Source organism: Artibeus jamaicensis, unplaced genomic scaffold (assembly GCF_021234435.1).
Source record: "Artibeus jamaicensis isolate MK-2021 breed Jamaican fruit bat unplaced genomic scaffold, CSHL_Jam_final contig_585, whole genome shotgun sequence".
NCBI classification, from domain to species: Eukaryota; Metazoa; Chordata; class Mammalia; order Chiroptera; family Phyllostomidae; genus Artibeus; species Artibeus jamaicensis.
The window spans coordinates 12,659,401-13,142,147 of record NW_026521894.1 but is presented as its reverse complement, the minus strand read 5'-3'; the positions used below and the strand labels follow the sequence as shown (position 1 = coordinate 13,142,147).

Sequence of the window (482,747 nt, the reverse complement as noted above, 5' to 3'; positions counted from 1 at the left end):
GGACTGCTCCACTTCTGCTTGCCACCCCTGCCACAGTCTCCGTGATCTCACCTTTCCAAGAATCTCACCAGAACCATAATTTTGGACCATTGACTTGCCTGGGATGGGGTTTGGGAGGGATGGGGTTTTGCCTGGGATGGGGAATCTCACTTCTCCCTTCCCTTCCTTCTTTCATGCCTATCTCAGCACCAAGCTCTGAGATCTGAAAGCCAGTCCTGCCTCACCCTCATATTCAGGTCTGATGCTTGGGCCACTTCTTGTTTGGATTGGGAAATTTAAAAGGCATTTTGTTCATCTCTGTCTCCTCAGTGGTTGGCACAGGATCAGTAATTCCTCAGTTGGCACTGAGGAAAAAATACTAATAACTATAGCATTTATAATACATCAGCCAGTACACTAACTGTTTTACATGCTCTCTCCATTACTCTTTGCAACTATAATGCTCTATGAGGTAAATATTTTTGTCCTTGTTTTGTAGATAGGAAACAAAGTTTGGAAAAGTTAATAATTTGCCTAAGGACACACAGATAGAAAATAGCAGAGCCAGAATTCAAACCCAGGTCTGTCTGATTTGGAAGCCTACACTACAGACTCCCACACTCAATAGATGTTACTGGAACTGGATTAAATTGAATGCCAGGGCCAGGTCAGGAGACCCTTTCAAGGAAGGGAACATTGACAATATACAATAATTTTCTTTGAGCATAAACATGACAGAAGCATTTAAAAGGAACAGAATATAGAATGCATATGGACAAACACTTCACCAAACAAAAGTCCGGTGATGAAAGCACTCATTCAAGCATTTGAAAATACTTGCTGAGCATCTATCTTGTTAACTGTTCTAGTCAGTTAGAAATAAGACACACATGGTCCCTGTTCTCAGAGTGTTTATATTCTAGTGAGGAAAATAGATTATCAACAATAAATAAGTTCTAAAATATTAACTAGTGATATTAACTAAATATCATGATGAGTCTGTTGAAGTTCAGGTGAAATCCATTGCTAATGGGGAGAATGCCAGGATGACACCAGGAGGTGTCCGAGGAGTTTGGGGAGATGGCCCCACAGCTTGCTGAAGCATGCTCATATTTTATAGAGAGGAATAGAAATAGTGAGGTCCCATCCCTAGAAGCCCCACCTACGGCCATCATCAAAGAAAAAACAAACAAAAAATCAAACAAACAAAGTTAGCTGTTGCATTCTGTGGGGAAAGTTAACGGGCCCCATCCCTGTCCAGTGGGACTTCCACTTTCAGGCCTTCTCTTCCCTTGTTCCTCTGCTGGGGAAGGGCTTCGTGAGGCCTTACTTCCCACAGGCCTGAGGCAAGCCCTGATGGCAGAGGCCTAAGAGAGCCTGCCTTCAGTCACAGCTGCGGTGAAGAGAGAGCATAGGAAATAGGTTCCCCTTCGCTCTCTCCTCAGACTCCTCTATCTTCCCTTCCTTTCACACAGATCAAGACAGCCCAGGGTGGGTTCTCTTTGAGCCTTGAAACTTGTTTTGTAACGATCTTGACTGTGATAGCATTGATTTTTTACTGGTGGAGAAAGCTCCATGACTGTTCATTACCATGACCAAAGACTGAGAGAGAGTTCTTTTGTCCGAGGCCACAGGGTTTCAGAATGATGTCTGTGTGAAGTCAGTTGGGAAATCGGCATGCTGTATAGGGTTGGTTAGTTGACAGTCAATCCAGACTCTAGATACCCCACTTCTTGGGAGATGGAAGAGCCCCTCTCCCTTCTCCCACCCTTCTGTGGTTCTTCCAGTAATGGCTCAGGAGGGCTGAGCCATTTACTGGAAGCCATTAATACACCCCCAGTGACCCGGACCTATGGAATGCAGAGGAGCAGGGCAGGGCACTCTGGAAGGGGGTTACCTACTCCCCAACCTCTTCTCTGAGAAGGCACCAGGCTACTCAGGGATTTTTATTAAAAATCCCACCTGAGGAGTGAAGTTCTTCAGGAAACCCTGTTATATAGCATTGAAAACTCTGCTTAACTGTAGCAAAATTCTGGGTGTGGGTGGCTGCAGGAAATGAATTCAGGAAAAAGGGCCCTGGCTCCAGATGGGGCCTGCCTTAGCTGAGACCTGCCTGGGACATAGATTCCCAGGAGAAATGCTTGTGACGATCAAAGCACCTGGTGATTCTGCAGAGAAGGTCTTTATAGGTAGTGCTTCATCTCCCAGGTGTGGGCACGTCGGCACATGTGGTGTGGATTCTGGAACATGCCAAGGCTCCCTGTTCTGGCTGGATCGCTGATGCCTGAATGCCACACTCGGAGCTTCCTGATTTGGGCTTACGACTAACCTTATAAAAATGCAAATATCTCATATTATTTGTCTCACTAGTTGAGGTTGTCTTCAATGAATGAGTTTATTAGGTCCTTTCCCATGAATAGGTTTAGGTTGAGGGGAGGAAGAGGGGAACATGGGTACCTGGTTTTCCAGGAAGAGGTCCAGTAAAGCTCTACTACAAGTTAGAAAGAACCCAAGTGAGCACTTGGTTCAGAAGCCCCAACTCACCTGCCTGTGTTTTTTAGTCTAAAATAGTGTCTAATACAAAAATCTCAGTTTTATTTTCTTTAAGTAGGATATGAGCCCTCCATTTTATCATAGACCTCACCACTCCTCACTGTCTCAAATCTGTCTGTTTCATTTGTTCAGGACTTGGTCCATATCAAAGAACCTATGCACCACAATGTTCATAGCAGCACAATTTACAATAGCCAAGAGTTGGAAGCAATCTAGGTGCCCATCAGTAAATGAATGGATCAAAAAATTGTGGTACATATACACAATGGAATTCTATGCAGCAGAGAGAAAGAAGGAGCTACTACCTTTTGCAACAACATGGATGGAACTGGAAAGCATTATGCTGAGTGAAATAGGCCAGGTGCTGAAAGACAAATACCATATGATCTCACCTTTAACAGGAAGCTAAACAACAAAACAAACAAGCAAGCAGGAAAAAAAAACCAAAGACACTGAAATAGAGAACAAGGGGACAGTGACCAGAGGGGAGAGGGAAGGGAAGTTAAGGAGAGAAAGGGGGAGGGATTTGGAGGAACAAATAGGAAGGACACAGGGGCGAGAACTAAGGGGGGTGGAAATGGGAGGGATGTGGGGAGCAAGGGGCGGGGGAGGCTGGGATGGGAGAAATAGACAAAAAAAACTGTACTTGAAAAATAACTAAATAAAATTAATAAAAAAAATTTTACAATGTAAAAAAAAAAAAGACTTGGTCCAAAGGTATGTACATTTGTGACCAGTGAATTCTAGTCCAATTTTCCTCTTGATGCCAAAGTCCCTTCAACAACATCAGGCATTCTTTGTTCATTCATTTGTTCATATATTCGTTAAAAATATTCGCTGAACATCTACTACACATAGGCTTATAAGCACATGGAATTGTAGAGGGGTAAGAATCTTTGGAGATGTTCTAGTCTTACCACTTTATTTCTAGGTAATCCAACTGAGGCCCAGGAGCTGTGTGATCTGAGTACCAGCACCGAGCTGCTCTGAGGCACAGCTGCACTTAGTGAGAAACTGGGTGGCCAGATGTGGTTATCTCCCTTGAGACTGTCAAGTACCTCATCCAAATCCAATTATACTATGACCATAGTGCTCCCCAGTGTGCCTAGTTCAGTGATTCTCAAAGTCCAGGGCCCTCTGGGTCCCCACGATACTTTCAGCTGAACCATTTTCCTAATGTTACAAAACTACTATTTGCTTTCACTCTTATTCTCTTGTAAATGTGTATTGAAATTTTCTGGAGGTAATGATGTACGACATCGCAACAGATTAAAGGCAGAAGCAGACTCAAGAATATTAAAACTGTCATTGAATCATTGCCATAACTATATAACTATTGCACTGTTCTTACTAAATATATTTTTGAAAATATATTTTTATTTAAATAATGTTATTCACATTAAGATGTGATGGGTTTTATGTTAACATTTATTCTTTTTAAATGAATCTATAGTTTCTAAATTTCTCATTTTTAATTTTAATGTGGTAAATATCAGTAGATACAATCAATAAAATATAGCTTTTTAGGGTCAGCAGTAATTTTTACAAGTATAAAGAGGTCCTGAGTTTAGAAGTTTAAGAACTTCTGATCTATTCTGATAAACCTTTTAAGAAGAGTAAATTAAACCACTTAAATTTTTGCAATAAGCATATTGTCATAGATAAGTTGTATAATTTTTTAAACAAGAAAAAACATGAATGGGCATATATTTTTGTTTCTTAGAAATGGAAGGAGGACCCTGCAATGTGTCAGGCCCTGTGACTCCTTCAAGTATGCCAAGGTCCAATCTGACTCCAGCTATTCCCCGACCCAGAACTGGGAGGAGTTACCCTTGCCTTGTGGTTATACAAATACAATTTTGGGGCTGATGACATCTGGATAAACATCTCAACCCCTGAACTTGTTTCTCCCTCGTCCATTGCAGTGATGGGTCACATCATCACCAGGGGCCTCTTTGCTGCATGTGCCATAATTGAGACAGTCATTATCTTGTGCTTGGAGTTGGCCCTCATGTCTCCACTGCTTTCAGCACCCCTCTTGTCCCCAGTATGGTAGCTCTATTCTGTCCCACATGAATCTGATTATCAGCCACCTTGCTCAACCTTCTTTGTGACATAAAAGGCCCTTAGTAATTAGCCCCTGACTAGCCTCCTGCCTCCCACACAGCTTATGAACTTTGTCCTCCTCTGTGGAAATTTCTTTATGTCTCCAAACCCACCATGCCCAGTGGGGCCCCAGGGCCTTTCACTGCAGGGTTTGGAGTCCCCCTCCCTGGAATGTCTTTCCTTCCCGCTTTTCTCCCTGACAAACTCCAAACCTCAAGTGTCTTCTCAAGAACTCTCTTCTGCTGGAGGAAACCCAGCTCTTAGAAAGGAAAGGTAAAGAGTTAGACACAGTGTGTTTGTTGAAATAAATGAGTGAATTATTTTTGATTTGAAAAAAATCATTTATGGTGTCTGTTAAGTTCTCCTGATTTATCAAGCATAGCATAATGAGCAGAATCGATAATTCATTGTACACTCTTTAGAGAACAGACAGTGGGCTTGAATGAGTATTCATTGAACCTCAGAACTAGACAGACAGAGAGAGAGAAAGAGAGAGGAAGAGAGAGAGAGAGAGAGACTGATTTTTGCTCCACTCGTTTATTCATTCATTGGTTGATTTTTGTATGTGCCCTGACTAGTGATCAAACTGGCAACCTTGGCATATCAGATGGCACTTTAACCAACTGAGCTACCTAGCCAGGGCTTAATATATCTTAAATATTAACTGTTACCATGACTTTTTCTGATTTCTCCTCAAAATAGAATCACAGGGTGAGATCTAGATAATGTAGTTCTAATAAATTGGTCTCTGGTTAATGGTTGTGTCACTTCGAGGTTAATAATAAACTTACAAAGCTGTGTCTAGTACAAATAAAGCATAGGCATTATCTGTTAGCTATCACTTTCTCATCAAAAACAGTACTTTTTAAAAATAGTATTAATTCTGCTAGCATCTTTTTTTCTTACAGTGTCAACACAAAATGGGATAGGCAGTCATGGAGCCTTTTGCCTGATTAAAATAACTTGTGACCCTTATTCCTTATTAATAGAGGAAACTTTATAAAAGAAGATAGTATGTTGAAATAATCCCTGTCAAGCATCTAAAAGAGGGTTTGTCACATGGTAGTGAAAAATAAATGCTAAGTATTTTCCCTTCTACCATTAGTCAAATTCAACAAAGCCAAAACTAAGTCCAGAGTTTTCAGCATAGCATGTAAAGCCCTGCTGATCTGAACCCTGCCCACACCTGAAACCTGCTGCTTCCCCAGGAAACTCCGTTCCAGCAGTATACCCTGTCAGTGCTCCCTCGGTACACCATGCCATGCTGCTTCTCACCTCGGCCTTACTTATTCCATTCCTCTTCCGGGAATGTCTTGGCACCATCCTAACTCCTGTCCTGATGGATTCAGAGCAGTTATCACCTTCTCTGGCAACACTTCTGGTCCTTCCCAGATTCAGTTAGCTGCTCTACCTTGAAGGTCCTATAGAACCTCAGGTTGACTTCTATCAGAGCCATAAGACCTTGGGCAAGGACCTGATCTCTCTTTTCCTAGTTTCCTAATATGTAAAAATATAATTATAGTTTCAACCTTACAGGGTTATCAGGATAATTACTTGAGATTTATTTAGTGCTTAGAATAGTGGCTTGAGCATGTGAGACATCCCCTACATGCTACACTATATTAATTTTGATAATACTTATAACACGGAAAATATCTGTGCACTAATCTGGGTATCGATGACTGTCTTTTTTTCTGTGTCTCCAAGAACCTAGCAGAACTCCTGGTTGCTAGCAAGTGTTCTATAAATTGAGCTAACTATTGCTGTACCTCAAAATTCTATTATCTACTAATGTACAAGGTGTATCTGGAAAAAGTCCAACCCTTATTAATATAATGAGAAAGGTTTACATGACATCGATGTAACCTGACTGTCAAGGAGAGTGCACTGGAATGAACATGAAAGAACAATGACAACTTCACTATAGTCAGTGGGGGCAGTAGACACCCCCACTTAGCATGCGTACTACGTGGCTGTCACGTTCAAAATGACTGAGTGGGTAGAGCAACAGCTGCATCGAATTTTCCATTAGGCTTGAATATTGCCCCATGGAAAGTATTGAGGTGATCCAGAAGGCTGACAGCTATGGGCAACTAGTGATTGGCAGCTTCATCAAGACAAAGTGCCAGCTCATGCATCATGTCTCTAGAGTTTTTGGGAAACATCAAATCACTCAGGTGACTCAGCGCCCTTCTACAACCCATGTTTGGTGTCCTGCAACTTCTGGCTTTTCCCAAAACAAAAATCACCTTTGAAAAGGAAAAGATTTCAGACTACAGATGAAATTCAGGAAAATATGATGGATCAGCTGATGGTGATTGGGAGAACTATGTGAGGTCCCAAGTTGCCTACTTTGAAGGGGACTGAGGCATCATTGTCATAGGTACAGTGTTTCTTGTATCTTGTATCTTATTCAATAAATATTTCATATTACATTGCTGGATACCTTCTGAACAGACCTTGTGCATACATAGCTTTACATTGTAGTAGTCAGCACAGAACAGTATTCCACATTCTGACGTTTCCTTTGCATCATTTATACTTAAACCATTTTAATAGCTATATTCATGTTTATTCATTTCCCTTTATATTTTTATAATTGATTTTGCTATAGATATCTTTGACATTAAAAAAGAAATGTTTCCTTGTGGCAGCAAGAAATTGTTTGGTCAAAACTTGTAAATCTTTTTATAGTCCTTGAAAGAGATTACTACACTGATCTCCAAAGACAACAGGCTACTACACAATTCCTCATAAACCTATTTCTCCCCCAGACTTGTCATCATTGGATTTTATCACTGTTTTTATTACTTTAATGGGAATATAATTGTACCTGCAAGTTGTTCTTATTTGCCTGTTTTTAATTACTAACAAGGATAGAAATTTTATCACATAAGACACTGTATTTTTCATCAGCAAGAAATCATCTATTCATTTTTTAATACACTCAAGGGGGAATTCAAATAGTAGCATTATGTATTTCTACTGTTTTATACTTCATCAGATATAAAATTTTTCCAAACTATTCATTTTTACAATTATTTTACAGAATTTTATGCTACCACAGACTTTAGTACATGAATGGTGCCCCTGGAGCTGGGCAACATGGTCACACTGATATTCAAGCTGTGTCATGACTGCTTTTAATAGTATTCAATTATTCAGATTTGTTTACTTCAAGCTCCCTTCTAAACATGTTTTAAACAATTCTATTTAAATAGTTTAAATAGAATTTAGGTTACTCACAAAGCACTAGAGAATTTTGTGGTTTAAATAAACATCCTATACAACTTAGCTGAACAATTTTATGTTCAATTTTTAGATTTTTAGGCATTACCATTCATGTAGTTAATAGTTTATTGCTTAGAACAATAACAAAATAAAGGTAGTTTATTTATGGACAAAGTTAAGTTGTAAAAAGAGTAAAATATTTAAAAATAATAAATAAGATCAAACGTAAAGTAGGAGGTGTTGTTGAAGTTTATGTTCAGTAAAGTCTTTCATCTCTTAAGTGTCTAATGTATCAGAATAACAGGTGTCACAGGTAGAAGACGAGAACATGTCCATTACTTTTTCCTCTTTGAGAGGTAGCGATTTACATCATGCTAACATACAATATTTCTTACATAATGGTGTTTATATTATATTGGAACTTATACTCATGTAAATAATAAATAATTTGACATTACTTTTCAAAGGTTTTTAAATGTCAGGGAATCTTTTTCTTAAGATATTAAAGGAATGAAAAGTTAGAAATAAAAATATTTAACAAATTGCAGCACAAAAGAGATAATGACATGAACAGTATGAAAGAGCAGTTGGAATAGAGAGATAAGGTCTCATATATATCTAGCCTAAGACTAAGAAGGGAAAAAATAGAATATTTTCAGAACTTACGAAAGACATAAAGCCACAGACAGAAGGCATGACAAAGGATTTTTAAGAATGTATCTTTTGGCATATTTCATTCAAACCACAAAACATCAAAGACATGAAAGAAACTTCTAAAAGTATTCTGAGAGAACAAATAGATCACTACAAACAAATGGAAGACTGACAACATACTTTCCAATTGCAACAACAGAGGTTAGGAAGACAATAACTTCAAATTACTGAGAGAAAAGTAACAGTCAACCTAGAATACTAACCCCAGCTAAATGATCATACAAGAATAAAGTTAAGACATTTTCAGACCAATAAGAACAACTAAAGTATGTCCTTCAGCAATAAATAAATTGAATCCAGATGAAAGGAATGAGATGCAAGAAGCAAAATTAAGGAAGAAGAGAATAATTGTTTTGATCAAATGAAATAATACTATAAATTTGGGAATATATATTTTAAAATATGGCACTAAAACACAGTTAAACAATATAAAATGGGAGGAAGGGAACAGTTAAAGTTACTTAGTGACCTTATATTGTTCAATAAAAAAAGACATTTGGATAACTGTAGAATTTGTTGAGTATGCATATTAAAATTTTAAGGGTAACCACTAAAAGAATAGAAATATTAGGAGAAATAAAGAAGGGAAATGAAATAAAGAAAGCTTGAGAGGACTTCCAGCCAAGATGGAGGCATAGGTAGATACACGTTGCCTCCTTGCACAACCAAAAGAAGGACAACAATAAATACAAAAACAAAATGTAAGCAGAACTGCTAGAAAGTTGCACTGCATGGAAATCCAACAACCAAGGTGTTAAAGAAGAGACATGAATCCAGACTGGTAGGAGAGGCAGAGACAGGAAGCTGGGGCAAGAGAATGCATGGCAAGGCTACAGCTGGAGGACTGGGGCAGGTGAGATGGTGGCTTGTGGTCCCACATTTGCTTGCAGAAAAAGGGAGAAACTGGGAGGAGCAACTGGGGAGTGAGACAGACCACCCAACCCAGGGTTCCAGCACAGGAAAAGAAAGCACAAAACCTCCGGCTGTAAAAAGCTGTGCGGGTTGCAGCAGTGGGAGAAACTCCCAACCTCACAGAAGAGTTTGTAGGAGAGACCCACAGGATCCTAGAGTGCACACAAACCCATTGACCTTGTTATCAGCACCAGAAGGGCTCAATTTGCTTGTGGGTAGCTGGAAAAGTGACTGAAAGCCAAGAGTCAAGCAAGTGGTATTGTTCCGTCTCTGACCCCTCCCCCACATACTGTACCACCAAGCAGCAGTGTGGGTTGCCCCACCCTGGAAAATACCTAAAGTTCCACCTTAGGTGTGCCAAGACAAAGAAATATGGCTAAAATGAAAGAACAGATCAAAACTCCAGAAAAAAAAATAAGTGAAGAGGAGATAGCCAACCTATCAGATGCAGAGTTCAAAACACTGGTAATCAGGATTCTCACAGAAATCCTGAGGTTTCTGTATGGTCCAGTATGGTCACAAAATAGAGGGAAAATGAAGGTTTTCTGAGGTTTCTGTATGGTTCAGTATGGTCACAAAATAGAGGGAAAAATGAAGGCTATGAAAAGTGAAATAAAGAAAAATATACATGGAACAACAGTGAAAAGGAAACTAGGACTCTAACCAATGATTTGGACCAGGAGGAAGGCATAAACATTCAACCAGAACAGAATGAAGAAACAAAGATTCAGAAAGAGTGAGGAGAGGCTTAGGAACCCTCTGGGACAACTTTAAATGTTCCAACATCTGAATCATAAGGGTGCCAGAAGGAGAAAAGAAAGAGCAAGAAGTTGAAAACTTATTTGAACAAATAATGAAGAAAAACTTCCCCAACTGGCAAAGGAATAAACTTCCAGGAAGTCCAGGAAGCTCAGAGCGTCCCAAAGAAGTTGGATCCAAGGAAGCCCACACCAAGACACATCATCATTACATTACCCAAGATTAAAGGTATGGAGGGAAATATAAAATTAGCAAGAGAAAAGCGACAGCTACCCATAAAAGAGTTCTCATAAGATCATCAGCTGATTTCTCAAAATAAATCTTACAGGCAAGAAGGGGCTGGAAAGAAGTATTCAAAGTCATGAAAAGCAAGAACCTACAACCTAGAATATTCTGTCAAGGAAAGATATCATTTAGAAAGGGTAAATATTATTTTTAAGAGGTAAGAGTTGTCAAAGAAATCAGAATCCTTGTATATTGTTGGTGGGAAAGTAAAATGGTACAGCTGCTATGAAAAACAATATGGAGAATCCTCAAAAAAAAAGAGAACTAACATTTGATCTGGCAATCCTACTCTGGGCATTTATCCCCCAAAATTGAAATCAAGATCTCAAAGAGATATTAGCACACCCATGTTCATTACAGCCCTGTTCACAGTAGCGAAAATGTGGATGAATGGAAAAAATATTATATATATACACACACACAATGGAATGTTATTCAGTCTTTTGAAAAAGAATATTTTGCAGTAATTGAGGACATGGTGTAAAGTGAAATAAACCAATCACAGAAGGGCAAATAATTCATGATGCCACTTATGTTGACTACCTAAAATAGTCAAACTCATAGAAACAAAAGGTAGAATGGTGGTTTTCAGTGACTAGGAGGACGGGAAATGGGGAGCTGCTGCTCAACAGATAGGAAGTTTCAATTACACAAGGTGGGCAAACTCTTATAGGTCTGCCGTACAACATTGTGCCTTGATCAACAATACTGTATTGCTCACTTGAAATGTTAAGAGATAGATCTCATGTTAAATGCTCTTACTACAATTTAATTGATAATAAAATAAAATAGAAAAACACAAGATACTGTTTTATGTTCATTAGGAAGACTATCATAATTTTTATTTCTTCTTCTAAATTTATTTTAATTGTTGTTCAAGTACAGTTTTCTGTCTTTTACTCCCATCCCATCCCACCCACCCAGTGCTCCCCACCTTCCTCCCATTTCCACCCCCCTTAGTTTTTTTCTGTGTGTCCTTTATACTAGTTCCTGTAAACCCTTCCCCTTTTCCCCTGAAATAATTTTTTAAGAACAGGAAATAACAAGTGTTGGTAAAGATGTGGAGAAATCAGAACCCTTGTGAATTGCTGGTTGGGAGGGGACATAAAATGATGTGGCTGTTATGGAAACAGTTGACAGTTCCTTAAAGAGTGAAATGTAGAATTACCTTAGGATCCAGCAATTCTCCTTCTAGGTATACACACGAAAGAATTAAAACCAGGGACTTAGCAGCTTCTTAAACACCAGTGTTCATAGCAGCATCGTTCGCAATAACCAAAAGGTGAAACAAGCTAAATATTCATCAATAGATGAATAGATAGACAAATGTGCTTTTACAAAAAAATGGAATTTTTTCAGCCTTAAAAAGAAATAAAAGTTTGATACGTGCTACAATATGTATGAACCTTGAAAACATTATGCTGAGTGAAATAAGCGAGACAAAAAGGACAAATACTGTATTACTCCAATTATGTAAGGCACCTAAAATAAGCAAATTTGTAGAGCCAGAACCTCTAATAGAGGTTGGGAGGGGGTGTGGGGAGGCGGGAGTAAGGCGTTGTTTTCTGGTGGGTACAGTTTCTCCTGCGGAGGGTGATGGAGTTGTAGAAATGCATCGAGGTGGCGGCTGCGCAACAGTGTGAATGTGCTCAGTGTCACTGAATTGCATAACTGAGAATGGCTAGAAAGGTAAATTTTATATGTATTTTATCACAGTAAAAACTTTTAATACATCATCTGTATATTGCGTTACACTTGAAACCTATAATAATTTTATTACCAATACCACCCTGATAAATTTAATTAAAATTAAAAAAATTAAATACAGGACCACCCAATTATATTTGAAATGCACATAAACAGTGAATAATTTTTAGAATGAGTATGACCTAAACAACATTTGGGACTTATACTAAGAGTCTTAATGCAGGTAAAGTGAAGAGGGTTTCAAAGATGTTTTAGGATGAAGAACAGATAGAGAGGATGATCAAATGGAATGAGAATGTGCTGAGAGGGAAGAATTGAACAGCACTGAGGCTTCTGTTTTGTAACACAGATGCTGTTAAGGGAGCCACCACGACCATTCACCTCACTCGGTTATTCAACTGACCTGTGGACTTCGCCCACATTGTGTAGGTGCTGTCCGAACCCCATTGAGTAAGCGAGAAGTCCAGTGGGGGCTGCGGACATGTAAGGAGACAGTGACACTGGGTTATGACGAGTTCCATGATGAGGGTGCACCTGCTGCCAGGGGAGCATGTGTCAGAGACACCCAGACAGGATCAGAAGGCAGCTTCCTGGAGTCTGAAATGGGGAAGAGGCACCATCAGGAGAGCTTGGAAGAGAACAGGGGACAGTCCTGGCCCCCTCAACCGTCACCTGGGGTTTGGGTCCATGGTCCACAGACCAGGAGGAATTTTAGTTTATTTCTGCCTCCCAAAGCTCAGTGTCCTTCTAGGAGGAACTTGGCAGGTCCCAAACTCAGCAGAACCTGCTGCCAGCAGATTCAGATATAATCTTGCAAATGGGAATGACTTCCGTCTGCCCTACTGCTTTCCTGGAACAATGATTTGAAGATAAAATATAAAGTATAAAATATGTTGCTAGGGTTCTTTGCAAGCACACATTTTCCAGGGCCCAACGTGAGGCAGCCAGTGAAGCTGGGGAAATGGGCAGCTTCTAAATTGGGTTGATGCCTTGGCTTCGCTTCCAAGCTCACTAAGCTGGCTGGCCCCCTCCTGCCTCATATACCCTGCGCAACCATAAATTATTACTTCATTAGGCACATGGTAGCACCACTAAAATTATATCTGCAAAATGCTCCTTTAAAGGACTGGAACTAGCTCAAGAGGAATGAGTCATCAAGATTAAAGAAAAGCCATTTCTAAAATCCTAGCATTTCTTTGGAAAACCCCTCAGGCTGCTCAGCAGGAAATTGAACTGCCCTGTTAGCCTGCTGGATTCTTGGTAACTTTCTGAGCCTAGAGACACTATTGCTTCTCTTTTCTTGTGGATCTTCTCAAGTTCACGAGGGTGAATTTCCCGTCAGGTTTGGTGGAGATTTAGGAATGTCTGGGTGGTAAGCCAGCCAACATCTCTGGGTGGGGCAGGTAACCTGAATATATGCTGCACCTTGATGTCAATCCAAGTGAGTGTGACCGTACCTTATTATGGCATGGGCAGGGGAGGCATGGAGGCAGAACCTGAGCACAGCAAGATGGATGAGTAGAAGGGGCTGCAGAGAGGGGATTTTTAGGACAGTAAAATTACTCTGAATGACACTGTAATGGGGGTACATGTGTGTATTGTGGGCTTATGTCTTATACACCAGAATGAACCTTAATATAAACTGCAGGGTATTTTAAAAATAATGTATCAGCATTGGCTCATCAATTGTGACAAATGCATCACACTAATGAAAGACGTTAGTAATAAGAGAAACAGGGTGGGGAGTGAGGGGCATATGGGAATTCTCTACACTTTCTGCTCGGTGTCACTGTAAACATAAATGTGCTCAAAAAATGAAGTCTACTATTTTTCTAAAAGCCAAAGGACTAGGGGATGGAGAGGACTGCAGAGTTTTCTCAGGATGGGAGTGGGGTGCAGGCAGGACAGGGAAGGGTTGGACTAATTTATAAATGGGTGAGGTCCAAGCACTTAGACTGCAAGCACTTAGAAGAGAGGGACTGTTTGATTAAGCTCTCTCTGTGTAGTACACTGTAATGTGTTCACTGTGTATCAGATAGGTCCATCCAATTAGGCAATAGGAACAATTCTAAATCATTCAACAAAGGGGATTTAATACCAAGAATTGGCTACATGAAAGATGAAAAAGCTTAGAAGTCAGACATGAGATGGAAGGCACTTGCTACTGCTGTCAAAGCAGGTGCCATTTACACTAATGTGGTCTATCTCCAGTGATAGAGAACTCATGGATTAATTTATGTCTAATGATGGACAATTATAAGTGATAGTTGTTATGCATTATTTTATTTTATTTTAATTTTATTATTTACCTTGTGCCTCTCAGTAGAAATCATGTACTTCAGAGCTGAAAAGTGCCTCTTAGAAATTCTAAGTTAGCAACAGTGGGGTGCTGCTGTTCCACCCTTGGGCTCTACTGACAACAGGAAAATGAATCTTTGTCAACATTCGATACTGGGACTGGCAGGCTAGAGTAGAACCTGACAGAGCTGCCAATCAGAGGTGGGACCACACAGTGAGGGGCAATCTTGCAAGCTCAGAGGAGACAACCACTATTGTCTACCGGAAGTGCCCCACATGGCAGATTGAGAGAGGCAGAATTATCTTGGCTTCTGCTCTGTTCTTGCAATGCATCCATTCTATTGGCTTCACCACCTAGAAACCAGTTGACTAGGGAGTTTGTGAAATGTAGTTACCTATGATACATAAGAGGGCAATGGGAGGCAGAGGATGGATCTGAGAGCAAGTAGGGAATTGGCTAATTGTTACCATCCTAAGACATGTGGCATCCTTACAAAGGGTCCCCATGCAGTGCCCCTGGGCTTAATAGTGCTACAAAGAGTATTCAACGTTTGCTTGACAACTTCTATGATGTACCTTTGCCTGCCCTTTTTCAGTTACCCTCCTGTGCCAGGAAAGATAAGCCTGTGGAATGTCCATACACCCTAAGTCTCCAGAGTACAGGCATGAGTGATAACTGACCAGCCACAGAAGTTGTAGATAAGCTGTAGGCTAAGCTTAACTACCTAAGTCTGTTAGTCTCAGCAAGTTATTTAAGAATCAGTTGACCCATCAGTAGGATGAGAATGGAGGAATACTCTTATCATACTGTGAAAATGATATAAGGTAACTTATGTAAAGAGCTTGATGTATAGTGTATGCTCAGCATATAATAACTACTATTTACTCATTCACATGTACACAGTGCTTATCATGTGCCAAATTTTATTCCTGGGCAAATGATATGAATAAAGTGATGAACAAAATACAAAATCTCTATCCTTCTGGAGCTTATATTCTAGTGACTGTTAATACCTTTTATTGTCATACAAAAAATGGGTTTAGATTTCCTAGCAAGAACTTTTCAGCTCTGAAATATATAATCTCTATTGAAAGGCACAGTGTAAATAAAATAAAGTCAAGTAAACCATAATAACCAACACTTATACTTGTCCAACATTAGACATAAAATTAATCCATGAGTTTCCTATCACTGGAAATAGATCACATTAATGTAAATGGCACCTGCCAAGATAGCAGTAGCAAAGGTTTTCCATCAGGTAAGAGGTCTGCTTCAGGTGCCCTCAAAAATTCCTCTTGCATTTATGATAATTATAAGCAAGATTTAAAGCTTTTTCAGATCTGTCTTGGCCACCATAATATTCTCAATACCTAGCACAGTACCTGGCATTTAAGGCATACCTGGCATATCTACTAAATATTTGTTAAATAAATGATGGCTGGTTCTTTAATTTTTGGGCCTATAATTCTATTAGTGGTGCATGAGACTTATTATAGCACTTATCACACTGTGTTGAAGATGTTATTTTACTTGTCTGTCACCCACACTCATTTCTAACCTCTCTAAAGAAAGGAGGTGCTTTTCAAAATCTCTGCTAACAAGGACTGTGCTCAACAAAAATCAAATACTTACTGAACATTCGTTGGAGGGAGGGAGGGACAGCGTATGAACAAATCAATGCACTTTTGATCCACAGTTTCATGATTTATGAGTATTCAACTGTACACGTCAAGACAAAAGATCCTTCAGCAAAATGGCAGAAGGGATTCTAGGGCCCCAGGAGAAAGATGAGTATTGAAACAATAGCTAAAGTTCCAGAGAGGGCATTTTGTATCTGAAATCAGTCAGATTAGAACAGAGACCCACTGGGTTCACATTCACTGGCTGAGCGCTGAGGGATGACAATTCCAACTTTCCAGAATTATTGTCTAGACCAGGGGTCAGCAACCTCTTCCTGCAAAGGGCCAGGCAGAAGTGTGTTCAGCCTTGCAGGTCTTTGGTGCAATGACCCAACTTTGCTGTAGAGCAAAATCAGTCGTAGACAATATGTAAGCAAACAAGTGTGATGGTGTCTCAATAAAACTTTATTTATGGAAATTGCAATTGGAATTCACATAACATTTTCATGTCATTAAATTATTGTATTATTAAAATAGTATAGTATTATTCTTAACTATGTGAAGCACAGGGGACTTTAAGAGCAGTGAATCTATTTTCTTCTCTGTGATACTCATATGTTGGCTACAGGTCATTATGCATGTGTCAAAACCTGTAAAATGTACAAAGAGTGAAACCTAATGTAAACTATGGCATTTAGTTAATAATAGTGCATGTGTATTGGCTTATTAATAATAGCAACTGTACCACACTCGTGGTACATATGGACAGGAAAAACTGTCAGGATGATGGGGTGGAGGAGGGGGATACATGGAACTCTGTGTACTATCTGTTCAGGCATTCTGAAAATTCAAAATTGTACTAAAAAAGAGTGTTAAAAATCTGTCTCACACATGAAGGCTGCTTTGTGAGGCCCCAAGCAGCATGGTGGTTTAACAGATCCTCACAGTGAATGGAACGGCCTGGCAGGGCTGCCACTCCCTCCTGCCTTGGCTGAGAGTCAGGGGCCCCTTCTTCATGGCCAGTCTGATCCTTGCCCTGCAACAGACCAATGACCCCAGCTCGCTGCAGAAATCCCAGGTCAAGATGAGAAGTTGCCAGATTTTTATACTGCAGTGGAACGATTTTCTGTGTGTGTTTCAGATGATTGATCCTAGGGGTAGCCAGGGAAGAAGGGCTAGAGAATAATAACAAAAGAGAGAACATCCAGATCCAGCTCTGTTCGGCCTGCTGTTCTGACTCTCCACTTAATGCTTTCTAATTCAGGACCCCTGAGAGGCAGCAGGAACACACTTCTGTGTCCCTTCTCTGCAATCAGATGCTGATAAGGACTAGAAGGTGAACATGGATTTGTAGTTCAGGCAAGTATGAGCAAACTATGCTGTCATAAGAAACCTGTAAGTAAGCACTTAACACATATCAGGCATTACATTGAGTAAGGACAAAAAGAAAAGTGAGTACAATTGTCTGTCCCTGTCACCAGGGAATTTATGATGTAACAGTTTTACATAGAAGGAGACCATCTTTATTCTCTTTCGGAACAAAATTAATTTGCTCCCTTTGCTCCTTAGTGTATCAAGGTCAGCACAATTTCTATGGAAACTCCCTCCACTCAAGCTCCTTCTCTTACCTGTACCCCCAGGACAAGCCTCTACACCTGAGCTGTCCATATGGTAGACACTGACCACAGGAGCCATTGAGCACTTAAAATATAGCTAGTACAATAGAGAAACTGACTCTTTAATTTTAATTAGTTGTAATTTAATTGCTAATACTCAATTTGACTATTGGGAAACATTTAATTGTGTTGGGAACAACCTGAGTATGTGAATCAACTTTTTAAAAACTATAAATGTTATAAAATTTAAATACAAATAAAATGTTTTCAATGAAAATTTAACATCCGCAATGAGATGTGTGATAAGTATAAATGCACACGGGGAATTCAAAGACTCAGCATGAAAAAACTGTTAAATAGTTTATTAATAACTTGAATATCTGTTACATGTTTACGTCATGTTTTTTATATCACAGAATAAATAAGTTATATTATTGAAATTCATTTTACTTTTCTGTTTTATTTTTTCAATGTGACTAGAAGAAAATTTATAATTCCATGAGCGGTTTATATTATATTTCTATGGGATGACTTCAGTGTCCTAGTTGTCTCCAACCTTGATCATCTCTGTGCCAGAAAGTCCCTTCTCAAACTCTGTATTTCACACGGCAGTTTTTCATTTAGTGCCTCCCAGTTACCTTTCTTTTCCAATTAGAACCCCTCAGTGTGTAGTCAAGACCTTCCCACACGTCTCGGCTCCACACAGGGAGCCCACAGCTTCCCAGGCCTACACCTCTGCAATCTCATGTTCTTCCTACCGTGCTGCTTGTGTTCTAGTTCAACAAATGTTTTCCCAAGTCAGTTTTAGTGTTATTATACTTTTATTTCTTTACCCAACACTCCTCCCTTCAATTCCCTAATTTCTGTTTTCTAATCTACAGCTTTCACCTCCTTCAAGGTATGTATCAAAATTTAGCTCTTCCAGAAATATTTGCCATAGTAATATCAGTGCTGTCCCTTTTTTCTCACAACCCAAATTACCTGGGCCTTTAAACTCCCCTGTAGCATGATGCCCTTGTCCATGTGTCTGACTGCAGTGCCCACGACCTGTGTCCCAGCTATGCGACAAAGTTAACCACAAAACAGATGCCATGCCTGCTCAGTGTCATATCCCCCAACACTACCTTCGGCAGTGTTTAATTTAAAATACTTATGAATGAACAGCGGGTACTATCCTAAGTCACAATGAAAGAGGCACATAGACAGAGAATAGGGTTTTCGCGTATCAATACTTCTTCCTACAGGTGTGTTTTATGTGGTAGGAGACCACATCAGGTATGTCAACTTCATCAAAGGCTTCACTTGCCTAAAGCATTTTACAATAAATGCCCCTTGGTTGTAAAGCAGATGTCTGTAGAGGCAGAGCTGTTAGCAATTTATCAGAGAGATTTCTTAGTATTTCTCCTTGTCAAAAGCAACCCTTTACTAGATATCCTTGGTAGTCTTAGTACTGTCTCAAAGTCTTTGGTTCTCACTCTGGGACTTTATGGAATTTGCATTTTAATGGAGGTATTGAGCTAATACCATCTTATAAGAAAAGTTACCTGTAAACATCAATTCAAAAGCATTCTTCCTAATCTCTAATGTACATACAGTGAAAATAGCCTTCAAAAATGAGTTCAATATACAGTACTCAATATCTTTCCAATTTTTGAAAGACTTCCTTTTTGGGGCATACTAAATGTAAAAATGTAAATGAATCTCATCTGTTTAGCTGGAACTTAAGTATCATCAGAGGCTTATCCTGTATTCTAATTCAAGTTTTATTCTACCACTTATTTTGACAATTTTCCCTGTAGCACTCTAATATTGAAAAAAAGACTTAAGGGCCATATCTGGGTAGGTCAGTTGGTTAGCGCATCCTCCTGATATGCCAAGGTTGCTGGTTCAATCTCCAGTCAGGGCACAAATAAGAATCAACCAATGAATGCATTAATAAGTGGAACAACAAACCAATGTTTCTCTCTTTTTATTCCCCTTCCTCTCTCTCTAAAAAAATGAGGATGAAATGAAGTCGTTTTTCAATAAAAGTTAGACAAGAGAATTTGTCACTAGTATAACCACACTACAAAGAATGCTAAAAGATGATCCTCAGGATAAGGGAAATATCAGATGGAAACTTCATTCTGAATTCATGGTGTTGAGAGGGTTGCTTTTTTCCTGATGCTTCTCTACTTAACTTGGAGGTAGCTGTCTTCTCACTGTGTCTTCACATGGTCTTCCCTGTGTGGTCTGTGTCCTCATCTCCTCTTCTTACAGTCATATTGAATTAGAACCTACCCTAATGGCCTCATTTCAACTTAATGACCCCTTTAAAGCCTCTATCTCCAAATGCATTCTGAGGTACTGAGAGATTAGGATGTGAATACATGAATTGTGGGGTAACCCAATTCGGCCTATAGCAAAGGGAAAAAGCAAACCCATGTCCTGTGGAATCCTCAAGGAGTCTAAGCCAGGCAGAGGCAAGAACAGTGTTTTGTCTTCCTTCTGTGTAGTTTTTGTCTGCATTGGTACCAAAAATGATATTGCTGAGAAAGGGGTTACTTTAGTTTCTGTGTGAACCTACTGCTGGTGCCCCTGTATTAGACACAGATTTAAGTCCAAGACAAGTGTTCTTTGAGACCAATTCAAATGGCATGGTAGAAGACTACAAGTATGTTTGGGGTGTTTGAACCTAACTTTTATTGTTGAATTTCCAGAAGACAAACAGATTCTCCCAGAACAGATCTTACCTTAGAGCAGTGTTTCTCCTCGTGGGTCCTACCACATAGAGGGGTTGGCCAATAGTCTATCAACTTGGCTACGCATAGTTTGGTAATTTCCAAGGGAAAAAAATGGAAATTTTAATTTATATTATTTTGCAGATTTGGAAGTAAGAGATTATTATTGTCAGAAATCTCGTGTCATTTCTAGTAACAGTTATATATTTAAAGGTTGTTCATGCTTACAAGGACTGGCCTGGCCTTTTCTGACCAGCATTCAATTAGTAGGAGACCTAATGACAAAACTCTTATATCAGATGATGCTTTTGGTAGCAGATGATATCAACATCTTACACTGTGGAACACTAAGGAGAAGCCCAGAAATGTACTAGCTGGATTTTGCTCAAGAGTTGGATGAAACATACCAATACGAAGAGTGTAATTTAATTTTTGAAATGGATAGTACCCATATCAGAAAGATGTGCTTGTAAAACATGTTTTATATTTTTCTATTTGTCACTGAAAAATAATGTTAGAGGAGTAGAACAATTTGTTAATTGGCAATAAATACTGTGTTTTTCAGACTATAAGACTTTTTTCTCCCAAATTTGGGAGGAAAGGGGGATGCGTCTTATAGTCCGAATCTAGCTTAAGTCGCTCACTGTGGGGGCAGTGGCAGGCGGGGGTGGAGTCACAGGTTAATAACTGTGGGTCACAGGTTATTAAATATTTTACCATATTTTTGCTTAAAATTTTTTTCTATTTTCCTCCTCAAAAACCCAGGTGTATCTTATGGTCCAGTGTGTCTTATAGTCCTAAAAATACAGTATGTGAGCTCTGATATTGGTTCAAAAGGTAGTTGGAAATCATTGTTGATAAAGAGGCCCTGCTACATATGAACTTGAGTAAGTCATTCAATCTCTTTACTTCAACATCTTCACATATGAACTGAGTGTTAGGATCCATGACCATGACCACTAAAGTTCTCCCTAAATCGCGCAAATATTTGTGGTTCTGTGGCCATCAAAGTTGGGCAGTCATAGGCTAGAAGCTAGTGTTATTCCATAAGCACATTGGCTTTCTGCTGTTCAGAAAGACAGCAATACATAATAGTATAAAACAATGGCTCCAGAGTGAGGCAAATAAATATAAGCCCCTCTATTCCTCAGTTACCTCATATGTTAATGAGACCACTTGCTACAGAATGTTGTTAAAAATAATCACCTAGTAGAGTTCTTGATATGTGAGAAGCACTTAATAAATGCAAGCTATCGTTACTTTAGTAGGTATTAGATGATGATTATAATGATAATGATCATGAGTATTACTTCCCTTCTAACTGAGAGCAGTTGGCACCCAGGGCAGCTTGTGGCAGAAAATGAATTTAGGAGAGTGAGAAAAGTAAAACTCAAAGGAGGCAAGAACATACAATGGGGTAAAGATAGTCTATTTAATAAATGGTTTTGGAAAAATTGGACAGATATATGCAAAAAATGAAATTAGACCACCTTCTTACACCATGCACAAAAATTCTTAATGAATTAAAGATTTAAATGTAAGATTTGAAAACATTAAAATCCTAGAAAAAAACATAGGCAGTAAAATCTTGGACATTTCTTGCAGCAATATTTTGTCTTAATCTCTCCTTGGGCAAGAGAAATAAAATAAATAACTAAACAAATAGGACTACATTAAGTTAAAATGTGTTTGCACAGAAAAGGAAACTATCAACAAAATGAAAAGACAACCCACTGGATGGGAGAACATACTCACCAATGATACTTCTGATAAGGGCTCAGTATCCAAAAACTTTTGAAGAACTCATACAACTCAACACCTAACAACAGCAACAGCAACTACCACCTCATTAAAAAATGGGCAAAGTACCTGAATAGAAGTTCTCCCAAGAGGACATATGAATGGCCAATGGACATATGAAAAAATGTTCAGTGTTACTATCAGAGAAATGCATATTAAAACCACAATGAGATACACCTTATACTTGCCAGACTAGCTATCATCATAAATCAACAAACATGATATATTGGTGAGTATGTGGAGAAAAGGGAACCTTCATGAACTGTTGGTGGGAATGCAGACTGATGCAGCCACTGTGTAAAGCAGTATGAAGTTACCTCAAAAAATTAAAAATGGATCTGCCTTATGACCCAATGATTCCACCTCTGAGAATATAGCTGAAGAAAGCCAAAACACTGATTTGAAAGAATACATATACACCTATGTACATTGCAGAATTATCTGCAATAGCCAAGATTTGGAAGCATTACTACTGTCCATCAATAGATGAGCTTTTTAAATATGTGGTACATTTACACAATGAAATACTACTTAGCCATAAAAAAGAGAAGGAAATCTTATCCTGTGTGATAGCATGGATGGACCTGGAGAGTACTGTGCTAAGCGAAATAAGCTAGTCAGGGAAAGACAAATATTGTATGGTTTCACTTATATGTGGGATCTAATGAACAAAACAAACTAACAAACAAAATAGAAACAGCCTCATAGATACACAGAACAGACTGATAGTTGGTAGAGGAGAGGGGGTTTGGGGAGCTGGGTGAAAAAGGTGAAGGAATTAGGCAAAAAACTAACAAAAACAACTCATAGACACATCATGAACAGACAACAATATGTTGATTACCAGAGTGAAAGTGGGGGTGGGAGGAGATAGAAGAGGGTAAAGGGGGATAAATGGTGATGGAAGGAGACTTCACTTGGGGTAGCAAACACACAATACAATATACAGATGCTGTATTATAAAACTGTACACTTGAAACCTATATAATTTTATTAAGCAATGTCACCCCAATAAATTCAATAAAAATTAAAAAAGAAAAGTAAAACTCTAATTACATATTATAACATCTTAGGAAGAAAATTGGTCTGGTTGAGGCTTGTTCTGGAATGGGGAAACTGAGGCAACAAGCTATGAATTGCAGACCAAAGGCCATCTAATGAGTAAGTAATGGAACCTGGAACCAATCCCAGAAATGGGTTTCCAGAGGACAGTTATAAAGCATGTTCAAATCGCATTAAGTCTTAAGGGATTTGCTTTAAAAAATGCCCACTTTCTCTACGTTAAAATCAGCTCAAAGGCCATCTATCAAGCACATGGACTCATCCACCAATGACAGAGGTTATCTATTGATGACAGAGGGTATTGCAATAAACGTAGTTTTAAGGATATAGGACTAGTGATGATAATCCTTCTGAAATAAGTTTCTCTTCCCAGAACTCTCTCATGCAGCCTTGAGGTGCTTATTAGTAAGATGAACTGTAACTCCCCATCCCACTACAAAGACAGATGTCAAGCAAGGGTGCTGAAGGATGACCTACCTGGTCACAGATGGAAACTCCAAAGCAGTCATTGACCACACACACTCACTGAAGCTAAAAATGTTCTTTGCTCTTATCTCTTAACTTCAATATATAGACTGTATGCTGTTAAATACTAATTAGATCGAATCCTTACTTCCTCTCACTCACCATTGTTTTACTACTAAATTTCTTGAATTTGTTAATGGAATGAAGCTATGCTCCTCTTACCAGACACATTTAAACCAAAATTCTAAATTTAACGTAGAACATATAAATCTTTGATGTCCTTTAGGACCCCAGCATTTATTTCTTCTGATAAGACAATCACCCCTCTTCCATTCACATTCATTCACTTTAGGTGGGGATGATTCCACATCCCCTGCTCAAAGGGGAGTTTGTGATAACCTGATTAGATAATTAGAGCACTATGTTTTCCTGGTCTCAATATTTGGCTCAGAATATATGACTCAAAGGACCAGTGAAGGAAAAGAAAATGTTTTCCAGAACTGCAGAGAATTTATAGAGATTCTTTCCCATTGTACTTAAACCTGGATCATGTGACCTTTTCCCACCCAGCGTCTGTGAATCAAGGCAGAAGAGTATAGAGTTGAGAGATGAAAGAAGTCACATTCTGGCCAGGTTGCTTGGCCTCCTGAATTCAGCAGTGGTCAAGGCCAACCCATCACCCTAGACTATTTAGTTATGTAGACCAGTAAATATTTTTATTAAAAGAAGTCGAGTAAACTTTGTATATTTTGATACTTGTCACTTGAACTTGATCAGTATATTAATTTGCAAATGCTGCCATAACAAAGTACTACAGACTAGGTTGCTTAAACAATAGAAATTTATTGCCCCTCAGCGGCCAGAAGTCAAAGGTCAAAGTGTTGGCAGATATGGTTTTTTTTTATGTCTATTATGCAATATCGTTGTCTGTAATCATTAGTATGTGCATTGCATGCTCAGGATGTGCCATATTTCACCATATATAATGTGCACTTTTTTTGCCCAAATTTCTGAGGGAAAAATAAGGGTCTGCATTCTACATGGGTAGTACCTGGGATACCTTGTATCTGTTCTTCTGTTTGGTAACTATTTGCTACATAAAATTTTATGTACCATAATATGTTCAAAAATAAATAGTAAAATCCCTTTATAATGCAACCCCCCACAAGTATCTAAATATAAAGAAATAAAATATGGAATTAAAAAATTTAAATGAAAGATTTTTTTCCCCTGAAAGTTTGGGACAAAAAAGTGGTTACACACTATATGCAGGTGCACATTATGAACCACAAAATACAGCACATGTCTACAAGTTGCAAGTTTGTAGCCTTAAAGGATGTCTCCTGGTAAGTAGCATTCTACTCTGTTTTCACAGATTCACCTTTTAAAAATAATTTTTAGAGTCCATGTGTAAGTGAGATCCTACAGTACTTGTCTTTCTCTGTCTGCTTCGCCTACTCAGCAGGTTACCCTTGAGGTCTACCCAGGTTGCTGCAAACAGCAGGATTCTTTCCCCGTGGGGCAGCTGGGCTGTGTGTGTGTGTTTTTTTGTTTTGTTTTTTCCTTTTTTTAAAAAAATTATTTATTTTTATTGATTATGCCATTACGGTTGTTCTATAACCCCCTTCATTCCCCTCCACCCTACTCCCCCATCCCCACCATTACCCCCCCTTTAGTTTATGACCATGTGTCTCAAGTTCTTTAGATTCTATATTTCCCATACTATTCTTGCCCCCCCATCTATTTTCTATCTACTGTCTATGCTACTTAATTTCTGTACCTTCTCCCCCCTTCTCCTCCTCCCAACTCCTCTGTTGCTAACCCTCCTTGAGATCTTCATTTCTATGTTTCCATTCCTGATCTAGCTGTCCTTTTAGTTTGCTTTTGTTTTAGGTGTGGTTGTTAATAACTGTCAGTTTGCTGTCCTTTCACTGTTCATGTTTTTTTAACTTCTTTTTCTTAGATAAGTCCCTTTAACATTTCATATAATAAGGGCTTGGTGATGATGAACTCCTTGAATTTTATCTTATCTGAGAAGCACTTTATCTGCCCTTCCATTCTAAATGAAAGTTTTGCTGGATAGAGCAATCTTGGCTGTAGGTCTTTGGTTTTCATGACTTGGAATACCTCTTTCCAGCCCTTTCTTGCCTGTAAGGTCTCTTTTGAGAAATCAGCTGACAGTCTGATGGGGACTCCTTTGTAGGTGACTGTCCCCTTAGCTCTTGCTGCTTCTAGAATTCTCTCCTTCATTTTAATCTTGGCTAATGTAATTATGATGTGCCGTGGTATGTTCTGAAGCATCTCTCCTTGGCTTGCAGATGGCCACCTTCTCATTATGTCCTCTCATGGTCTTCCATTTATGTACGCACACCTGGGGTCTCTTTGTGTACACAAATTTTCTTTTCTTAAAAGAACATCAATTATATTAGATTTGGGTCCATCCTAATGGCCTCATTTTAACTTAATCACTTTTTAAAGGCTATTTCTCCAGATACAATGATATTCGGAGGTACTAGTGATTATGGCTTCAATATGTATTTTGGCATACAGAACTCAGCCCATAATACCAGTAAAAGCAAAAATAAGACTTAGAATGACAAAGAGAAAAAAGTTATCAAAGAAACTGTATGAAAGAACTTATTGGAGATGAAAGATCAGCATTTCTAAATTGAAAGGGCTCACCAAGTCTGCAGCATAGACTCTCATCCAGATACATCATTTTGAGACTTCAAAATGATAAGGAAAGAAAGACCCCAAGAGGTTTTAAGATGAGAAAATAGGTCACCCACAAAGGAACAAGAATCAGGCTGTCACCAGACTTCTACTCAGCAGTGCTAAGAACTAGAAGAAAGTGGAATAAGGCATTCAAAGTTCTAGGGAAATACCATTTCCAACCTGAAATTCTCTACCCAGACAAACTATCGCTTACATTAAGGGTAGAATAAAAACATTTCTAGACATTGAAAACTAGGCATTTATTTTTTAATTAAATGCTATTGATTATGCTATTGCAGTTGTCCCTATTTTCTCCCTTTGCCCCATCCAACCAGCAACCCCTACTCCCTTGGCAATCTTCATACCATTGTTCATTTCCATGGGTCATGTGTATAAGTTCTTTGGCTTCTCCATTTCCTATACATCCCAATGGCTCTTCTGTAACTACCAATTTGTTCTTCTTTTAATCCACTCACCTCTTCACCTGTTTCCCTACATCCTCCTCCTATCTGGAAAACTTTTTGTTAAATAAGTCTCTTTAAGATTTCATATAATAGCAATATGATGATGATGAACTCCTTTAGATTTTTCTTGTCTGAAGCTCTTTATGTTCCCTTTGATTTTAAATGATAGGTTTGCTGGGTAGAGCAATCTTGAATGTAGGTCCCTGCTTTTCATGATTTTGAATATTTCTTGCTAATCCCTTCTACCTTGTAAAGTTTCATTTGAGAAATCAGCTGACAGCCTTATGGGAACGTCCTTGTAGGTAACTAACTGCTTTTCTCTTGCTACTTTAAAGATTCTCTCTTTATCTTCAAACTTTGGCATCTCAATTATTATGCGTCTTGGAGCAGGCTTTTTTTTTTTGCATTCATCTTGTTTGGAACTCTTTATGCTTCCTGGGCTTGTAAATCTAATTCTTTCACCAAATTAGGGAAGTTTTCTTTCATTATTTTTTTCAAATTGCTTTCCAATTCTTTGCTTTTTCTCTTCTCCTTCTGGTATTATATGCTACAAATGTTGAAATGCTTGAAGTTGTTTGAGGGGCTGCTTACACTATCCTCATTTTTTGGATTCTTTTTTATTCTTGTTCTGATTGTTTCAAATCATTAATTTGATTTTCGGCTTCATCCTCTTTATTGTTGTTTCCCTGTAAATTGTTCTTTATTTCAATAGTTGTATCCATTGTTTTGGACTGGATCTTTTTTATGCTGTTGAAGTCCTCACTAAGTTCCTGGAACATTCCTATAATCAGTGTTTTGAACTCTTTATCTGATAGATTGCTTATCTCCATTTTGTTTAGCTCTTTTTCTAGAGTTTTGATCTGTTCTTTCATTTGGGCCATGTTTCTTTGCCTCCTCATTTTGGCAGTTTCCCTGTGTTAGTTTCTATGTATTAGGTAGAGCTACTTTGACTCTGTGTCTTAGCAGTGTGGCCTAATATAGTAGGTGTCCAATAGGGTCCAGTGACACGGCTTCCTTGTCACCCAAGCTGGGTACTCAAGGTGCACTCTTCATGTGGGCTGAGTATATCCTCCTCTTGTAGTTCAGCCTTGGTTGTTGCTGGCAGGTCAATGGGAGATATTTACCATGACTAGTCAGCTGCAAAGACTGGTTGTGACCACTGACCACCAACCTCTGCCTGCCCTGGGAAATCAGCTATGCAGGGGTGGGTGGTGGTACTTCAATGGTCTACAGCAGTCCACTGGGAATAATCTTTGGAGCCCCCATGTGGTACCGGCCAAGGTAAGCCACCACCTGTGACTTCCCTGGGGCCACCCTGCCTGGGTGGCAATCTGAGATGATTGGTACTTGTGCTGGGCTTGGAGATTCCCAGATGAAGCCAAGCTGCAAACTTAGGCTGGCTCTTATTAGCTCCAGACCTGGGGACACTTAGCAAGAAGTTCAGGGGCTGCAGGCTCACTGATTATGGCTACTGCTTGTTTGAGAGGATCTAGGAAGATGTGAAGCTTGAATCATGATCAGCCATTCATATGGAAAAACCACTGATAATAGCTTGGGTGGACCTGTAAGTTGGGTGGGATATAGTTTCAGGGGATCTCTAGAGCAGGGTGAACAGTGTTAGCCAGGTTAATGGAGTCTCAGATATAGCACCTGCCTGCTGGCTCTGTGGCCCTGTGAAGGGAGGGTTCAGAAGGGGGACAATGGCCTCTGCCTATCTTTCTGTCTCAGAGAAAGCAGTCCTCCGGCTCTCACCCTGATGTCAGACATTTCACTTTCTCTCTGTAGGCCACTGGTGCTTTTCAAGCTTCTACTCCAGTGTGGAGCTCAGAGGGAATGAGTCTGAGTAAATCCATGTATGGGTTCTTTAAGAGAAACTGCTTGGGACTTTAGAATTTTCTTCCACCAACTCAATCCCTACTGGTTTCTGCATTCAGAAGTTATGGGGACTCATGTTCCCATAATGGGTTGGGGCCTGGTGTTGGGCTGGGACTCCTTATTCCCAAGATATTCCTCCCAAATTTTTACCTAGTGGATGAGGGATCAGCCTGTTTTACATCTCCACCCCTCCTACCAGTCTGGGTAAATATGGTTTCTTTAATTCCACAGTGGTTGGACTTCTATTGAACTCAATTTGTGATAGTTGCTCTATAGTTTAGTTGTAATTTTGATGTGGTTGTGCAAGGAGGTGAACCATATTTATGTATGCCTCCATCATGACTGAAAGTAAGCATTTATTTTTAATATGCTTTGTTTTGGATGCTATTGAGGATATGCCCCAGCAAAACAAAAGAGTAAACCAAGAACAAGGAAAATGTGGGTTCTAAAAACTGAAACAGTGAGGAAATCCCGGAGTGGGGACTGCAACATCTGAAGGACAGTCAGTCTGAGGATGGAGAGACCCAGCAGGGGCATCTCAGGGAAATGGTTGGAGGTTATTTAATAGAATGCCTGTTTGGATCAAGTATTTGGGACTAAGTAAAATATAAACAAACAGTGCCAGAAAAAGAAAAGAGCTAGAGACTTAAAAAAGAAGAAGAAAATAAAGCTCTACCAGAGTGGAAATATAATCCTAGTAAAAAATAGCATTCTGCACTCAAAAGTTAAAATGAACTTTAGTTCTGAAACTAAACCCATAGACAACAGAGTACAGTTATGGTTTGGGGACAGAATGTAAATATTATTGATCTTGACAGCATTGAAATTCAAATGATAGAAACTGGGACATAGAAGGATGAAAGGAAAGTTGTGAAAAAGGGTAAAGAAAGAGTAAAGATGCAAATGTTCCCATTTTCAATATTGAAAGCAAAGAATGTCTATAGGTGATCAAGAAATAGAGTGTTACATTTAGGACAAATTTTCAAAGGGAAGTGATAAAAGGAATAGAATAGTGATATAGCTAAATTAAAAAAGTGAGTGAAAGAAGGTAGGGAAAGGTAAAATCATAATAGATCAGTAGCAGAAATTTAATAACTGACTTCTAAAATTGGCCAATAAGAAAACAGGAGTATAAACATTTTATTTAGATATAGGAGGTAATGCCAAAAGAAACAGTGAGAGAATTACAAGTGGCTACCTTAGGGAAAAGAACAGGAATTAGGAAAGGATGAAACCAGGAACTTTTATTCCCAGAGGTTTTCATACTTTGACTTATTAACCCTAGTCAATTATTTTATAAATTTATTTTTAAAATCCTAAAGCATTCTGAGATCACTGCCAAATAGCTTTTAGGCCCTTGTTTCATGTAGAGACCCTAATTCTCATGGGCAGCTGCCAAGTCCCAGCACCAAGAAGTGCTTTCCATCCCTTTTGGTGTGAACACTATAAGCAATAAAGCCTCCATGATCTTCCATAGGTCAAGAGCTTTTACTAGCTTTTGGTATTTATGTGGTAATTTTCATCTAAGCAATACAGTGCATGTTATGACATTATCTCACCATGTTCCTGTGTAGAAGGTAGGAGGCAGGTATTATTAACCCATTATACATATGGGAAAACTAAGGCAAAGGGAACTCATAACCAGCCTGCTAGGTTGGTTTTGTCACTCACAATTAAGAGGGTAACTGTTGAGCTTTAGGACCCTTGTTAGGAACTCTGGGAGATTTAACCTGGCTTTCTAAAGTCCTGAAGAGGGTTTTTTTCTGAAGACTCTTGTAAGTAGGCTTAATTATAGGCTCCATCTCTTCTCTCTTTTGGCTGAGTGATCTGGGTCCAAGGAAGGGCGGGGCCATGGGGAGAAGGCGGTAAGTCACAGATGGTGGAGGAGGATGGGGAGAAACGAGAAAGACCTAGTTAATTTTGAGTAGAGCCTTATTTTATTAAATAGATCAGAAAGTATTTATGATGCTCCCCCCACCCTCCACATTAGGTTTTTAGTCCTTTGCTTGCTGGCCAGGAGAATTCAAGAAAAAATAAAATTGGTGCTCATTCATTAGTAGCTTATAACTTACTTGAATTCATAAGAAATACACACACTGAAAAATATGGAAACAATACTGCCCTGGCAGGTAGAAACAGAACAGTAAGTGAAATAAGACTGTAGGGAAAAGGAAGGTGAGTGAGGGACTGAGCAGCCATTTTTTTTCAACCTGTGGATCTTTAGTGAGCACCACCAGAGACCAGGCACTGTGTTAGAAGCTTAATATGTAATACTCCATCCCCGCCTTCATGGGCTTACAGACTAGATTATTTGGGGAGAAAATAGTTGGCAGGGAATATGGGGTGAGAAGGGTCAGGAAAGTCTCCCAGAGGAAGTAAAATCTATAAACTGAGACCTAAATAAAGAATGGACGTTGTACCAGCAAAGTGGAGAGAGAGGTTCTGGGCAGAGGGAGGGGACCTTCCAGATGGAGCACGGCAGTGGGAGAAAGGGGCTTCAAGAAGAATGAAGGGCTTGAGCTCAGATCTGACAATGCCTTTCTGAGGTCCTCCATCTTTCTTCTCCTAAGCCAGGATTTTTCCCTTCAACGAATACTATTTTTGCCTAATTAAATTTAAGAGAAGTATGCCCACTCCACTTCCAAATCTCTCTTACCTAACCTGATTTTAATGGCATCGAGATCATGTCTATTGCAAAAAATATCTACAAATTTCCTGCCAATTTTAATTTTTCAGTAAGAATTTGACTTTTTAAAAAAAGCGTTCCTTATTAAGAACATTTTCATATTTGCATGAGTTAATTGCCCAAGAACTGTTATGTCACCACAAAGTTGCATCTTGAAGTAACAAAGGACACTGCTGTCTTGTCAAGGATCTAGGTGTAAATGGACACATGGGGACCAGATGGAATTCCAGCCAAGCCAGTCAGTGGAGCTGTCAGATCACCGTAGGTGACTCAGGGGGAGCAAAAGTCCATGCAGCACTGGGTTTCACCAAGGACAGAGTGTACTGCCTTCTCAGCCCCACTTCGGGCCCCTGAAGGAAGCCAGGAGTTGGAGGGTGGGGACAGCCACTAAGTTTGCCAGTTTGATAACCAAGGAAGAATACTCCCTGACTTTTCTATGACTAGGACTCTAGGCCAGGCTGAGGGAAATCGCTTGGATTACCGCACATCATCAGCTACAACCCACCTTCTCCACATGCCAAAGGAAATGGGTCCCTAGGCTCTCTTTTCTGGAATAAGAACGGTAGGTGGCAGACTACACAGCATAACTCAGTGGTTTCTGTATGCTAGGCCAGTCCTAGCTGCTGTCGTCTTCCCAGCTCTTCAGTGCGTTCCCCCTGCAGCCCTGTCTGTCCATTCCTTGTTCATTCAGTGTAAAGGCCTAAACCTGGGAACACTCCCTGATCATCACACAAGACAGTGATGACTAAGCCAAAAGAAGCAGGTCCCCAGGCCACACAGAGCCCTCGCTGAGTGCTAGAGCCCAGCCAACACCCTTCTTTAGACCCCCAGATCCAGCGGTGGCTGCTTACCTCCCCAGGTTTACCTCTTGTCTCTGCCAAAAAGCACATCTTCCCTGATCCAATGGCTCAGTTGGGTGGGATGACATCCTGTACACCAAAAGGTAGGGGGTTCGATTCCCAGTCAGGGCACATACCTAGGTTATGGGTTCAATCCCGGGTCTGGGCATGCATATGGGAGGCAATTCTCTCTTACATTGATGTTTCTCTCTCTGAAATCAATGAACATATCCTTGGGTGACAATTAAAAACAAAGCACATCATAGTTCTCCTGGTGTCCCCAGACAGCCTGTTACATACAGCATGTGTCTCTGTTCTCCTAGAAACAGATGACTGATATTATTACTACTAACAATTATTAGTAGTAAATATTTTATTAGTTGTAACTAATGTTATCAGAGTCAGCACAAATACTTAACTTATAGTTATTATTAATGGTAGTAAATTTAACTATTTGTTTCACAAGAACCCCTGTAAAGTTAATGGATTCATCCATGAACCCTCAGGAAATATGCATGTTGTTTCCCAAGCATATTTTCTTTTTTAATATAATTTATTTATTTTAATCATTGCTCAAGTACAGTTTTCTGTCTTTTACTCCCATCCCAGCCCACCCCCACCCCCTGCCCAGTGCTCCCCACCTCCTTCCCACTTCCACCCCCTTTAGTTGTTGTCCCTGTGTCCTTTATACTTTTTCCTGTAAACCCTTCTTCCCCTTTTCCCCTGAAATTCCCTCCCCTCTGGTCCCTGTCAGCCTACTCAATATGTTTGGTTATATTTTGCTTGCTTGTTTGTTTTGTTATTTAGGTTCCTGTTAAAGGCGAGATCATATGGTATTTGTCTCCCACTGCCTGGCTTATTTCACTCAGCATAATTCTCTCCAGATCCATCCACGCTGTTGCAAAGGGTAGGAGCTTCTTCTTTCTTTCTGCTGCATAGAATTCCATTGTGTAAGTGGAATATTTTCTTGATTAATAAAATTAGTAAAAACTGAATAAAAGAATCTATGCTCTGCTGCTCTTTGCATGTAGTTCTTACCTCTCCAGGGTTTTGTGTTCTCACAAGGTCCAGACTCCCTCTAATGGTTATATTTGGTTGCAAAGGAATTCCTCAAATTCACCCAGAAATCTGGCCTGATGTCTCCCTTGGAGGGACATTTAAAATTGATGAATAGAATGTAGACTATCGGACCTTGTGTTGCCTTCTGATATTCATGAGAAGTAAAGCCCCCAAAAGGTAAAGTTCATTTCAAATTTCTCTCAACAGATCATTAGAAAAGGGGCTAAAATCCATTTCTAAAACATACATAAAAGCTATTCAGTAAGTTCAGTAGTGAGGTTGAGGGGATGAGACTTTCTTGCTTGAACCAGAAAAGTAATGAAATTACAAATGGACATTAGACATTAGACAGAGTCATGGGACCTCAGAGGTGTGAGAGAACCTGACATCCACGTAGGGGAGCTGCCCATTGGTTCAGTTCTCTGGACCCTGCCAAGGGACCCTGCCAGCCTCCCTCAGCCTGCCTCAGGCATGAGGCCATGTCAGTGCTGGCGGTAAACAAGCTCCTGATGCAAAACTGAACAGGAAGCTCCCATTATCTCTTTTTATTTAAAAAAAATTATATATAGTGTCAATTTCCATTTTAATTATCAAGTTTATTAAAGATAAATGAATTACACAAATGTAGTTTATGCTTTAGAATCCCAAACAACTAATTAATGCAAAATGATTATTTCTGAAGTTATTTTAAAATTTGCATCTTCAGTGTCAATTCTGAAGGTGGTCAAACAAGACTGCTGTTTAGTCAGGAAGGGTTGCGCCTATGTTTGTCTCTGCCCCCTCCTGGAAATGTCCTCCAAAGACACATAAAATAATTGAAAAGAGCAAAAGAATAGGAGATGAGGTCACAGAATAGGAAATGTCAATATACCAACAAGTGTGGTATATCTGACTTAGCAGAGAGAAAGCTGACCTCTAAACATCTGCAGAGGATACTGATGTGGATACAGTGATGTTCAGCCCTTCAACCTGGAAGGCTCAGGAATTACAGTTTTCTGTTGAAAAGGTAGGGATGGAGGATAGAGCTGACAAGATCTTGTGGCATGAGCATCCATCCCCTAGGATCTCTGCATACAGCCAGCAGACAAGAAAAAAAAAAGGATGGAGAATCGCACATGAGGAATTATTATGGGTGCATGTCCAGGGACTTTCTGCAGATGGCAGGCAGTGTGGGGGAGGCCTGAGGGCCCAGAATAGACTGGTTAGATGGCCTAAGATCAGAAAGTCAGCTCAGTGCCATAGGAAAAGCTAAAAAATGAGAACCTTGAACTTTTTTTTCATTCCACTGATCTTGCAGCTCAGATCTTCTTTGATCCTGTTTTCCCATCTGAATAATGAAGACAAAAACATCTGTCCTGATAGCCCCTCAGGGTTGCTGAAAGGACAGTCTAGGCATGGCATTGGAAAGCATTTTACTAAAACCTACAACAGGTTATAAATTACAGTACGGTTAGAGCTTGGGAGCCAGGTATCTGATCATAGAATCACTTGATTCCACTTTCTCAGAGGTTTAGTAACACACTGGTGGTCACAGTGGAGGAAAAATAAAACTTGGTGCCTTACTAAAGGGAAATGTGTTCTCATGGGCAGGAAGGGGTGACAGCCAGGCCAAAGACAAAGAGGCCTTTCTCCGGTAGCCACTATTGGTCACTGACTGCGAAAGTCGAGATAGATGCAGAGCAGGGCCATTTGGGGCTCATCTCACTGGGTGATCAGGTAACCAGATTCCTGGCATCGTGCCCCAAGTGGCTACACTTCATCCATCTCTTGCTGTGTTAATATCGTAGCCATGGGGGCCAGAGGAATGGGTGAGAAGCGAGAGAGGACCTCACTGACTGGCCATTTTCCATCCTTGGCTAGCTGAGACACCAAGTCCGGCCAGAAAACCAAACCCTGCCAGGACACCCCACTGCCAATAAATGTGGGGTGTGATTGGTCAACAGCCCGTGTCCTTGAGCAGGGTTACAGCAGGATGACACAGTGATGCTCCAACCCCCAGTCAATGACCTGGGTCTTTCCCACATGTGTTTATGCAGGGCTGGCGTGCCCGCCCTGCCTGCCACACCCAGAGCAATCACATCCCTACACCCTCCTCCGTCTCAGCTGAGTGGAAACACATCTGCCAGGAAAACTCTTCAGAGGTTATCGGGAGTGACCCAGAGTGGGGAGCAGAGCACAGTAAATGAACACCTTTGCGTCTGGGTGGCTGGGCTCCTCCCCTGGGGCTGCCTGGCAGGGAGGCAGTGCCAGCTCTCACTGGGGGAATTTGAGCCACTTTTCCCAGCCTGGGGGCAGCAGGAGAGAGGTGGGGCCAGACAGGAAGAGGGGAGCCCCTGTGCCTCAGAATCTAGCATGCTATAGCGCTGAGTGACCTCAAAGGGGCCTAGAAAGGTTTTGGGCCTCAACCTCCAAAGTGGCAAAGGACTTTCACATCAAGGGGGCTTTGGGAAAGAGTACACGGCTGTGGTTAGATACTTAAAGTGTCCTGTAAGGTGGGTGCCTGGGGTTTCATAGATTGCTGTCTGACATCTATGAAGTGTTTCCTTTGTGTCTCCTGAAAGGTGGAAGGATCCAGAGCCTGCCCAGAAACTTTCAGCAGCTGAGACAGAAGATTCTCCGGAACTGCAACACGGCCTGCAGGGGCTTTTCCCCACTGCTGGCCTGGTGGGGCCAGGGTGGCTTGCCCAGAAGAGGCTCCGCGGTGTGCCTGTGCCCCAGCCCCGCCACTGACCAGGTACTGGGTTGACGGGTGTGTCTGTGTGTTTCTGCTTCAGGATGGGCCGGACTGGTGTTGAAAGCAAGTGCCACAGCTTGGCCTAAAAGCCTCAGTGTGGCAACCAGGCTGTCTAAACCCAAACTTAGGGTACAATTTTCCAACAAGTATGAATATGACTCTTTGGGGGCCATGAGGTTGATGGTTTGAAACGAAGTCTCTGATTAAGAAACCCAAGGGTTTGTGATTGTTCCACCTGTTGAGGCCAAAGCCATGAGAACTGGATAGACTCAGAAAACGATCTGCCTCATTGCAAGTTGTGTGGTCTCACAAGTTCCTTCACTTCTCCGAGCTGCAGAATGTGTTCAGCAGCAAATGCGTTAAATGGGTATAATAATTATGTCTCTGGAATGGGGCTATTGAAGAATCAAATGAAATCATGCCTGCGAACATAACTGTGACTATTTTTTGTTATTTCCATCTCCCTAGCTGTACATCCTTGAATAAAAAAAATTTTAACTCCTTGGGACTATGCTTCCTAGGAAATGACTAGGTTGGATTTTTAAAGGGTTTTAGCAGCTCTAATATTCTTTGCCAAGACCCAAGAGGATGATCAGCTTCCTATAGTTTAATTAAGTACCAATCTTAGGTGCTGAACAGTCCCCTTTCCAAATGTGTCCCCAGTCTCCACCCACCCTCCCCTCCTCTTAAGAATATATGTGATTTTCTTGGAGGGTGAGCACAACTGTATTCTTCACAGCAAGAGCTGTGACAACAGATATTAAATAGAAATAGGGGCTGTTGGCTGTGTACCCTTTTATAGCATGTAAAAAGTTTCGACAGCTCTAGCTTCTCAGTGTTCCCAGTTCCCACTCATCTGCCCTAACTGGGAATAACTGGAAGTACATTTGAGCAGACAGACATTGGAGTATAAGGTCTGCTATTTACTCCTGAGGGGACCTGGAATTTTATTTGACTTCTATAATACTCTTTCCTCATGGAGCTGTGGAGCTAGTACCTCATGGGGATAATCTGAGGGTCAGATAAAATGTTTATAATGTCCCTCAGGCAAGGAGCAAGTAGTTGTATGTGTTGTTGCACTTTGTCCAGCGTTCTTTCCCTCTGAGAGTTAAATTTTCATTACCGCAGCTGTTAGTGATCATAATGGGGAGTGAGGTCAACAGTTCCAATCTCCCTCATGCAAACAAAGGAGCCCGAGGCAGCAGCCCATTCGGGCATTACCGTATTTTTCAGACCATAAGATGCACCTAAGTTTTAGAGGAGGAAAATAGGGAAAAAAATTTGAAGCAAAAAATGTGGTAAAATATTTATTAACATAAATACCATAATATTTCACCAATGTAAATATAAACAGAACTCAACAGCAGCATTAACAAGCATTATTTCTCCCAAATTTGGTGGGGCAGGGGGAGGGTGGAAAAAGTGCATCTTATAGTCTGAAAAATATGGTAGCTTTTTGCAGCCCTGAATTTAGACAGCAAATAGAAATAAGACCCTAAGCATTGCCATCCTGCTTTTGTTCATTAATGACTATCTGAAGCATCTGTAGGAGCAGAAAGCTAAGTCCAGACATTTCTCAGTATTGCCCCCAAAGAGCAGTCCCTGGCCATGCAAATTACTACAGGTTTCCCACTGTGGGAAGGGCCAATAAGGGTACCAGGCCTCCATGTCTGGTGACTGGGGTAGTGAATGAGCTTCTATTCAAGAACCAGTCAATAATCTGGGCATAAATCTGAGCAGAGAATGGTACAAAGAGGTGTTAGGAGAGCTCCACCTAGCACGAAACTGGAACACTTCCCCAGGTCACAGAGTCATGTTCCACAGGCTTCTCTGGCAGCCTTCACCTAGCAAATGTTTTACTGGCTTTAATCTCATGTAGGCTTGGGAGCAGTGAGTACAGGGGAAAATAAGATGCAAAACCTTTTCCTCTCTCCATGTTCCTCCTTCCTGGCTTCTCCGAAACCTCCAGGTTCAGTAAACTTAATGGACAAAGAAAGTGAGAAAAGTTTTCATATAAATAAAATGAGAGGCCCGGATGATTCCAATCAACCTTGTATGAGAGCATTTTGAATACATTAGGTTATTTTCATCCTCTCACTGATCTCACAAGGGAAATGCTATTGCTAATTCCATTTTACAGATGAGGACATTGAGGTGAGAGAGGTTAACTAACTTGCCCAAGTTCACACAACCGCTAAGTGGTGAAGCCAGGGTTTAGAGCCAGGACCTAGTTCATAATCACTTTGGGAATACTTCTGGGAGTAGATGAAAGAACCAGAAATTTAAGAACCAGCGGTTTTCTAAACATTACCTCAGTCCCTCAGTGCTTTAAAGAAAGTCTATGGAACATCTACTACAAGCCAACTACTTTCACATTGATTTTACTTCCTTTTGTCCATACACCACCAACTAGGAGGTGGGTATTTTCTCTGATTTATAGAGGAAACTGAGACTCAGAGAGATGATGTGGCTTCCCAGGTCACACCACCTCCCAGTGGCTAAGGTGGGCATGACACCTTGTTCTTGGGGTGTCTCGCAGAGCCCCTCTCCCGATTCTGCAGTGGCCTGAGTGGCAGCTTCTGGTTGTCTTCTCTCTCTTTTCCAGGGAGGATTCACCATGTGCTCTGAGACAGGCTCCAGGTACACGGGCATGATGCTCTTGCCCTTGGCCATCACAGCCATCATTGCCAACCTCCTGCTGTACTTTCCCAATGGGCAGGTGCTGGAGCCTGGCAAGATCACAGACTTGGTCTGGTTTTTCCATGGCTTTCTTGGAGCTGGACTCTTGGTAAGAGTGAGGTTTAGCTAGCTCACCTCCTTGAGATGAAGGGTGGTCCCTAAACACCCTGCAAGTCATTGAACAATCATCTCATCTTGATGCCACCTTCCCTGGGCTGCAGGAGCATGGCTGGCTGCTCCTCCTCTGTACCCACAACACAGAACACATAAACAGTTTCCACATGGTACTGATACACCATACTGAAGGCATCTTTCTGTTTCCTTCCTTCCCCCATTAGGCTACGTGCTCCTCCAGTACAGAGTCCAAGTCTCATTAGCCTTTGTCCTCTAAGTTCCTACCCAGCCAAGTGCCAGCTGACACTGGACCTTAATATGTGGCTGTTAACTGAATGAAAGATACATTTTATAAAATTCACAATAACTGAGTATTTGCCAAGGTCATCAGGTTTAAAGATGACCATTTGAAAAATAAATTATGTTATAAAGTCCATCAAGGCTTCCCTAGGCAATATTATGGGGTTAGTAAACTTTTTCTGTAAAAGGCCACGTGGTAGATTATTTTTAAGCAATGTAGTCTCTTGTTTTAACTACCCAACTCTGTAGTCCTGACGCAAAAACAGCCACAGACAATATGAAAGCAAGTGGGTATGGCTGTATTCTAGCAAAACTTTATTTATAAAACTGGCAATTTGCTGAATTCAGCCCACATGTTTTAGTTTGTTACCCTCTAAGGTAGGTATTGAGTATTTTCCTTCCTTTCTTCCTTTGTTTTCATTTGGCTCCTCCTTTCTCAGTAGTCCCCTTTGAAAAGATCATTTTGATTATGTGAATAGGTGCTTAATAAATGGATGAATGCATGGGGCATAAAGAAGTCTCAGAAAAAGGTGGCCACTTCCCTTCCTGCTTCTTGTCCCCACACAGTATTAGACACAGTGATGTCTCAAGGTGCCTCCACTTACCACCCACCCTTCCCATCCATGGCAGTGGGTGGGCCTTCCTGACTGAGAGAACACCTAAAGCAGCAATACCTGGGCCAAGGTTGTCTGTTTCTCAGCTCAGAGCACTTCCTACAGGGCAGCACAGATCAAGGAGTCTATCAGACCCCATTCAGATTTTGAGTCTGCCTTGACTCTGGTATACGACCTCCCTGAGCTGCAGGGTAAGGAAAATCACACCATCTCACAAGATGGTGAAGACACTAAATGAGATCATATACACAGAGTGCCCACGCATCACTGACAACGAGTAAAATGCAATTGGTCCTCTTTCCTGGTTCAGATCACCAGCTCCTCCACTTTCTCTGTGGATCCAGCCCAGTACCTGTCAACTGCCTCTTACCTTCACTGCCTATGTCTGCAGGACAGGTTCACATTTCTCAGCTCCACCACCAAGAAAATCCCTAAACTCACTCTGATCAACTCTAGTATATATAGGAACATCAGAACCCAACTTCTCTTAAAATATAAGTGAGCAAAGGTAGTTACTATTGAAAAGAATCGAGTAACTTGAGATCTGGATTTGCTAATAGCAAAACCTCAGAGCATTTATTGAAACAAAGTGCCTCAGAGGGAAAACATTCTCTGACCAGGAGGAAAACAGAGGGGAGCCTGGCTCAGCCAGGGACCTGACACCCTGTCTCCACAGCACCCCTTACACCAGCTGGCTTGTCCAAACCTTGCTCCAGCTTTCCAACAAAACTTTCCAGAATCTTCTGGAAAAAAGAATGGTTACACTTGTATATTCCCAGTGAAGTGGGAATAACATAAACAGGACAGAACCAGTCCTTGAAGCTGCATAAAGTAAAAAAGGAGAGCCAGTCTTTCCCTCCCCACTTCCTTCCTTCCTTCCTTCCTTCCTTCCTTCCTTCCTTCCTTCCTTCCTTCCTTCCTTCCTTCCTTCCTTCCTTCCTTCCTTCCTTCCTTCCTTCTTTCTCTCTTTCTCTCTTTCTCTCTCTCTCTCTCTCTCTTTCTTTCTTTCTTCCTTCCTTCCTTCCTTCCTTCCTTCCTTCCTTCCTTCCTTCCTTCCTTCCTTCCTTCCTTCTTTCTCTCTCTCTCTCTCTCTCTCTCTCTCTCTCTTTCTCTCTTTCTCTCTCTCTCTCTCTCTCTCTCTCTCTCTCTCTCTCTCTCTTTCTCTTTCTTCTTTCTTTCTTTCTTTCTTTCTTTCTTTCTTTCTTTCTTTCTTTCTTTCTTTCTTTCTTTCTTTCTTTCTTTCTTCTTTCAGTCTCTAGTGTCTACTTTGTGTTCCCATGAGCCTGGCTCTAGGGCAAACTAAAGCAGTGGCCTTGGGGTTGGAGAGAAGATGGTGTATTTGAGCTGGGAGATCTTAGACACAACACTGTATCATTCTAAAGTTTCTGTAAAATGAGTATATCAATAATAGCTATCACCTATGGTTATGGTGAGCATTTTATGAGCTTGCGTAGAGAGCACCCAGTCCCAAGTCTGCCTTGTGACTAGTGTTCATTCAATGGTAGCCATAAGAGATTTGGAGTAAGGGGGGGATCAAATCATTTTTGTACCTTGTGTTACAGAGTCAGATACACCCACTTCCACTATAAAGAGAGAGCTGATAACCAGGCAAACTCAGCACACTCCTCTCCAGCAGAGTGGACATATAGTGCCAAATCTTAAACCTGTGGTTCTCCTTTTACTAGATGCCATGTATAGCCCAGATCTTATCAAGGCTTCACAAAAATTGCACAACAGCTGGAAGTTTGGTGTGGTGTCTGTGCATTATGCTTACAGGGGTGTCCAAAAGCATACCCTGGTATACTTTTCATATCTCTGGGCCACACTGGAAGAAGAAAAGTTGTCTTGGGCCACACATTAAATACATTGTGACACATAATCACACAATAAAAATCTGTTTATGTTTTAAATAAATTTACAATTTTGTGTTGGGCCACATTCATAACCATCCTGGGCTGCATGAAGCCTGTGGACCACAGATGGGAAAGTTCTGCTTCACAGTGACTTGGAAACTCTGGGGAGGGGTGTGTGCCCTCCATTTCACCACAGTCTGCATCACTCCTTAATATATTATACCAGGATATATATTTACCTAAAATTACCTGCAGAGCCTCTAAAGTCATGTGGGTCTGCATCCTCATCCCCTCACACCTGGCCTCAGACTATCTTCTTTAACATTAACCACATACCTATCAAATTTTCCTCAACATATGTCTTAGTCACCTTGATGGGGACTGAGGACTGGCAATCTCTCAGATGCTGGCATCGGGAAACACATTACCAATCCTTTCTCAGGATGAGGTAATTTTTTTTCATAAAGTTAAGTACATCTATTGTGTATTTATTTCCTGTTCTGGCACATGGTCTTGTCATGCCAGTACCCTTTCTCCTACCCCACACTGCATATTTCACCATCATGTCATGGGTCTGATTCTGTGCTGGGCACTGGGTTAAGAGTTTCTGAGACCCATAGCTCAGAGCCCATTGAGGACAAGGAGAAAGCAGTGTGCTCAGTGCACCAGTACAGATTAGCGGGAAGGAAGGAACCATTCATTTTAGCTGGTGGAGGTCACTGAAAACTACAGAGAAAAGATGTAGTGTCTGATGGTTACTGTAATAAATTACCACAAACTTCGTGGCTTAAAACATCAGAAATTCATTCTCTCATAGTTCTTAAGGCCAGAGTTCTAACTCCATGTGCTGGCAGAGCCCCGAGCTCTAGGCGAAAATCTGTTCCCTGCCTTTTCCAGTGGCCAGTGGCTGCTGGCATTCCCTGAACTGTGGCTGCATCAGGCCAATCTCTGCCTCCATTTTCACATGCTCTGACTCTGCCTTCTCCCCTGTGTGTTTTTATCTCAAAACTGTGTTATTGATTTAGGGACCACCCAGAATAAACTCCTATTAAGATCTTAATTTAGCCTTGGTTGGCTGGTTTAATTGGTCGGAGTGTCATCCCATGCACCAAAGCATTGTGGGTTCAGTCCTGGGTTGGAGCACATACCTGCACTGCAGTTTGAAACCCTGCTGGGGTGCATGCAGGTTTGGGGGCAACTGATCGTTGTTTCTCTCTCACATCAATGTTTCTCTCTTTCTCTCTTTCTCTATAAAATTAATAGACATGTCCTCAGTGAGGATTTTAAAAAAGATCCTAATTTAACTACATCATTAGTCATATAAAGTAATATTCACAGGTCCCAGAAATTGGAATGAATGTGTATCTTGGTTTGGGAGGGGGCATTTGATGGGCCTACTACAGGAGATAACATTGAAACCGGTCCTCTGAGGGTAGAGTTTATATGAGGGCAAAGGGTGTAAGGCATATTCAAGGTCCAGAGGCATGGGAGGCCTGGGTCCATCCTGGAAGGCCATAAGTTGGTGTGTCAGGAGTTCTGAGTGGTGGAAGGGAGGTGGCACCATGAAGTGCTCATGTACACAAAGCCCAAGGCCTGTGTTGTACTCTACAGGCTATGAGGAATCAAATAGCTGGACACACAGTCAAACCCTGTTGCCAAAAAGATATCATTCCCTTCAATACAAGAGGTTGTTTTTCTTTTTTGTTTGTTTGTTTTGCCACAGGTTATGGTGCCAGCACTAATGCTGTTGAGAGGAGGTGGGAAGGGCTGCTGTACTCACAAATGTCGGGTAAGTTCTGTGGACTCTGCAGAATACTTAACCTCCTACCCACCCTCACCCCCAAAGGGCTTCTTTCCCAGGCCATGTGCTTTGGCTCCTTTGAAGAACAGACTGCACCAAATCTCCCTTTAGTGCATGGATATCCCAATATCCATGCACAGTGATCTTATACAGGGTTCTAGCCAATAGAGGCCCTAAAAGAAACAATCCTGGAGAAGATCTGGGGAGAGTAATTTGCAGTAGACACAAAGGTGGTGAGCTCTTATAGACCAGCCTGCTGGGTTTGGTTGTTTGTGTTTTTACCTGTCTGTCAGTGGGGACGTCTAGGACCCTCACAACCTTTCAGTTTTCTTATTTTCCTGGTAGATAATGGGGTAACACATCATAGGACTGAAATTCAAGCAAGAAGGGACACTGAAGATTGTACTGTCAAAAATATTTTCACAGGGATTCTCTTAAAACATCCTGTGAAGAACAAAAAGCTGCCACCCTAGTAAGTTCATTCATTATGTATTTATTTCTTGCTCCTGCTCTTGTCCCCAGGCACAAGCAATCCATTGCTTTTACATTTCTAGTTCACACACCATCTCATTTCTCTTTTATGCTTGAAAAGGTCCAAGTCCCAACCCTTGCAGCTTCCAATCAGACCCTCCACAGAGAACTTAGACCCATGTTGCCTGAGGACCATCTCCAAGGAGCCCCCTGAGTCATTCCATCAGCTCCGTCGGTGCCCCCGCCTCACTCCCTGTGGCAGGAAAGACACAATGTGGACATGCCAGGAATAAAAGCTTATGTTTTGAAGCAAAAACGTCCTTCAGCTTTGCCCCAATTCAGTACTACACTAATATGCCAGGTCGCCATCCCTTGACACTTACCTCTCTGTGACACTCACCCACCCACCACCCAGTCAACAAATTTATAGTTTGTATACAGTAGAACCTTCAGTTGGTCACCGACTCAGGCATTAAAAAACAATAATTCATTTGCTCACCTAACCATACAACCAGTATTTACTGACCACCAAACACCAGAATGGCAAATAAGCGTCATTGAGAGTGCCATCATCAATTGATCAGTCATTATGTTTGGAAAGGACTGTGAGGTCTCATCTAGGACTGGAGAAAATAAATGCTGAGGTCAATTACTGATGTGTACTAAGAGTGTAGATGAGGGGATTGACAACACACAGACTTTATGCACCAGGCAGTGTGTAGGCACAGGGGTGAGAGGTCAGTGTGAATATATCACATTTTCCACTCACAGTTTAGTAGTGGATTACTTCATTCCTGAGAATTGTAACTGGGGTAGATGAATGGACACAGGTATCTCAGCTCCAGCACCCATTTTTTGTACATTTGACAAGCAAAACAAGGACATCTACTTGGTCTGGCATCTACAAGAAAAGATTTAGATTCTCTTCAATTTGCCAGGAAATTCAGGGGATATCTCTTTGAAAAGCTGACTTTCCACCACCTTCCTCCCCATTGCTGCACTGAATTTTTTGACTCTGTTCCATTGCAGATGCTGTTCCCTGTACTTCTGACCATACAGGGCACTCTAGGAGCTGTGTACTGTGTGGTCATTTCTTCACTGGGGTTGCTTCGTGGACCCTTCTGTGACACAGGCAGTGGAAACTACACCTACCCTTTCAGAAATGACAGCCTGGAGTGAGTACCATTCATGGTCTTGGATCAGTGTCTAACATCGAATGATGATATAGTTGATGACCACAAAGAGTAGGCACTCTTAGTATTCACTGTCCAGTAAGGGGGCAAGGTACTTTCATTCATGCCTAGGGTCTCGTTCCTCTCTTCATGCCTGCTCACCTGCTCCCCAATCAATAATCTCTAGGAGGTGATTAATCAAGGCAAGAAGTGCCTGTGAATTGAGCAGTCTACCCAAGCTATTCATTATAATACGTGACTTCATTAACCCTGAGTATTAAACTCAACTGAGTATGTGCTGAAGGCCTGACTAGTACTTGCTAGGCACTGTCATAATAGAAGAGGGTATAAAGAAAGGATAAGACAACTTGCCTATTTGCAAGTAGCTCACAATTGAACTGTGAAGACGTAATTACCAAATCTGGAGTTGAACAAATATCCTGAAATGGCTGGACCTATGGTGATGCACATTTAGTTTCCTAGCAGGATGGAGAAAGAGACCCAACACCAACTGACTGAAGAAGACCCTGCTTCTCCTCTCATTTCATGTTCTCTCCCTGGAAGAGCACATCCATCCACACAGCTTCTGAAGTCATCTAACTATCCATGTAAATAATCCCCAAATGTTTATCTCAAGCCTACAGCTTTTGAATTCTTAACCCAAACATCTAATTACCTCCTTGAAATTTCCTCTTGAATATCTCACAGTATTTCAATATTAATATGTCCAAAATCCTTATGTCCATAAATCTTTTGTCAGTTATTCTAATCCTATTAAATGTCACCTGAAAGCCAAATCATCTTTGATTATTCTCCCTTCTTCATTTCTCATGTTAAATCCATTATCAAAATTTGACAATTCTACCTGGACAATAACCTTGAATACACATTGCTCTTCACCTGGTCTGTTATCACCCTGTTCCCAAATCTCCAATACCATCTACTTCCTCTCCTATAACTGTCCTCTAACAAGTATCTGTTGGGGGAGGTCACCAAGAAGATGTGACCACCAGCTGACACTAAGCTGGACTCTGGCAATTGAAAGCTCCTCAGCCCCTACCTTGTTCTTGAAATGTGTACACACTTGTGTTCCCCACTCCCACAAACTATTCCAAGGATACAGCCTGAAGAGAGCAATGTGATGTGGAGACTCTCTGGACAGTATACGTGACAATCCAGTTAAGGCATCCCTATAAAAACTTTTAAGATTCTAAAGAGTGGGTGTGGAGAACTACTCATCTTGTGGCCATCCAATACAAGTATCATAACTAAATTCCTTTGCTTATTAAAACTGCCACTTACTAATCTGGGGTGGTCAGCCCTTTTCTTTGGCCTCTCCCTACACTTCCTCTGTGGGGGCTGGTTTCAGGTTTCACTTGGGAAGCTCCTGGCCAGGCTTAGGAAGCAACACTATCCCAGCTCTATTTAGTCCTTCAATGCTTTTGCCATATATTAGCTGAAAGGGTTTTATAAAATGTAAAGATGCTGATAAGGCCAAGAAACTTTTACATTTAAGGAACTTGCAATCTCATTGGGAACTCAATAAATGTGGATATGAATATGGGCAAAGGTAGAATTAGACAGGAATGTCAAATACAGGATCTGGCATAAGTAGCACCTGCTTGACTGTGGTTTGTAGGGTAATAATATGGGTGTAATAAGTTATAGTTTTAATTGGAACATTTCACCTAAAATGTCATATGGTGTGCTTGAGTGTTATGCTGTTATGTACAGAATTGAATTCTTATGACTTTTCAATGAAAGATTTTGTAATAAAAAAGGGGTGTTATTTGTGTCGGGCCCTGCAGTTCTGTGAAATATGACCTGATAACTGATTTCATTTTCTTTTCACTCAAGAAATACACTCTAATTCCAAAATTCTTTATGGTTTTTGAGAACATGCTATTTCTTTTTATGATTCATTGCACCCCTGTCAGCTGCTGTCTCCTGCAAGGCCAGGTGACTCCAGATTTCCCTATGAAGACTTCTCCACCTACTCTAGACCTCTAGACTTCTTCTTTCTATGATAATACTTATGATATAACTAAAATATATTGCCTGCTACATGGCAGTCAATGGGCTAATACCTTATCTAATCTTCCCAATCACTCTATAGTATTGGTGCCACTTTCTATGTTTTTATTACTTTTTTGATGCTATATATGCCTTTATTTGGAAGTGGAGTCTTTGCAGACGTAACCAAGTTAAGATGAGGTCATGCTAGATTAGAGTAGGCTCTAAAACATATTGTCTCTTTTAAAACATATTTTATTGATTATCTTATTACAGTTGTCTTATCCCCCCCCCCTTTATTTCTCTCTGCCCTGCACACCCCCACACACCAGCATTCCCTCCCACCCCTTAGTTCATGCCCATGGCTGTACATATAAATACTTTGGCTTCTCCATTTTCTATACTATTCTTAACCACTCTGCCCCTGACCCCATCTATTTTGTACCTACCATCTATGCTTCTTACTCCCTGTACTTTTCCCCCATTCTCCCCCATGCTTCTCCCCACTGATAAGCTTCCATGTGCTCTCCATTTTTCTGTGATTCTGTTGCTGTTCTAGTTGTTTGCTTAGTTTGTTTTTGGGTTTTTTTTAGGTTCATTTGTTGATAGTTGTGAGTTTGTTGTCATTTTACTGTTCATAGTTTTGATCTTCTTTTTCTTAGATAAGTCCCTTTAACATTTCATATAATAAGGGCTTGGTGATGATGAACTTCTGACCTTATCTGAGAAGCACTTTACCTGTCCTTCTCTTCTAAATGAGAGCTTTGCTGGACAGAGCAATCTTGAGTGTAGGTCTTTGCCTTTCATGACTTTGGACACTTCTTTCCAGCCCCTTCTTGCCTGCAAGGTTTCTTTTGGGAAATCAGCTGATAGTCTTATGAGAACTCCTCTGTAGGTAGCTGTCTCATTTTCTCTGGCTGCTTTTAAAATTCTCTCCTTATTTTTAATCTTGGGTAATGAAATTAAGATGTGCCTTGGTGTGTGCTTCCTTTGTTCCAACCTCTCTGGGACTCTCTGAGCTTCCTGGACTTAGTTCCTTTGCCAGATTGGGAAGTGTCTCCTTCATTATTTTTTCAAATAAGTTTTCAATTTCTTGCTCTTCCTCTTCTCCTTCTGGAACCCCTATGATTTGGATGTTGGAATGTTTAAAGATGTCCCAGATGTTCCCAAGCCTTCCCTCGTTGGTTTTTTTTTTTTTATTCTTGTTTCTTCATAGTATTCTGGTTCAATGTTTATTTCTTCCCGCTGGTCCAAATCGTTGATTTGAGTCCTGGTTTCCTCCTCTTCATTGTTAGTTCCCTGTATAGTTTTCTTTATTTCACTTTGCATAGCTTTCATTTCTTCCTCCATTTTGTGACCATTCTCAACCATTTCTGTGAAAATCTACATTACCAGTGTTTTGAACTCTGCATCTGATAGGGTGGCTATCTCTTCATTGCTTAGGTTTTTTTTTCTGGAGTTCTGATATGTTGTTTCATTTGGACCATTTTTTTGGGTCTTGGCACACCTGTTATGTAGTAAGGAGTGGAGTCTTAGGTACTCAACAGGGCGGGGCAACCCACCTCACTGTGTCATGGTGCTGTATGTGGAGGAGGGGTCTGAGAGGGAACAATGCCACTTGCTTGGCTCTCACCAGCTTTCAGTCACTTTCTCTGCTACCCACAAGCAAATTGGGGCCTTCTGGTGCTAATTCCTGGGTGTACATTTTAGGTCCCTGTGGGTCTCTCTGATGGACTCTCCTTTGAGGCTGGGAGTTTCTTCCACTGGGGCAACCCCCACATGTTTTTTCAATCAGAGGTTTTGAGGCTATTATTATCCCATGCTGGAACCCTGGATTGTGCAGTCTGTCTCACTCTCCAGTTGTTCCTCCCAGTTTATCTGCGCGAAATTGTGGGACCACCTGGTCTGCTAGCCACAACCTTACCCACCCAGGTCCTCCAGCCACTGCCTTGTCATGAGTCCTCACTGCCCAGGCTGCCTGTCACCACCCCTCCCACCGGTCCGGATGAATGTTTCTTCTTTAACTTCTTTGTTGTTTTTGTTGTTGGACTTCCATATAGTTGGATTTTCTGCCATTTCTAGTTTTTTTTTTTAAATTTGTTGTCCTTGTTTTGGTTGTATGAGGAGTCACAGTGTATCTACCAAATTTTTCATACTGTAAGATGCATCAGACTATAAGACATGCCTAGGTTTTAGAGGAGGAAAATAGGAAAAAAAATTGAAGCAAAAAATGTGGTAAAATATTTAATAACATAGGCTGCTGCTCCCCTCAACCCAGCGAGCCAGGTAAGCTACATTTGGACCACAAGATGCACCCCCTTTTCCTCCCAAATTTGGGGGTAAGTGCATCTTATAGTTTGAAAAATACAGTATCTGCACCTCCATTTTGGGTGAAAGTCCCTTTTTTAATTGATTGTTTAGAGAGAGAGAGAGAGAAGAAGGGCAAAAGAGTGGGAGAGAGAGAGAGAAAGAGAGATAAATTTTTCTTGTTCCACTTTATTTTGTAACCTTCTTGACATTGTTATATATAAATCTTAACATTATTTTTTTAATTATCTTATTGTTGTTCAAACGCAGTTGTGTACATTTACCCTCCACAACCCGTCCCACCACTGCAGCCATTCCCACTTCCTTCCCCTGCTTCCACCCCCTGTTTGTTTTGTCCATGTGTCCTTTATAATTGTTTCTGAAAATCCTTCCACAATTGTCCCCCTTTATCCTCTCACACCTGCCCTCTGGTTACTGCCAGATTGTTCTTAATTTCAAAGTCTCTGGTTCTATTTTGCTTGCTTGTTTGCTTTGTTGATTACATTCCGGTTAAAGATAAGATCATATGGTATTTGTCTCTCACCGCCTGGCCTATTTCACTTAGCCTAATGCTCTCCAGTTCCATCCATGTTGTTGCAAAGAGTAGGAGCTCCTTCTTTCTTTCTGCTGCATAGTATTCCATTGTGTAAATGTACCACAGTTTTTTGATCTATTCATTTACTGATGGGTACTTAGGTTGCTTCCAGCACTTGGCTATTATAAATTGTACTGCTGTGAACACTGGGGTGCATAGGTTCTTTTAGATTGGTGTTTCAGGGTTCTTAAGGTATAATCCCAACAGTAGAATTGCTGGGTAAAAAGGCAGTTCCATTTTTCGTTTTCTGAGGAAATTCCACACTGTTTTCAAAATTGGCTGCACCAGTCTGCAATTCCACCAACACTGCACTAGGGTTCCCTTTTCTCCACATCCTCACCAACACTTATTGTTTGTTCATTTGTTTATGATGGGCATTCTAACTGGTATGAAGTGGTATTTCCTTGTGGTTTTAATTTGCATCTCTCTGATGGCCAGTGATGCTGAGCATCTTTTCATATGTTTCTGGGTCCTCTGTATGTCCTCCTTGGAGAAGTGTTTGTTCAAGTCTTTTGGCCATTGTTTAATTGTTTTTTTTTTTTTTTTTTTGTCTTCCTGGAATGGAGTAGTATGAACTCTTTATACATTTTGGAGATCAGACCCTTGTTTGAGGTATCATTGGCAAATATGTTTTCCCATATAGTTGATTCTCTTTTCATTTTAGTATTGTTTTCTTTAGCCACACAGAAGCTTTTTAATGTGATGAGGTCCATTTCTTTATTTTTTCTTATATGTCCCTTGCTCTAAGAGACATATTAGTGAAAATATTGCTGCATGGAATGTCTGAGATTTTTCTGCCTATGTTTTCCTCTAGGACTTTTATGGAGTCATGACTTTAAGTCTTTTGTCCACCTTGAATTTATTTTTGTGTCTGGTGTAAGTTTGTGATTGAGTTTCATCTTTTGTATGTTACTGTCCAGATCTCTCAACACCATTTGTTGAAGAGGCTATTTTTTACTCCATTTTAAGTTTCTGCCCCCTTTGTCAAATATTAATTGATCATAGAGACTTGGTTTTATTTCTGGGCTCTCTATTCTGTTCCATTGGTCTATATATCTGTTCTTATGACAGTACCAGGCGCTTTTGAATACTGTGGCCTTGTAATACAGTCATCAGGTATTGTGATCCCTGCTACTTTGTTCTTCTTTCTCAAAATCGTTGGAGCTATTTGGGGTCATTTATGGTTCCATACAAATTTTTGAAGTCTTTGTTATATATCTGTGAAGTATGCCATTGGCACTTTAGTAGAGATTGCATTGAATTTATAAATTGATTTGGGTAGTATGGACATTTTGATGATGTTAATTCTTCTGATCCATGAACACAGTATAAGTTTCCATTTGTTTGTGTCTTTCTTAATTTCTTTCTTCAGTGTTCTTTAGTTTTCTGAGTACAGTTTTTTTACATTCTTGGTTTGGTTTACATGTAGGCATTTTATTTTTCTTGTTGCTCTATCAAATGGAATTATTTTCCTGATTTCTGCTTCTGGTATTTTATTGTTGGTGTACAAAAATGCCTTTGATTTCTGGATGTTGACTTTGTATCCCACTGTTTTTCCAAATTCACTTATTAGGTTGAGTAGTTTTTTTGGTGGAATTTATAGGATTTTCCATGTACACTATCATGTCATCTGCAAACAATGACAGTTTTGCTTCCTCCTTTCCAATTTGGATGCCATTTATTTCTTTTTCTTATCTGATCTCTGTGGCTACAACTTCCAATAATATATTGAGTAGGAGTGGTGAAAGTGGACAACCTTGTCTTGTTCCTGATCTTAGTAGGAATGCTTTTAGTTTTTGCCCATTGAGTATGATGTTGCCTGTAGGTATCTCATATATGGCCTTTATTGTGTTGAAGAATGGTCCCTCTATTCCCACTTTGCTGAGTGTTTTTTTTTTTTATCATAAATGGGTGCTGTTCCTTATCAAATGCTTTTTTCCACATGTATTGATTTGATCATGTAATTTTTGTCTTTCCTTTTGTTTATGTGATATATTACATTTATAGGTTTGTGAATATTGTACCATCTTTGCATCCCTGGGATGAGTCCCACTTGGTCATGGTGTATGATCTTTTTAATGTATTGCTGAATGTGGTTTGCCAATATTTTGTTGAGGATTTTAGCATTTATGTTCATCAGTGATATTGGCCTGAAGTTTTCTCTCTGTGTTATATCTTTTTCTGGTTTGGGGGCTAGGGTGATGCTGGTTTCATAAAAAGAGTTTGGAAGTCTTCCTTCTTCTTGGATTTTTTTTAATAGTCTGTGAAGGATAGGAATTAGCTCTTTCTCGAATACTTCATAAAATTCTCCTGTGAAACTGTCCAGTCTAGGACTTCTGTGTTGGGAGTTTTTTGATTATTGCTTCAATTTTGTCAGCTATTATTAATCTGTTCAGGTTTTCTGCTTCTTCTTCATTGAGTTTTGTAAGGTTATATTTCCTAGAAATTTGTCAATTTCATGTAGGTTTTCAAATTTATTGGCATAAGTTAATTCTTCATAGTAATTTCTTACAATCCTTTGTATTTCTGTGGTGTCAGTGGTAATCTCTCATTTTTCATTTCTGATTTTGTTTATTTGGATTCTTTCTCAGTTTTTCTTGATAAGTCTGCTTAAAGGCTTGTCAATTTTGTTTATCTTTTCAAAGAACCAGCTCCTAAATTCACTGATTCTTAGAATTGTGCTTTTAGTCTCTAGGTCATTTAATTCTGCTCTGATCTTGGTTATTTCCTTCCTTCTACTTGCTCTGGGATGTCTCTGTTGTTGTTCTTTGAGTTCTTGTAGGTGTAGGATTAGGTTGTTTATTTGAAATGTTTCTATCTTTTTTAGGTAGGCCTGTATGATTATGAACTTCCCTCTCAGGACTGCCTTCACTGTGTCCCATAAGTTTTGGGTTGTTGTGAGTTCATTTTCATTTTTTTTCCAGAATCTTTTTGATTTCTTCCTTGATCTCATTCTTGACACATTCATTATTTAATAACATGCTATTCAATCTTCATGAGTTTGAGTGTTTTTTAAAATTATTTCCTTGAGGTCGGTTTCTAGTTTCAGTCTCTTGTGATTGGTGAAAATGCTTGATAAGATTTTGATTTCTTTGAATTTTTTGAGGCTTGTTTTGTGCCCTATCATGTGGTCTATCTTTGAAAATGTTCTATGTACATTTGAAAAGGATGTGTATTTTGCTTCTTTGGGATGAAGGGCTCTCTATATATTTCAGTTAAGTCCATTTCATCTAGGATATTGTACAATGCCACAATATCTTTGTTGCTATTTTCTTTGGAAGATCTATCCATTTTCACAGTGAGGTGTTGAAATCCCCTACTATATTTGTGTTGCTGTCGATATCTTTCTTCAAGTACTCCAAAATTTTTTTATGTATTTGGGTGCTCCCATGTTCGGTGCAATATGTATTCACAATGTTTATGTCTTCTTGTTGGATTCTTCCCTTGATTATTATGCAGTGACCTTCTGGGCCTTTTATTGGAGTATATTTTGCCTGATATGACTACCCTAGCTCTTTTTTTTCCTGTCCAATTGCTTGGAATATTTATTTCCAGCTCTTCACTTTCAGTCTGTGTAGATCTTTTGTTCTGAGGTGGGTCTCTTATAGGCAGCATATGTGTGGGTCATGCTTTCTTATCCATTCAGCTATTCTATGCCTGTTGATTGAAGCATTTGATCTATTTACATCTAAGGTTATTATTGATAGGTAGTTATTCATTGCCATTTTACTTCCTATACCTGCATTCTTCTCTCTCTCTCCCTCTTTCCTTTTCTTAAAGCAGTCCCTTTAGCATCTCTTAGAGAGCTGGTTTGAATGAGGTGCATTCTTTGCCTTCTTTTGTCCGGGAAACTCCTTGTTTGGCCTTCAATTTTAATTGAGAGCCTTTCTGAATAGAGTAGTCTTTGTTGAAGGCCTTCATTTTCCATTACTTGCTCTCACATTACTTGGAATATTTCTTGCCAATCTCTTCTGGCTTGGAGCATTCCATTGAGAAGTCAGCTGCTGGCTTTATCAGGGCTCCATTATATGTTACTTTCTGTTTCTCCCTTGCTGCCTTTAAGATTCTCTTTTTGTCTTGGAGTTTTGCCATTTTAATTATGATGTGTTTCGAAGTGATCTTCTTTGGGTGCTTCCTGATTAGGACTCTCTGTGTTTCCTGGATTTGTATGACTTTTTCTTTCATCAGTTAGGGAAGTTTTCCGTCATTACTTTTTCAAACAGTTTTTCCATTTCTTGCTCTTCTTCTTCTCCTTCTGGTATCCCTATTATATGGGTATTATTATGTTTCATGTTGTCCTGCAGTTCTCTTAACACCTCTTCATTCTTTCTGAGTCTCTTTTCCTTCTCTTACTCTTTCTGGGAGTTTTTTATACCTTGTCCTCCGGCTTGCTGATTTGATCCTCTGCTTCATCCAGCCTGATTTTGATTTCTTCTACTGTGTTCTTCAGTTCAGAAAGTGTATTATTCATTACCTCTTGGCCCTTGTTGATAGTTTCTATTTCCTTTTTCATGCTGATACAGTTTGCAGTGATTTTATCATAGTTTTCCTGTAGTTTTTGGTAATTATCAGAGAGCACATTGAGCTTCCTAAAAACCATTGCTTTGAACTCAATATCTGATAGTTGACTTGCCTCTATTTCATTTAGCATTCTCTCTAAAGATTCTTCCTTTCCTTTCATTTTTTTGGTCTTCCCATTGTTTGTGGGACTCTTCTTGTTAGCTTCTATTTCTTAAATTAATCTTTCCTGACTCCCTGGGTTTGTGGTGTGAACTTCTATGGTGGGAGACTTGTGATATTCAGTGGTGCAGTCTCCTTGATCTCCTGAAGCTGCTGCTCTTGGGATGTCATTTATGTTGGCTCTCTGGGTGTATTTGGGTTTTGACTGTTGTTGGAGCTTGCTTTGGTGAGTTCTTCCCTTCAGCTGGTTGACTGAGGGTCACTCTACATACCATGTCTGGTATTCTGTTGTGCAGATGCAGACGGGTTGTTTTGAAACTGGTTCTTCTGTTGGTCCAAGGTAATGAAGCTACTCTCTTGCTATTGTTTAGTTGTTTGTTCTGGGTTTTTTCTCCACCATTTAGTTGTAATTCCAGATTGGTCTTGGGTGGAGGTTAGTGTGGCTTCCACTCATTCCTCCACTCTCTTCCTTTATTATCTGTTGGTGGTCCCTTTGTTGGTGGTCTCTCTCTTCCAGCAGGTATATTGGTGTTCACAGTTCCCACCTACTCTTTTATGTGACCAGTTGTAAGGGGAAGAAAAAATGGATTATGACAGTGGAATTATATTCTACGAGATTTAAAGTACCAACACGTAGAAAAGAGATAGAAGATCTTTTGGATAAGTATAGTGTTAAATGTGATATTTCACCCAACTAGCCACTTTTTAGAAAGGGTAGAAAAGAGATAGGACTCTTGTTAGAGGGGGAAGAATTGTGAGTTTAATCCAGAAAACAGAGTGCTTGTGGGAGATGAGATTATGAGATGCAGTGAGAGTAAAGGAAAGAAAATAGGTGTAGTGTGCAAGAGAAGAGAGTTAACCACAAAAGTAATAAAGTTCCGGAAGACAGTGAAATGGGCTAAGATCCAGGTGGGATGCTATGTAGTGTTTGCAATTGTATGGAACAATAATTATTTATGATAATACTGGAACAACAATCATATGACAGAATCTATGTGATCTGAATAACAAGACTAGGATGTATATGGCCTAGAGTAGTGTGCTATGGGAACACAAGTAAAGTGAGAGAAGGAAAATTAAAAATACACTATGAAAGAGAGAACAAGGAAAACCAGTCACATAATGCAATTAAACAAACAAGTAAAATGAAGATGACTAAACAGAAAGAAGAGAAATAAAAAATACTAAGATAAAAGAAGTAAAAATAATGAAATAATAATAATAATACAAATAAACAATAACTTACAAATTCTCTGGAATAGTGAAGTGAAATTCATCTCAGTTTCTCAGTTGTTGGGATGATTCCTCATTGGGTCTGATTCTAGTCCTGTCACAGCTCCAGGTCTTATTGTCTTACTTGTGGGTGGGGGGTGGGGATGGCATTGGGGGGTGCTCGGGGAAGAAAGAAAAAAAAAAGCCTCCTCCTGGCTTTAAACTGGCCAGGCGAGTTCTGCTGGTCTTCCTGGGTGCAACAGGCTGTGGGGTTTGGGTTTTGCTTTTCTCCCTTCCTATAGTTTTGCAGAGATGAGGGCCAGGCCTGGGCCACACTCTTCACAGTTGCCCAGCCTCCTGCACAGTTCCTCAGTTCGCTGCTGGGCCCCCAATTCCCTTCTGCACCAGGCCTACACCTTCAGTCCACCCGTGGTGCTGTATTTGAGGTGCACCCACTAGAAGCAACTCACATACCACCTTCTCACTCTTTGCTGTCCTAGGTGCTAGGCACTCTCAAAGTCTCTTCAGGGTAGTTTGGCTCCCCCAGTGAGTTAAGTCTTTCTGGGGATTGCCAACTCCCTGAATCCTGCAGCTCTCCTCTGTAGCGGGGGTACATCCTCCTTCTTCTTAGTGAGCCAGTCGGCAGTGGCACTGCCTTGGTTGCGGTGGCAGGCATGAGTGTGCGGCCTCCACTTCTACTGTGGGGGTGGAGGCACATCCAAGTGGTGGCAGGGGTGGGTGTGGGTCCATGGCCTCCACTGCTGCCAGCCTCCACTGCTGCTGAGGTGGGGTTGGGCATGTGTTGCTTGGGTGGCTGCTGCGGGGTTGGTCATGCTGCTGGGGCCAACAGTGCAGGCAGGCGCCTTCTGCTGCTACAGCTGCTGGGAGGGTGGGGGCCTGGCTGGGGTTGTGGTGGCAGGGTGGGCCAGCTGCTGAGGCTCTGGTGGACAGGGGGCACAACTGGGGAGGTGGGGGCAGCCCCTGTGGGAAAATTCTCTGAACAGCCACAAGAGCCTTTTTATAAAACGAATTCTTCCTGTTCAATCCTGCTGCTATTAGTAAGTGCCCAGACTCTCTCACAGCCCAACTTTTCAAACAGACAGGAGACTATCCGAGTCAGAGTCTGTCATGACCCAACTCTTCTCCCTTCTCCAGCTGTCACCTGGCTCCATAATTTCTCTGGTAATGACCCAGCTGGCACCCACTGTCTCAGTGGGTGCACACCGCCTCTGTGCATTTGCTACTTTGTCTTTATTTCCCCCAGAGACTTCAAGCATCCAGGTCCCTCCTGGAGGTGCTCAGAACTTATTTGGCAGAGGAGGGAACCATTGACCCAGCTCTCTCCCAAGAATCATGTGGAAGACCTGGTGGGCACCGGGCCTGGGGCTGCAGCCATTCTGGTCCCTGCACTGGCCCCAGAGAGCTTATCATCTCAAAGCAATCTCCTTACTGTCTGATTTTTTAATGTCCTCCACAATTTTGGCCTTTAACCTTCATGTATGCTGTTTGTTGTTCACTCTGTTTCTCAGAAGATCGGCTACGTGTTCCACCTGTGCAAAGGGGAGAATGGACTCCATTCCCACATATCTCACCACCACCTTAGGATTTCTGTTGTTCCACTTTGTGCATTTATTGTGCACATTCCCAAAGGCAACCACTTTGTGCTTCTTGTATGTGCTCTGACTGCAGATTGAACCCCCAACTTTGGTGCATAAGGACGATGCTATAACTAACTGAGATACCCACCCAGGGCCCCAACATCATTTTTAACCCCATCTTACACCTACAGAAACTGATGTACAGAAAATTCAGAGAACTTATGTAGAACTTTTTAGTGAGGAAACTGGACTTAGGTCCTGGGTCTGTGGGACTTTCATGCCCAAGTTTTTAACTACTCTTACTGCTTCTGAGACCCTTATAGCAGCAGTTAAAATCTTGTAGTCCAGAATTTCCCTCTTCTTCATATTCTCTCTAGTGTGGCTATGTCTGCTTCCACAATGCCTTGTTGAGATATTGTGCTATCGGAGGGCAAGATGGTATGCTCAATCTTCCCACCAATGAACGATAATAAAGCTGCTGTCTTTAGGAAGATGAGGGCAAAGAAGACCCTAAAGCTTTGTAATCTCCTGTGTTAGATTAGTGCCTCTCATACACTGGTAAATATCAGCCCCCTCCATGTACTGTCACTTAAATCCAGACTTATTTTCTCCTCTTTCCTGGCAGGGACAACTACTTGTTCAACCAGCCTACCTGGGCCACTTGCCAAGAGCCTGAGCACATCGTGCTGTGGAATGTGGTCTTGTTCTCCATCCTCCTCGGGATCGGCATGATAGAAGCTGTGCTTTGCCTTAGCCAAGTTGTCAGTGGGCTCTGTGACGTCTACTGTGGTACCTGCATCCGGAAAGGACAGGTCAGTGCTTCTAGAACCCACAAATTTCCATGCCACTTTGCCCTGACCTGTTCCACATTGTCTCTCTCCTGCCCTAACCCCACATTCCCAAAGGCAAGCCAGTAACTAGGAAAGGCCTTCTGCAATGTGGAACTTCACTTGCCACTTTGGGTTTAATTTTCTTTCAGGTGAACATAACTGGCTTATGACTGGCCTAAGAAATTACAACTGATTGGCAGATGAAGGAGCGCTCCCCAGGTTTCAGAAGGACTGGATTTGATGAATGTCAATCTCCAGAGTCATGAGAAGCTGAGAAAAATGCCCTCAACTTTCTTACTGGAGTAGGTTTTTACAAAAGGACAACAATTTTGAAAACTTTATCAACTTTGCTAGAGTAAAGTCATAGGGATATACAATAGAAATAAAAAAAAATACAATAATAAATGCTTAAATGTATTCATTGGTTGTTATATTCCAGGCACTATGCTATGCACTTTAGCTACATTATTTCAGGTAATCCTATTAAGCAAGTGGCATTATAATATCACATTGCAGAGAGAGGTTCATTACTGAGCTGAAGTCAATGAATTTAAGTTTTGAATTTGAGCCTGATTCCAACATTTGTATTGTAGACCATACTCCAGTGGAGCTCAGAGTTTACTGCTTAGATACTAACTAGTTCCTCAGATTATAATAGGTGCTATTCATTTACCAAAAAAAGGGGGAGTGGTGACTCTGTGGTGAAATTAATTTGAGGTACACTGAATTAAATAAAGTTTAATAGGTTTCTCCACACAGGAGTTTTCAGAACCTTTACAAAGCCAGTGTGCATTACTAATCTCCAGGAAGAGAATAGCAAATGCATAATTTCCTTATTTGACCACAAAGCCTTTGCTCCTGAATCAGTTTTTATGGGGCCAATATTCCATGAAGTACACTTTGAGAAACAGTGCATGACTCCATGATGAAATAAAATCTACTTTACTTAACCCATGAGAACCCAAGAGATTTTTTACAAACTACCAGAGAAGCAGAAAAATATGGGGTAAAACTTGTTAAAGACTACTCACCTGTGGTTAGTTTTTTTTTTTCTTTTTTTCAGTTTCATGTAATGGCAAAAAGCAGAAGTTTCTTTTCAGGCTTCTTTACTGACACTACAAGAAACATTTTTGAGAACTCAGTATCTACCATACAAGCTATGGCTGTTCCCCCAAAGGCATTAGACAGAGTCTCTGGTTTGGGAAGCTTGCAAACTGATGGATCCTGCATAGCTGATAGCTTGCATAGATGATATTCAGGGTCCCTATTAGCCTGTATTGTGCCTTTGTACAAATCAGAGGAAAGCAGAGGATATAGCCTGGAAAGCAGACAGAACCAATGGCAAATTTCTAAAAAGTCCCTTATCCTCCAGATTAATGCAGACTTACTGAGTTGAGTAATGTCTCCCCAAAATTTATATTTAACAAGAACTACAGAATGTGACCTAATTTAAAAATAGTCTTTTTAGAGATGTAGTTAGTTAAAATGGGGTCATACTGGATTAGAGTAGACCCTAAATCCAATATGATCAGTGTCCTTCTAGGAAGAGAAGGAACACACACAGCGAGAACATGTGAAGATTGAGGCAGGGATTGAAGTTACCACAAACCTAGGAATGCCAAAGATTGCTGGCAACCACCAGGAACTATTAGAGAATCAATCACGGAACAGATTCTGCCTCTGATCCCCCGAACCCAGCCAACATCTTGATTTCAGACTTTGAGGCTCCAGAACCGCATGAGAATAAATTTCTGTTGTTTTAAGCCACCCAATGGGTAGTAGTTTGTTAAGCAGCTTTAGGAGATTCATAGACAGTCCCATAACAGGATATAAAGGAGCAGACCCTGCCACCTTGTTCCCCCACCACATATTCTTCTGGACATGCTGCCCTGTGCAGATATAACCTACTCAAATTAACAGTGTGTCCCTGCTTGTACCACAAATGCCCAAGTGCCCTGCTAACCCAGGCTGTTTCTTCAGCTTCTTTTCAGCTCTCCCACTGACATGAAGCCAGACACACACACACTCCAGACAAGGCGAGAGATGGACTAATTGCTTGACATTAAGCCCAGCACTGCATTAACTCAGCCCTGACAATGCCATGAGCTTGTCACCCCTCTGAGTGTACTAGGTGAAGGGAGGGGAAGTATTTAGGACAGTCAGTCCACCAGACAGAATGGCTGTATATGGCCCAAATACTGTTTCCTTTGGAATAAAAAAAAAATCTGAAGCAAAAGATTTTATTAGCTATTTGCCATTAAAACACTCTCGATGTTAAGTGATAGATTTGAAGCAAGAGAAGAGAGAGGATTTCAGCCTCTGGCAAAAAGTCCCTCTTGTGGTGCTTCCTGTGGTGAGTAAATTGAACTCACTGTTAAAGACACCAAAGTATAAATATTCTGTGGGCAACAAAGTAGGTGGAGAAGGCACTGAGCTGCCCTTGAGTAGGAACCCCACTCCTGAGGCAGGCAAGACACTTGGGGCTTAGCTAATGCTCAATCAAGGGTTTTGGAGGCTGGAAGAGCACCATTAACATTTGAAATGTAGAGCAAACCATAAAATGATTAATAATTAATCCACTAAAAGGGTGTTTATTGTAGATTTCTGGTCAAGATGGGGTCATAGGTCTCACCCCTTTGCACAATCACATCATAATTACAACTAAAATATAGAACAACCATCACTCAAAACCATCAGAAATCAGGTACCCTACAGGACATGTACTATAGTAGGTCACGCTACCAAGATAGGACATCATAGCAGTTCTACCCAATACATAGAAACAAACATAGGGATGCTGCCAAATTGAGGAGACAAAGAAACATGACCCAAATGAAAGGACAGATCAAAACTCCAGAAAAAGAACTAAACAAAATGGGGATAAGCAATCTATCAGGTGCAGAATTCAAAACACTGGTTATAAGGATGCTCATGGAACTTAGTAAGGACCACAACAGCATAAAAAAGATTCAGTCAGAAACAAAATATACACTAATTGAAATTCAGAACAATTTATAGGGAAACAACAATTAAATAGATGAAGCTGAAAATCAAATCAATGATTTGAAACATAAGGAAGCAAAAACAATTGATTGGAACAAGAAGAGCAAAGAATCCCTCTCCCCACCAAAAAAAAAAAAAAAAAAAAAAAAAGAGGAGAGTGTAAGCAGCCTCTGGGAAAATCTTAAGCATTCCAGCATTTGCATCATAAGGGTGCCAGAAGAATAAGACAAAGAGCAAGAAATTGAAAATCTATTTGAAAAATAATAAAAGAAGACTTTCCTAATTTGGTGAAGGAAATAGACATGCAAGTCCAGGAAGCACAGAAAGTCCCAAACAAGATGGATGCAAAGAGGCCCACTCCAAAACAAATCAACTGAAATGCCAAAGTTTAGGGGTGGGGGGAAAAGGCAGAAAACTGTATTTGAACAACAATAAAAATGTTAAAAAATTAAAAATATACATAAAATACAAAAAAGAAGAAATGACAAAGTTTAAAGATAAAGAGATAATTTTAAAAGCAAGAGAAAATAAGTTAGTTACATATAGGGGAGTTCCCATAACACTGTCAGCTGATTTCTCAAAAGAAAGTTTGCAGGCTAAAAGGAATTGGCAAAAATATTCAAATTGATGAAAAGCAGTTATCTACAGCCAAGATTGCCCTACTCAGCAAAGCTATTGTGTAGAATTGAAGGACAGATAAAGAATTTCCCAGAAAAGAAAAACTAAAGGAGTTCATCATCACCAAACGATTATTATGTGAAATGTTAAAGGGACTTATTTAAGAAAAACAGGAAGATCAAAACTATGGACATAAAATGACAATAAATCAACAATTAAATCTACAAAACAAACTAAGCAAACCAGAGCAGAGACAGAATCATGGATACAGCAAGCATTTTGTTGGTTGCCAGATTGGTGGTAATTTTAGGAGAATGGGTCAGAGGTGAGGTGAATAAGAAGTACAAATAGGTAGTTACAGAATACCTATGGGGATATAAAATTCAGTATGGGAAATAGAGTAACCAAAGAACTTATACCATGGCCCATACACATGAACAATGGTGTGGGGATTGCTTGAGGAAGTGAGGGATATTGGGTGGAGGGGGACAAAAAGGAAAAAATTGGGATAGCTATAATAGTATAATCAACAAAATATAATTAAAAAGAGTTTTTATTGTCAAGTAGAAGAAACCTCTCTGAAATTAAGGATAAACTGTTGATTTTTAAGGCTGGCTTTGGTCTACTTTTAGGCTACATGAAAAGAATTTGTTGAGTTTTTGAAAAGTGCAAAGCAGAAGTGTCTAGAGAAAGGAGGGTTAAAGTGTCCTGCGAGTAGGGTTTAAGCAAAGGGGGAAATCTCAGTGTGCAACCACCCAACTGTAAGGCAGAAATGGGGGAGGTGATCATTTTTACTTCAATCTCTGTGTCTTCAAGCACATCTCATATTTCTAAATCCATGAATCGCTCAAGGAAAACTACATGTTTTCCAGACCAGACTTGACTGAGATTTTTTTTCTCAAAACTCATATTCTAGATATCAAAAATTGTTTTTAACTGCAGGATACAAGTGCTTATATAATATGATATACATGTTATTAAAAATATGGATAAAATAGCTCTCCTTAGTGAGTTTAGAAAGTCTTTCCATTTTACTCCTTACTTTGCTATCATTTAGCAATTTTCATCTTTTCCAGAATAAGAAAGAATGACTTGTGTAATTATAAATATATATGAAAAATTTAGAATTTATAATTTTACAAAAACCATGTAGATGACTCATCTGTTTACCACATCTGGTGAAATGCTCCTTCAGGTTTACACCAGCTTGAGAGAAACTTCATGGTTCACTGCCAAATCAGCACCCAGTATTTTTCCTAAGCTTAATGGGGGGAAAGTAATTTTAAAGGGGGAGATGTTTTAAAAATATTGGGAGAAGAAAATGAAGCTTACCAAAGAACTCTGAAAAAATTGCAAAAAGTTGTTTTGATTACAAATTAAATTAGTAAGACTAAAGACAAGACAATTGTACATAAATACTGTATTCTAAAGTTGTTTCTTAGAGGGGTATGAGTCTGAAACTGTGAGCCTGCTAAGACTGTATAGATGGTGGGACCCAGCTTTCTCACTGTCGAAGGAAGAAGTTACAGATAAGCAAACAGAGAAGGCTAGAATGATCCATATGGTAATGAATCAGAGTCAAAAGCATCAGTATAAATCATGTTTGGCTTAATACATATACAGGTAGTTACAATGCAGAAACACAGATATGTGTGTATGCATGGGTTGTTATACATACATATACTCATAGTTCCTATCCAGCAGTTTCTGCTGAGAGAGCTAGAAGCAATGACACCCCAGTAGCAATAAGTACATCCAATGCTCATTTTTATTATTTATTTCAAAACAGTATTATTTTAAATTTAAATTTTTATGAAATTTATTGTTATTTAAAAAGAAGAGAAAAAGAGGGGAATGCTTTCCCTGAGCCATGGCTTCATCCACTAAATGGCTTTGAGCTTCCCAACCTACCAAAGCAGCTGTCTAGAAAACCTTAGATCATCCAAAATCGGAAACAGACTCAATTAGTTCTTCCTGTGTCTGAGTGTCATTGCCTGAGCAATGTGGCCTTATCCACATTGAGTGGCCTTATCCACAGATAGCTAAAGTGAGTAAAACACTGTTGAGAAGCACAGGGCTCTTTAGGTAGGGACCCTGAGTTGGCTTCTTCCTGCAGGGAAGTATGCTGTTAATTGTTCTAAAGAAAATGCATTATGTCATGGAGACAAGCACCATACCACCTTATCTTTGATAAACCAGAAGTACAGCCCAACAGTGACCAAAAACATAGGTTCATAAAATGCAGCAGAGTCTGATTCATTCCTTTGTATTGGATGTTTTCTTGCCCTGACAACTGCTGTTCCATTCCCAGTGAACCCTCTTACCCCTCATGCAAACAATATTCTGAGAATAATCTATAACCCTGTGGTTTGAACTAGTATCTTCTTCATTCCCTGCTCCAATCTCGTTCAAGTTCAGGATCCCTCAACGTGGCTGTGATGACACCTCTTATTCATCTCTGTCCCTGTGGTATCAAGGCATTCTAAGCTCTCAAGGCATACAAGACATACATATATGTTTAGTGGATGAATACACAAAAGGATGAATCAATGAATGAATGTTCCACACCTGCAAAGGGGTTCAGGAAATGTAATTATGCAAAGTAGTTTATATAGACTGAGCTCACAGCTCCTTAAAAACTTAGCTTCCTTCTTTATCCCTTCCTCTCTTTTATCGCCCTGGCCCAGATGTGGAAGTTCCTAAGAGGAAACAAAGCCAATTCAGAGTCATTTTATTTTGCAGCTGTAGTTAAAATGTACTCTGTCATGGGCCACCACCCATCAGCTGGGGTTTACATGAAGTTCTTAGTATGGGTCATGTTGTTCTAGATGCAGCATTGTGATATTGTAATTGAAAATAAGATTATATATATGTATATATGTGTCTATATATGTGTATATATACACACACACACATATTTGGACTTCCTTCATTTCTGTGTCAGAGGTCCTTATATCTCAGAATTTCCCCAGTGGAAAGAGTGATGAAAGTGTCATCTGTCATTCCTCACAAGCCCCTTTCAAACTTGAATTTGTGCTAATAAGGTGACTTTGAGAAAGTTCCTCAGGATAGGGGCTGATTGTCAGGGAAACCAACCATGACTGGAAGGTCAGAATTCTCATTGCCCTCACCTCTACCCTTACCCAAAAGCCAGGGTGCAGAGAGCTTCTAGTCTGGAGAACACATGGTGGGTGCTCTTCCTGTATTATACTGTTTATAATAAACTGGTCATCTAGGAAGTGAATTGGTTTCCTGAGTTCTGTGAACCAATTAATTCTATCTAATTGAAACTGAGAAGGGGGTCCTGAGAACCTCTGAGTTATAGCCAGTAGTCAGAAGCACAGGTACCAAGGGGAGTGCAGTTTGGTGAGACTGAGCCCTTAACCTGTGGGATCTGGCACTGTCTCCAGATAATGTCAGAACTGAGTTGAATCATAGGATACCCAGTTGGTGTCATGAAATTTCCTGGTGTGGGGAATGCCCCACACATTTGCTGATCAGAGTACAGAAGCAGGCAGAGTGTTGTATGTATGTAGTGTAAAGAAAAATGGTAAGTGTTTTTTCCTTTATAAGCATAACACAGAAAAATTCTATAATGGTAATGTCTGGGATCTTTGCATAGGCTGAATCATTTCCAAAGCTCTTTTCCTACATGAGTGTATCTGGTCCTCAAACAGTTGCATCTGTTTGTTCAGAGGCAAATGACTATCACCGTTTAACCAGGGAGGAAACTGAGTCTCAGAGGTGGCTGCCCAGGATGAAGTAACTAGGAGGCTCAAAGCTGAACTTTGGATGCCAAGTCCAAGGGTTCCTTCCATGAAATCTCACTGCTCATAGCCCGGTTGACAAGATGAGACCAGTAACACTTCAGAGGAAAGAACTAGATGTCACCATGCAGTGGGCTGAAGCAGTAAGGGAGGCCTCAGGAGGAGAGGAGCTTGAGCTGGACGAGTGGAAAGGAGAGGCCATTACAGAGGGAAGAGTATGAGTAAAGGGAGGGAGGAGGACTTCTTAGGGCCTCTGAGAAACACATTACAGAGTCCAGGTGATAGGGACAGTGACACCAAACTACACATACCTGGGGATAGAGAAGCTGTTCTATTTGTGAACTTGTGATGTATGAGCTTTCATACAAAAACAAAGCTGAACTCTGGAGCCAAAATGTCCTTGACCTACACTCGGTATTAGTAGTCTTTTGCCCTCTGTTACATTGTTGGGGCACATGGCTATGCTCAAATAGTTCTAGGAATTTACTGGGTTTATTAAGAGGAGCATCTTACAGTGGAAACAAAAGTAGAGATTTAAAAAGAGGTTAAAAATGATGAGAAGTGGATAATATTGTACATCCTAATAGCTGAGGCCTTTGACAATAGGAATGATTCTCAAAATCAAAGAAAATTCTGCCATATGTGAGGAGTGTTGTAACTGCAAATGGACAGCTGCCAGCAAGAAATGAGGAAAAGTATGCAGCTTGAAGATCAGTGTGAACCTCACATACACATTAGACTAATGAAATTGGATGTAGGCTAGGAGTTTTTTAATTCAGTATTCGATTTACTATGTGCCAAGAACTGTTCTAGATACTGGGGATAGAGCAGTGAACAAAAGACAGTCCCTGCCCTCACGGAGTTTTTATTAGTAAATAGCAATGGACAAACAATATTTTTATTAGGTGGTAATAAGTGTTATGGAGGAAAGTAAATCATGACAACAGGGTTAGGGAGTAGTGGTGGGCAGGGCAGAAGAATGTTGGTATTTATATTCCATGGTCAGGAAGACTTCTCACACAGGATGGCTCTGATTGGAGAGCTCAAGGAAGTGGAGTGACTCCTGAGATCAATGGGTTTAAACACAATGAAAATGCTGCCAATAAAATGTTTATATTTTATATTTAATTTTTCTTTAAAATTTTAAAGACTTCTGTTTATTTAAGTGGGTATTGCAAATTTACATGACAAGACACTGTAGTCCAGTAGGCTCAAGGCCACTATGAATGTTGTCTGGATACCAGGGCTGCTGAAGTTTTCTCAGGAACCTACAAAGGTTCTCAGGGAGCAGGGTGTCCTGCTTGCTTTGCTTCTGCTTCATCCATCTAATGGAGCAGAAAGAAGTCTACTTTGGCTAAAGCAGCATGATAATACAACCATCACTAACAAATCAAAAATAGTGTGTTTGATTTTTTTAATTGAATTTATTGGTCTGACTTGGTTCATAAAATCATACAAGTGTTGTGACTCTGGCCAAGATGGAGGCATAGGTAGACACACTGTGCCTCCTCGCACAACCAAAAGAAGGGCAACAATTTAGAAACAAACCAAAAAAAACCCAACCAGAACTGACAGAAAATTGAACTGTATGGAAGTTTGGCAACCAAGGAATTAAAGAAGAAACATTCATCCAGAAGGGTAGGAGGGGCAGAGTTGGGCAGTTGGGTGGAGAGGACTCATGGCAAAGCAGAGGCTAGTGGACCCTGAGCGGCATGCAGGTGGCAGTGGACGGACCCAGCAAAGTGGCAGATTGTGGAGAGGCTTGGAGTACAAGGAGGCTGGCAGACCAGGCGGTCCCACATTCACACGCAGATAAACTGAGCAAACAGGGGAGCGAGACAGATCGCACAACCAGGGCACCAGCACAGAGAAGTGAAGCCTCAAAACACTGATTGAAAACACCTGTGGAAATTAAGGTTCTGGGAGACACTCCCAGACTCACAGGAGAATTCATTGGAGAGACTCACAGGGTCCTAGAATGTACACAAGCCACCCACATGGGAATCAGCACCAGCAGGACCCAATTTGATTGTGGGAAGTGGGGGAAGGAACTGAAATCTGGCAGAGAGGGGAGCAACTGCCATTGTTCCCTCTTAGATTGCTGCCCACAAACTGCATCACAACCCAGGGACTGGGTTGCTCCACCCAGGTGAACACCTAAGGCTCTGCTCCTCACTAGATAACAAGTGTGGAGTTTCCTCCCCATCACTAGTATCTAGTGATGGGGAGGAAACTTGGACTCAAATCAATGGAGTGGACCAGAAGGAAGAATGAAACAACCAAACAGAAAGAAAGAAGAAACAAAAATTCAAAAAATGAGAGGGTTAGGAACCTCCAGGACATCTTTAAACATTCCACATCCAAATTATAAGATACCAGAATGAGAAGAGGAAGAACAACAAGTGGAAAAGTTATTTGAACAAATAATGAAGGAGAACTTCCCCAATCTGACAAAGGAAACAGGCTTCCAGGAAGTCCAGGAAGCTCAGAGAGTCCCAAAGAAGTTGAACCCAAGGGGAAACACACAAAGGCACATCATCATTACATTACCCAAGATGAAAAATAAGGAGAGAATCCTAGAAGCAGCAAGAGATAAGGAACTCCTTATCTCTTATCTCATTTCCTCCTACAAAGGAGTTCTCTTAAGACTGTCAGCTGATTTCTCAAAAGAGACCTTACAGGCAAGAAGGGGCTGAAAACAAGTATTCCAAGTATGAAAGGCAAGGCCCTACATCCGAGATTACTCTATCCAGCAAAGCTTTCATTTAGAATGGAAGGCCAGATAAAGTGCTTCTCAGCTGAGGTCAAGTTAAAGGAGTTCATCATCACCAAGCCCTTATTATATGAAATGTTAAAGGGACTTATCTAAGAAAAATAAGAAAAAAAACCATGTATAGTAAAATGACAGCAAACTCACAATTATTAACAACCACACCTAAAACAAAAACAAACTAAGCAAACAACTAGAACAGAAACAGAACCACAGAAATGGAGATCACATGGAGGGTTAACAACAGGGAAGTGGGAGGAGGAGAGAGGGGGAATAGGTACAGAGAATAATTAGCAAAGATAGTAGGTAGAAAATAGACAGGGGGAGGGTAAGAAAAGTATGGGAAATGTAGAAAAGCTAAAGAACTTATAAGTATGACACATGGTCATGAACTAAAGCGGGGAAAGGAAATGTGGGTGGGAGGGGGTGTGCAGGGTGGAGGGGAGTGAAGGGGGAAAATGGGACTACTGTAATATCATAATTAATAAACTATATTTAAAAAGTCATACAAGTGTCAAGTATATATCTCAACAAAACATCATTTGCACAGTGCATAGCACGTCCATCATCCCAAGCAAAGTCTCTTTCCATCCTTCCATCCCCAGTCCCCTGACCCCCTTTCCCTCTGGCTATTACCACACTTTTGTCTGTGTCTGTGTTTTATAGATATAGATATAGATAGATAGATATAGATATAGATAGATAGATATAGATATATAGATATATATATATCACATACACACACACTTAATTCCTTCACCTTTTTTCATCTAGCTACCTCAAGACCCCTCTCCTCTGACAACTATCAGTCTATTCCTTATATCCATGCCTTCGTTTCTATTTTGCCCATTAATTTTATTTTGTACAATAGATTAGACATATGAGCAAAATCATGTGGTATTTATATTTCTCTGACTGGCTTATTTCACTTAGCATAATAATTTCCAGGTATGTCCATGGTGTTGCAAAATATAAGATTTCCCTTTTTTTTTTTTTTTTACAGCTCAATAGTATAAATGCACCACAGCTTTTTTAAAGCTTAAAATGAACTCACATTACTGTTAGGTAGAAATAACTTGGGAAATACAAGCAAATACTTTTTGTCACTTTAGTCTTCAAAGTCTACCTTGTGATGAGTGGTAAATGTCAGGAGTTCATTTCCTTCTCATAGGTCCTTCACAAAAGACAAAGCCATCTACTTTGTCTTTCTGAGAGACTGCTGATAAATCTCTGCATGCTGGCATTTTCTGGACCTCATGGTGAGCCCTAAATTTAGCCCACTGGGCACATTCCTTCCAATTTGGAGAGTGTGTGTATCATGCATCATGCTGGCACCAGCCTGTCACAATAAATCTCATAATTCTAACCCAGTGACATCATATGATGAGGCAGAAACAAAGCAACTGAAGCTCAGAGGAAACACAAACCGGCCCAGCCAGCAGCCTGGATGGCCTGACTCATGTCCTCCATGCCCAGTGGAAATTGGTGGCTTCTGGTGACCCTCCCACAAGCCAAATCGAGCACTCTGAGTTAGATTGCTCTGGGACAAAAACAAGAGCTTTTCCCTTAATTACTTAATATTCTAATCTAAAAGACTAGAGTCCATCCCATCTGTATGGAACATGAGCTCTGAAGCCACTTTGGGGGTTTCTATCTCAGTTTTCCCACCTCATAGGAATGTTGTTCGGATAAAATGAGATAAAATGGGAACCTACTATGTGCCTGGAACATAGTAAGCTCTGAATCAATGTTAGCCAGTGGTGGTATTTCTGCCTCTCCTTATCTCTTGCTTGGATAATTGTAGCTGTCTCTCTCTCTTTTTTTTTGTAGCTGTCTCTTAACTGGGTTCAGGCCTCCAGCTCCCCCCTAACTCCATTCCATACATTGTTGCTAAACTATTCTTTCGACACATAAAGTCTGATTCTAAAGCCTGCCAGTGATTCGTCAACCAGGATATTTCCAGACTTATGTGCATGACATATCAAACCCTTTGCCATCTAACACTTCCGCACCTGTGCCACAGTGTCTGCTCAGCCTAGAATGCCTATTCTCACCTTCACCACCTGCAAAACTCCTATTCATCCCTTAAGATTCAATTTAAACATCATTTCCTCCAACCTCCTCCTGCCACTTCAAGCCTAGTCAAGCACCTTTTTCGTTGCTTCCTACAGAAGGGTCAGTGTTGACTTTTATGATGGCACTTGCTGCGTTGCACTGTGCTTGCTTGCCTCCTGTCCTTCCCTGCTAGACAGTTTAGTTCAGCCAGGCCACAGGTATGGGGTTATACTCAAGGACCACAGAGAACAGTAAGTCAGGCTTAGTAGGGGTTCTTTTACTCTGGTTTTTCCTCACTTCAGCTGGGTAGCAATGCAGAGAGCATACGCAACACAATTGTACCTTCTGCATTGTGATGCTAAGGACTTTAGGCTTTATCTGAAGAGAGAGTTGTTGTAAGAAAGAGGAGTGAAGTGATCACTCCTCTTTAGTGTGAATAACTATTCACATTCCAGCTGGAGTGTCAAAAACTGATGGTAAGGAGCAAGACCAGAGACAAGAGCTGAGCTAGTTGAGTCCAGGGGAGCCCTAAGATCTCTTTCTCTGTGTAGCCCCCCTCCTCTTCATTACTCTGTTTTGTACATTTTAGCTCAGCCTTCCCAAACTGCAGTCTCTCTTCAGCTCAACAAGGCCAGCATGTTCTGCTTGGCTTCTCCCTCCTTGCACTAAGGTCTGGAAAGTACTGCCAGGCAGCAAGCTGTAATCATCATGGGGCTCACTATGCTTTTTTCCAGTTGTTTGACCTGCAGTTTTAAAAGTCCAGACTGGCCATAATGTGGAGAAAAGAATGAAAGATGGCAAGAGTGGAGACAGGAGACCAAGTAGGAGATGACTAAAAGTAGTCTGGTTCAGAGCAATAGAAGAAATGAGAGGAAATTAGATTCAATATATTTTGCAGGTAGAACCCACAGGGTCTACAGTCAATTACAGGTAGAAGTGAAGGAACGAAAAATCAAGGATGATTCTTTTGGACCTGAGCAGCTAGGTGAATTGCAGTACCAGTTACAGAGATGGAGAACACTGGAGGAGAAGCAGGCTTAGGGACTGGGGCAAGACAGACGGTTTGGTTTCAGGCTTGTTAAGTCTGAGTTTCCTACTGGCAGCCCTAGAGAGAGGACACATAGGCAGTTGGTTATATGTATCGGCAAAGTAGGGCAAGATGGAAGCCATAAATCGGCAAAACAGAATGCACTTAAAATCAGGACTAGATAAGATCACCTAAAGAGTGAGTGTAGCTAAAGAGAAGGTTTAAAGAGTAAGGCTTTGGGGACTTGGACATTTAGAAGGCAAGGAGTCAGCAAAGTAAACTTATATACCCTGACATAGTCATAATGTCATTTCTTGGAAGCACGTAAGGTGTGAAGTTTCCAGAACAAATACAACACAGGTCACAACACAGCCCTGAAGAGCCATATCCTGTATCTAATAACCCCCCAAAGTGCAAGCACCCCCACATGGCGCACATGGAGCTGAGAGCCATCTGATCTAGAATCAGCCCATGCAAGGCCCAGGTGAGTTTGTAACTGAGTACAGTATGATGTAGTGACAAATGCACAGGAATAAGCATCAAGAGACCTGTGGTCCAGTCCTGATGATAGTTTTAACTAAGTGAATCCATGAACCTATCGACCACTCTGGACCTGAATTTCTTTACCTATAAAATGGAGAGATTGAACTAAGTGGTCACTGAAGTCTTTTCTAGCCTTTTATTTTAAAAAGCATAGAGAAAAAGTTCTAAACTACAAGAAAGATATTTGGGAGATATACAATGAAAGATCTGCTCCCTAAATCCCAATAATGAGACCCTTCCAAACTTCTCATTAGAGCTCTCTGGGTTTCCAAGACTCAGATTATCTGTCAGAGTGCAGTCCACACCACACCAACTGCCACACCGGTTATCTGAACAGAGATTATTTAACATAAAGAATGGTTGGCTAGGTCTGGAAGAAATGAAAAGGCAAAAAGAGAGCTCTAAGGTCTCACAGAGGGAACAGGGGCAGGACACAGATTCCACCACTAGGGTTGGGGAAATCAAAGGAAGAGGCAAAATGATGAAAACTTAGAAGCTTGGAGCTGGGATCCAGGCCTCTGAGGAGGAGGCACTGGCCAACTGACACGGATGGCCCAGGCCAGGCAGGGAAGAATGCTGTCTTCACGAGGCAGATTTCGCAAATGTCAGGAAAATAGTGAATTGAGTTCACCTGCTGCTACTGGAACAAAGTGGCATGACAAAGTGAAGAGATACTGTTGCTGGGGTGATGCTGAGAGGCACCATAATCAAACAGAAAAGGTCAAGTTCAAGTTCCTTTTCCTCCCCCAGCCTTTCTCTAGCACCCCCTGTTGGCACTACCGAGGAGCAGCTGGCAAAGGAGAAAAGTCTTTTGCAGAGTCCTTGCCCCAACACCCAGTATGGAAGAGTAGTTGGGAAGATTGAAGACACACTCAGTTATTTTCAATGAGTAAAAACAGTACTGGATTTGTAAACTGTAATACATAATGTGATGTTGAAAAATTATTTTCTAAGAACTCTAGAGCTTCCTTTATTTTTGTGGGTATCTGAGTTTCTATACTTAAAGATATGCTTTTAAGCCCAGTAAATAAATGTCCCGCACAATACTCAGACGGTGTCTACCTATCACATTCCAATACACACCCACTTATTCTGTCCCCCAGTCAGTAAGGTTTCAGTGCCCATATGTCACCTGTTATCCTAGGCACTGGGTTCTTAGCTATATGGTTTGAGAGTCGCTTGAAATGGAGTTCCTTTGAGTTTGAAAATGAAGGAAAGAGTATTTTTTCAAGAAAACATAATTAAATTGTATACGCGGCCTAGCATGTTGGTTAGTCCTCTAACCCTCTCTAAAACCATCCACAAATCTCTTTCTCCATTTGGCCCCTTACCATTCACATTCATCATCTTATTGGTCCCCAAAACAACTTGTGGAAAGAGACATAGATGTAAATATACTCATGTCATTGAGTGAAGAAAGTCTTGGCTCAGAGAGCTGGCCAGTTTACACACTCAGCTTTATAAGTAGTCAGGCCATTATTTATACCCCAGTCTTCTGATTTAAAATACAGGGCTCTGCCCACCACACCAGGATATCCTTAAATGAATTAGTTTATCTAATTGGCTGGTGGTATAGACTTTTTGGGGAAAATTCAGAAACTTTTCCATACTCTCTTCAACCAGCCTGGTCACCTCACTTGCCTAAACACAGATAACATCTCATCTGAAGTCCTACAAGGAGGAAATGTTAGGCAGCTTGACCAACCCAAAAGGCAAACTAAAGAGAATGAAGAGCTTCACCAATGTTTGTGATAAAGAAAAGCTTAGAACTGCCAGAAATAAAGACCTGGAACACCCAGGGTTCCTTCTATCAACAGTGACATTGCTCAGCCAGTAAAACAAACAAACAAATATTAAAAATAAATAAAAATTATAATTAATCTAACTTGAGACCATAGCTTCTGAAATGTGAGTGGAAGCTTCCCAGGCATTGCCTGAGAGGTATTCTCAGGCCTGGTTTCCTGAGAATACAGCTTGGGCCCAAATGCCTAGTTCAGCTTCACAGGCCCTTCAGGAGGGCCTTCCTGGTGGTAGGAACTCCCATGTGTTGACCATTATATACTTTGATTGGCATACAAAAGGGGAAAAAGAAGAATGCTTCATTCCCCACCTTTTTACCATCTCTATCCTTCTACCACTTCCCCCATAAAGATGCATGACACTTCATAACTACATACGCTATTAACAGAAGATGAGATCAGCTGTATTACAAAAACGTAGCCAATAAGAAAAGCCAGGTGATCCACATCTTTGCTAAGGAAAACAGATGTTTATAGAGGTCCCATTATACAGAGGGGGCACTCGGTTAAGCTGTGAAGATGCAAAGTGGTATAAGGTATCTTTGATGTTCCCAAATTATTTAATTGCCCTCCAATACAAGAGCGGACAAACAGATCAATGAGAACTAGAAAAGCTCTTTGAAAAATGGGGCATGGTCCTTCATCTCAGAAATTTCAAAGGCTCTTTGCAAATATTTATTAGACTCAACCCCATTCCATAGGCAGTGGGTGGAAAAGTCAACATTAGCCATAAACTCTACTTCTATCTCTTCCGACCAAACCTCATATGATCACTGCTCTCTAGTAGGGACCGATTCATTAACCATTATGCTTTACTCATTTACTTCTTTCACTCAGCCCTCTAGGAGTAAGCCAGAAGTCTTTGTAAGGAAGCAGCTATGATGCTGCAGAGTAGACTTCTAGCTTTCCAAGGAGTGTGGGAGGGTCCCTAGGAGAGCGGCAGGTACAGCAAGAGAGAGCAGCAGGGATTTGAGGTGGGTTTCTGACATCTATCTTCAGGGCATTTAGTCATTTGCAAAAGCTGAAGAAGTATCAATCTCACCATACTTCATTTATTCTACTTATCATAGTAAGTAGCTTATTTTGAGTGCCCATCATGTGCTCAGTGCTTTGGACATGTCATCTCATTACCTGCTTAAGAAGTTACCCCTGAAGTCAGAAAAATGTGGACATTGATCTGTCTTTGTCATATGTGACCTTGAACAAGATTAATTACTCTTGGAGCTTCAGTGTCCTCAAAGGTTACATAGAATGATAATCATATTATCAATTTCATAGAGTTGTGAGAATTAGATGAGGAAACTTGTGCAAAACATTTAATACAATGCTCAGCATTAACTTACTGAGATTAGATGCTAATAAATACTAACCAATAAAGTTCACCATCACTACAGCCCTCTGAAGCAAATATTAGATATCATTAGTCCCTTTTTTATACATGAGAAAAAGAGTCACAGATAAAGTCATTTATCAAGCTCACCAGCTGTAAATGTCAGAGCCCATACTGTGTGACTGACCCAGATCCCATGCTGGTAACCACCACAGCATACACTGTGGATCATTGTGCCACAACCAAGAGACTCGTGGTCACCATTACAGTCTGGTCATTCCCTAGTCATCTGGGCAGAGAGGTGCAAGGAGCACTCTGGGGAGAGCAGATATGGGAAAGGCAAAATATTGGAAGACTTCGGTGGTTCAGGCATGAAGCTCAAACTCCCATACATAGGTATTAAAACAGCAGCAAGCAAACAAATAGCTCAATCTGAGATACTATCATCATCTCTTTTATTAAAATGAGGCTATTGCATCTCAGAGGGGTTAGGTGACCTGTATTAAGCCACATGACTAGTAAGTAACAGAGCCAGGTCTAACCCCAGACTTTCTAGCTGTCAACTTTTTCTTGACATGGTTGTACCTAGTTTTATGGCTACAATCCCATAGCCACCATGTGCTGTTAACTCTTCTGGTTCTGTAACTGCAGAACATGTTCTTGCCTCACTGTAGGGGGAAAGGGAGTGAATCAACATTTACTGAGAACCTCCCAGGTGCCCAGCTTCTTGCTAAATCACTTACACACATTAATTTATTCACCACGACAAGCCAGACAGAAAAGTTAAGTTTCATGGAGAAAGAAACAGAAGTTCTGCCCCCAATTAAGGTAAATCTCTCAAGATTACTACCTAGCAAGAGGCAGGAAACCTGAAACTCAAGCTTTGTCCACCCTACTTCTCATGTCACACTACCTTTGGGGAAGGTTTTGGAAGAGCATGGCATGGCAAGATTTACACACCCTGTAGCCATTTGGATTGTTTCTTCAAGAACTGGTGCAGGATCAACTGAGACTATTGAGGTGAGAAATGCATTCAAAACACCATCTTATGCCTGAATGTGAAAGCTCATCAGGGAGACAGATAAAACCTGCCACCGAAAATGAGTCTCTTAGACACTCCAAAAGGAGTGAAGAGACACCCAGGGGTGGCAGGACACCCTTAAGGCCTATAAATTCCGTGGAGGACTCAGGATTTGTATCCTCCTCTGTCAGTTCTTGCAAATAACAGTAATACACAATAATTGTACTTAGTACAGAAAGCCATAAACTCAGAGGGCTCAGTTTGATTTAATTCCAAACCTAAAGCTATTTTTCTTGTATAATTACATCTATAAGTTTGCTTTGAGGTGATGTACTGACTATTTTTCCTTTACTGTGGGTACATTTTGGGCTGTGTGCTATAATCAGGATGCTTAACATGCCACCAGCTACTGGCTATAATAAATTTACATTTCTCTTGCATTGTTTGTAGTGTTTGAAAAGCAAACAAAACTAAGAAAAGGAGGACCAAGTCAGAAAGTTGATAGTTGGAGGCAGAAGAACATCTGCTTTGAGCCAAATTCTTTCCCAAGTTGTAGCTGTAGATGATGGTCCACATTACAGAGTGGTGCTGTTGTTTGGGCTTGAGATTTGGATGGCTTGGCTATAATGATGAGCAGAAGCCCTGTCTTCTAGGCTGAAAGTTCTGATATGTGGTCTGTTGGCAGACACCAAAAATACTTGAAAATAGGATGGTGGTGGAAGAGTTGGCACATCAGCTCACTAAGCTCTCTCACACATAGAAAGAAGAATAGCAGCAGCATCCAGAGCTTCCTCTGAGCTTCCAGGGTCCCCAAGGAACCGGATGAATCATGTTTAGCATTTGTTGTTTGGCAGTGTTTAAGGTCAGAGATGAGATCCAGACATTTGCTTTGAGGAAGAGGAAGGGCCTGTGAGATACAGAAGTAGCAGACGAAAGAATGTCAGCCAGACTCCAGAAACATGAAAACAGGATCATCTACCATCACCAAGAGGGATTTATCCCAGGAATGCATGGTTAGGTTCACTTCTAAAAATCTATTGATGTAATATACTATAAAGCAAAAAAAAAAAAAAACACACACAATCATCTCAATAGATAGATTTTGTCATCATTTCACAAAATCCAACACCCTTCATTACAAAAACATTCCACAAACTAGAAATAGAAGAGAACTTCTTTAACCAGATAAGAGCATCTACAAAAAACATGCAGATATCACACTTTGTGTGAAAGACAAAGCTTCTGCCCAAAGTCAGGAGCAGGACAAGGGCGTCCACTCTCTACTCTTCTATTCAACATTGTACTACATTGTACTAATTGCATTGTCCCAGAGCAATTAGACAAGAAAAAGATATAAAACACTTCCTGATTAGAAAGCAAAAAGTAAAACTATCTCTATTAGCAAATGATATGGTTTTGTATGTAGAAAATCCTAAGGAATCAACTAATGAACTATTAGAACTTATAAGTAAATTCAGTAAGATTGAAGTGTACAAGATCAATAGGTAAAAAACAATTGTATTTCTTTACATGAGCAATGAACAATAAAAAAAGTTAAAAAAGCAATTTTATTTGCAATGGCATCACAAAAAAATACTTACCAGTAGATTTAATGAATGAAGTAAAAACTACAAAACACTTTTAAAAGAAATTAAGGGCCGAAATAAGTGGAAAAACATTTCATGTTCATGAATTAGAAGACTTAATATTATTAAAATGTCAATACTACCATAAATGATTTACAGACCCAACACAATACCTATCAAAATCTCAGCTACATTTTTTTTTTTACCAAAAATAGGCAAAAATTCATGGGACACAGAATAGCCAAAACAATCAAAAAAGAACTAAGTTGGAGAACTCACACTTCCAATTTCAAAACTTTCTACAAAACTACAATTACATTGTGGTACTGCCATAAGGATAAACATATAGATCAATAAAATAGAATTGAGAATTCAGAAATAAACTCATATATACAATCAATTGATTTTCCACAAGGGTGCCAAAAACAATTCAATGGGGAAAAATGTTCTTTTGAATAAATGGTGCTGGGACAACTGGATAGTCACATACAAAAGAATGGAGCTAACCCCTACATTGCAAAATATACAAAAATTAATCTAAAATGGCTTATAGACCTGAATGTAAGAGCTAAAACTAAAAAAAAATTTTCAAAAAATATAGAAGCAAGTTTTTGTAACCTTGAGTTAGGCAATGGTTTCCTAGATATGATACCAAAATTAAGCAAAAAGAGAAAAATATAAAAATTGGAATTAAATGAAATTTGAAAGTTTTGTGCTTCAAAAAACAGTGTCAAAAAAGTCAAAAAAGATAAATACAAGACTTCTGGCCAAGATGGAGGCATAGGTAGACACACTGTGCCTCTTTGCACAATGAAAATAAGGATGACAACAATTTAGAAACAAAAAATAACCAGTACCAACAGAAAATTGAACTGTACGGAAGTCCAACAACCAAGAAGTTAAAGTAGACATATTCATCCAGACTGGTAGGAGGGCAGGAGTCAGGTGGCTAGGCAGAGAGGATTCATGACAAGTGGTGGCTGACAGGCATTTAGCCCACAGCAGCAGCTGGAGAACCCAGCAAGGTGGCGGATTGTGGAGGGGTGCGGCACACGAAGTGGCTGGCAGAGTGGGTGGTTCCATATTCCTGCACAGATAAACCAAGAGAAACTGGAGAACAAGACAGACTGTACAACCCAGAGTGCCAGCATAGGGAAATAAAGCCTCAAAACACCTTTCAATAAAGATTGAAAACACCTGTGGGGGTTGAGGTGCAGCAAGAAACACCCAGCCTCACAGGAGAGTTTGTGGATCTCCTTACAGGAGATGCACAGTGTTCTAGAATGTACACAAACCCACCTACATGGGAATCAGCACTAGAAGGGCCCAGTTTGCTTGGGGGAAGTAACTCATATCTGGCAGAGAGCAGAGCAAGTATCATTGGTTCCTCTCAGACCGCCCCCTCCCCATCCACATATAGCATCACGACACAGTCACTGGGTTGCTCTGCCCTGGTGAACAGCTAAGGCTCTGCCCCTCACTACATAACAGGTGTGACAAGACAAAAAAAAAATGTCCCAAACAAAAGATCGAAGCTCCAGAAAAAATACAACTAAGAGACGAAGAGATAGCCAATCTATCAGATGCACAGTTCAAAACACTGGTGATCAGGATGCTCCCAGAATTGGTTGAATTTGGTCACAAATTAGGTGAACAAATGAAGGCTACACTAAGTGAAATAAAGGAAACTGTACTGATAAGGGAACCAATAGTGATAGAAAAGAAACTGGAACTCAAATAAATGGAGTGGACCAGAAGGAAGAAAGAAACATCCAATCAGAAAAGAATGAAGAAACAAGAATTCAAAAATATGAGGAGAGGCTTAGGAACATCCAGGACATCTTTAAATGTTCCAACATTGGAATTATAGGGGTACCAGAAGGGGAAGAGGAAGAGCAAGAAATGGAATACTTATTTGATCAAATAATGAAGGAGAGCTTCCCCAATCTGACAAAGGAAATAGACTTTCAGAAAATCCAGGAAGCTCAGAGAATCCCAAAGCAGTTGGACCCAAGAAGGAACACACCAAGGCACATCATCATTACATTACCCAAGATTAAAATGAAGAAGAGAATCCTAGAAGCAACAAGAGATAAGGGGACTGTCACCTACAAAGGTGTGCCTATAAGTCTGTCAGCTGATTTCTCAAAAGAGACCTTACAGGCAAGAGAAGGCTGGAAAGAAGTATTCCAAGTCCTGAAAGGCAAGGACCTACATCCAAGAATTGCTCTTTTCCACAAAGCTTTCATTTAGAATGGAAGGGCAGATAAAGTGCTTCTCAGATAAGGTCAAGTTAAAGAAGTTCATCATCACCAAGCCCTTATTACATGAAATGTTAAAGGGACTTATCTAAGAAAAAGAAAATAAAAAGCATGTACAGTAAAATGACAGCAAACTCACAAAGATTAACAAACGCACCTAAAATAAAAACAAAAACAAACTAAGCAAACAACAGAACCACAGAAATGGAGATCACATGGAGGGGTAGTAACAGGGGAGTAGGAAAGGGAGAGAGGGGGAAAAGGTACAGAGAATAAGTAGCATAGATGGTGGGTAGAAAATAGACAGGGGAAGGCAAGAGTAGTATGGGAAACGTAGAAGCTAAAGAACTTATGACACATAGGTATGACCTAAAAGGGGGGGATGTGGGTGGTTGAGGGGTGCAGGGTGAAGGGGAATGAAGGAAGAAAATGGAACAACTATAATAACATAATCAATAAAATATATTTTTTAAAAAGAAAGTCAAAAGACATCCCACAGCATGAGATAAAACATTTGCAAATCATATATCTCTTAAGAAACTTGTATCCAGAAATATGTAAAGAATTATTACAGTACAACAATGAAAGACAAATAATCTAGTTCTAAAATGTGCAAAGGATTTATAGCCATTCCTCCAAAAAAAGATATACAAATACCTAGTAAGCACATTAAAAGATGCTCAACATCATTAGCTGTTAGGGCAACGCAAAACAAAAACCACAAGTTACCACTTCACATCCTCTAGGATGGCTAAAATCAAAATGACAGATAATAACATGTTTTAGCAAGAATGTGGAGAAATTTGAACCTTCATACACTGCTTATGGAAAACTTTGGAAAATACTTTGGCAGTTCCTCAAAATGTTAAACATAGCAATTTCACTTCTAGGTACATATCCAAGAGAAATGAAGACATTTCCACACAGAAGCTTGTAAGCAAAGATTCATAGCAGCATTATTTTTAATAGCAAAAAAAGTAGAAACAATGCATATGCTCATCATTTGATGAATAAATTTTTTATGTGATATGTGCATACAATTAAATATTATTTTAGCATAAGAAGGAATGAAGTACTGATATATACAACAACATAGATAAACCTTGAAAACAAGATGTTTTCATAGTAGACATACCACATGATGTCATTTAGCTAAAATGTAAAAAATAGGCAAATCAAAAGAGATGGAAAGTAGGCTAATGGTTAGCAGAGTTTAGTGGGGAGAGAGGAATGGGATTGGCTACTGATGGACACCAGGTTTTTTTTCTAGCAAAATGCAAAAATTCTAAAATTAGTTGGTAGTGATGGTTGTATAACATTGTGAAAATACAATATACGATATTTTGGTTGTCTACTTTAAAGGATACATTTCGTGCTATATTGTAAAGCTATTATTGAAGAAAAGAAAAATTGAAGAAAAAAGTATAGGACTAGGGGCTAGACCTGAGTTCAAATTCTAGCTCTGCACTTACAGCCTTGGTGAAGTCACACCACCATTCTTGAGTCTCAGTTGCCCACTAGAAAATTAAGATAACATTAGCCCCTTTGCAGGGGTCTGTGTAACCAAGGCTTGACTCAGGGAGGTTACTCGATGTATCTTATTTTTTCTCCCTCTCTCCTCATTCTTTCCTCCCAGATAACAGGAGAAAAAGAGCATCTTATCTTTCTGGAGTGTGGATGATCTCTATAACCATACACCTGGGGCTGGAACTTCCCAGCCTCCATTCAAATCTAAAAGATAAAAGAGAAATAAAATGAACTACAAGGCAAATTCATAGAGACAGAAGGAGGAATAGTGGTTGCCAGGGGATGCAGGGAGGAGGTGATGGGAGTTTCTGTTAATGACTATGGAACTTCAGTTTGGGGGCAGATGAAAAAGTTCTGAAGGTTGATAGTGATGACAGTTGCACAACAATGTAAATGGATTTAATGCCACTGAATTGTACACTGAAAAGGATTAAAATGGTAAATTTTCTATTATGTATATTTTACCACAATAAAGGAATATTAATTAATTATAGTACATCATTAATTAAAAATAATCATATTCAATGCAGCCCTACCTAGGAAGATAATATGATTAAGCCAATAATAGGCAGACCTGTTCTTCACCACCTGGGTTTTAGAAAGAAATAACATCATCAAAGAGAAGCTTCTGGATTCTAAGCTGAGGAGGGATATTATCACAGGCCAGTTCTGCCCTAATGGACAGAAACTGGGGGAAAGCACTGTAACAGAAGTTCAAGCCCTTGTCACAGATTGCTGCTGGAGTGGACATAATTCCACCCTGTCAGCATGATGTCTTGAATCCCAGTACTATTTATCCAGCTTTGCTGGGAGACAAAATATGGTAATTCCTCCACACAAAACACCACCCAAAAGAAGCCATTAACACCATAAACCATATTCATAAGCACTTGTGTGCCACACTATTTCCAATTTTACATCTTTATGGATCTCTCTGGGATTGCTCTCTTTATTGGGGCATCAAAATACTATCTGCAATATCTTACAAAGCTTGAATAAGTGCTTTAGAGATCCCAAAACACTCTACTATTCATTCTTTTATTTCACAAGTATTTACTGAGTACCTCCTGGGTGTCAGGTCTATGGTAAGCAATGGGGTTGCAGAAGTGAACAAGCCAACCCAGGTTGCTGCCCTGGTGTAGTTTACAATCCAATGGTGCTCAGAATCTCTAATGCTCAGACTTAACTGGCTGCCATGCTCTTGTTTTCCAGTGGATTCTCAGCATTCTTACAAAGTCTTGGGATGTGGTGGTATAAGCATGGAATTTGGAGAAAATGAGGACTGAGTTTAAACCCTAGCATTTCCATTTCCCAACTGAGCTACTTGAACAAATATCTGAAACTTCTCAAGTCTTAATTTCTCCTCTGTGAAGTATGGATAGTAATCTCATCAGCTACATAGAGTTACTGGGAGAACTGAATGAGGTGGTATATGAATAATATTTTATATAGCATTTGCCGTATGATACCTGTCAAGGCATGGTAGCTATTCTTATTAATGAAAATAGTTTTGATTCTCCAATTATGAATGTCTTTAGAAGGAAGCAAGGCCTGTAGAAAACATGGAACTAGGTGCCAGAGAGTCCCAAGTTAGGTCTCTATTCACATCTTCAGATATGTCACAATCTTACTACCTCAGTCTCAACAGACATAAAATGGAAATAACACTTACTGCCTCCTGGGGATGTTGTAAGAATATATTAATTACTTTCTGCAGGACCTTTGAAGCTGAAAGTGCTGAGTCCCTCAAAAAGGAAAATAAAAAGCTGTATCATTTGTTAGAAGAAAAACACCAAACCAGCACCTGCCCTTTTGTCATCAGAGATGTGCTCCCCCCCCCCCCACAGGACTGACTTTCTTTCTTTGACTCATGCTGAGTGAGATCAGTTCAAAGAACACCACAATAGGTAACACATTGCCACCCACCACCCACCTCCAGACCAGGGCATGAATAAATATTTCAAACACATATGTTGACAAAAATGTGCTTTCCAATTTTTTAATCTTCACCAGTGTATATGTTTTTTGATTTAAGAGAGAGAGAACCATTGATGTGAGAGAGAAACATTGATTCATCAATCGGTTACCTCCTATATGCTCCCTGGCCAGGGATCAAACCCTCAGCCTTTGGGTGTATGAGACAATGCTCCAACCAACTGAGCCACCCAGCCAGAGTTCAGATTTTTGACAATAATAAGAGATTATATGTGCATTCCTAACATGCCAGTGGGCGCATCCCCATGAGTTGCTGTGTTAAGTCAGGATTCTCAGAGAAATGGAACCAACAGGATAAATACATATGGAGAGAGAACTGGCTCACGTGATTATGGAGGCTTGGTTAAATCCAAAATCTGCAGAGGGTGCCAGCAGGCTGGAAACCCAGGGAAGAGTCACAGTTCAAGCCCAAAGGTCAACTTCTGACAGAATTCCTCCTTTTCTCAAAGTGATCAGTGTTTTTCTATTGAAGCCTTTACCTGATTGGATGAGGACCACCCACATTAACTTCAAAGTCTACTCATTTAAATGTCATCTCATCTTTAAAAGACCTTTACACACAGAGAGCTTCCAGTCAAGGTAGAAGCATAGGTAAACACAGCTTACCTCTTTGCACAGCCACACCAAAAAGTACAACTAAACTACAAAATATCACCCAGAATCATCAGAAAATAGAGCTGTAAGGAAGTCCAACAATGAAGAAATTAAAGATATCACATCCAATCAGACAGGTAGCAGGGATAGAGATGTGGAGACATGGAATGGGTGTCCCACACCCAGGTGCAATGGATAAAAACTAGGAGGGATATATTGGGAGCAAGGGATCCCAGTCCCATACCAGGTCTCCCAGTCCAGGGTTCCAGTGCCAAGAGACTTCTGGCTGTACACACCAGTGGGGATTAGGGAAGTGAAAGAAATTGCAGGATCCCTAGGAGTCTCTTCTTAACAGGCTGACACTGGACTTAGGACTTACACAGATTCACTCCCTCTGGGCTCCAGCACTGGTGAAAGGCACCAGTGGCATATGGGAAGAAACTGAAGTGTCTGGCATCAGGGCAAGTGCTGGGGTACAGCTTCCTTCCAGACAAAAGTCTAGAGGCCAGACAGTGGCACTGTCCCCCTTCTGAGCCCTCCCCTATACAGAGCAGCAACACTGTATTGGAGATTCCATAAACCTGGTCCACACGGGTTGCCCTGCCTTGGTCATTACCTAAGGCTCTGCCCCATACAATGTATGGTTGTTCTATTCTACATTAGGCCAAGCTACTAAGACAGAGATTCAAGTCAGCTCTACTTAATACATAGAAACAAACACAGGGAGGCTAACAAAATGAGGAGACAAAGGAATACAGGCCAAAGGAAAGAATAAAACAAAACTCCAGCAAAAGAACTAAACAAAATGGAGATAAGCAATCTGTCAGATGCACAGTTTAAAACACTGGTTGTTAGGATACTCAAGGAACTCATTGGGTACTCCAACAGCATGAAAAACATCCAGGCATAAGTAAAGATTACACTGACTGAAATGAAGAAAAAATTACAGGGAATCAACAGTGGAATGGATGAAGCTGTGAATCAGATAAATGATTTGGGACACAAAGGAAGAAAAAAATTCAATCAGAACAGTAAGAAGAAAGAGGATTCCAAAAAAACAAGGATAGTATAAATAGCCTTTGGGACAACTTCAAGCTTACTAACATTTCAATCATAGGGGTGACAGAAGCAGAAGAGAAAGAGCAAAAAATTGGAAACTTACTTTAAAAAATAATAACAGAAAACTTCCCTAATTTAGTGAAGGAAACAGACATGCAAGTCCATGACCCACAGAGAGTCTCAAAAAAGATGGATGCAAAGAGGCCCATTTCAAAACACATAATACTTAAAAATGCCAAAGGTAAAAAGAGAGAGAGAGAGAATCTTAAAAGCAGAAAGAGAAAAGGAGACAGTTACCTACAAAGGAGTTCTCGCAAGACTGCCAACTGATTTCTCAAGAAGTTTCTTGATTTCTCAAGAAACTTTGCAGGCTAGAAAGGGCTGCAAGAGGTAACAAAGTGATGAAAAGCAAGGACCTACCACCTAGATTACTCTAGCCAACAAAGCTCTCAAGGGCAAATAAAGCACTTCCCAGACAAGGTATAAGTGAAAGAGTTTATCATCACTAAGCCATTCTTATATGAAATGTTAAAGGGACTTATTTAAGAAAAAGAAGGAGATTGAAACTATGAACATTAAAATAGCAATAAATTCACAACTATCAACAACTGAGTCTAAAAAACAAACTAAGCAAACAAGCAGAACAGAAACAGAATCATAGATATGGAGATCATTAGGATGGTTACCAGTTGGGAGGGGGAAGGGAGAGAATGGGGAAAAGTTGTATGTAGGAATTAAGAAGTACAAATAGGTAGGTATAGAATAATCAGGGGTATGTTAAGAACAGTATAGGAAATAAAGTAGATACAGAATTTATATGCATGACCCATGGACATGAACTAAGGAGGGGGAATTGCCAGACGGAATGGGGAGTACTGGGTAGAGGGGGACACAAGGGGGAAAATCGGGACAACTGTAAATACCATAATCAATAAACAGATGTTAAATAAATAAATAACCTTCACAGAAACATCTAGAATAATGTTCGACCAAATATCTGGTTACTATGGCCTAGACAGCTTGACACATACAAGTACCTTTCACAAGTGTGTTTATCAGACTTGTTACCAGGACTTGCCCTATGTGGTCAACACTTTCCCTCTTAACATCCACTCCTGAGCCTCTGGGGTGTTTGCTCCAACCTCAGCCACTGTTTGTTTCATGCCTTTGGAAGGGTCGGTCTCCCTTCTCTCATAACCTACCCACTCACAGGGAGCTGTGTGTGGAGCAGAGCCTGTCCTGACCTGTCCTCCTGAACTTTTCCCTCTTCAGGGAAGATGAGGCGAAAACCAGATCGGCTTCTTCCTCCCATTCCTCTGAAACAGTGGTTCTCAAAGTGTGCCACTCAGGCCAGCAGTACCACATCACACATTTGGGGGCCCCTACCCCAGCCCTACTGAATCAGACACACTGGGGTGTAGCCCAGCAATTTGGTTTTAACAAGCCCTTCAGTTTGGGGACCATTGACTCCTGGGTCCCAGGTTTCTTTTCTTCTTCCTAATATACCCTGAAACCATCTAGTAAATGCCTTCCGTCGGTGAGATCTCAGGGTTGGCTTCCCAACAAACCAGAGTTTTCCAAAATGTGAATTCCACTTATTATATGCCAGGCACTCTTCAAAAGTGTTTTAATGACATTCATTTGAATCATTTAAATTGATTTTTTTCTAAGTTTGTATCATTCATCCTTCTGAAGACAATAAGACGAACTAAACTAAAACGTTTGGAACATCCTTTCATCCTACAACAATCTCATAAACCGAGTGCTATTATTATTGTCTCCTTTTCATAGATCAGCAAACAGACACAAAGAAGTGAATTCATGCCCTGGCCAGGTGGGTCAGTGGGTTGGAGCATCATCCCATGTATCAGAATATGGGGGTTTGATCCTCTTTCCGGGAGTGTACAGTAGGCAGCTGGTAGATGGTTCTCTCTCACACTGATGTTTCTCTCTCTCTGTTTCTCACTTTATTTCTGTTTCAAATATCCTCAGGTGAGGACTTAAAAAAAGGTAAAGTCATTTGCCAGAGAAACTGGCTCCAGAGTCACATCTCCTGTTGGCCTACTCCCTGTGCAGAACCCCTCTCTTAACTCACAAGCTGTTTGCACCTCAGTCTTTTATTTTTAATTTTAGAGAAAAAAGGAGGAAAGGGGAGAGAGAGAAATAAACATTGGTTTGTTTTTCCCTTATTTAATCATTCATTGGGTGCTCCTTGGATGTGCTCTGACCAGAAATAGAACCCACAACCTTGGTGTGTGGGGACGACACTCTCAATAACTGAGCCACTCAGCCAGGGCTGCAACCTGGCTGGAAACATGATTGGACCCTACAGTGGATGGAAGTATTCTCCAGTGTCCACATCGAAGTCTGGGCCTCCACCGGCTTACACGTTTCTGAGTGTACTTGTTCCAGAGCATTTTCCCAAGGGCCTAGGAATGCCCACCTCTGAAGGGTATTGTCAGCATCACTGAGACAAGGAATTGGTCACGCTGTTTCAGCATCTTCCACCTACACTTACCAAAGTGCTCAAGGGGACTATGGATTGCTCAAAAGAGATTATGTTGTGGCTCCACTTCCTGATTTTGTAGGGCCTGGCAAAGCAGCTTAATACTAAAGCTTATGCTGACATATTTAGCAATATTTATTATAAAGCAAAAACTATGTTCTCAGAATTAAAAAAACATAGAAAACCTTATATTACAAAGCACTACCAAATGAATATTCTGGTTAATAGAAAGCTGCTATATGTCCTATATGTGGATTGCTAATTTAGACAAACTCTAGAATCATAAAGCATACATTTTGGGCATTTGAAAGAGATCTGATTTAAGTCAGCATGCCTCCCCAGTGCCTGGATCCTCTGACCATGGTCTGTCAATTATTGGTTGAGACAATAATTGATGGGAACCCATCCCCAAGTCCGTCCATTCCATGTTGGACAGCCACATTAGAAAGATCTTCCTTTTAACAGGCTAAGATCTATCTCTCTGCAGCTTTGTAGTTTGACCCTGGGTTTCTTCTGTCTTCCACTTCACCTTCAGATACTTGAAGGCAGTGATCAGTCTTACCTGAGCCTTCCTTCCCTCCAGCTCTCAGCTCTGTGATTCCTTTCACCAGTTGAGCTTCACCTCCAAACTCACTCTAATTTTGTCTATGTTCCTCTTGAAATGTGGTGTTCAGAACTGACCCCTGTATTTCATGACATGTTTGATCGAGGAACAAAGTGATTCCCCTCCTAGTTAATGGGTTGGGATACAACTATAGCTAATGCCACCTTGATGGGTTCTCACTAGCACACATCTAAGTCCATGTCCGAATACTGTATATAAATACATGTTAGATGTTTGCAAGCCTGTTAAATAATAAAAAGCTTTTTTAAATACTCAAAAAAAAACTAAACATTTTAAAAGCACATGGCTAATCCTCTCTTCTCTGTGCCTTCCATTTCAATTAGTACCACGAATGCTATAGCAGTTAAAAGATCAGGGGAACTAATAGCCTCCCCGGGAGCTGCACCAGGACCTCCTACCTGAGTATGAGGCTGTTTTTGTACACTGGTTATGGGTTGGGAGGAAGGACCAGCCTCACTTCAGATATATAGTCATGATGTGGCATAGATGAGGCAGCAACAGGACTCAGTCTTTCCCAGAAGCCTTCTTTGTTGTCAGACACCTTGAGCATTAGTCCAGAGGCTTTACAAAACCAGAGTCAGCCCTCTACAGACCCACTGGGGAAAAAAGGAAAGGGACAATGTATTGAGCACCAATTATGTGCCAGAAACTAGGGTGTTTCACATAACTCTCTCTTTACCCCTTCGTCACCTTATGAGGGACATGTGTTGTCCTCTGGGAGTACAAAGTATTTGAGAAACCTGCCTAAGGCCACCCAGCAAATTAAAAGCAGGTAGGAATGAGAATCCTGGCCTAGCTGCCCAGGATAGGGTGTTCCTCTAACCAAAGACACCATCACTTTCTATCCCAAGCTACACTTTTTGAAATAGCATCACCTCATTTTATTAAAAATTGTGTACACATACACAAAAAAGATAAGCACTTTAATGTTAAATATGCTAAGATTTCAAAAGATTTCATTTACATATTTTTTGGAGAGGGGAAGGGAGGGAGAAAGAGAAGGAGAGAAACATCAACATGTGGATGCCTCTCACATGATCCCCACTGGGGACCTGGCCTTCAACCCACGCATATACCTTGACTGGGAATCCAACCTGTGTGACCCTATGGTTCACAGGCCAGCACTGAACCACTGAGACACACCAGCTAGGGCTTAAATTTGCCAAGATTTTAGTGATGGCATAAGTATTTCTGCTATCTTCTCTGTGTTCTGTCTTTCCTCCTAATTTATTTTTTAATATATATTCCCCCCTTATCCCTGGCTGGTGTAACTCAGTGGATTGAGCGTGGGCCTGTGAACCAGACAATCTCAGTTTGATTCCCAGCCAGGGCAGTCCTGGGTTGCAGGATGGTTCCCTGCAGGCCATTTCCCAGCAGGGGACACACGAAAGGCAACCATACATTGATGTTTCTCTTCCTCTCTCCTTCCCTTCCCCTCTAAAGATAAATAAATAAAAAATATTTAAAAAAATATATATTCCCCCCTTATTCCCCTCTGCCCTGCATACCCCCTTCCACCTACATTCCCCTCCACACCCTTTGTTCATGTCCATGGCTCAGTTCTTTGGCTTCTCCATTTCCTAACTATTCTTAACCCCCCACTGTCTATTTTCTACCTACCATCTATACTTCTTTTTCCCTGTACCTTTTCCCCATTCCACCCTTCCCCTCCCCACTGATAATTCTCCATGTGATCTCCCTTTCTGTGAATCTATTCCTGTTCTAGTTGTTTGCTTTGTTTGTTTTTGTTTTGTTTTTAGGTTCTGTTGTTGATAATTGTGAGTTTGTTTTCATTTTACTGTTCATAGTTTTGACCTTCTTCTTTTTCTTAGACAAGTCTCTTTAACATTTCACATAATAGAGGCTTGGTGATGATGAACTCCTTTAACTTGGCCTTATCTGGGAAGCACTTTATCTGCCCTTCAATTGTAAATAAAAGCTTTGCTGGAGAGAGTTATCTTGGACATAAGTCATTGCCTTTCATGGCTGCGTACTTCTTTCCAGGCCTTCTCGCCTGTAAGATTTCTTTTGAGAAATCAGCTGATAGTCTTATGGGAGCTGTTTCCTTTTCTCTTGCTGCTTTTAAGATTCTCTCCTCATCTTTCATCTTGGGTAATATAATTATGATGTGTGTGCTTCCTTGGGTCCAACTTCTTTGGGACTCTCTGGGCTTCCTGGACTTCCTAGAAGTCTATTTCCTTTGCCAGATTGGGTAGTGCTCCTTCATTGTTTGTTCAAATAAATAAGTTTTCAATTTCTTGCTCTTTCTTTTCTCCTTCTGGCACCCCTATGATTCAGATGTCAAAACATTTAAAGTTGTTCGGAGGTTCCTAAGCCTCTCCTAATTTTTTTGAATTCTTGTTTCTTCATTCTGGTCTGGTTGAATGTTTATTTCTTCCTTTTGGTTTAAACCATTGATCTGAGTCCCAGTTTCCTTCCTATCACTGTTGGTTCTCTGTACATTCTCCTTGATTTCACTTTTTATAGCCTTCAGTTTTTCCTCTATTTTTCCACCATACTCAACCATTTCTGTCAGCACCCTGATTACCAGCATTTTGAACTGTGTATCTGGTATGTTGGCTATCTCCATTGCTTAGTTGTATTTTCTTCTGGAGCTTTGATCTGTTCTTTCATTTGGGCCATTTTTTTGGGGGGGTCTCAGAATGCCTGTTGCATAGTAAGGGGTAGAGTCTTAGGTATTCACCAGGGCATGGCAAAACGTGTGGCTCCGTTGTAGTGATGTATGTGGGGAGGGATTTGAGAGGGAACAATGCTGCTTGCTCAGCTCTCTTCCACCTTTTAACCACTTCCTCCACTGCCCACAAGCAAATTGGGCCCTTCTGGTGCTGATTCCCAGGTGGGTGGTTTTGTGTGTGTTCTAGGACCTTGTGGGTCTCTCCAACGACCTCTCCTGTGAGGCAGGGAGTTTCCCTGGCTGCCTCAACCTGCATAGGTTTTTCAGTCAGAGATTTTGAGGCTTTATTTCCCTGCACTGGAGCCCTGGGTTGGTCTGTCTCACTCCCCATTTGTTAGTCCTGGTTTATCCACATGCAAATTTGGGACCACCTAGTCTGCCAGCTGCTGCCTTGCCATTAGTCCTTTCTGCCTTGCTGCCTCTCTCTGCCCCTCCTGCTGGTCTAGATGAATGTTTCTTCTTTAACTCCTTGGTTGTCAGACTTCCATACAGTTTGATTTTCTTTCAGTTCTGGTTGTTTTTTGTTTTTAAGTTTATTGTTGTCCTTATTTTGGTTGTGTGAAGAGGCACAGTGTATCTATCTATGCCTCCATCTTGTGCAAAAGTCACAACCTACACTTCACACTATACTCTGCACAATGGGGTTGATGGGGTCCTGGTGGGAATCACAAAGGAATTCTCCTCTCAGAAGCAGGGTTCACAACTCCCAGGGACCCAAGGACCAAACAGGGTGTTAGCATTGCCCCGTAATAGGTCACTTAGGTGTGTACCTTGGGAAATTAGTTCCTCACTGGCTCACAAATACCTGGGTTTTCTCTGTAATCTGAAAATAGCTTGGGCTGGTGCCAAGTTAATCAGTGCATATTAATTAACAAGAATGAGTATTTTTCTTTTTTACTTTTTTCTTATTTTATTTTATTTTTAAATATATTTTATTGATTATGCCATTACAGTTGTTCCATTTCACCCCCTTCATTCCCCTCCACCCTGAACACCCCTCCCCCACCATTCCCCCCTTTAGTTTATGACCACATGTCTCAAGTTCTTTAGATTCTATATTTCCCCTACTATTCTTGCCCTCCCCCCATTTATTTTCTACCGACCATGTATGCTACTTATTCTCTGTACCTTCTCCCCCCTTCTCCTCCTCCCCCCACTCCTCTGTTGCTACCTCTCCATGTGATCTCCATTTCTATGGTTCTGCTCCTGCTCTAGCTGTCCTCTTAGTTTGCTTTTGTTTTAGGTGTGGTTGTTAATAACTGTGAGTTTGCTGTCCTTTCACTGTTCATCTTTTTATCTTCTTTCTCTTAGATAAGTCCCTTTAACATTTCATATTATAAGGGCTTGGTGATGATGAACTCCTTGAATTTGATCTTATCTGAGAAGCACTTTATCTGTCCTTCCATTCTAAATGAATATTTTGCTGGATAGAGCAATCTTGGTTGTAGGTCTTTGGATTTCACGACTTGGAATACTTCTTTCCAGCCCCTTCTTGCCTGTAAGGTCTCTTTTGAGAAATCTGCTGACAGTCTGATGGGAACTCCTTTGTAGGTGACTGTCCCCTTATCTCTTGCTGCTTCTAGGATTCTCTCCTTCATTTTAATCTTGGCTAATGTAATGATGATGTGCCTTGGTGTGTTCCTCCTTGAGTCCGACTTCTTTGGGACTCTCTGAGCTTCCTGGATTTCCTGGAAGTCTATTTCCTTAGCCAGATTGGGGAAGTTCTCCTTTATTATTTGTTCAAATAAGGTTTCCACTCATGGCTTTTCCTCTTCCCTTTCTGGTTCCTCTAATATTTGGATGTTGGAGCCTTTAAAGATGTCCTGGAGGTTCCTAAGCCTCTCCTCATTTTTTTGAATTTCTGTCTCTTCATACTTTTCTGTTTGGTCATTTTTTTCTTCCTTCTGGCCCACTCCATTGATTTGAGTCCCAGTTTCCTTTCCATCACTATTGCTTTCCTGTGCATTTCCCTTCATTTCAATTAGTTTAGCCTTCATTTGTTTCTCTAATTTGTGACTAAAATCAACCAATTCTGTGAGCATCCTGATCACCAGTGTTTTGAATTGTGCATTTAAAAGTTTGGCTATTTTTTTGTCACTTAGAGTTATCAGCTCTGGGGCTCTGAGTTCTTCTTGAGCCATGTTTTAGTCTGTTCATGCCTGTTATGTATGAGGAGTGAAGCCTTAGATGTTCACCAGGGTGGGGCCACCCAGGTTGCTGAGTTGTGACGCTGTATGTGGGGGCAGGGTCAAAGAGGGGCAATAGTGGTCCCCTCTGCTACTTCCCATCACTGGGGCCTGCGCAGTCTGTCTCACTACTCGCTTCTTCACTGGTTTATCTGAGCGTGAAAGTGTGACCACGGTCAGCCTGCCGACTTGCACCCTCACTGGGTCCGCCTGTTGCTACCCCACACCTGGGATCCGCCAACTGCCACCAGCACCTGGGTCAGGGGATCTTTCCTGCCCAAACTCACTCTGCTGCTGGCTCCACCCCTTTTACCATTCTGGCTGAATGTTTTGTTTTTGTCAGACTTCCATGTAGTTCAATTTTCTGTGTTTTGGCTGCATTTTTGTTACTAAAACTTTGTTGTCTTTAAACTTGGTTGTGCAAGGAGTTACAGTGTTTCCACCTATGCCTCCATCTTGGCCAGAAGTTCTTCAAGAATGAGCATTTTTAAATTATATTTTATTGTTTATGCTATTGCAGTTGTTCTGATATTTCCCCATCCCCCCTCCACCTTGCATCTCCACTCCCTTCAGGCGGTCCTCACACCATTGTTCATGTCCATGGGCCATGCATATAAGTTCTTGGGCTACTTCACTTCCTATACTGTACTTTACATCACCATGGCTATTTTGTAACTGCCTGTTTGTACTTCTTAATCCTCTCACATTCTCACTCATTCCCACCCCCCTTCCACTTGGCAACCATCAAAATGCTCTCTGTATCCATGATTCTGTCTCCTTATTTGCTTAATTTGATTTTTAGATTCACATGTTGATAGCTTTTTTGCCATTTTAAGTCTTCATAGTTTTGATCTTCTCTTTCTTAAATAAGTCCCTTTAACATTTCATATAGTAATGGTTTGGTAATAATGAACTCCTTTAGTTTTTCTTGTCTTGGAAGGTGTTTATCTGTCCTTCAGTTCTTAGTGATAGCTTTGTTGGGGCAATCTTGGCTGAAGGTCTCTACTTTTTATGACTTTGGATATTTTTTGCCAGTCCCTTTTAGCCTAAACATTTTTTTTTTTGAGAAACCAGATGACAGTCTTATGGGAAAATATTTGTAGGCAACTATCTGCTTTTCTCTTGCTACTTTGAAAATTCTCTCTTTGTTTTTAACTCTGGCACTTTAATTATCAGGTGTTTTGGAGTGGTCTTATTTGCATCCATCTTGTTTGGGACTCTCTGTGCTTCCTGGACTTGCATGTCTATTTCCTTCACCAAATTAGGGAAGTTTCCTTTCATTATTTTTGCAAATAGATTTCTAATTCAGATCTCTTTTTTTTTCTTCTGGCATTCTTATGATACAAATGTTGGACTTCTTAAAGTTGTCCCAGAGGCTGCTTATACTATACTCATTTTGGGGGGTTCTTTTTTCTTTTTGTTTTTTTGGGTGGTTGTTTTTTGCTTCCTTATGTTCCAAATCATTGATCTAATCATTGGCTTCATCCACTCTATTGTTGTTTCCCTGTAAATTTTTATTTCAACTAGTGTATCTTTTGTTTCTGACTGGATCTTTTTTATGCTGTTGAATTCTTCATTAATTTCCTTGAGCATCCCTACAAGCAGTGTTTCGAACTCTGCATCTGATAGACTGCTTATCTCCATTTCTTTAAGTTCCTTTTCTGGAGTTTTGATCTGTTTTTTTATTTGGTCCATGTTTCTTTGTCTCTTCATTTTGGCAGCCTCCCTCTGTTAGTTTCCATTAATTAGTTGGAGCTGCTTTGACTCTGTGTCCTGTTAATGTGGCCTAATGTAGTGGGTGTTCTGTAGGGTCCAGTGGGACAGCCTCTCCTATTTCTCAAGCTGGGTACTTGAGATGTACCCTTCATGTGGGCTTCATAGACCCTCCTATTGCAGCTGAGCCTTGGTTGCTGCAGGCGGGTCAATAGGAGGGATGTACCCAGGCCAATCAGTTGCAAGGACTGGCTGTTACCACTGACCACCAACTTCTGCCCTCTGTGGAGGATCAGCTCTGTAGAAGCAGGATGGTGGTATTCTAATGTGACCTGTAGCAGTTCACTGAGTATACTTGTCTTGGTTCTCCTGGGTGGTGCAGGGCAAGGTCAGTCCCTACCTGTGTTCTTCCTAGGATAACCCTGCTTGAGCTATATAAAGCAATCTGAGCTGGCTGCTGCTGGTGATGGGCCTGGGACTCACTGGGCTGGATGTTGCTTATTTGAAGAGATTTAGGAAGTTGTGAAGCATGAGGTCAGCCCATTTATATGGGAAAGCAGCTTGGGTGGGCCAATAAGTTGAGTGGGACGGAGTCTCTAGGTATTTCTAAGCAGGTCAAACAGTGTTAGCTAGGTTGATGGAGTCTCATATATGGCACCAGTTGCCAACTCTGTGGCTCTGTGCAGGAAGGGTTCAGAAAAGGGATAATGGCTTCTGCTCACTTTGATGCCAGATCCTTCAGTTCCTCCATTTCTGTGACTGGTGCCTTTAAAGCTGCTGCCCCAGTGCTGGAGCTCTGAAGGAATGATTCTGAGTAAGTCCATGTGTGGGTTCTTTAAGAGGAATTGTTTGGGGGGTCCAGCAGTTTATTCTGCCTACCTAATCTGCACTGGTTTTTACATCCAAAAGTTGTAGGAACTTATCTTTCTGGCATTGGAACCCTGGACTGAGAAGACTGGTGTGAGGCTGGGATTTCTTGCTCCCAAGATATCTCTCCCAAATTTTTATCCACCATACGTGGGTGTGTGACCAGCCTGTTTTGTATCTGTTCCCCTCCTACCAGTCTGGATGGATGTGGTTTCTTTAATTCCATAGTTGTCAGACTTCCACTTAACTTGATTTCTGATGATTCTGAGTGATGGTTGTTCTATATTTTAGTTGTAATTTTGATATGGTTGTGCAAAGAGGCAAGCTATACCTGTCTAAGCTGCCATCTTGAACAGAAGTCCTCAATAATGAGAGCATTTTTTTCTCACTTCACAGTTGGTAAAATGCATTGAATTCAACAGATTGTTCATGGTATATAATACTATTATTTTTCAAGTCAGATAATTGGGGAGAAATATCAAAAGAGCGTAAATAAAAGAAATCTAAACCACATTTAGGGTGTCTATAGATTTCCAAAGTATTAAAGGTTTCTTGTATGGCCAGCCTGGAGGCTGTACTGTTTCTAGTCCGAATGAAGAGTTGAGATTCAGTTAAGTGACTTAAATTAAGAGGGCTGTCTCCCAGTGTGTTCTAAGAAGAAAAATATCATTAAGCTTAATAATGATGTAAACTTATATAGAGCCTTTCATCTGTGCTTCTCAAAGTATTTTAACTACCATTAATTATACCTCTCAACACACCTCTGAGGTAGGTAAAAAAAACTACTATAGCCATTTTATAGGTGAATAAAGGACTACCAAGAGGGGATGAGTAAATTATCTGGGGCCACATGTAAGTCAGTGGCAGAGCAAGCAATCCCAGTGTCCAAGTCAGGGCTAGGCCTTCCCTGTGCTTAGTCAGCTCTTCTTCCTGAAGGACTGGGCTTTGGGAGTGGGTCAAAGAGGTCATTGTGATGTCTCCTCTAAGGGCCAATGGAGTTGATCACTCTTAGCTCAGGCTCTCATAAAGAGAAAAGTGGGCTGCTTTTGGAAGGCATAAACACTGAAGTCTCATGCTTTGGGCATCATCCCTTAGGATGGATACGGCCAGTAATTGAAGGGGTGTTCAAGAAAGACCTATGCTATGATTCTGCTGCTCTGGGCCCTGAACAAGATGATCATTTCAATAGAATCACAGAATTGGGTTTTAAAGTATATCTGAACAATGAGTGTTCTGCACATCAGCTCTTTTGTATGACCAGGGCTCCATCTTCTCAAAATGTGTCCCCCTTGGCCTCTTGCCTTCCATTCCCCCTGCCCACACCATAGGAGCACATAGCAGGACTATCATTCCTAGTCTTGGGGACTCAGGGACAGCCCAAGAGAAGAGCATGAGACCTCCAGAAGAGGGAGGGGAAAGGAAGCATTTAGTCAGAGGTAACAGAGACATGGGGTCCAGATGTGAGAGGCAGAATGGTGTGAGGAATACAGGAGTTCTCCATGGATGATGTCCTAGTGTGTGTAAAGAATAAGTGAGTGGTAAGAACCAAAATAAGAAACTTGATCAAAGGGCATCACTAAAGAGTGGCACATTGTGGAAAAGCACAATCGAGTCTGTATTTTTTGAATAGTTTGTATTTTAGAAGCTTGGGAGGAGGTCCAGGTGTGAATGGAGAGATACTGAGTTCAGTTGGGATATGTTAACTTTGAGGTGCATGCATAGTACCCAAGTGCAGATGCCCAGTGAGCACTGGGTACAGGGGTCTAGAAACAGAGTCTGGGCTAGAGATGGAGAGACAGATTCATATCTCTCCCATTCCAGCTAGTTAAAGTGGAAAAGGATTTGTTACAATATGACTTACAGAATTTAAGGGAGATGTGGGATTAAGGTTGGCTGCTACAAATTTAGGGCAAGGCAGCCAACAAAGACACACAATCGCAAAATGAGATGATTCTAGAAGAAACCCCACTCTTGCTGTTGTCTGTCACTTGGCATCTCTGGAGCCAGGATAGATGCTCCAGCAGAGCAACCAACAAGATCCAATATCTCTGCATAGCCACCACCTTATAGTCTGCCACCCTACATTCCTCACTTCTGTTATCCAAGTCTCAGGTCTTCCTAGGTCACATGTAGAAGCCTGACTGCAAGGAAGTCTGGGAATTATTAGTAGGAAGATCATTACTACTACACTGAGAACCCAAGTGTGTCTGAAGAGGTAGACGATGATGAGAAACTTCAACAGGCTCATTCCACAAAAACTCCAGGTATCTGAGGCTTTGTAATACCCCAAATAGAATCCTTTAGACTCTACTGTCAAGAGATTCATGAATGAAACATAGAATGTGGTAGAAAATACTGGGAAACTGGAAAAAGGCAATCATTTGAAATAGAAAGAGAACTGAGGAGTCCTTTTACTGTTAAATAGTCTTAGTGTGGCCCATTTATAGAGAAAAGGCTGTAAAACCTCAATTTTCTTAATCCATCCCAATTCCAAATAATCTTTCCCATAGTCAAATAGGTACACATACTTTCACTAAGCATTGTGTTCCTGTTATTTTCATACCACTTTTCTCCCCCATTTTCCACATGGTAGCCCTGCCTCAATTGTGTCTGTTGGACTCTCTTCTTTGGCCTCTTGAGAGAAAAAAAAATCTCCAATTTTTTACCTTACTTTGTGAGTGGAGGAAGGGATTTGGGGCCTAACACTTAATCAGAATTTCAGCCAATCCTCTGATGTTTAGCCCTACCTTTTCTTGCTCATTCCAAAAGGAACTGGCACCACCAACTTCTGAGCCTGAGTGATGTCTTGTGGTGGAAATTTTTGTAGGCTTTTCCCCAGAAGTCCTCTTCTTCTAGCCCAGAATTAGCCTGTTTCCTTTCTATCTTCCAATGTCTTGCTTCTTTCTTCTCTTTTTCTCTCCTATTAACCCGTAACAGTTTTTGCCTTCTTTTAAGTCTTCTTATCATTCATATATGGAGAGCAGATATGAATAGATGTGTCCAATCTGGCTCCTTTAATGAGAAGCCCAGGTCTTGAATTTTGGTCCCTATTAAATAATCTTCAGTCACATTTACTTGAGCATAATCTTCATTAAACTTGTCCTGGAATCTTTCATATTATAGAGCTGCATCTGGGAGCAGAATGAATGGTGTTCATCATCTGGGAAGGGGAATAAATGATACTTGTCTCCACCAATTTCTGTGAGGGTTTTAGTTACTTTTACAGCCAAGGTGTTACCTCCCAAAAGGACTTGCCTTTGACTGCGCACTCTGCAAAGATTCTTTTTAGCCTAAGTATCTTTCCTATCCATGTGTAATCACACCATTTATCAATCAAATGAATGGATAGGATGAGCAGTTAAGAGTGGGGTTCAGTGGTTGTTCTATGGAAAATTCTTTAATGCAGTCTCCCAAACAGCCCTCCACAGGAGTGTCCACCAATCCATAACAAAGTGAGAAAAACAAGGACACTGAATTAATGTCCATTCAGCTAAATACAATGAATGTATAAGGCTATTTTGTTATTAGTCCTTCCACCTATAGGTGTTAAAAATCTTTAATGCTGGAAAGAGTGGATTTCAGTTAGGGTTTGTTGCTTCACTGTTGTTTGTCCTTTCTCAAGAAAAGAAAATATTGTCAACCTCATGTTACCTAAATTTTATAGTTCTATGAAATGCATAAGCCTGGAAGCTATGGGCACAATAAAAGTTCCCAGCAGAGAGAATTCTGAGTCATGGAGGAGGCGTGAATGGGGTCAGCCATGGATAAAATGTTGGAGTCAGCATGGTGTGGTTTTGATGCCTTCCCACATCCACCCATTTCATTTCCACCTTCACTCCCATGCATCCCTTCTGGGGTCACACCTAGCTCTAAATACCTCCCTTGTTGGCCACACTGTCCAGACTTGACAAGTGCTTGTCTCTTGTGACTGCTGCTACATGTTGAAAGGTATTCAGGAAAAGAGATGGAGGTGCCTCACTTACTTGCCATGTGTCAGGTTGTATTACCTTGTCTCTCTTTGGGATATGTTTGGTACACTGTCCCTGGCTTTTGGCACTTTCTATCTATGTATGACAACTTGGCACAGTCTTGCAGCGAAGGCATTGCGATGCAGGAGAAAGAACACTGAATCGGGAGTGATAGACTGGACACCACTTTCCAGACATGTGACTGGGGCAACCTCACTGAACCTCTATCTCCAAAACGAAGATAATGGTGCCTACTTCACAGTGTTGTTGTGGGAGTAAATTTTTAAAAAGTCTCAATTTGACTGCTGTAACAAAATTACCATTGATTAGCTTAAACAACAAATATTTATTTCTCATAGTTCTAGAGGCAAGGTTAAGTCCAAGATCAAGGCATCAGCAGATTCAGTGCCTGGTGAAAGCCCCCTTCCTGGTTTGTAGATGCTGCCTTCTCACCATATCTTCCCATGGTGGAAGGGTCAAGGGAGCTCTCTGGAGTCTCATTTATAAGGGCACTAATCCCAATCTTGTGGTCTCTACCCTCATGACCTACTGACCTCCCAAAGGTCCCATCTCCTAACACTGTCACATTGGGAGTTTGGCTTTAACATGTGAATTTGGAGGGGACACAGTTTCAGTCTATAGCAGAATGTGAAAGTAGGCATAATCTCTGACATAGCAAAGGTGCTCAGCAAATGTTATTTACATCTGTTGGTAAGAATATTAAGAGGTCAGAGTGGTTCTTCCCCCAGACACTATTTTCCTTTTGATATAGGATGAAATGTTGAAGCAAAAGAAGTAGTGAATAATGGAGTTGCAAATATGAGTGACAGATTACTAGGGAGCTATGAGGCACATTCCAACTTTTCGGTGCAAGCTCTTCAAGCAGACCTTGCCTTCCCATTCTCTTCTCAAAACCTCCTCATGCTTGAGTTCCCTCAATCATTGACTTGATTGACTTCCGTCTTAACTTACATTCTCATGTCATAACACCTGTGATTTATAAGCCTGGGCATGGGCCTGGCCTGAAAACCCACTGGACCCGCTTCCACTTGTTCCCAGAATCCTTCTCTTAAAAGTCTAGCCATAGTTACCACACATCTATGCTGCCCCCACCCAGGTCTTCCCTCTGCTTCCACCCCCACAGCCCATTAGAAAGCTGAACCACAGACATGAGGGCAGCATAACATGAGAAATCAGAGTCACTAGCTTGTTGGTGGTCCTTCCTGCCATGATGCCCAGCAAAGCCTTCCTTTGGGCTTCAAGAAGACTCCTTCCCCCGGAGGTGCAGATGACTATATTGGAGAGAATGACCTGCCCAAGTATGTTTATTTTGATTACTTAGTCTAAATCATAACTGGCTTGTGAGAAAAGCATATCAATTATAAAAATGGAAAAGCCATATTTTCTTAGCATGTCTCATGAGTATAGCATGAAAATGTGTACCTCACTTCATCTACAGGGCTAATCATTCAATTAAAAACCAGCTGTCTCTCCTATGACACCTTGTCAGTTTTATTCACCATTGTATTCCCAGAACCTAGGACACAGTGAAAATTAATAAATGATTGAGGAACAGGTGAATAAATGAACAAATAGAGGAATGAAACAGTGTCAGTAGATAGAATTCACGCTGACCAAAATAAAAGGTACCTCTTCTAGCATCACAGGAGGAGGATAGATGGGAATAGGAGGAAATTCAAAGGCACAGTCTTAGGAAGCTGAGGGGGTCACCACAGATGTCTTTTACTTTATCTGTGAGTTAAGGGGATGGGGGTGGGGTGGTAAGGAATCGTCTCCTGAAAGGGACAGGTGGCAAGGGAGAGGAGGGAGGATTGAGGGGAGAACTGCAGTTTTGATACAGTTACTATAGAAAATGGAACTGGATCCCCACCATGGAGGATCCGGACTCATGGAGGGATGTCTGGGCAGCAGGGTGACTCTGAGGATTCAACCATAATGCCAGGGCAGCTGGTGCCACCAACCAGGAAGTGAACAGAGCAGCAGGAAGCCTAATTCTTGGAAATGTTATAGAGGTCAACATGCAGACAGAGCTAGCCATCTCAGACCGACAAGAGTTTATGATTGCTGTGATGCACTGGACCTTGTATTGAGCACAAAGGAAAAGAGGAGAGCCCCTGAATTGGGGGGCTAGAATAAGTATCAAATGTAAGGGATGCATAAATGTTAAAGTAAAACCATGAGAGGTCTCGTGCTATGGCTTAACCGTGGATGCCAGGAATGCCAACGCCAAAGGTGTTTGCTCTTTTCTGTCTCCCTTTTCCTTCTTTTAAACCAGAAATCCTACTTCAGCTCCTTGTCCCTGTGCCCAGAATTCTTTTTCAGCAAGTGCAACCCACACTAAGCAGTCTGGGAACGCCCCCTGGTGGGTCTTCAAGGCATTAAATATTTAACTTCCAGAAGAAAGGGTTCTAGATTAAAAGAAAAATTCATTCATTAAGCAATATTTATGGCCCAGAACATTGTAAAAAGCACAGAAAATGTATGCCATCAAGTTTCTTCCAATCTAATAAGAAAAAATTTTAATGGTTTACAACTATGCTAATTTCTGAATTGAAAGCCCAATATAAAAGCAAATTAAATGAGAACTAAGACCTGTTGACTGAATTATGGTTCCTCATATGATAGAAGAGAGTATGTTAAATAAAAAATAGAAAATCCAGTCCATGGAAACTGTTTTTCTTCTGGCCTACTCTCATCTTCTGTAGCTCCCCAAATTTTAATCTGACCAGACACTACAAAACGCTACAAAAACCCACATCTTCAGGGAGACGAAGACCTCCTTGTCCTCCTTCTCACCTTCTCATGCCTGTGATGTGTGTGGATTATTATGTGAACTGAGAGAGTGATTTGCTGACTGAAACATATATAAAAATACATATATGTTTATAGATAAACAGTGATGGTGGCACAACAGGATGAATGTATTTAATATCACTGAACTATACACTTAAAAAGATTAGATAGTAAATTGTTATGCTATATGTATTTTACCACATTGTTAAAAATTGAGGAAAAAAGCATGTAACAGAACTAAATAATAAACTAGAAGAGAGAAAGCATTTACAAATTATGTTCTTCTTAGGATGCTAAGAAGAAACATAATAACAAGTAGATAAAACAAAGTAGATAAAAACAAGTAGATAATACAAAACCTAATGTGGTTTTAAAAGTATAGATAAAAATAAAACCAAAACTAAACAAAAATAAATGCACTAGTCATTCTTTCTTAAGGTGGCCTAGCCAGTTTTATGCACGGAAAATGTTAAGCTCTGGATTGCAGGTAGCTAAGTACTCTTTCCTGTGAATGACTACAGCCTGGGAAATGGGATGCTGAGACGCGGAGGACTTGATTCAAAGGACAAGCCAGCACTTGCAAGTCCACCAGCTCTGCAGGAATTATCTTCTCTGCAAAAACAAAGATGAAAAAACAAACCCAACTTAGGCCAGATAACTACATTTCAGTCTTTGAAGTGTCTGGGGAGACTGCATTAGGAGGAACGTCAGAACATGTATTCTAAGGTTTGTTCTTGGAGAAAAACACTGTATGGGCAGATTATATTAATTTCCTTGTTGGTACCCCAAGCCTGCATTTCAGGCACATTTTTAAAACAAAGGAAATCTGGCTGTGTTTACAAAAGCAGGAAGTGTTCTTGCCTCTGGAACTTCAGAATCTATTATTAAAATAATAAATTCTGAGCTGATTAAAATGAAATGACACTCTGGAACATGTTAAGAAATATCTTTTCTGAATAATGCATAACACAAACTTGTTAACCTCTGACTTCAGTATGGAGACTGTTTTTCTTTCTAGTTTTAAGAGCTATTTTGGCTTCTGGGAAATCTTTGCCTTACACTCCTGATGGTCATTTTATTTTTTATTTTTAAAAAGATTTTATTTATTTATTTTTAGAATAAGGAAGAAGGGAGAGAAATATCAATGTATGGTTTCCCCCCAACCCCCACCACTGGGGACTTGGCACACAACCCAGGCCTGTACCCTGACTGGGAATGGAAGTGGCAACCCTTTGTAGGCCGGTGCTCAATCCATTGAGCCACACCAGCCAGGCCTGATAACCACTTTTGAAAAAATATGTTGTATTAATTATGCTATTACAGTTGTCCCATTTCCCCCCTTCACTCCCCTCCACCCTGCACATCCCCTCCCACTCATATTCCTCCACTTTAGTTCATTTCCATGGGTCATACGTATAAGTTCTTTGGCTTCTACATTTCCTATACTATTCTTAACTTCCCCCTGTCTATTTTCTACCTACCATTTATGCTACTTATTCTCTGTACCTTTTCTCCCTCTGGCCCCTACCCACTCCCCTGTTGATAACCCTCTATGTGATCTCCATTTCTGTGGTTCTGTTCCTGTTCTACTTGTTTGCTTAGTTTGTTTTTGTTTTAGGTGTGGTTGTTAATTATCGTGAGTTTGCTGCCATTTTACTATACATGTTTTTTTAATCTTCTTTTTCTTAGATAAGTCCCTTTAGCATTTCATACAATAAGGGCTTGGTGATGATGAATTTCTTGAATTTGACCTTATCAGAGAAGCACTTTATCTGTCCTTCCATTCTAAATGAAGGCTTTGCTGGATAGAGCAATCTTGGATGTAGGCCCTTGCCTTTCAGGACTTGGAATACTTCTTTCCAGCCCCTTCTTGCCTGCAAGGTCTCTTTTGAGAAATCAGCTGACAGTTTTATGGGCACTCCTATGTACGTAATTCTCTTATTTTGTCTTGCTGCTTTTAAGATTCTCTCCTTATCTTTCATCTTGGGTAATGTAATGATGATGTGCCTTGATGTGTTCCTCCTTGGGTCCAACTTCTTTGGGACTCTCTGAGCTTTCCTGGAAGTCTATTTTCTTTGCCAGATTGAGGAAGTTCTCCTTCATTAGTTGTTCAAATAAGTTTTCCACTTGTTGTTCTTCCTCTTCTTCTTATACACCTATACTTCAGATGTCAGAATGTTTAAAGATGTCCTGGAGGTTCCTAAGCCTCTCCTCATTTTTTGAATTCTTGTCTCTTCATTCTTTTCTGATTGGATGTTTCTTTTTTTCCTTCCAGTCCACACCACTGATTTGAGTCTCAGTGTCCTTCTCATAATTATTGGTTCCCTGTGCATTTTCCTTCATTTCATTTAGTGTAACCTTCATTTTTTCATCTCATTTGTGACCAAATTCAACCAATTCTGTGAGCATCCTGATTACCAGTGTTCTGAACTGTGCATCTGATAGGTTGGCTACCTCTTCATTACTTAGTTGTATTTTTTCTGGAGCTTTTATCTGTTCTTTCTTTTGGGCTACTTTTTTTTTTTGTCTTGACGCACCTGTTACGTAGTGAAGGGCAGAGCCTTACGTGTTCACTGGGGTTGGGTAACCCATGTTGCTGTGTTGTGATGCTATATGTGGGGGAGGGGTCTGAGAGGGAACAATGGCACTTGCTCAGCTCTCTGCTGGGTTTTAGCCACTCCCCCCTTCCCACAAGCAAATTGGGCCCTTCTGGTGCTGATTTCTGGGTGGGTGGGCTTGTGTACATTCTAGGACCCTGTGGGTCTCTCCAACAAACTCTTCTGTGAGGCTGGGAATTTCTCCCAGCACCTGAACCTGCACAGGTATTCTCAATCAGAGGTTTGAGGCTTTATTTCCCCGAGCTGGGACCCTGGGTTGTGTGGTCTGTGCAGCTACCCAGTTTCGCCTGGTTTATCTGTGATGGAATGTGGGACTGCCTGGTCCTCTAGCCACCTTGCGTGCCACACCCCCTTCCACAATCTGCCTCCTCACTGGGTTCACCAGTTGCTGCTTAGCCCTGATTCCTCTTCTTCCTGGCTGCTGGACTCTGCCCCTTCTACTGGTCTGGATGAATGTGTCTTCTTTAACTCCTTGTTGGTGAACTTTCATATAGTCTGATTTTCTGTCAGTTCTGTTTGTTTTTTGTTTTTTAAATTGTCATCTTTTGGTTGTGCAAGGAGGCACAGTGTGTCTACCTATGCCTCCATCTTGGCCGCAAGTCCTAATGCCACTTTTAACTTGATACCTTCTTGAATCCTGAGGTTCTCTTGAGGAATCAGCCTTTCTAACAAAAACTCCCCAGGAACCCAAACGGACAGCGAGACAAAAAATCTGAATTCCATTCTGGGTTCTGCCCCAGATCCAGCTCTCTCTCTGCCCCTCTCTGGTCTCACTGTGATAATGCTAACTCAGCCTAGCTTGCAAGCTGTTGAAGTGAAGTATGAGATGCAAGACAAATATAAGGCATTTCAATGTTCCTATAGCACTGCACACTACCCCATGGGTGATTAATGCCTGGGAAAGACCTCATGTGGAACAAAGATACTGGTGTTCTTGGCTCCTTTTCTGCCCTGTATGAAAGGGTCCAGCCCCCATTGCTGCTGCCATTGGGCCCAATTAAAGCCCTGCAAAGGTAAGTATGAGAAGCTCACCTGTGTGGCAGACACTGGGGGGATACATAGTTCCTGTCTTCAAAGAGTGTGTAGTGTAGCTGAGGCAAGAAGATAAACTTGTGAACAGTTTGCAGAAAGCAGAATACAGTTACTATTTTTGCTGGTGTGTTAGTTTACTCAGGATGCTGCAACAAAGCACCACAGACTAGGGGGCTTCAGCAACAGGAAGTTACTCTCTCATAATTGTGGAGCATAGAAGTCTGAGATCAAGGTGTCAGCAAGGTTGGTGACTTCTGAGGCCTCTCTCATTGGTTTGTAGATGAGAGAGGCCTGAGATGAGGCCTTCACTCATCTATACTCATTGTACTCATCTGTGTCCTAACTTCCTCTTCTTTTAAGAACATATGTCCACTGGATTGGAGCCCTCCCATGTGACCAAATTTTAATTTAGGTACCACTTTGAAGACCCTGACTCCAAATATAGTCCCAATCTGAGGTACTGGGAGTTATGACTCCAACATATGAATTCTGATGGGTCCACAATTTAGTCTGTAACACCTGGTTTCTAAATGTTGGAATTTCTCAGGTTCCTGTACTTTTTCCTTCTCCATCTTTCATCTTTCTTGGAATGATTTATCCTTTTTCTGTGACTTTGAATGCCATTTATGCTGATGACACCCATAGCTATACCCTCAGCCTTGGCTTCTCTCTCAGCTCTGGAATCCATGTAAAGGTTGTCTGATTGCTTCTCCCACTTAGATATCTAACAGGCATCAAAAGCCTAACATATATAAAATCAAGTCCCTATCCTCCACCTCACCTCCCCATTTCTGTTCATCAATTATAAATAGTACCACTCACCATCCCCCAAGTCACTATTCTCTTGGTGGAAGTGACTACACCTGAAACTGTATTTTTATTTCACTGTGTGCTTTGTGCCTGAATCCCTGAGCTGGAATTCCTGGTGCATAGTAGGATCTCAACAATCATTTGCTTGAATGAATTGTCAGAATAGTTACGAACACAGTAAATGCATAGTGAGGGAGATTTCTGTGGGTTAGGGAAGCAATGGTAGTGTCCACGCACTGGTGTGCTGGAGCTGGCTGAAACCAGCTCACAAGAGACAATGGTCAAGTGTTCCGTTTTTAAATATAGCCATTATCAAAAAGTGAGTTAAATATGTTACAATTAAACTATGTGAAAAGTAAAGGTAATAAATGATCCAATCATCATTTCTTAATTACTCATACTCTTTTAGTATCATGTTCTTGAGATCGTTTGCTTTTATTGCATCTGATGATAGAAATACTTCATTGTGGTGGGCAACTGCTCATCTCTTCCAGGCTCTGCATTCAGTGACACCACACTGGTAGAATGAAATTGCCGTAATGGGAGTATTTACTCCATGAAATTCTGTAAATGCTGCAAATCTGTTTATTTGTTTGTGTTTTGGGAGAAGTGGTTGTAAAATATTTATTATCACACCATAGTTTTTTTTGAAGAATGATGAGGAATTATGTACGTAGGGAGGGGAGGAGGACTCTAGGCAGTGCCAAGACCATAAGGATAGAATCAAAAGGAGGAATGGTACCTACATTTGGAGTCGTGATTTGGACACTCATGTCTGAAGCATGTGTGTGTGTGTGTGTGTGTGTGTGTTGGTTGTAGCTGGTTGAAGATGAGGAATAGAATAATTGCAGTCAGGCCTAGGATACAAGAATAAATGGTTTGAATTTAATTCTGTAAGTAATGGAGCACCCCTGAAAATTTTTAGCAACCCTATGATGTGAGGAAAGCACATAGCAATTGCTTGGTGAATATATGAAGAATAGAACAGAAAAGAGTACTTTCAGTAGAATATGCACTATTAGTCATAGTCCTTTATATGATTTTCTACGTTTAAAATTTCTTCACAATCATTCTGAACATGTGTGCTGAAGATGCTCACTAGGGAAAAAAATTAGTCTTTCAGCTGAAACTTTTGTGAATTTTTCCAAGTTGAATCAAATTCAACAGAGACTGAATTAAGAGTTTCTATTCCATGGACAGAGAAAAAAAACACAAGTCAGATTGTGGAGTGAAGATGATCAGTTTGATGAAAATGCAACATAATTAGCTGTATCCAGAGGACAAAAGTCACCATGACTTTTATTGCCAATAAACCCTCTTGACTGACCTGGAAAGCTGAGCAAATGTAGTTTTCATTATGCTTACCTACAGGTGTGTTTCTTTCCACATCTAAAGCTCATTATTAGCAGCTAGAAGTAATTAGAGGGCTAATTAAGACAGAGTGATGAGGTAGATAAGCCCTAGTCATGCCACACTCACTGATATCCATTCAGTGCTGCTCTTTGTGGCTCATCTATTGGGGGAAGAGTGTGTACTCTGCTAGCTAGAAAGAGGTCTGGCCATTTTAATAGGAAAAAATCACAATTATGTACATAAAAATAAAATCTTTAAAGAGGCCAATAAACTTGCTTGTTGAATAGTGAGTCCAACAATGTGAGTGGTATCTGGACGCTAATGGCCCATCTTCTCTTCTTGATAGTGAGACAGTTATAAATGAAAACATAAAAAAAAAAGGAGAACAAGGAGACCTTAAAATGACATGAGTGAATGTGTAAAAGGAAAAGGAAAACATAAGGCTTCCATAAGCAGCATAAACCCCTTTGTCCAGAAGGATATGTTCAATGTCAAAATAACAAGAAACTGAGAAACCTTCCTTCAATGTTTCTACATAATCCCATTTGGTGATATTGGTTTTACCTGGTAAGAAATAATTATAATGTAAATATTATTTTTCCATGAATGAGGAGTCTGATAGAGAAAATTTAAAGTTCAAGACAAATATTTGCATGCACACTGATCCAAAGCCTGCCAGGCAATTTGACAATGATGACAGAATATTTTACTGAAATTGCCAAGGAAATGTCGTCTACAATATGAACTAAATACAGAAACCTGACTGTTGTAAAACTCATTCAAACCCAGTCATCACATTAGAAGTAGAGAACTCTGAACTTCTGGCCAGGTTGGAGGTGTAGGTGGAAACACTGTACCTCCTCTCACAACCAAGCACAACCAAGTTTATGAACAACAAAGTTTTGGTAACAAAAATGCAACCAAAACACAGAAAATTGAACTCTACGGAAGTCTGACAACAACGAACAATGAACCATTCAGCCAGATCGGTAAGAGGGGCAGAGTCAGAGGCTGGCAGAGCGGGGTCACACAGGAAAAAGCTGCCGGACCAATCCAGGCGTGCAGGCGGTGGTTGGCAGATCCCAGGCATGGGGTGGCAATGGGCAGACCCAGTGAGGGAGCAAGGCAGCTGGCTAACTGTGATCACACATTTGCGTGCAGATAAACCAGACAGAGGAGAGAGCAGTGACACAGAGAGCAAAACAGGCCCCCAGCGCTGGGAAGTAAAGCCTAAAAGCACCAATTGGAAAAACTGTTGGGGTCAAGGTGCTGGGAGAAGTTCCCAGGCTCACAGAGAGTTTGATGGAGAGACCCACAGGGTCCTGGAGGGTGCACAAGCTTACTCACCTGGAAACCAGCACCAGAAGGGCTCAATTTGCTTGCAGGAAGCAACAGAGAAGAATGAAATCTGAGAGAGAGCAGAACAAACACCACTGGCCCTCTCTGACCCTGCCCCCACATACAGCATCACAACCCAGCGACTGGGTTGCCCTGCCCTGGTGAACACCTAAGGCTCTGCCCCTCATACATAATAGGTGCGTACAGACCAAAACATTATGGCTCAAGAAGAATAGCTCAAAGGCCCAGCAGTCAGTGCTTCTAAGCAACAGAGACAACCCATCAGATGCACAGTTCAAAACATTGGTGATCAGGATGCTCACAGAACTGGTTGATTTTAGTCACAAATTAGAGGAACATATGAAGGCTAAACTAGTTGAAATGAAGGGAAGTACACAGGGAACCAATAGTGATGAAAAGGAAACTGGGACTCAAATCAATGGAGTGGACCAGAAGGAAGAAAAAATGACCAATCAGAAAAGAATGCAGAAAGAAGAATTCAAAACAAATGAGGAGAGGCTTAGGAACTTCCGGGACATCTTTAAACGTTCCAACATCTGAATTACAGGGGGACCAGAAGGGGAAGAGGAACAGCCACGAGTGGAAACCTTATTTGAACAAATATTAAAAGACAACTTCCCCAATCTGGCAAAGGAAATAGACTTCCAGGAAATCCAGGAAGCTCAGAGAGTCCCAAAGAAGTTGGACCCAAGGAGGAACACACCAAAGCACATCATAATTATATTAGCCAAGATTAAAATGAAGAAGAGAATCCTAGAAGCAGCAAGAGATAAGGGGACAGTCACCTACAAAGGAGTTCCCATCAGACTGTCAGCTCATTTCTCAAAAGAGACCTTACAGGCAAGAAGGGGCTGGAAAGAAGTATTCCAAGTCATGAAATCCAAAGACCTACAACCAAGATTGCTCTATCCAGCAAAGCTTTTATTTAGAATGGAAGGGCAGATAAAGTGCTTCTCAGATAAGATCAAATTTAAGGAGTTCATCATCACCAAGCCCTTATTATTATATGAAATGTTAAAGGGATTTATCTAAGAAAAAGAAGATAAAAAATATGAACACCAAAAGGACAGCAAACTCACATTTATTAACAACCACACCTGAAACAAGAACAAACTAAGCAAACAACTAGAACAGAAACAGAATCACAGAAATGGAGATCACATGGAGGGTTAGCAACAGGGGAGCAGGAGGAAGAGAAGGGGGGAGAAGGTACAGAGAATAAGTAGCATAGACAGTAGGTAGAAAATAGACAGGGGGAGGGCAAGAATAGTAGGGGAGATATAGAATCTAAAGAACTTGTGACACATGGACATAAACTGAAGGGGGGGAATAATGGGGAAGGGGGTGTACAGGGTGGAGGGGAATGAAGGGGGGAAAATGGGACAACTGTAATGGCATAATCAACAAAATACATTTTAAAAATTATAGAGCTACCTTATACCATAGGGTAATTTATAGCATGTATATTCTGTCACAGTATTCTGTTTATGTTCATTATACATTTATAATTAAATATTTGTTTTTTTACTTATATATTGTATATCACATGTCAGGACAAACCGCTTCTTCAGTAAATTTCTTAAGATCTCCTTTAAATTGGCATATTCTTACTGGATTTCCTGGGTCAACTCATTCCTCTGAAATGACAGTTTCAGCTTCTCCACTTTGCTTAAACCTCTGATCATCTCTTTGCTTTTATTTTCAGCTCACCTCCTGCTCCTGGAAAAAACAGGGGGCATAGATAGGAAATTCTACCACAACCTACTCTCAGATGTAGACATTTCCCTGCACCTGCTCCCATTGTAACTTTTCTTCTTCTTAAAGTAGAGAAATAGTTTCTCCTTCTTTCCAAGACTAATCCTTCTTCCTGTGCATTGCTCTTCACCAACTCTTTCTCAGAAAACTTATTTATTATTGGACTGTGCCCTCCTCTGTCAACATATTCAAATATATTCAAACTATTTTTATGAAATACATTTTCCTTCAAAATAACACAAAATTATTTTTCTTGTCCCTATGTTCTCTCTCTTTTTAGGTGTTTTTTCTCTCTTCCTTTCACAGCAAAACTCTGAAAGTATTATCTATATTTGGTACCTCCACTTCCTCTCCTCATCTTCCCACTATGCACTTGGTAATGTCACCTATACACTTCATGCCATTAAGTCTGGTGGTCACCTGTCATTCAACATGTTTATTAATGTTTCATTAATACTTAACACCATCATGCCATGCTTAACACCTTTAATGCCATGCTTGAAATATGTTCTACCTACCCTTTTTTTATTCCACTCTACCAATTTTTCTTTTTCCCATTTTTGCTTCTTTTTTAAATTTAATTTTCCCCCTTTATCCCCTCTCCACCCTGCCCCCACAAACCTCCAACATTCTCCACCCCCTTAGTTCATGTCCATGGGTTGTACATATAAGTTCTTTGAGTCCTCTGTTTCCTATACCATTTTTATCTCTCCCCATCTATTTTATGCCTACTAATTATGCTTCTTTTTCCCTGTACCTTTCCCCTCCCCCTTGAAAACCCTCCTTGTGATTTCCATTTCTCTGATTCTGTTCCTGTTCTAGTCGTTTGCTTAGTTTTTACTTTCAGTGTTTTTCTTTTCTTTTAGGTTCATTTGTTGATAGTTGTGAGTTTGTTGTCATTTTAGGGTTCATATTTTTTATCTTCTTATTCTTAGATAAGTCTCTTTATCATTTCATATAATAATGGCTTGGTGATGATAAACTCCTTTAACTTGACCTTATCTAAGAAGCACTTTATCTGCCCTTCTATTCTAAATGATAGCTTTGCTGGATAGAGTAATCTTGCATATAGGTTCTTTCCTTTCAAGACTTGAAATACTTCTTTCCAGCCCCTTCTTGCCTGCAAGGTTTCTTTTGAGACATCAGCTTACATAATGGGTACCTCTTTGTAGGTAACTGTCTCCTTTCCCCTTGCTTCTTCTAGGATTTTGTCTTTATGTTTAATCTTAGGTAACAATGATGATGTGCCTTGGTGTGTTACTCTTGGGGTCCAACTTCTTTGGGACTCTCTGGGCTCCCTGGGCTTCCTGGAAGCCTATTTCCTTCACCAGATTGGAATTGTTTTTCTTCATTATTTGTTCAAATGAGTTTTCAATTTCTTGCTGTTGTTCTTCTCCTTCTGGCACCCCTATAATTCGGATATTGGAATGTTTAAAGTTGTCCCAGAGGTTCCTAAGCTTCTCTTCACTTTTTTGAATTCTTGTTTCTTCATTTTGTTCCAGTTGGATATTTATTTTTTCCTTTTGTTTCAAATCATTGCTTTGAGTCTTGGTTTCCTTCTTGTCACTGTTAGTTCCCTGAATATTTTGCCTTATTTCACTTTGGGTATCTTTCATTTGTTCTTTCATTTTTCAACCAAGCTCAATCAGTTCTGTGAGCATTTTGATGACCAGGGCTTTAAACTCTCCATTGGTTAGGTTGGCAATCTCCTCTCAGCTTAGTTGTCTTTCTAGGGCTTTGCTCTGTTCTTTCTTTGGGGCTCTATTTCTTTGTCATGGTACAGATGACATGTTGTAAGGGGGCCCTGCCTTAGGTATTTTCCTGGCAGGGCAAGGTGCTGCCTGTGGGGGAGGGGCCAGAGAGGGAAGAGCGCAGCTCACCTGCTAGTCTGCAGCACACTTTTCAAGGAACTCTCTTGTGAGACTGGGAATTTCTCCCACTGCAGAAATCCCCACTGTAGCCCACAGCCAGCTCTGAGTCTCAATCTTCTCCTTAAGTCAGCCCCCCTGCACTCCTTTTTTGCTTCTTAATAGTCTTACTATCTTTTACTGAGTTTTTGAAATATTTTCTGTGTTCCAGGCACTGAGCTAAGGCTAAGTACTGAGTGTTCCAGCACTGAGGGCTTGAGTTCATGTTTATGAATAGAAACAGTTTAATTACAATTACAGAAGGATGCCAATGCCAGTGAATTTTCATTTAGGAAATAGTCTCTGGAGCAAGCACCTTTAGGTAGTTAAATTTCTCGCTCAAATTTCTGTGTAATAGAGGTTCTAAATCTTTTCATTTTAGTTTTACTGAGATGATTTAAACAGAATTAAACTTTTTTGTGTGTAAATTCCACAGCAAAGATTTGAGTCATCAAACCTCTTCTTATCTATATCGCATTTTACCAATTATGACATAATGCAATTTTGAGTTTTCTTCCGAAGAAAAATGCATGACCTTTGAGTTGACCAAATTCTTTTTTCAAGACTCAGACCTTGCTTCAGAATGTTATTTTTCCATCTACAGTTTTAGCTGTTCACAGGATTATTTGTTTTTTTAATGATTATTTTTGCATGTATGAAAAGCCTGGTCAGCTGAGGTTTGTTTCTTATCACATTCGTTAAATTCTGTGCAATTCTTCTCAGGTGTTAATTACATCATCGTTCTGCTGTCTGGGATCCTTTCGTATTGCTACTCCAAACCTTGAGTATATATTTCGATCTCATATTTTACTTTCTAACATAGCATTTAGAGATGTGATTTACATGTTGGTAATTTCCAGTTTGCTAACTTCATAAAGTGATAGTTTTTCTCTTCAATTTTTGTTGTTTCCATGTTTTTAAAATCTCTCTCAGAAATCTACGTAAGCATAGGAGAGCCACGTAGTCTGTATGGCTGTAGTGGAGGGAAAATTCTACAACCTCTGCCTAGGTGAGGTGCATTTTTCTAGGCAATGATATTGGAATCCTGTTAGTGAAGAAGTTACATGCACATGGAACTCATAGGTATTTTGAAATCTTTAATTACAACTGCGAACATAGGAACATGAAGCAGTGTGGGAAAAAGCCCCAATAACTCATGCCCTTGAGTCAGTGATCTCCTCATCACCTCGCCAGGCAGGAATAATGCGAATGCTCTTATTTTTCTGTTCTGGAAAAGCACTACAAGTGCAGTGCTGAGATTATTTCAGTACATCAGAGAATATTTATATAGCCAGGTAAATTCTAGGTGCAAAAAACAGAAAAATATCTGTATTTCAGATATTGGGCTAAAAAGCCAGAGGCACGCACAGGTAAATTGGACAGGGCACTGACCTAAAAGATAGTGTAGACTTGTCAATCATAAAAGTGCTAGCTAACAATAAGTAACATTTTTTGTCTAGGTACAACATGCCATGTAGTGAGTAAATCCTTCACCTGGATAATCTCATGGAAACTGTTTCTTATAGTTTGGATCAGAGTTGGACCCAGAAGATTTCATTTCTGTTGCTGGGTAATATTCCTTAACCATTTTTCCATCAAATGTTAGATTCCTTTGAGCTCTATCTTAGTGTTTTGTGGCAACATAGTAACCAATATTTCAGAAATTTTTAGTTATATATTATGCCCCACTAAAATGTTTTAAAAGTTTCTTTTCATGTTTGATTGTTATTTTTTCTCTAGTTTTCTATATTTTACTACTTAAAAAAAAAAACTCCCACTCAGGAGCTGCAGAACCTGGGACTCTGCCATCTTCTCTCAGTCTGTTTAGGAGGATTAGCTCATGGGAATGCAGAGCGCTGTGCTGGACTGGAACTTCATCACCAGGCGGCACAGGAGGAATAAGCAATGGGACCACTGCGCTTCTGTTAAGTAAGAACTCTGGCATTTTTAATTGTCATTTCTCTTGCTTTAAACGAAACACTTTTAAAATGTTGCTCTATAAATGTAACAGCATTTTTATTTTTATGATTTTGAGATCCTACAAGCTATAAACATGCCTAAATGCTTCAATACGATAGCAGCATGTAGCTAATGTTCTTAGGCTTTCATTTTACTGTCTTCCCTTATGGAAATTCTACTCCCACCCCCAAGTATATTTGAAAACAGAAATATAAAACATACTTTCTCATTAGTCTCCTCACTTATATTTATAAATACAAAGATAATATTCTCTGACATACTGAAATATAGGCAATTCTATCCCCACCCCCTTCTACAAACATTTTAGTAGTGAGAGAGCACTTTTATTGGCTGAATGGTACATGAAATACTGCTTACCTTTATTTATGAAGTAATTTCCTTTATTAAAAAATGCTGCTAAATTACTCACACAGGAAGATAATATTTATGGCTTATATGTAAGATCACTACATTTTTAAGTGAAAAGCTAAATACCTCATTAATCAAAGACTTTGTATTTTTGTTAAAAAGTCTTTTGAACAAGTGAACACCAAAACATTAAATCATATTAACTATATGATTAACTGCCTTCATAGAAAAAAAGTTTTCCATTAATTGGCGTGTCTTTCAAATTTCAAACCATTTGATTTTTATAACGTCAGAGCTATGCTTTCATATTTTTAAAACATGTCAGTCTGTGAGCTGCTCCTGCCCGCCCTGTCAATCACCATGTGCTGGTCTTCCCTTGGTTTACTCTGTTTCAGCACACAGGCCTTCTCTGAGTTTTCATCAAGCCAGGCTGTTTCTACCTAATGGCCTTACATGTATGTTCTTTTCTTTCTTTCTTTTTTTAGAATAGCTATGTTTATTATTACCTTTTTCCAGCAATATTGCAAGAGGCAGAAGTGTGACACTGAATTCAGTGAGCCAGGTGTGTAGGTGCAAACTCCTTCTCTTGACGCAGGTCTGGCAGGTCAAGGAACCAAGGAATGGCTGGGTCCCTGCTGGGCTGTGCTTACTCTTTTGCTTCGAGGGGAAGGGTTTCTTGAGGGAACAACTTTATCTCTGATAATGATTTATTTGGGTCCAGCTGGGTTATATTCCTCCTAGGAAAGGTGCCCAGTAACTTGAACTCATACTATGGAAATCCTTTGGAAGCTACAATATCAAGGACAATCTGGAGCTTGTTGCTGGCCGGGAAATGCCTCGGGCTGGGGCGGGGCGGGGCGGGGGAGGCCCACCGATCCAAAATTATCTACAGGCTCTCCGACTCTGGGGTCAGGGCCTGCTCTAAGGAGAGCCTAATGGTCTCTCGTTCCTCTTGTTGTTCTTTGTGATTCTGTTCCAAACGAAACTGTTCTACCATCACTCTCTCATGAGCTTCCTTCTTTGCTCTGTGAGCTTCAAGTGAAAGGTGACAGGCCTCATTTTCTTCTCTCCAAACATTTTCTTTGGCTTCACATGTATCCTCATCCTTTATATTGTCTTTTTGTTGGGTGGTAAAGATCTCCATTGCAGCCCTGAGTCTCATCATTAACTCATCCACTGTTGTACCTTGTATTGCATTTAACATTTCATTAGATGATTGCTTTCCCATAACAATCAGAAAAGGTAGAAAGTGATCTGCTTTTTGAGGCATGTGTAACAACACTGCCAAAGTGTCTATTGCACATTGTCAGAAATCTTGCTCTATTGGCATTCTTTGTCACATCCTAAGACTAGGTTATAAAATTTGACTCAAATAAGAGATAACAGATTCAGCACAAAGCATTGGTGAGCAGAACACATTGGTTAATACCTTTCGTCATGGTGGAGGGAGGTAGCAAGCGGCTTTGTATCTCAGTCTTTCACACAGAAGGCCTCTTGAAAAGCAGCTTCTTTTTATTGGACCAATAAAAACTACAGAATAGTAGTTTGCATATCTTGAAGAAAACGCTATTGTAAATTGTAATAAGGCATCTCCTTCATTTTCTGCGTTATCTGGCATCATTGCAGATTTTCTCAGAGCAGATGATGCCATGCTAAATACCTCTCCATCATCCACCCCAATTTGGAGCATCTTCAGAATTATCTCTATCACGATCGATAACCATAGGAACATCGGTCCTGTGCTCCTCAGACCAGACTGCTCCTGGTCTGTGCAGGAGAAGATCTGCACAGTTTAAAGTTGACAGCTATCAAATAGAGATGGTAATTGAGAACAATCCATATTATACCACAGAGGAGATAGCTGACATACTCAAAATATGCAATTCAATAAGATTACTGGTGAAAATGAAAAATGTGTTTTATTTTACAGAAAAAACCATATGGACTTTTTGGCCAATTAATAATATACAACCTACTGAAAATCATTAGTGTAAATCCACAAAAACAAGAGGAGATTGACATTTCAATAAAGCATACCATTAAAGACACAATAAAAATACTCCTTAATACTTTTTGTATAATACAATAGTCTTTGCCAAGCAAATTTGATCTCATTTTCTTCCTGGTTAAATGTTTTGAAAGAATCCCCAAACTTTCTTATTAAATGTCAAACTCCTCACGTTAGCAGACAGAGGTTTACTGGCCACGCCCTGTTTTCTTCTCTGGTCCACATCTTCTGGATGCTCATATAATCTTCTCCAGCCACAGAGTCCTATAGTCTCTCACACACATTGAATATTTTCTCACATGTCATTTTTCTACCTCAAATGCCTACTATACACCTACTTGCCTGCTACCTCTTTGTCCTTGACACTGTTGAAGTGTCTATCTTTCACACATCTCCTTGACCTTCCCTCAACTGAGATGCTGGTCCTCGAACTTGCCCTGGTAATATCACCATTATAGCACACTCTACATTTCATCATTTTCAGTTTTGTATCTGTACTATGAAACTGATCTCCATAACAGCAGGAGGTGTATGATGGTAGGAGTCTAATTTGATTCTGCCCACTGAATATTTAGCATGTTCTCAGAAAGCATGTGTATATTGAGTGAAGCTAGTGTAAGCCACATCTCAATATAGTTTGTAGACATTCAAGGCTATTAATAGCATAGAATAATGGAATCAAATGGTCTGACTTTGATCCTGGATTTATAATTTTCAAGTTATATGACCTTTGGCAAATAATTTACTTTTCTGTAAATTTGAAGCTAAATAAGAAAAATCATGAAAGACATCCAAGAGTGCCAGGCACAAACACTCAAAAAATTTCATCTTGCTGATTATGAGGATGATGAGCGGAGGAAGAAATCCCAAGCATAAGTATCAAATCCCATATATCCTCTGCTATATATGGGATGTCAAATAATATCATTTTGAATTATTCTTTAACTATTCTTTGACTCCAAGAATATGTACAGTATTACTCATGTTAGACATGTAGGAGAGCAATAGTTATTAATAATAAATAGCTAATATATGTAGGATTTGCTATGTGCCAGCAGTGCTTTAAAGTGTTCATATACATTAACTAGTTAATTCTCATCAATTCTTTGAGAAAGCTAACATTATTATTCTCATTTCTGTAGACAAGGAAACTGAGGCACATAGAGGTTAACTGAGTTACTCTGCCGGTGAGTGATAGAGGAGGGGTTCAAATCTAAGCAGTCGAACTCCAGAATCTCTTCTCATTATTACTGTACTTACACTATTTTGAATAAGTAAATGAATAAACCTCATTAGTTGAACATAGAAAAGAGATCTATAGGTCTAGTTCTGGAGTAGAGTACAATTTAAATGTATCAGCCTACCTCCCTTTTTTTGAGCAATAATTTGTGTTGATTCTACTTTTAATTTCCTCCACAGATGTACCAGGAAGTAGAAATAAATTACATAGAATGTGATGTTAGAACCGAACTGGTAAAAGTTTCTGCATCTCTGTTTAACAATTAAGAATATCAGATTGGCATATTAGATCAGATGGTTTTAGCCGAACAAAACTATCAGAGGCCAGGAGAGGCAGCTGGAAACCATCTCCAGCACTGGGACCTACAAAACTCCAGGATAAAAGAGTTGGATAAGTGCAAATTATTGACGAGAGAAAAAATTCCGAGGTGTCCTAAATTACAGCAAGATGGAGGATGGGAGGAAGAGACAAGGGAAATCAATCAGTTAGCTGACAGAGGCTGAACCAACAAAAGATTGCCTACATTTCTGAAAGTGTGTAAAAACTTTGGATCCAAATCCAGGCACCTATTGTGGCAATGATCTACAAAGCATAACTGACCACCCGACACCACCATATCCTGCTATGCAGAAACTTTGCAGCAAGAAAACAAGTATTTCCCCCTAGGACTCTTAACTATCCCAAAGCTTTCAATGTCACCTTGCCGCCCCCTGCCCCACCCCGTACCTTTAAAGTTAATGTTCAGAACAACTTACATCTTTCTTCCCCAAACTCATTGTGTAAGAGAACCACCATCAGCTCCAGGAAGGTACGTTTGTCTTCTCCATCTCACCCTGTGGCTGGTGGTTTACTCTGTGCCCACACCTAGTCCTTTTCTGGTTACCATTTGTCTCAATAAGCCCTTTCTTTCAGGACACACTGAAAGGTCTTTTTAAACACCATTGACAGGCTATGTCTATGAATTTTAATGAATGTCTGAAGTTAACAAGTCATAATCATTGTATATTCTGGTTATTCTATATTCTATAATATGGCTTGTGTTCTGGTATAATTACAATGAAAAATTAGTGGTTAAAGTTTTTTAACATTAATAGCAGGGTAACGGAAATAATCTTGGGAAATTAACCAACACGGAAAAGAGTGAATAAGATTGAGAAAGTAAATTAACATTGTATTGAACTCCTATTTTTTTGAAACAAGTCTCTTTTAAATGGTGATCTTTTAAATTCTCATTACAACCTAAATAGTATTTTCTACTTCACAGTCATGGAACCTGGCACCGAGTGTGGTTTAGTCACAGGAACGGTTGGAGAGGAAGCACTAGAACCCAGCCCTCCTCAAGACAGGTCTCGCTGCAGCACTTGAAGACAAGATGTATCTTATTTAACAACGCTATTTAAAAAAACATCAGTCAAAAGAATAAAAAATCAGTTTTTTTCTAATTGTTAAATCATATTAATTCAAAATTCAAGATTTAAGAGAAGTCCTTCCATAACACTATGGATCATTTTGCACCGTTCGGTAGGAATGCATCTGATGCAAGTTAATTCGTGTCCTGAAAAATAAATTACTTTTAACCTCCATTTAAGCTGAGGCAGTCATTCAATGCCATTGCGCTTCCAAGATGAAGGTGGACTTTTATCCTCCCTTTTAGCTGCCCTGCTTTCTTCAATACCTCGTATTCTCCAAAGTCTGTGCGCTTTGGGACTTTTGAAAAGACAGGTTTTGCTACTTGACACCAACACGGCACGAAGTCAAGCCCTTGAAATCGATGACAGCGATAAGCAGCTAAGGAACTCCGAGATTACTGATCGTCTCTAAGAGTTTTGCGTGCGCATGCCCGAGAAGGCGACGTACAGTGCACGCCGCCGGCCGTGGCGCCGCTTTTGCGCTGCGTCGCCATAGCGACTGTCCTTGGCAACCGCGAAGCTCCGCAGGCCCTCCGGCAGGCTCTGGATTTGAGTGGAGCCTGCTCCTCACTTCCCTCGCAACTGGTTTTCTTCTTTCTTCTCTTTCCTGTTTCCCCTTCCCCCACTTCCAAAATCATGGAGGGCGGAACTGGGGACGTTCGGAAGCTTTTCATCTTTGCTACTACCCAAAATTACTTTGGACTGCTGTCGGAACCCTGCAACCAGCCTCTGCTGTACGGCAGTCCTGAAATCAACAACTTCTTGGATGACGGGAACCAGATGCTCCTTAGGGTGCAACGATCCGACGCCGGAATATCGTTTTCTAACACGGTATGGTTCTCTGCACCCCTGACCTGAGCTCTCTTTCTGCTCCTAGTCTCACCTAGAGGGATGTCGGTTCCCTCTTCAACCTTCTCTGTCTGATCCTCACCTGACTAAAGGAGATTGATTGCCTGTCCACGCACTTGAACAGAACAATTATATTCTCTTCTAGTCCCCCCCCCCCAAGGACTGCAGATTGGTTATAACCAAGAGAAACAAGCAAAGAAACAAATAAAAATGTACATTATTTAGTTATGAAAACACTTTTTTTCCCTCTCTTCTGAGGTTCTTTGAGGCCAATTCTAGTGTATCTTTTTTAAAGTTAAATTTACTAGCGGGAAAGAGTAGTTAGGGATTCAGATCTTTTACGCAATAGTGATACAAGTTTAAATGGGTTTTTGAAGTACAATATGTGATGCTTTTTTTTTTCCCCAATTAATTTGACTTTTATTGTCTAAGGGAAAAAGCTCAACAAATGAAACTGGCGGCTGGGAGTGGCTTATTTAGAGGCTACTTGGAGAAGATTGCGGAGGGCCGCCCTGGAAGCCGCCCCCTGCCCTGAGCGCTTACATCCCCCGTGCACTCTTTCAGCCCGTCCCCGCCTTCGAGGAGGACGTTGGCTTGTGCTGCACAGACCCGCCAGCCTCTGGGGCTGGAAACGAGGCCGAGCAAAGGGAATTTATGAATTTGTGAACTTCAGTTTTCTTTTCTTGTCTTTCCGACAGCCTTTTTTGTGATGATTGGGTTTCTGGAAGAGTTGCAGCCACGACCTCTGCAGCTGTTATCAGTGGGCAACCAGCTGGCCTCTCTGGTCGGTTTCTCGGGAAGCTGTCTAGATGGCATTGTAAACGGTTGGGAGCTGTTTGTGTCGGCTCCCAAAGATTTGCAGCTGCGGAAATGAACTCAAGAGATGCACTCTAGGATCAGGTGTAATCGGGGGATCGTTTAGGTACAGGAAAGCCTTGGAGTTTTGTGGGTATCTCAGGATGGACCAACTGACCCCCCCCCCCCCCACCCCAGACCCAGTCTGGAACATCCTGCGAAGTCAGGAGTCAATAGGCTAGGGATATCCATGAAGTTACCTAATAATGAAAGTTAACGTGTGTCTTGCTGCCTATAAGGAAGCTTACTGATTTGGGTGGGTGGGGGGATGGTATCTAGGCCAAGGAAAGGGAGGGGGTCATAGGTGAGACAAAGTGAGGGAATCGAAATACCGCTGTCCACAAGGAATTAAATCAGTTTCGAAGTGTCCTCTGTAAATATTTCGGTAATTACTTCCTCTCAGACCTCCTCCCGGTTCGGTTTTTTGTCTGGTGAGTCGGGCATTCCCTTCCCAGGCCACAGCGGACGAGTGAGCTGGTTTTCCCCGAGCCCACCGCGCAGGGCGGGAGGTTGCGATTCACTAGGTGCTGGAGGGAAGAGGTGGTGCATCTCGGAATCACTGGGTCTGGAGCACTGCGCTGAGGTGCAAGGTCCTTGCGTCCCAAGTAATGCCACACACTGGGGGTCGATTTGCGGTTCCGCCCCCTCAATCCCCAATCTTTCCTACCTTCACTGGTTTTCCTCGCCAAGCAAACTTGGTGTATACTGGCCACATCCTAGCCTCCTCCACCCATTCTGCTGCTGATTTCCCAGAAAGTTAAATCTTGGAAAGTTTATCTAAGTACAGGCCGCTGCCAATCCCGGCTTCTTCCCCAGCACTTTATTTCAGATTTTTTCACATCTTGTTATTTAACAACTTGGCCCAACCAGTTAGGGCTTTTTTTGTTTATCAATATGTAATGTATTGATTTATTTATTGCACTGCTGCCTTCCCTGGCAGGATTGCTGAAGAAATAACTTGCATTTGTAATCAGGTTATATATGTTGATAAGCTAACAAGTATGTATATATTTACACACCTAAGAGTAATACACAGAAGAAATTGCCTCAGACCTTTAGGGAGCTCATAGATAAATGAAAGGTAGCAAATCACTGACATATTTTTAAACCCCTACCTCTGGTGTTCACCCATGTCTCTGGGTCTGACAGTATTTGATACTCAGCAAGCATTGGGTACATCTTTGTAGGATGATTGGATCATTCACCCATTCACTATGGATCTTTAGTTTTGGATTTAATTCAGTTCTAGTAAGTACATTTTTATGTTGATCTCAGTATTTGAAAGCACTTTGCTAGGCCTTGTGGGTTTATGAAAATGTGCAAAGGATATACACTCATAGCTAACATTTGTTGTCAGCCATGGTTCCTAAGTATTTTATAGGTATTGATACATTTAGTATTCACAACAACAGTAAGATAGAAACCATTTTTATTTCCATTTTATGCCTGAAGAAAGTAAGGCACAAAGGTTACATCCTATGTGTTAACTGTTCCACTTCTCTAATAGGTAATACTTGAGTCAGAATAAGACCCCCTGCTTCTACCTTCCAGAACATCACTCCAGTGGTCTACAGTGAAAACTTAAATGACATAATTGGGGCATACTGTTGGAAACACCGTTGAAAGTTTAGAGTGTAATAGGAAAACAAGACAAGGAGAGGTTTGAATTCATCAATGTGTGTCTTGGATTGGATATTGAAAATTGAAGCAATAACTTTGAAAACTTGATGCCATTACTAATAGAACCCAACAATGCATTTTATTTTTAGTTCTATACCACAGTGCAGATTTTTCATATTTGAAATGTTTTATTATGTCTTAAGTTCTACTTTAGATGTCTGAGAGTCAGCATGATTTAATAATTTATAATAAGTTACCAAATACTTACTGGGTACCTTCTGTAGGTCTGGCACTATTCTAGGTGCTGGTAATAAAGCCATGAGCATGTCAGAGTTTGTCTTCAAGGAGTAACATTTGAGTGGACACAGCTAGGCTAAACACATGCACACAGATACATAATGTAGCATAATTTTGAGTATTGAAAAGTGCTTTTAAAATAAAAATAAAGTAGTGATGGGGTGGCATAGAGAACTGTATTAAAATAGAGTAGGAAGGAATACCTGTTTGTATTAGTGACCTTTGAAGGGCGATTTGAATGATGATTTGTAGTTATACATAAGATTTAAGGGAAGAGTGTTCTAAGCAAAAGAAATTGTAAGTACCACGGTCCTGAGCTTGGCCTCACCTTGGTTTCAAGGGGCAGGAAAAACAATTACAGAGTGATTGCTGAAGTTGAATGATTAACTGGAGAGTATGGAAGATTGTCACAGGCTGATCACTGAGGACCTTGTACACCTTTCAGGTGAACTAGGAAGTCACTGGTAATTTTAAGCACATCACTGATAATATTGAGCAAGAGAAAGAGCTGGTCTGGTATATGTTTCAGGGTAGAGGCTGACAAACCTTTCCGTGGTAGGCCAGACAGTAAGTATTTTAGGCTTTGCAGACTGTACAGTCTTTGTGACAAATTCAGCTCTTCCATTGTAGTGTGAAAGCTGCCATAGAAAATATGTAAGTGAGTATGGCTGCATTCTAATAAAGCTTTATTTTTGGGCACTGATATTTGAATTTCATATAATGATCATGTGCCATGAAATACTATTTTTTTGATTTTTTAAAAAATGTAGCAACCATTTTTAGCTTGTGGGTGGTACACAAACAGCAGCCAGTTATAGTGTGTTGATCTGTGATCTATCCCAGTAGGAGACTGGTATTTTGCATCTTCAAAAGAACAACTTGGCACCTTGAATGAATAGTTATCAAATAATGTACTATAAATTAAGAGGAAGTAGTAGTTGCCAATGATAGGGAAACTGGGAGGAGAGGCAGCTGGGAGTGTTGACTCTCAGTTTTCCTTCTCTCAGGGAACGATGAGCAGCTGTAGCCACCTGAACCTTTGCTTTAACTCTGGCTTTGGCTAGGATGAACTTACTTCGCTGACTGGCACCCCAGGGTGATTGGCCAGTGATGGTAGTTGCTATTTTTAAAGCATGATCATGAAATGTGTATTTTTTTCACATAGGAGAGAAGGAGGATATGTATTACTTCATTACTAAAGAGTGAATTTTTCAAATCTACGGATCTGCATTTTGTTATCCCATTTGTTTGTAATTAGAATAAAATGATCATACTAGCAACAGAACTCTAATGTGTGAAAAGGAGAGTTGGAGCAATGCAGCTACACCAATAAATGCGGTTCTTCTAGCAGCTAAAAAAATAGAATGATTGGGATAAAAGAAAAGTAGTGTGAAAACTCACTCACCTAGAAGATGTTTTTCATTCAGAGCAGTAAACTTGTTTGCAAGCTTTTTAATGCATGGGCTTCTCTTTCTGGGAAAAGAAATAACAACCGGAATGTGTATGTAATGCAAAAAATTCTTTCAGGCAGTACACTTTTCAGTTGATGGATTTACTATTAACTGACCTATTTTAAACATGTTTGCTTTAGTAAACTTCAATTTAGTTCATTCAGTTCCAATTTTAAATAATTTAGTGATATAGTAACCTAATAAAAAAAGTTTGATGATGAACTACATGTAAGAACAAATTTTTGGATCAAGTAAAGATTATTTTAAGAGACAGACAACTAAGTTCTTTTTAGTAGTTTTGAGTTTATGTACAAGTTAAAAGGAACCTATTATAATGCTGGTTTCAGGTAAGAGGGTAATTAAAATCCTTGTCACAGACTTTCTGAACAAGTGAAGTGTACTGCTCACCAGTGTGTACCTGGGACGCAGAGCTTTGATCTAAATCTGGCTGGAATGGTTAGCAATGTATGTCATCAATATTTATGTAATAATTTCTGTTTGTAAATCACTTATCAGAATAGTTTTATAATTCTTGCCCTGGCCGGTGTAGCTCAGTGGATTGAGCGTGGGCCAGTAAAGCAAGGGGTCACCTATTCGGATTCCCAGTCAGGGCACATGCCTGGGTTGCAGGCCAGGTCCTCAGTAAGGGACACATGAGAGGCAACCACATATTGATGTTTATCTCCCACTCTTTCTCCTTCCTTTCACCTCTCTTTAAAAATAAATAAATAAAATATTTTTAAAAAGAATAGTTTTATGATACAATCACCTGTAAATGGAGAAACCTTTTAAAACCCAGATATTCTTTTCTTTTTTTTAAACATTTTATTATTTTTAGAAGAGAAAGGAGGGAGAGAGGGAGAGAAACATCAATGTGTGTTTTTTTCTTATGCACCCCCTACTGCGGAACTGGCCTGCAACCCAGGCATGTGCCCTGACTGGGAATTGACCCCACAACCCTTTGGTTTGAAGGTGGCCACTCAATCCACTGAGCCACACCATCCAGGGCTTAAAACCTAGGTATTCTTAAGGAGCAGATATTTTAAAAATAACTATTATTCCAAGGGATAACATTACTGTGATACATTTTAGGGAACATTTCTTTCAAATGACTAACTTTTCTGAAGATAACATTAAAAGTCATTTATTTATCATTTTAGATCGATTTTGCTGACACAAAGGATAAAGTGCTGGTGTTTTTCAAGCTGCGACCTGAAGTAATTACCGATCAAAATCTACATAATAACATTCTTGTTTCATCTATGTTAGAGTCACCTATAAATTCCCTTTATCAAGCGGTACGGCAAGTATTTGCACCCATGTTATTAAAGGTGAGTAGAGTGATTGTATAGTCATTAGAAAATTAGGTTATTTGGAGAAACAGTTCCAAAACACAAATTTAAGTATTACTTTATATGCTACTAATAACAGGATTTTAGTTTTTCAATTAAAATAAACATTAAGCTCAAACATTAAGCTTTGATGACAAATAGAGAAATTGGAGAAAGACATAAAGTAGAATCCATATAATCTCTTACTTTGCCATGTGGACTCTTTTTCTCCCTTATGAGATGAAGTAGTGTCAACCTTTGAGTGAAGCAGGCATATTAGGGCTTAGTTCTTCAATAGTGTTATGGAAGGTCAATTTGATTGGCAAGCTTCTGATAATCATTTGCTTTTTTTTTTTTTTTTTTAGGATCAGGAATGGAGCAGAAACTTTGATCCCAAACTTCAGAATCTTTTGAGCGAACTAGAAGCTGGATTGGGTGTAGTGCTGCGCAGATCAGACACTAATTTATCAAAATTAAAATTTAAGGAAGATGACACACGAGGTATATAACCGTAGGTTAATCAAAGGAGGTTAAAATGATTGTTCTATGAGCATATTAGTAAATTACTACATTTCTTCACAGACTTATTTTCACACTTTTAGATCTGCTCTAAGCCTGAGCTGCTTTTACATACACGGGTCTGTATAACTGTGGAGGACATGAAAATGTAATCTTCAACAGTGCAATTCGTGGACATAGAAAATGTAGTTGGTTCTTGTGTTTTGCAGTCGTTGTGTTTTGTAAAGTCATCGTGAACACTGACTTAGTGAACATGGAACCATGGCCCCTAGGCGGAATTATAGGGTTCGTTTCCTGTGAGCCTCTGGTCATAACATTTTTGCCAACTGCAAAACACATAACTTTGTTATATATGTATTTCTGTTTAAAACCATTTTATTTAATATGTATTGTTGATTCATTAACATTGATCCAGTTGCCAACAGCATAACTCATGCTCAGATCAGGCTTATCAGACACAAGTTTTCTCTGTGGGGCACAGGGCAGTGTGCTTCTGCTTAGGAACATCAGAGAGCACTTCAGCTCTGTGCTTGGGGACCATATTAACCAGGGAAATCGCCAACAAAGAGCACAAAAATGTGAAAATGTGGCACTAAATAGGTTATAAAAGACTGCGTAAAGGATTTTATTTACTAGGAGATAGGAAACGAGAATGCAGTGCGTCTTTATTCATGCTCGGCTGGAAAACTATGTGTCGGGCAACTCAGATTTTTCCCTGGTCTGTACATGTCTGCAAGTGGCACTGCAGCACTGTGAGTACTGACTTTAAATTATAAGTAAATATTAGCGAGCAGGTAAATTAATGTTAGCAAGTAGGTGAATTTCTCAATCCAGAATCCTGAAATAATGAGCATTGACCTTAATTATATACTTTATAAAGATAATGGGCCACTGACTTTCATTTTAAAACCTATTTTGGCTGAAGCTAATTAAAATTTTATTATGGCTATAGAAAATTATTATTCATGAATCATTAATTGAAATGCAAGACACACATAATTATTTTAAAATATTGGCCAAAGTATTATTCATTTCTTTATTAGGAAATTAAGTGCTTTTTGAATTCCACAGACTCAGAAAGAATGGTGTATTTGTTTCTAGCATGAGATTAGGAAAGTAGAGATAGGAAGTAGTCTAGTTCATTGGAAAATTTAAAGCAAATTTAAAAGCAAATCTACTTTAATTTGCTTATATTTTGAAATTAAATTGCAAACATTTTTGATTAAATCATAACCACCTCAGGTTTGGGCAATATTCAATAGCATGAATGGTTTTGGAATCAGATTTAGGAAAGCCTTGTGTTGGAGAAGGGAATTCAGAGACGAAAGAAGCAGAGTGACAGTACAGGCATGACTGACTTACAGAAGCATACAGGAGTCCTTCCACTGAGCAAGAACCGTGATGTGAAGCATACATCCGGTAGTGTTACTGTTCCCGGTGACTGCAAGTAGCAACTTTCTGTTGATAGAAATTATAAAATGTTTTTTCCTTACATCCTTAAGAATGCAGGAAATATATGAAATCAGCAAATAAATCTTATTTTTTTTGAATTTTAATTGACATATTTTGTTTTCCCTTCTCACTTTTTCAGGTATCCTTACACCAAATGATGAGTTCCAGTTTTGGATAGAACAGGCTCATCGTGGAAGTAAACAGATCAGTAAAGAAAGAGCCAGTTATTTTAAAGAATTATTTGAAACAATTGCAAGAGTATGTGATTCATACATTTACATATTAGGCTTTCGATATCTTAAAGTAAAAGTACTTTATAATCCTAAAGTAAAAGTACTTTAGGATTCTATTTATAATTCCAAAGTAATTTTTTTGATAAGCCTAAAGTAAAAGTACTTTAGGATTCTATTTTTAATAAATTTATCTCTGTTTTAAAATCATTATTTGATGGTTGTGAACAAAATATATCCTTCATGTATATCAAGGTTTACTTAAGGTGTGTGTTTAATATGAGTATAGTGTAAAAATGTAAACTTTTAAAGAAGTTAATTCTAATTTCCAGTAAATATTTTTCTCAAACATAATTTTCTTCACATTGGACAGGGGAAAACAGAAACTTAATATACTAGCAGAGGCTCATCTATGTGCAGTTAATATATGTTCTTTTGAAAGAATGTTCACTTTATTCAAATTAGCATTTTGAAGTAGGCTGTAATTTTAAAAGTCTTAGTTTTATACTTATTTGGTAATTATTCCTTCATGTATCTACAGAGGTTAAATAAGTGACCATTTTAATTATGATTATTAAAAATCTATTCTTTTCAAAATAAATATAGTTATTTTCTACTTGTTTCTAATATTATTTCAATACTGTTTTAATCAAGTGTTTGAAATGGTTTTAAACTTTTTTTGTAGCATTGATAAATGTAGAATGATAAATCTTGTACTATGATTATCTTAATGTATGAATAAAGATATACCAACTACAATGGGTAGTATAAAAATGGACAAGTGTAATTGAACAATAAAGTAATAAAAAAATGGTGTTAAGACTACCTTCACTTGGGTAAATTAAAGACATGAATCCACATTTAAAGAAAATTAGGCCAAGTATAAAAATAAATGAATAGATTTTTTGCAATGCTTATTGATTTTTCTGGCTTTCACAAAATATGTATTTGTGAAGAAACATATAGGGTGTTTATGTAAGAAAGTAATATGTCATGTTGTTAAAAAAGCAAAAATTAAGGCAAATACTAGAGTTGTAGCAGTTGAAAACTGAGAACATTTTGATTATATTGCCCAAGGTAAATGTATGATTACCTTAAAAAATGAATGAATTTTGGTTTTAGGAGTTTTATAACTTGGACAGTCTGTCTTTACTGGAAGTTGTTGACTTGGTGGAGACGACTCGCGACGTTGTTGACGATGTGTGGAGACAGACAGAGCATGACCCTTACCCTGAGTCACGCATGTTACATCTCTTAGATATCATAGGTACGAGTAAAGAAAAAATTCTGGAATCCTGTTTTGTGTTTTTTTCTTTAAATGATCCTTAATATAGTAATTGTTCCTTTCAGTAACTCTTAAAGCAGGTCTTATAGAATTATTTAAATAGATATGTGTATATAGTAGATTACTTTAAATCATGTATCAAATTTTTGGACCATTAATACAGCTAAATTTACATAGATTTTTAACCCTTGTGGATATATTAATTTTGAATTTATTTGTAAAGAACTGAAAATTTCTTTAATATATTGGCTTATAAGTCAATATTAAAAGTGCAAATACTTTTGCCTCAGAAAAGGCCCTTCTCATTATTATCCTAAGGAGATATTAGACAAGTACATAAGGTGTATGAATTAGGTTATTGATTGCAGCATTATTCGTAACAAATAGCAGTTGAGAATTAGTTATATAATGTTACATCTATACAGGAGGCTCCTAGCCTTTAAAAATGTATATATATTTCTGAACTTTAAAGATGTATGTGATCTACTGTAAGATGCAAATATACTTCTGCTTTTTGAAAAATATTTGTTATTAACAGTGCTAGTCTAAGGATGTGCATGTGGTATTTCACAGAACCTTAGTTTGATAATTTGTACATTAATTTTGTCATAAGCATGTATCCTGTAGTTTTTGTAAAAAGACACTTCCATGAAAAAGTTTGCTTTATGTTTTATTAGGTGGTTCATTTGGAAGATTTGTTCAGAAAAAGTTGGGAACTTTGAACCTTTGGGAAGATCCTTATTATGTTGTCAAAGAAAATCTGAAAGCTGGCATTTCAATTTGTGAGCAGTGGGTGATGGCTTGCAATCATCTAACAGGTCAGGTGTGGCAGCGCTATGTTCCTCATCCATGGAAAAATGAAAAATATATCCCTGAGACAATTGAAAAATTTGGCAAACGCCTTGAAGAGGTATTATTTGATTATTTGGCTCTTTGTCTTCAAATGTGAAGTATGTCCTCATTTGTTAATGAATGCATTTTTTAATTAAAAACACCGCACATCTGATAGGAATTATTCATATTCGGGGGAGAGAGTAACAGTTGAAGTTCCTGTGAAGTAGTTTGACAGTCATCTGGTGCAGAGCCAGGTGCAGAGTGGTGTTCACTGAGTGCTGGCTCCCACTGCCTTTCTTTGTCTTCAGTGCATGTCAGGTCAGCTTGTTAGTTGTGAACTTCACTGGGTTCTTTCTTCTAGAAAAGATAATCCACTTGTCCATCTATGGAAGCTACCAAACATTCTCTTGGTGACTGAAATTGTTTTTAAGCCGAACAGCTTTTTAGGGGATATTTAATGGAAAGATTTGAAACAGCTGCTTAGTTTTCATAAGTTACAAGTTTCCATATAGGACTTATATATTTAGCTTGAAGGGACAAGGAAAATAGAACATTCGAAGATTGCAAAGCTGACTTTTTCCTTTTCTGCTTATGGGAACCAGTTATTTGGGGATTTTTAAAAAACCTTTTTATTATGAAAAATTTTAAACAAACTTAAAAGTAAAGTAGTGTAATGAATGCCAATGTATCTATTACTTATTTTCAACAGTTTTTGACATTATTTAGTTCTTAGTCCATCTTTTTTACTTTTCCTTTTGCTAGAGTATTTGCAAAGCCAATTCAAGAAATCATATACTTTCACCCTTAAAACATAACCATAATATCACCATAACATCCAATACAATTATAGTAATTTCTTAATATTATTTTATATCTAACCAATGTTCATTTTTTTTCTGATTGTCTCAGCTGCTTCATAGGTTCTTTTCCAATTTTAGTTTGATATGTGGGTTTAGGTGTCTTTAGCCTGATCCAACTGTTATTATGCTCTCCATCAATTAATGATTTTAGCAGCCATTAATGACCACGAGGAGATGTAAAATGGGGATTTTCTAACTCTGTTGTTCTTTTTACATTTGTTACTGATGATGGAAGAACTTTTCCTCATGAATTTATTACTTACCTTGAAATAAAGACTGTATAGGATTACCAGTGTAGACAATTAGTTTTTTCCTTTTATTTATCACTTTTTAGAACAATGAATTAATAAGTTAGTATCATAGTAAGTTACATACGCAGTCAATGAAATGTTTTTCAGTAGTATTATGAACCCATGAGTTGTATTTTATGTATTTCCATCCATTATAGTTATTATTTTATTTAAATTATTCCAAGTTTGGGCAGCGAGTGCCTCCTGTAAGTTGGCTCTTACATCATTTTGAGTGAATGCAGTATTTCTTCGATAATTTCCTTACTTTCAAAGCCCCCCAGAATGTACCAGCCCATCTTTTGCATTTTCTGTCTCTTACTTGGAATTAGTCATTTCTCCAAAGAACCTGGTTCTTTTTAGTGGAAAATGGTACTTAGCAATAAAAATTTGTTTGGGGAAGTGTTAAATTTTATGTAGTTATCAGTGCTTTAAGGCTTTTTTAGTAGTTAGGATTTATGGACTAGTGCTTTGTTTTTAGCAATATAAAGAATAAATCATGAATCTGTACTGATATTTTTGACTCAAATGGAAGATTATAGGGTTTTTACTTAACCTTTTGATGTTGGTGGAAATTTTAAACACAAAATACAATAATTTATTTTCTTACTGTTTGTAAATTGTACATAATAGAGTTATTAATGTTTCATTATCCGAATTGCAGTTTAACATGTAATAGTGAATATCAGAGGTACTATGTTAAGGAGGAGAGAAGCTAAAACTTAAATGAACTTTAAGTGTAGTTTTAAAAATATTTAGATATCAGCCCTGGCAGGATTGCTCAGTTGGTTGTAGTGTTGTCCTGTGCACCAAAAGTTTGCAGGTTCAGTCCCTGGTCAGGGCATATACCTGAGTTATGGGTTTGATCCCTGGTCAGGGTGCATACGGGAGGCAACCAATTGATGTTTCTATCTCTCTTCCTCCCTAAAATCAGTAAAAACATATCCTTGGATGAGGATTAAAGATGTTTAGATTTTATATATTTTCACTATATGTGAGGACACTGATGTATTGATATAGTATGTATAACTGAATATTGATGAGTAGTAATTCTCAAAATTACAGTTTCAGTTTCATTGTTCATCAGAGAACCTAGGTGTAGAAATTCTTGCCCTTTGTATTTAGGTTTTAGATTCATTTGTGTAGATTTATTGATGTAAATGAATTTGTTGTTTTAATATTTTATGTTTTAGGTCTTGGCTGTTAGAACAATTCATGAGAAGATTCTCTATTTTTTACCTGCTAGTGAGGAGAAAATCCTGGCTCGAGTGTTTGAACCTTTCACTGGTCTGAATCCGGTGCAGTACAATCCATATACTGAGGTCGAATATATGTTTCTAAATATTATTCTCTGTTTGTGTTTTTATATCTAAAGGAAGATTTCAAAGATATTAAAGTCTAACAATATCAAAATTTTTTTAGCCTTTATGGAAAGCTGCAGTGTCACAATATGAAAAAATTATTGCTCCTGCGGAACAAAAGATAGCAGGAAAATTGAAAAATTATATTTCAGAAATTCAAGATAGTCCTCAGCAGGTAAAATCTGGAAGTATTTTACTTTTAATATTTTTAAGCTACTTTAGGAGATATATATTTGCCAAATCAATCCATTTGGTATAAATATATACTTATTTTATTTTATATTAGCTTCTTCAGGCATTTCTGAAATATAAAGAGTTGGTGAAGCGTCCAATTATAAGCAAAGAGTTGATGTTAGAAAGAGAAACTTTACTGGCAAGGCTTGTGGACTCAATTAAAGGTAAAAGTTTATCAGAGATGATAGTATTTGCTTGAGAAAGTATTTTTGCAAGTTATTTTTTCTTTTTTGTATACCCTTTAGGATTAAGAATATATTTATGACTTGTATTTGCTGAAGGTTAATTTATTACTTCTGTTATAAATGACACATTTTGAAAAATTACCCTGTATGTCTTTTCTCTGTCTCATTTAATATGGCAAGGTCCCTGAGAGTAGGAGAACAACTCTTAGTATTTTTATGTTTACAACATTTCATATAGTTCTTGGAACATGGAGGGCATTTAGGAAATCTTTGATGAATGTATTATCACTTATTTGAATTAAATTTTATAGATTTTCGATTAGACTTTGAGAATCGATGTCGAGGAATCCCTGGTGATGCATCTGGACCACTTTCTGGCAGAAACCTTTCAGAAGTTGTCAATAATATAGTTTGGGTTCGCCAGTTGGAACTGAAGGTATTCATTTTAATAAAAGTTGAAGAGTAGTAATTGTAAAATGTGCTATATTAATGTAGAAGCCACTCTAGACTTGCAATGAAAATATTAAAAAAGCATTTTCTCTTTTCTTTGGCATATCCACCTAATGTTATGTGAAATGTAGAATTCTGAGAAAGTGTGCAGAGTAGGTGTAATGGTTCTTCTCCTTCCTTGTATAGAAATAATTATCAAATAATTTGTCATTCCAATTGTAGTTGTTTCAGGTGACTGTCTTCTTAAAAAATATTGAAGAGAATAATTATCCTTTACACGCCACAGATAGATACAGAGTGTTATAAAGGCCAGCATGTTTAAGATTTCTACTTATTCAAGTTTGTATTTTGGATGTTTTATTTTCTGGAATTGTCTGCTGCTTAATTTTGTCCATCAGATTTCCAGGGTACCTACAGTGTTCTTTGTAAAGTTATGAAGGAAAGGAATTTCTTTCCTTTAAATTGCCCTTCAAATTGGCCTAACTGTGGTTTGAGGTATTAACCAGAGCATGTGGCAAAGAGCCCAAATTGCTATGTAGCATGTTTAGGAGTGTTGCTGAATTCTTGGAGGTATACCTGAATTTCCCTTATCCTACCTTTCAGATTATGCCTTGTATGCATTATCCACTATGTTTTGCTGTCCTGAAGTTGTATAATTTAGAAGCAAACTAGGGTTGATATTATTGTATTCACTGGAAAATATTCCATTGTACTATTTATAGATAAGTGGAAAAATAATTCCTGAATCACAGATCAGAGAAGTGGCTTATTTTATGCTAATGTTTTTAGATTTTAAATAATTTTTTGTAATTTGGCTTATTAAGGTGGATGATGCCATCAAGATAGCAGAGGCCCTTTTGCCCGACTTGTCAGGATTTCGCTCTTTCCATCGAAGTGCTGAAGATCTCTTAGACCAGTTTAAACTGTATGAACAAGAGCAATTTGATGATTGGTCCAGGGATATTCAGTCTGGTTTATCTGATTCTAGATCTGGTTTATGGTAAGTTTAAACATATAAACAGGGAAATCTACACAAGAATCTTGTGTTATTAATCCACATGGCAAGATGGGATTAATCATCTCTGTTCTTTCTTTCTTCAAACTTACTGCTGTTCCTTTAATTATTTTGTTAGTTTTTGTTTATCAGCTTTTAAGTCTTTAAGGCTGGCATCTTGATGATATAGTTGGTCAACTGCCTTCCCTTTGTTTCTTGGGTCTGTTCCTCCCAACGGCAGATTCCCTTTTTTAAATCCCATTTAGGCTTTCTGCACTCTATGATTGTTTTTGTTATTGGTATTCATATATATATGTTTTCCTGCCTTTAACATTAATATTGTATATGCACATGGATACATATACATACACACAATGGAAATTGTAACATTTCATTGATTTTTAAGCTCTTTGGGATGGAGAGTATTTCCTTATGGTGCCAACATAGTTCCTAAGGGTTTGGAAAATATTGAGCTATATTGAATATAATTTAATTGGTCAACCTGATTATTCTTTTTTTTTAAAAGATTTTATTATTTATCTTTAGAGGGGAAGGGAAGGAGAGAGGGAGAGAAATATCAATATATAGTTGCCTCTTGTGTGTTCCCTGCTAGGAACTGGCCTGCAACTCAGGCATGTGCCCTGACTGGGAATTGAATCTCAATCCTTTGATTTGCAGGCCTGCGCTCAATCCACTGAGCTACACCAGCCAGGGCCTAATTATTCTAATGGGTATTTAAAATGGATGTTTTAGAAAAACCATTGTTTTTTTGTTCTGGTGTACTTTCCCAGCATAATATCTGTATTTTTAAAAACTTGTCATGTTTTAGTTTTGAGGAACTTGTTACTTTTTAAAAGTCACTTTTCTGTGGTACGAAATTCTGTTTATTTTCCCTATATTGATGCAGAGGCCAAAAGTAGTAGCTTCCTAAACTGAATAATAATTGTTTTCCCTTTCCCTTTATCTTGCATTTTGTTTGTGCAGGAAGAATGTAGTGTAGAGCATAGTGATTATAACATCATGCCATTTAACTCTCCCTTTCTATCCTGAACCTAAAGTAGGAGAGATGCTCCAGGCCAAAATTTTTTAAAAAATAAGAATTTTTTAGTCAGCTAATTTTGGAATGTACACACACTGTCGTCCCTCTAGCTCCAGTGGAGATCTGCTGGGCACCAAGGGACCGAGAGCTGCGTGCGGTACAGGGCCTGTCGAGCTTTGTTCAGCTGGTGTTTGTTTCCCAGCTGACGATGAAATGCCGTTTCTCACTTTCTTTTTTCTTTTTCTTTTCTTTCTTTTTTTGGTAAAACATTATTATCCTATAGAGTCAATATGTTCTGGAACATATTGTAGGTTATGATGGTATGTAGAAGCTAATTTTGAAGATAAGGTTCAAATAGAAGCAGAAAGAATCACTGTAATGATTTTCTGACAGGCTTTTTATGTTTATAGGAGGACATTTTCAACTAAATGATTATTTTAATCCATTTTAAAGTATGCCTTATTTTATGTGTTATTAAATAAGCTGAATATATTTGTTCTTTGATTTTCAGTACCCTGCTTTCTAATACCTGCAAATTCTCTTAATTGTGGAAGTGATTTAAAACAACGAACATCATATAAACCTGATCCTGAAAGAGAAGATCATGAAAACATAGTATTTTATGCTTAATTACCTCAGCTTGATTTTTACAGTTCATGTGGACTTGAGTGCCCCAATGTAAAATTTGAAATTGGAGCCTTTACAAGACACATAAAAAAAAGGATAGGCCTTAGATAATGAAACAAAGATTAGAGAAATTAAACTTTTGACTATCTCTATTCCTACCATTTTGATGTCCTTATCATCGTCCTTTTAATAAAAGTATTAAAGAAGCAATTAAGAGGAGTAAAACTAATACCTTTTAGAAAATGAGTCAAAGCCTTTTCTCTTTATGGTGAATATGATGTCTTTTTTGAGTTTCAGCTGATGGTTGAGGGATTGATTTTTCTAGGTTCACAACTGCTTGGTTGAAATATTAATGTTATATTTTAGATATTGCAGGTATATTATCAAAATCTAAATTGTGGTATACTATATGAAAAAGATCCAGTTGAAAACTATAATTACTATTTTTTGAATTAACTGTATATTTACCAGACAGTTGTAAAAACTATTATTTTTTCATCAGCAGAGTGAGAACATAAAACTTAAAGTTATTCAATTTGTTTTGTAGCATTGAGGCTAATAGTAGAATTATGGAATTGGATCCTAATGATGGATCATTCAAAGTGCATTATTCAGATCGGTTGGTGATTCTTCTGAGAGAAGTTCGTCAGCTTTCTGCACTTGGCTTTGTTATTCCTGCAAAAATACAGCAAGTTGCAAACATTGCACAGAAATTCTGCAAGCAAGCAATTATTCTTAAACAAGTATGAAATTATATATTTGACAACATGGCTATTCTGAGTTCATTGCATGGGATATTTTAAGGGCTTTGTTTTCTACTGTTGGTGTTTTAGGCTAATAGAATGACACTTAACTCTTACAAAATTGATTTGCTAAATGATCACATTACAAAATTTGCTTTGTAAACTATATAGGCATTTAATAATTTACACTTATTATTGCTTTTCATTTTAAAAGCTTTTAGAAAAGTAGAACATTCTCTGTTGTTCATCTTTTATGTTACTTGCTTGGGTGTTACAGGACCTTCTAATTAGAGGGAGTCCTCTGCCTGCTTTTGAGGGGCATGTTCTTAGAGAATTACCTGGTTGATGGACTGGTTTCTGTTCTTGGTCATTTCCTCAGTCTACCTGTTCAGTACATTGCCATCATATCATTTACCTGTTTAAAACCAACTATTATCACCTCACTGTAGCTCCTTGGTACAGTGTACAAGGCACTTCTTAATTTTGCACTGACCGTCCTTACTAGTTGTTAACCGCTTATACTCTTTCCCCCATATTGCACCCTGTGGCTATTTGAATGTGTCTCGATACACTGATATCTGTTCCTTCTGATTAGAAATTACACAGCCTTCCTTTAATTCCCAACTCAAAATTCACTTTTTTTTGGTGACTTCTTTTAGGTGTTTGTTGCTTATTCTGTGTGTAATGTGCAAATCACTCTGTCTTTTTATTTTTATTTTTTTCTCTCAATTATTAGAACTTAGAGGGCAGGAACAGGGTCTTGTTTTAAGCTAATAGCATGACACTATGATCCTTCTCTCATTCTTTCATTCAGCAGAGTCATTGAGCACCTGAACTAGCAGGCACAGAGTAGTGAGAATATAAAAATGAATATATTGCTATTATACTGTGGTGCAGGGTTTCTCAACTTTTGACATTTTGCACCAATTCTTTTTTGTGGGGATGTCTTGTGCGTTGTAGGATTTTTTTAGCAGTGTCTCTGGCCAGTAGCATGTGCCTAGTTCTAACAAACAAAAATATCTAAACATTTCCAAGTGTCACCTTGGGGGAAACTTAGCCACGGTTGAGAACCACTGGGCTAGTGGGAGAGAGCAAACTAAACACTGAACTCACATTAAATATGAAACCTTCTGGTAGATACCTTATTTATGTTAAAATTCCTTACTGGTCTCATTAGGGATCAGGTTTGTAACACAGTTTTCCTAGTGCCACACAGCTAGCAAGTTGTGAAGCTGAGATTTGATACCTAGTCTCTGACTCCATAGCCCATGTTTATTCCATTACGGTTCACAGAGAGATGGCAGATATGTGACTATATAGATACGGTATTTAATATATTATGAGTTCTATATTATAGATGTTCAGAACATCCTATGAGCATAGACGTGGTAACTTTCAGTTATTTTTCTGGGTAGGAGTAGAGGGAGTATCAGATCAATCTTTACAGAGGAACGGTGTTTGCCGTGAGTCAGGAAGAGTATACATATGCTTTATTAAGAGCACGGGGGTTGCAGTAGGTGATGGTTTCAGAGAGAGGGACTACCTATTCAAAAGAGAGAGTCTTGCTCATGTTTGTATCCTAAGTATTTAGCTCAACACAATAGGAGCTTAGAAAATGGATGAACGATTATACAGTGTTTGTGTTTACCCCTGGAAGAACAACTGGGAAAAACTATTTATATGTACCTTCACTTATGAGCAGATATTTAGCTAGAGTAGGTGGTGTGAAGTGGGATGTTGGATAGATGGCAGTATTGCCAGATTGTTGTAATAGTGTATGTTCTGTTGCTTCTAGTTTTCCAGATTTTGGACTTTATTCACAAATGTATTGGGAATTCACTGGGAGGTTTTGCATAAGCAAAAGGTATACGATTTATGTTTAAGAAAGGACCACTCTGGTTGCTTTGAAGGCGTTGCCTAGATAATAGAGGCCCTGCTCCAAACACAGGGACCAGTTAGGAGACTGCTGTACTGGTCTTGCCAAGAGATGAGGGTGCTTGGATTGGGATGGGGTTCACAGGGGTGGGAGAAGTGGTTGGATTCAACATGTATTTTGATACTGACTATATCTGTATAGTCAATAGACTTCACTAATATTGGATGTGAGAGAAGAGTAAGGACAATGAAAGTGTTTTTTTGGTCTGAGAAATGGGTAAATCACTGTGTTATATAATGAAAGAGGGCAGGTTTGGAGAGTTGCAAGGATAAAAGTTCTGTTATTTTAGCACTTCATTTACTTTACTGGTTTCCTGTATGTTCTCTATGAGACTATACTTCTTGAGTTCAGGGACTAGGTTTTTATAATCTTTGTTTAATTGTCCCCCAGGACATGGCAAATTATAGGAACTCAAATCATATTTATTGATTGTATATAATAATACATATATAAATACTATAATAGAGATGAAAAACTATTTTTTGTTAAATCTTAGAATTGACAAGTTATTATTTCCATCCATCCAATTAAAAATGAAGAAAAATAAAGAATTAAGTGTGCTATTTGTTATTTATTTTTGCTAATTGGACTTTTACTTTGTAGGTGGCACATTTTTACAATTCTATTGATCAACAAATGATTCAAAGTCAGAGACCAATGATGTTACAATCTGCCTTAGCATTTGAACAAATAATTAAGGTAAGTGGACTTTTTATGTTATTATAATTGATTTTTACATGTGAAGTGTTTTTTATTTCTTACTTTTTTAGTATACACTTCAGCTCAATATCACCATTGACCTAAGGCTTTATTTTGTTCCACAAATGACAACTTTCACTTTTAACAAGTAACATTTTTCTCCAGTTGTGGGTTTACACAGTTACAGTGTTTCACATATTTTAGTGCTGATTTTGATCGATTGGAATAGTATGTGTAGGATACAATTTATGTGCCATTATGCTTACTTACTGACTGAAGTATGACCTGATCCTTATACACAGGACTGTTGCTTTCCCATCACCTCCTGATTTTATATATTTATTTAAAAGGAGAACATGATTCTATTTCAATGTACAACCTCTGTACAACCAACGAATAAAATAGCACAGTAAAATGATAACAAGAAACATGGTATTGAATTTGCAGTACATAACAAATGGTTAACATCTTTAATCATAAGTGAACTTTTATGAACCAGTAACAAATACAGTAATTTAAGGTTTATTGCTCTTTATCTGTGCCTATAGAAATATCTACACATAGGAAATTAGGAAAACCCACAACAGTTTTAAATGTACATGTTACTATGTGACTGCTAACTTTTTGAAATCTACATTTTTAGTCTTCATAAACATGAAATATTTGAAAAATTATATAGAAGAGGAATATATCCTTTTATCCTTCTCTTATTTGAAAGTAGAGAACTAGTTGTGTTATGATCCTTAAGACCCACTACCCCCAGGTCCTGTGATTTGTTAGGGGGACTTACAGGACCGACCAGGGTTGAGTTGTACTCACAACAGTAACTTATTTCAGTGAGAGGATGCAAAACAAATGAGCAGGAGGAAAGGTGTAGCGGGGAAGACCTGGGGAAACCAGGTGGAGCTTTTAAGAGTCCTCTCCAGTGGAGTCACTTGGGGATCATCAATTCTCCCAGCAACAGGTTGTAACACAGTGAGCTGTTGTCCTACTGGGGCAGGTGATTAGCAACTTGGTGCCCTGGTTTTATTGGAGGCTGGTCATGCAGAAATCTTCAGCCTAGTACGTACCAAAATTCCACGTTCTCAGAAGAAAGTCGGTGTTCAGCATAAGCCATATTGTGTAGCTATAGTGAGCCATTCTTAAAAGTTAGTGTGGTGGGAACCCTCCAAAAGTCCTACTTCTCAGATGCCTGCTAAGGGCTGATCTTTTAAGCAGGTTAAGGGATAACAATCAGACCTGCTGTACTAGCTCTTTTCTGCACACTAGTACGCAGGCTTCAAATGAACTAGGAGTTACATAAATCTACATGAAATCTCTATATAAAGTTATATAAAACCTATAAAAGATAGATATTATAAAAAACATTTTTTCCATTGCCAAGGCTCAATGCAAGTTTATAATGGAAAAACTTAAAAAATACAGGTAAACAAAAAAAGAAATAAATCATATAATCATAGCACCAAGAGATGGCCATTTTTAACAGTCTGGTATATATCCTTTTAAACTTTGTTTTCTAAGTATATTTACAAGTGTACTTTTTGAAAATGCGATCATATTTATTATTTTGACCTTTTTGCCTAATATTTCTAAGCCTTTAGAAGTTTTTTTAAAAATATTTTTAAAAGATTTTTAATTTATTTATCTTTAGAGGGGAAGGGAAGGAGAAAAGGAGAGAAACATCAATGTATGGTTGCCTCTCGTGAGTCCCCTCCTGGGAACTGGCCTGCAACCCAGGCATGTGCCGTGACTGGGAATCGAACCTTGATTGTGTAGTTCGCAGGCCCGCGCTCAGTCCACTGAGCCACACCAGCCAGGGCAAAGCGTTTTATTTTCTAATAAATGTATTCAAAATGATGTCTTGATATTTCTGAAGAGAAAACTTATTTTAAGAAACTGGGTAGTGAGAACTACATAATTACATGTAACGTATGTTGAATGAGAATTAGTAGTGGATAAAAAACTGAGATAGGAGGAGAGAGGACACTCGGGTTCGTTATGATTCTCTGGCCACTCACTATATTGTAGAAGTTTGGAGGGGCTCCATTTTTATGCCCTCAAGCAATCTAACATTAATTTGTGTGTAATAATTATCAATAAATGCGTTTGAACTGATTCACAGAGTATTTTACTGAATTTGTTATATAATTGTTTAGTTACATTTATTCATCAGCTCTTTATTTAAGGGTCTACTGTATTCCAGAAATTTGCCCTGCCTTATCCTTACTTCAAGCATAAAAACCTTACTTCTCTTATGTCTCTTTATCCTCTCCACTCTTAACGTATTTGTCTTAAATATTTCCCCTACACATGTAGAACACCAGATCAGATGGTGTTATGAAATTTTTGTTTCAAATAGATTTGAGAGACTCATGAGAAGTAGGGTTGTTTCAGCCCTGTGGACATTATCTTGGCAGGCAAGTTAAGAGTACTGCCTGCTTTTGCCAAGCAGGGGACGGAAGTTCAGCTCTTCACTTGGCCCCACTGAAATTGGGGAGAGGGTGCTATTTCCATTCGTGTTGGCTGGAGTAGGTTGGGTATTGCTAGGAAGATTTTCTATGAGGCCTTGGTTTTCCTGGTCCTTGGGCTAGAGGACATAGGCATTTTCTGGAATTTTATTTGTCTGTCCCTAGGGGTAGTTCCAGGTTGCAGGCTTCTCCAGTGTCCTTTCCAGGAGTTTTGGGAGGCAATAAAGAAATCTAGGTGTCTTGTTCCTCCACTTCCAAGGTTTTTGAGTGTCTTCTAATTTCTACCTTTCGCTTTTCCTGTGCTTGTTTATTGTGTTGTGTTTGGGGTTTTTTACTTGTAAGAGGGAGAACCTGGCAGGAATGGGACTGCCTTCTCATATATAAAATGGAAAATTACTGTTTTTTTTTATTGTAGGTTGTTGGAATAATTTATTGTTGGAATAATTGGACTTGTGTTGTATTTGAATTTTACACGTTGAATTTTAACATTGAATTTTTCGGAAAAAAGTCATTTAAGTACTCAATATTATTTTGTTGTACCTTAGAATTCAAAAGCAGGAAGTGGGGAAAAGTCACAGATTACTTGGGATAATCCTAAAGAATTAGAAGGCTACATTCAAAAACTCCAAAATGCTGCTGAACGGCTTGCCACTGAAAATAGAAAACTGAGAAAATGGCACACTACATTTTGTGAAAAGGTATACTTTATGCTCTTTTACGTTGAATTTATTGGGCTGACTGGCTAACAGAAGTATACAGGTTTCAGGTACACAGTTTCACCACATGTCTTCTGTGCACCGCGTTGTGTGTCCACCACCCCAACCAGTCTCCTTCCATCACCATTTATCCCCGCCCCCTATCTGCCCCCATCTCCCATTCCCCTGGCAGTCACCATGCTGTTGTCTCTGTCCATGAATTTTTTCCCCTTTTTTCTTTTTTGCTAAATCCTTCCACTGCTATGCTGAGCCCCTAGCACTCCTACCCCCATGACAACTGTATTTCTGTGAAACACTCTGTTGGTATCTAAGGAGGAATCGCAGTGAATCTGTATATTGCTTTAGTTGGTATAGGCATTTTAATGTTAATTCTTTCTACCCATGGACATGCTATATGCTTCCACTTATTTGTGTATTTTTTGTTTTGTTTTTTTTCATTATGTTACAATTTTCTGGGTATTAGTCTGTTATATCCTTGGTTAAATTTTTTCCTAAACTTCTTTTGAAGCAGTTTTGAATGAGATTGTTTTCTTAGTTTCTTTATCTGATAGTTCACTTTTGGCATATAAAAATGCAACTGATTTCTGGATATATACTTGTATCCAGCTACTTCATTGAATTTATTTATCAGTTCTAGTAGGTTTTTTTGTGGAATTTTGTAGTTTTCTATATACTCATGCAGTATCATGACATTTGCAAATCATGGCAGTTTTACTTCTTTCCAATCTTGATGCCTTTTATTTCTTCTTGTCTGTTTGCTATGGTTGGGACTCTTAGTACTATGAAATAAGAGTGGTGAATAAGCGTGAAAGCAGACATTCTTGTCCTGTTCCTGGTCTTATGGAAAACACTTAACAGTTTTTCCCCTTTGAGTATGATGGCTGTGGGTTTATCGTATATGGCCTTTATTATGACGAGGTATATTCCTTCTAGTCCCACTTTGCTGAGCATTTTTTATCATAAATGGATGCTGGATTTAATAAAATGCTTTTTCTGTATTTATTGGTTTCTGTATTCATATGGTTTTTATTCTTCATTTCATTCATGTGATATATCACACTGATTGATTTGTGGTTATTGTACCAACCTGGCATCCCTGGGATAAATCCCACTTGATCATGGTGTATGATCTTTTTAATGTATTTCACTAGTTGTAATCTGTCTATTCAGATTTTCTGATTCTTCCTGTTTCATTTTTAGAAGATTGTATGTGTCTAGGGATTTATCTCTTTCGTTGAGAAATAAAATTAAAGAGCTACGAATAGGATTTTTAAAAAAGTATTTAGGATATAATTTAAAATAATGTCTTATTTGGAAACAATTTGAGACTTAAAGTTACAAAAACAAACAGTGTTCATACTTACCAAATTTTTAGGACTGTAAGATGCACTGGACCATAATACACACCTAAGTTTTAGAGGAGGAAAATAGGGAAAAATTTTTTGAAGGGAAAAATGTGGTAAAATATTTAATAGCCTGTGAGCCTCCTCCACCACCGCTGCCCCCCCCCCCAATCTAGGTAAGCTACATTCCAACTATAAGATGCAACTACTTTCCTTCCAAATTTGGGGGAAAATTTGGTTTTATAGTCCGAAAAATACGGTACCCTTCACTCAACTTACCCTGTCATTAGCAGCTTATATAACCATAGTACAGTTAACAAAACTAAGAAATAAACTGTTTCTGAATTTCACAACTTCTCCACAATAACTCTTTTTTTTCCTTCAAGGATCCAGTTCAGGATCCTACATTGCATTTTGTTGTTGAGTCTCTGTAGTCTCCTTTTCCTCATTCATTCCTTGTTTTTCATGACCTTGAACCTTTGGATGAGTGCTTGCTAGTTATTTTGTAGGATATCTTCAGATTTGGATTATATGGGTTTCTTCATGATTAGATTGCAGTTAGCAGTTTTGGTAGGAATACCACAGAAGTGATGTTTTGCCTTTCTCAGTGCATTAATTAGGTATTAATTTGTCAGGGTTTTGGTTCTGTTAACATCACTCATTTAGTTAATTAAGGTGGTGTCTGTCCAGGTTTTTTAAAATATATTTTATTGATTATGCTATTATAGTTGTCCCATTTCCCCCCCTTCACCCCCTCTGCCCTGCACACCCCCTCACACCCACATTCCCCACCTTTAGTTCATGTCCATGGGTTGTACATATAAGTTTTTGGCTTCTACATTTTCTATACTATTCTTACCCTCCCCTGGTCTATTTTCTACCTACCATCTATGCTACTTATTCTCTGTACCTTTTTTCCATCTCTCCTTTTCCCACTCCCCTGTTGATAACCCTCCATGTAGTCTCCATTTCTGTGGTTCTGTTCCTGTTTTAGTTGTTTGCTTAATTTGCTTTTGTTTTTGTTTTAGGTGTGGTTGTTAATAACTGTGAGTTTACTGTTCATATTTTTTATCTTCTTTTTCATACATAAGTCCCTTTAACATTTCATATAATAAAGGCTTGGTGATGATGAACTTCTTTAACTTGACCTTATTTGAGAAGCACTTTATCTAAGTGAGAAGCCCTTCCATTTTAAATGAGAGCTTTGCTGGACAGAGCAATCTTGGGTGTAGGACCTTGCCTTTCATGACTTGGAATACTTCTTTCCAGCCCCTTCTTGCCTGTAAGGTTTCTTTTGAGAAATCAGCTGACAGTCTTATGGGAACTCCTTCGTAAGTAAGTGTCTCCTTTTCTCTTGCTGCTTCTAAGATTCTCTCCTTAATTTTAATGTTGGCTAATATAATTATGATGTGCCTTAGTGTGTTCCTCCTTGGGTCCAACTTCTTTGGGACTCTCCGATCTTCCTGGACTTCCTGGAAGTTTATTTCCTTTGCCAGATTGGGGAAATTCTCCTTTATTATTTGTTCAGATAACTTTTCCACTTGTTGCTCTTCCTCTTCTCCTTCTGGTACCCCTATAATTTGGATGTTGGAACGTTTAAAGATGTCCTGGAGCTTCCTAAGCCTCTTCTCATTCTTTTGAATTCTTGTTTCTTCATTCTTTTCTGATTGGATATTTCTTTCTTCCTTTTGGTCCACAACGTTGATTTGAGTTCCAATATCCTTTTCATGACTATTGGTTCTCTGTACATTTTTCTTTATTTCACTTAGCATATCCTTCATTTTACCATCTAATTTGTGGCCAAATTCAACCAATTCAGTGAGCATCTTGATTACCAGTATTTTGAACTGTGCATCTGATAGGTTGGCTATCTCTTCATCTCTTGGTTGTATTTTTTCTGAAGCTTTGATCTGTTCTTCTGTTTGGGTCATTTTTTTTTTTTTTGGTCTTGATGTACCTGTTATGTAGTGAGGGGTGGAGCCTTAAGTGTTCACCAGTGTGGGGCCAACCTGTATGGCTTTGTTGTGACGCTGTATGTGGGGGTGGGGTCTGAGAGGGAACAATGGCATTTGCTTCTCTCTCTGCTGGGTTTCAGTCACTTCCCCCTCTTCCCACCAGCAAATTGGGCCCTTCTGGTGCTGATTCCTGTATTGGGTGGGTTTGTGTGTGTTCTAGGACCCTGTGGGTCTCTCCAGTGAACTCTCCTGTGAGGCTGGGAGTTTCTCCCACTGCTACTTAAACCCTCATAGGTGTTTTCAATTTGTGGTTTGAGGCTTTATTTCCTGGTGCTGAGGCCCTGGGTTGTGTAGACCTTCTCGCTCCCCAGTTATTTCTCCTGGTTTATCTGAGCATGATTGTGGTACCGCCCACTCTACCAGTTGCCACGTCACTGAGTCTGCCAGCTGCTGCCTTGCTGACCAGCTGCAGTTTTGTTCGCCGGCTCCACAACCCGCCTCCTTGCTGGGTCCGCCAGCCACCACCTTGCTCGTTGGGTCCTCTAGCTGCCACCTTGCTGCCAGTCCTCCCTGCCTGTCTCTGCCCCTCCTACGGGTCTGGATGTTTGTGTCTTCTTTAACTCTTTGGTGATCGGACTTCCTTACAGTTCGATTTCCTGTCAATTCTGGTTGTTTTCTTTTTTTAAATTGTTGTCCGTTTTTTGGTTGTGCGAGGAGGCAGAGTGTGTCTACCTACGCCTTCATCTTGGCTGGAGGTCCAGTTTTTCCACTGAAAACTTACCTATTCAGGTGACACTTTGAGACTGTTTATGCTCTTATTTTTAATAGGTGGTAATTCTTATGAATATTGATCTGCTTCGGCAGCAACAGCGTTGGAAAGATGGATTACAGGAACTAAGAACTGGCCTAGCAAGTGTAGAAGCACAGGTAGAGTATGTTTTACATTGTGTCTGTGCTTTAAAACATGACTGTTTCAGAATGTGAATATATGAGTTGTTGCAAAGTTTATAAAGGTTACCTATAAATCTTTACTAATCAATTCCTGATAAAGCTGGAATTTGACTGAATTATATATAAAGACCATAAAATAACATTGAATTCACATTTAAAAATATAAAAAATTTCATTTGTCTTATGGAACACCAAATCTCTCAATTCAGAGTTAATGATTTTTTGGCTTGGTTCTTACATATCTGTCAGTTTTTAAGTTTCAGGTGAGTGTGACACTTGTAGAACACCAAGTTAAGTTTAGGCAGAAGCTTAATTAATATAACTCTGTATCAGAACTTTTCTTTTTTGGGCAAAATTTTAGTGTTATACACATTTTGATATAAAAGATGATGTACACAAAAGTGGCTAGCAGAAAGCCTGCTACATATTATGTATGATCTTTGTTGAATATGAGTTAGGTGTCTTATACATTTACACATATTTTTCAGTTCTTAGAACTTTAAGAAAAATAAAAATTAAAATATTAGAATTGATGTTTATGATTATGTAGAAGCAAAGAGCATGGAAACTATCCTGAGCACTCTAATATTTTAAATTTAACATGTTTTAAAATGTGGAAGGATTGTTTAGGGGGTTGAGAAGGGAAGAAAAGATCTATACTTGATATAGATTTTGAAAAAAGACGAAAAAGTTCACAAAAAAACCCTGTTGTTCCAGTTAATGTTTTCTTAAAATAAAGCCAAAATGTAAATCCACTTAGTGTTAACTTACTTTTTTGTGTTCTATCTATAGACATAAATATTAGAGATTTTCTTTTTTAACTCTATATAAACTCTCATGCTACAAATAGCAATTAAGGAGTTGCATGTTTTAAAATAAATTTATTGTTTATATTTTACTTTATGTGATGTGAAAGCATTAAATGAAAACCTTACTCTACTACCTATATTTTTAAATAAAATATGTAAATATAACATGTTAGGGATTCCAAGCGAGTGACATGCATGCGTGGAAACTGCACTGGAACCATCAACTGTACAAAGCTCTGGAGCATCAGTATCAGATGGGCTTAGAAGCGCTTAATGAGCATTTGCCAGAAATAAATATAGACTTGACGTACAAGTAAGAATCTTTGAAATTCACTTTATATTTCCATCTAAAATTTTCTAAAACTTTATATTTTAAAGTTACTTATTTACTTTCAGACAAGGACAGTTGCAGTTCAGGCCCCCTTTTGAAGAAATCCGTGCTAAATATTATAGAGAAATGAAGAGATTTATCGGCATTCCTAATCAGTTTAAAGGAGTGGGTGAGGCAGGAGATGAATCTATTTTTTCTGTTATGATTGATAGAAATGCAAGTGGATTTCTGACTATTTTCAGGAAAGCAGAAGATCTATTTAGGAGATTGTCAGCTGTTTTACACCAACATAAGGTATGGAACATGTAATTTTCCATCCTATTATACTATTTCATCAGATTGGTTCAATTAGTATTAAATGTATAAACCAATAGTTTATCATCAGTGGCATGAAATAAAAATACTGCAAACCAGAGAGCCAGAGTTATGGATTCTTACACAATTTATACAAGGTAGATTTATGTCTTTGACTATTTGAAGATTGAGAAGCTAGGTTTTTTAAGAATTGTTTCTGTCAACTTGGAATGTGACATGACTCTGTTGTGTCAATTTTAATTCCTTCTAATGAAATATGTATGTATATATTTTTTCATTCTTTGGAACAAGAGCAGTACATGAAAGGATGTCTTTGAAGTTAGTGAAATTGAGATGATTAAATACCTTACTTTTGTTTGAGTGCATCATTACCACTAACTCTGAAATTAAACCCTAATTGCCTTCATTGGTCATTTATATTGACTCTGACTACGATTGAGAATTACACCAGTTTTTTTCTTTCCTTACTTGAGGACAGTTTTTCATTGCTTCTTTAGAGAGAGAGGAAGGAGGAGAGAGAAAAACTTTGATGCTAGAGAGAAGCATTGACTGGTTGCCCTCCATGTGCAGCTGGACCAGGGATCATACGCTCCTGGACTGGGGATTAAACCCACAACCTTTTGGTTATGGGACAATACTACAGCCCACTGAGCCACACCGGCCAGAGCTCAACAAGTTTTGTAACTGCCACTGCAATGCTTCTGCATTTAAAGTTTTTAGAATCAGTTGACTATGTATACTTTTAAATTTGTAGATTGTGGTGTCTATTGGCTTAAGAGAGAGGATTCTGTCTTAGTGCACCTCATATTTGATAGGAGAAACTAAAAAAAAAGGTTTTTTCAGTCTCTTCAAAAAAGTTTTATGATCACTGTATTTTTATTGTCATTTTTTTCCCTGTTTATTCTTTAGATGACACAATAATGCTTATATTTAATAATGATTACATACTTAAGTTGGAATTTACTTACAGTTATACTTATCTCTTTTTATGGTCTATTAATAACTGGACCATAAACTTTAAAAATATTAATTTATTAGTTCTATTTCTTTAAGAATATTTTTCATTCTTAGGAGTGGATTGTAATTGGGCAAGTTGATATGGAAGCACTAGTGGAAAAGCATCTTTCTACTGTTCATGATTGGGAAAAAAATTTTAAAGCACTGAAAATAAAAGGAAAAGAAGTAGAACGACTTCCAAGGTATTAGAAGTTAATGTAATAGTACTTATTTGTAATAAGCCTTCTGAAAGGGCTTGTTTAATTGTTCATCTATCATCTGTAAAAGATGATATCACTTATAAATTCATTTGTTTATTCTTTCAATAAATATTTGGCGAGCATTTATAATATGTAAACTCTGGTTCTATGTGAGTACAAAGACAAAGAAGGCAGAGTATGTGAGATCAAGTTGCTTTTTCTCTGGTAGTAGAGTAAGTCAGGTGTATTTGATGATTAAGTCAAGTGCACACAGCGGTTAATGGAGTGGGCTCTGGAGTTGGTTAGCTCTTACCAGCTGCATTACTTTGATAATTATTTAGACTCTGGACATCAATTTTTTTTACCTTTAAAATAGCTACACCTATAGTATTTATCTCACTGTGTTTTGGGGATTAAATGAATAATTTGCATATAAATTACTGTCACAAGATGAGTTCTCAATAAATGTTAGTTGTTATTGTTAAAATATCAGATAGAATTCTTTATATTCCATATTTGAGATTGAACTAGGCTGTGGAGATTTACAGGATGATGATACCCTATCCATTTGGGGCAAAATCCGAGAATATTTTCAGGTAGAAATATTTGAACTAGGATTTGGACAGATTGTTATAAGAATTGTTGATTAATGCAGAGCCTCTCAGGAGAGGGATTCACATACTGAACATAAAGTGGTTAATTAGACATTTGAGTAGAGTTAATGTTTTATTAGGGCCTTAGAGAGATACTCCTGGAAAGAGGTAGATAGGTTCAGATTTTGGAGAGCCTTACATTCTGCATTAGGGAATTTGGATTTTGTTCATGTTAGAATGGTTAGCTATTGAAGATTTCTAGGCAGAAGTGTGTTAGTACAAAAGCTGTATGTTAGGGAAGTTAATTTGGAAATAATAATGTATGGTTGAATAGAGAGATCCTAGAGGAAGGGAGGGAGTCTCTCATCATCCAGAAGACCAGTAGTAATTAATTGAATTAAGTTGTTGGATAAAAAATGGGGAGGAGGAAATATTATGAGGTATTAAGAGTCCTTATTTGTGAAGGAAGTTGAAGGATGAAGAATAGCGAAGAGACAAATGACTTAAGGGTTTGAGCTTAGATGGTTGGGACAATGACGGTGCCTTTAATATTAGTTTAAAGTAAGGAAAAGACAGAGCTCTTGTAAGGCTAATATGTGAGGTTTCTAATCTCTGTGGGATACTGTCGTTGATCCCAATCTTGTCTGTATTATTTGAGCTTATGCTGTCTCCTGACTGTACAAGGACCTCTACTGCTAATGCTGCTGTTTATCCCTTACTGTAGATAGTTTTTCTTATTTTGCTTTCCTGCCAACCCTAAAAAAAGCAAAAAGAATTCCTGTCTCACATTTCATTTTTCATTTTTTTATTTCTTGCTAATGAATTAACATATATACATCTTGTTAGTATACACATACATATACATGGATATTTATTTTATGGATACTTTCTGGATATGTGCTATATACTTAGAAAACCCATATTCTTATGATGTATTTCTGATACTGTAGTAAGAGTAAAATTTGGGGTATACTATCTATGCCTATTCCATTCTATCTATGACTGAATAGTCTCTGTTGCATGTTATCAGTATTTTCAAATGAGAAGTGAATGTTAGTCTTCTCTACAGGATTCTGTAGTCAGTGAGTACAACTCTGCCGTAATCATATCACTTTATGTTAATTCATATACACCATAATATATTTTGGGTGTACCAAAATCATCTCTATTCATTTATCAGATACTAGAAATCTGGACGCTTTTTGTGTGAGGATCTTAAAAATCACATAAACTCTATGTCAGGTAAAACTTAACCTATATGTGTATTGATGGTTAAGAACTGGAGTTTAAATCTCTCCAGTTAGTGGGTGAATGAGAATAAATAAGTGAGACTTTAAAAGAAGATTATGTTTTTAAAAATAAAAACTGAGAATTTAACAGTAACTTGTAACTTGTTTTCTAAGAATGCTACCCTTTTTAATACGTAATGCTTTTTACGTATTAAAAAGAAGTAACTTTTAAAAAAATCTTTGTGACCAAAATCAGCAGACTTTAATTAAGAAAAACCAACTTTGTGTAACATAAGCCAAATATAAAATTTTCATCAGGTTGAACAAGTCTGGTTCAATCTCTGTTTGCTTAGAACAATACAATTTGCATTAAGAGTACAGTAAAAAGAATTAGCGTTCTTAAAAATGTATGCCATTTTTTCCATGATCATTAAAATCTTTTACTTGTTTTATAATTTTTAACAATAATTAAAAATTTTCAATTATACTTCACATACAAGATTATACAACCCCCTGATTAAACATTCATATAATTTATGAAGTGATCACCTCAATAAAACTAGTGCCCATCTGACACCATACATAGTAATTATAATATTTTTGACTATATTTCCTATGCTGTAGTTTACATTCCCATCACTGTTCTATAACTACCAATTTGTATTTCTAAATCCTTTCACCTTTTGCACCCATCCCCATGAAACCCCCACCCATCTGGCAATGGTAAAAAATGTTCTCTGTATATATGAGTCTGTTTTATTCTGCTTGATAATTTATTTTGCTTTTTAGATTCCCCTTGTAAGTGAAATCATGTGCAATTTGTCTTTTTTTCTCTGACTTATTTGACTTATCACATACCCTCTAGTCCCATCCGTGTTTTTGCAAATGGCAAGATTTTTTATGGCTGAATTGTAATTTTATATATGTACCACTTCTTTATCCATTCATTGATTGTGGATATTAAACTTGCTTCCATATCTTGGCTATTGTAAGTATTGCTGGAATTAACGTAGGGATGTATGTCTTGTGTTTTTTAGTGTTATGGGTTTCCTCAGGTAAATACCAAGAAGTGGAATTGCTGGATTGTCCTTTGTTTCTTGTTATAGCCTTTTTTAAAAGTCTGTGTTGTCTGGTATAACTGTTGCTATCCCACCTTTTTTTTCATTTCCATTTTATTAAACATCTTTTTCCATCCCTTAACTTCCAGTCTGTGTGTGTTTTGATCTGAAGAGAATCTCTTATAGGCAGCATATATGAGGGTCTTGTTTTCTTATCCATGCAGTCAGCCGATGTCTTTTGATTGGAACATTTAATTTATTTGCATTTAAAATATTCATAGATATATATTAATCATTACTTTTTTATTCATTTTTTTCTCTTTTTAAAGAAGACCCTTTAACTTTTTTTGTAATACTGGTTTGATGGTGATGAACTTTTTTAGCTGTTTTTTGTCTGGGAAGCTCTTTGTTTTTCCTTTGATTCTAAATGATAGCTTTGCTGGGTAGAGTAATCTTGGTTATAGGTCTTTTCTTTCCATCACTTTGAATATTTTGTGCCAATCTATTCTGGCCAGCAAAGTTTCTCTAGACAAGGCAACTGACAGGCTTGTGGAAACTCCTTAGTAAGTAAATAACTGATTTTCTGTTCCTTTTTTAAAAGAGTCTTTTGTGTTGAACCTTTAGCATTTTAATTATGATGTGTCTTGGTGTGGGCTCTTTGGATTTTATCTTGTTTGTGATTCTCTTTGCTTGTTGGACTTGCGTATCTTTTTTCTTCACCAGTTTAGGGAAGTTTTCAGTCATTATTTATAAAAAAAAAGGTTCTCAGTTGCTTGATTTCTCTCTTCCTCCTGATACTATTATGATGCAGGTGTTGTTATACTTGATGTTGTTCCAGAGGTCCCTTAGACTACCTTCAATTTTTTATTCTTTTTTTGTTTTGCTGCTCTGATTGGATGTTTTCTGCTGCCTTGTCTTCCAAATTGCTGATAGGACCCTCTGATTTATCTAATCTGATACTGGTTTTTTCTGGTGTCTCTTTTTTGGTTTTAAGACTTTATTTATTTTTAGAGAGAGGGCAAGGAAGGGAGAAAGAAAGGGATAGAAACATTAATGTGTGAGAGAAACGTTGATCAGTTGCTTTTTGTAGGCATTGCCCTGACTGGAAATTGAACCAGGGAACTTTCAGTTTGTGGGACGACACCCAACCCACTGAGCCATACCAGTCAGGACTCTCGTCTATTCTTCATTTCAGTTACTGTATTCATTTCTGAGCAGTTGTTTTTTATGTTTTCCACATCTTTTTTTTGTGTGTGTGTGCTGTTGAAGTTCTAATTTTCTTTTATAAAAAGATTTTACTTATTTATTTTTAGAGAGAGGGGAAGGGAAGGAGAAAGAGAGGGAGAGAAACATCAATGTGTTGTGGCCTCTTGAGTGCCCCCTACTGGACCCTGGCCTGCAACCCAGATCTGCCTGGGAATGGAACTGGTGACCCTTTGTTTCACAGGCTGGTGCTCAATTTACTGAGCCACACCAGCCAGGGCTCTCATTAAGTTCTTTGAGCATCCTTATAAACATTTTGAATTCTGTATCTGGTAGTTTGCTTGCCTCCATTTTAGTAGTTTTTTTCCTGGGGATTTCTTCTGTTCTTTAATTTGGGACACGTTTCTTTGTTTCCCCACTTTGGCTGCCTCTCTGTGTTTGTTTCTATGTATTAGGTAGATCTGCTATGTCTTTGAGTCTTGTTTGGGTGGCCATATATAATAGTTATCTTTGTTGGGCCCTGTGGTACAGTCTCCTTGTGATCTAAGCCAGGTGCTCCAGGTGTGCCCCCCATGTGGGCTGCATGTATTTTCCTTTTGTAGTTGAACCTTTATTGCCATTGGCACTTTAGTGGGAGGGGTTGACCCCCGGGCCGATTGGTTATGAGGACCAGCTGTGACTACAGTGGAGGAGCTGCTCTGCAGGGACCACCTCCACGGAGCAGAACTTGCTTCATGGAACTTTTTTGCCTGCAGAGTTGCCCTTTGAGTATGTTGCTTGTGGAGATGGTTGGGTTGTGCTGTGGTGTCAGAAGCTGGACACTAGATGTGTTGTGTTTGGAGCATTCCAGGAGGTGCAGGTCAAGGTTAGCTACCACCTCTTCCCTGCTGAAGACCATTTAGCATTAGCTCAAAGCTGCTGCAGATGGCTACTACTTGTGCTGAGTTTAGAGACACTGGGGAGAGGCCACTCTGAACTGAGGATAACTGCTGTAAGTACTGGGTTTGGGACTACTTAGCAAGAGGTATATGGTACACAGAGGCCAGATACTGCTTGTTTAGGGTTTGTGAATCTTTAAGAGATTTTAGGAAAGTCTGCAGCATGGGCCAAGACAGGCCATTTATATGGAAAAGCCACTGGAAGCAGCTTGGGTGGGTTGGCAGGATGGGTGGGGTTCACAGTTATTCCTGGGTTAGTGGAGATTCAGAGGTGCCCACCAGCTGGCTGTATGGGAGAAGGGCTCTGCAAAGTAACAACGGTCTTTGTTAGCACTTTTGTCTTGGAGAAAGCTGCTTCTGTAGCCCTGTCCCCACAGCTGGACAAGTCAATATTTCTTTGGTGCTTTTTGATCTGCTGTCTCTGCACTGTGGCTGGCTAAGAGTGAGTGAGTTAGTCCATCAGTAAGTAGGCCTGTGCCTGGGCCCTTTAATAGGGAGAACTGTGACTTGGAGAGCCCTTTGTCTCATTCAGCCACAATCCCTACTGGTTTTCACAGCCAGAAGCTATGGGGACTTCTCTTCCTGGAACTGAAACCCTGGGCTGGTGGACGTGTTATGAGGCTGGGACCCCTTCTTCTCAGGGGTCACTGCAGTAGTTGAGATACCCTCCTGGTTTTTACCAACCACCCTCCCAACCACATGTTGGTTTGGGACTAGCCTCTTCTACATCTATATCTCTCCTACCAGTTTCTATGTTGCTTCTTCTGTATATCTTAGTTATAGGACTTCAGTTCAGCTGGACTTCAGGTGGTTCTCAATGGTGGGTGTTTTGTACTTTAGTTGTAATTTTGATGTGATCATGGGAGGAATCAAACATAGCCCTTATATACTCTGCCATCTTGACCAGAAACCTGTTTGTTTAATTATCTAAAATACAAAAGAGTACAGTGGCAATTGCTGTTGGTATTTGATATTTTGGGCATATTAGTACATATACTTACAAAATTTGGATCATACTGTGTCCTGCTATTTTTAGTTAACACTCTTTCAATAGTATTTTGCCATCCTCTTACCTAGTTCTCAAAACTGTGATTTTTAATGATACAGATATAGTACAGTAACTTATTTAGCCAGAGAATTCTGGCCAAGATGGAGGCGTAGGTAGATATGCTTCACTTCTTTGTACAACCAAAAGAAGGATGACAACTAATTTAAAAACATAAAACAACCACAACTGTCAGAAAATCAAACTGATTGGAAGTCCGACAACCAAGGACTTAAAGAAGAAATATCCAGACTGTACCACAATACAGCAAAGTGGGTTGCCCCTTTTTGGCTCTGGCAAATACCTAAGGCAACATAACAGGTGTGCTGAAACAAAGAAATATGGCCCAAATGAAAGAACAGATCAAAACTCCAGAAAAATAAACAAACATCAAGGAGAAACACAACCTATGAGATGCAGAGTTTAAAACACTGGTAATCAGGATGCTCATAGAAATGATTGAGTACAGTCACAAAATAAAGGAAGAAATGAAGACCAAACAAAGTGAAATAAAGGAAAGTATCCAGGAAAGCAGCAGCGAAGGGAAGGAAACCAGGACTCAAATCAACAAATTGGAACAAAATGAAGAAATAAACATCCAATTGGAACAGAATGAAGAAACAAGGATTCAAAAAATTTGGAGAGGCTGAGGAACCTCTGGGATAACTTCAAATGTTCCTACATCTGAATCATAGGGGTACCAGAAAGGGAGGAGGAAGAACAAGAAATTGAAAACTTATTTGAACAAATAATGAATGTAAACTTCCCCAGTCTTGGCAAAGGAAATAGACATGCAAGTCCAGGAAGCTCAGAGAGTCCCAAAGAATTTGAATCCAAGAAGAAACACACCAAGGCACATTATAATTAAATTACCCAAGATTAAAGATAAGGAGAGAATCTTAAAAGCAGCGAGAGAAAAGGAGACACCTACAAAGAATTGTCCAGAACACTTTTATCTGATTTCTCAAAAGAAACCTTACAGGAAAGAAGGGGCTGGAAAGAAGTTTTCAAAGGCATGAAACGCAAGGACCTACATCTAAGATTACTCTGTCCAGCAAAGCTTTCATTTAGAATGGAAGGGCAATAAAGTGCTTCTCAGATAAGGTCAAGTTCAAGGAGTTCATCATCACCAAGCCCTTATTATATGAAATGTTAAAGGGACTTATCTAAGAAAAAGAAGATAAAAAGTATGAACAGTAAAATGACAACAAGTTCACAACTATCAACAACTGAACCTAAAAAGTAAAAAGAAAAACTAAGCAAACAACTAAAACAGGAACAGAACCACATAAATGGAGATCACATGGAGGGTTATCAGTAGGGAGGGGGAGAGGGAGTATGGGGGAAAAAGGTGTAGGGAACAAGAAGTATAATCGGTAGGCACAAAATATACAGGTGGTGATAATAGTATAGGAAATGTAGAAGCCAAAGAATTTATGTGTAGAACCCATGTACATGAACTAAGGTGAGGGGAATGTTGGAGGGAGGGGGGATTCAAGGCAGAAGGGGATAAAGGAGAGAAAAAAAGGGACAACTGTAATAGCATAATCAATAAAATATACTTAAAAACATAATGAAAGTAAAAAAAATGTAGCCATTTTTTCCTTTGGCTCATTTCTATGTTTTTACTATTATAAATGTGTATTAACTTGGAATCTGCCTTGAAAATTTCCTTAGAAGACATTATGAAGATGAAATTATTAAGACAAAGCGTATGCCTATTTTAAAATTAGGTGATACACATTGCTAAATTGGTCTTCACAAAAGTTGTATTGTTTTATACGCCTGCCAGTAGTCTGAGAGCACTCTGTTTGCCCACACAATTGAAGATATGAATCAAGTCAACAAACAACAAGTGCTTGTGAGGTTATAAAGGAAAGGGAACTCCAGTCCACAGTTGGTGGGAATGCAGACTGGTGCAGCCACTGTGGAAAACAGTTTGGAATTTTCTCAGAAAACTAAGAATGGAACTGCCTTTCAACCTGGCAATTCTGCTGCTGGGACTCTACCCTAAGAATCCGGAAACGCCAATTCAAAAGGACCTATGCATCCCAAAGTTTATAGCAGCATGATTTATAATAGCCAAGTGCTAGAAGCAACCTAAGTGCCCCAGTAAATGAATGGCTCAAAAAACTGTGGTAAATTTACACAATGGAATTCTATGCAGCAGAAAGAAGAAAGGAGCTCCTACCCTTTGCAACACCATGGATGGAACTGGAGAGCATTATGCTAAGTGAAATAAGCCAGGTAGTAAGAGACAAATACCGTATAATCTCACCTTTAAGTGGAACTTAATTAACAAAGCAAACAAGGGAGCAAAATATAACCAGAGACACTGAAATAAAGAACAAACTGACAGTAACCAGAGGAGTGGGGGGAGAGGGATACTGAGGGAAAGTAGAGGAAGGGTCACCAAGGAACAATATAAAGGACACATGGAAAAAGCCAAAGCAGGTAGGATCAGGGGTAGGAGACAGGGATGGGTGGGGTAGGAGTGAGCAGTGTGGGGAAAATGGAGACAATGGTATTTGAGTGATTTAAAAAATAAAAATATATATAAAAAATAAAAATAAAAAACAACTCATTATATGTTTGTCCATTTGATACATATGTGTTTTTTTAATTTTCTAAGTGCCTTAGTAATCTATATTCACTTTCTATCCTTATTTTCTTTCCCCTATTACTATTATTTGTACTTTGTGGGATAGTGAATATATTTTATAAGTATTTAAAATATGTTATGTGCTGTGACAAATAAAATTTGTGAATATTTAAATATATTTATGTTGATATATTAGTAATTCATATTCCTGCCTTTTTAATAAACTTGTATGATGGATAATAAAAAGTGTAATATAAAAATTAATGAAAATCATAATTGTATGTGGATGGCATATTTGCTAAATGAACTCTAAATATGGTTTATTCTTATACTTTTGAGTTACATTTGCAATTCAAAATGATAGTATAATAATGATAGTCTTTCCTTCTAGTTATTCTTTTTCATGTTAAAATATGTCTGTTGGCATTTTTCAGTGCTGTCAAGGTGGATTGTTTAAATATTAATTGTAGCCCTGTGAAGACTGTGATTGATGATCTCATCCAGAAGTTATTTGATGTGCTTGTTATTTCTTTGAAGAAGTCTATCCAGGGTAAAGACACTTATATTTTTATTATAGAGGCATGTACTTTAGTAGTTATGGAATATGAATCCCAGTGATGATTAGAATTGACACTGATATAGAAGGTATTATGAAATAAAATATGATTAAAATGATAACTTTAAAAAAGTGTGAAAATTCATGTTTGTTTCTTAAGAGCTCTAAAAATTTAAGGCATTTTTATTATTTGCAGTTTTTGCTTGAATCAGTTTGTTGCCTATGTTAGTGAGACAGGTCGCTAATTTTGGTACAATGTGTTTCTCCTTATCTCTTCAAATGACTAGTATTTTGCAAGATACTATATGGTTCCTTTTTTCCTTCAAACTGATATTTTTAGCATATTATTTAAGACTGAAAAATTCCCAATTTTGAGTACATTTTAGTAAGAATAAGTATGTTTAACTTCCTACTCAAAAGTTTTAAGTGCAATGTAAAATAACTGAACTTTCAGGAGAAGAAATTTCTTTGATTATTCCACATTTTATAATTTATGTTTTATGAAAGAAAATGGTAATTTAGGGTTTAATGTATTAGATTACCAAATTTTTTGGACTGTAAGAGGCACTGGACCATAAGACACACCTAGGTTTTAGAGGAAGAAAATAGGAAAAATTTTTGAAGCAAAAAATATGGTAAAATATTTAATAACATAAATGACATAGGCTACTGCCCTTCCCCCAACAACAGCAACCCAGGCAAGCTAAATTTGGACTATAAGATGCAACCCCCTTTCCTCCCAAATTTGGGGGGGGAACATGTGTCTTATAATCCAAAAAGTACAGTACTTCTAATACTTCTTGATTTAGAATTGTGTAATTGAATATTTTTGGTGGTAATGGTATTTTTTCTTATTTCAATGTTACCTATTCAGCTCATTTACATGAAATTGATACATTTGTCTCTGAGGCTATGGAAGTCTTATCAGTTATGCCCCAGTCTGTGGAAGAGATAGGTGATGCAAATATGCAGTACAGGAAGCTACAAGAGCAGAAGCCAGAGGTGAGAGGGACAAAGTAAATTTTTAAAGTTATTTTAACTGTACTGGAGATGTTAAGATTTGATATTCTGTGACAATTTAGAAATATCATATAATTTCAGTATTATAAGGAAGTCCATATAATCTGGTCCAAATGGTCAGTTCACAATTGGATTCTTGAAGTTTTGTTGGTATAGTTAAGCAGTAACAATAACGCCTATTTTTGCAGTGTATTTTATGATGTGGCATATTAGAATAAGACTAAATTTAAATAATTCATGCTGTTACTTCTAGGGTTGTAATCTTAGCACAGTAAAGTGTAAAGTTAGAATTGATTGGCAACGCACACATACACACTTACAATGGAGGAGCTCATAATTAGAGACAAAGGTGACAGATGGTAAAGGTTCATAGCTACAACATCCAGAAGGATAGAGTCCAGAAGAGGCAAGCTAAAGTTTTATAAAACATATTATGAATGCTTTTAGTTATTGAAAGGACTCCGACAAGTGGTGTCCGAGGTGTTGTGGATGCGATGAACAAATTCACACAGACTGCAGGAGTCCTGTGGGGAAAAGGGACAGCATGGCCACTCTGAGTGAGAGCCTGGACAGGCTTTTATTGCTTTTGGGGAGCATTATATTAAAGAAGGTTCTAGTTCATTATGCTCAACTTAAAGCATTAAGTGATAACCTTTTACAGATAACAAAGAAAAAATGTTGTTGATTACTTTTTATAGATAACAAAGAAAAGGGTGTTGTAAATGCAAGGGAAAAAGTAGTTAAACTGGTTGCACTCCGTCTTTGGGAGGTTTAGTACAGACTTCAGGAAGTTATTTCAAAGATATACATTAAACATCTATTGTTTTAACTCAGGGTGAGGGAGTTTTAGCAAAAACAAGCCTTAAAGCAGCCTAGATATACGCAGGCCTGGTTCCCCATGGTGCAGTTGGCTCCCGTGTGCCATCTCACACCTGTCGGTTTCCTGAGCCAGGGCTGAGCTACATTTGCCATCGCCATGTGGACTGGTTCCCTATAAGTTATGTTTATAGGAAGGAGGAGAAGTAATTCCAACAAGAATATAAACTTTTATGTGTCCCTGCTATGTGGTAGACTTAAAATTATTGACAGTTTAAAGATGAGTGAAGTAATATACCTTGGTAGTGGGAGGAATTATAAACATTTTTTATGATGTAGTAGACTTAAATGTATAATAGGCTTAAATGTATAAATGAAGGTTTAAAGACAAAATAACATACTTGTCTAGTAGAAGGAATTAACCAAAGAAGCAATGGAAATATGAGCTGTAGCAGTTACCTAAAGCATGGAGGCATTCGTTCATTTATTTATTTGACACATACTTATTGATACTAGCTTCATTCCAGGCATTGTGCTAGGAGTTGTAGCTGTGAACATGCTCCATTCTTATGGAATGCACATATACACATTCTTGTGGGTGGACAGTGGGAGAGGGAGAGAGAGAAAGAGGAAGGGAAAGAGAGGTGAGAGAAAGAGAGAGAGAGAAAGAAGGAGTGACAGAAGTGAGAGAGTGAGCTCAACTCAGGAAAGTTACTTCTATGGTAGGTGCTCATAGGAGACCTTCTCAGAGAGATGGCATCTGAAATGAGACTTGGATGACAAGGGGCTGGACATTCTGAGATTTGGAGGGATATCATTCTAGTAAAATGAACAAAAAATACATGTTTGGATTGAAATGGACTTGATATGCTCAAGGAAGAGATAGATGTAAATACTGTCAATAAATTTAGTTATTGAGGAAGCCATAGTATTCGAGGAAGAAAATGGTATGAGGTGAAATTGGAGAGGTATGCATGGACCAGCTTATGAAGGTACCTTTAGACAATCATGAGGTGTATGGATTTTTTGTAAGTGTAATTGAAAGTCCTTAGGGGTATTTAAACAGGGGAGTGACATGGCATGGTTTACTTTTGGAAGCAGTTACTCTGGATGCTCTGTAGGGAATGGATTAGAGTGGCTGAGTCTAATTAGTAGGATGTTGCAGTTGGTAGATGAAAAGTTGTAGAGACTTGTACCATGCAGCAGAGCAGATGGAGAGAACTGGTAAAACTGATGATATATTTTAGAATTAAAACCAAGAAGATATTCTCATGCATAGACAGAGGGAGGTTAGAGAAAGAGGAATGAACATGTGTCTTAGGCTTGAGCAGCTGGTAGGCTAATGGTACCATTTACTGGGATGAAGATGACTAGGAAGGTGTTTGGAGATCGGAAGTGGTCCGCACTGAGATGTCAGGTAGAAGTTAAATGAGGAATATGGAATTTAGAGTAAAGACTAGAGATATAAATTTGGAAGTCATTTTTACATCCACAATATTTAAAGCCATGGGTTTAAACTGAGAGCACTTGGTTGATAAGCCATTGTGAGCATTCCAAAATTCAGAGTTCAAGACCATGCAGAGGCAGCAAACTAGACAGAAAGAAGTGGGAGGAAAAGCATGGAGTATATCATCACAGAACTGAGAGAAATGAATGTTGTATGCTGGGAACAACATGTGAGGCAGGAAGGAGTGACTTGGGTCAATATAAAGAGCTAGGCAGAATTAGGTCATGTGAGCCACATTGAAGATATTAAGCTTGATTTTGTGGACACTGGGGAGTCAAGCTATGTTTTTAGGAGCAAGATGTATAGAATGGTGTTTTGACCTGTCTCTCCTTTGGTATGTGTGTTTGAAGGAATAGAAATGGAGACAGACTAGGAAGTTGTTGTAAAGTCTTTACAGATTAACCTCAGTTCTGTTCTCAGGTAGAAAACTAGAACCTGACAATTTTTTTCTCTTTTCTTACTGATTTTTATAGTACAACGTGGCTCCTTGGTCTGTTGTTTTTTCTGTATCTCAGATAGAACTGATGCTGCTCAGAGGTTGTAAAATGGTTGTTGAGATATATTTGAATTTTTTGTTGTTGTGTATTATATATGTACAGTGACTTAAAAAGTCTTTGTACAGAAATTATTGCTTTGTTGATTAGTGAAAGTACAGATATTAATTTAAAGGACACTGTTGTTTTACAGTGCTTTAAAAGACTTAGAAGCAATTCAAGCAGTTTAGTACCCATTCCTATACCCAGACCATTGAACAAACTACACAACTCAGGACATTTCAAGTAGAAACTGAGCGCAGGAGCTTGAGTTTACTTCTTTATTTGTCTCTTCCAGGGCTTTTCTTCCTTCATTAAGTAGGATAATTTAGTTAACTTACACTTTTAGGTAATCACTCATTTCATATTTTTTTAGTATTTTCTAATGTGTGGAACATTTGTAAGAACCTTACTTTGAACAGCTATAGTATTTTCTTTATGGATTTACAGTTTTATTCAGTCTCAAATTTCCATTTCTGTTTTCCTTTTTTGACTTCTTATGTCAGAGTGCCTTGGTTGAGTTTGTATATAATAATAGTTAAGTAAGCATTAGAAACTTTATATCCAGGAATTTAACAAATTATTTAAAAGGAAATATCTTGATTTTTAATCAAGTAAATTATGAAACAAAAATTAAAATAGAATTTTAAGAAATTTGATAAAATAGGTTATTTTATTTTATTTTATTTTACCTTTAGATTTTGCCCTTATTTCAAGAAGCTGAAGATAAAAACAGACTTTTACGAACTGTGGCAGGTGGAGGTTTAGAAACCATTAGCAATTTGAAAGCTAAATGGGATAAATTTGAGTTGATGATGGAAAGTCACCAACTTATGATTAAAGATCAGGTAAGCACCTTTTAGTCATTTTGTTAAATGGAAACAGTTTTTCCTCACGTAAGATTTTTTGCTTATCTGCATTCTGTTATAGCTTACGTTTATAAGAAGTTTTATATTGCTGATGAAATTGACCTCCCTCAGTACTTCTATATACTGAGACACTTTATATAATGATGACCATTTCACATAGGTTATCTTTACCTGCTGCCATTCGGGAATGCATGCAACATTATTTTTAGTCTTTCTTATAAAAATTTTCTTTACTGCCTGTGTATCATGTCTTGTAATGGGTACAGCCTGAAAGTTGCATGTATCTATCTATTGCACTCATGTCCCATCGCTTAGCCCTTTAGCTGTATCGGAGACTGGGCAATGCCCTTAGATAGAACAACTGACAGTCATTAAATAGTCTTTTTTAAAAAAAAAATCACATTACCTTTTTGCCTGTCGGTGCTGTTAATCACATGTTTGTGGATTATCACTTGTAAATTTGTGATCTAATTTTACTCATTTGAATCATTTTATTGCACTTGAACTCAATAATTAAAAACAATCTTTTGAAAAGTACTATTGGTATTTTTTTGTTAAGTAGAAAATAGAAGTAGACCTGTGAAAATAAAGTGAGATTTTACTCTGAAGTAAATGATATAAACTCTATTGGCTTATAGATTGAAGTGATGAAAGGAAATGTGAAATCACGTCTTCAGATCTATTATCAAGAATTGGAAAAATTTCAAGCTCGTTGGGACCAACTGAAGCCTGGTGATGATGTTATTGAAACTGGCCAGCAAAATACCCTTGATAAAAGTGCAAAGTTAATAAAAGAGAAAAAAATTGAGTTTGATGATCTTGAAGTCATAAGAAAAAAGCTGGTGTATGTTTTTTTCTTTAAAACTGATAGTGCTCATTTGAAAAAATGTTTCATATTTATATATTAAGTTAGGAATTTCTTATATCTGTTATCTTTATGTCTTTCTTTATAAACTTCAACAAAAATAACAAGTGCTACTGCTTATAGAATATATAAAATTAATGGAAATTTAAGATTTCTGAAAAAATCTAGCAAAATAATAAAAAGAGAGCTCAAAAAAATTTTGTTGTTTTATGTTATAATGCTGCAGGGTATTAAATTTGAGCATTGTTTTAGGTTTGGTTTTTTTAGGTAAGTGTAGCCATAAACTAATTGCTTTCGTAGGTGAATAGAAGTTTTAGTATCACATTTATGAAATGGAATTGTACCAATTAGATGAAGGATATCTTTGATTCTAAAAGCTAACCCTTTCAACTGAGGATATTCTCAGATTAATGTATAAATATATGCAGTTTGAATACTTATTACCTATTACATACAATGTCCATAAAATATATTTATATATATTATCAACTTCACTTTGACTCCTTTATAAAAGTTTATATTAATGAATTTAGAAAAGCTCATGACTAAGTAAAATTCTCACGTGAAGTTGGCATCGACTTCCTGCGTGCACCTCCACTATCCAATACGTGTGCCTACAGCGCACACACAGGGAACAGTTAAATAATGCTGGTATGTAACAGTTTCACTTTTTAAAAAATGTAATGATATTTCACTGTTTTTTTAATAGTGATGATTGCCAACATTTTGGACTGGAAGAACCCAACTTCTCTTTGGCAAATAGCATCTCTAAAGACATTGAGGGCTGTGCACAGGTTTGGGCACTTTATGAAGAGTTTCAGCAAGGATTTCAGGAAATGGCCAAAGAAGATTGGATTACTTTTCGGTTTGATTCATAAACAATATTGAGACTTTTACAATTTTTGATTTTGGGGAAGGATATAAGTTGGATTTAAGATGTGTTTCTGGTATTTTATAGGACTAAGACATATCTGTTTGAGGAATTTTTGATGAATTGGCATGACAGATTGAGAAAAGTTGAAGAACATTCAGTAATGACAGTGAAATTACAATCAGAAGTTGACAGATATAAAGTAAGATAGTTTTACTTATTCTATTTAAAAATGATCCTGGGACTCATGTATTCTTTGATTATGTAGTGGCTGAACTGGAACTTTAGTTTCTATACTTTTAAATAATTCCATTACATGAAAAAAAATAGGAAGTATAGAGTAAACCATAGAAATAATTGATATTTCAGCTACCAATATGAAAGAGGCTATCAAAGAAATTTCCGATTAAAGTTATAAACCAGAGTATTTATACTTTTAAGAAATTTAGGATATGTGTCATTTAGTGTGTTTTGAATATAAGTCATATCGTAAAATAAAAATAGAAATATTAGCTACAAAGTGTGATTAGTGTGTATCCATAATAAAAAGTTTCATATAATTTCTGTTTAAGAGTGTGATTTTAAGATTGTTAAATAAGATGATTAAAATTTTTATACCTCATACTGAAAACAGTGAATGGAAATTTGCATTTTGCTCATACATGTGTACTGTGCATGTACATATGTCTTTTTTTTTTTTTTAACAGACTGTAATTCCTGTCTTGAAATATGTGAGAGGGGAACATCTTTCTCCAGATCACTGGCTTGACCTTTTTCGTCTGCTTGGACTTCCAAGGGGAACTAGTCTAGAGAAACTATTGTTTGGTGATCTTCTCAGATTAGCTGATACAATTGTTGCCAAAGCTTCAGACCTTAAAGTAAGAGTCATTTTTATAAATATCTCATATATCTGACCTTTGTTCACATGTGATTTTGCTTGGTTATATAATAAAACAGCAAGTTAATTTTTTTCTCTTAAGTAGTGACAGTGTTCCATTATTCCATCATTCTTTCATTAGTAATACTTCTGAATATATCTAGCACTGTATATAGGACTAAAGAAACAATAACATAAACCCCTTCTTTGAGAGAGAAAAAATGTGAAATAAAAAATGTCTTACTTTAAGAATGTAGTCAGCTTTGATCAAAAACCAAAGGAATACAAATCATCTTACATATAATATACTTAAAACCGTGGGATATATTATAAATAGAAGCTAAGGGATATCAAAAAAACAGAGCTAAACCAAGAACCAGATTTAGAAAAGGTTTCAAGTAAAGTAAAATTTGTCACAATTCTATCATAAATGGCAGACTTTCTATGTTGTGCTCTGTCCAACCAATACAATAATAAAAGGACTCCTGTTCTATTTCCTATTTAAAATGTGTGCTCGTTGATAACCCTGGAGCATATGTAGGTACTTGTGAGGGTGTAAAGCATCACTACTGTAGAAGATAAATGTGGATGATTGCTAATCACTTTAGATATACCAGAACTTATAATTAAGTTATAATAAAATGCCTAAGGTATGCAAAACTTCAAATGAACCAGATTGTTTTGTGTTTTGCTATGGATGCTTGAATTTTCTGTCTTTCTTTTTTAGAAGTAAAAAACATAAGGCAGAACTTTGTATATTCTTTGACTGCATGAACCCGGGTACTTGGTATCTGATATCCATGGATAAGTTAGCCAGTAATTCTCTTTTATTTCACGTAAATTATATCCACTTACATTTTTTGTCATATGATATAAAGCCAGATCAAATATATATCTTCCTGTGAAATAGACTTCTTACAATTTATTTATATGGTAATTAATGTTGGAATAATAAATATGGGTATTTCCTGTTAAATAGGATTTAAATAGTCGGGCACAAGGTGAAGTTACAATCAGAGAAGCTTTACGTGAACTGGATCTTTGGGGAGTTGGAGCAGTATTTACACTGACTGATTATGAAGACAGCCAAAGTCGAACCATCAAGCTGATTAAAGACTGGAAAGACATAGTAAATCAAGTTGGAGATAATAGATGCCTCCTTCAATCCTTAAAGGATTCTCCTTATTATAAAGGATTTGAAGATAAAGTGTCAATTTGGGAGAGAAAACTTGCACAATTAGATGAGTACCTGCAGAACTTAAACCATATTCAGAGAAAGTGGGTGTATTTGGAACCCATTTTTGGCCGTGGAGCACTGCCTAAAGAACAGACACGCTTCAACCGAGTCGATGAAGACTTTAGGTCAGTACAACTACATGAGCCACAGACACAAATGGCAGTTGTATTCATATTCTAAGGTGTTTAGTAGAAGCTGATTACCTTTGCATTGCTATGGTCATCTGTCTACTTCAGTTCTTTCTTTACCAGATACATAGCTGTTTCTAAGGAGCTATTTTCTCCAATTCAGCCATGTACTTTTAGAACCATTTTGAATTGTTCACCACTTTTGTTTTACCATCGTCTGTATATACCTAATATTTCTGAAAGTTACCAATTTACGCCTTTGCTATTATAAATTTGACGGACAGTTTTCATTCCTTATTTAGATTTATCTCCGGTTAGTATTTAACAGAGTTAAGCAATTCTTTTTTCTTTAAAGTCCTTCCCTTGGCTTCTGTAGTACTGTCCTCACATGGCTTTTTGCCTGTCTCCCTGCTTCTTCTATTCCTAGTTCCCAGTGCTGAGACCTCTCAAAACATTTGGATGTAGGTATTTTCAAGGTTTCAGCCTTAGATTCTTTTCTCACTCTGTATTTTCTTCTTAGATGATTTTAGGCACTTTTAAGTATCAGTTATCTTCTATTTGCTGATGTCTCCTCAACCTCTATGTCAAGCCTGTATTTCTTTTCTGAGCTCAGATTATACTAAACATTTTTAATCATCAAGTCAGAACTAAAATCTTAAGTTTATGCCTTTCCCACAAATCTCTTTTTAAGGTTTCTGTCTCAATAAATACTCAAAGGCAAAAATAGAATCTTTGACATCTCCTGCCATTTCAAATCCATGAAATTAGCAAATTTTGTTGATTCTAAACCATTTAATATATTTTAATATATCCTTTATATTTCTATTTGTTTGATTTTATTCTAAAATACCTTTGTTGTCACTAGCTTTGACTACTGCCTAACCTTCTGGCTTATTCTTGTTTTGTCTAGTAAGTTTTTCATGTAACAGCCAGAATAATTTTTTTCTGAATGAAGCTTCATCACTTCTTTCCTTTGTTGCTTTAAAGCATGATCCTTGTCTCCTTCTCTGCCTTTTCTTATACAGCTCCCCTTGGTCGCTTTGGTGGCTCTAGCCTCCAGTTTCTCGGGCACACCAAGCTTCCTCCCAGGCTCTTCATCAGAGACTGTTTCCCTTGTGATCACCAACTTTCTTCTTTTTATTTATTGTCTCAGCTTAAATTACTTCCTCAAAGAAGCCATAGATTAGGGTTGCCTGGTTAGCCACTTTAATAATACTTTGTAATTTTCCTTTTTAGCAGTTATCATAATTTCACTTAAATGTTTTGAGAAATTATTTAATGTTTTTCTCCATCACTAGAATACTAGCTCCATTATGTGGGGCTTACTATTTGTTTAGTGAATAAATGAAATGATAGAATTTGCAATATGGGAAGTTAAAATGATAATAGGGTGTTATTAATTTTTAGCATTATTTATTAGAAGCATAATTATGAATTGCTGTTAGATAGTTTTACCTCTAGTTTGTTTTAAGCCAGTTAAAAAATAAATACCTTGATATCAAACTGTAAAATAGATGTGAAAATGCTGCTCTTCTTTTGTAGATCAATAATGACTGACATCAAGCTGGACAGCAGAGTCACAACGTTGACTACTCATGCAGGAATCAGAAATTCTTTGCTGACAATACTTGATCAGCTTCAGAGATGTCAGAAATCACTGAATGAATTTTTGGAGGCATGTTTTTCCTTTTTTCAATCTTTAATAAATTATAAGCTTCTTACTATAATAATTATTTGAAAAGATAAGGCTTTCCTTTTTCTTTTATTTTTATTAGGAAAAACGCTCAGCATTTCCAAGATTTTATTTTATTGGTGACGATGATTTGTTAGAAATACTGGGCCAGTCTACTAACCCTTCAGTGATTCAATCTCATCTTAAGAAGCTGTTTGCTGGTAAGATTCAACATTTATTCAACAGATATTTATTGAATTTCAGCTTATCTGCCAGACATAATGTTAGACTCTTAGGTAGACTATTAAGTAAAATATAGGTCATATACTCAAAGAACTTAGTTTAGTGTGGAAGATAAGCTAGTCATTTGACAAGTATAGTATGACAATTCCTATAGTTTATATAAGTACATGGTGTTATACCTACGTCTATGAAGGCATTTAGGTCAGTTTGGGGACATCACAAAGATGGTGATTTATAATATGAAACCTGAAGGATGTATATGTCTTAGACAGGACAAAGATGGGGATTTGACAGTCAATAGGCTCTGCAGAGGCTTGGAGTGAAGGAGAACCTGTCCCTTCATTATTAAGTTTAAGGTCTCCTGAATGACATCCAAGTGGAGATATCCAGTGGGCAGTTTTGTCATCAGAGAGATCTGGGGTGAAGATGTATAAGTGGGAGTGATTTGTATATAGTTAATAATTACCATATGGAAGGAAATAGGTAAGATTACCTGGTGATAATAATTATTTTATGGAAATAGGTAAGATTATCTGAAAAAGTGTAGAGTAAATAGTACATATTCTTTGACTTAGTTGAATCACTTTTATTGGGTAATTGCAAATGGAATTAGTTTGCTACAAAAATAATGGTGATTATTTTTTTCTTAAAATATTTAATTTGTTGGAAAAGAGTCATATTTTTAAGTTAACTTTAAGAAGAAGAAACTTTTCATTATCTTCACATACAATTAGGGGTCAGCAAACTATAGACCCACAGGTAAAATGTGGCCCAGTGCCAGTTTTTTTTTCCTTAAATAAAGTTTTGCTGGAACATAGTCATGCATTCCTATGAACACACAGACCTATGGCCTGTAACAACCTAAAGTATTTACTCTCTGGTGCTTTACAGAAGCTTTCATAAGCACTGCAGATCTGGAGCTTTCAGGCGTTTTTATCTGCAACCGTGGGCTGTGGGAGGTAGTGAAAGGAGCTCTTGAAATCAGAAGGCTTGCATGCAGGCTCTACTACTTATTAGTCAGTTATTAATTATTACCTCTCTGACATTTTGAAAGTAATAACTTACTTGGTTTTTCTGAAGGTCAAAATTAAGTAATGTTTTCATGTTTTCTTTGTTGTTGTCAAATATAAAGCAAAGTTCAGATTTTGGGTAAGGAAAGTCCTGTTTGCCCTCCTCCCTTCCTCTCATCTTTCTGTCTCAGTATCAGTGAAATCTTGTATACACTTGATCTTAGCCAAAAGGCCGAGAAGTGATTGAAATCTTGTATATATTCTTGTGCACTCATTTGTTTCTGGCTTGTTTTTGCTCATTATAATGTTTTTGAGTTATCTATAACTATATATTAATTGCTGAATAACATTTTACAGTTTGAATATGTCACAGTTTATTCATTTAACTGTTGATGGGAGTGGGTTGTTTCCCATTTTTGGTTATGAAAAGCTGTTCTATTGCATTATATAATATAATTAACAGAATCCTATTGCATTGTAATACATATTATGAGGTATATGCCATGTGGTAATTATATATGATGTTTAGTAATTATCTTTAATCATTTTGTATTTTAATTGTTGCTTTTATATTATAGGTATTAACAGTGTGTGTTTTGATGAGGATTCAAAACATATAACAGCAATGAAATCTTTAGAGGGAGAAGTTGTACCTTTTAAAAATAAAGTTCTTCTATCAGATAATGTAGAGGTAAATAATTCTTTCTCAAGTGTGAAAATAAAAGAATTTATAAAATTTATGTAAAAAATTACTTAGTTAATTTGCAGGGTAAAGTTGATAATTTAGGCCTTTTAGGAAATTCATGTCTTTAAAAAATGATTTTTTTGTGTGTGGTTCAGAATGATTTGACATTAGAGAGAACGTGGATTTTTAGTCTTTGGAAGACAGGCAGTATGCTTGTAACCATGAAAAGAGCCTTTGCTTTAGAGTCAAAAAGACTTTGGTATTAATCTTAGCTTCAAAACTTATTGGTTATGTGCCTTAGGATCTGTTTCCTTATCTGTGAAGTGGGAATCTTAATTTTGTTTAACAGGCTTTCTACTGAGTAACAATAAATAAAAAAAGAAAAAAATTAAATGAGATAATTATCTTTAAATACATTATGTAGTGTTTGGAACATAAGTACTCTATAAATCTTAGTCCTCTTTTTAAAATATGAGATGTGTGAGATTTATTTTTTAGGTAAACTAGTAAGCTTGAAGCCAGTGCATTTACTGCATAGCTATGATTAATTGGTTATGTAGGACTGGAAGTGAACCATCAAAGGCCTATTATAGGTATTCAGCTAAAACCAAATAGCAACAGGTTGTATCACATTAAATTGTAATTTTCAGGCTCCAAAATTATTCTCCAACTGAAGTCAAGGGCCATGTCTTACCTTGGATGTATTTATACAGCTTAGCCAGAGGTCTCTTTCTGATTAGGCCTGAACATTTTATCAGGCAATTGAAAGCACAGTTTTGTTAAGAAACTTGCACTTTTGATGAAGAGTTTTGTTTCTATTTGCTATTGTTTTCCTTTCTTTAGTTTTTTGGGACCAGATAAACAGAGAGAGGAAGAGCTTAAGGTTTATTTAAGAGCTGGAATAGAACAACTGTAACAGCATAGTCAATAAAAAAATTTAAAAAAAAAAAGATCTGGCCTAGAGCAATTTTTCCAGCAAAGAAAAATAGAAGTCTGGGTGCTCTTGTGATGATTAGCAGAGTAGATGCCTCTGTTGTTTTGCACAGATCCTCACTCACTCTTTTGCTTCACTGGCTTTGAGCTGAGTAAAGGGTCATGCTACTTGTAATACTGGAAAGTGCTCTAAAGTTGAAAAAAAAATAAAGCTAAAGCTTAGTGTTAAAGTAAGTGATGATAAAAGGTATTTAAGATTGTAGTTCTTGCCCTTAGATTTTATTGCAAATGATAGTCTTTTAACGTAGTGATTCATAAATATTTACTGGTTTTTATCAGTCATTATTTTAACTTTAACTTATTTTATTTATGATCACATGAGTGAAAACACGTTGTTTGACTTTGAAACAAGCTTAGTTTTATTTAAGAGGCAGCTTAACTCCCAAGCAAGATAGTTCATCTTGACTAAGCAGCCTCTTCCCGTGGCTGCAAGGTTTGGAACACGAGAGCATCAGGATAATATCAGTCAGGGGAGTCGGCCAGTCACTTTGACTCAGATTTATTGGTCCAGCTCTCTAGTTTAATTAGCCATAATGATGGAATGACTGGGTTACTTTGTAAATGTTCATATTATATTTGTAGGAGTTAATAAGAAGTTATATAATCCACCCTACTGAAAAAAAAGAATAGGGTTAGTCAATGGATTATATACATGTTTTATGACATTTTCTAACTTTATATTCAGACTTGGTTAAATGATTTGGCCTTGGAAATGAAACGAACTTTGAAACAATTGCTGGCAGAATGTGTTACTACTGGACAAAGTTTTCAAGGTGCAATTGACCCATCCTTGTTCCCTTCACAGGTAAGGAGCTTATGTCTGGAATGTAGCAAGGCATGGTATCATGGCATGATCCCTGACCTGGAGATCCTGGGGCTCAGACAGCTGGCATCTCTGTGTTCCCTGTATCTAACAGTTAACATTGACAAATTGCTTAACTTCTGAGTCTCAGTTCCCTCAACTGTAAAATGTGAGGGAAGAACTGCATCCTTGTGAACTTCTCTTCTGTCTCCATTAGTTTGGTGTAATTTAGATGCTTTCAAGCAGAAGGCATGCTGAGATCGAAGCAATTCAAGCTGTGGAGAATGGAATGGGAGGGGGAATTAGTCATGCAGCAGCGTCTTCTGTCCGGATAGTTGTTCATCACTGTTGGAAAGGCACTGGATGTATAATTCTGTCCCCCACCCCTCCCATGGGATTATCTAAGAGGGTGGTGGTACAGACAGGAATTTAGCAGGGTGTTAGTGTAGATGGAAAGTATGGTCATACCACTGAACTAACATGTTGGCAGCAAAGCTGAGAGCTAAGTTATATGGTAGGTATTGCTACATCTCTGTGTTAATAGGAACTCATTCCTGAAACACTGGATCCTAGATATGAATCTTACAAAATTTGTTCCAGGGCTTAACATAAATGTAATACTAAGAGTTGTGTTAAGTATTCTGCCTTGTTCAGGATTTGTTTTATTGATGGCTGAGACTAGCACTATAGGTTTAGGACATCAGGAACTTTAATTCTTAGGGATCATGAAAGGTAGGTGTTGAGATGTTCTATGATTCAGATTAAAACAGTAGTTATTGAAATAGGATTTTTTAAAAATGTTTTTTTTAAAGTATGGGAAGTTAAATCAGAAGCTTGGAACTTTTAGAGTCTTAGTCAGTCACACCACTTGTATCTTTTAGCACTTTGAGTCAAACTCAAATATGTTTTAATAAATCTTAAGTTCTTAGAGAAAAATAAAAGTAATCATCAATGAATAATGTCATTGCAAAAGTCAGAGTTAAACTGCTTTATTACCTCTGGAAATGTTTCCTATAACTCTGTGAACTTTCAGGTAGGATTTAAATTGATGTAGAATAAAAGACACAATATTAAAAACAGTCTTCAAAAGTCAGAATTGCATAATAACTGAACTGGGGAAATGGCAATTGTAATAGGAGATATACTAGAGGATGCAGGCTTAACAGAGTTGCTGGATTTGAACCTGAAACTTACTACTGGGCTTTAAAAATAGTGTGGACCCTTGAACAGTTGGGAATTAAGAGTGCTGATTTGCCACACAGTGTGAATAACTTTTGACTCCCCCCAAAATGATCTGTAGTTGTCCCTTGGTTATCTGTGATTGGTTCTAGAACAAGTCCTCATTCTGCCTCCTCACTCCCCACTCCCACCCTAACTGCAAATACCAAAATTCAAGGATGCTCAAGTTCTTTATATAAAGTGGCAGAGAAACAGTATTTTTGATCCATGGTTGGCTGAATCCCCTGAACATGGGATTCAACCCACCACGTTCAGGGACATGGAGTGCCAGTAGTATACAGGGTGGGACAAAGAGATTTATGGTTGTGAGTATGTGAAACAGAGTTTATTCTTGTATTATTATTTATTAATTTTTGTATTATGCGTAGAAACAACTGTAAACCTACTTTTGCCTACCCTGTATTTATTGAAAACATTCACATATTAGTGAACCAGCTCAGTTCAAACCCATGTTTTAAGGGTCCACCATAGTTAATTTATCAAAATGAAGAATTCTAGTGTATTAGCAGTTACACTAGAAAACTTTAAGAAAACTTTATGTCAGCCCTGGCTGGTGTAGCTCAGCGGATTGAGTGTGGGCCTGTAAACTAAAGGATCAAGGTTCGATTCCCAGTCAGGGCACATGCCTGGGTTGCAGGCCAGTTCCCAGCAGGGATGCATGAGAGGCAACCATACATTGATATTCTCTCCCTCTCTCCTTCCTGTCCCCTCTAAAGATAAATAAATGAAATCTTTTAAAAATTAAAAAAACCTTTATGCCAAAGCTTTCTCACGAGGAGATAGACACGTATAACTCACCATATGAATGTCTGGTGCAGGTTTTACGTACTGCTAGTGCAGTTCTTTAAGGGTATTTTTGTAAGGATGAGAGGATGTACTCTCTGGTCCGTGTAGGAGGCAGCATACTAAAGTAGAAAGAATTGGACTGGGTTCAAATGCTGCCTTTTCCAGTTATTTTCTGAGTGATTCTTTTCGACAGATAAGAGAATGTAATAATACTGACATGCCAACTCATTTTGATGGTTAAATCATATAGTGTTTGCAGAGCACCATTAACAGCCATTCCATTATAGATAACTAATGATGGCAGTGCCTGTGCAGATATCTTAATGGGAATGGGACTTGACAATTAGCCAAGACTGTATCTTGCCTATCATTTCTGTTAGCCTCTCACAGAAATTTTATAGCATACTATTAGAAATGGAGATGATTAATTTGCTTTAAAATATTGAAATTCAAGAGTTGCTTAAAAGGAATTATGTGTCAGTATTAGTGTAGTGTTGGTAAGAGAACATTTTCATGTGAAAATAATTAAAGAGCAAAGTCTTTTCACAAAGAGCAGATTTGGATCTGTTTAAGTGCTTCATCATGTATCTGAGTAAAGAAGTTGGTGAGTTTGGTACTACAACAAATGGTACATAACTTTGCCCTTGAAAGAGTTACTAATTGGCTTTCTCTTTCATAAAAGAAATCTAATATGATATTTCTACAGTGTTTTAAGCTAGAATAAGACGGCAGGTTAGCTGGCTATATCAAATTATTAGCTGCAAGTATAGATAACTAAGTGAGTTAATCTGATAAATAGGAGTGATGCTATTCATCTGGATGCTGAAATGTGTATGTGTGTGTGTACTGTTCAGTAGTAATTGTTGAATAGATAGAGTGTTTTAAAATGATGATGGATTATTCTTAGTTTAAAGGAGGATATTGGTTTACCTTGTTAATCTAATAACTGTATGAAACTATTTTAAATATGTTTTCAGAAACTGGTGTTTAATATATAATTTGCTTTATTAATAGCCTTGCTATATAAGTACTGTTAAAGCCTCTGAAGTAGTGTGAACATTTAATTTTTTATATAAATGTAAAGCTATCGATATTGATCTATAGCTAGTTTCTTTTATGAGTATTAGAAAGATATGACAAATCTTAATTTAAGATAAAATTGGAATTTGAAATTGTAGTAATATACTGAGAGGTTATTTGGAATGCCAGCAGATTGCTTTTTTATTAAACAAAACGTATTATACTCTGATATCTTTGCATCCTACTGTTTGAAAAGAAGCCATATGTGAGGAGAGTTGGGAAGAAAGTACCAAGGGCCTTATGTTACAGTAAGCTTGGTGGATTCTAGACCCACCAACTAGGCCTAAAGGAGAGTAGCAGGAGATGAGTTCTGAGGAGTTAGGTTGGGCTGCATCACAGGATGCTTCTTCTGTGACTGTATTTCTCTATTCATATCTGAGGTGCCAAAAAGACATTTGGGTACAGTATACAATTGAATATTTGGGAAAAAGGTGTCATTTCACATGTTTATGAAATATTTCTCAGTAAACTCAGCTTTAAAATAGTTTTTCTCTTAATTCAATAGATACTATGCTTGGCAGAGCAGATTAAATTTACTGAAGATGTAGAAAATGCTATACAAGATCATAGTCTTCATCAGATTGAAACACAATTGGTGAAAAAGTTAGAGTACTATACGGACATTGATACAAGTGCCGAGGATTTGGGTGACACTGGTAAGAAAAAGTGTTCTGTTTTCAGTTATTTGAACGTTGTTTTGGATTCTATGTTAATTCATTCATTTATTTATTTTTTTGGGCCAGCTCATAATTTTTTATGTTACTTTAGGAATTACAATATACATACTTAACTTTTATATTGTACTTAAATGAAATGTAGAAACCTTACCATCCTATAGGTTTCTTTATCTTCCCCTTTTTATCTTGTAGTTGTGTTATATATTATATCTCTATACATCGAAAACTCCATGAGGTTATATTGTATTTTTTGCTTTTAGCCCTCAAGCATTTTTAAAGGACTCAAAACAAAATCTATTATATTTACCTAGATGCTTACTATTTCTGTTGCCCTTTGTTCATCCTGATGCTCCAAGTATCCTTCTGGTATCATTTTTGCTTTTCTTTGAAGAACTTCCTTTAGCATTTCTTTTAGAGTAGGATTGTTTGCTGTCTATGAATTTTCATTGATTTCCTTCATCTGAAAATGTCTTCTTTCACTATTCTTATGTGACTTGAGGTGTTTTTTTAAATTTATTTCATTTTTATTATTTTTTGTTTTTTTGCATATTGAATGATTTTGGATTGAATCCTGGACATTTTGAACATTGTGTGATGAGAATCTGGGTCCTGTTTGAATCCTCTGGATAATGTTGATATTTTTCATTTAGCAATTGATCATGTTGGGTTCAGGCCACAAATTACCAGCAAGCCTCCTGTGGCTTGTGGTTCTACTGTGGGTTGTGTTTTCAAAGTCTACAGTGTTATTCAGATCTGTGTCACATGTGCACCGTCTAGTGGCCAGTTCTCAAAGTCTTTGGTTTTTTGTGGAGGATAAGATATGCATAGCTTGAGGGTGAGCCTGAGTTCATAAGCAAGTTTATGGGATCATTTTTCCAATCTCTTTTCTGTTCCCATTCTGGTCCTCTGCCAGAAAGCTGAGGTTTCACATACTGTATACTCTCCTGCGCACTTTCTGTGAGTGTAAACATGTCCTCAGTGAATTGATGGGAGAACACAGAGAGAAAAAGAACAGTGGGGTTTGTCCCACTCTCTTCAGATCGTAGCTCCTCTGATTTTAGAGGGGTGTTCCCTTCCTTCAGAATTTAAGGCACCTGTGGGTCTCAACTGCCAGCACTGTGGCTACCTGGAGACTCCTTCTCCTGGAGCTTTCCCTGTCTGTAGAGATCTGGGTTTTCTGTTTCATTGCATCCAAGACTAGGGATGACAGGCAAAAAGAAAAAATAAGTAAAAAGATAAATTCTTTGCTGTTTTGATGGCACTTTTGTCATCTTCCCCAATTTTTCTAACTCTTTTTACTTTTCATAGTCCTAAATAGAAGTTCAATGCATGTTGTCTATGTTTTTCACACCTGCCTTTAGAATGAAAGAAGGCCGGCGTGTGTTCACTCCCTTCCGTAAGGAACCAGCATCTCTCTCCTGTTGAATGGCAATGCTTTCATTTGCCCATTACAGAACTGGTATTTATTACCGGTGGATTTGATACGGATTGGCTTGAGTGATTTGTATTACTATACCATTCATTATATGTAATGAAATTACCATTTAAATTACTTAAGAAATCACCTGTATACAGATACAATAAAGTGTGTAAGTCACAATCTAACATATATTCCAATTGTACTTATTTGTATATAGAATCTGGGATTCTGGAGCTTAAACTTAAGGCACTAATCCTTGACATTATTCATAATATTGATGTGGTGAAACAGTTGAACCAAGTCCAAGTTTATACTACTGAAGACTGGGCTTGGAAGAAACAAGTCAGATTCTATATGAAAAGTGATCGCACATGTTATGTTCAAATGGTGGATACTGAACTTCAGTATACTTATGAATATCAGGTATGACTTGTTACATAAATGTTTTATTATCCAGTTAGAAATTATTTACCTTAAAAGAAATTTGTTATTATATGAAAGACTTACTTTTATTTTATTGTAACTTTCAAGAATTTTTTTGTTACTGTCTTCTTTCTGTTTCATCATAATTAAAAAAGATGTTTTATCAGAAAGGACAGTAGTGGCAATGTGGTACTGAATTCCGTAAATGTACCTTTACTTAGAGTAACATTTATATAGAATTTGAAATATATCTTTAAATAAAATTGAATATAGGCAACCTCAGTGGAAGCGATTTGGTTTTGCCTCTTATACAAGGCCAACATTAGTACAGTAGTAAATGTGCTGCAATATGTTTGCTGAGTGTTTTCATGTTTCGTAAGGTAAAACAGTCTTTGGACAAATAACAGAACTCACGTAACCTATTCTCAAAAAAATCAATCTGTATCCTTTCTGCCACTTTTTTTATCAACAACCATCAGAAAATTTTGGTAATCATGCTAATAAGCATATGTCAGAAGAGTTGCCAGATGGCTCTTTCAAAAAGGAAATGTATTTTGACACCCAATCTGTCTACCTAAATTAAGGAAAAACTCTATACACTGCCACTGGAATTGGGATCTGTTTTCCCTAAAATTTAGTAGAAAATTTGAAAATTATATAATAAGTTAAAATGATTAATTTCATAAGAAACTTTTCAAATTAATTAAACTTTGAGATCTCCAGTGTAATTTTGATTTGTGAAGATCATACAATTTAAGAAAATAATTTCCATGAATTTTAAAATACAAAACAAATTGTCTCTTTGTGTTTGATTACTATATACTATATTTTTGGATTTGTTTGCCTTAAAAGTATATCTTTGTGCCATTGTGAAAATCTCAAGTGATTATTTGGAAGACCTAATAATGTATTAATTGGGAAAGAATAAATGCATGCTTGAAAAATAACTATGTTTAGCCCTGCATCATGCTGATATGCCATAGTTGCAGGTTTGATTCCAGGTATAGAGCACATACAAATCAACTGATGAATAAGTGGAACAACAAATTGATGTTTCTCTCTCCTTCACTCTCCCTCCCTCCCCACTTTACCCAAATCCACATTAAAAACATAAGTGAGTTTAATTTCAGTTTGTGCTTTAGAAAGTTTCCTTCATTAAAAATATTTTAGATATTTTTTATTTTGAAAACTTTAATTTTTTGTTGCCTTTTTATCTTTTGAACTAGAATCTCAAATAGAACATGCATATTCAAACTTTATATTTCCTTTGTGTAGGGTAATGCTCCCAAGTTGGTTTATACTCCACTGACAGACAAGTGCTACCTAACTCTCACTCAAGCTATGAAGATGGGACTTGGAGGAAATCCTTATGGACCAGCTGGAACTGGAAAAACTGAATCAGTCAAGGCTTTAGGGGGACTTCTTGGAAGACAAGTTTTAGTTTTTAATTGTGATGAGGTAGAACAACTAATTATCCAACTATGCAATACTGTGCTAATTATATGTTTGGATTAGTTTTTATGTATTTATATATGAAATACTCTATTTTTAAATCATTCTGCTTTTAAAGTACTTGAAAATAGAATTTTTTTTGTTTGAAAAGTAAAATGAAGAATGGTTGCCATACAGTCCCAAAGCTATTCTATAGAGAATTATTCCAAAGAAATAATTTTAAATGCAGAATGAAGATTTATGTTAGTGTTTAGAAAAATGTTTATAGTAAGGAGAATAGTAAATAGAAAAGGAGAATTTTAAAATTTATTTTAAAAACATTTTGAGGAGGATTTGTATTTTGACTTAAAAAATAACTAAAGCAGAATTGTATTTGTTTACTTCTGTGTACTTTTCAAAATACTTTCACATGAATTATTTTATTTCTTGAAACCATCCTGAGTTTGAAAAGAGTAGCTCATCTCTGCTTTAAAAAGAGCAAAGGAGGTATACGTGGGTGAGATGATTACATTATCACTAAGTGAGGTAAAGTATTAAGTTATTATAGATTTCAATTATTGTTTAGTGAAAATAATTTTTATTGTTATTTTTAAGGGCATTGATGTGAAGTCAATGGGACGAATATTTGTTGGTTTGGTCAAGTGCGGGGCCTGGGGTTGTTTTGATGAATTCAACAGACTGGAAGAATCTGTACTGTCAGCAGTTTCTATGCAAATCCAGACAATTCAAGATGCTTTGAAGAATCACAGAACTGTATGTGAACTGCTTGGCAAGGAGGTACAGAAATATGTTTGAAGTTTAAAGAACCAAAGTATTTTACAAGACTGCAGTGCTCATACTCAGGCAATATAATATTCTATCTTTATTTTTCCTGGTAGCCTTGTTTCTAACCTGTGACCAGTGTGTCACGTCTTTTTACCTGTGTATTGTCTCTGAGGTTTCTCCCTGCTTTTCGGTCTCATTCTACCTCTTATCTTCAAATTCTATTGAATAATTAAGTTACAATATGCGCTAACATGTATTCAGCATTACTCTGTGATGGTGCTGTGCTTAGTGCTTTAATGCATTGTCTCATTTAGTACTGCCCACGGTCCTTTGAGGTAGGTTGTGTTTGCAGTGATGTTGAACACACTGAAAGTTAAAAGAACTGTAAAATTACTCTTTTATCCATAGTGACATTTTCACTATACAAGTTTTTCTGGGTAGGCCAAAATGTAAGACCAGTGGTAAATTATTAACAGGTTATTTACCTCATGCTTAAGCACTTGAGAAACTGTTAAGTTTTTACTTCTCTGCCATAAAATTTATTTTCTTCCACATTCATTTTTTTCTTTCCTCTCACTAAAGAGAGTAATTCTTCCTCCCAGCCAGTGCTAATAACCTTCTCGCCTAGGCTTCAGAATTTGCTTCCCAGGAGGCCTCTCTTAGTTCCCCTTCGGCTATAGTTTCAGTCTGCCTTCCTTTACCCATTCCTCCTTAATTTTTAAACAAAACCAAGTTCTTTCTTTTTTAATAATATATTATACATAATGCTATTATGCAGTGTCTGGCAGCAGTAATGCCTACTTGAGTGTGGTTAGTAGGGTAATAATATGGGTGTAATAATTTATAGCTTTAATTGGGACATTTCACCTAAAATGTCATATGGTGTGCTTGAGAGTGATATTGTTGTGTTACAGAATTACATGCTTGTGATTTTGGAATAAAAGATTTTATAATGGAAAAGGGGCACTATTTGTGCTGGACCCTGTATAGTATAATCGAAACATAAGGAAACTTTCCCTTAATTCATCTATTCTTTCAACCACTGCTCTTTCTCTTTCCTTCCCTTGATACTCTAGCCAGGTGTTCGTACTCCAGATACTTCTTTTGCCTAATTGCCCATTAATAGTGTACACATTTAATTTAGCTTCTATTTGTGCTTTTTTGAAATGCTCCTACTAGGTACTCTTACAGTAGTCTCCTCTTCCCTGTCGTAGCATTTATCACACTAAAATTTCCTCTTCGTCTTACTCAGTAGACTACAAGCTTTAAAGAGGCATAAACTATTACTGACTTCTGTCCAAAGTTGTGTTGTCTCTGCGTACTTAGCAGACTGCATAAGACAAGGAGGGGTTTCATTAAACAGATGTTGTGTGAATAGGCATTCAAAGTAGTTCCCATCTCTTAAACTTACAGCCTCAAAAAACCTGTACAAAATAGTGTTGTTCCTAAGGAGTTTATTATATGTTGAATAAGGAGATGGTAAGCACATTAGTTGTTACTTTTTTGTTAGGGTATAAGGTTTATGTGTAGATATATGGTACAATAAAATTTCTATTGGTAATGGTTTATAGTTTTAAATATTTGATCTCTGTATTTTAATTAACATTTCAGGTAGAAATAAATTCTAATTCTGGAATTTTTATTACTATGAACCCTGCTGGAAAAGGTTATGGAGGAAGACAAAAACTGCCTGATAACCTTAAACAGCTTTTCAGGCCAGTAGCCATGTCTCGTCCAGATAATGAGCTTATTGCTGAAGTTATTCTGTATTCAGAAGGCTTTAAAGATGCTAAAGTACTGGGCAGAAAATTGGTAGCTATCTTTAATCTATCTAGGTGAGTTTTCTTGTTTTAAATATTTTTATATTTTGTGGTTTTAATGATTGATTATGGTTATTAGTGAGCATTTTTCACATTTGTCCAATTTACCTATTTGGTGATTTTCATATTGGTGTTGCCTTTACATAAGGTGTTTATAGGAAAGATTTTAGTTTGAATAATAAAAGAATCTGGGCCAGAACTACCTGTTTTTTATAAATATGATAAATCTGATCTCATTTTTTTTTAGCAAAAAATGTTTTTGATCTGCTCCATCTAAACACTTACTGATCAAATTTACAAGCTGACCACTAAAACTAACTGTTTTTTGGAAAGAATCCTTTACAGTTTTTCTCATGTCTTACTTTTGGTAGTAGAGGTTGACTTCTTCTAGTTTATTAGAGGAAATGATCCAGTCAGTTAATCTGTATCATTTAAAAGATGGAACTAGAATTTCAGTACTGGAATATCTGTACTCATTTCTATTTGTCAGTAGTTATATTCTGTATTTCTTTGGATATAATGATAAAAGAATTTTTGATGACTATTTGAAATTTTTATGCTTTGATCTGGTTTTCATGTTTTTACTTAAGGGAGCTTTTGACACCTCAGCAGCATTATGATTGGGGTTTGAGAGCTTTGAAGACAGTTCTGAGAGGAAGTGGAAATCTTCTTAGACAACTGAAGAAAAGTGGCATTAAACATGAAGGTATGGTTTCTTATTCCAAATATCATCTTATTTGTTAATGTAAACTTTAATGTAGCATAGTTTTAGATTTATAGAAAAATTATAAATATACTATGTAGAGTTTTTGAATATCCTGTTCCCAGTTTTTCCCATTGTTAACATCTTGCATGAGCATGGTACATTTATCACAACTAATGAAGCAATGTTGATACATTATTTTTTAACTGAAGTTCTTAACTGAAGTTCTTTATTAGGATCTTCCCTCGTTTTTTTGCCTGCTGTTTTGTCCTGATTTTAAAATATGCATTAAATACTAAAAAGTCGTGATATATAGAGGGCTAGTCTAGTCTGCTTGTTCTTCGTCTTTAGTGCGCTAGAATCTCCTGGACCAAAACTGCTGGACTCCAACCTCAGAGTTCCTGATTTAGTAGGTTTGGATTAGAGCCTAAGAATTTTTTAGTTTTAAAACAACAACAGAAACCTTAGAAACATGTGCATTTTCTCTTGCAAAGAGATAGTATGCCAAACAAAACAACCCTGTAGAAAAACTTAAGAATATAAACAAATTGTGAAAAATATTTTTATTGATTTTAAGACCAAGAGGGAAAGAAAGGAAGAGAGAGAGGAAGAGAAAGAGAAAGAGAAAGATTTATTGTCTCACTTCTTTTATGCATTCATTGGTTGATTCTTGTATCTGCCCTGACTGGGTATTGGACTTATAACCTTGTCTTATGGGAACAGTACTTTAACCAACTAAACTACCCAGCCAGGGAAAAATACCTTTTTTAAAAAAATTATTTATTTATTTATTTTAGAGAGAGGGGAAGAGAGGGAGAGAAACATCAATGTGTGGTTTCCTGTCACACCCCCCCTACTGGGGACCTGGCCTGCAACCCAGGCTTGTGCCCTGACTGGGAGTTGAACTGGTGACCCTTTGGTTCACAGGCCAGTGCTCAATCCAGTGAGCAGTACCAGCCAGGGTGAAAAATACTTTTTAACAAATAATCACTTTAGAGGTATAGTAAAGTTGCAAAGATAACATTTTCATTGTTTTATCTTATTTACCAGGGACATTTGTCAAAATGAAGGAACTGATGGTATTACATTACTATTAACTATTAGATTTCATATGATGTTTTTTAAATTAAAAAATATATATTTTATTGATTATGCTATTACAGTTGTCCCATTTTTTTCTTCCCTTTATTTTCCTTCACCCTATATCCCCTCTCCCACCATCATTCCCCCCATCTTAGTTCATGTCCATGGGTTATACATGTAAGTTTTTGGCTTTTCTATTTCCCATACTATTCTTAATCTCCCCCTGTCTATTCTGTAACTACCACTCATGCTTATTCCCTGTACTGTTTCCCCCATTCTCCTCCCTCCTCCTCCTCCTCACTGAAAGCCGTCCATGTGATCTCTGTTTCTGTGAAACTTCCTGTTCTCGGTGTTTGCTCAGTTTGTTTTTGTTTTTTGTTGTTTTAGGATTGGTTGTTGATAGTTGTGAGTTTGTTGGTCATTTTACTGTTTGTATTTTTGATTTTCTTCTTTATCTTAGATGAGTCCCTTTAAAATTTCATATAATAAGGGCTTGGTGATGATGAACTCCTTTAACTTGACCTTATCTGCGAAACACTGTATCTGCCCTTCCATTCTAAATGGTAGCTTTTAGAGTAATGGTAGCTGGATAGAGTAATCTTGGATGTAGGTCCTTGCCTTTCATGCCTTTAAATATGTCTTTCCAGCCCCTTCTTTGTCTGTAAGGTTTCTTTTGAGAAATCAGCTGATAGCCTTATGGGAACTCCTTTGTAGGTAACTCTCTCCTTTTCTCTTGGTGCTTTTAAAATTTTCTCCTTATCTTTCATCTTGGGTGGTATAATTATGGTGTGCCTTTCACTTTGGGTAATATAATTATGGTGTGTCTTTCCTTGGGTCCATCTTTTTTGGGACTCTCTGAGCTTCCTGGACTTCCTGGAAGTCTATTTCCTTTGCCAGATTAGGGAAGTTTTCCTTCATTATATTTTCAAATAAGTTTTCCATTTCCTGCTCTTCCTCTTCTCCTTCAGGCTCCTCTATGAGTCAGATGTTGGAACATTTAAAATTTTCCTGGAGGTTCCTAAGCTTGCTCATTTTTTAAATTTTTGTTTCTTCATTCCTCTCTGGTTGAATGCTTATTTCTTCCAACGGTTCAAGCCGTTGGTGTGAGTCCTGGTTTTCTTCCCGTCACTGTTGGTTCCCTGTACATTTTCCACTATTTCACATTGCATAGCCTCCACTCTTCATCTATTTTGTGACCATACTCAACCGTTTCTGTGAGAATCCTGAATAGCAGTATTTTGAACTGTGTATCTGATAGGTTGGTTATCCTTTCATCACTTAGTTTTATTTTTTCTGGAGCTTTGATCTGTTCTTTCATTTGGGCCATATTTTTATGTCTTGGCTCTCCTCTTATGCAGTAAGGTACTCAGAAGGGCAGGGCAACCCACTTCACTGTATTGTGGTGCTGTATGTGGGGGAGTGGTTTGAGAGAGAACAATGCCCCTTGCTCAGCTCTTGGCTGGCTTTCAGTCACTTCCTCTGACACCCTCATGCAAATTGGGCCCTTCCGGTGCTGATTACTTCATCAGTGGCTTTGTGTATTTTCTAAGACCCTGTGGGTCTCTCTAATGACTTCCAGTGAGGCTGGGAATTTTTCCTGCCCCCTCTACCCTCACGGTTTTTTTCTGTCAGGAGTTTTGAGGCTTTGTTTCCCTGTGCTGGAACCCTGGGTTGTATGGTCTGTCTTGCTCCCTAGTTGTTCCTCCCATTTTATCTGCATGCAAATGTGGGACTGCCTGCTCTGCCATCTGTTGCTTTGCACAGCTGCCATGCTGTGAGTCCTCTCTGCCCTGGCTGCTTGTATCTACCCCTCCTACTGGTCTGAATGAATGTTTCTTCTTTAACTCCTTAATTGTTGGACTTCCATTCAGTTAGATTTTTCTGGCAATTCTGGTTATTTTTTGTTTTTAAATTTGTTGTTGTCCTTCTTTTGGTTGTGCAAGGAGGCAAAATGTATCTATCTATGCCTCCATCTTGGCTGGAAGTCTCTGACGTTTTATTATTATGATCCTTTCTGTTCCAGGATTGAATCAAGGGTGCCCCATTTTATTTAGTGGTTATATCTCTTTAGTCTCCTCTCCTTAGCGACAGTTTCTCAGTCTGTTTTTGTTTTTAAGACACTTATAACACAGTCTTCAAGAGTACTAGTCAGATATCATGTAGACTCTTCTTCAGTCTGTTTAGTTTCTCTCATGATTAGTCTGAGTTATGAATATCTGGAAAGAATGCCACAGAGGTGGAGTGCCCTTGTCATCACATTGTATCAGTGGGTACGTAACAAGCACATGCTGTCACTGGTGATGTTCACCTTCATCACTTATCTTAGCATTTGTCAGGGTTTTCTACTATAAAGTTATTTCCACCTTTTCTTACTCTATGTGTTGGAAAGTAGTTACTAAATCTAGTTTATCTTCAAAGTGAGGTGGCAAGGATTTGCTCCCTTTTTTGGTGGGGGGATATTATATGAAGCTGTTCTGTACTGAAGATTTGTCTCTCTTCTCCCAATATGTATTTATTAAATCATTTATTTAGCCCTGGGTAGTGTGGCTCAGTGGATTGAGTGTAGGCCTGCAAACCAAAAGGTCTCTGGTTCAATTCCCAGTCTGGGCTTATACCTGTGTGTGGGCCAGATCCCCAGAAGTGGGCATGCGAGAAGCAACCACACACTGATAATTCTCTCTCTCTCATTCTTTCTCCCTTGCCCTCTACACAAATAAATAAATAAATAAATAAATAAAATCTTTCAAAAATCATTTATTTAGATCAGTATGGATTCAGGTATATTTTATTTTCCTTTACCACTTCTTTTTTCCTTTATGTGATAAATGATTCCCCCCACCCATGGATCTATGCCTTCATGAAAGGCTGAGTATTCAGGTTTTTTATGTTACTATTAAAAACTAAGCTAAAATACTATGAAAATAGGACAGCATAGAAAAAAAAGGACTACCTGAAATTACCACAACATGGGTAGAGCTACAGGGTATTGTGCTGAATTAATGAGTCACACAGAGAAGCACAGATGCCATATGATTTCATTTATAGGTAGAATCTAAAAAAACAAAATAAACAAAAAGCTTAGAAACAGGCTCAGAGACAGGGATATTGTGATGGTTTCCAAATGAGAGTGGGTTTAGAAGAATGGGTGAGAAGGTGAAGGGGCTAAGAAATACAAATTAGTAGTTACAGAATAGTCATGGACATGTAAAGTACAGTATAGGGAATATAGTCAATAATATTGTAATAACTGTGTGTGGTGTCGTATGGGTGCTGGATTTATTAGGGATCACTTCATCAGTTATATAAATGTCTAATTACTTGGTTATACCTGAAACTCTTATGTCAAATGTAATTGAAAAATAAAAATATTAGGGAATAAAAAAATAAAAAGTAAGTTAAAACACTGAAAATAAGACAACATGGAAAAAAGGATTACGTGAAATTACTTACTTGGACTTGTAAGTGATCAAAGTATACATCTTTAAAAAGAAGCTACTTTAGGTCTTTTATTAGGTGGGCATATGCCAGGGCAATATAGTTATTTGCTTAAGTAACTAAATTACTATTTTTAAGTTGTCTCTCCCCAATGATTTTTAAGAAATATTGAAACTATACCCATAGTAAATAAAGATGGCTAGTTTGTGAGTTCAGTGCTTAAAATAAACTGTAGGGTAACCAAGTCACATTATATGTACTTGAACATAGAAATATTAAAACAGAGCAAAATACCAGGCTAAAAATAGTTTCTCGCCTTTATGACTTATCAATCAGCAGTTAATATCCTTAAAAAGTAAAAATATGGCAATCATATGAGTATTTACATTTGGTGTAAAAATAGGTTTATGAGCTTGTTTTGAGCCAGGTTAGTAACAGATTTTTGCTCCATTTGTTAGTTTTTAGTCATAGTCTGGCAGCAATACTGGTATATTTGGAGAGATACTTGAATTTGGAATTTGTTTGTTTTGGTTTAAATTCCAGCTATATAAAATAATACTGTCGTGCTCTTTCAGGTAAGTCATTAAAACCCTTAGGAATTTAATGTTCTCATATGTAAAATTAGACTAATAATAGTAATAATTTCTTACTTTACAGTTATAAAGTTCATATCAAAGTAATAAAGTACTATGCAAATATAAATGACAATAATTTTTATTATTAAAGTCTGAGCATACCTGCAATTCAAATTTTATGAAAAAGAGTTCATGACTCTACTTAGGGATACTTATTTTTCAGCAATTAAAAGATAAAGTTGCTAATTCGAGTAATAGCATAGGTCTTTAAATGTTACTAAATTGTAGTGCATTATTACTAACAATATACATATCAAGGCACTTAAATGCTATCTTTATTTTCATTAAATTCATAACTAATAATTTTTAAATGAAACTTTTTTTTTAGTTAATGAAAGTCATATTGTGGTACAAGCATTGAGGCTTAATACAATGTCAAAGTTTACATTTGCCGATTGCACTCGGTTTGATGCACTGGTCAAAGATGTGTTTCCTGGAATTGACTTTAAAGAAGTAGAATATGATGAACTGAGTGCTGCATTAAAGCAAGTCTTTGAGGAGGCCAATTATGAAATCATACCCAACCAGGTAACTCTCAAGAATGTTTTATAATATATTGATCCGTTCTCCTAGTAAATTCCTTATTATTTATCTTTATTCTTTATCTTTCAACTTACCTGTCATCTTTCAACTTAAATTTCACTTGCTCAGAGAAGCCTTCCCTAATTTTAAGTTCAGATTAGGTCACCTTGTTATGTGCTTTCATTACCCTTGTTTTATATAATTATTTAATATTTCATTGTATATTTGATTAATATTGAGTCTCCCTTACCAGTTAGTAGTCTCCATGCAAGGCAGGATCCATGTCTACTTTTGCTCACTATTTTAGTCATAGTGCCTTTTACAGAGTCTGGCAGAGAATAGACCCATTTTATATATATTTTATATATAGTTGTCAAAGTGAAACTTTGACAATTCTTAGTTCTTATTAGTAGGTCTTTCTATTTATTTATTTTATTTTTTAATACATTTTATTGATTATACCATTACAGTTGTTCTATTTCCCCCCTTATTCCCCTCCACCCTGCACACCTCCTCCCCCACCATTCCCCCCCTTAGTTTATGACCACGTGTCTCAAGTTCTTTAGATTCTATATTTCCCATAGTATTCTTGCCCTCCCCCCTATGTATTTTCTACCTACTGTCTATGCTACTTATTTTCTGTACCTTCTCCCCGCTCCTCCTTCTCCCACTCCCCTGTTGCTAACCCTCCATGTGATCTTCATTTCTATGGTTCTGCTCCTGATCTAGCTGTCCTCTTAGTTTGCTTTTGTTTTAGGCGTGGTTGTTAATAACTGTGAGTTTGCTGTCCTTTCACTGTTCATCTCTTTTATCTTCTTTTTCTTAGGTAAGTCCCTTTAACATTTCATAGAATAAGGGCTCAGTGATGGTGAACTCCTTGAATTTGATATTATCTGAGAAGCACTTTATCTGTCCTTCCATTCTAAATGAAAGCTTTACTGGATAGATCAATCTTGGATGTAGGTCTTTGGATTTCCTGACTTGGAATACTTCTTTCCAGCCCCTTCTTGCCTGTAAGGTCTCTTTTGAGAAATCAGCTGACAGTCTGATGGGAACTCCTTTGTAGGTGACTGTCCCCTTATCTCTTGCTGCTTCCAGGATTCTCTCCTTCATTTTAATCTTGGCTAATGTAATGATGATGTGCCTTGGTGTGTTCCTTCTTGGGTCCAACTTCTTTGGGACTCTCTGAGCTTCCTGCATTTCCTGGAAGTCTATTTCCTTTGCCAGATTGGGGAAGTTCTCCTTTATTATTTGTTCAAATAAGTTTTCCACTTGTGGCTGTTCCTCTTCCCCTTCTGGTCCCCCTATAATTCGGATGTTGGAACGTTTAAAGATGTCCTGAAGGTTCCTAAGCCTCTCATTTTATTGAATTCTTGTTTCTTCATCCTTTTCTCTTTGGTCATTTTTTTCTTCCTTCTGGTCCACTCCTTTGATTTGAGTCCCAGTTTTCTTTCCATCACTATTGGTTTCCCGTGTATTTCCTTCATTTCAATTATGCCTTCATATGTTTAGCCTTCATATGTTCCTCTAATTTGTGACTAAAATCAGCCAGTTCTGTGAGCATCCTGATCACCGGTGTTTTGAACTGTGCATCTGAAAGTTTGGCTATTTCTTCATCGCTTAGATTTATCGGCATTGGGGCTGTGAGTTGTTCTTGAGCCATGTTTTGATCTGTTTGTGCCTGTTACATATGAGGAGTGGAGCCTTAGTTGTTCACCAGGGCAGGGCCACCCAGGTCACTGGTTTGTGATGCTGTATGTGGGGGCAGGGTCAGAGGGGGACAATGGCGTTCCCCTCTGCTGCTTCCCGCCACTGGGGCCTTTGCGGTTCGTCTCGCTCTTGGCTCCTTCACCAGTTTATCTGTGAGCAAAATGTGTGACCGTGGTCAGCCCTCAGTGGGTCCACCTGCTACTCCACCTGGGATCCACCCACGGCTGCTGGCGCACCTGGGTCACTTGCCCGGGTGGGTCCCCTGGATCTTTCCTTCCCGACCCTGCTCTGCTGCTGGCTCTGCCCCTCTTACTGGTTTGGCTGAAGGGTTTGTTGTTGTCAGACTTCGTATAGTTCAATTTTCTGTGGTTTGGCTGCGTTTTTGTTGCTAAAACTTTGTTGTTTTTAAACTTGGTTGTGCAAGAAGATACAGTGCTTCTACTTATGCCTCCATCTTGGTGGAAGTTTAGTAGGTCTTTTTGCATAGCAGAAGTACACGTTCAAAATGAACACTTTCTTGTTTTTTTTTTGAGGGAGATAATTTAAATTAATGAACAAGTGAATAAAATAATATATTTGATGAATGAGTGAAGAACATTTTATTATGAAGAGCATAATAAACATGTTATATGTCAAATAACAGAAAACATACTGTTTTCTTTTAAGGAAATGTTGGATTTAAAGGTCACATTGTAAATGTGTTTAGATTCACTTAGGTATATATATTTTTTATTTAAGGCTTTCTCCTCCACTGAGGAAATCAAAGGATAATTTATATGTTTGGAATAAAGTAACTGTTATAGAATGAGAGCAGAACTGTATATGATCATATACTATAATCATATGTGAACATGTTCCTTTTCTACTAGATCAAGAAGGCTTTAGAATTGTATGAACAATTACGCCAGCGGATGGGAGTTGTTATTGTTGGTCCAAGTGGTGCTGGGAAATCAACTCTTTGGAGAATGTTAAGGGCAGCACTTTTTAAAGTTGGCAAAGTAGTCAAACAGTATACCATGAATCCCAAAGCTATGCCAAGACATCAGTTATTAGGCCATATTGACATGGATACAAGGGAATGGTCTGATGGCGTTTTGACAAATAGTGCTCGCCAAGTAGTACGAGAACCTCAAGGTTGGTCCTTACTGTCTGATTCATTGCTTTACTTTAATTGTAGAGGAGGATAGATCTTGTCTGTAACGTTATTTTTACCAGGTCTTACACATGACCAGGAACTGCATTTTAATGATGTATGGTGATATTTTACTTTGGGGGGGCTGGAGAGGTACTATCATTTTAACCTATATTCTAGCAACTTTTATTGTAATATTAACTCAGTAATCTGGGTATATTGAAATTCACAGCTAGATTAATTTACTGAAGAAATATGTTGATACATAATGCCTTATAAATAAGCAACATGACAAATTTTTATTTAGTGTTAAAACTGGTGTTTGTGCACTTTTTCACTCATCAGTTTGAATACAGTGTTTTAAATAACTTTGAAAATCTAATTCATAAAACAGTAGACTTCAAGGTGTAATTTTTGTGTGTGTGTGTGTGTTTAAGGGAGTTTTGGGCCAGAACTAGAGAAGTTTCCGTACTTTTTGTTAGGTTATAATTTAATTATTGTTGTTTTTTTAAGCCAGTGAGTGAAAGCACTCTAACACATTGAAAAGGATTTTCAATGTACTTTTTTTTTTTATTTTCAGTGTTGTCAACAATATTAGAGTAAGTAGAAACCAGATACTACCCATACTCATTTCTTACATTTTTATTGGTGATATTTTTCTCTTTGAATTGTTTCGAAGATTCAAGTACAGCTTGAAACCACTCTTATTTTAAGAGGCATGGGTAAAAATGATTGGTCTTATGGAAAGAGGTGTATATACAACTTGTTCCCTACTTCTTTTTTGTATATCAAATACATTAGGCAGTGGTAAATTTTTCAAATTTGTCATGTAGGGCACTAAAGAGTGGGTTATCAATATTTTCTAAAAGTGATGATATATACCAAGCATTCACACATTCTTATGACATGGTACAAGACAGGTCTGAAGGATATCTCACAAGGTTATGGGAATAGAAGTACTTAAGTCTTGCATGCTATGTTTTCTTTAGTGAGATTTCAATTCTGTATGTTCATAGATAAATAGAACATTGGTATGTAACTGAATCTTTGGCTGGCTAAGCCAGGACAGTCCATGGATTCTCTTGCACATTTGTAGTACAGATTTACATGAAAAATTTCAACTTGTTAAACCTTTTTGTTCTTTATATTTAGCTTCAGTCATATAAAATAATGTTTATGGAAATTACTTCTAAAGAATAAGAAAATTAGTTGATTCCTTATTTTTAATTTTCATCACTACTTATATGTTTATTCTGTCTTTACTTATATGGTTTGAAAATAGATGTCAGCTCATGGATAATCTGTGATGGTGATATTGATCCCGAATGGATAGAATCTCTGAATTCGGTTCTGGATGATAATCGGCTACTTACTATGCCCAGTGGAGAAAGGATTCAGTTTGGCCCAAATGTTAACTTTGTATTTGAAACTCATGATTTAAGTTGTGCCTCACCAGCTACAATATCTAGAATGGGAATGATCTTCCTTAGGTAAAACATAAAAGCATTTGCATATGTTATATTAGAATATTTTTCAATTATTGTTTTGGTTTCATAGCTAAGTAAAATATGTGCTGTATGAATAATGTGTAATTTGTTTTCCTTGTTTTTATTAACATTTTTTGTTAGGTTTCAATTCTTTCAGGGAATTTCTGGATTACTGTGATTGAATTATTTCTGCAGTGTAGTTGTATCACAATTACTAAATGATTATTTTTGTTTGCTTAAGTGAAACAGCAAGTATTTAATTTCTTGCTGTTTCAAGAAAAAAGCCTTCTTTTTTCTGTTATTTTTATTTAAATATTATGGTTGAGCTTAGAGAAATGAACATACTGGTTATCAGCTAGAGACTAATAATATAAAGCTGAGTGTTAATATTTTAATTGGAGTATGTCAGATTTATAGAATTTGAGGATTAACCTAAGTTTAAATGATTTTAAGTTCCAACCTTTAATTTTACAAATTAGAAGGCTCTTAATATATTCCTTCTTCTTCATCATATCTGGAAGAGGTTTATTACTTAGCAAAAATAAATTACTGAACTAACTAATATGACAATAGTCATATTTCAGAACATGGACATTAGAGCCAGTTTTATTTCCTGAAATGAGTCACTAGAAAGTTTCTTTTACTTTTTGAATTTATGTTTACAATTTGATATTTATCAGTTTATATAAAGTGCTCCCTTCTTTTCAGGCCATTTAAAGCATTTTAGCTGTATGACACATGATAGTGTTATTAAGTTGGCTCAAATTTATTTTTTCAAAAATTATTTCATTGCTGGCCTGCGAACCAGACAATCGCAGTTCGATTCCCAGTCAGCGCACATACTGGGGTTGCAGGCCATTTCCCTGCAGGCCAGTTCCCAGCAGGGGATGCATGAAAGGCAACCATACATTGATGTTTCTCTCCCTCTCTCCTTCCCTTCCCCTCTAAAAGATAAATAAATAAAATCTTAAAAAAAAATTATTTCATTGCTTAATTCTTTGACAGTATTGTATAAAATATTTATATTAAACTTGTCATGAACTAATTAACATACTGAGATTTTACTAATATATAACATTAGGTTTATAGCTTTGGTAGCAATATCTCACAGTTATCTCTTTTATTTATTTTTTCAAAAACCTTATGAGGAAAATAGGATAAAAGGAAATATTATAATTATATTAAAAATGTTTATTATGTATGTGACATTGAGTTAGGCATTTTAGGAGAGACAAAGCAAGAAAGGAGTAAAACTAACACTATGTAGAACTTGTTTTTATGGGGAATACCTTCAAATAGAGGAGATAAATGTAACAAGAATTAAAATATGAGATACAATATAAATAAACTAAATGATAAGTAGAATGATATGGATATTTAGCTGGAAAAATACCATATATTCCTGTAGAGGTTTGAAAATTGTTGGTCAACCAATTATTATTTGTGAGAGGCATGATGAATATGTGTGATTTCATGTAAAATATAAATACATATTAACATTTTCTGTTGCCGTTCAGTTAGCTGTATTTTGCTTCTAGGTTTCATTATTTCTTCAGCGTAAGTTTATTGAGCACTTGCTGTGCAATAGGCCATATAAGTACCCTTCAATAGTGAAAGAGAACACATTTGAAATACCAAATAAAACCGAATGTAAACTGTAGCTGAAAAATAAAGTTCAAAAATAGTGAAAGAGACTGCTGTTAATTATTCTGGGTAACTAGTGTAATGCAGGATTGTCCGGGACAAACCTGGATGGATAGTTCCTTAGGTGGTGAGAAGATAAGCCATTGATGACTAGGTCTTTATTCTGAAAGATCTGAGAGCCTCTTGTTTGTCTGTTTTGAGCTGATCTGATGTAATTTAAATATTTACTCTTGGCCTTTCCATTTTTATTTTTCTTATTAGACTGGATAGAAATGTGAGAGGAGAAATTTAAGGGCTCAGCATTTAATAGTGTTGTTATGAAGAAGTATTAGAAAGGAAAAATGATGAACTTGTGAGCCCCTGTCAATTCTAAAATTAATCTGTGTTTTACTATATTTATTTTGTAATTATGTAAGATATAATTTTGAGTAATATGTCATTATTATATTTAGTGTCAGTCATTAGATGTTAATCATAAAATTAAGTACCTTGCTAACATAATTATATTTTACCTCAGATAGATTTTTTGATAAAGCCATGTGAATTTAAGTAGTTGGCTTTTTTTGGGATAGAAAGAAAGGAAAAAATATGTAAATTTCTTTTTTTTTAATCCTCAATGAAGATATGTTTATTAATTTGAGAGAGAGAGAAATCATCAATTGGTTGCCTCCTATATGCGCCCTGACTGGGCATTGAACCTGCAACCTTTTAGTGCATGACAGATGCTCCAACCAACTGAGCAGCCCACCCAAGGGCAAGACAAAACATTTTTAACAGTCTGTGTGAAGATGCAGTGCATCTTAAACTCTAATATGCATTTGAATCACCTAGGGACTTTGTTGAAGTGGATTTTTTGCCTCAGTAGGTCTGGAATGGGATTTAGGATTCTGTATTTCCAACAAGCAGACCATACTTTGAGTAGGAAGGATTTGTCTACTTTTTGGCTAAGCTGCAGATATGTAATTGTTTAAGTAATAAATAATTTGCTTTATTTTATAGAAAATTATACCTTTATGTATGTGTGTATATATATATATATTGAAGTAACTAATACATGTATGCAGAACTCACTCAAATCAGCTTCGTATACTAGCAGATACATATATAGAATAATGTTTATTGGACCAGAATGTTTTTGAAAGTAAACAGGCAGTGTCTCTTTAAATAATTTCTTATGTGTTTGTGAATCTGTTCTAGTGATGAAGAGACAGATATCAATTCTCTGATAAAATCTTGGTTGAGGAATCAACCTCCTAAATATAGGAGTAACCTTGAAAACTGGATTGGAGATTATTTTGTAAAAGCTTTGCAGTGGGTTCTGAAGCAGGTAAGTTGACATTATATTTCATAATTCATCACTTAAGTGAGACATATAATGATCAAGAGTTGCTTACATATAGTTGCCTTTTAGTAGAGCTCTGCTGGAATATGGGGTGGAGTGGCAGGTAGATGTCTTCATTGCTGTCCTTCTGTATCTCTTGGTATAATGTTTTATCATATTAGTCTTAAAACACTTTAATTCTCCCATCCATAATATCTTGCACTACTTACCCCCAAATCTTGAATATTGGAATGTCTTTCAAATTTTAATAGCAAAACCATCTTGTCACATTTTACTATGTTAGTAACTGCTCATGTATATATCATGCTAAAGACAGTGTCAAGTGACTACTAAAGTAGAATGGTGAGTTTTTTATAGTATTTTTAAAACATTTATTTATTCAACAGAACTTTATTAAGAATCTAAAATATGTCAAATGTACAACTAGGCAAGACTTTGGGAGTTGAACATTCATAGGAAAATTCCTCTTCTTGAGAAGGTTTTTCTAATGCAGGAAAATGAATGTGAAAATTTAATCACAATATAATGGGAGGAAGAGAGTATTGTTGTCTTCTAGGAAAGTTTTAACTAGGAAATCACAGTTAATTTTGAATTTGTAATGTGAGTAGAAGGTTAGCATGCAAAGAAGACAGTGGAGGGCTTTCAGATATTCTACATGATTTTTTCAGCTTTTCTTGGTTTTTCTTTCATGTCATTGCTTTTATGAAAAATATAAACAAAAATAGAGGAAATACGATGATGGAAAGGGACTTGACTTTGGGTGGTGAACATATAATACAGTGGACAGATGATGTGTTGTGGAATTGTGCACCTAAAACCTCTATAATTTTGTTAACCAGTATCACCCCAATAAATTCAATAAAAAGGAAAAAATAGAGGAAATAAGCAGCAGTGTGTTTTTTGAATAGTCTCTGTTAATCCAAACTTGATTTAGTGTTCAATACTTTGGGATTGAACAGACATGCAGAGAAATGGAGATCTTATTTTAGTTTTTGAACCTTTTTCTTTTCTGACTTTGTAAGGATGAAAGATGGAGGAATAGGTATTTTGGGGAAGTGATGCAACAAGATAGGTTTTCTTGAATGCCTCAGGGAAAGAACCACTCCCATCAGCCCTCCGTTTGGCTGAGCTGTCTGCTCTGTTCTTTTGCAGCATTGTAGTGTCTTTCAACTGTATTATAATTGCTTACATTCAATTATAAGCACATCGAGGAGGAGCACCAAGCCTGTCGTACACCTTGTTGTATCCCCAGAACCAATTGCGCTAATAACAGAGTAGTGCACGAATGAGAGTGTATGTGCTCAATTAAATACCTGATGCCTGTGCTGTAGCACATTTTCAGTAGATGTGTTGTTTTCATTAATATAAAACATACAAGGCTCTCCAGTGTAAATACCTTGAAGTCACCTACTTGCATGCTGTTAATGTAAGAATAAGAAATATAATGGTACTGAATGGAATATGTAGATATATAGGGGTTTGTGACTGTAGAAATGATGACAGATAAGATTATTGAGCTATAGCATGGATATTAAAGATGCAGTTAGAAAATAAACTGATTCATTTTGATGTTAGGTCCTTGTTATTATTTAAAGATTTTTTTTTTTATGTATTGAAGGTTCCTTCTTTCTTATTCTGTACTTTGTTCACCATGTTCAGATTCTGAGAGATATACCAAATGGATATTCTAGTCAAATACTGATTTTGTTTGTAACTAGAGTTTTGCTTCCTTATATGAATTTAGCAAATTAGACAATCTAGAGGAAAACGTGTGGATTTCCTCCATCTCACCTTTAAAGCCCGAACTCTTGGCATGGCCTAAGCAGTTAGATTCCCACCCATCTCCTTCTTCCTGCTCTTCTGACCATTTCTCCATTTTATAAAAATATTTATTTACAGGAAAAGTGGTTTTCTAAAAAAAAGTGCAGATTGGATCATTTTACATGCTTACTTAAAAACATTTTAAAGGCGGTGAAAATAAAATTTGCACTCCTTACCATATCCGTATAATTCTGCACACACTGGCCCTTGCCTACCCTCTGACACAAAGCACTCTTCCTTTGCTTACTCAGGCACACACTTCTTTTAGTTCCTGAATCATACCAATGGCTTACCTTGCAATTGTTGCATGACCATATCTTACTTTTCAGAGGTTAGCCTCAATGTCACCTTTTTCAAAGAGGTCTTGAGCCCTCGGTATGACTTACCCTTTCTCAAAACACAGTTCTGCTGCTCTGTAGCTCTTACTACAGCTTGTTAACCAGCTCCTCTACTAGACTTGAGTTCTATGATGAATATACTCTATTTAGATCCTTAAAAAAAGACCTAGTACTACATACAGATTCTGTGCATAATTGGTTCTCAGTAAATTCTTACAGATTAATGAGAACCCTTTCTTCTCCCAACTCCCCAGCAGTCACACAGGGGCTCCAGAGAACTACAGATGAAAGCCATCAATACAAACTCAGCCCCAAAGTGTCATTGTAAAATTCTGCACAGAGACAGAGCTCCAAGTGGTTTCACTTAAGCCTGCTTTTACTAGACTTTCGTGTTCAGTGCCATCAGTCTAGTCTTTGCTTCTAGCTTTTTTTAACAGTAAGAGGAAATGAGGAGCCATTCTTTTTAGACCAATGCTCATTGATTTACCTTCTTATATATTCTTCTTTTGTGTTCTGTTTAGGAAGTAAACAAACTACGCATCTGTTCGAAGACTCTAGTACTTACAGCTAGAAATATACAGCTTTTTTATGATTATTTTTTATTTTTAAAGTTTGTACATTATATATAAATTGAATGAAATCTGAACTTTCTACAAGTTGAAAAGAGGGATAAATGAAAAGAAGATCATTAGAAAAGATATGTGAATATTGGTCTGTGGTTCTGAGTTAACTAATTAATTGCCTTTTGTGTGTATCATGTATTTTAATTAACAGAATGACTATGTGGTCGAAACAAGTCTAGTTGGGACTGTGATGAATGGTTTGTCACATCTACATGAGTGCAGAAATCATGACCAGTTTATTATTAATCTCATAAGGGGGCTTGGCGGAAATCTGAACATGAAATCACGCCTGGAATTTACCAAAGAGGTAACACATTTTAAAGTCTATATTCAGTCCACATTATAAAAAAATTATTGACTCTTTTTTTAAGAGATTTTATTTATTTATCTTAGAGACAGGGGAACAGAGGGAGAGAAACATTGATGTGTGAGGGGTACATTGATCAGTTGCCTCTCACATGCCCCCTCTTGGGGACCTGACCCTCAACTCAGGCGTATGCCCTGATTGGGAATCGAACTGGCAACATTTTGGTTTGCAGGCAGATGCTCAATCCACTGAACCACAACAGCCAGGGATCATTGACTCTATAATTACCTGCAACTATGGGGTATAGAATGTTTTAATTTTGAAATTATGCATTCAATATAATAATATTGCATATATACACATGCATGTATACTTACATTTAACTTTCAAAATAGTTTGATATTATTAAAATTTTACATTATAATATATAAATATATAATATAATATAAAATATATAATATAATTTATATTTTAATAGGCTAAAATTTGGAACAAATCATTTTTGTTAGATGTTTTGAACCTACTTAGCTATATGAATATATTTATTTTTAATATTAGAATAAATTTTTAAATGATTTTATTTATTTATCTTTAGAGGGGAAGGGAAAGAGAAAGGAAGAGAACATCAATGTATGGTTGCCTCTCATGAGTCCCCTGCTGGAAACTGGCCTGCAACCCGGGCATGTGCCCTGACTGGGAATCGAACCACAATTTTTTGGTTTGCAGGCCCGTGCTCAATTCACTGAGCCACACCAGCCAGGCAGAATAATATATATTTTAAGTTGTTTAACAAGAATAGTTTTAGCAGTTAGGATTGTTAGGATAAATTAATCATTATGCATATTTGCTTAAATAAATGTAGAGGTGTTACAGAACTCTAAACCTATGCAGTTCTGAGACAGTTGTGAGGGGTTTCATTGCCCACCACCAAGAAGGATGACTCTTGGTGCCAGAATTTGGTGAAAAGGAAAGGAATTGCTTATTTAGAAGTAATGCAGATTTAGGATGATGGTGGAATCCTGCTATTAAATCCTACTTTCTCTAAAACACCTACAAACACACAGGCCTGCCGCCCTTCGCCAAACCAGGCCAGCTGCAGGATATGTTAGTCAGAAGTGTACTGTTTCTCAGAAACACAGAAGTCCTCGGCTCAGCACTCCCCGTCACAATTCATCATCTCCAGCTTCTCCCAGTACTCAGTGCTCCCCTGGGCAGGTTCTGCAATTCCCAGCACCATCAGTCATGTGGTTGTTTTCTCCAGCCCTTAATCCAAAACCGCGTGATACCTCCTTTCCCACTAGACCTCATGGTGGTCCCATATGGCCCTTCTGCACTCTTTCAAACTGCATGGCAGAGAGAGTGCTTCATGGCTGCTCCGCCTAGTTTAAATCCGAGCCTGGAGCTTCTGCTGTGACCCCATTTCCGAATCCTCCCACAATGGGTTCCATCTGCTGGTTCTTGGTATACAATTCACATTCTTTCAGCTGCCATTTGTAGTCCAGGCAGGCATGGCCCTGTGACTCAGGGCTGCTGTAACAGGGGAACCACCTCCCTGCATCACCAGTCCAAGTCATGCCCATCTCCCTGGCCCCAGGCAGCACAGCTTTTTAACATAACTATTAAGCTAGCCAAGTTACCATAGATATGTAAAGTACCTCTTAATTATCCTCTCCTCCCCCCATCCCCCAAGCCAGGTTTGTGGGGGATATCCTCTGAACCCCATTACAAAGGTATAGTTTATCTAAGTTGTTTATAACACTGAATTGTACATATTAAGGGATTTCTTTTGGTTGACCTTTTCTGAAATAATTGAACATATGTTTCTGTGAGTTGACTCCAATGTTATGGTTTTTCATTATTATTCTGTTTCTTCTTTGCTTTTTCTGTTGTTTCCTTTTCCAGAGTCATTCTATTGTCAGATATTGAATACTTCTCATTGTTACCACTCAGTGCCATGTTATGTATTTCATTTAGGACGTTCTCTTGCCAAAGTTTGGAACAAAGGTGTCGAAGAGTAGCATTAGGGCCTCTCTGTCTTATATCTGGGAAAATAACAGTTTTCACAGGTAGAGAGCCGTGAATTGACAATACCAGAATATGGTGGAAATAAAAGTCTAGGATTCCTACACTGTGTAATTTATAATTTAGAGTTCACAATAACTTAATTAAAATTTGAATATATTTCTATGTTAGTGTTTATGGAAACTAGATGACATTCATGTGCTTAAGTGATCATTTAGAAAATGATATTTGAGATAAAATTTTACTTTAATTTGAAGGGATATTTAGTATGTTTATAGAATGTGAACTTTTTTGAACTAAGCTATTTCACTTTGGGACATTTACTTTAGAGAATTAACATTTCACATACTCTGGAGTATATGAAAACTTGTCCAACTTTTTCCTCTTCAGGTTTTTAATTGGGCACGAGAATCTCCTCCAGACCCTCACAAACCAATGGACACCTACTATGACTCAAATAAAGGACGATTAGCATCGTATGTGCTGAAGAAGCCAGAAAACTTGACTGCTGATGATTTCAGTAATGGCCAAACACTTCCAGTCATTCAGACTCCTGACATGCAACGAGGTCTAGATTATTTCAGACCTTGGTTAAGTTCTGATACTAAACAGCCATTTATTCTTGTAGGACCAGAAGGATGTGGCAAAGGGTAAGAGCATAAAAATGTTGATGAAGGTGCATATTGTGAATGTATATTTCTCCTTTTAAAATGATTTAACAGCTTTTGTTACCTTTTTTTTGGTTAAATTAGCACTTACATTTTTATGGACTCTTTCATTATCATACTTGTAACAATAATATGAACTTAGAGAAAAATATTTTTTTTTTCTGCCAGGTTATGTTTTCTGAAACATGGTTAGAAAATAATTTGCTCATAAAATCAAAACAAAAAATGAATACCTTAGATATTCACAAATTAGCATTTACTTATAAAAAGTGAATCTTGATGTTAACTCTCATCTTGAGAATGGCTTTTAATTAAGTGGAATTCAGCCTATTTTTAGTGCCTGCTGAGTATAATTTCTGGAAATAAAGGAGACATGGATTATTAGTTTCACATTTCTAGTAGTAATTTAAAAAAATCTATAAAACTATAGTAATTTTCCTTAACTTGAAGAATTTAACACTTAAAATCTTTTTTTCAACTGTAGGGAAACAGTTGGTGTCTTTCATATATAGTTGATCAAACTAAATTATTTCTGTAAACTTTGTTTTTTTCTTTCTGCTAAAATAGTCCCCAAATTGCCTTAAAATATGGATATATTTTTTCAGTCTAAAATAGTTACCATATCCATGTTTACCATTTTCCCCTTAAACATCCTATAAAATTTAGAAAGTGAAATATTTATGAAATGGAAATTTTATATTGAAAATAAAAGGTGTTTTACTAGTTGCATTTTCAAAGTCAGTGTTACGCGTCTTTCGTAGGATGCTGCTCAGGTACGCCTTTTCCCAGCTGCGGTCCACGCAGATTGCTACAGTTCACTGCAGTGCACAGACTACGTCTCGACACCTCCTACAGAAATTGAGCCAGACGTGCATGGTAATCAGTACTAATACTGGCCGAGTATACAGACCAAAAGACTGTGAAAGACTTGTTTTGTACTTAAAAGATATCAACTTACCCAAACTTGATAAATGGGGAACCAGTACTTTGGTAGCTTTCCTACAACAGGTGAGTCTTATCACTTGAAGTGTTTTGATATAATTGGGAAACAACTTAGTTTTGTTAACTTTTCTTATAGATAGAAAAATCTGCTTTCCTCCTTAGAGCCAGTTTTATCTAGCATGTGTCCTGGAAATCAAACTATTGAAGAAGCATCTCAGTCTTGCTCTAGGTCAACTTTCTCAGATCTTCCTCCCTTTAGAAGTTAGTATTACATTGAGTTCACACATGACAGGAAGAGTCAAATCAGCCTTTATCTCTGCCTATTACATGTCCTTTATTCCTAAAAGAAGGAAAATGGAAGCTGAGGATGGTGCTGGAGTTAGACTTCCTCAGTCACGTTCCTTTCTGGCTGTGTTAGTTCATTAGTCTTCCTCTTTGTCTGTGTAGGTATTGGAGACCATACATTCTCAGTCAGCGTGGAAGATTTTATTTATCTATTCCACATCACATTAGAAACGCTAAATTCTAAGTTAGCACTTACTGTGCTTACATGTCTTTGACTGTACCTATACCACATAACTGCAAAATATAATAAAATATTTGTAGGGAAAAACCAAAATTTTAAAATATTTTTCGGATTTCTTTTATTATTTTTGATAATTGCTTGTGAATTTATACTATCACCTGAATTTTAATGTTTTACTAAAGAGAAAGCATTTAAAAAATGATAATTTAGCTAACATTCATTGAACACAGTCTTGAACAGTATTTTTTTCAATGAGGTAAGAATTTAAAGTATATTTCAATTTTAAATTCTTGAAATAGGTAGAGGATGGTGATTGCCTTCATTTGGAAATGAATTGTATGCAAAAGTGTATCATGATTAGAAAATAGCATTAAACTTTTATTTTTTAATTTATTTTCAAATAGGTATTGACATATCAAGGATTTTATGATGAAAATTTGGAATGGGTTGGTTTAGAAAATATTCATATTGTGGCTTCTATGTCAGCGGGAGGAAGACTGGGAAGACATAAACTTACTACCAGATTTACCTCTATTGTTCGTCTTTGTGCTATAGAGTATGTATCTCAGTGTTTTAATTTGGGGGGGAAGACACATTCACATTTTATTAACGGTATCCATAAATGGTATTTCTCCAAAATGTAGAATGTACAAATAGTCAAACTAAAACTCTGATACTAATTTTTGCCTGCCCTTCTCAAATAATAGGCAATAATTTAGGATAATAAAGTATTTAATCAACACTTGTTATATATTAGGAATAAAATAGAACTGTTTTGTTTTGTCTGTGCTCTAAAACATCAATATGAGGAATCAGAATGTTAAATTTTAGATTTAAATGTTTTATGATTTCGAAAAACAAAAGCACTATGGAAATTTTGGAAGATAAGTAAACAGAGAATTTAAATCTGAAGAATGTTAATGGCTGACAGCATTATTCCTAATACATCCACCCATCTCCATGGTCCATAATTGTTACAGGACTTTTGAATTTCATGGTTATGGAGCTATCCCCTCTGTTATATTTTGCTTTATAAAATCTAATTTTTATGTTTTCATGCTAATTATAACCATCTATTAACATTCTTCTTTCAGAAATGTTATAGCCACCAATTAAGCTGTATGAGATTGACTTTAGTTTGGGAGAAAGAATTTGATTTTATGTGTATTCTACTCTTAGAGTTCTGAGGTGTATTATTACCGCACTGTGTACAGGCACTATAGAACTCAAAATCCTTCTTCTTAAGCAAAGCTTTCCTTTTAGCCCTTTCTAAAGATCAGTGGTTTTTCAAGCAGTTATGTTTTTAAGTGATTTCTTTGGAGTCCTTAATAGAACCCTGAGTATTTGAAAACAGATAATTTGGGATCTAATTTGGATGCAGTGTTAATAGGGATGTTGAGCTTGGCCTCAGCCCCTGAGTAAATTTTGGTGGTCTCAAACAGCACAGTTTGAAAACCACTGCTATAACTAAATGTTAGAACAATGATTTATTTTGACTTCTTTCTTATATTTATTTCATTTTTCTTTTTTAGTTACCCAGAAAGAGAGCAATTACAGATAATTTATGGAGCGTATTTGGAACCAGTTTTACATAAAAATTTGAAGAATCATTCTATTTGGGGTTCTTCACCAAAAATTTATCTATTAGCAGGATCTATGGTACAGGTGTATGAACAGGTATATATTTATTTAGAGTATGCTTTGGTTTTCATGTCTATTTGAATCACTTCCAAGGGACTGTCTTTAATCCTGATCTGTGTTGATATTCAGGCTTCCTTTTCCTGTTGTGTATTAGGCCTTTCAACTAGAGTGGTAAGCTCTGTGAGTACAGATGCTCTTTGTTCTTTATTCCCTATTGTATCCCTGGCACAGTTGCAAGTAGACAATAAATATTGACTGAAAGAATCAGTGGGTGGATGATTATTCTGCTGTTAGCTCAAATGTAGAATATTTAGGATGGAGTTCATCTTTTTTCCAAAATGAGATCTTTCTCCCGAATTTTATTAGTTCCTGTCTTGCAAGCTTCAAACTCAAGAGTAGTGTTTGATGATTATTTCTTTCCTCTTACCTGTGAGGAAATGTCTAAAGTATCCTTCCTTGGTAAAGTAGGGTGATACTTGAAAATAACCATTAAGGATGGGAAAAGATATTATCTTTCCAGTGCCAGTCCTAGGGATGCACTGGTGGCTGAGTCTCTATTCTTTTGAAGTTCACAGTCTAATGAGGGACCTAGTCATATATAATACAATGTCATAAGTATAACAATAGTGGCACAAGTTACAAAGAAAGCATCAAAGGGGGACTAAATAACTCCATTGTGTGTGGTAGTTGATAAAGGGTGGTAAAATGTGATCTGAATTTTTAAAAAATGAATAGAAATTTACAAAGTGACTGAAGATGAAAAGATCTTCCTAGGTAAAGTGAATAGTATGTGAAAGTTATGAAAGTGTTTGTGGTAGATGCTTTTTATAGTATTGTAGTTGAAGTGGGGAAAAATAAGTTAGAAAGAAAGAAATTTCGTATTTTTTAGCCCTGACTAGTGTAGCTCAGCTGGGTGGGCATCATCCCGCCAAGTCAAAGGTCTCCAGTTTGATTCTGGGTCAGGGCACATACCTGGGTTGGAGGTTCAGTCTTCGGTGGGGCTGTGTACAAGATGGGAACATCACATCGATGTTTCTCTCCCACTTTCTTTTCTTCCTTTCTCCTTTCTAAAAAATAAAATCTTAAAGAAATTCCCTAATTAAAAATTTTTTTTTCAAATGTTCAGCGATCAAGGCCAGAGTAAGAGCAATATCTCTGCCCATAGAGAGAAAGGGATAGACTCTTTACTGGTTAGATATTGGAAAGTGACACTTTGATAAATTAAAAGCTCAGTGGCTCCTTGAACATAAGTTAACTCTTTGGTTCCCAGTATTAGAAAATGGGCCTTAATGTAGATCTGTGAGTGCCTTGGTATTATAACCACTATTTTATAAAACTTAGGTTTGAATTTCTGTAGCAGCACTTTTTAACATTTCATTTCATTTTATTTATTTTTTAATATGGACAACATTTAGCAGTTTGTTGAAGCCTATGAACAACCCTTCTTAGAAAATGTTTTAAGCTGCATGAAATATAATATACAAGATAACTAAGGACATCAATTAAATTGAAATACACTTCCAGCCATTGGTAGAAATTGGCATTTATGTGAGTCTAAGGACACTGGAAAATTTAGCGTGATCGTATCATCAAGAAAGCAGGCGGATGACCTACTGCGTTTTCTTTTTCAGGTGCGGGCCAAATTTACAGTTGATGACTATAGTCACTATGTTTTCACTCCTTGCATCCTTACCCAGTGGGTTCTTGGTTTATTCAGATATGATTTAGAAGGAGGTAAGTTTTGCTTTCATGATTTTAAATCGCTTTTCCTTTTTTTTCCCTTATGCCACAGAGTACGTGTGTGTGCACATATGTACATGTTTGTGTCTTTACACTATATATTGTGTTTGTGGTAGATACATAAGTATTATAACTATTTATGTTATTTAAAAAACTGTAAGTAAAATAACATTAATGTGAAATTTAAATAAATATTAAATTTAAACATTGATGTTAAAATTGTAATAAATATTATATCTTCTCATCTAAAGTATTTATGATTATCATGATGAAAAGATGATTTGGGGAAAAATGAAATTTTTATTCTTTGTAGCCAAAGCATATTTAAGTGCTTTTTGGGATTGGCATTTTTATTGAACAGCTAGAGATAATAGTGCTTAATGTATACTTTAAATAATCAAAAAAATTTACCAACTTATTACCCAAAGAATCTAAACTTTTCTTTCTCTTTTTTCTATTTATCTGATGCCAAAATTATGGTATGTAGATTTTTATTCTCTATTTCTTTCTACTAATATGTTGAAACTGGCCAATTTAAAATTAGTTGAATTTTATTACAATTAAAGAAAATTTTGCCTTTTTTAGGACCTTCAAACCATCCACCAGATTATGTATTAGAAATTGTAGCATATGAAGCACGGCGCTTATTTCGTGACAAAATTGTTGGCGCAAAGGAACTTCATTTATTCGACAGCATTTTAACATCGGTGTTTCAAGGAGATTGGGGATCAGATATATTAGACAATATGGCAGGTAATATAGTTATCGAGTTTATGTAAATATATAATATAATTTATGTATATATGTAAATATATACATATATACATGTATGTTATGGGAACTTTAATTTACTAATAGCATGATTTAATATGTCTAAACAAATAAAAATGTTGGATAATTTAAATGTATTTTTATCATAAGCTCTGTCATTTTTGCTAGATTTCAATAATTATATTCCAAACAAAGTATGATGATGATAATTGTTTGAGGGGACAAAAATGGGTTCAGGCTATAGCATTTTACATTTGTGATTCATAAATACATTTGTGATTATATTTTCTGAAGTACATAAATACATTTGCGATTATATTTTCTGAAGGATTTCACTAATAAATTTTTAAATATATATGTTACATATATATGAAAATTAAAGATAATTGTGAAAATCCATATTTGATTGTAATAAACTTTGGCTTGAAACTAATGCACGTTCTCATTCTTGTCACTGTTCATAATGTCAGCAGAGAACTTTTTATATATTCTTGTTACTAGCTTCACCTATTGTTACAATAAACATTCATTATTGTTATGATAAACTTTCATCATATAGTGAAAGCAGCTATGTTGCATTTGAAATTATTACTGCTTAATAACAAATTTGCATTTAGAAAACTGTTGCGGGATTAATGCATATAATGACAATCATCTTGGTGAAAGGATCTTTGGTAATAAAGGACCATGTTATGGAAATATTTCTAATGAAATAGCTTTCAAGCTACAAAATGAGTTTCTGTTCTATCAGACTCTAAAGTGAGGCTTCAAAAATATTTCATAAAATACCTTCTATACTGGGTGGGGAAAAAGTAGATTTACAGTTGTTTGTATGGAAAATAATATGATAATTAATAAACAATGATGTAAGAATAAACTGTGTTTCATGAACTCACAACTATGAACCTACTTTTGCCCAACCCTGTATTTTGTACATTTCCAGATTCAATATTGGTCCCAGGGTCATGTTACATAAGCCAAAATGAACTGTGAAGGTGATAAGGATGTTGAGATTGATAGAAGTACTCTTCTAGGTGCTGTTTGAGTTTTGCAATCAGGAAGTAAGGTCAAGTGAACCTCAGGTAGAAGGAAGTGCTAAGAAAAACCTGATAATAGTACATAGTTGGCTTGATTTTTAGTGGTGTCCTATATTTTCACGGCTTAGTATGGAGAAGCTTGCTTCTTAAATGGTGCCATCTTTCTCAGTCTGAAAATTGAGTTAATACTGCCTGTTCTTGCAAAGAAAGTGGCATAGCTTTTGGGGATTAGATAGTATCAGTGTCTTATTAGGTATCTGAATTCTCTAAAGTTCGCTATTTTTCATATTCTCCTATGTAGGACTCAATAAAATAGATGCTTTTTTTCTAGTACTTTACTTTTCAATGAAAAGTTGCATTTTTAAAAATACAGGCTTGATACATGTTAGATCTAGGAAAATAGGATTTTTGTATAGGGAGATATTTATCAAGGAAAAATTAATGTTGGGACTTAAAAATAAATTAGACACATTATTGTGCTCAAGAAACTTGTAATCCAGTGGCAGATAGTTATGAAAAGGCCTTGCTTGCAATTAGAACTGTTGCTGGTCTGTTTAGATGCCACAAAGATTTGTGCAAGTAGGTGGTTAAACTGGTAATTAGAATACAGCGTGAAGTATTTTATAATTACCATAAATTCTCTGAGTATATTTGGAATAAATGTTTGATGTTAAGGGTATAAAAGAGGTAGAGATTTATTTTTTGAGGATTCTACTTTGAAACTTTTAAAAATAAATTTTGTTTTGAGATGATTATAGACTTACATATAGTTGTGAGAATTAATACAGAGAGAGCACATGTATCTCTTACTTGGTTCCCCCCAGTGGTAACATCTGGCGAAATTATGGTGCAAGGTCACAACCTGGATATTGATATTGATAAACTTAAGATCTAGAACATACCACAAAATCTATCACGTTGCCCTTTTGTAGTCTGTCTACCCTGTGGAAACTACCAGCTTGTTCTGTATTTAATATTGCCGTTTCAAGAACCTCATTTTCACTCAGTAAAACTGTCCGGAGATATACATATGCAGGTTGTTGTATAATTAATTTATTTCTTTTTGTTCCTGAGAGTAGCTATTCAGATCAGCTACCAATTCTTCAACCGTTTTGTTGAAGGACGTTTGGGCTGTTTTAGTTTTTTGCTTTTAGGAAGAAAGCTGTGATAAAAACACATGTACAGGTTTGTGTGCGAACATACATGTTCATTTCTCTGGGATAAATGCTCAGGAGTGCAGTTATAGGGTTGTATGCTTCTTATATGCTTCTTTTTTAAAACTGTCATGCTGTTTTTTAGTGGCTTTATCATTTTACATTCTCATCAGTGATATTTCAGTGGCAGAATTGCTCTGTGTCCTTGTCAGCATTTGGTGTTGTCACTGTTTTTTATTTTAGCCAATCTGATACATGTGAATTGATGACATTGTGGTTTTGATATGCATTTTGCTGACAGCTAATGATGTTGAACACTTTTTCTATTTTTCATGGGCTCATTTGCCATCTATATGTCTTCTTCAGTGAAATGTCTCGATCTTTTGCCCATTTTCTAATTGTATTATTTTTTTTACTGATGAGTTGTGAGAATCACATATTCTAGATGCTAATCCTCTGTCAAATATGTGTTTTGCAGATATTTCTCCCACTCTATAGCTTGTCTTTTTATCATCTTAATTGGGTCTTTCACTCATAAAAAGATTTTCATTTTATGATATCCAATTAATTAGTTTTTATTTTTAAGGATCTTTTGGTGTCAAATGTAATAACTCTGTTTAGTCCTAGATTCTGAAGATTTCTTTACCCCTCAAAGTTTTATATTTTAAGTCAGTTGTCTACTTTGAGTTAATTATTTGTATAAAGAGTGAGATTTGGGTCAAGGTTTATTTCTTTGTCTGTGGATATTGACTTGTTCCTGCACCATTTTTTGAAAAGGCTTTCTGCCTTGAATTTCTTTTGCACCTTTGTCAAGAATTAGTTGTGTTAGCCTATGTCTGGGTTCTCTATTCTGTTCTGCTAATGTCCATGTGAGTCCTTCTGCCAGTGCCACACTGTCTTGATTACTGTAGCTATATAATGTCTTGAAATTGCGTAGACTGGTTCTTCCTGCTTTATTATTTTTAAAATTGTTTTAGTGATTTAAGTTTCCTTACTTTTCCACATAAACTTCAGAATAATCTTATTTATATATATATAAGCAATACTGCTGAGGTTTTGTTACGAACTGCTTTAACTCTGTATACTGGTTTGGAGAGAGTTGACGTCTTCTAGTCCATGAACATGATACATTTCTTTCTTTATTAGTCTTTGTTTTCTTTTAGCAGTTTGTGTAGTTTTTGCCTACAAGTTCTATATATATTTTGTTAGCTTAACACCTAAGGCTTTAATTTTCTTTTTTGAGCAATTATAGAGACTCTGTGTCTGGAAGATTGACTATATCAAATGAAGAAGAGGGGAAGGCATTCCATATAAAAGGAAAAGAATATGAAAAGAATCCAAGACTTGAGAAAGCTGGAGTATATAATGAGGTGAAGAGGGAGATAAGAGAGTCAAGCAGTCATTTGAGCCAGATTGTAAAGAACCTTGATCATGACAGTTGTGTGTGTTTGTTTTGGTGGTGGAAAACTATATGTGATAATGGAGTGGTGTGGAGCAAAACCATTTTGTTTTCATGTGTGTTACTCTAGTAGCAGTGTGGTTATAGTCCAGGGGGCAGAGACTTGTAGCAGGGATACAATGTAAGGTAGGAGGCTACTACACCAGTCCAGGTGGACATGATGAGATATAAAGATAATGAGTTCAGTTTTAGATGTGTATTTGAATGTTTGCAAGCTTTTTGAGTGTCTTTTGGGAATGTACATAAAGTTCATTCATTGCTCTGTAAAGGCAGGAATCAAATTTGTCTTACTACTTATCTCTAACAGAGTACAATGCTTAAATACAGGTGCGTGTTAAGTGTTAAATGAATGAATGTTTGAATTATATGTCTATTAAACAATTGGAAATATGAGACCAAACAGGAGCTTGGGAGACTTGCCCAGAGATACATAGTGAGTGAATTTTGGGTATATAAATAGTTGATATTTAAACCACAAACTAGGACTAAATAATTCAAGAGGAGTGTTTAGAATTAAGGAATTACAATCTGAACTTGAACACAGGGAAAAATAAACATATGAAGGATAAACAGAAAACTGAAAAGAAGTAGTGGTTATAGCTTGAAGAGTGTGGTCATATAAAACCAAGGGAAAAAGCTTCAATAAAGAGCCTCACATACAAAAATGACCACAAAAAAGATTTGGACTTGACAATCAGGGCAGTATTTTTGACCTGAAATAAGAGTGTTGGACTAGTGGTTTTCGAAGATAAGAAGAGAATGTAAGAGAGATAGTAAGAAGACAATGTAAGAAATATGATAATGAAAGAGAGGAGAGGAACATGAAATGCTGTGAGTCTAGGGAAGGTCAGCTCTTCAGCTGGGCATGTGACAAGGAGGATACTTGATGGAACAGTTAGTTCCCAGAGGGATTGGGAGGGACAAAGATAAAGAGAATGGTGAACAGATTTTTCTTGTAATAGAAACTCTGCTATAGATAAATTTTAGAGAAGTATGTGAGGTTTTTGTTCTCTAATTAAAATTCGGTTAACTTTTATTTTAGAAGTTGGGGCTTTTGGCGGTATTAATACATCTATGTTCTTTCTCAAAGTTTTGAGATTATTTTCCTGGAAATTTTATATGTTATAATTTTTAATCCTTACTTGAAGGTATTTTTCTATTGATTTTAGAGAGGAAGGGTGAGAGAGAGAGAGAGAGAGAGAGAGAGATAGTGATGTGAGAGAGAAAGATTGGTTGGTTGCTTCCCACACACGGTGCATACAGAGTATGAACCCACAACCCAGGCACATGCCATGACTGGGAATCAAACCTGCAACCACCTTTCGGTGTACAGGATGATGCTTTAAACCACACTGGCCTGGGTTTACATGTTATTTTTAATCTATAAATTTTATATGGAGATTCTGGAGAAAGAGAGGGAAAATAGGACAGATTAGAAGGGGACAAATAGGAGAAAGTTTGAAGGAAGTCATTTTTGAGGGGTAAGAGAAACAGGATGCAAAGATCAAACAGGGATCCTATCAGTTTGTTTTCAGGTGGAGTTTGATACAGCAGTTTGTCTTTGTGATTTAACTAATCGTATTGATCTTCCAAGGCAAACTTGGACATGACTTATCTTTGCCTTTGTGCAGATGATCTTATTCGAACTAATTAATTTAAAAATAATTTAATGAGAAACGCATTCTATCGATTCTTCCATTACAGATAGCACGTGTGAAACAATACCTTTTATTTCCGCAGACAGTTTCTACGTTACGTGGGGTGCGGGACGCGGCGCAGGAGTGAGGGCAGCTCCAGGCCAGCCACTGCCTCCACATGGGAAACCACTTGGGAAACTCAACTCTGCAGATTTTAAGGATGTTATTAAAAAGGTACAACGTGACCAAGAATTTGCATTGGGATTTGATTATTATTATGGTCAATTTTGAAAACATTTAGTACAAGCTTTTTGAGGGCATGGAATACAAAATTGTAGAATAGACAAAGCTGGTTATTTTGGAATTAAGTTCATTGTGGCAGATCTAATTAGATGTACATGTGTTTACACAGATATATGTAAAATTGCCGAGATACCTGATATTGGAAATATTAATAAGGCTTAATATTAATTGGGAAATCGTCTTAGGGCAGTGATGTCAAACTTCAGTGAGTATAAGAGCCAGAAAATATACTGATTCCTGGGTCCCATCCTGAGGAAGTCAAATTCAGTAAATGGGCCCCAAAGAACCCAAATTTCTAACAGTTTTGCAGATGATGTTGATGCTGCTGGGTCACTGAAACTTTGAACAGCACGGCCTTAGACAGTTTTTAAGTTTAATTATAATAAAGAATAAGAAACAGTATTATATATGATTGCTTTAAAAATTAATATTTATATTGGAAGTTAGTGTGGATTATATATCAAGACAAGTTTTTTATGGTCTGTTAAATTGATTAATTTGTCTGGAATGGATATTTCAAAGTTTGGGAATGTTCAAAGGTAAGTGTATGAAGTATGGTTGTTCTCTCCCTCTTCCTTTTCTCTGTCACTGAGTTCCTGGCAGGGCATCCTGCCTGCGTGTGGGCTTTTGGTCCATGTCCAAGCAGTGCAGAAGAGCACGAATCCACAAAGTGTTTTCTGGGCACTGGGTTTCTAGAGTTTTAGGATTGTTACGTATAGTCTGTGCATGCTGATTTGATTTGTAACAACTGGTAAACTTTTGAGAGCTTTTGAGGTTTTTAAAATTAATATGGTATCTTACACTACTTTTTACTAGTTATAGTAATTGTATACAAAAGCCACTGATTATTGTGAACCCTTGGATTTGTTTGATATCATACATGTTTTTCTGTAGAAAGTGCCAGAAAGCTTGAATCTTGAATATTGGGTAGATACAATGTAGGGTGTGCTTTTACATGGAGTCACCGAACCCCGTTTCTGGAGTGCATCTAAAGTGAATATCTTAATCTAGATATTCACATTTTTATTATGTAATTGTGGCTTATATTGATTATAAAATATTATTTGTGATTTTTTAAAAGGGTCTTATTCATTATGGACGAGATAACCAGGATTTAGATATTTTACTTTTTCAAGAAGTTCTGGAGTACATGTCCAGGGTAGACCGAGTGCTGAGTTTTCCTGGAGGCTCCCTTCTGTTAGCCGGACGCAGCGGGGTGGGCCGGCGGACCGTCACCTCGCTAGTCGGCCACATGCACGGAGCGGTGCTCTTCTCCCCGAAGATTTCCAGAGGGTATGGGCTCAAGCAGTTCAAAAACGATCTCAGACATGTGAGTCGCAGTCTTTTCCTTCATTTGGTTTTAAGTCATAATTAGTTACTGTTCTAAAAGCCTTTAAAGATCTTGAGCGATCTGGTATACAACATAGTCTTTATTTTAATTTTGACGGTTATTTTCCCATGATTATCAGAAGATCATGTTATAATGTACAGACAGGAAAAAGATTCCTATCAGGATTTCAAACTCTCAGTTACCCCAGAATGGAAAGTTAGATGAACATGAAAGGAGCAAAAGGAAGTTTATTGGGGACATATGTAGATAAGTATAAAAATGATTGTCTGCTTTTGTTTTACTCTGTCCTAGCTATAAAATAATTACAATCTCCCCCAATAGTATGTGGTGATCATGAACTGGATTTACTTTACACACTGTAATGTTAATGTTGAATTTTTAATTTTGGCTACTGATAACAAATAAAGAAAGAAATAATGTGACTTAGTTCATGTACAGAATGAGCTGTTCCAGTGTGTATTTTCTGATTGGGCAGGTGCTGCATCTCGCCGGTGTGGAAGCACAACAGATAATTTTACTTCTTGAGGATCACCAGTTTGTACATCCTGCATTTTTGGAGATGATCAATAGTCTTTTGTCTTCAGGCAAGTGAATGGATTCTAATTATCCACAACAAAGTTACAGTGTAAACATTATACAAGTAAAAATTTTTGTGTGTAAAATTATGTTTCAGAGAACTTTTGGCATAGCTCTTATTAAGGTGACATGGGGTTAAACATTCTCAGAACAAGAGAATTGAGAAATTTGTTTCTATAAAAACCAAAGGATTAAAGAATTATGTGAAATAATTACTAATAGTGAATATTGGTGAGCATACTGAAAAATCAGCCCTCTCCCTAGTTTTTGATGGGACTGTGATCTGGTACAACCCTTTGGGAAGGTGATCAACCAGTTCTTACGTACTTAAAAAAAGGTGCCATACCTTTTGATATAGCAATTATATTATCTGTAGAAATTTAACTTATAGAGATGAAAGGAGTAGTATGTAAGGAAATAATATAATTTACAATAAAACATTTGTAGAACCTCACTATCCATCATTAGTGGAATGGTTTAATAATTACGGCGTGATCTTAATATGGACATATGAATGCAGATATCATCCAGATAATGTGAGATCTTGTTTTTGTCACATCGTGGTGTACTCTTGTCGTCTCTGGAACCATCTGACCTTTTTGGTGGTTTCCTGGGCAGCATTCTTGCAATTTCTTGTACTTTTCTTTTTCCGAAGAATTTATGAAATTTATTAAAATTTCTTTGTAATGAGTAATCACTGTTAGTAGGATTGGTATGTGGTAGCTTAGTTTTAAACTTGGACCAAGAATACTTTGTTATTTAAATACAAAATAAACCTTGTTAAATGTTAGTTTCAGCTTTCCAGGTTCTTCTGTTGTGGGACTCCCAGGACAAAATGACATGATGCTCTTGTTTGATTCAGTTTTGTTTTTTTTTTTTTTTACATATCTCAATTTTTAAATATTTTTATTGATTTTTTTTGGGGGGGGGAGAGAAAGACAGAGAGACAGACATCAGTTTGGTTTGTTTTCCCACCTATTCTTGCATTCATTGGTGGATTCCTATATGTGCCCTGACTGGGGATCGAACCCACAATCTAGGTATGTGCCCTGATAAGGAATCGAACTGGTAGCCTTTCACTTTGTGAAAGGTTACTGGTGTAACCCCAACTGAGTTCCACCAGTCAGGGCTGAATCACTTATTAATAAATACTTGTTTTGTATCATTCTGGGTAGGCTATAGATAAAATTGTCTTTAGAATTTTAAAATCTTTGGTTGAAAAACATTTAATTTCTAATATGAATTATCTATACTTTAGTGCTCCTAATGAGATGTATAGACCAGGGCTCTAGTTAGACACGTGGTAGGCCAATTTTTGTTAAAAGAGTTGAGGGGTGACGGCAAGTGAAAGTGGTAGGTCTTGAGAAAGCATGAAATATTGGTGGTCTTTTTAGAGAATAAATTTTATTTTTAAGGTGTATATTCTTCGTGTTGCATATTGCTGAAGTTGTCACTAGATGGAGACCGTGATCATTTGGGGTGAGGTGAAATAGTAGACCAGCTTTGCAGTCTTTTTCTTTGTGAAAGCAAATACCCAGATAAGCATTAATCCAGTAATTATTGTATATCAGGATAAATTGGTCTTTATGAAGATATAACTGCAAAAATTATGAGTAAAGTTTAATTTTGGTAAATTTAAATTTTGCCAACATTTTTGGAGAACACACTTTGTATTGATTTTTTAGAGGGAGTGAAGGGGGGGGGAGAAAAGGAGAGAAACATTAATCAGTTGCCTTTCACACACCCCCAACCAGGAACTTGGCGCTCAACCCAGGCATCTGCCCTGACTGGGAATCAGACTGGTGACCTTTTGGTTTACAGAACAACATCCAACCCACTGAGCTACTCCAGTCAGTGCAACAAAAAGTATTTTTCAAAAATACTTTCAGAGAAAGTACTCAGTAGGCCTTTGTCTCCCGTTTTATTTCAAATTCTTATTCCCTATCATGTATATGTTAGGAAAGCCAGCTTTCTTTGCTAAACTTGAGGAATCAAAAAATATCTTTGTATGGCTGCAAGTTAGAGAAAGATATAGAGTGGCTATATGTGTGCATGTGTTTGATTATGCACAAACTTGGGGAAAGGTGAGTGGTCTGAGGCTCTGAGTTGAGCCTAAAGAAAAGTGGAATTCAAACTATGGTGAGCCCTGCATGGATGCAGTGCTTTGGATGTATAGCAAAAGAATTTCCACTTAGTCTTACAATTTCTTATGAAGTATAAATATATTGGTTTAACAAACATTTATTAAACATCTGTTGTATGCCAGACCCAGGGCTAAGTACTGGATTTACAGGATAACACATGGTTCAGGCCTCCTATCAAATGCTTATAGTCTTAACTTTGATTTGCCTTTCATCAGTCTGTCGCGTAGTAGCAGTTCATGGATTAGTTCTTTATTTTTTATTTTTTATTTCTTTAGAGGGGAAGGGAAGGAGAGAGGGAGAGAAACATCAATGTTTGGTTGCCTTTTGTGTGTCCCCTGCTGGGAACTGGCCTGCAGGGGACTGGCCTGCAACCCAGACATGTGCCCTGACTGGGAATCGAACCGCGATCGTGTGGTTCGCAGGCCCGCACTCAAGCCACTGAGCTATACCAGCCAGGGCGGATTAGTTCTTCTGATATCTAGTATAAGTTTACTCATCTGTCTGTTCACTAATTTATTTATTTATCTAACAAATGCCTGTTTGCCTGGTACTTGGCTAAGATTTCCCTAGGGTTAATTTTGAACATCAAATATTTATCTTCTGGGAATTCAGAATCTAATTGGAAGGCAAGAGAAGTAATTCATTCACGATTCAGTGATGTGATAAATGCTAAACAGTGATATGTTTGGATATTATGTGAAGTAGAAAAGAGTCCATTGCCTGGCATATGGGTAGTTAGGAAGGCTCATGGGAATAGCAGTTGGCAAAGCAGTATCTTGAAAGATAAATGTTAATTTTGGGGGAACATCAGGGCCAGGGGAAGACTGTGGGTTCATATTGCAGAAAGGGAGTATTTCATTTTATATATGAAACACAAAAAAGTTCACTGAGGCAAGAACTCAAGGTCTTGTCAGGCAGGGTTGAAGAAAAACCTTGGGGGCAGATAAAAGCATAGGTTATGAATTGTCTTGAATGGCACACCTAGGAGTTTGAATATTATTAAATGAGGGGAACAGATGCAGATTTGTGAATAATATTGAGGTGATAAGGTTTGCATATTTTTGGAAACAAAGATTAAATACCGGCAGATTATATAATACAAAAATAGAAAATCTTTGTGTGTGTAAAATGTGTTTTGAATTAGCGTAATGCATCTAAAATTCAAAAGAAATGTAATGTTCTTCGATAGGCGAAGTTCCTGGACTCTACACTCTGGAAGAATTAGAGCCCTTGCTGTTGCCTCTTAAAGATCAGGCTTCACAGGATGGATTTTTGGGACCAATTTTCAATTACTTCACATATAGTAAGTGACATATAATTTATTAATCCACTCAGACTCTGGTTCATGTGAAATAAATAGTATTTAATTTACCTTATTTTCTATAGATTGCAAACGTATCTTAAAGTTTGGGTCCAGGTGGTAATTAATTTATACTTTTTTTTTTGGCAGAGCTTTTAGAAAATAACACTATGTGTAGCCTAAAGGCTAACCTATAACAAGAACATGTTAGCAAAGTTTTAGCAAAGGGCAAGGATGAAAGTGTGGTGATGTTCTTGGAAATATCTGCTGCCTTTGTTTTCATGTGGTAAAATTACCGTTTATGCCTCCTAAGAGAATTAATGAACTATTTAGTTTTTGCCAGACTGTATATTTTTAAAAACTAAAAAACCTGTTATTATTACAGGCACAGTGTTTTTAAAATATGTTTTTAATCCTCACCTGAAAACAGTTTATTAAATTGCTTTTAGAGAGATAGGAAAAGAGAGAGAAAAGCATCGATGTGAGGGCATTGATCAGTTACCTCCCATAGGTGCGCAGACCACGCACCCAAACTTGGGATCAAACCCACAGCCTCAGTGTGTTCTTTGACCAGGAACTGAACCCACAACCTTTCAGTTATGGGATGGCACTCCAACCAACTGAGCCACACAGGCCAGGGTACAGGAACAGTTGTATGTGTACTCTAGATATCTAAAATTGGATAATCACCCTGACTTTAGTGTTAAATTTATCTTCTTTATTTTTTGAAAGGAATATTTATTATTGGTGAAATAGAGAAAGTTATTAAAGAGCTACCCTTCCTTCCCTCTCTTGCATGTTTACAAGGAAATTCTAACACATCTCTAAGAAACATCATCCCGATGCTATAATTTTTTAAAGTATACTTTATTGATTATGCTATTACACATTTTCCAATTTCCCCCCTCTAAATCCTCCCTGTCCTGCAACCCCCAACCCTTCAGCATTCCTCCCCTTGGTTCATGTCCATGGGTTGTACATAGAAGTTCTTTGAATTCTGTTTCCTGTACCATTTTGACCTCTCCCCATCTATTTTATGTCTACCAATTATGCTTCTTCTTCCCTGTACTTTTTTCCCACTATTTCTTCCTCCCCCTGCCCCGCACTGAAAATCCCCCATTTGATGTCTATTTCTCTGATTCTGATCCAGTTGTAGTTGTTAGCTTAGTTTTGTAATTTTTTGGTTTGTTTGTTGATAATTGTGAGTTGGTTGTCATTTTACTGTTCATAGTTTTTAATCTTCTTCAATTTCTTAGATAAGTCCCTTTAACATTTCATATAATATGGGCTTGGTGGTGATGAACTTCTTTAACTTGACCTTATCTGGGAAGCACTTTATCTTTCCTTCCATTCTAAATGATAGCTTTGCTGGATAGAGTAATCTTGGATGAAGGTCCTTGCCTTTCATGCTTTTGAATACTTCTTTCCAGCCCCTTCTTGCCTGCAAGATTTCTTTTAAGAAATCAGCACTCGTTTGTAGGTAATTCTCTCCTTTCCTCTTGCTTCTTTTAAGATTCTCTCTTTATGTTTAATCTCGCGTAACTTAATGATGCAGTGCCTTGGTGTGTTCCTCTTTGGGCCCAACTTCTTTGGGACTCTCTGGGCTTCCTGGACTTCCTGGAAGTCTGTTTCCTTTGCCAGATTGGGGAAGATTTCCTTCATTATTTTTTCAAATAAGTTTTCAGTTTCTTGCTGTTGTTCTTCTTCTGGCACGCCTATAATTTCAATATTGGAACATTTAAAGTTGTTCCAGAGGTTCCTAAGCTTCTCTTCATTTTTTTGAATTCTTGTTTTTTCATTTTGTTCTGGTTGGATATTTATTTTTTCCTTTTGTTCTAAATCATTGCTTCAAGTCCTGGTTTCCTTCGTGTCACTGTTGGTTCCCTGAATATTTTGCTTTACTTCACTTTGGGTATCCTTCATTTGTTCTTTTATTTTGTGACCAAGCTCAATCAGTTCTGTGAGGATCTTGATTACCAGGGCTTTGAACTTTCCATCAGATAAGTTGGCTATCTCCTCATCACTTAGCTCTTTTTCTGGAGTGTTGCTCTGTTCTTCTATTTAGGCCATATTTCTTTGTCCTGGCACACCTGTTAAGTTGTGTGTAGGGGGCTTAGGTATTCACCAGGACAGGACAACCCTCCTTGCTGTGCTGTGCTGTGCTGTGTGTGGCACTGTCTGTTGGGGGAGGGGCCAGAGAGGGAAACATGTAGCTTGCCTGCTTGGCTCTAACCCCACTGTCCAACGAATTCTGGTATTCTCATGTGCTACTGGAAGTTTCTCCTACCATGGCAACCCCCGCCATAGTCCACAGTCAGCTCTAAGTCTCAGTTTCTTGTTCAGCCAGCCCTGCCTGCATGGTCCACCACCTTGCTGTGGGTTTGCTCCGTCTGCCTGTCTTACTAGTGTGGTTGGTCTGGTTGACTGTTTCTTTAATTCCTTGGTTATCAGAGTTCCATGCAGTTTGATTTTCTGGCACTTCTGTTTGTTTATTGATTTTAGATTGATTGTTATCCTCCTTTTGGTTGTGCGAGGAAGAGAAGGGTTTCTATCTATGCCTCCATCTTGGCTGGAACGCTGCTGCTGCAATATTTTCAACTGTTTCAGAACATAGAAAATGTAGGAATGTTTCCAAATTCTTTTTTTGAAGGGAAAATAACATTGATATTGAAACAGGGAAAATAACATTTCTCTTAAAAGAAAACCAGATACCAATTTTGCTTGTGAATATTGAAACAAAAGTCCTAGAAAGAAAAATGAAATCGAATCCAGTATCACATTTGAAAAATAACATACAAAACATCAATATATTATACATACTTATCTTCTTCATGTGATACACAAGTAATATTTTAACCAAAGGAAAAATAATATAATACTGTTTCATAGCTTGTTTCTTTTAATAACTCCTACTCTTCCATTCCAGAAAATTTTAATCTTAGAAAATGAGATCATATGTAGGTTTCCCCAATTATTACTGGTGTAATATTACATAATTATAATTTTCTTATGTAATTTTTAGGAATTCAACAAAACTTGCATATTGTCTTAATAATGGATTCTGCAAATTTAAACTTCATAATAAACTGTGAGAGTAACCCAGCACTGCATAAGAAATGCCAGGTGTTATGGATGGAGAGTTGGTCAGATAACAGTATGAAGAAAGTAAGTTTAACGTTTGAATATGGAAATAAAAAATAAACACATTTCATTTTTGAAGTTACTGAGTTTCTTTTTTCAATTTCTTGAATTCTTTCCTAATGTGCTATTTTACTTTTTTGTTGACACTATTACACAGGTCTCCCCATCCCCCCATTACGTCCCCGATGCCCATTCTCCCACCTTCACCGCATTGTTGTCTGTGTCCACGGACGTCGCATATATGCGTCTACGTTTTTAGCCTTGTGCTTTCTCTTGCTATTAACGATAACTGTATTAGGTGACAAAAATTGAAGATTTTTGGCTTTATTTTACTTTTTATTTTTAAAGATTTTATTTATCTATTTCTAGACAGATGAGAAGGAAGGGAGAAAGAGAGGGAAGAAAAACCTCTTTGTATGAGATACATCGACTACTGCCCCTCACATGCCCCCAAATGGGGACTTGGCTTGCAACCCAGCCATGTGCCTTGACTGGGAACTGAACTGTTGGCACTCAATCCACTGAGCCACACCAGCCAGGGCTTGGCTTTATTTTAAAAATTCATAGTTCTATTACTTTATTTTATTTCTGGGAAACTAAGAGTTTTTGTATATTTTAAAATAGTAATCCTATGAGATTATCATATTTTGTATCATAATCTGTTTGAGACTTTAGTTTTTTATTTGTAATAGTGGCAGAACCTAGTTATAGCTAGACAGTAGTTTTTATAGTTATCAGTTATGAAATTGTTTTCTTTTACTTTTAGTTATTTCTTATTTGAGCATGTTAAGAATCTTTACTATCTCTTTATGCCATGAGTTATTTTGTTAATTTTATGCAAGTATTTTAATCATTGTGTGATTTTAAATGGCATTTGTGGTTATTTTCTAATTTAATCCAAATTGTAATTTCCTTCATTTCAAAGTCTAATTGTTTTTTAAACAAGGTATTGGAGCTTTTCCCTAAATGTCATTAATTTACAATCAATTAAATGTAATATTTGTCAAAATCTTGTCTAGGAAATAATGTCTTTTAAAGATAGATATACTGATTTTTTTTTCTTTTAGTCTGGGAAGAATCCTAGATGAAAAATGCAATTAATACTTTGTGTGGGTGTGTGTGGTAAAGGTTTTTAATCTTTGATACTGCATTTACTTAAACTTTCTGATACTAACTGAGATTTAAAGAATTGCTCTTTATTTCTTAGATACCTGAAATGTTATTCAGTGAAACAGGTAGTGGAGAAAAATATGGTGACAAAAAAAGAAAAGAAGAAAAGAAAAAATATTCAGGTAATTTTGATGAAATTGATTTAAACTGATTTTTCTCTGTGAAATGGTCATCTAATATTACAGAGCCATTAAAGATTCACAATGATTATTAATTTGAGTAATAAGAAACTAAGTTATATCTTTTGATGAAAACTAAACTTTAAAGCCCTCTTTATTTTAAATAAATGTTTATGTCATTTCATGTAAGACCTAACAGAATATCTATTGTTTGAATTTAAGAAATTAATAAAATTATACAGGTTTTGGCACAAATAATGCCCCCTTTTTATTACAAAATCATAAGCATATAGTTTTGTGACATAACAATATCACACCCGATCATACCATATGACATTTTAGGTGAAATGTTCAAATTAAAACTATAAATTATAACACCTATATCATTACCCTACCCTACCCTAGCCTACCTATAGAAGGCTGTTGCCTTCTATAATCTAAGAGGAAGGGATGGACTTGGGCAGAGAACAGGAGGTAATCTAAAGGGGACCTCACTGGATAATGGCCGTGGCCTGCAAGGAAGGAGTCAAGAATTTTTCTCAGGTTTCTGTCTTAGAATATTCATTAGAAGTTGATTTTATTTACTGGTATAGGGACGACAGAGGGAAATAGATTGCAGCGATCAGAGAAAGATGATGTATTTGGTCACGGATATGTTGAATCCAATATGAATATAGTCTTAAATTTTTTTTCATTTTGAATCCAGTTTCTTCCTATGTTAGATAAGAGTGGATAGGTGTTATTTGGTTTGCTATTGTTTTTCCATTTCAGCGGTTTTTATTAAGCTTACTTCCGGATTACATGTGTTATGTTGTCCCAGTTTACACGGTATGACAACCTGTGGATTTATCTTTTTGGCAGAAATAAAACTGTTCAGGGGAAATATATAATAATGGAAAGATTAAATAATTAAATAACCACTGAAATTAAATAATTCGAAATTCATAAGGAAATGGGTGCTATGAATAAATGTCTAGGAATGTCCGTGTACCTTTAAGTAAAAGTGATGTCTCATATTTATAGTTATATAGGTAGAAGAACCTTGTATGAATTAAATATAGTTAAGATAATTTAGCTCTAATCCATTATACATATATTGTCATTTCTGTTTTCTGTCTCTTTCTAGTTGATCCTGATTTTCTAAAATCATTTTTATTAATCCACGAATCTTGTAAAGCATATGGTGCTACCCCAAGCCGATACATGACCTTTTTACACGTGTACTCTGCCATTAGTAGCAGCAAGAAAAAGGAATTATTAAAAAGACAGAGTCATTTGCAGGTATAGTATTGGTAATCTTAAAATATTTCATGTATGTGCAGAACAATAATCCAGGTCATCTGTGGTATATATTTAATATAATAAATATTGTACTGTATGAAATATCTCAGAACAAACTCACTTATGTATCTGTATTGCCCACTAAATTATAGTAATGGTTTTGTATTTATTTTTATTCAATAACTATTCCTCTTCTTAGCTGCATGTATTTTTATGCTTTTATAGATTAGAAATTCAGAAATACCTGTTAGTAATTAAAACATAGTGCCCAAGATTATGCTTTATAATAAACATTAAAACTAAAATGATATTTTATAAAAATTCTATGTATGTCAGTATAATCTGAACATTTTTCTTTCCATATTTCTCTAATGGAAGCTTAAACTTCAATGTGGCATTCAAATGGGCAGCCTCAGAATTCGTCAGAGAGCACTTCCTTTCCCAAGTTTTAGCTTCTGTTTATTAATGTTACAGAACTAGGGTTTATCTTAATTGACAGTTATCTTTATCCTTCTTTCTAGTGATTCACTTTTATTTATATTAAGCCACTAAGTACATGCTTTGGGAGGGTTAATTTCCTGATTTAGTTCTGTGTGATGCTGTGGATAAATCACTTAAACTTGCTGAGCTGCAGCTTAATTGGGTCAGAGGCTGTCTTGTGTGTATTAGATAAATTACACATTTATCTACCTGCATCAACCTGCATGATGCCTGTCCTTTGTGTTGGGGCCTCAGGAAATATTGGTTACATTTCTTTATTTTTTAATTTTTATCTCCTGAAATCTTCTGACAAACAGCCACCTCAGTGTACAAAACAGGGAGTATTTTCATGTCCATTCCTTGGGTTCTTCATGGGCAATAGGATGGATACCATAATTGCCAGGCCAGGGTCTAATGACTATCCAAAGAATTGGTAGCTGTTTAGAATGAGAGCCCACCAGAACCATGTGGGAGGCAGTGTCTTATAAAAAATGTAGGTACCGGACAGACAATCCAGATGTTGTCCAGGATGAAAAGAGTGGCCTTTGAGTTCTTTTACCCTGTCTGTGAGACTTAAAAATGGGAAACATTTACTGAGTTTTTTATATATTTTTTTGCTTTCCATTTCTGTCCCATTTAATGTAGTAGATAAAAAGCCAGTGTTTAACCCATCAAATATGTGTTGATCTGTTCAGCTCTGTTTTTTTGTTTTTGTCTTCATTTATTTTTGGGACAGGGGAAGGGAGGAAGAAAAAGAGGGAGAGAAATGTTGGTGTGTAAGATAAACATTGATCAGTTGCCTCTAGCACATGCTGCAACAGGGACCTGGCCCGAAACCCAGCCATGCATCTGCACCCTCACCAGGGCTCAAACGGTGACCCTTTGCTTTGTGCGATGATGCTCAACCAACTGACCCATGCTGGTCAGGCTCAGCTTTTTTGTCATGTTTTAATATGTTTTTCTTTTAAGCCTCTGGAGTGTTTACTATATCTTAGGGGTGTATAATTGAGTAAATCAGTATAATTAGCAATAAGAAAAAACCTAAGTTTTCATGTAAATGTTTTATATGTGCATGCATGTTTACATTTTTGCTCGATTCTTATAGGCTTTATTTATTTATTTATTTACTGTGTGAGTATAAAATTTCTGTCTGAAAATGTTGCCAATATTTTATTTATGTAGGCTGGTGTGTCTAAACTTAATGAAGCTAAAGCGCTTGTGGATGAACTGAACAGAAGAGCTGGAGAACAAAGTGTATTACTTAAAACTAAGCAAGACGAAGCAGATGCTGCTCTTCAGGAGATCACAGTATCGATGCAGGTAACATCCAGGGTGAACACAAAAATGCAAACTGTAGGAGACCATTTATACCTCATCGTTAATCAGCGTGAGAAATAACTTTTTAGTAACGTGATTAAAAAAATACTGGTTACTCCCATAAGTCAGACTGATAGTATTGTGTACTTGAGCTTTTGTGCAAAAACATGGTATTTTCCCATAATTTTTTAAATTGAATTTACTGGGGTTACATTAGTTAGTAAAATTATATAGGGTTAAGGTGTACAATTCCGTAACATATCATTTGTTTATTGTATTGTGAGTTTACCACCCTGAGTCACGTGTCTATTGCCAGTCATCCTCCCTTTACATTCGCCTGCCGTCCCATCCCCATTTCCCTCTGGTAATGGTCATACTGTTGTCTATAAGGTGTTTGTGTTTTTCTTTAAATCTTAACTGTATTCTCAGTTCACCATTTAATTGTTTACCTAAAGCCTATATATACAGTTGTCTATAAATGATGTTATCTTCTGCTAGTTAAGTTGATTTTTTCCTTTTTAAAAAAAGATTTCATTTATTTATTTTTAGAGAGACGAGAAGGGGGGGAGAAAGAGAGAGAGTGATACATTAATGTGTGGTTGCCTCTCACAGCCCCCAACTGTGGACCTGGCCTACAACCCAGGCATGTGCCCTGACAGGGAATCGAACCTTCCACCCTTTGGTTCGCAGGCTGACTCTCAATCCACTGAGCTGTACTAGCCAGGATTGATTTTTTTCTTTTACTTTTTTTTAAATAAAGATTTTATTTATTGTTAGAGAGGGGAAGGGAGGGAGAAAGAGAGAGAGAGAAACATCAATGTGTGCTTGCCTATCACATGGCCCCCACTGGGGACCTGGCCTACAACCCAGGCATGTGCCTGACTGGGAATTGAACCTGTGACCCTTTGGTTTGAAGCCTGCGCTCAATCCACTGAGCTATGCCAACCAGGGCTCTTTTATTTTTCTTAAAATTATCTCCTTTAGACTACAAGGGCTTTCCCTGCCTTTATTTTCTCAGTATTTACAAAATGTCTTTATTTATTCTATCTATATTTTCATGATCTTTAATGTTTTGATTGTGTCCCGTTTTTCCTTGCCTTTCTTTTGTCAAGTCCTTTTAAGGATTTCTCTGAGGTCTTTTTTGCCTGGTTATTCCTTCAGTTCTTCACACCCTCTCAGGGTGCGCTTGCACATCATTTTACTTTTTACTACCAACTACATACTGACCCTTAATTACCAAATCCATCTTCTCTGTTTTTTCGTCTTAATCCTTCCTCTGAGGTTCAGACTCAGATATCTAATAATCTGTTAGTTATGTCTTCTTGGAAGTCCAGGAACATTACAGTTTGAAAAAGATTCAAAACTGAACTTATAATTTCCTCTTCTATATTACTTTCCTTGGGATATGGAACCACAATATACGTAATTATTCAAGATGGAAGTTATAAAACATACTCAGCTTCTTTTCCCTCAGTTCTTACAGCTAATGAATCATTAAATTTTGTTCGTTTTACTTCCTTGATTATGTCTTAAATATATTTGTGTCCCTTAATGTTGGTGACCATTAAATTCACTTCCAGCCCAATGCCTCTTTCATTTAAATTAACTGATATTTACATGACTAATGTAAAGCACGTATTTACCAGACTTCAAAAAGCATGTCTGAATAAAAATGGCACAAAAGTTCTTAAAAATGGGAAAGTTAGGGCCTGGCTTTAGAGTGGATGAGCACGGGGGGTATATGTTTCTTCTTATCTTCCCTTCCCCTCGTAATTTTTTGGGAAAGAAAGACGTACGATTTAAAGACTCATAAAGCTGTAGTAATCAAGGCATTACTGGTATAGTGATAGACATATAGGTTATTGGAACACTGTGGGGCCCAGCAACAGACTGACTCATGCATGGTCAATGATTTCATACAAAGGTATCAATTAAATGGGGAAAGGACAGCCTTAAAATAAATGGTGCTGGAATAGTTGTAATCCATGTGGAAAGAAAAACACCCAGATTTTTACCTTAAAACTTATAGGAAAATTAACTTGATATGGATCATATGTCTACATGTACAGCATAAAATTATAAAACTTTGGAAGAAAATATGGGAGAAAATCTTCATGATGTTGGGTGAGGCAAATATTTCTCAAGTGTAATATCAAAATAGAAGAAAAAAATGATACATTGGATCACATCAAAATTAAAAACTTCATGCTCATTTAAATAAATTACAAAGAAAATTGAAAGGAAAATTGCAGACTAGGAAAAATTATTTACAAAATTTGTATCTGATAAATGACATGTATCCAACAATATAGAAAGTGCGTTAACTTGATAAAGCAAACAATCCAATTTAAAAAATGGGCAAACGATTTGAACCTGTTATTTATGAAGGAAGACATATGAGGGTCAGTAAACACATGAAAAGATGCTCAGCATTATTAGTCACCAAAAGATATAATTCCCTTGTTTTCAGCATTAGGCCTCATCTTAGTCCTTAGGTGTGCCTGGTAATCTCAAATCCAGAAATTCTTTGACTTCATTTCTCTGAAATATAACCTTTTATCCAGTCTTCTACTAGTCAGGAAGGGGAGTGGTATGACTCCATGAACTGCATATTTTCAAAATTAAAAAAAAAATATTTGGTGAGACTTGAAAAGCATCAGGTATTCTGTCATTTTCGTCAGCCACCTGCAGCATTTCTCCCATAGTCTCCCGACTTGTTTCATTCTGAGTGGATGCCTCTCTGCCTGGGCGCAGCTGCCATTCTAGGATCTTTGTTCTTTACCACTTGGTTTCCTCCTTTGTTTCTGTGAAGTCTGTTTCCTAAGAGCTTCTTGAGAAAGAATACATGAGAAAGGATTTGGAGGTTGCACATATCTGAACATTCTGTTCTGTCCTTGGTTGGTTGCTTGGTTGGTTGCTTGGGTGCTGGGAATAGTATTGTAGGTTGGGATACATTGTTTCCGGATCCTGATGCTATCACTATTGTCACATTTTTTCTATCTCTCATTGCGCTTACTGAAACACTTACAGTTACTTAATTCCTAATGTGTTTGAAGTGAACAGTTTTTTCCTCTTTTGAATTTTTTAGATCTTTGTTTTCCTTGCTCTGAAAGTTATGTTATTTGCATTGGTTTAGGGTTATTTTCATTTATGTGCCAAACAGTGTGTGGATTATTTCCACCTGAAAACTTAATTTTTTTTTCAGTTTGGGTAATTTTCTTTAATTATTTGCTGGATAATTTCTTTTCCTGTATTTCTTTTTTTCTTGCTGTTTAGAGTATTTATTATTTTGTCTTTGCGCTTACTCATCTCATTCTCTAATTTTTTTATTTTCTAACCTGTTATCTTTTTTATATTTTTGGTCTACTTTCTTTAAAATTTCCTCAACTCTGTTTTGTAATTCTTTTACTTTTTTTTCAATACTCACCTGAGGGCATGCTTATTGAGTTTAGAGAGGGAGAGAGAGCAAGAAAGAAAAAGAGAAAGAAAAGAAAACATCTATTGGTTGCCTTCTTTATGTGCCCCAACAAGAGATTGAACTCACAAACTAGGTAGATCCCCTGACCTGGAATGGGACTGGACCCTTAGTTGCACAGGATGATGCTCCAACCAACCAAGCCACCTGGCCAGGACCTCCTACTGAGTTTTTCATTTCTGTTACATTATTTCTCAGGAGGGTTATTTAAACCTCTAAATGTTTCCTTTTTGCAGGGTTCTTTTTATTTTGTTTATTCATTTTGTTTCAGTGTTGCAGTATCTCCACTTAACTTGTGGAGGGTATTTTATGGAATTTCCCTTTTCTCAAGTATATCATTTTATTTTTTGCTTTCTTCTCACTACACAAGAGGCTTTCTTCTTGTCTGGTCATCTTCATTGGAAATCGGAATATGAGAAGGGGACTTGTGTATTGGGAGCTTCACAAAAGGGCTGTCTGGACTGATTTGAATTACTTAATGAAAAGAAGATTTCACCTGATATGTCAAAATAAATTCATTGGCATATGGGAAATTTTCAAAGGCAATATTTCCACATGATTGATGGTTATGAAACACATTCAGTGTTTACAAGATAATATTATTGAGTTTCTGGCCTAGTAATATATCAGAAAATCAAATATAATTTTCATACTGTAAAACTTAAGCATAATTTGTTTCTTAAGGCAGTTTGGAACCAAAAATTAATACAAATATTTATTTAAAACAGCAAGCCAGTTTTAAAAATACATGTCAAGTACTTCTTATATTTAAAGAGTAATTTGAAATATCAAAAAAAGGTGAAGGCTAGATAAAAGGTAATATAGTTAATAACTGTATATTTATAAAGGAAAATCTTCAATACTATGTGTGCCTGTGTTCCCTCAGATTAGGAACATTAGTTATATACATTGCTTTAATACTCTTTTCTCTGGCATATTCTAAGAAGACATTTTTCTAACGTTGTAGCTAGTTGTATTGCCTGACAGAAGAATAACTATGAATCTCCTAAGTTAATTAATTTTGTTTAATTGTAAATAGCAGACATTTGTTTGTTGTTTTGTAAAAAAAAAAAAAAAAAAAAGTACGGTCTGGAGAGACAGCTTGAATACCAAACTGTGTAATTTCTAAAGCTTGTGACATAAGTACAGTATAAAATACATGCAATAAGAACTCACAATAAGGATAACTTCCATTGGAGGAGAAAGTTAATAAAAGAAGGAACACGTCAGCTGGGACTTTAAGGAGGAATTTGGTTTGTGCAGATGGAGAACATGCTTTCCCTATTCAGGAATGGTAGCAGAGATACAAAGGCAGAGGTGCTTGGGACATGTTAAAATTCTATTGGGCCAATGATGTGTAAGGTGCCTGCAGAGTGGGATATATAAGGAAAATTATGCTGGCTCAGTGCGTGTGCATTTTGGCTATAAATTGGAACCACTTGGGAAGTCTTTAAAAATATCGATGCCCTAGCTGCATCTAGTTCTAAGTATATCAACATATTTGGCACCAGGTGTTAATTTTTAAGCTCCCTGAATGATTGTAATATGGTTGAGAACTGCTGTTGTAAGGATTTTGACAGGTTTCTTGATGAACTAACTACTTCTTGGTTTTTCTGTTAGTATAAATAAACCAAATACAAACATTCACAATATTCAAACATTTTTATATATGTAGGACCCTTGACTTTACATTGATAAGCAAAGAGTTCATGTGTTATTAGTCTGAGATTTAGTGTTCTTTGAATTTTTACTAATTTTGTTCATATATTTGCCACCATATTATTGTCATGATTTCAATTAATTGTTCTCTAAAGAAACACAAACTTCTAACATACTGTAGTCTCTAAGAATTAAGAGTCTCTACTATTAGAATTACAGAAGACTTCATTTTTAGTTTCTTCATTTATGAAATGAGCATAATAGTACTAGCCTTTCTAGATTATTTGTAGCTAATGTTAAATGTATATTATGATCAGTTTTTAGTTTACGCATTTGGTTTTTATACATGTAATAATGGTTTAGTGCTTTGCTGTTTAAAAAAATTAAAACAAATAAAGCATAGGGCTTTCTGACAGTACATACAGAGTAAATTGTATCATTGGTTTCCCAGGCACTTTAGAAATTGACATGCCAACATTAGTTAAAAAAGCATTTAATAGAAAATTTCATTTCAAAATAATTCATATTTTTGGTATCTTTTAACTATTGAATGCATTAAAATTTGTTGGAATGCCATTTAAATATTTTTATAGGATGCTAGTGAGCAAAAGACAGAACTTGAAAGACTAAAGCTCAAGATAGCAGACGAGGTTGTTAAAATTGAAGAAAGAAAAAACAAAATTGATGATGAACTAAAAGAAGTACAGGTAAGTTAAAAAACAGAAACATTATAAGAGCCAGTTGTGTAAAGGATTTTAAACATTATTTGTTCAACTTATTTTCTAGTAGTATTAGCAAACATGGCTCTAACTAGAATATTATTTGTAAAAGAGAAGCATGAAGGAAAGTGTCCTGGGGGAAATAACCAAATTAACTGATCAGAGTTAAAATAATCCTTGTTTTCTGTGAATCATGTTTTGAATGTAGAGAAAAAAAATGTGTTGTGGGTAAATTAAGACAAACTCTTAAGCTCTTTTTCCTGAGACTTGATGAAATTAACTAACTAGTTCTAGAATATAAACAGCCTTGAACGTGGCAATTTGTCTCAACACAAAGTGGATTTTTCAGATTAGATTTTGCAGTTATTGGTGGCAAGGACTGTTACATTTTCAACTTGAACATTTTGTACTTTCTGTGTTTTCAAGCATTTTGATACTGAAAAAGAAAGCATATTAGTAACTAGGTTGTCTTTATTAAAATTCCAAATATTCAATAATTTGTAACAAGTTAAGAATTTTTATGTATATCTTTTGAAAGTAAAAACACCTTTTTTGGCCAGTTTGTTTCTTTGTTTATTTTCTTTCTTGTTTAGTCTGTTACAGCTGTGTCCCAATTTCCCCCCCTTTGCTCTCCCTCCACCCAGCCCACCCCTCTTTCCCACAGTCAGTCCCCAAACCGTGGTCCATCCGCGGGTCATTCATACATGTTCTTTGACTAGTCCCTTCCCCTTCTTTCTACAATTTTTCCCTCTCCCGTCACCTATGGCAGCTGTCAGTCTGTCCTGTGTTCCCATGGTTCTGGTTCTGTTTTGTCTTTTAGCCTCTGGTGAATGAAGCGAAACTAGCAGTTGGAAACATTAAGCCAGAATCTCTTTCAGAAATTCGCTCACTGCGTATGCCACCTGATGTAATCAGAGACATTCTTGAAGGAGTTTTAAGGTTGATGGGTATCTTTGATACGTCTTGGGTGAGCATGAAAAGGTAAGGTTTTGTATTTGTGAAAAATGTTACTTTCAATGAATTACATATTCCTTTATATTAATATTTAAAAATATTTGTTAGGTTGTTTCTCAAATGGAACTTCATCTAATTGCCTGGCTGTACACTTTGTCCTGATATTTCAAGATTTTCTATGTAACATACATTGAGATCTATATTTTCCTTCCTCCATAAGTTATTTTTAAAAGTGTCAGAGGAGAAAAGGAAAGCTTTAAAGTCTTTAAGAATTTCTCAATAAATGTAATAATTTTTTGGAATATTTGCTCCTTATACAGTCGAGCATTGTGTTCACTGTAATTTACGAGTGAAGAAAATATAGTCACAAGTCCCAGAGTCTTGCACTCTTGGCAGGGACGAGAGGTGAGAGCCTCATACATAATTCAAGAGAAATGTACACTACGAAAGACTGAGTGGTCACTAAATATGAAACAGTGCAGCTTCAGGCTTTATATTACAGCAGTGTTATTATGGTATTCAATTCCGTTTTAAGTATTGGGTTGATAGTAAAATCCTTTTCTGTCTGGAGATGGGAGAGGAGATTTAGATTCAGAGAACACTTTAAATACTGATCTTAGAAAGCAGGAAAAATTTCTTGCACCTCCTAGAACATATGAGTTCCCAGTAATTCACATAAAGGGATGTGGGTAGAATAGCAGAGTTGTAATTCCTGTATTTCAGTGCACCAGGTTATTCACAGAATATTGGAAATACTGTTGTGCATCTTTTTGGATTTCTTCCTTATTGTTTATTAAAAAAATAAGGATAGTCCATTTGAAGCTTACATACTTCAGTCCCCAATTTTTTGTTAGCTAATAAATTAAAACTATTGCATACACCATTTTGTTCAATTGATATTTTTTTAAGAAATAGCAAATTTTATTTAACTTCATTTGAAGTAATGTGCTTTAATTTTAGTTTTCTTGCAAAAAGAGGTGTGAGAGAAGACATAGCAACCTTTGATGCACGAAACATTCCAAAGGAAATAAGAGAGAGTGTTGAAGAACTTCTTTTTAAAAATAAAGGGTCTTTTGATCCAAAGGTAATTTTTAAGAGTTCTGCCATAAATTCTTTCATAGTATATAATCTTCTTATTATTAAAATATAATACTATTATCAACTGCTTAGATTTTCTAATAACTAAAGGTAAAAATAAGCTATCTATATTACATTTAGGAAGCATTAACCGGCAAAATTAGGTGAACTAGAATCCAGGTGGGAGGTGGGAGGCGGTGCATGTCTCATGCACTGCCGTCAGTCTGTCATGTCTTAGCTGCCAGTGTGCTTGGTGTGCTTTTCTTTCTTCCTATGTGCTTGTTATATGAACACAGGTAACTGGGTTAGGGCACTTGTATCTAATTTTAGTGAATAGTTTAAATTCCATGATTCTGGTATTTTTTTCTTTTAGATCCCTTATTCAAAATGTTATATACATCTTCTTTGACACTAATAGCCATGGTTTGACCATTGCTTTTATTTAATAAAGATGTATCCCAGGTAGAGAAGAGAAAGAATTGGTGCTTGGACATTGTTGTGGGCAGACGCAAAGAGTAATTAATATGCCGATAAAACATCATTATATTAAAGATTGTATGGGGTTCAGAAATTCTGAACCAAAAGTAAGGAGCACCTTAATCAAAATAATAATTCACTTTGTTTTAATTGAACTATAAGCCCAAACCTTCATTTTGGGGGATAATTTTTGAACTAAATGCTGAAGTAAAATGTACTAGGATAAGCTGGGCTTTTACTTTGAATTAAGACGCTGGCTAACTTCTGATGGGTCTTTCAGAATGCGAAGCGTGCCAGCACTGCCGCTGCTCCCTTGGCTGCCTGGGTTAAAGCAAACGTGCAGTATTCCCACGTCCTGGAACGAATTCAGCCTCTGGAAACTGAACAGGCTGGATTAGAATCGTAAGTGACATATAAAATATAAACAGTTCTAACCCTGACTTATTACCAACAATTGATGACTTAGTTATATTACTAGCATTTATTCACAATTTCTTGTCTATATCTACAAAGGAAGCTGACAACACTAAAACATATAAACTGAGTGAGTTAATTGTAAATTAGGTGTTAAACAGACCAAGAAAAACTAATTAGAAGGAGATGGGAAGCAGAACCAGTCACTTTCTTTTTCCTACCATTTTTATGTTGTTGGAAAGATAAGTCAGTATAAATTTTTTTAGAAAGAGCTGAAGTTTTGCCTTGGCTTGTATAGCTCAGTGGATTGAGTGCAGGCCTGCAAACCAAAGGGTTGGTTGCTGGTTTAGTTCCCAGTCAGGGCACGTGCCTGGGTTGCAGGCCAGTTCCCAGCAGGGGATGCACGAGAGGCAACCATGCATTGATATTTCTCTCCCTCTCTTCTTCCCTTCCCCTCTAAAGATAAATAAATAAAATCTTAAAAAAAAAAGAACTGAAATTTTGTAAAGATCCCTTTACAAAAGTACAAATATTAAAGTACAAAATAGTAGATTTTGGAAATTTAGGGCTTTTATATATGCTTTTTTGCCTTCTATGTTCTAGCAAATGTTTAGTATGTATTTTCTAAAACATTGGGCAAGTAGAGGTAAAATTAAACCATTTATTTTTGAGTCCTAAAAATCTCAATTTGCTGTAGTTACTAGGTCAGCATAGAGTTTTATCTCATTTGCTCTCTGAAGACTAAGAGGTATTCTATGTTCTTGATTGTTCAGTGTTTGATAATATCTATTCTTACTGTAGAAAAGATTTTTAGCCCTTAGTGTAATGGAATTTAGTGATTTTTTTGTGTTAAATCATGTTAAATTTATATATTTTTGTCTATATAAATATTTTTCACAGCTGAGATATAAGTTTTATGAGTATATTTCCTTTCTTGTACACCTCTTTGTTTTTGTAATATTAATAATTACCTCACTTTTTTCAAATGATGTATTTTTTTATGTTTACATATCCACACATTTATCTCTGGCCTTCCTGTCTGACCCTAAAACATATTTAGTGTGTGTGTGTTCTACTTGATTTTTCTTAGCGTCACCCATCCTAGAGCCTTTTGTCCTTCTGTTTCATTGTAGATTAGTTCTTGTGAATTCTCACCGTTTTTGTGGAATTATCTGTTTTCTCATTGTATTCTTTTATTAGGGGCACCTGCCTTTCTCTTTCTTAGTTGAGTCCTTCATTTTCAAAACTGCCTCCTCCACTTAGCTTCCTAAAAAAGTGTAAACAGGATGAAAAATATTTTGAGATTTTTCAATGTCTAAAATTATCTATATTATACCATTTGAGCTGGGCTTAGAACACTAGGCTAGAAATTGTTTGATCTCACAATTTTGAAGGCTTTTTCTATTACAGTGGTTCTCAAAGTGTGCTTCCTGAACCAGCAGCCTCAATGTCATCTGGGAAGTTGGTAAAAATACACGTTTTTGAACTGCAGACATACTTACTGAATCAGATGCACTGGGGGTGGCTGGGCAGGGGAGTGAGGCCTTGTGGTCTCTTTGACGATCCTGCCAGGAGACCGTGCGGTGCACAAATACCTAGTAGTATGCAGCAGCCTGCCTTGGCCATTTGATAGCAGCCTCTCGATGTTTGTGCGTATTTTGGGGAGAAGAGGTCAGTCATTTCTCTAGAAGAATCTTCATAGTTTTTGCTTGACATGTGGGCAGTGATGGGTGGGGGTGGGTGAGGGGGATAAGCTTGATTTACAGGATTGTGCCGAGAAGATAGACAAGCCACTCTCAGTGGGGGAGGCAATCTAAGGTCACACTCTTTGTAGTGTCAGCTCTTAAACAGTCCTCCGTGTAGCTCTCATTGTCTTCAGAGGTGCCTGTTGTCTACATTTCCTGAGCATTGTAGAATTCTTCTTTCATCTTCTCGTCCTGCAGCCATTCCCCTTGTGGCTTTTTGCATTCTGGTGTGTTAGTTACCACCTTTCAAAATTTTATTAAATTACTCTTTTGTAATACTTTTCTCCTTTACTATCTTTATTCTTTTTTATTCCCTTGGTTTCCTTTGGTAGAGTTATTAGAAGGGGTAGTAGATAAACCTACCTATGTTTACCATTTTTATCCAGAAATCTACACACATGCGTAGTTTTAAATATAGACTCCTGGAAATGGTATGGTTAAGTCAGAATATACTTTTAATTTTAGCTTTGCTTTTTAATTTAAATTATGAGTTCTTATGACTCCTGAATTATTGAGTTTTTATTGTCATTTATTTACTGCAAGATTATATTTTGAGGTGCTAATGCTGCATTTTGTTGATAATCTAAAATGGAATGACTTTTTTAAATTGAAATATATTTTAGAAATTTGAAGAAAACTGAAGATAGAAAAAGGAAACTAGAAGAGCTTCTTAATTCTGTTGGTCAAAGAGTATCAGAACTAAAAGAGAAGTAAGTTAAGTTTTATAATGTATTTCGGGTATTTTGAAAACATACCTCAACTACATTGTAATTTTGAAAATCTGTTAAATTACTATTTTTACTTCTTTTTGTTATTTATCACTAACATTGGGAAAGGTATGAAATAATATAAAAGGTACTTCTTTTGTAAAAGAAGTTTTCATGATAAGAATCAAAGTATTTTAAGTCTGTATTGAAATAGTTATCACTATATAAATACAAATGTATATATTTATTCCCAAGCATTGGAAAATGGAGCAAAATAAAATGTAATGAGTTAATGCTGAGAGTGTGTATGTTTGGTATTCCTGTTTCTTTATTGTTTCGACTTTAATATTTTATACTCCTTTATTTCAGATGAGGCTATTAATAATCATCCATGAGGGTGTATAATCACATTAAAAATCTATTTGTTTAACTTTGTCCTTTTTGGTGTTGAAAAATATTCCCTGTATAACTATTATACTCAGACTTAAGGGCCATGTATGAATCTTACTGATCTTAAAGCCTTTCATGTACCTCTGGGTTCCTGTGATTGCTATTTAGTGCAGGATAGAAAGTGTTAGGATGGGAATTATTATAAATGTGGAACATTTTTCTTTAAAAATTGTAAAGATTGAAAAATGGAGCATACTGTAGTCCCCTGTTATCTATGGGGAATATGTTCTAAGACCCCCATTGATGCCTGAGACTCTGGGTAGTGCTGAAGCCTATTTATACTATATTTGTTTCTTATACATTCATGGCTATGATAAAATTTAACTTATTAATTAATTATAGTAAGTATGAAAAATAGCAAATAATAAAATAACACGATGATAATGTACCATAATAAAAGTTATGTGAATGTGGTCACTAGTTTCAGGGGGCCTTTTGTTGAAGTCTTCATATCACACACATTTCAATCAGAATGTGTTTTCTATCTGTGTCTTCTACCCACAGATTTAATGCCTTTTCCATCTTAACTAAGCACTTACCATGCAATGTGGCCATACATTTTGTAGTTTGAGCTGCAACAGCAAAACTAACATAACTTTCTTTTTCCTTTTTCACAATTTCATGGATAGAAGATTCATTTTTACCATAGATCTTTGGAACCTCAGCATATGATTTTTTTCTTTTCTCAGTAGAGAGGTTTCACATTTTCACTTGAACAAGCACTTTTCAGCTTTTCTTTGGCATATGCGAACTACCAGCGTCACTACTCTTGAGCTTTGGGGCCACCATTAAGGAGAATATTGTTGCTTGAACAGAACACTGTGATACTGCGACAGTCTCTAACTGATAACTCGATGGGCACTGAGTGCCTTGGGGCAGGTGGTGCGCACCACAGTGTGGAGACCCTGGATATCTCATACTTTCACTTCCGGATAGTATGAGATATCATCACACTACTCAGAACGGCTCGCATTAAGAGTTTATGAATTATTTGTTCTTTTGGATTTTTCTGTTAGTACTTTTGGACTGTGGTTGACAACAGGTAACTGAAACTGTGGAAAGCAAAACCACAGGGGTGACTGCTGTATGCAGTTAAATATAGTGTTTGTTATTGTTTGCTTTATGTTTTATGAAACTAAAATTTTTCTGTAAACACTTTTTTTCCAAGTATTTTTCAAGTTGTGTGTTACATATCCATTTTTTTCTGAAGGAATAAATTGAAATTATTGTACCAAGAAAGAACTTTATCATTTGAAAAATTGAATTAATTTCTCTATTTACTTGGGAAATAATTATCTATATTTATATATTTACTTGTCAAGAAATAAACCAAAAAGAAAATGTCAAACCCATAAATTTAGCGTTTTAAATATTCTTGAATGTTTTTTATGTTGGAAATCTAGAGAAAAATCACATAATTTTCTTTGAGGTATAATGAAATAAGTATTAAGAAATAGTGTATTCTCAAGGAGGGTTAGCAACAGGGGAGTGGGAGGAGGAGAAGGGGGGAGAAGGTACAGAAAATAAGTAGCATAGACAGTAGATAGAAAATAGATGGGGGGGCAAGAAATATAGAATCTAAAGATCTTGAGACACATGGTCATAAACTAAAGGGGGGTAATGGTGGGGATGGGGGGGTAGGGTGGAGGGCAATGAAGGGGGGAATAGAACAACTGTAACAGCATAATCAATAAAAAAATTAAAAAAAGAAATAGTGTATTCTTTTTAAAGTGTCATATGTTCAGAATCAGTACTTAATATTCAGCTCATTGCCCAGTATTTATTGAGTAGTTAACATATGATAGCAATGTTTTGATTTGTACCTCTGTCAGGTATTATACTAGGCACTTAGTGTATTGATTTTTTTAGTACTTAAAACAATACTGAAAGCAGAATATTCTTCCATTTTACATATTAGGAAGCTAAAGATTACAAAGGCTATTTTTGCCTAAGTTGAGCAGCTAATAAATTACTAAGCTAGCATTAAATTCTAGAATTGTCTAACTCAGTAAAGTTTCTGGTTTTAATCACTACAAAATGCTACTGATATTTTGTAAAGATTATTATGAAAACCTTCAGGATTAACTTTGAATTTTAAGTAAAGCAGAATGGCATTTTCCATTTGATAATTCATTCATTATCAAGAATGAATTAATTCTGCTTAATATGCAGTTACTTATGATTCTTAATTAAGATTTAATTGACTCTAGGTTGTGAGTAACAATCTTATTTTCCTGTGTAGCTACAAAGATGAGGGAGTTTTCAGGAACGTCTATAAAGGATCCATGGACAAAACCAAAGGGGGTTAGGATCAAGGGTGGGAAGCGGGGGTGGCTGATGTGATGGGGAGTGGGGGGATAAAATGGAGACAATTGTACTTGAACAACAATTAAATTTAAAAATTTTTTAAAAAGAGGAGAGAGTTGAAATTATGATGTATTAATTTTTAAGCCATAATTTGAACACATTAAGGATACATTTGTCATTGTTTATACAACTCCTACAGAAACATGCAAGTCAATTTAATTCAGTAAATATTTATCACAAAACAAAGTGTAATATGTACAAGGTATAGTAACAGTTGTTAAGTTGAACGGAGGTGTAGTTTGTTTCCAGGTCTAGAGCAATGTCTCCAAAGGACTTTATGAATTGATGTCAGTGTTCTATAATCTCCTGTCCACTGTGATAGAATCCAGCCATTAATAGAATGTGGCTAACGAGAACTTGGAATGTGGGTAATATGACTGAGGAATTGAATCTTGAATTTTATTTAATTTTCATTAATTTAAATTTAAGTAGCAGCCTGCTGCTAGTGACTACCATATTGGATATATGAGTTTTAGAGTTTTATGTCTAAGGGGAGAAGGAAAAGAGCACTTCAAGAGGTAATAAAGTATACTATAAAGTTCATGCAATTTAATATCAGACACACCTACATGTGAATTTTTAGATCCTCTGCTAACTATTGGTGAGACCTCTGTAATAAGCTGTTTGGATATACATATCTATATCCTGGGGATTTTGTGAGTACCTACTTATGTATTTGTTGAAAAACTAAGTAACCATGTGGAATATTACTATTATGTTTAATAAAACAATAAATTCATACAGATGTTTTTTGAGGAAACTAATTTTAAAAGAACTCTACATTTTGGTGAATGGGCCTATGGGGTTAGAATATATGTAATTGACTGGGTATTTGAGGGGAATTTAAAAAATTTATGTTTTTGATAGCTAGGTATTTAAGAGAATTAAAGTGAGGAGTGAGGTAGGGATAAGGAAGGGATAGAAGGTATTCCAGGCAAATGTAACATCCTGAAGAAGGGCACAGCAGATGAAGGGTGGAGCATTTTCTGAGAATTACTATTTAGATGTTTATATGTAATTTTGTTGGACTGGAATAGAATGAAATGTACCTGAAAAGATAAATTGGATTAATCTTATGACAAGGTCTTGAATGTCATATGGAGGTGTTTGTACAGTGGAATAATGCCCTGTGAGAATTCTTTTACACACACACACAGACATACACGCATATATATATTTGGTATATGTGCCTGTTCTGTGAATGAGATTTTGAACACAAATATTATTAGTATTATCATTAATTAAGTTCTCATAGAAATAAGTTTTCCTTATTACCTAAGGATAATTTAGTCCAATCTCTTATAAATTTCTTTGCCTTTAATGTTTTCCTAGATTTCAGAGCAGGACTTCAGAGGCAGCCAAGCTTGAAGCTGAATTAAGCAAAGCACAAGAAACAATTAAAGCTGCAGAAGTCTTAATTAATCAGCTTGACCGAGAACACAAGAGATGGAATGCTCAGGTTTGTTTAAGAGAGAAACATCATAAAAAGTCTTCCTTAAAATATTGGAAATTTATAATGTATTTGTTAAAAAAATAAAAAGGAGAGAAATATCCATTAACTTTCAGCTGGCTTAGGATAAATGACCTAGGTATTAATGGCTGTTATATTAATCTTTAAGCAGAGTATGTTTATATGAATGGGTTTTAGACATAGCAGCCTATTTCTCTTTTTTGTCTCTGCTATTCAGGGGAAGGGCAGGGATGAAAAAGAGTTGATGGAAAATGGAGGATTCATTAGAGATTTTTTTGAACTTCCCTTTACTAGGGTAGTAATTTTAGGATTTGACACTGTTAGCCATTTATTTCTTCTTGAAATACTCTATTAAAATGTTGTCTCATCTTTTCTTTTGTTTGCTTGCTTCTCATTAACCAGTTAGATTCCTTTCCTTACTACATTCTCTTCATCTGCTCATCCAATGTTTGGCCTCAGTGTACCCTCTCTCAGCTCCTTTCTTTGCAACTATTCTGGAGTTATTTCATCTAAAGAATATCACCTTTACTCTGATGCTGACTAGAGCTATGGGAACTCAAACATAATATGTCTAGATCAACATATTTTCTTTTTCTCATCCCAAGTCTCTTTTATTTCCTAGCGCTCATAGGCATCTTTCTTCTAGGCATCAAATCTAAAAACATGTGGTCGTCTTAGACTCTTCCTGTTTGCTTGTCATCATCCATTTACAAATGTCTCTCTTATATGTCCTCTATTTTTGATTTCTTAATGCCAGTTCTTTTTTTTCTCCTGAATTCTTCTAACTTGTCTTACTTCTATCTGACCATTGAATTGGTTTAATCTTCATTTGTCTGTTTAATTATCTAAGTCCCAGCCCATAACATCAGTCATGGACTGCCCTGTTGAAACACTTTTGATGTCTCATTGCTATACCACATGGTAAAATAGAAGCTCCTCCACCTGACATGCGAAACCTTTCACAGTGTTTCTCCCTCCAGTCCTTCTGCCTCTCTCCTTTCATTACTTCTGAACTGCTACTTTTTGTCCTCAAGCTTATGCTTTAGCCACACCGTACTTTTTTAACTGATGAGCCTCAGTGAGTTATCTTTGTTTGGTGCCTTTGTTCATATTCTATTTCTTTATTATATTTTACAGTGATGCTAATTCACAGTATGTATTTAACTATGATTGTGATAATATTTCTGCTTTTATTAAAATCATTAGGAACTTTCAATTACAAAATATATGCATCTTTACAAATATATTGGGATTTTACACATTTGTTTAATATCAGCAGGATTGAAGGTTTTGTTGATATTTTTTCATTTTGACAATTGTGTTCAAGCTGAATTATTACTTTCAACCCATAAATGATTGTTTTTCTGTAGTCAAAACTCTAATTATGAAGCTGTCATTTTTTTCCATGTTAAAACATATCCATACATTACTCTTTCTTTCTCTTTTTCCAGGTTGCAGAGATAACAGAAGAATTAGCTACTCTTCCTAAAAGAGCCCAACTAGCTGCTGCCTTTATTACATATCTTTCTGCTGCTCCCGAGGGTCTGAGAAAAACCTGTTTGGAAGAATGGACCAAGTCAGCTAGTCTTGAAAGTTTGTATTTAGTTATTCATAAGTTTGAAATTTCAGTACACTAAAAATATATATTTTGGTTTCTGTTATTTTACTTTTTTTAAATGGGAAAAATATCTAAGTTAAAACATAGTGTGGCTATTTTAGATTTGCTGAGTTCTACAAATGCTCTGAGAATTGTTTTGTTATATTAATCTTTTATTTCTAAAATCACTATATGAGACTGAAACCACTGAATTGTTTTTGATATTGCATGAGCACAGTTAAACATTTTGTAACTTTAATATTTACTATAATTCCATATCTTAAGATGAGATGTGGCAACTACAAAATTCCTTGTAATTTTATGCTTTTCACAAATTATTATACTTGTGAAGTATTCATTTAATAGATAGAAATATAGATGAACTGAGTTTCATTTCTTTGTACTTTTTGGGGGTAAGCTTATTTTCCCTCTAGCGTCTGGTGTTAAATGGGGAAGAATGGATTTAATATTAAAGATGGTTATGAGATTTTTTGTTTGAGTATATTTGAAAGAGTTGTTTCCTCTTATCAAAGACAAGATTATTATAGTGAAATACAATATTATTGATATTTTTAACTTTTCAGAATTTGATCTAAGGCGATTTCTTTGCACTGAAAGTGAGCAGTTAATTTGGAAAAGTGAAGGCCTACCATCAGATGACCTTTCCATAGAAAATGCTATTGTTATCTTACAGGTAATTAATCAATTTTAATTTTCTCATTAGAAGTAGTTCTTTTGAAATTGCTTCAGGAAGTACTTTCTTCAAATTCTTAGGCTTGCACAGTGTTCTTCTAAAGTGTAAAAATAGTTTGCTAATGAAAATCCATTTATGATTCAGTTGGTGAATTTATAATTTTCAGTATAATTTATTTTTTACCTGAATATAAAAATGTAAACTAAAGTGGCAGTATTTTGGTGACAAATTGTGCTAAATTGATCTCTCCAATAGTAGTAGAAATGTATGAGGAACACCTGATTCATGTACTTGTATAGTTCCTTCATGTAGCATATATAATTTTATATTTTAATTTTGTTTTGTAGAAAAAAGCCATACAAAGTTAAGATGAGCTCATTTTGGGGTTTAAATTGGAGAGGACCATAGGGATATAGTGGAAAATTATTCTTTCACATAGTATGTGTTTCCAAAAATTCATTTGAAGTTGAAACTATTATTATTAGCAGTGAATATGAAAAACAGATTTCATATCATGTATACAAACAGAATATTTTTTGAATGAAGTTTTATTTTCACAATTAACTTGGTTTACCTTTCTATTGTGGAACTTGGAAGACAGTTTTTCCCCCTTGATAATGTGAGTTTTCCCCTGTTCTTTGTATCTTAAATAGTGTATACTCCATAACACCAGTTTTCTCTTCTCTAATGCCTTCTGCCCACACACAATTTCTTTATTCAGTAACTCCAGAGTCTCAAGGAAAATGTTAACACTAAATATTCATAGAATTATTAGATTTGTATTGTGGGCTCTGTTCATTCCTCAACAATTTAGTTTGATTAGTCCTATTAATCAGCTGATATACTTTGGCTCGTTACATTGCCATTTTACCAGAGGAGAAGTTGCTGACCAAAAATTAAACAGTTTTGTCTTCTTTTAATTTGATTTGGCTTGTTCTTTATTTTTGAACATTTAATTCTTATATTTTTACACTAGAAATACAGATCTGGAAATCTAAATGTGTATGTATTTAGAGTCATTATATTATTGTAAACTATGTGATTTTTATTATATTTGTTATTTCTTCTCTAAGGGCTTATAAACACCTTTTCCTGCTTTTCTGCAATCTAAGGAAGCAGTCATTTTCAGATTAAAAGACACAGCTTAAATATTCTTCTCTTTTTATTCTAAGAAATTGGGGTGGAGAAGAGCCTTCAGATAAATATATTTATAATAATTTTTTATTTTTTGCTGATGATAATTTAATTTTACTGATGAAAATTCTATTATGTTTTGATATCTTTGATGGTAAGTACACCATCAAAGTGTTTTTGAAATTAATTTTAATAATATGTTTAGATATATTTTTATTTAATATTGCCAAGTTTTTTATAGAAGCTTATATGTATTATATGACAAAACAAACATAATTTGGAAAATTTTTTTAGGGTAATTAGTTATTTTGTTGATATGCATTTGCCATTATTGTCAATACTATATCTCAAATTTAAAGTATACTAGGTTTACAAAGCTGTTCCAGTTGAGGGTGTGACTAGGAGAGCACATGTCTTTAACATCACTCTGGGATGTGTGTGAAATTAGATCTTTAAAAACATGCAGATTGGATTTTTGGAAGTCTTCCCTGAGAAAAAATAGCTAAGCATAATGAATAAAAAAATTATTTGGAATAACAGAAATATCACCTCTCCTCATTAGTTATAGTAGAGCTTTTCTGAGATTCTCCCTCTCGGGGAGGTTTTTGCACATTTAAGGCTGTAGTCATTAATTTATTGGTGCTAAGAAAAGCCTTTTGTGTCAAAATCATTCCTTTGTCTTACAAAGATGCTTGAAATGATCATATTTATGTTGAGCTAAATACTGAAGTGCATATATTGCCTGGGAAAGGAAATAGTCAAATAATTGCCCATCATTGGCCTTGTAACAAGAACTAGTTTTCTTTTTTAATATATTTTATTGATTTTGTTATTACAGTTGTCCCATTGCCCCATCACTCCCCTCCACCCTGCACACCCCCTCCCACCCTTAGTTTTCTTAGAATAGTTAAAAGCTCATAGGACCTTTGTCCTTGAGGGACAGGGGGAGAACTTGGTTATGAGGCCCATATGTCCTGGATTGTTATGATTTATGCCTGTTGTCCCAGTGGAATTATTAATAGTTTTCTTTTTACTCTCAAAACTGTCCTGGTTTGAGTAATAAATTATATAATATTTTTAGTATTGTGGGACTCATTGGATAATGGAGACTATAAGGCTATTAGAAACTATAGAAAAGTGGGAGTGAAAAGCATCCAGAAAGAAGATGGAAAGGATGATTAATAATTTAAATGTCACAGTATTATAATTGTTTTGATTTAAATCTTATTTTACATTTTTCTTGGAAAGAGATGTATTGAATATTTGATTTTTTCCTGTAAATAGTTGTTTCATATTAAATTTTTAAACCATTTAGAATTTCTGAGATTATTTTTCTTCCATTCAATGTATGATAAGGAAATGCAAAGTAATTTAATATTAATCTAAAGAATATGAAATTATAAAGGTAAATCACATAGGGAATTATTTTTATCAATTAAATCACAAATAAAAAATAATGAACATTTACATAGTACTTACTGTCTTGTGCATATATTACTACTTAAGAATTTACACTTAAACACAAGTCATTGAATTTTCAAATCTAACCTGTGTGGTAGATATGAAATTGAAGCGCAGAGAAGGGTTAAGTTGCTTGTACAACTTGCTGTCCAGTGGCAGAGCCAAGATTCAGACGCTGCCATCTGGCCAGTCTATGCTATAAAACTGCCCCTCGTATCTGTGCATTTGTGTGTTTCTGTACATATTTACTTTATTAATTTTGTATTATTCCTGTTAATGTAATTTTTAGCTAACCTTAGTTTTATGTATAAAATGTGTTTTTATTCCGATCTCACTTACAGTTATTAAAAATAAAAATAAAATTATAGAGTATCCCAGATATTTTTAAATAATCTCTTTCAATAACATCCTCTGCCCAATTGCCCCCACCCCCATGGAAAGAATTAACATAATTATTATGTATTTCTAGCTATTGCCCTCTGTTCTGAACTCCTGACCTGTAATTCCGACTCCTGGTTAGATATTATCTGAGGCTCCCTTCCTAGCCAGCTCAAGCTCTTTTTATTAGTCGTCATCATCATCGTCATTATTATTTTAGTGGAGACTCTTTCAGTGGGCAAGCGCAACATATTTAGGCAAGAAAAAAAGCAACTTACACTGTTAAATAACTGAGATGTTCAAAAGATTGGGACTGCCTTTAGTGTTCAAATTATTTTACCAGGGCATTGCTCCCTCTCTCTGTCTCCATCTTCAGGGACAGATTCGTTGTTAGATAAATTCTCTCTGCCCTGAGTCAAGATTGCAGTTGGTGTCTTGAGACTTACCATTATTAGAGTATGTGTTCCCCGAGTATATGTCTTCACCTTTCTGCCCCCACCAGTGCATTCATGTCATCACCCCAAAAGGTTTCCGGTTGGTAGCTTGGGTCACTTGCTCGCCCCTTGTGTGCCATGCTAAGTGATTGATATCCCATTAGAAATACATTGGGGCATAAAGGGTAGGCAAAGGTGGCTGTCCACCCTTATACTTTTTCTCTTCCTCTCCCACTCCCTATAAATCACTTCTCACTTATTTCCTAACAATAGAGATGTCGCAAATCTTGCTCCAGTAATGAAAGCTGCCAATCTGCAAGTCATTCCCACTTTAATTTTACCTTTAGTTACTTAATCAGCAAGTCTTGTGAAATCTTTTCCTCAAATGTGTAATGATTTTAGTCTATTCTAACTACACCCACGGCCAGTGGCTTCATTCAGGCCTTCACCATTTTATACTGAGGTAAATGCATGATTATACCAGTTTGTCCCTTGCCCCCAATATCACTTCTTTTACTGCTGCTGTAGTGATCTTTCTAAAATGTTAATCTGATCATGACAGTCCCTAGATTAATATAGTTAAGTGAGTTTCAATTTCCTGAACTATAAAAATTTCATTATCCCGAAACATGTCATGAAAAGTTCTTGATCAGAAAGACTGTGATTACTCCCCCTGTTTTATATATAGCGTCTTTGCCTACACTGTTTTAGTCAAACTGTGTCTTACTGGCGGTTTTCCAGATGTATCCAGGCCTTTTATTCCTCTCCATCATGCTTTTGCCTTTGCCTGAAATGCTTTTTCACCTGTGCTAACTCAAACTTACCTTTCTTAGTTTGACTTCAGTTGCTTCCTAGCATTTTCTCTACTAACTCCACCTGTGATCCTATAGAATATTGTGTGCTCTTTCATTATAGAATCTTTACATTTCACTTCTTTATTGAATATGCAGTCATTAAGGGTAAGGAGATATATCTTTTTCTGTATTGCTCACATTGTCTTACTGTGGTAGTTACACAACATATAGTACATGAATGAATACATGAATAAATAAAAGCTTGACAGTTTTGGACCTGTTATAATTTGTTAAATGTAGATTTCAACTACTTTTAATCATAAAATATGGGCCTAAATATATCTTATAGATTTTCTTTAAATCTTTCTGAAGAAGAATAAATAAATGAATACAAATTATACTCTTTGAAATTCCCAAGAATATTTTCTATGCTAAAAACATGATTTTCTGAAACTTTATCTTTTTTTTTTAATGCATCAGATTGTTGGTTTGAAATCATGGGTAAGAACTTTTTTAAAATTATAAAATATTTTCACAGTTAGGAAAAATCTAGTAGACTTGTAAAAGAAATGTTTGCTATTGAATGCTAACATAAATAAGACCTAAAATTCCAGGTCTAGTGTTGTTAGTAATATGTGAGAGGATCTTTACCAACCATCTCATTTTGCCGGAATTAGGAGATCTGTATGATGGAGCAGTGAGTAGAACTTCCAGACATAGATGCTGGGTAAAGGTCATAAGTAGTGACATGGAGGGACTGTGGTGGGCATCCATTCTGGGTGCAAGAAAAAAGGAGATGCATTGTCTGGAGAGAATTTTAAAGCAGTAATAAAGCTGTTTAAACTCAGTCAGCTCTTTATTATCACCTAATGCTGGCAATTTTAAACAATGTTGCTGGTAAAATGCTCTTTGTTCCTGGGGCAGGTGGTCTGCATTACCCACCTCATTCTTGGTATGTCACTGAAAACACATCTTGTTCTTATTAGACATAATTCAGTTCTAACATACCTTCACTGAAGTCTAAGTGAAACAAAGTCAAAGGTGTGTTTCACTTAGACTTCATGTTATTTCATCCCTATAGCCCACATCTGCATTATAGTTATCAAATAAATGTGAAAATTAAAAATAAATAAGGGCAGTCAATGTTATTTAACTCTGATTTACTAGGTAGCAATGATTATTAGATGGCTTTTAAAATTTACATATATTTACGCATATTTAAATTTTTCATTTATATGTATGTATATATATATAAAATATTTTTTAAAATATATTTTTCTGTCTGGGAAAAGTCCAGCCATTGTTAATATAACAAGAATGGTTTGCATGACATTGATGTAAATTGGCAGCCAAAGTAAGTGGACTGGAATTCACATGCATGAACAATGATGACTTCACTGTACTAGTCAGTGGGGGCAGTAGATGCTGTTCAGTGAGCATGTGTACTGTGTGGCCATTATATTTAAAATGACTCAGTTAGTAGAGCAGTGATTCTGCATCAGATTTTGTGTTCAACTTGAGCATTCCTCTGCAGAAACTATTTGGATGATTCAGAAAGCAACAGCTATGGGCAACTGGTGATTTGCAACTTCATCATGACAGTATGCTTGCTCATGCATCATGTCTCAAGCAGAGTTTTTTGGTGAAACATCAAATCACCCAGGCGACTCAGCCCTCTACAGCCCAGATTTGGCACCCTGCCACTTCTGGCTTATTTCAAAACTAAAATCACCTTTATAGTCTTTTAGGTGATTTTTAGGTGAAAGAGAAAAGATTTCAGACTGTTGATGAGATAGAGGAAAATACAGTGGGGCAGCTGGTGGTGACTGGGAGAACTGTGTGAGGTCCCAAGGTGCCTACTTTGAAGGGGACTAAGGTGTCATTGTCCTATGTACTATACTTCTTGTATCTTGTATCTTCTTCAATAAATGTCTCTTTTTCATATTACATGGCTGGATACCTTCTGGACAGACCATATGTATATAGACTTCAGAGTTTAATTAGTGAAGGGTATTCTATAATGTATTTAATCCCTAGTTCATTAGATCTTAAATTATTACCTATGTAATTTTTTCTCCTAGAATACTTCTTTTGTAATATTAACAATGTACTGCTTTATAAGAATTAATGTTTTAAATATAAGCAATTATATTGGTAAGTTTTTAGTAATACTTTTGTGATTAGTTCATACTTCTCTTTTAAGGCCTTTATGTTTCATTCAGTTCATACTTCTCTTTTTAAAGTCTTTATGTTTTATTCAACCAAAGGATATATAAAGTTAGACAATAACTTGATTGTTTCTAGAGCTCTTGCTTACTATATTCTTAATTCCCATTGTCTGTTGCTGTGTAGTACAGGGGAGTATACTTATTTTATTGTGGTAGATTTAATTATCTAATATTAATTGCCCATCACTCTAAAATTTACTAATGTAGTCTCTGGTGCAGCTAAAAATTCATACCTTTAATTTTTCTTCATGATTGAATATTTATAGTCTCCAAGCTTAAGAGAAAAACTAACTTAGTAATTGAGTTGTAATTTATATGGAATTATTTCCATTTATTAAAAACTTATAATTTTCTTTGACCTAGAGTCGAGTATGCCCATTTCTTATAGACCCTTCTTCTCAAGCTACAGAATGGTTAAAAACACATTTGAAAGACTCGCGTTTGGAAGTTATTAACCAGCAGGTGTGTATTACTTCTAATTTAGTTACCAACCAGTAATGGCATCATATGGTGAAAAGAACTCTGAGTCTACAATCGGAAAACATAGATTCAAAGCTTAGTGTTATAACTTACCTGGTCTGGGATCTGGAGAAAGAAATGTAACTCTCTTAGCTTCAGTCTTCTAACTTGTAAAAAAGAATGAGTATTCGTTTGAGCCCTGGCTGGGTAGCTCAGCTAGTTAGAGCATTGTTCCAATTATGCCAGGGTTGTGGATTCCATCCCCGGTCAGGGCACATACCAGAACGAACCAATGACTACATAAATACATGGAACAGTAATGTTTCTCCCTCCAAATCAGTTTAAAAATAAGATTTGTTTGATTCCTTTTAAATGTGGGGCATTGATCTAAGCCCTTAGAATTTAATGGTGAATAATGTAGTCACAGTTCTGCCCTCATGGAAATGACAGATTAAGCATTTACACTGAATGATTAAGGTCACAAGTATAAGATCTTGTAGAAAGAAGAGTTACTAATTTATCTTGGAGAGCTAGACCTGTAATATACTTGTAGTCTCAATGTCTCTTATAATTTCCTGTCCCTGCGTCTCACCTGGATGTCTTTGATGTGTCCTAAGATTTGACATATTGTCACTGAAATTTAATCATATTCTTTTGGGTTATAACTTCTCATGATCATATTTATCTTGCAAAAAAAGTTATTTTGGGCCAGTTTTTTTCCTTTTGAGGAAGGCTTAGTATATGATTAATTTTCATAGATATTCTTTAGGTGATTGAAAAATTACCTCTTTAAAGTATACTTCATTTATCATATAGGGATATTTACCTCATTTGTGTTAAGAATAATTGTGAATTAGATAATATCCATAACCCTTTAATCTCACTTATGACTTGTAGTAGGAGATCTTAATAGTTACTACTTCAGATATTTAATTTATTTTAACCACAGTTGGAGGCCTGAAGTGATACTCAAAACTATTCTTTTCTTTAGCCAGAAAGCCTCATAATTCTTACATGGTTATAGGATTTTGTCTAAAGGTTCTTTTCACTATGCTTAGGCCTACTACACAAAGAAAAGTTTACTAGAATTTATCATCTTGCCTTTTTTCTTCCATCATATGTTTGATTTTAAACATAACCAAAGTAGTTCTTTCTATTTTTCAATCCTTACCCGAGGCTATGCTCACCAATTTTTAGAGAGAGAGAAAAGGAGAGAGAGAAGAACACTAATATGAGAGGAAAACATAAATGGTTGCCTCCTGCCTGTGCCCCAATCCGGGACCAAACCCACAACCTTTCGGTGTAAGGCATGACGCTCGAACGAACTGAGCAACCCAGCCAGGGTCAGAGTGGTCCTTACCAGGAGTTGGATGAGTAACTTATTGCATATAGAATTTGAAAAATTGTTTCTATATCATTTTGAAACTATAATGGAAGATTGAAAAAGACTTTTTTTATTGTTAATGTAAAAATCCTTGTTTTCCTTATATCTCTATTTGAATTATTTATGAAATTACTTATTTGATAATTTATTCAACAAAAATGACTCATTGCCAAGTACTTAAAATGAGAAAAGCAATCATAAATAATTTGAATTGCTGGCATGAATATTAAATTGTAAAATATTCATAACATTTCTGTTAATATCTTTATTCATTATTTTTAAGGATTTTTATAAATCTTAAGGAAATAAAGGAATTAATATATACTTTTATTCTCTTAGGATGGTAACTTTATCACAGCTCTTGAGTTGGCAGTACGTTTTGGGAAAACCCTTATTATACAAGAGATGGATGGTGTAGAACCTGTTCTTTATCCATTACTGAGACGAGATCTGGTTGCTCAAGGTAAATATATGATGGTTTCCATACAGTAACTATTTTTAAAATTTTTTAAATAATCAACTAAATAACAAACTGACTTTATTTTGTCTTGCCACTGACTCTGAGGAAATATTAGAAACTTTTTTGAGAGGTGTTGGTAATGTCATCATAATCTAATAGTAACAGCAAGTAAACAAATTCTTTTTTTAAATATATTTTATTGATTATGCCATTACAGTTGTCCCATTTCCCCCCTCATTCCTCTCCATCCTGCACACCCGTCCCCCACCATTTCCCCCCCCCCTTAGTTTATGTCCATGTGTCACAGGGTCTTTATATTCTATATTTTCCATATTATTCTTGCCCTCCCTCCTGTCTATTTTCTGCCTACCATCTATGCTACTTATTTTCTGTACCTTCTCCCCCCTTCTCCTCTTCCCACTCCCTTGTTGCTAACCCTCCATGTGATCTCCATTTCTATGGTTCTGCTCCTGATCTAGCTGTCCTCTTAGTTTGCTTCTGTTTTAGGTGTGGTTGTTAATAACTGTGAGTTTGCTGTCCTTTCACTGTTCATCTTTTTTATCTTCTTTTTCTTAGATAAGTCCCTTTAACATTTCATACAGTAAGCGCTTGGTGATGATGAATTCCTTGAATTTGATCTTATCTGAGAAGCACTTTATCTGCCCTTCCATTCTAAATGAAAGCTTTGCTGGATAGAGCAATCTTGGTTGTAGGTCTTTGGATTTCATGACTTGGAATACTTCTTTCCAGCCCCTTCTTGCCTATAAGGTCTCTTGAGAAATCAGCTGACAGTCTGATGGGAACTCCTTTGTAGATGACTGTCCCCTTAGCTCTTGCTGCTTCTAGAATTCTCTTCTTCATTTTAATTTTGGCTAATGTAATGATGATGTGCCTTGGTGTGTTCCTTCTTGGGTCCAACTTCTTTGGGACTCTCTGAGCTTCCTGGATTTCCTGGAAGTCTATTTCCTTTGCCAGATTGGGGAAGTTTTTTATTTGTTCAAATAAGGTTTCCAGTCGTGACTGTTCCTCTTCCCCTTCTGGCACCCCTATAATTCAGATGTTGGAATGTTTAAAGGTCCTGGAGGTTCCTAAGCCTCTTCTCATTTTTTTTGAATTCTTGTTTCTGCATTCTTTTCTGATTGGTCATTTTTTCTTTTTTCTGGTCCACTCCATTGTTCTGAGTCCCAGTTTCCTTTCCATCACTATTGGTTTCCTGTGCATTTCCCTTCATCTCATTTAGTTTAGCCTTCATATGTTCCTCTAATTTGTGACTAAAATCAACCAGTTCTGTGAGCATCTGGATCACCGGTGTTTTGAACTGTGCATCTGATAGGTTGGCTATCTCTTTGTCGCTTAGAAGTATTGGCCCTGGGGCTTTGAGCTGTTCTTCTCGAGACATAATGTTTTTGTCTTGTCGCGCCTATTGCATATAAGGGGTGGAGCCTTAGGTGTTCACCAGGGTGGTGCAACCCAATTGCTGAGTTGTGACACTGTATGTGGGGGTGGGTCAGAGAGGGGCAATGGCGTTGTTCTGCTCTCTCTCAGATTTCAGTCCCCTGCGCTGCTTTCTACAAGCAACTTGGGCCCTTCTGGTGCTGGTTCCTGGATGTGTGGGCTTGTGCACCCTCCAGGACCCTGTGGGTCTCTCCAACAAACTCTCTGTGAGCCCGGGAACTTCTCCTGGCACCTCAACCCCAAAAGTTTTTCCAGTTGGTGGTTTTAGGCTTTATTTCCCATTGCTGGGGCCCTGGGTTGCGCGGTCTGTCTCACTGCTCGCTCTTCTGCCTGGTTTATCTGCATGCGAATGTGTGACTGCAGTCAGCCAGCCGCCTTACACTCTCACTGGGTCTGCCCATTGCCACCGCATGTTTGGGATCTGCCAACTGCCGCCTGTGCACCTGGATTGGCTGGCCACCTTTTCCTGCGCGACCCTGCTTTGCCAGCCACTGACTCTGCCCCTTTTACTGGTCTGGCTGAATAGTTCATTGTTGTAGGACTACCATACAGCTCAGTTGCCTGTGTTTTGGTTACTAAAACTTTGTTTTCTTTAAACTTGGTTGTGTGAGGAGGTACAGTGTTTCCACCTACGCCTCCATCTTGGTCGGAAGTCACAAATTCTTAAAATGCCTTTATTGAAGAGTTACTGCATTGGGGATCTCCAAGACTTCCTAGGTCCAGTGTTTTATTAGGAAGACTCACAGGACCCCACATAGTTATATTAATACCTCATATTTATTGCAAGGAAAGGATATGAAGCAAAGTCAGAAAAGAGAAAAGACACATTGTATGATGTAGGGCGTCAAGAAACCATATGCAGGTTTCCACATGTCTTTCCATTGGAGTCACATAGGATGTGCTTAATTTCCCCAGCACATCCTATGTGACTCCAATGGACCGACTTGAATTGTGAGATATTGTCTACCAAGGAACCCTGTGAGAGACTTAGTGCCCAGAGTTTTCACTGGAGGCTGGTTAGACTCAGTTCCCAGAGTTTTCACTGGAAGCATTCTTTCTGGCATATAGCAAAATTCCAGACTTCCCAAAGGGAAGCAGGTATTCATCATAAACCACATTTCTTATACAAATAGTTTAAGCACATTGAGTCACTCAGGGATTCTTGAGAACCCTCCCAAGATCCACATTCTCAGATCCTGGTTATTGGCCTATTCTGCAAGCAGGCCTTACTAACATTAGCAGTCTCATGACTGCAGCTGCTTTGTTACCCTCTTTTCTGCACAGGTACCTAAACCAGACATTATTGATTAGAAAGTAATGAATAGTGAGTTATGCTAAGTGCATACACTTAGCATACAACATACATAACTGCATATGTATGTCATATGTAGTGTCTATAAAGTGTATACACATACATATGAAGACATACTTATACATATATACATACACATACTTATACCACACACACTGGTTGTGCTATAGCTTTAAATAGAAAATTGGAGAAAACTCTTGTAGAGTTAGGTTATTTGAAATTTTTCTGTCTTTTCTAGATAGACCTGTTACTGCTATGAACTTCCCTCTCAGAACTGCCTTCACTGTGTCCCATAGGTTTTGGGCTGTTGTGTGTTCATTTTCATTTGCTTCCAGAAACTCTTCAATTTGTTCCTTGATCTCATTATTAACCCATTCATTGTTTAATAGCATGCTATTCAGTCTCCATGAATTTTAATGTTTTTGAGTTTTTTCCTTGATGTTGGTTTCTAGTTTCAGCCCCTTGTGGACAGAGAAAAATGTATGATATGATTTCAGTTTTCTTGAATTTGTTCAGGATTGCACTGTGTCCTATTATATGGTCTATCTTTGAAAATATTCTATATGCATTTGAAAAAATATGTATTTTGATTCTTTGAGGTGAAAGGTTCTCTGTGTGTTGATAAAATCCATTTCATCTAGTTTATCTTTCAGTGGCACACTATTCTTGTTGATTTGTTTGATCTGTCCATTGTTGTCAGAGGAGTGTTAAAATCCCCTACAATAATTGTGTTCCTGTCTGTATCTTTCTTGTAGTCCTCCAAAATTTTCTTTATATATTTGGGTGCTCCTATGCTGAGTGCATATATGTTTATAATATTTATGTTTTCTTGATGGATTCTCCCCTTGGGTATTATGATGAAGTGTCCTTCTGTGTCTTTTTTTATGGCCTTTGTTTTGAAATCTATTTTGTCTGATAAGTATTACAACCTTGGCTTTTTTCCTCCTATCTATTATGCCTGTTATATTTTCTCTCAATCCTTCACTTTCAGTCTGTGTAGGTCTTTTGTTCTTAGGTGGGTCTCTTGTATGGGTCATGTTCTTATGCCCATTCAGCTACCCTATGTCTTTTGATTGGATCATTTAATCCATTTAAGTTTAAGGTTATTATTGACAGGTACTTATTCATTGCCATTTCCTTTCTTTGTACTTGTGTAGCTCTTTCCCTCTTTTTTTCTTTTCCGTTTTCTTAAAGCAGTTCCATTAGCATGTCTTGCAAGTGCTTCTCAGATAAGGTCAAATTCAAGGAGTTCATCATCACCAAGCCCTTATTATATGAAATGTTAAAGGGATTTATCTAAGAAAAGAAGAAGAAAGGAAGCCCTGGCTGGTGTAGCTCAGTGGATTGAGCTTGGGCTAGGAACCAAAGAGTGAGCAGTTCAATTCCCAGTTAGGGCACATGCCTGGGTTTTAGTAGGAGACCTGTGGGATTCAGTGGTGCCATCTCCTTGATCTGCTCATCTTGATGCTTTTGGGATGCCCTTCATGCTGTTTGTGTTGGCTCTCTGGATATAATTGGGTTTTAATTGCCACTGCGTCTTTCTTTGGTGGGTCTTTCTCTCCAGCTAGCTGACTGAGGGTCTCTTCACCCACTATATCTTGTATGCTATTGTGCAGATGCTGTCAGAACAAAACCACACAACCCAGGAAACAAATACACACCCAGAAAAATCACTCCCACCCGCAATCCCATGTCAACAGCAAATGAACTGCTATTAATAAGGACATAAAGAGATTAGGACTATCATAAGAAAAGAGAAGAAAATGGGAGATGAGTAACTGAAAGACAAATGATTTTGAGAGGGTAAAGAGAGGCCCACTAATAAGAATAGGGAATTGGTGCAATGTGAAGAGAGAAAATAAAATTTACATTGAAAATGAAAAAGGCAATGAAAAATGTGGAATGGAGTAAGAGAAGGTAAATATGTAGTGTTAAGTTTAAAACAGAAAAAAATAACATGAGAGAGAAAAATGAAAAAGAAAGTAAATAAATAATAGAAAAATAGGAAACAAATTTGAGAAAACATCTACCACAGCACTATCATCAACAAGTGAGCCAAATTTAATATACATGGGATGGGAATAAGAGGGAAAAAAGAAAAGCTTAAGAGATGTGTAGAGGAAAGGGAAGTGATTTTGAGATGATAGATAAAGAGGGTATACTAAGAGTGAGGAACAAAAACCAGGCTAAGAAAGGGAAAAAATTTCATTTGAGATGAAAAAAAGAAAAGGCAGGATGAAAGACAAAATATATAGAAGAGAAAAAATAGGCTAAGACAGGTAAAAGTTAAACTTTATATGAAAAAAAGAACAGGCTGGATGAAGGCAGAATGAGGTAGGAGAGGGGAACAATAAAATTTGAGATTTGAAATACAATAATAGTGAAGATCTAGAAATCGTCAATAAAATTGAAAAACTGCAAGGATGACAGCCTTATCCACAACCAATGAGTGAAGATTGCTGGATAACACAGGTATTTTAATAGCAAGAAAAAGAATGTGAGATGACCATTGACAGGAAAATAGTTTTTGAGAAGCTATATTGGGGAGAAATAGTAAGGTACACAATTGAAACAAGTTGTAGCAAGAGAGAAAACAAAATTTAAAATGAAAATAATAAGAGGAAACAGCAAGATAAAATGGAGTAAGAAAAGGGAGGAGCAAAATATGAGAAATATAATAAACTATAGTAAGATCTAGTGCCTAATATGCACAAACTTGAAGGACAAGAAATTAATGTTAAAGAGCTACACAGGGAAGAAAATATTGCAAATCACAAGGAGGCCATGGTAGATTCTGTCTTGGTATTATCTGTGTGTTACCACTGTTTTATTTTTCTGTATCCACCTCTGGGGATATCAGGCGCTGTCCCAGTTTTGCCTTAGCCGTTTCGAGATTACCAGGGATGTACCATCTGTGGCTGACTCCTTCAGTTGTTAATCTAGTCATTCTTCATTCAGCAGTCTTGATAAGGGTTTATCAATTTTATTAATCTTTTTAATACTAACTTTTAACTTTGTTGATTATTCTCAGTTATATTATTTTTTCATATACATATCTCATTTTAATTTGATAGAACATTTTATTAACAATCATGAAAAAGACATAATTGTTTATTATATTTGAAACAGTATATTCATATAATTTTTTAAAAATTGTTGTCAACATACATGTTGTAATAGTTTCAGGTTGACAACAGTCATTTGACATCTGTATACTTTACAAAGTGATCATGATAAGTTTACTAACCTTTCATCACTGTACAAAGATATAACTATATCATTGACTTCTATTGCCTATGTTATAGAGTACATTCCTCAGATTCTATTGTATTTTTAAAGTGATTTTTACCCTTTACTATTTCATTCCTATTATTTTACTTAGATTATCTTTGGTCATTTTTTTAATATTCTTGAAATGGAAATTAGAAATCTTGGTATTCAAAAAGTAGTGCTATTAAATTTTTTCTTTTTCTTAATATATGTATTTATGTTTATAAATTTCCCCTCTAAGTTTTTCTTTAGCTTTATGCCACAAGTTTTGATTTCTGCTTTGATTTATGTATTACTTAGTATTTTTTTGGTGTTAATTCCCAAGGAACTGGAGGTTTTCTAATTACCTTTTTTGTAATTGATTTTTAGCTTAATTCCATTGTGGTCAGAGAGCTTACTGTTATGTGTTCAGATTTTTTGAATTCTGCTGAAGCTGTCTTTATCATCCAATACTGGTTATTTTTCATATATTTCCCATTACAATTGAAAATTATGTGAATTTTGTTAATAGTTATTTTATTTGTTTTAGATTTTTAAAATATATGTTATTGATTATGATATTACAGTTGTCCCATTTCCCCCTTTGCTCCCCTCTGCCCTGCACACCCCCTCCCACCCACATTACCCCGTTTAGTTCATGTCCATGGGTCATACATATAAGTTCTTTGGCTTCTACATTTCTTGCACTCTTCTTGCCCTCCCCCTGTGTAATTTTTTACCTACCATCTATTCTACTTATTCTCTGTACCTTTTATCCCTCTTTCTCACTCCCACTCCACTTTTGATGACCCTCCATATGTTCTCCGTTTCTGTGGTTCTGTTCTTGTTCTAGTTGTTTGGTTAGTTTGCTTTTGTTTTTGGTTTAGGTGTGGTTGTTAATAACTGTGAATTTGCTGTCATTTTACTGTTCATATTTTTTATCTTCTTTTTCTTTTTTTAATATTTTATTCATTTATTTAGAGAGAGGAGGAGGGAGGGAAAAAGAGAAGGAGAGAAACACCAATGTGTGGTTGCCTCTCACATGGCCTGCACTGGGGACCTGGCCTGCAACCCAGGCATGTGCCCTAACTGGGAATTGAACTGTTCACTCTTTAGTTCCTAGCCCAAGCTCAATCCACTGAGCTACACCAGCCAGGGCTTCCTTTCTTCTTCTTTTTCTTAGATAAATCCCTTTAACATTTCATATAATAAGGGCTTGATGATGATGAACTCCTTGAACTTGACCTTATCTGAGAAACAGTTTATCTGCCCTTCCATTCTAAATGAAAGCTTTGCTGGATAGAGCAATCTTAGATGTAGGTCCTCGCCTTTCAGGACTTGGAATACTTCTTTCCAGCCCCTTCTTGCCTGTGAGGTCTCTTTTAAGAAATCAGCTGACAGTCTGATGGGAACTCCTTTGTAGGTAACTCTCTCCTTTTGTCTTGCTGCTTTTAAGGTTCTCTCCTTATCTTTCATCTTGGGTAACGTAATGATGATGTGCCTTGGTGTGTTCCTCCTTGGGTCCAACTTCTTTGGGACTCTCTGAGCTTCCTGGATTTCCTGGAAGTCTATTTCCTTTGCCAGATTGGGGAAGTTCTCCTTTATTATTTGTTCAAATAAGTTTTCCACTTGTTGCTCTTCCTCTTCCCCTTCTGGTACCCCTATAATTCAGGTGTTGGAACTTTTAAAGATGTCCTGGAGGTTCCTAAGCCTCTCCTCATTTTTTTGAATTCTTGTTTTTTTATTGTTTTCTGGTTGGATGTTTTTTTCTTCCTTCTGGTCCACACCATTGATTTGAGTCCCAGTTTTCTTCTCATCACTATTGGTTCCCTGTGCATTTTCCTTCATTTCACTTACCATAGCCTTCATTTTTTTCATCTAATTTGTGACCAAATTCAACCAATTCCATGAGCATCATGATTACCAGTGTTTTGAACTGTGCATCTGATAGGTTGGCTATCTCTTCGTCACTTAGTTGTATTTTTTTCTGGAGCTTCGATCTGTTATTTCATTTGGACCGGGTTTGTTTTTTTTTTTTTTTTTTTGGTCTTGGCATACCTGTTATGTAGTAAGGGGCGGAGACCCTTTCTACATAGGTATTCACCTGGGAGTGGTAATGCAGTTGTTGGGTTGTGATGCTGTATATGGGGAAGGGGTCTGAGAGGGAACAATCGTGCTTACTCAGCTCTCTGCCAGATATCATTCACTTCCTCCTGCTACCCACAAGCAAATTGGGCCATTCTGGTGCTGATCCCCAGTGGGTGGTTTTGTATTATCTAGGACCCCATTGGTCTCTCCAACAGACTCTCCTGTGACTGGGAATTTCTCCTGCTGGCTCCTCAACCCCCATGGGAGTTTTCAGTCAGAGGTTTGAGCCTTAATTTCCCTGCACTTAAGGCCTGTTTCGCTTCTCAGTTGTTTCCCCATTTATCTGCACGTGAATGTGGGAAGGCCTGCTTTGCAATCTGATGCCTTGCCTGAGTCCTCCCCACCTGGCTGCCTGTCTCAGCCCCTCCTACTGGTCTGGATGAATGTTTCTTTAAGTCTTTGGTTGTCAGACTTCCACATACTTCAGTTTTCTTTCAGTTCTGGTTGTTTTTTGTTTTTAAATTATTGTTGTCCTTCTTTTGGTTTTGGGAAGAGGCACAGTGTGTTTACCTATGCCTCCAATCTTGGCTGGGAGTCTTGCTAATGGTTATTTTAATTTTCTCTAAAGTCAGTTAAGTCATTTGTGAATTGTATTGTTATCTTCCATGTCTTTACTGTTTTGTTTTGTTTTGTTTTGTTTTGTTTTGTTTTGTGTATTGAGAGAATATCTTAAATTCTGTATGATTTTTAATTTGTTAATTTTGCTTTTAGTTTTGTCAATTTTTGATTTAAATATTTTGGAGCTGTTTTTCTATGCATACATATTTGGAAATGTGGTATCTTCCTGTTCTCTTATTTTCTATTAGAATTATTTAATGTCCTTATTTATTTCTAGAAATTGCTGAAGTTTTGTAGTGTGATGTTAGAATTATTTCAAGCAGTTTTGGGAGCTAGTGAGTGCATGGTAATTCTTTTCCATGCCTTTACTTTCAAATTTTTGTTGGTCTTATAAAGCTTCTTAGTGGTGATATATCATTTGGTTTTGCATTTTCATTTACCATGCAGTTACTATTCTTATTATATATATGAAATATATATATACACACATGCATATACATATATAATTTAATACAGTTAATGAATTCATGCAATAACAGATATAGTTTTCTGATAAACCTGATTTTTTTGGATCAATTGTTATGATTTCTTAATGTTTACATATAGCAATACACAACTTTGACTTATTATTTTAATACATACACACTTTGCCACTTCTTCAAGGACTGCGCTTTAACTCCACATACCCTCTGCCTGCCTTTGCATTTTTGTTATGATATATTATCATGCTCCACATAACAATTGTGTTTAAAATCTATATTTATACATATTTACGCTTTCTAGTATCCTTAAATTCTTTCAGCATTTCTTCCATTTATTTTCTCATTTTTACCTGAATTATCTTTTTTTCGTCAGAATGATTTACTTTAATATTTCATTTAGTGAAGGGCCAAGTAGACACAAACTCCTTTTTCTTTCATTTTTGAAGGATTTTTCTTTGTCATGAATTCTGGGTTAACACTTATTTTCTGTAGCACTTTAGAGTTTGTATTCCATCCTCTTCATTATGTCATTACTGTTGAGAACTACCTTGTTTTGTTGTTGCTTCTTGGTGGGTGATGCATCAGTTTTCTCTGATGCTGTAAAATGTTTCTTTGTTGCTTTGACTTAGATGTCAAAGCAACTTAGGTGTTTTGACTTAGATGTTATGAGGGGTGGTTTTCTTTGTCTTTATGTTGCATAAGGTTTCTTGAATCATACCAGTAATTGTAGAAGTATTACATTAGGCTTTAAAATTTGTATTTCTCTGATAATGATAGAAGTTCACTATTATTTTGATTTTGTTTTCTGGGGCATTAGTATTTCCTTTATCACAAAGTGCTTTTTAAATTGTTTTCACAAACATAAAGTTTTTAAGTAAAGTTTTAAAATTTATTCTGCTGGTCTGAAAAATTCCTTACAATGTTTTTCTTAACCTTTGAAAATAATCTTTGATGGTATGAATTTTATATTTAAAAATCAATTATTTGCTCTCAGTTTAAAATATCATAAGTTACGGATATAATTGTTGATAATTTGTCTCAATATGTTTTACAGTGAGTATCATTGTTTTTTATTTTAGAATGTATTCCTTTATAAGGCAGAAGTTTATTTTTCTTAGTTTAACTTCTTGTCATAAATTAACCTATGTATGGTGGTCTGAATAAACCCCTTTTTGATTGATTAGTGGTAACTTTGTAACTACTCATATATCGATAATCCTAGGTTTTTATCAGTTAAATCTGTCTTCTAGAATTACATATTTACTACTAGTGTAAGAAATACATTTTAACTGATAGATTTAGAAATACATGATAATATATAATTGGCTTTTATTTTTTTTGTAATCTGTAATTTATTGTATTATTTTAGAAAGATTTGGAATATAAAACATAGAGTCAACATTAAAACCATATCGAATGTAAGCACAGGTACTCTTTTGATGCTTCAGTGTCACAGGGTCATCTCGATGAGTATTGCTCGTAGTTGCTTGCCTAAGTGCTAGTTCATACAGCATGCTGGTTAATACCTTGAATAGCCTAACTGTTGCTATCTTTTGGACACTATTGAAAAGCCTGTAATATAAACTATATTTATAAATACCAGAAGATTATATTTTTAATGTCGTGTAGCAAAATAGAGAATATTCGGGCCAACTAATTGTGTCATTTAAAAAAATAGGACCACGCTATGTGGTACAAATAGGTGAAAAAATGATTGACTACAATGAAGAATTTCGCCTTTTTCTGTCAACGAGAAACCCAAATCCCTTTATTCCACCGGATGCAGCTTCCATTGTTACTGAGGTTAACTTTACTACAACAAGAAGTGGGTTACGTGGACAGGTATACATTTATTATTATTTACCTTAGAACTATGTTTTGTATACCCTTTAGATATTTTGAGTGGGAAGCTATTTTGTTAAACTGATTAACATTTAATCTTTTGAAAATATACTTTAAAGTTAGCATAAGTCATATGGGTTTATTTCATGTATCATTTGTGGTAGACTTGTATGTTTGTTGCTAATGGTAAATTGCTGGTTCTTTCAGTATAACTTTAAGTTGTTTTTTCAGTCATATATGGTAGAATATGAGAAATGGAAGAATCAAAGAGGTTAAGAATGGGTATTTTTTTTTAATTTTAAAAATGAAGTTTAAATGTGAAAATTGCATTTAATTGACATATTAAACTAGTTGAAGATCTTTGATTCTTATTCAAGTTTATTTTTTCCTCCAGATCATATGCATCTTTGAATTCCCTTTATCTATTTATAGTTTATTACTGTATGAATGTCAAAATAAATTTTAATGTCTAGACATTTACTTACATACTTTCTCATTTTTTCTTTAAAGGTATACCTGTTGAATTTTTGAATATCATCTTGTAGTTTTATTCATCTAACAATTGATTTTTCCTCTTTTGATTTATATGATAGCATGTGTATTTGCTATAACTTTTACTTTATTGTAATTTTAAAAACTTCCTTTAAAAATATTTTTCATATCATATATAGCTCACCGTATATATTTTTATGAACATTGACTTGATGATACTTATCTTTTGACTTGATGATACTTCTTATGAATAAAACAATGGACAAATTATTTAAAATGTGGCAGAATTAATTGAAAAAATTGCTTCTCTTTTTTAATCCTCACATGAAGATATGTTTATTGATTTTTTACAGAGATAGTAAGGGGAGAGGGGGGAGAGAGAGAGGGAGAAACATGGGTGCCAGAGACATTGATCGGTTGCTTCCTGTACATGCCCGGGGAGGGAGTTAGACAGAGTGGGAGAGAAAAAAAGAGAGGAAGGAGGAAGAAGAAGGGACAGGGGAAAGGAAAGGAGAAGGAGAAAAAGAAAAAGAGAGAAGAGAGAGAGAGGGAAACATGGATGCAAGAGACATCAGTCAGTTGCCTTCTGTATGCGCCCACATCATTTAACTAGTAACATTTTGGTGTGTGGGATTATGTACCAACCAAGTGATTCACCCGGCCATGGCCAAAATTTCTTCTTTTTTCTAAAAGCTCTCTATAGTAATTGTTGAAAGTGGCTGTTTAGATCCTTAACAAAAACTAAGAGAAGATGCTTATATAGCAGGTTTTGAATTATACATTTTATGAAATATGCCAGTGTCATTTTCTAATTAGAAGTTTCCAAATGAAGAATTTGACAGAGCAGTTTTTAGAAACAGCTTTATTAAGATTTAATTCATATGCTATACAGTTTACCCATACAAAGTGTACAGTTCACTGACTTCTTTTTTAGTGTAATGTTGGGTCTTATGGTAACTTAACATTTTGAAGAACAAAGTTTTGCAAAGTGACTGAACTGTTTTGCTTCCTCACCAACAATGTATGAGTGTTCCACTTTCCACACTCTTGCCAACACTTATTATTTGTCTTTTTAATTGTAGTCCTACTAGGGGGTGTGAAGTGGTAGCTCACTGTTGTTTTGGTGATACTGTAGTTTAAGATAACTCTTATTTTATTATGCAAATACTTAACCATGAAAAAATACTAGCTCCCACAGTTTTTATATATGTAATCTAATTCTGGAACTAAATATTTCATGTTGATATGTTAAATAATGCAATTTCTTATACCTGTCCTATATAATATTTAACAATTTATTAATCAGTTAATTTCTTCACAGAAATAATTGTGAAGGTGTCTTGTGTATTCAATGAGAAAGAAACAGAGGAACACGTAGTATGATATTGCTTGTAGGATTTGGCCAAACATAAGGCCAGTGTATGGGAAGTTTTTGGTTTGTTTTATGTTCTTTGAACTTTATTGTTGGAATAACCATGCTCATAATTTTTTATTTAAGCTCTTGGCTTTAACTATTCAGCATGAAAAACCTGATTTAGAGGAACAGAAAACAAAACTCTTACAACAGGAAGAAGATAAGAAAATACAGTTAGCCAAGCTTGAAGAATCACTTTTAGAGGTAAAATTCAGTTATTCAGGATATTTTGTATTATATTTCTTTCTTTAATGAATATAAGAAACTATTGTTTTCTTAAAAATTAATAGTATCTTCAGCATGTTTTGGGTTATGTCAAAGACTTACTGATATATATGTTAAAATCAAAATTCAGACAAAAGCTAGATATATTGGAGTATGAGATTTTTAGGAAATAATGTTTAAGACTAGCAATTTTTAAACAAATACTGTCTTTATACTGGGTTATTTCACTAATTAATTACCTGTTTATGGTCAGACTTTTAAAGAAGCATTAAAAGGTAGCAGGAAATTATGATTTAACTTTATTTTTTATTAGATTGATAAAATTAATATATGTGCACTATTTTGACAATATATAGTATAAAGATATCCTATATCATTCTTGTGGACATAAAATGTTGAGATTCTTTATAATAACATAAGTTATAAATATTAAGTTAATGATAGTTAATATGAATTTTCTTAATTGACTAATGTATATAGTAATGTTAAAATTATTTTGTTAATTTTTCTACAGACACTCGCCACATCTCAAGGCAATATTTTGGAAAATAAAGATTTGATTGAATCTTTGAATCAGACAAAAGCAAGCAGTGCACTTATTCAAGAATCACTTAAAGAGTCTTACAAACTCCAAATTTTTCTTGATCAAGTAATTATTTCCTCTTTGTGATCTTATACATGTTGTCTTAAACCTTCATATTAATAGTATTTAAAATGTGCAAAAAGGAATTCAAAGGAACATTGATTGCCAAAAAAGAAGCTATTCACAAAAACCATGGCCTTGGGTCTGGTTGGTGTTATTATAGGGAGGGTGATAAGATTTGGGGGCCTGGAGTATAAGGACTGATGATCAGTATACCCTACTGGGCTGTACTATTTCAGGTATAATTTTTAAAAATATTTTATTTACTTATTTTTAGAGAGAGGGAAAGGGAGGGAGAAAGAGAGGGAAAGAAACATCAATGTGTGGTTGCCTCTCATGTGCCCCCTACTGAGGACCTAGCCTGCAACCCAGGCATGTGCGCTGACTGGGAATAGAACCAGTGACCCTTTGCTTCACAGGCTGGCACTCAGTCCACTGAGCCACACCATCCAGGGCTCAGGTATAATGTTTTTGTTGTATTTTTTCTGTTACAATTTAGTCCCCTTATACATCTCCCCACCCCAGGCAGTGACAACACAGTTGCCCATGTCCATGAATCTTTTCCTTTTTGCTCAATCACTCCACCCTCTAACCACCACTCCCACTAGTTATCATCTGCTCTCCATCTATGAGTCTTATGTTTTGCTCGTTAGTTCAGTTTACACATTAGATTGCACACATGAGTGAAATCTCACAGTATTTCTCTTTCTCTGATTTATTTCACTTTGTGTAATGTTCTCCATGTCTATCCATACTGTTGCAAAGGGTAAAAAAAAATATTTTTTGATAACCAAGCAGAATTCCAATCTTGAATGTCCCATAGTTGCTTTATCCACTCATGTACTGATTGACACTTGGGCTGATTTCCATATCTTGATGATTGTAAACAATGCTGCAATGAACACAGGGGCATTTGTGTTCTTTCAAATTAGTGTTTTGGGTTCCTTTGGATATATTCCCAGAAATGTGATCTCTAGGTCAAAAGACAGATGCTTTTTACATTTTTTGCACCCATCTGCATTCCCACCAACAGTGCAAAAGCATTCCCCTTTGTCTACATTCTGACCAGAACTTGTTGTTTGTTGATTTATTGATGATAGCCATTCTGACAGGTGGGAGATGATATGTAATTGTAGTTTTAATATGCATTTATCTGATTACTGACATTGAACATCTTTTCATATGTCTGTCTGTTGACCATCTGTATGTCCTTTTTGGAAAAGTATCCATTTAGGTCCTTTGCCCATTTTTTAACTAGATTGTTGGGGGTTTTTGGTGCATTTTGTAAGTTCTTTATAAATTTTGGATATTAACCCCTATTTAGATATATTGGTAAATATGTTCTTCTATTCTATAGATTATGTTTTTATTTTGTTGATGATTTCCTTTACTGTACAAGAACTTTTTATAGTTTGATAAAGTCTCATTTATTATTTTTCTTTTATTTCCCTTGCTGTGGAGATATATGATAAAATATTGCTATGAGCAATATCTGAGATTTTGCCACCTATGTTTTCTTCTATGATTTTTATGGTTTCAAGTGTAACAGTTAAGTCTTTGATCCATTATGGATTTATTCTAGCATATGGTGTAAGAAGGTAGTCTAGTTTCATTTTTCTGCATGTCTGTCCAATTTTCCTAACACCATTTATTGAATAAACTTTCTTTAGCTCATTGTATGTGCTTGTTTCCTCTGTTAAATACTGACTGTAAAGGTGTGGGTTATTTCTGGCCTCTCTATTCTGTTCCATTGATCTATGTGTCTGTTTTTATGCCAGTACTATGCTGTTTTAATTACTGCGGTATTATCGTACAGTTTCATATCGGGCAGTGTGATTCCTCCAACTTTGTTCCTCCTTTTCAGGATCACTGTTGCTATGTGGGGCCCTTTGTGGTTCTATATAAATTTTGTAAATATTAAGGCTAGTTCTGTGAAATACATCATTGGAATCTTGATAGGAATTGCATTGAATCTACAGATTGCTTTGGTGGTGTGGGTATTTTACTACTGTTAATTCTTCTTATCCATGAACTAGTGGAAGTATGTGCTTCCACTTATTTATATCACCTTCTGTTTCTTTCCTCAGTGTCTTCTAATTCCCCAAGTATGGGTCTTTTACATCCATGGTTAGGTTTATTCCTAGGTATTTTACTCATTTTGAAGCAACTGTGAATGTATTGTTTCCTTAATTTCCGTATCTGTTAGTTCATTATTGGTATATAAAAATGCAGATGATGTCTAGATATTAATTTTGTGACTTGCTACTTTGCTGAATTAATTTATTAGTTCTAGTAGTTTCTTAGTGGAATCTTTAGGGTTCTCTATATACAGGGTCATTCCATCTGCCAGTAAGTACAGATTTACTACTTCCTTTCCAATTTGGATGCCTTTTATATTGTCTTCTTGTTCGATTGCTGTGGCCAGGACTTCCACTGTTATGTTGAATAAGAGAGTTGAAAACAGACGTTCCTGTCTTGTTCCCTATCTTAAGGGGAACGCTTATAGTTTCTGTCTGTTGAGTGTGGTGCTGGCATTCACATATGGCCTGTATTATGTTAAGGTGTGTTCCCTTTATTCCCATTTTGCTGAGAGTTTTTCTCATAAATGGGTGCTGGATTTTATCAAATGCTTTTTCTGCATCTATCTGTATGATTATGTGGCTTTTATCCTTTATTTTTTAGTGTGGCAAATCACATGTATTGATTTGTGAATTTTGTATCAGCCTTGCATTCACAGAATAAATCCCACTTGATTATAGTGTATGTTCTTTTTGATGTGTTGCTATATTCAGTTTGCTGATACTGTCTTGGGGAATTTACCATTTATACTTATCAGGGATATTGGCTTTTAATTTTCTTTTTCATAGTGTCTTTATCTGGTTTTGAAATTTGATAATGCTGGCCTCATACAATGAGATTGAGAGCCTTCCCTCTTGAATTTTTTTGAATAGTTTGAGAGAGAGAGGTGTTAGATCTTGGAATGTTTGGTAAAATTCACTTGTAAAGCCATCCAATTTAGGGGCTTTTGTTCCTTGGGAATTTGTTGATTACTACGTAAGTTTCACTATGTGTGGTCTGTCTATTCAGATTCTCTGAATCTTCCTGATTTGCTTTTGTAGGATTGTATGTTTCTTGGAATTTATCTATTTCCTCCAGGTTGTCCAGTTTGTTGGCATTTAGTTGATCATAATATGTTCTTGTTATGCTTTGTATTTCTTTGGTGTCAGTTCTTATTTCTCCTCACTCATTTCTGATTTTATTTATTTGGTTCCTGTTTTTATTTTTTTCTTTCTTTCCTCCTTACTTTTTAAAAAGTATATTTTATTGATTATGCTATTGCAGTTGTCCCACTTCCCCCCTTCATTCCCCTCTGTCCTGCACACCCTCTCCCACTCATATTCCCCCCTTTAGTTCATATCCCTGTGTCATAAGTTCTTTAGCTTCTACATCTCCCATACTATTCTTGCCTTCCCCCTGTCTATTTTCTACCTACCATCTACTTATTCTCAGTACCTTTCCCTCTCTCTCCCCCTCCCACTTCCTTGTTGCTAACCCTCCATGTGATCTCTAGTTCTGTGGTTCTGTTCCTGTTCTAATTGTTTGCTTAGTTTGGTTTTTTTTGCATTTTTTGTTTTAGGTGTAGTTGTTAATAATTGTGAGTTTGCTATCATTTTACTATACACGTTTTTTATCTTCTTTTTCTTAGATAAGTCTCTTTAACATTTCATATAATAAGGACTTGGTGATGATGAACTCCTTAACTTGACCTTATCTGAGAAGCACTTTATCTGCTCTTCCATTCTATATGAAAGCTTTGCTGGATAGAGCAATCTTGGATGTAGGTCCTTGCCTTTCATGACTTGGAATACTTCTTTCTAGCCCCTTCTTGCCTGCAAGGTCTCTTTTGAGAAATCAGCTGACAGTTTTATGGGCACTCGTTTGTACATTACTGCCTCCTTATCTCTTGATGTTTCTAGGATTCTCTCTGTAATTTTAATCTTGGGTAATGTAATGATGATGTGCCTTGGTGTGTTCCTCCTTGGGTCCACCTTCTTTGAGACTCTCTGAGCTTCCTGGACTTCCCGGTAGTCTATTTCCTTTGCCAGATTGGGGAAGTTTTTCTTCATTATTTGTTCAAATAAGTTTTCCACTTGTTGCTGTTCCTCTTCTCCTTCTGGTACCTTTATAATTTGGATGTTGGAATGTTTAAAGATGTCCTGGAGGTTCCTAAGCCTCTCCTCATTTTTTTGAATTCTTGTTTCTTCATTCTGTTCTGGCTGGATGTTTTTTTCTTTCTTCTAGTCCACACCATTGATATGAGTCCCAGTTTCCTTTCCATCACTATTGGTTCCCTGTGCATTTTGCTTCATTTCACTTAGTGTAGCCTTCATTTTTTCATCTAATTTGTGACCAAATTCAACCAATTGTGTGAGCATGCTGATTACCAGTGCTTTGAACTGTGCATCTGATAGGTTGGAGATCTCTTTGTTGCTTAGTTGTATTTGCTGTGGAGCTTTGGTCTGTTCTTGTGTTTGGGCCATTTTTTTTTTTTTTTTTAGTCTTGTCGTGCCTGTTACATATGAAGGGTGGAGCCTTAGGTATTCACCAGGGTGGGGCAACCCAAGGTGCTGTGTTGTGACACTGTGTGTGGGGGCTGAGAGCGAACAATTGCACTTGCTCTGCTCTCTGTTGGATTTCAGTCCCTTCCACCCCTTCCCCTAAGCAAACTGGGCTTTTCTGGTGCTGATTCCTGGGTGTGTGGGCTTGTGTACATTCTCGGACCCTGTGAGTCTCTCCAACAAACTCTCCTGTGAGATTGGGAGTCTCTCCCTGGGCCTCACTCCCCCGCAGGTGTTTTCAATTGGTGTTTCAAGGCTTTATTTCCTCCCTGCGACCCTGGGTTGCAAGGTCTGTCTCACTCCTCAGTTTTACCTGGTATATCTGTGTGGGAATGTGGGAAAGGCCCATTCAGCCATCTGCCTTGCACACCATGCCCTGCTTCACAATGGCCACCTAATGGGGTCTGCCTGTTGCCACCCTGCACCCATGATCCACTCACTGTGGTCTTGCACGCCCGGTGTTTGTCAGCTGCTGCCTTGGGCACCCTGTGCCGCTGGGACACCTCTCTGTCCGGCTGGTTGTCTGACTCCACCCCTCCTACTAGTCCAGATGTGTGTGTCTATTTTAACTCTTTGGTTGTCAGACTTCCATACACTTCAATTTTTTGTCAGTTCTGGTTGTTATTTTGCTTTTAAATTGTTGTTCTTATTTTGGTTGTGCAAGGAGGCATAGTGTGTCTATCTTTGTCTCCATTTTGGCCAGAAGTCCCTGTTTCTTTCTTTCTTGATGAGCCTGGTAAAAGGATTTTCTATCCTGTTTATCTTTTCTAAGAACTAGCTCTTGGATTCATTTATCTATTGTAACATTTAGTTTTTTAGACTCTACTTAATTTATTTCTGTTCTGATCTTTATTATTTCCTTTCTCCTACTCACTTTGGGCTTTATTTGTTGTTCTTTTCCAAGTTCCTTTAAGTGTGAAGTTACATCATTTATTTGAGCTTTTTTTTTTTATATAGGCCTGTAAATGCTATGAATTTCCCTCCTAGGATTGCTTTCTCAGTGTCTAAGATATTGGATTGTTCTGTCCTCATTTTTATTTGTTTCAAGGTATCTTTTGATTTCTTTTTTGGTCTCTTTGTTTGGCCTTTTATTGTTTAATAACATATTATTTAGCTTCCGTGTCTTTATGTATTCTTCAGTGTTTTTCTTGTGATTGATTTCTAGTTTTATAGCATTATGGTCAGAGAAGATGCTTGATTCAGTCTTGTTTTGTGTCCTAACATGTGGTCTATCCTAGAAAACATTCAGTGTGCACTTGAAACGTATGTATATACTGTTGCTTTGTGGTGAAATGCTCTGAAGGTATCAATTAAATCTATTTGAGCTAGTGTGTTGTGTAAGGCTGCTGTCTCCTTGTTGATATATTGGAAGAGCTATCCATTGAAGTCTATGGGCTGTTAAAATCCTCAGCTATGATTCTATTTCTATTGATCTCTCCCTTATGCCCATCAAGGTTTGCTTCACACATTTAGGAGCTGCTGTGTTTGGTACATAAGTGTTCACAAGGTTTATATCCTCTCGTTGGATTGCTTCCTTTATCATTGTGTAGTGTCCTTCTTTGTCTCTTTTATAGCCTTGATTTTAAAGTTTATTTTGTTGGATGTAAATACTGCTACCCGGCTTTTCTTTATTTTTTTTTCATTTGCATGAAATATCTTTTTCCAGTACTTTACTTTTAGTCTGTGTGTATCTTTTGATCTGAGATGGGTTTCTTGGAGGCTGAATGTATATAGATCTTATTTCTTTATCCATTCAGCTACCCTCTGTCTCTTGGTTGGAGAATTCAAGCCATTTACGTTTAAGATGATTAATGATAGACATATTTGTTCCATTTTATTGTTAGACTATTTTTCTCTTTTGATTTTAAATGATAGCCTTGCTGGGTAAAGTAGACCTGCTTGTAGGTCCTTGCTTTTCATTACCTTGAATATTTCACACCACTTCATTCTGGTCTGAAATGTTTCTGTTGATAAATCAGATGACAGTGTAATTGGTCTTCCCTTGTAGGTAACTACCTGCTTTTCTCTTGTAGCCTTTAGGATTCTCTCTCTATTTTTTAAGCCTTTATCTTTAAGTCATTTAAATTATGACATGTCTGGGTGCAGTCCTGTTTGGGTCCAAGTTCTTTTGGACTCTCTGAGCTTTCTGGGCTTGTGTGTCTTTCCTTTACCAGATTAGGTATGTTTTCAATCATTATTTCTTCAAATAAGTTCTAGGCACCTTACTCTCTTCTCCTTCTAGTATTATGATGTCAATGTTGTTATATTTTATGTTGTTCCTTAGGTATCTTAAGCTCTCTTCCTTTTTAAAATTCTTTTTTCTTCTTTCCTTGGGTGTTTTTTTCTACCCAAGTTACTGATTCAATTCTCTGCCTCATGTAATATACTGTTTATTCCTTCCAGTGTGGTATTTATTTCAGATACCACATTCTTTATTTCTGAGTGGTCCTTTTTTATGGTTTCTATGTCTTTTTTTTCATGCTGTTGTGTATCCTTATAATCATTACTCTAAACTCTCTATCTGATAAATTGCTTGCCTCCATTTCATCCAGCTCTTCTTCTGGAGAATTCCCCTGTTCTTTAGTTTGGGGCCTGTTTCTTTGTTTTGTCATTTTGGCTGCCTGTTTGTGTTTGTTTTATATGTATTAGGTAGACCTGCAAGACTCTGGTATGGACCTAAGTCAACTCCTGCCTGTGATTGGCCTTTGGCAACTGGTTTGAAGCTATCAGCCATCCACAGCTTGTGGCTCCCTATGCTGGGCCACTGTGTGTGCAGAAAGAACCAGGCTATGTACCAGTGCCAGCTTTTACTAACACCGGGCACTGGGGAGGGTTAGCTACAGACTCAGAATCCCCATTGGTGTGCCTCTGCCTACAGGCTTTCTGTAGGGTTAATCAGTGAATGTCTTCCAGCTGTACTCCTCAGCAACAGGGCTTAAGCACCACAGAGTGGGGCAGAGTAATTCCTGTGGATAGGGCTATTGCTTCCCCTCAGGCTGATGCCACTAGGAGAGGAGTGCTCTGCCAGAGAAAGATGGTTCCTGTAGTGTGGGGGGTGACTCAGCACAGGGATCCTAGCAGCTGTCCCTTCAGTTCTCTCCCCAGAGCCACCAACCTCAGGCTCCTCTCAAGCATCTCTGGTCCACTCTGCCCTCCCTCTGCTGGAAGCCAGGGTAAGTGGCTGCAAATGAAATTTTGTTCATTTGACCTTTAAGAGGCTCACCGGGTTTCTAGCTGTTTCTCCCTGGTGAACAGAAACCTGCTGCTTTTTACATGCATATATTATTTGGGTTCCTTTTCTGGTTCTGGTGCTGTAGGCTAGGGAGCCCAGCTTGGGATTTAGATGCCACACTTCTAAGGGGCAATTCCCCAGCCAATGAAATGATCTCTCCAGCACTTCAGCTGCTGACTGTGGGTCCCCAGCCAGCCTTCTCCTGCCTCGTCTGCATTCCCTGCCAGTATTGTTGTGGTGATGTGGCTTATAACGTGTGTATATCTGTGGTTATAAGGCTAGCGTTCAGTTGGTTATTCAGGATGATATTTCTGTATTTTAGTTGTAATTCCAGTTTGGTTCTTAGGGGTGGTTAGCATAGCTTCCACTTACTCCTCTGCCATTTTTGGTCTCAGGTATAATGTCTGAAACTCTAGAGCTACAGTTTTGTGCTAAAATTTAAAATGAGCATATTGAACATGACTCTTAAAGCATCTTTGTCATTCTTGGAACTTAAGGCAAGTGAAATATGTTACTTAGAAGAGGTATAAGCTATTTTTTTCACTAAAAACATTTTTTACCTGCTCTCCTTGACTATGTGATTATGCTGATCTGAAGTATTTTTTTAACAAATGCTTAAAGTCCTTTTAACTCTTTTTCATATTTCCTTTTGTAAAATTCCAACCCTTTATTAGTTCCTTTTCTACATTTTAGCGACTGAGCTTTGCTTGACAGAAATCAGACAGCCAAGCAGATTAATGTTGTTATAAATCCTCAGGCTCTCACCTGGCCTTGATCTTCAGTGACATCTTTCCTTCTTTCCTATTCACCTTGATAACTTCTTCAAATTTTTATTTTAGGGTTTTTCAGCCCTTGGTCAAATTTTACAATTATATATTATTACTTTTTTTCACTTGGGAAAGAGCTTTGTAAATACTAGAATAAGAGCAAAATTATAGTCAATTCTAATCCAGTTATCCCACCTTTTCTAAACTTGGCAAATGTCATGACTGTCATTCTGTACCAAAAGGGATTTGAACTCTTTGCTTTCTTCTTCTTAACAGGCATAAGAATGTCACAGACATAATGTTATTGGTGTCATATTTGTAATCCTGGCACTGCGATCAAATGATACAGAGAACCTTCTTAGAGTTATATTCAGAAACTGGAGATGATTTAATCTACAATCCTCTCATTTTTATCATCCTTTACTTTCAGTCAGAATCAAAGCCCTTGTGGTTATTGGCTCTTTCCCTGTGCTTATGTCGAGCAGTACTAGGTATTTTATTATCTTAAGGTGGCCTCTTGTTACAGCCTTCGTTATTCTAGTTACATCAGTGTTCTTGCTGACACTAGCCCCACACACTGGATTCATAGTTCTCACTTTTTCCTGCTGCAGGGTTAGCCTAGTAGTGCCATGGCTTCTTTCAGTACTGAAATTGATTGTCTTTTGAAATTTAAAATTGCATCTTACTCTCTTCCCTTAATACAGGTGCTCTTGCTCTTCATTAAGATCAACCCATGAACCACTTCTAACTTTGTAATATGAGGGGTAGAGAAGCATTTAAAATATATTGCCTTCATTTTTCTAAAAGTAGAAACTGAATCATGCTATTCCTTATAGTTCTAAAATTCTGTGATTTGTCATCTTTATTTCTTGGATATATAAGGCTGTGGCTGGATATGTGCATGATGGTCTGTAGGTGGCGGTAAAGCACTGTTACTCAGATTAATTTTTTTCTCCCCCCCATTAATAATCCACAGGAGCGGGATGCCTATCTCCCTCTGGCAGAGAGTGCCAGTAGGATGTACTTCATTATCTCTGACTTGTCCAAAATTAATAACATGTACCGTTTTAGTTTGGCTGCATTTCTTCGACTTTTCCAGCGAGCTCTGCAAAACAAACAGGTATGCTGTTGGTTTCTGTGGCTGAGATGGAATAAGAAAGATCACTTTACTGATGATTAATTTATAATAATAATTTCCTGAGCAAACTTATTTGGAATTACACTTCAAAAGACCACATGTAACAATTTTGAACTGTATTTAAAAGAAAATAGCTCCTTAATTGTATTTTTATGTTCTTAAACTGTCCCAGTGTGACAGTCTTCTTAACCAGAAATGATTTATGTTCATAGTATAAATTAAAAAGTAATAGATGATTATTTATTAAACAAAACCCAAGTGATTTAGAAAAGTATAAAGATAAGAAATTACTCGCATACTCCTATTACTTAGAGAAAACAACAATTAAAATTCTATTGTATATCTTTTCTTCCTTTTTTTTAGATTTTATTTATTTATCTTTAGAGAGGAAGGGAAGGGGAGAGGGAGAAAAATATCAATGTATGGTTGCCTCTCGTGTGTCCCCTGCTGGGAACTGGCCTGCAACCCAGGCATGTGCCCCGACTGGGTCTATTTTATATCCTTTTGTTTGAAGCTTTAAGATGTGGCAGTTACTGTTTTAGATAATGGGGATACAGGAGTGCATGCTGTTTTATGAAGTTTATATTCTGATGGAGGAAAGGCTGTATTAAGGAATATAAATTGCTTTAACCAAAAAGATTCATACTGTCCTTTAAAAAGGTATTAGTATATGTAGACAACTTTTATGTTAATAAATACAAAGCTATGCAATATTATTGAGAGATTGTGACACTCTATCACACTTTACCTCCTATGTCGACATTGTTCTGGTTACTTGTGCTGAAAATCATTTGACCCCCAATTTTGACAGATTAAAGCTGTTTTCATGTGCTCATGCATTTTGTTTTATACTCATGGATTCTGTGAGAACATTGGTGAGGGCAGAGTAGGGATGGCTTATCTCTGCTTCACAGTGCCTGGGATCTCAGGAAGACTAGAGAGTCAAAAATTTTAATGCAAAAATGACTCTAGTTTTATCTGCTGACATTGTTACCGAACAAGAGGAGGTCCGAGGGAGGGGCAATACAATATTCGGCCCACCTAGGGATGCCCAAAACTGCTATACAACAGGGGCCCCTCCCGACAACCAAAATACTAAAATCTACTGGGCCCTTCTGTCCGCCGCCAATTGGAAACACATCTCTTAATGCCAGAGATTTGTGAAAAGGAAACAAAAATGTTTATTTAATGCTATTCAGGCCTAATGCCACCACTAAAATATCAAAGTTTTTTAGGTTGTACACCTACACCCACACAGCGCTCCCTTCTCCCACTGTCCCAACTCCGGGTACCGTAAATCAGGAAAAGAGCACACGTCTGTGTTGCAGGCCGCTGGCACCGTCAGCTGTGTCACTGTGCCGGCAGGATCTCGAGTTAATCCAAAGTACTGTGGTACCCTCTCATAGTCCACTGGCAAGAGTCCTTTGTACCCAGTTCCAGTCAAAGTCTCTGTTGCTTTTCAGGCCCCGCGGCCAAAGGGGGGCACCCCAAAGCCGCGTGGGCCTCTTCTACCAAAGCTGCGGGAGTCCGCACTCCACCAAAAGCATGTGGCTTTCTTCTTCACCTGGCTGCAGGGATCTCCATTCTGGCAAAGCTGCGTGGTTTTTCCCTTTCACCTGGGAGAGAGGGGGTCCGCACCCTGCCAAAACCACATAGCTCCCTCTTTCACCCCACCAACAGGGGGTCCTCACTCTGCTGAAACCGCCTGGCTCTCTCCCAGGCCTTCTCACTCAGGAGCGCAGCCCTTCGTTACATCCTGAGTCCAAGCCCTCCTCACTCAGGAGAACAGCTCATAGATCCCATCTTGAGTCCCAGCTACTCAGTCCTCGCTAGTTCCTTCTCTCTCAGGAGCGCCGACCCTAGTTACATTTTGAGTCCAAGCCTTTCTTACTCAGGAGTGCAGCCCCTAGTTCCCATCTTGAGTCCCTGCTAGTTCCATCCTGAGTTCCTGCTACTCCCTTCTCTCTCAGGAGTCCAGACTTTAGTTACATCCTCCTGAGTCCCAGTCTACTCACTCAGGAGAGCAGCCCTTAGTTACATTCTGAGTCCCTGCTAGTTCCTTCTTGAGTCCCAAGCTACTCCCTTCTCATTCAGGAGTCCAGACTTTAGTTACATCCTCCTGAGTCTCAGTCCACTCACTCAGGAGAGCAGCCCTTAGTTCCCATCTTGAGTCCCTGCTACTACCTTCTCCCCTCTGCCTCCTTCTCCCTGGCCCCAAACTTGGCCACAGCTATTTAACATATCTATGAAACCAGTTAAAGGTTATAGATATGTTAAATAACCATTCCTCCAGAGGTTAGCTCCAAAACTGTTGCTATGCAAAATAGCTCTCAATGGCCTGGCTCCATTCATCCCTTCCCCCTGGGGGGGGGGGGGGGCAGTGGACATCTTATATGTCTCTCCAATATTTCTATACACTTTGAATTCTGGACACTTTTCTAAATCTTTTTGGGGGGGCCCCCTTTGGCTGCACCCTGTATCAACATGTGAATTATAAAATATCAATCATATATTATGAACCAACACTCATAGACTGTAAGTGGGAGGGTGAAAGAGCCTTTGCTTGCATGACTGGTGCTTGCTTGGGGTGGGAGGACTTGTTGATTAGCCATGAAACTTGGCTTCCTCAGAGCAAAGTAGTTGGATTTCTCATACTACATCTTAGAGCATCAAACTGTGTTCTGGAGGACAAGGAAGAAGCTGAATCACCTTTTATAACCCAGCCTTGTGTTGGTGTCATTTCTGCTGTATTCTGTTGCTTGAAGTAGTCACAAGCTTACCCAGATTTAAGGACATAAAGAAAATAAACTTTACCCCTTTGCCTCGGCCCGCGAGGCAGTCAACGGGGTCCACCGATATACCTGTAACGGATGAAGGGGGATGGGACAGGAGGCGCGAAGAATGGCAGCAAGACAAAGGATTCTGATCAAGCTGCAAATTTTATTTCAAAATGGAAGGAGTTATATAGAGGAGGGCAGTGGAGGAAGTGCAGTGGATAGGTGGCTTCAAAGCGTGCTCTAGCCTGCGATTGGCCGGGGGGTGCATGGCCGGGCGCGTGATCAAGGCACTGATTGGTGTGCCACCCGCATGTCCAGGAGGGGGAGTTCTATGGCTCCTAACCGCAGCATCCTGTTATTCAGGCGCAACCTTCAGGTCGGATTGTATCAGCCTGTTTCAGGCTTATCCCATCCCCCAACACCCCTTGATGGAAGGAGTGTGAAAAATTGGGTGCTTATATTTTGAAACAGTTACAGATATTTATAAGTTTTTGTTTTTTGTTTGTTTTTTTGGTGTTTCACTTCTCCAATTATTTTCCCTAGTCAAATTCTTAGATTTGGATAGCTGGGGCAAAAATGCACATTTGTAAACCTTGCATATTATCTAATTGCCCTTTGAAAATATATGCTATTGGTATGTTAAAGTGATGCAAAGGTGCTTTTTTCTATCCAAACATTAACCAACAGTGGATATTATATATCTTTGAATAAGTGTCCTTTTAGATCATTGAAAACTATTCTATTTTATTTGCAAGTCTTTGAACATTTATAAGCAATATTACTTACAATATAAATATAGGATTATTTTATATCCATATTTCTCTGGTGAATTTTTTCATCCTATGCTATTCATACTTAAAAATTGAGTTTTAAAGATATCTTGCACATTGAGGACGTTAAACCTTTGTCATATGTTGCAAATATTTTGAATTTTTATCTACCCTTTTATGTTTTTCCAAAATATTTTATGAGACAAAATTTATCTAACTATTGTGTATAGTTCTTATATTTGGTATAATACCGACATGGCTGATTTTATAAAATTTAGTTTTGGGGAGGAAAAGTAAGTTTGTCTTTTAGTTAAATTAGGGAACAAAATGTTATATGCAAGTAGATTTACTTAAACCTGTTGGTTTTTTTTTTTTTAGGAAAGATTATTAATATTTATTGCAAACTCACTATAGGCCAGACATTTTTCTTGGTGTTATGTTATATAATATAACCAGAGAATAAAATAGGACAGATATAATTTTCTTCATTGGCATGGCTAATTACCATTTTCAGGAATGAGTTATTTTAGAAAATCTTTATTCAATTATAAATTATTGAAGTTTACTGTTTTTTTCCCCTGATGTGTCTTATTTGAAGTGGTTCTTACATTCAATATGGAAATAAAATTAGGAAGTAATGCTTTGGGGTATGTCTTATTAGCAAAAATCTGTCTACTCAGTCATGATAGACAATGTAAACATTTTTGTCTTGTGTATTTGTTATTTCTGTTAGGCAAACACTAGGTTTCAAGAAGCAGGGGAAAGGCAGGAAAATGAATGATTGCTGTCTTGGTCCTTAGTTTTAAAAATATTTTTGATTTTTAAGATAGGTTAAATTTAACCAAGCCATTTATAAACTGCACTCATTGAAGCTTTTTTGTTAAAAAAAAATGGAATGGTATCATGTCTGTGAGTGTTGGTTCATCTAGAGAGTCACTTTTGCTTATATTTTTGCATTAAAAATTTAAGCAGAGTAAAAAACTTGCTTCCCAATGTTTTGAAAATCCATTGAATCTTGTCAGTACTTTACTCTGTCTCACAATAAGAGTATCTTTTAGTGAAGTGTCAATATTACATGTTATCTTTGGTAATAGTGAAAAGAAGAGCGTTTGCCATGTAAACTATTAACCATGAGCTCTCTCAGAATATGCTGCTAACTAGGACAAAAACCTAGGTTTGATGCATCTGAATGCCAGTTCATGATGTTTGTACCAAATTCACACGTTAGAGTGTTTATCTTGGATGTGTTTCTCCAAACTGACTGAATTATTTTATTGTTTTTTTTCTTTTCAATTATAATTGTAAGGAAGCAAACAAATTTAGTATAGATACTATACTTAAATTGAACATTGCAAAGCATGTGTTCTTCAGATACTCCCGGAAGTGAGATGTGAAATTCATATCACCCTAATGGAAAAAGATCAGCTTTCATGGTTTTTATAACCTTCTTCCCTATTTCTGTCCCAAGCCATTTTTTATGAATCAAAGGAAATAGCTATTAAGGCAATTTTTTTCAATTATGGCAATCATGTACAATGGAAATACAGAAGCAAATAAAAACTCTTAAAGGTATGCGTGAGTTATAGCACCAATATCAGGGTTATTGCTCATCCTTGTTCAGTCTGGAGAGCGTGGTTTAAGATTGTTTAGGTTCTTTTATTGAGGGTGAGAAAATTCTGTATAGGGTGGTTCTGGTCATACAGTTTTGGAGGTGGATTGGTAATGATAATAGAAGTAGTGAGATCGTTTTAACCCAGACCGATGTAGTACATTTTTAATAGTTTTATTTTTTTTGTATTTTTCCATTACCATTTTTCCCATTTATACCCTCTTCCACCTGATCACCCTTTCCTACCCCTAAGAATCAAAGTGGTATGAGCAAATTTAATTCATATTGTATTATTGAAAATTGATTGCAATCTTCGTGTACTAAAAGCTTTAAGTGTCAAAAATTTCAGTGAGTAAATTTGAAGATGTAATTGGCTCTAGTAAGTGATTCATTAATTAGGCAGCATCCCATCTAGCAAATAGAAGGGCACTCAGAGGCACTATACAAAATGGGGAGATTTGTAGGAAGAAGGGTGGGTCAGGGATCTGTTAGGAAAAGAAAAAGGATTTTTTAGTCTGGACTTCATCTTTTTTGGAAGAAGGCAATAACAAGGGTTTTATTATAGAGATTGGCTTTTCTTCCTTTGGTGGGGAGAAGGGAATAGTGTGGAAGAATTATGCCTAAGTGACACATTACCTTACTGGTGTTTGACCAGAAGAAAATTCTAGACTAGTTGATAAAAATTATATTTCTGGTGAATTTCAAAACCACAGTTAGGTCAGGTATTAAGTCTAGGTTTGATATCATGGGCCTTAGAACAAGTTTTGCCATTTTGGGCCTGTGGTTTTCTAAACTCTATGGATTAAAGAAAAAGATACCATTATTTTTTTTATCGTATTAGTGTATAAGTTTAATATACTTACTTGTTTAGATCTTTGAATTTGATTGCCAAAGATAATGGCTCCAGAATCAGCTTTGAGTGTAGAGAAACAATTTATAAGCATGGTTACACTTTGGGTGTAACCATGTAAGCATGGTTTACAATTTATAAATCTTTATAAATTTTCTAATTTTTTAAATTTTAATTTATAGGATTCTGAAAATACAGAACAGCGAATTCAGTCTCTTATCAGCTCATTAAAACATATGGTATATGAATATATATGCCGTTGTCTATTTAAGGTAAGAAATGCTACTTTTTTTAACCTATAAAGTACTACCTGACCCTTGATTTAATGTAGTGTTACAGTTCAATTATGTAACCCTTTACCTACTAGAAAGGTATTGAGATTGGTATTTCTGATATATTTCCAAAGTAATAGTTGTTACCATATAGAATGTCTTGCAGCATTCGGGGATATCATAGGGGAAAAGTGACCAGGGAAGAAGGGAGAGCAAACACTGGGTTAGCCAACTTAGCTCCAGACATCCCCATAGCCACTGAAGGGGAAACGACGTTATTTATGTAGATCATTTTCTAGCTGGGGTTTCTCAGACTCAGCAACATTGACACTTTGGGCCACAGTATTAACTTGTTGTAGGTTACTGTTCTCTGGCCTCTACCAAATGATGCTAGTAGTATTTTCTTAACCTCAGTTGTTACAATCAAAAATATTTCTGGACATTTCCAGATGTTCCTTGGGTTGGAGACAAAACTGTTTCCTATTCCTGGTATTAAAGTAAACTAATTCTTGATTCTGAGTTGAGAGAAATTTGTCATGGGAGTCTTTATATTATAAGGCCACAGAAGAATGTACAATGAAACATATTGTAGAAATTTTTAATATTACAGACAATGCAGAAGCTTTTCATTTAAGAATTTAAAAAAATCAGTTCTTTGGTATAGCGTAATATATGTTGAAAGAAGAGCTTTGTAAAGACACCTAAGTGAGGAATAGAGTTATTATGGTCCAATTATACAGGCTTCTTAGAAAATCTTGGAAAAAGATATAGTTAATATATTCTTTATAAAGAGATAGTAATTTTTTTGATTAGAGTGATGTTGTTGAGGATCTTTACTTGAGACAGTGAATAAATCCTTTCAGCACCTCTTTAAGGAATATTATTGGAAGTTCAAAGACTTATAGTTGAATGTTCCCACACAGTTTCTTCTTTAATGAGAACTGTGGATTTATATTTTTCTTTCATGGTCTTTCTAAAAATTATCTGTTTGGCCCTCTGTTTTAACTTGTGTAAAATAAGGAATTACAAGCAAATGATTTCAAATGGCACTAAAAGCCTATGATCTAGGTACGAGGATGACATATCAGTAGAATTTCATCAGTTATAGATCTCAGATATTGCTAATATTTGTATAATGCCTAATTATCATATAATACTTTAAATTTTTAATACATAAACAAAACTTAAAAAACATTTTTTAAGAGTGACAAACTTTGTGAAACTATATAGAAAAAAAACCTTAAACAGTTATTTCAACTTTTACTCCTTCATTAGAGTAAAGCAGTTCAAAGTTTGATTTGTTTCTTATAGTTTATTTCCTTTCTCTTCATATTCATATGTGCAAATACATAAAGCTTTTATTTTCTTTAACTGTGTATGTTCTGTTTCATCTCGTGTTGCAGTAGGTCCTGAAGACCTTCCCATAACATAAATATGTTAACCTCATTATTTAGTGATTGTGTGGTAATGGTTATATGCTAATTTGTGTAACTACCGCTTTAGTGATAGATATTAGACTATTTATTTTTTGCTATTATGAATGCAGTGAAATCCTGTGCAGCATATTGTTCTTCATGTACATGTGTAAGTAGGTATTTCTATTCAGTAGGTTTCTCAATGAAATATAATAAAATTGCTGGATATTTACTTTTAAAATTTTGTGGAATGTTATTAAATTGCCTTCTGTAAGTCCTTTGCCAGTCCTCTTATCTATACAGTAAGCAAGCTACCACATTCCTTGTGTCCTTGTCAACCCTGGATATAATCTTTAGTTTTTACCAAGTTGTGGTTTATAAATATATTATATTTAAAATTCTTCTCTGTATATTTATTAAAGTTGTTCATTTTTACCTTCCTGTGTTATTTTCCATTTTTGTCTATTTGCCATATTTGTCTTTTTTTCTTGGTATTTTAAAGAATAAGCTTTGCTTTATAGAACAAGCCTCCTTTGTTATAAATATTGTTCTTTTATTTTATTTTATTTTTAACATTAATTTTCTTTTTCTAGTTTTTATTTTTTCTAATATATTCATTTTTAAATTATATTTTATTGATGATGCTATTACAGTTGCCCCATTTTTTTTTCCCCTTCATTCCCCTCTTCCCTGCACCTCTCCCTTCCTCCAGCTTTCTCCACTTAGTTCATGTCTATGGGTCGTACATGTAAGTTTTTTGGCTTCTCCATTTCCTATACTATTCTTAACCTCCCCCTGTCTATTTTGTACCTACCATTTATGCTTCTTATTCCCTGTACCTTTTCTCCCTCTGGCCCCTACCCACTCCCCTGTTGATAACTCTCTATGTGATCTCCATTTCTGTGGTTCTCTTCCTGTTCTACTTGTTTGCTTAGTTTGCTTTTGTTTTTTAGGTTCAATGGTTGATAGTTGTGAGTTTGTTGTAATTTTACTGTTCATACTTTTGATCTTTCTCTTAGATAAGTCCCTGTAATATTTTATATAATAAAAGCTTGGTGGTGATGAACTTCTTTAACTTGACCTTATCTGGGAAGCACTTTATCTGCCTTTCTATTCTAAATGAAAGCTTTGCTGGATAGAGTAATCATGGATGTAGGTCCTTGTCTTTCATGGCTTGGAATACTTCTTTCCAGCCCCTTCTTGCCTGCAAGGTCTCTTTTGAGAAATCAGCTGACAGTCTTATGGGTACTCCTTTGTAGGTAACTGTCTCCTTTTCTCTTGCTGCTTCTAGGATTCTCTCCTTATTTTTAATCTTGGGTAATGTAATTTGAGACAATTATAGAATAAGTAGCTTATTTAGTTTCATAAAACTTAAGATTACAAAACTGTGTACAAGTTAGTACTTTTATATAACATTCATTTCAGTTTACTGTTTGGAAGAGATTCAAAATCATAGAAGCTGTTGTACTGTTAAGTAATTTCTAACTATATTGGGCAAGAATATAGAAAAGGGTTGGAAGGAGTTTTGGTAGAGCACATATTCTTACTGTTTCTCTTTCCTCATGGACGTATTGTCTAAGACAGATCTGAAAAAACAATATGAAGCGTGCTTAGTGACATATGAATAGAAGTTTTCTCATGAAAACTCCTTGTAAGTTTTGCCTCTGCAGCTCACCCTGCCTCTCTCTCTAAAGGTATTTGTTGGTTGATTGAATAAAATAAAGAAAAAGATTATGTTTTAAAAATAAAATAATAATAGCTTCTGATGATTATATGTGTCTTACAAATTATTTAATTTGGATTTTGATTTATTTTCCTTATGAGAGGTGTTTTCTTATAAAAGTTTTCTGGTAGGGGGTTTAGAAATTTATAACCTGTGACTAAGTGAATATCAGTAATTTAGATAATTTTCTTCTGCTGCTTTGATAACTTTGAAGCTTGCAGTACTATACCTAACCCTTCAGATTTTCTGGAAATGTAGTTGAACATGCTTAAAATTGTTCACCACAATGACTTAACTTTAAGCACAAATGAAAATAATCAAGTTCTATGCTTTACCAATTTATTTGAGTTTAAAGCAAGGCTTTTCTTTATGTGGTGACATCTACTTTATACCTTTTATTGAACATATTTGAAAGCAATGAACATTATAGAGTAAAAATAGAAGGAATGAATGAATTGTACTTTCCACTGCTTCTTAGTTTCTGAGAATTGTGGGTTTTATAGAGTATTTTTGAAATAAATGTTCTTTTCAATACATATAGCGTATCAGTTTAAAGCATATACATTATCTGTCACCTTTTAAGACAAAATATTTCAGGCACTATTTAAGTGCCTTGTGATTTAATCCCTACAACAATCCTCTTGTATAAAGGAGGGAGCCAAGATTTAGAGCTAGTAACCTCTCTCTGGGTTACTCAGATGAATGGTGGAACTGGAATTCAAGCCCATTAGACTCAATGCTGAAGACTTCTTGCTAAGAGGATGTGGCTGAAACAAACCATTATGTGTGGAAATGTGAACTTGATCTCACCGAAAAGTTGACTTTAAGATTCCCTCATACTCATTAATTCTCACAGTTTTACTGTTTTTAAATATTTACTAGAGTGACCAAAAAACAAGGAGACGGATAACCACCATCACCCAATGTATTAGCTATATGTTATTGTGCCTATTTTTGCCAACATTTTGGAATATGGCCTCAGTAATCATTAACAGTTAGCTCTCGGACTGTAGTGGGTAATCTGAGAACCACAGAGTGTGAGGACCTTGCCTTCTCTCCATTAACACTGGAGACTACGTTATTCTTTCTCAGTTCAAATTTAAATCCATGTAGTTGTACTGTGTGTGAATTTGTGTTTATCTATATATATCTATAATAAAGAGTTAATTATATTATTAAGGATAAAGCCTTCCAAGTAATATATTTATTGTCTTATTTATCTTAATCATTATTTCTTTACCTTAGGTGGAGGCTGTAATTATAATCATTCTACATATTCATTAATTTATAAAATAAGCATCTTAGTGACTCATTCAGCTAGTCACTGTTCAACCCCACACCTGAATTATGACATTCTAATGCCTAAGAACACTGTACATCTTCCCAAATGACATGCCCTTGGTTTTTTTTTTTTGTATTTTAAGTCACATGGTAGCTATTTTATGCAGATCAAAGTTTGTTGTATGTTTTTTTTTGCCCTCCTGATGGATGACCATCTGCTTCCTAATTTTACATTTTGAATATATTTTTGTACTCACTGACTCACTAGTGAGCATGTTTGTTTTTTTATTTACTTGCTTAGCTAGATATGTACTGAGTAGTTGCTGTGTCTATATAGAAATATGCACAACGTATACTTTTACAAAATCATTTTGTATTGTATTATTGAAGACACTGCATCTCTCCTACAGAGGAGTGATTTCAGCAGGCAAGGGGATTGTTTGCTGGTGGTATTTACAGGAGGGTCTTTTTTTGTATGTACCACATCTTAACTATCCTTATACTTATCTCTGCCTATATTTATAATCATACACACGTGTTAGATGTAAATAAAGTATTATTTACAGTACAAAAAAGCTAAATAAAGTGTTTAAATTAGAACTTTGGAAAATGGTTCTTCAGTAGATGAGGGTTTTTTTAATTTTTATTTTTTTGGTTAGTGAACATTTGCTTCTTTTTTTAAACAGAAATAAGGTAAGCTTATTTTAGAAAGATTAAAAATAAGCACCTAAGAGAAGAAAACAAAAATAGCCTGTAATTTCAAAAATAAATGACTGATAAAAATGTTACCTTTTTTCAAAATTTTTGGAAAAGATACATATCCACCTGTGTTGATAAACATATCCCCTCTCCTTTCACAGTGTGGGTTATGCTGTGTATTTTGATTTGAATATTTTCATGATAGACTTTTGGTTATTTCAGTTTTTCCTCTACTATAAACAATCTTACATTGAATATTATTATTGCTTATCTATGAGGACATTTGTAATCCCTTTGCATAAATATCTAGAAATAAATGATCTGGATTTGAAGTTATATAGGTTATTCAGGAGCATAGAAACATACACAATGACAAATTAAAGATTACTAATGCAAGAGTAAGAAGGTTAAAAATGATCTGGTTAATGAAGGCTGATTCAAACCTCATGGTTGGATTTCAGCTAGTTTAATCTGCTTTATTTTTAATGAGATCTAAACGATAATTAATCTTACTTAGCACTTTCTATAAAAATTCTAGTATTTTCTCTCTCCTCCCTGCCCCCAACTTACAAGTGTTGTTTTATGTAAATATTTAAAATAGTCATTTCTTTTTTTTTTTAAGATTTTATTTATTTATCTTTAGAGGGGAAGGAGAAAGGGAGAGAAACATCAATGTACGGTTGCCTTTCATGTGTCCCCTGCTGGGAACTGGCCTGCAGGGAACCAGCCTGCAACCCAGGCATGTGCCCTGACTGGGAATCGTACCGCAATCCTCTGGTTTGCAGGCCTGTACTCAATCCACTGAGCTACACCAGCCAGGGCTAAAATAGTCATTTCTTACATTGATACAGGTAGATAAGTTGAAGACAGAATACACATTTTGTGAACCAAAATTTAAGGACTGTGCTTTTCCAAAACTACAAATTTATTTATTTATTTTTAAAAAATTTTTATTTAGTTATTTTTCAAGTACAGTTATTTTGTCTATTTCTCACATCCCAGCCTCTCCCGCCCCTTGCTCCCCACCTCCCTCCCATTTCCACCCCCTTAGTTCTCATCCCTGCATCCTTCCTATTTGTTCCTCCAAATCCCTCCCCTTTTTCCCCTTAAATTCCCTCCCCTCTCCCCTCTGGTTGCTGTCCCCTTGTTCTCTATTTCAGTGTCTTTGTTTTTATTCTGCTTGCTTGTTTGTTTTGTTGTTTAGCTTCCTGTTAAAGGTGAGATCATATGGTACCCACAAATTTAGAAAAAGCAAGATAACGTCTGTTATTCCTTTCAGGCCGATCAGTTGATGTTCGCTTTGCACTTTGTTCGAGGCATGCATCCTGAACATTTTCAAGAAAATGTAAGTGAGTCTAAAGGAGGAAATGTTAGAGTTACAAAGAAGTTTGGTAATGTTCAGATTCATGGTTAGGTTAGAAATTACTTTAGGTAAAAATTATATATCGACTTACTAAGTTAGAAATTTAGTGTAAGAAGCTGATATCCAATTCTACTTCCCTGTGGGTGGATCCAATATTCTGAAGTGAAGGTGAGGCAGAAAAAGTAAGGTAAGTAACATCCACACTGTCTAGAGTTTTCTGAACTCAAGTCCTCTTACTCAAGTCACTAGAAGAGTCATCTTTCTTATAGCCCTGATCTAAGCAGTGAAAGTGATAAATATAAAAATAAATGAATAAAACAATATGGGTATTCTACATTATTTTTTCTATTGTTTATTCTGTTGTATTCACTGGCTTGCTCAGAATAAGCAGATGAAGCAAGAGGGTGGACAGTTCTCTGAAGTTTCCTTCCTGCAAGTTTATGTTAATCTTTTAATGTATAATTTATCTTCTTTGTCTATTACTTCATTTCTGGGGTGCCATATAATGCCCTCTCCAATTTGAAAAGAACCTCCTTCAGGCCACAGCTAACTAACCCATCTCTGGTGCGTTTCTAATATTAAAAATTATATATACTTATTAGTGATTTTTCATTATGGCATTATCATAAAGTGAGAGTCCATTATTAGGGTGGGAGGGAATGGACAGTGCAACTTGGACTTAGTAGTGACCTTTAATGTTTAATGACTAGATTTTAATGATGTCCTGGGTACCTTCATTTAAATAGTTGAAACAGTACAGACTATGCCTATGTTTTCTCTTTGTTTCTCTCTACCTCCACATACTCTGGCTGACTTGTACAATTTCTCCTGAACTGATTAACTTGCCTCCCTTTATGTCAATTAGTAACTTTGATGTCTTAATTTCCTGTTAATGTTTTTCATTATAATCAGTATGTTACACACTTCATAAGATCTAATATTACCTATTTTTTTCTTCCTGGAGTATGAATACTCCAGGAAATATTGAGAAAGGACAACACTTTTCTTTGATTCATAGGATAACAGTCATTCATATTTATTAGTGATTTCATAATGTTAGTGAGGAGAGTGAGTGGTCAGGGTGGGTGGAGACAGGGAGTATGTTATTTTGGCAGTGTTTCTATATTGCTCTCAAGTTTTAGTATGTTTTTGCTTTATTTACTGATCCATGTGTAAAAAATAATATAGTGCCCATTATTATCTGATTAGGGGAATACAGAGTGAAGAAATAGATTCTCTTAGAGCACTAGATTTCATAGCAGTTGACCAACTTTGATTCTGAGAACTAAAAAAAAAAAGGAATGCCAGTCTTCTCTCTCTCAGAAAAGATAATAGAAGTATTTTCCAACATATGCAATTTTTAAACTCTTGGTGTACCTTATTGCTTATTTATTAGTAACAAATAGTGTACAGTAGGACAAAGTAATAGGTGGTGACAAATGCTGATTGAATGTGAGATGTACATTTTTTAGATATGGAGACATATATATATATATATATATATATATATATATATGTGGTATAGTTTTTGTTTTAATAAAATTATTTTTAGTAGATTTCATGTTGAAGTTTTAGGTTGATAAATGAACTCATAGTGTTGTACTAGAAATGAGAAGATGTGAAAGGTGTTTTTCTGTTGTAGTTGGTGGTTTTTTACATGTCCTTAGCTTCACTGCGAGGCATCTCGTAGGGTTATTGAGACTATCTTGTTAACTAGTTAGTATTTTTATATTTTTTGTTTTCCATATATTTTTATTCAATAGGAATGGGATACGTTTACTGGTGTGGTTGTTGGGGACATGTTGCGGAAAGCTGTAAGTAAAAATAATAAAATTATTCTACTCTTAAGGAAAATAGTTCTGGCTTAGACTTCATTAATATAATTGCTTCAGAAAAGATTTAAATTATTGTTGAAATTATACTTTAACTAGAACACTGTCTCTATTAGAAGTCCTTGTCTCTATTGCACTTCTGTAAAATGGACCTAAATATATGTTTTTGTTTATGAAGACATATTTTAAAAATATTAAATACTAAGAAATTAATATAGTTTCCTTTTTCAGTGTGTATGTTTTATTCCAAGAAGATTTTTATAATTCTAAGAAAATAAAATCTTTTATTATTACTAGAAAATTTTCTTTTTTTATTAATGTTTTTTAATCATTTATCCGCTTTGTATCCTCTTGTACCTCCACTTACCTCCCCTCCCCCTCAGTCACCATACTGTTGTCCGTGTTCATGATTTCTTTCTTGGAAAAAATTTTTATATAATTGAAGTTTAAAACTTACTTTTTAAACTTTTGATAACTCTATTCGAACTTAGCTTTTTGTCTAGTAATTTTCTGTTTGAACATGTAATGGATAATATTATTCTTCAAAGGAGCACAACTAAACTGTAATGTAAAACCTAGCTTATGTCTGAAATGTGAGATATACAAAAATAATATAATTTTATGGCAGTTTCTTATATTTGAGTTTTTACCAAAGTTTCACAGAAGATTAAGCACAATGACAGTGAATGCAGCTGTGGACAAAAAGGAGCCATAAACTGAACATGACCAGCTCAGGGAGGCCTGTGTGCTGGCCTTACAGTTCAGCGACCCCAAGTGACCACATGGGATGGTCTGAAATTAAAACTTCCAAACTAAAAGAGAGTCATGATGGGTAGTCATGTCCTAGGCCAGTATCTTCCTTGACAAAAGTCAATCTTTACATGAATTGATCCTGTCCTTTTGTCTTTTTGCATCTAAGATTACATACCTTTGAAATGTTAGAGTAATCCACTCTTTTCCAGACCGCTCAGGGTGCAGTCTCCCACCAGAGCAGGAAAGAGACTACAGAACCCCTCTTTATGTGCTGTAAATGTTCATTGGTAGGCATCTGGTGCACACCCATGTAAAATGAGTGTGTGTCTCTCCATTTTACTTTTTATCCAATCCCAGAGATTTCCCTCCTTCACTTTCTCCTGCCTCTCTAATCTACCACCAATAGATTTCATAACCCTTTTCATGCTTCCTCCGGTGATTTTAATGTATAAAGTAAACTGCAAAACTGCCATTTGTTGGAGCATTTTCTCAGGACTGACTTGAGTAATATATACAAAATAAAGAAATAATACATAGAATGAGCTTTTTAAAAGCATTTTGTCTATAAAACTAGTTAGTCAGTAGTTGAAATTTTAATTGAATTTTACCTAATATACTAAGGAAAATAATGGCTCTTATTAAAGGACTCTCAACAAAGAATACGTGATCAACTTCCATCTTGGATAGATCAGGAAAGAAGCTGGGCAGTGGCCACATTAAAGGTACTTCTTTTTCAGTATGAGAGAGATTTAAAATTTTTTTGCATTTGAGTTATGTTTATGTTTTTATTTGATATTATTCATATTTGGTATTGATATTTCTGTGAGTATGACTTCACATCTCTGGGTAAAAGGATATCAAATAATTCTGATTAGTTCTTTTATTATTAATTAGTTACAATTTTTATTCAACATATCATCATGAGTCTTTGTATTGCACAATGTTCTGTGCTGTGTACCCATTAAGAATATAAAGACAAGTAAATAAAAGGCCCTCTAATATGCTGGTGGAAGCCTTAAATACAGTAATTCAGGATTGGAAATGAGATGCAGTATAATACTTAAGTTGAAAATAATTTCTCAGCATAGGGGGTACGGGTAGGGGGGAAAGGCAGAAAACTGTACTTGAACAACAATAAAATTTTAAAGTATTTAAAAAAATTTTCTCAAATTTAACTCTTTTACTTCTGTTCATCTTTTAAATATCTCTCATCCTTAGTCTTTCTCCAGGCTTGCAATCACTCTTGGTTTTAGCTGTCGTTATTCAACTGGATTTAGCAAGGACTCTGCTTCTAAACTCAGACCTCTCCATTTTATTCTGTTTGTTATGTTTTAAAGTTTAGTTGAGGTATGGTTAGTGCCCTATTTAGAACCTTTTCATGGTTTCTTAACACTCATAGTATGAAGTCCACTGTTTTTTTTGGATAACATATGATTCATGACCTATTCCTCAACTGCCTCTTCAGTTTTACTTCTAGTCCATTTCCTCAATGTTTCTGTATTTGCTGTTTACTTTACTCTCACTACCTGGAATGCCCTTTGACTATTTTTACTGTCAAATGTCATGTTTTTTTAGGATTTACCTGAAGCATTACCTCCTATATAGCTTTGCCTGATTACTCCATTCTATCTTTTCTATCAGCATATATCTTGGACATTCTTATATCATAGCACCTTCCACACTGATACAAAATGATTTTTCATGTCGGCCCTTTCTCCTAGAATCTTGGCCTTCTTCAACTTTATTTGCCTAACATTTAGTGCAAAACCTGACTCATTTACTCTTTTGTTTATTCAGTGAGTTAAATTTAGGTAAATTTAGTATGGTTAAATTTTGTTAAATACTTTTTGGTTGGATACATTAAGAGTATGAGTAAACAAACTAATGATACATGGATAAGGTAAATTTTGTGTTGTTCATATATTCCACAGGGTTAAAATATTTATCAAGTATTAATAACATGCTCTTTCAGGATGGAGAGTACAGGTATATTAAAGTCTTAGTTCCTGCTTTCTAGGTGTATATCACCCAGTGTAGGAAAAATTTTTAAACAATTATAATAGAATGCAAAAAGTGAAAAAAATGAATTTGAAGGGATTTCTGGATTATTGGGCAGGATTTCTGAACTAGCTCATGTCCTCCTAATAGCAAAATTAATAATAGTCAACATGGTACAGATAATTATTGTTTGAACAGTTGATATGCTTAGCGGTTACACTTGATAAAGAGATAACAGTTTAAGTAAAGGCTGCAAGTAAAGAAATGCAAAACATTTAGGAAAGGCAGCTTTACATTCACAACTTTTATGGTATCCATTACTGTTGTATTATCATTTCAGTTTAAAAAACATTTTCAAATGAATTATCTCATTTAACTATCACAAAAAGTCTAAGGATAGGTGTTACTAACTCTGCCTACAGGTAAGAAAGGAGAGTCAGCAGTAGTGAGTTGTTAAGGGAATGAATCTAAGGTTTTTTTAAAATTTCATGCATATTGTTGAGGACCTACTATATGTTAAGCATCATGTTAAGTGATTTAGATGCATAACCTTATTTCACCATCACAGTAACCTAATGGTGAGGTCATAGTTATGCCTGTTTTAGGAAGGCAGTAACTGAGCCGTAGAGGTTAAATAATTGACCCAAGATCGAATAGCTGGGAAGGCGTTGGAACTATGATTTGGAATCAGGTATTCTGACACCAGCTCCATGCCCTTAATATTTAGGTTTTCCAGATAGAGTGTTTTCTTTACCCTCCTCTCTCCTTCCCTTTCCATCTCTTTCTTTCTTGCCCTCCCTGCTCCTCGGTGTTATTTGGCTGGTGAGGATGGTAGCATGAGGAAGAAAAAGCAGTTCCAGAGCCTAAATTCCAACAGTTCTGTGTTCTTTACTCAGGCCCAAGTGTTGACTTCGTGGAGAATAAAAGCTTCCCTCAAAATCTATATATATTGCCCTAGCTATATATATTGCCCTAGCTCAGTTGGTTGGAGTGTGTCCTGTAACCCAAAGGTCATGGGTTTGATTCCCGGTCAGGGCAATACCTAGGTTGTGGGCTGGGTCCTTGTTCAGGCACGGACAGTCCCTGGTGGCAACTGATCAGTGTTTCTCTCTCACATAGATGTTTCTCCCCCTTCCTCTCTCTCTAAAAAGAAATGAAAAATGTCCTCAGATGAGAATAAAAAAATCTATACATATGTTTTCATTCTTGTTTACCTTCCCCTGATTTTCTTCACGACTACAATATTATAATAGTATAGTAGCACATAGCAAAAACAAAAAGAATAGCTAGTATTTATTAGTGACTATGTTCAAGGCATAATGCAGAATTTGAAGATGAATTATCTCACTAAATATATTCAATAAGATTATGAGGTAGCTACTGTAATTGTCCTCATTTAACAGATGAGGAAACTAAGGTGCAGAATGATATGGTCACTTGCTTATGGTCATTTAGAAAGTAGATTCAAGATTTGAAATGAGGCCTTTTGCTGCAAAATCTGAGCTTCTTGCCACTATTTTTATTGCCTTAATTTCATTAATGTTTGTTGAACAAAATAAGTGGATTCTGCATTATATCATTGTTTTCTTCATTAATCATTTATTTGGTATCTACTGCCATTCAGTGTAGTGCTAGTAGAATAACAAATACAGGCATTTAATAATATCAATAGACTCTGCATTGAATAGACTTACAGTAGGGTACAACGAATAGTTACCTTGTGGTGTGGTTGGTGCCATACTAGCGCTCTACCCTGGTGGTCTAACCTAGTGTCTCACACGCAGCCAGAGAGCCCCGTAACTGCTTGTAGCCAGTCTCACGTTTCTAGCACATACATGATGATTGTCTATGTAGCACACATGAATTAATGGTGTTGTGGCCTTATACAATAATTGCCAACTAAAATTAATAGACAAGCATCGGGTGCTGTCATACTAGGCTCAGATCATTTATTGAAAATAATTAAATCGAAATACATGTTGTTAATTTCCTGTTGTATAATTTAGTTAGGTTACTGAATGGTATTTAGGCAATGTAATAAAATATTTAGAAATGAATATAGATGTTTGGATAAAGCATTCTTAAATACTTGATTTATGTCTATGTTACATGAAGTTTTAATACTATATACTCATATATAGATTTCCCAAATTCACCATTTTCAAAAAATTCTCCATCTGTACACACTTACATTTCTGATCTTGTAGATCACTGTTGAAAAAAGTTTGAAAAGGAGAGTGTTCTTTGAGGTAGAGGAAATGAATAGGTTAAGAAAAAATCTGAGAGATGATATTGTTTATGGTGAATATCGAATGCTCAGTAGAAATTTATGAGTAGATATTTAGAACATTAAGAGGCAAAGGAAGCAAAATGTTAACAAATAGTGGTAGAAATGACTATGGTTTAGAAAAACTTGCCTTGTTAAAGATTTCATATTGATATGAAATTTGACATATTTTTACAGTCTATGATCCTCAATATGGCAATGTTGAAAATTGGCACTTGTATGTGTCAAGTACATCACAGTTAAAAACATTTGCACTTGTTTAAAAAAACCTGCACTTGTTTTTAAAGAAAACATTCTTTTCTCCACAAGGTGGGGATAGATAGGTACAAATGTTTTTACCAGAGAAAGGTTTTGTTAACTTACAACTTTTGATTTAGTACTGTCTGAGAAATTTTTTCTTTAATTATGGATTGAATAAGTCTGTCATACTATTTCTGACTTATAAATGATTTGATAAGCAAAGATAAAATAGAAAACAAGTAATAAATACCTATCAATAATTGGTTTCCATTTCCTTTCATACTAATACACATACGCATATACCACAATACATATTTACACATATATACTTCTGTTGACTTGTAGCTCACTATATATGGTTGCTTTTATTTTTAAGATTGCTCTCCCCAGTCTTTACCAGACCCTCTGCTTTGAAGATGTAGCTCTCTGGCGTACTTATTATCATCATTCAATGTGTGAGCAAGAGTTTCCATCTATTCTTGCAAAGAAAGTTTCCTTATTTCAGCAGGTAAGTTATCTAAATGAGTAAAAATATTTAAATGGTACTCTTGTTATTCAGAAGCCATTTACATGAAAGCTCTCTGCCTTTGGTTGTCATATAACCCTAAGGAATACATCTCATGATGAGGAATGGGAATTTTTTTCATTCTGCATCAAAACAGAATGATGAAACCTACCGATGGGTTCCACTCAGTCTTTTGGGGAGGAAAAAGGCTTAGAGTTCCAAAGCTCGGTAGGAGATGATACTCTAGAAGTAACCCTTTCATGTCCTGGAAGTAGTTCTGTTCCCTGTATATCTCCTTGGTAAATTCTGTTTTACCAAGTATGTTTAAAAAACAAAAAGAAAAAAAAAGAAAAAGTGTATTTGAAATTGTAAAAATGTATACTTGACTCAACATAAAAATAGTGATTTGAAAATGTTAGGAAAGACATCTGGGCCTCTGTTCTGTCGTCATCAGAAATACCCCCCTGCATACCCTGTTTCCCCTGGCATCTGGCCCCGGGCCATTAGATCCTGAAGGAGCGGCTCTCCCTGCACTAGTTGATGTTTACTTTTGGTGATAGGTTTGAGGAAATAAATGGATTTTAGTAAATTTTGCCTATGAAGATGTGTCTTTGTACATGCTTGTTGTGACACTCTGAGGCAGAGTAAATATTATGTAACAGTGATAAGTATTCACACATTTTAGTGCAAACATTTATTTAATTATCATTAACTATTGCTTAGTAAAAAAGTGTTGTGAGAACTTTATTATTTAAAAACATCCTGAACTTTTATTTTAAGGTCCTTGTGGTGCAGGCTCTCAGACCAGACAGACTGCAGAGCGCCATGGCTCTCTTTGCATGTAAAACTCTGGGTAAGCGCAGTACTTTTCCAAAACTAATCTGCATGTTGTTTGTTTCTGATGTTAGCTTAGAAGAGTACAGGTCTTTTTTCTTTTATTTATTTTACAATTTCCACCTGGTTTAAAAAATGATTTTTGCGTCAGATATGACCCTATTTTTAGTTCCCAGCCCATGCTTAATCCACTGAGCTACACCAGCCAGGGCCTATTTTTTTTAATTATTTATTTTTAGAGAGAGAAGGGCAAAGAGGGAAAAAGAGGAGAGAAAAATTGATTGGGTACTTCTCATACATAACTCTACTGGGTTCTGAACTGGTAACCTTGGCAGGTGCTCTGATCAGGAGTCAAACTGGCTGTCTTTTGCTCGGTGGGATGTTGCCCAACCAACTGAGCCACGCTTGGCAGGGTTGAATATGACCCTATTTAATGTATTTAGTTTGATACTAATTGACATCCTGTGTTTAGTTAAGGTGTTTGAAGTTTTAAAAATAATTTTCTTTTGAAAGTACTTTAGACATTTAAACATTTGTCCAAGATGAGGATTTCAAAGCTGGAAATTGAAAGTTTGATTTAGAAAATTAAAGCAAATTATACAGCTACCATAGTCTTAAGAAAAGAAGCCTTCAAAATGAGTTATTTTTGCTGTGTATAAAACAAAAAGTGAACATTTGTGTGTATTGAAGATTATAAACAAACTGTGCAATAATACATTTTTAAATTCTTTCATATAGGCTTACCTGAAGGATTAACAGTGGTTAATCATCTGTAAATAATAAACTATACCATGTTTCCATTTGTACAAGAATAATTGGAAAAACTATGTTAAGGAAATATTGTGAAAAGTATTTTAGTTGAAGCATAGAGTCATCAAACAATAGTGGATTTTTATTATTCTAAACTGCAGGAGGTTTTAGAAATATCTTGGAAAAGAAAAGTGGCATAATTAAAATAGTGTGCTGACAGTTTTTCTAGAAATTCTTCATTTCTATTTAATTTTTCTATATATATGTTTATGAAATTTTATAAACTTTTTATTAATTGTAACTTACATATTTTCCAATTAACAAGCTTAACATCATTTTATATATGTTTCTCTAAATTAGATTTTCTTATATACATAAGTTTAGCACAGAATTTTATGCAATTCAAAAGATACACTGGGCCTTCTAGATTATCATTGGAAAACTTTGCAATATTGAATAATCTCTTTTTGTTAGTTTATAACGCTGTTCTAGTTGGTTAGATCAGGATATTATTTTAAGAAATTGTCTCTTATCTTTAGATGGTCAGTTTTTCTCTAGTGGACACACTCTTTCCTTTAAACTTGATTGTGCATAATGATAGTAATCACAGCTAAAACTTGAAGAGTTCTTACTGTATGCCAGGTACTAGTCCAAATGCTCTACACGTATCAGCTTTTAATCCTCACACACAACCCAGGGAGGGGCTCTTGGTCTATCCATTTCAAGATCAGGTCACAAGACCGCACAGCTAATAAATGACAGAATTCAAACGCAGCTCCAGAGCCTTTGTTCTTATTAAATACTGAAGGAGTCAAATTTATTACTGGTTTAGAGAGATATTTTTGGTGCATATTAATATAAAAGTCTTATTAAACCTTAGTTATTCCATACACAAATCTATCCCTACTCCAATGTACTATATGAATTTCCTAGAACTTTTCTAAATCCCAAAACTGGGTGGCTTCAAGCAACAGAAATTTATTATTTCATTGTTCTGAAGACAAGATGTTCAAAATTTAGCTGTTGCCAAAGCCATGCACCTTCTGAAATGTGTAGAATTCTTCTTTGCTTCTATTTAGATTCTGGTAGTTTGCTGGCAATCATTGGTCTTCCTTGTCTTGCAGATGCTTAACTCTCTGGCTTTGTAATCACATGACATTTTCCCCTGTATGTCTCCATTTTCACATGGCTGCCGTCTTATAAGGTCACCAGTCATATTAGATTAGGGACCCACTCTACTCCAGCATAGCCTCATCTGAAGTTAACTAATTATATATGCAATGACCCTATTTCCACATAAGGTCACATTCCACGATTGGAGGTATTGGGTTTAGGACTTCAACATTTCTTTCTCTGGGAAACACAATTCAACCTATAAGACCTACCAATCTAACTTTTCACATGATGGCTGTCTTCTGCTACACCCTCCACCAGAATATGCATATGCACACACACACACACACACACACACACACACGCACACACCACATATTTTGAGGTTCCTTTTAGACTGGTCCCTCGGTTGGTTGGTGACAGATATATGGAAGTGCATCTGCCTACTCTGTTTTTCTTCCCTTAAACAGGGATAACGAATGTTCCTGTTTCTTTCATTTCTGATAGAATGTTTATCACTAGATAATTTTTACTTAGGTTGAGCAGAACGTATTTCCATTTAACTGTTGGTTGCAGGTGACAGATACCATGTCAAACTCACTTAACTGATCAAAGGGAAAAAGCATAAGCAGTATTGAGAAAGGAAGTGGGAATGCTGGATTTTTGTCCCCTTTTCTCTGTGTTTTATCTCTCTGTTTCTTCTAGATTTTTATTGAATTCCTGCCTTTTTGTTGACTTTAGCCTCAGGGTTTATATATATTCTGGGGGATAAGGCTGCTGATTGCCTAGGATACATTTTAAAGCTTGTGATTAAAGAGAACTTTCCCTGCCAACTTCATCATAAAAAATTCTGGGGTAGGTACCTCTGCCACTAATCCTAGCAGAAATATTTGGAATAGCAAGTTCCCCAAAAGAAGTCATGGCAGGGGCTGTTACCAGAAATGGGAGAAGAACTGCTGGTACTAAACAATAGATATTCGTAATAATCAGTTTACATATAATCGGTCTTAACTAATTTTCATATTTAAGTAGTTCGATAGTTAAACCTGTAATTTGTAAAGTGTATTCAGAGAGTCTGATTCCTTCAAGAGCTATAAAATATCTAACATTCGAATATGAAGAATGAAGCAGTTAAATAAAGATATTAGTGTTCATGTTAAAAATGCTTATAAGATACTTATCTTGTAATCAATAATGTAATATGTTGCCAAATATAAACATATGTTGAGTAATAACTGTATATGAGTAGGTATATTATATATATATGAAAATCAACTATTCCAGTGTTTACCACTTACGTTAGCTGATTGAAGTAGCCTTTTATTAGCATTTTTGAGAAAATAAAAGTGATAAGAAAGAAATTATTTCTCACCAGCAAATCTGCCTATGCCCTTCTTTGTTACTGATACTCATTCTGCTTTCCCTTCTGTTACTATAAATGAATGTCTATGTTCCAGCTAGAGGCCAACCCATTTGCTGTTTGTTTGTTTTTTCCCTCTTCTTGCCATTATCCCCTTCTGCACCGTCAACTTCACATCCTTTACTGGATGATTTCTGTCAGCATACAAACATTTTAGTACCCCCTGTCTTAAAAATGCCTTTCATGGCTCTATTTCCCTTTGTAGCTATCATCCTAGTCTTTATTTCCTTCTGCAGGAAAATGTGTTGAAAGCATGTCCATAATCAGAGAATACAGTGACCCATTTACCCAACTCTTATTTTGTCTTGGGTATTATATTTCTTCTTTCATACATCCACAGTTTTAGGATTCCTTTTCACTTTCCTTTACTGGCTGCTTCTCTGCGTGTGTTCTAAATGTACGAGTAGTCTTTCACTGCAGTCTTATGCTGTTTTTCCTTCTTGCATTATTATATATTTTCTCTCTAGGTGACCTCACCTAGTCCTTGGCTTTTATTTAATAAAATCACTGGTTCTTTTCACTGTTATTTCTAGCCCAGGCATTATCCTAGAATTCTATAGACTCACATATCTGAATGCTCATTTGATGTTTTCATATGAATGTCCCATTACAAATTTAACATGACTAGTACAGCACTTGTGATTTTCTATGAGTATCGACACAGGTGCTCAAACCAAAAAGCTAAAAGTAATCCTACTCTCTTTCCTTACTTTAATTTTTAAAAATTATTTATTAATTTTAGAGAGAGAAAAGAAGGAGAAGGAGAGAGTGAGAGAAACATTAATTTGTTGTTCCACTTTTTTGTGCATTCTTCGGTTATTTCTTGTACATGCTCTGACCAGGGTTGAACCCACAACATTGCTCAGGAAGCACTGAGCAGTGCTTCAGGAAGACGGACTAACCACCTGAGTCACCTGATTCAGAGTCTCTTTCTTTACTTCAGATGTACAATCTACCAGCAAGTCCTTTGAATTCCAACTCTAAAATTTACTCTGAATTCATTAACTTTTTGTCATTACTGTAACCCTAATACAAATGACCATTGTCTCTCACTTCAGTTACGCCATAGCTTTGGCTTTATCTTCAGAATAAATTCAGAATCCCATTACTTCTCACACCTTCACTACCATGTCCCACTTGCTTCGAGCCACTATCACATGAGCAAGATTATTGCCATTCAGGCCTCTTTTCTTCCCCGCTTGCTATTCTCAATACAGTAGCCGGATGCCTTTTGTAATATGTTAGATCACATCACTCTGTTCAGACTCTTCTGATGGGGTCTCATCTTTCTGAGTCCTTACAGTGTTACAGGGTCTTACCTTTCCTGGTTTTTTGTTTCCCCTCAGATCTAATCTCCTGCTGCTCTCGCTTTTGCTAAGTCTTATTCTAACCACAATCACCTTTTTCCTATTCTTTTAGTGCCTCAGTAATATTTCTGCAATCTCAAGATCTTAGCATTTGCTATTCCTTTTCCCAAGAGAATTCTATGCCCAGTTATCTCCCTCACTTCTCTGTTCAAATGTCATTTTTTAGTGAAGATTTCCCTGAACACACTATATAAAAATAACATACTCTTTCCTCAGCTCTCTATATCCTCCTTTACCCTATTTATTTTCTCTGTGACAGTTATCACTGACACATTGTTACTAATTTGTTTATTAATTGTCCCCCAACTAGAGCATAAGCCACATGAGGGAACGGACTTTGTTTTGTTCACAGTTATGCCCCAGTGCCTTACACAGCTTCTGGAAAGAATATAGAGGCACCATAAATGTTTGTTGAATCAACGACTACCTTCCTAATTTGTCTCCCTACTTTGTTTCTTCCGCCATCTGTACTCTCTAAAAAGCCGTGAAGTCTTTTAAATCTTAAACCAAATCATCCTTGTTTTCTGCATGAAATCTTCAAAATCATCCCAAAACAATTAGAATAAAATCATATTTCTTACGTAAGTTTAAAAAACCCCATAAGTCTGGCCTCTACTTATTTCTCTGACCTCCTTCTGTAACCCTCTTTCTTGCCCCCTGTGCATTCGTGGGCAAAACAGCCTTAGGACCTTTGCACTGTTTGCTCAGTTCTTTTTTTTTTTCATGGATGGCTAATCAGTACCAATGTATCAACCTGTTTTAATTCCCTGCATAATAATACTATCTGATGTACTTCTGGCATATCTATATATTTATTGTCTTTTTATGTAAGTAGATGCACGTTTAAGTTAAATAAGGCAATTTTCATAGAGTTTTTAAAGAGTTAATTTTTTCAACCACTTAGTCTTTAAATGTATTCTTTTTGTTGCACATTGCACATGACCTATTTCACTGACTTTGTAGTTTGCTTCACAGGCCCCTGCTCATTCCACTGAGCTACACCAGCCAGGGCTGACTTTGTAGTTTGGACCTCTACTATCTCTTTGGAATAATTCTGTTATGGTACTATTTAATTTTCAGGTTAAATGACATTTATGGTTTAATAGCATTAAGTAAAAACCTCATGATAGTCACATATTCAAATGCTTTGAAAGTTTAATATATTTCTAAAACCATACTCTACCTATTTCTAAGTAAAAGATATATACGATACTGGTATATGGCTGGATGACTTTATTTGGTCAAGTAATTTTATTAATACAGTTTTATGTAAAATTGGAGTTTTTACTGTATGAAGAAGTTTTAAAACTTCAAACTGCTGGAGAATGACAAGCACTATTTCTTTTTAATCAAATTTTAGAGATTTGATTTTGAAATGTAATTTCTTGCATGTCATTCATACAGAAAGATTTTTATTAAGTTTTAGCAGTCCTTTTTATATCTGTAAATTTAGCTACTTAAAAATATGTTAATGAAAGCAGTTTTGATTTGCAGATCAAAGTTAGTAGAACAATCGTCAAAACTTTAGGGCATGCCACTTTAACATACAAATCCAGCCTTATGTACTAGCAAAATCTGCTAGAGTACTTTTTTAAAATAGTTACCAGATGAAAATATTCTGACTTTTATAATTCTGATATATTTGACTTTCTTGATTGACTTTTCTGAGCAAGATATGCTGTGTACTGGAGTATTACAAGACATATCCATGGAAGGTGCTACAATAGCGATGGAATCAGAACTTCCTAGAAGTTCTCCACCAAAAAGCCTTTGTGAGCTTTGCTGTTTCCTATCTTTACAACCTTCTGCTTCTCCTGTTCATGCCAGCAGCCCATCCCAATCCCATGCACCTCGATACCATAGCTGCTCAATCTGCCTCGCAGAGTTTGCATATAGGGGGAAAGAAAGGACATAAGGAAATGTGTATTTATTTTCTATTGCATCTGTAATAAATGATCACAAATTAGCTTAAAACAGTATCCATATCGCGCAGTTCTCTATGTCTGGTGGGCTCCCCTGGTTTCTTTGCTCCGAGTCCTCCAAGGTGTTGGCCATTTAGGCTCTTATTGGGTCACTCAGGGAAGAATCCATTTCCAAACTAATTCAGGTTTCTTACAGAATTCAACAACAAGCAGGTTGAGGTTCCTATTTCCATTTCTGTTGTTTGGAGTTCTCAGGTTTTGGAGACTAGTTGAATTCTTTTGTCTATCAGCCTCTTCACCTTTAAAGCCAGAAGTGGCAGATTGATTCTTCTCATGTGTCACATCTCTCTTATCTCTTCCTCTGCTTCAGTGTCTTGCTTCTTTCTTCTGTTCATCACTTTGACTTTAGCTGGAAAAAATTTTGTGCATTTAGTGTCTCAAATGATTAAATTAGCCCAGTTGGATAATCCAGGACAATCTTATTTTAAGTTTATAACCTTAGTTACATCTGCAGTGTCCCTTCACAACAGTACCTAGATAAGTGTTTGATATAACAACCAAGGGATGGCAATCTTGAAAGAAGTATCTTTAGAATTCTGCATACCACAAAATATTTGACTTTTGTGTTTTTTTCCAAGCTTGAGTATTATTATCCCATTTTTAAAATTCTTTTAAAATATAACTTTTTATTTATGTATTTTAAAAAATTTGATCTTTATTGTATTTTTTCTTTTACTATTTTATCCTCTTACAATCACTTTGAGCAATCACCACATTGTTTCCATGTCCATGAGTCCTTTTGTTGTTTGCACTATCCCTCCACTCCCTGACCTTCCCCCCACCAGCTGTCATCCTCTCTCCATCTATGAGTCTGTCTCTATTTTGCTTGTTAGTTCAGTTTGTTCATTAGATTCCACATATGAGTGAAATCATATGGTATTTATCATTCTCTGACTGGCTTATTTCACTTAGCATAACATTCTCCAGGTCCATTCATACTGTCACAAGGGGTAAGGTTTTCTTATACTTTATGGCAGAGTAATATTCCATTGTATAAATGTCTGATAGTTGTTTTATCCACTCATTTACTGATAGACACTTAGGTTGCTTCCATATCTTGGAGATTGTAAATAATGCTGTAATGAACATACGGGTGTGTAAGTTCTTTCAAATTAATGTTTTGGGTTCCTTTGGATATATTCCCAGAAGTGGGATCACTGGGTCAAAATGCAGCTCCATTTTTAATTTTTTGAGGTATCTCCATAATGCTTTCCACAGTGGGTGCACCAACCTGCACTCCCACCAACAGGGCAAAAGTGGTGCCCTTTCTCCACATCCTCGCCAGCACTTGTTTTTTGATTTATTCATGATGGCCATTCTGACAGGCGTGAGGTGGTATCTCATTGTAGTTTTAATTCGTATTTCTCTGATGATTAATAACATTGAGCATGTTTTCATATGTCTATTTTCCATCTGCATATCTTTTCTGGAGAAGTAGCTATACAGGTCCTTTGTCCATTTGTTAATTGGATTCTTTGCTTTTTGGGGGTTGAGTTTTGTAAAAACTTTATAAATTTCAGTATTAACTCCTTATCAGATATATTGGCAAATATGCTCTCCAATTTTGTGCATTGTCTTTTTATTTTGTTGATGATTTACTTTGCTGTGCAAGAACTTTTTAGTTTGATGTAGTCCCATTTATTTATTTTTTTCTTCATTTCCCTTGCCTGTGGAGATATGTCTGATAAAATACTACTATAAGCAATGTCCGAGATTTTGTTGCCTATGTTTTCTTCTATGATTTTTATGATTTCGGGTCTAACATTTAAGTCTTTGATCCATTTTGAATTTATTCTTGTGTGTGATATAAGAAGGTGGTCTAATTTTACTTTTCTACACATATCTGTCCAATTTCCCCAACACCATTTAAACTTTCTTTAGCTCATTGTTTGTGCCTGCTTCTCCTGTTAAATATTAATTGACAGTAAAGGTGTTGGTTTATTTCTGGGCCCTCTATTCTGTTTCATTGATCTGTGTGTCTGTTTTTATGCCAGTGTCATGCTATTTTGATTACTACGGCATTATGGTACAGTTTCATATTAGGTAGTACGATTCCTCCAACTTTGTTATTCTTTCTCAGGATCTTGTTGCTATTTGGGGCCTTCTGTGGTTTTATATAAATTTGGTAAATATTAAGGCTAGTTCTGTGAAATATGTCTTTGGAATATGATAGAAATTACATTGAATCAATAGATTACTTTGGGTAGCATGGATATTTTAATGATGTCAATTCTTCCTATCCATGAACATGATATGTGCTTCCACTTATTTGTATCTTTTTCAGTTTCCTTCTTTTGTGTTTTATAATTTTCTGAATATAGGTCTTGTACATCCATGGTTAGGTTTACCCCTAGGTAATTTATTCATTTAGCAGCAATTATGAATGGGATTGTTTTCTTAATTTCCCTTTCTGTTACATTGTTATTGGCATATGGAATTGCAACTGATAGCTGGATATTTTGTGCCCTGCTACTTTGCTCAATTCATATATCAGTTCTAGTACTTATTGGTGTAAATTTTGGGGTTCTCTGTGTATGGTACCATGTCATTTGCAAATAAAGATAATTTTACTTCTTCCGGTCTAATTCGAATGCTTTCTATTTCTTCTTCTCGTCTCATTGCTATGGTTGGGACTTCCAGTCGAACAAGAGAGGTGAAAGAGGATGTCCTAGTCTTGTTCCCAACCTTAAGGGGAATGCTTATAGCTTTTGCCTGTTGAGTGTGATGCTGCTGGTGGTGGGTTTGTCATATATGGCCTTTATTATATTTAGGTATGTACCATCTATTCCTATTTTGCTGAGCATTTTTATCATAAATGGGTGCTGGTTTAAATAGAATGCTTTTTCTGTGTGTATTCATATGACCATAGGGTTTTAACCTTCATTTTTTAATGTGGTGAATCATATTTATTGATTTGCGAATGTTGAACCAGCTTTGCATTCCCAGACTAATACCACTTGATATATGATTTTTAAAATATATTTTATTGATTATGCTATTACAGTTGTCCCATTTCCCCCCTTCATTCCCCTCCACCCTGCATACCCTCTCCCACCCACATTACCCCCTGTAGTTCATATCCATGTATATTAAGTTCTTTAGCTTCTACATTCCCATACTATTCTTACCCTCCCCCTGTCTATTTTCTACCTACTATCTTTGCTAATTATTCTCTGTACCTTTTCCCCCTCTCTCCTCCTCCCACTCCCCTGTTGCTAACCCTCCATGTGATCTCCATTTCTGTGGTTCTGTTCCTGTTCTATTTGTTTGCTTAGTTTGCTTTTGTTAGGTGTGGTGGTTAATATCTGTGAGTTTGCTGTCTTTTTACTTTATTTTTTATTTTTTTTTCTTAGATAAGTCCCTTTAACATTTCATATAATAAGGGCTTGGTGATGATGAACTCCACTTGACCTTATCTGAGAAGCACTTTATCTGCCCTTTCATTCTCAATGAAAGCTTTGCTGGATAGAGCAATCTTGGATGTAAATCTTTGGATTTCATGACTTGGAATACTTCTTTCCAGCCCCTTCTTGCCTGTGAGGTCTCTTTTGAGAAATCCGCTGACAGTCTGATGAGAACTCCTTTGTAGGTGACTGTCTCTTTATCTCTTGCTCCTTCTAGAATTCTCTCCTTCATTTTAATCTCAGCTAATGTAATGATGATGTGCCTTGGTGTGTTCCTCCTTGGGTCCAACTTCTTTGGGACTCTCTGAGCTTCCTGGACTTCCTGGAAGTCTATTTCCTTTACCAGATTGGGAAAGTTCTCCTTTATTATTTGTTCAAATGAGTTTTCCACATGTTGCTCTTCCTCTTCCCCTTCTGGTACCCCTATAATTCTAGCGTTGGAACATTTAAAAATGTCCTGGAGGTTCCTAAGCCTCTCCTTACGTTTTTAAATTCTTGTTTCTTCATTCTTTTCTGGTTGGATGCTTCTTTCTTCCTTCTGGTCCACTGTTAATTAGAATCCCAGTTTTCTGTCCATTGCTGTTGGTTTCTTATATACTTTCCTTTATTTCACTCAGCATAGCCTTCATTTTTTCATCTAATTTGCAACCCAAATCAATTAATTTTGTGAGCATCCAGATCACCAGTGTTTTTAACTGTGCATCTGCTAGGTTGGCTATCTCTTGTTCGCTTAAAAGTATTGGCTCTGGGGCTTTGATCTGTTCTTCCATTTGAGCCATATTTTTTGGTCTGGTTGTACTTGTTAAATGAGTTTGTGACTCTGTATGTGGTGGTGGGGTTTGAGAGGGAACAATGGTGCTTGCTCCGCTCTCTGTCGGATTTCAGTCTTTCCTGCACTTCCCCCAAGCAAACTGGGTCTTTCTAGTGCTGATTCCTGTGTGGTGGGCTTGTGTACATTCTAGGATCCTGTGGGTCTCTCCAACAAACTCTCCTGTGAGGCTGGGAGTCTCTCCCAGGGCCTCACTCCTGGCAGGTGTTTTCAATCGGTGTTTCGAGGCTTTATTTCCCTGTGCTGGTACCCTGGGTTGCAGGGTCTGTCTCACTCCCCAGTTTCTCCTGGTTTATCTGTGCAGGAATGTGGGACTGGCCCAGTCAGCCAGCTGCCTTGCACACAGTGTTTTGCTTCACAATCGCCACCTCACTGGGTCTGCCTGTTGCCACCCCGCACCCGGGGTCTGCCCACTGCCATCTTGCACGCCCAGGGTACCTTACGTACCCAGTGCCACTGCTTTTTGTGCCGCAACCCCTCTTTGCTTGGCTGCCCAACTTTGCCCCACCTACTGGTGTTGATTGAATGTGTCTATTTTAAGTCCTTGGTTTTCCAACTTGCATACAGTTCAATTTTCTGTCAGTTCTGGTTGTTATTTTGTTTCTAATTTGTTGTTGTCCTTATTTTGGTTGTGTGAGGAGGCACAGTGTGCCTACCTACACCTCTATCTTGTCCAAAAGTCTGATATGTGATCTGTTTGATGCATTGCTCTTTCTGGCTGGTAATACTTTTTTTAAAAAATGTCTCCATCAATTTTCATCAGGGGTATTGGCATGTAATTTTCTTTGTTTGTGGTGTCTTTACCTGGTTTTGTGATTAGGATAATTCTGACCTTGTCAAATGTTTGGAAGCCTTCCATCCTCTTGGATTTTAGGAAATAGTTTGAGAAGGAGAGGTGTTAGCTCTTCTCCGAAGTTTGGTAAAAATTCACCTTTGAAACCATCCAGTCTGGGGCTTTTGTTTGTTGGGTGTTTTTTGATTACTGCTTCAATTTCAGAAGGTGTAATTTGTCTATTCAGATTATTTGATTCTTTCTTATTTAGTTTTGGAAGATTGTATGTTTCAAGGTGTTTATCCATTTCATCCTGGTTGTCCTGTTCACTGGCATACAGTTGTTCATAATATTTTCTTACAATTCTTTCCATTTCTTTAGTGTCAGTTGTTACATCTCTTTCATTTCTGATGTTGTTCATTTGCATCCTCTTTCATTTGGATCCTCTTTCATTGTTTTTAAAGATTTTATTTATTTTTAGAGAGGGGAAGGGAGGGAGAATGAGGAGAGAAACATTAGTGTGTGGTTGCCTCTTCAGTGCCCCCTACTGGGGACCTGGCTCGCAACCCAGGCATGTGCACTGACTGGGAATCAAGCTGGTGACCCTTTGGATTGGACGCCAGCACTCATTCCATTGAGCCACACCAGCCAGGGCCTCTCTCGTTGTTTATTGATGAGTCTGATTAATGGTTTCTCAATATTTCTTATCTTTTCAAAGAATCAGCTCTTGGATTTATTTATCTTTCTTGTATTACTTTTTAGATCCTATTTTGTTTATTTCTGCTCTGATCTTTATTATTTCCTCCCTTTTACTCATTTTGGTCCTTGTGTTCTTTTTCAAGTTCCCTTAAGTATAAAGTTAAATTGTTTTTTTGATATTTTTCTTGTTTTTTGATATAGGCCTGTAATGCTATGAATTTCCATCTTAGGATTGCTTTCCCAGTGTCCAGAAGATTTTGGATTGTTGTGTCCTCATTTTTATTTGTTTCTAGGTATCTTTTGATTTCTTCCTCGGTTTCTTTGTTTAGCCTTTCATTGTTTAATAACATGTTATTTAGCTTCCATGTCTTTGTGTATTCTTTAGTGTTTGTGATTGATTTGTAGTTTCATAGCATTGTGGTCAGAGAAGATGCGTGATATGATTTCAATCTTCTTAAATTTATTCAGTCTTGTTTTGTGTCCTAACATGTGGTCTATCCTAGAAAATGTTCAATGTGCACTTGAAAAGTATGTATATTCTGCTGCTTTGTGGTGAAATGCTCTGTAAATATCAATTAAATCCATTTGAGCTAATGTGTTGTTTAAGGCCACTATCTCATTGATTTTTTTGAATGGAAGATCTATCCACTGAAGTCAATGGGTTGTTAAAATCCCCAAGTATGACTCTGTTTCTGTTGATCTCTCCCTTATGTCCATCAAGATTTGCCTCACATATTTAGCTGCTTCTGTGTTGGCTGTATAAATGTTTCCTAGGGTTATGTCCTCTTGTTGGATTGTTCTCTTTATCATTTTGTAGTGTCTTTCTTTGTGTCTTTTATAGCCTTCATTTTATAGTCTATTTTGTGAGCTATAAGTACTGCAACCTTAACTTTTCTTTTCTGTTCCATGTGCATGAAATATCTTTTTTCCAATGCTTTACTTGTAGTCTGTGTGTGTCTTTTAATCTGAGATGTGTGTCTTGGATGTAGCATATATATGGGTCTTGTTTCCTTGTCCATTCACCTATCCTTATATCTTGTGGTTAGAGAATTTAAGCTATTTACATTTAAGGTGATTATTGATAAATATGTATTCAGTAACATTTTATTGTTAGACTATTTTCCTTTGTATTTTTTTCTTTCTCTTCTTCTTCTTAATGCAAGCCATTTAACATTTGTTGCAGTAAGGTTTGGTGTTAACAAATGCCTTTAGCTTTTTCTTGTCTGGGAAGCTCCTTATTTCTCCTTTGATTTTAAATGATAGTCTTCGTGGTCAAAGTAGCCTTGGCTGTAGGTCCTCACTTTTCATCACCTTGAATATTTTATGCCCCTCTGCTGTCGCCTGAAATGTTTGTTTTGAGAAATCAGATGATAGTCTAATAGGTGCTCCCTTTTATGTAACTACCATGTTTTTTGGACTATAAGACCTACCCCCCCACCAAATTTGGGAGGAATAATGGTTATTAATGCTGCTGTTGAGTTCTATTTACATTTACATTGGTGAAATATTATGTTATTTATGTATTAAATATCTTATCACATTTTTTGCTTCAAATTTTTTCCCTATTTTCCTCCTTTAAAACCTAGGTGCATCTTGTGGTCTGAAAAATATGGTACCTGCTTTTCTCTTGTGGCTTTTGAGATTCTCCCTTTATTCTTTATCATTGTCATTTCTGTTATTATGCAATTTGATGTAGGCCTGTTTGGGTCTAATTTCTTTGGGACTCTCTGAGCTTCCTGTACTTGTGTGTCTTTCTCCTTTGCCAGAAGGGAAGTTTTCAGTCATTATTTCTTCAAATAGGTTCTTGATCCCTCGCTAGTTCTCTTCTCCTTCTGGTATCCCCATGATGCAGATCTTGTTACACTTCATGTTATCACAAAGATTTCTTAAGCTCCCCTCATTTTTAATTTTTTTTCTTTTTGCTGTTCTGCCTGGGTGTTTTTTTTTTTTTTACTGCTTTGTATCCAAACTATTTATTTGACCCTCTGCCTCATTTAACATACTGTTGATTTCTTTCAGCATATTATTTATTTCAGATATTATATTATTTCTGACTGGTCCTTTTTATGGTTTCTTTTTTCATTCTCTTAAATATCCTTATAAGCATTACTCTAAAGTCTCTGTCTAATAAGTTGCTTGTCTCCATTTAATCTAGTTCTTCTGTAGAATTCTCTTTTTCTCTCATTTGGGGTCTGTTTCTTTGTCTTCCCATTTTGGCTGCTTTCTTGTATTTGTTTCTATGTATTAGGTAGATCTGCAAAGACTCCATTGTAGACCTTTGTTAGATGCTGCTTTTGACTGGTCCTGGTCAATCTGTTTGAAGCTATCACTGTCCATGGCTTGTGACTCCCTCTGCTAAACCTCAGTGTGTGCAAAATGAAATAGGCTTTTATTAGCATCATACTCTGATGAGGACATCTAAAGTCTCAAAGAGCTCTGAGAGATCTGCCTTAGTTTTTTAACTAATCAATGATATAGCCTCAAGCTGTAATCTGCTTCCCGGTTGATGTACCACCACAGGGTAGGGCAGAGTAATTTCTGTGGGTGGGGCTATTACTTCCCCTCAGGCTGATGCTATTCAGAGAGCAAGCAGTGCTGTGCCTAAGAGAGATGCCCTCTGCACAATGGAGAATGACTCAGCACAGGGATCCTGGCAGCTGTCCCTTCAGTTCTCTCCCCAGAGCCTCCAAACCTTGATTCTCAAGTGTCTCTTGTCCACTCTGCCTTCCCTCTGCTGAAGCCCAGGATAAGTGGCTGCAAATTTTGTTCATTAACCCTTTAAGAGGTTCTCTGAGTCTCCAGCTGTCTCTCACTGCCAGACGAGATTCCTGTTGCTTTTGACAGCCCTATGGTATTTGGGTTCCTTTCCTGGTTTTGGTGCTGTAGGCTAGGGAGCCCAACTTGGGGTTTAGACCCCACTTCTCAGGGGGAACCTGCCATCCACCAAAATATCTCTCCAGAACTTCGGCTGCTACCCATGGGAGCCCAGCCAGCCCTCTTGCCCTTCCTCTGCACTCCCTGCCGGTCTTGTTGTGGTGAAATGGCTTATTCTGCATCTGTGGTTATAAGGTGTCTCTCCATCTACTGTTCAATTGGTTTTTTTGAGTGATTTCTCTACAGTTTAGTTATAATTCTAGATCGGTCCAGGATGGTGGTTAGTGTAGCTTCCGCTTACTCCTCCACCATCTTGGATCTCCTTTTATTCTATTTTTAAAGAGTATCTTCCCACTTGGTTAATGTATAGTCAGACATTTATTGCTGATTGTCTTTCTGTTATTGATGTTTATGTTACAGCTTTAGAGTTTTCTTTTATCTACAGTAAAGGAAGAGTAATTTTTTGTACACTTATGCTTATTATTCTCTTTGTTACAGAAGATGAGCTGAATGAGGAAGAATGAATCTATTACACTTACTACCTGTAATAGTTTGATATTAATGTTCTACTTTCTTTAGTTACCTAGATACCAGAAAAGTGCACGAGTTATATTATTTTCTTATTAAACTACAAATTATTTCTTTTTTATTACCTCAGGATTTTATCAGAGTAAAGCAAGATATAGTAAAGGTTTAAGTTATTTAACTTATTTTTAGTTCTTTATTGTTATTTTAAGAGAAATTATATATCTGACAGATTCATGGTCAGATTGTACTATCCTAGTGATTTACAAGTAGTTCTACACTATGATAATTCATAATGCAATGAACATTTTGAGACCTTTAACCTTGTTGAATAGTTTTGAATGATTCACACTGCAGTTTTAATGGTATCATGAGTCAGAATTACCTGTGTTTATAAAACCAATGATTATATACAGATTCAGTTCACTTACAATGAAATGGAGATTTTTATTGGAGGTTTGTGGGCAGAATGTCTAACAAAGAATTCCAAATAACATGTATGTGACCCCTGTGTTATCTTAAATGGTATGATATTTTGCACGATGCTTTGCTATTCTAGAATGTTTCAGTAATTTCAAATAGTATGTAAAATGAACTAACATATATTTATCTTCTATGGAACTTTGACTAGAGGAATAATAAACAAATTTATGATAGGCCCTAGATATAAAATGTTGAACCAAACAGATATGATTCCTGCCCTCATGGAGTTTATAGTTCATATTTGTTAAATTAAGAAGTGATAGGGTCATCTGAAGTTAAATTTTGAAAGGTAGTTTCTATATTTGCATATATTTTCCAAATAAAACACATGTTATAGTCAGTAGTCATTTTAAATGATACTTGGTTCTTTGGGTTCCCTTCCCAGTTTTGGTGCTATCTTTATATATTGACATCATACATCTAACAGATGTAAACTGAGAGCTATATATTTCTGTCCCCAAACTAAGCATTCATCTCATCTATATCATTTTTCCTTCTCTTAATGCATGGGCATAATAAATAACTCTGCTATACCATAACAGTTAGATTGTCAGATCAGTTTGGAAATCTGATACCTCATATTCATTGTGCAGAGTAAGTGCTCTGTTATCACTTACAGGAAGGAAAGGATATATATATATATATATATATATATATATATATATATATATATATAGAGAGAGAGAGAGAGAGAGAGAGAGAGAGAGAGAGATGGGCCATTAGGTCAGTCTTGTAGGGAGAAAATTGTATGTTAAGACCACGATGTTGAGTGTATTGTTCTTCCTGCGCTAAATGTGGTCATCAGGACTTAACCTCATAATGGTGTAATGATTACAGGATATAGATCTAAAGCATTTAGAGAAATTCCTGGCATCCTAAGCATTCAATTAATCTTAGTTATTACTAGTGTGTAAATGATTTTAGAGTGTGAAAACTTTAATATGTATGGAGTTTTACTTCACATAATTATGTGAAGTATGTCTATTATGTGCTATGTAATTAGTTTTAGTAGATTTTTCTGATTCATTTTACTTTATATTTTTAATTTCTTTAATATATCTTTTAGGACTAAAAGAGTTGTCCCCGCCTCCTCTAAATCTCAAACGTTTGTACAAGGAGACATTAGAAATTGAACCCGTCTTGATAATCATTTCTCCGGGTGCTGATCCTTCTCAGGAACTTCAAGAACTTGCTACTGCTGAAAGAAGTGGAGAGTGTTATCACCAGGTCAGTATATGTTGCCCCGCTATTGTTACAACAGCTGTTGCTCTTCCTGCCATACTCGATCCTGTTAGTGAAATACATATTTGTTGTTGTAAACCAAATAATGTTCCTCAAAGGTGTCCATGTCCTGATTCTCAGGATCTGTGAATTTATTACCTTCCATGGTAACAGGCATACGTAATGAAGGTAATTTGGAGAGGTTATCCTGGGTATCGAGGTGGACCCAGTACAATCACAAGGGTGTTTAGAAAAGGGAGGCAGGAGAGGTCAGGTGAAGGAAGGGGATGTGATGATAGCAGCAGATGTCAGAGATGTGAAGAGTTTATGCTGCCGGCTTGGAAGACAGAGGAAAGGGCCACAGGGAAAGAAATTTTGGTGGCTTTTCAGAGCTGGAGAGGGCAAGGGAAGGATTCTCTCCTCAAGCCTCCAGAAATAACATACCCTGTTAGTGCTTATTTTATTGTCAAACCAAGCACCTTGATTTTAGACCAGTGGGACTTCTGACCTCCAGAAGCCAGAGGGTAATAAATTCACCTAGTTTTAAGGCTTTAAATTATGGTAATTTTTATAACAATATTAAGAAACTAATATATTTACTTGTATTTTAAGAGTAATTTTCAAAGTTTTACTTGGATGCTTTTACAGTAAATCAACAACATTTACATGCAAAAACTGAAATGAAAGAAATACATAAGTTTAAAAAATTTATCTTTCTTGAAGTAAATTTGGAAGCATTAGTTTTTTCAGATGACCTCTTTTATTTAATTCAGTTTGCATGCAAGTTTGATAATTTACTTTCAATTTTTAACAGGTGAATAAGTAAAGCTTTCTATTGGGAAATTAATGAGTAATGACTAAAAAGCAAATATTTTACAAGAACCAAAATTGAAAAGTTAGGTGTTGTGAGGAACATAAATAGAAGATAGCAGAAAAGCAGAGTGGGGGTCAATTGTGCAGGTTTTGCACAGCTTAACTTTATGGAATTTCATTTAATCCTAGTATAGTATATTAATGTATTTATTAGGATAGTATTCAATTATCAATAAAGTGTCTTGAGAAAGGGGAGTCCTTCTCTTCTTTATTTTTATTCTCATCTGAAAAAATATATTTATTGATTTTAGAGAGAGAGAAACTCTGGGCGGAGAGGCAGGTGGGGGAGAGAGAGTGTCAGTTGGTTGCCTCCATACTTACCCTAACTAGGGATCCAACCTGCAACTCAAGTATGTGTCTTGAGCAGGGATTGAACCCTCAGCTTTTGGGGTATGCGATGACACTCCAACCGACTGAGCCACAAGGCCAGGGCTGGGAAGCCCTTTTCCGTAGATTGTATCTGTTAGCAATGATCTTGGCAGAAAGATAAAACTGTTTGCATTCATGGTAGGTTTGATTGTAAACTTCGGGAGTCTTATGTACTAAACTTGCATAATTGTTTAATGTAGTAAAACCTTTAAATATGGACATAATTATTTATACTTCCGTTATTTAAAAATGTTGCTGTGCTGAATATATATGCTAAGGATAATAATATGTTAATGCAAAAATTAAATTTTAATTTAAGAAACTAGTGTGTTTTTGGGGGGAGGGGGCCAACCATTTTTTGCTGTGCATAAAAATTTCATATAGCAATATATTCTAAAGATTCCATGAATCTTTAAGCTGTTTTCACACAATTTATGCTTTATACAAAATTTTGTGTTGTCTAGCTACATTTCAGTTCTGCAAAATATTTATTCTTTTTTGAAATTCTAATTACATTGTACATTCCTTCATTTTATTGTTTTTTTTATTAATGGGAAATTAATTTGTGCATCAAAACAATTCAATTACTCTTTGCTTCATTCCTCTATTTGCTTAGTTCCAGGTTAGACCTTGAAAATTAAAAATACAATACACAAGTTTGTATTACCCATTCTATTGTATGCTTTAGCATGCAATTAATTAGACATAATTTCCATTCTTGAAGACTTTATTGAAGACAAAAACCAATACTTGTAAAAGTAAACTAAAAATTCAATGAGATGATATTTTGTATTCACTATAAAAAAGAAATCACTCTTGTTTCAAGTAATCTATAAAGTACTTTTCAAAATGTTTCAACTATGTACCTAGTAAAAGTTTAAGCTAGGACTCCCCATATATGTATACTTACAAATTATATATATGTATAATTTGTATATACAGATATAGTTGTATTCATATATAAGTATGATATAAATTGCCCTTAAAAACATGGAGGAATTTAGACTTGATATGATGAGTGGCAAGTACCTATTTCAGATTCTTGACTAAAACTTTTAAAGAATCTTAGACTTAAGTAGTCACCTAGGCCAAGCATTTACATAACAGAGAAATAGAATGTAGTATCTAGGGTCTTCCTACTTCCTGCTTGAATGCTTTTAATGCTTGGAAGTTTTCTGTGGTATAAAGTGGCCTGTTCTGGTACTGATGCACTTCAGGAACTGAAAACATTAGAACAGAATTCCAGTGACATCAGGATTGTTTTCCCTCTGCCCTTTTACTTTCTCCCCTCCTCATTCTTCTCTCCTGCCTATTTCCTCTCTCTGAGAAGCAATGGAGGAGCAGAAGGCTCAGTGTTGAGTCTTAGGCTCACCAACATATTAGGATTTGCTTGATGTTGATGGGCCAGGGAATTAATGATGCAGTTAAATAGTTAAACCAGTAACTTAAGAGCCAAATATGTGCAATGTTGGAGACATTAAGAGAAGTAAATTTCAAAGTATTCAACGTGACTATAGTTATTCAAAAAACATTTTTAATGGTCTATGTTTGAGAGAGGAAGAATTACAGAAAATCGTGGAATGAGGAACAAAAAACTATTGAATAATTTTATACTGTTCTATTACTTGCAGACAGATATGTAAGGATAATACATTTTAATAAATAGAAAAATATAGAATTGATATTTATTAAAAATTGAGAATCTTAAACTATGGGACATTTACACAGTGGAATTCTATGCAGCAGAAAGAAAGAAGGAGCTCTTTCCCTTTGCAACAGCATAGATGGAACTGGAGAATATTATGCTAACTGAAATAAGCCAGGCCATGATAGACAAATACCATATGATCGCACCTATAAATGGAACCTAATCAATGAAACAAACAAACAAGCAAAATAAAACCAGAGACACTGAAATAGAGAACAGGCCGACAGTGACCAGAGGAGAGAGGGGGAGGGAATTTCAGGGGAAAGGGATGAAGAGTTTGCAGGAACAAATATAAAGGACATGTGGATAACAACCAGGGGGAGGGTGGAAATGGGAGGGAGGTGGGGAGGGCTGTGAGATTGGGCTGGGATTGGGGTAAATGGCAGAGAACTGTACTTGAACAAGAATTAAAATTTTTTTTTAAATTTAGAATCTTTATTACATGTTATAACATGTTATCATATTTACTTTTTTAGTTTTGTTGTTTTTGTTTTTGTTTTGTAGGTTGCCATGGGTCAAGGTCAAGCTGATTTAGCAATTCAAATGCTGAAAGAATGTGCCCACAATGGAGATTGGCTCTGTTTGAAGAATTTACATCTTGTGGTATCTTGGCTCCCAGTTCTGGAAAAGGTAGATTCAGATAGATGTGGTACAAATAACACCAATTTAACTCAATTCAGTACTCTTAAAGGGACATCAATATTAAAATATGTCATGCATTATTTATAATGGTATTTTTTAAAAATTAGTATTTGAGAAATCATTAAAATTTAGGTGTTTTCTTAATAAATATGTACCTTTTACAAACCAAGATGGTTCTTTTAGTAGAAAGTGTATAAAACTCTTTTTTAAAGTCGTTTCATGAAATTCAAGAAATTATTAATCATGCTTAAATGGACACTTAGACAATTTTTTTCAGAAAAAAATAGGGAAGTGCTTTAAAGGATTGTAGAAGATCTGTTTATAACATTACTTTCTCTTTATGCTCTTGTTTTGTTGTGTCTGTATGATGAGAAAAAATGTAGATAAGTCAAAGGGAACTGTAGAACAAACATCATAGTTGCTAAGACGAGAATGTAAACTGAAGTGATTATTTCATTTAACTCAGTGGCCCCAGCATGAAAATAATCTTAAAATGGAACTAATTGCTAGGTAGATAATAAGTGCAAGCCTGGATTTAAGGCCAGTGTTGATTTAACAAAGATGACCTTGGACTTGGGTAGTTAGAGGTTGCTCTGAAGACAGTTGTTTTTTGAAGGCTCTGTGTGGTTGAGCTCACTGTTGAGAGCAGGGGACGACATCCTGATTGATTTCAGGAATGCAGGTGGAGACACAGTGGTGGAGATGTTCATGCCTAGTACAAGGAATGACGGTGCCCTTGCATATGCTAGAAGGGCCTGGAAGGGCGGTGTGGGGAAATGGACTTAGATGTCTGTGAAGGGATTAGGTTATGAAATATGCTGAGAACCATGCAGGAGAATTTGGAATTTTTGTCCTTGGACATAGAAAGTCAAAGGAGGTCTTTAGGTGGGGAATTAATAATTTAATTGATCTGACAAAAGGATTATTTGGAATAGATTCAAACAGAATAGAGTGGTTTGAGGAAGGCCCTAGCCTAGTTGTGAAGTGTTAAAAATTTGTGCTGTTCTAATAAGCTGCAGCCATAGCACCTTACGCAAAATAGTAAGTCTTTGAGTTAATGACTGAGTGAATGAATTATGGCCCATGATGATTCTTAACTTCTAATCAACAAAACACACAGATTTTGGAACTGAGGTATATATAAATATTTAAATATTCATTATTACTTGATAGCTGTTTATTTATGTAAAATATAATGGCAGTTATTAGTCTTAACATTTGAAGCATATAGGATAGATTGAATTACAAGTTTAAAAAATTTTTAAATTTTAAATGAGAGAGATCTAGGCACTTCAATGTTTTGGGGAGGTGGCAAGACATGTTGGCAAGAACTTGAACTACAAAATCATACAGACCTCAGTTCATTTCCATCTCTTTTCACTTCACTTTTCTGACCATCAGTTTTCTCATGTTGAACAAGGAAAGAAAGTCTGGCTTGTAATGAGATGACATTTGTAATGCTACCCAGTGCAGGTATTGGCACAAAGTAGGTGTTTCAGAAATATTAGCATGTTTTATGCCATTGTTTTTCAACTTAGATTGACTTATAGTATACATTATAAAGAAAATGTTGCATATATAAATATATTTTAAAATAAATCACAATTATGTTATGCAAAAATTATTATTTAAATTTTGCTTTTCCTCTGAAAAGTTTAGATGAATTATTTGGATATAAATTTACAAATTTATTTTAAATACAAGTATATCACAAATGTATTGTTTCTATTAACTTTTAGCAAAACGTGCTAACCAAAGGTAAAACTTTACATTTTGACATTATAAAACTTTACATTTTGAAAATTTACATTTTAAAATCATTTTTAGCTATAAATACATTTTATAACTGAGGACTTTAAGCAAGCATGATATTTTTTATGCTCAATTCTTTTGCCATTTTTTGGTCATCTTAACTCTAACAGTTCACATTAATGAATGTTAGTTTAGACAGATTATATTTATTTAAATGATTTTTAGACTTCACTTTTGGAGCTATTGAGATTTTTTAGTTATTAACATTTCTTACTAATATTCTCTCACTTATTCATTCTATAGAGAATTTGTCAGGTTATAAAGAGAATAACAAGCAGAAAAATATGAATAAAGACAGAGGCATGGAAATTTGAATAAGTGACAGCATATTGCAGGGACAGATGAATTTGTATGGTACACTTTTCAGTCTATATCATATGCAGTAGAATACACTAAAAATGGTTAATAAAGAAACTGATAGCACTATGTGCCTTTTGTGGAAGCATGAGTTGGAGCAGAGGGAACCTGGAGGCCTAAAGGTGACTTGCCATAGAAATTATAGCTCTCACTTATTTTGTACTTAATATGTATCAGGCAGTTTTAAGTGTTTTACACAATACTACGAGTAGTTACTATTATTATTCTTGCTTATCAATGGTATAAGTCATAAAACTCAAGGTCAATAGTAAATAAGTGGCAGAATTTGGAGTTCAAGCCTATGGCCAAATTCCAGGTCAAGTTCTTATCTATTAGACTAAGCTAATAATAGAAAAGATGTATATTTAAGATAAATATAATCAGCACATTAAGTAATACATCAAAAGTCACAGAAAGATTTTAGTAAGAAAAATTAGTTAGTAATAGTATATTTATAAAATGGAAATTTGTGTGTGCGTTTAAGTAGATTTTTATTGTTGTTTTCATAAACAAGGAGTTGAATACTCTTCAGCCTAAAGATACCTTTCGTCTGTGGCTCACCGCAGAAGTTCATCCCAACTTTACTCCTATTCTGTTACAGTCAAGTTTGAAGATAACGTATGAGGTAAGATTTAAAACTTCGACCACTGGTTGTATAAGTGCAGTGATCTCTACATGTCTTCCAAAGCTCTGTAAACAACCATTCATTATGCAAAACTTTACATTTTGATGAGGTTAATATAAATAAATAATAGTATAAGATGGCATTTATAAAAACACTTTTAATTTTTCTTTTACATTTTATATTTTTTGTTCATTTTATCCTAGTAGAAGATACATAACAGGAAATTTACCATTTTAACAGTTTAAGTGTTTGGTATAGTAGTGTTAACTGTATGTACCTTATTATGCAAGGGAATCTACAGAAGTTTTTTATCTTGCAAAACTGAGATTGTATCCATTGAAAACAACTTGCCATTTCCCTCTGTCTTCACCCCTGGCAACCACCATTCTACTTTCCATTTCTATGGGTTTTCCTACGTAAGACATCTTTTTGTTGTTGTTGTTTGGAAGATTTTATTTATTTTTAGAGAAGAAGGGAAGGAGAGAGGGAGAGAAATATCAACGTTTGGTTGCCTCTCGTGCATCCCCTGATAGGAACTGGCCTGCAACCCAGGCATGTGCCCTGACTGGGAATTGAACCACAATCCTTTGGTTTGCAGGCCTGCACTCAATCCACTGAGCTACACCAGCCAGGGCTTAAGATATCACATATAAGCGGATTTGTTGTGTTTTTGGCAAGTGGCTTACTTTATGCGACATGTCCGCAAGGTTTGTCCATGGGTAGCATATGACAGGATTTCCTCCTTTTTTTCTTTTCAATTTTTAAATTTATTTTTATTGTATTTTTATCCTTATCACTCATCCTTCTTTCATCCTCTTCCCGCTCTACCTACTCCTCTCCCCCTGCATTGACCATACTTTTTTTAAGGATGAATCATATCACACTGCAGGTATATTGCATGCTTTCTTTATCCATTCTTTAGTCCATTCACATTTAGGCCTTCTACCTCTTTGCTATTGTGAATCATGCTGCAGTGAATGTGTGTGGGCAAATAACTCTTCGTAATTCTGTTTTCGATTATTTTTGGATATATACCCAGAAGTGGGATTGTGGGATCATACACTAATTCTAATTTTAATTGTTTGCAGAGCCTCCGTATTGTTTTCCATTGTAGTGCACTGTTTTGCATTCCTACCAACAATGCACATTGTATCAGCATCCTTGACAACAGTTATTCTTTTTCTGTGTGTGTTATTATTATTTCTGTTATTAAAATAACAGCCATTGTAACAATGTGAGGTGATAGCTTACTGTGGTTTTCATTTACCTTTCCTTGATGTTAGTGATATTGAACATCTTTTTATATGCTTGTTGGCCATTTGTATATTTGCTTTCGAGAAATGTCTAATTTGAGTCATTTGCCCATTTTTAATAAGTGTTTTTGTTGTACAGTTGTAGAAGGTCCTTATAAGGTGGGGCAAAAGTAGGTTTACAATTGTTTATATGAAAAAATAATACAATAAGTAATAATACAAGAATAAATTTTGTTTTGCATACTCACAACTGTAAACCTACTTTTTCCTTACCTTGTATATTCTGGAGTTGACAGTTGAGTCATAGGAGTTCCTTACCAGATAACATATTTACAGATATTTTCGCCCATTCTACAGGTTTGCAGTTTCACTGTGTTTCCTGTCTTACATAGATATTTTTAAGTTTGATGTAGTGTCATTTGTTTTTTCTTATTTTCATTGTCTGTGTTTTTTATATCATATCTAAAAAGCATTGCCAAATTCAATTTCATGAAGCTTGTCCTCTGTTTTTGTCTAGGAGTTTTCTAGTTTTAGGTCTTAAACGTTTAGATTTTTAATTCACTTAGAGATTTGTTTTATTGTCATATATGGTGTAAGGTAAGGGTCTAACTGTATTCTTTTGCACATGGATGTCCAGTTTTTACTTCATGTGTTTTTTGACATAGTTAAGCTAGATTTCCAGTGTTTGTTTTTGTCCTTCCTTCCTTGCTTTCATCCATCAATTTATACGTCCTTCTAACAAGTAACGCTTGGCAGATCCTTCTTAAACCTGATATAGCCAAAACTATATGCGTTTATAATGATATCATATAACTGGTCAAAGTCATAAAGAATAAAATGAATTAAAACTTCTTAAAACTTGTAAAACAGAGGTTCTGCCTTCATTTTCTCTCATTTTGTAGAAACTTCTTTGTATAAAATATTTTTTCTTAATAAAAATGTTATATTCGTGTTTATTCCTACCTGTTATTTTAGATCAGTATGTCTTTTTCATTGAAAGTTATTAGTCTCATTTAAGGAGAAAGAGGGATGGGATTAATCTAGGGAATGCAAAGATGATTTAATATTTGGAAATATGTGAATTGAATGAGTGGGATTACAGTGTCTAGTAAGAAATAACCTTTACAAATCTTCTTTAGCCACTCTCCCAGTATACTCTTTTACTAAACTGCATTCTAGAACTGGGTTACATGAGCAAGCATGGGCGGTTTTGTTTTGCTTTTTTTTCTTATCATATACTTGGAATGTAGCAAGAACATAGTAAATACTTCAATTAATGAAGGGTTAATAAATCAGGGGAACTATTCCTTGAATGTTGAACTGAAAGCTCAATCTTATCCATGATCCTTTCAAGGAGGTAGTTTTATGGTATTTCCACAGAAACGTTTAGTTTTATTTCAATGTTTGGTGAGTTTGTTTGCTGTTTCTTATATCAATGATAATTGATAATTTTCTGCTAGGAAATAGCATAGTGCATTGTTATTACTGTGTATATACAAAATTTTGACTATATATGCATATATGTACACACATAATTATACATTATTATCTTTAAAATGGTTAAATTTCTATGATCAATTTCTTCTCTTTCTTGATTAGTTGCAAGAACATTTTAAAAATTTATTCCAGATAACTGTTGCCATACTTGTCTTCTCTGTTCACTGAATTAGCTGCTTTGTTCTTTTTTTTTTTTTTTAAGATTTCATTTATAAAGGTATCAAGAGAAATCTTGTAACTGGTATGTGTTTCCAGGATAGAATTTGAAAGATTAAGATATGACTGTAAAGATTTGATGTGGCTCTGAAATTATTAAATTGACTTTCAAATAAAAGTAGGAACTTTGCAGTTAACTATCTGTTAACTTTCTTTATATATTGAAATTTTTATTTTTCATTTTAACTGTTAAATGGCCATATTTATCACAAGCTAAAAATTTGGTCTGACTTCATTTATTTTTTTATGTATAATTCTAATTTTCTTTTTGTCAATTTATAACATGTTTCACATATTGGTTAGTGTGAGATGTTTTAAATTGTCAACATGTGTTTTCTTAGAAAGATAAGATGGGGCAGTAGAAATAAAATTGAAAAAAACAAAAATATTTAAAAAAAACAAAATAAAATGAAACTAGTTTCTAATTCTAAAAAGAAAAAAGATTTCATTTATTTTTAGAGAGGGTGGAGGGAGGGAGAAAGAGGGAGGGAAACATCAATGTGGTTGCCTGTTGCACGCCCCCTACTGGGGACCTGTCCCGTAACCCCGGCATGTGCCCTGACTGGGAACCAAACCAGGGGGTTCCCAGGCCCACGCTCAATCCACAGAGCCACACCAGCCAGAGCTGCTTTGTTCTTTTCCTTCTTAATGTTTTCCTTAGATTGTGTTTGCTTTTATTTTTCCTTTTTTCTGCTTTTATGTGGAATGCTTAGTTGGTTTATATTTACTTGCATAAATATTGAAATAAGTCTATATCTGTTACTTTGTAGTCAAGTATATCCTTGACCGTATCATAATTTGACATTAATGTTTCCATTTTGTTATTTTTCAAATAATTATATTTTTGTATGCTTTTTCCCTGTAATTTGTATTTTTATCTATTTTGCATAATCTCTACAATAGTGTCTTTAAAAACTCTAAATGGTTGTTCAGTTTTCTGTTAATGTCATATTTTATTGAATAGTTCTCAGAAAATTTGGCCTATTTATGATATATTTTATAAATGTTTCATAAATCATTTTCACTTAAAAAAGTAAATTTGGATATGCACTTAACAAAAGACCATTTTAGTAAAATGCCTTAATGATCATATAAAACTTAGTTGTTTTGAATATTGTTGGTTTATAGTTTTTTAATTAAAAATATTTTTGATTTATAATTGAGATAAACTGTTAGGTATAAGGAATTGTATACTTGTACATTTTAAAGTAACAATAACAATTTAAGTCAGTTTGGTAATAGTGTCAAACTTTCTTCATTAAAATATGTTCTCAGCCCTGGCTGGTGTGGCTCAGTAGATTAAGTGCTGGACTGATAAGCAAAGGGGTTGCCACTTCAATTCCCAGTCAAGGTACATCCCTGGATTGTGGGCCAGGTCCCCAGTAGGGGGAGTGTGAGTAGCAACCACACATGGATGTTTCTCTTCCTTTCTTTCTCCTTCCCTTCCTCTCTCTCTTCTCTAACAGTAAAGAAATAAAACCTCTAAAAAATAAAGTATGTTCTCAAATGTATTAAATACTGATTCATTTTATTTTTTAATACTATATATATTTAAAAGATTGTATTTATTTTTAGAGAGAGGGTAAGGGAGGGAGAGAGAGAGAGAAACATTAATGTGACTGTTGCTCATTTTATTGCTGCTCAATTATTGACTGATTCATTTTATTATTAAATAATATGTCTGTTAATTTTTTTCTTTAGTCACCCCCAGGTTTAAAGAAGAATTTAATGCGTACTTATGAATCTTGGACTCCTGAGCAAATTAGCAAAAAAAGTAATATACATCGAGCTCATGCTCTCTTCAGTTTTGCTTGGTTTCATGCTGCATGTCAAGAAAGAAGAAATTATATTCCACAGGTAAGTAAGACGAGTCTTGCATGCAAGTTGTACATATTTTTTATGATAGAATATCTTTATAATTTAGTAGAAGTGTCTAGCATTACTTTATAATATGGCTCATAATTCATAACTTTATATCCCTAATTCAGTCTTTTTAGTTAATCTCCTGGATTGTATATAGTTGTCTAGTTCATATCTCTTTAAAGTGTTCAAAACAATGTGTAAAACCATCTTAAGCCCTCACTTTTTGTTAGGCATCATTTTTATAGGTTTTTATCTAACAGACATCTCAGTGTTCAACTACGGAATTCCCCATACCTGTTTTGTTTTAGGTAATAGAAAAATCAATAAAAGGTATTGATTTCCATTTACTTCTTCAAATTAGAAACTTAGGAGTTCTTAGTTTCTCTTTTAGCCTTCCTACCCAATCCATTATCAAGTCCTATTGATTCTACTTCCAAAACATAATTCAAATTTGTCATTTCTCTTTGTCATTTTTTTATAAGCTGTATTACCTCTAACCTGTATTACTTTTTTGTTTTAAAGATTTTATTTATTGAAATTTAGAGAGAGGGGGAGGGAGGGAGAAGGAGAGGAAGAGAAACATTGATGTGAGAGAGAAACCTGGATTGGTTGCCTCTCGAACATACCCCAGCTGGGAACCGAACCTGCAACCCAGGCACATGTCCTGACTGGGAATTGAACTGGCAACCTTTCCCTTTGAGGGAAGGTTGCCCTTTCCCTCAGTAGGAACACAACCTACTGAGCCACATGGGTCAGGGTTTACCCGTACCACTTTCTGATATAGCCTTTCATGTCTTACATTTAGTATCCAGAATAATTTTAATATATAAATTTAATTCTTTTATTGCTCTCCTTAAAAGCCGTCAAGTTGTAGCCTTCTGTTGTATCTGAGAAAAAAAATATGCAGATTACTTACCATGGTCCAGAAGGAAAGATTTGCCTATGTCTTCACCATCCTTTAGCCCTCTGTTCCCACTTGTTCCCTACAGCTCAGTTACACTAGACTTCTGGATTCATCAGGAAGTATAGCCATATAGACTTTGGATTCGGGCTCTTTCTCGCCGTAGGCCCTAGCTGTCACTGTTGTTACAATTAATAATGGACCACACGTCATGGCAGCCCTCCTGTACCAGTCATCTGTTCTTGCCAGATGTCTAGTTTAGCCACCAGTTCCCATCCTCTTTTTTTTCAACTTCTTTTAATTCTGTTGGGATAATCTCTCCTCAGACTTCTCTACCTGCCTCCCTTTTAGCCTCTCTCTGTTTCAGTTACATGTCTAAATAAGAGTATAGATTATGGACCTGGCTGGTGTAGCTCAGTGGATTGAGCCCGGGCCTGCGAACAAGACAATCTCGGTTCGATTCCCAGTCAGGCCACATGCCGGGGTTGCAGGCTGGTTCCCTGCAGGCCCGTTCCCAGCAGGGGATGCACAAAAGGCAACCATACATTGATGTTTCTCTCCCTCTCTCCTTCCCCTCTAAAGATAAATAAATAAAATCTAAAAAAAAAAAAAAGAGTATAGATTATGGAGTCACAGACTTGGGTTTGAGCCCTGACTCTAGAATTTCCTAGCTATGTGACCTTGGGTAAATTACTTTAACCCCAATAAGCCACAGTTTCCTCAGCTGCAGAATAGGAACAATAACCATGCATACCTTTGTCATGATGATAAAATGAAAATAGTATATGTTCAGAAGTGCTTCATACAATGCCCGGAGCATAGTCTGTCAATAAATATATGTCAAAGTCATAAAATAGTAAATAATAATAGCAATGAATTGTTTCAGAAAATTTACATACTACCTTTATGGAGATGTACTTTTTTTTAAGATTTTATTTATTTATCTTTAGAGAGGAAGGGAAGGAGAGAGGGAGAGAAATATCAGTGTGTGGTTGCCTCTTGTGCATCCCCTGCTGGGAACTGGCCTGCAACCCAGGCATGTGCCCTGACTGGGAATTGAACCACAATCCTTTGGTTCGCAGGCCAGCACTCAATCCACTGAGCTACACCAGCCAGGGCGGGGGACGTATTCTTAATTTTCTCATTTTACAAATTAGGACAGTGGATCTCAGTGGTAATTAACTTGCTGAAGGAATTATACCCCAAATATGGTAAGAGATTGGAAATGGCCAACCCCACCTTTCTCTAAAGCCTTTGCTGTTATTTTTCCTGACATTCATCCTCACCCTAATAAATCAGTTAATCTTGATGGATATCTGAAGAATAGTGATAATGATGCACTTTTATTGAGAAAAGAAAATATATTCTTAATGCAATTAGATTTTATTTTTTATTAAATGATATATTCACACAACATAAATGAAAAAGCTATGAAAAGGTGTGCAATTATAATTTAGTCTCCTCCCTTCTATCCTTCTGCCATCTATTGTCAGGGCATCAACTCTTCACCATTTCTGGGGTGCCCTTCAGAGATAGTATATAAACAAGCAAACATATTTTATGTATTTTAATGCACTCATGTATTCTTTTTAACTCAAACGGCCGCACATTACAAACATTGTCCCATAAGTTGCTTTAATAACTAGTACATTTTAGATATTATTGAATATTAATACCCATTTAATATCTAATTTAAAAATATTATTTGTGTTCATTATATCAATATACCTATTTTTAAGTAGTTTTATATTGCTGCATGGGTATGCATTTTTTCCATGTTTACTGTTACAAAATATTTGCATATACTTGCCTCTTTGGCACTTATTTATGGTGGCCATTTTCTAAATGTGGAATGTTTGGGTCAAAAAAAAATATTTTTCTTTTTACTTTTTTATGGTTGTAGATCTTTTATTTTGTTTACAGTGTTCACTTTACTTTTTATTAATCTTTTCTGTATTTTTTCTATTACCATTTAGTCTCCTTACACCTCCCTCCTTCCAGCAATCACCACACTGTTATATATGTATTTTTAAAAGTTCATAAACATTGTCAAAATGCTCTTCATAGAGAATATAGAAATTCACTTTCATACACACAAAAACATTAAAAATTTTATTTACTAACATTCTGAGTTATCTCTTATGAAAACCATAAAATTTGGAGGTAAAAGACAAAATTGAGAATACCATTAATTACTAGAGACCATGCTATATGAATATGTACTTCTACTAACTCTCTATTTTACCCATTTTCCTCTTCTTTTTTCCCTAAGCACCAACTGTCAGAAGTAAAAATCTATTAATTCCACTCAGTTTTTGTCTCTCATATTAGTAAAAGATTATTTTTTGGTATTTTTTATTGCAGTTCTATATTTGGTTACAGAAATAATATCCTCTATTTTATACATGTATATTGTACTTCTAATACAGTACTTTGTGTGATATCAATTTGTTTTGTGATTGTTATTTGACATCTTGTTATTCTTACTAGATTGTGAGCCCTGGATAACAGGCTCCAACACATTCATCTTTATAACAGCACTTATTAGCACAGTGCCTGGGTAGCCTAATGGGCTAAATAGGAGTTGATTGGCTGTATAGAGAACCTCTCTACAATTTACATTATTCCTATCAGAAGATACGACATGAAAAACAAAAATTATCTTTCAAATTTTTGTATCATAATTTTAAGAATCATTAATTATCCAACACTGTCAGTGACTGTGGTCTACAGAGTACTGAAAATACCACATGTTCTGGATACAAACGCTAGAACACAAGCTTCTCAAAAGCACACATTTTGTCTTGTTCATTGTTGGTTTCTCATTGACCCAAACAGTGCTTGGTATGCAGCAGTCACGCAGTAAGTTTTGGTTGAGCAGTTTTGTTCAATGATCTCATGATACCCCTTTCCAAACTTTGTATTTTTCCAGTGTTCCACTTATCAACGGATGGCACCACCATCCATTTAAATAACCCATAAATTTAGAAGTCATTGTTAACACTATTTTTGTATCTTTACCTCCACTACAGCTCAGTACAAAAATGATTTAATTTATTGTCCTGCTATCAGCTTTTGTCTTTCTATCAATTCTAGTCCTGTCCCTGTTAGGGTGTCTTTCCCTGACCTCTTAGGTTATGTCAGATCTCTTTCTTACATATACCAACTGTGTTTCTTTCCATCACACATATTACAGTTTATAATCATATATTATTTGACAAATTGATTGTATCCATCTCACTCTTCCCCTCCCACCCCACATTTGACTGAAAGCTTCATGAAGAGCAGGATTATTTATGTTTTGTTCATTCTTTTATCCCAAAGCATGACATACAATATTTTATGCAATAAAAATGTTCATTTCATAAAATTTTTTAAAGATTTTATTTATTTATCTTTAGAAGGGAAGGGAAGGGAAGAGGGAGAGAAATATCAGTGTATGGTTGCCTCTCGTGAGTCCCCTGCTGGGAACTGGCCTGCAACCCAGGCATGTGCCCTGAATGGGAAGCGAACCACGATACTCTGGTTCAGAGGCCCACACTCAATCCACTGAGCTACACCATCCAGGGTATTTCATAACATTTTTATTACATAAAAGTAATTAGTTTCAGTTAATGGGATCCTCATAGAAGTTATTTTAAATGTTTTATGTATTTTTGACAAAATGTAGATTTTTATAAATGTTCTTTTTATTCAGGTATTGTAATTATTAGCTTTAGGTTTGTATTTTATGTAGTTCCAAAATGAATGCTTTGTGGGTCAAATGTACAGGAAATAATGCTATATGCCTTTGAGCCTTAAAAAAAATTTGTCACCTTTCCGTTTTCATATTTGTGGAGAAAATCCACAATTCTGAATTATAAAATTTTTGGAACTATCTCAATGTATATACTCCAAATTTACTATACCACTTTATTATCTCTCTGACTGTATTTTCACATACTTCAATGATAAAATCTTTTATGGTACTAGAAAGGTTTTTTTCACACCGTGGAGGTAAATAAATTCTTAAAATATTACTATTATTATAGATTAATTATTTTTATTAAAAATTCTCAAGATAATTTTTAGCATGTAATGAACATTGTTTTAAAGATACTAAGGGAAGTAATGTATACATATATATATATATCTTTGAAATATGTATAATTCTTTAATTTTTTAAATTTTGTTTTGACAGGGCTGGACCAAATTTTATGAGTTTTCTTTATCAGATCTTCGGGCTGGGTACAACATTATTGACAGGCTCTTTGATGGTAAGTTTTATTGATGAAAATTTTTATCCCTAGTGTTAGTGGAAAAAAATTGAGGTCATATTAACTACATGGCTTTTTCAAAAATGACTTTCATAAAATTTGCTTTTTTGCCTTTTATTTTGTGATTTCTGTTCTGATTGCCATGCTTTGTTCTCTAAGAGCTCTTATCTATTGTGATCATTGTTTGTTTGTTTTTTCTTTCAATTCTCACCTTAGGACATGCTCATTGATTGCAGAGAGAGGGGAAGGGAGGGAGAGAGTGAGAGAAACGTCAGTGTGAGAGAGAAGCATTGATGGGCTGCCTCTTACAAGTGTCCTGGCTGGAAACAGAACCTGCACCCTAGCCACATGCTCTGACAAGGAATCACACCCACAGCCCTTCAGTTTATGGTTTACTGGATGATGCACCAACCATCCGAGCCATACCTGCCAGGGCACAGTCATTGTTTTTGATAAAACTCTTAAGATTTCTTAAGAAATCTATAGCCCCTAGGAAGCAGAAAGCTAGAAAGACTGTGTACTGTGTCAGCATCAGAAGTTTCAGACTTCAGCTGAATCACTCAGTTCTCCTTTAAGGGAACTGTTTCAATTCAGGAGTATGGTACACTGAGGTTAGTGACAAGGATCTCTAGAAACATAATTGTATGATTAAGCAGGAATCAGGAATCAAAGTACAAATAATAGACTGAAACAAGGCAGCGAAGGAGACCATGTAATCCGATGCCCTGAGGCACCAGCTTTCTGCTTCCTAAAAACAGAAGCAGTCCCTGAAGTTTACTGTGCAGAACCAAGGCAAAGGGACACCAGGATTGAGACAGTGATGGATTAGAAAAGAAAATATGTTGACAGGAATCTCAAGCTTAGAAAAATGTCCTAAACAGAACTCTTGATTCTTGTCCCCTTCCCCCTTACATCCTACAACCCTGTCAAACTGATGTTTCCTGTGTCTGCCACATTTCAGTAAATGGCACCACCATTCCTGTAGTTGTTCAAGTTCAAAGCCTTTGAAATCACCATGGATTCTTTTATTTTTCTCATCCTCAAACATCCAGTGCTTTGACAATTTCTGTTCCTTTCATGTCCAAATCACATTATTGTTCTGTTCACTTCTTTCCCCTTCATCAAGTAACAGCTATTAGTTAATGCCAAGTAGTATTCTGAGTTTTTGTTTATTTAAAAACCTTTCTGAATTATATGTCAGAAAAGTACACAAAAATGGTCAATAAATTTTTATAAATTAAGCCCAAACCAATTAAAGTATTACCAACATTCCAAAGCACCACCCTGATTGCTTTCTGCACTTGACTCATCCTTCCCCATTCTATGCATCCTTCCCCATCCTTCCCCATCCGAATTTCCATGAGCTGTTGTATTTAACTTGACACAAGACTTTTTTGGAGGATATAGACTAATACTATACCTTACATGGACACTTGGTAATTTTCCAAATGCTTTTGAACATTTATTTGGTTTTTATAATACCACAATGAGTCATAAATTATTATAGCCCTGTTAGGATGAGGAAACCAAAGCACATGGGGTTTAAATGACTTATCTTTGTATTTCAAGGCTGGGATGGAGTTAATAGTGTCACATGATTTTTTATCTGTTAACACCATGGGATTGTTGGAAATAAGAGGCAGATGCTTTAAAATAATATTACATCTCATGGTAAAAATTTTAACTGTATGATGTTATGATTACAAATTTCCTGGTATTAAGAGACCTGCACATAGATAGAATTAAATGCAACAACAGAGAAAAAGCTCTATTACAGGGGTTGTTGTTACAGAGATTGTGTAGCTTTGGCACCAGGGACAGGTTTCGTAACCTTTCAGACTGAGTTTCCTGATCTGCAAAGGAAGAATATTAATAGGCACTAGTTCAACTGATTAAATTTGAGAGACAGTTAAATGAGAAAAGATACATAAAGCCTTGAAACACTTTGTCCATTTAATATTTTGAATAAGCCATCAGTAATTGACTGTTATTAGTATTGCTGTTATAATTTGTTTATTTTCTTTTATCTTAAACAATATAAAACTTGTCTTGAGAACAATGGATATAAGAAAAATAATAAGATTTTCTTATAAAAATTCCATAAAACATTTTCTGTGATAGCTGTATTTTTTAATATATTTTATTGATTATGCTATTACAGTTGTCCCATTTCCCCCTTCACTCCCCTCCACCCTGCACACCCTCTCCCACCCACGTTCCCCCCACGTACCCCCCCTTTGGTTCCTGTCCATATGTCTTAAGTTCTTTAGCTTCTACATTTCCCATACTATTCTTATCTTCCCCCTGTCTATTTTCTACCTATTATCTATGCTACTTATTCTCTGTACCTTTTCCCCCTCTCTCTTCCTCCCACTCTCCTATTGCTAACCCTCCATGTGATCTTCATTTCTATGGTTCTGCTCCTGATCTAGCTGTCCTCTTAGTTTGCTTTTGTTTTAGGTGTGGTTGTTAATATCTGAGTTTGCTGTCTTTTTACTACACATGTATTTTATTTTCTTTTTCTCAGATAAGTCCCTTTAACATTTCATATAATAAGGGCTTGGTGGTGATGAACTCCTTGAACTTGACCTTATCTGGGAAGCACTTTATCTGCCCTTCCATTCTAAATGAAAGCTTTGCTGGATAGAGCAATCTTGGATGTAGGTCTTTGCCTTTCATGACTTGAATACTTCTTTCCAGCCCCTTCTTGCCTGCGAGGTCTCTTTGGAGAAATCAGCTGACAGTCTGATGGGAACTCCTTTGTAGGTGACTGTCCCCTTATCTCTTGCTACTTCTAGGATTCTCTCCATTTTAATCTTGGCTAATGTAACAATGATGTGCTTTGGTGTGTTTCTCCTTGGGTCCACACTCTTTGGGGCTCTCTGAGCTTTCTGGACTTCTTAGAAGTCTATTTCCTTTGCCAGATTGGGGAAGTTCTCCTTTATTATTTGTTCAAATGAGTTTTCCACTTGTTGCGCTTCCTCTTCCCCTTCTGGTACCCCTATAATTCAGATGTTGGAGCGTTTAAAGATGTCCTGGAGGTTCCTAAGCCTTTCCTCATTTTTTTGAATTCTTGTTTCTTCATTCTTTTCTGTTTGGTTGTTTCTTTCCTCTCTCTGGTCCACTCCATTGATTTGAGTCCCAGTTTTCTTCCTATCGCTATTGGTTCCCTGTGCATTTTCCTTCATTTCACTTAGTGTAGCCTTCATTTTTTCATCTAATTTGTGACCAAATTCAACCAATTCTGTGAGCATGCTGATTATCAGTGCTTTGACCTGTGCATCTGATAGGTTGGCTATCTCTTTGTTGCTTAGTTGTATTTGCTGTGGAGCTTTGGTCTGTTCTTTCATTTGGGCCATTTTTTTTTTGTCTTGATGTGCCAGTTATGTATGAGGGGCGGAGCCTTAGGTATTCACCAGGGTGGGGCAACCCAGTGGCTGGGTTGTGATGCTGTAATGTGGGACAGGGGTCTGAGAGGGAACAATAGTTCTTGCTCTGCTCTCTGATGGATTTCAGTCCCTTCCACTCCTTCCCCCAAGCAAACTGGGCCCTTCTGGTGCTGATTCTTGGGCGGGTAGGTTTGTGTACATTCTAGGACCCTGTGGATCTCCCCAATGAACTCTCCTGTGAGGCTGGGAGTCTGTCTGGGCACCTCAACCCCCACAGGTGTTTTTGATCGGTGTTTTGAGGCTTTATTTCCCCGTGCTGGGACCCTGGGTTGTGTGGTTTGTCTCACTCCCCAGTTTTGCCTGGTTTATCGGTGTGCAAATGTGGGATTGGCCCAGTCAGCCAGTGCCTTGTGCACTGTGCCCTGCTTCACAGTTGCCACCTTGCTGGGTCTGCCTGTTGCCACCCAAGCCACAGGTCTGCCAGTGGCTACCTGCATGCCCAGGGTCTGCCCGCTGCCATCTCGTGTATCTGAGTGTTTGTCAGCTGCTGCCTTGGGCCCCTGGTGACGCTGCTTTTTTTGCTGTGACCCCTCTCTGCCTGGCTGCCCGACTCTACCCCTCCTACCAGTCTGGATGAGTGTGTCTGACTCCTTGGTTGTTGGACTTCCATACAGTTAAATTTTCTGTCAGTTCTGGTTGTTATTTTGTTTCTAAATTGTTCTTGTCCTTATTTTGGTTGTGTGAGGAGGCACAGTGAGTCTACCTACCCCACCATCTTGGCTGGAAGTCCAGCTGTTTGTATTTTTAAGTTGAAAGGCATATTAATGTTTTTATATGTCTTAGAGACTTATGAATGAGTGAGTGATATACACAGTTCTAGTATATTATTTATTGAACATCAGAACTAGAAAATGGGCAGATCCTGGTAAAATCCCTTGTTATCACTACTTAGCAACTGTGGATAGTAAGCTATAAATGGCAAACAACTTGCACTAGTCCTACACGCACCTCTGGGACCCCAGTTCTGCAGGGGACAGTAAATTGCCTGTGTCCAAAGGTAAATGGTGACACTGCCATCAGGCTTTGTGACTCTCTGAATTTTAATGTTTTTAATGAAATACAAATAAACTAGTAATGCTAATAGTGATGTTAACTAGCTCGTTTAAATATAATGGTGGTTCTGTCATTTACTCCTGACCTGAGGTATAATTCTTATATTTTAACATTTCCACTGAACTGTGATTAAGATGTCTGTATTGCAAAGTGAAAGTTTATATCAAAGTCCCATCTGGTTTTTTATACTACATTTTACTTTTCTATTAGAATAGAAAATGGACAGTTGACTATAAAAATCATGACATCGAGAAGACTATCGTGTGAATGTATTTAGTAATTTCCCTATTAATTAGATTATTTTATGAACCGAGTTCAACATTGTATAAAATTATCTCTTGAATATGTTCTAAGAAATTTTCAATTTAAGGAGGCAGTATTGTATGGCCGATAAAAATGTGGTGCTAGTTTAAGTGTGTATCTCATTTCAGTCTGGATTGCTGGGAGTGTATGATTTTCTGATTTTGGAGACTCAACCTCCTTATGCCTCAATTTCTCCATCTGGATAATTGGACAATATTAATAATTCTATGTTTTGAGGCTTGAATTTATAAATGTAAGATGTTTGGGAAATTTTACTTGATTAAATAATCTCAGTAAATATTAGCTAGTGATTTATTAAATATTTTTTATTGTTGCTCAGTTAAAGTTGTCCTGGTCATTTCCTCATTCCTTCCCCCTGCCCCATACCCCCACATTCATTCCCCCCCACCATTGTCCATGCTCATGAGTCCTCTGTTCATGTTCCTTGACTTGCCCCTTCCCCTTCTTTCTGCTGTTATCCCACTCCCCCCTCCACACTGGTCACTGTCAGTTTGTTCTTTATTTTCATGTCTTTGGTTGTATTTTGCTCATTTGTTTGTTTTATTGATTAGGTTCCATTTATAGATGAAATCATATGATGTTTGTCTTTCACCTCCTGGCTTATTTCACTTAGCATAATACTCTCCATTTCTGCCCATGCTGTGTAGCAATGGGTAGAAGCTTCTTCTTTCTTTCTGCATAGAATTCCATTGTGTAAATGTACCACAGTTTTTTGACCCACTCATTTACTGATGGGCACTTGGGCTGTTTCCAGCACTTGGCTATTGTAAATAATGCTGCTATAAACATTGGTGTGCATAGGTACTTTTGCATTGGTGATTCAGGATTCTTAGGGTATTATCCCAGCAGTGGGATGACTGGATCAAAAGGCCGTTCCATGTGTAGTTTTTTAAGGAAATCCCATTCTGTTTCTATAGTAGCTGCACCAGCCTGCATTCCCACCAACAGTGTGCTAGGGTATCCTTTTGTCCACAACTGCACCAGCAGTCGTTGTTTGTTAATTTGTTAACGATGGCCATTCTGACTGGTGTGAAGTAGTATCTCATTGTGGTTTTAATTTGCATCTCTCTGATGGCTGGTGATGCTGAGCATTTTTTTTCTTGTGTCTGTGGGTCCTCTGTATGTCCTCTTGGGGAAATATCTGTTCAGGTTCTTTGCCCATTTTTTAATTGGATTGTTTGTCTTCCTGGAGTGGAGTTGTTTGTGATTATTTTATATTAATTATTAATATTAGTGAGCACTTGAAGTGATTTAGCTAAATTAAATATATATTGTTATATTCTATAAATATAATTGAAGCCTGGAAGTTAGTTAATATTTTATAAAATTTTAGAATATTTTTAGAATGTATCTAAGAGATTAAAAATGAAACTAATGCAAATATTTTTTTAATTATAGGTACCAAAGATGTACAATGGGAATTTGTACATGGTTTACTTGAAAATGCTATTTATGGAGGACGTATAGATAACTATTTTGACCTTAGAGTTCTTCAGTCATACCTGAAACAGTTTTTTAATTCTTCAATTATTGATGTATTAAACCAAAGGAACAAGAAAAGTGTTTTTCCATATTCCTTATCTCTTCCAAAATCCTGCAGTATTTTGGTAAGTAAAATTAATTATTTTTATTCTATTACCAGGTAGATACTTGAGTCACTTTTTACATTGCTGAATATGTATTGTTTCTTTTCAAATGCATAAGTAGTTATTATTTGCATATATGGATTATTTGTTACATCAATATACAGCCTCTAGACTCTAGCTATGTTTTCTATATGCACTTGGATACTTACTAACGATGGACTGATGATAATAGGATATAGTGTGTGTAGGTAAATCTTGAAGGGAGTAGCCAAGGAAAAGTTTATAAATGTAGGACTGCTGTGGACATCTGGAATGGGAGACTATGCTGTTTCCTAGCAAGCATAAGAGTGTTCTGATATATTCAATAATATAAAAGAAATCAAATATATTTAACAAAATTTTATCATCACTTACAGGCTTATAAATTTAAAACATTTCTAAGAATATAATAGGGAATCATTTTATCTGGCTTTTGTAGCAACATATTTGTTTATGTGTATTTATTTTAACCAGCTGTAGCTTTCTGCTTTGTATTATCCTATGAAAACCTCCTAGAATGTAGTCATTTTTTCCAGAAAAAAGCATAAAATATAGTCCAAATACATTAAATAAAGACCATTTTACCACAAACCTGTATTTATATAAGTGCCCAAATACTATTTTTATGACATAGTATTATGATTTCATATTTCTTCATGAATTACAAATATATATACACAATTATAGGTTTTCTCTTAGTATTGTGCATTTTTCTCTTAGGTATTTTTTAAGAAAGTTCCTTTGTCAAAAAATAAAAGGTTAAAATCAATAGTATACTATTTTTATATCTTACATATTATGTTATTAAGTATGCCATCTTTTTTTGTCTTTCATTTATTTATTTATTCAATAATATGCTTTGGACATCTGATCACTGTTAGCCTTGTCCCAGACACTGTGGGTCCTGTGATGCATGTATGGAGTTCACGTTCTACTAGGAGAATCTTAGCGTGAATGAGCAAACAGATATACCATATATTTATTACATATTTATTGCAGAAGGCATGTCCTGAAAAGATTTTCATCTCTATTGTTTGAGATTTAAATTGAAAAATAAAAATTCATACAGAAAAGTATATCATAAATGAGCACAACAATGAATTTTTATACATTGAACACATACATGAATGTAACCAGCACCAGGATCAGGAAACAGTTACTGGCTCCCCAGAGTCCCCCTTGTTCCCGTTTTTTCCATTCGACGGGATATTTTTTTTCTGTTTTTGTGTTTCATGTAAACAGTCTCATTTATTACACATTCTTTTGTGTCCATGTGAGGATAATTCAGTTTGGATATGAAGTTACTATTTTGAAAACATGTTAGTATATAGTCCTAAGTAGAGAAAATACTCTAGCTAGTCTAGATGAGAAAATTTCACAGCCATTTTGAAATTAACAAAGTGTATAAAAAAGTAATACTCTTAAATTTATAGAATAGCTTTCTATCTAAATGAGGTAGACAGAAGAATTCAGAAGTTTTCCAGGGAGACAGGAACCAACACCCCTTCACATACACATTTACAAATGCATTCATAAAAGAGATCTGTCCAGAAAAAATCCAGCCATTGTTACTAAAAGGAGAACTATTTGCATGACTTCAATGTAACCCAGCAGCCAAGGAGAGTGGACTGGAATGCACATGTGTGAACCACAACTTGACTGTGCTTGTCAGTGGGGGCAGTAGATACTGCTGAGTGAGCATGTGTACTGTGTGGTCATCACATTCAAAATGACTGTGCGAGTAGAGCAGCAAATCTGCATCAAATTTTTGTTAAGCTTGAACATTTCCTCCATGGAAACTATTCAGATGGTTTAGAAGGCATCAGCTATGGGCAACAGGTGATTGGCAGCTTTACCATGACAACACACCCACTCATGCATCATGCCTTATGCAGAGTTTTTCAATGAAACATCAAATCACCCAGGTGACTCAGTCCCCTTACAGTCCAGATTTGGTGCCCCATGACTTTTGGCTGTACCCAAAACTACAATCACCTTTGAAAGGAAAGAGGTTTCAGACCTCAATGAGATTCAGGAAAATACAAGGGGGCAGCTGATAGTGATTGGGAGAAATGTGAGGTCCCAGGGTGCCTGCTTTGAAGGGCTCAGAAGGGTTATTGTCCTATGTACAATGTTTCTTCCATCTTGTATCCTCTTCAATAAATGTCTCTTTTTCATATTACATGGCTAGGTACCTTGTAGACAGACCTCATCAATGAGCTTATACTCACATATACTCACATACACAAACATATATATTTACACATTACACATTGTGTTTGAATACCTTGTGGAAGTTTCTAAGTGTTGAACTGTGGGAAAGGAAAAATTTCAAAGACTCTGCATAGCATGTCCTCCCAACTTTGACATATAGGACTTATAGGTCCTCGACTTCTATTCAATTGTTTCCTTGAAGATACTTCAAGGGCAGCTGCCCAGGATAGAAAAGATGATGATATGGAGGGAGCAGAAGATAAGTGTCTTCACAAAGAATAGTTGCCCCTACTTAAGCAAGAACAGTTTAGATGCATATGCAATAACTTATCTGTTCATGAAAATAAAACAGTTCCCATCTTTGGGCCACACTGGATACAGCCTGTTTGGTCAGTTAGTTATCCATCTAGAGTCATGAGTAACTAACTGTTCAGATGCATTCTTGGCAAATCATGGCTTTGCAATGCTTACAGTGATTCCTGGGATGAAAGGATAGGATTGGATTACGAATCATTTCATCACACCTCATCAGCTGACTGAAGACAGTGGAATTGCTTTGCGACAAAGTGATTTACAAAGCAGTGCTTTCATACAAGAGTTTCTATAAATTAAAAAATAAACGTTGCTGGAATATTTATTTTGATAAAAGCAGAACTGTACTCTGGTAGGTCACAAGAAAAATAATTAACAGGGCTTTCACAAAGACAACTAATGTAATATTTTACACATACTAGGTGTACCCACTCAAATATGTGGGTTTTAAACAATTCAGGGAAGTTAGGATAGGAAAATATAGTATCAAATAATTTAAGTATGAGGAATTAGTAAGGCAAAGACTATTATTTCTCATACATAACTGATTGTAAGACTGAAAGTAAGATGTATCTAGAAAATGTACTGATAACTAATAACTTAACACTTCACAACATTTGTTGGCCATGATTTCAGGTTGTAAGTTCAGTCCTTTGAAAAATCATTTTTCACTTTTTTATACATAGGACTATCGTGCTGTCATTGAAAAACTTCCGGAGGACGACAAACCCAGTTTCTTTGGTCTGCCTGCCAATATCGCTCGCTCCTCTCAACGCATGATCAGTTCTCAGGTGACCCAGAATTAACTTTTAGAAAACATTGTTGCTACTGAGCCTAACAGAAATAGCATTAAATTTTATTTAATACTGCAGGCCCCATTGGCTTCTATTTAAAATTTTTATTTTATTTAACACAGTATATACCACTGTTAACCTTTTTTCCTTTGGACTTAAATTATTGTTAAAAGGATATTTAAGTATGTTTGTTCAGATATAAAACTAAGTATATTCTTATATTTCAAATAGCCATAAAAGTTCAAATCAAATTTACTAATAAATTCTTAAATAGAATTTATGAGGGTGACAGCTGGTTTGCAAAACCATACAGGTTTCAGGTATACACCCCGGTAAAACATCATCTTCACACTGTCTTGTGTCCGTCACTATAAGCAAAGTCTCTCTTCCGTCCCCGTTTTCCCCTCCTTTGCCCATCTCTGCCGAGCCCCCACTCCCCTTCCCTCTGACTATCACCACATTGTGGTCTGTGTGTTGCATTTATGTTTTCTGGTCAATCCCTTTATTTTCTTTCATCCAGTCCGCCAGCCCCCTCCTTTGTGACAGCCGCCTGTCGCTTCTGTGCATCCACCCCTCTGTGTCTATTTTTTCACCAGTTTATTTTGTTCATTAGATTAGACATATAAGTGAGATCATATGTTACTTTTCTTTCTCTGACTGGCTTATTTCACTTAGCATTATAATCTCCAGGGCCATCCATACTGTCACATATGGTAAGTTTTTTGTTTGTTTGTTTTATGCATAAGTAGTATTTTATTGTGTAAATGGACCACAGCTTTTTCATCCACTGATCTACTTATGCGCACTAGGGCTTTTTCCAGATCTTGGCTATTGTAAATTGTGCTGCGGTAAACATCGGGAGTGCCTTTATTCTTTCAATTTAGTGTTTCAGCATTCATAGGATATATTGCCAGAAGTGGGATTGCTGTGTCAAAGGCAGTTCTTTATTTAAATATTTTGAGGAAACTGCTCACTGTTTTTGACGGTGACTGCACCAGTCTGCATCCCCACCAGCAGTGCACGAGGGTTTTCTTTTCTCTGCATCCTCGCCAGCACTCGTTGTTTGTTGATGGTGGCCATTCTGGCAGATGTGAGGTGATTATCTCATTGTAGTTTTAATTTGCATTTCTCTGATGATTAGTGAAGTTGAGCATATAGTCACATGTCTATTGGTCATCTGTATGTGCTCTTTGGAATATGTCTGTTCATGTCTTTCGTCCATTTCTTAACTGGGTTGTTTTTGCCTTTCTGGTATTGAGCTGAATAAGTTCTTTTTTATTTCTCTTTATCCAACCAAGGACATTTTTTTTCATTGCTTTTAGAGAGAGAGTGAGGTGGGGGGAGAGAAAAGAAACCAATGTGAGAGAAACATCAGTTGGTTCTCTTAGACGCACCTTGACCAGAGGGATCAAACCCTCAACCTAGATATATGCCCTGATTGGAGATCGAATCCACAGCCTTTTGGTGTATCGGACAGTGCTCCAACCAACTGAGCCACACCAGCCAGGGCTGAATAAGTTTTTTTTACATATTTTGGAAATTAATAACCTGTTATCAGATGTATCATTGACAATGATAATGGGAGAATATGTTCTCCCATTCAGTGGGTTCCCTTTTAATTTTGTTGAGATGAATAAAAATAGTTCTTGTTCTGAAGAAATCCAGTCTAGTGGAGGGAAAAATGTATGAAAATGTAGCTTGGAAATATAAGGGGTAAAGTAGAAGTGTGTATCCTAGTTGTTTAAATGTAAGTGAATTTATGTCTGTATGAATGTATATACTCTCTTTTTTGCTAAAAAAATATGTAATGAATTAGAAGATAATTTTTAAATGTAAATAATTTTTGCCTTTAAGAGAGTTTGATTACATGAAAAGCACTATTTTTAAATTTTATTATAATTTACACAGAACATTATATTAGTTTCAGGTGTACAGCATAGTTATTCGACATTTATACTCCTTATAGTCACCACAGTAATTCTAGGAACCAGCTGTCCCTACACAAAGTAATTATGGAATTGTTATTTCCCTGTGCCGTACATTACATCCCATGACTTTGGTATCTCTTAATCCCCTTCACCCTTTTCACCCATCCTCCGTCCTCCTCTCCTCTGGCAACCGTCAGTGTGTTCTCTGAATCTGTGCGTCTGTTTCTTTTCTTCAAGTCCACGTATAAGTGAAATCATACAGATTTTTCTTCGTATGACTTGTTTCACTTAGAATAATGCCCTCTAGGTGCACCTATGTTGCCATTATGGCAAGACTTCATTCTTTTTAAAGATTGAGTAATATTCCTCTGTGTGTGTGTGTGCCACATCTCTTTACCCATTCATCTATTGATGGACACTAAATTGCTTTCATATCTTGGCTATTATAAACAATGTTGCGATGAACAGAGAGATACAAAGATCTTTTTTAATGTTTCCATTTTCTTTTTATTTTATTGTTCAATAAAATTAAAAAAATAATAAAATAAAAATATAGTACAATTGTCTCCATTTTCACTCCACCATGCCCCCCGCCCCTCTGAAGTGGACTACCTGGATCATGTGATAGTTCTGTTTTTAAATTTTGAGGAACCTCCATATATTTTCCTTAGAGGATGCACTGATCTTCAGTTCTACCAACAGTGCACAAGGATTCTTTTCTTCCCCGCATCTAAATCAGAACTAGTTATTTGTTCTTTTTGAAAATGGGCATTCTGACAGGTGTGAATCTCATTGTGATTTTGATTTGTATGTCCGTGTTGTTGATGAATTTTTCTAATATGTCTGTTGGCTGTGAGTCTTCTTTGGAGGGTATGTTTTCTGGTCATTTTTTAATTGGATTTTTTAAATGTTGAATATTAAGAGTTTTTTATATATGTTAGATATTAACTATGTATTGGTTAGATTATTTGCAAATATAGTCTCCCATTCAGTGGACTTTTTCATTTTGTTGATGGTTTCCTTCATTGGTTTCATGTATTTCCATTTGTTTATTTTTGCTTTTGTTGCCCTTGTCTGAAAGACATCCAGAAACTATGGCTAAGACCAATGTCAAAGAGTTTGCTGCTACATTTTCTTCTGGAAGTTTTGTGATTAATGTGTTACATTTAAATCTTTAAATGATTTTGAGTTTATTTATGTATATGGTATAAGCAAGTGGTCTAATTTTATTGTTTGGGATGTATTTGTCTAGTTTTCTCAACACCATTTACTAAAAATTGTCTGTTCTCCACTGTATATTCCTGCTCCCTTTGTCATAGATTAATTGACCGCAAAAGTGTGGAATAATTTCTGAGCTTTCTATTCTAATGTGTTTTGTTGATATATATGTTTTTGTGTCAGTTCCATACTATTTTGATTACTCTAGCTTTGTAGTATAATTTGAAGTCAAGGAATATGATACTTTCAGCTTTGTTCTTCTTTCTCCAAATTGCTTTGGCTATTCTGGTTTTTTTGTGGTTCCATATAAATTTTAGAGCATTTGTTCTAGTTCTGTAAAATATTTATTGGTATTTTGATAAAGATTGCAAAGAATCTGCAGCTTGTTTAGGGACATTTTAATGATTATGTTTTTCAATTCATGGGTGTATTATATCCTCTATTTGTGTTGTCTTTAGTTTCTATCATCAGTATAATTTAGTTTTCAAAGTATAGGCATTTTGTTTAGTTGATTAAGTTTATTCTTAGGCACTTTTCTAATGTAATTGTGAATGAGATTGTTCTCTTAATTTCTCTTTCTGGTAACTCATTATTAATGGATAGAAACACCACTGATTCCTTTATTAATTTTGTATCCTGAAACTTTACTGAATTGATATATTCTAATACTTTAGGACTTTAAAAGATTGAAATATGTTTTTGGGAAATGACTTAAAAAGAGGCATTTTTCAATGTCACTTATTTTTGTCATGGTATCTTTGATTTAATATCCAATAGTGCATTATCAGAGCATCTTCCAGTATTGTATGGTTTATTTCTGTAGGCCAGTGTTGACATTGTTTTTAAGGAGAAGAAATGAGGAGATAGAAGGAATAATCAACTTACAAGTTTATAGGAGGGTGGTAACATGTGTTCCTGATCATTTAAATGCTATACAACTTTGATTCTTTAGGTTTTTGCATCACAGAACTGCCTTCCCTGGTTTATATGAAAGTTTTTTAATTAGAGGCTTCTACTAGGTTCAAAAACAAAGTAGTTATATGGAAATTATGATATCGGAGGAAAGGAGAAAAATATGGTGTTTCGAGGGGATAAAAACCAGCTCTGGTCAATAGACATTTAACAACAAGAAGGAAAATAGAAAATAAAAATTTGTTTTTAGAATGACTCTCATCTCAAAACAGTTATGTAATTTTTATTGCCGAAATTACTGGAAGCGTGACACAGCGTTCTAGCCGTCCTGTTACAGACCAAGCTGTGCCAGTCAGGTAGCCTTACTTAGACCCGTTTTAGAATTGGGATTCTCGTCTCATCGTGGTCATCCTGTCAGTCTTTGTTGATGATGACAGCGGTAGTGACCGATAATTTTGATATTTACTGGCCTGCTGTAAGAGGCCTTGTGATAAGCAGTTCACATGCATTATCTTATTTCACTCTCAAAATAATTCTATGACATAGGTGTTATTATTGAACTCATCTTATAGTTGAGGAAATTGAGCCCAAGGGAGTTTATTATTTTATCCAAGATCACACTTTTAGTAAGTTAATAAACTGGACTTAAACATGTCAGTGAATACCACCAGTTCACACAGTTATGACACACTCCTAGAGCAGGAGTAAATCACTGAATCTGAGCTTTTTTAATTTTGAAAGTTGATAGATTTTCTCTAGAGAAGTTTCAATTTTCACATCGCCTCCTTTTATGAGGAAATTTTTTTTGCTATACAAAAGTAATTGGTAAATTTTTTTTTTTGCATTTTAGTACCTGTTGACATAGAGACTAAGGTTAAATCTTAATTACAAATATGTATTTTACTGTATTTTGCAGATAGGGAAGCCTGGGAGATAAATAAATAAAGTACTTCAAAAATTAGGAACATTTATTAAAGGATTTTGACATTGAAATAAATGTTTTGCAATTAAATCAACTTCCTATGAAATATTATTTTTAGCCTGCATATTCAGAAATTTTTCAGAGCACTGAAATTGCTTCACAGCTTGATTGAAAGAGCCTTTGTGGGCAAGTAAAATTTTGTGCAGAAGTAATTTAAGTTTCATGAAGGGTATACCACTTCTTCAGTATTATTCAAACATACAGTCATGATTCTATGTTAAATATTCATTAAAGGACTAAGTAGAATTTGTATTCATCACTGACCTCAGTACCATGGTACCTGGATCTCTGAGACTCATAACTGTATCTTAAACTCTTAGATGGTGAGGCTGTGCAGAAGGGCAGCGATCGTCACTGCTGCCTCCCTGGAACATTTTAATTATATAACAGCTCCATTGGTACTGATGCTTGAACATTCACTTGAACTCTTGATTCACTGTGTAAAGAACAAATTTATCCTAAAATACAAATTATGGTTGTAAAGCAAGTGAATATGATCATGAAAGGTGAAAAATACCTCATAATATTTGTAAAGATTAGGGATTTAAATTCCAACCAGAATTTGGATATTAGGTGTGTAAATTAATAAGGAGCTGAAAGCTTTAACCGTATTTGTGAAATCTTAAAGCTGGAGTGCAGCAGTCAAGTAACAAGTACCAAGATTATCTACTTGATTATTTTGAAAGCTGCTTTATTCAGTAACCATATGTGCTCATCTGCTCCAGTAACACCCAGCTGCCATCTGTACACTACATCTCTTACGGAAACATTTCATTCAGTATCTTGGCAGTAGATCTATAAGCTGTAAACTAACCAAGTAATTCTATGTTTTCTGTTTCTTTTCCCCAGATATATCCCAGGGTATTTGTAAAAGCCACAGACTCAAATCTTAGTGCTTTTCTTTTTCTTTTTGAATTTAGTATGTAACCCATAATCACAGATGTCGATTATTTAATGTAATCATCAAACTGACACAATTGTCTTTCTAAGTTAAATGCTAGAAATGATCTCTCAGGGTGGTAGTGTTGGCCATGCACATGAGTTATCTGGCAAGTTTTTTTTTTTTTTTTTTTTAAAGTAGCTTCCTGAATTCCATCCAAGATCTTTAAAATTAGGCTATTTGAAAGTGGGGCTTTGGAATCAGTATTTTTGAGTGATTCACAGGCTTTCTAACTTTTGAAAGCATCTGTATTAGAACTATTAAAAACTGCAGAGAATTTCTCATTTTGGATTGTAAATGACATATAATCTGCATATCAGATTTCTTTTGTTTGTTTTAGTCTGGTAAAAACAAAGTCACATTTCTTATTTGACTATAGGTACAGAATTAATAACAAACAAACAAAAACAACGGAAATAGGCTTTAGAAATAACCTATTCAAAACTTTATTAAGAGGGAATCAAGTTCCTATTTTCATGAACTGGTAAACATAGGCCCAGCACTATAAACCCAGTTTCTTGACTTATTAAATCCCCCCATAAAAATTATTTCCAAGAATTCGGATTTTTAAGAATTTTCTTTTTCAGATTACAGTTTTAAATCTAGGCATTTCCTGAATTTGGTAACTGCATGTTTTATTTTTCTACTTAAAACCAAACGAAAACAAAAGAAGTGTTTTCTTTGTACTGAGTTTGTGATTTGGTTCCATGGCGTAAGAAAAAATGTTATATAATTGAACGTCATATTTAAGAATTTACATTTTAATACTTTTGAGCTATAATTTTTGGAGTTAATAAGTTTGGAGGAATGGTAAAGTATGATTCTCAAAATAGTCGTCAATAAAACTACTCTGTCAATTTCTTCAGAAATGAGTGAGTTTCTAGAGCAATCCGAGGTAACTGCTATAAAATTTTTGTGCAGATTTTTCTTTCTTTTGTGCATCTACTCAATACCCATCATGATTTGGAAAAAGAAAGGTCTTAGTTGTTTCAGTCCACATTTAAACAAGCATTTAAATCTTTCCATGGAGTTTAAATATAGTCAGATAAAACTTGCCCTCTGTGCAGACTTCCAAGAAATAAGGTCTTCTAACTAAAGAATGGAGGTTTTCATATTCTATAGATGTCGATAGCAATAGTCATTTCCTCCCAATCACTCAACATCTAACTCCGAAAAACACTCATAACAAAGCTGTATAAGCACCATTGCTGAGGCCTAGTCCCTCCGCTCTTGTCCTCTAATCCTCTTTCCCGTGCTCAGTCTGGGGCAGCCACACTGGCCACACTTCCCTCACGTTCCTGCCTGAGAGCCTGTGGGTTTTCTGTTTCCTCCGCTGCCTGGAGCATTCATCCCCTAGATGCCTGCATGGCTTATTGTTTTACTTTCTTCAGGTCTCTAAATGTTACTTTATCAAAGTCCTTTCTTTACCACTTGTATAAAATAGCAACTTCTCTCTACACTTAGCATTGATTATTCCCATTAACCTGCTTTGTATTCTTTCATAGGATTTATGTACATATGATTTATGTTTCTACAGAACCTGAATATATTTCTTTAATTTTAAAATTTACTGTCTTTTCAACACACAAGCTTTGATACATACAAAAGACTATATGTAACACTAATACATAAATACAACATTAAGAGCATGATGATATATAGTGAACCCCATGAACCAGTAACAACCCAAGAACCTAGGATATTACCAACTTATTTCAACAACTGTGAGTCTCTACTATTTCATCCTGCTGGCTTCCTGCTGAGGGAGCCACCATTCCCTGTTTTGTTTGTAACATTTTTATAGTTTGATACTTTTTAAAATAGTTATAGTAAATGCATGCCTCCTCATACAAACACATACACACACACACAGGTGCCTAAATACATTGTTTCATTTTGCTTATTTTTGAAGTTTATAAACAATGTACTGCATGTGTGGTTCTAGGACTTGCTTATGTCATTCCGCAATTATTTTTCTAAGATTTATTTATGTCATCGATTAGGCTGTAGTTTCATTTATTATTACTGTATAATATTTCATTGTGTAAATATGACACAATTTGTTTATTTGGTTTTGGGGGCCATTACAAACAGTGCTAGTATGAACAGCCCGTACATGTTTCCTGGTATGTTTGCACACAATTTTCTCTAGGGTATGTTTCTAAGAATAGAATTGTGTCAAATTGTTTTTAGTGATTTTATTAATTTGCTCTCTCACAAGAAGTATATAATATCTACATCCTTTTATTCCCACCAGTACTTGACATTTTGGCATGCCTTCATATTTACTAGTCTAGTGGGTTAAAATGATATCTCATTATGATATTAATTTGCATTTTAGTTATTAATAATATGGAATATCTTCCACTATATTTATGAGCCATTCCTGCTTTTTAATTAGAGGGACAGCGATGAAACCAGTGTGGCTGAAGCGCAGTGGAGAGGGCAAGGGGATATGAGGCCAGGAGGTTGCGGAGGTAAAGGGGAATTTATAATGTTGAGCCATGTGAGTGAGCCATGGTAATAACTAGATCACTCTGCTTGTATCTTTTATTTTCAGAGTGAGGAGAAGGGGAGGGGAGAAGGAGACGGAGAGAAACATCAATTGGTTGCCTCTCACGTGCCCCCAACTGGTGACCTGGAACACAACCCAGGCATATGCCCTGACAGGGAATTGAACAGGGACCTTTCAGTTTGCAGGCCATTGATCAGTCCACTGAGCCACACCAGCCAGGGCAAAAGCAAAAATCTTAAAATAATGGTATATGTATTTTTTTAATGTAATGGTGGTTTTTATTACCAAAGATTTGAGGATTAATTTTTAGTGTAATAATTTAGTGGCATTGCATTGAATGGCCTTTAGGAGCTCAGCAAATGTGGTTACTTATGCTCTGCACCTGCAGTTACCATGACCCAAATGGGCTTTGATCAGTTATTGGAGAAGTTACAAAGTCCTGGTAAAAATCATTTTTTTGTTATCTGGCAGGTTAAGAAACTCTTTTCTCTTAAATTTTTCTGTTTGAATATATGAACTCATATTTCAGGAACATATTTATTAACTGTAGCTTTATGAATAGCATCATTAACAAAAGGAGGTAGTATGTTCATTAGGGATATTGGCTTATAATTTTCTTTCTAGTCTCTTTATCTGGTTTGGGAATTAGGATAAAGCTGGCTTCATCAAATGAGCTTGAAAGTCTTCCATCCTCTTGAATTTCGTTTGAGAAGGATATCTATTAGTTCTTTTTTGAATGTTTGGTAAAATTTACTTATGAAGCTATCAGGTCCAGGACTTTGGTTAGTGAGAAGTGTTTTGATTACTGCTTCAATTTCACTAGTTACAATAATTCTCTTCAGATTTTCTTTTTCTTCTTGATTCAGATTTGGAAGATTGTTCCTTTCTAGGAATTTATCCATTTCTTCCAGATCATCCAGTTTGTTGGCATATAGTTATTCATAGTATTTTCTCATAATCCTTTGTACTTTCCTGGTGTCAGTTGTTACTGCTCCTTTTTCATTTCTGATTTTACTTGGCTTCTCCCTCTCTCTGTTAAGTGAAGCATCCTGCTGTTTCTGTCATTATACTTGCTGACTTGTTACATGGTTCCTGGGGAATCACTTGACCTGGGAAATCTCCCTGAAGTGAGATTATGCTTCACTTTGTTTTTTTTGTCTTTGGTTTTAACTGAATTGATCAAGGTGACATTGTTAACAAAATTATATAGGTTTTAGGTGTACAGTTATCTATATATCAACTGTATATTGTACTGTGTGTTTACTTACCATCCCAAGTCAGGTCTTTTTGCATCACCATTTATCTCCCTTATTTTCTCTTCTACCTCCCACACCCACCGGCACCCCCGCCCCAGTCATCATGCTGTCCTCTCTGTCTCTGTGTTTTTCTGTTATTAATTCTCACCTTTTTCAGCCAGTCCCAGAACCTCCCTGCTTCCCCTCTATTTTCTTGATTAGTGGTGAAAGGCTTATCAATCTTGTTTATCTTTTCAGAGAATCAGCTCTTGGTTTCATTGATCTTTTGTATTGTTATTTTAGACTCTATTTTGTTTATCTATGCTCTAATCTTTATTGTTTTCTTTCTTCTTCTTACTTTGGCCATTGTTTTTCTTTTTCTGGTAGTTTCAGGTGTAAGATGCGATTATTAATTTGAGATTTTCCTTGTTTCTTAAGGCATGCCTGTCATGTTGTGAGTTTCCCTCTCAGGCCTCTTGTCACTGTGTCCATAGATTGGGAGTGTTTGAGTTTTCATTTGTCTCAAGTTATCTTTGGAGTTCTTTTTTATCTAATTGTTAACCCATTCATTGTTTAGTAACATATTATTTAGCCTTAATGTGTTGGCGTGTTTTTTAGTATTTTTAGTTTATTTTATTGAGCTTTGTTTTATATTCTAACATGTTTTATCCTAGAAAATATTCTATACATACTTAAAAAAATGTATATCCCGCTGTTTTGGGGTGAAATGCTCTGAAATGTCAATTCCATTTAATTTAGTGTGTCATATAAGGCTGCTGTTTCCTTGTTTATTTCTTCTCTGGAAGATCCATTTATTGAAGTCAGTGGGGTGTTGAAATCCCCAGCTGTGACTATATTTCTGTTGATCTCAACCTTTATGTCCCTCAAGATTTGCTTTATATATTTAGGTCACCTGTGTTGGGTGCATAAATATTTACAAGGGTTATATTTTCTTGTTGGAGTGATCCCTTTATTATTATGTAGTGTCCATCTTTGTCTCTTAGTATAACCTTTGTTTTAAAGTCTGTGTTGTCTGATGTAAGTATTGGTACCCCAGTCTTTTTTTCTCATTCCCATTTAAATGAATGTTTCCCCATTACTTTACTTTCAGTGTGTGTGTGTCTTTTGTTCTGAGGTGACTCCATGGTAGACGGTGTATGTGGGTCTTCTTATCCATTCACTTACCTTGTATCTTTTGATTGGGGCATCTAAGCCATTTATACTTAAAGTGATTATTCATAGGTATGTATTTATTGCCATTTTATTCTTTATAACTATATTTCTGTCTTTTTTTTTCCTATTTTCAACAAGAGCCCCTTTAATGTTTCTTGCAATACTGGCGTGGTGGTGATAAAGTGATACAGCTTTTTCCTATTTGCAAAGTTCTTTGTTTCTTATTTTATTTTATTTTTAATTTCAATTTATTTGTTCATTCTTTTATCCTTACCTGAGGATGTGTTTATTGATTTTAGAGAGGGAGGAGAAGGAGAGAGCTAGGAAGAGAAACATCAGTGTGAGAGAGAAACATTGACTGGTTGTCTCTCAAACGTACGCTGTCCAGCACTGAACCCACACCTCAGGCATGTGCCCGTCCAGGGTTCTTGATCATTTTTGACTGAGAGCCTTGCTAGGTTGAGTGGTCTCGGGTGTAGGTCCTAGCTTTTTATCCCTTTAAATACTTTTTGTTAATTCCTTCTGATCTGAAATATTTCTGTTGAAAAGCCAGCTGTCATGGGAATTCCTGCATAGGAAACTGTCTTTCTTTTGCTGCTTTTAAGATTCTCTTTTGAGTCTTTAACCTTTGGCATTTTAATTATGGTGTGTCGTGGTGTGGGCCTCTTTGGGTTTACCTTGTTTGGAATTCTGCACTTTCTGGATTTGTGTGTCTTTTTCAGTCACCAGGTTAGGGAAGTTTTTAGCCATTATTTCTTTAAATAGGGTCACAGTCCTTTTTTCTTTCTGGTTTTTTTTTTATGGTACTTCTATGATGTGAATGTTATTTTGCTAGGTGTTATCCCAGAGTTTCTTTAAACTATGCTTTATTTTTTTTAATTCTTTTTTCTTTAGGTTGCTCTGATTAGGTGTTCTCTGCCACCTTGTCTTCCAAATTGCTGATTCAGTTCTCTGCTTTATCTGATCCACTCTTGATTCATTATAGTGTATTTTCCATTTCAATTATTATATTCTTCATTTATGACTGTTTCTTTTATGTTTTCAGTGTCCTTTTTTTAAAAAAAAGATTTTAGTGCATATCCAGACAATAGGTAAGGGAAGGAGAAAAAGGAGAGAAACATCAATGTGTACTTGCCTCTTGTGCGCCCCCTACTGGGGAACTTGGTCTACAACCCAGGCATGTGTCCCCATTAGGGATCGAACCAGCCACCCTGTGGTTCACAGGCCAGCACTAAATCCACTGAGCCACACCAGTCAGGTTCTGTGCCCTTTTTTAATGCTTACTATCTCTTCGAGTTCTCACTGAGGTCATTCATTCTTTCCCTAATTTCCATTAATATCCTTATAACCATTGTTTAAAACTCTATATCTGGTAGATTTCTAGCCTCCACTTCATTTTGTACTTTTCCTGAGCATTTCTGTTATTGTTTTATTTGAGACACATTTCTTTTTGTCTCTCTCCGTATTTGTTTCTGTGTATTTGTTTCTTCTGACTGTGTCTCCCAGCCTTTGTATAAGGACACCTTTTGTAGTTAGGTGTGTTGTGGGGCTCCATGCTACAGTCTCTCTAATCACCTGAGCTAGGTGCTCCCGGAATGTCCATCATGTGGGTTATATCAACCCTCCCGTTGTAATTGACTCTTGATTGTTGTTGAGGTATCTGTGGGTGGGGTTTACTCTCAGGCTGGCTGACTATTAGGATCGACCCCAACCACAGTATAGATGCTGACCCCATGAAGTGGAGTTGCCCCAGCAGGGTCTGGTGCCTGCCAGGGTCTCTCTTTTGGTGTGCCACTTGTGGAGCTGCTTGGCCACACTGTGCTTTGGTCTGAAGCCCACCACTGGGTGTATTGGTTCTAGGGCCTTTTGCAAATGACTCTGGTGCAGATCAATATCAGGCATGGTCTGTGATTGGCCCTGGTCTACAAAGCAATCCACAGTTTGTGGCTTCTTTTGCTTGGCCTGGGTGGGTGTGGGTGTGGCCAAGCTGTACATGAAAGCTGGCTTCCACCAGCCCTGAGCCCAGGGACAGGATAGCAAAAAAAGTTTAAGGCAGCCTGAGATCTGCCTTGGCCTGCCAGCTGCCTGTTAGGCTCAGTCACTGAAAGAGACTGTGGGGATACACAAGCTGTATGATGTAGTTTCTTAGTGAGGCACCAAGTAGGAGTGAGTGGTGTTCGATAGACTGATGATGATTCAAACTCAGTGCCATTGCTGGATCTGAGACCATTCAGCAAAATTCTCAGGGTACACCAAGACCAGCCACCATCCTTCAGGTACCCCAGTTTTTTTTGTGGTGGGGTGGGGATCTCATGGAGCCTTCAGGGTGAGTCCAGCAGAGTTCATCAGACCCAAGCAGACTGGGTTTTGGCGGTGTGTAGGGAGGGCTCTGCACAGGAACAGTGGCAGTGGGTGGGCATGTGAAGGGAAAAGGGCCGCTGCCCTAGAGTCTCACAGCTTAGTCTCTCCTTTAGTCTGCCTGGATCTCCCTGAGAGGCTTCCAGCGAAGGTTTCACTGGGAGCCCAGGCTGGCTACAGCTAGCCTACGCCTTTGTAAGTGGAGACTTGGGAGACTCTAGTTAGTGCATTCCTCTGGGCTCATGTCTTATGGAAGGGGAGGTCCTAACCCAGGAAAGTTCGTGTCTGTGAATGGTGTGGCGGAGAGACTTCAGGCAGGGATCCTGGTACCTGTCCCTTCGGCTCTTTCTCCTGAGTCATAAAACCCTGTCTCTCCTCATGCAGCTCTAGTCTGCTCCATACCTTTCATTCTCCTGTGGAACCCAGGTTGAGTGGCTGCGTGTTAAGATTTTGTGTGTTGGCCCTTTAAAGAGGGCACCTGTGCTTCTGTCTCCTTTTCCCCCACCGGCAGACAGACTCCTTGCTGATTAGCACAGCCAGTTGTTTTCTGGGCTCCTCTTTTCAGCTCTTGTGCACCGAGCTGTGGAGCCCTGGGTGTGATTGAGACGCCACACTTCTCAGTGGGGGAGGGGCCTTTGCAGCTGAGGTAACCTTTTGAATTCTCTGTGGTGTCACTTGGGTGTGGAGCTAGTCCTTTTTGTGTCTTGGCCCTTCCTACCAGTTCTGACATGGCTTCTTTTTTAAGTCCTTGGTTGTAAGACTTCTTTTCAGCTAGTCTTCGGTTGGTTATTCAGTTTTATTATTCTATAATTTAGTTGTAATTCCAGTTTTGTCCTGGAAGGAGGTGGTGTAACTTCCTCCTACCCCACTGCCATCTCAGATCTTGAAAGTTTTTTTTTAATTAATTTTAAATACCAAATACAGATGGAATGACAGAATTTGACAAGTCACTCTTTAAAATTCCAGTAAAGTAATTGATTCATAGAGTTATCATGGGTTAAAATTATTTGATGGAGGATTGATGGAAAAATAAATATTCAAGAGAAAGATCAGCTGTTGTGACTCTTGCCCAATGATCAATGTGTTTCGCAAAGAGGAGACATTCACACACTCTGTGCCTCCTGATGTGAGGCCACCTAAAGTACACCTTCCAGGTGTATTTTTAAAAAACTCAAACCTGGTGACAGGCGGGTACTGGACTTACCGTGGTGATCGCATCGTGAGAAATGTAAATGTTAAATCATTATGTTTGTATACCTGAAACTAATATAATATTGAATGTCAACTATACTTTAAAAGATGAAAGAGAGATTATTGGTGATACCTGAAAGTAATATAATGTTGTTTGTAACTACAATAAGAGAGAGAGAGAGAACATTAATGACCATTAAAGGGACTAAGCATCCTCCCCCTCAAAAAAAGAAAAAGAACCTGAACTTAATCAAACCTTTAGAATTGCTATCTCATTAACAGAAAACTAGGAGAAAGGGAAAAAAGAACTAACTGAGCAACACCACTGGATTTTAACTGTGGGACATTCTCCAAGATGACCGACTCAGTTTTATCAACAGGGTAATGGGCATGTGAAAAAGAAAGGGTAGGAATAGGGAAACTGTATAAAGAGACTTAACGTATAAAACAACTGCATGCCCTTTCCATGGTACTGATTCAAACAGTCCAATGGAAACAAATGTTGAGACCATGTGGGAAGTTTAATTATGGAATGGGTATTTGATTACACAAATGAATTTTTATTAATTTTGTTAGGTGAAATAATGGCATGTGGTCATATCCATTTTTTTGAGATACATAGTACGTAAGAGTGAAATCACATGTGGTCTGGGATTTGTCTTAAAAGATTTAAGGAGTAATGAAATAAAAGTAAGTGACTTAAGGATGGAAGGAGCAAATATGGGAAAATCTTGACTATGGTGGAACCTGGAATGTCTTCATGTATCTTTGAAAGTATTCTAATAAAATTTTTGTTTACTTTTGAAAATGTTCACAGTAAAATTAATTTTACAAACTTTAATTAAATGTGATAGATACTTAGGTATTTTCTTGACTTTGTCACTCAAAACACAGAACCCTTTTAGTACTTCCCTCAAAAACATTCTTGGAGGGAGGGGCACGTGACTGCCACGGTAAGTGTTGAAAATGACAGACACACGGCGACCATCATCACAGTTAGAGCACAGCCATGACGGACACCAGCACCAGCCTGTGAACAGGGACTTAGTGAGTCAGAGAAGTTGGTTTCCTTGCTTGTTTTGGAGGCAGAAGCATCTGGAGCAAGTTCTGGTTCCTGGACAGCACCCTGAGCCAGCACCAGGGATGAGAGTGACAAAAACCATCGCCTGTGTTTTCAGCAGCCATACCAGATTTTCTTTACTTTTTTCACCAGAATAACCAGTGTTTTCATTGGCCCTAGAGCCCACTTTTCCATTTTCCTGGTTCTTCTGTAAAGTACATTGTTTTAATAATTTTCCTCAGTTTTTATAGATTTTGAAGATAATTGACATTTAGTATGTTGCACATGTTTAGAGTATGTGAGTTGTTAAAGTTTAACGTATACAAACATACATATATACATGTATACATACTAAGGTCTGTCCAGAAAGTATCCAGCCATGCAATGAAAACTACAGACATCTAATGAAGAAGATACAAGAAACACTGTACGTAGGACAATGATACCTCAGTCACCTTCCAAGTAGGTACTTTGGAATTTCACACAGTTCTCCCAATTACCATCAGCTGCCCCATCCTATTTTCCTGAATTACATTGATAGTCTAAAATCTCTTCCGTTTCAAAGGTGATTTTTAGTTTTGGGAAAAGCCAGAAGTCACAGGGTACCAAATATGGGCTGTAGGGGCTGAGTCACCTGGGTGATTTGATGCTTCATTAAAAAACTCTGCATAAAGCATGATGCATGAGTGGGTGTGTTGTCATGGTAAAGCTGCCAATCACCTGTTGCCCATAATTGTGACCTTCTGAATCATCCAAATAGTTTCTGCAGGGAAATGTCTGAACATAACACAAAACTTCATGCAGATTTGTTGCTCTACTCACTCATTTTGAATGTGATGGCCACACAGTACACATGCTCACTCAGTGGTGTCTACTGCCCCCACTGACCAGTACAGTGAAGTCATCATTGTACACGGGTATTCATTCCAGTCCACTCTCCTTGGCTGGCAGATTACATTGATGTCGCACAAACCATTCTTGTTATATTAACAATGGCTGGACATTTTCTGGGCAGGCCTCATGTTCTGTTTAGATTTATGTAAATACCCTCCATAATGTTCACACAAGGACAAAAGACTTTACAATTCATTTCTCAGAAAATATTGCTGTTGTTAAGTACGTGAATAATGGAAAAACATTTTATTATCTGCTTTGTAAAAAAGGTAAACGTGTAAGGTTTTTAAAAACAAAAGATGGTCCATTGTTATGTTAATAGTCTTATTCTCATTATAAAAATGTTTTTATTATTTACTTGTATTTGTTATTTATGATACTGTTATTAAGAAAAGCAGCCTCACATGTTATTTTTTTTAAATCAGAAAGCATCAGACCTTTTTTGGCCTGGCAAAAATTTTATTTTTACAATAGTTTTAACATCATATATAAAAAGTATTTAAAACTTTTTTTCCTGCAGACATCTCTTGCATTCTTAATTTCTTCTATCATGTTTGACAAATTTAAAACACAAGCGATAGAAAATGTTGCTAGAGTTGAAATAGCACTACTTCTGACTACCAACTAGTGATATTTTGTGGTCCAGCAAAACTGATAAATTAGGTGCTGTTTTAGGGTTCAGCTAGAGCAAATGAAAATAATTCATCAGAAAAACAAAGAAAATGAAACACTGTATCACCACAGTTTTTTTCAAGATTAGAGAATCAATCAAAAACTCGAAGTATCTGAGTTTAACAGCATGATTGTGGTTTTTTAACAGTTAAGTAGTGCATTCATTTAGAAAGATTTATGGCCCTTATTTTATTACAAACTTTAATAATACAAGAACCCAACAAAATATGAAATATAGTTTAATCTGTTAAAGAAGAAAAATAACCAGCATCTTTGGAAAATGTGCAGTAGAAAACAGCTAGTCAACAAATGTAGACCGTGCTACAAATGTTGGTGTTTCAAATACCAGTTTAGAAAAACATATGCCCGTAGATTTTGGGGTTTATTTTTATGTCAGATAAGCCCTGCAAGAGCACAGTTTTAATATTTAGTTGACATATTTATGAAGATAAACAGTGAACACCTCACTGATTTTTATATGCATTCCCCAGTATCTACAATGAAATATTTGGCATACTTGGTAATATTCGGGATCATTCTTAATAAAGGATTAAGAAGGTTTATTACTGGCATTGAAATGGAAATCATTAAACACTATTTTAGAAAAGAAAATGTGAGTGAATTGATTTTGAGTATAATGATAAAAATAGCCATTGACAAGGAAGTTACAGAAAATAAAGCCCTAAATAGGGAATAATTGTTTACCTTGCCTTGTTTTAACTAATTGGCCTACACGTCTTTCATTTAAGTCTTAAATGTGGGGGAAACATGAAGATGACAGCACCAAGTTAGTACAGAGCTTTTTAAAACTTACAGTTTTTGATGTTTTATCCAACCAGTTAGTATTCGAAACTGTTTCACTGTTTTATACAGTTTGTTATGCTATTTACTATCCTTCCTGTCATTTTATCTTTTACAAAAACTGTCTTTAATTTACCAACATTTTGAAATTATGAAATTTAAACCAAACTGAAAAACAATTGGATTTCAGAAATAAATGGAGATGCTGAGAGGTTGTTAATGGATAATTAGAGCTTCTGGCTAAGGAAACAGCATTTCAAATAAGAGCCATTATAATATGTATTTTTTAATTAAATTTATTGGAGTGACATTGGTTAATAAAATCACCAATATATAGGTTTCAGGTGGACAGTTTTGTGACACATCACCTGTATATTGCATCGCGTGCCCACCCCACAAAGTCAAATAAATTTCCAGCACCATGTATTTGACCCCTTTTCCCTGCACTGCCCTTGTCCCGCTTTCCTCTGATCACCACCGTGCTGTTTTCTCTGTCTGTGGGGTTTTGCTCGTTTGTTTTTTGCTTTTAGTTTTATATTCCACATATGAATGAGGTTATATGGTTCTTGTCTTTTTCTGTCTGACTTATTTTGCTGAGCTGATATTCTCAAGATCCATCCGTGTTGTCTCAAATTGCAGTGTTTCATCTTATGTATCACATCCTCTGTATCGTCATTGATCGAAGGACACTATGGTAGTGTCCCTGTCTTGGTCACCTTGAACAACACTGCAGTGAACCGAGGGGTACATATATCTGCAAATAAATATTTTCAAATTTTGGGGGCAATAACCCAGAAAAAGGGTTGCTGGGTCATCATATGGTAACTTCATTCTTAATTTTTTGAGGAGCCTCTGTACTGTTTTTAGGTTATTTTGTTTTTTAACTGCTTAAATAAATCATTAACATATTAAACCAATTGAGCAGAGATCATGGAGTGAAAATTTATATTTCATCTTTATTTTTAGAAAATAAATATAGCTCTTTTTGTACCTGTGCTATTTCTATTTGACTAAAGCCATGTTCATTTATTTCACTTATTCATTCAGGTTATTTCACAGTTGAGAATCTTGGGCAGATCAGTAACAGCTGGTTGCAAATTTGACAGAGAAATCTGGTCTAATGAACTTTCTCCTGTCCTCAATCTCTGGAAGAAATTAAACCAGGTTAGTAGTGGAATATCTGATTTGTTCCCTTTTTGCTCCCTATCCTTTTTTTACAGTACCATCAACAAACTGTCCATGTTGGTAAAACTTTGCATTGATCTGTTCAGAACACACACAAGGTCCTGGAACGAGACAGAGGAGGTAACAGTAATAGAAGTAGATCGGTCCGTGCAGCAGTGTCACCCGTGCAGTTTGTCTCGTCCTGGCATGTGCTGGGTCGTCTCCGCTGCCTGCTGTGGATTTTGCTCACACCTGGCCTTCTTGTCTTTGGTAAAGTCAGTGACTGATTCAAGGTGTCCATGCAGTGAAGTGCTAAGGAAAGAAACAATTTATCAACTGGATTCAACTTGTTTTTATATTGTGGAATAGGTACTTTGTAGATAGTAGAATAGTTGTTTGCTCAGTAGGCAAAGCCATTAGGGTATTATGGTTACTGTTTCTGTTATTCTCTAGAATTAAAAATATATAACTTTATAATTCATATGTTTAGTGATATTATAAAAATGCCTCTGTCAGATTTCTGACTGTGAAGTCATGGCTCTGATTTCCATTCTTCACACCAGTTCATATTAAAGTTATTATTCTTTAGTCTCTCTTCTCTCTTTTTATAAACCAACCTTTGCTTATCTTCAAGTAATAACCAAATTTACACAACTGTTCAGTTTTCTCCTTTAGCAATTTATTTTTTTCTTGATGTTTGAGTAATATCCTCTTTGTCAGGAATCAGCTTCTCGTAACAGTCAGCAACTTTTTAAAAATATGACATTGGCTGTTTTTAATTTTCTGATGATTTTTCCATGGAATTCTTAAAATGTGTTTACATATATAAGCACATACATATATGTATAAATACTATATATTACAGCTATTCTGAGAATAATAATATAAAATTTTCAAAGTCTTCATTTGGAGAATAAAGATTTCAGTAATTGGCTGTGTTTATCCGTTATTAAATAACAAACTCATTGTAAAAGTAATCCTAATCGTCACATAGATCTCATCTTACGTTTTAGAGACACAGGCCAGGTATCTGTTGATAACTTTCCTTCCTTCTGAATTACAAGGTCGAAGTCTGCTGCATGATTTGTCACATTAATTTCTTGTAGTTTTTTCTGTCAATACTTCTGAATTTTCATTGGTTGTTTTTATCTCATATCGGGCTTTAAGGTGAAATTTCTGTCTGTATATTTCACAAGAAATCTAGTGATACTATTTTGTACTGTGAAGGAGGAGCAATGTCTTTTTCTTCTACACATTTAGATTCTTAGCTGGTTCTCTGTTACAAAAGACAGATGAACAAGAGAAAAGCATACAGATTTACTTAATACAAATTTTATGTTATGTGAGAGCTTTCATAATGAAATGAAGACCGGAACAAGTGGTTAAACCTGATCATTTTTATGCCAGGTTTGATGAAGCATGCAAAGTTGTGGAAAACCGTGAAGGCTAAAGGGAGCAGACTGGGGAGAACTTAGCAAGGCCCACTTGTTTGTATTCCTGTCAGCATGTCTGCCCCTCTGTCTTCAGAGAAGAGAATGTTCCTTCCTCAGACCACAGCGTGGGCACATCTCTCAGAGCAGGGTCCTATAGTGCCTCACAGGGAGGTCAAGAGACTTCTTTCTGCACCTGTGGTTTCTCATACTCCTGCCATTTAAAACATTCAGTATACCAAAGTGTCCTGTGCCGAATGTTGCCCTTTGAATGAGCACTTGTGAAGTTGCAAGGGACACCCTCACATTGCTGAGTATGTGCTCAACTACTAACTCACTTTCCTTGGACTGTATTCTTTTAAAGTTGGGCACTTCCGAATATTCCTGAAGTTGACTTTTCCTACTGTGCGATGTTTTCTGGAATATGTAGTTTAGTCTTTCTTGCTGTACCTGCTTCTCTCCATCATACCCATTATATTTTATTGTTGCCCCATCCCTTTCACTCCTACCCCCTTTGCCAAAACATGCAGACACTTCCTTTGTAACTCTGGGAAATTTTTTTCTGTTATGTGAAGAAGACGACAGGAGGGGCTTCAAAGAGATTTATATATCTATACCTATATAAATTATTTGCCTCCTAAAACCCAACCCAATAGTAGACACTTATTAATTCTCTATCTTTTTTATTTTTCCACGCCTCGTCTTTCTCATTTGGGATGTAGAAATATAGTCCATTACCAGCTCTCTGACATTGGATTCACACCGTCAGTAACACACCTGCTCACTCCTCAGTTCCTACAAACAAAGGAAAAGGAGGGCGCCTGGTTAGAGTAAAATACCCTAGGAACCTGGAAGTGATTTGGGGGCAGAAGTGCTGATTAGAGGATGTTGAAAGATTTTATTTTAGGGGAAGTTTCTTGGGGTCATGTTTATAAATCCTATTTATATGCTCGCATTAAGGTCATATAAGGTCATATAAAGCCCCATTTATAAGCTCAGTAAACTTGCATTGAGTCATCATTCTAAAGGGCCACACAGAGGAGAAGGAAAGCAGAAAACTTAACCTGAAACAAAGAATCAAAAGGGAAGGTCGAAATGTAGATTTTGTAATAATTTTTCAAACCCACTGGCATGTGGCTCATTTGGCTTTTGTTATTCCTGCTAAAGATAGATAGGTGACCTCGGGTTAAACCTGGGATCCACACTTCTGAATTCATATTCCATATTCTTAATTTCTTTCTAGATCATATAATTCACCCTTTTGAAAACTCACTTGGTTGCTTAGGAATAAAATAAAATGCCAACTCGTTAGCATGGGCATTGGTGGCCCAACTGGCTGCCTGTACCCATTCTGCCTTCTCTGTACCAAATGGTTCATGTTTTTCTACACTGAATATTTGCTGGGGTTTTTGTTGTTTTTGATATGCCAGGTACTTTTTAACATTTGTATCCATTCTTGTGATTTCCTCTGCATAGATTTACCTTCCTTTCTGTTCAGTGGGGATAACTTCTTAAAAATTCTTACTAGTGTAACACAAACATCAGTTTATAACTTGCAGAGATATGCATTACAAACACTGTGGTGGTAAATATGAATACATTCTTGCTCTGCCCTTAAGAAGCTCACAAAATATTTAATGTGTAGTTTTACAGAAGTCATACATGTAAGAAAGGATCAGTCTAGCTCCTATTTTCATCTTTAGCTTAGTACACAAGCCTCTTTTTAGTAATCTGTTGGAAATTTACTTTTTCTTTATTTCCTAGTTATTTATTTATACAAAGCAACTTAAGAGTTAATTTCTAGTTGAAAAAGGTTATAATTTTCTTTCCTAAAGTGAAACTTATAGTTCATGATGTTATATTTTCAATATAAAAATAACATATTTGAATTATGAGGTTGTTTGCCAAGGTGTATGATGTCATTATTAGGGCATAACTGTTTTTCATTCCTGCTCAAGGATCCAGTAAATACTATTTGCTAAAAGTTCCCACTAGATGGAAAATTTACATTTTTCTTGGTGAGTAAATTGAAGAGAATTTGTTTAGAGACTTTGCAAAAAACTATTTAGCCAACGTTGATAAGCAGCTGGTTTTTACTTCCACGGCCATTTCACTTAGATACAGCCAACTTCTCCTCTGAATGGACGTTCCTTGGGTCAGCTGGTAGTGGACCTGACAGATGTTTTTAATGTGCACTACTGATATAACATAGTAGTAGTATGGGACCTCTAGAGCCAGACTGCTGGGTTTAAATCCTAGCTCTAGTACATACTAGCTATGTAACTTAGGAAAAATTACCCAACTTCTCTGTGCCTCGGTTTTTTTTTAAGACTTTATTTATTTATATTTAAAGAGAGAATGGGAAGGAGAAAGAGAGAGAGAAATAGCAATATATGGTTGTCTTTCACATGGCCCCCACTGAGGACCTGGTCTGCAACCCAGGCATATGTCCTGACTGGGAATTGAACCAGCGACCCTTTGGTTTGCAGTCCGTGCTCAATCTACTGAGCTGCCCCAGCCAGGCTGTGCCTCAGTTCTTTTACCTATAAAATGGGGATAATTATAGTATTTGCTTCATTGTCATCTCATAAGGATTAAGTGATTTAATGTATGTAAAACCTTTGTGATTGTGTATGGCATATGTGAGCATTCTCTGTTAACTATTCATTTTACTTTTATTGATGGTACAAAGATTTATAATGACCACTCCTTCATTTGCCCCTTTTCTAAGCAGATTGCTTTTATTATTTGTATAATTATATACAAATCAGTCATGCATTCAAAATATCTTAATTTAGCACCTAGTTTATTTCAGCAGATTTATGCTAGGTACTGTGTTGTGTGCAGAATGGTCATGGTACCCACCCTGCAGAATTTACACTTAGTTTGTAAGAGAGACATTTCTTAAATTAGAGAAGAAAATAAGGAAAATAAATATACTGTTAAAATTATTTCAAATGCTGTGGTAGGAAAGGACAGGTGCTGTTGTAAAGAAAAAGAGAAAAGACCTATTTCAGACTGGAGAGTTAGGGAATAACTTGCTTGAGAGGTGAAACTGACCCTGAGAAGTAAGCAATGAGAAGATGCTAGCCAGACAGAGATGGAGGGGAAGGCCATTCTGAGCAGAGTGAACATCATGCACCAATTCCTCAGGAAGAGAAAAAGCTTGGCACATTCGTTAAACCTGAAAGTCAGTTGGATTGGAGTGTAGGGACCAAAGGATAGTGTGGAATGAGAAAAGGGGAATGATTAAGATAGAGGAAGGAGTTTGTATTTTATTCCAAAGGCAATGGGAAATCATGAAAGAGCCTTAAATTTTGAGTTGCCATGGTCCTGTTTATAATTTCATAAGGTCTGACTAGCTGTTTTGTAGACATGAGTTTTGAACGAGATGAAAAAGGAGATCAGGAGCCTTTTGAAGTAGTCCAGGTAAGAGTTGATGGTGGCTCAGAATATGGTGGCAGAGCAGATGGAGAAATGGATGCATTTAAGTCACCTGTTGGAAGTACTACTGAAAGAACCTAAACATGGATTTGGATGCGGGGTTAAAAAATGTCTTGCTTTTCTGTATTGAGTGATTGGGTGGAGGCAGCACCCTTTACTGCAGTAGGGAAAACTGCGAGAGTACAGATTCTCCCAGAGTAGGAATGGGGTAGGCCATGATGCCACAGAGATGATCAAAAGCTTAATTTAGGACATCTAATAGATAGGCAGGTACACAGGTGTGGAGCTCAAAAAGGATGTGGTACTCAGTTAGAACTTATTAGCATCTAGGGAACATTTAAATGGGAGACTCTTATTTGTACAGTAAGTACAAATTTTTTGAAAAAAATTTTCAAAGTTATTCATCAGATTTATAATGGCCAAGTTAATCTATCAAGTATGTTACATTCATTATAATGTTTTATCTCTCTTCTTTTTCCTGGCACCATTGTCATAACTTAGGTTTTAAGTCTTTCTCAAGTGGATTATTGCAGGGAACTGCAAATTTGACTTTTCTTTTAATATATACTTTCTCCAAATCATATTGCAAATCATTATCACATAAGTTTTTCTAAAATAATTTTTTCTCACAGCATAGTTTCATATATAACTTATTTCTGCACCTATTCCATAGTAAGGTAGATCTCAGTGTTATATAAACAAACATTGGGGATTCTGTTTGTTCATCAGAACAATGTCTAAAGCATAGAAATACTATTTCCTTTTTTTAAAGATTTTATTTTATTTATCTTTAGAGAGGGAGGGAAGGAGATAGGGAGAGAAATATCAATGTATGGTTGCCTCTCGTTCATCCCCTGCTGGGAACTGGCCTGCAACCCAGGCATGTGCCCTGACTGGGAATCAAACTGTGATCATGTGGTCTCAGGCCCGTGCTCAATCCACTGAGCTACACCAGCCAGGGCCATGGAAATGCTATTTCTTTCTGGAATTTTCTAGCTATGCTAGAGTAATAGTGGCCAGGTAAAGCCCCAGCATCTCACAGAAGCCTTTTCAGCTATTATTCATATTTGTCTCCATATTTTTGTAGTACTAATTTATAAGTTGCATAATAATTTCTATAAAAGTTGTACTTTGAATTAGGCAAGTTAAAATATGGCAATTAGATATAGGAATTGTCTTATTTTGAAGAGTTTTGAAATATATGCATGTCAATATTTCAATTGAAACAACTTAATGCCACATTCCTATATGATGTTTTTAATCTTTATTTTCAGGTTATGGTTAAATATTAGCTAAACTTAAAAGAATAATTACAGCCCTGGCCAGGTGGCTCAGTTACTTGAAGCATCATCTGACACACCAGAAGGTTGCAGGTTCAATTCCTGATCAGGGCACATACCTAGGTTGTGGGTTAGATCCCTGGTTGGGGCTCATGTGGAGTTGTTTCTCATGTTGGTATTTCTCTTGCTTACTCTCTTCCTTCCTCTCTCTCTAAAAAATCAATAAACATATCCTCAGGTGAGTGTTAAAAATTTTTAAAGAATAATTGTGTTTGGGCAATTAAAATAAATTTTGATGAAAAGTAAATAATAGTCATATAGGTTCTAAGCACTTCCCATTAAATATATAAAGTACCTTAGCCCTGACTTCCATGGCTCAGTAGGTTGGGTGTGATTCCACAAACCAAAAAGTGGCCTGTTCGATTCTCAGTCAGGGCACATGCCTGGGTTGCAGGCCAGATCCCTGGTTGGGGACATAGAAGAGGCAACAAACTGATATTTTTTTAGTCCATCAATTTCTCCCTTCCTTTCTCGCTCACTTTCTCCCTCACTTCCCCTCTCTCTAAAAAATAAATAAAATCTTTAAAACTCGTAAAGTACCTTAGCAGAATCACTTCTGAACTTTTTCTGAGGTTTTCCTTGGGTAAAACAGGAGTTCTCTGCATTCATGTGTTTGCCACGTTTGTTATTTTAACCTGACTGGAGCGAAGGATGCTTGGATTGGGATGGCTAGACATAAGAGCAAAATACTGAAGTAGAGCCAGGTTGGGAAGGCTTAAATATTGTGTCAGAGTAGTTACATGTTTGCCAGCAGGCAGTGGGGTTGAAACAAATCTAATAAAGGAGCATGAAAATAATAGGTAAAGATCTATGTTTTATAAAGGCAGAATTGATAATGATGGAAACACTGGGTTACATTGAGATATGAGAGGTCTGAAAACCAATTATGAGGGAGTTACAATGTTCTAAGAGCAAGACAGTGGGAACTTTATTGAGTATTGTGGCAATCTGTTTACAGAGTAAGAGTCAGATATTTTGAAAGTAGAATCAGTATTTACATGGCTACTATATGGATCTAATAGAAAATAGATGTGAACACAATATTAAACAAACAAAAATCTTTAACTTCTACATCTGAAAGACTTTTTGTAAGTAAGATTTTATTGAGCCAAAATGCGAGCCAAAAGGAAGACCCGTATTGGGACACAGAGTCTAAACCACCAGTAACGTGGCTAGATAGATAAGACAACATATCCATTGTCCCAGAAGTTTGCCAGAATTTTTATAGAAGTAGGTGAAAGGGGAAAAAAAGGTAGTAGTCTGAAAGAAATTTACATGAGCTGTAGGCAAAGAGGTGGGACAAGGTGAAGCAGGGTGCAGATTTTCATAAAGAAATATCTACTCCTATACATCAGCAGTGAGTAGCAGTCCAGGCAGCCCACATGTAAACAACAGGTGTCGAGTCCTGGAGGTAGAAGGTGCCTGGCTAAACTAATCTGCTGAAATAGCTACCTGGAAATCAATCCTATGTTCCAGCAGCAAGGGAAGGAATGTGAGCAGTCTATGAATAATGAGTTTTACTTCTTTCCAATTTGCGTGCCCGACTGCTGTGGTTAAGACCTCCAGTAGTATGTTGAATAGTAATGACACATTCTTTTCTTGATCCTAAAATTTTGAGTATGATATTAGCTGTGGGTTTGTCTTATACAGCTTGTATTATGTGGAGCTATGTCCCTATATACCCACTTTGTTGAAAGTTTTTAACATACGTTGAATTTTGTTAGATGCTTTTCCTGCAGTTATTGAGATGATCATATGATTTTATTCTTTATTTTGTTGACGTGATATATAATGTTGATTGATTTGTGAGTATTGAACCATCCTAGCATTCCTAGAATAAATCCCATTAATGATGGCATATGAGTGCAGTATTGTAATGTATTATTGCATTGGGTTTGCTAATATTTTGTTGAGGATTTTGCATCTACATACATCATGGATATTGGCCTCTAATTTTATTTTTTGTGTGTGGTGTTATTGTCTGGTTCTGGTATCAGGGTAATGCTGGTTTAGTAAAATGTGTTTGGAAACATTCCCTCTTTTTACATTTTTTTAAAATCATCTTTGAATAGTTGGTAGAATTTGCTGAACTATTTATGAACTTTGGTTGGAAGATCCTTTTTTAAATTTATTGATTATGCCATTACAGTTGTTCTATTTCCCCCCTTCATTTCCCTCCACCCTGCACACACCCCCACCATTCCCCCCTTTAGTTCATGACCACATGTCTCGAGTTCTTTAGACTCTATATTTCCCATACTATTCTTGTCCTCCCCTCTATCTATTTTCTGCTTACCGTCTATGCTACTTATTTTCTGTACCTTCTCCCCCCTTCTCCTTCTTCCACTCCCCTGTTGCTAACCCTCCATGTGATCTTCATTTCTATGGTTCTGCTCCTGATTTAGCTGTCCTCTTAGTTTGCTTTTGTTTTAGGTTTGGTTGTTAATAACTGTGAGTTTGCTGTCCTTTCACTGTTCATCTTTTTTATCTTCTTTTTCTTAGATAAGTCCCTTTAACATTTCATATAATAAGGGCTTGGTGATGATGAACTCCTTGAATTTGATATTATCTGAGAAGCACTTTATCTGCCCTTCCATTCTAAATGAAAGCTTTGCTGGATAGATCAATCTTGGATGTAGGTCTTTGGATTTCATGACTTGGAATAACTTTTTCCAGCCCCTTCTTGCCTGTAAGGTGTCTTTTGAGAAATCAGCTGACAGTCTACTCTGATGGGGACTCCTTTGTAAGTGACTGTCCCCTTATCTCTTGCTGCTTCTAGGATTCTCTCCTTCATTTTAATCTTGGCTAATGTAATGATGATGTGCCTTGGTGTGTTCCTTCTTGGGTCCAACTTCTTTGGGACTCTCTGAGCTTCCTGAATTTCCTGGAAGTCTATTTCCTTTGCCAGATTGGGGAAATTCTCCTTTATTATTTGTTCAAATAAGTTTGTTCCTCTTCCCCTTCTGGTACCCCTATAATTCGGATGTTGGAGCGTTTAAAGATGTCCTGAAGGTACCTAAGCCTCTCCTCATTTTTTTGAATTCTTGTTTCTTCATCCTTTTCTGTTTGGTCATTTTTTCCCTTTTTCTGGTCCACTCCTTTGATTTGAGTCCCAGTTTCCTTTCCATTACTGTTGGTTTCCTGTGTATTTCCCTTCGTTTCAATTAGTTTAGCCTTCATATGTTCCTCTAATTTGTGACTAAAATCAACCAGTTCTGTGAGCATCCTGATCACCAGTGTTATGAACTGTGCATCTGAAAGTTTGTCTATTTCTTCATTGCTTAGATTTATGGGCTCTGGGGCTCTGAGTTGTTCTTGAGGCATGTTTTGATCTGTTTCTGCCTGTTATGTATGTGGAGCGGAGCCTTAGTTGTTCACCAGGGCCGGGTCACCCCGGTCCCTGGGTTGTGATGCTGTATGTGGGGGCGGGGTCAGAGAGGGACAATGGCAGTCCCCTCTGCTGCTTCCCGCCACTGGGGCCTGTGCAGTCTGTCTCACTGCTTACTCCTTCAATGGTTTATCTGCACTCGGATGTGTCACCGTGGTCAGTCCTCAGTGGGTCCACACTCTACTCCACACCTGGAATCCACCCACAGCTGCTGGTGCACCTGGGTCGAGAGCTCAGGTTGGTCTGGTGGATCTTTCCTTCCCGACCCTGCTCTGCTGCTGGCTCTGCCCCTCTTACTGGTTTTACTGAAGGGTTCGTTGTTGTCAGACTTCCATATAGTTCAATTTTCTGTGGTTTGGCTGTGTTTTTGTTGCTAAAACTTTGTTGTTTTTAAACTTGGTTGTGCGAGAAGGCACAGTGCTTCCACCTACACCTCCATCTTGGCGGAAGTCTGGTTGGAAGATTTTTGATGAATGATTTAATTTCATTACTGGTAATCAGTCAATTCAAATTTTTTAATTTCTTCATGATTTAGTCTTGGAAGATAGTATATTTCTTGTTTTTCTAGGAATGTATCCATTTCTTCCAGGTTATCCAATTTGTTGGCATATAATTGTATATAGTAATCTATTATGTTCCTTGGTATTCTGTGGTGTCAGCTCTAACCTCTCTGATTTATGATTTTAATTGAGTCCCCTCTTTTTTTCCTTGGTTATGCTAGCTAAAGGTTTGTTTCTTAAAAAATCTTTTTAAAGAACCAGCTCTTAATTTCATTGATCTTTTCAACTCTCTTTTTATATATATATTTTTTAATTCTTAAAATTTTTTATTGTTGTTCAAGTATAGTTGTTTCCATTTTCCCTCCACAGCTCCCCCCACCCCAGCCATCCCCACTTCCCACCCTCAATCCTACCCCTCTTTGGCTTTGTCCATGTGCCCTTTGTATGTGTTCCTTGATGACCCCTCCCCCTAGTCCTCCAAAAATCTCTTCCCACCTCCTGTCTGGTTACTGTCATTTTGTTCTTAAGTCTCTGTTTCATTTATTTATTTTTTGTTTGGATCTTTACTATTTCTTACCTTCTACTAATTTGGGGCTTTGCTTTTTTTCTTTTCCAGTTCCTTTAGGTATAAAGTTAAATTGCTTATTTGAAATTTTCTTTTTTATCAATGTAGGCCTATATTGCTATGAACTTTTCTCTTAGCACTGTGTTTGCTGTACACCATAGATTTCAGTATGTTATGTTTCTGTGTTCATTTGTCTCTAGGTATCTTCTAGATTTGCCTTGACTTCTTTGCTATCCCACTGATTGTTCAGTAGCATGTAGCTCCACTTGCTGTCATCTCTAATTGATTTCTACTTTATACCATTGTGGCTGAAAATATTTGTGCTTGGTAATGGTTTCAGTGTTCTTAAATTTATTGAGATTTGTTTTGCGGCCTAAAGCAATCTCTGGAGAATGTTCCGTGTGTACTTGAGAAGAATTCTTTTGCTGCTCTTGATGGAATGTTGTTTGTATGTGATTTAACGTGTCACTTAAGGGCGATGTTTCCTTAGTGATACTCTGTCTGGAAATCTATCCATTAATCTAAGTGAGGTGTTAAAGTTTCATCTTATTAATGTATTGCTACCAATTTCTATCTTTAGACCTGTTAATATTTGCTTTATATATTTTGGTGTTCCTGTGTTGGGTGCATGTATCTTTATAAGTATTACATATTCTTGATTAATTGACTCTTTTATCATTATGTAATTCCCTTGTTTTTAAATACAGTTTATGTTTTAAAATCTATTTTGTCATATATAAGTATAGCTACTCCAGGTTTTTTTTCTGTTTTACTTGCATGGACTATCTTTTTCCATCTCTTCACTTTTCGGTTTGTGTGTCCTCCTTACCTCCGAAGTGAATTGCTTGTCGTCACCTTATGGATGTGTCTTCCTTTTTATCCATTTAGCAATGGTTTGTCTTGATTGCAGTGTTTAGTCCACTTACATTTCAAATAATTAATGATAAGTATGTGTTTAATGTCATTTTTAAGTGTTTTCTATATTATAGTTCTTCTCTGTTCCTTTTTTCTCTTCTCTGTGTTTTGATGGCTTTCTTTTGTGTTACATGTAGATTCCTCTCTCATTTTATTTTTTTTGTATTTACTATTTTTTCTTGGTGGTTATCATGAGGTTCACGTATAAATGCTATGTAAATAGCAGTTTAAGTTGATAGCAACATAAATTTGAACACATTCCAAGTCTATTCCTTTTTTATTTAAATATTGACTCTGCTTTACTCGTTCCCTCTTCTGGAACTCTGATTAGGTATATGTTAGATTTTTCTCTCTCTTCATCTTTTGTCTTATTTCTCATATTTCCCTTTTTTCCTATGTGATGCATTCTGAATAAATTCTACAGATCTTTCTTCCAGTTCATTCATTCTCTTTAGCTAAGCTTACTCTTGTATTGAAGTTTTGCATTTTAATCATTTTGTTTTTAAAAATTTTTTGTTTCTTTTCCAAATTTGCTTGTTTTTTATTGCAGTGTTTTTATCATTTTTGAAATGTTTAACATACGTAAATATTTTATGTTTTATGTGTGATTATTCCAGGAATTCTTAGTATATTTTATTTTTAGTATATTTTATTGATTATGCTATTACAATTATCCAATTTTCTCCCCTTTATTCCCCTCCACCCTGCACACCCCGCTCCCACCCACATTCTTACCCTTTAGTTCACATCCATAGGTCATACATATAAGTTCTTTGGCTTCTCCATTTCCTATACTATTCTTAACCTCCTCCTGTCTATTTTGTACCTACTGTTTATGCTACGTATTCTCTGTACCTTTTCCCCCTCTCTCTTCCTCCCACTCTCCTGTTGTTAACCCTCCATGTGATCTCCATTTTTGTGGTTCTGTTCCTGTTCTAGTTGTTTGCTTAGTTGGCTTTTGTTTTTGTTTTAGGTATATTTGATTTTTTTTACATAGTACCTCATAACTTCATAGTAGTACCTTGTTTACCTGTATAGTATTTTTATTAAAACCATGAACTGCTAAATTATATTGGTAATTTTACTTATAGGAATTATTTTTGGCTTAGAATTTATTAATTTTTTTAAATATTTTATTTATTTATTTTTAGAGAGGAAGGGAAGGAGAGAAATATCAATGTATGGTTGCCTCTCATGAGTCCCCTGCTGGGAACTGGCCTGCAACCCAACCATGTACCCTGACTGGGAATTGAACCGCGATTGTGTGGTTCACAGGCCCACACTCAATCCACTGAGCTACACCAGCCAGGGCTTTGGCTTAGAATTTAAATGGGTTCTATACCAAATTTAGAGTGTAAGATTAGGGTTTGGTTTGGCTCAAGGTCAGGATTATGTTCTTTTCAAATACTTTGACATACCATTACTCAATAACCATATAAATTAAATTATCTTCTTGAAGCTTATTGTAATCTCCAAGTTAGTGTATACAAACTAACATTAAAGTTCCAATTGTGGCCACTGGTTTTGAGGAGAGGTTCTTACACATTCTCTCCCCTCTCTAAATAGTAACAAATTGTAATGAGAAATTTTTCTTGAAGTTCTAGAGACAGAGGTGATGGTTAGAAATCAATTTATTTTTATTTGACCTTCTACTGAGGCTGTAGTCATTGGAGTTTTTGTGGTTTTTTTGAAGGACTTTTTTTAACATTTTCAACTTGAAAAAATACTGAATTTATCTCTGGCCTCCAAGCTCATGTTCCTGAATACTGAAGGTCAGGTTTACTGGCATCCATGAACTTCAGGGACTTGCTTGCCACTCTGTCACCCTTCCTGTGAAGATATAAAAACATTTCTGGGTTTTTCTGTGTTCTCTTAAAAAGTTCTCCTGTTCACATACCATGAGAATTAGCTTTGTAACTATTTCTAGGTAATTGCTCTGATCAGAATTGATAATAAAACCTCTATTATCTCTCCAACAGGGTCCAAGGTTACAGCCCTAAATTTTTAAGCCCAGAGAGTGGAGAGACCAGAGCATTTATCTCCCTGGGTATCTACATGTCAAAAGGATAAACCCCAAACTTGAAAACATCTCTAGGGCACTTGCCTCCTGGAGAATGTCCTTTACACACCACAGTGTTGATTAGAATTCCAGCCCATGTTTTTCCTAGAACAGTTCTCTTTGGATAGGAAAAGGACAGCTGCCACCTTCCTCTTTAAAAGTAGAGAAGAACCGCTTCTCACAACCTTGTACTTGCTGTGCGTCTGGCTCCTTCTATAAGATCATTGGTCTGGCTCTCACCTGTCACCCCAAAGGTGTAGAGACAGCATACTTATTATTTACTGAGGTAATTAACAATCCCTCTCTAATCCAGAATACATTGGGTTCACATTCAGGATGTGATGAAAATCCCCGCCCTTAGTCGTGTGTTCTTCCTTACTTTCTTCTCAGGCAATTATTATAGTTGTATATATTAAGAAGATGGTTTTATTTTTTTAGTCAACATATTAGCTGCTCTTAGCAGTATCTACCTCTGCCAAGGACAGAAGCTGAAATTCTCTAGTTTGTATTTTGAGTAATTTAAAAATAAGCTGTGTATATCTCTTAAGTAACTATGCTTTGTTCGTAGATTTTGTTTTTCTGTTAATTAATGATATTATGCAGTGTTGGACTTTTTAAAAAGTTATTTCTCACTGAATCTGTGCACTGACTATTGAAATACTGATTGTTCCTTTCAGCCTTAAGGTTGTGAACCAGTTTTCCTAATATTAGAAAAGTTGGAATCTTCTCAGACTTTAAAACAGGGCACTTGTTTTATTCTGTCTGACTGTCTTTCTGTGAGTCATTTGTACACATAAACACACCAAGAAGGATAACATTGTCATGAAAAAATATACACTACTTATTAGGAGGGCATGGAAGAAGATATCAAACTATTCATTGTAGGCCTATTTTGAATAAAACGTTCTACTATTGTTTGCTCTATACCAGCGATTTTCAGCTGGTGTGCCATGGCACTGGCGTGCCACAAGAGTTTTTAAAACACGCAGTACCTATTTAGTCAAGTACACTGACCTCTTTTCCCTTAGATTGTAAACTAGGAAAATGTCTAGAGTCAACACAACAACAGCTGTCAGTGTGAACAAATCAAAATTGTATCTGTATTATTTGTCAGGTCAGCAAAAAATATATTCTTTGGTGTGCCATGTAATATTAATAATTAATTTGTATGTGCCATGAGATGAAAAAAATTGAAAAGCACTGCTCTAAACAGGTAAAAATGCTAAAATTCTATGACAGTCTTAGCATTCTTCATAACCCACTCTTCTCTCTTTCATATTGCTGTGATTGTTAAAATGTAACAAAATAACTTAATATGGAAATTCATGATGCTCCTGTGACACAGTTGGTACTTAAGGATGTCCGTCATTCTGCCGCCTAGACGGCCTTGCCTGCGGTCAGTCTCTCTAACTTGACACTGCCTCACTCTCCATCATTCCACTGGGATACCTCCTGCTTTCATAGCTTCGCAGAACAGCACGATCGTTCCTCTGGCCAAGCTGTGGAGCAGATAGCCTATTAAATTCACTTCCCTAGAAAATAAGTATGCTCTTATTAAAATGCCATTTTTTAATTAATCGCCTAGTTTTAAAAACTTTGTTTTGCCACTTTGTTTTACATGCCCAAGTTATGTGTGAATAATAGCTTTCTATCAAAGAAACAAGGGTTATAGACCGGCTAAAGGTCCTCTTCACCATGATGTCTGCAAATCTTGTACCTCTCTCCCTACTGAGTTTGGTGTTAATATTGTTGTATTTTTTTTAAACCTGTGAAATTGTCAAGGCATATAATATGAGCAAATAAGTACACTTAAAACACAGGTTTCTTTCTATGTACTTGCTAGCTTTCTCTTGATTTTACTTTGAGAAAGATGTGATGGCTTCCAATATTAGCTTCAGTACCTCAATTCAAATACTCCCTCCTCTCTCTTTCACAGCCTTGCCTTTACTTCCTCTACTAGGCACCAGCAATTTGGCCTTCCATTTTAGTGCTTCAGCATTTCTGATTTAACCACTTTATTGGGTAATTAACATACACTTGTTCTGGCTGACCTCTTCTTTAAGTTAAATACCTTTAATTGGAACTAAACTAAATGAAATGAGCGTTAAAATATGATAGGTTTGTTTGCCTTTGATTCATGTGACAATTTTGTATGAAAATGAATAGTTATTACCAGGTTTAGAAATCTTAGCTGTTTTATTTTTTTTTCTACTAACTGGCTTTGGGACAATCAAACAAAGTGAGAAAACAGAAAGCTATCTTAGAGAATGGCTTCCAGAAACTCTATACAGATCTTCCACATCTTTCAGTTCACTCAACTCGCAGAACTATTTTCTTTCCTTTGTTTATTCCCTTCCCTGTTCTCTCCTTTCCACAGTTCTGTCAGAAATATACTTCTGGATAGGCATGATTTAATGCAGCTATGTCAGATTTTTGACCATTCTGATTATGAATGCTTGGGACAGGAGCATTCATAATTGGGACATAACTTGGGACAGGAGATGTTGAACTTAAATTAATCAGGACTCTTTAGATTTAAAGTGATTGAAAACCCAGTTTAGACTGCCTGAGGCCAAAACTTTTGGCTCACATAACTGAAAAAGGGGTTAATTGGTTTCAGTCATAGCATCTTTCAAGAAACTTGAAAGGGTCTAATCAGGACCCAGTAATATTATATGTGTTATATATACAATTATTATACATATTCTGAAAAACCTGATTTACTGAAACTGATATGATATCCAGCCTGTCTGGAAAAAGTCCAGCCATTGTTAATGTAACAAAAACAGTTTTGCACAACGTTGATGTAACTTGGCAGCTATGGAGAGCGGACTGGAATGTGCATGTGTATGAACAATGATGGCTTCACTGTACAGGTTAGTGGAGGTGGTAGACGCTGTTGAATGATCACATTCAAAATGACTGATTGAATCAAGCAAGGAATCTGCACCAAATTTTGTGTTAAGCTTAAACATTCCTCTGTGCAGACTATTTGGATGATTCAGAAGGCTTTCTGGGATGATGCAATGAGTACAATGCAAATGTGTGGCACAAATGCTTCAAAGATGGTCAAGAATCTATTGAAAGTGATCCATGTTCTGGAAGGCCTGCAACAAGCAGAACATCTGAGAATGTTGAGTGTGTAAGGGCCACAATCAACAAAGATTGGCAACTCACAGTGCGAGAACTAGAAGCTGATCTGGGGATTCCTAAAACTACTGTGTCCAAGATTTTGACACATGAAACATGTTGTGGCAAAATTTGTTTTGCAGCTTCTGCTACCACAGTAGAGGGACAATGTGCTACAGTTACTAATGATTTGATTCAAACTGCTACCAAACAACCAGATTTCCACAAGAAGGTCATAACCAGAGATGAAGCGTGGGTCTTTGGCTATGATATGAAAACAAAGGCCCAGTTATTCCAATAGAAGTTGCCTGGTTCTGCACTCCAGAAGGCACAGCAAAGTCACAGCAAGATCAGAACCATAACTGTATATTTTTATTGGGAAGATGTTGTCCATCATGTGTACACTGCTCCAGTCCAAACAATTAATAAGAAATACTAACAGGTTAGGTAGCAGCTAGGAATGAGCAGCCAGAGGGGAAATAGATTCAGGGCCCTCACCATTACAGTCTAACAAAGAACTTACTACAGGAGGCTGGAAGCAAAAGGAAGACATGTCTCACCAGTTAACTCAGAGCCTGAGCTCAGTTTGTTAAGACTGCCAGGTGTCCTGAGCATCACTAGCAAAATAGCACAGGAAGAGGGGAGAGTCCTCGAGACTGTGCTGAGAAAAAGGGGATTCCGTAACAATCTCACTAAGGTTGCTGGTGTTCTGAATGTCACAAGTGGGAATTGCACAGGAGGAAGAGGGGTCCTGTGCTGGGAAAGGGGGCCTCTGTAATAATTTCACAAAGATAAAGAGCCCTTACTAACTGAGAAAGCCTTTATAGCTGTACATTATTTCCAAAGGGAAGAAGGAGGGGAACCTAAAAGCTGGCTAAGGTATATGAGGTCTGTCCAGAAGACATCCAGCCACGTAATATGAAAAATAGAGACGTTTACAGAGGAAGGTACAGTATGTGCTACAAGAAGCATTGTACATAGGACAATGACACCCCAGACTCCTTCAGAGTAGGCACCTTGGGACCTCACGCAGTTCTCCCAATTGCTATCAGCTGCCCCTTTGTATTTTCCTGAATCTCATCGATGGTCTGAAACCTCTTCGCTTTCAAAGGTGATTTTGGTTTTGGGAAAGGCCAGAAGTAACAGGGGACCAAATCTAGGCTGTAGAGAGGCTGAATCCTGTGTGATCTGATGTTTCACCAAAAAACTCTTCCCAAGATTTGATGCATGAGTGGGCAAGTCACGATGAAGCTGCCAATCATCAGTTGCCTATAGCCGCAGTTTTCTCAATCACCTGAATAGTTTTTGTGGAGGACTGTTCAAGCTTAACACAAAATATTATGCAGATTCCTTGCTCTACTTGCTCAATTATTTAAATGTGTTGGCCACACAGTACACATGCTCAATCAATGGCATCTATCGCCCCCACTGACTAGTACAGTGAAGTTATTGTTCACACATGTGCATTCCAGTCCCGCTCCTTGGCTCAAGCCAGGTTACATTGATGTCATGAAAACCACTCTTGTTAAATTATCAATGGCTGGACTTTTCCAAAACAGACCTCATTTAACCCCTGAACCTCATTTAGATTAGCTAAAGACCTACTTGTATAGAACAAACTCACTAACTTAAATAACTACTTTCTTTCCTCTGTACGTGGGACATTTAGACTAGCTGGGTGCCTACTTGCAGTTCTGTGCTTGTGCATATTTCATTAATAAAGTTGCTACCTTATTTCCAGTATATGTGTTTGTCTCTCACTTGAAATATTCTCTTGCGGACAAGAACTAAGGGAATAGAGGGAACCTCTTTGGGTCTCTTTCTCTCCCATCAGTAACACCTCAGTGTTTTTTGTTGGTTGGGAGATGCAGTACAATGAAAATGACTGCAGCTGTGGGCAACTGGTAATTGGCAGCCTCATCACAACACACCTGCTCATGCATCACGTCTTGTGCAGTTTGTTGGTGAAACATCAAATCACCCAGGTGACTCAGCCCCCCTACGGCCCAGATATGGCACCCTGCAACTTCTAGCTTTTCCCAAAACTAATATCGCCTTTGAAAGGGAAAAGATTTCAGACCATCAGTGGGATTCTGGAAAATATGACAGGGTAGCTGATGGTGATTGAGAGAACTGTGAGGTCCCAAGGTGCCACTTTGAAGGGGAATGAGGTGTCATTGTCCTGTGTACAATGTTTCTTGTATCTTTATCTTCTTCAGTAAATGTCTCTATTTTTCATATTACATGGCTGCATACTCTGGACAGACCTTGTATATACATATTTGTGTACATATGTATACATACACACATGCCCTGCTCTTCTGTTTGCACTATTTTTCACACTCTTTATTGTCACAAAATGATTGCAAAATTCTATTGCATTTTCTTATCTCTGTTTCATCATGTGGACTTCCTTGAGCTAATCTCTGTGGTCAGGAAGATGGAATGCTCTGATTAGTTATGCTCTATATTACATCCTAATTTCTGGAGTTGAGTTGAGTCAGCTCCACCCCACCATGTGAACTAAGACTTAGGAAAGGTTATTTCTGCTCCAGGGAACTCCTGGGAAATAGGCTGCACAACAGCAGCAGAGCTGGGTGGCTGTGACGGAGACCTTGTGGCCCGCAAAGCCTGACGTGTTTACTGTCTGCACCTTCACAGAACAGCTTGCTAAGCTCTGATCTTGCCATTGCTTGAATTTCCTTTGGTGGCAAAAATTCCTTCTGAGAGGGAACCATTTTCTAAATGATCCAAATATATATATATACTTTCATGTGTCATCCGTTTTACGTGCCTGAAATAGCATCCCACTTAAAAAACTATTTCAGTTAAGACTCAAAATTTCTGGATTCACTCCTGAATTGCACCAAATTGGACTAGTTCTTCTGGTCTTAAAGGTATTCCTTGCATAAAAGTTAAATTTAAAAATATCCCATAATCTTTTCCTCCAGCAGCTTCATAATCAGATAAGATTTTCTCTGCATACAGTGTTTTAGTGACAAGATGAACTATGACATGTCAGAGCCGTCCTTTAAAAATACATGATTCAGTCAATTGTATTAATAACTCATTAAAGAAAAAAGAGCTTTCTTAAAATAATTAATAGACTAAAATATGACTGTACAGCCTTGGTAGTTTCACCAAAGTTACACAGTTTAGATGTTGTAATTTGCTTGTGATTTTAGCTATATTTGAATTATAAATAATAATGTGATATTTTTTCTGAAAATTATATAACATTGACATGTTACGACTGCTATAAATCTTCATCCTTTTAGAATATGTAAAATATCTACATTTATTTTTATACTTAGGGTCATTTTACATTACTTTTTATTAGAATTCCATGAAGGTCTATAGGCAGTGAATTATGTTACAAAAATATAACAGTACTTTACTATCTTCTGCCGTTATATTTTTCCTATTTATAAATTTATTACAGGTTATACTGCAGTTTGCTTTACTATTTTTATTCTTTCTTGACAAATCTGTCATCTTTTATTAATCACTTACCTACTGAGACCCAACTGTATTCTCCTTTTCACTCTGTTCTCTTGTTGCTGCAGGCCTACAAGCCCTGTTACCTGATAGTCTCTAGACCACTTTTCATAGATGTTTAACGTGAAATACAAATGAGGCCCAATTATATATTTTTGATGTTCTAATAGCCACATTTAATAAGTACAAAGGAAGAGGTGAAGCTGATTTTAATACATTTGCTTTAACCTGATATATCCTGCATGTCACATTTCAACATGTAATTCACATAAAATATTAATTTGATATTTTACTGTCTTTTTTGTTGTAAGTCTTTGGAATTCAGCTTCTATTTTACACTTACTATATAATTCTCTAGACCATAAGGCTTACTGGAACTCTGTTTGAATATTAAGTATTCTTGATCATTACCCTTCCAAATAAACTTTTTAAAAAGTTGGATACTTTCCTTAGACGGCAGATAAATAGAATCTTGCTTTTAAAGAATATAAGTTTGGGTATATTTACTTGTTCTATAAAGTAACATACAGTGCAAATTATTCACAGCAATTTAATAGAATGGATAAAAATCAACAAAGTCTACTTTTAGATACTCACTTCCAGGGATGTTGTTTTAATATAAGGAATTATGGAAAGTCTATAAACCATATTTTATGTCAGTTTTATTTCTTAGTTGATTTGGGTCAGCAGTGTGTTCAGTATTATTTATTGCACACTCTTATTCAAATAGTTTATTCAATTTCAATCTAAGGGATTATCTAATTAATTTGGATAGTGTACTTTTATTCCAGATTTAGTTTTGAGTTTACCACCAATTATTTACTTTAGTGTGTACATTTATGTGTGTATCTCAGAAATGATTTCAGTAGCATTAATATTTTAAATATAGCAGTAATAGAAATAAAAATGCCTAAATTTGATCTTACAGTCTAAAATAATCAGACTACACAAGTTAGCTTATGCCAGTAAAGTTTATTTAATGATGATTTATTTAATGGCCATAGCCATAGATCATCATATTATTTATCATGCTAAATAGATGAAAAAGAGACAGTGCTTCATAGAACATAAGAAAATGATAGCTATCAGAACAAAGTGAAGGGAACTTTAACTTAGACTGGAAGCAGGCTATAGAGAAAATTGGGGTAATGGATAGTAGGTAAGATAACAGGACCTTCAATTTTATCTCTTGACAGTTTTTTGACAATTTTGGAAAACTATTAAAGGTGATATTTCCCCCCCTTTAGACACTGTTTAGAAACTACTGGAATTCCTTGAATTTTTTTTTAATTTGAGATGCCCTAGAAATTCCATATGTCAGAGCTTCTGTTAATGTATAGAGGTAAAAGTAAATACTAATCTGTACTGGTCTTGAGTACAAGATATTTAGTGTGGTTTTTCAGTATATACAAAGGTGGGGGAAAGTAGGTTTACAGTTGTCATACAAATAAATAATGTAATAATTTATAAATAATACAAGAATAAGCTCTGTTCTGTGTACTCACAACAGTAAACCTATTTTTTGCCCACTCTTGTATGCAGGTAATTTCCAAATTAAATGTCCATTTACATTTTATGTCAAGGCTATTTTTCTTCTCTCTTTATCGTGGTAGACTAGTATTGTAGCTAATGTGTCCTCTTTGCATTGGGTTATTACAAGGTGCCATTCATTCACCTTTTCCACTGTGTTGACTGCTGCTTCTCAGTGTAGCTCTGCTTTCTAAATTCCCGCCTTCTGTTCTCAATTCCCACTCCCTCACCACTTAAACATTGGCAAACTTCAGAATTCCCTTTCTGTCTATTTCCAGATTTCATAAATTTGGCCATTAAATAAGAGTATATCAAAACAGGTTAGACAAACAAAAGGTTTTAATAACTTTTTAAGTATTTTAATATCTGTGGTATCTGTTGCTTTTCAATAAATATGGTATGTTATTCTTTTAGAATTCAAACCTGATTCATCAGAAGGTGTCTCCTCCTAGTGATCGACAAGGATCTCCAATATTGTCATTCATCACTCTTGAACAGTTCAATGCCATTCGCTTAGTCCAAAGTGTCCATCAGTCTCTTGCTGCTCTCAGCAAAGTCATCAGAGGAACTACCTTACTGAGTTCAGAAGTACAGAAATTGGCAAGTGCTTTGTTAAACCAAAAGGTAAGGCTGTACTAAAATATATGTTTACTAGCCCTGGCTGGTGTAGCTCAGTGGATTGAGCGTGGGCCTGCGAACCAGAGTATCGAGGTTCGATTCCCAGTCAGGGCACATGCCTGGGTTGCAGGCCAGTTCCCAGCAGGGGACACATGAGAGGCAACCACACATTGATGTTTCTCTCCCACTCTTTCTCCTTCCCTTCCCCTCTCTCGAAAAATAAATAAAATATTTTTTAAAAAATTAAAAAAATATATATATGTTTACTTCATTTTATAAGTGACTCTCCCATTGTGTATACATTTGTCAGAAATCTTACAGTTAATAGTAATAGAAAATGCAGGTTAAACTAGTTTAAGCCATATTGGAATTCATTGGCTGATGTAACTGAAGAATCCAAGGTATCTGTCATTAAGTCCATTAAGTCAGGTTAATATGGGAGATTAAGATTGTCATAAAGATCTCAGCTTGTATTATTTATCTACCCATCTAGTCATAGTGTGTGTGTGTGTGTGTGTGTGTGTGTGTGTGTGTGTGTGTGTGTGTGTGTGTGATCCATGTTGATTTCACTTTGGGGCAGGTCCTGTATACATGATGTTATTCTAGTAGCCTGAGCCTTACATCCTGTAAGCTCCAAGTGAACAGAAAGAATAACTTTCCTCATGACTCAGGTAAAAATCTTGGCATTAGCTTTGATCCAATCTGCTTGGCTTGTGTTTTATGCCTAGCCCCATACTAATTCTGCGGACAGTGTGTGCACAGCTCTCATTGGCTGGGACTTCAGCCAGAGATTCCTCTCCCAGGAGCTGAAGACAGATTCAGCTCCATCTGTAACATATATGTGCATGAAAGGGAAGTTTGGGTACCAGGGCACTTTAGCAGAAGAAGTAAAAAACCAGGGTACTTTTAGCAGAAGAAAGGGAAATCACCAGGTCTCTTGCTGAATTATTGAACCATTTGAAATGATAGTAAAATCCATGTGTTTCAGGTGTATTGGATAGGAACTATAGAGTAGATTGACTAGCTGTTTGAAGAATATAAAGTTTACAGAACTTAGCACCTGGAAACAATTTCACTAGTGCTTGATAGGAATTTAGAAAGAAAAAGCAAATGGGAAGGGGGTGGGGAGGGCTGGGATGATGGGGGTAAAGGGTACAGAAAACTGTATGTGAACAACAATTAAAATTTTTAAAAAAGAAAAGAAAAAAGCTGTTTACTTTAATATAGAGAAACCTCTGATAGTCAACCTGAAAGTCTCCTCTGTTTAAATATAAAATATAGGCTTCCTAGAACTTTCTATATCTTACTCACTAATATAAAAATGTGTTCTGTTTGGATCAGTTTGGATTGCTATAGCAAATTACCATAGACTGGGTGGCTTAAACAACAAAAGTTTATTTCTCACAGTTCTGGAGACTGGGAAGTCCAAGATCAAGTTGCCAGTAGATCTTAGTGCCTGCTGGTTTGTTGGCGGCTGGCCGTCTTCTTGCTGTGTCCTGACTTAGCAGAGAGGAAAGAGGAGGAACTGAGCTCTCTCCTGTACCTTCTTATGAGTTCACTGATCCCATCATGAGAGCCCCACCCTGATGGCCTAATTATGTCTGAAATACTTGTCTACAAACATCGTTATATCAGGCATTAGCCCTTCAATATATGAGTTTGCGGTACAGAAACTCAGTTCATCGTGATATCCAGTTCTTTTCCACATCCACAAAAGACCCACTCAAAGAAGCTTGTGTTCCTTTTTCCTTTACCTTGAAAAACATCTGTTTTACATTGTTACATAGTTTTTGCTTTATATATAGATTATTATTGCTGTTAATCAACTGTGGTTATCAAAATACTCCACTACTATATTTTACTACAAATTATAACTAACTTTTCATTTGAAATAGGCATATTATTAGTCATGAAAACTCCCTGACACACTGAAAAAACTACAGAAGTCCAAGGGCTTTGAAGAACTTTAACTAATTTAATCACCACATTGAAACTACTAGATGGTATTATTATTATCCCCATTTCAGTGTGTGAAACCTGAGGCAGAAGGGTGTTAAGTCACGTAACCAGACTCATGTAGAGAATGGTTGCAGAGCTGGATTGGAACCAGGGCAGGTCTGGTTGCCGTAATAAATGTAAATTATTTGAAATTTATGTAAAAGGTTATTACTCATGAGAGTCTATTTGTTTAAAATGAACAATATGCTTTATAAAAGTACAATGTATGCTATAGAATAATTTAGGAACCTAACAATAATATAGGAACATGATGAGCAGAAGAGAACAGTAAGTCAAGAAGAACTGGTATACAGTGAAGTGTAGTAAAATTAAGGTTAGATTAGTTTATGACATCTTTAAAGCCAAAGAAAAAAGTTTTTATTACTTTTTGTCAATAAGTAATAGGCAATAAGAATGTTTTTATGTAGAAATAATATAGAAAAACAACTATATTATTGTGGCCTCAAAAATCGGTCTGCCTGTTTGAGTCCTATTCTATCACTTAGCAGCTGTGTGACTTTGGGCAGGTCACTTAAACCTCTCTAAAATTTACTTTCCTCATGTGTAAATTGGAATAGTCAAGGTACCTACCTCATGGGATTGTTGTGAGAATTAAATTGAATCATGGGTAAAGTGCTTGGCTTATAGCTAGTACCCTATAAATATTACTTGGTTTTTGTTATTGTTACTAGGGGACTTTATTATGTAAAGGACAGCTTTTGGAGCATCTGTCTGGTAGCATCGTGCAAAATTATTTTATAGATGTAGAGATATGGTGTGGGTTACTCTCTATTCATCTTAACGGTGGTTAGGGCACGGAATAGAGTAGAAGTTCAAGAGGGTTCTCTATTATATTAATGAAGAATATAAAGGGTAATTGATAAACCTGTGTGTTTTTTTAATGCTTTTACTGTTAACTATCTGGTAACCTTTAGTGTAAACATTTAAAAAACTAATAACTTAAATTATTTTCTATGATTGCAATGTAATGTGGCTTACATTAGATCATGTTGAAAGATAAAGAACTAAATGGGCTTTGTCATAAAAAATACTTTTCTCGATTAAGCCACAGGATTATGTTTTAGAAACAGGTTATAGATATTTCATTCTTTATAACTTTTCTTCCTCTTACCTTGACCCTTTAACATATTTGTCTAGCAACAGGTCCTGATTACCTATTTCTTAATTAAAATGTGTTAATGTAGGATTTAGACAATCTCATTACTAATTTATTAAATTAAATGCCATATATTACACTTTGAATTAAAAATGCAGCCTCCAAAATATCAGCATTTTAAAAACATTTTTATTATTTTCATGAAAATGAATTTGTTAAATTTCTCTCAAAGGATATAAAATGTGTTTTGCAGAGCACATTTAAATTATATTATGGAGTGTTTTTTGAAATATTTGGGGATGTTTGGTGAAACTCAAATGAGATTAGGCTGACTTTCACTAAGAGACAATCATTACAATACTTTCTGACATTTACTTTCTAAAGAGTTTTACCAAAAAGTGTGACTCTGGTACTGTACTATTTATTTTGGAGTAAAAATTTAATATTTTATTACATTTGAATGTGACAAACTGTCTGTTATGAGATATTATTTAACATCAGTACCTGATATTTTCTTTTTTGTTTGTTCGGTGTTTTTTTATGGTCAAATTTAAGACTTTTCCCCCCAACAATTGTTTTTAATTTCATTGTCATTCAAGTACAGTTGTCTCCATTTTCCCCCCACCACTACCCACTCCCCCAGCCATTCCTACTCCCCATCCCCACCCTCGATCCTTCCCCTCTTTGGTTCTGTCCTTGTGTTCTTTGTACATGTTCCTGAAAACTCTTCCCCCTTCCCCCCACCATTATCTTCTCCTATCTACCCTCTGGTTACTGTCAGTTTGTTTTTAATTTCAATGTCTCTGGTTATATTTTGCTTGCTTGTTTGTTTTATTGATTAGGTTCCACTTATAGGTGAGTGAGATCATTTAGTATTTGTCCCTCACTGTCTGGCTTATTTCACTTAGCATAATACTCTCCAGTTCCATACATGCTGTCATGAAGGGTAGGAGCTCTTTCTTTCTTTCTGCTGCATAGTATCCCATTGTGTAAAGGTATCACAGTTTTTTTATTCATTCATTTACTGACGGGCACTTAGGTTGCTTCCAGCACTTGGCTATTGTAAGTTGTGCTGCTATGGACATTGGGGTACATAGGTTCTTTTGAATTGAAGTTTCAGGATTCTTAGGATATAATCCCAACAGTGGAATTGCCGGGTCAAGAGGCAGTTCCATTTTTAGTTTTCTGAGGAAATTCCATACTGTTCTCCACAGTACCTATACCAGTCTGCATTCCTACCAGCAGTGCACTAGGGTTCCCTTTTCTCTGCATCCTCTCCAACACTTGTTTGTTCTGACCGGTATGAAATGGTATCTCATTGTGTTTATAATTTGCATCTCTCTGATGGCTAGTGATGCTGAGCAGCTTTTCATATATCTCTGGACCCTTTGTATGTCCTCCTTGGAGAAGTGTCTGTTCAAGTCCTTTGCCCATTTTTTAATTGGGTTTTTTTTTTCTTCCTGGACTGGAATCATGTGAGTTCTTTATATATTTTGGAGATAAAACCCTTGCCTGAGGTATCATTGGCAAATAATGTTTTCCCTTAAGGCTGGTTCTCTTTCCATTTTAATGCTGTTTTTTTTTAGCTGCTCAGAAGCTTTTATTTTCTTTACTGATTCTGACATGATTAAAGTAGAAATTGTCCTAGAGAGAATTATGACTTATTTTAGTGATGGTTTCTGGTGATCTAGTGAACTTTTTTTCGTAAAAAGTCACAGTGCTTACAATTTGTTTGTTATTAGAGATAGCTTATATTATAAAATATTGTTAATGTTTTACATATTCAAATTAAAGCTTTAATAATTTAAAATATGCAACAAAAATTGAGAAGACACAATGTCAAATTATTTCATCTTTCTTCTGAACAATCACTAAGTGAATTATTGTTTTTTAGAAATTAATAGACTGTATTGCTTCTTTACAAATTATTTTAATAGTATGCCTTGTAAAGCCAATGTTTGTATTAGCTATACATTTCAATTTATCCTAACATTTTGAATATTAACACTAAATGGTTAAGTTTTTATATCAGGTAGTTTCTCAACAATATAGCAAAATTGCTAATAAAGCCTATTTTTTAAGAAATAAGTTTGTAAACAGCTGGTTTTTAACCTTTTTTGGATCACTGATACCTTTGAAAATTGAAAGAGATGCACTCTCTTAATATATGTGTACGTACACATATTAAAATATGTGTACATATACAGAGCTTATATGACTTCAGGACATCTAAGATTTAAAATGTCTGCTAGAGAGGTATTACCTTTCATTCCTTTCCCTGCTGTGGCCTTTTCTATGGCAGTGTTTCTCAAAGTACAGTCTCTAAATCCAGAGCATGAGCATCACCTGAGAACTTTGTAGAAGTATGAATTCTTAGGACCCGCCCTAGACTACTGAATCAGAAACTCTGTGTTATCCTGCAATCTGTGTTTTATCAAGTCTGTGAAATGGTTCAGTGTATGGTAGGTTTGACAAATACTGATCTGTACTGAGAATCCCTATCAAAAATGGCATCACCTTTCTGTCCCCTTCAACTACACTTTATCAACATCTGTGACCTCTGTCATTCAACTTCAGATCTTTGGGGGATAGAAGAGAATAGCTCTTTGAAAAGGGTTGAGGGCCACACCTTTTTTAAAGGCCCCCTTTTAAGAAATTATCTACCTTCCTGCAAACAAGTAACTAGGAAAATCATACCCAAACTGTTTTACCAAAAGGTAATTATTAGCATTAACTAATTTGTGTTTTTCCATTAGAATAAAGTAACAGCTTGTGTTTTGTATGACATTTGACCAGTTATAGGGCGCTTTTGTAGCCCTTGTCCAGTTTACCACTCTCACCATCTGTTCCTGTCCACGCCAGTAAGAACCTAGGTGCCTGCGCATAGCTGGAATCTCCAGTCTCTCGGAATTCTCCTTCAGTGTCCCTAACTTAATACTGTTATTGTGCCAAATAACTGGGTATACTTTCTCTTTTTAGGAGCAACTTTTAATTCTGGAGTTTATTCTTTTACTTCTCCACCTTTATTCAATAGCAAATAGAATTGGAAGTTTACAGTTGTAAGGCTTACATGCTATACATGAAGTTTTATTGATATAATATTTGAAGTTTTATTACTATTACTTGAATTTTTAATAATATTTATTAAAGGTAGAGTGTGATAAATTAAAGTGTGTATACTATAAACCCTAAAGCAACTAATAAAAATAAAATGAAAATACCACAGAGCTATGCATATTGAGCCTGTATAAGATATATGATGGAAGCATAAGTTTTATCAATGGAAAAGATAAATCAGGAAACAGAGAATTTAGAAGAGAAAGAATGTCACACAGTCCTTACAGTCATTAAGAGGATAATAAGGGAATAATATACTAATAACTTTATGGTTATAAATTTAACAACTTAGATGAAATGTACAAATTCCTTGAAAGACACAAAATACCAAAGCTTATTAAAAATAGATAAGACATACCCTATTTCTGTTAAAGAAGTTGGATTTGTTATTAAAAACGTACCAACAAAGAGAGCGTCTAACAAAATGGAAGTAGTAATACCAATAATACGTAACTCTTCCAGAGAGTAGAGGAGGCAGAAGTACTTCTCTGTTTTTTTCTGTGAGGGTAATGAAACTTAACAAAGACATCACAATAAATCTACAGACCAGTTTCTTTAATGAATGTGGATACCAAACTTACTGAGATATTAGAAAATTGAATTCAACAAAATATAGAAATGCATATCACATTGTGATCAATTGGGATTTATCCTAAGAATACAAATTTGGATTAGTAAAAATAACCAATGTTATTTACCATTTTAATGGACTAATAAAGAAAATTTATATTATTATTTCACTAAACGCAGAAAAGGTGTTAGACAAAACTCAGTGCCCAGTCATGATATAAACTTTTATCAGATCAGGATTAGAAGGGAAGCTTCTCAACCAGATAAAGGGCACACATGAAAAAGCTACCAGTATCGTAATAGTAACGCGCTAAATGCTTTCTCCCTAAAATCAGGAATAAGGCATTGAGGTCCACTCTCACCACTTCTGTTCAGCCCTGTACTGAAGTCTAGCTAGTGGAACAACTTGAGAAAGAGAAAAGGCATACAGATTGGAAAGGAGGACAGAAACCTGACCTTTACTGCAGAAGATACGATCATCCACAAAATCCTAAGGAATCTACACAAAAGCTCTAGAGGTAGTAAGAAACTTTAAGTTCAGTAAAGTTATGGGATACAAGGTAAATACATAAAATTATATATATCCTGGAAACAAACTATTAAAAATTGAAATTAAAAATATTATTTGCCGTAGTATCAGGAAGATGATGTCTTGAGATAAAATTGAAAAAAATATGTAAAACTTTTCTACAGACTGAAAACTACAAAGCCTGACTAGTGAAATTAAGGAAGACCTAAGTAAGTAGAAAGATGCACTGAATGATGTATTCATGAATCAGGAGGCCCAATGTGGTTTAGATGTTATTTTTTTCCAAATCGATGTAAACATTTAACACAATCCCAATCAAAACCTCTGCAGGATTTTTTTGTAGGGATTGGCAATTTTATTCTAATGTTTTCCTTTTTTTTATATAAAATTGCAAAGGGCCTAGTTTAGTCTGAATGATTTTTAAAAAGAATAATAAAATGGAAGGTTTTACTCTTCTTCATTATGAAGATATTATAATCAAAGCGGTGCGATACTGGCATAAAGATACATACATAGCTTAATGGAACACAATAAATAATCCCGAAACAGACCTACAGATATACGATTAATTGATTTCCACCAAATATACCAAGGCAATAGCACGGAGAAAGGAAAATCTCTTTGGCAAGTGCTATTGGAATGTAGCGTATAGCCAAGTCCCTCCCCCCTCAAAAATTAGCCTACCCCCGTATCTTAAAACACATATAAAAATTATTCCCAAGTTGATCACACAGTTATGAAAATGAAAAGTAAGCCATAGTCTTAGGAGAAAAGATTTGCAATACATATATCCAACAAAGGAACATGTATCTACAAATGTTTAATTAAGTCACAAGTCAATAATGAGAAGACAAATATCCCAATTTATAAAAGGGAAAAAAGATTTGAATAGACATTTAATTAAGATTGTATATGATGACAAAGAAGCACATGAAGCTCAAAGAAGCTCAATATAGTTAGTTATTAGGGAAATGAAAATTAAAATTACAATGAGAATATCAGTATATAGAAATCAGTTGTATACCTATACAAATAGGAATAAATGCTAGTTTATAAAGCACTTACAGTATCTAAAAGGAAATTAAGAAAAATAATTCTATGTATAATATCATGGAAAAGAATAAATCGATGTGAATAAATTTAACAAAAAAATCAAGATTTTTACATTGGAAACTGCAAAACAGCCTTGAAAGAAATTAAAGAAGCCCTGACTGGTATGGCTCAGGGTTGGGTGTTGTCCCACAAACTGAAAGATCTCTGGTTTGATTCCCAGTAAGGGCATATGCCTGGGTTGGGGGCCAGGTCCCAGGATGGGGGCATGTGAGAGGCAACTGATTGATGTTTCACATATCTATGTTTCTCTCCCTCTCTTTCTCCCTCCCTTCCCCTCTCTCTAAAAATAAATAAATAAAATCTTTATAAAGAAAGAACTTAAAGAAGACTCAAATAAATGAAAGCAATCTTTTGTTCGTGAGGAAATAGAAAAGTGACTCTATGGATACAGAGTGTTTTAGAGGGTGATGAAAATTTTCAGGAATTAGAGAGTGGTTATGGTTGCACATCCTTAAGAAACAACTAAAACCTACAAAAATGTACACTTTAAAAGGGTGAATGTTATGTCATGTGAACTATATCTCAATTGATTTTTAGAAATCACAATGAGACCATATTGTATGTCTACTAGAATGGTTTGAATTGAAATGACAAATTGTACTGCGTAACAGCAGGAACTCACACTGCTGGCAGCTTGGCTTTTCCTTAAAATGTCAAACATACATGTGGCATATGACCCCACTGATTCACGGGTGTTCACCCAAGAGAAGTAAAAGCACATGCAAATATTTATGAATGTTCATAGCAGCTTTAATTTTAATCATCAAAACTGGAAACAACCAAAGTTTCAGCAGATGAAATGGTGAACAAATTGTGATGTCTGTATAAAATGGAAAGTTAATTAGCAACAAAAAAATCAGCATTGATTTATGCAACAGTATGGATAAATCCAGTGTTGTGCTGGCAAATATTTAACTGGCTCTTTCCCAAAAAGAAGCCCTGGTCTGTAGCATGTACTGATTCCTGTGGTGTAAATTCCTACCATGGCCGATTGCAAATTACCAGTGCCAGATTACTGAATGGAGTTGGGAAGAGATGCCTATTAGCACACTGAAAATGGTATTCTCACCTTACAGATACAATATGCATGATCAGAAATACATAGATGATGATAATGTCATGATATAATTAGGAATTAATGAGTTTGGGGTCCTTAACTTTGTTTTAAATACAGTTTAAATTAAATTTTTTTCAATGTTTATTAATTGTGGCAAAATACACATGAAATTTGCCAGCGTAAACATTATTAAGTATAGTGTTCAATAGTGTTAAGTACATTCACACTATCATACAATCTCTAGAACTTTTTTCATCTTGCAAAACTGAAACTTTAACTCGTGAAAACAGCAGTTCCTCATTCCTCCCAGCATACATCCCTCAGCAACCACCATTCTCTCTCTGTGAATTTGACTTGACTACTCCGGGTGCCTTATGTAGGTAAAATCATTTATCTTTTCATGACTGGGTTGTATCACTAGCATAATGTCCTCAAAGTTCATCCATGTTATAACACGTGTCGGAATTTCTTTCCTTTTAAATTCTGAGTGATATTCCTCTTATGGGCATATACCATATGTTGTTTACCCATGCATTATTGATGAACACTTGGTTTGCTTTCATCTTTCTCCCTGTTTATAACTTAGTGTAACCTCTTACCAAGTATTTTATAACTTTTTAACTGAAACTAAAAGTTACATTTCTGAGAAAACAAGTAAGTTTCTTTAAGAAGGGAAGACACAAAATTTAAAAAATTATAATTAGATTCATATCTAAGAAGAGAATAAATTGATTAAATATATATCTTGGATTTAAAAGTCTTTATTTTGTTCTGGTATTGTTTTATAAATCTTTCCTCTGTACTAATAAGAAGATTGAAAGCTTTGGAGCTAAGCAAAGGCCTTAGTAAGATTAAATTGGAATCTATTCTAACTTTTATCGCATATCATCGATCTTCTGAGTTGTGCTTCCTTTTATGTATAAACAGCAAGGCCTCTTACTGTGAAATCATTTTGTTGAATCTGTCTTTATTCTTTGGAAATATAATTTTCTTTTTATGTATATGTTTCTGAAATAGAGTTGGTTAATTTAATTAGTCGTATAAAGTTTTAAATTATGGCTAGTGTAGAAGTTAGTGATAATTTGTAAACTATATCTATTATTAATTTTTTCACGTAAAATTGACATTAGAATTAACTCACTGTGTTTCCTTTCTCTTTTTAATAAAATATTAACTGAACCCTTTTTCCCCCACACGCTTTAAGCCCAGGGCATCCTCTAGTGTTTGCAGTAAGCAGCCGAGACAGTGCTGTCTCCCTGGTCCGAGCACGGCAGTACGCATGCGTCACAGACCTTAAATCCGGTATGGGTTTACCTTCAGCAGGCTGCTGGTAGTGGATTACCGGGATCGGACTCATATTTGAGGAATAGTGCATTATATTTTTTAGTGGGATAGTGGTGTCTGTCAGTAGAATAATTAGTATATATAGTTACACTAAAAATTACCATGGTATAAATAAATACATTATTAAATGGAAAGGGGAAGAGTTCCTAAAGCAGCCCTCTTTTTAAAGTTTACATGATAAACATAAGATTGTATAATGGAATTTAAACCTTCAAGATTGTACTGAAATATTTTCTTTTGCAAGTAACTTAACCTTTCCTACCTCCGTTTCTAAATGTTTGTAATGGAAATAGTAGTTGTGTCCATGCCAGAGAGTTGTTGGGAAGTGTCGTTGTGTTGATATAAGTGCTTGGAACATGCCTGCACACGTACGTGCTGCAGACGTGCTTGCTCTTGCTGTCCTTCTCACAGGTCCCCTATGGTTCACATCTACACTGAAGTAGCTTCCAGACTTCCCTGATTGACGTTTCATCCCCACAGTGCCTGCTCTGCCTGTTTCACTAGAGTAATCTTTCTAAAACCCCAATCTAACTGTGTCACCTCACTGGGCAAAGCTTGATTTTGTGTTAGCTTGCTTTCTAGGTTAAACTCCTTAGGCTAATCATTCAAACACATCCTGGTCTGGTCCTTAACTCTCAGCCCAGTTCTCCTGTGTTTACTTTATTGATGCACCTACCTTTCCCTGCTGTCTTTTTGTACTTGACTCTAGGCTCTTTATCTTCTGAAACTCACCTCAAGCATGATCTCCAACAGAAAGCCTTTCTTGACTCTTGCCCTTATACCTGGTTTGGATTTCGTGTAGCTCATATTTGTGTTTTACAAGAACAGTTCTTGCCATGACCAGGGAACTTACTGTATTGTCTGTAGCTGTGTCTTTTATTCTCTGTTTCTCCCTCCAGCACAAGCTTTTATGGACAGAAATTGTTTTATAACTTTGTATCCCCAGCACCTAACGAACGATTTCCAAATAGCAGCTATTGAACAGATGCCTGCTTAATAATCAATTAATCGATACTTCAAAGAAGGAATGGACAAATGAACAGCTGCTCATACCCTGTTCTGTTCCTGTGATATCTCTCACAGAAAGAATGGGATAGCAAAAATGTGTCACATTTAGTGTTAGACCTGGTTCAAGTCCTTTGACATTTAAAAAAAATGTTTGTTTAGTTAAATAAAGCTATTCTATATCCTTAATTTCCCCATCATTATAATTTTAATTCTCAAAATACATCATCTTATGTTTAATTTCAAATTGTGTAGTATATGTAGAGCACTGTAAAAATTCGAAATATGTTGAAGGCAGTATTGATGCTGACAGATGGACTCTAGAGCCAGGGTGCGTGGGATCGCGTCCTGGACTTGCCATTTCGCTGCTCTGTGATTTGGGGGCAGGCTGTTCTCTTTGTGTCTCCGTCGTCTCCTCTGTAAAGCGGAAGCTATAATACTACCTGCTTCTGAGGATTATTGTGAGCACCATATGAGATGGTGCATATCAAGCACTTAGCACAGTAACTCACACGTAGTAAGCACCCAGTTTTTTCTGTTTTTGTCAAAATTCAATAAACTTTCAAAGCTTAACAGTAACCCCCCCATTAAGACTTTCTTCATTAAATCATTTTTTTCCATTGAAACTCCAGATATGATATATTGGGTTGGCCAAAAAACTCCTCATGGTTTATTTTTTCATAAAAGACACATTTTTCATTTTCATCAATAGCTTTATTGACTTGGATATTTTGAATATGTCAGCCATTTTCCGTGTGGTATATATAACATTTATTATTCTCAGTTAGTTGCCTCGATTTGATTGCTATCAACTTCAACTGGCTGCCCAGCTGTGGAGGATCATCCAGCAAGACAACTCCAGCAGGAAACTTCTCGAACCACTTTTGACACATTCAGTTACAGCACCTTCTCCATACACTACATGATGTTTGTTTGTTTGTTGTGGTTTTTTTGCATTTCAACTATGTTTTTACCTTTCTTGAAACAATAAAACATATGCTGAAATCATTGCATATTTTCTTCCATCTTCAATATTAAAATGGCTACACAAAAATTCATCAATTTTGACATTTTTTAAAATGCTTGCTGCCCTGGCTGGTGGAGCTCAGTGGATTGAGCGCAGGCCTGGGAACCAAAGGGCCTCAGTTCGATTCCCAGTCAGGGCACACGCGTGGGTTGCAGGCCAGTTCCCAGCAGGGGACACATGAGAGGCAACCACATATTGATGTTTCTCTCCCTCTCCTTCCCTTCCCCACTAAAGATAAATAAATAAAATCTTTAAGAAAAAGAAGTTAAAGACAACTAAGTGCTACTGGAACCATTTTACAGAAAAAAAAATAGATGAACTTTTAGGCCACCCCAATATAACCTATTATTAAAGCACCACAAGGGATTTTAGCTGTATGTCTCCTTTAGTGGTCTTTTCTACCCTTGTTCCATTGCTATTTAGAGTAAAGACTGTATTCTTTTATTCCCCATAGTCTTCTATGATATCACTATAATGTCTTATTACTCTTATTGTATCACATATTACATTGTAATTCCCTGCATAGAATTTAACACTATGTAATATTCTTCTTATAATGAATAATATACTTTGCCTTTATCCCCCAGTAAAATACAAGCTCTGTGATATTAAGGATCTTATAGTGCCATTACATTTTAGGCACTCAGTACATAACTGCTGAATGGATGAACAATAAGGACTTAACCATTCTTGAACTAATGTATTAACACCTGCCACTAATATCAGTAACTCTCGTAGTTACCTGTTGCTGCATAATAAATTGCCCTAAAAGTTAGTGGCACAAAACAACAAAAATGTATTATTATGTGGCACCTTCTGTGGGTTGAGCAGTTGGGCGAGGCTTAGGTAGGTGTTCTGTCTCATAGTTTCCCTCAAGTCTACAATCAGGAGTCAGTCAGGGCTGCAATGGTCGCAGTTTCTAGGAGCACAGAGGAGTTGGCTGCTGGCAGGCCTCAGGCCTCACTGATTGTTGACTGATCACATCAGTTCCTTACTGCGTGGGCCTCTTCCTGAGGCAGCTCCTGACTTGGTAACTTTTTCTCTTAGAGCAAGGAAGGGAGAAAGTAGGAGAGAGTGAGCTAGGTTACAAAGATAGGACTTTGTCATCTAATGTGAAAAATGGTATCTTAGCCTTTAAAATTTTATTTTTATTACAATATGGCTGCCATACAATATTATATTAATTTCAGGTGTACAACATAGTGATTTAACATATATGTACCTTACAATGTGATCACCACTATATGTCTAGTAACCATATGTCACCATACATTTATTATATTTTTTACTGTATTTCCTGTCCCATACATTATATCTTCATGACTTACTTATTTTATAACTGGAAGTTTGTACCTCTTATTTTTCTACAACTTTTTAATCTGTCCACCTTCCTCCCCTCTGGAAACCATCAGTGTTATTCTTTGAATCTATAAGTCTGTTTCTGGTTTTTTGCTTGTTTGTATGTTTTCCTTTTTAGATTCCCCACGTAAGTTCACACCACATATATCGTATTTGTTGTTCCATGTCTGAATTTTTCATTTAGTATAATGCAGCTATTTGCGTTGTGGCACATGACAAGATTTTATTCTTTTTTATGACTGAACGATATTTAGTTTCATTACTTATCCATCTGTCGGTGTACACTGAGGTTGCTTCCATATCTTGGCTATTGCACATATGTCATATGGTATATGTAAACTTAATATGGGCCCTTTTTCAATTGCAGTGCCCTCTCCTATGGCAGAGCAAGTGGGAAGGGCCAGAGGATCCTTTACAGTACCTCAGGGGCCTTGTGTCTCGTGCCCTTGCAATACAGGTAAGACTGAATTATTTAATATTGCATTGTTTGTATGATTATTATATTATACACATGCATATTGAGATAGCCTTTTTGCTAGCAACTAGTGAGAATATCATGATTTTGTACATAAAGCACCATTTATTTATCTCTCATTTTGTCATGTTATTTTCTATAAAAATTTTTATTAGGTTTTTTGCTTAGTGTATCGTTTTATAATGTTTGAGAATTTAGAGAAAAGTCCACAATATAGGTGGATTATACATTAACTGAAACTGATTCATATCTCTGACTAATTTGTGTTAGGGCTAATTGTACTGTCCCCCACCAACCCTCCCCATAGAAAGCTGCTTTAAAAAAATTTTTTTTTCAAATTGATCAAGTGTTTTTGAGAGTGATAAAATTAGGTAAATGTAGGAAATTGAATAGACTAAGGAATAACATAGAGGAGAAAAGAGTGATTTTATTTTACTTATTTTATTTATTTTATTGTTTTTTTAAAAATTTTATTTAGTTACTTTTCAAGTACATTTTTTTTTTATCTATTTCTCCCATCCCACCCCCTCCCCGCCCGGTCTCCCCCCTCCCTCCCATTCCCCCCCCCAGTCGACCCTCTTATAGATGCCCCCTATTTTACCATCTTCGTTTCCCTCCCCCCAGGTCCCGCCCTCCCCCCAGCCTGCACGCATTGTTGCCTGTGTCAGTGGGCTGTGCGTATATGCACATGTGTAATGGTGTGGATAGTTGGTGGAGTGGATGCAGTGCATCCCTTTTCCTGTGATGTTGCTCCATCGTCTGTCTTCTCTGCTGTTGCCCCTGCTCACAAACAACCTTCTTTACCACATCAACTTCTACTATCATATGTTGACTTGATCAGTGACCTTCTGGATGCAGCAGTCTTCATCCATGCTTAGTAGTGCACACTCGTGTCAACATCTGCAACCTTGTCGTCACTCATAACTGCCACACCTTTTAACCCCTAAAATGGACATATCCCTCTTTTACCACAGCTGTATTTCCCTCTTAATTTCTCACTCACTTAGACTTTCCAGACTCTTCTTCCTCAGTGTTCTCCCAGTCTGTTTCCTTCTTTCCTGCTCCTTCCCGATCCAACATGGAATCCATGGCTCACAACTTGAACCATTTTCTGTCCAGCGTCTCCAGTATCCTAACTGATTTTTCCTCCATGTTTTATCTTCCTGCAAAGCCATTCAACTTGGATCAGTCTCTGTCCGTACACAAGCTCTGCCAGTGAATCCTCAGATGTAGAGCATTCAGTATTGGAGCTGCCCTGAACACTGTTCCTGTGTTCTGCAGTGACTATTTGAAACCATTGTTACTTTTGTGAAGACCTCCGTTCTGTCACTGCTTCCCCTTTTTCTTAGCAGACCAACTTTTCTTTACAGAGAGAATGCAAACTATGAAACATGACCACTTGAAAATTTCTACCCTTCTTTCCCAGCTACCATTCGTGTGAACCCACCCTCCTAAGTTTTGTTCTAATACAAAAGAGCAAAATAAACTTCTGCTATTGAAGGCTCATTCTTAGACCTTGATTCCCTCTACTCTCATGCCTTTAGACTCTTCCTCCAAGAGATGGGTTGTTGTTCTTCTGTATTTACATCTTTTCCTCTCTTCATACTCTATCCTGCCAGCCTACAAGTGGCACTCCTTTAAAGGGACCAGCACTCATCTGAATGTTTGTTAGACCTACCAAGCTTTCGGTTGTTGATTATTAGAGGAAAAATTACTAGCTATAAAAGTGAGGTTAAAATTAGGTAGAGAAGAACCAGTTACTCTGATTTAATTTATCTACTGCTGCGTATATGCACATATGCCTGGACATATACACAGGCATATACTATCAGTAAAAGCCAAAAGAATGGAATGGAGAAGGGGAAGAAGATTGGAGAAGGCAGAGAGGAAGGACAAATAGTCCATCGATGTTCTTAGAAGAATACAGAAATGCTCTGAAGGTCTTGGTACATTATAATTGCATGGCTATGATAATTTACCACTTCATATACTTGTCAGTGTTGTTTGCTTTCAATTAGTTTTATAAAGGGCAGAAAGTTTATTTGTTGCAATGGTATCCTATATTACACTATATGTATGAATAAACAGTAGTATGCTGTGTGCATGTTGATGTATTGTTGATACTGAAATTAATATTTTTAAAATTTTACATAAATTGTCATGTTTTTCTGGCATGATTTATACTGAGTGTATCAAATACTGGTCATCAAAACAAAACTTTTCTACTATGTAATTTTCTTAAAAGTTTTATAGCCATTCAGCCTTTGTTGAAATGCTGACATACCTCCTAACTCTCAAATAACTTTCAGGCTTAACAATAGCTTATCTTGTATCCCTTCCATCCAGGGATTATATAATGTTCATTATTTCTGTCACCACTTACAGACTTTTTTGTTTTGTTTTCCTGCCTTAATATTTTTTTCAGTTACAGATGCACAAAGATATCCACCCCCCCAAGGCTTTAATATTTGGGAATCAGTTTCCATCTATTGCAAGGTCTGTTAGGAGCTTTGTTTTCACATACGCTTTCTCTATGTCACAGACTCATACCCAGAGCAGCTTGTGAAGTTTAGAAGAATAATGTAGCTACACAAGTGTGGAAGAAAGAAATGAGGGGAGGGAAGGATAGACACAGAGAATTGGAAATCCTATTTGCAAAGGAAAACGGCAGCTTTTGCTTTCTTATGAGAGTATAATGATCAGACTGAACCCCAAGGAGCACAGAGCTGCTTGATCCCTGCTCCAGCCATAGTTTAACCCCTCCAAAAAACATAAATAAAATAAAATAGTTTTTTAAAAGTCCTGGCTGGATGGCACATTTCATTGGAGCACATTTCATTGGAACACCGAAAGATTGCAGGTTTGATTCCTAGTCAGGGCCCATGCTTGTCTTGTGGGTTTGATCCCTGGTCAGGGTACATAGGGAGGTAACTAGTCGATGTTTTTCTCTCACATTGATACTTCTCTGTCTCTGTCTCTGTCTCTCTCTCCCCCCCCCCCTCTCTCTTCCCCTCTGCCCCCCCACCTTTCTTCTCTCTCCAAAATCAATAAACGTATCCTCAAGTGAAGTTTAAATTAGTTGATATCCCAGAGCCTTTTGTTTTGGAGCGTAATGCAGAGAAACAGAACAAGCTGCTCTGAGTGTCATGCATAGTGCCTGTTCAGTACCAGGGTTTTGTACAAATAAGGTGAGACTAACCGGGATCGAGGGTGGTGTTATCTATCTATTTATTTATTGAGTCAAAAACATTGTAAACAGCGACTCTATGCTAGGCCCTCAATAAAGTACTGGAGATGCAGTGGTTAGTAAATATGTGTAGTTTCTGTCTTGGTGCTAAACACTATGCTGTAGCTGCTGAAGGTGGGATGATAAGTGAAATAGACTTACCCTGTATCCCAAGAAGCTATTCTTACAATTTATCAGAAGAGGCAGACACCTGAACGACAACAATAGGAGTGAAATGAGAGTGCAGTGTTTTGAAAGCAAATAGCCTGAGTACCTAACCTACATGGGAACAGGGAAGTGATGTTCAAGTGGAGAACTTAGTGGGAATAGACCAGGTGAAGAGGAGAGGGAAGAATGTGCCAGACAAGAGGAGGGCCAGAGTTAAGAATAAGCCTTGTGTCTTCAAGTAACTAAAAGCAGCAGAGAGTGTGAGAAAGACAGGTATTGAGAGATGAAGCTGGAGGGGCAGGAAAGGCAGTTATGTCACTATATTAAGGAATTATATTTGATCAAAAGGCCGAAAAGGGCACCATTGTGGGCTATGAATGAGGGAAATCAGATTAAGTTTTAGAGGGATCCTTTTCCAATATGGATCAAAGGTGGTATGAGGTTTAGGACTCTCTTCTGAATGCAGTATTTTAAAGAAGCCAGGGAACCCTTAGGTACTCAGGCAATCTCGACCAAAGGGAGTCTTGCAGGCAACCTGCTGTTCATTCTCTGGTCTCCACTCTAAGATTACTAGAGCAAGGAGTTTTTTTTAATTCCACTGTATTTCCTGTACCTAGTATATGGTCCACTGAACAAATAAATGAACGAATGAATGAACAAATAAATAGGCTTAGATAGGTTATTCTCTTTGGGAACCTAGAATTACTTTCCTAGCTTCAAATTCTTTTGCCTTTTCTTTAGAAATAACATCTTATGAGACTTTCTTTGGTTCCTGATTTCCACATTCTTGTTTTCCTGTTGGGCTACAGAATAAGTCCCCATAGCCCATCTCCCCCATATACTCTGATTCTTCTGTGTTGATCACTTTAAATTCCAGCATGTTCTTTATCCAGTCTATAAATCTTATGCTGCCAGCATTTGCCACTGTGTTCTCTGTCTTCATATGCTCAGCTTCTCACAGTTGGAGCCCTTGACTCTGCGCCCGCAACTGTTATTCCAACCTAATTCAAGAACTGACTCTGAGTTAGGATTCACAGACCTTCATCTCCAATACCCACTTAGATCTGAATATGCTAAATAGACCCACTATTCTAGACATGTGAAATGGACTCTTGAAATTTCCCCATTATACTTCTGCTTACCAGGCTTGGAGTGCCATGTGCCAATGACAAGCTTTCACATGCTCATTTTTGTAGAACTGAGCAGAATTCTGCTTAGGGCCTATATCTTTCATTTTAAAATTTATAATGACTTCTGCCCTAGCTGGTGTAGCTCAGTAGATTGAGCGCCGGACTGGGAACCAAAGGTTCACTGGTTCAAATCCCAGTCAGGGCACATTCCTGGGTTGTGGGCCAGGTCCCCAGTAGGGGGCGTGCAAGAGGCAACCACACATTGATGCTTCTCTCCCTCTCTTTCTCTTTCCCTTTCCCTCTCTCTAAAAATAAATTAAAAAATTTTTAAAAAGCCATAAAGTTCTAAGAAAACATGAGATTTAAAAAAATAAATTAAATTTATAATGACTTCTTAAACTCCCCTCATTTTTTTCTTGGTATAATGCAAGTCAGTCAGTGACTGGTACATTTACATACTACCAAATCCTGTCACCTTTCCTTCTTATAAAGGAATCTTACTGTTTGTATCAACCATTAGGGACCTTGAAGTCTGGGAGATTGAAACAGTAAATAGAGTTACTTATTTATTTATTTTCTCTCTATTCCTCCACTAAAATGGAAGCTTCATGAGGGCAGAAATTTTTGCTTATTCACTCTTCTATCCAAAAAATGTAGAACAGTGGCTTGCACAAGTAGGCTTTTCAATAAATTTCCGTTGAATAAATGAATAATTTAGTCAATCTTAGGGTTATTCTCAAGCAAACTGACATAAACCCTTTTCATGTTTCCCAGTCATCACGATCTAGCCTCCCAAGCTGCATTCTATAATACCCGTGATTTATCTGAGATGTTAGCTTCTGTCTAAGTCTGCCCAGTGAAGATTCTTTTTTAAAAAATATTATTTATCTATTTTTAGAGAGAGGGGAAGGGAAAGGAGAAAGAGTAGGAGAGAAACATCAATGTATGGTTGCCTCTCATGTGTCTCCTACTGGGGATCTGGCCTACAGCTCAGGCATGTGCTCTGCCTGGGAATCGAACCAGTGACCCTTTGCTTCACAGGCCTTTGCTCAATCCACTGAGCTACACCAGCCAGGGCAAGATTCTTGTTTTTACCCTCCTCTATAGTCTAACATTTGAAGACTGTTTTTATTTTGTCTTGATATTTCAAACTTTAAAAGTACTCTTTATTAAAATTGCAATGTTTATTTTTTAATCATTTTCTGAGGTGTTTTACTCTATTTTTGAAGGTTCTTCAGTACTTTACATTCCTAAAAAAGTGAACTCTATATCCTAACTCATCCTAGTTAACTCTCACAGTATTTTACACATAGTAGGTACTCAGTAATATTGTTTATAAGAATACTTACATAAACAAAATTATAAAAGTAGTCTGTATCTGGTCTAAGACCTCCAGCATCCCTATTTTTATATACTATACTCAGGATAGTTGCCTTATACACATTTTTTATTTATATGCATTCATTAATGTTTTCATTCATTCAGTGGCTATTTATTGAGCTTTTATGATGTGCTATCCACCTAAGTGCTGGAAATTCACAGCAGAGAAGAAAACAAATTCTTGCCAACAGAAACTCTGCAGTTAGTGAAGGTGATAGAAATATAAACAAATAAATATATTAATATTGGAATTGCATAGAAAAATATATCTTGGCCCAAAACCTGAATTTTAAGATTAATATACAGCCAAACTTTAAATTGGATTACCATCATCATAAAATAAACTTATGGTATATATCTGAAATTCTATCTAAAATGCAGGTATTGCTGTAGCAGTAGTATTATAAAATTTTAGGAGTCAAATTTTGTACAGAGACAGTAATTTCTCAACATTGTCAGCTGATAAATTCTGCCTGTGGTCAACTATCTGGCACATTTAGAATACTAAACAGTAGTCTGTGGTCTGTGATGATATGCACTATGATAGAAGCAATCCCATAAACCATGCTGTTGGTACTGCTTGCAGAAGATAAATCTGGGTTCTAGAAATGTGACAGTGTAGCAACATAATTGGCTTTCAACACAGCAAAATTCTCCCTGAATTTTTATCTGCATCTCAGCTTTCATCACATGCATACTAATTTCATCATCTCCCTGGAGTAGCATAATAAGGATTTTTACAGCAGAGAACATGCAAAGCATACTTAAACTCTTATGACAAATTTGGTTTCTTAAAGAATGGGCAGATTCTAGCAACAAACTACTTTCCCCGCAAGTAAGGAGAGATTCTGTTTAGTAATCCCTGCCATGTTGTTGCCCTTATTTTTAAAATAGTGCTTCAGGTGCTTTCAGCAGGCTTTCCTTGGTTCATGCAGGCACTTTTACCAGTTAAAAGCTTCTATCACATATTATTTGAACATAGTTTATTAGTATATAACAACACAATTGCAAAATTTCTTTTATGTCCTACAGTTTTATCTTTGGCTAAAGAACCACAATAATAGTGATTGACAGTTTTTCTGTTACAGTCAGTGAGTCTGTCCTAGCAAATACTGTTAATATTTCTGAAAATATAGTGTAAAGCTATAAACAAAACACTCTGTGCTTTTAATTTCCAAATCAGTCATAGCTTTTGCAAAATTTGTTCCATTGTCAATGATAATTGAATACTGATTTTCCATTCTATGGTATATCTTCTATCAGATTCACTTTGCACACTGGAAAACTTCACAAACAAGGAAAATGGTGATAGGTTTTATTATTAAGTTACACGTTGTTACTTTAAAAAGATATTGTGATATATGTGCTTATCTAATTGTCTATTGCACATAATTTTGAAGTAGGCCATTTAATGATAACACCAATAATATTTTTGTATGTAGTAAAATAGTTTAGTAAACTATATTTCAGTAATATGTTTGCTAGGAAGAATCTTAAACATAAGATCCACAGGTTAAAGAAATCTCAAAATTCCTTATATTTCATAGCCTGAAAATGATTTGTAATCTATATCAATGATTTTGTCAAGCTTTCTTTTAAACCTTCATGGATGCAAAAACCTCAATTTAAACATTGCTCCTAAGTAAGTATTCTTTTTTTATGTGTTTTGGTTTGAAATTTTGTGAGAAAATAAATATTTGATCTACTTAATTCTTTTTTTAAATTTTTATATATGGATTAAAGATGGTTTTTACTGGATATATTTGTAGATGATATTAGGGGGAATTTTCTCCTTGAGAAATTTTGAGGTGTCAGAGATATTCATTTTGAAGTATTTCATTGTTGTTTCATCCTCACAAGGTAGCAAGTGTGCCCAGCTAGGGCTAACCTTGAAGTATTCATAATTATATAGAATTAAATAACCTACCACTGAATTCTGCTCTTAAAAGTAATTTTATTTAGTGTTGTCAAAGTATACCAAGCAATTTTACAAAGATCTGGATTTCAGCATAGCCAGATAAGTATATTATCGTTCGTATTAGTTAGATTTCTATTACTGTTCCTTAACTAAAATGCTTCTAACAGTATTCCTAACATATATCTACATTCTCTTAATATTTGTATGATTATCTATATTTTTCTACTTATTGAACTCTAAAGTTTTTAATTTTTTATATAAAATTAATAGTTTTTACAATCATTTTTAAAATTTTACTCTTGCAATAATGAATACATATCAAAATTTAGACTAAAATAATTTAACCTGTAAGCACATAATGGGTTATTTTAATTATAAGTGGCATATAAAATGGCCACCTAAATATGATAGTAAGTAATCTAATATTTAAAATAAATCTAAATGGAATGCCTTATTGACATTAAGAACTTTGTTACACTTATTAAATAGGGCAGTAATATTTGTGCTCATACAAATACACATATTGCTAATTTCTAGGCTGTCAGAACAATTTTAGGCACTTATTTTTTATTGGGCCAACAAGGAAGTGAAGGCAAATAATAGATCTTGGTCAAATACTGAAGTTAAACTGAATTTTATTTCTAGTAAACATCAAGATACTGTAAAGAAAAACATAGATTAAAGTAGCCAGAAAGTGAGTGAGTTGGAGAAGTTAACACCTTAGAATGAGTGGTCAGGTTAAGTCTGCTCTTAATGAGTGACATCTAAACAGAGACTTTAGGAAGAAAGTAAAGTAAGGAAGTAAGGAAGTAAGAAAGCGAACCATGAACATCTTGCTGGGGGTGGGAGGAATCTAGGCAGAGAGACAAGCACATGCAAAATCTTTGAGAAAGGAATGTACTTTCTTGCTTAAGGAATAAGAAGAAAGCCAGGGTGGCTGGAACATGTACATAGAGAGCAGAGCTACTGGAAATGAGGCTATCTGGATCACCAGGGTCCCTGATGTAGGTTCATGAAGGCTTTGGTGAGAGGCTTTAAATTTAGTCTGAGTGATGAGAAGTCAGCGGATGGTTGAGATTAGGGGATTAAAAGGCTATTCTGTTGCTGCGTGAAGAACAGACTGTAGGAAAGAAACATGGGAGCAAGCTAATGCGATTGAGGTTACGATGGTCTTATGGATTAGAGTGGTGAATGCAGCAGTGAAGAAATGGTAAGTTTTGTTGTTAGACCTGTGGATTTGGCCATGGGGCATGGGAGAGAGATGGGAAGAATGATTTCAAGGTTTTGGCCCAAGCAATTGGTTGAGTTTTTCACTGTGTTGAAGGATACAGTGACAGACCAGGTTTCTTAGGGAAGAGGGAGATGGTTTTACAAATTAAGAGTTCTGATTTGAACATGTTAAGCTTAGATACCTTTTAGACATTAAGGTGAAAGTGTCAGAGAAGTAGGTAAATGATAGAGGTTGGAGTGAGAGATTTAAAGTTGGGAGTCATCAGCGTATAAAGATGGCCTTTAAAAACATAGGACTGACCAAATAGTGGGCCCTGTACTGAGAAATCCAGATAAGGATGAGCAGTCAATAGTGAAGACCAAGCAGTACTAGTCAGGAAAACAGATGAAAGACTTGGAGATGGTGGTGATCAAGAAGCCAAGAGAAGAAAGTGTTTTGAAGGGTCGCAGTCATCAGCTGTGTCAAATACCATGAGACCATGGACAGTTTTTAAAGGAATTTTGTTATGATGCGTCTGTCACAGGTAAATATAAGATGGTAGCTGGTGGGGTGAAGGACCCAGGAAGAACTTTTTCTTTAGTTTTGCGTATGCCTGATTTTTAATATGAGAGATATTTCACCATTCTGTATCCAGTAAAGATAAAAAACTAACAATGCAAGAAAAAATGAATTAATTTTAGGAGTGAAATGCTTGGAAAGACTTAAAAATAGGAAGGATTGGCCTTGAATGGGAACTTGGACTAATCATAACTTATCATTAGGAAGGGACCTGCAAATAGGGTAGCTTCTCTAGATTTCTGGTTTGCCACACTAAAAATTAAGTACTATGCAAAAGGCATTACTAATAATCTTATTTTTTCTCACAAGATTTTCCATGTTCAGGTTCTTCATGAAGCCTGTTTGGGTTTAACCCATGCAACTGAACTCATTCGTGTCTTTGGAAAAGTCAGAGAGAAAAGTCATTAAAACAGCAAAGATGATCAAATTTTGTTCTCCAAATTTTCTCTATAAGGTCATGAAAGAAAATCACAGGATTCTATTGAAAAAGAACACTTCCTTGTTATTGAGCCTAGAAACTCAGATTTATAGTTTTTAGTTTTTTCAAATTAAGAAATATTCTGTTTAGCTAGACTTTCTAGTATTCTAATAGGTGTGTATATTGAGGGTAGAAGAATAGTAAAGGTTTCCTGTTCTAAAGGTAAGATAAATGTGTATTTGGTTTGTTCCTAATCAATCAAGTCCATGTCTATTAAGTTAATGTGCTAAACAAGCTAGCAAAAATTATTTAATCAAGACAGTTGTAGAGGCTAAAGATTTCCTCACGCCTTTTGTACACGCCTTGTGAGGTTTGGGGTTTGTTGTTGCTGCTGCTGCTGCATCAGTCATCTGTACAATGGGTGGGATCTAATGAACAGAACCCTACTTTAAAAAGTAGACCAGTCAACTGTAGAGTTAGAAGATGTAAGCCTTCTAGGTATCTATCATGCTCTTACCAAATTCATACTAGATGTTAATTGGTCCCAGAATCTGTATTCATTACTAAACCACGTGGTCATAATTTGATCTTCTTAAAAAAGTTTATCCTCGCCTGGCGGTGATGGAGGAGGGAGAGTGGCAGAGGGGATGGGGTGTGTTTCTCTCCTTCGTTTAAAAAAGTTTATCTTCGCTATTTTTTATTTAAAGCAATGAGAATTATGTAACAAGCTTTCAATTTCATAAGTACCTAGGTTTATTACTACTTTTTTGTTTATTTTGGATATCTCACTAATTTGAGTGACATTTTTTGGTTCTTTCCTTATTTTGTTAAAGATGTGGGTTGTTTTTTGTTTGTTTGGGAGGGTTTTTAAAAATATCTTTGACAGATATTTTTCCAGATATTTTTGACAATCCAGATATTAATAGCCATTAAAGTGGGAGCCAAATTACTGGAAATTTTTCTTTTTTTTAAATATAATTTGCAATTTGCCTAATAAATAATTGATTATAAACCTTAGTATTTTAAATACCAGAAGCATTTATAAAGAATGCCTAACAAATTGCAAATAGTTTAAAAATCCTTCAAAAGTGTCCTTTTTCAACCCCATGGAGGCAGGTATTGTACTCAGTATGCCAGGGGTTACAAAAGAAAGGAAATAGCCCTTGCCCGTGTGACTCGGTTGGAGTGTCATCCCACACACCAAAAACTTGCTGGTTTGCTGGTCACACACCAAAAACTTGCTGGTTTGCTGGTTTGGTTCCTGGTCAGGGCACATACCTAGATTTTACCTGAGTCCCAGGTTGAGGCGCAGGCGGGAGACAACCAATCAATGTTTCTCACATCAGCATTTCTGTCCTTCTCTCCCTCTCTTTCTCTCTAAAATTAATAAATGTATTTTAAAAAACAGGAAGAAAGTATTAACATCATGTGGAAAAATTAAGATACTAAGTTTAAAAAATAGTAAGCAAAGGGAAGACTTGATTACTGCATTATCTGTAGTTTTCTCCACTGAAATGAATGTGGGTGTTCAGGTGGTGTGTACTTTTTTCTACAATACCATTTAGCAATGTCAAGTTCTGTTTATAAATCAGTGGGTGGAGGAATTTCCTAGTCTAGTTAATATTGTTTCTAAACAGGTACCTTACAAGAAAATACCACCTATGTTACTGTGGCTCCGGATCTACTCACTAATCCCGGCATTCACATTCTACAGAGTGGCTAACATCTTCATAAGGAGTTTAAAAATGAGTAAAGGTTAAGTTACCACAAAACAAGGTCTTATTTCCAAATATGATTTCCGTGCATTAGGAGGAGAAATGTAAGTGGTTAAGAAATCTTACCAGCCTGCTGGGATCTAGATCCACACTGAAGAGTGGAGGGCACAGAGGGATTTCCGGTGGTTGAGGCAGCTTTCAGCATGTCTCCAGGTTTGGTGCGGATGAGAGTGGCCAGGAACATCCTAATGCATTTGTAAGAATATAGAGTGTATTCCTGTAATACTGAGGACTCAAAAGCCAGTACACCTCTTTCCTTTCCAAGTTGATTGAGATAAATTGCCTAAAAATATGAAAATGGGAAAATGGAATTTTAGATTTTTTAGATGAATTTGCTTTGAAACACTGAAAGAAAAGCAACATCAGTAAAGCCCTTACTTTATGAAAACTTTAACCAATTCCATGGTGGGGTGGGGAGAGCTTTTGAATTAACTGGACCAACCTGACCTTAGATTCTTTCTTTCCTCATTCCTAGTAGTAGTGTGCAGAGTTTTATGTATAAAGGTAAAACATATAGAAAATTTGTTGTGTTGAAATGGTAGAATTACGGAAGACATCTTTGATGTGGTGGTATTTGAACAGAGTCTTAAAGAAAGTAAGGAGATTGCACCCGCTAAAGAATGTTTCAAGCTGAGGGAATAGCAAATACCCTGAGGCAGGGAGGTTTGTTTGTTTGTTTTTTCCAGAAAGGCGGTCAGAGAAGGCAAACGTTAGAATGTTATGATTTGGGAGAGGGAGGTTGGAATGGGGGGAGGGGCAGGCAGCGAGGACCCTGTACGCTGTTATGAGGACACCTGTTCTGCTGTTAGGGAAGTACATGTTATAATTATTATGTAGTTATGTTACTGGTGTCCTAATAATTACTATTAAAGCCATAATTTTACTCACTGAATTTGGTTTTGCTCAGCCTAAACTCTAAAATTGTCCTGAGCAAGATATGGCAATTTATAAGCTCATTTTTCACTGAATAATATTAAAATAAGTCATCGATTTTCAGAAATTGACAATTTTCAAAGCAACCAACTGAAAGGTAAACGTTGTCAGATTGGATAAAATAAAATTTAATGGTGATGGCATTAGGTGTCAAGGCATTGCACTTTAAATGTAGAATGATGAATAAAGATATACTACAATAGCACTAATCAAAGCAAATCTTGTATAACTGTACTAATACCAAGCAAACAGTTTTCAAAGCAATGACTATATATAATGAGGGATAGTGATGGTTATTTTATCATGATAAAGTGATCAAGTCATCAAGAGAACATAATACCAAACTTTCACATATCTAATAATAGTTTCAAATGCAAAAACATAAAAATTGATACTTCTGTGAGGAGAAATAGATAAATTGACGAAGTTGGAGATTTCAACATACCTTTTCCAATAATTGACAGAATAAGTAGACAGAAAATCAGTAAGGATATAGAATCCTTGAACAACATTATTAACTAATTTAACTGATACTTACCATTCCATCCAATGCCAGCAAAATACACATTCTTTTCAAGTACACACAGAATTTTACCAAGGTAGATGTATACATAGATCAAACTAGTCTGGAATAATCTAAGTGTATTTAATCCATATAAAGTATGCATTCAGAAATAAAATTAAGGTAGAAATTAATAACATATTTGTAGAAAGTCTCCAAATATTTGGAAATTAAACACCTACTTTTAAATAACTCATGGGTCGAAGAAGATATAACAGAAAATTAGAAATTAATTTATCTAAATAAATGTCAAACCACAACACATCAAAATTGGGAGATGTAAAGAATTAAAGTCAATGTAAATGGATAGACAAACATTAATGGATAGATTCTTAACTACAGTTTATTCAATACATGTTTTAAAATAGTTCTCTAAAATTGGTAGGCAATGTTACCTTATCGGTGGAGTATGTAAAGCAAGAAATTGTTTTTTAAAGATCATATAGTCAAAATGATTAGAACTCTAGGAAACTGTTTCAACTCAATCTTGTTCTCTTGAACTCCACACAGATTTTTCTTTTTAATTTTTTTTATTTATTGATTTGAGAGAGAGAGAGGAGAGAGAAGGGAACAAGAAGTGTCTATTTATGTTCCACTTATTTATGCATTTATTGGTCTGATTCCTATATGTACCCTGACCGGGGATTGAACCTGCAACCTTGGTGTATTGGGGCGATACTCTAACCAACTGAGCTACCCAGCCCAGGGCAAGCAGACAGATAGGCTGTAGGCCAGTGCCAGCTAAAATAATGTGTTATGATATTCTCCCTTCAGTGTTTGTTCTGTGTATTCCAGTACTGTTCTTACATAAGTAGGTTACATAGATACACTGTGCACACATTTCTAGATTCTGGTAAATTCATTAGGACATGAGCATATCCCAGTGTCATTAAATATTCTTCAGAGATGACTTTCTGTTGCTACACAATTCTTATTGTATTTATGTACCATAATTTAATTAGCTAATAATAGCTAATTTTTATTTTCTATAAATTATTCTAGTTCCTGTTATAATTATGCTTCCAATTTCTTAATATGATAAATAATTTTAAATGAGCAAACCATATGTGATCATCTCTAGATTATTAGCTTAAAATACATTTCAAGACATGTATTTTCTTGAAATGAAATACATTTCAAGAAATGAGTAAAATAACTTGAATATGTCTAAAGCATTGGCACATTTTACCAAATTGTTTTATAGAAATATTGTACCAGTATACATTTCCACTAAAATCTTATTCATCTTGCATACTTACTAACATTTGAGTATTATCATTCTTCATTCTGCTAGCCTTAAAAATATAACTTAGTTTTTAAATTTGCATAATTATTAAGGATGATCTATCTTACATGTTTTAATCTATCTTACATGTTTTAATATCATTGTGTTGACATTATTAATTCATTTTCTTATTTGTGGAAAATAACTATATTAATTAAACATTAATGAAGTATAAAAATCCATCAGCCACACTCTAATTTTTAATTAATTTGAACATGTGCACACCCATTTATGGCAAAAACTTCTGGAGGTTTTTTTTTAAGATTTTGTTTATTTACTTTTAGAGAGAGAGGAAGGGAAGGAGAAAGAGAGGGAGAAAAACATCGATGTGTGGTTGCCTCTTGCACATTCCATACTGGGGACCTGGCCCACAACCCAGGCATGTGCCCTGACTGGGAATCAAACCTGCGACCATTTGGCTCACAGGCTGTCACTCAATCCAGTTAGCCACACCAGGCAGGGCTCTTTTGGGGTTTTTATATTCAAAATTAATTTTAAAGACTTTAATGAAATAATAGTATAACTTGAAATCTCTGTAAATATTTTTAAAAACAACTGTTTTAAAATAACAGAAATTTCCCTGGCCGGGTGTAGTTCAGTGGATTGAGCATGGGCCTGTGAACCAGAGTATTGTGGTTCAATTCCCAGTCAGGGCACATGCCTGGGTTGCATGCTAGTTCCCAGCAGGGGATGCATGAGAGGCAACCGTACATTGATATTTCTCTCTCTCTCTCTCCTTTCCTTCCCCTCTAAAGATAAGTAAAATCTTTTTTTTAATTTTTTAAAAAATAACAGAAATAAATATTGTCATACAAGCATTTTTGTTGACTATTTAGGTTATAAAAATAGAAGGCAGATAATAGAATGAACATACTTGATAGGGAGTAAATAATATGTACTGTGCATAATTTAAAAATATTTTATTGAAAATAGATACTTTATGAAGTGGTATTATCATAAAGGATAATATCCAAGAAGCAATACTTATACTTTGTTAAATCATCTCTAGTTTTACACCAAAAATCAACATATTTTCAGTTGGTCAGAGAACATAGGAACACTTTTGTTACAGTGTAGGAGTAGTAGTCAAATGCATTAAGGTAAAATACAAACACACTAGCTGTGGTGATTTTAGTTTCTCTTATTCTAGACCTGGCTGACAAGTGTAAATGCTTGGATAGTTAACAGGGTGTTACAGTACATGAGACACAGCCTTTCTGCATTGTAATAAATTAGCACAGTTTTTCTTACACTGTTTATAAAGCATGCATAATAAATTACTTAGTAAATGAGAATTCTGCATGTTTCTCGTAGCTGACATTACTATGGTGTCATCTCTATACACCAGCTGAAATAACAGACTGATTCACAAGTCATCAGTAAGCTATCTTCCTCTTAAGGCACATAGCACCTTCAGCAAATATTACAGAGAAACAAATCACATAATGCTGCCTGAGTTTATTACCTGGCCCCAGCGCTTGCTAACTCTGTGACCTTGGGCCTGACTTTAAGCTCACCATATCTCTGTTTCATTATTGTGAAAGGGGATATTAATACTGACTTTCAGGGTTGTGGTAAGCATAATTTGGTCAATACATGAAAAATATATAGTAAAAGTTGCACAAAGTTGCATGTTATTTTTGTTTTTGTTCCAAATGGCAATTTAATTATACTAATTAAGCATTCTTTATCATTATGTATTATTTTTCTAAATGGAGTATAATTTGCTCTACCAAATGGCAGATAAGTAGAAAAGACTATTTAAAACCATCACTTAACAAAAAATTATTTTTTTCTGGACATTACCCTCCACTGTAATATTTGATTCAGCAAACTGGCAGACTCACTGTCAGATCTAAAGCTGGAACCCTCGTTTGGTTTGCATTGCCAAGACCAGGGGGCCCTGGGGACTCTGGAGTCAGACCCAGAGGCTCAGTGTCTGCTAAGCATGCTTTGAGAGGCGAGTCACCACGAAAAGTGCCAGCCCAAATGGAACACTATATATTAGATTAATTTTCATATTTTATACTTCTCATTTTGAGTAGATATTTACCAACAAAAAGTTATGCAAGGAAGCTTTTTTGTGATGAATTGATATTATGTCAAAAAGTATAACTGGTTTCACAATGTACAGTGGAAATCTCTGTTTTCTATAGACACCCTTTCAAAACATTTAGAAACAGCCTAACTTTCTAAATGAAAATGACTTAATAATCCTTTAATAGATTTTTTTATCTTTCAAACTTACAAAGTTTTAAAATGTATGTGTGTGTGTGTGTGTGTTTTTCTCCTTTAGAGCTGGGTAGAGAAAGCAGAAAAACAGGCGCTTCTCTCTGATACACTTGACCTCTCGGAACTCTTTCACCCAGACACATTTCTCAATGCTCTCCGCCAAGAAACTGCAAGGTAATTAAAAGGAAATGTTTATTTACCTCTGAGGATAATTATACTTAGCTTTATTCACATCTGATTACATTCCTTTAATTGTCAAGAAATACATTATTGTTGAATCCAGATAGTTGTGTTATTTCCTAATACGTGACTTTTAATTATACAGTTGACTTTTAGTTTAAAAGGTATTGCTTTAATTATGATGTGTTTTTTACTAGAATTGAAAAAGGTAAAATTTAACTTTTAAATTTTGGTTATTTATTTATCTAGACTTTTTGTGAACAGTATAGTAAGGCAAAATCAAATGGAGCTAATTAAAGATAAATGAAATAAAGTTAAGTAAAATTTTGAATATAATTTTTTAATACTATCTACATTTGAATTGCTCAAAAAGCTACATGTGGCTAGTGGGTATAATTTTGGACTGCTTGAAAACATTTTTATCTTTGTAGAAAATTCTGTTGGGTGGGGTAGCCAGGCTTTTTCATAGGGAACAGTAGGTGATGATTAAGTTATTTTTGTGACAAGTTTGCATTATAATTTCATGTATAGCCTATAATTTTTAGCAAAGATAGAATGGGAAAAAAAAGAGACACTTCCAAAAATACACTGGATAAAATTTAGTTGTTCAGTGATTCAGGGGGATTTTAATTTATAATGCCTGAGGATCATATTATAAGTATTAATATTTCAGTTCAGCTAATAAACATTTATTCCACACCATTCAAATGTCTGAATTTGAGGATGATGGTCAAAATGGAAGATGTGAAATAAAGGCCCTACCCGCAAGGAACATGTACATCCTTGAAGAGGAGACTGACATAACATCAGTTAACTTAAAAAATGTGGGGAGAATTCTGCCTTAGGCGATTTTTATTGCTTGTACATTGTAAACATTTTAATTTTAAATAAATAAGAATATATCTATCTTCTATTACTCTTTATATTGTCCTTCCCGAGAACTACTTCTTTCTAACATTTGATGCTTTAATTTTACAGGGCAATGGGCTGTTCTGTGGATAGCCTTAAATTTGTAGCCTCCTGGAAAGGTCGACTACAAGAAGCAAAGCTGCAGATTAAGGTATTATATAATTTTAAATGTTTTTCTGAGTCTTAAAATTACATTTTTACCAACTGTGATGAAAATATTCTATAATTCCAATCTCAAAGTCATCTATCTTTATAGTGTAAGATTCACAGAGATAGATCGTATTACCTGTGTGAGAAATCCCATAAGTTAAGATTTAGTATGAGAACTTGTACACAATTCTTTTCCTAAGTCAAAAATAAGAACCTTAGAGATACAACATATTTGAAAATAATGGCAAAAGATGATGCAAACCTCAAAGTTATGTTAGATTACCTTTTCTAAAATTTAATAAATGTTTATTATAAATAAAGGATGTGGAAATATAACATATAAAAATAGACTAGGAGATCCAGGAGATGGTGGTGAAGTCGGTGGGAGTTACTGACCTCCTTCCAAGACTAAACTGGTATTAAAACTAAAATAATAGAGTAATCATGTGAATAACCAACCAAAGACTAGCTGAAAAGTCTTATAACCAAGGATTTACAGAAGAATCTACATTAAGACTAGTTGGAAGGATGGAGACATGAAAAGGGCTGGCCCTGCTCTCATACATGGCAGCTGAGATTCTGCAGGGATATTTCATCTACAGAGGACTCCAAGAGGAGCATGGGGCCTCAGCCCCAAGCCAGGCTTCCCAGCACAGAGCACCTGAGCCAGGAAGAGGTGCCCATATAACATGGCTATGAAAATCAGTGGGGCTTCTGTCTACCAGGGAGAGATGGAAGTCTGCTAGAAACCAAAATGCCGTGTTAGAGGGCCAGTGCACAAAATCTTTTTCACAGCCACTTACCCTGAGTTCCAAAAGAGGGAGGGTGGGGCAAACTAGAGCTGTGTGAAGAGAGACGGATTTGTGGCTCCCCTGAATTGCTAAAGGGACAGCTGCCAGGATCTCTGCACGGAGTCCCTTTCACACACTGCAGATACTGTATTTTGCCTGGGGAACTCCAGTAACCCCACCCTCTGGGCTCCCTGTAGCAGCTCACACCTGGGCCAAGGTGTGGAGGTCCAGGCAGATCAGGGGGTGTCAGCGATGACTTGAGTGGCTCTGAGGTGAAGGCCATTAACATACCTTCTTATGATTCTGGCCACCGTACCTCCTCCCCCTCATAGGCAATCCACCAGCCCCACCCTCTCAACTCCTTGTGGCCTCATGTTGTGGAGCTTGGGCTCTCCCGAAGTTCCTAGCAGAATCTGAGACAGACTCTTTCGAGAGGCTCTAAGATAGGGACCAATTTATCCCTTGCATCCTGACTGTGTAGAGCCCTCCCTTCACAAGGCCCAGTCTTGGTCTCTTTGAACCAAACTCTGCAGGCCTCACCCTAATAACTCCTTGAGACCCTGCCCCACCATGAAGGTCTATGGGCACCTAGTGGGACTTTTGCTGGGTTTCTTCAGACCTAGTACTGGCACTAAATTTGAACCTGTATTAAACCTGCCCCAACCTGGTGACTCACTGAGAACCTACCTCATGCAACTTGACTATTGCCAGAGGTTCTGTCAGTGCCTGAGCCTAATAGGCAGCTAGCAGGCAGAGTCAGGTAGAGGCATATATTGGAGTGCCTAGTGCCTATTGCTTACCTGCCCACAGGCTTGGTACTGGCTTGGTACTTGGTGCACAACTTGGACCTTCTCATGTACACACAGGTCCAGCAGAGGAAGCCACAAACTGTGGATCACTTTGTATCACCAAACAGGTTCCCTGGGGCCAGTCACAGGCAGCATCTGATGTTGGCCTGCACTAGAATCCCTTACAAGAGGTGCCAGAACAAACCTACCCATTTGCCACTTTAGGAAACATAAGAACAGTCCCCAAATACTCTCACAAGTGGCATATCCAAAGAAAGATCTCAGCAGGCACTAAGCCCTGCTGAGCCAAATTCCACTTCTTATGGTCAGCACCTGCAAAGCAGTTTTTACAGCGTGATAAGAGTCAGTCCTCAGAGTCAGCCAACTTGATTGAGGTTTGAACCCACACAGGCATGAGCCAATAGTAATCAAGACTCAGTTACTTTAGGAGGGCTCGCATAACCCACACAAGGGACCTTCCTGGAGCACCCAGCTCAGGTGATTAGGGAGACTGCACCACCTACTATATAAGGCCATCATATCAAGAATCAGAGGGGGAGCACATCTACCTAACACAAAGAAACAAATACAAAGCAGCAGCCAAACTGGGAGACAAACAAACACGCCGCACATGAAAGAACAGGGGAAATCTGCTCTTAGAACAGATTAGTAGAGGTAAATGGGGGTGAGCAATTTATCAGACAGTAGATTTTTAAAAATGGCTATAATGATGCTCAGGGAGCTTAAAACTACAACAGCATGAAAAGGGACATAGAAACCAGAAAAAAGAACCAGTCAGAAATGAAGAATACCCAAGAAGAAATAAACAATAAGTTATATAAAGGATAAGTTATGTCAAAGGATAAAGACAAATAGAGAATTTCAAAAGCAGCAAGAAAAAGACAGTTACGTACAAGGGAGGTCCCATAAGACTGTCAGATGATTATTCAACAGAAACATTTCAGGCCAGAAGGGATTGGCATGAAACATCCAAAGTGTTGAAAAGCAGGGACCTACCACCATGACTACTTTATCCAGCAAGTCTACCTTTTAAAATTGAGGGAGGAATAAAGAGATTCTAAGACAATAAAAAGTTATGGCAGTTCATTACTACCAAACAATATTAAAAGAACTGTTAAAAGGTCATCCTTAAGGGAAAAAACACAGAAGAACATAATTTTTAAAATAAAATAATAGCAATAACTACATATCTACCAATAATCACTTTAAATGTAAATGGTTTAAAGGCTTCAATAAAGGCTTCAATGGTGCTGGGAAAATTGGACAGATAACTGGTCCACCCTCTTACATAATTCACAATAATAAACTTAAAATGTGTTAAAGACTTTAAGGCTCAAAATTATAACAATTCTAGAAAATACCATAGGAAGTAAAATGTTAGACATGCTAATAGCAGTATTTTTTCTGATGTTATCTCAGGCAAGGGAAACAAAAAACATAAATGGGACTACATCAAACTAGTAAGTTTTTGCACATCAAAGGAAACCATCAACAAAATGAAAAGGCAGCCTACTGAATGGGAGAACATATTCATCAGTGTTACATTTGATATGGGGTTAATATCCAAAATGTACAAAGAACTGATATAACTCAACACCCCCCAAAAAAATCCAATTTAAAAAAGGGTGAATGATCTGAATAGACATGTCTTCAAACAGGACATACGGATAGTCCACATAGATAGATGAAAAGATGCTCAATGTCACTAATCATCAGAAAAATGCAAATTAAAATCATAATGGGATAGCAGTTCATGCCTGTGAGAATGGCCATCGTCAGTAAATCAGCAAACAACAAGTATTGGCAAAGATGTGGAGAAAATGGAACCCTCACGCTCTGTTGGTGGGAATGCAGACTGGTGCACCCATTGTGGAAAACGGTATGGAGTTTCCTAAAAAAAAAAAAACTTCCAAAATATAGAACTGCCTTATGACCCAGCACTTCCACTTCTGGGAACATGTTCAGATAAACCTGAAACACTAATTTGAGACATTATATGCACCCCGTGTTCATTGCAGTGTTATTTACACTAGCCAAGATTTGGAAAAAGCCCAGATGCTCATCAGTAGATAAGTGGATGAAGAAGCTCTAGTATATTTACACAATGGATTACTCAGCTGTAAAAAAAGAAGGGAATCTTACTTTTTTTTGACGGCATGGAGGGACCTGAAGAGTATTATGCTAAGTGAAATAAGCGACTCAGAGATAAATACCACATGATTTCACTTATGTGTGGAATTTAGTAAAGAAAATAAATATACAAAATAGAAATGGGCTCATAGATACAGAGAACAGACTACCAGCTGTCAGAAAAGAAGGATTTGGGAGCCTGGATGAAAAAGGTGACGGGATTAAGCAGAAACAAAACAACTCATAGACACAGACAACAGCATGGTGATTGTCGGAGGGGTGCGGGGAGGGGGCCACAAGAGGGTAAAGGGGTAACTTTGAGTGGTGAACATACGTCCAGTGTACAGGTGATGTATTATAGAATTGTGCACTTGAAATCTATGTAAGTTTTTAACCAGGGTTACTTCTGTAACATCAATAACGTTTTAAAAATAGAACAAATCTCGTCCTTGAAGTATTTGTGGTTTTGTGAGTACATTGATTTACTGTTAAAACCAAACCATCTATATTTTTGAAAGATCATCTTTTACAGTATAAGTTTTCCTAGCTAACTTTCTTGTTAAAAATTCACTAGTTTTAAATAGATAATAACGGGTGATCATTCAAATGTTAATAACGAAGCTAATTAAAAGATTGTGTAATGGGAATCCCCAGGTAACTCCAACCTTCCTTCACAGCAGTAGCACGCTCTGTGCTTCTTCTTTCCTGTCCCCACACATAGCGACATCCTCATGTCGTCTTTTCCCACTGCTCATACGTTGCATGTTGTGGTACGATTATCTCTGCACATTTATATTGGTCTGTCCTATGAGACTCTAATGTTATTAAAGACAAAGACAGCCTGATCTATCTTCATAGCCCCAGTATCTAGTCCTGTGCATTATATATAATGAAATTTTTTAAATAAATTAAATGTAAGACAGTAGTTCTTTAATTTAATCTAAGGCAACAAGCTTTTCAGAAATTCTATTTAAATAGTTCTAATTCCCAGTTGAACAGTTTTTTTTATATCACTACTACGATTTAATGTACTATATAATATATTGTATTTGTTGTTTGTTGTCTATCTTACTTCACTAGAATATAAGTCCCATGGGAGTAGGGTTTTTTTTCCTATTTTGTTGTATGTCTGATGTCTCAAACAATAGCACTCAATTAAACCCTTATTGAATTGTTACTTGAGGGCATATAGGAAATAGATGAGGCACTATAGTAGGTTTTATTAGCAACAGCTACAATGGAATAGTATGCCAAAATTGGCCATTAATAATAAGCTAGATCTGTCTTTTTTTAGCTGTGTAGATTGCTACAAAATATTCCCTGGGAGCTAAAAGGCTTAGTTAGAAAGGTTCTCTTTCATCCCATTACATTTTATTTTCAACTTAGCTTCTAGCAAATACAGCAAGCTACCTTAGCTATTACTTGTGGTTCTACACTGTTGCCCAGATGTTAAGCAGAGGAAGGACACACACAACATACAATCTAGGAACCGCGTATTTTACCTGATTTGTCGTCTCTGGTAGCTCTGGAGCACACGTATAGTATGTAATATCATTATTCAGATATGGTGGTATAAAAAGCATGGGAAACTAGATTTATTCTGTGTCAAGGTTGTTAATACTTCCAGAACTATGACGCCCCTATTCTTACAAATTGGGAATAAAATTGTCTACAACAAGAAAATCTTCAGCTTATATGTTGTTTTGTAGATGGTGAAAAAAGGCTGACGGTTAGTAAAACAAGATTTTAATTTTAGTGCTTAAAAAAAAAGCCATGTGACTTTTTAAAGCAATTAATGGAGCAGTTTGAGCTTCTGTTATTCATTTACCAATGGATTTGAATAACTTCCTTGACACACTTATTATGAGGATCTCTGAAAATGTGTGTGTGTAATTTTTATTATTTCTCTTAATGCCATTTGGATTATGTTTTATTAGGCAATGTTTGTTTTTAATTAGAAACAAAAGTATTTTAATAAAAAGTTCTGTACTTTTATTTAGTAAACCAGAATTCTTACATTTTTTTCATTTAGCATTCAGAAGATATTTTGTTGTTAAAAACTAAAACACTCACTGGTATATAAATATGTTTATATTTATAGTTTAATGTATCTACAACTTGAAGTAAGAAAGGCCCCCCCTGCACATGAGATGTGAGGTCGTCCCACAGGCATTTTCCTCTCTTAGTTCCTTATTTATGTCAGTTATAAACGAATATTTTCTAACTTTCTCACCTATAGTTTCCAGGAATACTTTTCAGATAAGTTATTGTAAGCTTCTTAATGTTTGTACTTGGTAAACCCAGTAAGTTAAATAATCCACTTAGGTTCTTATTAATCAAATCATTATTTCAATGGGAGAACTTTGGATTTGAATTATATTTGAATTCCACTGTGACTCTACAATTTAATTAGTTTTGAATTTTTTAAATATCTACCATGCAAGATTGAATTAAATCAGTACAATGTTTGAGCAAGGGTATAGTTCCCCAGTCAATCAATATCTCAAACCCTGTAGACCCACTTAAGAAAAAATGTATATAGATAGATAGATTCATTGTTTGTTAAACAGAAGGTTTAAAACTTGGTACTGGAAAATGCAGAAATCAAGCCCCTGTTCAGTTTGCACGTTAGGTTTCGTCCTCAGCTGAGACAGGATTGCCCTGGCAAGCCTGGGGAACTCTCAGCTACCGGCTTTCCTACCGATGACATCACACGCAAAAGTCTACATGAGTCTTCTGTCTTGGTAAGTCAGGTGTAAATCGTGCCTGCATCCTAGGCACGATTCCCTAAAGTACCTGAAAGAGGCCACTTCTTTGGGACACAGTAGAGTCATGGAGCCACTGTGCTTGCCAGATGACCTCGGTTTCTTCATGTCAGGCTAAAAACTGCCCTTGCACAAAAGTTGTTTATTACTGTTCATATTTTGGTTCACTTCCTTACAGACTTTATTAAGACACAGATGTTAAAGGAGTGAGGAAATTAGACACTTAGACATTTGAAGTTTCATGAGTAAAATGTGCCCATCAGAAGTGGGAGTTAACGAAGTTTAGATAACATCCTCTGTAAATGAGTGTCAGCTGCCAGTTGTAACTGTCAGCCCAGCAGTAGAAAAACTTCCAAAACATACATACATACATACATACATACATAAACAAAAACAGAACTAAACAAAAAAACCTTAAATTATTGAGATTAAGGCATGGACTGAAAACATAAGAAACTCAGCTGTGGAATGATGTAAATTCTTACATAGCGTGTAGATTGATGCAGTTACTTTGGGGGATGATTTGCCAGTGTCACGGAAAATGAGAGTATAATTCAATCTAACAATTTTATCTCTATCCAGAGAAGTCCATGCAGTGGTGTATAAGGAGACACTTGATGTTTATTTTAGTGTTTTTATAGTAAACAATGACATGAACTAAGTGTTCAGTGGTAGAAGAAAGGGGAAGTAATATGTTGTGTATTAATACAGCAAAATATTTTGCGTCTGTTAAAAATGAAAGAATAAAATGAATGCACCTTAGACCAATGAAGAAAGAAAAGAGTAGGTAACAAAATAGTATATAAATTATGTTACCCTTTATACACAATTTGGAAATAAGAAAAACAATACTGTGTATTGTTGCTATCCAGAAAAAGTGCAACTGTTAATATAACAAGAACAATTTGCACAACAATGGGCAGCCAAGGAGAGGGGACTGGAATACTCGTGCATGAGCAATGACGACTTCACTGTACTGGTCAAGGGGAGGCGGTAGATGCTATTGAGTGAGCATGTGAACTGTGTGGCCATCACACTCAAAATGACTGAGTGAGTAGAGAAACAAAGCTGCATCAAATGGTGCATTAAGCTTGAACATTCCTCTATGGAAACTATTTGGATGATTCAGAAGGCTGTAGCCATGGGCAACTGGTGATTGACAGCTTCACTGTGACAATGCCCCTGTGTGTGCATCACATGTGGTGCAAAGTTTTTTGTGAATCATTAAATTACTCAGGTGACTCGGCCCCACTACAGCCCAGATTTGGTGCCCTACAACTTCTGGCTCTCCCCAAAACTAAAATCACCTTTGAAAGTGAAGGGATTTCAGACCTTTGATGAGATTCGGGAAAATACAACAGGGCAGCTGATAGCAATTGGGAGAACTGTGTGAGGGCCCAAAGTGCCTACTTTGAAGAGGACTGAGGTGTCATTGCCCTATGTACAATGTTTCTTGTATCTTCTTCAATAAATGTCTCTGTTTTTCATGTTGCATGGCTGGATACTTTCCAGACAGACCTCATAAACAATCATGTAGAACTAAATTCAGTATAATGACTTAGTGAGGTGAGAACAGGAGAGAAACAGGAAAAGCAAGGTAAATCCAGAGGATTTCAACTATACTGTTATGGTTTATTTGCTAAGAAATATGGAACAAACATGGCTGTATGTGAAAGTCCAATGAAAACAAGTGGTAAGAACATATAGGTTAAAATGTATTTTTATGATCTTATGCGTATTTGAAACATTTTTTCAATTTAAAAGGAGGGTTCTGGCAAATGGAGCTATATAATAACTTATCAAAATAAAACTGAGTTTAACATGAAGACTAAGTTAAAACTGATTTTTAAATTCAGGTTAAAACCCAAAGTATGTAAGAAATTCAGCCCTTTGTTCATACCAGTGCTGTTTACAATAGCCAAGTGGTGGAAACAGCCCAAGTGCCCATCAGTGGATGAGTGGATTAAAAAACTGTAGTACACTCAGCAGTTTTGAGAAAGAAGAATAAAGTAGACAGGATCACAATACCTGGTGTCAAACTATATTACAAAGCCACTGTGATCAAAACAGTCTGGTACTGACATAAAAACAGACACATGGCTCAATGGAACAGAATAGAGAGCCCAGAAATAAACCCATGTCAATACAGTCAGTTAATATTTGGCAAAGCGGGGTGGAGGAGAATGAATGGGGGGGATGGGACAACTGTAATAGCACAGTCAATAAAATGTATTTAAAAAATATTTGACAAAGCATGCAGGAATATGAAATGGAGTAAAAATAGCCTCTTCGATAAATGGTGTTGGGAGATCTGGACAAGTACATGCAAAAAAATGAAACTAGACCACCAACTTATACCATACATCAAAATAAGCTCAAGATTGATAAAAGACAGGTTGTGACACCATAAAAGTCCTAGAGGGAAACATAGGCAGGAAAGTTTCAGATATCCCATGCAGAAATATTTTCACCACTACATCCTCTAGGGCATGGGGTATTAAGGAAAGAATAAACAAATGGGACCTCATCAAAATAAAAAGCTTCTGCCAGCTAAAGAAAACATGAGCCAAATGACAAGGAAACCAATTATATGGGAAAATATGTTTGCCAATGATACCTTTGGACAAGGGTTTGCTCTCAAAAATATGTAAAGAACTCACATGACTTTACACCAGAAAGACAAGCAATCCAATTAAAAAATGGGCAAAGGACCTGAATATACACTTTTCCAAGGAAGACATACAGAGGGCCCATAGACACATGAAAAAATGTTCAACATCACTAGCCATTAGAGGGATGCAAATTAAAACTACAATGAAATACCACTTCACATCGGTCAGTATGGCCATCATAAACAAATCAACAAACAAGTGCTGGCAAGGTTGTGGAGAAAAGGGAACCCTAGTGCACTGGACAGAATGCAGACTGGTACAGCCACTGTGGAAAACAATGTGGAATTTCCTCAAAAAACTAAAGATGGAACTACCTTTTGATCCAATGATCCCACTGCTGGGACCGTACCCTAAGAATCATGAATCACCAATTCAGAAGAACCTGTGCACCCCAATGTTCATAACAGCATTATTTATAACAGCCAAGTGCTGGAAACAGCCTAAGTGCCTATCAGTAAATGAGTGGATCAAAAGACTGGTGCATTTACACAATGGAATACTATGCAGCAGAGAAAAATCCCTATCTTTTGCAACAGCATGAATGAAACTGTTGACTATTATACAAAGTGAAATAAGCCAATCCATGAAAATCAAACACCATATGATCTCCGTAAGTGGAATGTAATGAACAAAATAAACTAATGAGCAAAAGAGGACCAGAGACATGGAAACAGGGAACAGATGGACAGCTGCCAGAAAAAAGGGCAGAGGGAGAGTGGTGGACAGAAGGAGGAGGGACTAGTCAAAGAACATGGCTGAGTGACCCATGGACAGTGGAGTGGGGATGGACTATGGTACCATAGGGGGTGGGTTGGACAGAGGAGGGCAAAGGGGGAAAAATTGGGACAACTGTAATAGAATAAACAAGAAGTAAAAGTAAATTTAAAAAAACTCAACATTATATATGAAATAAATGAGTAGCTTTAATTATGTTTTTAGTGAACACAGTAATTACTATTACTAACCCTTTTGAGGTGAGAAACTAAAAGTTGGATAAGGTGTTATAAATATTTCTTTCAAAGTTGATGGAGTCATGGTAATTAGTTATTTGGAATATACTTACGCAATTGTGGTCAGCCTGATCCGAACTATCTCTTTAAATGTTGTTTTAAAACTGTAAACAAAACCAAATTTTCTTGTAAATATTCATATATTTTAATCAGAGCTTCACTTGTGACTAACATTATTTGAGTACAGATTTTTTCTTTTTGGTTTAATGATTTCACTGTTTATATTCTGCTAAATTAAAAACTGCATTTATGAGCAAAACAAGAGTAATTAGAAGAAATTGTATTATGACAAGAGATGGGCATTTAGATGCCTTTCACTTAATTATTTGCATTTGACACAAATAGTACATTTGTACAGATGTCAAAAGGTAGCCTGAATAATGTGGTTCTTTTAATATAATGTAAACAAATAAGCTGTCATTTAAATAATTATTTCTTTACATCTAGGGGATATGTGTCATATACAATAAGGCATTAAGGACTAACATAACTTTTAAAAAACTTAGTAAAAAGTATGTAGTGTATCCCATAAGTATATACATAAGTATAAGTAGCATGTTTAAGTAGTTTGTCATTCAATGGGGGTGAAAAAGAGAGTGGAAGTACACCACTGATAAAATTAGAAAGCACGCTCTTATATATCCCCTAGCTCTTTGATGTATAAATGAAGTGATAGAGTAGACTCGATGACCCAGAATAATTTTAGGAAATATTTTGCACATTAAATATTATAGGCAAAAGTTTTTTTACTGAAATTATTCAAATAATTTTCACTCAATCTTTTATTTTGCCTCACTTAAATGGATACACTATGTAAAATAATTCTAAATGTCTACTAATTAGGAGACAGATTAATGAACAATAATAGCTAATTTTATGAGCATTTACTCTGTATTAGGCAATTTTCCAAGTATTTTTAGAAAGGATTTCTTATTCCCTAGTCCTGCTTTCTTCTGTGTGAAGAGATAGCTACTAATGCGAATGCTGATAGATTCCTCTACCTTCTGCCTCACTCCTCCCTTCCCAGGGGAGAAGTCACTAGATCTGATTATGAGTTTGAGTCAGGAACCCAGAAGTGAATACCACACCTTCCTTACGCTTTTGTCTTGGGTGTACATGTTCTGCTCTGCTCCTTCAGGGGAGTCTCTGCACTTAGTACAGTTGACTCCTTAGCTTAGTCTTGTAACTATAAGTTAAGCCCACCAAATTCTTGAGTTTGGTATTAGAAAGCTCATTTGCCTGGAGACCTGCTGTATCCTCCAAACCATTTTTTTTCAGTATTAAAGGTGCTATGTAGGGCCTATCTGCTTTTACTCCTTTTAATGCAGAACCCCAGTTTACTATTTGTTGATCCCACTCCAATTCCTGACTTATTACCGTTATAGTATATAAACAATAGAGTATTGCTTCTTGTCCTCCTTCTGTTTCCACTTTATTTCCAGCAGCAAGAATGTCTTTAAATTCTGCAAATTACATTTCAAAATATGGTAGTGATAGAGGATATAGAGAGAAAAGGGCATTTAGAAAATGTTTATTTGAAGTGGCAGGGCATGGTAGTCGATGGCCATGTGGAAAGTTTGGGAGAAGGAACCAAGAATGTTTCCCACGTGGTCTGATTAAGCCACTACATGGCCAGTAGTGCCAGTGACTGAAACAAGGCTCCAAGAATAGTATTCCTCACCCTTCCCACTTCCTGGTTAGAAGAGGAAAATGATGGGTTTATATCTCAGTATCTGTGCATCGTACATTGTCGAGTTGTGGCACTATCGGTAGGAACTACTTATATAAACTACTGTGCAAAGTAATTGAGCTTAAAACTTAATAGCATTTCTAGAAGAGGCCCTTTCTAGAAGAAGAGCTGTCTTACCTAGAGAGTTTCTAGCATTGAAATTAGTAGGCTTTCTCTAAATTTTAATTTGCATTTTTTGAAGGCCAAAATACTTGAGCAACTATTGAAGTGGTGTGTATATCATCACGTCAGTGGTGTAGAGAATGAATATTGAATTTAGGGTTTAAATAATTATATTTTTATCTTACCTCTTTCACTAAAAACTGTTGCTTATCTTGTTGCATAACTTTTATTTTCATAATTATGTGAACATCTTTAGATAAACTCGGGGTAGATTAACACTGCAGAAACTGAAAGAAGCACATAGAACACTCTTAAAAAAGAAATACGAGCCCTGGCTGGTATAGCTCAGTGGATTGAGCATGGACCTGTGAAGCAAAGGGTCTCCGGTTTGATTCCCAGTCAGGGCACATGCCTGGGTTGCAAGCCAGGTCCCCAGTAGGGGACACATGAGAGGCAACCACACATTGATGTTTCTCTCCCATTCTTTCTCCTTCTCTTCCCTTCTTTCTAAAAATAAATAAAATATTTTTTAAAAAGAAATATGAAACAAAATCACCAAAATAAGTATATTTTTATCTTCACAACTTCTTAAATTTATATTAAGATTAATTTAGAGAAAAATATTAATTCTTTTTTCTTTTTAATTCTTCTTTCAGCTCTGCATTTTAAGAATTCTTTGCATTAAATTATGTGAACATTTTTCTGTTCCTTAAAAAATGATGTTAGAATTTCAATCAGGGAACATGTGTTCTTGATTTTTAATTATGCTTTTCTTTCCCTCTCTTGGAAAAAATGAATTTTTTGGCCTTTACTATCATATTTCCATTGATGTAATAGAAAAGCACCTGCAGCTATATAAATGATGGCACTTGTATTTTTTTCCTAAAATTTTTGCTACAAGTGAGAATTGAGTCTAAAGGAAGTTCACAGCTCCCACTGGTCCAGGTCTTCACCTTTATTCCCGGATAAAATACTATAATCTTTGTTTTATATTGTTTGGAATACATAGTCACAGTGTCACTTTTAGGGTAAATACAGTAACTCCTGATGTTTCAAACTTTAATATGGACTTTAATGGTTTATGTGTTTCCATGACAGGTTAGTGGCTTATTACTGGAAGGATGCAGTTTTGATGGAAATCGACTTTCTGAAAATCAGCATGATTCTCCTAGTGTATCATCAGTTCTCCCTTGTTTTATGGGCTGGATTCCACAGGTAATACACTTTTAATTGGTAAAAGTTTTAATTAAATCAGTTCATTCTTAGATTTTAATCCTTTTAATAAGATATAGTTATCCTATACATTTTTACTTTCTAATTTCACCTGCATTTGAGTAAGTTGACAGTCAAAATATTGTGTCCTTTATAATTTTCAAGATGTATGGGGCATTTGAAATTCTTTAATTTGTAATGGAAAAAATAGCATTAAGATTTTTAATTTCTAATTAATATGTAGCCTTTAATGACAATGTGAACTACCATGATTATATTCCTATTATTTTCAGCACTGTGCTAAATGCTTTACAAACTTGACTCGTATACTCTTCAGAGCATCCCTGCAGGATGGATGTCATTATTCCCATTTTCAAATGAGGAAATGCATGGTCACACACATTAGATGAGTTCTTCAAAGTTAGACATACAGAAATTAACCGTTTCAAGGTGGTAATGCACACCTGGCTCTCTGTCACATCCTGTCACTGTGCTGCTGATAGGCAGATGAAGAAAAGTATTGACAAAGACTTGTTCGATTAACTTTTCTCCTTTTAAAATCTTCAGCTATTAAAATTTTCAACAATAGGACTTGGGAGATATTTATCTTTTAAAATAGAACGTAATTGTAGACAAAGCACATAGCTTTTACTTAATATAATTGTAAAATGTAAGTATGAATATGTGAAAAAAACTTTACAGTTCTGGTTTTGTATCTAAGGACTAACAAAACTATTTCATAGTCTGCTTTTACTACAAGAAAATGAGTTTTCTCACTGGGAAATAACACCTTGAATTTTTCAATTATACTACCTTGAATTGTCTTCTCATTGTAATTCTCTTTTTAAAATAAAAATCAGAAGTACCAGAATAATTTCAAAAACACAGCGAATAAAACCATCAGGAATCAGCAGTCATTACTCAGAGAGCTATACTCTGACCCGAAGGAGTGCACATTCCTGTGAAGCTGCTTATTCCCCTCCATTAGCTTCTTTGTCTCTAATACTAGAGCAACGTATCAGATAGAGAGGGGAGAAGTTGGAGTCATCTTTATTTTTATTTCAATCTGGCTATTGTTTTACCTAAGAAATTTCTTTCAGAAGGCTGGTAAATTATAGATTACAAACATTAGGTATGATGAACCAAACTGAAAGTTACATATAAGATTTAAGGTTGGAATTTGCCAATGGTTGAAGATTTTATATGGTAACAGAGGAACTTAGCTGAATCTAAATCATGTGAAGGGTTAATTCTCTAGCAAATCATATTCAAAGCCACATAGGGAGGAAAAAAAAACTAGGGCACATATAAACTGGTTTACTTAAGGAGAAACCCCAGCAATAACAATAGATGATGAAGAATAACTGAGTAGGCATAAATGCAGAAGAAAATGTTCTGGAGCAATACCCACATACTTGGCCACAGACTGAATGCAAATCAGGAATGTAACATGGTCAGGGACAAAGCCATTGTTAGTGGGTTGGGTAAACAGCAACATGACATTGCAAAAGTAGGAGTTTATCCCTCCACAGTATTTACTTCATGTATCATTTCTATCCAATTTCATTACCTCACTTCTTAAGTCCCTATACACCATATATTCTGCTGAATACTGGGGTTACAAAGATAAAAAAATCTTTCCCATGTGGTAACCATGGAAAAGGCCTCTTTTAGGTGAGAGGCAATAAGTGTTTATCCTTGAGATCAATGAGAAGAGCTATTCGGGAAGCATTGATTCAGGCAGAAGCCCAAGTCATTGTTTCGATTAGAAGATAAAGGCAAGGGGTGTTTATGAGAAGGGACACTGGCCCATCAAAAGAAGGGAGACATTTATGTTCTTTGTAAACAGTGTTTTTTTAGTGCTCAGTCCAGTCGTCATCAGCCAAGTAATAATAACTGCTTTCTTGTTATCTTTGCATACCGTTGTAGAGGGCACAGTTTTGCCCTGGGCACAGTCCAGAAGTTATTTTTGCCCTGTTCTAATATCCCAAAGAGGCATACTACATACATAAAGTATTTTGGCAGATGAGGGAGGCCTCAACTCAATCACGTGTGAGCATATGAGGGAAAGTCCGATGACCTCAGAAAGAGAGGACAAATTCAAACAAGGTAGGGACTAGTCATTCCAGATAGAGGAGTAACATATTTAAATGCATAGAGACATGAAAAACTTAAGTTATTCTGACAACTGCAAGTATAGTGCATCTGGAAGTGTATGGTTCATATGGTAGAGTGGTAGGGGCTGTGGGTGGAAAGGAGGGCAAGGAACCAAGTATGACAGGCCACATAGCCATGCCAAGGAGCTTACAACGTCTGGTCAGTAGGATGTCATAAAGAATTTAGAACAGCAGTGTGGTAAGACCCAACTTGTGGTTTTGGAAAACCAGTGTAACAGTGAGAGGGTGCTTGACTGTCACAGGGTGAAATACAGTTATACCTACTTTTCACAGTGATCCTTTGAGTTTGGCAAAGCAGGTTTATTCTCTGCTTTGCTGATGAAGAAACTGAGAATTAGTTGAGTTTAGTGATTGGTTATGGGCCCCACAATGACAGCACTAGCATTGTGCAGTAGCTAGCATTTATTTCTATTGTGTACGTGCAGAGCACTGTGCAGACTATTTAAAATACAAGATATTTAGCTTTCCAAAAATTTTTGAATAGGAACTGTCATCTGTGTTTTTAAACTAAGAAAACTAAAGCTTAAAACTTGACCAAGATAACATATTAATAGGTAGGCAAATAAGATTCAAATTCAGGTAATGGCTCTTATATCCTGGGCCTAATATTGAACCAACCTAATGATACAAACCAGAGTTGGGAAAATTAAAGCCCACGGGCCTAACCCAGCGTCCTGCCCTTGTGCCGCCCATAGGACCCATAACCGTGTGAGCTCTGAATGCTTTTTGTGTTTTAAACTAGTTGAAAAACTCAGAAGAATAATATTTCATGACATGTGAAAATTACATGAAATTCCGATTTCAACGTCCATAAATAAAGTTTTGTTTGGAAAAGATCATTCCATTTATGTGGATATTATCTGTGAGTCCATTCAGATGCTAACAGCAGAGCTGAGTGTACGTCAGGGACCATGGAGCCCACAAACCCAACATATATACTGTCACATTCCTTACAAAAAAGTGTACAACTCTGTACAAACTGTTAAACTTCCAACGTCTGCTGGAGTTTTTTAAGGGCAATCATATTTAATTTTTAGTGAGTTTTACAGAAAAGATGAGTAAACATCAACATTCCGATGCATTTTTAGTGGGGGGAGGAACCAGCGTAAACCAGGAGGAAGCATCAGCACCCAGTTATGTGAGCCAGTAAAGACGGTGAGTTCTGTCATTACTCTACGGCTACCTCATTGCAGAAAGAATGGAATCCTTTGTGAGCCTAGATGAAGTAATGTATTCAGAACTTCAGTGACTAATTCCTTTTAGGCCAGAAGAAAGGTTTTTTGTTTGTTTGTTTGTGTTTTTTTGATTGTCTATTTGTTTTTTACAAATTATTTCTACAATATTATCTGACACCTAATAGTCCGGATTTCAGCAGAAACATGACCAACAAATCCATCATTGATACAATATTCCTTTGAGGTAGATAGTGCCTCCATTTTTTAAAGAACATTTCAGATTGCAGAAATTGAAGAACTGCTTTGACCTTGTTGTAATATGTGACGGTGCATTAAGGATATGAGCAACAAATTCTAAGACTTTCTCTGGGGAGAGGGGAGCCGCACTGTTGCTTCTATTATAATGCGAGGTACTTTGCCACTTAACAAAATTAGAATGATGAATTCTCAAGGATAATTAAAAGTCATATATTCCCAGTGTTTCTGTTTATCTATTTACATCAGGATAATATAACCTACTCTCACACTCATTTATCATATATTTGTTTCTCATGATGCAGAAAGTTGTAGTTTCAGCTCAGTGTTGGTGGCTAAATTAATATAGGTCTAAATTAAGGTCTCCCTAGGGGATTTTGCCCAAAAAAGCACTGCCTTTCTCCAAAGCACTTCCCAAAAAGTATTCTATACATTATTTCATAATGGTTCTTTGTGAAAAATTGTTCAATGAACAGTTTTAATAACCAGAATATTCTCTGGCCTTGGAAATGCATGATGTATTTGAGAAAAATAAAAACTCCAGGAATTCCAAAGATTCCCTAACACAACTTTTTCCTGCACTTACACCCCATCCTTCATCTGGATCTATTAGGGTACATAACGCCGTTGGGAGACACTGCTTTATGTGATAGAGAAGTCTGAGATGATGCCCTGTTTGACAGTCCACAGGATGTCAGTTTGCCGGTGTTCTCTCTTTTTAGTAAAAGATGCTTTTTAGGGTCCATTGGCCAGCCTGATCCCTGTGACCTAGACCTCCACAGAGGCACCACAATTAACAATTCAATTTCAGAAACAGTTGCATTTCCAGAGAAAATACTACTGTAAAATTATCCCATAAGCCACTGAAAAATGCAACATTTACATTACTTTTGTGTATATTATATATATTATCAGCATGTATTTCAGAGGATATATACCCAAAGCTCTGCCTAATATGCACTATAGTTTAAAAAAATAAGTATTAAATCAATATCCTTCTTGTATGACAGTGTTTTTTCCCTTAAGGACTTAAGAAAGCATTATTGTTAGCATCATACTATTGAAAAATATGTGAGATGTATTTTGCTACCAAAATACTTTTTAAAGTATACTTAGATATTCTTGACAGAACCAATTCTCAAAATGTTTATTGTTGGAAAATTGTTTTGTTTCCTGTTTTGAGATGTTTATGTTTTTTAGAATTGTATTAATAAATTATGACGCCATTTTTTATGTCGATTAAAGTTCTGATTTCCTAACATCTTTTATAAAAAAGGGCTGTTCATCGACTTGATTCATAAACATTCAGAAAGCATGTGTTAGAACAAGTTATTTCAACCTTAGGTACAATGTGATGAGAGATATTTTAGCTTGCCTTCATATATGTTTTATTGTAATGAAATTGAGTTAAAATTACTAAAATAGTTAACATAATCTAGGTAATTTTGAATTCTCTTTGGGGGATTTTGTTTGTTTTTGTTGTTTTATTTTGTTATTTTCTTTGGATTTTGGCTAAACGGTACTTAATATCACCATTTACCTTTGTTAGATGCATTGTCTTCTTTCAAGTATTAGCCTCTCATCTGCTATCTGTAATACAAGTGCACTTTTAAGTTACTTCCTATGGGCACGAGTGTGAAGCTTCAAAGTTTAGCCTCATTATTGACTGAGCTAACTGGACCACTTTCTATTTTAATGAAGTAGGATATGAACACATTAACATTTAGAGTAATCACAATATATTGTTTTTAATTATTATATTTTATTTACATCACAATAACTTGTTTACATGTCATATATGAATTCTTTGAAGTCTTCCTAGAATACCTCCTATTTTGCATTAATTGAGTACTTAAATTTAAAATAACTATTAAATAGTTAAATAGTTATTTAACTATTTAACACAGTAGTTATTTAAATAGTTATTAATAAAGTCATAGTTTCATAGTTAAATAGTTATTTAACACAGTAGTTATTTAAATAGTTATTAATAAAGTCGTAGTTTCATCCAAGTATTTTAGTCCAGCAGAGCCCAACCCTTGTCTGTAATATCTTCAGTAAACATATCAAAGAAGGACATGTGTCATAGGAATTTAATGTAGTTGAACAACGTTCATGAAAGTTCTGGCACATGAGATCTTGTGCTAACAGTGAGAATCTCAAAGTAATTAGCTCACTACTTTGATAATTTATTTATTGGGGACCTTAGAGCCAGTTTGTTCAACTGTTTTTTACAGAAGACTATAACATTTAAGAGATTTTGAGAAGTGACAAACAACATTTTAAGAAGTAACCAGTGTTTTACTTTTAAAACACTACAGGTCTTGATATGAATATTTATACCCTCACTTTAAAACAAACAAAAAGCCTGTGACCAAAGCAGGTTTGGAAGTATTTGGAAATATATAGAGAACTAGTAAATTGATTTTGAATATGCAAAGGATCAACTTTGCATTACTCTTCCTAATTTAAAGGGAAAATTGGTTGGCATTGAAATGAAGAAATATAGATAAAATCTCCTGAATAGAAAGGAATAGCATTGTAAAACATTTCAATATGATGTTTCTATTTTTATTTTTGACCATAGAAGCTACAGGAAGCAAAGCAAATATCAGGTGGTAGAGAAAGATAATTTAAGACCTTTCCTGGGATTGTAACTAGGCATTCATAGATTCAGATCATTTTAGTCCAACAAATATATGACATTTATCTGCTGCTTGCTAAAGAATTTAAAGGCACCACCAAAAGAGAGCCTGTACTAGGTTATTAACTTTAGGAATGGCTAAGGGGTTATGAAAATTACAGAAATTTCTGAATCCTAAAGCTTTGCCATATAAGCAGAATTGGAGAAGAGGGAAGAGATTAGGCAGTGACTAATAATGTTTGAAAATTCTCTTTACTTCATATCCTGTCAGGCCCAACCAGGATTCTCTCCGTTAATCCTTCTTAGGTTAACATATCCCAGGGCAGTATTTTGTTTTCTAAAATAATCATTTTTTTCAAAAATTATATACTATATATTTCACATACATATTTTTTCCTAAAATAAATTCTAAGCTTCAGAGAGGATTACTATTTTCTTTACTTAAATATATACTGAAATGCTTAGCCTTTATAATTCTAGACACACATTGACACATAAAATACTGTTAAGTGAGGGATGAATAACTGACAGAATTTTTACTACAACCAAGAAAAAATAGAAAGATACAGGGCAGATGGTGTTTTTATATATTTGGGCATCGATTCTCCATTAAAGAATGAATTTTGTTATATGTAAAGTAGGATAAGATTTAGGAATGAATGAGTAGTCTGAAGGACTTAACTGATATGTGTAACAAGGATGAAGAGTCAGCATATGAGAAAGGGAGGAGAAAAGGATTGGAAAAGGTAGTAGAAATGAACTATAGAAATGATCCCTGAGAGTGTTTAAACTCATGAAAGGCAAGGACCTACATCCAAGATGATGCTATCCAGCAAAGCTATCATTTAGAATAGGAGGGCAGGAAAAGTGCTTCCCAGATAAGGTCAAGTTAAAGGAGTTCTCCCTTATTATATGAAATGTTAAAGGGACTTGCCTAAGATAAACAAGATAAAAAACTATGAAGAGTGAAATGACAAGAAACTCACAGCTATCAACAACTGAACCTAATAAAAAATAAAAACAAACTAAGCAAACATTTATCTAGACTTTATGAATTGTCTTGGTAATCAAAAAATTGATAAGTAAAAATTTCTCTCAGTAGATATACTGCTTGGAAATAAAAAAGGAAAAGCAGAATTAAATTACCCTTTTATAATCTTGAATGTAATCATGATCACCATGGCTCTTAATATCTAAAGAGAGAGAAACCAGACATAAATGCCTCTTGAGGGAAATACACGGCACCATCTGTGCAATGTTTTTGCCAAAAATTGACTCTGAACCTGAACTTGCCTCCAGACCTGGTTCATGAGAATAGAGGGATAGATGAAGGTGGTGCCATGGGAAGCAGCCAATAAAATTCAGAATGTGGCAAGTGCTTCAGTATAGTTTCTTCAGCAAACTGAAAAGCGAAAAAGGAAAGTCCTATAAATTCAGAAGACATAAGAGACATATCAACAAAATGCTAGTATGGGCTTTATTTGAATTATGGTTCAAATAAAATATTTTTAAATTTTTGAGAGATATATGATATTGTTAATATTTTCAGATATTATAGTACTGTTGTGATATTTGCATTATTTCTATACATATTTATGTATTTGTAAATAAAATTTTCTGTACCACAGCTGGATGATGGCAGTTTATTGTGGTAATCTTTATTTTAAAATATTTTGTAATAAAATTTAAAGTAAAACTTATTTGGGAGAATATTGTATTTGTCTCTTTGGTTGCCTAGTGATCAGCTTCAAAACAGTATATTGGTATATTTTAAAACAAAAATAATTTTTTAAACAGGGTGCATATGGCCCGTATTCCCCCGAAGAGTGCGTATCTTTGCCTGTTTACACAAGTGCTGAAAGGGACCGCGCGGTGACCAACATCGACGTCCCGTGTGGCGGTGACCAAGACCAGTGGGTCCAGTGCGGAGCAGCTCTGTTTCTAAAACATCAGTAGAATCCGGCAAAAAGAAACCTGTCTTGTTTAAGCCTTAAATAAACTACATGTTGAATCTACATTCGAAATGTTAATTCAAAATATTAGCGTACAGTTGATCTGTGTTCTTTATCTCACTGGGTTTTTATTTTAATGGGCAGTGACAGTGCAGTAATTCAATGTTTTAGGTGAGATGTTTAAAATAGTATGTTTTCTCTATACTACCACTAATGTTGTATCTACTATGTTTGCATGGTAATTATTTAATAAAATATAAGGTAATCTTACAATTTTCTATATTTAAAGTGTTGAAGATCCATGTTTTCACAGGTCAAACCAGTTTAATCAAATAGCTTTCATTTGTAGAATTTTGTTTAAAACTAATGGACTATATATGACCAGTACATAATAATAATAATAATAATAATAACAACTGAGGCTTAGATAGCACTGATTACATGATGCTAGGCAGTGCTCCAAGTGATTGATTTATAGGTAGGTAGATAAATAAATATATAGGCAAGTATATAGACACATAGATACACAGATGCATAGATATTCTATTCATTTACTAATATTTATTTTACTAATGAGAAAAATGACACACTGGTTAAATGACAAGGGAGAAAACTCACTCTTTCAGCTCCCCTACCCTCCTCAAGGGAAGAACAGAGTCAGCAAAGGTGAGTTCTCCTGCACACATCTTCCTGGAACCGAGTAGGCGAACAGAAGTGAGCAGAGATGGCTCAGCACCACACGTTGGTCGGTTCCTCACCTTGACAAATGTTTGCTGCAGCAGGGTTTCTGACAAGAAGATAAAATGCACTGCCAGTGCCAGTCAAAACACTTGTTAGATTCCACGTTCACTGAAAACTTACCTCTGTAAAACTAAGGAAAAGAATGTTGGGGGGCAGAGGAACGCTATGACTTGTGAATTTAGCTCTCAGAATGAGCAACCTGAGCTTCCTTTACCTCACACAGCAAGTGCCCTCTGTGTGCACAGTCCTGTTCTAGGGCTTGAGGGTCTTCTGTCTCTGTCACTATGTTGAGGAAATAAAATCGAAACCACTTTTATTTTTTGACTTAGGAAGAGCACTGTAATATTTCAAGCATATATGTTTGTTTATGTTATGTGTATGTGTGTATGTATACATATATACATACAGTATAAATAAGAATAGAATAAATACCTGTGCCCAACACACAGCTTCAGAAGAAGAACATCCCTAACTCCCCCTAAGCTTCTTAATATATTTTCAGTCACTATTTCATTTCCTACCTTCCACCCAAGACAATGATTCCCCTAATTTTTGTCTTTATAATTCCCTTGGGTTTCTTCACATTTTTTCTAAATGAGAATAACATAATTTATTTCTAGCCTTTTCCTATGAGTTTATTTATTTAAAAACTTTTATTAGGAAAAAGTGAGTTGATTTCTTTCTCAGTGATGGCATCATTGTGGGTAACAACGAAAGGGGCATGGGAATCAAATCCTTTTGGGAGATGTTCAAGTGGCCCAGAATCCCTGTCCCCACTTTGGGCCCTCAGGGGTGTGGGGGAGGAGAAGAGATGAGGCAGGGCATGACTGATAACACTGATTAACAGGAGGCATGGCTGGTTCTATATTGGGCCTGTGGCAGGGAGGACAGGCCAGGGGCTCTCTGGTACTGAGGCCTGACCACTAGCTGTTGGTCTTGGGGTTGCAGGGCATGGTTATGCAGATAGTCTTCTGGCACTGGGCATTGTACTGCATCTTTAGGGTGCCTTGGTGGTTTTTGGTGCCCAAGCCCCCATCACATGGTCCCCAGCTCCCAAACCTATACCTGCAGTGGGATTCAAATTCCTTCTTCCAGGTACATGGCGCCCTGCACAGGGTGCGTTGCGGCTGGGCTTCACAGGAACCTTTGCCGAAACCCACTCTGCAGCAGTGCTGCTGCTGGGGGCGCAGGTCCACTCCATGCACTTGCTCCTGGGGTGGGGCCGCCCTTCACTTCGTCTTTCCTCTTGGCCAGTGAAGAGAAGGGTGCCAGCAGGGTGAACAGGGTGAGTGGAGGAAACCTGGGTGCTGCATTTCACTGTTGCCTCACTGCTTTGCTCCCTCCCACTCTGGGCTACCCTTTTCAGGCCATTGTACCCTCTTTTCAGCCCTACCACTTTTATACAGTTTTCATTGTTACACATAAATGGTATACAACAAGTTCTGTCTGGAAGAAGTCCAGCCATTGTTAATATAGTGAGAATGGTTTGTGTGACATCCATGAAACCTGGCATCCAAGGAGAGTGGACTGGAATGCACATGTGTGAACAACGACTTCACTAAACTAGTCAGTGGGGGTGGTAGACGCTGTTGAGTGAACATGTGTACTGTGTGACCAACACATTAAAAGTGACTGAGCAAGTAGAGCAGCGAATCTGCATCAAATTTACCATTAAGTTTGAACATTCCTCCACAGAAACTATCGGATGATTCAGAAGACTGCAGCTGTGGGAACTGGTGATTGGCAGCTTCATCAGCAAAATGTGCCCACTCATGCATCATGTCTCATGCAGAGTTTTTTGGCAAAACATCAAATCATCCAGGTGACTCAGCTCCCCTACAGCCCAGATTGGGCACCCAGTGACTTTTGGCTTTTCCCAAAACTATAATCACCTTTGAAAAGGAAGAGATTTCAGACCTTCAATGAGATTCAGGAAAATATGACAGGGCAGCAAATGTCAACTGGGAGAACTGTGTGAGGTTCCAAGGTGCCTACTTGAAGGGGACAGAGGTGTCATTGTCCTGTGCACAATGTTTTTTGTATCTTCTTCAATAAATGTCTCCATTTTTCAAATTACATGGCTGGAAACCCTCTCTGGACAGACCTCGTATGTTTTGTAACCTTTCTTTTTCATACAGTATGATTATATGAATTGACTACAATTTACCTAGCTAGTCTTCTCTTGAGAAACATTTGAATTGTTCTGGCTTTTTACTACTACAGACTATACTGCTATAAACTTCTTTGGTAAGTCTCCTGACTTGCAAGACTCCCTCTAGCACATACATCTCTCAGGGGAGTTGCTGAGTCTCCAGTGGGAATGTCATGGACTTAATCATTTGGGAAATCATTTGCCATTATCTCATTAAGTGCCTTAACATATGTGAAGCTCTTGAAAGAGTACCTAGCATTAGTTTCATTGTAATTATGATTATTAATGTAGTTGAACAAATTTACAGTCCTACCAACAGTGCATATGAGCTCTTGTCATTCTGAGTCTTTATCATTACGTACCATTTCTGAAAACTTGGTAGATATAAAATGGCATTATGCAGTAGCTTTAATTTACACTTTCCCATTTACAAATAAAGTGAAGCAATTTTCTTGTTTTTTTATTGTCCATTTGAGACTTCTGTGAAATGCTGTTTTTTTATCTTTTGCCCAATTTTTTCTATTTAGTTGTCATTTTTATGTTTATTTTGATGAGTACTTTTGTTTTACTCAAGTGTAGTAGAATTTTTTAGATTTTCCTTTGGTTTATTTTCCCGAGGTCTTTAAAATGACATTTCCCCGCCTACATTTTAAAGTTTTGGGTTTTTTTTTAGCAGAATGTCTCCAAATAGGAACCTTAAATCAGAAATCAGGTGAAGCCATGTGCACATCAGAAATTCAGCTGCAAGCCATTTCCGCAGCTGTTACCTGCTAAGAAAAGGAAACAGTGTTTAAGAGTCCATTAATTTTTGTTAGAGGAGATTTGAAAACTCCCAGACAAGTGCGTTCTAAACAGTTTAACTGAGCTTCATGCAGACACACTGGGAATGTCTCTACGGAGATAGACTTTGGGGGAAGATTGCTGGTACAGGGTTTTAAAGCCAAAACTCCAAATTGCTTCAGGGTCAAATTTAGCTTAGAAAAATATGGGTTATGTCTAGATACATAAAATAACAAGTTTTGCATAATCGTAAATTCACTAATAGTCTGTTTTGCTGCTAATTTCAGTCACTTGTTTTCCTGACCGTTGGCTATCTTGCCAAGTCTCATCTATAAATGCTTTTTCTTTTTGTTAAGTACAAGATTTGTCAGATTGAGGTCTTATTGTTATCAATAGAACAAACTTGCACATCATAGGTCCACCAATTCAGACTGGTCATCATCAGATAGAAAATTTGCATGTCTTAAGATATCACATGTCTTTAGTTATACTGGAAAAACATGTCACTGTCTAAGCACCAAAGAAATGAAAAATCTAATTGAGTCTGAGAGTTGATTTGCAGAATTTTGTGAGTAGAGAGTAAAGCAGGTAATGGGCCTAACTTACATTCATGAACAAGGGCTTCCTGTATAAAAGTTAAATTTTGTGGCTCATGATTCAGTGACAATGAAAAAAAAAAAGACTTAGCATGATGGCCAGGACAATGAGAAGAACTTTCTGGGTACTTACAGTCTAGACTTTCACTGAAAGTAAAACTGCGTGGGAAGCTGCTGTAGATGGGCTGCTTTCCCAGGAAGCTGTAGGGACAGGAGGGACAAGCTACAGCCAGAAGGGGGTGGGAGGGCATGGCAGGCTTGCTGGTAGTCACATGCCCCACACCTGCTATCCCTACCTTACTACTTTTATCCCTCACTGCAAGACTTCCCTTCGCATCCTCTTCCCTATGGGTTTCTCTTTCCATGTGAATTCAGGCTATTCTTGGGGCCCTGGAATTGCACAGCCCGTGGGAAACGTAGGGCACTAGGAAAGAAGGGGGAAGAGATCAGTCATCTTTTCCTGTGAGCAAGCTGGTCACTTCTTTGGGGCAATGTCTCCAAGCTGAGAAAACAGTGGAGAAGCAGAGGGATCTTATAGGAGACTGGGTAGAATGGCTCTTTAAGGAGAGATTGTGCAAGATTAGACTCTGAGAGCCTCAGGAATTCTTTTTCAAGGTCAAATAGTCCATGATAACAATAGTAAGGACCACATGTGTATAGTGCTTTATGACTTATGAAGTGATCTTGCATGCATTACCACAATAACCCTGTGAGGGCCACAGGCTAGGTATTATTAGATGGGAGGAAGAATCTGAGACTTAGGAGGTTAAACAGCTTGTTCAAATTCAGGAACCTAAGTTCCATCTTCTTCTTTTCTTAAAAGATTACTTAGTTTATTACTTAGATATGTATATTTTATTTTTTATTGTTCAGTTACAGTTGTCCCACCGTTTTCTCCCATTGCTTTTCTTTGTCCTATTCCCTCCCCACTCCCACAGTCAATACCCACATTGTCCCTGCCCACAAGTCCTCTATTCATGTTCCTTGGCTTGCCCTGCTAAAGAAAACATCGACAAAGTGGAAGGGGAACCAACTATATGGGAAAACATATTTGCCAATTATACCTTGGACAAGGGTTTAATCTCCAGAATACATAAATAACTCACAAGACTTCACACCAGGAAGATAAACAATCCAATTAAAACATGGGCAAAGGAGCTGAACAGATAACTTCTCCGAGGAGGATATACAAAGGGTCCATAGACAGGTGAAAAAATGCTTGACATCACTAGCTATTGGAGAGACGCAATGAAAACCACAATGAAATACCACTTCACACCAGTCGGAGTGGCCATCACAAACAAATCAACAAACAACAAGTGCTGGCAAGGCTGTGGAGAAAAGGGAACCCTGTAGTGTACTGTTGGTGGGATTGCAGACTGGTGCAGCCACTGTGGAAAGCAGTATGGAATTTTTTGAAAAGCCTAAAGATGGAACAACCTTTTGATCCGGCGATCCCACTGCTGGGATTATACCCTAAGAATCCTGAATCACCAATTCAAAAGAACGCATGCACCCCAATGTTCATAGCAGCATTATTTACAATAGCCAAGTGCTGGAAACAGCCTAAGTACCCATCAGTAAATGAGTGGATCAAAAGACTGTGGTACACTTTCACAATGGAATACTATGCAGCAGAGAGAAAGTAGGAGCTCCTACACTTCGTGACTGCATGGGTGGAGAGCATTATGCTAAGCGAAATAAGCCAGGCAGTGGAAGACAAATACCAAGTTCCATCTTTAAAATCAACTGATAATACTTATATCTCACACTGTTAGCCAGTGGGAAGGACCTCTTGTCTGGTTTCATCTTCTTTGCTTCCTGTTGATGGGGAGAGCAAGTTCTCATTCCTTTGCTAATTTTAAGCGTTGTCTTAAAGATTATATATCTATATCTATATCTATATCTATACTTATACCTATATCTGTGTACGAGAATATGTATGTATGCACACACACACAGGATGGGGCAAAAGTAGGTTTACAGTTTGTATAGAAAATAATACAGTAATAAATAATAAAATAATAATCTGTCTCATACTCACAACTGTAAACCTACTTTTGCCTACCCTGTGTGTATGTATACCGTATATTCATGTAAGGTTTTGTGTGTGTGTGTGTGTGTGTGTGTGTGTGTATACATATACTGCTTTCAAAGAACTTACTTGATGTGGACTTCAGCCAGCAGTGTTTGCAGTGTTGTGGATGTGATAAACAAATTCACACCGACTGCAGAAGTCCTGTGGAGAAAAGGGACAACATCGCCACTCTGAATCAGATACGGCCACGCCCCTTGCCTGGACTGGCTTTTATTGGCTTTACTTTGCATAGGTATACAAGTGTATATGGAAAGCTCATAACATTCAAAGAACTATGAGGACCTATTTTGAGTCAGGGTCAAATAGCTAAAGGGACATAAAACTTTGGGGAAACAAACTCATTCTGTGCTTAGACCCTTATCATTTAAATTGAGGGTATTAGCAAAACAGGTTTCACAGGATTTTATGCATTCTTTCTTTGACCTGATCACCCCAAGAAACCGTCCATTCCTGCCTAGGGCAGCACCACTCTCTGGCATTGTTTCAGGCTTAAGTAAGGCAGAGGAAGCAAGGCAGCCAAGAGATTAGGAGGCTTCTTACAGACAGAATGAGGGCTCAGGGGAAAGGGGCAAGGGTCCATCACCTCTTTTTTCTGTAGCCTCCCAAGTCCTTCCTTGAGGACCCCTTCACAGCCGTGCCTGTCTTAGGTCATCCCTCCCTTGAGGAATCTTACCCCTCATGGCTAACCAGTCATCTGCCCCAGGGCCATGCAAGGTGAAGTAAAAGAGGGCAGAGGCTGCCAGAAAGATAAGCTTTGTCTCCTTAGTGGCTTATGGTCCCAGGGTCTTTTACTCAACCTTAGCCATGGGTGGTTACAGCTTCTGAAACCAGGCAGGGAAGTTCCCAACACTTACTCTTCAATTTGTCACACATCCCTTTTCACTCTCTCTTTACTATCAGATCTTTCTGTTCCAAAAATTCCTCTGTACATCACAGCATCTCTAGCATTGCTATGCATGGTTTGATTCTAGCTCTGACTGGCCAGATGTAAAAACAGTTTCAAAGTTTGAGCAAAGATAACTTCTGACAAAGATTTTTCATGTGGAACAAGGGCCTATAAAAAAATGGCCCATTGACTGTAGTCTTCAAAAACATTAGTGTCACACCAGACAAAAACAAGCTGGGGGACTGTGCCAGATCTGAGGAGACTGTGGAGCTGCAGTGAATGGATGCAGTACATGCTCTGCACCCTATGCTGAGGGAAAACCATGCAGGAGAGGACGTTTCTGGGCAGGTAAATTGACAAAACTGAAATGTGGACAATAGTTGAAAGTCCTATTTTCATGTTAAGTTTACAGTTGGTAACTGTACTCTTGCTGTGTAAGGGGATATTTTATTTTCTCAGAAAACAGACACTGGATTGCTTAGGAGTAAAGAGCCACGATGTGCACATGTTTTCAAGTGTTCAGGAAAAAGAATAATGTGTTATAAAGAAAGCAAATAGGACAAAGTTATTAATAATAGATGAATCTGGGTAAAGCATATAAATAATTTTCGACTTTTTTTCTGGAATTCAGTTAAATTACTTGGAAACCGTTTGATGCTTTCAAATCTCGCTTTTAATATTTGCTACCCCAGACCACAGTACTGCTCACTCTAAGGCTAACCACTACTGAAGCCCACTACTGGAGCCAAGTGCATGCTTCGTATTCTACCCAATACTCTGTGAATCTTCCAGTTTTCTAGTGTTGCTGGTGGATCAGGCACTGTTCTGGGCACTGATAGCTCTAATCAAAAATTTTAAGTGCTTTCTTCCATGACTTCAAGTAGTTGCCTCACAGATATGAGCTGCTCAGTACTTACCTGAGTACTCAACTCTCTGCAGATCCCTGGAGTTTTTTGTCTATGCAACTCTTTTCTCTCTAGTACTCTTTCCCAAGAATACTAACTACCCTGGACTCTCAGCAGCAATTCTGCCATTACAGAATTGGCCAAGCTCTGCCTACATTTTCTTTCTCTGTGCTTCAGCCTAAACATTTTCTCAAGGCAGTAGTATGGGACAATCATAGAATTCATTTTGTATCTTTTGCTCAGTTTTTGGTTGTTTTAGATATAAGGGTAGATGTATCGTTGTTCCATCTTGGTTGGAAGCAAATGTCCTACAATTTTGCATCGTATTTTGACTCAATGAAGTTTCACTGAGCATCCAATCTGGTACAGGAGCCATTCGTAAGGACCAACAACATCCAGTCATGTTCTGGTGGTAATTTGGTGGTAAAAGAGAATGGAGTATAATCAGGAAGTGATGAGAAGTGTGGATTAGTTGGAGCTCTAAGAAAGTAGCAGATAAGAAACAAAGCTCGTTTGTGAAGATTTCTAAACAAAGTAAATTGCTGAATGAAGATTTGAATTAGAAATCCAAGTCCAAACCATAGCAACATTGCATAAGTGCCCAAATCTGGGCAATCTTGAAGGACTCGTGTTAGCTATTCCTGACACACGCTATTGAGCTTCTGGACTCCACAGGGATTTCTCTAGGAAAGCAGGCACTACTAACATTTCCATAGCTTTTTGTTTTTTTCACACCTACCGGATGGGGATAAAGGCTGAGGAATGAGTTCTGAACAAAGTAGAGGGGAGCGCCTCCTGGTCCTGTTTGACCAGATTGTGCAGCACCCTCTGCCCCACCCCGGTTGCTCCCTGGTCCCTTCAGCCTCCCTCCCACAAAGACCCTTCACTCTCCAGACTGCACATCCTCTTCCCTTCCATCTACGAGACGTCCTTGTTTAATCAAGCTCACTCTCTCCTGGTAAGGATGAGACACCTGTTAGACTTTGGACCTATTGTATTAATTTTACAACTTACAGTAACTGTGTCTTTTTGTTAATATCTAATCCCCGGTGACTTTTGATGCCCCATGCACTCCCTGAGTATTGGCACCCACCGCTGACCAACACCAAGACCTAGAAACAGGAATTTGAAATACATTCAGAAATGAAGAAGGAGTAGGACAGTGGCTCTAAACTTTGAGTCACATTAGAATTACTTGCAATGCTCTTCCAAAAAGCCCTAAGCCAGTGCCCTGTTTCCATTTCGGATGATTGGGGAGGACGGTTCCCAGGCATTGGTATATTTAAATAAACTCAGTGAGTTCTTCCACTCTACACCCAAGGCTGAGAATCACTAGAGTATTGGATAAGTAAAGGGTCACAGTTAGGAGTATAACGGGTGCTAAAAATTAACTTGGTTCAAAGTAAGTGGTAAGGAAATTTATATTTGCATCATACTAAGAAGACTGAGTAAAGCATAGGCCAGGCCCATATCTCTGAAGTGAAAGGACTGAGAACATTTTAGAAAGGGGCATGTATGAGATTGATTTGTAAGTCTTTTTTTCCCCATGAGCTGCAGTGTTATGTAATTTAAATCTGTCGACCCAAAACATTTGCAAAGTTAGCTGTGCATCCTTGAGTGGGTGTACTTTTAAGAGAGAGAAGATCAAAGGCCAGTCTAGTAGGCTGACAAGGTGTAGGGAACACACTCCAAGCACAGGAGCAGCCGTCGAGGAAACAGGAACTGGGAGGAGAGAAGAGCCCTGAAATCTCAGAGCAGTGAAATCTCAGTGCCCTTCACGGCGCCCTTCACAGCACCTTCCTCCGTCTCCAGGAGCACTGGAAACACTGCCGGGGAAGCATTTCTTAGTCCAATGTCAATGAACAGCCAAGCTCAAGAAGACTTTTTGGTTGTAAATACAAAGCTTGGAAATGTTACCCAGTTAAAACAATAAAAAATAAAATGTTTCAACTTTTTGTCTCAGAAGAAAGATTTTAAAAAACAGAAATTTATTTCAGCATTAGCTGAGGTAGGAAGAATGTCAGTCAAGGTCAAATTAAAATCAATGTTACCATAATACTTAATATAATTTTCTCAACGGGAATGTCAACTCTCCTCGGTTCAGCTCCAGGGACAAGCTGTGATGAGATATAAAGCAAAATAACATGACTGATTCTTTTATCTCTAACGTGGGTTACGTTAGTCTTGCTTATGTCACCAAACAATATTCAAATTTGCTCTTTGTTTTGTATTTTGCAAATAATTTCTCTAAATATCAAAGAATCTTTATCTATACTACTTAACCATTTTTATGCCATAACACTAAAGTTTAAATGTTTTTTTCTTTTTTCTTGTATTTTTTTCATTACTATTTATCCCACTTATACTGCCCCCCACTCCACAACCACCACACTGTGGTCCATGTCCGTGAGTCCTTTTTCCTGTTTGCTCAATCCATCCACCCCTAACGGCCCTCCCCCAGAGCCATCATCCTGCTCTGCATCTATGAGTCTGTCTCTATTTACTTGTTAGTTCAGTTTGTTCATGAGATTCCGCATATGAAAAATAATGAGGATCACAGCAGGAATGCTAAGGGAGAAAAGAGGAGTGATTCAGAGAGAACCAAAATCAGACAAGTGTGTCCAGACCATATTGCAATAAAAATTATTTTAGGATGTAGACAGACACCAAAGTTAGCCATGTGCCAAGGAGAGCAAGAAAGCAGAATCCGAAAGGTAGAGAGTGGCAGGCTGTCTGTGTACAGGCATGAGACACATTGCTAAAGAGGTGACATTCGAGTCAGTGAAAGCCTGCCACGTGGATAGGCAATGTGCTGGGTGGGTGGGAGGTGCCAAAGGGAGTCCTGATGTGTGGCCCTTCCAGCTCCTGCAAAAACTAGAGGCATGAGAGTTGTACTCATTGTCCCCTTCTTTGTGAAATATTTTCTGATCACTCCTCAATCTTAGATTCCTTATGTTGTTATATATTCTCCTACATCCATAATTTGTTGTAGTACTTGTACTGGTAAATTATAATGTATTTGATGGCAGCTTTGCTGAGTGTGGAGGAAGCTGAGGTTTCTAGCTTGGCTGGTGCGTGCCATTTCTGTCCGAGAGCTTTCAGGAGTGGGAACAGGTTCAAGGATGTGAGATTAAACTGGCTTTGGACATCTTGATTTTGAGGTGGCAGTGGGGTATTTGTGGGTAAAGGTCCAAAACACAAGTGGGATCATGGACCTGGGGCTCAGGAAAGAGCTTGGATGTTACTGACAAATCAATGACAGCTGACAGCTTGGTGGAGTGTGAAGTGCCGCCAGAGAAGGGGCCCCTCAACAAGGCAAGCACTCAGCCCTAAGTACAGCCTGTTCTCAGGAGGCTGGTGTCAGGGGAACTAGAGAGACAGAGCAGGGAGCAACGGTGGAGGAGAAGAGGACTAAGAGCATGTGTTTCAAAGTTGTCTGCAGGCTCAGAGGTATCTGGGTACTTATTTAAAAGATGGGATTCCTGGACCCAGGAATCAGAATCAGAAATGATTCTGATTTCAGAAATGATTTCGGAATCAGAAATGCTGGGAGTGAGACCTGGGAATCTATTCTTTAATGAGCTTCTCAGGGCATGACAGCCACTGGCATAGAAAGAGGTGTTACAGAGTCTAGGCAGAAACCTTTTTCAAGGAAGAAGTGGCTAATAATTTCAAGTTTTATACAGAAGTCAAATTTCATAGAAAAATCTAATAAAATATGCATTGAAAACTGACCACTAGATTTTGCAGTTAGTTGATTTCTGGTGTCCTTAATGAGAACAAATTTTGCACAACAGTGGAAGTAAATGCTACATTACTTTCTAGATTGTAACTCTCTTTTTTATTTTTGAAGAAAAATATAGATGGCAAACTTTTTGAGACTTAAAATCTATGATTTTTCTGCTACTTTTTAGAAATTTTGCACTTTTATTTTTATAGTATCATGTCATCTCTCTCCCAAGAAACGTCAAACCTATTTCCTCTAGTCATGTAGACATGTTAAAGTAACTTTTTAAAAAATATATTTTATTGATTTTGCCACCACAGCTGTTCCATTCCCCCCTTCATTCCCTTCCACCCTGCACACCCCTCCCCCACCATTTCCCCCTTCAGTTTATGACCACGTGTCTCAAGCTCCCCAGACTCTATATTTCCCCCACTATTCTCGCCCTCCCTCCATCTACTTTCTACCCACCGTCCACGCTACCCATTCTCTGTACCTCTCCCCTCTTCTCCTTCTCCCACTCCCCTGTTGCCAACCCGCCATGTGGTCGCCATTTCCATGGTTTGCTCCTGATCCAGCTGTCCTCCTAGCCTGCATCTGTTCCAGGTGTGGTTCTCACTAACTGTGAGTTTGCTGTCCTTTCACTGTTCATATCCTTTATCTTCTTTTTCTCATGTAAGTCCCTTTAACATTTCATACAATAAGGGCTTGGTGATGATGAACTCCCTGAACTTGATCCCATCTGAGAAGCACTCCATCTGCCCTTCCATTCCAAATGAAAGCCTTGCTGGATAGATCGATCTTGGTTGTAGGTCTTTGAATTTCATGACTTAAAACACTTCCCTCCAGCCCCCTCCCGCCTGCAAGGTCTCCCTTGAGAAATCACCGATAGTCTGATGGGAACTCCTCTGTAGGTGACTGTCCCCCCATAACTCTTTAAAAGAAATCAGTTTTGCAATTTTTTTCCATACTTTTATTTCAAAGATAAGAATTTTTTTAAAGATTAAGAATGCCATTAAAATGTGTTCTAATGCTAGAGTCTGTATTATTTGTTCCTCTGGAACCTAGATATCAATTTCAAGTTTTCAGAGTATTTTTAAGTTCTGGAAAGTTTTCTTCAATTACCTCTTGATAAATTTCTCCCATTTGTTCTGTAGTCTCCTTAGGAAATTCAATTAATCTTGGGTTGCTTCTTTATGTCCTGTCTTCTATAACTTTGTCATCTACTCTTGAACTGTTGTTTTGTTATTTTCTTTTGCAGTCCTTACATGTTCGGAGTCTATTTTCTGTTCTTTTCATCTGTTTTTGAAACATTAATCCTACTACTCACGATTCCGATCAGTAACTGTTTTATCATGGAATTTGTCCTGATCTCTCCTTGTTTCATAACATTGCTCTGATCTTCCATCTCCCTGAAAATGGATTACAGATATTCTCTATGGATTACAGATATTAGTTTAGATGCTTCATTCTTCTGTTTCATGAGGAAAACCTACATGATGGATTAGAACTGGCTGAAGCGCAGATTTGTTTCTACCGTCTTCTGTTTCTTATACATTGCTACTTTCTCTTAAGGGTCAGATTGCTTTTCCTTCCTCTAGTTTACTTTGATACACTTGGTCGTTTGGTCATAGCCATTGCCCTGGTTGTGCCGGCTGTGCCCTCGGAGGGCCGACAGGGGCCTGGAATTCAACGTGCAGCTGGCTGGCTCGCCTGAGCTCTCAGAAGTAGAGCTGCAGCCCCTAGTGAGAAGGCACTTCTTTCAGATTGTCACACACATTCTGATTCTCACAGTGCTATCAGTGGCTCTTGTTGTCCACATGGAAAATTGCTTTAAAACTTCATTCTAGTAACTTGCTTTTAGTAGAAGACTACACATTCGAGGCTCAGCTTCCCTGCAAGTTGTGTAGCAGGTCAGTGACCAGGAGTAATGCCAAAGAACCATTCACTTCCAACCATTTCATCTGTTCAACTGTCAATCAAGTGCTTCCCAGCAGATTTTCTACTTCAATGCATACTCCATTTTTCACTATGGTCATCTGTTTTAAGAAATTCAAGGACCACCTTGACTGGTGTGGTTCAGTTGGTTGGGCATTTTCCCACAAACTGAAAGGTCACTGGTTCTGTTACCAGTCAGGGCACATACCTGGGTTGTGGGCCAGGTCCATAGTCAGGGCACACATAAGAGGCAATTGATCGATGTTTCTCTCTCACATTGATGTTTCTTTTGCTCTCTTCCTCCTCTTTCTCTATCTAAAAATAGATGAATAAAATCTTTAAAAAAAGAAATTCAAGAATTATTTTAAAAAGGACATCAACTCTTCTTTACATGAACACTAATCCTCTTCATGAGGTTGCCCTCATAACCTAAGCATCTCCCAAAGGCTCCATCACTTAATACCATCATATTTGGCAGTTAAGGTTTCAACGTAGAAAGTTTGGAATGAGACACAAACATTCAGACCATAAGACTGTAATAGACAGAAAGTAGATGAGTAGTTGGTTGGGGTTTGGTGGTGGTGAGAGAGTGACTGTTGTCATGCAGCAGGAAGTCCAAGGCTTCTTTTTAGGATAAAAATGTTATGGAATTAGTGGTGAGGTTGCACAGTCCATAAATATACTGAACTCACTGAACTGTATACTTTAAATAGGTGAGTTTTGTAGTCAGTGAATTATATTTCAAAAAACCCATTGAAAATGTATCATAGACATTTCACCAGTCATCCTACAGTTGCAAAATAATGTCGTATAGTCTACATTCAGTATAATTTATTTTATCATTCTTATATAATTGGATTCATATTTTTCCAGTCTCTTTTGCTATTAGCAGCAATTCTTTAATAAATATAACTATGGGTATGTATTTTTACTTCTCTTAGATAACTACAACTAAAATTGTTGAGTCAAACCCCATGTTCCTCTTTAATTTTAATAGATGTTGCCAGATTAATTTAAGAAAAGAAAATAGCAACTTCTGGACAAGATGGAGGCATAAGTAGACACACTGTACCTCCTCACGCAACCAAAAGAAGGAGAACAACAAATTTAAACACAAAAAACAACCAGAACTGACAGAAAATTGAACTCTATGGAAGTCTGACAGCCAAGGAGTTAAAGAAGACACACTCACTGAGCCCAGTAGGAGGGACGGAGATGGGCACATGGAGAGGACCACACAAGGCTGTGGCTGACTGATCCAATGCTGGATTGTGGAGTGGGGTGCACAAAGCTGCAGCTGGCCGGCAAGACTGTAGTGGTGGCTGGTGGAGCTGGTGATCCCACATTCTCATGCAGATAAACTAGGAGGAACAATTTGGGAGCAAGACAGACTGCAGAACCCAGAGCTCAAGCTCAGGGAAATAAAGCCTCAAACCTTGGATTAAGAACACCTGTGGGGGTTGAGAAAGCAGTGGGAGAAACTTTTACTCTCATAGGAGAGTTTATTGGAGGGATCCACAGGGTTCTAGAACATACACAAGCCAACCCACCCAGGAATCAGCACCAGAAGGGCCCAATTTGCTTTTGAGAAGTGGGGGAAGTGACTGATAGCTGGCAGAGAGAGGATCAAGTGCCATTGTTCCCTCTTGGATCCCTCCCCAACAAAGAGCATCACAACTAAGTGAGGAGGGTTACCCTGCCCAGGTGAACACCTAAGGCTCGACCCCTCACTACGTAACAGGCAAGTCAAGACAAAAAAAAAATAGCCCAAACAAAAGAACAGATCAAAGCGTCAGAGAAAATACAACTAAGTGACGAAGAGATAGCCAATCTATCAGATGCACAGTTCAAAACACTGGTAATTATGATGCTTACACAATTGGTTGAATTTGGTCACAAATTAGATGAAAAAATGAAGGCTATGCTAAATGAAATAAAGGAAAATGAACAGGGAACCAATATTGATGGGAAGGAAACTGGGACTCAGATCAATGGTGTGGACCAGAAGGAAGAAAGAAACATCCAACCAGAACAGAATGAAGAAACAAGAATTCAGAAAAATGAGGAGAGGCTTAGGAAACTCCAGGACGTCTTTAAACATTCCAACAGCAAAGTTTTAGGGGTACCAGAAGGAGAAGAGGAAAAGCAACACATGGAAAATTATTTGAACAAATAATAAAGGAGAACTTCCCCATTCTGACAAAGGAAATAGACTTCCAGGAAGTCCAGGAGGCTCAGAGTGTCCCAAAGAAGTTGGACCCAAGGAGGAACACATCAAGGCACATCATCATTGCATTATCCAAGATTAAAATTAAGGAGAGAATCCTAGAAGCAGCGAGAGAAAAGAAGACAATTACCTGCAAAGGAGTTCCCATAAGACTGTCAGCTGATTTCTCAAAAAACAAAAAACAAAAAAACCCCTAACAGGCAAGAAGGGGATGGAAATGAGTATTCTAAGTCATGAAATCCAGAGACCTACATCCAAGATTGCTCTATCCAGCAAAACTTTCATTTAGAATGGAAGGGCAGATGATTACATGAAATGTTAAAGGATTTATCTAAGAAAAAGAAGATAAAAAGTATAAATAGTAAAATGACAGCAAACTCACAATTATTAACAACCATACCTAAAACAAAAACAAAAGCAAACTAAACAAACAACTAGAACAGGAACAGAACCACAGGAATGGAGATCACATGGAGGGTTATCAATAGGGGAGTGGGAGGAGGAGAGAGGGGGAAAATGTACAGAGAATAAGTAGCATAGATAGTAGGTAGAAAAACAGGGGGAGGGCAAGAATAGTATGGAAATGTAGAAGCTAAAGAACTTATGACACATGGACATGAACTAAAGGGGGGAATGTGGGTGGAAGGAGGTACGCAGGGCAAAAGGGAGTGAAGGGGGGAAATGGAACAACTATAATAGATAATCAATAAAATATACTTTAAAAGAAGGAAAAAATAGCCATTGAACCCTTATACCAATAGTAAAAGAAACAGTTCATTTTTTTATACCCTCATCAGTACTGGTTGTAATCGATCTTTTTTAATTGTGCAAATAAGGTGATAACAACAGGACATTATTGTTTTCATTTGCTTTAAAAGATTGTTAGTATGATTAAGCCCATTTTCATATATTACTAGGTATTCACGTTTTCTCTTTTATATATTTTCTTTTCTCATATTTGCCAGGAATTTTATATTTTCTTTTGTATCATTTTTACCAATATGAAGGGCTTTCTGATATAGTTGTGCTATGAACCTTGTGCCTGCCATATGTTTTCTATTTTTCTCATTCTTTTAAAAATCTATTTTGGGCTTTGCCCAGAGATATATTGCCATATGAAAATTCTCAGTGGCTAAGGTAAAAATCTGTGTATTTTCCTTTATAGCTCTGGGTTTCCTATCTCACTTAAGGGCTGTACTCTCCCTCTTCATCAAAAACCTCATGGTTATATTAGTAGAAAAATTATACTATAGTTTATACTATAGTTTGGTTTCATTTCTCAAAATTAGACAATCCAAATGTTTGTATATCATGTGGAATACATGTCTAATTTTTAATTTATTCAGATACAATTTACTCAGTAAGTAATAAATTCAGCTTTGCTTTATTAACAGGTTGTGCTATTTGCATTTTAAGAAAAGGCATTCAACATCACTAAATTAAAAAATTGAGCCCCCGTCTCCATCGCGTTCAGTTTTGTAGCTAGATTTAACACATTGATTATTCTTTTTTTCCGTTATTCATTTGACCTTAGGGAGGTCAGGGGGTCCTGGCTTCTGTCTCATCTCACTGGCCTCTCTTTCCTAGTCTCTCCTCAACCTCCAGTGGGAGTGCCAGGCGTAGTCCTCTGTCTTCCTCTGACTGATGACTCCCAAATTTATCTCTTATGAATTCTAGATTCATAATGTTTCCTCAACATCTGTCTTGAATGTTAGAAACTCATCCAAAATTTAAATTGAGCTCTTGATTTTTATTGAACTCACCGACTGCTCTTCATCAATTTAAAACAAGCAAACAAAAAAACCCTGTTCCACCCCTGAGTTTGCTATCTTAAAAATATATACCATCATTCACCCAGTGGCTCAGCCCCAAATCCTTGAAGTCAATTCTTATTTCACTCCTCTTATACCCCACATCTATTCTGTAAACACAGCCAATTGGCTCTGCCTTCAAAATATATTGAGAACCCAACTTTTCATCCTGTTTAAGAGTTAGTCCAATCCACTATGATCTTGTTTTCTCCTGAAATGTTGCAATAGATTCCTAACTGGGCTCTTCATTTCCATTCTTGACTTCCTGTGGTCTATTGGCCATAATGTTGTCACAGTGATTCTTTTGAAAAATAAGTCAAATCTTCCGTACTCAAACAACCTCCAGAATCTCTGTATCTCAGAGTAGAAGCCAGCAAAGTGTGACATTTTCTGACTCGGAGCAACATTTCCAACCTTCTCTGATTCTTGTCTATTCTTATTTTTGTTCCTGGAGTATGACAAGATTCACCCACCTTCGGGTTATGGTACTTGCTTTATCCTATTTCAAAAATACCGTTTGCTCAGATATTTGTAAAAAATTAACTTTTCCTCAGATCTCTGTCATATATGTCACCTCATCAAAAAAGAGTTTTCTGACTCCTCTGTTATTCTCATGCTGTATTTTTTTTCATTAGCACGACCTGGTAATACATCTATTTGTATATTTGTTTATTATCTTTCTCGCCTGCTGGAATGAACATCCCCTGAAGGCAGACTTTTAGCTTATCTTGTTTTTTACTGTATATTAGTATCTGATACTTAGTAAGCACTCACCAAATACTTGTTGAATTGATTTCATTGGAAAATTGTTGGCTTGAAAATTAACTGAAATGCCCTCTTTTTCTTCCATTAAGTTGTCTAGATCTGTTTATGGGCGTTTGCACCTGTTCCACTGACCACCTATTTCTATCCATTCCTGAGTCATTTGTTTTTGATTAGTGAAAAATTGCTGAGGCGTTTCAATACTTGTCAGGTAAGTCTCCTTTGACTGTGTTTTTCAAAATTTTCCTATCAATTTTTTATATTGATTGTTAAATGTAATCTTTGTTATCATTTTGTAGTTATATAAAATTTACTTTTGGAATTAAGTTAAATATACCTATCAATTGGAAAAGATTTAGTAATTTTTAAAAATGTTAAATATTCCCTTTCAGGAATAGGCCACTATACTCAATATACTGAGGTCACACTAATTTTAGAGATTTCATATTTTTTCCTAAAAATTTTACTCATTGTTGTACTGTTGTATGTTCATTTAATTATTTTTAAGATTTCATTTATTTATTTTTAGAGAGGGGAAGGAATGAAGAAAGAGAGGGAGGGACACATTAATGTGTGCTTGCCTCTCAAGCGCTCCCTACTGGGAACCTGGCCTTCCCTGACTGGGAATCGAACCAGTGACTCTCTGGTTTGCAGCCGAGTGTTCAATCCACAGAGCCACTCCATTCAGGGCCAATTTTTATTTTATTGCTAATATTAGTATAACTTGTGATTTTAATGCTTATTCTTATATCCACCTAGCTTGCCAGTGCATTTAATTAGGTTTAATACATTTTTTCAAGACATTTTTTATTTTGGACTAATTTTAGATTTATAGAAAATACAAACACCCCACACCTGGATTCTCCCACTGTGAATATCATATATTACTGTGGCACTTTGTAACAACACAAAAATTAACATTGGTGCATTATTATTAACAAAAGTACTGACTTTATGTGGTTTTCACTAGTTTTTCCACTAAAGTCTGTTTCTATTTCAGGATCTAATCCAAGATAACTCATTACCTTTCGGCTTCATGTCTCAGTTTCCAATGGTCTGTGACACTCATTTTTTCCTTGTTTTCAGGAGTATTGATGAGTATTTTCTCAGCTACTGATTCTGGGCTCCGCCCTCACCCTTCTATTCTTTCTTTGTAAGTCGGGCCACTGTTTTCCCTTTTCCAGGTGTCTCCCTGTTCAGTTTTGCCAACAGGACATGAGAGGACAGTGGAGGCTGGACGGCTGGATTTGGGGAAGGGATACACATTCCTGTGCGCTTCTCGTCCTTGTCAGTGTCCTCGGCAGCAGCGTGGCTTTTTCCTGGCAGGGGCAGTGGCTTTCAGATCTCAGTTTTATTTACTCCGGGAACCTCTTAGACACTCTAGTACTAGCTTTTCTCCTGGCATTTCAGTCCCATTTCCTCAGCTTTTATTATGTTGAATCATATGAAATTGCTGGTATTGGAACATTTTGATCTAAAGAGAGAGCCATTTTCTACAATTCATACCAGGACCGGCTGCATTATTTGTGGAGCCTGGTGCAAAACGAAAATGAAGAGACCTTGTCAAAAAATTATTAAGAATCATGAGACAATGACAGCAGAGTATTAAGCCAAGCATGGGGCCCTTCTGAGTGCGGACGGCTGTGTGGCTGCTTGAGTCAGACACCCTGAAGCTCTGGTTCAAACTAACAGGCTCTCATCAGCCCGACTTCTTCCCTTCATTCCCCTGATCCAGGGTGGTGGCAGCCTTCAATAGCCAGTTTCTTTTACTTCTGTCTTCCCCTTTTTTGCTATTTTGGTTCTCTAATTCTGTTTAAACAATGCCCTGTGTTAAATTGTATTTTGTGTGTGTGTGTGTGTGTTTTACCATAAGTGGTATGTTTTTTTCCTGAGTGGACCCTGACTGATCCCCTTAAATTTTTCATGTTTGACCTCTCGAATCATCAGTTACAAAAACAGGGACCCCTTTTACAGAACGGAGCTATGGGGGACCCAGATGCTGTTACTGAAACAAGTCCCCTGCCCCGGGGTCTTTCTATCACTGTGGATTTGTCTTGCCACCACCAGGCATTAGGGACAGTGGCTCTTAATGCCAGAGTTTGGTAAAAAGGAAAGGAGCTATTTATTCAAAAGTGATACAGGTTTAGAGTAATGGTGGAATGTTGCTGTTAAATCCCAGAGTTCCTTTAAAACATGCACAAACACACACACAGTCCTTCCTTCTCCCATTTGCTCAACCAGGCCAGTCAGGGGGTACTGCATCTGAGGAAATGAAAAAGAAGTCCCTAGCTCAGCTAGACCCCCGAGTACTCAGTCGAGCACAGAGTACCCCCCCCCCAGTACTCTGTGCTTGACTGAGCAGATCTCTCACAGCCCCAGCACCATCAGCGGTGTTGCCACGATCTCCAGTTCTTAATCCAAAACCAGGTGGCACTTTCTTCTGGCGCACCAGTGAGAGTCCTTTTATCCTTTTCCTTCCCACATGGTTTCACATTGCCCTTGTCTCCCTGTTCCACATGGTGCTGGCCTTTAGTTTAAACCCCAGCCTGGAACCTCCTCCATAACTCCATTTCTGACTGCTCCCACAATCAGCTTTCCCTGCTGTCACTCCCATCTTTTCAGCCTTTCTTGACTGCCATAGTTAGTCTGGGCAGGTGGGGCCCTGTGGACCATCTCCACGCTCTCATGAAAGTGTAGCAAGGGAAGCTGCCTCAAGCTATGCATACATTTCTGGCTAGCATGTTGTTGATATGCAAAGTAACCACTTTTGCATATAGGTATGAAGCTAGTGTATTATTGATATGGAAAGTAACTTTCAATGGCTCTGCTCCATGTCTCCATGCCCCAGCCAGACTTGGGGGGGGGGGCTGGCTGCCCCCTGTTACACCCCACTGTTAAGGTGGGGCTCCTGTGGATTGGAGGGTATCAGTGAAAGTTCAGTTGTTTTTCAGAAGCTTATGTATAAGCTTTTGACTTCAATGTACTCAAACTAGTTTTGAACACATTAAAGACATGTTCAAAATAGTTTTGAAATGTAGAATGCAAACAATTGTTTGCTCTAACCTGGTCAGATTTTAGTATTCTATTAGCATGTCTTTCATAAGGAAATTGTCCTACCCTGACTACAGATTTTATGCTTGGTTAAGTGGTACCAACATTAAATTCCAAAGTATGTGTAAAACTAGCAAACTTCAACTTTTTTAGAGATCTTGGTAAAATCCACAGATCTCCACCAAAAAATTGTTTTATATGAAACAGTAATATTTGATTTCACTCTCAAAGAGAATGTGAACTTCCAGAGCTTTTAGATGGGGGTCTATGCTTGTTGCTTAACAATTAGACATATGTTGGCTTGCATCTCCAGCTAGCCCCACATTAATCACAGCCTGTTTTAACTTAACTGCTGATTGTTTTGAAGGGTAGGGAGAGTGCATCTGTGATCCAATGAACCCCATGCATTCAAATTGCCCTTAAAACAGCAGAAGGGAAGCCAAGGCAGCTAAAACAAAGCAGCTCCATACCTGGGAACACTGACATGCATGAGCATAACCCCCATCTGGATGTGTTTTGTAGAGAAGTGGTTTTATCTTGTTAGGGAGCACACATTAATGCAAATTTGAGAATGAGAAGTCATCATCATTAAAGGCAATTCCATTTCTGAGCCACTTACAGAGACAGACAATATTACACAGCCTTCATAAAACTGTAAATTACATCTGATTTGAACTTCATTTGAAACTCCAGAGTGTGAGAGAACTGATTTTCCTGTTAAATACAAAAGCTTAAATGAGAATTCAGTGCCCAGGAGACAGCTGACTGACAATACACAGTCTCCGGGAAGCTTGAGTGGGTATATACCAGCACAGTTAATCAAAACTCCACTCAGCTGTCACCTCTTTGTGCATCCGTCAGAGCCCAGCGGAGAGTGCTCGGGACAGAAGACACATACGTCAAGACTTCAGCTCTGCCTTTTTTGACACTCCAGGATTAATGCATGACACAGTCTTGCAGCCCAGTCACTAGGCCAGCATGAACTGGTGCCAGAGGTGACAAGCAGATCTGTGACATCAAGTGTCATGGCTTCTTGTTCCTTCAGAACTGGCCAGGCTGCCACTGAGGTTACAGGAGTCATACGGATTGCTGAGAAATACAGGGCCCGGCAGAAGTAACGCCTGTCTGAGTGTGGTTGGTAGGGTAATCATATGCATGTAATAACTTAGAGTTTTAATTTGAACATTTCACCTAAAATGTCAGAATGGTGTGCCCGATTGTGATGATGTCATGCTATGGAATTATGTGTGTATGATTTTATAATAAAAAAGGGATGCTCTCTGTGCCAGACCACATATTTTGTTTCAAACATGTCAGGAGAGAGAATTAATCTACTTCTCACTGACTCTCGGAGCAGACTATCTATCAAGCCTTCACCACCCAGCTACAACTCCCTAATGCTCATGTTCACAGAGTGTGCGTGTTTGTTTTGGGAAAACAACAAGAATCTCTTTGTTTCTGGTCTTATTGAATCTGAAGTCTATCCTGAGTAAAATGTTACCTGTAAAAACTGCTACACTCGTGTGTTCCTAATAATACTGTCCAGCCTCTGCAAGTGCATATTTACCTCGTAGCTATATGAAGGCTGTAGATCCTCACAATAACTTTTCAATTCTTCAAACATGGTTCCACCAGATTCTAACTTATTAACTGAGTAAAAGATTTAAATGAAACTTGTGGCTCCAGTACCGTTAGTTTTTTTCAGAGTCTTTGTTTGCCTTGCTGTGTAACCTACTTATAAATAAGTCCTGTGCATCCTGGCTGACAATAAACTCACCAAGGCCTTATTTATTTGTTCCAGATTGTGTCCTGTTAATGCTTTCTGAGCTGTAAAGAAGTTCCTTCTTCTCGGCCTCACTTTAAATTGGTCTTTGAGTGCCCGTCATGGAGGAGGAGCTTGCAAACCACTGGAGGACACAGAAATGGAAGCGCTCCTGCCCTTTCTGCTTGGATAACAGGCATTGAACAACCACTTTAAAACGCTGTGCTCGTGGCAGGGGCACTGTTTCAGCAAAGAGCCCATGTGGCACACGTCGAGGCCCCTGCGAATCTGTTGCCAAGGACAGCTGCCACAAAGGCAAGTGCTCTCAGAATGTCTGCTCTTCTCTTACTTAACAGGGGATGCCACTCACTAGAAACCTTTGTGCAAATGTTTGCAGCATCCTTTCAGGATGTGCGCCCTTCCCTGGATGTGCCAGGTGAATCTGTGCTAGTTGGTTTCTGTTCAGTTCTTTAGTGTCCATCCACTCTCTGCATCCCAATTTGTAAAAACAATGACCCCTCCATTGAACAATGTTTTATGTTTTTTGGTGGTTGGACTCCCTTTGAGGCACACAGTCTGGATTCAAATCCCACCTCTGCTTCTCATTAGCTTTGTGACTTTTTACAAGTCCTCATGCTCATGTACCTTGGATTCTTAATCTATAAAATGAAGATAATATTAGTATGCATGTGAGAGGGTTGTTTTTGAATCAAATGACATATAAAAAGCACTTAGAACAGTGCCTGTCAGAGTATCTTTTATATACATGTTAGCTCTTGGTATTATTTGATACTCTTAATAAATCTATGAGGTAAACTTGAATAATTACCCTTTTTAACTGAAGTGACTGAGGACTGGAGATGTTGAATACGTTTCTAAGCTCATGTCTAGAGAGCGGTGGTGTTAGGACCGGAATCTGGGTCTTCTGACTTCTGGTCAAGTGCTGGTTGCAGCGTATGGCAGATACAAACTTCCAGAGCCCAGGACCTGTGTGGTCCTTGCGTTTTTTATTGCCTCAGTGGGTAGGACTTGACTTCAGGAATGAAGGTGGCAGCATCACTGGGGTAAGGAAGCTGGTCATCAGAGCCAGGGGCAAACAGAAGAGGCGATGTGGGGTGAGAAGCTGACCTGGCCAGGACACATCCCTAGGGGACTATTTGCCATGTTTTCAGCGTATCACTATATGACTTCTCTGCTTCTCTATCTGTATCCTCTGGTCAAATGTGGCCTGTTATAAATATGCTGCACTCAACATCTTGGCTCTCCTGAACTAAAGGAACAAACCCAAAATTTTAGCAAGAGGTCAAATATTAAATCTGTGTTGTTTAAGTTTCATATGACAATATACTCACGCCACTCAAGTTACTGCAGATTGAACAAGGTTTTTTCTTGTTTCTGGGCTCAGGGACCCTCTGGCCCCCCTACTTTGTAGCTGTCCTACAACTCTTCTGACTCAGTACTGTCTTCTCTTATTGTACCTGGAATTGCCTTGGGGCACATCTGCTATTTTTTCCGGCAGTGTCACTGTGGGTTTGTGTGAACACACAGCCTCTAGCCACCTTCCCTACTCTCTCGCTTGCTTGTAGCTAATCCCACCTCGGTCCACCCCTTACAAAAATCTCACACTGCTCTCTTGGCTGTGCCCAGAGAAGAATAATCTAGTGTCTCTGCTCCAGGTGCTTCTCTTGTGAGGACAAGTCACTCTCAGCTATTCAGCCTGGGTCCCTATAGTCCTAAAGAGTAATATAATCTTAATTTATGACATCAAAACCCCATATTCCACCCTGGCCCATGCGGCTTAATTGGTTGGGCATTGACCCATAAACCTAAAGGTGGCAGTTTAATTCCTGGTCAGGGCACATGCTTAGATTCCAGGATCAATCCATGGTTGGGGCATGTGAGAGAGGCAGCTGATCGATGATTCTCACATCACGTTTCTCTCTCTTTGCCCTCCCTTCTGCTCTCTCTAAAAAAATGTGATTGAGTCATTACTTAAGCATTTATTATTAAGTGTAATAAAAATTATTATATAATATTTAAATATTAAGTATATAAATATTATTATTAAGTATATAATATTATTATTAAGTGTGTCTTATGTACACTGCAAGCAACTGCTTTAGGATCATGTAAGTGAATATATGGAAAACACACATAACTGAGCCCGGAGCTCAGAAATCTTGGTTATTGTCACCTGTTTCATTTTCATTATCATCCTACTTTCTTCCCACAACTCTGCAAGGCAGGCAATGTTATCTCCACTTTATAGAGGGGGAAACGAGTGATTTGTTAATGCTTCCAAAATTATAAAGCATCAGTATTGCAATTCCAGGTTTGTCTAATGCAGCAGAAAGCCTGGGGTCTTACCACAAGAGGACACTGCCATCTGAGTGGCCCTGGCTGGTCAGAAACCAGAGGGAAACACCATTCCTCTATCTCCCTGGGTTTGGTCTTGATGGAATTTTGATAGGCTTTAAAATTGGTGGATATGCCCTCAAGGTTATTAGGAGCAAAGGGGAGGGGTTAGTTAGCAGGAGGCTCTGCTAGAGTCTTTGAAAAATGCACTAGAGGTCAATGTATAGTTTACAAAGGGGAATTTTTAAATGCCCATTTCCAAGACTTCATTCTCCAGTTGTTATAAATCACGACCTACCTTTAGCACACAGTGTACACCTGCACAAACACACAATATAAGTATATTTTTAAAATCCTGACTGATGCAGGAAATAGAATGAAAAATATATTTTCTTCCCTAGTGATGTAGAAAAATATTCATCCTAATTTTCAATTATCCCATGCTATAGTTCACTGTATATCTTATTAGCTCTAGATCTTTATTAATTTTTTATTTATTTTGTTTCTTGTCTTAACCGGCATTCGCTAAGTATTTCACATTTGTAGCCATCAGCGTATTCAGGTGAATCATCAGGTGCTTGCCCGCAGGCACCCCTGACCCTCCCCACTGCTGCAGAGCTGCGTGGTCCTTCTCTGTCGCCACATCTCCCTTTCTGGGTCAGGCCTCTCTCCTGCTTCATTCGGTGCTTGGAAAACCCCTTACGTGGTCATCAGCCGTTCCTTTCTGAGTGTTGACATTCTCATGTCCTTTTCCCACTTGGAGACTCTTGATAGCTTCTCACTGCCTAGTGAACTACACTTGGATTCTTTTTAGCACCTTCTGAAACAACCCATAAAACTGCCCTCCCTTCTGTTTCCTTTTTTGGATTCCAAAAGAAATACCGTCCCAACATACCTGCTTTCTCCTTCTTCTCCTCTATGTTACCTGTAAAAATTTTGTGGTTGTAGTTCCGATGTTACCTTGCCACCTCAGCTGTGTATCCTCAACCATCTCTCTAGCCCTTATTACCCTCTGTTTATAGGTAATAGTTAATGGCAGTACTATGGGTTGATTTTGTCTATATGATCTCCTTTAGTCCTTACCGCAAGTTCATGCAGTAGGTGATTTATGATCTCTATATAATGGGTGGGGGGATTGAGACTAGAGGACATGTTGGCAGTACAGGATGATGATATATGTCCCCAAACTGTCTCTTCTCAGTGTAAATTATCACCTTGGGTTTTGGACAAATAGGTTGTCCAAGGTCACATAGCTAATGAGTAATAAAGCAAAAAACTGAAGCCAGACTGTTTGATTTAAAAGTCTGAATTGTTTCATCACTGTCTGGCACTCTAACGAGGCTATGAATGCCTGAGTTAAGATGTTGACTTACTTGTTTCTAAATCCCTCTACATACCAGAACACTACGTACCAGAACAAACCTACTGAGTAGATGAGTAAAAATGAAGGGAGATAGAGTGAGTGGAATCAGAATTTTGGAAAACTTTGTGAAATGTGAGAGAAGGGGTTAAGAATATACATATATAGCTCATTCTTGACCTTGGCAGTATCTAAGTAGGATGACCTTTTGGCATGTGAGAGAATTCTTAGAAGAGAATCAACTCCCTGTTTTTTTTTTTAGTCTGTTAAGTACTAGATGGTAAAAAAGCAGGGGCTGAATCCTCTTGGAAAGATTATTTTTGATGCATCCTGCACTGACCTCAATTGTCACGACATACTCTACAAGCCCACTTTTCAGGCCTTGCTCGCAGCAAGCCCAGAGGACTCTGGGAGATGTGTATACCCTTGTGAGCTTGCTGAACTTCTCATCCTAAGAGAAGATGAAAGTTGGACTTCTGAAGGCCCCACCTTCTTCCCTCAACTTGTCATTCTTAAAACTGGCAAAGTAACCTTGAGAAAGCTGAGGGAGATATCAAGAAAAAGAGAAGACAATTACCTTTCTTTATAGAATAGCTAAAAACAGAAATTGACTTCATATTAACAATATGAAAAACTTTATCAATTGCAGGAATGTATGGGTTGCTTTCTGTTTCATTAGCAGTGTTCAAGGTAAATATCTTAAATAACATATAAGTGACAAAAACTTTTTAAAGATTTTAAATGGGGAAACATGCATTTGAGCCATGCCTTTGAAATGCACCTACAAACCATTACTGTACCAAGCTGAAGAATCCACAGAAAAGAGGAAATTTATACCACGGGAAAGAACAGAATGTGCCTTTTTTGTGTAATGATATCAAGACATTAAATAGATTATTCAAACTCAACCCTATTTTACTATAGCAGATGGTAATTTATCTAAGTTATGGGAATATTATTAGAAATTCATCACACAAAATGTACTATATATCTTCTTTTAACCTTTTATGTTTAAAGAATAAAAGTATTCCATTCCAGTCCCCTAAAGAAGGTCCGACGAGGTGTCATATATTAGCAATTCCATTTGGAAAGAATTACTTTGAAAGAAAGAGCAACTGCATAAAGAAGCACTGAATTTTAATATAAATGATTGCAGTGTGGTGTGTGATGGAGGGGGCAGAGCAGAGGATGGGGTGAGCACTGGTGGTGTTCTGAAGAAAGAGAACAGAGAAGCCAATAAAAGTATTTTTACGTATGTTCATAAATATTTTAAAATTAATTTTTGAATTGAAATCATTAACAAGTAAATCTTAAATCGGCATACTATAGTGTTGATCAACCCTGTTTTTGGTTGGGAAACAGCATAGTGATTAAGAAAGCAGGTTTGGAATCAAACTAGACTTACCAAATAATTATTTGGTTAAATATTCCTTACAATAAATACCCAGTGTTTAAAATGTGCTCTCTTCAGTGTCAGGTGGTGTTGCCATGTGCTTGTGATGCACTCTGCATACGTCTCCTTACTTAACCCATAACCTTAAGGGGTGTGTGCTTTGCTGGTCCCCACTTGCCAGTTTAGTTGTTAAAATATGTGCAAGACATGTTCATGAGTACTAAAAAATATTCTTTAGGGAAACTGAAAAAGACCCAAATGAATGCAGCAATTACTGTGTTTTTAGATTGGAAGACTTAATTCTCCCCAAACTGAGCTATAGATCCAATGCATCCTAATAAAATACCAGCAAGCTTTTTTTTGGTAGAAATTTTTAGAACTTATTCTAAAATTTGTGTAGAAAATCAAAGGACTTATAACAGTCCCAATTTTTAAAAAAAAACCACTAATGTTGACACTCTTATATTACTCTATTTTAAGATTTACTATGGAGCTATAAATATGAGAACAATGTTACACTGGAGTGAAATAGATATATAGATTATAGGAACAGACTATAGATACTAAAATAAACACAATTATACAGTCCATAGATTTCTTAAAAAGTCATCATGACAATTTAATGAGGGAAGAAAACTATGTTCAATGAAAGGGACAATTGGACAGCCATGTAGAAAAGAAAAAAAAGGACTTTGACCTTACTTCTCTTTGGGCACAGAAATTAACAATAAATTGGTCATAGATTCAGGTATAAGCACTAGAACTATGAAACTGCAGAAGAAAACATTAGATATTCTTAGTAGTCTTGAGTATAGCAGAGCTTTTGTAAGAGGACACAAAAAGCTTGAAGTGTAAAAGAAAAAAATTCTTAAATTAAATTTCATAAAAATTTAAAACTTTTGCTCTTTATAAGGCACTCTTTTGAAAATGAAAACACACATCTTGACCCTAAGATGAAACACTCGGAAAACATAAATCTGACAAAGGGCTTTAAAAATATTAAATATGTAAGGAACTCTCACATCTCAAATAACAAAACAAATTACTCAATACAAAAACACATTTAAAAAACTGAGCAGACACTTTGCTGAGTAAGACATATAGATGGCAAATAAGCAAATGGGAAGATGGCCAATATCTTATTTACTGAGGAAAATATAAAAACCAGTAGAATGTTTCAATTTAAAAGGACTAGTCAAAATTATTTCTGAAGATGGGAAGTACTTAGAATTCTTATAAACCCTTAGTAAGGTTGTAAAGTGGCACAACTACTCTGGAGGGAGTATGTCATTTCTCTAGGAAGTTCCACATGAACTACCAATTACTCAGTCATTACACTTTTAGGAATTTACCCAAGAGAAATGAAAGCATGTGAACACATCTATATGTGTGTTCACATGTAGATGTGCCCAAATCTTTATGATAGTTCTCCTTGTGATAAAAACAAATGGAAAATAACCAAAGCGCCCTTCAATGGATGAAGGAACTGTGGATGATTGGATAATACTGAGCAATAAACAGAAATGAACTGTTGATGCATACAATAACATAAATAAATAAATCTGAAAATAATTATGCTTATTGACAGAAATCAAACCAAGAAAGGTCCATGGTTTAGCTTTATAATGCCATTTCTAGAAAATTCTAGTAAAATTCTAATAAAATGCAAACTAATGTATGATGACATAAAGCATACAGTTGTGGTTTCCCATGGATAGTGGCGGGCGAGGAAAGGAAGAGGGGTTTTAAAGAGCAAGAGAAAGCTTTTAGGTATAATGCATATGTTCATTATCTTGATCGTGGTTTTGATTTCACTGTTGTATACAAATGTCAGACTTATCAAGTGGAACACTAAACATGTGAAGTTTATTGATGCTCAATTGTTCCTAAATAAAGCTTTACATTTTTGAAAAATATCAAAAAAAATTATGCTTTAAAATTTTGGCAAAGGCAAATTTTCTTTAAAAATTTGCCTAGTCTTTAAAAAGTGAATTTGCATTTATATGGTTCACATTCACAAGCTTCTTGCCTTTTTTTTCTCTAACACTATAAAACATTCCTATAAATTCTTTATAAACATTCACATTGAAAGAATCCTACTGTGGATTCTCCGAGGCAGAGGTTTTCTGAGGGCTCCATGGTGGTCTCTGAGTTCTGAGCCTTGCAGAGGTAGGGCAGGGCTGCAGGAATTGCTCGTGGTCTGCTTCTGGGGGAGTGGGTGCCTCTTCCACGTGCCAGCTTGCAGGGCCAACACCTTTGCAAACCTCCTGAGTGAAATCACTTCCTAAGTTCAGGTGAACAGCTTGGCATTATTTAGCCTTGTATTTTAACACGGTCTTTTGATTTCCCCCCCTCCATCAACTAAACACTGTTCCTGAAAAGTTAAAAAAAAAAGAATTAAAGCCCTGGCCAGGAGTCTCAGTCATTTGCAGTGTCATCTTGTACACCAAAAGGTTGTGGGTTTGATTCCCGGTCAGGGCGTGGGCCTAGGTTGCAGGTTCCCGCTTCTGTCAGAGCTCATACAAGAGGCAACTGATCTATTTTTACTCTCTCACATCCATGTTTCTCTCTGCCTCTCCCTCTCTTCCCGCACTCCCCCAAATCAACAAACATATCCTTGGGTAAGGATAAAAAGAAGACAGACAGCAGACTCATACTGTGGAAAGTCGTATCAGTTACTGGGCCAGCAATGACATTGTTCTTGGCCATAAGACTTGTTCTGGCCACTGAAATATGATTGAAAGCGTTATTTTGCAAAGAGTTAAAAGCATGCTCTCCATGCTTTTATTACTAACACATAATTTTCATCACGATATTTAATACTATGTTTAATATCTGGCAATACGTGTCCTAATCAGGCTGAAAATCTCTGTGCTACGACAATGTCATAAAGATGGGAGCAGGCTGAGGTTTGGCAAATGGCACTCCCACCTCACACGGGCAAAGACAAAGGGCTTCTCAAGCTTTTCCTTCACTTCCTCTTATTCTTTTTCTCCCCCTTCCTTCCTTTCAATGAATATTTGTCACATACCTATAATACTTCAGAAACTGTACTCAGTATAAATATAAAATGGTGATGAAAAGATACGGTCCTAGCTCTTATGGAACTTGCAATCAGAAAAGACACGCCAACAATTTGATGAGCTTTGACAATTGTATATCCATATGAGTACAACCTAATCAAAACACAGAGTGTTCTATCCCCCCCACCCCAGGAAGTCCTTTATGCTCTGGCCAGTCAACACTCATTCTTCATAAGTCATGACTGCTTTGATTTCTATAACTGTAAATTAGTTTTTCCTGTCCTTAGACATCATGTGAATGGATATGTTCTCTTACGTTATCTTCTAGTCTAGCAGTGTTATATATTTTCCCCCTTGGCTGGTGGGTCAGCCTCTGTGATGCCAGAAGCAGCAAATCCTGTCACCGCCCCTTTCTGCTTCACTTCCTCTCCTTCCAAAGTTCAGCTCCACACCCACAAGAAAAGGCCAAATATACATGTACCCCTTGCAAGTCTCCAAGCCGAAGTCCTGCGGCTTGCCTTTCTGTCTTGGCCTAGGTAAGCTAGCCTGTGTTAGACTGGAAAGTGTTCCGGGAGGGTGTTGTTAGACCCTGCATGCCACAGGAAATGTACAGAAGGTTTCGAATCATTACCTGTACCTACAGGGAAAGAGAAGCAGATGCCACTTGAAAGGGGCCTGATTAGAGAACATGTTTGCCCACAGTGTACCTGATTGGCGTCTGTGGCTTTGCAGCTAGACCATCTGTTTTTGCTAATGCAGCCTCGAGTGAGGTGCATAATGAGGTTAGGGTCAGAACTGTTCCGTTCAAGTCTGAGATATCTGCATGCCGCCTCCAGCTAGGGGAACAGTTGGGGGCCTCTGCCAGGACCACGAGGGTGGAGGAGACTCCTCTGCTGAAATGTGTCAGAGAAATAAAAGGAGATAATGGGCTCCATTTGTGTCTCTCTAGGGGGATTTTCAGTATGCAGGAGTGCAGAGTGAGAACCTTACATGGGCAGGCAGGGAGGGCAAGAGGTGTGAGATTCAGTAGTTAAGAGTGAATGATTTCACAAGTTGGCAGGAGAAACTTTTAAAGTAAGAAAAATCAAAAGGACTGACAGGAAAAGGGGAAGACAAAGGCAAATATTTATAACTCTGAGATAAAGTTTCAACATTTATACATTGGAGCTTCTTCCACATCCAATATACTCCAGGTTCACACAGAGTGGTTTTGTTTAAAATTCACTAAAATACTGAACTTCAGCCTAAATATACTCAAGACCCCTATAGATTTTAAGATAATTCCTTCTTATTCTTGTGCCCCCAGGAATTCTGTTTTTATGCCAAGGCCTGGGCAAGATTCCTGGTGCATTTAAACTATCTCTCTACTTAAGCTTGGCTACAGATTCAAAGTACATTATTTAATAAATTGCATGTTACTCTTACCTTTATATAATATGTTACATAAAATTTGCCCGTATCCATTTTTCACAACTTAGAAATGCCTCTAACATGTCATTGTTTGGTAGTAGAGTAATATTTCTCAGCAGTTCTTTTCTTAAAATACTTTATTTTTAGAGAGAGGGGAAGGGAGAGAGAGAAATAAGGAGAGAAAGATCACTCTGCAAGAGAAACATCAATAGGTTGCCTCTGGCATGCCCCCAGCTGGGGCACTGGCCCCTAACCCAGGCAGGAATAGAACCCGCAACCTTTCGGTTTGCAGGATGACACCCAACCCACTGAGCCTCACCAGTCAGGGCTCTCAGCAGTTCTTAATATTCTTAACTCTTCGTACAAACATAAAACACCCCATTTATATCATTTGAGGTTCAAACAATGAAATACTTAATAAAGAGAGAGAGTCAAAAAGGAAAAAAATCAATTAGATACGTGACTAAAAACAAAGCACATCCAAGCCAACTTTAGAGCATGCTTCTCAAGCTGCATCCTGTGGTTTGGGACGTTGTTCTAAGTGGGTGTCCGGCGCTCACTCCCAGCCAGACCGACGGCTCCTGCCGTGAGATTGAATGGATTAGTAAGTAAGGCATCCGGTGGCAGGGATGCTTTTTATAACTTATTTTTCAGGATTCCATGCTAGGTAAAGCCTTTGTATCCATTCTTTGCTGCCTTTGTAAATATTGTTTTATTAAAAATTACAATCTGAACATGTGTAGCCATAATGTTTTTCTTAAAGAATGTGCTTTCCTTTTTTTTCCCCAAGGAACACCAAAGGGCGGATGACGCCGGTGCTGCGGGAGGGCCGGTGCTGCGGGAGGGCCGGGAGGCCCCGGGGGCCCTGGAAAGGGAGGCCAAGGAGGCTTCGGAGGAGGATTTGGCAGTGGCATCCGGGGTCAAGGTTGGGGTCGGGGTCGAGGTTGGGGTCGCGGTCGAGGCAGTGGAGCTCATGGAGGCAAGACCAAGGATAAGGAATGGATCCCCGTAACCAAGTTGGGCTGCCTGGTCAAGGACATGAAAATCAAGTCCCTGGAGAAAATTGATCTCTTTTCTCTGCCCATCAAGGAATCTGAGATCATTGACTTTTTCTTGGGGGCGTCCCTCAAGAACGAGGTTTTGAATTATGCCCCTGCAAAAGCAGACACGTGCAGGCCAGAGGACCCGATTCAAGGCATTCGTCGCCATTGGGGACTACAATGGACACGTTGGTCTGGGTGTTAAGTGCTCAAAGGAAGTAGCCACTGCCATCCATGGGGCCATAATCTTGGCCAAGCTCTCCACTGTCCCTGTGCAGCGAGGCTACTGGGGGAACAAGATCGGCAAACCCCACACCGTCCCTTGTAAGGTGACCGGGCGCTGTGGCTCTGTGCTTGTGCGCCTAATCCCTGCACCCAGGGGCACCGGCATCTTCTCGGCCCCTGTGCCCCAAAAGCTGCTGCTGATGGCTGGTATTGATGACTGCTACACCTCAGCCAGGGGCTGCACTGCTACCCTGGGCAACTTTGCCAAGGCCGCCTTTGATGCCGTCTCCAAGACCTACAGCTACCTCACCCCTGACCTCTGGAAAGAGACTGTGTTCACCAAGTCTCCCTATGAGGAATTCACTGACCATCTGGTAAAGACCCACACCAGAGTTTCCGTGCAGAGGACCCAAGCTCCAGCTGTGGCCACCACATAATTTTTGTACAAGGAAAATAAAGTGAATTAAGCCTGTTAAAAAAAAAAAAAAAGAATGTGCTTCCCATTCAGAGTAATAATGGAGGAGTTTTGCTCTATTGAAATTAAAATACCCAGCACCCCCTAAAACTCCCCTCAACGGCAGATACAAACATGTCACAGACAATCTGCTGCTGCATCTACAGTGTGGTTTGGAGTGGCTTCCTGGGTCCTCCTTACCATAGGCTTTTGAATCCCAGCCCTTTCACACATTGCACATTGATATCCATTGTACATTTGGTTGCCTCTTGTCAAAATTTAAACTTTTGCTCTTAGCTGATAAGCATTTTGAGGTTCACATGGTTGGTTGTCTTTGTTTAACAGTATTTGTCCAGTTATCTGGAAATTTCAATGCATTTGCTCTTTTTATTTTACTAAAATAAGTGCAGTGGGAGAAATGAGAGTGCTCATGCCAAACGGCACAGCACTTCTAAACTCACCCTAATTGAAGTCATCATTAGATAGGCTGAAGCAGTGACTTTTAGCCCCAATTAGATGCTTAATGAATTCAGCTGGCTGTTAGCAATGAGGAAATCAACCGAATTAAAATTTAGAAGTAAGTTAAATGTTGGAAATGTGTTAAAAATTGTTTCTAAAAGCAAAATATTATTGAGTCTTATAAAGTTTTAGTTTTAAGGAAGTAACCTACACACAAATACATGAAGTTCTTCTCTTTGACTTTGAATATGTCACTTTTTAAATATACTTTAGGGACACATTACATAACAAAGATGGGAATTGCTTGTACAACTTACTCTTTAAAAGGGAGTGAGTCCAAGATGCTACAACCTAATTTGTATGCTTGATATAAGGCATCATTTGCATGACACATTATAAATAAATAGATGGTGTCCTTCCTATTTTCTCCCCATGCCAAGAGTTATATTCAATATATTTAGCAAATGATTTGCTAGTGCTATTTGTCCTATTGATTTGGAGAGAAGAAACTTCTGGGGAATGAAACTATGATATAACTTACAAACCTCCTTAAAGCCATAATATAATTACTACATTTAGTAAATGCTTAATAAATGCAGTAAAAGGATGCTAAGATAGCCTTGTGTTTGGATCTTTAGCTGATAAGCATATTTCAAATCAATTCTAGAATTTTTCATTTTTAACTTAGTCTTTGGAAATGTAACTGAGGGTATAAAATTCTTCCCTTTGCTTAATTTGGTCTGTTTAAGGTGTTGGTGAGGCTACAATGATTTCTTTTTTTCTGGAGTCTTAGACATTACTTCTGACCTACCTTCCAAGTCCCAGTTTCTTAGTTCTTCTTAAAACACAATATTGATACTGATAGCTGACTTCACCAACTCTAATCATGTTTCCAATTTACAGAAGGCTTCATCATAGGAAGATGGTGGCCATGACATTGACTAGATAATGTTTGGTTATCAAAAGTAATTTATCAAATGGGGATACTAACTGTAAATAGTTAATTTTATGTGACAACTTGACCGGGCCATGAGATGGCCCCAAGCTGGTCAAACGTCATTCTGGATGTTTCAGGAGGGAGTTTTTCAATGAATTTTAATGTTAAACTCATTGCCATCCCTAATGTGGTGGGCCTTTCCGATCTGCTCAAGGCCTGAATAGAGCAAAGGGGTATCTGACTTTTTTTCTGCCCAGCTGCCTTGAGCTGGGATGTCAGGTTTTTATTGCCTTTGGACTGGTACTAAAACCTTTCTTGCCTTTGGACTGGTCAGGTTTTTCTTGATTTTGGACTGGTACTAGAACCTTGCTAGGTCTCAAGCTTGCTGGCCTCCAGACTGAAACTACACCATCAGCTCCCCTGAGTTTCCAGCTTGCTGACTGCAGCTGTCACAACTTCTTAGGCTCCATAATTCAATTCCTTATAATAAATCTCTTTCTACATATTATACATCCTGCTAGTTCTGTTTCTCTGGAGAGTTCTAATGCACTATTAACAAATAGAAACATTTTATGCTCAGAAGCGATCCACAAATCTGAAACTTGAAAATGATGACGATCGTTTTATTTACATTAGAGACGTCAAAGTGTGTGGCCCATTCCTCCTGCTACTGCAGCCACTGACTGGCATGGCTACAACTTGTTTTGGGGCTACACATACACACACACACACACACACACACACACACATAACCCACAAGCCTTCTGCAGGTGGAGAAATTCCACGCTTTTCCTGCGATGTCACAGAGGACAATGTAATTAATGTGAGAACCCCAGAAGAGCAGCTGAACTCTCATCTTCAAATCGCAAAGCTACGTTTTCTGTCTTGATGAGCAGGTCTTCTGGGCTCCGTGCTGGAGCCACCGTAGGAGTGATCAGGAAATCCATCTTCTGGTGGGATCTTCCTACCCTTGTGATCCCTCAGGTGACAGTAGGACATTACTGCATTTCTATGTTTTACAGGAAAAGGCAGTTGGTACCCTGTGGGAGAGAGACACATGTAGACAAGTGGAGTTTTCCAGGAAGAAAGTTGAACACATCAAATTTTAAGATTCTAAGGATTAAGTTCACATTTTTGAAATGTATTGACCCTCCTATCTAGTCTTTCTAGCCATACAAGCTGTATGTTTTATATGACTGTTGTGAAAGAATATGTTATAAACTCACTAGCAGACATAACACTGTGTCCTTCTCCAGCTCTTTATGTCAGACTGATAAATACCTCTCATGACAAATGTTTGTTAAGCTCAATCTTGAGACATTAGTTTCATCTTGGATTCATCCCTTTCATGAACTGATTTCAAGAGTTATCAGTTTTATTGATTTTCTCCTTCTAAAGGACTTCTTCGTGTATCCTGTTATTCTACTTGACTCTGTAATGAGTAATGCTGGCTAAAGGCTCTAAACGTGTCTGGACGGTTAGGTCCTGAGGTTAAAACGGTGAGGCCAAAGACCATGCTTTGTCTGTGGGAGGTGGATAACAGGGGGCCCGACCGGTGAAGGGCTATATCCAGTCCCGCAGGCAGGTCCTCATTCTAGAAAACTTCAAGTGGGAAAACTAACAACTTCAGATTGTAGCATCTTGAATAATAACCAGCCATGATTCTGCTATTTCCTAAATTACCGCTAACTCAAAGTTTTCCTGAAATTCTACAAATAGAAATCTAGAAGTAAAATGAAATAAAACAGAGAAAGGAAGAAATTGTATTCAGACACAAAGGTTGCTAGTGACAGAAATCACGTGTGATGCCTGGTACAGCCCCTGGTACTGCACTAAGTGGGGCAGAAAAAGTGAAGACTCTCTAAAGTGTTTTTTTTGTGAGCAGTTTTATGTACGTCCTTGCCTCACTTTACAGTCATGTAGGCCTGACATTTGGTACTCACGATTTTATAGAAACCATTTCCAGAACTGATTTTTTTTATTGAACTAAACTAAAAACCTGAATCTTCAACAGGCATAGAAAAAAATAAGCCTGCTCTCAAAGAGCTGTTTGATGTAAATTAAAAAGTTATTCCTAAATCATAAAAAAGCCACTTTGGTTTTATATGATTGTAATGAAGTCCAAAGCTCTACCTAGCACCCAAATATAATGTATTCCTATATGAAACTGGCAATGTGTCAAGGATGCTATTTCATTTATCTGATTTTGCAAGCCAGGCATGGGCTGTGAGTGATTTTCTTCTACAATTTGCATGAAGATTGTGAAAAGAATGTAGCTCTGTGATTTGCCCTGTGTCAGAAAAAGCTCAAACAGAACCCGTTTTAATTATGACGGTGTGCACTGTCTTCCCTTCCATTTAATTCTTCAAATTTATTCAGACATAAATGGAAGTTGGAAATGTTCAAGATCTGTAAATTCTTCATTCCTTTTCTTTCGTGTCTTGTTTGTACTTCAGATATTCAAAAAACGAGTTTAATTGAAAGTGTGACACAGCTTTGTCACTAAACAATTCAAGTGTCAATCATATGGAGAAGTAATCTCAGACGAATAAACAGGCTAATATTTAAGCAGTTGATGACCTTGCACATTTCAGAATATGTGTTGCCATGAATCATTTTTAAGTGGTAAAAACTCATTATCTTCAATTAAACACAGATGATAAATATTCAACTGAGCGGAGGAGCTAGAGATGAGTCATGAAATAATTTCTTTTGTAATCTCAATGCTTTGAGAGAATTATCTAATGTGTTATTATTGATACTTTGTCTACTGAGAAGCACAAATTTAAATGAAACATAGTTTTTTATTTGAAATAATTATGTAATTCTTAAATAGCGAATGAAGTTTCAGTAGCATATGGGATGTGAAACAACTTTTTTATCCTATGGCAGCAATTTTCAACATTTTTCACCTCACAGCACACACAAATTAATTACTAAAATCCTGTGGCACACCAAAAATATATTTTCTGCTGATCCGACACAACATAGGTATGATCTGGTTTCATTCGCACTGGATGTCTATTATTGTGTTGGCTGTTGTCATTTCTTAATTTGACACAATCTAAGGAAAAAGAGGTCAGTGCACCTGACTAAATAGTCAGATATTACACATTTTAAAAATTCTTTCAGCACAGTGGTTGAAAACCACTGTCCTATAGATATATCATGGATTTCATTTTCTAGTGGTTTAGGTTTAAATCGTATTACTTAGTACTTTATGGTAATCTTATTTCCCTTCACAGCCAAACCGCATCGCCAAATATTAAAATTAAGCAGAGAACTTTTAGTTCACAGTGTTGATCCAAATAAGTCCAAGGCAAGAGGTAAAGGTGTTTTCTGCTTCAGCGTGCTTTCCAGAAACAAACATGGTTCCAGAAATTCCGTCTGTGTCCATAACCCCTGTGGTGGTGTGTTTGTGTTGTGCGTGTGTATGTGTGTGATGAATTCAGCATCTTTCTTCTGGCAACCTTATCATGTGTCAGGCAGAGGAGCTGGATGTAGGCAGCATGTTCGGTCTTCAAAGGATCCGATGCCCAGTGGAAGAAAAAGATAATTCATCTAGCATCTAGAATACTGACCCACAATGTCTTAGCTGTAATTCTTAAAGTTGATTTATTTTTCTTGTTTATAGTTTTTGCTTAGGCCACTGGCTTTTGATGCTATGGTGCTGCTGTAGACTCAACTGCAGTTTATATATTATCCACTCTAGGCAGCGCATTACCTTTCTAAAGCATGAAATGGATTAGTTCCAAAACACACTTGGCCTTATAGTTTTCAGATAAGTGGTGTAGATCTGAACAGCATGGTGAGTGACTCACACAGAGTCACAGAGCAGAGAAGTGGGCCGCTTCACCCAGATGGAGTGGAGGAGGGCTGGGGAGGAAGAGGAAGTGACGCTTGCAATGCCTCACAAAGATCAGTATGAATTAGATCTGGAAGATGAGTGGGAGGGGAAGAGAGTCATTCCAGACAGATAATCCTTCATGTGCTATGGTGGTGAGGTAGCGAGAGGGAGAGATACATTGATCAATATTCTGATTATCCATCCCAATGTTTAGTGACCTTAAACGATGTTCATTCACCTCACTCATGAATGTGTGAAGTGGTCAAGATGGTTGGGGATAGCTCATCTCCTCCTCACGTGGCTTCAGCTGGAGCAGTTCAGCTGGGGCTGCGAGATCTGCTTCTAAGAGGTTTCACTCATGTAACTGAGGAACAGGTACTGGCTGCTGACCGGGAGTTCAGTAAGTAGAGGCTATCAGCTAGGCAGGGCCCTTGCTTCCTCTCACACAGATCTATCCATGGGGCTGTCTGGGTTTCCTCACCGCATGGCAGGCGGGCTTAAGAGCAAGTATTTCCAAGAGCCAGGACATGGGAGCTGCAATTCTCTTAACGCTCAGGTTCAGAAACTGGTAGAGCATCACTTCTACCATAGTCTCTGGGCAAATAGTTACACAGGAGGAGGGACAGAGATCTCAGCTCTCCATGGGAGGAATGTTGCAAAGTCACGGCTATCTTTAAAATGTCGCATTCGATCAATGGAGCTTTAAAACAGGAAGGTGACATAGGATTAGTGGAGTTGGGGTAGGGGGTTGGGAGAAGGATATTCTGTCACTCTAGATTCAGCTTTACCACAAGAAGGTGTATTCCTAACAGAATGAAAAAGCACAATAAAATTAATTGGGCTCCATGTTACTTTCCACTCTTATGGTTAACTTCTTCACCGATTCCATCCCTCCACACAAGAAGGGTTCGGATGGAGTGGGGGAGGAATTGTTTAATTAAGTTTGGGAAAACACCTACAATTTGAATTCATTACATTTCTGCGAGATAATCATTTAATCTCAGAAGACCGCTATAAGTAAGGTATTCGTGAGACACGGTTCACTCTAGGGAATGCACTCCCTCCAAAGAGCTGACTGTGCACATTTCTCCCAAAGTCTGCGCTCAGTGACCCCACCCTGATAGCTTCAGTTTAGCTAGGGTGGGGGTATTTACACCCCAGAGATCAGCGCACATTAGGAAGATTTTCTCTCCAGTGAGTGAGCTTACCAGCACACCACTGATGTATCCACATCAGCCTAACTGCGGCCAGGGGGCTACTGGGGGGCAGCACAAAACAGTGCTGCCTTTGGAAACATTTTGGTCCAGGTTTCTGAATGACTTACTAGAAAAAGAAAATTGAATGCCTGAAAGATTATAATAATTCGTTCCATAGTTAAATGAACAACACTGACGAGGATAAATTAAGTAAAATAGAAAAAGTGGAGAGGCAGGGTTACAGTCATAATAGAGTCAAAACCCATCTGGGTTGCAGAGTCTGATGTCTGAGGAAGTGGGGGTGCTTGGGTGGGAGCTGCCATAGGAGGGAGGTGGTGGGTCTCCCTCAGATTTTGGGCGTGGACAACACCTGCTCACTGCCAGGTCCAGGTGCCCTGCCTGGAACTACAACTTCTTTAGAAAGAGAGCCCGACTTTCTTCCTTCTTTCAAATTTCCTTAGAGCATGTCCCTCTCTCAGTTGCATCTTTCCCCTGGTGTCCTTGGTCTCTTCCCTCCTTTCTCAGAAGGAGGCAAGAGAAAACTTAACACTGTGTTTCCGTGAAAAGAACAAGATTGCATTAGGAACACTATTCACTTCCAGCTAAAAAGAACAGTTCATAAGCTCTAAGCCAGCAACGGCAATGTCAAAACAGATTTCCAGGAGCTGGGAGCCTCAGCAGCCAGAGTGCTCTCTGAGCGATTTGGGAGGAAGTTACACAATTCTGCATCAGCAGAGAATCTGGCTGTGTTTTGGGGGGTCTGGAGGCAGAAGCATTACTGTAAATAAAGATAAGGGTTTCACTTAGGTGAAAAGCAATTACATTAGTATGTTTCAAGCTTCTGCTCTCAAGGGGCCTCAATTCTGTTCATTACTGATTACAGCAGTATTATCAGTTGTGCCAGGAAATCTTGGGTTTTCGGTGAAGCTCTCTGCAAAGCCATATTAAATGACACGTTTCTTCAGAAACAGCTCTGCTGCAAACAAGGCCACATTGGAAAGCATGTCCCTCTGAGATGACTCATATTCTGTATCTTAAACTTAAAAGTTGCAGATTCTAGCGGTTATCCAGAAAATGTGTATAAAACATTATTACCTCCTCCTCTTTCTCCCTAATTCCCAAACATAAGAGGAAAAGCCCTGATGGCAAAATCCAAGGTGAGGCTTATTAGGTGGAACATTCTTATGTTTAGGTTTTGCTGCAGGAGAAACCAGAGGAAGATATCAGGGGAAGCAGAAAAGAGAATCGAAGAGACTGATTTGGGGAGAGATGCTGGTGGTGGGTGAGTGGTTGTTAGAAATAAGGCCACTTTAGGAATGTAGCATTAGCCCCCAGGGATTACAGGACATTTGCTGCTTCCGGTCCACGTCCTCTTTCTCTGAGTCATTGGTGACAAGCCTGGATGTTCTCCTTAGCAGGAGACTTGAGAGGTAGGGGTGAAAAGAGAGGTGAAGACCCCACCTCCTCTTCCTCTGTGAGATCTGGGGCTCAGGGGCAAGTCAGTCAGGCTCATGGAAAGAAGGTGACTTTGTGATTGTTTTCCCCAGAAAAAGGCCATAAGTTAGAAAGGAAACAGGTTAGTTATTGCAGTCTAAACTCTGTCTGATTCACAGTGACTTAGGACAGAGAAGGGCCTCTGGCCCTGCAGTCTTTCTGCCTTGGATTAGCCACTGCCTGTCATCTAGGCTCTTGCTCAGGTCATGAGATTCACCCAAGTCTGTTCATTTCTAAAGTTTGATTTATAGCTGTGTTGTGGGACAACATAAACATCATTCTCCATTTTCAAGAGAACATAATTAAAATGTCTTTTCTGTCTGCATTCTGTGTACTGATGGGGACCAGTGTGGAGTGGGGGTGGGGTTGGCTGTGGCCAAAAATAAAGAATTGTGATAGAAAATCTGTATGGAATGCTAATGACTAAGGAGCAACATGTAAAGGAGAAGGAAGCAGTAAGGCATCTGGGGGGTTGTTATCTTTGCAGTGTTCTCCAGAAATATCCGGGAGTTCAAAAGTATAAGGTGTTTTCTCTAGTGTGCCAACTCCAAAATTAGAACTTAGAAGTGGGAAGGAAGGTGGGAAGGGAGGGAGGGGAGAAGGAAAAAAGGGGGGAAGGAAAGAAGAGGGAAAGAGGAAATCCAGCTTCCTGGTTTGTTTGTTTCCAGCTCTTGGATGGAAACTATCAGTCTTCACCCAACATCTGCAAAAAAAATCCCAGTCGAAATTAGGAACCACAGCTCCCCTAAGTATAATCCTATCTCCATCTAAAAAAAAGAAATAGTAGTGTAGTATTTCTTGGCTTCCTACCACGGTCAACACACAATTGTATGTGCGAGCCGTGCCACAGGCCTAGCACCACAGAGCAGGATCCACAGTTCTGAGGGGCGAGCCAGGTCTGCCCATGGGAAGGCTTTCTTTGGTAGATCTTTTATGTACAGATTTTTTTTAATAGCCAGAGCATTAGCCATCAGGCAGCTATTTATTTAACCACCTTTATTGAACCAACATTTATTTTGTGTCAGCATTATTAATTTAAGGAAAAACAATTTTGAGTGGTTGACCCTCAAGGAGGAAAAAGACAGATAGAAAATGAGATCTGAGATGAGGCAGAATTCTATGTACCGTACTAAAACATTTAGAATTTAGATATAATCTTTCTTTTCACCTTCACATCTACCTTCGCTTCTACGAGTACTTTCTGATGTCCCGTTAATACTCCACCAAGGTAATATGGGTCACAGGTGGATTCTCTGAAGAGGGGGAGATGGAAACAGAAGTCTGAGGAGAAAGGTAACCAAGGGAGACAGTCACCGTTTGTGTGAGATATTAAGGAGAGGTTCAGTGGGGAAAGGAGCAGGTAGAGTCTTATATAGGGTGTTGGATTCTGAAATAGACATATTGATCCTCGACGGACTACTGCTTTTGGTAAATACAAACATTGAATTGTCTCACCCTCCCTCAGAAAGCTCTCAGTCGGAGAGCAAGTGAGTTGAAGCCCAGGGACAGTGACGATGAACATGGCTTAGAGATATAGCCAGTGACTTGTGTCCAAAACCACACAGTGCTGTCAACATCGGCATGGGTTTAAGGGACAAAGAGTTTTGTTAAATGGTTAGGCAGGATGATTGCAATTAAACCAAAATCTGGCTATTAATTAGTAAGCCCATGGTATAACTCCAGTTGTTTTTAATTCCCCATGTATTAGAAATAATCTGATATAATTCTAAATGTAAGCCCTAACTATGAAGAATGATTTTTGAATAATCCAGTGGCTCGCATTATTTTCATAAGCAAAGACAATCAGCATTTCAAGGTTCAATCCCTCTAGTAGCTGTCAAATATCTTAAGTGTTTACTGTTTTACTACTGTGTGCCCAGGAATGGATTTGTTTCCCCTCAAATATTGGCATGTTCCTTCAACCTAAGGAATCATGTTTTCCACATGTTTTGGAAATGTCTTAGCTCAATGAACTCTTAATTTTTTAAAAAAATTATTGTACTTTTGTCATTGTCATTTAAACTTCTCGTAACCGCCTTTCCATGGCAATCACCAACACTGTTGTCTATGTCCATGAGCCCATCTCCCTTTTTGCCTAATCCCTCCACCCCCAACCTCCGCCAATGGCTGGCACCCTGCTCTCTATCTATGAGTCTGTCTCTATT

General features: G+C 37.1%; 2 protein-coding genes and 2 pseudogenes across 3 annotated transcripts; 3 read left to right on the top strand and 1 right to left on the bottom strand.

Moving 5' to 3' along the window:
* The first annotated feature begins 36,038 nt into the window (after positions 1 to 36,038).
* LOC119055791 (transmembrane 4 L6 family member 1-like) lies at positions 36,039 to 58,750 on the top strand. The gene is made up of 6 exons (XM_053670483.1): positions 36,039 to 36,199; positions 38,805 to 38,987; positions 43,483 to 43,548; positions 45,061 to 45,206; positions 58,234 to 58,420; positions 58,588 to 58,750. The coding sequence occupies exons 2-6, from the start codon at positions 38,817 to 38,819 to the stop codon at positions 58,606 to 58,608; spliced, it is 591 nt and encodes a 196-aa protein (XP_053526458.1). The 5' UTR covers positions 36,039 to 36,199; positions 38,805 to 38,816; the 3' UTR covers positions 58,609 to 58,750.
* Positions 58,751 to 116,575: 57,825 nt separating this feature from the next.
* LOC119061506 (FAS-associated factor 1-like) lies at positions 116,576 to 119,972 on the bottom strand (annotated as a pseudogene).
* A 1,129-nt stretch (positions 119,973 to 121,101) lies between these two features.
* On the top strand, positions 121,102 to 438,232 carry DYNC2H1 (dynein cytoplasmic 2 heavy chain 1). Of its 2 annotated transcripts, none has more exons than XM_053670464.1 (89): positions 121,102 to 121,417; positions 126,819 to 126,989; positions 127,355 to 127,490; positions 129,100 to 129,218; positions 130,313 to 130,457; positions 131,153 to 131,385; positions 133,650 to 133,778; positions 133,879 to 133,992; positions 134,104 to 134,215; positions 134,548 to 134,672; positions 135,511 to 135,686; positions 137,894 to 138,089; positions 140,629 to 140,724; positions 143,738 to 143,890; positions 148,035 to 148,133; positions 149,140 to 149,279; positions 149,363 to 149,591; positions 150,684 to 150,811; positions 159,911 to 160,026; positions 160,907 to 161,034; positions 164,607 to 164,756; positions 165,416 to 165,621; positions 166,352 to 166,507; positions 166,601 to 166,715; positions 167,221 to 167,391; positions 168,370 to 168,752; positions 170,298 to 170,430; positions 170,531 to 170,648; positions 172,259 to 172,371; positions 174,044 to 174,163; positions 177,771 to 177,921; positions 179,580 to 179,785; positions 181,061 to 181,243; positions 181,832 to 182,014; positions 183,614 to 183,837; positions 184,413 to 184,528; positions 190,007 to 190,206; positions 192,780 to 193,044; positions 194,325 to 194,532; positions 197,371 to 197,500; positions 200,449 to 200,604; positions 203,017 to 203,276; positions 204,056 to 204,302; positions 205,167 to 205,318; positions 206,295 to 206,439; positions 208,035 to 208,137; positions 208,750 to 208,896; positions 214,305 to 214,435; positions 215,586 to 215,834; positions 216,331 to 216,439; positions 219,765 to 219,878; positions 222,898 to 223,040; positions 224,224 to 224,308; positions 225,432 to 225,586; positions 227,249 to 227,386; positions 233,111 to 233,224; positions 234,057 to 234,217; positions 235,151 to 235,274; positions 236,025 to 236,146; positions 238,527 to 238,613; positions 242,760 to 242,886; positions 244,350 to 244,491; positions 245,080 to 245,189; positions 251,982 to 252,080; positions 253,801 to 253,924; positions 264,804 to 264,967; positions 266,958 to 267,077; positions 267,613 to 267,747; positions 277,336 to 277,479; positions 283,686 to 283,775; positions 290,173 to 290,238; positions 292,020 to 292,070; positions 293,486 to 293,563; positions 297,743 to 297,874; positions 298,652 to 298,724; positions 315,990 to 316,150; positions 319,599 to 319,724; positions 322,420 to 322,530; positions 327,198 to 327,353; positions 332,441 to 332,516; positions 338,741 to 338,949; positions 342,180 to 342,284; positions 361,214 to 361,330; positions 383,543 to 383,752; positions 398,350 to 398,439; positions 415,338 to 415,447; positions 416,432 to 416,513; positions 429,640 to 429,756; positions 437,802 to 438,232. In XM_053670464.1, the coding sequence occupies exons 1-89, from the start codon at positions 121,223 to 121,225 to the stop codon at positions 437,958 to 437,960; spliced, it is 12,897 nt and encodes a 4,298-aa protein (XP_053526439.1). In that variant the 5' UTR covers positions 121,102 to 121,222; the 3' UTR covers positions 437,961 to 438,232. The 2 variants fall into 2 exon arrangements, with proteins under 2 accessions (XP_053526439.1, XP_053526438.1); XM_053670463.1 differs by having other exon boundaries at positions 208,729 to 208,896.
* A 33,196-nt stretch (positions 438,233 to 471,428) lies between these two features.
* Positions 471,429 to 472,687, top strand: LOC119054079 (40S ribosomal protein S2-like; annotated as a pseudogene).
* The last annotated feature ends 10,060 nt before the right edge of the window (positions 472,688 to 482,747 follow it).

Coding starts and splice junctions, on each gene's coding strand:
- LOC119055791 (XM_053670483.1), top strand. CDS start 38,817: ATGTGCTCTGAGACAGGCTCCAGGTACACGGGCATGATGCTCTTGCCC. Junction 45,207..58,233: donor TTCAGAAATGACAGCCTGGA/GTGAGTACCATT, acceptor CTTTCCTGGCAG/GGACAACTACTTGTTCAACC. Junction 58,421..58,587: donor CCTGCATCCGGAAAGGACAG/GTCAGTGCTTCT, acceptor ATTTTCTTTCAG/GTGAACATAACTGGCTTATG.
- DYNC2H1 (XM_053670463.1), top strand. CDS start 121,223: ATGGAGGGCGGAACTGGGGACGTTCGGAAGCTTTTCATCTTTGCTACT. Junction 160,027..160,906: donor TTTGAAGAAGTCTATCCAGG/GTAAAGACACTT, acceptor TTACCTATTCAG/CTCATTTACATGAAATTGAT. Junction 200,605..203,016: donor GCCTGGAATTTACCAAAGAG/GTAACACATTTT, acceptor TTTCCTCTTCAG/GTTTTTAATTGGGCACGAGA.